The sequence below is a fragment of the Anas platyrhynchos genome, chromosome 18, assembly GCF_047663525.1.
Source record: "Anas platyrhynchos isolate ZD024472 breed Pekin duck chromosome 18, IASCAAS_PekinDuck_T2T, whole genome shotgun sequence".
Lineage (NCBI taxonomy): Eukaryota > Metazoa > Chordata > Aves > Anseriformes > Anatidae > Anas > Anas platyrhynchos.
In genome coordinates this window covers 12,521,831-13,090,194 of record NC_092604.1, presented here as the reverse complement: position 1 = coordinate 13,090,194, position 568,364 = coordinate 12,521,831, and the positions used below count along the sequence as shown (strand labels likewise).

At 41.7% G+C, this 568,364-nt stretch overlaps 11 protein-coding genes, 4 long non-coding RNA genes and 1 other non-coding gene across 64 annotated transcripts; 9 read left to right on the top strand and 7 right to left on the bottom strand.

The window, feature by feature from the left end:
- Nucleotides 1-22,448: 22,448 nt before the first annotated feature.
- On the bottom strand, nucleotides 22,449-24,605 carry LOC110353583 (uncharacterized). 2 transcript variants are annotated; one of them, XR_003501040.3, is made up of 3 exons: nucleotides 24,478-24,605; nucleotides 24,160-24,228; nucleotides 22,449-23,947 (listed from the first exon to the last, which is right to left on the bottom strand). It is a non-coding gene; the product is annotated as an uncharacterized lncRNA (long non-coding RNA). The 2 variants fall into 2 exon arrangements; XR_002404279.4 differs by having other exon boundaries at nucleotides 24,369-24,599.
- Nucleotides 24,606-52,394: 27,789 nt separating this feature from the next.
- Nucleotides 52,395-73,295, bottom strand: LHX2 (LIM homeobox 2). 3 transcript variants are annotated; one of them, XM_027470929.3, is made up of 5 exons: nucleotides 72,590-73,295; nucleotides 69,636-69,841; nucleotides 68,846-69,228; nucleotides 62,172-62,377; nucleotides 52,395-55,389 (listed from the first exon to the last, which is right to left on the bottom strand). In XM_027470929.3, exons 1-5 carry the CDS (start codon nucleotides 72,818-72,820, stop codon nucleotides 55,102-55,104), a joined length of 1,314 nt encoding a protein of 437 aa, XP_027326730.3. In that variant the 5' UTR covers nucleotides 72,821-73,295; the 3' UTR covers nucleotides 52,395-55,101. The 3 variants fall into 3 exon arrangements, with proteins under 3 accessions (XP_027326730.3, XP_027326731.3, XP_027326732.1); XM_027470930.3 differs by having other exon boundaries at nucleotides 69,636-69,838; XM_027470931.3 differs by lacking the exon at nucleotides 72,590-73,295 and adding an exon at nucleotides 70,787-70,939 and having other exon boundaries at nucleotides 69,636-69,838.
- Nucleotides 73,296-73,346: 51 nt separating this feature from the next.
- LOC106018598 (uncharacterized) lies at nucleotides 73,347-80,391 on the top strand. 3 transcript variants are annotated; one of them, XR_003501042.3, is made up of 3 exons: nucleotides 73,347-73,464; nucleotides 74,806-75,126; nucleotides 75,646-80,391. It is a non-coding gene; the product is annotated as an uncharacterized lncRNA (long non-coding RNA). The 3 variants fall into 3 exon arrangements; XR_003501041.3 differs by lacking the exon at nucleotides 73,347-73,464 and adding an exon at nucleotides 73,583-74,045; XR_001192801.4 differs by lacking the exon at nucleotides 73,347-73,464 and adding an exon at nucleotides 73,583-74,099.
- A 20,037-nt stretch (nucleotides 80,392-100,428) lies between these two features.
- DENND1A (DENN domain containing 1A) lies at nucleotides 100,429-292,217 on the top strand. Of its 13 annotated transcripts, none has more exons than XM_072025259.1 (24): nucleotides 100,429-100,588; nucleotides 107,512-107,582; nucleotides 134,117-134,160; nucleotides 152,358-152,407; nucleotides 155,927-156,046; nucleotides 177,239-177,308; nucleotides 178,423-178,503; nucleotides 180,635-180,688; nucleotides 187,351-187,461; nucleotides 195,365-195,465; nucleotides 202,550-202,595; nucleotides 211,382-211,483; nucleotides 218,731-218,856; nucleotides 246,960-247,061; nucleotides 247,629-247,716; nucleotides 248,270-248,310; nucleotides 250,071-250,142; nucleotides 251,220-251,276; nucleotides 257,361-257,492; nucleotides 272,948-273,004; nucleotides 277,453-277,541; nucleotides 285,195-285,323; nucleotides 287,458-287,713; nucleotides 288,604-292,217. In XM_072025259.1, the coding sequence occupies exons 1-24, from the start codon at nucleotides 100,572-100,574 to the stop codon at nucleotides 289,930-289,932; spliced, it is 3,345 nt and encodes a 1,114-aa protein (XP_071881360.1). In that variant the 5' UTR covers nucleotides 100,429-100,571; the 3' UTR covers nucleotides 289,933-292,217. The 13 variants fall into 13 exon arrangements, 10 of the variants coding, with proteins under 10 accessions (XP_071881360.1, XP_027326693.3, XP_071881361.1 ...); XM_027470892.3 differs by having other exon boundaries at nucleotides 272,945-273,004; XR_011803981.1 differs by lacking the exons at nucleotides 285,195-285,323; nucleotides 288,604-292,217 and adding an exon at nucleotides 274,165-274,225.
- Nucleotides 292,218-293,546: 1,329 nt separating this feature from the next.
- CRB2 (crumbs cell polarity complex component 2) lies at nucleotides 293,547-359,395 on the bottom strand. 5 transcript variants are annotated; one of them, XM_072025256.1, is made up of 13 exons: nucleotides 359,261-359,395; nucleotides 321,901-322,602; nucleotides 319,419-319,614; nucleotides 318,740-318,879; nucleotides 318,081-318,263; nucleotides 317,483-317,596; nucleotides 307,137-308,084; nucleotides 305,758-306,302; nucleotides 303,978-304,143; nucleotides 302,249-303,116; nucleotides 301,006-301,122; nucleotides 300,426-300,552; nucleotides 293,547-297,961 (listed from the first exon to the last, which is right to left on the bottom strand). In XM_072025256.1, exons 2-13 carry the CDS (start codon nucleotides 322,373-322,375, stop codon nucleotides 297,734-297,736), a joined length of 4,107 nt encoding a protein of 1,368 aa, XP_071881357.1. In that variant the 5' UTR covers nucleotides 322,376-322,602; nucleotides 359,261-359,395; the 3' UTR covers nucleotides 293,547-297,733. The 5 variants fall into 5 exon arrangements, with proteins under 5 accessions (XP_071881357.1, XP_071881356.1, XP_005024515.4 ...); XM_072025255.1 differs by lacking the exon at nucleotides 359,261-359,395 and adding an exon at nucleotides 331,727-332,725 and having other exon boundaries at nucleotides 293,547-296,354; XM_005024458.6 differs by lacking the exon at nucleotides 359,261-359,395 and adding an exon at nucleotides 331,727-332,724.
- A 25-nt stretch (nucleotides 359,396-359,420) lies between these two features.
- STRBP (spermatid perinuclear RNA binding protein) lies at nucleotides 359,421-427,187 on the top strand. 14 transcript variants are annotated; one of them, XR_003501038.3, is made up of 20 exons: nucleotides 359,888-360,034; nucleotides 382,277-382,449; nucleotides 385,180-385,394; nucleotides 389,361-389,526; nucleotides 392,175-392,319; nucleotides 397,775-397,869; nucleotides 398,296-398,391; nucleotides 399,147-399,258; nucleotides 399,853-399,950; nucleotides 400,376-400,487; nucleotides 401,359-401,451; nucleotides 402,263-402,462; nucleotides 404,864-405,022; nucleotides 405,984-406,118; nucleotides 406,688-406,828; nucleotides 408,500-408,623; nucleotides 410,679-410,723; nucleotides 417,060-417,124; nucleotides 418,520-418,591; nucleotides 421,440-427,187. XR_003501038.3 is itself a non-coding variant. In XM_027470911.3 (19 exons), exons 2-18 carry the CDS (start codon nucleotides 382,447-382,449, stop codon nucleotides 417,080-417,082), a joined length of 1,962 nt encoding a protein of 653 aa, XP_027326712.1. In that variant the 5' UTR covers nucleotides 359,888-360,034; nucleotides 382,277-382,446; the 3' UTR covers nucleotides 417,083-417,124; nucleotides 421,440-427,187. The 14 variants fall into 14 exon arrangements, 12 of the variants coding, with proteins under 12 accessions (XP_027326706.1, XP_027326707.1, XP_071881370.1 ...); XR_005259945.2 differs by having other exon boundaries at nucleotides 417,060-418,591; XM_027470911.3 differs by lacking the exon at nucleotides 418,520-418,591.
- On the bottom strand, nucleotides 391,001-423,789 carry LOC139999017 (uncharacterized). Its single transcript, XR_011803985.1, has 3 exons — nucleotides 423,661-423,789; nucleotides 398,568-399,026; nucleotides 391,001-391,325 (listed from the first exon to the last, which is right to left on the bottom strand). It is a non-coding gene; the product is annotated as an uncharacterized lncRNA (long non-coding RNA).
- Nucleotides 427,188-427,961: 774 nt separating the features above from the next.
- Nucleotides 427,962-438,619, top strand: LOC119713087 (uncharacterized). 2 transcript variants are annotated; one of them, XR_005259951.2, is made up of 2 exons: nucleotides 427,962-434,887; nucleotides 435,731-438,619. It is a non-coding gene; the product is annotated as an uncharacterized lncRNA (long non-coding RNA). The 2 variants fall into 2 exon arrangements; XR_011803984.1 differs by having other exon boundaries at nucleotides 427,962-435,268.
- Nucleotides 437,587-504,638, bottom strand: RABGAP1 (RAB GTPase activating protein 1). 2 transcript variants are annotated; one of them, XM_027470902.3, is made up of 26 exons: nucleotides 504,516-504,638; nucleotides 498,294-498,495; nucleotides 491,224-491,458; nucleotides 490,500-490,704; nucleotides 489,769-489,943; nucleotides 489,280-489,437; nucleotides 487,495-487,605; nucleotides 486,302-486,368; nucleotides 484,669-484,771; nucleotides 484,308-484,477; nucleotides 481,594-481,768; nucleotides 480,594-480,687; nucleotides 477,614-477,764; nucleotides 456,710-456,823; nucleotides 455,127-455,201; nucleotides 453,082-453,207; nucleotides 452,325-452,468; nucleotides 450,686-450,727; nucleotides 450,197-450,325; nucleotides 446,499-446,591; nucleotides 445,410-445,520; nucleotides 442,282-442,386; nucleotides 441,725-441,808; nucleotides 440,889-440,960; nucleotides 440,150-440,347; nucleotides 437,587-439,356 (listed from the first exon to the last, which is right to left on the bottom strand). In XM_027470902.3, exons 2-26 carry the CDS (start codon nucleotides 498,441-498,443, stop codon nucleotides 439,234-439,236), a joined length of 3,210 nt encoding a protein of 1,069 aa, XP_027326703.1. In that variant the 5' UTR covers nucleotides 498,444-498,495; nucleotides 504,516-504,638; the 3' UTR covers nucleotides 437,587-439,233. The 2 variants fall into 2 exon arrangements, with proteins under 2 accessions (XP_027326703.1, XP_027326704.1); XM_027470903.3 differs by lacking the exon at nucleotides 498,294-498,495.
- On the bottom strand, nucleotides 461,555-471,640 carry GPR21 (G protein-coupled receptor 21). Its single transcript, XM_027470935.3, has 2 exons — nucleotides 471,515-471,640; nucleotides 461,555-471,226 (listed from the first exon to the last, which is right to left on the bottom strand). The coding sequence occupies exon 2, from the start codon at nucleotides 470,863-470,865 to the stop codon at nucleotides 469,819-469,821; it is 1,047 nt and encodes a 348-aa protein (XP_027326736.1). The 5' UTR covers nucleotides 470,866-471,226; nucleotides 471,515-471,640; the 3' UTR covers nucleotides 461,555-469,818.
- Nucleotides 504,582-512,392, top strand: ZBTB26 (zinc finger and BTB domain containing 26). Of its 3 annotated transcripts, none has more exons than XM_072025270.1 (4): nucleotides 504,582-504,701; nucleotides 505,015-505,086; nucleotides 506,048-506,151; nucleotides 507,015-512,392. In XM_072025270.1, exon 4 carries the CDS (start codon nucleotides 507,025-507,027, stop codon nucleotides 508,339-508,341), a length of 1,317 nt encoding a protein of 438 aa, XP_071881371.1. In that variant the 5' UTR covers nucleotides 504,582-504,701; nucleotides 505,015-505,086; nucleotides 506,048-506,151; nucleotides 507,015-507,024; the 3' UTR covers nucleotides 508,342-512,392. The 3 variants fall into 3 exon arrangements, with proteins under 3 accessions (XP_071881371.1, XP_027326729.1, XP_027326727.1); XM_027470926.3 differs by having other exon boundaries at nucleotides 504,633-504,701; nucleotides 506,079-506,151; XM_027470928.3 differs by lacking the exon at nucleotides 506,048-506,151.
- A 172-nt stretch (nucleotides 512,393-512,564) lies between these two features.
- ZBTB6 (zinc finger and BTB domain containing 6) lies at nucleotides 512,565-516,456 on the top strand. The gene has a single exon (XM_013108512.5). It carries the CDS (start codon nucleotides 512,702-512,704, stop codon nucleotides 513,986-513,988), a length of 1,287 nt encoding a protein of 428 aa, XP_012963966.2. The 5' UTR covers nucleotides 512,565-512,701; the 3' UTR covers nucleotides 513,989-516,456.
- Nucleotides 516,457-516,842: 386 nt separating this feature from the next.
- RC3H2 (ring finger and CCCH-type domains 2) lies at nucleotides 516,843-546,605 on the top strand. 4 transcript variants are annotated; one of them, XM_027470890.3, is made up of 21 exons: nucleotides 516,844-517,003; nucleotides 524,667-524,963; nucleotides 526,376-526,493; nucleotides 526,947-527,180; nucleotides 528,123-528,298; nucleotides 529,243-529,443; nucleotides 529,834-529,966; nucleotides 530,204-530,322; nucleotides 530,696-530,808; nucleotides 531,449-531,757; nucleotides 532,533-532,747; nucleotides 533,832-534,259; nucleotides 534,719-534,889; nucleotides 536,079-536,234; nucleotides 537,158-537,371; nucleotides 537,573-537,657; nucleotides 538,178-538,259; nucleotides 538,639-538,773; nucleotides 539,322-539,429; nucleotides 540,542-540,671; nucleotides 541,303-546,605. In XM_027470890.3, exons 2-21 carry the CDS (start codon nucleotides 524,733-524,735, stop codon nucleotides 541,329-541,331), a joined length of 3,387 nt encoding a protein of 1,128 aa, XP_027326691.2. In that variant the 5' UTR covers nucleotides 516,844-517,003; nucleotides 524,667-524,732; the 3' UTR covers nucleotides 541,332-546,605. The 4 variants fall into 4 exon arrangements, with proteins under 4 accessions (XP_027326690.2, XP_027326691.2, XP_027326689.2 ...); XM_027470888.3 differs by having other exon boundaries at nucleotides 540,542-540,690; XM_027470889.3 differs by lacking the exon at nucleotides 536,079-536,234 and having other exon boundaries at nucleotides 516,843-517,003; nucleotides 540,542-540,690.
- Nucleotides 529,630-529,745, top strand: LOC113845503 (small nucleolar RNA SNORD90). The gene has a single exon (XR_003501094.1). It is a non-coding gene; the product is annotated as a small nucleolar RNA SNORD90 (small nucleolar RNA).
- A 143-nt stretch (nucleotides 546,606-546,748) lies between the features above and the next one.
- Nucleotides 546,749-553,772, top strand: PDCL (phosducin like). Of its 7 annotated transcripts, none has more exons than XM_027470919.3 (6): nucleotides 546,749-546,842; nucleotides 547,065-547,191; nucleotides 547,370-547,413; nucleotides 547,876-548,050; nucleotides 549,166-549,347; nucleotides 549,944-553,772. In XM_027470919.3, the coding sequence occupies exons 4-6, from the start codon at nucleotides 547,882-547,884 to the stop codon at nucleotides 550,493-550,495; spliced, it is 903 nt and encodes a 300-aa protein (XP_027326720.3). In that variant the 5' UTR covers nucleotides 546,749-546,842; nucleotides 547,065-547,191; nucleotides 547,370-547,413; nucleotides 547,876-547,881; the 3' UTR covers nucleotides 550,496-553,772. The 7 variants fall into 7 exon arrangements, with proteins under 7 accessions (XP_027326720.3, XP_027326722.3, XP_027326719.3 ...); XM_027470918.3 differs by having other exon boundaries at nucleotides 546,825-546,842; nucleotides 547,065-547,180; XM_027470921.3 differs by lacking the exon at nucleotides 547,370-547,413 and having other exon boundaries at nucleotides 546,805-546,842.
- A 3,061-nt stretch (nucleotides 553,773-556,833) lies between these two features.
- Nucleotides 556,834-566,283, bottom strand: PTGS1 (prostaglandin-endoperoxide synthase 1). Of its 2 annotated transcripts, none has more exons than XM_027470912.3 (11): nucleotides 566,104-566,283; nucleotides 561,968-562,084; nucleotides 561,719-561,859; nucleotides 560,952-561,095; nucleotides 560,598-560,779; nucleotides 560,417-560,500; nucleotides 560,027-560,273; nucleotides 559,175-559,461; nucleotides 558,328-558,475; nucleotides 557,828-558,216; nucleotides 556,834-557,751 (listed from the first exon to the last, which is right to left on the bottom strand). In XM_027470912.3, the coding sequence occupies exons 1-10, from the start codon at nucleotides 566,213-566,215 to the stop codon at nucleotides 557,846-557,848; spliced, it is 1,833 nt and encodes a 610-aa protein (XP_027326713.3). In that variant the 5' UTR covers nucleotides 566,216-566,283; the 3' UTR covers nucleotides 556,834-557,751; nucleotides 557,828-557,845. The 2 variants fall into 2 exon arrangements, with proteins under 2 accessions (XP_027326713.3, XP_027326714.3); XM_027470913.3 differs by having other exon boundaries at nucleotides 566,110-566,283.
- Nucleotides 566,284-568,364: the final 2,081 nt, after the last annotated feature.

Below are 568,364 nucleotides of genomic sequence, written 5' to 3'. Positions count from 1 at the left end.
CGGTTGCATCATTCATTTAGCAACGCTCAAGCCATGGAGCAAGAGCCGGGCCTCCAAGTACGCGCTGGGCATTGTGCTGCTGCCAAGCTCCTTCCGAGGAGAGCCAAGGAGCGAGCCAGGGCACAAACAAGAGGGCGAAATGGAGCATTACAGAGCCAACCAGACCCAGGGCGCTCTTTACTCTGTGCCCCACTGCCCAGGTGCCTGGCCAGGTACGGGACCAGCAGCACTGCTGTTTGGATGGGTGCAGAAGCAGAGGCTGATGGCACAGCTCAGCCCCGTGCCTGTGGAGCTGTTCCCCGAGCACACACAGTGAGCACTCCGCTGTGTCCCACCAGAACCGGGCTGGAGTTCAGCCTCTGGGGGCGTTTCTAACAGGGAGGTCTCTGAGGCTCAGAAGGCCACTGCTGAAAGCAGGGCTCTAACTCAGCCTCTGAGGCATGTGCTGGGGGTCACTGGGTGACACAGGGGCCTCTGCTTCAGTAGGTGGTGAAAAGTGCAGCCTTGTCTTCGAGTTCTTAGTTGGGACTGGGATTTCTCATTGCACTTTACGTATGGAAGCAATATTCCTCTCAAACGGTCACGCAGGCGCAGCACTGCTGCAGGAGTTGCTCCGAATCACCTGGGTAGGGAAGATATGGCACAGATAAATGCTCACAGTGCTCGGTACGGACACAGAGCAGAGCTGCAGCATTGCAAACTTGTTAGCGAAGCAAAGTTCCTCACAGTCATGCAGCTACAGGAAATGAACAGTCCAACCTGCTACGGTTATCGCAAAGTGTGGTTAGAGCAAGAGCAATTTCATTTGTATTTAATGAGGTTTCCAAGTAAAGACATTCTGGGTTTTCTAGGATCTTCATCTCGCTCTATTTAAAGCCAGCAGCAGGGCAGATGTCACACAGGAAATAACACCGCTGGGCAGCTGAGCTCCTGCAGCAGCAGAGCCGCTGCGCTCCTGAGTTGCACAGAGCAAATACTGGAATCTAGCACACCTCAGTGGAAGTCAGCAGAAGAGCCCCCTTGTCAGGGCTGCCATGCCTGGTGCACTTGCTGCTCCAGCCGTCCCGCAGAGCCCCCCAGCCCTGCGGTGCCAGCAGGCAGCAGCCATCCCGGGTGACAGGGTCAGGAAATAACCGTGCGGGGCCGCCGGCGCCCAGAGTTACTGTGCAAACAGGGGGACACTTCACTTCCCCCCCAAAAATGTGTGAAGGGCCAGAGGGGGAAAACGCGTGGCTGTGATTAATGCCCCAATCTTTTATGAATAAACCTTCATAATTCTGTCTGCGCCACCTCAGTGATGCCAGGAGCTGCTGTGCTCTCAGGTCTCCCAATGCATGCAGTTCTGTAAGTTTGCTTTGAAAAAAAAAATACAGAGACTACATTAATATTGTGCACGTGCCACCAACGCAAGCCTTCCTCCAAAATGCTTCCCTCCTGGCAGAAGTGCATGTGCCTGCAAACCTCCTCAGGACTCCTGGTCTGTTTCCTATTTACCCTCCATTTGAACTGAAGCAGGAGATTAGAAAACAATCCCTTCCTTTTCTGCAGGTTGCTTGCTTTCTGTCTCTGTGGCGTGGCTGGCCTCGTCCCTGCTGCAGCTGAGCAGCCCGTCCTGCTGCATGCTCCAGTCTGGGATTTTTGACCTTTTGGAGAAAACCCCAGTCCCACTAACGGCAGATTCTCCATTCACAAACACTTCTGACATGGGGGACACCTTTCCATTCTTCCTCTTTCCCCAAACCACAAGCAGAAGCTTTAATTACCTTTTCTTACCTTTTAAGACGTTTAACCCTCTTCTTACTGAGCTCCCTGGGCAAGCTCAGCGACTAATTTGCCTTTAATTTGTGCCTGATGTCCCCTGAGATGTGTGGCTTTGTGGACTTCCAGTGCCAGAGACCACAGGTTTAAAACACACAGCAACATCTGAGGCGGGAGGTGGGATCTGGAGTGTTTGTACATTTTTGTCTGTTTTATGTCCCTCTTCAGCCCAGCTTCCAGTGATGGAGGCCATGAGCAGCACTTGCAGAAGTGAACGGATAGCATGGGACGGGCGGTATAATTCTGTTTTCATCGTTCCAATCCAACATACCTCAACGTTTATGTTGTCCTTCGATAGATTTATTTGCTATTTGGTGCTTGGATTCACTAAACCTAACAGAACCCTTTCAGACCTGTCACAGTCACTCCAGGCTGTCACAGACCCTTCTCACACCGTGGATTCTGTCCTCACCTCACCAGTCCCACTCCAGTCCCTGCCTTCCCAAGACACACAACTCTCCTGCACCAATATAATGCAGGGATCATACCTGTATATCACATTAGCACTGTGATAGCCTATTTTCATCCTGATCCTCACACTTACTCCTGGCTCTAAATTGTTCTTTATAAAGAGGTCTGCAGGGACCTTGTTATTTTTATTGCTGTAATAAGGCAGCTCTACAGGAGAGAAGGGAAGTGTTTAGAAAGATAGCAAAGACCCCGAGGCTGCCTGAATGTCAGGGAGGGCCTGTTGCAGAGGCCAAGCAACCTGGGCTCTTGCCTTGGTGAGCACTAATCCCTTTGGCTTGCCAAATGGGCACCAGGCAGTAAAAACAAAGGGTGACGCTGCCCGACTCGAGGATTAACCTGACCAGGACAGGAGGCAGAGCAGGGCTGTAACACCTCCTTAGAGGGGGCTTTGGAGCGGTGGATTCAGATTCCCTCTAATCCTCAGGGAACAGGCTCCTTCAGCAGCAATGACCTAAACCCCAGGGAACTGCTTAGCACGAGCAAATTAGCAGCATCACATTTATGTATTTCAGGTAACTCAGAGCACAGGCTCAGCAGGCAGGTAGCAGGCGAGGAGCGTTACCCGAGCTGTGTGTGCAGCAGCACCAGCACTCAGCAGCCCTGCTGCAGGGGCACTGGGGCAGCACGGGCACCGCAAGCTGCCTGGGCACCCTCCTGCCCTGCCCTGCCCAACCCGGGTTGCTCTGGGAGCATTCCTAAGAGTTTGTGCATCCATAGCATGTCCCTCCTGCACCGCTAAGTGACAGTTTCATCCTGAGCTGAAGGCCTGTGCAGCAAAGCCTCTGACCAGGCTGCTTTACAGTGAAGGCATTTCCTAGAAAGATTTTGAGAGGAACACACAACATGAGTCCTGCTCCTTGCTGGCTGTTTGGGGTCACCATTACCTTCAGGCTGAGCAGTTGGTGGCTGCAGCTACGCTCCTAGGATGGGGACTGACTGAAGGCTCAGCAGACTGCGGCGCATCACCAGATTCACCTCTCAAGACACAACAGAACTGGTTTCCAGAAAGGGCAGAAAGAGAAGAGGCTTGGTGGACACAGGGAGACGAGGCAACAGATGGCCATGTAAGCACTGTGTGTCCACAGAGAGTCAGTGTGCTGGCTGGAACAGCTATTGATCCCATTAGTGCTACTGTCTAGTTCGAACGCAAGTCCTCCAGTGTGCATGACAGGAGGTCAGGGCCTGGACTGCATTTCCAAATCATGCAGTAATAACAGAGAGAGAACGCTGAAGGTAGCGCAAGTGTAAGAGACTTCCAGGATTACAGCTGAAGCAAAAACAAACATTACATAAATTGGGTGACAAGAGCCGTGCCCATCCTTGCTGCAGACACACTTGCTGAGCAGAGATGCTCAGAACGCTTTTGTTCAAATGTCAAAACCCAGAAAATGCTGTTTCATCAGGAACAGAAGTGCTCCCTGGGAACATGGGCAGTTCAGCAAAGCTTGAAACAAGAGCATTTCTGAACAATTTGTTCCTACATCCTGGAGTCTATATCCCCACATACTTTAATGTTATATATCATCCCTGACACTTGGAAATTATTGCACTGAGATGCTTCTGTACCAGAGAAAGGTAATGTTTTGATAATGACGTTTTGCGTTTTTCGTCCCAACTGAAATATTTGAGACGTTTTGCCCAATGTAGTATTTCAACATTTTGATTTTTATTACAATTTAGGTCAAAAAAAAATCTAAAATATCAGAATTTCTTGGGGGACCAATATTTTGTTTTCCAAACAGCCTTATTGCTGAGAAACTAAAAAGTTAGTGTCTTGGGAAGTGATTCAGTGCTGCAGCAGCATCTCAGACATAAGAGTACACTCTACTAATAGATGAGGCTGTTGTACGATGCTAATATGGAAACGAGAGCTCCAGCAAACTGTTCCTCTCCCTGGTGAACAGCCGAGCTCAGTAGCTCACAACTGTTTGCTTTATAAGCTCCCTTGTTGTTGCCATGAGGCCAAGCACACATATTTAGTTCCCTCAGCGTTCCTGCAAGACTTAATACTTATTCCAGGTTCCCTCTTGGCACAGAGAATTCGCTGGTTTGATCCAAAAGTGAAAGCAGCTTTTCTTGTCTCAATCCCATTGCTTTCAGCAAGTGGCAACTCGTTTTTCCGAGTGTGCTGGGATCGAAAGCGTACCTGTGGCACCCATAACCACTTGGCCTGGAAGACCTGCAGCAAGCCATTCTGCCACCGTCATCTCAGAGTTCCTTTTAAGATCTCACAAGGCAGTGACTGATCTGCCCATTGCAATGGGTTTGACTAATATTTCATTACCTATCCCGACTGAAAATGTTGTTTGATTTAGGTTCAAAGAGCTCATTATATAGGGATGTTTTTTTTCTCAGATGGGAAAAAAATCAAGTGCAGAGTAAAAAAGTATCAAATGCTAAGCTAATTACATTTTGCCAAGGTTTGGTTGGTGTATGACTGTATCTGAGATTTTGCTCATTACCAGTTGTATAATATAATTTCTACTGCACAGTTAATTAGTACCCAAAAAGTAACCAAAGGAATTTATACAAGCCTGGTTGGAGGACACGAAATAAATCACTGAGGAATAGGTCTGGGGAAAGTCCCCAGTGAGGGCATTTTCACTACTGAAGCAAAACACTCAGAGGTTTAACCTCCAAACCTGACAGATGTTTGGGAAGAAGCTCAGAAGCTTCTCAAGGACTGCCTGTGTGCCCTAGTCAGACAGTCGAACTCCATCTCCTTCCACGAGCCGTGTGCTTTACCTAGCTGATGTCAGCAGATTTCAGCAGGGGCTCAGGCCGGGATCCTGCTTTCCGCTGGCTTGGCAGAAGCCCCGAGCGACATCCAGCCTGAGCGCAGCTCCTTTCATCGCGGCGCACCGCTTCCAAGCCTGCTCCGCTCGTGATGGCTCACTCCAAACATCTGAAGCTGACAGAGAAGTATCACTTAAGCACTAACACAGATACCTCCGCCTTCCACCACCACGGTATTCGTCCTGAGACAGTGGAAAATGTCATCGCTCCTTTGAAGCCAGGAGCGCTGTGACAGGCCAGCTGACAGCCCGGCTCCCTGACGGCCAGCCAGGCTCCCCCAGGTTCTGCGCGGCCACGCGATTGCCTTCCCAGCTGTGCTGTGTGCCTGGGGAGCTACCATCGCCCTCCTGAAAGGCTTCGTTTTGGCCAGAGCTGCTCACCGCTGCGGGGCCGGGACATGCTGCCAAGCTGTTGCTTCCATTTTGAGGCAGAATCATCCCGCATCAGATGGGATTTACTGCCTCTGTGGGTTGGGTTCGTTCTCCAAGTCAGCTGAGCTATTCTGAACTCGGGGTTGAAGGTGGAAGGAATAGCTCTTTGTTTATTCCTTCTAAAGCAGCTCATTCGCTCCTACTTTCTGCCCTTTTCCATTCGGATGCTTTTGCCCTTTGAAACATTTCCAGTTGTTTCCCCCCCAGCCCAAAGAGAGACTAAAATTTACTACGTCCATGTGTGTACTCTCTGTGAGGCTCTTCCAGCAGCTCAGCAAGAAATACAGCCCGCGGGGATGCGTTAAAACCAATGACCATCCCAGACTGCTTAAAGGGAAGTCAGATACCAGTAACCAAATACATTGCCATAAAATGTATTGCTCTGTCTGGATCTGTGTTTGCCATCACTTTAAAGCCTAGAAGTGGTCTCCAATTTGCCTGTGTTGGAATTCGTCATTATTCACCACTCCTCCCAAATCCGATGTGATCTGCAAACTAGGAAATCTTGCTTTCTATGTCCTCAGCCAAGTCTTTCATACACTGTAACTATCAGAAAGACCAGGATCCGCCAGTGCAGTCTCCTACAGTACACGCTCCTTTATTAACTTGTCTTTCATCTTGAAAGGCTTCTATTTATGCCTCCTTTCCCCACTCTGCTCCTGTCCTCTGGCCAATTTTCAATCAGTGAGCCAATTCTTCCCCTTTCCAACTCCCCACCTTTAGACATTAACCTCCGACGTGGGACCCTGTCAAACACCGTCTGAAGATCCAAGCCTCTCCTGACTGCTGCTTAGCCTCTTGTCTATGCTGACAGGAGTGTATGTTCTAAAAAAAGAAATTTCCAAAAGTTAGCGAGGCAGAAAAGGTCCTTTCCGGAAACCACACTGGCTATCTTTGGTCAAGCTGTGCGTTTCTCAACAGGCCACCTTTCATCTATTAAAACATTTTCTAAGACTCGTCTTCACCTGAAGAGAAACGAACTTCCCTGCAAGACCCTGGTGCACATCTGGGTTGTTCCTTAAATAATGGTGGGAGGCTGTCCGCCTTCCACCTTTGAGGAATCTCCTGCAAAACACTTCAGCTCTGTGAAGTGCCTGTGAAAACCTTTCCAATTTAGACCCACAGTTCCTTTAACCTCTCTAATAAGAGAGCCATAGAGTAGGGGGTTTGGTACCAACCATCCACTTCACACCCTCGCTCCCTGAAAGCTTCGTTTTCTGTGCTCTCTTTTCCTTTGAGGAATAAAGTCTGGTTTCCACCTTTCTACTTACAACTTTGGTCCAGGCGGCTCCTCTCTGACTCGGGTGTATTCTCTCTGCCAGTAGCCAAGCCTGACATTTCTGCTTTCCTCTTTATGCTCCTCTACTCCACAACCAATAGATTAAAACAAAATTAGCTTCCATCTTTGCCTCCAGCCCTTTCCTTCCTGCTGACACGCAGACTCCGCCAGCTTGTTCTCACCCTGCTCGGCTCCAATGCCAAAATGTCCCCAATTACCAAAGAATCCCATATATCCTGCTCTGTGTGTGATCACTCCTACACCATTATCTTGCCGCTCAATTCATAGCCTCTGCCTGGAAGCCGCAGTAAACCTGTCTCAATGTGCCACTTTACATCCACATTGAGTCTCCTTGGTCTCCAGAGGAGTGTCTCAGCTCACAGTCACCTTCCTGCTATGCCATTTACAGAGATATGTGTGTGCACAAACGGCTTCCTTCCTTGCATGCCAGATGAGATGAATATCTTATGTTGCTTACATAGCCTCATAAACAGGTATTTTCCCATGCCACCGTGTTGCTTTGCATGATTAGAAAGAGCTGACTTAAACACATTCAAATGATTGCGTGGGCTAGTTACAGTACGCTGTGTGGAGCTGTTGTAATTTTTATCCTCCATATATCCAAACTGTCCTGGACAAAAATGCTATGTCTGTAAAATGAAAAGGAGCAAGATCAAAACTCATCTGGTGTTCTTGGGTTTGGGTCATTGTTGGGGCTTGGTGGGAAGGGATAAAAAGATCAGCCCCAAATTATTTATCTGTTCAGCCAGCCTGAATTCCTCGCAGCTTCAGTTCATCCCAAATGTACCGATGTAGGAAGAAATTAAAATTCCCCTGCTCTATCTGCCCTACTTCAACACACTTCACACTAGGCAAGGCAAGCCTGCTCTTTGCTTCTCCTTGAGCAGCTTCATCGTCCTGGTGTTAAGGCATCCAAGCCAGCGACAGTCCTTCACCAGAGCCTTTCCAATCTCCTGGGTACAGAGGGGTGAGGCAGCAATTCTTCTGGCAGCTGGAGGAGCAGAGGGCTGAGAACCAAGCTGACCTCTCATCATGGCACTGCCCAGGCAGACACACCAGCCGACAAACCTCCACACGGCGATCTACCGTGAGCAGCAGCAAGGTCAAGAGCGGCTCCTGCAGGGTCTCCCAGCCCCAGCTGCTCCCACCTGGCCAGACGTGGCTACGGGAGGGCTCGGGAGGGCTCCTTCTGCAGGTGCCTGCAGGTGCTCACTTGGCTGCCTCGTACAGCCTGGCCGAGATCTCGGCACGTGAGTCCAGCAGAGGTGGCAGGGGATGCCCGAAAGCCATCCGGGCACAGCAGGGTGCTGTGCAGGCAGCTCACCGCAGCCTCACCCATCGTGTCCAGCCGCAGGCCCCTGGCACAACGAGCTCGTCCTTGGCACCACATTTCCCTCCTGCCGCACCCGAGGAGCGCCAAGGTCACATTCGCCGAGCCACGGGCTGCGGAGCAGCTTTGTTTGTTTCAGACGAGCCAGGGGGAGCAGACGAGAGAGAGTCAGTCAGTGTTATCACAACTAATGCAGCTCATTAGAATTGTTTTAAACTCTGAAAGCAAATGAATATCTAATGAGATTTCCCCCCAGGTGTAATTAGCAATAAGCTTTACATTGCTCTAAAAATACCCTCCAATTTTTTGAAAAACTAAATGCAGATAACTGGAAGCTCTAGTTACACTTAATGAACTGAACAAAGCACATTGAAAACTAAGAATATTTTAATTGTGTTTATTTAGCCTTCAGCAAAGGATCTAAGACATTTTCATAATCATCAAATTAATTCCAAAATGCTTCTTTGTAAGTTGTCCAGCTAGCAATGTCGATGTTGATCACATACAGTGGGCTATTTCCTGGTCGGACAGTCAATTTACTGAACAATGCATTATTCAAGGACCTGAAGCATCTCTGCACCGATCTTTCCCTCCCCTTCCCTTCTCCCACAGGCTGTTTAGCGTACAGAGGAGTTTATCAACTCAAGAAGAAACACTGCATTCCTGGTGAGTGAAAATAAACACCATCGGATAGCTTCTTCCTTCCATATTTGCCCCAAAAAGAATGGTGAGGAAAATACTAATTTTCTTCAAAATTCTCCAGAATTACTGAAGTGGGTATCACCTTTCACATTCACTTCAAATCAACTGATAAGCTGGCTTCCTATCACAGAGCTCCCCAGACGACTGACTCAGTTTGGCAACGACCAGACAGAGCTGTCTAAAACTCCGACCTTTGAAAGGAAAGAAGCTGCAGCCCAACACGTGTATCATCCTCCCCTGGAACAGCTTAGGGCTCCGACCCGGTTTTGATTAATTCGGCAAAATATCAGCAAGACACCGTGTCAGAGTTTCTCTGTGTCTGGTGATGGCTGCGGCACCGGGAGATGGAGCCCAGCCCTGCATGCGGGCAGGACACGAGATGGGAGCATGGCAACTCTCCCTGCTGCTCCTGCTGACCGTGTTTCATGAGCAGCCCCCGGAGCCCAGGCTCGGGCTGGAGAGTGACCTCGCTGCGTTTCTTCACAGGGCTCCAGGTAGTCACATCCCATCGATGTCCTTTGCGTCTCTGTGCCTAGCTCGCTGCCTGCCTCTGAAGCATTGCAAAGGAGAGTTAATTAATTCTGACCACTCCTAATAGTCTTCTAGGTCGCAAATTGGTGATTCAGCTTCATTAATTTGATTTCTAACATTTCATCCTTTGCACTCTCTGCCCGATTAGCTTCCTGAAATTTAGTTTCAGTAAATGGGATGAGCAAGGCAGAAACTTCCAAAGAGATTTTCCTCACTGGCATTTGGAGGACAAGGCATGGTGCAAAGCCCCGGACTGGCAGCTGGGCTGAGGTCACCTCCTTTTTGCAAACTTCTTTTTGCGACAGGCTGCAGTTGGGTCCCTAGCAAAGGAGCCATCGCTTGGCCTTTCCCATCCCTAAATCCCAAAAAGCCCCGATGCAAACTGCAGCAGAGTAAGACCAGCGCAGGAGGAAAATCAGACAACAGCACTGAACAAAGAACTCATTTTTCTGATAGCATTTTAAAATAAAAGCTGGCATTAATTCATAGGTGTATGTAAGCAGAGGCCACGCGTACTGTAAAGCAAAGCGCTCTGTTCTCTGCACAGGCGATGGCAGAAACACAAAGCAAACCGCGTCAGGGCACTCGAGGGGGGCAAGGCTCTGAGTTACTGAGCACTGCTCTTTGGTCGTACATCACTTCTAGACGGGTCACTGTTGTAAGACCCCCTAAAAATGTGAATCACAGGTGGAGGATATGATTAAAAGATTATATACTTGGGATCTGTGCGGGGTTTAAAAATTAACTGATTTTTTTGAAGTGATCCAAAGACCATCACAGCTCCTTCTCTGGTTTTCAGATGAGAAGATTGTAACTGGACATGTTCATATTTGTCTCTGTAAGTTTTTACTCTATTCCACTGAACAGCATATTTACCCTTCTTCCAGTGAGGGACTGAGCTCAATTCTTTCCCAGTAGGACCTAATCTTTCCTCCCATTAAATAAAACTCCCATTAAATAAAAACTTCAGCACGCAGTAAAAACTACTTGCCCACTAATCAATGATGTACTCACAAAAACATTCCAGCCAGGGAAGGAAGAGAACAGGAATAACATTGGCCATATTCAAGAAGCAGCATCTAATCCTGGGATGCTGAAAGTTTCATGAGGAGGTCTGAGGAAAACTAGAAAACGTCCTGTGGCCCCAGAAAATTTTACCTTTTTCCTCCATTTAGATTACTGAGGAACATCTTCTACCAGAATTAACCCCCAGATCATTGTGAACCTCAGTCAAAGCCATGGCTTTTCCGTGGGTCTGACTCAGAGAGGTGTGTGTGGTGTTGCCACAAAACCACAGGGCGATGCAAGTCTGGGGATACTCACTCAAACCCTGCTTTGTCACAGCAGAGAGATGTGAAAGCGGCTGGTCCCACCTGGCTTGTGGTTTCACTGCAACATCACAGCTCTGGCAACAAAAGGAAACAGATTTCTGAGGCCAAAGGAAATGTTGGGGCAAAGACATTTTCTAGGAAACGAGGTGAAACATGCAGATGTACACCCGGAGCAGCACAACCTGAGAGAGAAAACAAACCCACAGCTGTGGCTGGAAAATAAACCTGCTCTCGGCAGCGCAGCTTTTCACATCACGGGAGCCAATGAACAAGTGCTCGAGTGTTCTCACTGCTCAGACATGTGCAACCTGGACCCTTCGTGGGGCTTATTGTTCCCTTGCAAAAGGCCCATTTAGAGCAAGCCCAGCAAGCCTGAGAGGGGACGAAGGACAATGGCAATCTCTCCCATTCAGCAGCAGAGGCCTAGGAAATATTTGCTACTCCAGGAGAGCAGCAGAGGCGCCTTTTCAAAGCTCCCTTTGCTGGGAGCTGAGTGACAGCTGAATCACAGTGCTGCTTTCCAAGAGCCAGACCTCAGTAGCACTGCCAAGAGTGGCCTGTTGTATTCAGAGCCCCGACACAGCTGCAGTTACTGGGAGGTCCTGCCATTGTCCTCCCCCAGCAGAAAGATGTTTCTGTCCCCCCTTCGTAGACCTCCATCGCTGCCCAGTACAGGCGGGCTGAATGAAAATGTCAGCAGCAAGCATCGAGCAGATGTGAAGGGACCGTGCTCTCTGACCTGGATTCACCCATCACGTGGGCCGGCGCTGCTGGATGGAGCACGGCTGTGAGACAACCCCAGGGGGATGGGGCGGCCGCCGCTTGAAGCAGCGCGAATGTGGGGCACGAACCTGACTGGAGCAGCAACGGGGCTGCGAGGGAGGCGGAGAGGAAAGTCCTCCAGGGGACGGCCACGAAGGGCTCAGCGCTGTGAGAGCCGAGCAGGAGTCGTGCACTCGGCAGGTACTGGAGGCTCTCCCCTGCAGACCCACCCTCGGCTTCCACAGTGCGCACGGGTCCCAGGCAATGAATACTCTGGGTTTGAAGGGAGGTGGTTAGCTCCAAATCCAAGTTTTTTAAAAGTAAAACTGATAAAAAGGAGAAGTCTTAAAGAGCATTAATAAAACAATATGTCCAGGAAGTGAAGCTGACAGCCCGGGGTGTCATTCTGTCTGCAGAACAGTAACATGAAATTTATTCAAAACAAAGCAAAAAAAAAAAATGAAAATAACTAGTATAGTTTCACAGTCCAAAATAAATAAGATGCAGGAAAAAACAACAGAACTGGGTAAACTAAGAAAAAAATGTCATGAATGTTCAAAACAAATTTCAAGCGAGCACTGTCCCCATTATGTTTGTGAGACTTCTGCGGCGCGTGCGGGAGCTGCAGCTCATTAGCCAGGTGCTCATTGGGATCCCCAATACTCAGCGCAGGCACCCAGGCACCCAACTGCGTGCCGCCCGCAGCCACCGCTGGGCACAGGGTGTTGGTGGCTGGGGAAAGGAGGGAGCAGCACGACTGGTAGCTGGGTGAGGGAAGGGAAAGGAAAATACTTGGGAGGTCTGTCGACAGGGCAAGCAGTGTGGTCCAGGGGGATTTTGCTTCGTTTGGGAAACAACAGGACGCTTACGGCCGGGGCTGCGCTCCTGGGGATAGTACAGGAGAGCAGCTGCCTCGCGCTGTCAGCCAGATCAGAGGGAGCTCCGCATCCAAGGGCTGGATGCGAGCCAGGTGTACCAAGTGACTACAGAGATACCTACGGTACGGGGATGGAAATCTCGCTCCAGGTTTGAAATGCAGATGAGGGTCTGCAGAAAGGGCAGCAACACAAATATCTCGGAGCTGAGAAAAGCCGACTTTGAAGGGAAATGAGACAAAGCTGAAGGAAATTGGCTGGGATTCAATAAGGCCTGAGAAATGCACAATGGAAAGGGCTTAATGCAGTCAGAAAGTAATTACATTAAGATAATTCTACTCCACAACGTTTTTTGCATCATCAGATTTTTTTTTTCATGCTCTTTCTCAACCGGTGGCGGAAGCCAACAGTCCCACAAGGAAAAAGACCTGGCAGAAATCTTGCGTGCTGAGGTACTCAAGACACAGGACCCACGGCGAGGCTCCTCACGGCCATGACAGCCCTGGAGGGAGGCCGGGCCGGCAGCGCGGCAGCTCGCTCAGGTGTGCGGCAGGAGGAGCAGGCACCGCTCTCAAAGAGCTCCCGGGCAGAAGGTCAGCGCCGTGAGCGACAGAAGCAAACTAGAGGGACGGAGCAACTTCTTCCCCACGCTTCAAACCCAGCAAAGTGCCGGTACAGACAGCACAATGGGGCCATTGAAACCGGAGAGTGATAATGGGAGAGGAGGCGGCACCATACAGCTTAAAACCAAAGCAGCTTCTTCCCAGAATTCACTCCCAGAGGCATTGCAGACTGAAGGGAAAAACAAGAGGGTAAAAATAGATTCAACTCTGATCCACAGTAATTGCACAACAGGGATAATAGGGATCTCAGAGGTGGAGATAATAAAGTGGCAGAGTTTTAAAAGTTAAAACTCTGAGCACCAAGAATCAAAGCAGAAGTTGACGAATCTGGAAACTACATCTTAAAACGCTGCCTCAACCCCGGGCTGGCCAGGACCTTGCTCAGAGCCCCAGGCCGAGTTCCCCAAGGACTCCCGCTGCCTCTACAAGCAGGGCCCCCTGCTAGGAGAGCGGGGCGCATGCAGCCCACGCAGCCACTGAGCCCCAAGGAGAGGGAAAACACTGTGCTCCTGACCCTGGCTGCAAACAGAGCAGAAACGAAGCCTCCACATCCCTCCTCTCACCATCTGCTGAAGGCATCGGGCACACTGAGCAGGAGGCTCGGGAGATGAGCAGTAGCAGCCCATGGGGGGCTGCCCGCCAGGCAGCGGCGTGGACGCAGGGCTATGGGCACTGTCCCCCAGCTGGGGACATCCCCAGGCCCCAGCAGCGTGTCCAGGGCAGCTCCTGTTCCTGCTTTCTTCTCCCACCTCTCCCCCAAACACTGCTGCTGCCTCCTGCCCCCCAGCGAGGGCAGCTCAGTGCCACAGCCCCTGGGCAGGAGCAGCTCATTTCATCAGCACGTAGCTCACAGAAACGGGGCAATCACCATGGGCACTGGAGGGTTCACGTGCTAAAACACCATGACTCTTCCTCCTCCCCAAAGCAATCAGGGGATAAAGAAGAGACATTTTGATTTCTCTCCCATTGCTTTCCTCTCTCTGAGCCAGTAGGCTGCATTCATGTCATGTTTCACAAGTTCTCAGGCAACCACAAAGATTAGAAATGTATTTTCTAAAATGAGAGCTTGAATTGCACAAATACCCATTTCTTTCAACATCTGGAAGAAAAGCCCCACAAAATACCATAGGACTTAGTCACGTTACCAACCGGACACCAGCAAGCTCTCTTCCAGGAATCCCAGCCTGGTTTGGGTGCCGGATTCCCAAGAGCAGCGCTGCCTGGGGAACAACTCGGGAAGGGCAGCAGCAATCCTCCCTCCACCTCTGCCCCTTGGAGAGAAGCATCCTTCCAGAGCTGGCAGCTCCGCACATCTCTCAGCCCAGACTCCAACTGCTGCATGCAGTTGGACAACCGGCCGTGCCTCCTGTACAAAACAGCCCCCAGCATGTGCCCACACCACGCCTCAGGAAGTTTGGAAAACTGCTTTCCGTCATCACTCCTCCTCTTGCCAGGGGAAAGAGAAAAGAAAAAGTTGAGTTTTGCCTCCTAACAGAAGCACTAACTATTGCTTTCACATAATAAAGCCAAGCAAAAGAAATGTTACACCCACGAAGGGCACAGCTTCAGGGCTGGGGAGCTGCGGGAGCTGCTGCTGGAGGTTATCGACGGAGCCCCGGGCACCACGGAGAGCCTCGGAGCTCCCCGGGCTGCCAGCAAGCACAGCCTTCTGCTGGGTGTGGAGCACTCGCTGTGTCATGCTAAATTTATACGTACCTCAGAGCAGAGATGTATGTCATTTCTCTCTGATTAACACGTTTCTGATGGGATCCAGACAAGTCTGAGGGGGCGACGGGCTTTGGGGGGAAATGAGGTGGTTTTGATTCAAACCCTGGCTTCCATCAAAGTGCTGTGGTCTGCTCAGAATGTCTGTGGACATCACTGTACAGCAATTTAATGCACCCACTCACACACAAAAAATCCCCGGGGGTTGCAAACCCTGATTTGCAGCTGGACCCAAACGAGAAACTTGTGCAAACAGCACGCCAGGACGCGGCGGCAGCCCTGCCAAACTGCTGGGGCTGGGCAAGAGAGCACCGGGCAGAGGTGCCACGGGAGCCACAGGCTCCACCGCCTCGCTGGCTTTGCCCGTGCTGTCCTGGGGAGCTGCAGGCAGCTCCTGAGCGACCCCTTCCTACTGCTGGGGCGAGCCCAAGGCGTGCTGGCAGCAGCGCGAGCCCCGACCAGCCCTGCCCTGCGGCCGTCTGGTGGGCTCCCAGCACTAGGTGGTCTGGCTGGAGGCACAGACAGTCATAAAGGCAGCAAACTGCGTGCGCAGGCACATGGGTTTTTTCATGTCCACCAGATTATAACTAAAAATATTTCAACAGCTGGTTCTTTTTGCTGCAGGGGAAGGCAAGGAAAAAGGAAGCACATGGTCCAAGTTGCTATCTCAAGGATATTTGCCTTAACGTTGCTGCTAAAAAGAGCAGGCGTTAACTATTTTGTCAAAAACCTACGTCCTGCTGTGGACTGAGGAGCAGCGCGTTCCCACTCCCAGCTCCCAGCTCATGACAGAGACCTTGCGGGCACCCAAACCACCTTCCCACTGCCCGGAGTAACAGGGCACTTAGCGGTCCATGGTCCCGCAGGCTTTCCTCATCCTCCAAAAAACAACGGCTGCTGAAGAGCCGTGCCCAGGAGGGAGGGCCCAGAGGCCCCCAGAGGTGCTGGATGCGGCTCCAGGCAGCACAGGCTGCTGGCACTGACATCTCCGTGCTCTTTGGACCTCTGCACTCCCTCCGCAGAGCCCATGCTGCCTCGGATCAGAGCACAGGCGTTTCTCTTTCAGGAGGTTTTACAAGAGCTTTAGGACTATCTCCTGAACGCAAACCCTTGGCCTTGCTGCTTGCTTTAGGCTCCGCTGCAGCTACCCTGGAGGAAACGTTGCCTTCATGCTGGTTCCTGGTGGGATGCCTGTTCTGGCAAGGCAGCATCCCCTGTATTTTAACTGTCTAGTAAATATTTCAGATGCTTCTGGCTCACAGTTCATGCATTAGAAACAGTCTTGTCCCAGGATAACAAGCTACCCCTGCCTATAAAGAGCAGCGGTTTGTGCCTTTCTATCTGAGCACATGAGAGAACAGTAGCAGAGTGTCACCATCCTTAGCTAATTTGGCACTTCAAGCAAGAACGGGGCTTTTATCTCTTCCTTTTCATTATAACATGGTGAGACAAACATTAGATATCAATAAGTAACTAAGCTGGCTACAGAGGACAAACAAATAATTGCAGACTGTTGCCTGGTAAGTGATGAGCCTTTTGGGGCTCGATCACCACCTGTAGGCAAGCTTTGATTCATACATGAGATCATGGAAGGGAAAGGCAGGCGCGAAGCAGACGCACAGAGAGCAGCACATCATTTCTTCTGGTACCTGGGACAGCAAACACAAGCAAGCACGACTCCTGAGAAACCCATGGGGGGAAAGAGGCAGAGGGAGTGGCACCAATGCTCTTCCACCTACCTGCATTCGTATCGGTTCTGTGCTCCTCCCTGCTCCCTCCTGGGTACCCACAGGCTGTCACGGGACAATCCTCTGAAAGCCACGGCTGTCCCGAGTGGGACCTTGTGCAGCCTGCCCTGAGGAAAGGCCTGGGGACTTCACAGCCGGGCACCCAGCAGGGCACCCACCGCAGGAGCGCTTCCTCAGGCAGGACACCAGCACAGAAGCTTTGTGCTCATTCTTAAAGTCAGGTCAAAACGGAGAAAAATAACCGGGACCATAACCATGTGCTGAGTATGTACAGCCCTGAGAATTTGGTTCGGCGTCAGGAAAACGCAGCCAGGCTGAGACACTGCTAAGGCTGGGAAGAAAACCTCCGTGCCTCGGCCCGTGCACCGCAGGCCTGTGCTATGAAGCTGGCTCCTATTTCTGGAGCATTTTTGACACAAATGCTTCCAAGCTCCAGGCTGGTACACTGCAGCCTGGGACCTCCTTGGCGTGCCAGCTTGCTTCCCCTGCAAGCAAAGCTCAAACACTGAGCGGCTGCGGGCAGCGTGGCGGGGAGCAGCACCCAGCGCAGCGGGCAGTGGAGGCAGGAGCTGTGCTGCTGGGGGCAACGGGAGGGGGCTGCGGGCCCACCGCCCTTAGCAGGGGCTTCCTGGGGCTTCATTAGCAAACGTAGTAGCCGCTAGATGGCAAACTCACAGCCAAAACCGAATGCTGTTGACCGTCAGGGACTCCCCAAACGCTGCAAGATCGAGGGTGCAAAAAGCCAACGTGGTTTAAAAAGCGGACAGACACAGGCAGCTCCTTCATCGAGTTCAGCTTCTTGGCCTGTTTCTGTCCCGCCACCACCCTGCACACAGAAAGCAGTGAGGGTGTGCTTCCACCCATGGGAAACCACCCCCGGGGATTTCAGGGCACTTCCAAGCGTCCCAGGCACAGTTATGGCAGGAGGGACAGAACAAAATTCCTGCACAGCCACTGAAACAGCTATTGCTTAAGCCAGAAAGAACTGCAGCCTGCAAATAACATGGCAAAGGGAGCCCGGATTGCAGGCTATGTATTATTCATTGTTAGCATTGTGAGCCTCCAGCCAATCTAGCTTTTTCAGTGGGGGCTGCAGGAAAGGTGGGGCCACTATGTAAATCAGGAGTATCTTGCAAATGACTCTTACATATTAGCTGCATGGCTATGAAAAGAAATGAATTGCACGGTAGCCAAAGCTCTACAAAAGCAATCATCTTTGTCTCGCAAAGTGGCCATTTGTGTTTTATGTCAGCTTGTTATTATCCCGAATCAGTTCTTGAGCAAAGATCAAAGCCAGCCTGGGTAAAGCAGCCCGCACGCCTTACATGCTGATAATTTTTCTGAGTAGGAGTCCTTTCCAGCAGCTGGAGTGCCAGCAATGGGCATTGTTGCATGCATGTGTTCTGAAAAATCTGGGTCACACCAAGCCCAAATTTCAGCAAAGATGCTGAGGTAGCTCCCTGCCTCCGCACCCGGAGAGCCTGAGCATTCCCCATTGCCGTGAGTCTGCAGAAACACGGGGATGGCCACTCACAGAAAGCTCCACACCTACCTTCTGCTAAAGGTGGAATCACCCCTCACGGCAAGAGGAATAGCAAATAGAGCTGGTTTTGTTCAGTGTCCAAAGGTACAAACTGCCACTGATTTCACCGTGCTATTGTATGGGGCAAGACAAACTCACAGGCACTTCACTCTCCTCATACGCCTATGGCAGAGTTGATGAAAACAGTTCTCCCTTGCACAGCACGTTCAGAAGTTCATTACCCCGGTGCAGCAGCAGTTGCTGTGTACCCAGACCCAAATATTCTTTCAATCCACACTTACTTTAAGAATGCCAAGCAAGAATAATAAACTCACAGTCCTGCAAGCATTAGGAAATGATTTGCCTGGCTGATGGTACTGCTCCATGTCCCTGAGCAAATCCGGCCTGACTACAACTAGAGGGATCCTGCTGACCCCTGCTTGTGTATCTGCAGAGCCACTCATCGCAGCTCTCAGTGCGATTTCCCAGATTACCCTCTCACATGACTCACTGATAAGTTTTGCACCACCAGTCCTGAACCACAGTAACTCCATCAGATCTGCACCCAGGTCAGGATGCTCCTTGCTGGTGAGGCTCACAGTGCCCACCTGCTCCTCACAGCTGGGAACTTCGGCTCCAGAAAAGAGAAATTTTCACCGACTTGCTGCGAAGACCCAACCTGAGGCACCCAGAGGTCCATTTGGACAGCCAATCCGTCCACCCTCTCTGCTCTGCCTTTTTCAGTTCCACATATTTAGACAAGCTGGACAAATTTCTCCTGAAAGGGTCCTGGGCAACCTTAATCTGCAACACATTGCTCCCTTTGGAGCCTTCTGGTTCCACTGTTTCCCTGCTTTCGCACCCACTCCGTTAAATCGTTGACACATCTCATAAGCATGTCCGTTATGACCAACATATTTGATCAGTATGTTTCGAACCTGAGCACTGCACTTGCCCACTTAATGAGCAATATTTCAGACATTTTCCAAACTTCCTGTCACCAGCATTAACTAACACACGAGCGCTCCAGACAGGCTCTTTTGTTCGGAGCAGCTGTGCTGTAAAACAGGCTGAGTATCTCCGCGGCCACGAACTGCTCTCCAAGGTCTCCCCATCCCCAGCCTGCCATATGTTGCCCCTATAGTTTGTACAAACTCTTTCATTTCCTCCCTATCCTGTTGCATTTCATCAGGTTAATCTAGGAGCGCACGCCGGCACCCGAGCGCCGGCTGTTTGGAGCGTCCTGCGCTGCGCTGCAGAGGGCTAACAGCCCTTACCTGGAGTTCCTCACAGGGTCTCTCGCTGAGCTCTCTGCCTTTTAGGTCTCTCCATCTTGCACCTCTCCTGCTTCCAAGGAACACTTTGGGAGCACGGGGGCCCACATCCAAGGCAGTCTATGGCAAAGCCAGTGGCAGCTGTTCCCAATACTGGGGAACGAACACTGGCACCACTAAAGACAGAAAGCAACCGGGAGATGAAGATGTTGATCAAAACGAAATGCCGATGAAGGTGCAACCCTGTGATCCCCGGTCAGGACTCCAAGTTCCAAGAATCCACATCCCAGCCTAAAACCCCAACACGATGAGTGAGCAAAACCACCACTGGATACAGCTCCATGGCAAATTCGGTAAAGGAATTGGACATCCCCATGCGGGGCCCAGAGGCACGCAGCAGAGGCAGGCCCATGGTGGGGGTGGGATACTCCACGGCTCCCCCTGCACCCACCATCTCCCTGCCCCAGCACAAGGAGGCTGTGCCCCACCACCCCCTCTCCAGCAGCCTCACACCACGCCAGCAACAAACACCGGCAAGCAGCGAACCCTGGGCTCAGTGCGGAGCTGCTCCAGGTGATCCCAGCAACGCCAATGGAGCTCCCTCACACCCCACCGTCGGTCTGCCAAGCAAACAGCACACCCAGCTCATCCACACCCACGGAGATACAGGCTTGTGTCAAAAGCAGATTTGGAGAAAAGCTGAGACCTACAGGCAAGGCACAGCTGCTGGAGAGGCAGAGACATTGAGAGGAGGGTTTGTGTCCCCAAGGCTTTGCATGAGCCTGTGGGGCCTTGCTAGCATGACAAGTAGCAATGGTGAGAGTGAGGAAACGTTCACAGTCTCTTGAGCAACAAATACCACGAGGAGCCTCTTCAGTTCTCAGTTTCAGCTCTGGAGGCCAACAAGACGTGAATGCGTGTCAAGCTTCGTGTCAGAAGGATGCTGACGTGCAGCTATAGCCCCGTCTGACAGGCAGCCCCGCTACCTGTGGCTTTCCTCAGCTCCGTGCAGGCTCCTGCTGCCCACAAGCCCTGCAGCAGCAGCGGTGGCAGGGAGCTCGGCACGGCCGGTGGGCAGCAGCGCGCTCTCTGCACCTGATGGCACAGCTCGGGCACGCTTCTGCCTGGATGGGGGCTGCAGGAGAGCTGTGCCCCTGGCCGTGGCCCAGCTGGCCGTGCTCTGCACTCATTGGCGTTTAGGAAACGCCGTCCTTGCTCCAAGAGCCGCTGCTGCACTGAAGTCAGCAGAGCTGAGGCAAAACACTGCCCCCCCCACGACCCCCCCTGCAGTGGGCAGCTCACGCCCGGTGCCCTGAACAACCCGAGCTGCGAGCACCAGCAGCACCGAATTCTGCTCCGCTCTGGGAGCGAGCCAAGGCTGTGAATGTCAGGCACAGGATGTGATTTCCTGCCCCTCCTGCAAAAGGAAGCTACAGTCCAAAAGGTAGAGAAAGAACTATTAATCCCAGAACAACCATTTAATGTTGATGTTCACATGATGCAGCTGCAGGAATACCACTTCAATTCAAACACAACTTGTAATACGCCAGGCATGCTGCACTCATGACACAGAGCAGGAGATACCAGATCCGGGTGCCAAGAAGAGGAATTAGTATTCACAGGCCCCTAAAGAAGGATGCCTCTAGGACCATTGCTCCTTGGACAGAACTCTTTAATCAAGAAAATACGAGAAAACAATTTTAAAAACTGCAGATCCAGTTCTGCTTTATACCGCCTATGTGAGCCAACAGCAGCGAGGTGCTGGGCTCCTTGGGAAAGGAGCAGCTTATGGAGTGAAAGGAAAACTAATGCACAACCCCAGCAGGTTTACTTCTGCACGGTCTTTAAAAAGAGATGGGGAAATAAGCAGCGCTATTGAGTTAGCGCCGAGATGGGCTGCACAATTCCAGTAGCTGCTGCCTGCTTCAGCACAATGAAGCGGGATGAATAGGAGCCCTAATGCGGCTGACTCACCCTCATTACTCAACAGCCGAAAATGGGGGGGGGAGGGTGTCTCTGGAGGAGATCAGAAAATATATTTTTAGGTGTGAGGCTGTGCGGATTATGCAGCCAAGCCTCAAGGGCCTGTTATTTTCCATGGACTGCATCTGTACGAGTGTAAGAACTCTCCCGCGTGCAGAGCTCAACAACTACTTTTGTTCTCGGAGCGTCTGCAACCGTTTGTGAAAGACTGACAGACATGCATGCGCAGACACACGCCGTGCTGTCACCGGGACCTGCCTTCTGTTCCTTCCCACTAAGGTTTTCCTCAGCCTAAAATAAAAAGTATGTTCTGTTGTGCCCTTCATGCAAGAAAATATAACACGGGAGCGTTTATTTACCTATGAACACCGTAATCTTCATAGATCGATATTAAAACCCTTCACATTTATTTTCACTGCCTCGTTCAATTGAACTTGGAAATTCCAGGGTATCTTGAGAGAGTGCTGAACAGCTGCAAACTAGCCCGGGGATCACATTCCCACAGATGGTATTAGAGTCCAAAGCCCTTCACGTTTGACTGCGGGATATGTACAGGTCAAACGAGAAGTTACACTGTCTGGGAACGAAGTTTCACAATCCTTGCAGACGGCGTTATTTCGTTTTGCAGTTCTTTGCTTTAATGCCGTTCACTTGCAAACTGCTATTTTGCGGAGGGGGGGTTCTGCAGAGGTAATTCGAGGCCAATTCACTCCCACGAGAGGCCATCTTCTGTGTACATTGTGCTATCTCCAAACCTTGTAGCTCCTGCACCAGCAGCAAGGCTTGAAGCGGTGCTTGCAGCACTAACCTGACACGTGTCCAGAGAGGGGCATCGGGCTTTGCAGCGCTCTGGGGAGGTGACTGGGAGCCTTTAACTGCAGATCGGCTCAGGATTATTAATTACACTTTGCCCAACTTCTTTACCTCATTTTACAACCTGTCAGAGACACGCAGGGAGTTTACCAGATGGGGAAGGAGGAGGATGTGGACAGGGGGTGGCTCTCGCTGCCGTACCTGCTCTGGCCCGTGCACATCACCCAGAGCACAGCACCACTAACAACAGAGTTTGCCCAGGAAGAGGCAAATGTTCGGTGACAAACAACGACTTGCTCTTGCTTGACACTTGCAGCACTAGGAAGGATGCTGTGAAGCCCAGAAAGACCAAAAAGCATAAAACCACAGCACCTGCCCAACCAGGAACTGCTTCGGTGTGCTGACTGCTGTGCTCAGCAACAATCCAGAATTTGAACTTTGGAATATGTATTTGGGAGGCAGTGACCTTGCAAAGACTCATAAAAGTTAGAAAAAAAGAGACAAAGCTTAAGAGAAACCCATCTTCTTATGATGGCTACTTCAGAAATCAGGTGAGCATGAGGACCCCAGGTACCTGCCCTTTGGGCAGCATGGGCACTGCCGCATTCAGCTCGCACCCAGCTGCTGCCTGAAGAGGTGAACTCTGCAATAGGCTTTTTTTTTTTTTCTTTTTTTTTTAAACCAAAGCTCAAGAGCTGTTTGGCAGATACATGCTTCGGATTGCTAGGCAGGCACAAGGATTTGCTGTCTGTGTAGCTGAGAGGCTGGCCTGACTCCCCCAGGAGCTTTGTCTCCTGACCTCGCGCATTCAGCAGACACTGTAAAGGGCACAGGGGTCAATGGGCAGCCCGCTTGCAGCAGCCAGGGCAAGAGAGAACTGTGCTTTGGAGACAAATGATCGTAGGCATGGATATATAAGAGTAAGACAGACCAGGGGAGAAGAGGTGGTGGGAGCACACCAGGCAGTTTCTCACACCGTGCCCCTCCTCGAACTGCCCGAAGAGCTCGTGGCCTCCAGTGGAAACAGCTGAAAGCGGGCGGTAAGCACGGACACGGGACGAGCACTGCTGCCCATCGAGCTCTGCAGCCTTCTCAGCACCCACAGCCCACCCATTTTACGTCGGCCTGGCCTGAACATCTGCAGTCAAGGGCTGGTCCAGGCTGTCCGTGCTCCAGGCTGTCCCCGGGATGCAGAAAGACCAGAATTATCCAAGCAGGTCTGGACTGAATCCACCTACCCTGCCCGCTCTGCTGCAGCCTCAGAGCTTTCCAGAGGTATTCACAAAGTCTGTCTTCCCGTGAGCTTCCAGAATTAATCACCAGTGTATGAATTTGGCTTCCCATCCCTCTTCCCAGCTGACAGGAATTGATGGCACCAACTGCCATCACCACGAAAGACAAGTGATTCCTTCACTAGCATGGCAGACATACGCCAGCCAGGAAGAGATCTGATCATCAGACTTGCTTGTTTTGGCTTTTCCATGCACAAAAGGCTGTTTTTCTCAGAATTAGGGTGACTGCAACAATCTGTTTTTAGACAGAGTTAGAACCACAAGATAAAAGAGGCAGAAATCTTCTCATCTGCATATTTATCATCAAAATGCAGCAACTGCATAATTTAAGCTTAGTGTTAAAAATATTGTATGTATATTTTAAGGTTTTCCTACTCAGGTGCAAAGGAGACGTGCTTTCACTAAGGAGGTTAATTATTTCCTAATGGTGTGAAAACAACAGAAAAAAAAAAAAGAATCAAAAGGAATTTTTTTACCCTCCCCCCTACCCCGAGGCGCAGCGCAGAGACATCTCCGTCCACATCCCCATCGCTCACAGACACACGGTGAGGCGACTGGCAACAACGGGGCTGAGGCTCCTGCTGGTGGGGTCCCACAGATCCTGAGGAGGCTCTGGACACCTGGATGAAGGCACAAGTTGCAGGTGAGTTGTGCAGAGCAGGGGCAGGCTCTCGGCTCACTGATGCTCCCCAAGAGGAGCAGCTCTCCCCAGCAAGGGACGGGCACAGCCACCAGCCCCAGGTGGCTCTGGCAGAGGGCTGAGCGTTGCCAGCACCCAGGGTGCCCGCGGCTGGGCACACACCGCATGCAGCCTTCACCAGCCCCAACCCACCTGCTCAGGGAGAGGACTCACTCACCCCGAGCTGCCCTGGCTCACTGCTGACTTTCCACTGGCTGCTTCCTTAAAAGAGACGTTTCTTACATGACCTCCGCTCTGCCCATATGGATGTGTGATGTTGCAGGCAGGACCTTGCATTTATGCTAGGAAGCACCCCCTGCTCTGCTCTGCTCCTCGCGGGCAGCCCTGAGCAGCTCACTCACTGCTGAGCACCGGCCATGCACTCAGCAGGTCCCACACAGGCTGCAGCCCGACTGTGGCAGCTCCCCGTGCTCTGCTGGCTTCGTGTCCTCACGCAGCCACACGACCCACCCTGCTGCCACGGCCCCGCGGTGCCCGTAACCAGCTGAGGTGCAGATGTGGCTTCTGTTTAAAGAGACAACTTGGAGGGGCAGCACATGACAACACACCACAGCCTGAAGACAGCCGATCAAACCAATAAATCCCTGCTCGCTCCCCAACAGCTGTAGCCCAATTAAACTCAACAGTTCACAGGTGTTCACGTAATGACTTTAACACAAAATGCACCGTTCCCTTTAGGGGCCTTTAAAAAAATTTAGAGCTCTTTAAATTTTATATACCAACAACATCAAACCAAAGTAGGAAATAATAAAGAAGGAAAGGAGATAGAGCAAAGAAAATAACACAGTGTCAGCATCAGCAACAGCCTAATTAAACAATAGCCACCAGGAAAACGCGCGTCCTGCTCGCCCAGGCACAGCCCTCTCGAGTTCCGTGTGCCGACACGAGAGCAGTTTTCTGCCCAGCCTTTGCAGAGCAGCGCAGCAGCCACGCTTTCATTCATCAGGTCCCTCTGCCTCCTCGGCACAGCGCAGTGAATGAACGCACCCAGCAAAGCGGAGGCCTGAGTCGATCGCTTCTCTCCAGCTCCTACCTTCCCCCCGTCAGGAGGCTGAGCCTGGGCTGCTCCGCGTGGCGTGCCAGGAGGCAGAGCCGCACACCTCTGGAGGTGGCTGCTGACCCCGCAGCTCGCTGAGCCCTTGCAGCACGTGTTAGTGGACTCAGGGAGCCCCCGACGCTGACACCTTCACTGTTCAGGCTGCCTGCACCATCTGTTTGCTCTGTGCCAGCAGCAGCTCTTGCTAGGTGCCTCCTCGTTCCCAGGTTTGTTACACCTTGCTCGCAGTTGGGGCCACGACACCGTTACACCCTGTGTGGCTCTGCCACAGCCTGCAGGTGTTCCTCTCCTTCTCAGTCCCCTTCTCTCCCACCTGCTCCCACCGAGCTGCAGACACGAGCCCGTGGCAGTGCCAGGACCACAGCTTGGAGCTGCGGGAGGGACGAGGGGACAGGAAAAATGATTCTCGTAAACACAGAGAAGGAAGCAGCAGGCTGGAGGAGAATGGATACTTTGTGGACCTGGCAGGGCCCTGATGAGGTGAAGAAACAGCAGTATGGCAGGCTTGCGGGCATCTCGGCCCAAGGCTTCTTTATTACTGCCCTTGATTAATGATGTGATTGTGACTCCTGGATTTCCTATGGTGAGGAAGCCAAAGCGGATCTGAAGCTTCTGCTTTGAAGCAATTCTGGCTTCAGCTTTTCATTCTTATAAAGATACGTGAAGTACTCTTACAAAGAAACAGTTCTGTCCAAAAGATTTTTTATAGGGGAGCAGTGAAAAAGATGCCAGCTCTGTTGTCAGTCAGAAGGTCCTGGGAGGGGAAATCAGTTTCTCTCCATCTTACCAAAAACTAAGAGCATGAAACACTGAAATACTTCAAGGCTTCGAAATATGAAGTTACAGTGCCAAAACAGTGTCAGAGGGCTTTTCCAGGGACCCTAAAGAGGATAAAAGCCAATCGTGGTGGGCCTGCGAAGCCAGGAATTTGCACAGGACCAAACCGGGCAGCTCCAGATCTTGAAGTCCGGTTTTTCACTGCACAGCCAGCAGCAGGAAATCCCTGCCTTTCCCTGCATGTGAAATCTGGAATCTCTTCCTAGAACCAAAAGGATGCAGGCTTCCATCCTCTGTCGTCCATGCACAGAGGGGGTTAGGAGAGTGCTGCCAACGTCCTGCTGGCACTGCAAAATGTAATCTGCCTACAAAGGGCTCAGAGCAGTATGGGGGGATTTGCAGCTGCACATCTCATCCACACACCTACAGCAGCCAGCACACTGGGCCCCAACCTGGGAGACTCCTTTAGGAATTACTGTAATATAAATAGTAAATAAATAGGAATAATTATCTGAGGATGATAACCAGTGATTTAGATATGAAAAGGCCCCGGGATGCAAGTGCTAATCTCCGGAGATACTTAGCCATCCTTTCAAGATGCATGAAGACACATAACTAGGCTAATTACAACGGAAAATGTCTCTTGTATATAAACCTCATCTAAATTCAGAAGTGGTGCAAAAACAAATTGAGAAGATACCCAGGAAAAGTTCAATAGTGTAGCTGGGAAAGGTTAATTTTTAGAGATTATTTTAAGATAACCCAGAAACTCCTTAAATACAAAAATAATTAAACCTGAAATAGCAACTGCAAGTGTCACACCAGAAAGGCACTCTAAAATGAACAGAACTATTGAACTGTGGAAGCATCATGGCAAAAAACACAACAATTTCATTTTCTTAGTTTAGTTTCAATTTATAATTCACACGAGTAGCTTAAACACGTCGATTTGAGATCAAAACAGAACTGCAGGTTACATAGCATCTGTTCTATAGGAGGGTGCTGTGTGCACTGAGATAATTTTAGATGAATGTGTTATAAACAAGATCTGTGGAACATTGCAGAGTAGCAAGTTTTGAGAGAGAAAAACATACAGTTTAAACGCATAAATTGTTTAGAATGTTTAGCGCATGGTTGTAAAGCGATCAACCCAGTAATCTGCTTCTGCAGCAGGACAGCTCGTGGAGATGAAACAGTTGCTTCCTCTGTATTTCAGGCGAGACTCGTTCACCATTTGGAGAAGCACACCCTCACTCTGCAAACCTGGCGATCACAAACCACAGCTTCCAGCCGCTGTGCTTCTCTCCTAACAGGTCTGCCTCCAGTCTGAGACTGAAGGCTCCTCACCGACCCAGTACAATGGTGCCAGGTCATCTCTCAGCAGACTTTATCAATCCCACAAGTCCAACAGAAACTCAGATGGGAATTAAACATTTAAATCCAGAAGTGTAAGTTAGTTATAATTAGCTGGATATGTATTTCTTTATAGATTTTTTTTGCCATGTTGAAAAGAGCAGGTGTGCGTGTAACAGGTACTTCTGACACACTAAGCATCAAGTCACGGATACAAGAGTAATCTGTGTCTTTAACCAAACCTAAATGCATCTTCGTGGTAGAGGTATGGTTCAGGTTAGAAAACAGCATTTCATATGTGAACACGTTAGAAAAAGGCACTTTGTATGTGAGCGTTAATGAACATGCATCAAAACATTTTCCTAGCAGAATGCAAGATTTGGAAAAATAATTTGAACCCAGCTACAAAACACACGACAAAAGTCAGTTCAACTGATTGATAATCCTGTTCAGGCTGCCGTGGAACACTTCCCTGAAATGATTCCTCCCTTGCTAGGTTATTTATGGTTTGCTTTGTAGCCTGACAGCAGCAACTGACACCCTGCAAGGAATCAGGCTAAGAAGGGAAAGCAGCTAGCACCAGCTCCCTCCGCGACACCCTAACCTTCTGCTTCCCAGGCTGAGGCAATCTCGTAGCAAGCCGCCACAACTCACACGCTGCAGGGGCACCGTGCTGCTGCAGGGCTCGTGGCCCCACGGCTGGCTGTGCTGCTGGACACGGAGTGCCCAGGTACAGACTGACTCTGCAGATCTACTGAGACCTGCAGCACCGTAAGAGTCCTCACCCAACAAAACCAGTGCCGAATTGTAGTGTTTTTCATCATCTAGAGCCAGGTCTAATTATAACTTGCTGCCCTAGTAATAGCCCAGTCCCACTAAAGCGCAGTTGCTCCCGAGCCCTTCTTTCTTCCCTGGCTTTCCTCGCCATCCCCGAGCCTGCTGAACCGATGTGAGACAGCCACATGAGGCACTCCCCACCCAGTGATTCCATTCTGCTGCCACAAAGACCGGCTGGAGGCTGCAGCAGCTCCGCTCTGCCCCGTGGAGCACAGACAAATGGGTCTGGCCCTGTACCACGGCTGCCCCTGCAAACCCTGCTGCAGCTGCGGAGGAGAGCGGAGGGCAAGGGAGCATCAGGTGGAGGCACAGAGCCACAGCAGCACCAGCAGGGACACCAGTCCCACCTCTGCTGGGTGAAACTGCCCAGCAGCAGCAGCCCTCAGCAGAAGTCAACAAAGTCTGGTTTCAGCAGAGCAGGGCTGTAGGGGAGGGAGGGCCCTGGTGCCAAGTGAAGGCACAGCCACCCTGCAGCCAGCGGCGGCCTCCTGCAGTGCTCTGCCAAGGGACAAACTGCTCCGACCCTCTGAAAGCACACTGCCTGGCACAAAACAGCAAGCTGGACAAGGCTGGGGTTGTGGGGCAGTGCAGACAGGACACCCCGTGGCCAGGCAGGGTGTCCCCTGTCCCGCTGCAGCCTTGGGGGCCGGGCTGTGGCGAGGGCAAGGAGTCCATCTGCTGTCTGCACGGGCTGCTCGCTGACCTCCTCCCACCCTTCCCAGACACCAGCCGCTTCCCCACACTCATCTCCTGGTGTACTGAGCCAATGCTCTGTCACTCACAAAGTTTATATTTAAATAAGCCCTTCTGTTGAACTCAAATTAAATATAACTCGGTTGAATGTGATACCATGAGAGAACCGAGGCTGGAGGCAAGAGAGGGAACGCAAAGGAGATCACAACCGAACAGACAGATGTCAAGCTGCGACGTTAGCGCCAGGCTGCACATCTGACTCTGGTGGATGCCGAGTTTGTTTCTTTTCAGCCCTGCTGTGGTATTGGTTGCAGTGTGGTCATCCTCATGTGTCCTTCTGCTTTATGTCTCTCACCAGACAGGCACAGATCTTCAGGTATTACAGACAGAATGGAAGTTCAAACACTCCTCGCCCTGACCTGTCAGCACTTACAACAGCACCGGACTGACAGAGGCACGAGCAGGGAAGTCGGCACCTCCAAAAAGGCAGGGACCTCAGGACAGATTTTGGGGTCTGCTGACAACAAAAGCCATCAGCTCTCAGCTAACGCCGCACTGCAACCGCTCTGTGCTGCCTGCAGCACTCGCTGCACTTCAGGCCAGTGACTCGCTCTGGGCTCTTTGAGCAGGGCTCAAAATCTGCCTGGGGAGAGGGACCCGGGCGGCTGGATGCGAGAACAGGCCAGAGATGGGTGTGTGCGCACCAGCAGGGGTGCAATTAAACAGCCAGGCATAAAAACCAAACAGCCATTAGATGATGAGGCAGTGTGACCACTGCAATAAGGCAGGAAAGGTGTACCACTGTGCTAGGGGCGTTCACAAGAAATAACACAAGAAAGTCAACCAGAGCTTCAGGCCTGTTGGACTCGGGTGTTCAAATCCGCTGAGCTGTGTGCTTAGTTCCCTAAAAATTCACTGGGCTTCGGGATGGACCACTTCTGGCAGCAGAAGAGATTTCATGCAGGACAATCAGCCACCAAAAGCCACATCAGGCATCACGTTATAAACCTGACTGACCCATCCACGTGGATTTAAGAAACTGGTCCTGTTAGCTGCATTGTAAGGAATCAAACAGAACTGCTCCTGTTTCTGTCCCTGTAGCCTAAAAGCAAATACTAAAATCCAGTCCAGATCTCCTCTGCTCTGACTGGCCGACTCCCTCTACGGCTCCCTGCTCTCGCTGGCAGCTCTGAACTCCACCGTCTGCACTTACAAACTGGGCCAGGGCAAGGACAAGCAGAGGAACAGAGGGAAAAGCTAGATCAGTAAACCTGTTGGACTTGCAAGAGTTAAAGATGCTGCGTGCCCCAGTGACTGTCTCCAGCACCGATAAAAGTCTGCGTTGAAACATATGCTAGGCAAGCCCTGCTTTGTCCTGCTGCAATCTCTTCAATTATTTTTTGTGTTGTGTATTTTACAAAGGATAAATCATGGAACATTTCAAGAAATGTTTTCTCATTCTAAAACTTATCAAAATATTGCTGACACTGATCCATGGCTGGGAATGTCATTCCTGAATAAACATGATGTCATTCTCATTCCATTCATACTTCTCCTGGACAGCTGCTGTCAGCCTCAGTGAAGAAAAATGCCACCTCACTGGTGACAGCTGCCACTTGAGGTACTTTGTGTATCAGCCTCCACACGAAAAAAAAAAAAAAAAAGAAAAAAAAAGAGCCAGTCATGCAGATGCTATTTAAAGTATGTTGCATCCTGATGAGAAATGCAGAAGTTAATATGGGGCAGGTTGCTCTGTGTCAAAAGTCCGGACGATGAAGAATAAGGACCATTTCTCACCTTCCCACGAAGCGAGGCTCAGACAAGGCCCATACTCCTGCACTGTAGGTGCGTTAAATACAAAAATACTGGATAAGACATACTTTGGTTGTGTTACTCTTGCTCATTTTAATCTAGCCCTGGAAAGCCTTCTGGAGCTTATAACTTACAGGGGAAGAAAGAAGTGCAGGAGCAGACGCTGTACTGATGCTCACCATGACTTTATAGTTACGGTGTCCCACTGGAGGTGACACTTTCAGCTCGACAGTCAGCTGCAAACGTGCTGGGGGTGCATCCCATCCTGATGATAACCACCCGGAACTTGGCAAAGCAGAAAACACCCAGGGAACAGACCCAGCGCTCTGTGCCCGGCGGTGCTTAGAGGAGCCCCTTGGTGCCAAGGGCTTCAGTCAGATTCCGAAGGGTCTACAAAGGACAGGCACGTGCACTACTGTGACAACCACACTCTAGGAGAGTTCAGAAGGATGCGGGTAGATGACGAGTCAGGCCAGAACAAAGAACATTTTGATTTCCAGTGACAGTTTTTATTACGTTCCTAGGCTGAAAAAAAAAAACAAAAAAAAACACCACCCTAAACCTTTAGTTTCCTCCACCACCAGCAGGGAGGAAAATGAAGACTTTAAATATCAGAAATCCATGACATGTGATGATGGAAATTGTTGTGAGGCAGTTCTAATTGCAACCCTCGCACTGACTCATTTTGCCTCAGTCTATGAAAGCACGATGTGCACTTCTGATCCATAGGCAGAATCCTGCTCGTGAATATAGATTTGCCTCTTTTCATATAGATCATATCAGAACAAAACTCACGAAACTATCAACAGCTAGGTCCCCTTCTTTCATCACATATTAACTGTAACAGACAGGCAGAGACTTCCCAGCCATATGTCAAATGCAATTCACCTCAGCACTTACACTCTGCTTCCTCTCTGCTGAATTTTGCAGGTCTTTCTGGTGAGACCCTGCCTCTCCCATAGGAAGCTATTTTTTGTGTCAAGGTGCCCCAGAACACTTCCCATGGCAGGAGGTGCTGTAGAAAACCCATAGCTGAGAAGTGGTCTGTGTCCCAAAGAGCACGCACAATACCCTCATCTCCACCCACCCAAGCAAGGAGAGAGAAAGCACACGGAATGGGAAAGAACCGTCTACAGTTCCTGACACGATAGCTTATGGAGCCTGCTGATCAAATTCATTTAGAAAATCCGCGACATTTTCCAACTTGGATAGGAGGTGATAAGAAGGCAAATAGCAACCACTGGCACAGCAAACACAGTTGGGCAACTTTCAATTTACCTGCCATGGAGGGATAGTACAACACGCAGATTTATAAGAAAACATTGCTTTTTCCAGGACCCCTGTCACACTTGCAATTTGTTGGCACCAGGACCTCCTGCAGCTGCTCTAGGAATTGCTCTGGGCTGGTGAGCCTCACCAGTTGCTTTCCAAGCATGGAGACAGACAATCCTTGCCCCAAAGAACAGCCCAGACTAAATCTGTTTTCTGCTCTTTCTGGCCTCCAACTAGCACTGCTGCTTCAGTGTCAAAGGGGCAGATGTATAATCTGGGAAACTTTCCAGATGCATCCTGAGCAAAGCAAAGCTTTGTGAATCACTGGTACTACGCAGGATCCTTCAATCTGTCACAGTACCACTGGCAGCACTTTATATGTGCTCACAGTACACCCAGGATGGCAAGCACGTCATGGAGGGAACACCACTATTCACCACAGCCAGATTCTGAACTGACAAATAAGTTATCATTCCTTGCAGGCTGTGGTGTTTCATTGTGCAGACTGTGCCCCAGCAGCACTTCTCTGTCCCCAGTAGAATGGCAACAAGCCCATGCTAGGCACGAGCCCCTTTGTAGCTGTAAATGTTGCATTAATATGTTTGATTGCTAGTGCTGGGCCACCGCTTTATAACTTTTATTACTTCTCCTGTCCCCTAAATGCTCTCAGGTGCTCTTCCAAGGAGTCTGTGCAGATCGCCAAATAGAGGAGAATGACAATGACATGGCCTCTGGCTCTCCCCTCAAACAGCAGCTTTTCTGTCATCCCCTGGAAGTGCCCCAGTTTCTTTACGGCTCTGGAAACGCGGCTCAAGCAAGGTTGCCAACACACGTTCCTCTGTGTCAGACATCACGCTGATTTTGGAGCCTGCAAGGGCCTGTCAGCTATCATTCTGCCAGGAATACCCCAGCCCGGGCTCCTCTGTTTTCAAATTCAGTCTGCGTTAGGTTGAGTAAGAGGAGCTGTCAGGTACCTGGGAAAACAATAGCAGCTCTTGCTTTAATTTGCATGCCCAGCATTGAAATCTTTTGTCACTAACTCAAGTGGGCAGTGGACAAAAACCAAGTGAAATATAATGATGCAATTGACATAAATGTGTGAGGAGAGCATCTCTGTGCCTAACCTCATGCTTGCCAATATTCTGGGGCAGATTTCTTGTGTCAAAGCGTCAGAAAATAAGTGGATATCCAGCAGGCCCCCTCTCTCCCCTCCTGTATGACTCACTGGCAGACACAGACTCCGTGGTGCTCGGACGTGATGCAGAGAGCAGGTCCCCAACACACATGAGGAGATACAAGGGGAATGAGGCCTGTGCTCCATGCTGTGTGTGCCTCAGCTGCGGGGACCCAGCTGCAAACATCCCCTGAGGAGGAGAACTGGCTGCCCCACGTGCTTCAGGTCCCAAACACCCCATCCCCTCTCCAGCCTTACCTGGTGCCATCTTCTGGGGGTGATTCCTCAGGTGGCGTCCACAGGAGACTGCAGCTCCACACAGCCCTCCACCAGCACCGCCAGTGAGGGGACGTCCATGAGAGGCAACACCGGCAGCCAGGGCCCGGCTTCTCAGAGAGGTTCCTGTCATCCACAGGAAGGGGTTCATGTCATAGAATCAGCACCTCACTGAAAGTGCCTCACACGTGAGGAGAGCCCCAGCCTCCTGCCAAGCCCCCCAGCACCGCAGCTCTCACAACATGGCTGCCAGCGCCCACACAAAGATGGCTCCCGCAGAGCGCGCCCTCTCCTGTGGCGGCAGGGCAGCTGTGACCGGCACCTCTGCCCTGGTGTGGTGGCTGCAGGGCAGCGGCAGAGCCCCTCGACGCCTTCCCTCACACAGAGGTGGCTGCAGCGAGGGCCCCAGGCTGCACTGTGGAGGAACGCCCGCCCTCAGGAGCCTGCTGGGGCCTTGTGAGGGAGGGCACCCTCAGCCCGCAGTGCCACCGCTCCCAGCAGCTGGCCCCGGGCTGCGCTTGGTACCAACAGTGACAGAGGGTGGCTAGACACTTGTAATGGGGTGCAAGGGATTCTGTGGGAGGCAGAGGAGGACACCAGGAGCTCCTGCCAAAGCTGAGCAGACATCAGCATGGCTCCACATCGCAGCACAAACCACCTCAAGGGACAGCGACGCACTTGCAGGATGCCCCGAAATGGACATCCCAGCACAGCGGCACTGAGGCCCAAGCAAAGGACAGTTTCTTCTGTCAGTCAGGCCAGAGACAGCCTGCAAAACTCAACAGCTCTAGAAAGGAGTTAATTAAAGAGCTCCAGTTCCCTCCGACGCAGACCCTGGTCCTTTGTGAGCACAACAGTAAGCCCAAGCATTCCCACTGCTAATTATGAATAAGTTGAGGAGCTCTTTGATATTACTGCTGTGAGTTCATGCTGTTACCACAGCATAGACAACACCCACACGAAACCACGTGCGTGTTGGCTGCAGCCCCTCCCCACCCTTGTTTTGTTCATTTACATTGCTTGCAAGCATTTGAGGCAATCTTCATGTCCCAGGGACTTGCAATTCTCAGAGCTGCTTCATGACAATGTAGCACTATAATGGTGTCAGAAAATTTCAACAACTTTTTTCTATAAAAGTGATTCCTGCATTTTTCTCCTAAATGGGTGAGTCCACAGGTAGAAATACAGAGCATGCAAGCACATGTAGGGCGATCCACGGTTGCATCATATGCTCCCATGTCATGGGGATGAGGTCTCCTTTGCTAAGTTTTGTCAGAGGCTCTCCCAGCTCTTGGCTGTTTTAGCTTGGCATTGAGTTATGTGAGTAGCTCTGTGGTGATGTGTGCCCACAAGAAAAGCGTCTGTAAAGTGTAGAAGCACGGACTACCTCCAGAGTCTGCCTCTGCTCAAGGGCTCACAGAGGCATGCGCCAAGTGCTGAGCTAACACTGTGGTCACCTGCTCACTCAGCTATTGCAAACATGGTGGGAAGCTGATAGCAGCTCACTCCGACGTTTCCTTTCACCACTCACTGCCAGGTCATCCAGCATTGTTTGCTAATGCCATGTCCATACTGGATGTTGAGCTAGGCCACTATGCCAGTGGCCTGAGCTGGCCTGACAGCTTTCTGCCGGAGGTGCAGCACAGTGCATGCTCCGTATCATACAGAAAGGAGTTCTGGACTTCAGTTGGACTGAATGTTGCAAGCACATGAAAACCATTAACTTCTCCACAGACTACATGGAACAGCACACAATAAAACAAAGCATGTCACAAATGTGAAAACCCACAGCAGTTTCCTCACGTACAAACTCCAGAATTCTCTCCTTGCAAACAGGTTACTTGCCAGTTTGTTATGATAAGTGAACTCTTCACACCATTTGGTTAGATTAAGTATGGACACCAGCACATGCTCATGTTTGACATTGATTCTCCCTCAAAATTCCCCAAACAACACTAAGAGCAGCTGTAAGCTATTCCCTCAGGTCTGCTCCGGAGTGGTGATATTCTCTCTCTGTCCAGTCTGATAGACTGCGCTGGACTTGGCCTGCCAAGCTCAGCTAGCCATGGCCAGCTGCCAAGAGACCCTAACACGAGCATCTCACTGGAGAATTAATAGGAAGCAGAGAGCATTATCTGTGCAAGGGAATGACTGCTTCAAACAAGGACAAAATCAGAAAGCAGAAAATTAGAGCTTCAACCATAAAGTTCAAAGAACATGGGGAAAAAGCATGAAAAATAATTTTGACACTTTGAAGTAGAACTCAATTGTTCCATTAAACTGTATTTTTAATAAAAAATAACAATAACAGCATTCCAAATATCTATTTTATACGCTTTACTAATGTATATTTTTTTAATACATGTCAGAAATTCTTACTTGAGGCAAATGCAATATTTATAGAAAGCAAGAGACTTCAAAACAGCTCCAGAGACTTTAAGCTCTCGATTTATTCACAGATTTAGAATAACTCAGGAATACAAAATGACAAAATGTACATTTTTTATATTGTTTACTAATGTATTGTCTCTTGTCCCTGATCCGTCATTTCCCTGACTGGAGGAAACATATTCAGCTTCTTCACTCCCTTTAATGCTACATACTTCTGGAGGAAAATATTCCCATTTGGTGAAAATCTATTACAATTCTGTCTTGCAGAATATCACTCCCAGAGAATTATGTGAAGATCATTAATAAATACATTTTTACAATGACAGCCATTTCTTCTTTGGTCATGATTTGTATCTATTATTTGCCTCAGCCTCTCCAGTTCCCAGAGAAGCTGGTGGTGAGATTGAAGGAGAGGAAAGGCAGTGCAGCTTCAGACCAGAATCCAAACAGGTTTGTCAGTGTCTATAAAGGTTAGCAAGGAATTGGAAGTTAGCCCCAAGTTCTCCATGTCACTGGGTATAGAAAGATGCCCTCACCTTCCATGAGAGAACACCTCCACAAGGCGTCGGTACATTCCAAGGAGGGGAGCACTGCGCTGGGAGCCGTGCATGCCAGGCCTCTGCTCCCAGCTCAGACCAAGTATGAGTGGAGAACCACACCACACCTGGGGGTCATCCTCCCTTAAACAAAGGTCCTTCTTCAGCCAGGACATGCGCACAGCACCTGGGCCCAAGCCAATCTATTCTGGTGAGAAAAGCCATAAATAGCCAACAAACAGGGAATGGGTAAGAATATAGGAAAGCAGTCAAGTTATTCTTCCTTTTAGCCTTATGAACCATTAGTTAAAAAACAAAACAAAACAAAACAAAACAAAACAAAAACCAGCAACAACAATGATTCTAGTCTCACAAAAGCACATTGTTTAAAAAACACCAAATATTGGTTCTTTTTATATATATTGTCTGTGAAACATTCTGCTTACTGGAGGCATTTCTGAAATTGCAGAACTGGCTGTTTCTGCCTCTTCAGTCCGCAGGCGAGCAGGCAAGCTTGCTTTCACTGTTGCTGGCAGTGTTTTAGGGAGGCAGTTTCACTTTCAGTTCTCCTGCGTTTTTTTCATTACATTACAGTACAGTTATATTTTTACAGCCATACCTAAACCCAGCAGTAGTAGTACACAGAAATTTTGGAGCAAACAGTCTGGAACACCCCTAATCTCCCCAACATCCCCACATCCCCCTCCTTTGGCAGAGGCTCAACATTGCTCCAAAAAGGACGAAGGGGAAACAGTTGAAAGCATGAGAGAAATCCTTGCAGCACGAACTGAAGAGCCTTCCGTCCCCCGCCTCTGGTGGAACAAAGTTGCAATATCTGGTTGCGTATACCTCAGTGTAACAGTGAAAGCTCAAATCCATTACGGTGTTTTGCTTAAAAAGTATGTACTTTTGTACTTGCATTAATAATCTTGGATATCTTCTGCTTCTTTTTATTTCGGTGCCTTATAAGTTTTAGAGTGAAAATTGTCTGATGTTTTTCTAAAAAGTAATCCAGCCTCAGATTTTGGGGTGTAAATTTATTCCACGTGCTCTGTGCCTATCAGAGGACACTGGGAAGCAAAGGCATTTGTGACCCACATACACAAATAACTGGATGTGCAGCATAATACAGATCTGGGCAGACACTGGGTTATTTTTCCTTTCCAAGACAATCCTGGATCAGATTTAGTCCAAAAGACATGCTACCCTGGCAAAAGATAAGTCCAGAGCTCTCCCAAGTGTACTGCTGATGAATCAACAGCTCCAGCACTCAGCCAGCTCAGTGTTGTGCTAGATGTACAGCAATAAATGGTGTATTTTTGCTACACAAATTGCAGCAGCAAAGATAACGCCTTGAAAAACATAACTGTTGAAAGGCAATTAGCACACCAGTTCACTATAGTACTACAGTGTTTCTTTTCTCATTAGACTTTCCCTGATGTTTCCAGCTTCTACCAATGTCCTGCTCAGGAAAAAAATAAAATAAAATAGTTTCAGTGCCTTAGAAAAACTGCTCCACTTTCTGACAGACAGAAAACAAACTGGTAAGGCTACAAGTCTCCTGTTGGACTCCAATGGGCTCTGCACTGAGTCCTGTCTGTAGCAGTTACTGACGCTTCCACGTTCATTGCTCCTGCAGCAGCAGTCGGGGCTCGGCACAGCAATGGCCCAGGGGCAGGGGGGAAGGTTGCTCATGCATGGGGTGTGCTGGGTGAGCAGGACCCACGAGCTTTTGTGCCAAGGAAGCTCCTTCTCACTCTGATATTTCATCTTAGCAGGACCTCATGTTTTCGCATCTTGCTCCAGTGCTCATTCTCAAGGCTGACACACACAGCTATACCCTGTGTGGCCCCTGATAATTCATGACAACACCAGTGACTGACAAGAGCTGGCACCTTCCCCATCAACACGCGCTCTGGGCCAGCACGAGCAGCATATCTACAGTCGGGGAGTCTCAAAGTAAATGCTGGAGTGAGTGCTCATGGCTGTATCTTGCAAGCACTGTTCAAAAGACTTGGCTCCTGGGGCTGGAGTGTATCATCTCCAGTGTGAGCCTTGCTGAAGTTAATATTAATGATACAATATTAATGCTACAGCTAACCCAGCCAGCTGCTGCACGAGGCAAAGACGAGAGTTTATAGCAGAAAAGTCCCTGCAGCCTATTAGTTCTCTGCAGGACAGCAGTCTCCTCCTTCCAGATGCGCACTCTGGCATTCAGCTCCAGAGCATCTGAGCGCTGGGGAGGTGGCAAACTCCACACATGCCAAACATGTGTCGGAAGCATTTCTGAGAACCTTCTGCTCAAGCTGCCTGCCCCACTCTGTCCCCTGCTTTCCCGACACAACCGCAAGCAGCAGCACCGCGCCAGGCTCTCGCCCTCAGGAATGCCATCCTGCTCCCAGTGCTCAGCCCCAGCTCCGAGGGCTGCTGCTGCCCCAGAGCACACAGCCCCTGACAGCTGCACAGGGACTGGCTTTGCTGGGCTGCACACACAGATTCTCTTGTCTCCCCAGCTCGCAGGTACGCACCAGCCTACGTGCATGCTGCTAAACGTAGGTGGGTTTGTGTCAGTCACACACTGAGCTAGCAGGACGGAGAGGCGACCAGTGCCTTTATACAAGTTACTAATTTTCAATAAGGAAAATGTTGCTTGCTCGAAGGGTACAACCATCAACATGAATCCTTTTTCACTGTAACCATCAACATGAATCCTTTTTCACTGTGTATTTAACTACAAAGCAGTTATCAATTTGGTGATGGATGCTAAATTTAATTCTCATCCATGCAGAAGTAATGGGTTTCCCCAAGCTGCACATCTTCATATGCTGGAGGACTTTTTGGAAGGATAAAAAGGCATCAACAGAGCAGCAATTGCTGTGTTCCACACTAGAGGTGTGGCTGCTGCCTCCCCCTACAGTAACTTTACCAAATAAGCTCCTTCAGGGAATTACAGAGCTGAACTGTTAGCAACCACTGCCCTGTCATGGATACAGCCATAACCCAAGACAGAGCCATACCCTGACAGAGGGGCTTGTCGGATTTTATTTGGGAGCACACAGTATTTCAATGAAAGAGAGGCAGATAGTCTAACGATGCAGACAGAGAAATTAGCCAAGATGCACCAGAGGTATAGTGAGCAATGTACTAGCAGGAAAAAAAGTTGAGCAAGAAGTGATTTTCTGGACATTAATGTCTGCAAGCAGATACCACACAATGAGACCTCCTGGAGCGATACGTGTTGGTCTCTCTGGTGCCACTGCCTGCCCTTAAGCAACCGATGTTTTCTGCTCTTCTCTTTCCTCAGAAAGTTGTGACATCTAAGTATGTGGAGAACAAATTTTGTTCCACCGAGTTCTGGTACATTAAACCTAATAAATATGCAAGAGGTGCAGTAGTATCTAATGCTGTGAGCTGGCTGCCTTTGTGGCACATCACTACTAAGCAGAGTGTAGAGTGGGCCAGCCCAGAGCAAAACTATTGTTTGCAATTGCCTTTTCCTTTTGACATTTTCATTGTGTGTTCTTTTAGGATTGTAAATCTCCTGCAATGTCTTTACAACTCAGCTGTGAGGAGGCAATATCTAAAAGGCTGAAGAAGAAAATATCCTGCCACCTGGGAGCAGCACTCTTTATCTCCCCAGTAACGTTCAGGTGTCTTGGGCCGGTTTGGCTCTCTTCTCTTCCACTGTGATATTTTTCAGTCAATGCATGCCTGATTCTTTTTTTGTTCTGTCCTGAATTGCAGGTAGCTTTGAAAAAACACGCATGAACCAGCCCTGCCAGGTGAAAAATAAAGGCTTCTGATTGCTATCATTATTATCATACCACTAGACATTTTATTAACACTAAAGTGTGACATTTCCCTCCAAAGAAAGGCCTTCTTCTGCCCTTCTGCGTGGCTACTTTATTGAATCCAAACTCCGTTTCCGAGGATCTTCACCTGTTTAAACGCTGCTGTGTTTCTAAAAGCAATTTAACCTTTCATCTTTTATGGATGTATCCTTTTTTATCAAAAATCCTATAGGGCCATTTTTCTCCTCATCTCCTTGTGATCTCAGTGATATTACGTGATGTAGCTTTTGAAGAAGAAATGCCGAAACAGCAGCTGCACCACCTGCAGCTAATGCAGCGGGAAGATGGAAAAGGCAACCTGGAAAAATCCCTTTTCAACATTTCTCTCACAAGCTCCTGGTAAGAATCCCCCAAACTGACAATGTCTCTTGCATAGAAATTAAGGGCAAGTGCTCGGGAAGGGGAGAATGGCCCGGAGATTTTGCCCATGTAAAACCCATCAGCTCGTTTTCTAGCCTTGTATCCTCTCAGTTCATTGACAACTCAAGCGCCACGCAGCTTTAGTTATTTATTTTTGGCCATGGCTGTGTGTTGTCCAAGGTAACACGGTCTCCTGAGATGAAGAAAGCCACTCGGAACACAATCAGTGCCCAGAAGGCACAGTGTTTAGAGACAGGGCTGTGTTCAAGGCATTGTTGGATGATTTTACTGCTTACTTACTGCATGGCTCTCGGGGGACTCTCGGTTCAATAACAAACAGACAAACTACAGACGCTAGTACGTATTTTCTTCTACCAAATCCTCTAATGCTAGTTCAGCCCAAAGCACTCAGAGAAATTCACCGCACCACATGGCCATATTAGTTCCCCCATAGCCCTGCCACCCAGGTGTCCCCGTGGCCTGGGCCAGGCTCCAGCACCACGGGGTTGCGCTGGCTCCGGCCGCAGCGGGCGCGTTCCTCCTGCCAGGCCCCTCACATTCAGAAAATGTAGCCTGGTTTTCCTAAGTCACCAAGAAGCGGTTAGGAGGGCCTCAGGGAATTTTGAGCCAGGGACAAACAGAGAACTTGGATCTTCTCCTGCTAAGATCTTGGATCTCTGATCTGAGGACCATGCGTTCTCCACTGACTATGAATGGTGACTGTCGAGTGCTGCTAAGGAAAGTCCCCTCCTTGGTGTGGACAGATGCCCCTGAGCAGAAACTGCACTCAGTGACCCTGAATACAATTTAGCTGGCAGATCTCCTGCTCCTCTCCCTCTTCCCTTCTCTGTCCCTCTGCATATCAGGAGTCAGTTCATGGTTTTGGAGCTTTTGCTTCAGTAAAACTTCTCCCAGTCACACCCGGAACATCCTCCCTTGCTACAGAAGGTGGCACCAAGCATTTCATGCACAAATGAATGGATGTGTCTCACAGACGTGCCACCTCTGTGCCAGTCAAAATCTACATTTAGCTGTGATTTACTTTATAAAACACATTAATAAAAACAATTAAAGCCACATAGCCAGGGCATCCACCAACCAAAGAGACATCATTAACATTCTCTGCACCTGAATAACAAGCAAGGAAAAACAACACGGGATTTAGAGTTCAACTTGCAAAAGATAACACCATGCATTAGAAGCGAATGAGCCTCCCATTGGGAGCAGCACTAGAGAATGGAAAGAAAATAAAGTAGGGCAGTGTGCCAAATTCAGGAGGTTTAAAAAAAATAAGCAGCACAGCCATCACAAAAGAATCCCCGTTTCAGCCCAGCATGGGAGGAAGTATGAACTGAAACCCAACGAGGATTTCCATGTTACTGTCTTAATTTGTAAAGGCTTTGAAAAATAACACAATGCTGAGCTGGTCTTTCTTTTTTAGGAAGAGGGGAGAGGGTCAAAGGGAACTGTATTGGTTATCAAATAATGACAGAAAAAGCTATTCTCTCTGGCTCTCCTAAACTCCCAAGTGACTTGAAGGGACACAAAACACATCCAAAGAAACCCTTGCTCAGGAAGGCAAAGCAAAGCCTGCACCTTTCTCCCGCATGCTGCTCTTGTGTAGCTGCTCCCTGCCTCCTTGCTGTGCACTGACACACGGCAGCTGTCCCCCAGAGGGACAGGAACTGCACCTTGAAATGGAGACTGATGCCTTTCCTTACGCGGGAAGACAAGCTTTGGAGACTATAAAGCATATGGCGATAACGGCAGGATTGGATCTCATGCATTTGGTGACAGTTCTGGACACGCTCCACGAGGAGCACACACCTTGTAATTACTTGTCCAAGCTGGAAGAAGTTTATGCTAATAACGCCCACAGGTGCTGGCCATGCAGCCCATTTTGAAGGGATATTTTGAAGGGATGCTACATCCATTTCTAACTTTTTCTTTTCCTCCTGTTTTCAAACCTGTTCAGGATTTTTGCTTTTTCCCATTCTTATTCTGACAATTTTAATTGTATAAACCCAGCTTTTCACCTTTTGTTGCTCAATGGATATAGGAGAAGGCAAAATGCAGGTAGAGCACCACAAAAGCAAAAGGCAGGTGAGCTTTGAAGGAAAAGGGATCTGGGAAAGGGACAAAAAGGAGCATAGAAATGGAGGGTTGATCTCTGTTGTACTCACAGCATGCAGTAAGCCAAGCAACAGCTACTGTACCTTAACTAGGCAGCCAGTAGAAAATCAAACCTTCACTGTGATCAATAGGATAACGGTGAGAGTTTGATTAGCCTTGGAAAAATTACAATAAGGAGAAAACTTTTTCTCTCCATGGGCTGGGTGATTTCCCTGTGAAAGTTTTTACAAGAATGAGGCTGCATATAATGCGTCTTGTTAACCCAAATTACATGCACTCGAATTCCCTCTCTTTCCCCAAAGAAATCAGAGAAGAAATCAGGCGTGAAATGGCATGTGGGTGGGGCTGAGCAGAGCAAGCACTGCACTTGTAATTAAATGAGACTCGCCGAGCCCCCACTTCTCAGAGCCTTGCAGGTTTTGTGCTGGGCTCTGCTCACTACCCAGAAACAGTCTGTACACAAGCAGTATGTGCCCACGTTTCACAGCCTGAGGGTGCTGCTCTGTCAGCCCCGACTGGGTGAAAGTCCTTCACCTGCTCGCTGCTGGTGGGACAGCACGTGGGAAAGAAGCACTCCAACCCCATTTCTACAGTTGAAGACTGAGCTGCTAGAGGAATTAAATGGCAAGATGGACATTTGGCTATGAAAAAAAGATGTTGTGACCACCCAAATCTCCTGCGTTGCTGTGCATTGCCCTCCCCAGGAGCAGAGATCTGCCATCGCTTCCAGCCTTGCGCTCCTCCAGCTCCTGGCATCCGCTGGCCTCGAAGCTGCTGCCTCCATCTCCACTTCTCCTCCCCTGCTGCTGGGTGCTGGCACCAGCCCTGCTGGGCCCCTGCCGCCCCAGCCTCCCTGCAGCTTCTGGCTTCATTTCTGCCACCGAATCACACTCGTGGTGCCAGTGGTCCCAGTGATGCAAGGGAGGGCTGCGATTGCAGTAACGAGCCGAGTAAGCAAGCCCCAAGGGGAGCAACCAGGGACACCACGCTGGTGGTGCTGCCTTCCCCCGGGAGTGGGACAGGAACAGAAACCAAGGTGGCCGCGTGAAGGGGGCAGGCAGCATTGGGGAGGCAGTGGGTGGAAGCCAGACAGCAGCAGAGGGTGAAAAGCACTGCCTACCAGCTAGATGTGAGGAACACAAGGGGAATACGAAGCCGAAAGAGATGCTAGATCAGGGATGCTGAAGAAGAAGCCACGGTTTAGGCCTTTGCAACCATAATTGGTGAGGAGATCTGCTTACCAGAGGATCAGCTCTCCTCGCTGACTGACAGCTGCTAAGTGTGCCAGCAACTCCAAAGGAGATGTTTTCAGTGCACGCACCTCGGGCTGCCCCTGCTGATCTGCTGCCTCGGGTCAGGTATATTTTATACACTAGAAAATAGCAGCATCTTCAACAGTTCCTGAGAATCTCCTCCTCTGCAGTCATCAAAATGCACTCCTCATTCACAGTCTCCTTCCTACACTGGGAATATCTCAACCCTTAGCAACAGGTGATGACAGGGCACGACATGTTGTATCGCTGTTTCAGTCTCTAGAAGACTGAGATTAGATTTCTCCTGCTTTTGCATTAACGTCCCGTGAGATACGTAGGGCTCAGCTTTCAAGCAAAGTATCATGTTTCCTACCCACGGATGTACAGCAGAGCTCTGCAAACAAATAGCATATTGCTATATTGGTAATCCTTTTTTTTTTTTTTTTTTTTTTTTTTAATTCAGAAAACCTTTGCTTGGGGGACAACTTAATGTAATGTTTTGACCATCCAGTTGCCACCTCAAGATCTCATAAAATTAAACTCATTTTTCATTACGGCCCCCCATAAACAGTAGAGATAGCCTTGTGGAAAACACGGGCAATGCTGCATTTTTTAAAGATACTCTGTGCAACTGGCTTTTCTAGGGGCTGGAACCTATCTGGTTCGGTTTGGTGAGGAAACCTCTGATATTAGTTAGATACTTCTTGTTCTTGCTATATCCAAATGGTCTCAAACTGTCTTGAAACCATCATCTTGCTTCCAGGTACCTCTGTGAGAAGGAGGAGTGCAAGCCCCAAACTGGAGCTCTGGGAAGGCAACGCTTCAGGACTGGGAGAACCTGGAGATTTAGTGCTAAGCCAAAGAAATTGCTGCAGCTAGCCATTTTTGCAAATTACTGGAAGTGTAGGGATAGAGAGGTTTAGTGCGTGGGACCCAAACAGGGCAGTTGTGTGTGTCCAACCAGGGAACTTTCCCAGAGACGTGCCAGCTACAAACCAACACGCTTCATTCCTGAGCTCCGCAGATCACGTGCTGTATAGCTGCAAGCCCTCAGCCTCCCTAATGAATCCCGTTAACTGGATCATTAACAATGATCAGTTACACAAATGGCAAAAGAGGTAACCGGTTATTAACAGAGGACTCTTTTACTGTTTCTAAAAATAAGCCTGTGCAGCTAGGTGTTTCCTTGTTCTCTATGCACACGTTAAAGAGAAACTGCAGAGCAATAAACGTTAGTATTTAAAAACAACCAACTTAAGCAGGGCACATTCAATATTACTTTCCTCTTTATGGAGGAATAACAAAGGATCCCTAAGCTTCTATGGTTCTACAGAGACTATAAAACGATTGTGAGTTTAACTGAATCTTTCCTGGTTTTGAAGGTATAAGATTAGTGTATATCAAGGGAATATTCTTTGTTAATACTCGAGGTTCAGTCCAGCTGCATTTTTCCTGTGTTTTACAGCATCTGTTTTTGTCACTTCCAACAGCTAGGTAAAGCACCGAGATAGGAAACATGCCCCAAACTAACTCTGTAAAGAGACAAGAGGTTGGGCTGACAGCTTCCCAATGAGGGCTTTGCAGAACTGGAAATTTGGACATCCAGAAAAGTGCAGCATTTGTGCAGTAAGTGACACCTTTCCTTGTCAATTATTTATACCAAACAACAGATTTACTGCTCAGTAAATACATTTAATGAAGAGAGCCAGCTTAAAGTTGCAAAGAGCAGTGCTGGGTCCAAGGGCAGCATGTGCAGTGCCCTGGGATTGTCCCCTCCATATTTCTGACAGAAAGCTTGGACAAATGAAAGAAAACAATAATTCCTCCAACATACTCTTGTCAGCTTTTACCTTGTGCTAACAACACGGGCTGGGATGCCGAGCAGTTAGAAAGTACTGGATGTTTAAGTACGGATACCCTCAATATAGATTGTTTTCTCCCTAGCCTGCACGGCATCAATCTAAAATCCTTCCCCACTCCAAAGCCTTGCCAGTGGCTGGGGACGGCATCACCTCTAACACTGTAACTCCTCCTTATCCCAGCAATCTTGCACTCCTGACCTCTGGGACCGGAGTTCTTCCCAACCACACTCCCAGTGGTTTTTATACTGAAGTGATCCTTACCTTCGTTCGGTTGTAAAGCTCCTGGGACTTTTCCTGTCTTGCAGGGAAGGAGAAAGGATAGACTTTCGTGCTCCCAGGCTTACCTTTCTGACTGTGTTTAATTTTCCACACCCCTGCTTCACACACCTATGCTTTCTCATCTGCAGCTACCAAAGAATATAATCTAGTGTCTCCTTCCTGGAAAGGGAGGTTTCCTTCAGTACCAGCCAGTATAAATCCCTCTGCATCTGTTACATGTGACAGATTTGTGCATTCTCACATATCTTGCAAATCCCTAAATGGACGCACAGTGGTTTATGGTTTCTGTTTTGCAGAACAACATAAATCAGGTCCTCCTGTCTCCAGCACAGCTTAGTCAAGCGACAATTAGGGCTCAGAAGATGAGAGGAGAGATGCACGTACATTCATCTGCTGTGGTTTCGTTTTTCGCGGCTTCCCATATGAAATGTAATGACTTCCACTTTGCAATTACACACATTTTGCACTAGTTTGGCACTGCTCACTCAAAAACTTCAAAGCACTTTCTCAAAATAAAGTCAAGGAACCTCTGGACAGCCTCCATGTGGCAGCTACAAAGTGAACTCGCGTCAGCAGTGGAAGCCGGACGCGGGAGTCCTGCCTCGGTCTCTGCTCCAACCCACAGAAACAGAAAGAACGGAAAAATCTGGAGTCCTGCCAGAAACACATTCTCCCTTTTAACACCTGGCATCACCTCCGGTATAATTGTGGAATTAAAATGGATTATATTTATATGCAGATCTTGCAGACCGTAAAAGCAGCCTGGCTTTCAGTCTTTTCTAAGCCAGCTGGTAATGATGGTGTCTGCATGTAAGCGGCAGCAACGCACCTCACACTCCAAACACGGATCCCCAGGAACTGGGGCTGTTTTGTGGAGAGAAAGTAATTCTACAAATAGCTGCAAATGTCTTTTCTGTGACTTCTCTTTTGTGCTGGAGCAGCCAGAGGGGACTCTGGAAAATCCTGTCAGTGCTAGTGGGTGTTGGTGCACGCAGGCTATAACCTCTGGGACAAAACAGAAAGGCAGAAAAAGAGAGTGTGCACACAAAACATGACTGGGAACAGTCTGCACTTGGGGAGTCAAAGAGTAAAGATTCACAGAAAAGAGCATTGTACAGCTTTTGTATTAATCTAAAATGGATCCCTGAATTCTGTAGGCACAATGGGGGTAGAACTGGAAAAGACATAAAGATAAATGAAGGCCACAAATGGGGATTACATTAAAAAGGCTCTCGGAATGTGTGTGGTTAGGCTTATTTCTGTAACGTGAATGACACTGACTGCAGCGTAACTTTTGCCATCATTTAGTGTGTTGGGTGATGTGTTAGGAGTCAATGCCAAGTGTGTATGAAATGGAGAAAGTCTGGGTCTGTATTAATTAGGACTGAATGAAAGAGATCGCAGGAACATCCGCAATTGATTTCTTAAAGCATAATACCATCTCCAAAAGGCACCAGCAGCTGGCCAGTGCAGCAGGCCGTTCCAAGAATTCTCTTCCAAAGCCTGCCCAGATGAAAGTGAGCACTGCAGACAGCGCTGGAGGGGAAGAGCCTCGTTTCAAAGAGCGGTGCAGGCCCGTGGGTATGAAACATCTTATCTCCCGAGTCCATGGGTAGCTCACACTTGTCTGCCTGCTTCTCCAGAACCAGTCAGATCATACACTAACAAAAATGGATATAAAAGCTTTTGAGCTACTTCTAAGGGCGCTGTACATGTGAACTAATAAAGGCAAGTTTATGGTCAGCTGGGTTAAATCCACTAGACAACAGTCTGCAACTCTGGTACAAAATGTTCAGCGGGTCTGCAGCTTGAAAAAACCTGAAACTGCCTGCCCAGAATAACCACTAAAGCAACGCTAAATAAAGAGTTCTTCAGCCTCAAAAAAAAAAAATTCTCACAACTATTAAGAAATCCTCAGAACCTCTAGGTACAAGAGATGAGATGTCTATGGGGCAATGCCATCTCTTTACCCTCTTATCTGCCTGTGGGTGACGGGCCTGGACTTTCAAAAATTGTTCTCCCTATGTTCACAGAAACCTTGCCCAGACTGGCTTGGCATCAGCTTCTTGCTCAATCACTGCCTGCAGAACAATATTACAGAGTATCTCTTTTATTAGTCTTGATTTCCAGAACAGGCACAGCAAAAAATGAGTGATCAAGCATGTGGAAATGATGTGAGGAGGCAAATGAAATTGTTGGTGGAAAAGCAATTTCTGGAGGCTACAGGCTGTAATCAGAAAAAACACTTGAAACCTGTCCATGCTGATCTCACATCTGCACTCCCTGCATGCTGAGGTTAAGCAGTTGGAACACGTCACTGTGTGTGATGTTAGTTAGGGAAAAACCTGGTTCGAGCAATATTTGGAAGGTGTGACATGCTAAGGTGGAGCTACCTGAGGTGTTGGGTAGCTCCAGAGGCACAGCGACTGCATGGGTCAGAGGCATTCAGCCAAACAGAATAAACCACAGCTGCCAAATTTTCTTGTAAACTCACCAAGATCAGAACTGATAAGAACATAAATATGCCTCTAGGGCTCATTTCTTCCTTTTGGCTTGAAGGAGAGCCAGAAACATCTGACAGAACAGTACATTGAGAGCCACGGGAAGAATTTGGGTTTTTAGCTCTGTGTAGGGATGGCAGAAGCTGTCTCTAGCTCTAAAGGTTTCAGCCAACACAAATAATGCATGGATTAGAGCTCCTTATCATTGTTACCCTTTATTGGTCCAATATGCTCATGAAAATTCAAAATCCCTTCCTAGGAACACTTTAAATTACCAAAGCTTGAGCATCTTCTCACTGTTTTTGAATAGGAACCAAGGAACACTAAACTACAGAGTAATTCCCATGCAGTGGATGGATAAGAGCCTGGTTAGTTCTGTGTAAGAAAAATATATGGTTATTTCTGTGTTCGTAGTGCTGCAAATTCATTGTGACTTCCCTAACCCTACATCCCAGTAATTTGCATTGCTGATTTTTATCAATTAAACCATAGAACTGCATAAGACGTTCCAAATATTTTTGTCCCTCTTGTTAAAGCTATTACATTTTTCATAGGTACTTGGCTAAACTATGCAATAGTTAGTATAGGTTTCTCTTTTTAATAAAAAGCTTAATTACTTATTTTTCTCTAGAGGTTATTACAAAAAACTTTCTGTTAAGTGCTGAATTTTACAATCTAATAAATGGATATTATGCCATGTAAACAAGCTGTATAAATATATATACAGAGACAAACCTTTTACAGGGACTTTTTTAACAAAAGAAAAACTTTCACTGAAGTGGTATTCTCAGGAAATAATTATAATTTGCACAGTATAATGCACTAGCATATTGTTAGATATTAATTTACTGTCAGCAGGTTGCGTATTTGAGGTATTATGCTTTGCTCAAGACAAAACCCCCAAAATATTGACTGACTTTTGTTGCTACAAAAATCCAGTTGCCAGGCCAGAAAGAACTGCTGACATCAGATTAATCTGATGAGAAGTCAGATTAACTGCCCACTATCTGCCCCCTTTAACTGCCCCCTTTAACTATCTTTTTATCTAGTCCAAAAAAAAAAAAAAAAAAAAAAAAAAGCTTTCTGTCAGTCAGATAGATGCCATTCATGGTCCTGATCCAGCACAACTCTATGTTTACCAGGTACCAGGCTGATGGTGAGAACAAACAGGGGTTTAATTAGTATCAAAGCTTAGGGGAGAAAGAGAATAAAAATGTAGTAAAAAAATGTAGTAATATAAATTTCTGTTAGCCCTGATGGAATTTGCTGCCTCAGTGGAAAACGTTTCTGAGGCTGGGTTTTCTTTCCTTCAGCGTGTGTAGGTCTTGATGATCTTAAGGGTCTCTTCCAGCCTAAATTATTCTATGACTCGGACTCGATGATGTTACGAACATGGAAAACTCACTGTTGCAGCTGGAAATAATTCCTCTGGCATGTGTGCTCGCTGCCTCGTGCAGCCGGGGCCGGTTTCTGTGACAAAACCCAGACACGACTCGGTGACAGCGAGTCCTATCTTGACTGTGCTTCACTCAAAGTAAAGAGAGAAAACTCCCTACAAACAATCAAATGTAAGAAATGAAACTGGATTCAGCTGAAGATTCTCTAACTGCCCTTTCACATCAGCTGCTTTTTTAACTACGGGTAGCAAGAAATGATGACTGACGCGAGGCAACAGTTACTACCCTTCACGGCATGAAGCCAAAGCTGCCTTCAGTAAAACAACCTAAAAATGCCTCTGTAAAACCTCAAATGCTAAAAGACTAACTGTAGCACACGGATTACAAAATTAGAAATGTGAGCAGAACAAGACATGGATACTGATTACAATTATAAATTATTACAAATAGATGATTGGTTTCTTGGACTTTCCTGGGAGTTCAGCCTACTTACTAAACACTTTTAGGAAAGGTTACCACGTCGAGCATGAAGATGGCTTCCTAGCAGCACCGCCCCACAGAACAGTGGGATAAATGCTGCATCAGCAGAGTATTTCCTTGTAAAAGGTAACATTCTGCTATTCAGTGGAGCCATCCTGCCTCCATCAACAGTAACTTTCAGACAAATTACTGGTAACTCACCTAACATCATGAGAGATTCAAACTTGATTCTTCACTTTCAAGACTGAAACCACATAATTTTAAGCAGCCCAGCTAAGTCCTGCAATGAATGAAGGACCATCTCTCCACTTAGAGAAGTGAAAACACGAGCACTTGCAGTCCAGCTGCCACGTTGCTTGTCTTCATAATCATGGCAGCTTCCTGAATGTCAGAAAGATGCCCTCTTTATTCCCTCTTTGAGTAATTTTCCAGTCCTAGGATACTCGTAAAACACATATTTATCAACTATAGATCAAAAACCTAATTCTTTTGATTCTCTTTAATTAGGATGAGGACAGACCATGATTCATCACCCCTGCTGTCTACATGGGCAGTAACGTATGGTATCAGAGACTCTGACCAGCCATAAATGCAATGTATGGGAGCCATAAATGCAATGTGTGAACAACTGGTGTGGTTTGCTAGATTTATTTATTTAAACAAAGATGCTGCAGACTTGGGCATAATGATTTCAAGTAATGGAATAAGGAGAGTTCCAGTCAACTCGCTTGCAGGACAAGACAAAAAGGACTCGTAGGTCTGGAAAGTGAGATGTAATATTGCAATCTTGGAAAGCAGAAATGCACAGAGCTGGTAACTGCATAAATTGTATGCAGCAAATAGCAGATGCTTGAGCATTTCACACCCAACCAAACCCTGGCTGCTAAGGTGAATTGGACATGTTGCACATGCATTTCACTCTGTAGCCTTTTCAAATGCAGGTCAAAGTGGTCTGGAAAATGCATAGACTTTCATTTCACAGATCATTATTTTACTACAGATATTAGCACTCTCATAGTGCTAACTACACTTCCAAAGAACTATCTTTTCCATATTAGCTATGGATGAAATAATTGCTACCAGGAATGATTTAAATGGTTAGAGCCTCCCTAATAGGAGGGATAAATTGTAACTCAGCTACTTTCAATGCAAATCTCTCCTTCCAAGGACTATTAAGTCACTGTGAAGACCATAAGCATGTACACTTGGAACTTCTTTTAGTTGGATGGCCTTGCTACCATCATGCCTAAATCTCAACTCCGGTTCATACCTTTTTTTTTTTTGTTGTTTGTTCTTTTTCTTTTGATAAAAGGAGATGGTTACTACAGGTGTCTAAATTTTGATCTCTACCTTCTAAAGGAAAAAAAAAAAAAAAAGGCAGTTATAGGAAAGTGCTCTAAATGTGTCCTTAACAGTTAGTAAGAAATGTAAGAAATGATAATTTGGAAATCAGAATATCCTAGAGGCCCTTTCTCCATCCACAGTGTTTTTTATAAATTCACTTTTGCTTCCAGAGCAAGCATTCAGCTTCTTTGTTAGTATAGATCCTTGGTCTTCTCTCCCCAAACTTAGACAATATGAACTAAGAAATATGTTTTATGAAATGTAAGTATTAACAGTATCAATGGATTTTAAGTTGTGATTATGTACCGCTTACAGTAACACTATCTCTCATAACAAAGTACATGTATGTCTATTCAGTATCCTGAAAATCAAATGTTCTCTCTTTGTTTGACAGGAAAAATCCAGTTTGCTGCCAAGTGACTTGGAAGTTTTTCTAATGCATAATCCCCTTTTATATTCTTTATTGTTTATGAACTCAGAGACAAAATATCTGCATTATCTTAAATAAACTAGGTAAAATGTATTTCAAAAAGTTTCTTGAGTCAAAAAGTAGCAAATCATTGTATGTATTTTCCATATTTGTATAGGTTTCATTATATTCTCATTCTAAGTTACTCTTAAGTCTCTTTCATATTAAAAAATGAACTACACACCTATCATGCAAAATGTAAAGAAGTATGTTCAACTAGTTCAAATTAGATATACAGTAAAAATACACTTCCAAAGAAATATCATTTCCATTTTTGTTCATGTTTTTAACAGAATTTCAGACTAATACATCAAATGTGGAACTGTACAAGTATGTGAAGAAACATTAGGATTGCAGTAGTAAAAAAATGTACAGCATTCAAAACCAACAAGCTCTAAACAACCAAACAATACCACAGGATTGAAACAATCATGGGGACAACATAGGTCATTGGAGCCAGTGAGTGAATCCTAATGTACCTACATAAAGACCCTACATAGAATATTGTCTCTTATTTATATGCAAAATCCCTGATTTGATTAAACCAGACAATTATCTAATTGTCTCTTATAGGTTTCAGATAATATTAACACTAGAGTATTCCCCTTCATAAATTTCAGTTATTTGAAAAGGCAATATTAAGAGTTGTTTTGAAAGGTATTTCCATCCACGTGGATTCAGGTAGTTAAAATACAAGATCACAAATAAGAACCATCCGCTACATTTGCTGTAACACTTCAAGATTCTGATTTTTAAATCTGCTTACAGGTTAATACACAGGGTTTCTAATTATGGGCTGTATCCTTTTAACATTGGACCAACATTGCCTTTTAAATCAAGAAGAGATACAGCAAAGCATGTCAAAAAAATAAAATCTCCAAGGTAGCTGACAATGAGCAAAACATTACATACAGCAGAATCTGTGTCTGAATGTCTGTGAAAGGCAGATACATACTCTTACAGTCCACTAACCAGTACAATTGACTTATTAGACATTTATAATACGAGGAAAAAATGTCTTGGATGTATCTGTAAAGGCTATTAATTAAACCTGAACTCATTTTTTCAAATGTTTCATCATAGTGAATAAACGTAAAGAACTATGCTAGTCTATTGGTTTTGGAGACCAGAGCGTAATCTCTTTCACAGATCTAAGCTAGTTATGATTTTTCATACTATCTTGCTTTTCAGATAACTCACCTGTATTTTTTTAAGCAGAAGTGTGGAAAAAAAGGTTAATAAATGACCTAATTATGTCAGCATTTCTATCCCACAGTCCTCATTCTCTGAGATCTCTCACTGAGCTCAAAAGAAATTTGGCTTGCATGAGAATGGCAAATTTTCAGTTGAGAAAGCTGAATAAATATAGCGCTTTTAAAACCAAAACATTGTTACCAAAAAGTCTGGCCTAATAAATTATCTTCAGTGCTCTGAAAAGGGCAAAGAACGCAAATCTTGGCACATATCTTGCTGTTTATTTGGAAAATCTTTTAGCAATTTTGATCCAATGGGAATGACAGATTAGCTTTAGAGAGCTAGCCACATACAACCTAGAGTTTGACTGAAAAAAACTGATTTTAACAGGTTTGAAAAGGAACAACCATATGCATGTTATGTACCACTCAAAATCTATAAAACTACTGGGCAAACAGCATAGTGTATACTCATTCTTATACATATTTAAACTTTGCTGAGGTATTTCTTTAATTACAGGAAAAGCATCTTTAAAAACAACAGGAAAAGAACTCAAAATATGAATTATATTTTGCACTTTTTTTTTTTTTTCTGGAGAAGGAATTCAGTTATATTGAAAGATCTGTAATAGTTAAAGGAATATCCACTTTTTTAGTATTGATAATATTCTTCCTTGGTTTTCTATTCCCTCAAAGCATTACAAAAAATGTAAGGCTGTGACTCTGTAAGACATAATTTTGCCTCATTTTTGCCCACCAATATTGTAAAATAACCTGAAATACTTCTGTCTTCTTCCTAGGGAAAGTATTACCCAGTGTCCACCTCTGTAGTAAACCATTTCTGGCCACACGGCTGTCGGATACCTAGCTTGTCTCCTCCATGAAATAGGACAAGCTATCTCTTGCACAAAAGCAAGATTGTTTTCGTAAATGCTGGCTGAAGTTGTTTCTTTCACACAACACAATTAAGTATATTTTGCCTGTTTTAACTTTAACATTATCTGATAATTTCTATCTGCAACTAACAGGTTTTTTTTTCTCTATACTGAATATACCTAGACGGTTGTACGGGGTGGACTTCTCACCCATACAGACTTCAGGAACAAGAGGAATTGTATACATCATATTTAGAGTTTATCCTAGGCAGATACCGTGTTTGAAGTGCAATTTTCTAATCCTTTTAAATACAATCAGCCTATCTTGATTGTGAAGCTCATGTTAAATGTAACTGCAGCCATTACCAAGTAGTTTCCATAAGTGGTTTTATTACTGGTTAGATTTTACAAATTCTGGTATTCGAACAGACTTTGACCTTAAAATTCTAAAACAACAAAGCAACCAATGAAAGGCTTAGGACTATTCAAAGTAACAAACTCTTGACATTTTTGCCCTGGTCATAAATATACAGAGAGAAAAAGAGAAGTGGACATGGAATCCAAAGTATGTAGATAAAACAGTATATAAGGCACATGGCAGTCTTTGAAAATACAGAAGCTTTAGCCAACTTAAATTAATTGCTGTTTCCCTTGCTCAGTCCACAAAACTGTACAGTTACACAAATGTTGTGTTGCAATAGATCTTCCAAGTTATTCTTCAGTCCACACTCCGTAATACCAGAACACTACATTTCCTTCTTTTTTTTTTTCTTTTTTTTTTTTTTTTTAGGAGAGATCCTAATTGTGGTTAGTCAGTTGCTCAAAGCCTCTATTAAAATACACTTGGAATTTCAACTAAGAATAATTTCTTTTTTAAAGAAATTATTAAGAAAGAGTCATCAGAAAAGGTTTGTAAGAGTTGTCTGTGAAGGACTTCGAGATTCATGAACCTCAAGACTTCCGGGCACTGACGTCAAGACAGATGTCACAGTAGGCATGGTAGGATTAGTCAAGTCCGTTAAAGTAGTGGGAGTGCTGGATGGACTCATGGAGGCATTGGATATTTCTGATGCAGGACCTGATGGGGTCCCTGCTTGGAGTGTTGAATCTGAAGTCTTATCCACCCCTGTGTTTTCTTGACGTAAGAGGTTCCGTCTGAATTTGGCTCGAGCATTTTGAAACCAAACCTGAAATAGTTTAATATAACAGGGTAGCATTTAAAGAGCTGCAGTGTTTAGAAAAGCAAAAGCAAACTCACAAATTCATCAAAGCTTGAACTGGTGAAGATGTTTTATGGTAACATGTTAAAAAAGTAGCCCCAATCATGAAAAGTGTCCTCTGCATGCCTGTGAAGCATTCCTCTTTCCCTCTCCTGCAATTCTCTGTGTAAACAGTCTGCTTGGGACAGGAGGGGAGTCATTCAGTGCTGGCTGTGTATAAAGATGCCTACAAATTTGGCGGCCCCTGAGAATCCTCGACTGCCCTCACTCCCAGAAGTACTTGTCAGGACGAGATATAAATCAAGCATCTGATGAACACATACTAGCGAGTTTCAGCACCCTGGTATCTCAGGTCCATCTCCCATTGTGTGCAGAAGGCGACACAGCACAGCACCCTGCCTTCCTGCGGGCTCCCTCGGGAACTTTCTCATGTCTTGTCTCAGCAGTGCTCTCACTTTTCAAAAAAGACTGTCCCTCTTTCTTACTCTTCTTTCTCAAATGATTCAGCTCCTATGCCAGTCTCATTTTATATTTTTTCAGTCCTGGAATGATGTTGGAAAAAGAGGCTCAAATGGTATTAAAAGCCCATATTGCATTAAAAAATGTAATTTCAGAAGAAATGATAGCTGCATACCGCAATAATGTTTCCATGATTTCTACCTCTTGCATTATTTATTATCTAACTAGTCACTAACTAATCATAGGACAAAAGCTATGACTACTGCTTTTTCAGTTAAATTTCAGTTTAGGTCCAAGCTAAAAATGTTCTCTACTGTTTACAGGATTTGTTTAAAGATACAATATTTTTCTGACCTATTTGAAAATAGATACAATAAAATTTATTTGTGAAACTTGTATGAACTGTAGGTACAGAATATTACTCTGGTTAAATTTGAAAATGCCATTAATACCCTGTGTTCAACCTGCTATATGGTGATGCCAGCTCATTTTGCTGATACAACTAGCTGAAATTTCACTGTGTTTTCTTATCAGAAGGCCTTCTGACATTGGTACGTTCTTTACAATTGACTCAATCCTGATTCAACTGCTCTCACATTGACCTGTTATAAGGGATAGGACCAAGTCTTTCCATTCCAGGTGCAATGAACTTCATCATCTCTGTATCTGTCAGAGAAAGGAGCCGAGTCAAAGTACCTGCCCAGCCTCAGTCCATCAGATTTCTCCTCTATGGCCCATACAGGGAAAGTGAGTGTGCAGAGCTCACGAGGCTGCTGTGTGGTCACAGCATCCTTTACAGAAATCCTGACCTCTAACTCTGAACCTGCACAGCCCCTGCCGCAGGATCCACTTCAGGCCAGGCTGCCGGCGGAGGAGTGGCACGGAAATGTGATGCAGTCCTGTGAAGTCTCCTCTTTCCCCTCAACTTGCCAGCTGCAGTTAGAATTGATGAAGATGTCTCAAACCATTTTTCCTCTGACCGGCTTTCTTCTCATCTATGGATGGTCCAGCCCCGAGTTCCCCCTATCGAGCACTCCTCCTTTTCCTCTGGAAAGCTTTCTCTCCCAGCCAAGGGTCTGTAAGCACACACACTCTCTCTTACACTCTCTCCTGGGAATGCCACAAGGAAATGATCCTCAGGCACAAATTCTAGCAGTGGCCATGGGAGCTGCATTCATTACTCACATCCCTACAGGTCCTTGTTTCAGTTTATGTTGGTGCTCCCCTATTAAAACATTTTGTTTAAAGGGTATATATTGGTTTCATATACACAAAGAAAACAGAAACCTTCTCCTAAACTAGCACTGCAAAAATATATTAATTATTTTATAACACAGTCCATTATAATGGTAAACCTGTGATGGGATCAAAACTGAAAAAAAACACTATTGTAGTATTTTTGCCTGAAACATTTAAAGGCAGTGTCTTCCCCTCGCATGACTGTTCATCCAGAGCCCTGCAAGAAGGGAGTGGTGGAAGTGTCTGTGCATGCTTCTGAGCAAGGTGAGGAGCCTCGTGTGCCAGGCGTGCAGGTGAAGCAAATTAGTTTGTTCTGGGCATTCGAGCTACAAAGTCTCAAGTGCCAATTAGTACGAATGGTAGAAAACAGCAATTTTAACACTTTTGGGATTAGTTTACCTTTCAGTAAGAGATAATTATATTTGTCCCACAAATGAAGAAATTTGGCTTCAATTTTTTAATATATACCTTCTAGAAATTGTAAAAAGAATCATATATATGAAGTTTAAGTTTAGAGACTGCCACTGTTGACATGTTCTATAGTTCCAGCATAATTAAAACAGACAAAACCTCAAGTTCAGTTGAGATATTGTCAAGGTTAATCAGCTGATGGCTACAGAGCTCTCTGAAGTTGTCCACTAGTAAATATTTGTAATATTACTGAAAAGGCATCTAAATATTTGTTGACTAAAATTCAGAAAATGCCATGTTTTATGGTAGAAATGAATAACAAAATAATTATTGCAATAGTGATATTCTGGTATGCACTGAAGATATGACAGTATTAGGAAAGACTTAACGTTGAAGAGTAATGAAAGAATTAAAACTATTGTTTTCTGAGTTGCAGGAATGCCAACTTGATTTGCTACTGCCCTGCGTCGTCGCGTATAGCTGTGCAAACGAGCGTGCAAGAGCCAGGGCAGCTGTCCCGTGCATAATGGCGGTAGTGCTCTGTGTGCACACTGGCAATTCGGGCCCTGCACCTGTAACAGTATTACATTCAAGTAAAAAAATAATAACCCAAATATACATAACTGAAAGAATTGTTCCAGAAGGACTTATCTCACATCAATTACACAATTAGGAATCTGGTCTTCAGCACTGAGGAATAAAGAAATTCATTGGGAAGTACATAGTGTTTTTCTGTCCAACTGTATCATTATAGGGCTGAGCTGTTTCAAACCAAATGGGGAAAATATGGACCAAAACTCCCACTGAGAAATAAAAGCAGCCATGAGACCCACTGACACTACCACATTCAGGGGAGCCGAGCCGCCTGCCTGGAGCTGGGCAGCTCAGCAGCTAGGCAGAGTCGTTCTGCAGTTAAAATATTATCCTATCTCTTCAGTGATCTGCACAGCTAATTCATCTCTCTCTGTCTCCATTTTCTGACTGTAAAATAGGAATAAAATAACATCTCCATAAGATAGGGAAGTATTGAAAGTAAATATTCTAAATGTTGTAAGGAATTGAGATACCATCATGAATGAGGCCTTGTTATCTAAGATAATTTTATTTTTTGTGTGTAACACCTCCATTGTTGCAACTGTTGTATACTGGTTGTGTGAATAGCTTACACTAGAAACAAATTTTTAAACACAATTTTGCTAATTCACACAGGAGAAACAAAAACGTAAAGGATGTTCCACCACACAGCAAACCATGTTTACTCACTGCAGGCACATTCTGAGTATTCTGTTTTGATTATTAAACATACAGTTGAAAGAGAACTATAGGATATTTTATGAACGAAGGTTTGGTAAATAGTCTTCAGTATGCTATCCTAAAGCAAATCTTTGCCAAAGGGTAGTGCAGGATTCTCACACATGACTGAGAAAATTTTTGTGCTTGTTGACTGCTGGAAACCGAATTAGCAAAGTCCAAATGCATGCAGGAAAACTTTTGTAGGATTTTCATATCAACATTACTAGGGAGTGATTCAAGAAAGGAAAAGCAGTGTACAAGACACCCACTGAAAAACAATGGTTCATGTTCCTAAACTGCTTTTGCCATGGATAATCGTTTTCCACACTCTTGGTTAGAGAAGAGGTACATAGCAATAGCTAGCAAACCGTATATTCTTAGGGCTATCTCTACTTCCACCTTCACTTTCTAAACTCACAAAAAAAGAAAGATCGATTCCCAAAAGCGTAACATTTACACCAATTAGTTAGCTCACAATTAGCTGGTCACTTTAATTATGAATGATAGCTTACAATAATGGACTTGTCCTCCCCAGCTGCAGTACAAGGTGTATATCAAATTGAACATATAAAGCTAAATGGAAATGGAAAAATATAAAGATAGGGAGTAAAAATATAAATAGGCTTACTGTAACTCTAATGTCGTTACTTAAGGAAAATATTCTACATTACAAAGCCACTGAAGGAAATGTAATTTTTGAAGCAGTATGTTACATTTCCCTGTCATTCCACTTCTGGACATGGGTAGCTGATGACTAGTTGTATATACAGCCAAAACAGAAGTCAGGGCTTCCAAGTCCAGTATCACAGATCATTATGAAGATGGCCAAACTCTCTGCTCATCTACAAGCCACTCTCATGACATGTTATATGGGACTGCCTTTATAGCAGTGGCACTATAGCCATTTCCTAAAACACTAGGAACTCCTCTGCATGTTTAGAAAGCCCACTCGTTTCAGAATAAAGGATTTTGTCTTTCTCTTCATCTGCTACCTTATATTTTCTATTCCACTGTATTCTGTTCACGATAAATAAAGAATCATTATCTTTCGTCAGCTGAACTGAGACCTGAACACACAAAAATACAAGCGCTTACAGACATGCCTAGTAACAAGATAGGGAAAGCAGAAAATTTCTTACTGCTGGAATGTGTGCATATACATCTGGGAGTCCATACGCCTTCAGCATGTGAGACAGCCTAATACTAACGATGCTTGTTTAGATCAATAGTGTCAGTGAATTACTTCATGTTCAATAAATGACACAGATGGAATGCCAACCTTTCTGGCGCAAAAGAATTAACAAGTGACACTATCTCAGTAACCAACATCATGAAGAGTTTTCCCCAGCAAGAAGCAACCTTGAAACTTGCATGGGTGAACTTCAGAGTTCGAAAAATTCCCTCTGCAGTTTCAGAAGCACACATTATTTTCTCTCACAGGTTAGAAATAAACCAACTGGGCACAAAGGTTCTACAATCCAAAAAGCAAGTTTGTTTCTTAAAGCCCAAATTAATTTTCAGTGGAGTAGAGAATGCTCGTAACAGACAGAAAAACTCAAGCAATACTATGCAAAGTATCACTCCGAGTCATTTTCTTGAAGTGCCTCCAACAGCACCATCCTCTGTGTGCAATCCTCAACACCAACTATTACCTTGCGCCACTCTTCAGCTAAAGGAGCCCAGAGATAAAGAAGTAAACTTTAACTGTGGAAGTAAAAGAAGTGAAACACCAATTACCAAAACCATGAAAAAAGTTTTGTAGAATTGTAAAGGATTGCCACAAAAAAGAGGAAGCACTGTGCACCTTAAAACTAGAGGATGCAGTGTACTTAACGTGGAAACAGAAGTGATCAAGAAACTGAAAGAGAGGCTGAAGAGAGACATGGAATCCAGCTTTAGGGAGAAGAAATACATTATAAGAGGAAGGAACAGAGAAAAAGACTTGGAAAAAAATTGGAAGGACAAGCTCATTGGATGAAAAGAGAACAGATATGGAAGTCAAAGTTGGTGCAGGCTGAGGAAAAAAAAAACAAAAACAGAAGGAAGATGAAGAGAGAGATGTCTTCTACGCACCAATCTAATTTCTTCATGCACTATGTGAAATTTCTCAGATAATTCAGGTGTGAGTGCACTGGTAACAGAGTAGATATCACTAAAGTGTGTAAACTCTGATGAGAAAATGAGGAAGTGCTGAAATAATGATAGTTAAATGCAGAAAATCCTTTCTTCCACACTCACAGATAAAAGGGAGATGCTATGAGAGGCACTGTGTCAAGCGCTAGGATGTGCACCAGTTATAGCGGAGGAATCTGTGCCACTGCAAATCAGCTTCACAAAAACAAACAAAATCCAGCTATGATGGACGTGGCCAAGAGAAGGAATTACATACAGCTTTTCATTAGCAGTTTTACTAGGAAGCCTACAAACCTTTATTCCTTCTTCAGTTATGTGTAAACACTACAAGATCCACAATTCTCCAGTGAATTCATTTTTTTCCAATGTTTTTGTTTACTGCCCTCCACTTGCCTATGAATTTATGAGAGCTGTCCACAGTGCCTTCCCAGGCGCCTGAGCCCTAGCTTTCTCGATGAAGCCCACAAACCAGTTTTTTATACTATTAAAGATCCATTTAAAGATTTCAGTAATAGATTTTGGAATGTCATGCCTCCTATATGCCCACATTTATCTCTAGTTATAGTTACTGAATAAGTGCCCATTAAAATTCACTTCCTGAATCCGAACTATAAATTAGAATGGAGCTAAGCCGACTAATATTCTTACCTTTCCTTGCCATAATAATTCAAATGGAGTGTATATCCTTGAAGCAAGAAAAATCAAACTTTCAGAGAAAAGGTACTTTCAAAATGCAGTCGCCTTTCATTCTAAGTTACTTTACTATGACTAAAAAAATAATCTTTGAAAAATTAAATTTATGTCCACTTACATTGCAAAAGAAAAGACATCCTCCCTGTCCTGATAAAATAATAAATTACTGCTGATTACTCACGAAGAAAACCATTCCTTGCAATTTCTAAATTAAGAACTCTCTATTTACATTAACTAATTTTTTTTTCTTGTAGCAGATCAGAAGCTAAAACATGCACCAGAATTGACTAACTTCAGGAAAACAAATAGCACCCCATGCCTTCACAACTGTCATTAAAAATTAAAACCCAAGTGATCTGCTTTTGGGAAGCTGAAATGAAATAACTTTTCTCATACTTTCTAGAATGTAACTGATGTCTCACAGAAGGTATGAATGATTATGAAAAGCTTGAAGATTAGTAAGATCCACAGCATTTCAAATACAAATTTGATGTTTTGGTACAAAAGACTGTTCTTCTTACCTGAAGAACTCTTTTGGTCAGGCCGGTTTTCTGAGCTAGCTGTTTCAAGTCCTTGGCATCAGGATTGTGGTTAATAGCAAAGTATGACTTCATTGTCCGCAACTGGTGGTGTTTGAATGATGTCCTCATGCGCTTTGTTTTCTGATTGCTGGGGTATTGCTGGTCTCTATCCAGGTGGTCACCATCGTTTTCATTGCAGCTTAAAGCTTAAGGCAACAAGAGGAAAAGGCGTGTAAACCTATTGCTCTGTGACCAACATTGTTTGCAGTTCATCTGAGAGCAGCAATTAAAATAACATACCATGGCACGTATTGTACTGGTACAAATCCTACTTGCCTTCCCCTCCATTTCTGCATCTTCTATTTTTCCCTTACAATAACCAGTCTGCGAGGACCCTCACCTGCCTCTTTATGGCTTTTAAAATGTCAGGTCTGTTTCCTTTTTTCTTTCCTCCATCTCCGCACAGCCTTTCCTCTACTTTCTGCTTGTAGGACAGTAGCTGTCCTCAACTCTGTAAAGTGTTTTAACGTACTTTGTATCACTATAAATTGTGTTGTAATGTACAAAGAAAGCTGTACAATAGAGCCCACTTAAATCTCAATGGAACAGACCAGTTAAAATTATAATTATTTCCTCCATCAAACTAAACCCTGTAGAGTACAAGAGAGACCATTAAATGAAACACTATAAAAGAAATAAAGTTTGTGGGTACCAGACAGCAAATTATGACTATAATTTGACTAGCTCAAGAAATAAAGCTGTTAATACAATATATCAGCAGCACACCAAATGAAAAAAAAATACACTTATTTTTTATTATTTATATTTACATTTCATTTTTAAGCATTTGAAAATACTACTTTGAATGACTGATTCTGTTATATTCTTTTGAAATTACTGAATGAGACTGACTGACACATTTGCATAAATCAACTGCAAAGCCTGCAAAGGAAGCCTGTGACCAAGGAAAATTGTAATAATTATCAAATTATATTAAATGCTGAATGCCAAACAAAATAGTCTCATAGACCAAAAGTAGTTTTTAATTTACATGTGCACAAAGTAAACCATAGAAAAACTCTTAAAATAACATTAAGGACCAAGCTTAAATTCACTAAAAATAATATCATGGATATAACTGAAAATTAGCTCTAATAAGCTGCCATTAATTTATTTTTTCTGCTCCAGTATCTGAAACTCCTTTTTAATTTCCTGTAAGATGTTGATTAAAAGTAATGAAAAATCACTGCTATCTCTGTTCTACATTGCATGCAAAAACAAAACAAAACAAAATAAAAGACAAATGTATTTTAAAATGTGAGTTATTGGTGAATTTCATAAGCACATAAACAGATTTGTTTTCAGTTTTCCATTACCACTGATTCATTTCAACTGAGTACATCTCATGGACATGTATCTCTTTGTAATCATACTTTAAATTCATACTGTCTAGGAGAGTTTTTCAGCCCTGTTGAATACATTCAATTTCTGAAAGGCATGCATTAAAACCACTATTTAAAAAATAAAATAAAACAAAATGCACGTACTCATGTGGAAATATGCATACAGATACACTAAAAAGCAGTTTTGCAGCATGTGCAGTGCCTGCTTTGCAAATTTCAGCTTTTCAAAAACTTTAAAAGATGTGGCACAACATAGAGCAAGGCCTGCAAAACTTCAGCTGTGAGACCAAAAGCAGGCTTGTTTAATAGATCGGTAAAAAGTGTCTGAAGCCTCAAACATCTTGGTGAGTTTCTGTACCCCTACAATTCAGAAAACAGCCAGTATAAATGTGCTGGACATATAAATGTGTGCGCATGTATGTGCATGTGTATACATTTCTATAAATCCTTTGCAGACCTAACTTCCTTGTGCCAAATTCCAGTAATAAGAAGCATTTCTGCTTGTTGTCGTGATGTATGGAAAGACTGGAAGCACCTCAATTTAAAAGGTGTAAGACACACAAAAGGAGACAGTAAAAATGCAGCATTAATGGAGCTGGACAGAATGTAGCAAAGTCTTTTTTCTGGTTTAAGAACTGAGATCTAGTTGCCAAACTGGGGTGACCCCACAAGCTCCAGTCTCCTCCAGAGCTACAGTTCTCCCTCTAAATAATACTGGGAAGAATAACTGAAACTGTATTTCTTACAGCAAAAGGTATTAGGGAAATGTAAAACAACACAGTACTTGGTCTTAAAACATACAGAATTGTAGACATTAGAAATGGAAAAGACCTCTGTGTGTTGTCTTAAATGCTCTCAAACCCTCCCAGAAATAACAGGGCAAAGAGTTAGGAGGAAGTGCATCAAAATAGCCGTCAGAAGGGCTGAGACCTGTTCGTGTTAACATGCAGCAAAACAAACCCTAGGGCCACAAGTAGCTGGATTTTAACCTGTTCTACAGAGAATGAGATACAATCAGGATCCAAGGAAATAAAACTGATTCTAAATCCTCCCAGAAGGGAAGGAGGGGATCTGCTTTTCATCAACTAGACAATGAACAATTTGCTCTTTCAGTTTCTTATAATTTTACCCCCAATTTTCTAAGTAAAAATAATATTGAGATGACAGTGAGTATGTACTATTCGAGACCAGCAAACCGTTGTCCTTTTCTGGGAAGAAAGTTACAAAACAGACTTTGAAAGTGCATGAGGGTGTCTGCTCTTCCCTGTCTTGCCCAAGTGCTTTGAGCACCCACAGCATCCCCCAGCCTGACCTAACCCTCCTCGTTAGCACCGCTTCCCCTCTCCTGTTTGTTTCTGGTACTTGGCACCATCTCCAGAATTTGGTTGTACCAATCTGGTATTACGTGCATCTCCTGCCCAGCCTGAGGTGTCCATGGGCACTGCAGGCACAGAGACAGAAGCGTGGAGACCTTCGGAGTGAAGGAGTTTCTGCAAGGGCCACCCTGGTGTAAGACTGGCACCGTACGTGCCCCTCGCTTGGTGCTCTGGTTTCCAGGCACTTCCCCCTGGTCCTTCGTGGTGTCCCTGCACATCTCCTAGAGGAATTGCTCAACCACCCAGACTAAGGATTTCCATGCAGTTGCAGCATCTAGGACTCCTGCTGGGAGTTCAGAAATACAACTGGTAACATTCCAGTCAGAGGAGCCTTAAATTAACTAACGCTTCATTCCTATGTTGTGATAAAGCAAATTCTGAAGTGGTGCCAAGTATCTTTCCTGACCCTAGGCCATCTCTGAGGCCCTGCTGCCTTTCCCCCGGTCCCCACACCCAGGCCATCGCCCTGCCGTCCATCCGCTGCTCTCACCAGAGGTGACCCCTCGCAGCCCCCCCGGCACCACGACACAAGCGTCCCTTCGGCCTCGAGAGGAAGCCCACAGAGAGCATCGCCAGGAGCTGCCTCTCCCTCCCTCACATTTAAACACTGTGCTTCGGTGCCGGTGACCAAAATATCTTCTGCAGAATAACGTGTAAAACCGTCTCTAAAAACAGCACCGCGAGCACGAAGCGGGATGCGCCGTTATCCTTGTGCAAAGCCTGCAGGCAGGAGGGAGCCGGGGGCACTGCCCCGCGCCCGGCCCGCGGATCCCCCACGTCGGGGCCGCGGCACCGGAGGGGCTGGGGGCGAGGAGTTTCCTCGGGGGGGGGAACTTTTGTTCTTAGCGGCTCGCGTTTGACACGTTACATTACCCCAAAAGAAAGCAAACTAATCCCGGCCCGGGAAGCACGCTGAGACACGAGGCGCGTTCGGCGCCCTCCGCCCGCAGCGCCCCTGGGTGCGGGGCCGGCCCCGCTCCCACCCGCGGCCGCCTGCAGGGGGCCGGGGGGGCCCGGCCGGGAGCCCGGAGCCGCAGGGGGGGCTCGGCACCGGGACCGAGCTGCGGCCGGGGGCAGGAGGGGGCGCGGCGGACACTCGGACCCCGCTCCCAACCGGGATTGGGGGGGGACCTCACGGCCCGCCACCCCCGCTGCTCCCGGGGCGCTGCTGGGGACGGGGTCAGCCCGTCCGTCCGTCCGTCCATCCATCCGTCTGTCCGCACAAAGGGGCCGCAGCGGGGCTCTGCGGGGTCCCCTCCTCGGAGCCGGCGCAGCCCTGCCCCGGCCGGGAGCTGGGGGCTGCGGCTCGGAGCGGGGCCGGGAGCGGTGCCCCCCCCCGGGAGCTTCCCGTCCCGGGGGGAGAGGGAGAAGGGAGCTCGCCGGAGCTTCCCCGGGTTTCTCAGGAGAAAACTCCTGGCAAAGCTGCTCGTGGGGCCAGCCCCCACCCGGCCCCGCTGCCGGACGCGGGGCGGCGGGGCCGGGACCGGGAGCAGGAGCGGGACCGGGAGCAGGAGCGGGACCGGAGCAGCGCCCCGCAGCGGCCCGGCCCCACAGAGCCGGAGCCCGGCCGGGCCCCGCCGCCCGTGCGGGAGGGAGCGCCCTATAACGCCCCTATAGCGCCCCTATAACGCCTCCGCCGCCTGCCCGGCCCCGGGCGTGGGGAGCTCCCGCTGCCCCGAGCCTGCTCAGCACTTCTGGCGTTTGCAAGGAGATTTTCCTGTCTTCTTATCAAAGGCAGACTGGATAGATAGGAATAAAGTACAGCGGGCTGTGGGAGGTTTGGGGTCTAATCCACAAAGGGAATATTCAGAATTCTTTACAGGTGCTTCTGTGTTCAGCAAGCTTTCAGCCATTGATTTAGTGACCTAAAAAAAAAACAACATCAAAATCCAGTCCAACAAGTGAAAGAAGAAATTACGATCACAGGAACACACTTTAAGAAAAAACAAAGAGAGAGAGGGAAAAAAATCTTTTTGAAGTTTCGGCATCCTTCTAAGCTATTTTCCACTTGTCAGGCTCTATCCACATCCAAAACCCATCATCCCTGTGCAAACGGAGTCTCGTTTAGGCAGAAAAAAGAGCCAGTCCAATTCATGTCGCAGATGAGTGTTTGCTGCTATTTACAAAATAATTCCTGTCCCTGCTCTGGCCGCATCTCCGGGTCCCCCTTTTCCCACCACCTCTGGTGAAGATTTATTTACACGAAGCTTGCTACACAAAGTGCCAGCCCCGAGTACCCTCAGAGGACAACATCGTGCATTTCTCGGGAGGAAACGAAAAGTTCCATTAAAAACAGAGAGAAACTATCACACTTCTAAACGGCTTCCTTTTAGAAGATAGAAATTAGAAAGCTTTGCAAGAATTTGCTGGTTTGGGAGATTTAAAATCAACAGACAACCCGGTCTGATTTCCAGGATCAATTACACTTATTACCATATAAATTAATCGATTATCGGTTTAGCAAATATTAAGCAGACAAATAGTTTAAGCGAAGAAGCCAAAAGCTCCTCGCGGAAGATCTCTGCAGCATCATTTACAGGGTCTAGCCCCAAATTCCAAGAGCAAACTCGGAGGGCAATTATTTTGGAAACGAATTCTTCAAAAAGCGGCTAAGGACGGCGTGGTTAGGAAGTCGGGGAGCACCAAGACTTTCTGGGGCTGTGCTCCCACCCGGGACAGATGCCGCTGCCTCGCTTTACAGGTCCTTTGAATGGGAACATCTGCCCCGCACGGGGAGGCGGCGGAAGGCCGCCTGGATGGCAGCCCCCCGGGGAGGAAGCGTTTTTAAGCGGGGGAGCCGCTGCCGCCTGCGTGTGCGGGAGCTCGCAGGGACAACGCTAGGCGCACCTTTCAGCAGCCTTCACCCCTGGGACGGCCCCGGGTTTTTGCGCCGTTCCCAAATCGCTGCTGAAGGCAGCGGTGGGTGGCAGCCCCGTCCCGAGGTGCGCTTGCCTTCTCCTCGCCGTTTTCAGCGCCACCCGCTCGCTTCGGGCGCCGCCGTCCCTGCCCCAGGCGGCGGCAGCAGCCTCGCCCTGCGGCCTCCCCGCGCCCCCCGGAGCCTCTCAAGCCCCCCGGCCCGGGCGGGGAGCGGCCCCGGCTCCCACCCCGACAGCGCCGCGGCCGGCCCCGGGCAGCCCGAGGGGGCAGCCCGACAGCGGGGGCACGGCCCCGGGCGGCCCCCCCCGGGCGGCGTTCCCCAGGGACAGCGGGCCCCGCACGGGGCGGCCTTCGGGGCCCCGGGAAGGCAGGAGACCGCCCCGGTTCCTTTCCCTGCAAAGTTCCGGAGCCGCCGTGGGGAGGCCGGACGAGGAAACTCCTCGGGGAGCGGGCAGCTGAGGGCAGAGCCCGGGGCACGGCTCCCCCCGGCAGGGCCGGTGCCAGCGAGGGGCAGCGAGCGGCGGCGCTCAGCCCAGCCGGTCCCGTCCCAGCAGCGCAGCCCCAGCCCCAGCCGCAGCCACCTGCCCCCCGCTGCCCCCCGGGGACGGCCGCTTTTCGGCCCCCTGCCCCCCGAGCCGGAGGTGCGGGAGCTGGAGAGAAGGGCAGAACGCTTCGCCCATCAGCAGCCTCGGAGGGTGTAGCTACTAAAGAAAATTCACAGCTCTCTGAAGTGCTAACTTCCAATCTCTGGTTTCCAGATTTTATTTCAGGCTCCACTCCCCCCTCTCCCCCTCCTTAACCAGATGACCTCGCTTCAAAACATTTTATTTCCAGCTGAAGTGAAAAATGCTAACATATTAGCTTCTGTAATTGCAGTTTGACAGCACTTGATCTCAATAATTATGCTGCAGCTAAACTATTATTAACGGTTTAAGCTAAAATAAACGGAAATCCCCCTTTGGAAGTGAACAAAAACAAACCGTTGGAATTGTTCCTGGGGGAAGATGGGGTCTCTTACCTGCGTTGTACGCTGCCAGGTCTGCCCCAGGCCCCGGGCTCTTCCTTTTCCTGGGTCTCCCCTTCTGGACAGTCCCCACGCCGTTGTAATAAGGCAGTCCCAAAGTACTGGCAGAGCCCGCTCCCAGTGCTGGGCCCTTCCCAGCGGCTACATCCGAGTGATTGAAATGCACCTGGTACTCCCCCTGGATGAGAGTCTCGAAATGGAGGCGGCAGTACACCAGATTGTCCTTCATGCCAAAGTGGTCGCCGGTGGTCAGCATCTTGTTGCAGGTGGTGCAAGTGAAGCAGTTTAAGTGATATACCAAATCCCTGGCCCTCATGACCATTTCGGAGGCAGAAATCCCCAGGTGACACCTCGCGCATCTCTGCACCGAAAACCTCCTGCAAAACACAAGGGCCCGAGGAGACGGTGAGGGGCGCTGGGCAGCCCGCGGAGGGGGGCTGCGGGCCGGGACACGACGCCGGGCCGCTGCCGGGAGGGCGGCAGGACCTGGGGTCTCGGCCCCGCTCCCCCCGCGGCCGCCGGACCCCGGGCTGCGGCAGGGAGCCGCAGGGAGCCCCAGGGAGCCGCGCCGACCCCCGACCCCCGCCCCATCCGCAGCCCCCCGGCGGGACCCGCGTGGGGCCGGGCGGCCGCTCCAGGGGCCGGGCTGCTCCGCGCCGCCCGCCGAGGGGCCTCGGGCTCCCACAGCAGCCCGGGGGATGCGCCCGGCCCCGGCCGGGAGGCTCCGGGAGCCCGCGGTCCCCCCTCATCCCCCCCCGGCTCTCCGGGCGGCTTTGGGCTGTACCTGTAGTAATCCTCCTTGCAGTAAATGCTGCCGTCCTTGCTGAAGCAGGTGAGCTCGGACTCCAGGTTGAGCTTGCACTCGCAGCACTTGAGGCAGCGCATGTGCCACTGCTTGTCCACGGCCAGCAGGTAGTAGCGGTCCGAGATCTTCCCCCCGCAGCCGGCGCACAGGGCAGCGCGGTCACTGCTGATGGACGGCATGCTCTGCTGGGAGAACAACCGCGGGCCGTTAGGGAGAGCCAGCGGCTGCTGCACGGCTCAGCCCCCCCGGCCAGCCCGGCTCCTGCCCGGCTCCTGCCCTGCCCGGCCCCGCTCCGCGGCCGGGGGGCTCCGAGGCGGCCGGCCCCGGGGAGGGTGGGGGACGAGGGGGGGACGGGCCGAAAGCGGCCGGGGCTGGGGGTTGGGGGGCCGGCTGAGAGCCAGGCTTTCTCGCTCCGTTTTTTTTCCTTTTGTGAATTTGCCAGTCCCAGATCAAGAAAAGATGCTCCTCGCTAAACAGGCGCAATCGTCAGAGCGGGGAAAATCGCGGACAGTTAATTCTAAAATTTCCCGTTACGGATACACGGAGAGTGCCTGCATAGTTAATGCCCCGTGAGTGCGGGTCTGGGTGTGTATTTTCCTAGCTATAAAATTCCGAGTGAATTACGATCAAACCCCCCAGCAGCCGCACAGGCGCAGCTCTCTGCGAGCCGCTCCCCAACAAACCGCGTCCCAGCCTGCCCCGACCCAGAGCACCGCAGGGATCGGGAAACAACTGCCGAGGAGACGAGCACCACTGGGTCTGAGGCACAGAACGCTTTGTCAGAAAAACGAAATAGTGGGGAAAAAAAAGAGAGGAAAAACAACAGAGTGCTTTAGATTATGCTGGGATAAACTTGGAAGCAATAAAACTAAATGTAACCCCTATATAATTTAATAGTTTAGTGTCAAATCACAATCCAATCGAAACCCCCTGCAAAAAAACAAATACATACATTTTCTGTCAACTCCTACCAAAAAAAAAATAATAAAGAAAATAAAAAGAAAATAAAGAGAAAAAGACTATCGGAAACCGTTTAAGCGCGCTCGTGTATTTTACTCAACACCCTCAACCTAAACCCAAGCCCAAAGTCAGGACAAGAGGTTCGGAGTGGAGCAGTGTTTGTGGCAGACCTGGCACTGCGCTGCTGTCCACTTCGTCCCAAACTTGTCAGCATGGCACTGCTCGAAGCCAGCCCGCACGTTGGTGCTGGGGCCGGAGCTGCCGTCCTGCAGACGTGCCGGAGCCGCAGAGCTCCCACTCGGGGCGGGGGAAGCCGCGTGTTTACTTTTACCTCCTCTAGAGCCTTAAGTCCTTGCGCAAAGCAAGGAGAGGGAAGACAGCTAACGGGAAGAACTGAAAGAAAATGAAGCTGTGTTTCCAGCACATGCTGACGGATTACTTTCATCCAGCACTTGCAGAGATCACCAACCCCCAGCACTACGAGCACTACTGTTTGCACGACAGCATTTCCACTACCAGCAGTACGTACAAATAAAATTATGGCACTAGAGCGGTATGGGAGCCACACAAGTCCACTGGTAGCTTAGGTCTTTAAGGCATTAACTGAACTCTGATTAGGGATCGTTTTATAACCAAAGTAGTTCTTTATAAATCCACTTTAAACAAAACACGATTTTTTTCTGCTTTACCAGTAACAAAAATATTCTGATATCCAGAAATGGCATTTAAGGATCTAGTATCCTATCTCACTGCTCATTCTATACACGTGTGCATGCAAATAATTTCTATGTAGATATATAAAGGTATCATGACACAGAATTACTCCAGGAAAGATAACTTGATGTTGTTTAATTTTACACAGAAATATTAACTTTTCCAAAGAAAACCCAAACTGCTTTGATTAGAAATCACATTCAGCCCTTCTAGCTGAAAGGTTTATTTTCAGCCAGTATTTCAGGATTAAATAATCTCACTGTCACTTTTAAGTAAATTTCTCCATAGCATTTAGAGAAGTAACACCTATTGTTGAAGTTTTAAAAACCAAGCACAGATATCTTTCTTGCACATGCCCATATCAGCTTAAAAGACAGCATTACCAAAATATGGGATCATTTCTCCCCAGAATTATCGTTTCTTAACCAAAAAAAAACAAACCAAACCAAAACAAAAACAGTACACAGAAAATGTTGATTCAGTTAATACACTTCAGAAATCTCTTCCACTTCGCTGGCTTAACTCTGCTTTGAAAGATTCATCTTTTTATTATCTAAATGTATTAAAATACAAGTACTGCGCGTTAGCAGACATAAGATAAAAGCAGTAAAGTTATAAAAATTTGCATCCGTCTGTCTCCCTGAAACACATCCTCTAAATCCGTTTGCCGTGTTTGCAAATCCAGTGTTCACGTATCTTTCTATTACGAAAAAAATCATAATTTAAAGATGCTCGAGTTTTAGTTTTCCTTTTATTTTATTTTATTTTTTTTTTACTTAGTGCTATAACAACTACCTCAGCGTGGACATCCCACCTGAAAAACAACACCGAATCGGATTCTTTGTTGTTTGTGTTTCCATTCCGCAGAGAAAAATCTCGCTGTGCCAGAGCGTTATCTGTATAAAAGCATACTTTGCCTCTCCCTAAAAACTTTAGAAGGCCGGCCGGGCTGGGGGAAGGGAAGGCGTTCTTGGACGCTACCAAAAGGCTGGTCTAGCTTTCTGTTTTCTCGCAAGAGCAGCACCGCTCCTTCCACCCAAGCGTTACTATTACTATGCATATTATTAATAATTAACAGTTTCATGCCTTTCCCCGTGGTTTTACTCGACCTTTTGCGGGTGTCTTTATGCTTAATTTTCTTCCGATTTAGTATTTTGCATACGTTTCCCCCCGACCTGCTATTTTAAAGGAAAAGCTGTGTTTTTGAGGGGTTCGTTACGTTTAGGGGGTTGAATGACTCCCACTCCTTCGCCTCCTACCGTTTCGGTCTCTCCCCTGTCTATAGCCGAGCTGATGGCCGGTGCTTCGCTTTTGGTTCTGCGATCCATCTCGTCGATGACCCCGTGCATCTCCGAGCCGGACAGGCTGTGGAAAAGCATCGCTGAGGAAGCGGAGGAGGAGGCCCCGAGTTGCTGCTGCTGCTGCTGACAGTTGTCGGGGTCCCTGCAGGAGCCCAGAACTTGCATTAAGCGGAGCCCTCCCCCATGCATCTAGCACGGCCGCCCCGTCTCTCCTCGGGCTCGGGGCTCTGCCCCCGGCGGAGCTCTCCGGAGCGCGGCGCAGGCTCGGGTCCGGGGTCCCGCGGGGTCGGGGAGCAGCAGAGGCGGGCGGAGGGGACGAGGGAGCGGGGACCGGCGGCGCTGGGAGCTCCGGGCTCGGCTCTAGGCTGCTGCGCGGCCCCGGCGCATCCCTCTGGGAGGCTTCTTCAGTGCGGGGCTCATCGCCCCAGGTGCGGTCCCAGGCTTTACGCTCCGGCCCAGCCGGCGGAAGGCTGGGCAGGCTTACGGTGGGGAGGGATTAATAAATAATAGGAATGCATTTAAAAAAAAAAATAAAATTAAACCATCTTCGGCGAGAAACGATAAAAAAATAAGAAGGACGAGCCCCTACATCGCCGTGTGCGGGGTGTGCAGGAGGCGGGCGGGGAGGGGAGGCTGCAGCGGGCGGAGGGCAGGCTGGCGCTGCGGGGCCGGGCCGGGTGCCCCCCGCACGCACTCACGGTCCGGAGGGCTGGCAGCGGCGGCGGCTGAGGGGCAAAGTTTGCTCCGTCCCCCGCTCCTCCCCCAGCCCGCCGGAGCTCATTGGGAAAGGAGAAAGCCGGGGGGAAGGAGGGAGAGACTTGGACGGGCACCAGGTGGGACGGGCACTCGGCGGCCCCCCTCGCTCCTTAAGGCGGCGCGGCCCGGGGCGGCTGCCGGCGGGTGGTGGTGGATGGGGGGGAGGAGGGGGTTGCAGTGGGGTAGGGGAGGGGTGGAGCGGGGGTGGGAGCCGGGCGCGGAGCGGTGCGGGACGGCGCGGGGCGGTGCGGGGCTGCGCGGTGGCGGCGAGCCCGCGTCTGCAGCCCGGGCGCCGCGCGAGGCTCCGCGCCTTTTCTAGAGGCGCGCTGACATCACGTCCTGCCCCGCCGCCATTGGCTGCCGCCGCGCCCCGCGCCCGCCGGCATGTGCTCGGCCGCGGCCCCGCCACCGCCGCCGCCCCCCGGCCCCGCACGGCCCCGGCACGCGGGGACGGCCCCGGGCCGAGCCGCCCGCCCAGCAGCGCGGGGCTCGGCCCCTGAGCCCCGGCCCGCCGGGGGCCGCTCGGAGCCCCGCGGGGTGTCCCCTGCCTGCCGGCGCTGCGGGGCCCCGCAGGACGAGGAGCCCCGTGAAGCACGGCCCCGAGCCACCGGGCCCGGCACCGGGACCCAGGAGTCACGCCTGGACCCTCCCGCCCCGGGTCAGCGAACTTGAGCCGCGTGTTGCTGGAGCTGTGCGGTACCGACCCCCCGAGGTGCAGCCTTCCCCAAATCTCAGCACGCTTTGAGACCCACCCGCGGGAAGGCGGAGGCGGAGCGCTGCTGGCTTCACACCCTGGGCTCCGCCAAGGCTGGCTGTGGAGCAGCACCGCGTGGCCCCCGCTCGGGAACTTTGCTGCAAAGCCTCCTCTGGGGCTGCTGGCCCCGGAGCTGTTGGTGCCAGGCCCGTGCTGGGTCACGCAGTTGGTTACAGACGCTTTGGAAGGGAGAAAGGTCGCGGGTTCTTACGCTCCGTCTGACATCGCAGACTATCTAAAAGATGCCGTGGTGTTTTATGGAATTAAAAAGCGATATTTAATAGGGCTGTATTGCCCAAGTGGCCGGAACCAATAATACCAATAGCCTGCTAAAAAGGCATGGCACGACCTCCAGTTCACAGGCTATCTCTGATTATCTACTTAATGGATATACAAACACGAGAAGACATCCAACCCTGGCTACCAAAACACAAGGAGAGTAACAGAATGTAAACACAAAGCTGCTAATGTACACACTGACACATGAATGACATTTACATTGTTCAGAATAAAATCCAGGGTATCCTTGAATAATGAGCAACAGAAAAAATGCTACAGCAAAGTAATCTTCACAATCAACGGCGGACTCATTTGAAACGAGTTTTTTCATTAAAAAAAATGGTGCAGCTAATAATAAAGTCTTTTAACCTGTATTTTGTTATAGGTGACAGGTGAACAAATCACAGGTCTTGAGTTTCTCTACCCTGCCTCTCTTGGTAACGTCATCTCCAGTACCATCTGCTACCTACCAGACAAACAGACCAACCACATAATGAGGTACCAGCTTCCACCCAGCTACCGTGACTAAATCAGAACAAAAGCTTCAACGCCTCCTTCAACAAAGGAACACAAGTCTAAGCTGTCTTTGCTAATTGCTGGGTTTCAGGTTGTCTGTTACAGATTTTAAGTGAGCTACAAACTTCCATCAGATACTTAGAGCTGTTGGATAAAGGTACTAAGAATAAAAGATAAATGGAAGCAAAAGGTAAGAGAGAAGAGAAGAAAGCTTAGAAAATAAGTAACTACTTATGGTAATTTAAAGGCTGTGGAATAATATAAACATGAAAGACCAGGGGGCAGAGTGATTGATATCTCATATGTTTTTGATGCCCCTACGGTTATTAGACTGCAATATATGGGAACATACAATAAACTATGAATTAAAATGTAATTGTAGCTTCAGGCATCTTCTTCATTGTCTGCTGTGGTGTTATGTCTTCATGCACCGTGATTGACAAGGTGTAATTAATCATCTTACTCAGTTGTAAATATGGGCACCCTTCACAGTAGGCATCAGGAAGTGTGTACCAGCAAAGGAAGCAATAGTTGACGCTGATATACCATTAAATCAAAATCAGAACGCTTATATGTTCAGAAATGTGTGTTTGGTGTGATGCTGTTATCATTTATTTCTAAAATACTGTACCAACAGATTTACTTGATTTGCAAGTTAACTACAACATTAACTGGTTTTATTTATTTTGTCTCTTCTTCATTTTTATAGGCAATGATGTTGTTCTCCTAAAATGTGAGACAGTTTGCTTCTTGTCAGCAAGTGGAGCTCAGCTCAGCTCTTCATCTCCCTGAGCTGCTGGAGACAGACTAGCATGCTTCAGATTTACTCGCTCGATAGACTGACTCGAAATGATTCTGGGAAATGATTGCTCCATTCATATATCACTTTTTGCGCTTCTTATATACCAAGTGAGACACTTTGGGTGATTTTAGAGTGAAAGAAAATAATAAAATAAGCTTATTAAGAAACACCATTCAGTTTAAAAATAGGACATTTCTTGTCACAGATGCTGTCCCCAAACTGGAAATGAGCGTATTTATAAATATGTTTTTAGTATTCCAGGGTAAGAAATGTTTAATATCTGTTTCTTTTTCTAAATAATTGCTATCCTTACCCAGTAAGTGCAAAAATGGTGCGTGAGTCACAGGAAATTTAAGTGGTTTGTCTTGGGAAAATTTGGTGGTATGCATTTTTTTGACGCACATAGAGCTGTTGAATGAATAATTGGCAACCTATTTAATGTCCTTTGCTTTAAAGCTGTCGAGTACATTTGCTGTTTAAAAAATGTCTTTCAAAGCTGTTAAATATGTAACAAAAAGGGGTTGCTATCACCATTCTGACATGAACAAAGCCATACAGTGAGCTGCCCGAGGTACCTCCAGCATGGTATTAATTACAAACGCAATAAAAAAAGAAAATTCGCAAAGTTCTCAAATTCCGTTTCTTTGCAGTATCAGCTGATGAATGTTTTATAAAAACATACAGTAAAAATCTCAGTCCAGGAATTAGCCGTTAATTATTACCTAAGCCAAGCACTTGGGGGAGAGCAGGGAATCTGTTGGATCTGTAATTTCACCAGTTAGCCCTGGCGAGTAAGATCTCTAGCTGTCTCAGAAGCAAACCGAGCTTAAAACAGTAACACACTTTCAAGAAGATGATCGGCTAAGAATGTGCTTTATTTTGATTTGAAAAACTGTCAATCATAGCTAAAAAAGAGCAAATAATGCTTTTATACAATACGAGCTAATTGTATTTGTCTGATAAACCAAGAATATGCAGGAAAAATAAATAATAAAGTGTAAAATGAAAATATTCAGAATGTTTTGCCCAGATGTTGTGTAGAGATTGTTTGTCACTGGTACAAGCAGTAGATTTCAGAAAAATATGCAAGCATGTATCTATACGTGTGAGAGAGAAATAAGATACCCATAATCTTACATATTTCAGTTTATATAGCCACAGCTATTTAAACAATTCCAAAACTGCCTCTACGGGTGTTAGAGAGGGAGGGAAATCTTCAGCCACATGATCTTCTCTCCAGAGTCCTGTTAAATCCACTGAACTTAAAACAGAACAAGAAGTGTGAAATATGGGTTTGAACATGTTATGTCAGAAATGTAAAGGTTGGAAGCCTTTTTAGTAACTGATATTAATATTGTATTAAATGTTATGAAAAGGTAGGTGTTGGAGAGAAGGGCTGGGCTCATGTGCAATTTTGTCAAGGTTTTTATCTGTGATTATGATTCCAGATGTATCTATTCCCTGAGGAGAAAAATGAAGTAAAGTTGGCATGTGACATGTGTTTTAAGGTGTTTGGCACAGTTTCCCAAAGTGATGACAAAATGTTCATTTTTATTACTGTGAATTGGTAAAGAAAATATGATTCTGAAGGTCAGTGGCTGTGTATTCAAGATAGCTGTGGAGAGTTATTTTGGGGAATACGGATTTTTGGTGGTGTGTTTAGATTTAATTGCCTGACTCGAGCTTTTCCCATAGTAAATAATAATTTAAATAGCGTATTTTTTTACAAAATATGATTTTTTGATTACTGCTAATCCAATAAAATTCATGCACAGAATATGGTAAAGATGGCAAAAGTGTCTCTTTGAATCTGGTAGTGTAGCTACTCCTTAATGGTTTATTTTTAATCTAATTTATACTGACTAACCTGGTTGCTGTACAGTTAAGAGCTGAAATAACTGCAATAAGGCTCTTTGTCGCAGAACAGTTGTTAGAGTAAATGAATGGATTTTTATTTTTTTTTAAACAAAGTGGTGAAGGTAGCTCTGTTGGTGAAAACTATTTTGTCTAAATGCACGTTAAGACTTTAGAGGAGAAAGTTCCTATGACTACCCAGCTCCCCTTCTCTTCCCTGCAAAGCCCTTCTGCGTGTAACAGAATCAGTAATTCCATGCTGACAGCAGGGCACCCAGGGCTACATTACCAGGCAAACACTCACTCATAAACATTTTACAAGTTCAATACCAACCAATCCTGGCGGTTTGGGAGGCTGCCCTGATTGGGTATAGCATGGATTTGGTAAACACGGCTACATAACAAAAATAAGGTTTGCAGAGAAAGAGTCCAACTGTATTGCCTCTGCGGAATAATCAGAGACGAAGAATATGATTAATTCCATATTTTATAAGTAAACTTCCACAGCTCTGTGTCCATCTGCAAATATTCAGAGTGATGTGCTCGATACATTCCTTTCTGTTCTACAACCACATTTCTTTGTGAATTTAACCACATCAGAAAGCACTTCGGATTTCTAACACAAATATTAGATGCATTTAATGTAAGGAAGCTTCCTTTATTGGAGGTGATTGGGAACATTTTGTATTTTATAGGTATATTTAAGAGGTTAGCAGTAGGGGGGAATCGTCTGTGGAAAATCTGTCTACAGCTGAAATTTTTAGATGCAGAAGTGTTGCTGAAATGCCTAAATACATTCACATTCTTTTATTAAGTAGCTCACAAGAGTACCCTGTCAGATACCAGATACTTTTTTATTATTTTTTTTTAAGCTGAATAGTGTTATTTTCAGTAGGATATACTTGTTTTCATTCTTCTGTGTGCAATTAGAAGATTTGCATTCTCAAGGGCTTTACTGTTTATCTACAATCTTATTTTCTTTTGTATAATCTTCTGCAACTTTATTTATCTTCAGTGCATGCATGAGAAGCATAAAGCTACTCATTTCCTAGTAAATTATTGATATGATTTACAAGTTTTCACAGATTAATTTTCCATGGGGTAATTTTTCTGGACTATAAAATAGCCATAATTAAAGAATGCCAAAGGTTTAAGTATTTTATAGTACAATTTAGAAGTCCATTTTTGAAGTCCTTGTTTTTATATTTTAGATTTAGAATCCTATTTATATTTCAGTATAAGAAAAATAACATGGAGTGCTTGAAAATCAGAACTCTGGCATTTTTCAGATATTGAAATGTGCCTGCCTAATGAGAGCAGAAGACTTGCTCACTGGATTTATTTAAAAGCAGTACTCTTACATATTCATAAATTAAAATGGCAGTTTTCAATGAGATACTTATTACTATTTTACTTGTTATTTGCAAGATACCTGACCATTTAATATTTGTCCTTTATTTCTCTGAGCTGATCTAATTGCACCTCTCTATTTTGCATTTATTTCTCTTTGCAAACACTACATTATTCACTCTCTCCTGTGCTTATTAAACAGTGCCACCTGCACCAAATGAAACAAAGCTTCTCCATCAATCTATCCCAGCTAAAGCACCCTGACTATATATTATAATTAATTGAAGCTCAATTGAACACTTGAGTCTGAACTAGATACAGTAACCTGAAAAAAAAAAAAAAAAACGTTAAAAAATTAGGATGTACTTTAAAGAAATCTTTTAAATGAAAATGTTCACTCAAAACTGAGAACCTAACCTTGTACCAAGCACTCTTCATCATCTCTGCACAGTACCTCAAGTAGCAATTAGCAGGTCCTTTAATTAATTAACTATTCCCTGTACATCACAGGGATTTTTGTGGCACTAACGTCATCCTTCATAAGTGAATACCAAATCCAGTCAATATTTTGTCACTATAAATCCTTATCTGGACTACCCGAATGCCCACCGCATGTCTCTGCAAAAATGATCTGAAAACACAGCAAGCAGGTATGGAAAGCAGATGCAAACTTTACAGGACTAGCCTAGGCAATTAGAACAGATACAGCTGAAAGAGGGGAGCTAAATGCAGAGTACCTCACGTGTAAATGCTCGCACTCAGAAGAAATCAGATAAGACACAAAGTGAAATAGAAATGATGAATTCTTATGAATATAGTTAAGTAAAATTATTTTACAAAAAAGCTGAATGTATATTCAAAGGGCTGTGGGCTCTGCTCACTGTGCTGCTTATCTTTAACACTGTCTGCTCTCAGACAAGAACAGATTAATTAAGTGGCAGGTCAGACACAAGAAGGTGAAAGGGCATTTCCAACCAATCGCTGACATTTCACCAATTTTATACTTTGCAAACTTTTTATGTAAGTATAGATGTAGCTGGTTGTTTTCAATGCAGTTCTCCTCTGGAGAAATCCTGAGTGGCTTTAAGGGAATTAACATCCGAAAATGAGATACAAGGTATTGCTGGTTTTACAATTTACAAAAGATGCGGTATGTAAATTTGTTTATATAAATATGTATAAGATACATGACTATGAGGCTATGTGTGTGTGTGTGAATGAACATATGTGTGTATATCCATCTCTCTATTTGTAGCTTCAGACACAGACATATGTTATCATTTCTTAGAGGCAAATATCTGCAGAAATAATTCTTTGTGTTCAGTAGTTTTCTTTAATGTGTAGTAAGTTTATCTTAACCGATCTCTGTGTTCGGGGAAGATCTTGTGAATTTATGCAATGTACAGCATAATGAAATCAAATAAAGTATGCCTTATGATTTTGCAAGAATTACACATCAGCATTTTCTTTCAATGCATGTAATTTTTGAATTAGGGAACAAACTTGATAGTTAATTTAAAAATATGTATTTATATATCGTGGACTTGAAGAAATAGAGACTATGGAAATATCAAGTAAAAAAAAGGAGTAATTATTCAGATAAGTTGGGATTTTTGCCAAATGAGAATATAATAAGAAAACACTTAATTGGAAGTACTCATGAGAAGTAATATTTATTCCACTACCAAAAGACAGTAGCTGCACCCCCATAGGATTTGCTGTTCTGTAAGAGTAGCAGAAATTTCCATTTTTACCTCATGGATTCTCTTAAATCACTGTTACTGCAACTTCAATTAAAAAAATTCTGGCATGCTCAAAACGTTAGGTAAAATGCAAAGGTCAATGGATAAGCTATGATTGTCTCTCTGCTTTTGCTGTATAAATCTGCTCTTATCAATAATTCACTATTCATGTTCTACAAAGACTACGTGTTTACATTTCTGAATTAGCATTTAAATTTTAACAAAGGTAATTAAAAAAGGGAAATACTAATCTCTGCACTCGGAGTCCTTATGTCATCATTTACCACACATTTTTTCCAATAGATTTGGCAAATGAATACTCTGTTTTGATACATCAATCTCAAACAAAGGTGGACTCTGATGCAATTTTTCACTGTTCATTCCCCTGAATCTTTTGGGATAGAAAGAATCGTGAACAAATACTTAACAGTCTGATCAATAATCATTGACCGTTTTGAGCCCCTCGTACCCTAACAAGCACAGCTTGATCATGTATATTTGATCATTGTAAAATTTCAAAGCACCTTGATACAGCAGAGCAAGTCTTTCCAGGGTATCTTTTTGTTGTTCCATAAAGTGCATATTTCCCATGATTTAGCTTTACCATTAATGGAAACTTACTACACATATCTGATGAAGCACAAGATCATTAATTTCAGTGTTATATATCCCCAGCTTTTCTATCAATGTCAAATAGAAAATACAATCCTCACATTTAGGAGAGGGAACTCTGGATGTGCCTATGGATTCAATGGACCCCAGAGTGCAAATCTAAAAAGCCCCATCGTTATAAATCTTGCATTCCTGTTAAGTGTTGGCATGCACATTACACTGAGGTGTGTTAAGTTTATTTTAGGGGAAATATTGTAGTAAAAACCTTTCCCTTGATATCCTTTGAAATACATGTTCATGTATTTATAAATTTAAAAAATAAATATGCAAGCTCACAGCTGTGCTAGTCCTTATTAATAACATGTAAAGAGATAAAGATCTAAGTAAAATTACTTATAGTAAAAAATGTCTTTGCAGAACTTTATTATTGTTTGCAATTCCACTTCCAGTGTTTTTCATACAGAAATTTCAGATTATCATTAAAATATAACATTGATGCTACATTTGTATAGCTGCCTTTTCTGCTTATAATCATAATGTTTATTCTAACTTTCTGGGCTTATTATTTTAGACAGATATCAGTTTAATTAGCTTAAGCTGTCATACTCTAATAAATACAGACGGGTTGCCTGGTTCAGGAGGAGGAAGGTGGCTGCAGATTTCAGAAGCAGAGACAGTTAATGCTTTGTACATTATCATGTAAACAGCAAAAGGACAAAAATAATTACCTGATAAACTTTCCATTTCTGACACTCCCCTATATTCTTTCTGACCAATTTTTCTATAGAAAATCCATTCAGATTAAGCAAGTCCTCTAAATATCTGCAGCATCTGCTGGTTCAGACACCTTCCTTTATGCAGAGTACCATTTTCATATGATAATACATGTAATATGATATAGAATGACAGAATGCATGACAGTTGCCCATAATACATAGAAAGTCACTCAAAGGACAGAAGCGACATTTGGATAATTAGCATCCATTGGGCAGTCAATCATGCGAATAGAAAAAACTGAACAAAACCCACAATGGAGTTAGAAAACAAAAGGGACCCTAGCCAGTCTCAGGATTAACTGCTCTAAAGCGATCTAAATGCTTTTGTATCTAAAGAACTGAGGCTCCCAGGGCTGCCCTGTTCCCCTCTAGATACCCAGGGAACTAATTGTGGCGATCAAAGTTAAAGCATTCTCTCTTCTTTATAGACTGTTAAATACACAGAAAAATTATTTCTCCATTCGTGTTCATTAAACTATTTTAAAGTTAAAAAACTGATGCCATGTTCTTTTGCCAAGTGAAATGAGCTAGAGTATTGAGATTGTCCTGCTTTTATGGGAACACAACAGCCCATTTAATTTAAAGTCTGCCTTTGTTTGATTAATATTATTTTGCTGTTGTCCTGTCTGCTATCTCTTTCTTTTTGGATAACGAAGGCAATTGTCATTAAAAAGTCTTGTGTGAGAAAAACCTGAAAACAGTTAGGAATGACAATAATAATAACAAAGCCCATTAACAAAATTAAGCAGGAAAGGTCTCATCATTTCTTAGTAACTGCCCTTTTATAAAATAAAATACGTTTTCATTCAATATATGCAGCTCAGATTATTTCCTTCCCCCAGATTAGTTGGAAGATGAGGGCAGCCTCCTTTAAAGCTCCATCTAACAGAAGAGAGAGAGAAAGACATACAGAGAGAGCCCCAGGATGTGGAAAGTCATGAAAATACCTACCCTGGAGACAGTATTCCCATAGGATCCTTTTCATACAAATTCCAACTTGCCTAATGCCCTTAATGAATGAAATAAAGAGAGAATTCAGAAAGGCCCATGCTGATGGCTCCTGCTGGAAAGTGTGTGGTTTGAGGCATAGCTGCAGCAGTTCTGGGAGGGAATCGGCTCCGGTCCCCATCAGCCAAGCAGACAGGAATCACTGGGGCGAAATCTTCCCCTCTCACACATTTGCAATTGACTTGAAATAACATCACGACACCTTTGGATAATTGACGCCTTCTTACCTTTCGTTGTCCTTTGTAATTAATATTTGTAGATCTAGAGGTTTCTCCCAGGCACAGATAACAGGAAGGTGGAAGGGGTGGGGAGAGAGAGTGTGTGTGCGTGCGTGTGTGTGCGTGAGTGTGAGAGAGAGAGAGGGGGAGAGAGAGGGAAAGGGAAGGAGAGAGGCTTTGGTTGTGCGTCTGTGGGGGAATGGCGCGCTCCCGTATTGCTCTGAGTGTGTATTTGGGGCTTTGAAAACCTCTAGAGCTCTAAAGGCGAGATGGAAAGTGAAACGTGTGACGAGCTGGATCTCCCCTGTCGGTCGTTATAGGGCTTCAGCAGCGGTGACCCTCAACCCTTTTGCTCTGTGTCAGCCACAACTTGAGTCCCCTTGCCCTGCTGCTGTGCCAGCGTCAAAATGTGGGGAAGGAAAAAGGGACAGCAGAGGTAAGGAGGCAGAGAGAGATTGAGATCAGGGCTTTTCGCCCAGTCAAATGGGCCTCTGGTGACAAATCAATCACGGCCTGTTCAAACCAATGATGCTGCCAGTCTCCAGCTCGCCAACCCCTCCACAACCTCCCCCAGCTCTTCCTGGCTCCTGTACATGACACTCAGCTGATGGCTGGGGCTCCAGTCAGAGCAGGGCTGCTTTTTACAGGTTGATTTGGTCATTAGCATCGTTCCTGCTCATCTCCCTCTTGCTCAGTCCTTACCTACCATCCATTTATTTATCAAATTTTGAAAAGTAGTATCAGAAGGGGGGTTACGGCACACATAATGCTTGTAAATACGTTCATATATTGCCTCGTTAAAAGTACCTAGATTTATTTGTTCATTTCATTTTATACACTTAGGAGTAGCTACCTGTTTTAATGGAATTAGCAGATCTGATCAGTGTGATCAGGAACAAAGACAGTAGGCCCTAGCAGCTCCTCAGTGCACCTCCTTCCCTCCCTTTATTTGTTTTACACCAGTACAACTGGCTTCAGTATTTTTTCTATACACACGTAGGACACGAATTATTTTTCTTTTTTTTTCCTTTTTTTTTTTTTTTTTTTTTGGTATTTGCTAAAATGCAATTTTTAAGACCCTTTTAAATCCATGGGGCATATCCTCAGCTGGAAGAAATCTGTCTTGCCACTGAAATTTCATAATTCAAGGAGTGTACGGTGATCAAACGCTAAATACGGTAGAGCAACAAACAAAAATACTACTAAATCATAATAAATAGTTCTTTCAATGATGGCTTTCATCTGAATATCATAACATCTCTTAAAATGGTTAAAAAAAAGAAACAATAATATAAGAAGAGCACTTAAAAAGTTTAGGAAGAACAAAGTACTCCTTTGCTGGCTTTGTGATCTTAGGGATTGCACTCTCTGTTCCTTCCTTTTCTCTCCCGCCACCCCCGCAGTCCCTAATACCATGGGGAAAAAAGTCAAAATAGGATCTTAACAGAGTGTATATAGCTCTTAGTTCTCTCTAACCTTAATCCCTGGAATAAAATCCTCCTACGGACAAATAATAATAATAATAATTGCACATTAAGAATAAGACAAAGCCCCTCTCTTGTCTTTAGTGGCAACCTCTTGGTTTAGAGATCCCTCATATGTGTAAGTCAGGGGTGTCAGCCTATGTTTTTATTAACCAATTTACACGCTGGCCAGCGAGAGCAACCGGCCAGCCTGACATCCTGCAGTGGGAAGGAATGGTGATGGAGATGTGTAGAATGGAGCTGAGCTCGGGCAGGCTCTGCAAAGAAAGCTTGGGCAAGAAACAGCAGCATGAAAAATACAGCACAATATACTAAAAAATGTCTCCCTATCTCCTTTCTAATATGACTGAACTCTGAGAAACTGAAGTGAAGTGCATTGCAGATAGCAGTGTGGGGTGCTGAACAGCCTGTAGCTGGAGAGTGCTTCGGTCTTTATCTTCAAAGCTGTCCTGTCAAATACAAGGTCTTTTAAACATCAGAGGGATAAAGTTTCTGATTCTGAAGGGTTCGTTTTCCTCTTGGTTTTCCTCAATCAGAAGTTAAGCCCATACGACCCCCACAGTAAGCTGGCTCCAGGATTGCTGCCCTGCTACTTGCCCCATGATTTGGGGACGCTTGTATAGAGCAATCTTGCTTTGCTCACTGTTTGTTGGGTTCAGTTTTCTTCATGTTAGTTCTTTCTTCCATCTTACATGTCTTGAGGCTTTTGCTGTGTGGCAGTGAATTGAATCTTATGAACTTAAAGGAAAATTGTGGCTGGGACTTGGAGAATATTCATCTGTTGCAGAAAATGCTGAAGTCTAAACATGTGAGAATTGAACTAATGAGTTTTTTTTCTCGTTTCAGTCCCTCAGTCTCTTTTTCAGCTACACCTTAATTGCAGTGTTTCCCAAAAATATAATCCTAGAAATTTTAAAATGTATGCCTTCATTTCATTGCTTGTACTTCCTTCTACCAACATAATATAAGAAATTAAGATGATTTACAAAATAATGTGTCTTTCTGTCATCTTACTGTCAATAAATAAATAGTGCACCTAAATCTAGTTGATATCTAAAATGAAAATTCATTACATTTCTGGAAACTCAAACTATCAGCTCCATGCATTTTAATTAGATTGTCTGTTTTTGCATTTATTACTAATACAGTCCTCTTAACTATGATTTATTTGTTAAACAAAGTGCCATAATCCGTCACTTATTCATCTTAATTTCAGCAAAATTAAAGTAGTCGCTGTTATATTACACCTAATTGCACTTGCAATGAAAAGAACGGAGATGTTAATCAAAATAAATTGAAGATAAACAATAAAATCATTAAATCTTTGCTGCAGTAAGTGTAACTAATCAGTTTTGACTTGAAGCGACCGAACACAAATAATGAATCTGTCAGTGAAGACGCGCTCATTAAATACAGCCTAGTCCGCTAGGGTCCTGCAGGCAGCCTGTAACACACAGCCCCCTGCAACCCTCTAGTGCCTCTCTGCTATTAGGGGAAAGCAAGGCAGAAAGAGGAATTTGTACACCATTTTCAGGACTGAATGGATCTATATATTGCAGTTTGATAAAGCGAAAATGCAAATGCCACAGGTATACCGTAACCCCTGTAAATGCTGTGTCAGCAACAGCGAAAGACTATTTTATTCAGAAACCAGCAGGTCAGAGATAGAAGAAAGGAGGAAAGGAAAAAAACAGAAATTCAGAGATAGGAAGGATTTCGTTTTGAAAGTTATGGAAGTGTTAGTTTTGTATCAGATAGTCACTGAAGCTGGTATTGCATTAAATAGATCCGTTTTGCACTAGCACAAGGACTGCAGCCCTCTGCTATATCCGCAGAGCAGGGACAATGCTTGGATTAGTGACAGAAGCTGTTCTTATACTAATTGTCTTTCCACCATTTACCACTTCTGACCTTACTAGCTTGTTACAAGCGGTGAAATGGGATCTCCAGTTATTTCCAAATATGTTGGTACGCTGGCAAGGAGTCCTGTATCTCAGCAGCCTGGTGAGATGAGCTAGAGCAATCAACACTTTCTACTTCAGCTTCTAAATTGTTTACTTAATTATTTCAGCTTCCCCAGTGGAGTATTTGCTAGGAATCATTGGTTAGCATGAATTTACATGGCAAGAAGCAATTTTTCTTAAAATAGTTTTCATGGTACCTCTTCCTCTGATATGAGACAGCAGCTAAGTGCAGACATAAGATCCAAGGAGTGGGCCCGATTCTGTGCTCCTGAGTTAGGTTTACTTGGACTGAGCTACATAATTATTTTTATTATTTATTTATTTATTTATTTATTTTGAGCAGCATCACCAGTTTCTAAACTGCAGGTAATTGTTGTTTTTCTGTGTGGGGGGTTGTTTTCTTTTTGTTGTTGTTTGTTTGTTTGTTTGTTTTTTAATTTTTCTCCCTGTGTTGTATCAGTCATTTTGCTCATTTACAAATCTTACTGGTCTTAGTCTTAATCATGTACTAAACAATATAATTCAGCTTAAAATGTTGACCAGCACAAAGGATGTCTGCCTTGTTTTGGAATCATAACATAACCAATCAACATTTTATAATTCTAATTCTTTTTGCTGCATTTTAAACAGCATCCACTCCAAATGTTACAGTGAGAGTCTAACAGTTAACATGCTGTAGCTGAAGCATATCAGAGAATTACACATTTTTTACTTTACTTTTGATTATCTACAGATAAGAAACATGCAAGATAACCCATTGCCCTCTGAGCAGGAGGCTAATTTCAGCTCAGTTTCTTCTTTCCTTCTCTCTCTGTATTTATAGTTAATATTTGGGTCATACTAAGGGAGAATGACCATGGGCTAACACAGTTCCACAGCCTGAACTCAGGGCTGAAGACTAAGCAAGTTTTTTACCTCTGTGTTTCTCATGCCAATGTGATTTGCTTTCTGTGACTAGTTAACCTTGTTTGTTTGTTGTTTGGAAAACTTCGACATGATGGACCTTACAGTTAGTTTCTCTTCTGCATCTTTCCAGCATTTATAATGCTAACTTGGGATTGAACATTTCTCAAGGCACTCATTTAGAATGATTTATATGGGCTTTGCTAATTCAGTGGCAGGTGGGTAATTCTAGAAATTAAATATTGCCTGGTTTTCAGTGATATAACTATAAGCACTTAACAGAAGTAGTAAATATTACTATCACTAATTTACAGAAAAGGTAATAAAAATACAGACTGCAAAGACGATGGCAAGAATAGGGACCAGGTAATGATAAACAATTAACAAAAGGATGGACCTGATCCTGCATTGCTTAGTTTCTGACTCCTACTGACTTCAGTCAAAATCTACCTTGAATGAAAATGATACAGGGCTCAGGACCTGTATAGGGCCTGTGTAAAGTTAATCTGAGAATTTTATTCTAGTTGCTTTCAGCAGGTTTCTAAAAAAAATTCACCAATACAAGTGGCACTAATTGGACCCCATGTTGGGAGACTTTGCAGAGGAGCTTAGGATTGAATGGGCCTTGGAAACTGAACTCCCTCTCCTATCTAGATATGGCTCCTTGAGGTCACAGTTAAAGCACACCAGGGGGGCAATGCAGAAGAGGGCTGCTTTTTCTTTACTTGTGCTTTACCTTTCCTGTAGCTAGAATACTCCAATATTCAGGTATCCTGATATATCATTTTCTGCTTGCTCTATATTTTAACTACATTGTGTTTTTATTTTTTTTCCTTCTTCCCCCAGATGTAAAGGATTTTAGACTTTGTTCAAGCAGAATGTATTTTCAAAACATAGGCATTGATCATACATGCTTATGGACCTGAACGTGCAGGATGTGCATAGTAATTAAGAATGAGGGCAACCAGCAGAAATGCAAAGATTCATGTTCTCTTTAGCCCCATTCTGAACAGCAGCTGATGGCTAGGTATCTCTGAAGAGGTTGCAAGAAGACAAAGTGAGATTTTAGTCTGGATAGGAGGAGACAGGTTTGGAATAAATAAGTAGATCTGACTGTTGGCAATATAGGGATGATAGCTGAATCTGCTTGATAAGGAGATTACACCAAAATAACAGTTAGAAGAGGAAGAAGGCAGCAAAAATATCGGTTTGCTACATACAATCTGAAAGCTGGAGAAGTGAAGAAGTGATTAGAGATGCAACAGAAGAACCCAGGATTGGGTCATGGAAATCAAGGACAAGATGTCAAAAATGAGAACTCAGCTAGCCATTCTGAACGATGAAATGTAAAGGAGGATGAAATTGGAATAGCAATTCTCTGCTTCAACAAAGAAGTCTATACTGTATATAGGTACAACTAACTCTTAGGTACTCAGCTACTTCAGTGATTGTGTTTAAGTAAGCAAAGCAATTAATCATTATAGATCTAGTAAAACAGAACAAAACAGGTGGACACACTTCCTTGTTTTCATGCATATGTGCATGCACAATTTGATGGCTAACCAGTCATTTAATCCAGCAGCACCAAAACCATTATTTAAGCTCTGCCAGAAGGTAGCAAAGGAAGTAAAACAGGAGACGTTCTGTAGAACTAGAAGCTTGTTGAACTGTATCAGAATAACTTTGCAGCACACCAATGTAAGAGATTATAATGTTGGCAAATTAATAACATTAATTTGAATTCCAGGACCCCTCACAGTTACGAAAACATAATTAGGCAAACTTGAGCAACATGTGCTCTTCCCTTTGACCAAATGTTTTTCAGAATTTGGTATGAATTATTTCAATACACTACTGGATTTCCTATTGGCTTTTCCATTTTTCCATTTTTAACAGGATTCATGACTTACTCAAATTTCAGTTAGTGGAGGCAATTTGGCAATCTCATTGTGTCACTTTCCACAAAGACATAAAATTTAAACTAGCAATGTTAAAAAGTTTAAATGCTGCAAAACAGTAAGTGCTCCCCTCAGATCAAGCCCGAGGATCCTGAAGTGCTTTAGGAGCTTTATGGACTGATGATGAAGTAATTTGGAACAACTGGTGGGAAAATTCTGTCTTTACTGCTTTACTCATGCCATCCTTGGGTGTCTTTCCAACAGCTTTTGTCTATCCTGTGGATCACTTGAGTCCATGCAAAATCATCAGTATATTACCGGCTCACTTTAAAAACCCCGTAATTTTCCCACTTACTTTGCAAATGCCATAAAACATTTCAGATGGATAACATTTGACTGTCCAAACTGGAATCTTCTTAATTGTGAAAAACAGCATCTTCTAGGGCAACAGAGGGAAACAGAAAATGCCACACTGTATCAGCAGTCCCTCTGATCCAGTGGCCCATCCCCATGATGATGAGCTGAGGCCACAGAACTCTTCCCAGGGGAAATGCTTCTTAACCCCAGGTAGTTGGGGTACGGCTCACTTCTGCTTGCATGTCTAGTAGTTAGCATCCTAAAACCAAGCCCTCTCAGTTCTCTGCCAACAGGGAGAAAGAGGCATTTCCACAGAGAGACTAATCCCATGCATCCAAGATCACAGGCCATGTAGGGTCATCTGTTTCTTTCCACTAATAACAGAAAGTCTCAGACAATGAGCCTAGATCTGGCTCTTTACTAGGGCACACCTAAATTTAGGTGAGATTAATCCTATACACGGCTGTAGTGTACACATCCCTTAAATTGTTCACACCAAGTGATACAATCAGATATATTCTAATTATGAATATAAATATCTGGTTGTTTTTACATTTTTTAAAAGTGTTTGAATTTCATGGCATTGCAGCACGGAACTCACGGGCTGTTTATAAGTTGTACTAACAAAGAGCTGAGAACAATTCTCCGTTACTTGCTTCCAGTTGGACTGGGCATCCCATTGCTCTTGCCTGGGATGAGAAGCAACTCATTTGTACTGTCTGTTTCTGTATCAGGTGACATGTTTACTGGCATAGGTTTTCTCTGTGAATTAATCTAAACATTTTACATTCTCACTCAACTGGAACTACACGTTTAATAGTTCTATTAATCCATTTATATCCATGGCACCTTTTTTAGACCGGGAAGGTGAGAACTGAGTCAATACTAGAGATGAAACTTTGCATTAAAAAAATCATCATAGTTAATGTAATGTTTGTGGCTATTTTTAAATTTAATCCATTTTGCCTGAACAGTGCAAATCCAAGGGAAGTGCTCTTCTGTGGCACATTTGCTCAGATCTTTTGCCTGAGTTGCTGCACTGAATTTCTTGTGATAGCTCCTTGTTCATAGAACTTTGTTATTTCTGTCAGACGTTATTAACAGTTATTTAGTTTGACAAACTTGCATAATTTTGGATCATCTGCATTTGTATAACATCAGTGTTTATTCCCACTTTTTTGATCATTAACAAATACATTAATATCAATGAAGGGAGTACACTTGAAGTAACCCCCCAAAAATTTTTGCTCTCTTGAAAATGTATTTTTTTATTCTCCTATTTGCTTACCAGGAGACATTTTTTAGTTGGAAACAGTGAATATTAAAACATTAAAATTCAAATTCTGACCATATCATCCTAATCAGTTTTAACTGTTTCTTATTACTGACATGGATGGATCTCTGCGTTGACATTCGCAGAACCACTTGTCTTATCTTCTAGAGGGTAATTGCTCTCTAGTCCTTTAGTACACATACTGATTTTAATCAGGTCACATATTCCTGTCAGTAGTTCAGTAACTTTTTTTTAAAATCCCCCCAGCATTTATTCTGCAGTCTTAGGAGGCAGTTGTTATTTAATTTGTGAATTTGTTCCAGCACATGTCAATTCCTGGGGTTGACAAAACTCCTCTGTATTGCCCAACAGGAGGAAATCTGGTATATCTGTTTTGCCCAAATTCTATGCAGAAATGCTAATGCAAACCAGTCATTTACCTTCATTTCAGTGTCTCCACATTCTCATTAGCTTTCTCACTCTCCTACCAAATAGCCCACTGGACTTACAAAATCTCTTGCAGGCTTGCTGCTTCTTAGTACTTGAAAAAATCTTGTTTTCATGTCAGGCTATCTGCTCCTCAAATCCTCTGTCATCCTTCTAATCTTCCCTGTGTATCTTAGCCACTATATTTTATCCCTATTGACTTTACAAGTTAAAATTCTACCTTGAGAAAAATATGTTTGCCTATACTAACTTCTTGAACCTTCCCGTATCCATATCGCTCATTTTCGCTTGTCAGCTTCCCTTTTTGTTTAGGATTATGCATGCCTTCTGTTACACTGTTATGGTTGCTCAAGCAGCCTCCATGCTGAGTCTAAGGATTTTAATTTCCTCACTTTTGACTTTAGGGTCTTTTTAACTGGCTTCCTCATTTTTTGTACAATCTCTCCCCTGAGGATGTTGAAGTTAATTATACTGTGGTCACTATTACTTAGTGGTTCAACTTTAGTTACTTTATAAACTAACTCCTGTGTATTACTTAAGGGAAGCTTTTCTTGACTTAGGTCTTTATAGCTCTAAGATATATATTCGAAAACATTTAAAAAAAAAAAAAAACACATTACAGCAAAACTAACTGGGAAGTCTGGAAAAATGGATGTACTTAGAGGATAATTAATAACAAAGACCAAGGACATTGCACAAACACTTGTGAAATGCCACCTAGTCTTCACTGACTGTAAGACCAGAAAAAATTAAATCAATTAACAATGGCTCCATTTAGTGGCAGAAGTACAGGAGCATGCAGATATCTCCCCTATATGACTTTAAATAAATTTGCAACATAGCCAGAACCAAGTACAAAAGAGCATTTCCAGCAGGGCGTTATCCCCATTTTAGAGAAAGGGAAGATATCTGCTGTCTTGCACATAGTGTCTGCTGCAGTTTCCTACTTAAAGTTCCTCCATTAAATACGGAAGGGGATGGCATTTCAGAGCTCGTGGCATTACCTCATTACATCCTGATGTGGTACAGTTGCACTAATTGCGTAAATAAAATTGACTTTTTATGAGTGATGAATCTGGGAGAAGTGCGTTTCAGGGCACTTGGGATTTTTTGGCCAGTATGGAATGGAACCGTAAGTCTCAGAGAACTAATCAAACTAACATTGAGAAATAAACCAGCACTCTTATTTTTCCTAAATAACACCTGCAGTTTGGGAAGAATCCTCTCCTCTATTGTGAAAGCAGTCAAGGTATTTTCGAATGCCGTGCTTCAGCAATCATATGGAATGACCGTAACACAAAATTGGTATAAACTAAGTAGAACTCAGGCCCGCACTATTTAATCACTGTTATGCTGTTGAAGATTATAGTCATTCGAATATTTGATCGTTTTTCCACACAGAAGTATGAACTTAATCTTGATTTTAACATTATGCATTTTTTTTTCTTAAGTACATACTTTCCCATTGACAAAACAAGTGGCTAGCATCATAGAAGTGCTATTTGATTTTTTTGTCATAACAATTTAAAAATAATGGCTTCTGACAACATGTTGTCTGATGACATCTTAATAAGTATTGGGCCATCAACAGTTATCCCATTACCATCCAGTATGGCAGATAGGATAAAGAGACTCCCTGTTAGCAGGGCAGTGAAGCTGACACTGCGAGTAGCCTTTTGGTTTACGGTGAATGTAGTGATAATATTTGAAGCCTGGCTTGAAAAATACAGTTATGTTAAAAAGTTGAAGTAATTACTACTGAAAACACAAAATGGACAAATGTGAAACAAATTAGAATCCCATCAGCTGTGAGATGGGAAAAGCTGAGGAAAATCATATTGCTTACACCGACACTTCATACCAAAATGTTGTTATTTTTATTTGTAGAATGAGTGCACCAAAATATAACATCTCGTTTTAAATAATACACATTGCCAAGTTACAAACACTGTCTTTTATAGATTCCTTCCTTCCTTCTTTCTCTCTTTCTTTTTCCTTCCCTTTCTTTCATGCTGAGTTCACCAGCTTAAGCTGGTGTTAAGCAGTCTGCTGTTCACGAGTTTAGTATCATACGAAGTAAGTACTTCCCTCTGCTCCAACAACTTACGTCTTGCTGTTCTGGATGTCTCCTAAGTATCCTTGTTCCTCCAGGCTCATTAATAACTTAGAGGGACTTGAATGTAGCAGTCTGATTTACATCAGTGATCTTATTCCTTTCAGCACAGGAGGGTTATCTTTTCTGCGACAAAGGCTATCACAGATATGAATAACTATTTTCATACTGGGCTTCTTTTTTTTTTTTTTTTTTTTTTTTTGTCTAGCTGGAACCATACCATCATAGATTTTGCCTCATAAATCTGACTTTGCTTTATAGAGCAATAATGGTATAGTCAGCACTCTGCCATCACAGCAAGGTGAATAGAGAAGAGTAACTTAGGTCAGTTGCTTCTTTATTATTGGCAGATGAAATAGTGTCTTCAACAGCTTCAGAGCAAGAACCAGCTAGGCAGTGTGTTTTGACTATGAAGGCAGAGCCATTCTGAGAAGCCATAGCCAGAGTTTTTTTTGCTAGATGCAAGGAGGGACATATAACCCACAGAGCAAAGCAAGAAGTAGGTAACCTACTGCTATTTTAAAGCTGCTTGGGTGAAAACTTCGAGATTGAAATATGTATGAGATTTTCAGGTAAAAAAAAAAAAAAAAAAAAAAAAAGACAGAACTTCTGCCAACTGTGGTAGACTGCAGGGAGAAGATGACAAACACCGCCAAGCTCATTTCCTCTTGATGCAACTTGTTGAAACGGTGAGGACCAATGCTGCAGCATCTCAAGGGGCCTGTAGGAAAGGGCAGCGTTTGGTGCCTCGCAGAAGATGGGGCTGTTTCTGCTGCTCAGCCCAGCAGGAGGTGCGACCTCTGCGCTCGTGCCTGTGTGGCAGGGCCTTGCTGCTGGGGCTTGGCAGAAGAGCAGCATTTTTGACACCTGAAATTCCCATAAGAATTACAGAAAAAATCATGGTACCAAACTATGCGTCCTTTAAAACTAGTTGCAGATCGTTTCCAAGGACATATAGAAGCAGTAATTAGTTGTTACCAAGATTTATATTTATGTTTGGGGGTATTGATGGTAGTCTCTCCCTCATAAAAACCTGTTTGTGCTTTTTTCAGCAGTGTAATTGATAATTGGAGATATGTAGACTACAGAAGCAAAAATGTGCATCTCTAAAAATAAGAATGCGGTTCTGCTAAAATGGAGTGTTAGAAACATTTCAGCTGTAGCATAATGATTGTCTGCAAGGAAAGAACCTGACAACCAATCTCAAGCTCAAAAAGTTGAGTGCAAACTTTGAAAATGTCAGATAAAGTATCATACAGAAAATGCCTTCTATTTAGAAATACAGTCATAAGAGAGCATTGCCACACACAGTTCTAATTAATTTCACTTTGGCAGGTAATTGTCTCTCTACAAAGAAAATATGAATTTGCCACGCTGAAATTGATACAGAAACACCAGCCTTTAAGACAAAATCTGCTGTGCGGGGCTGCCGAGTGCACTGAGGTAAATGTAAAGGTAAAAGCTTAAGAAATTTATAACTGAATTTCTCAAATGACGAGAGCCGTGTTGCACGATACAGGCACAAAGACTGAACAAGTAAGAACAGAAGTGAACATGGGAAAGATGCTACCAGCAGACAGCACAACACGGCGTCCAGTGCACCACGTGGGGAACAAGCAACAAAGGCAGCGACTCTCACCCTCACACCTTTCTAAGCACCAGCCTCTCACTGCTCACCTGCCTGCTTTTCTCACTCAAATACTTTGACAGACCCGTCACATAAGATTTAAGTCTCTAAGCTTTTAGAAACACGCCTAACAATAAAAGTTCAGGCTTTTTAGGATAAGAACGTAGTCACAGAAAAGCAAACAAAAGATAGGAGGCTTTTTCATGGGGTTCTGACAGTGTAAGATCCACAACCATATTCAGCATTCAGACGGTGAATATCACAGCTGTTAAAATCCAGCTCCTACGAAAGAAGTTAGCTACCACTCCACAGGTGAACTCTGATTGACAAATTGGGGAGCCTGAAGTGAACTTTTAATTCAATCGGAGTTGGATATTGTGGGTAACGGGATGATGAACTTGCAAGAGCCTTTACGGAGAAGCATCCATGTGCTTTGGACATCTGACTTAATACCCAGATTTCAGGAACTGAGACCGACAAACCTAGAGATCAGCGCACGGATGCCGGTGTGCAGTCACCAACGTGAGATGCCTTGCTCTGATCATTCACAGATCCGTCGTCGTTTTGCAATGCTAAGAATCCCTGAGAATTCCACAGCTACGAACTGAAGCACCATACGATCTCCCACAAAGCCAAAGTTCTTCAGAAAGCTCAGCGCTTCATGCTTTCTGCAGCTCCGCAGCTTGGCTTCAGGTTGAACCATGTTTTTTATCTATATTCTGCTTTCAAAAGAGAGATCCAGGCCAACTAGATCAATAATTCTTTGACCTGAGCTTTATCACTAGCTATAGGTATTGAGTGATGTGAGAGGGAGTACAGGCTTTTTCAGCACTCCAAAATGAAATCTAAAGAGAAAAGGAACATTTTTTAATAATCATCCTTTGACATCGCTTGGAATGCTTGGATTAGTTTTCTCTCAAAAAAGAGAAAAGAAGGTAAATTAAATGAGCAAAAATGTATAGGATTTGTATGTTTCTTTTAAAGTAATAACTAATTTTAATAATTTTATCACTTTTTTTTTTTTTTTATGGCAGCAGACTTGTGATTCTTTAATTCTTTAGGTCAACAGTATAAAAGCCTGCTTAAAACCCCGAAAGAGAAAGTATGATCAATATTGTAAGTGATGCAAGCAATGGAAATTTATAAAGAGAATAAAATAGATTTTCTGACAGGAAAATCACTGCATGGTTCAAGTCAGAGAACAGACAGCTCTGGTAGACATTTTGCTAGTTTCCCCATAAAATTAAATAACCCTTTTTTTTTTTTTCCTCATAAGAGATTCGTACAGGAGAAAATGTAGTCTGTTAAGAGACAGTAGCACAAGGAAATGTTTGCCATATTTAGATCTCCTTTCACTAAAAAATGAAGAGGTCATTTCAGGTCAATCATCCTGGGCTCTTTTCTTTAGGGGAATGAGTCTCCAGCATGGCTCTTTATATTAAAGGATTTCATGGGCCTGAGTTATAGCTATTGGTATAATCACAGGTTTCAGAAATAAGAATAGTTATTTCGTATTTCTTTGTGAATGGAGAATGAAAAGGTCATTCAGTGTATGGTACTTCAAACACTTAAAAGGAAAGGTATTTTACTGCTTACTTACCTTTTTATGTACTGTATAGAAAGTAGGCATAATGTTGCCACTCTGCTATGCAGACGTGGAAGGAAAGAACCTTTTTTGTTTTATGAGAAAACTTGAGATACCTCCGCATTTCTTATTTTGACAATAAAATCATATAGAGATGAAGAAGGTAAATAAGAAACAGTCCTTTCCCGACACTTCTAATGTAAGATTTAGAGGCGATCAAATGAAATCAATGTGGCAGGTTCAACACAAACAAACGGAGGTGTTTTTTTTACCTGGCGTGCCATTAAGCTATGGAAACTCCATGCCATAAAAGGTAGCAAATTTTAAATTATACATAGGTTTAAAAGCAACAAATTAATTGAAGAAAAAATCACCAAAGCAATTATATAAAAATAGCACCTCTAGCTAAGAAAATAGATTAATTTATTGGAGGCTGGGAGAAGATCCTATAAAATTCCCTGTTCCCACACTCATCCTCAAACATCTGCCAGTGTCCAGCTTTAGAGACAGAATTCTGAGCTAGACAGACCTTTTATTTAACTTATCAGCTATGTTCTTATGACTTTCTTTTCCTTTTTTTTGTCTTTTTTTTTACCTTTTGTATTTCCCTAAGATAAATTACACTTCACAATTACAGATCACTGTTTCTTACCCACAATGGAAAACAAGTACACGTAACCCATTTCCATCCATAAGAGGAAGGACATATGCTGAACCAATACCTTTCTTGTTTCGGGGCATAAATTAATGTCTCTGAAGGCTAACCAGCAATCCCAACAATGCCTTGTGAATCACAGTTTGGGAGCATTAGGAACAGATTACTTTTTCTAAAGCAACATACACGAACACTTCTGGAGGCTGTTTGCACACGTAATGGGCCAATGACTTGATCCATAACTCACGAGGTGTATTAGATAACGACAAGCATTACAAGCTTGAGGTTAATTAAATAACTTGTGCTTCTCATCTAAACAGAATATCTTTAATAAGCTTTCTATCAGGTTATAAACACTGATAGGGATTTTCCTAATCTTCCCCCACTGAGAAATGTGAAAAATGACACGTGCATTATAACCAATCTTATTCTGGTGCCAGTATATTCTGTTTCAAGACATAACCTTTCAGATGAAGCTACTGATCTATGAAGCCAGCATTTTGTTTCTTGCCACTCCCATTGTCTGAGATGTAGCAGAGAATTTCCCAAGTAAATTCAGATTACAGCACACTTCAGAAGGGTTGTCAACATGAAAACATTGCTACTGTTCCTCCTCAGTTAGTATTTTTGGTGCTGTGGGTGACTAAGGTATTAAAATATAAGCTCAGCCTAGAGCGTACAGTATAAGATCTGTTTCTGTGGTATTGAACTAAGCCTTTCCGGTCAATCTGGAAAGCATCCTAAGGCTTTCACCAGTCTTTTAATTCCTGGATTATTTTCTTCTGCCTGAAGTTTCCCTTCTGTTTCTCTTTTGTTTGCTATTAATGCTTCATCTCTTCTGGGAGGGTGATTCACAGTTAATCAGCTCATTTATTCTGAGACATTCAAAAACATTTCTCCATGGACAGGCCAGCCGGCTACTGCTGTAACCCTTATGCGGTTAAACCCCCTCTTTCCACAGGGGCTTCACTGTCTCTACTGGCTTGTAACCATTACACAATTACCAGCAAACCATTGGGCAAGCCGCAGACACCAGTGCCATCAACAAAACTAGAGAAAATGGAGTTCGGGTTACCTAATAAGCAGTAAACAAAACAGAGCAAAACTAAAGAGTACCTAGCTCTACCTCTTAAGTCTAACGTCAGTCCATTTTCCAAAGAGGGTGATGAAAGTTAAGAAACTGTGTTAACTGCTCTTATATTTATGTTTTTCCTTATTGTTATTTTGTACTGCAGCAGCATTACATTTATCAGCTTCCTTATTTTTTCTGTTATTATTGATTGTGTTTTTTTTTTTTTTCTTTCATAGTTAATTTTAACAGTATTCCTATAAACATACATATATCTGTCAAATGTGGGTAAAAGTTTCACTGTACTGGTAAACTTTACTGCAATGGTTTAGTTAAAGAGGAAGAATATCCTCAGTCTGCACACACTCATTTTGTCTGAAAAGCTACCTTACATTGATATGGGCATGTCTGTAGGAGCCAGGGCACCCTGCTATGGATGGCTCACCTTTATGTGAGGTGTAAAGGAGGGCAAGTCAGGAGCTGCGGGCAATCGTGGCACAGGCTGGGCCTCAGTGACCCGGTGCGGTCCCACAGATGTGAGGCTGACAGCAACAGACCCCAGAGGACTAAACCAGGGTACCGAGTGGGGCCAGGCCCCCAGGCAGCACAAACCCTGAGGCTGTGCGGCAGAGGGTGTGGGGGAAATGTGGGGTGCAGGCACCTGGTCCCAGGGGGGAATGAGGAGCACCCCTTTCTTCTCACCTCCCCTGAGGTTTTGAATTGTAACCGAGTAAGTTTTCTAGGGTTTTCTCCATAAATGTCTACTGTATTTTGTATTTATTGTTTGAATGAGGACGGTGTGGTTTCTCCTACCCAGCTCTGTGGGGAGCCAAGGGGATATGTAGTATATCGTATGGCCTCTCTCCTGTCTTTCTGGCTGACCAGAAGCAGGTGGCTGCTGGTCAGAAGCACTGAGCTGCGTTTTTGGAAGTCTTTGTAAAGAAAGTCTTCCATTACTTTTTCCCCTTCTCCACTGCAAATCATCTCCACCTCTTAGTCTTACATTGGCAAACTATGCTAGAAATTGCCCAACTTCCTCAAAACTTCTTGTAAAACATGTTCAACAAAATGTTGGGGTACCTGTTTGATCCTGTTTGCCAGCTCCAATAAGGCACGTTCCAACATCTGTCTCATCACTATTTCTGAGTCAACGTTAGCTGTTTTCAGCAGACCGCATCTCATCTCATCTCTCCTTCACTTCTGCGTGGGAAGCCTCCAGTCCCCTTTAGGGCCCTATTGGGCTTGTTGTTCTTTTACTGGGACTTGTTGCTCTTTCACTTGGGCTTGTCGTTGTTTTACTGGGGCTTCTTGCTCTTTCTAGGCATCCTACGCTTCTACCACAGCCCTGCAGGGCACAGCTCCCCATCTCTGTCTGAGGGCTCGCCCTTGTTTCCTCAGCCTGCTCCTTCGCTCTGCCCGAGGGCTCGGGCGCTTCTTGCCACCCACCGGCCCTCTGGGGACAGCTGGGACCCCTCCAGGTCTCCCCAGGTCCCGTCTGCTCGGGGGTCTCCCCTCAGGGCATCGCTGCGGGCTCTGGACCTGCCCGGGGGGTGCCTTAGGAGCCGGCGCCCACTGCCAGGAGGCGCGGGGCGGGGGGGCGCTGCCCCCCCCCCCCTCCCCTCAGCCCCCTTCCCGCCACTTTTGCCCTGAGGCGGCTCAAGGAGGGGACGGTGCGGGGAGGAGGAGGGGGGGCTCCGAGCCGCCCCCCCCCTTGTCCCCGCCGCACTACAGCTCCCGGCAGCCCCCGTTCCGTGACGCGCCCCGGGCGACGGCGACGCGGGCCGGGCCGGAGCAGGGCCCGATGCGGCGCACAGAGCGCGGCCCGCCCAGCGCCGGCCCCCGCCCCCGCCCCGCCTCGCTCCGGCTCGGGCCCGGGCCTATGCGGCCCCCCGCGGACCATGGGATCCCGGATCCGGTGAGCGCCCCGGGGCTCCGCGGGGGAAGGGGCCGCGGCCGGGACCTGCACCGGGACCGGCACCGGGACCGAGCGGAGGCCGCGGGTGGGCCACGGCCGAGCCCCGGGGGCGGGCGGCGGGCGGGGGGGGCCCCGCGCTGCACGGCCACGGCCCGGCCCCGCCGCTGGCCGAGGGGGGCACGGCGAGGCCCGGGGGCGCCTCCCGGCCCCGGCGGCTCCGTGAGCCGCATCCCCCCGGAACCCGCGCGGGGCCGGGCCGGGGGTTGGGGCCCGGCGGGGGCTGTGCGGGCCCCGAGGGTTGGGGCTGCGGGCACTGCCCTGGGGGGTGGGGGGCGGGCTGAGGGGGGGCGGGGGTCGGGCTGCAGGGGGCACCCCAAAGGGCATCGGCTCGGGGCTTGGGGGGAGGCGAGGGGCGCTGCAGTCAGGCCTGCAGCTCCCTGCCCGCAGTGGGTCTCAGCATTTGCATAACTCAGGGGTTGATTTATTGGTAGGAGCTCTTGATAAGTCACGGATCCTGATAGAGATCTCACTCAGTTCATTGCGCTGTGCCTGGGTAATTCCTTCCTCTGAGGTGGGTAGGGGTGCAGTAAAGCTGTGGCTGTGCAGTGAGTGCTGGCATCTCTGTGTGTGGAAGCTGTGCTGGGGATGTCCAGTTAGCCTTTATCTCATTGAGCAATGTCTGTAGGTGCCGTTGAGCAACAGCTTTTCTTTCCTTAACACGTTGCTTGTCAGGATTACACAGGGCTTCAACTTTTCACCTCTGTTGTCTAATTTGAGTATAAGACTGGAGTAGCAGCAGTAGTTTGCATCGTCCTTGGTGTGATGACACGTCTCTGTATTCCCAAGCCTCTAGGCTGGGTACACGTACCTGTACAGGGGTTCTAGGGGAATGTAAATGGGTAGCGAGTGCCCGCAGTCATAGTGCTGAGGTGACTGGTTGCTTCCAGAAAGCAACCTTTCTTCTCTGGGAAAGGACGCTTATTGCCCCTCTGTGGAGTATGGGTTCTCCACTGTTGCTACAAAAAATCAAAGAAAAATAAGTTAAACTCTTAGCTTATGCTCAAAGTACAAGTTCAGTCTAAAACCGTTGCCGTTTTCTGTAGAGTGTTGGATCTGGCAGCAGTCATCCTTGCATGGGTCACTTCAAAAATTGTGGTCTGAAATCACTTTTTATGATGCCTTTTTCTTAAATCACTTGAAATGGGTGATGCTCTCTTGCATCTGCTTTGCTGATTGTGGATGCAGGCACTTGGATGGGAGCTTCAACTGGAGCCCTCGCTGAGGCGGGAGATGTGGCAGTTAGAAGTGTTTGTAAGCACCAACGGACTTACGGGCTTTATCTGTACAAAGTCTGTTTCGGTGTGAGTGTTTCTTTCAGATTACTGGCGAATCCTGCATCTTTCTATGTTTCCAGGAAAACAGAGGTGATGACCCTGTATAAGCGTTATGCTTCATTCCTCCAGGACTTCATGAGAAAGCATTTTGTCTGCTGAGTGATCAATTAATTTTGCATTGAGGGACAATTAATAAATTTCATTTTCCTTCCTCTGATACAAACTACAACAGCACCATGCTTTTGCCCTTATTCTACTTGAGCACCGTTCACAACAATCGTGAATTACGCAAAGAATGAGAGAGCCTATCTCAGAGACGTGTCAGGTCTGCTCTTTTGAGCCAGATGTCTAACCACACTGAGATTTTTGTTAAACATCTTTGGGCAGGATCTTTCACATTCTGTCTTGCCAAGAGAAATGATAACTATTAAAAGGGAAGAGTGGATTTTGTTGCTGCTAATATTACAGCACATTTTACATGTGCGTTATCACATCCAGGTTTAAAATGAAGGAATTGGAATGAAAAGTGTTAAATATTTGTCATGTGGCATAATGCTTGTAGCTTTTTTTCCAAAATTGCAGATAAATCTAAGGTTTCACCTAAAGTGATTCAAGTGGGGTTTAAGACTTAACAGTTAATCTAATTAATTGAATTAATTAACATACCGTACAACTTATGCCATAATTCAGAAATACAGAACTTAAAAAAGAGTCTGCCTAGAATACAATACGCTCTATTTCAAGGTAATTTGAGGCTTTTCTTTTGACCTCTTCCTTTTTCCAAAGGGTGTTTTTTCTAAGTTTAGTTCCTTCGTGTAAATTTCTTAGAAGCAGCCCAGACTCTGGAGGCATTTGCTGACTTGAGGGTGGTGTTCACCTCTCACCTAATATGTCAGTGTGTGCAGCACAATGCTTTTGCAAAGAACCCTAAGGCAGGGAATAGAGTCTAAAGATACTGGTGAGGTTGCTCTGTGAAGTAATCTTCCTCACTGTCAACAGGTGGGCTTCCCAAGCCGTGACGTTAATGAATCTGAAGTTAATGCTGTGCTTCCCCTCTTGTGGGAAGTAAGGAACAAAGTTCTTGTTACAAACTTGAAAACAAAATCGGTCTTCTGCTCGGATTTATTTTCAAATTTGAAATTTTGCTATTGCTATCAGGACTTTCATGTTCTATCCTTCTTAATTAGATTTCTGTAATTAATAGGCTTTATTTTAATTATCCTTCTGGGATCTAGTAGTAAAGAATGTGTTTTCCAGATTTTAGTTTATTTCTGGCCCAAAACAGACCAGCATTTTGAATTTCTGTAAAATACTGTACATTTGAATTTCTGTGATTTTTAGATGATTCTTTGAATCATCTGAAGTACTTCTCGGAGTGATAAGTAGCTTCCTGGTTGGGGCAGGGGATGGGAGCACGAATGAGAAAATAATTTTATGATGGGGTATACTGAGGCAAGCCCTCTTTACTCATAGTGCCAGTGAGTTTTGGAACCCTAGCAAAAATCCAGTAGTCAGGTTTCTTGCTTCTTGCTATGGATTGATAATTAGGAGGGATATTAAACTCTGGCACACGCTCACTTGCACACTCTGCGATATGCTCCGCATGAAACCCAGACATATGTCAGTTATAGTTTTGATGGATGTATAGTAATGAGTCATTAGAGTGAACAATTGCTTAGAGGAAATTATCAGTAGCTGCATCAGAAGGAAATCACGAAGTTGCCGGCGGTACTGTAAGCTTTTGGCGTGCGGGTAGCTGCAGGCGCAGAACAAGGTCCCGCCGGGGCGTTGCGCCTCGCCTTGGCGCGTGCCCTACGGTGTGTGTGAGGCACCCTGAGCTGGGCAGGGGCTTGGAAAAGGAGTCTAGTTGGCCTGGCTGTCCTCTCTTCGTGGTACCCTTCAGTGCTTAGGACATTAAAAAAAGAGAAAAAGTACGTATTTACCTATTTTGAACAATGTGTCAGAACCAGGCTCTTGCATGGAATTGCGTTACAGAGTAAAAAAGTTGCCCTGGTCCATCCCAGCAGTGGTTGGGCTTCAGTGAAGAAAGAAGAGATCCCTGGTGCTGGTCTGTTTGCTGTAGAGCTTGCTGTGTACTGAGATGTGGTACTACCTGCTTAGGCAATACCAGGCAGAAAAAGTTAAAGACATGGAAGTTAGTAAGGGCTGGAGGTGTGATATCGGCAATGGAATAACAATCCTGAACTTCTATAACTTTTTTTTCTGTAAGAGATCAGTAACTAAGTCTTGCGACAAGAGAGCTAACGATCAAACACTGTCAGGCTCCTCTCTTATGCATCGTTTTTGTGAGTAGAATGATTTTTTCTGTCGTAAGTGCTATTGCATTGTCCTATGTGTAGGGAGAACACTGCTGACAGAATCCAGATTGTGGCCATAGGTGTGTGAGATGTGCGCTTCCATACAGACAGCTTCGGAGAAGAACTTTAATTTTACTCTTCATAAATCTTGTGTAAGGCTTATTTAAAAATACTATTTCAATATAAAATTTCTTACATATTGTTTTGATATTAAAGCAATTTCTACATCAAAGAGGTTTGCAGTAATACCTACAAAGAGCACTTATCACAGAAATGTTCTTTTCTCATAAAAACTCATCCTAAATTTCTACTTACAAAAATTATTGCACTCCCTTTTCAGATTATCGAGTTATCAAATAAATGCGGTACTTTTTACATATGTGTCCTGTGCATTGCTTTTTTTTATCATATGTATGTTCACTTGGTAATTCAGCATGTGTCTGAGTGCTACCTGGAGGCTGTGAGGGGAGATCTTTGCACAAGGGTGTTTGGGTTCCCAGCGCTGGGGACAGGTCCAGTGAGCTGAGGTTTCAGTACAAGGCACACGCAGCATTACATGGCTGTGGGGCAGGTTAGTAATCATAAAAAGAGACTGCAAAATATACATATTATGATGCATGTTTATGCAGTGTTTGCAAACTGTATGAAGTCTCTTAGTGACTTGTTTCCTTAATTCCACAGAAAAGTTATAAAATGCTCAGAATTTTACAATGGCTTCATTCTCACGTTGACTTCATTCTCATACCGAGGTGTTGGCTTCTTGAATGCAGTCTTTAATACAGAGTTTCTGACTTGGCAAAACTACTTCAATTTCACTGTTCCTAGGAATAAGTGGACGTTTGTCATGGAATATTAAAATAGAAAAATTTAATGTCTTTTTGTCTGAAAGTTTTGGTATATAGCATGTGCTCTTGCCAGCTGTGTTAAGCAGTGTTTTCACTGCAGAATTTAAACACAGACCCTAACATAATACTAAAAAGGTGTTTGTTATTTTAACCATTAGCTGGAAAAATATTAGAAAATGTATAAACTTTTAATTAAGGAAACAGGGTGCTAAAAATAGAGATATAAACAAGGAGGGTAAGATAAGGCTGCACAGCAATAAATTTTAACGGAAAAATAATTTTTCTGTGTTAAGTGGTTATCGTATCATACTCATCCTGTGCCAGGACTGTAGCAACATAGCTAAGAATCTGAATTTTTGAAGTAGATCATGTGCAGCACAAAGAAAATTAGGCAAGTTTATTTCACGCTGCGAAGTAATAGTTGCTTTGCTGATCTTAGGTTCTCATAACTTACCAATGCACTGCTCAGAAAAATGGCTACTAAATGCAAATCAGTTGGGAACTGGTGGCAAATTAAATTAAAATTAATTGAATTGTGGACAATATTGTTGCTCCTGAGAGGTGCTCTGTAAAATTGTAGAGTGTGATCCTATGCTACTGAAACCAATGGTAGCTTTTCTGTTAATTTAAATAGGTGTGGGATTTGGCTTAGAGCCATTTGACTTGCACTGAGTGGGTCTGTGGCATGAGTAGAAATGTTTTTTTTAATCACTTTTGGTGTTAAAGTAGGATAAAAATAATATACATTCTCTGAAGAGCACGCTTAACTCCTTCACATGTTTATATTTTTGGTTTGAGATGCTGAGAAAGATGATTTTTTGTTGTTTTTTATTATTCAGACGGGAATTCTGGCATAAATTTGATTTTTTTTTTCTTGCCATTGTTTTCATTTGTAGCTGTAAGGGAACTAACAGAATTTACAAGTTACTTATACCTCAACAGATTTTTAATTTTAGATAGTTTACGTTAACACATAGGAGACAATATTATCACTATAAAAACAACTATACATTTAGAACAATTTTGATACTTAGTTTTAACTGGAAAATCTAAGAATAAAGTGTCACATGTTCCGACTTACAAAATCCCTATTTCAGTAACCAAAAAATTATGAAGTCTAATGTGTGGTTCTCTTTAATCTCATCAAAAATTCTGGAGTTGCTAAAATTGTTAGGCAGAAACTGAACTCAAAATATGCTTTCTTATACAATCACTTGCGGCATTTATATGCTCCTTATGAAGTGTATTTCCAGAGCTTCATTTATGGAGTTGGCTTTAGAATTATGTTAGTAAGAGCTGAAAATGTAGGCTAAGTGTTTTTTTCAGTGATATAACATTAACTTTCTACTTTTAGTACTGGTATACTAATAACTCTGGATCAGAATAGGCTCTTTCTGTAAGCTTCATTTGCCTTTTGTAGCTGAATTTGGTATCTCCTTTAACGATATCACCTATTTCCTTTTTTCATCTGCATCTGGCAACTTTCCACATTTAAGACTGCAGTGTCTTGAGGCTAAACCTTGTGCATTTGAAATATTCTCCAGCAGGGCCCTTCTGACAAAGGGATGCAACTGTTATTAAGAGGTATTAAAGAAGTGAACTGTCTTCATCCTAAATACAGCCTCTTTTTTTTTTTTTTCCCAGTAATGTATGCCTAAAGTGGCTTTGCATCCTCTTGACTGCTGCTGCTTTTTTTTTTTCCTTTTTTTTTTTTTTTTTCCCTGAGTAAATAGGTGTCATAAAGATGAACTTGAGGGTCACAGTAATGAAAATGTGAATCTGTTTTATTTGTTTCATGTTGGGCAATTTGACTCTGCTTTCAAATTGGTGAAGAGAAAAGGGTAATTAGGTTTTATTTTATTTTTTCTGAAAAAATATCCAAGATGGTATTTAGCATATACAGCGATTTACTTTCTCATTTGAAAGTAAAGGTGAAATAAAAAATAACTTGCTTTTGCAAGTTGTATATGTAATCACAGTTGGTATTATGCCTAAGAACTGAAATAAGCATTGCTTTTCAGAATGTTACCCAGAGGAACAAAAAGCATAGTTCTCTTTTTCTGGCAAAGTTTCTGAATAGCAGGCCTGTGACATTTTCGTATGTAGAAATGCAGACAGGTCACAGTGATTGAGATGACATAAAGGATCTGTGTGCTTGATTTCAATTGTTTTTTATTTAAATTTTTCTTGGTGGAATTCATTTGGACACTGTTCATACTAAATGATCTGAGCCTCAGTGCCTACCTGTTACATTCCTGCAAGGCAGAAAGATCTGAGGTTCTCAGGCCATAAAACAAGGAATCTATTTTATGAAGTTGTCACTGTAATGTATGCATTCTTAGAACCCTTTTTGTCTGAGTAATTGAAAGCATGCTTGGAAAAAAAAAATCTGTGTGTTAAATACTTTTCTTTTTTTCCCCTTTCAGACAAAATCCGGAAACTACCTTTGAAGTGTATGCAGAAGTAACTTATTCAGGCATCAGTTGCATTGGGAAAGGTACTGTTTTGTGCTGTAATTCTACCTATTTCTTGGCTAAAACTATTCTTAACCATGTAGTGCAAGGTAATGAGGTATATTCATTATTATGTTCTTCCACCTTTTAAAGAAAGCTGGAATCTTTTACAGTTGGGACTAACAATACGAAAATCCTACCTCTGTCCCTATTTGTGGACAGTTTCTTGGGTTCTTTGACTGTTTCGTCCTTTGTCTTTTGGAATAGAAATAACTCTTACTTCATTGAGTTGAAAAAGTAAAAGCATTTTCAGATTTATATTTCTGCTCGTATGAGGAATGATTAGGTTTAAATTAAAAAATAGTCCAAACGTTTTTCTATGGAATTTATTTTTACTTACTATTTCTTACATGTATACAAAAGCATTGTCTTCCCAAAATTCTTCCTTTGATCAAATGATTTTATCTAGAAATAAGACATAGAAGTAGCTTATGATTTGGCTAACTAATGATTTTCACCAAATACTGTTATCGAGTTATTGCTATACAGGTATATTGCCATAATATTATTTCTGAGAAATATTCCTATGTTTATGCTAGAGAAGTCCTGTAACAGCTGAAACCAACATGGAAGTGTATTTGTGAATGTTTGGTTATCCTTGTTCCTAATCTCAGAATTGATTTCAAGATACTGTTTTGTGAGGTCAGTGTCTAGAAAGTTATGGAAAGGAAGGATGTCAAAATGAAATCATTACAATTAGTCAACACATATTGGAGTAATATACCATTGATCTTTGGCAAAACAATCCTATGTTTATTGTATATATGGTACAATGAGCTGTAACTTTATTGACTGGGGAGCCACTTATCTCCTTCTATATCTGTATTTGTTTGTTACAATCAGTGAGAGCCAAATAACTGCAACTCTTTCCTTTAGTGCCAAAGCCTCCATAGGAGTTGTAACTGGAATACAGTTTTGGCTTGTCCTACTGCTGTACACCGTCACAACTATTTGATGTAACTGCAGGAGCCCTTTTAATAACTGGTCTTTGTTTCTGCACATCTGACCTGGATTCTAGTGCCAGAAAATCTGAACAAATTTGACCGTAAACATTACATTGTACAGTACTAGTGTCTGGGTATAATCTTCTCTTTGAAGTTTGTTTGCATCCCCCTGGAGGGATTAATTCCCTGCTGTGGGAAGGTGGGTTAAAAAGCACTGAAACTACTTTACAGGTTTTTAATTGGAGAATTTAGTATACATCTTGTTCTATAAACCAACTGATTCTGTGGGAGTTTCACTTTAGTTGTGTTTTTAAGTTTGTTGTATGCACTTGTAGGTGCAAAATATTAGAAATGGTTGTTCTTAGTGTGTAAAAAAATATAAAAAAGAAATACAGTTTGTATGTTCTGAAGTTATTAATTCTGTCTGAATAATCTTCTGAATTTTTTTCCCCGCCTAATACTTTGTATTTAAGAGGTGTCTTGTATTCTCAGAAGTTTTAGACGAGAGTATCTCCAAATATTCTGTCCTCATGTTCTAAACAAAACTGGTTGGTTGTTTGCTGCTCTGCAGTATCAGCTGTATTTAATAGCTGTACTGTATTTTCAGGCAAAGTGCCTTTCTAGAAATATAGTCCTAGAGACCTCCATGTAGTCATCTCTTTCTCCTTCCTTGGCTATCTAGTCTTTGCTGGAAGATTTAGGATATATATCAGTGTGTTTTACTGGAGTCACAGGAATGTATATTAAACGGCAAGGAGCAGTTACTATTAAGAAAAGCAAAACATAAACTAAATGTAAGGAGCAAATTATCAGACATGTTTAAAAAAAATCTTCCCAAAGAATGGATTCTGAAATGAACTGAGACAACTATCTCTGAAGTTTATGTCTAGTCTGGTAGTGCTATCGACCGCTTATAATGCACTTAATTCTTGCATCAATTTTCTAATACAGTCTTGAGGAGAGTGAATTGTTCCAAAGCTATAAAAATCCTAGTGTGGGAGATTGTCTGGCTTGTGGGATGGTAAAACATGCCTCTGTTTTGTTAATAATCCAAAAGTTTGTATAGCAAGGGATATTTTCCATGTAACTGTTAAGTATCAACTGCAATTAAAAGCTTTAATATATTTCATGGCTCATTTGCTTCTTGCTGAAATGGGAAATACTGACTCCTGTTATTAACTACTGACAGACAATTGTATATTCAAGTAGCTTTATTGCTTGTATAATTGTTAACAATCGTACATTAAATGTTTAGTAACTTTCCAAATGGATGAGAGCAGCATTTTACATCATCTATAGAAGGCTCCCTCTTAGTTACCAAGACAGTTGACTGCAGAAGAAAAAAAAATCTATTCTGAGCTCCAGGAAAGATCTCGATAAACTAGAAGGAGTTCTTGGAGGGCCACCAAGTTGGCAAGGGAGCTGGAGCACTTGTGCTGTGAGGGGAGGTTGAGGGTGCTGGGCTTGTTCAGCGTGGAGAAGAGGAGGCTTCAGGGGACCTGTACAGCAGCCTTCCACACCTGTAAGGAGTTCATCAAGGTGACCGGCTCCCAGTGCATGGCAGGAGAACAAGAGGCGATGACACAGATTGAAGCGAGATGTTTTAGCTGGACGTCAGGAAATGTGTGTTCACCGTGAGCACAGTCAAGCGTTGGAAAAGGTCACCAAGAGAGGCTGTGCAGTCTCCATCCTGGGAGGTTTGAAAGACCTGACCAAGTGACAGCCTGGGCAGCCTGGTCTGGCCTCACACCTGACCCTTCTCCGAGCAGGAGGTTGGACCTAAGGCCTCTGGAGGTCACTTCCAGCCTGAATTATCCTATGATCCTATGGTTTGATTCCTAGAAATGCAAACTCCAGGATCACTCAGGAGATGTTTTGTATTCGAAGTAAGACATGAAGAGAAAAAATTGTCAAAATAAAGAAAGTTGAAAAATCAAACGTTTTGTTCCAGTCCAGGCACAACTGTGCTGAACAGCGGTGCGGTGTGTGAACTGAGGAGGGAAATGGTCACGGGATCAGCTCAGCTCTGGGCTCTTCAGCCTTTCTTGTCTGGATTGCTGAGAAATAATGAGTATCTGTTCTCAGCATTGGTAATTGTGTATTTCTGCCACATGAAGTCTTTGGTATGTTGTGGAATTCCTAATTCAGTTGGATCTAAAAGCTATATTTGTACTTTTCTTTGCATATTCATAGATCTTATTTGGGTACTTACAGATTTTTCTTACTGGGTCACTTTATGTAAATGTGATATCTGTATTTTGAGAACCATGAAGATATTTCAAGAGAAGACATTTAGCGCTCCAGTCTTCTGTCTCAGCCTAATGAATGCAATTTCCTTGGAAGCTGGGAATTCCCAGTTTCCCTTTGAGTAACTGAATCTATTAGAGTGGAGTTGGTTTTTGTTTGGTTTTGTTGTGTTTTTTGTTGTTAAGAACATCTGACTTCCTGAAATTGGACAAAAATATAAAACTGCTTTTATTTTAACTTCCTGCTCACTCTTAATTTTTTCCTGAATACTTCTGACAGTAGGAGTATTTCTAACTTTAGTTATCATTTGGATTTAAGGAGCTATTTGCCTTACTAAATCCAGGTTATTACTTCTTCTTCTTCTTTTTTTTTTTTTTTTTTAAAAAAAAAAGTAAGAAAAAGCAAGCAAAGAATTTTTAGTTTTGTCACAATTATTTGAGAGATTTCACTGATAGGAGCTAACCTTTCTTCAGGAATTAAATAAAATAAAACCTTGAAAACTGAAGGTGGAGGGGAATAAAAATGCAGTGCATTGCCTAGCAGATACCAGTAATATATTCAAGACATAATCTAATTGCATCAGTTTTGCCTTTCTTTTGCAATACTGAAATATGACATAGTTTCAACTGAAACATACATCTATTCACTTCTCTCTAAAATAAGTGCTGTATCACTTGTGAACACTTCATTCAAAGTTAAAGGTCTACCATTGCTTTTATTAGGATGCTTTTCAATTTCAATATCAGTCTTTGTAGCTGAAGATGTTTGTGCTGTTTGTTTCATTGCTGATGTATCTGGTGCTTTACAAATAAAGAAAGATAAAAGTTACTTGTTTAAATATACCCTGGAAATGCTAAATTCTCTGGTCTTAGGAGAGAGCTACAAAGAGCTTGAATTGTTCCTGTTATAAATTGTAACTGCTGAACTTCTAGAAATTCAGTAGCATTTAATACTCTTGACATATTTAATGTTTACAAGTATGGTATATCACACTGGAAAAGCACTTGCTGTTTTTGAACTTCAGCTAAAATGTTTTCTCCTTTTACCAAAACTTTTCAGATGCAATAGAAAGAATTTACTAACAGTTTTCATTCAAATACCTACATAAAGCAAAATCATGCTAACTACTTAAGAAAGCTTTCTTTCAATTTTTCAAAGCACTTTATGATCTGACAACTGGTGCAGTTCATTCCTCAGAAATCTGTGACAAATGTAAGGATCTTGCTGGACCTGAGCCAAAGATCCCCCCTTGTTAGAGGGGGCTGTGAGGAGAACTGGAGCATAACTGTCAGACCATTGGTGTAGAAAAAGAATTTGTTAGTCTAAAGTAACCGATCAAAATCGTCTCTAAGATATGAACATCTGAAAGTAAATGCTCGTGAGAGTGAGGCACTCCCCCTGCACCCCTGTCTGGGAGGACATAGCATGCTTTTGTATGGGGTTTTTGTGTTCTCGCCAAAGCAGACATTATAAAAGTACGTCAAATCTGTAGCTTTACCATGTAGTGTGCCAAAGGCCTTTCTCTCCAAGGACCTCATCTTTCATCTTTTTGTGAGTGTAGCATAAATTCTTGCTGTGTGTTCAAGGAAAAAGCTGAAATGGTTTAGTACAGTTAAAGGATTTTTCTTTCTTTCATTCTTTTTATTTTTTTTTTTCATTTAAAATCATGGTAAGTTGGAAGCCTAAACGTGATAGCATGGACATAGTGTAAGTGTGCTAGAGTTTAACAAATGTTCACTGGATTAGTAAAGGAAATGTAGTTTATACTACTTCTTTTATGACAGAATTTAAAAGGTCTTGCTGGAAGACTCGCCATGTGCTTCTTTCTTTTCTCGAAAACATACCACTAAGTTGAAAAGGGAGATGAATCTTAGAAGGAAACTATTAACTCTGAGGGAGTTTATCATTGTTTGAGAGAAAGGATGGAATTTGCATTTGAATTGGCTCTGAGAGTAGCATGTACTACTAATCTTGTTCCTACTAGAAGCTTGTGAGTAGTTTAAGTACTTCCTTCTTTACTTTTCATGTTCTAGCCCTGTGTTGTAACAGCTCTTCCCCCACCCGCCAGTAGATCACGAATGTTATAACTGAAACTAATCGAAGCCCTTAACTCGGCAGGGAGATGTCATGATGTACTCGGGCCCTAAAAGTATTCCACGATTGTCGCTGTGGTTTCTGTGACAAGACTAAAGAGGCAGAGGGAACCAGCAGGCTTCTGCCTGTGCCAAATGCACGTGCTGCTGCTACTTGCCATTCTCTGTCCTGTTTTAACTTTCACTGCCACATCAGTACCTGCCAAAACAGATCAAGTATTGGCTTGAACGTCAACACTGGTACTTGGGTAGAGTTAAGAGTTGGTAGTTCAAACGTCTGTAAACCCTACCTGTGCATCTGTCAGAGCAACCTTTATTTTGTGAAGTGGAAGCATTTTGTTGCTTGAGGTTTGCTTGTTATGTATCAAGAAGTAGGTAACATACTAAATATTTAGGACTAACAAAGGAAGTGTAAAATTCACATTATGTTCCAGTAAAAAAGGGCTTTGTGTTGAACGTGTTCCTTAATTGGGGTATGACAAGTTTTCCTGTCCTATCTGTGTGACACTATTCCTACACCCAACTTCCCACTGCAGGACTGGAAAAATAACCAAATGTAAGGAGATGGCTAGCATCTAGGAATGCTAATTCTTCTAAGCTGTTTCTTTGTTTTCCTGTTTCCATTTGATTGCTTTTCTTCTGAATACCTACAAGGTGGAAAACTCTCACAAAGAACTTACTAGGACTGAAGTGTCTGGATCAAGTAAGTAGCACTGTCTGAACTGTTCTGTTCAAAGGCAGTTCTCAGTTGGGATTTTACAGTATAAATTAAATATGGAACTCAATTTGAGGAGAAAATCACTTTATGAAACATTAGAATTTGTCATACTGCAAGTCATCATATGTTTTAGTTAAAAGTTTTCTTAGGTCTGTTCTTATCCGATGATACTAGATTTAATAAAGACCGAAAATGTTAGTTATGAATGTTCTTCCATTTCTCTAATTTACTTTGTGGAAAGAGATCTGTTGTTCGTCCTTTTTGCTTCATCCTTTAACTACTTCTGTCTGCAATCTTTTCTATTGCACAAGTATTTACCAGTCTGTGCTATATTGCTGCTGCTGGCACTGTTTAACTAGAGAGGAAAATTCAGCACAGAAAGTCTTACTCACAAGACTTTAAACTCTTTTGTTGATTTATATTTTTTTAAAGGAGCTTGACATCTTCATCAAGTTCACAGTGGGCCTGCTTTGTTTGCTTTCTCTTGAATGCTTGATAAGATTTTTCTTCTATTGTTTTGTGCAGCGAGGACAGAACTTGCCATGGCTGAGGTGGTTTTTTTGTAAATCCACAATATGGTCATTGTCTGCTGCTGAATAATTGTGACTGCTTTTTGTACAACCAGAACTAAGGCTTTGGCTGTGAACAGATTCCTTCTTAGCGTGAAAAGAGACTAATCCATGTAAATACAGCCCCAAAATAAAGCTTTACAGAAAAAGGGAAAGGCTGCTAAGCAGGAGGGCAGAGGTCAGCAATTTAACCTTTAACCTAACAAATAAGAAGCATGAAAGTTCCTGAATTGGTTTACAAAGGCAAGCTCCTGTGATCTGTCAGTTTTTCTTTTCATGATAGAGTTGGGTGAGAAAACTGACTGACAGCTAGTGCCTTTTTAACTGCAGGTTGAAATTAACTGCTAAACTGAAACTTTTTAAGGGAGGTTTTTAGTGGTTTTAACAAATTATTTTCATTCACTAGCTGTATTTGTAGTTTTCCTTGAATTTATAGAGGTTTGAGTGGTTCTTCTTTTTAAAGAGTTCTTGAGAGAGTCAATTTAGATACCAAATGCTACTGAAGCATTTGATATTTCAGCATTTGAAGCGTTTAAGAATTTGATGAAGCACTTGTTGCAATTAACTCTCTGTTAATGTGTTCCTTTAAGAGTAGGGCTGTTACTCCAATAACTGCAAGCAGATTGTACTTTGAATAGAGTCAAAAAAGTTGTTGTTATGGCGGTGGTGCCTTAATCTAAGGGAGTAATTTTAACTTTAGTTTATGCTCAGTCACAAAAATTTCCAAGGTGGTTTGGTTTTGTTTGTCCTTATTTAATTGCAACAGGTAATCTCATTAATGCTGTTAACTTCTGCTTAAATCTTAGTGCATCTAAAATCAGTCGTTAATCTCAACATAGACACTTCTGTGACTTGTAAAGAGCTTTAATTAGAGTGTCATTCAGATGAAGAAATAATGACTTTAAAGAAGACTCCCTGTAGATTAAGACTAGGGATTTTTATTTTATTTATTTATTTATTTTGCTTAGTGTTGGTAGCAGTGTCCTGGTAATGACTGTCCATCCAGAGTTGTGTTACTCTTCTTATGAGTGTCTTCGATAGAAATACTGGATTTTAGGAGTCATGACCGTGTTTAGTCTGTCAGCACATGGGTCAGTAACTCTACCTAGCGAATAAGTTTAACAAGCAGGCAAAGTAAAATTGGTGAAACAAAAGAGGAACCAGGTCTATTTTCATTGCTGGTTCTTTTTGTTTTACGTAGCTCCTTGAAAGAAGAGAATGTAAACTCTAATTCAAAAAGAGGCCTAGCAGAGCGCCCTGGGCAGTTTTGGTCTGCTTCTCTGGGGTGTGATATTTTTTGTCATGAACAAAAAGAGACGTTTTTTTCTTTTATGGTGTGTGTTGCTTTTGTCTCTCTTTTTTGGGGGTGGTTTTTAAGATTTAAAAAAGAGTTAGCAAGGTGATTTGAAATGAAATTACTACTGAAAGGTAAGCGTGAAATGAATCCAAGACTACCGTTCTGATTCAGCCATGGCTGTATATTAAAAAAAGAAAAACGCCTCAACCTTACGTGCTACTAGAGAAAAAATTGAACCTGCCGACTTCTTTCTGAAATACTGCTGTGTGCTGATGCCCAGTTACGGGTTAGTGTGTGGTTCGCTTCCCTGTAGTAGTGGTTGTGAATAACAGTGGTGGTAGGACACATTTTAATCACTGTATTATATTCTGTTTATATCTGAACATACTCATTATCTTTGAGCAAGGTGTCTCACCGGCTCGCCACTGGATTTCTTCAAGTGAGAAGTGGGAAGAAACGCCAAGGCAATGCTGCTGACTCCTGACTGATGAGCAGAGGGATTTGGCCCTGCTGTGGCCCAGCAGATCTGACACATCTATTGGCTTTTGGGAAGATGATTGCTATGTCTATTTCGGTTGGAAACAGTTTTGCATATGCTTTCCAATAAAGCCTGTTTCACAGAAAAGTGGGATAGAAACCAGGAAGTTTGACCTGCAGATTAAGGATGATAACTCGGATGGAAGGGGTGGGAGCTGGTAGTGATAATCTAGGATTCAGAATGGGTTTTAATCTCAGCAGGTTTTGTTTGTATTTGAAGAGGGGCTAATGTGTCTGTGTCCCATCCCATCTCATCTCCCTCTTCCCAATAAAGAATTAAGTTGCTTGTTTTCTTCTGAAGTTTTCTGTTACTGGCCATGTGGAAAGTAATATTTGCTAATTTGATAGACAAATTAATAAAACTAAAGTATTCATACTGTAGATAATTTAAATAATGCAAGTCTGTGTAGAAGGACCATGTAGAAAGTCATAATCTGGGTGTAAAGCACTGCTGTTAAAAGATGAGTAGGAGAGTGAATGAAGAACTGTTGCCAAAGGAATATTTGCTGTGCTAAAATACGGGGTTTGTCTCAGCCTTCATCAGCTATTACAGTACACATGCTGAGGGAATGGATGAGGGAAAAACTGGGGGGGTAGAAGACTTGCTGTGACTATTTTTTTTTTTTAAAGCAGTATCTTTTACATACTGAATTTGTGCAAGGATTTTGTATAGTGCTGAAGGGAATTACAGTTGCAACTCCCATTACATTCTACTGGGATTATCTGAATCCCATCTTTACTTCCTTTGAAGGGTCCTTTCTGTTGAAACTACATAGTTAGGAATATAAACATCAGCAACATTACCTCTTTTGAATTGGTTCTTACATGCTTTTATCTCTGAAGGAAACAATTAAGTCTTCAGGTGTGTCTATGTGACCTGTAAGATACGTTAGTGGTTATTGAGGTCTTCTGTTCTATTCCAAGGATACTGGAAAGAGATGGTGTGTGGAAGAACACCTGTGAGCATGAATGTGACTCAAAATCAGATTTTGAAATGTGAAGACCAAATGTCTGGTTGGGTATCACAGCATAGGTATACAATGGAATCAGGCTTCCGCACTTTATGTATTTGCAAGTTTATTATTTCACTTAATAGTAAAATTACGTGCTTTGTATTTTTGTGAATAGGACAATAAAGGATGGTGCAGGCAAGGCAGGAAAGATACCAGGACATAAGAACTAGCTCAGGCAGAATGGGCAGTAATTTAGGAAATCTCTTCAGCAGGCAGCTGAGCAGAACTGGCCTGTGGGAAAGGCCAACCCAATGACAGCCCCTCCTCCCCCCCAAAACAAACAAACAACAACAACAAAAAACCCTCCCAGCAATGACATAAAAACCAACCAAATAAGCAAAACACGCTTTCCTTTGCAATAAGTATGAGACTGTCTTCTGAAGCTGCTCTTCACTTGCACCTAAAGTAACACCTGACTTTGTTTTATCTGATACTTGTCTGGTGCTCCTTCACTCGGCTCAATTTGAATAGTCTATCAAGCAAGTTAAAATAGATTCATATAGAGCAGGTCATTATCTATAGAATTCTAGCCTATATGCATTACAATGCATTAAAATTCATACCTCTAATTATTATAGACTAATACATTGATCTCATCCTGACTTATCTAGAGATGATATTTGTACATGGAAAAATTATATAGATATCTGTTTATTTTGCTCTCCTGTAATTCATGTCCTTATTCATTGAAGAAAACGTTTCTCGTTTCTCTTGTGTATTTGTTTCTTTTATGTAATGGATTAAGCACCTTACCTTTGTTTCTAATAAATCATCTTGTTTTGTTTTTAATAGTATTATTGTTTCCATTATGGTTTCAGAAAAGCTGCTCATAAACCATTCACTAAAAGTACATACCACTTCCTGCATTGTAGATTCTGTTGGAACTAAGCAATCGAATAGCTTTTAGAGGTAATTTCTGCTGGAAAGAATTAGCATATTAAAATAGGAGCATATAGCTTTGTGTACACCTTAGCAGTATACATAAACAAAAATAGATTTACTGAATAAATAGAATTATTTAGCTGTTCAGTATTTTATTTGATGACATGTAGAGGTAGAAAGTAGCAGAATTTCACAATTTGCCAACTCTCTCTCACGGAGATTGCAAAATACATGCCTTGTTGCACTTAAAATACCAAATGCGGTACCAAGTAATACAGCAATTGTAGCACTTTTCATTTTGATGTATTTATTCTTGATAGTTTGCTTTACCCTGGGTACAGGATTAGGTCCTTCACTAAACCTTCCGGAATCAATTCTGTACCTAGGCTAAATTCTTGGAATACAGTGGACATCACATGGGCAACTGAAATTGAGTATTGACAAGGTTTTTAAAATAGTAATACATCTCAATTTTGTTTATCTCAGAGTTTTAAAAACCTATTGACCTCATTGCAGCTTGACTATAATTACCATGTTTAAACTTCTATGCATTTTTTAGTTTAAACAGCCTTTGTGTTTTTTTTAAACCAAAAGAAAATTAATGAGAAGAGACAAAGAGACATCAAAGAGGTTTTCCCTCTGATTGCAGTGTTAGAAGTTTTGCCTGAAAATAGGTTACATTTCTTCTGTTTTCAGCTGAATCCTCATTAACTTTACATTTTAATGATGTCCAGAGCAAATTATGCCATTATGGTAGATGCCTTAAAGGAAAGCTTAAAGGACACCTTTTTAATGTTTGTTTCTTTATTGGTGGCAGTATTTGTACCAGTATTATAAACAGTGTTAGAATGCTAAAAGTAATCCAAAGACATACCAGAAATATCTTCCACTTTTATATATATGTTATTATTATTATTATATATATATAGATATACACACACACACATACATTCATATATATACTGTAAGTATCTTTGGTTAGTATTGAACACAAGTGGAGTATGTTAGGGGGTACCTTCATTGTTGTAGAAGGAAAATGTAAATTGTCTTTTGAAAGAGTTTATAAATTACTTCATCTTATAATCAGTTTAATTTATAATAAAATGGAGACAGATGATGTAACAGAGCCTCTGAATTATTTTGTTTTCTTGAACCTTCAATGAAGTAGATGATTGAAATGTTAATGAAGTGATGGTTTGTGTTTTTACAATGAGATAAAGCATTATTGGAGGATCTCTGTGGAATTTCAGATTCATTCAAATTGGGGAACAGTATTAGCTGTGGTTCTGTGGCCTCACACAACGCTTCTACTAAAAATTAACATTGTGTAATTAACTTTTTAGATGAGGGAATCTTGTTACATCAAATGCAGTAACAACAACTAGTATTTGGTGCACCTACATAAACAAGATTAACTGAAATTGGCGGCAGCTTGAATGGAAGTTGAACAGTTGAGAATCCAGGTAGTTTAAGAAAATCTTATAAAACAGCAACAACTTTATTTCTGTAGCTCAGTGAGGAGACAGAGCAAAAGGTCTCATGGACAGTGAGGTTGTTTTTTTCCTTTTCTTCACACCTGGTGTCTGCATATTGTGAGCAGAACCTTTTGATTTCCTTGGGCTGCACTCTAATCAATAAACTGAATTTTTGGAATGTGAGGTTGTGGTGAGGGGAGGAGGATGAAATAGGAATGTTCCAAAGTTCAGTTAATAGAAGATGAAATCCAATGGACTCAATCAAAAGTTATTTAAGATCTGAAAGCTTGGTATTTCATGACTGTATTGCCATAATGGAAGTTCCTGTTTAACCTGATTATTACTCTAGGTATTGCTCTGATTTTACTAAGCTGGTGTTCTGTATGTATATATTCAGTGTTTCAGATCAATATTTCTCAAAAAAAAAATAAAAAAAAATCTTTCCAGTGGAAACAATTGGCTCATCTCTAGTGGTTGTTTTTAATAAATGCAACCTCTTCATATGTTCCAGACTGTAATTCCCGAGTGACTGGCTGTCCACTGTAGCATTACCAACTGTTTGGTGTTGCTGTTCATCTGCAGGTATAGCAAAGCTGTCTTCTGTAGTTGAGTGGAACTGCACTTACATATGGTTAGCTGATAGGAGATGCCCCTGAGAGCTCAAATTGGTAGCCGTGGCTCAGAATAATCCTTTTGGTCCTGAGAACTTCACTTTAAGGGTGCTACAGTTTTATGATCAGCTTTTCCACTGGTGTTTGTATAAGTACTTCAAAACTTTTATTTTCTTGGCAAATGCATACATAGCTCTTATGTAAATGATTTTTTCCCTTTTATTTTGAACTCAAATAAGAAAATTGCTTTTTGCTTGGTTGTATTCTTTCTTCATCCTTTATTTAGACTGGTGTGCATGTCTGGATGGAGGCATTTGATATTTCCGATGTTAATAACTAATCAAATAGACAAAAAAATAAAACCGAACTTAACTTCTCCATTTTGGTATGATTTTTATTTATTCTTTTCTTTCTTAGTAAATTTTATGTAGAAACTGTTCAGAAGTTAAGTGCCATAGTTGTGTAGGGGATATGGCAGAACCAAAGTGTGTACCCAGGTTGATACATGGTCTAAGGTGGTCTTTTATTAGAAAGTGGGTTTAAGTCTTTCAAATGTTCAACTCTCTGTGAGTTAGTTGCTTGAAGACAGCTTTCAAAAGTGGTGGCTTAATTTCCTAGCTTAGTTTAAATCTTTTAGCTTAGATTCCTTCTAATATAACTTTAGTTCGAAGATTGTATCATTAAGGAAATGCTCTTTGCAGTCTCTTTTTCTCACCTTTATTTTGTAATTATCAGAGAATTCACAGTAACTTAATCCTTAGTTGAAATGCATAATAAAAATAATGATTAATAAGCTCTAGCTGACAGGAAGACGTGCATGTTATTGTTATTTCCTTGGCATGCAGGATTTTTGTATAGAACCACATTAGCAGTAGAAACCTGACATGTTCTTCCTAGTAACTTTTCCTGCAAGTATTTGCAGCGTGGCTGTTTCCAACCAGTTATGTGGTAATGATAGCGCAAGGCTGAAACATTCCAATCATTCATGCTCCTGTCCTCCCTCTCTCATACGTGTTTCTTTGCTCAGCATTTTTGCCGTATTTCTTTGCTTTGTTGTGGTCAATTCAGTCTGTATAATAGCAAAGACATTGGCTTTTTTCTTTAATAAAGAGTTATGTTAGAAATATACTATAACAGAGATAAGAGCTATTTATGTCCTAAGCTATTGATTTTTAATTAATGTTGCCTGGGCTCATACATGTTGGCAGAATTGCTAACAGCTTGTGGCATTTTTTAATTCACATCTTCTTTTTTGGTATTTTGACAGTGTCATTCATATCTCATGAAAAAGTACCTTGTCAGGTTAAATGTGTTAAAACACCGAGCAAAAAAAGGAGAGAATGGAACATAGGGCTGCCTAGAAACCTTGATCCATTGCCAAAGTATTTAAACAATTTAGTGTTTTGGTTTTCTAGCTCCAAGCTGCTTCTCAAATCCCTTGCTAATTAATCCAGTTAATTCTTTGTAGACTAACTGTATGCAGGGCTTTTTCTTCTGCTTGTATTGCTGAGAACCCTGTTTTGTTTGAAGCAAACCTAAGCTCGGTTATAAAGGTTGTAGTAATAAAGTGAGTACTAGTAGATGTAAATACAGTGTTTTGAGTCTTTTTAAAAGGAGTTGTGTTTGTGTGTGTAGCTTCTAATTTAATCTTTCATGTTTAAAAATCAAACATATATGCTTGTGTTAAAAAGATGGAGAGAACTTTGCCGTTAGTTTGATCACTTTAGAAATGGGAATAGAGCCGCTATGGAACGATGGTGGTGTGAAATACTCGTGGTGTGGCCTTGCAATCAGTGATATATACGTTTACTTTTTGTCAAGGAAAAGTGCTGTAAATATTGTTCTCTTCTGTACTCTGAAATGGATGATAGGATATAAGGCAAATAACAGAGTTTAACGGGAAGGAGAGTTTGCAGAAGTGACCTGTCGATTCTCTTCAGCCAAGAGCCTGGACTCCCCTGCTGGCGGCACAAAGGTGGGCGAACTCAGGTCTCAAAGCAGCAGCTAGGGAGCAAGGAGCTTGGAAGCCCAATTAGGTGTGGTATGAGCTAATGAGAAAAGAGACTGTGCGCTCCTCTTTAAGGTGTGTTTTTCTGTGATAAAAGCAGCTAGATCTGTTGGACATACAGTACTGCTCTGGAGCTTACTTTAATTTTTGAGATTTGTTTAAAAACTGCTCCCCCTCATCTTCCTGCTTATCGGTGCATGCGGCTGTTGTGTGATAACAAAAGCTTACCTCTAGCTACCAGCCAGGTTTCTGCCAGGCTCTATGGGAAAAGTCTCTGTGAACATTCTTACTTCCTTCTCCATCAGCTTTCTCAGTTACTCTGAGAAGTTTCATCTGAGGACCTTTTGTCTGTAGGCCACATCTTTCCCTCCTGTTCTGTGCAATACTCGATGTTGCAAGTCAGTGTTGATGTGCTGAGAGTATGTTTGTGCTGCCACCTCACCCTAACAAGTTACACTCCTCGTTTCTGTAGTCATCCTCAGGAGATTTGCATGTCAGCACAACGGGAGTCGATGACCATCTGCACTTCGCCACCTTGTAGATAGATCTGTGGAGAAAAAATAGGGAAGTGGATTCAAGTTGCATTTTTAGATTTCCTTTGCAATTCACAGTGAAGGAAAAAATTGTTTTCAGCAAAGCTGCTGCTAAGGGTGGGCAGATTGGAAAGAGTTGGCAGAGTTCTTGAAAAAGTCTGAAAATGTAGCTGTGATTTTGCTGTGTAATAAAGCTGGGCAAGGAAAAGAGAAGAGAAATGAATGAAATTGTTAGATTTATATACACCTGATTTTCAGGGCTGGCTGCTAAGTGAATATAATGTGACTTATGAAATGTTTGAGCTCAAAACTAAACTAGTTCACTACTTCAGAAGAATATGGGTACCTGGTGATGTGCTATCATACATCTTGGAAGAATCAAATGTCTTAAAATGTTTTCAGTGCATTTCCATTTTGCAGTTAAAAATCTTTTTGATAGCCTTGTGTTTTCTACATTAACAAAAATATTTGAAACGTTTTTAGTGAGATGATAGATTTCCAGTCTGGATGCACTGAACATCATCAAGCTCCTCTTTATGTAAAACGAATAACTCTTCGTACTGATGGTATTGCTTTAAATGTGCTAAACTTCTTTTCTTAGAGGCTGTCTTTTATTATAGCATCACACATGGCATAGAGTGAGCTTTGTTAATAGTAGCTGAAAGCATAGCACATACAAAATAGGTCAATACTGCAAGTGTAAATATACCCGCAGTTCTCCTCCAGTTTTTGATGCTGTCTTGTTAATGAACTTTTATGCCAAAAGAGAGAAGTCATTTTGGGTAGCTGAACACTCAATGATTTTCTTTCACTTTCATCTCATGGTCATTAGCTAGATGAGGTGTATTTTTCCAAGCCAGGACCTTTTCCCTTGTACCCTCTCCACTAAACTTTGAATAGTGTTCAAGAAGCTCATATCTGTCATTAACACATCTGACTCCACAGAAAGTTTTTGCAGGAGAGTGAACTGAATGCTCTTCCTGTTTTTACAAACTTTCATTTAATGCTTTTGCTGGTAGGCTTTCGCAAGGCTGCAGCGACACTGTGGCTGTAGTTGAGGCTCACCACGACCAGTCTCTGATTTCTTGTGCTTTTTCTTTGTTTGTGTTTTACCTCTCTTCCAGTTCCCTGGCCTTTAGAAATATTCATTACCATTTTGGTAGAATGAAGACCACTAATGTGAGATAAGTTGAGAGGGGAATGTGTTAGGTCAGAGGTTGGACTCGATGATCTTGAGGTCTCTTCCAACCTAGAGATTCTGTGATTCTGTGATTCTGTGATTCTGTTATGCGGTTCAAGCTGAAGCAAAATAGCTGAAATTAAGTATCAAAGGGTACAAGGCTGCTGTCTTCTATGTATGAACTTATATGGCTTAAAAAAGTAGGAGTGAGGTGATGCCCACTGAACCTAGTGGTCAGTGAGGGCCCTTAGGTACCACGGATTTCCGTAGTGGAAGCAAGGTAAGTGTGAAGCTCTAAGGCTGTGTACGTTGTTGTAGGAACCACAACCATCCTGTTATTTGTTATAAAAATGTCTCCTCAAAAATGATATATAGGTCTGTCTGTCCTTCACTAATAATGATCTATGGATATAAATCAGACTCCGTGTATGATCGATGGTGTGTATTTTGCTGTATGTTCCAACAAGTGAAGATCTCCAGTACAGAAAAACAATAGAATTAATAATGGGATTCCCAGTTTCCTATGGCACAATTTCATCTTTGATAGAATCTATTTGATGCCATTTGAATAACTAAAGCACCCTGACATAAACAGAGATGCAGATACAGAAATTTTGAAGGCATCAAAACCCAAAACTATTCTGAAGAGCTTTTCTGTAAGGTCTCCTATTGCTTTGCAGGGAGATTCCCGTAAGAGATGATATTTGCACAGATCAATAACATGTAACAGTGTCATTGGGAGCAGGTGGTACTCTACAGAAGTAGCACGTGAGAACTTTGAAACTGGAAACGGTTTGATACTATCAATATTGAAAGTATGAAAGTAAGGTCAGAATTTTAAATGTTATAAAGTTACATAGCTTCAGGCTTAGAAATCAGTATTCACTGTTGCTTGTGTAATGAAGAAGGTATTATCTGTATAGTTTAAGCAATTATACAATTGGTGAAGAGTAGTATTTTGTGTTTTTTTTTTTTTTTTTTTTTTTTTATTTTATTATAACACTTCAAGAATTTTTGGTGGGTTGGAACGCTTCTGTTGCAAGTGCTTTCTGAGTCAGTTCATATTAAATCTGAAATGTGATGTTCTGTATGTCCATGAATATATTTATGCAGTACTGGTATGCATTCTCCTAGTAATATGTCTATCTGAATTTATTATGGTTGAATTTGAGAAAGTGATAAAAAAAAAAATTAATAGTCTGTAAAGTGTTCTCTAATACATGGAAAATATGGGTTATTGGCAAATTAAAATAACCATAACATCGTTAAAACCAAAACCCAAAATGGTGAAAATAAAGCAGTTTGGAAAATGTTTGTAAAACTCAGAAGAATTTTATAGTAAGAAAAGTCCGGAGTTGTGTTGGAAAACACTGTTTGTTTTCATTAATAACTTCTTCAGGTTTTGTAATGTAGTTGACTGATCGTCATGGCCATGTTGTGTTTTTTTGTGAGTTCCTTGTAATATAGTATCCCTAAAAAGCAGTATTGCATTAAAATGTTATTCCTGGCTTTCTTCAAAACAACAAAGAGAAATAGAAGTTAGCTGGCTGAGACAGGAAAATAGAAAATGCAACATTATTTAAAAGGTTCTCTCTTAAAATTAATTGAATAAGGATTTTTTTGAATGGAAGTGCTTATTAACAAGCCAATGTTATTAATTAAGTTGGCTATAAACTGTCACTTTATCAAGCATAAATGTTTTATTTTTGCTGTAAAAAGCTAGCTTGAAGAAACTTTTTTGAGGGCTACGTATGCTTGACCCTTCAGCAGAAACGGTAATCTTGGGAAAGCAGACAGGCATACGTAAGCAATTGGAAATACATGTCTTGTAAATATTAAAGGAAGGTGACTGTTTCCTGTAAAAATGTCAAATTTCTAGTTGCTTTGGTCTTATCTTGCATAACTTGAGAATTTGCATTCTGGAAATGAAAGCTAACTAGGCAGATTTATGCAGGCAGTGCTCGTGTTGGGTATTGCTGCGCTCCAGACGATGCACTAACTCGATTTCCATTTGCTGCCTGTAGTTCCATGTGGGGAAGGTCTCTTTACTTTTCTTCCTTTATTGCTTCGGAGACATGACAATTTTTTAATTTAATTTTTTGTCTTTTATATCTTAACCTGTGTGGTACTGGCACTTCCAGATTGTCACATTTAAATCATAGCATGAAATATTGGTTAACAATTTCTTACATATTTTCAGGACAAGGAGGGCTTGCCAGCTGCTGTTGAAGTGAAGAGGCTGTCACCAGGCAACTCTGCTGTCTCAGAATATAAATACAAAGAGGCAGGAGAGAAGCGAATTCAGAATTCAAGGAGCATATCTCCTTTAAATTCATAGTGTGGTGAAAAAAATTACAAGAAAAAAATCCTGATCAAGCAAAAGTCAATTAAAAATTATTAAAAAAAAACAACAAAACAACAACCAAACAAAAGACAACAGAGGCCTGCTTAACTGGTGTGCTCCTCCTCAGCTTCTGCATTTAACCTGCTTTGTATAATTATTACAGGCAGCCTGTACACCATTTCAAAAGACTTCGTATGTAATTTTAAAAGCCCGACTTTGTGAGTTTCTTGGACATTGAATTAGGATGTTATTTAATTGTATTTTCTAAGTTTTAGCCACTGCGTAATTTGGCTAAAATTTCAGGGAAAACAGAATTTAAAGTGTAACCCATTTGAAATTTGCTCCTGGAGTTTGGCTTAGATTTCAACCAACCCAGAAATGTGCTATCATTTGGAGAACAGATGGTTATAAAGAGAAATATCCCCTTAAGTGCACAGTAAGGCAAACTCAAAAGATTCATCAGCTGGGCTGTAATGCGGACTTGAGGTATCACCAGAGTAATTACCCACTGCATGTATAAGAACTGAAGACCTCAAGTAAAGACGTTAGAAACATGTAGCAAACAGGATTTGAAATAAGTACTTTTAAAGTAAACTTAAGTAAAATTTTGATTAAACTTCCATATGAGAATCCAAGACATTGAACAACAGCAGTTGAAGATGGACACAATACCTTATAAAAGGGTCTATCTAGTCTGATACATGACTTTTCTGATGACCTTTTACTAACCATTTGTCATATCTTGACTCTGACACGTTTTCTTTGGTCTGTTGCTTCTTGTTCCCATCACCCCGTGGTGCTCTGGAAGGGAAGAGCCGAACGTGTTCCTCGGGACAGGAGGGAGTTGCTTCATGCTACAGGAGAGGCTTGAAATAAAATGTGGACTACACTGACTCTTCAGTTTTAGGTCTCGTGGTTATGTTTGTGTTAACATTTGGATCAGACATAGCTACAATGTTTTTTGCTAGCTCTCTGATACTGTTTCATGGTACGTTTGTTTTTCAAATGGAATTGAAACAAAAGAACAGATTCTGTCAAAGTTGTTACTGTTCCAGAGGAAGGGGGAAACACCATCCTTGACTGGGCCATTTTTGTGTAGTGGGAGGTCTGTGTGGCGCTACGTACCCTTCAAATGACAGGACAGTGCAACAGCCTGACATGACAGCAGCTCCTAAGCAGGTATTTGCTAAGAGGAAAGGAACGTAGCCCCTTCCTGCTGTACGAGACAAGGAGTGTTTTTCACAGTTCTTATCCAAAAAGTGAGAAGTGTTTCTCTTTTTTTTTTTGTTTTGTTTTGTTTTGTTTTGTTTTTTTTTTTTTTTTTTTTTTGTTTTGTTTGAAATGTAGTCACCTGTGTGAATATTTCCATTACTATTCTTAAGTTGTAGTTTTGAATATTGCACCTCCTGCATGTGTGTACAGGGCATGTTGGTGTTGTGATGATTTGGGATAACTTAATTATATGGGTTGTGATGCTGGCAGTATTTGGTTTTGTGTTTCTGCTGTTTACTTTTTTAGTATAGTTTGCAAGTCATGATTACAGAATTTTCTTTTACATCTTGGCGGTTTTAGGACTTTTACACTTACAGAATAAGGAATACTTTAACAAGAAAAAATGAAGTCTTAAAAGCTTTACATTCAGAAAAAAATCCTATTATAGGTATTGTCTGAGTGAATTTGTTCTGAGGCTTCTGGTCTATATTGTGTTTAGGGTTTTCCTCTCCCTCGTTTTCTCCCCCCTTTCCCTCCTCCCCCTGCCCCCTCTCTGTGCTGTTCTGTTATCTGCACGCCAAGCTTGCAGCGGTTTGGGGGCAAGCAGAAGTGTTCGGCTGTGCTGAATACAGGACATCAAGGAGTTTGCAGAGGTTTGGAAAGAAGTTTAAATTACTTTTTCATACTATAATGTGTTACGGGTGTTGAAATTGAAGCTGCTCTGAATGGAATCCCATTTCATTTTAGAGGGACAAAAAAAAAGAGTTGCAGCTGTAAAGACCTTAAAGAAATGAATGCCTTAAATCACTTAGTGAGGAAAAATGAAGTAATTATCACTGTATAATAAACTTAAGTTTGCTTCGTCTGAATGATTTGTAGCCAGCATGGATTAAAGAAGCTGTTTTTTTTCTTTCAGATGGGTCACGATAGTATATGTTGTTGCTTGTGTGGTTAACTGTGGGAAGTGTTTCTTGAGAACTTTTGAAGAACTTCTCTGGCTCTATAACTTCCTTATCTTTCAAATGCAGACCAATCTGAGTTGTGCTGGTTTTAGAAGTATTTAACCATGCTTCTTTTAAAAGCAAAACTCCTCACTTCATGATTGATGAAAAGTTGAGAGTAAAAGAGCAGCATAGTTACACTAATATGCCATTGTAGCATATTCCCATCCTGTCATCTGGAAAATTAAATCAGGTTACAGCCTGGATTAGCAGCTAGACTTTTGAGGAGGGGAAGGTAGTGTCTTAAATGCCATGAAATTGAACAATGGGATTATACAGTTCACAGCTAATTTCAGTATTCTTCCCTATTTGGCTTTTTGTTGAACAAGATTCTATAGGCAGTAATAATTTTTAGAACTTGGAAACTTCGTGAACTTGCTGTGTTCACATAGCGTAGGATCAATGCTTTGGGCTATCCCCTTGATGATATTCAGTAAATGCATAGGAAAGAGGCAAAATGCTGCTGTCACAGTGCAAGAAAGTTTTGTTCCTCTATCTCAGAGAAACAACATTGTCTTCTCTTCCCCCTTTTCAAAATGAAATGTTCAGTAACAGAAATTTCGTGTTCTGTTCATGCGAGAAATGCTTGAGGCGCTCTGTTGGTAGTTTCCCTAAAAAACAACTCTTCAAAGTGACAAAGGAAACAGCTTCAAAAATAAGCATGAGACCTATTTTTATGTGTATTTTTTTTTGGTTTTGTTGTTTCTCTAATTGGTTCTCCCCAGAACAGGGCATTCGTGGTGGGTAACATGAGGGGGTGGTCTTTGGCCCAACAACGTTTTCTGGGCAGCAGTTGCTCTGTATGGAGCTGCACCCTCTGGGAAGAGGGCTTACAGTGGTGCGTAGGAGGTTGGTAAGAGAGCCCAGTCTGACTTCTGTGGAGTCACTTGCGAATCTTAGGGAAATTCATGATACACCATTGGTGCAAAAGCTTCTAAAGATAAGTATGAGCATCAAGAATCAAATAAAGTTGACTCTTTTTAGAACCAACAGTTTTAATTTAGAATCTGATTATGAAATACTTGGTTAAGACACAAACATGTGACCGCTGAGAGTTTTTACTGACAGTAGTGGTGGTGATTAAAGCTGAATATTGAAGTCCTGTTTGAGCTGCCCTTCATGGGTATGCCTGTTTGCCACTCTTCAGAAGTTGGATGTTGTGGCTGCTGTGGCTTGAGGCAGGCATAGATCACTAGGCAACTTGTGCTGATTTTTTCAGAGGCGAGCTGAGCCTTACTGAGTAATCGTCACATTTGTTTTGTAGATGTTTATATTTCATAAAGTCAGTGTCTGTCTCACTTTATTGTGTATGTAAACACAGTTGAAAATACCTTCTAAATGAATGTTGCATTAGCAATGAAGAATGGATAAAGTGATGAAAGCTGTAATGATGTGTGACATAGTCTCTCTTTCCATTATGTAGTGTTTTCCAAATAAGGATGCTGAAAGTTTAGTAAACATTCCCAGACCGTATAAAAGCTGAAGTGATGGAGCTGATGCAATGTAAAATATAAAGTACTTGTAAAAATATGCGGACGTGCAAGCATTTGGTTGCCAGGCATAATTTAAAGGTGGTTTTCTTAACTGTAGGGTTCCAGGTTATGTCAATTCTGATGCTGTTATGTCATCAAAAGCAGGCTGTATACAAAGTGTGCATCCCGGTGTCTTGATCAACAGGTACGTGACGCTGAGGGCGATTCCACGAGGTACTTTGTGCATCCGACTAAGTACATGTTGCTGTTATTTCCACTGAAATTAGTGGGTGAGAAATGAAGTTAAATTTCATGCATTGTGGATTAAATTAAATTTCTTATAATGTATACAGTTGATTGACAATATATATATATATTTATTTATATTAAAGACAATAAAGCTTCAGATTGTCACAGCACTATGATCCATTTTTGGGGATTAAAATGCAATTGTAGACTGTGCTTTGGATGAGAATGAATTAACCTTGAACCTCTACAAACCACCTCAGGTGTAGACTCTGATCACAGTTGTGTCTTTTTTAAATTACAATGTGGAAATGTTAAATATGGGGAGATGCAATAGTGCAATATATGTGAGGGCATCCATTTGCCATAGGACAAGTTCAGAAGTTCTCATTTCCCTAGTCTTGAAGAAAATCCGATTTACTTCAGTTGGGTCAAGTCCCCACAGCACAGCAAATGGTCAGCAAATTTCCTCCTGTCTTATTGAACCTCACAGTGTGTGTATCTTACTATCTAACTTTAAAAGGTTGAAATAATTTATCTTTTAGTATACATATTGAAAGACAAGTAAAAGTGGTGCGGTACTAGTTAAATCTTCTTTAGTTCTGAACAGCAGAGGGAAAATTATACTACTGTAAATAAGCTGCTGTGGGTAAGAATTTGGAAACTCTCCCCATCTTGGGTTACTTAAATTATTTAAAAACTTATTTTCATAATGTCTCTTACCTGTGCTTTTTGATATTCTTTGTTAGTGTTTTGTTTTTTTCTTTCAACTTTCTCCCATTAGCCAGCTCACCGAAGGCACAATAGAAGCAAAAGATGTTCTGGGTATTTACACACGATTTGAGAAACTGCTGGGCTGGCTGACCTGTAGGCAGGGTTCTGAAACTGTGCCATACCTGCCTCCTGTGGTATGCAAAGTACGGCAGCAGCAGACAATCCATGCTGCCTTTTCTCAGGAGACACAGAGGCCGGCCTTGTGCGCCTGCATGCAGCCGACTGCGCGGCGTGGAGCTGGCAGCCACCATCGCTGCTGCGCCGGGAGGGGAGGCCGCGGGGTGGGCAGTGGGAGCACGGGGCTTGGGGCCGCTGCTCCTGGGGCTGCTGCTCCTGGGCCGCTGGGTCACGGTTATTTCTGTGACAGGAGCACCGACACCGTTCTGTTTTGGGAGCAACAGTGTTAAGCTAATATAAAGGTGACCTGATTTTTGGTGTGTCTTAAAGACCTTAGCTAGTGTGTATTATCTCACACTGCTCACTAGTGTGTATCATCTCCAAAGAACAAATAATCAGAAATTCCTGATTTCTGAAGTAATGAAGGAAAATCATTTTGTAGCAGATCAATTAAATGTTTCAGTAACTTTGAAATTGAAATACCTCCCCATTACTAGCTATTGATTTCAAGGGCTGTTAAAGAAATATAGATTGTGATGTAGCGACTGGAAAACCTGTTATTGTTTGTTCCTCGTCACTGGTAATCATCCCAACTGCCTCGTTATTATGCACAGCGCTCAGTGGGAGACAATGGCCGGGAAGGGGCCAGTCCTGACAACTGTGCCCGTGCTGTTCAGAGCATATTCTCATCAACTGATGTACAAAATGTGGTCCTTGTAGAGAGATAAAGAGAACTGGGGGTCTTTTGGCTTCTTCTAAGTTGATGTATTTTGTCTTCCCTGTGGTAGGAACACACGTGGAATGGGAAAGGGTTTTCCTGTTTATTTTATATATATTTTATATTATTTCTATGGCCACTGCTTAGCCTCACTTCTTGAGAGCACATAAATTAGGTGTAGGAAAATAATGTAATTTTCTGTAGGAAAAACCATATTTAAGTAAAAACTCGGAGTGAAAGTTGATATATATGAACCAAAATTAAACCATAAAAGGCTAACAAAAAAAAAATCATTTGCTGTGATTTTTAAGTTACTGCAATCCTGTTTTGTCTCAGTTCAGTGAGAGCGGTCTGTAAGGTAGCTTCAGAGATGGGAAAAGCACCAGCTTGTATTTATTTGCCTGTGACATCTTTTTAGCTAATAGATTTTATCAGCCAGCGTTAGCATCTTGCAGAGGGGTGCACAATGCAACTCTGTCTTCTGGATGATGATCTCAATATGAGCTTTCGGGGTTTGTCTGAGTGCTGTCAAATATGTTCCTGTAGGCCTTGCTGCCAGCGACGCACCTGCTCTTACACACACACTATTTGTGTGGTTAATCCGGTTTGTATTTTTAAAGAATGGCAAATGTGGATTGCAGTTGACGGAGGAATGTGTTAACCGTAAACACCATGGATTTATGTTGCAGTTTAATTCCTTATTTTCTTAAAAATGGATAGATGATAAAATGCTGTGTGTGACTGTGTATGCGTATACATCCGAGCATTTCTGTTAAGCCTGGGAGCAATGGGTCAGCAGAAAATGGTGTGCAGGGGGAATGCCAGTATTGTGCTCCAGGCTCCTTCACCAATTTCTTAAGAAGTGTCATGTACTTTGGTATACAAAGTAAGGTGTTAATTTCTTTCAGTGATCATTATTTCATGTGAAATTCTGAAAGATGAGCGTCAAATAATTTATTTTAAAAATATTTAAAAATATGTATCATAGTAGATATTGGTTTCATCTTACCAATGATATTGTGCTTGCTTTGCTGAAATATGAAAAGTATCGTCCTGTAAGTTGTAACTTGAAACACTTGAGTGTAAGGAACTCTTGGTGTGAGTTTAGCTCTTCTCATTTATTTGCATTTTTGCACACTTAACGTAGAGATGTAAGAATTGTCAAACTAAGGTTTAAAAGGTGATCTCTTGCTTTACAGTTTGTTCTTTGAATGCTCATATGCATGCATAAAATTTGTGATACTGTGTATACTGTTGTATAATAGTAAAATGTATAGTAAAGCATCTGAATGTCTGGAAAAGTTAAGCTAGGAAGTTGTTTATTAACCTACACTCTTGCTGTAATTCTGATTTTAAAATGAATATGCCTTAACAGAAAGTTTGCATCTGCTAGCAATTGAATTGCCAATCAACTAATTTATTACTAAAATAAACGTTGCCAATGAGAAATCTGGGGTGGGACTATGGTAAAACAACAGTGTATGGTGCTTGTGTCATAAAAACGAGACTCTTCCCCCCAAGCCTCAGTTACGCTGTGGTATAACACTAATGGAGCAGTAGTGATTGCGTGTGCAACTTGTCCCAACATAACAGTCAAAATTTGTGGAAACACAGTAGAAAGAGTGAAGCATCTGGTAAGGGTGTAGCCAGAGTGCCACTCTGCAGGCAACCGAAACCAAGGGAGTTTGTGCAAATGGTAGAAACTGAATAGAGAACTGGTTGGTTTTTCTATGTGTTACACTATTTATTCTGAACTCATGTGTGATTGTTGTATTTTATTTTATTTTATAATTAGATAATTTCTTTCTAGTCTAGAATCTGGCCTTCACAGCCATATTCCTTTGAAAAATGGATGGCTTTGAAGCATGCTGTTCTAAATAGGTTGTCATATAAATAATTTCAGTCATAATTTCAAAAACAATTTTGTTGTTTTATGAACATCTCTAATTAAATTTAACATAACTTCTCAGGGAATATTGCCATGATATTTTTTCTGACAAGCCAAAGGAATAAGGACAGTGCATCAGTCTGAGTGCTTGCTAATCGGAAGTGTTTAACATTTGTTTTCGTGATGGCACACAGGTTCAGGACCATATTAATTAGCTCTTTCAAATTCTTGATGAATGTTTTGTTTTCTAAGGAGTGTAACTTTTCTGTTAACATTAATTTGAAGTAGTATTTTACTTCAGCCAGAAAGCTATCGCACAAAGTAACTGCCTAAAATACAGTGTAGCACCAAGATGCGTTATAAAATTATATGTAGATGTATGTGTGTACATGTACACACATTTATGTTTTCATCTGTTTTGTGTGTGTATGTTTTATATACACTTTTCCTCTTTCTGGAGGAGGGTAAAGGGAGAGCCTTGAAAAGTCCTTCCCTGCTCTTATCAACATAGCAGCCTCAGCTGCCCTCCTTGGATCCCCTGCCAGGGTTGCTATCATCTTCTGATCAAATATTAATGTGTGATTCTCTGCTTGCTCACTAATCCAAAGCCAATTAATATTATCTGTCAATTATTTACAGATCCTGAGGTGCGGAGGCAATTCCCAGAGGACTACAGTGACCAGGTTTGGAATGCGTAATTAATTTTTTACATGACAAAATTTATTTCAGGGTTGTTCAACATATTATTGCTGCTCTTTTTACTGAAAGAGATAAATGCATTCTTAGAAAGAAAAAGAAGCTATAATTAGGAGAAGAGGATAAAAACATTTTCACATTTAAAGCAGAAAACGGAAGAATTTTGGATCTCGTAAGATTGTTTTACAATCTAGCTTTTACAAGCGAACATGAGAGCGGAAAGGAAAATTGATTAATAAATTTCACTTTTTGCCTTTAGGTGCCACAGTCTGCAGTTCATTTGGCAGTCCTCACTTCATTGTCTGAAAGGTTTATGGCTATATTTAACTGGGCACCTGGCACTACAGTGCATTTTTTAAATTCTTGCCTGATCATGCAGTCTCAAGTGTGTTTCAAAAAGATGGTCTAAAATTATGCCTGAGCAGGTAGAACGCACAGGTATTTATCGTTTGGTTAATACACGCATAGAATCTGATTTTTTTTTTTCACAAGATCTCTAGGTGACTTTGAAATTAACAACTTCAAGTTACCTCGTGTTTTACTGTGTCTCATTAGTAGTGGATTGGGGCAGGGGTTAGAGGTTAGGGAGAGGGGATTATTACTGCGGTGTCTGTAAGTACTACTGGAGTTAATGCGCTGTTGTTGTTTGTCAATGTTTAGGGCAAGTGCTGCATTTAGGTTGTGAGTGCAAGCTGATTTCTTGCACCTTTGTTTCTGGGAAGTGCTGAAGTTATGGCACTATATAACTATTTAATATAACAATAAATTTTGCCTCAATGAGTCTCTGATTTTAAGTTAGGGTCAGCAGAGCTATTTTATTTCAGATCCTTTCCCTTTAATTACTTTTTTTTATGCAATATGAAATTTTGTGGCACTTAGTCTAATGCATTTAACAATTGTTTAGACATGATAGCTCATCAGCACCGGAACAAATGTTTTCCTAAGTAGCTCTAATGACTCAATGCAATGGGACCTTGACCAGGGCCTCTGAGTGCTTTTGTTGTTGTAGTAGTAGTACAGTAGTAATATATATATATTTTTTCTGTCAAAGCAGCTATACAGCAGCCTATTTTTCACTAGACTTTATTTTTAGGGCTTCCTTTACACACAAAGTATAGCATGGAGTTAACTCTTTGAGAGGACGATGTTCTCATTGCTGCTGTCTGTAATATGTGAATAGAGAGATGCCAAAGTTTGTATTTATGTGATAGACTAATGTAATTCAGCATGTTGTAGGCTATCAGGTTAGTCATCTCTGAACTGATGGTCCTTTAGAGCTGGTACACTCAATCGTGCCTATATTCAAAGTATTACAGGAGTCTTGTAGATAAAATTAACTTCATAAAATTGCTAAGGGTTTTCTTCTTTCTCCTGCAAATAATTAGTCTTTTGTAATATTGCTATGAATTTGCAAGATGGAATCAAAGTCAGAGGAGCCATAGGCTCCTATAATTCTTAAGTTGTTCACCTGGTTATAGACAGAATTTTCTATCACTGTTTTCAGACTCTCAAAAACACAGTAGTGGGTTTGTGTGTGCAGTGGAATGGGATAGATTTTAAAATCATCAAATATCTTGCACATACAAACTTTTAGGGAAAGAAAAAAAAAAAAGGAGACTAAACTTCCCAAACTTGCAGTGGATTAAAAACCAAAAACAAAAAACATTTTCTGTCATGATCCACAGAAAGAATATTTTCTAAGTTAACTGTAAAAAGAGAACTTGTCCAGAGTTGATGTAGATTTGAAAAATCTCTTAATTGTGAATATTCAAGGAGGCTAGAGGAAAAAAGACGTGGAAAGGAAGAACTACATCTGTATTTTTTCTGGTTAACTGGAGGTCTGACAAACACATTGGTTGCAAATCAGTCAAGTAGGTTTATTTCTTGAAACTTCTGGTTAACTATTTTAGAAGAAAAAATTAGAAGTGCTATGTCATTTACGATGAAGATGCACACTACAAAACCCTTGGTTTTTTTTCTGTACATACTCTTTATGCAAAAGGGAGATACGATATGCATGTTAGCGCAGGCAAAAATTGTTTCTAGCAATCAAACATTTATGATTTAATCCAGAAGGAATATTTGAGTTAAATCAACACAAGGTAAAGCACTTATTAATAAGAAAAAAAAAAGCAAGATTTTTTTATTCATCTAAATTATCAGTGCTTGTTTTTACATACAATGTATTTCCCATGTACCAGTACATCTGATCAGAGACCCTCGCTGCTGCTAGATGTTTTATTCTGTGTGTTCTTTGTACCTTACAGTAAAAGAATCTGTCACAAATTATTGTGCCTCACTGCTTTAGAAACTGAGAAAAAAGGGAGGTTAGATTGACATCTGTGACTGAATAATGATGACCAGCCTTTTGGCTCCCCTTGAGCCACAAAGCTAGCATTGCCTTTAGAGAGGAAAAAGGAGTAAGAAGAAAGGGGAGGGATAAAAGAGAGTTACAAATCTGTGGTCCCGGAGATGTATTACTGTTGGGCCAGTTGTCTGCGTGGTATGATAATCCATTTTGATCTTCTGTCTTAATTGTCTGCTAAAGACAAATGGGCAGTAAAAGTTCATCAGTTTCATCTTTTGCTTCTCATTTAGAGACAGAATAAATGATCCATCGCTACAGAAGAAACCTTTCTTTCTGACACGGAAGTAATGCAGACCCAACACGTTTTATTAAAATATTTCTCCCTCATTATTTCAGTCCTCTCAGCTCTGATAGATCTTACTGTTTCATGAAAAATGTAATCTGAAATGTAAATAAGGGGTTTGATACAAAGTAAGGAAGTAATGAGCAGGCTAGCCACATTGTAGGAATTTTGATTGTAATTACTGACAAAGTGAATTCTGCGTGTCCTGATTTTTTCCCCCAAGTTGTCTTTGACACGTTCAGACCACAATGACATCTACGGTTTAAATCTGCTAAATAACTGTATAACGGAATATTTTATAGAAAATGTCATAGCCAAGGTACCTTTGGAGCCGTACTAAGAAACGAAAATGCTAATGATTGCTCCAGGCCACTTGAAATGGTTAAAACTTGGGGGCTTTTTTTGAATGGCAGAAGGGGGTGGGGGGGCTGAAATGATTTTGAGATAGCTTTTTAGATATATTAACTTTTGGGGGTGCTCCATAATAGCTTTTAAGAATAAAATGTGTATTTATGTATATGTGGTTGTATATAACAGGAAATGCAGTAATTGACATTAAAAGCAACAGTTTTGAAGCGCTAGCATTTTAGGAATTATCTTAAAATTTAACACAGTTGAAAAGTTAGATATATTTTTATGATGTGAACTCTTTTTTTTTTTTTTTTTTTTTTTGTAAAATATCATTGCTATAATTAGAAACACTCTTCTAAAAACAACCAAAACCAACCAACAACAGTCTAGAAGAAAAAGTTCTGCCCTGCTGCATTTTTGGTTTGGACTCCTAATAAAGATATCACAGTGAAGTTCATTTTTTGCAGGTGAAATCCTGTGCTCTGTTGGAATATTATAAACTTCTAACCTATGGCTGTATCACTTCACGTGTATCACCATAGGAACTTTGCCTGTCCACTATTCTGAAGGTTAATTACAAGATTAACAGCTATCCTGGGCTAGCTAATTTTAATGTGAGGAAGATTTTTGCAAAGATGTGAACTTCTATCAGAAATAATGTTTCAGCAAACAGTCAGTATATCAAATATGAAAATAGCAAATAATTAATGGAAGGTGTAGCTGGAATAACAAAATTTTGTAAAATGCACTCTATTTTTAAAATGGCTTTTTTTTTCAGTAGCTCATCATTCAGTTCCTCACTGTTTAAGTCTTTATAGTTTGTCTGGAAGGGAAAGAAAAAACCGTGGTGATAGTTCCCACCTGCGAGCTACTTCAAGCAGGTCCGATAACTTGTCTGTAATTTGCTGAAGTACCGTATGTGTCAGTTCCAACAAGAAGGACTGAGGTGTGCATGCTTGCAAGCTGATTGCTACTTCTATTCTGCAGGTAATTTTTGTTTCCACTGGCATTGAAACAGAGGTTGTAATGAAACCAACAATCTTTATACATTTATAGAAACTATAAAACTTTTATGGCGGTCTTTATATAGAAACTAATGGTCTGTCTCGTACAAAGTCTATGAGCATTGTAGAAACATTGCACACGGAAAACTAAAAAGCACCCTTTCTTTGTATCACTGTAAGAGTTGTGAGATTGGAGAACATGAACTGGAGCTCCATAACTGGAGCATAAATCCGCATCTTGCAAAACCTGTGTGCACGAGGAGGACTGAGTTGGTTGAACAGCGCTGATTATAATACAGTTTAATTTTTCTGAATTGTGCATAGTATTTTCAGTATGAAGTTCTTGTCTTTGCAGGTTGCATACACTTCACAAAAAAAATATCTTAAGAGTAATTTGAAATAACAGCTATTTCAAAAGTGGATGAAGAAGTTGGATTGGGAAGGCTGAGTAATTAGCCATCTAGAAAGTGTAGAAAATTGGTTCTAGTGGTCTAGTAAGAAATATGCAGTGTTTGATACTCACTTCTGAAGCTTTTGATACTGTCAGCTTGTATAGAGCTATCATGCTACGTTCATGGAGCTTTTTTTTTTTTTTTAAGTCAAAGCCTAATAAAAGGACAGTTATAAATATTTTCCTTGTACAGTGACCCCTATTGACTGGGTAGTGGTAAAACAGTGGCATGAATGGAAACCTTTGTGTGGGGTAGGCAAGCAGCCTGTGCAACGTGCAAGGAGATGCCCTTGTTGTACCTATACCTCCGTGCAGATGATGTAGCTGCTGGCTCAGTGCTGCTGAAGCATTCTGTGGACAACTTATCCTCCAACAGCAAAGCTGGGTTCTTTGGGTCAAGTCTTGAGAGAATGGACAGGACTCATTCAGGGGTTTTGGCTATAAAATGGAGTTTTTCCTGAAGTTGGAGGCTTTTTCTAGAGTAGAACTATATCATTTAATATGTGAAAGTGGGGAAAAAAAAACAAACATATTCCTTTTTCACCCTGTCTCTTTATGTCATTGTCAAATGTTGCAAGTTTTTTTTGTTACCCTTCCTTTAGACCAAACAGGTGAGAGAAGTCTGTTTTCCTATCTATTTCTACTTATGTCTTTTGTGTGCCTCTCTAGTAGTATTTCATTAGTATTAAAACTAAAGCAGAGCCTCTTTTACTGCCTTTGTGTGTGTAGTAGGGTATACTACCCTTGTTCTAACCTTGAAAAATACATGGTAAGGATGATTTGCATCTTAATAGAACCTTTCACGTAATCTATTCATCCAAGCTCCATTTAAGAATTGAATTTAGTAAATCTAGGGATTATAGAAGTTAAATTTTTGAATGATGATAGACTTGAGGCAGAGAACAGAGTAGCTGCTTTTAAGTACTCCCTCAGATCCTGAGCAGATTTCACGTAGCATCATAACAGTCCAGCTTTGTTTATTTCCTAGTATGTTTGTTTTACTACTACCAGGTGATATGCTGCAAAAGTGATTGCAGTGGATTTGTGTTGAGCAAAATAGTAATCAGTTCCTGGAAGAGGTAGTCCTGAAGGCTAAGGCATGCTGAGTGAGAAAGTACTCATAACTGTATCGTTTTTGTCCTTAATCTAAAGAGTTACTTCATTTGTTCCTGTCTTTGAAAGACTTGAGCGGTTTTCCCCATTTGCTGTATCACTGAGACCATCAGTGGTTTGTTTTTCCCGTTTTGATGTCTGTATTTCAGAAATCGTGGGGCAGGGTAGCAGTGGTAAAAGTAGAGAAAACAAATCACAATCCGTTGCTGTTTTATCTTTTGAAGGAACCTTGACTTGATTTTGGACTGAGAGTACCTGAGATAGTGCAGGACTCCAAAGTCTGCGTGGGAAAGCCAGGGGCCAGAAGTGAGAATAGAAATGCAGGAGAAATTGGGGAAAAGTAACTCAAGCCCCTTTCTAAGCAATTTCAGTTTTCTTTCATATAAAATTTGAATCAATATTCAAAGTTCAGTAAACACAATTTGATTTCAGCACAAATTATTCAGTTGAGTGCAAATATTACTGGATACAATCGTCTGGCCTTTGTTATACAAGGGGTCAGACTAGATGATCATAATGGTCCCTTCTGGCCTTAAAAATCTGTGAATATATGAATAATTTAAAACCTGTCCTGACAACCCTTATTCGTTGAGGTAGTCATATTAAAATCCTGTGGGACTACTCGTGTGAGTAAAGGTTGTGGGATCAGGCCTAAAGTGAGTAATCATTATCACTTATGTTTAAATTTATTGATAAAACTATAAAATATTCACATCAAGTAAAGATGGAATTCTTTAAAATGGGAAATACTTATGAAATAATATTCTACTTTGGTTTAACCTGGACATTATCAAAATAATTTAGAAATTTTTCTTGTTTCAGTCTTCTGAAACTACGCGGTTCTCTGCTGGTGCTATAGATTAGTATATAAACAATTTATAAAATGTTGTTTTAATCTTAGTAATATGTAGAAAGTATCTTTGTTTTGTTAAAATAAGAATAAATTCAAGCTTCTAATAATAGGGTCAATATAGGCATATTAAAATTGTCAGCTCGTGTTAGTGCACTAGGTCGGCCTTGTTATGGTGGTTGTTGCATGCACAGCAATAGTGGGAAATGCTGCCCTTTGCAAACAGTAGAATGTAGAAACAAGATCAAAATAAACACCAGCAGGTAAGTGGAGTGGTCAAGGTTAGGGTTAGGAATTCATCTCAGATATGCCCCGTCTATATTAACTGTCGTGGTGTAGTTGAACAACACCTCAGTTGATAAGAGACCACTTTTAAATCAGGAGTTCAGTGGGATGAGTTAGTTCTCTAGCTTAAAGATCTGAATAGCTGATGGCTAAGTTTGTTTTTAAGAACTACTCACCAGGCATTGTTACTGCTTTGTCTTGCAGCACTTTCTCTTCCTTAATGTTTTCTATTGCTACTTCATTGTAGCTGTACTATTCAGCCTCTTGTTTAATGAAGTAAGGAGAGCCTTTGTTTTGTAGCTCCAAAAGTAGTCATTAATGCTGTAAAGTTTCCTGTGTATGTGGAGGAGGGAATTGTTCTTTGGATTCTTGCTCTTGCAACTTGTCTACCCATACCCCAGTGTATAAATGCATAAAAAAAGTGAAGCTAAAGCTTCGCTGATGGTGTTGTAAAGACAAAAAGCAAGCGGAAAATAAAAGTACAATTTTTATTTGCAGAGCATTCTGTGGCACGTAAAAGAACATCAAAACACACAAAACAGCTTGTGCTTTGTTATTTAAATGGATCATCTTGAATTCTTGTAGCCAGGTGCGGAGGCTGTGAAAGGGAATTCTAGGAGACTGCTGTCACATGGGGTTTGTTGATTTCTGAGGTGGAAGCAGATTTCTGTGATTTATTGCTGACAGCAGATGGACTTCCTAGAGTTTGGGTGGAGTGGTGGTGCAAGGCAATGGCTAGGCATGACTTTTTATTGGCTCCCCCTACAACGCTGAGCTCTAAGATCACATCATCTGCCTGTTTCTTTTCTGGAGAAAGAATTTTAGTATAAAATGTTGTTTCCTAAAGAAGTCAGCAGGTGATTTGCTTCTTCAGTAACACCAAGTATTCAGTTGTGGTCTTCTGCATGGCGTTCAGGCCTGTGCGCCCAGTATAGTTTGGGGGCTGTAGGGATGGGGTGCCCCACAGAACACGTAGTGCAGAACCCATGCGGGAGTGCTGGTGAAAGTAAGGGTGCTAAATGCCACGTGTACTCAGTTCCGAGTTACTCTAATGTAGAAAAATAATAGAATACGTGTTCTGGAAGGGATATATCTTTTAATACTTTGCTGTCCTAGCTGTGAAAGAGAACTAGTGTGTAAGAGTGTGTAACTGGAATTCTGAGATTTTAACATAATTTCCCGATGCTGCTATTTCTCAGAGCCATCAATATGAGGCCTGTATTGGCATGCTTGCTGTTCTTTCTAGTATGTCAGAATAATTTCATAAATGTACAGTACAAAGTATTTAGACTGTGTGATATGTTAATTGAATTTCCCAAATTATTTTGCATGTATTATTCTTTGTTCTTTCTTCTTCCTAGAGGAATGATGGGAAGATAGCCTGAAAGAAAGGGTTTGTTGGTGATTGATAGATGAGATTAATTGCTGTTCACATGCTCAAATTTTCACACATGTCTGCATAGCGGCTTAGAACTGGTAGCATATTATAAAGAAAAGTTGGAAACTAGTCTCTATTGACACAGGGAAGTCCAAAGTTCTTAGCTTTATACTTGGAAAACTTAATTTCCACGTACACATTTTACCATCTTTTTATGTATCTGCTGTCTCCTCCCTCAGCCCTCTCCCACGCGAAAACCGCTTTCCACAGATAAAAACATTTTTATAGCTTTCAGGTTTTGGTTCAGTATTTCATCGAGCATGTTCTCATGTTTGGAAATCTGAAAGCTGTGAAAATATTAGTAAATTTGAAATACTGTATCCTCTTACAATGTTCGGTTATCTAAGGTGTTCACTGACTGAATCTCATTTCTTGAAAGTATAATGTTAGAAAAGATTTTTTGTCCCTGGAGGCACCGGTGTCCTCATGGTATATCATCATTTTCTCCTTCCTTCTCCTTTAGAGAATTATCAGAGGTATGATGTGAATATAAGCCTGAGAAATGAGATCTCCTGAATTTTAAAAATTGGTCAACTGTTGCCCCCTTTGGGATAGTCATTCAGTTTTGATATTTTTCCTCACCAGCAAAAAGTAGCTAACACCTGCTAACACAGTTGATAATTAACTCCATTAGTAACTAGCTTTAAAGCACCTACAGAGCTACATGTTCTTCTCTCCAGCATTGAGGAAGATCTTGGTCATCGCAGATGGAAGACATTTGTGAACTGGCAAATCCATGGAATTGCATCAGTCTATGGTGTTTGATGGCACTGTGCTGGTATATCTGTAGCATTTTTCTTAGCAGTCATATTTAATTTTTTTGAAGACTGTTCTAAGAGTGTTTTTCCATTTTCTTTAAATACAATGCCATGATGAAACTTTTTCTCATTGCTTCTCAGGAATTATGTATTTTGCTCAGTTGTTGGTTAGAATTCTTAATCTGGAGTTTATTTTCTCAAAAGGATGGCAATAATGGAGAATTTATTATTGAATTTATGATGAATTTCTGGAATTAACAAACTGAATTCGGTATGCACTCAGCCATTTTCTTTGGTAATCAGTGAAGGAAGAAATTGGAGCCTGGTGTTATTCTCTTACGCTTTTTAATACTTTGAATTTCTGTAAAAAATATTGTCAGTGAAGTGACTTAATTTTGCAGTGAAAGATGGTAGAATTTCTGTAATGATGCAGGTGGGAGAAAAGTGGTGCTGAAGTCTTCCTCTTCACGAAGGTGAAGAAGTTGTTGATGGCAAATTCTTACCTTGATTTCTTAACCATAGAATTCTGATGTTGTGTTTAATTGGATTGTTTGCTTTCAATATCGTGAGTTTCTTCAGATCTTTTTTCTTTAACCAAGGACAGGAGTTAATTTTTAATATTTACAATTCATTGAACTATTTTTTTCTTTGTATTTGTCTTTTTAATTTTCTTTTAAATTATTTTTTTAATTTGTCTTTTTTTTTTTTTTTCTTTTAGCTGCTTGGTTGTTTAAAACATCATCACAATTAATTTTTCTGTTAACTTACCTTCCTGCCTGTTGTGCCTGGGTGCTGCAGAAGTGTATGTGAAATCTTGCACCCAGCTACAACAGATTACAATCTTTGAAAGTCAAAACTGTTTTTCCTGCACTACTGGAAAATGAATCTCATGTTGGGGCTAAAGTACAATGCAGATTTACAAAGGTGTAAAGTGGTTACATAGGTGGGATTTGCTTTTAGTTTTTAATTTGGGTTTGGAGTTCTGCCCCTTATCTTTTAATGTACTATGTTTGTGTGGATGAGTTCTAATGCTTTGCGATATCTGCTTATAATGGAGATCAAATTGGCCCATTCTCATGGATACGAATAAAAATCTGATTGGAATAATACCTTCATAATGGTTTTCTATGATCCTAAAGGTTGTATTTGATAAACAGAGCTCACTTTCAGACAATCTAGCAGATACTGGTTAAGCATTTTTACTTGCATTTATTTTTAAAAAGATTGGACAGTGAATGAAGCAGAAATGATTAAAAATCATGATCTAGCGCATTTTATGTAAACAGGGTATTTCTTTTGTGAACACACCTTGTTAACTCTCCGTTGCAGACCTTTATTGGTGCTCCTTGAATAATTTGTTTAAACTGCGCAGTACAGATTCCTTATTTTAGCACTAAGACTTACAAAGGCTTCTTTTAGCAGCCTTTAATTTTGTACTTATGTATGTGACATAGCCCGTGGCTGTGATCTCTGCTGTGAATCTGCAGTTGTTTTGGGATGAAAGAAGAAGGCAGCTGGAAACTCAGTAGCTACATCTAGCTGTCTACCTAGAGAAGGCCTTGATTTCAAGTTTATCTAAACAAGCTCGACTAATCCCAACTATCTAGGGGGATCCACTGTCAAAACAAGCAGCATGGCCCTAAGGCAAACACAACCATACAGAAATGAAGGCTGGGACTTCCAATACTCCAATGACTGCATACTGGAGGCTTTTTTCCTGAAAGAGTAAGAGAGGTGGAATTTGCATAATGCCTTTTCATTGCAAACTTTTGGAAAGCTGACAGAGGTCCAGCTTATAGCTCTGTAGCCACAATACAGAGTCTATAGGAGAATCCTTGAATGACCTAACCATATTGAAAGAAAAAATGAAAGCATCGAAGTATAGCCAAGTGAGTGTGGAAAAGAGGGCTGCTGCATTGTCTAACATCTGCTCTACTTCTCGTTAGTTTTGTTCTTTGGTATTCTATGTGGACTTTGGAGAAACCTAAGACAGCCTAACATGAATCCTATAATCTTCCTTCTGAATATTTATGTAGTGTGCCAGCCTCTAAGCTGTCCTTTGCATCTTCCTACTTCCCCCTCATTTTCATGCTCTCAAATGAGGCCAACATTTCAAAAGCTAAATAAATGTTTGTGAATGTTTATAAAAGATTTGCATAAATTTGTTCTTGTTTGACAAAGATCACTTTTTTCTTATGCCAGTTCTGAAATTTTTTAAAGGTTTCAGTGCTTGTCTTGACAACAAAGTCCTGCCTCAGAGAACAATGATTGCTGATTAAGTGGGTATGCAGTGGGAGCTGAATAGAGCATTTGAGGCGATGCCTAAAAGGGCCAGTCATCTTAAGCCAGAATTATAATATTTAACAAATGCTAACCAATGTATATATTTAAAGCTGTGGTTTTGATGTGATATACCTGGGCAATTGGCTTACAGTATGAGTACTATGCAATTATCTTTTCACACCTAATCTTTCCTAAATGTTGAAATGAAAATATTCCTCATCTTTAATCACTATATGTTTAAAATAAATTCAATTCAATTACTATTCTAGCTTTCAGATATTAACATTTCTTATCTGCACCAATAGATCAATGTTTATGCATGTAATTGAACTTGATTTTTATGCTTGTTTATATAATTTTTCAGTTCGCTGTGATTTAAGACTGCAACAATGATTCTTGCCACAACAGCTGTAGATTTTTTTTTTCAATGTTAGCTAATATCCATTTGTCTTAGAGGAAAACTAAATCTGAAATTCATTGGAGGGATTTTAAAGGCACTTAGTGAGGAGATCTCTTTGCAAGACTGCTTAAATATTTAGTTCAGCTTTACTTTCAGCTTTTTTATACCAAAAAAAAAAGAGTAATAGTCATTTTGTTCTTTTGTTCTGTTAGTTGAGAGGTTGAAGTTGTCATTAAGGCAAAAACTAGAGCTACTTCTCTGCCACAGTTTTTATCACATCTGCTAGGCCTGTGTCCCAGGAGGAGCTGTGTGGAGCGGTGAATTCAGCGTAGGCCCATTATCTGCTGGCTTTGCGTGTGTTGTAAAAGGAGCGAGACCTCAGGGAGGCTTGGAGCCTCCTCCCGTGTAATGTCCAAATCAGATTTGAAGGACTGGTGGCAGGAAAGCTTTGGCCTTGGGGTGTGAATTCTAAGAAACAGAGTCACAATTAGGTTTAAAAAATTCAGGGATTTTCAGCTTTATCATGAAATATGTTTTTAGTAATGCAAGTAGAAAAGTTGCCCATCTGTGCACATATTTTGTATGTTTAAAATATTTAAATGATAGCAGGCCTCAATATGCTTAGGAAATCTTATTTATTTCATGCTGATACTCTTACAGTGATTGTGTCTACAAGCATTTTTTTTGTTTGTTTTATTTTTAAAGAATAGCGTTTTCCTGAGGACAACTGGTCACCTTGAATGAAATGATAGCATTTCATACGGGGTACCCTTCTGCCCCTGGCCTCCATACAGGAAGAAGCAACTTCTGTAGGAAAAAACTCGTCTAATTCAAGCTTTGTAGTTGCTCGAAATGAGGTAGTGAATTCCTAAAACACTACAGGACCAGTTTGTCTATTTGCTTCTAGTTGTGTTGGGATACAAGTAGCATTACAAAAGTCAAGATAAAACTAAATTAAGGCAATTTAAATTAATATTGCTAAGCAAATTATGCACCTGGTTATCGGGTGTAGAAGGGCTGTTTAGAGAACTGATTAAAATTTATTCTTACAATATTTTAACTGTCGTAAAATCTAATACTGTTCAATACTGCTGTGAGATATAAAATACTTCCATGCTAAAATGCATTCCAGATGAAATTTGATACAAATTTTTCACAGACAAGATTTTATTTATTTATTTATAGAGAATGTCTGTCGTATCAGCTCTGCTTTAAAAGAAAAAAAAATCTTTAAAATCTAGAGAAGTCATGCTTTTAAGTTTATTTTCCTTTGCTTCCTGAACTTTGTAATCATGCAAAAACCTCAGCGTTTTGTTGTGGCCGTGTGACACCAGCCTCTCTGTGCACTATACTTTCTTTTAATTTGAGAATTAATTTTTATAAGCTGTTTGAATTGGAATGCTTCTGAATTTTAAGTACATAATTAGATGGCGTTTGTTAATTGATGAGAATCTGTAATGATAACTTCAGGAAAATCTAATGTAAGATAATATAAGCCAATACTACCAATAAATGGAAATTGAGCTTTAAATCTTAAAACACAAGATTTATTGATCTCTGATGGTTACTCATAGCTGTCTTCATTAGTGACCAGCATTGCCTTCTTACACTTATATTCTTTAAATAAAATTATGATACGTGACTACCTTTTCCTGTTCATTGTAGGTAGTTGCTTTGTAAAATGTTGTTTAAAGTAATAGCAGAACTTGTTACTGAGGTGCCTATTATTGAAGTATGTAAGGATGTTCCCTTTCCTAGGGAACTGAATTGAATTTCTGACTAGCTCATAGCTAACAGGATTTATGGGGTTCTAGATTGTTCTATACTTTCTCTTTCACTGTTCTTGGGTTTTAAATAGCATTGTTGCTAGCTTTATGCTGGTTATTTGGGTGCACTGGCAACACTTTCCAATTCTTAAACCTGTTGTTCTATTGCAGTGGATGATTTAAATAATTGTTAGCGTAAAATTTTGCAAATAAATTAAAATATAAAAGCAGTCGACCAATTTGTGGTATTAAGGTAGATTAAAATCCAGCCCAAACTTCAAAACAAATGGGGAATATTTTGCTTCACGTAACATCCCAGCACTTCTGGGCTGTACAAACACTTGGGCTGTGTTCGGATTTGGTGCTGTTTCTGAGCAGAAATAATGAATACACAAAACATTTAAAGGTCAGTTTCTCTGTTAGTACCTACTTTCACTTTATGGCAGCTTTGAGTTTCTGAAACTCAGTTCTTTGTTCTCTAATTACCCGTTGAAATAGGTGTCACAAAACCCACCAGGGCCCTGCTCCCGCCAGCCCTCGGGGTCGTCTCTGTCCCACAGTGGTCAGATGTGTTCTGGGCCCTCTTGGTGGCATCCATGCAGAGAGGATGCCTTTCTGCTGGTTCCTTGGACAGGGACGGTATTTCTGGCTGCATAAGATGAGGACTATTTGTATTTCATCCCTTCTCTGTGTGGTGTTTGACTTCTGGCAGCTTTTTCCTCACTGAGTTGTCTCTCCATGCAAAACCCCATCGTCTTTGCAATGCTCCATCCTCTGGCAGGGTTTGAATTGCCCTGTGAAAATGCACGTGCTTCTGGAGGGCTGTTTTTCTGTGACATTGCCTCAGCTAAACCTCTTCTCTGGGTTCTGGATAGCCTTTTCAACTTTGCCATGTTTTTCCTCAGGTTCCCCAGTAGGTTTTCCAAATACAGATCCCCAACCTGGTGTTTCCTGTGGTGTGTTGTTTCCCTGCTCTGACTCACATCAATATTTGAGTGTCTTGCCTTAATCATTAATATTTTCTCAGGGATCTCTGCTTATGTTTAATTTTGTTTCACTGCAACCTCTACCCAGCCTTCTTGTTCGCTTTGACTCTCTCCACTGTGTCAGGCATCTTTCTAAGGGCAGAGGTGTTGCCAGCCTGCTGTCCTTGCATTGGGCCATCGCTTTGCGTTTGGTTTTAGCAGTTGCACTTGGCTGTTGCTGCTCGTGGTGGTTGGTGCTGCTGCTCGTTGGGACAGCAGTGGTAAAGCAGCCCTGGATATTCAAGAAGCTCCGAAGTTCTTCCTTAGACTTGAAGGTGGAAACAGTGAAAGGTTTAAAAGTCAGATTTAAAGTAAAGCTTGCATATTAAATTCACAAGCAGATATACAAAACATTTTTTTCAGCAATGTTGAGCTTTCTGTACTATTTCCTCAGTATAGAGATAATTCAGGGCATAAGCCAGGAGTGTATTTAACAACCTTGCTTTCCATACGCTTTTAAAGTGTATCAGTGGGGGGAGGGAGGGGAGAAGAAATCGTTTCAGAGACCGCCTCACCTTCATAAATTGCTGTGTGACACAAAGGGCTGAGCGCTCTCTTCCTGGCTCATTTATTTTGAAAACTTTGCTACTGAAACCAAACTTAATCAATGAGCTCTGTGTTGTCTCCGATAAGTTATGTGCTGGCTTTATTGATTGGGAAGGATTTTAGAAAACCCATGTGGGGTTTATAATGTCAGCAGTGTTTTGATTATGAAAAGCGTTGGAACCCTGGGACCCGGAACCAGGTGGTGGATGTCCTCCAGCCGCCGGTGACACGGCTGGGCTCCGTCCCTCCGGGGACACGGTTCATGCCCTGCACTTTAACTGTGGTGACTGCCTGCTATAGATGCACTTTTTGCTCATTAAAATGTTAAAAATCAAACTGCATGTAAAAAGATTTGTGAAAATATAAACTTGGGGATTGATCCAGAAAACTGGCAAGGGATACCCTGGAGAGAAGGGTTTCAGCTCCTGGGCAATTTACGCTTATCAGCTGCGAGCCCTGGCTGGTTTTTTGTTGTTGTTCTCCGCTTGGTTTTTGGTTTTCTTTTTAGGGGGGTTGTTTTAGTGACATTTTTGTAGGTTTTTCTTAAAGAATATAGGCCTAGGGGAATAAAATAAGAAAACACTCTAGTGATACTACTGCTATCCTTCATGTCAGGTAAAAACAAAAGGAATTATAAGATGCTGCATGGAGGGGTTCTAGCTTTTATTTTGATATTTTTTTGTTGTTGTTTGGGATCTTAAAGAGGGAATGATTTTTCTAGGACATGAGTAGCCACCCATCTCACGACAACTTGTAGGAAGTTGGATTCTATGTAGGCAGTGCTAATCTTTCAAACTGAGCAGTACTTAAATTTTAAAAAATACATTTTTATAGTAATGAGCTTGCAACTTGAGCAACAATTGAATTGGTATCCAGTAATTGTATTTCTTACATGCAAAAGATCAGCAGTTTTGCTAATTAAAACCTAATTCTGTATGTGATTTATTTTAATAGTTAAAATTTAGAAGTAAGTCCGATTAACCTGTATTAATCTCAGTTTTTCAGCTGTAAAACAAGACAGACAGATACTGGTATATAACAAGAGGCAAAATATGCCCAATAACATAAAAGCTACATAATAATATCACTGCAAAGCCTTTTGTTGAAATGCAAGGCCTTGTATAGTGGTATAAATTCAATATATTCCCTGCTGAAAAGAGAATTTCATTTTCTGTGTTTAGGAAGCCACAAATATTAAGAAACAATTGCAGAGTAAGTTCTGAGTAATGTATTTTATTATCCTACAATAACATGATGCTGATGAAATGGTAACATGTTTTATCTCAAGTGTTTTTACTTGTAGTTACAGTAATTATTAAAATCTTCATCAAAATAATGAAGAGGATATGTTGTCCTACTTCGAGGTGATGACTTTCCTTTTCAACACTGTTTTTTTTCAGAACTGCATGTAGTGGCTACTTTGCTTCTTAACAAACAGAAACGTGCTGGTACTTTGAGAACACAGATTGATAAAGCCAATAAAAATATAGGCATTTCTTACTTTCCTGCAGTTAAAATTTTTAAAATTCTGCTGTGTTTTTTTTTTTTTTTTTTTTTCTATTTTATGGTTTAAGATTTCAGTAATGGGTAAAGGAGAAGCATGGGATAATTGAAATTTGTGTACTTCTTGTGCAGAAGCAATTGGCGCTGTGCAGGAGGCTGTTGATCCTAGTGGAAGTCAGTGAGGCTGCACAAGGATGAACCCAATCATGTTAATGAGGTCTTTACTATCAAGGCTTTGTTTTGTATCGAAATACATATTCCTGCAGAGTTTACTCTGGAACCCGTATAGTTGCTTTGCAAGTTTCCTGCTGAATTTGAAAGGAGGACAGCTCGTTGCTTTACATGCCATTCTTCAATAGATTCTTTCTTGTTCTTTAAAAACAGAAGGTTGTTAAATAATCTATCAATAAACTGTCAAGAAGTCAAAGTTTCCTTATCTGTTTCTGCCTGAAATCTTAAGAACTTGCCACATTTTAGTTGTCAAGAAACCTCCAAAGAAGAGTCTAGGAGCAGTTGAGCCTGAAACCATTGCTAAGGATGGGATGTGCTTGCTTGAATTATGTAGGAGGAACATGCTCTTGCAAGGGAGTCAATATGTTTTCTGCTTCATTGAATAGGTTATTAGATTGATGTAGTTTATTTGCTGAATGATGGCATTGGTTTTGGAAATAAATGAAGCGAGAAGCATCAATTTAGTTATTGGTGATAATTTATTACTATTGGCCAGAAAAGCATTGGATTTATCAGGTTTGTCATTTAGTCAGGGTGATTTTCTTTCAGTTGAGAGCAGAAATATATTTTGGTTTGGGCCCTGAGAAATTTCATTGTGCAGGTGAATGGACAATAACTGGCTGGTAGTAAAGGTCTACAAGCTGGGTTGACCCTTATGGTGAATTTTGTATTGCAGAATTCAAAATTTGAATATTATAGAATGATACAAGGTAAGCAGATTACTTCTGTCTCTGCACACAACGATTTTGGTACTTGCATATTTTTGCCTCTTTAATGCCTGTATTTATTTAAAGTTGAAAATGATTTATTAATTAAAAACATCGATCATGTGTTTGGTTTTCACATCCATGCTCTTTGTTTGAGATCATACAGAGGTTATATTTCAAAGTTTCTCTGTGTGTGGTGCTGCTTTGCAACTTTTAGAAAATGGTTTGTACATTAAACAATTTGTATTTATTTTAATACACATTATTTTAATTGGTCTTTTAACGCTCAGATTTTCTTTCTAATAGCAGTAGGCAATGTTAAACATTCCTGCTATGAGACCTATTGGCTTTATCTTTTGTTATTTATCTTGCTGATGTTAGGAAGTATTCTCTAATCCCCCAGACCTCTGTTCCTAGGTAACAGGCAAAAGCTGTGCCAGCAGAAGTGGTCCTGCCAGGCCAAGCCCATGTGGTTTGGTGTTATTCACTATGATCCATATGGTCAGGGTAGAGAGTGTCCCCAGAGAGGTGTTAACACTCAACAACCCAACCTCCTCCTACCCTTTGGAGAATTGCTGGATGGCTCCTGCTGCCTGCCCATGTGTGAATCTTGATTAATTTTTCATTTTTAATGAAGTTTGATCATGTTTATTATTTCACATGATTGACTGCCTGGTACTCCTTCCATGTAATTGATAAAGCCCATATTTCTTCATCTGTCTCTTCTTTCTTCAGGGCAAAGTTGTGAAATTGTGTGATGTGGTTAATATTAGATTTATTGGTCCCATTAGATGTATAAATTATCTCTCTTTCTCTCCACAGGAAGTTCTACAGACTTTGACCAAGTTTTGTTTCCCCTTCTATGTGGACAGGTAGTGTTAGATTTTCAAACTTTACAAGAAAATAAGCTTGTCAATAAAACCAGTGTAGAAAATAAAAACCATACTGTTCTTAATGTTCTGTCTGCTTGACTGTGATTTAAAGCACCTAAGTGCAAATTATAGTCTCAGAATCCCTTTTTCCTGGGGTTTTTATGGGCACCATCAAAAAAAAAAAAGTTTTAACTTTGTGCTGTTCAGTGGCAGCAATAAAAGTGTGCTTTGTTTTACTTTTATGTAATATTTGGACATGAAAATGCTTGGATAGTAATTTTCAAATGTGCATATTAACATCAGAACTTTGTGTACATCTGTGTTGTATTTCTTAATTGCCAAAAGTTAGGCAGAATAATTAAGTGCTTTACATTTAAAGGCCTCTGGATCTTGTTGGAATTCTGGTGCTTTTCTTGGGACTTCTTAATGCAGCTTCTACATTTTGGAAAAATTGTAGAGTAAGTTCCAGTGGATACAACAAACTGTTGGAGAATATTTAAAATTTACAATAGAAAATACCAGAACTTTAAAAGTTTTTATTTGTTTGTTTATTTTTTGTTTTTAGTTTTGGTTTTAAGTTATTTGTGATGGCTTCGTGGTGAGAAAAGGCCTTCAAATTTTGAAAGGTTGCACTCTGCTTGTGTCCTGCAGCAGCAGCATTCAAGTGGTTGGCATCAGTTGTCTTAGGTCAGCTACATGTAACACACTGGATGTGTTTGATAAAATTGACCTTAATTATGAGAAGATTATTTTTAAAAAAAAAAAAAAAGTCTTGTTTTGGTGAAATTTGAGACATTTACAGCAGAAATGGATTTTCTTTATAAATCAACATCCATTTATAATATTGCTTCTTGTATGAACCATTGTTCTCTTTTTTTACTTTCCCCCTCCCGCCCCCTGGGCTAGCAGGTGTTTCTAAGTAATCTCGAAATGCTCTATGCTAGCTTCTCTGAGTTGTGGTGAAATCTCACTAAGCTTCTCTGGAGATGGGAGTCCCCACCATAAAACCAGTGCTATGCTTTGTCCTCCCACGTCGTAATCTGAGGCTGGAGGAAGCTGAAAGCTTGAAGGGCTCACGCAGATGATGTGGTTGACTCAGGTGACCTTCAAAAGCCACAGATTGTCCTGATAATTTGGAATCACTTTTTGCTGATCTTTTTTTCTTTCTTTAAGGAAGGGAGTGGAGAAGTAGATGTGTATATATTTTTCTTACATACATGTTTAAAGTAGCTGCCTTTTTACTGGACACATTTTTGGTTACTGTGTGTAGTTTTATCGTACCTAGGGTTTTGTTGTACTTTTATTTTTTTTCCAAGCAATATAATGTAATATAAGCAGTGTCCAGTTCTAAATTTTCTTAGCTAACAATGTGAATGAAATAGCACCTACTTATCTACTTAAAATATTTTAATCTCTTAATATCACAGTGAGAAGATATTTCAAAGTGTATCGCCCCCTTCCTCCAATGGGGTTTTGCAAAAATACTTTGGTTGGGGTAGGCAGACGAAATGACATCTTTAGACAGGATAGTGACTGGATAGGCTATCTTATGCTAGGAAGAGCTGACAACTGAAACTTGAGCAAGACCTGCTCATCAGCATATCTGTTTTGTGCAAATCACATAAATGCAAGAATCTTTAGGTTCGCTTGCTTGGGAGGAACTTATCAAGTGGTTGCAAGTGTTTAATAACCAAGCCTCTCCCTGTGCAACTGAAGCATGTTTTTTCCCCATTCCATAATTTTAATTGTCAGCTAGAATGCTTTTCTCGCATGCAGTCTGCTCTCAACCTTGTTAAAATTAAGCATATAATCCCCTTCTAAAACACCATACTAAAATCACCATAGTAACATTACATCCAAGCTATACAGATAAAACACAACACCAGTAAAGGATTTCTGGGGGTACCCTCGTAGCTCAGTGAGCTTTATGGAAATGGTTGTTCTGTTGACATTTAGAATTTAGTAGGATGCTAGTACTTACGCTGTCTAATTTTCAGACTGCTGAAATGCTATTAAATGTCTTTCTTTTTGTTCATCTGTGAATGTGGAGTGCTTCTCAGTCTCCATCACTGCGTCTTTTTCCTTTCCTGTTTGGAACCCCCTGAAGGTTTCTGCTTTCTGAGCTGGACAGAGCCATCTGTCTGATCTGATCTAACTTTTCTTTCTGAAAGTCTGTTTTCCTTTGTTTTCTTTAGGTATTTGTTTGCTTGTAGGGCTCATAGCTGTGAGAGTTAAGTGGCCTCAAATTTAATGTTTTTTGTTGGTGGTAAGATTGACTAGTAAAGATGCACTTGTAAGTTCTAGACATATTTTTCAGTTCTCACTTAAAACACAACCAGAAGTAAGTGTTAAATTCATATCTTTATGAGGTCTGAAATCTAAAATTGGAATGAAAAGTCCTCTGATAATTATATTAGTCAAAACTTTGCCACTGAATGTCAACATTTTTTGTTAAATACTGTAATTGCAAATCTACTGTAAAATTACATCTCTACAAACTGGAAGGTGAATTGGGCTTGGTTTATATGGAATCTACTAGTGGTGATACCTCAAGAATATATTTAATTTTATTAATAAATAGCATTCAAAAAGTGTTGTGCTTTAAATGTAAAGCATCTTATTTTGTTCTGACCATTTTGAGCATCACTTACCTGAAAATTCCAATTCAGCCAGATTTTACTCTAGTGATTCTTTTCACAGTGATGTGAGTGGGGGCCAACATCCATAACGTTACTAGTTCATTTGTGCTGTTCTTGAAGAGCCATTAAGATCTTAGAGTGAGGCAAACAACCCTTAATTTTGAAAAATTGTATAGAAGTCTTACAAAAGTTTTATATAGTTATCTTTAGCACAGTATACTTCTGATTCTAGTTTGTACTTCCAATTCTAGTTTATGTTCTCCTTTGCACAGTATTCATTTCTTTCCTTTAACTGGTTGCTATCTGCTAGAGTAAAGGAGAGCCATCTGGCATGGTTCAGGTTGAAGAACACCTTGTAATGATGTATGTGGCACGCTTACAAAATTGGTAGATGGATATGTAAGGCTTCAACAAGTCTATATCCAAGTGTTGAACAAGTATGTTATTAAACATTTTCTTGCTCTGTGAGTAAACAAATTCTCAAATGAAGAGTAATAAATATTTTGTGTTATATGAGAGAACATGGCTTTGGTTCATACAGTGTGTAGTGCTTCAAAGTTTGTAGTTACATTCTTTTTCATTTAAAGATAAATTCTATTTTGTATTATCCAACCATGCTTAAAAAATAACATCTTTCCCAAACCAAACCATTTGCAAGTTTCTAGAGGGTGTATACTCTGTTTAATTTTTCAAAAACAAACAAACAAAACAACACAAAATACACTTGCAGACAAATAAACCAAACCAACCAAACAAATCCACCAAAACAACCCTTCTGCTGAAGTAGGAAATTTTATAGATTTGATAACTTAGATTAGATACTTTTGACGTGGAGTTAGCTCAGCATTAAGTTTTTCCTTTTTATTCTCTTTATTTTCAGCTATGCAGTTAGCCAAGTTGGACAGAACTTTACATTTGTCCTTACAGACATTGACAGCAAACAGAGGTTTGGATTCTGTCGCTTATCTTCTGGGGCCAAGAGCTGCTTCTGTATCTTAAGGTAAGTCAATGGTTTAGCTTTTGGCTGACTCTGGGAAACAGTGTTTGACTTTGTGTTGTTACACTGCAATTATGATTTCCAGCTGTTCAAAATTATTTTCCTATCTGGTCCTCAAAGTCACTGCTCTTCTGCAGAAGTGATGCAAAATATCTTGCACTTTGAGTTCCTCTATAGATAACTGTATGTGTTTGTAGGCAGTGTTCTTGAAATTAACAATGTGGAAAAAAGAAAAAAAAAAAGAATATCTCTGCAGTAATTTGTTACAATATTGCATAACTGTAGCTGTTATCTTTAGCTGTCACAGCTGACCTTGTTAAGGCATTTTGTGAATATTTGTATATGCAAGCTTTATTAACAAAGCATCTGTTGGTAGTTGGGGGAATGTCCTCCGAGCTGATGCTGGCCACATCTTAAAGCTTGCGTGTGTGAGCTTTACCCTGTCCTGTTGAGGGTTTTGTGGAGTTTGTCATATACAGATGGCTGGTGGAAGTTGGAAGCAATGCGTTTCACATAGAACAGGCAAAGATATGCTCTACCAGAATGTTTTTGATGACATCCTATGGTGGAAGTTGTTGAAATACAGCCTGTGATTTTCTACTTATATTTGTTGCAAGAAATGATGCAAACAAAATTGGGTTTCATATCTATCAATATATCCGTTCCATTAAGAACTTTTGTGGAAATAAAGATTTCTACATGACGTCTCACTTATTACTATCATTTTATTATGTAATATATTATTTGAACAAATTTAACAGTGGTCTGCCTTCTGCTTTTTCAAGTTCATAAGAAATTGGAAGCTTTGGACCAGTGACCTGGGTAAAGGTAGTTGAGATCTAACTTATGACCTAGGTGACTGGACAGTGTCCCAAGCAATCCCAAATGAGGACAATCTCCTCTTAGCGACTGTAGCCATCTGTCTCGGTTGTCTCTGGTTTGCTCTTCATGGGAGGGAATCCAGTGTGTGAACAAGAAGAACTTGTCTTTGGCCTGCAAGTGCTGTGCATTGCAAGTGGCGGAGTGGGACCTTCTGCATATGTTTTATTGAAAATTATCCCTCTGGAGAGTTTTGGGGATAATGTTGCAAAATATTAACAAGCTATCAAGTATGAGGACACTTCTCCCTTGATTGAGTTACATACAGCAATGCCATGGAATTGACTTTGGATTGATGTACAGCGAGTTTGTCAGTGCCATTTGTGTTTGCAGTAGATAGGCAAAGATATCAACTGTTTGTTGTCAGCACTGCACTGACAGCAGGGACAGGGACCCGCTAACCAGGCGGTCATTGAAGAAGTCTAATATTTGGAGAAATTAGTGTTAAACCTACTAGAATTACTAATTAATTGTGTGGGAGGCAGGATGACAGGAGTTGTGTCAGTATCTTCATTCTGTCTTTTCTTTAGTAGAGATTTCAACTAGTAGTGGTGGCGATCCAGCAGTACGGACCACATCCTGAGGATTGGAAGGTATTTCCGTAGCTGCTTCAGTGTAGCTGGGGAGCTGATTCACTGTCAGGTGTGAAGTGTCTGGTTACTTAAAGTAACTTTTGCTGATTAATGACAAATCAAAGGGGAGACACCATTTAAAAAATAAATCTGAATGATCAGTATGAGTCCCTCCTTGATCTCTCCTGGATAAGAGTACTTTGCTGTCAGCTCCCTTATGTTAAGTGAATGCCAAGAAGAAATGGAGGAGTTATGTTGTAGTTAAATGCCTTCTGCTTCAACTCATAACCAAAATGGAAAAAAAAATAAAATAATAATGCAGTTAGAGCAGTGGATGAATTTGGTCTCTTAGGTTCCTCTCTGTTTCCTCTTTCTTTTGCTTCCTCTACTTTCAGCTTCCCTGCCTGCTTCAGATAAGTTAATTTTAAGAACTTGTTGGCTAGATTGCTTAAATTTTGTCCCCCGAAACTGTTTCTGAGCTAAAAGTATTAAATTGCCTCAATGTACTTACTGGAGATTGCTGGCAGCATTCTCTGATATGTGTACATGCTTCGTCTCCACTGGATACTCAGTGGAAAATGGATGGCAGCAAGCTTCAAGTATTCCTTGTTATGCTCAGCAACAGTATAAGAACTAATTGATGCTGTTTGTCATCAGAGATATTACATGTTTATCAGCCAAAGGTTTTATGGGTCTGGCCATGGTGAGAGGCTTTGGAGGTGGAAAATCACTACAAGTTTTGGTTCGTCATTGAAGAGGAACAGGAAAAGGAAATTCTTTTCACTCAGCCTGTGCTTTAAAAATTTCAGCAGAGTTCTGGAAACAGTTGAAAGCTGAGACGATCCTCAGAATGCCAGAAGTCAAGGTCTGCACCTTGAGATTTAAAGTGATCCAGAGACTTTTTCGTGGGGATGCAAAGAAGCTCAACTGCAGTACAGTTACCCATGTGGATGTACCTTGTGTGGCCAGTAGAATTCCACTTTACAGAATCAGTCTTGTGGCTATTTTAACCAGTACAGTTTAGAAATCTGTTTTCAAGACAGCTTTCATAATTGTTGCAAGAAATTGCAACTTCAACTTAATTTTTCATACTATTTATACACTTCCATAATTAGTTTTGTTCCTGCTGTGGATACCACACAGATTTATGGAAATCTTTGATTGGTAAATTAAAAACTGCATTGTCTGGGTGTTCTAGGATTTTCTTTTATTCAGAACCACCGACTCTGCCTCTCATATTCCTTTTCCTTTTTTCCTCTCTTGATTTCTAGCTAATCACAAAACTGCAGTGATCAAATAATGCATGTAACGCTGAGTTGTAGAGCTCTCTTATATAGAGCTCTCTGTAGTATAGGAGCTTACTTTCTGCATTTCAGACAGCAGAGGGCGGACAAAAGCACAGAACAATTGTCACAGATGGTTTGGTGTGGTAGGTTTTCGTTTTTTGAGGTTCTAAACAGTAATGTGCCTTAAAAAAGCAAAACCACAAGGTCATCTGCCATACATCAAAATCTGGTTAACTTGGTGTTCTGTGCTACCTTTTCAACGTGATACCTTACAAAACTGAAGATGTACTTTTAAGATCTTTTCCTTTCTAAACGATGAATGCGTAATTCTGAGCTTATTGAAGAGATGCAGTATTCTATTAAAAAATAATAAAACAATAGCAAGCATGCACAACAAGATGTTACCAAGCTGTTGTTTCACATCACATTCTGAGATGTCTTCTTCAACCCCTTAATCAGGTGTATCCCATGCTTTTGGTCTGGAATTTGTTTGCTCTTGCTTCTCATCTCTTCCAAGTTTTATGTGTATGTAGATGCAATGTTCTTTCATTAGGGTGAAAGAATCTTGATGGTCTCAAAGAGGTACAGAATTTGTTCTTGATTGCTATTTCCCACTAATTGCAGCATACTGAAAGATGACAAACATACTAATCTGCAGGTATGATCTCAGGAATAAGAAATAAAATAGCATAATTTTCTTTCTGCTTTCTTATATCCCTGAAGTATACAAATACTTTATGATTCTTAAAAATTTGCATGTTGAGGCTCTTAATTTACTCATCGCTTTAATGTTAATCTTCTCTTACTAGCTTAATCATCTTTTCAGATGTCTATCAACCCTAGCTATACTAAAATTCTGCTGAAGCTGGCCTGTTGGTTATGTCAGGGATGCTGGTATTCAGTGACTCAGCCATTTCGTCTCTTCAGCTAACCCCTGGGATCTAGAACTCTAACAGCACAAACATTGATGGATTTAAAATTCTTCTGATGGGAAAGTAATACAGAAAACAATCTGTATTAGTATCAGTAAGTGTACCAGAAGTAGTGGAGTGCTTTATTTTACAGTCTGGTTTCCTGAAGGCTACGTTGAGAAAATTTTGTTTATGGTCTGCTCATAGAGGGGACAGCTAAAAACCTCACAGCTGAGATTACTTCGCCTTAGTATATTTCATAACCGCGATGTTGAGTGTGTGCTATTTGAGTGCATGAAGTAGTTCAAACATGTCAGTGTAATCACTTCAGTTTATGTAGCAATGGAATGATGACTTGGATAGCTCCATTTTTTTTCACATAGCTAAAAACCACACATATGTTCACCAAGTTGACCTTTATATTAAACATATACTTCTCTTACTGGAAATGTGTATTTGAGGTTTAAAAAAAATAGCTAAGAAATAATATTTTCATATTGCATTAACTGAACTTTTTGTAATAAGTAGGTTTAAGGCTTAGAATAGTAATTTTATTCTCAAGCATTCAGCAGAATAGTTTTGTAGTGAGGTCCTTGCTGTATGCTCCCTTATTTTTCAGTTAAGTTTCTAAGGCCAATAACATGCAAAACTGAATTTAAAATACTCTGAAATTAAGAAGTGTTTAAAAAACAACACCCACCCCACCGCCAACACTTCTACAGTACAAAATAACAATCATAATAAAACTGCTTTCAATATTTTTGAAGACGTGTACCAGGTTGTGTAAAAGACTCAATTGTTAATCCAGTCTGGATTATCGGTATGGCACATTATCAAAATCTCTAAATTGTTCTATGCGCAATTCTTCACTGGTTGTGTTTAAATATATTTTCCAGGATGTCACTAAGCTTTTAAAACCTTACGGTTTATTAGTTCTTACATTGTAAAGCTGGATAGGATGTTCATCAGGGTTCTCCATTTCCGAAGAAGTCAAACCCAGAAAAGCTGGGGCAATGGGAAGTCACTGTACTTGCAGATACCACCTCTGCAGATAAATACGTTGCCTTGATAACAGTAGTTTCTCCACTAACGTGATTTTGGTCAATCACGTATTTAATTTGAAATACTTACTTTTTCCAAATAATATAAAAACGGCTTTGGGAGGTGATAGGTAAATGGTGCCAGACCATAATGATGTCAGTTAATGACTTTTATCTAGCTTCAAGTTTTGTTAAAGTGGAAAATAAGAAAACGTTGCATAGATTTGCTTTGGTTCACCAACTTACTGGGTGATAACCATGTGGAACTCTGATTTAAATTTTACTTAATTTGAAGTTTTCAGCGGGTATTCAGCTTTTGTACCCAAAATGAAAATCATTCTTCTGAAGTGAAATGCAGAAACGTTTGTGTGGAAATCCCTTTCGGCCAAAATAGCTAAGCTCTGCACCACTCTTTTTCTAAGATAAAAAGAAATGAATCTATAATAGTTTGTGACAGATGGCAGAAAATGTAACTAACTGAATGTGATTCTGTATGGAGTTATTTGAGGTTTTTGGTGTGATTTGTTGTGAGTTCCTCTCCTCCCCCCTTCCCTTTCCTTTGATTGCAGTCTTTGTCCATTTATTCTTAGGATAGAATAAGATTTCTGAGCAGGGGCCTCTCTTGTGGTGCAAAGTGAGAATTGTTTTTAATTGAGCAGAAACATGTGGAAGGATCAGGAATATCTCAAGGGATTACAGAAAAATTCCAAATTTGTACTACTTACAGCTTGTGTTTAGAGCGGGGTCTGCTGGGAATAAATGTTAGTTAGTGTGACCTGTGACCTTAAAAACTGTTGACATGGATTTCAGCCAGAAACTAGCCACAGAACTCCTTTGTTAAGCTCATTCATAGCTCCTTGAAAACTCTAGTCAGTGAAAGTTGCCAGCTCAAATCTAAGGAAAGCAGAGCTCTTTTTTTCTCTCTTCCCCCCCCCCCCCTTTTTTTTTTCTTCCCATGCTTTGGAAACAGTGGACGCCCCTTAACCAGCAAGACTTCTTTAATAGGACTGCATCGCCTAAACTTGATTGGAATTGACAGCTTCCTGGCTCGGGCTTGCCAACTGGCAGGGCATTGATGCATAGGGGACAAACAGCTTTAAGGGCCTGGATACTACTGTTTGTGTATGTGCCTCCAAAGTGTAACACACTTCTGTTGTGATACCTTCTAATCTAAAGAAAAAATATCCCAAACCCATTACACTGCTTTTATTTCCATGTCTCTTTCAATTGTTTTGGGGGAAAGAAATGGAAGATTTGTGTGTTTTTGTTTTAAAAGAATTGCCATATTGTCTTCTAGAGCTCTCCTTTCCCACTGATCTGGCCAGAAGCCACAGGAGAATATTTATGCTTGAGGGGGAAAAAACGACACTGATTTTTAGAATTTTTTCTTTTTTAACAGCTGTATCATACTTAAAAAATTGTATTTACCCCACTATAAAATGGTTGAATTTACAAATCCTTCTCCTTGTGCCTTCATTTCTTTACAAGTTTTTCCACTTAGTGGATTTTGTGTGCTCAGCTGATTCTGTAATATGATTCATTATCTGGTCTGCATGAAGGCTCACCTGATTTAAATTATATTTTGGAAGTAGAATGTACTTTCACAACAATAAGGTATGTTGCTGCTACGTATGTGTAATGATAGAATAGGTATAAAATGGAATGCAGAAAGCAGAATACAAATTTTGCTTAATTGCAAGTTAAATAAAAGTATGCAAAAAGAATTATCTTCATGAAGAATCACGGAGCAGATAGCAGGTAAACTAGGATTAGAGATCCTTAACTGAGCTACAAGTAAACTTTATGCTATTTCTCTACAGTAGGGTAAAATCCCATTAATTCAATACCATGCACTTTTAAAATACTCAAATATTGCAGTTTTGATTCAGGTATTTCTTTAAGGCTTGACTGTAAAAGTGCACACTTTGTGAGGTTGATGCATCCTTTGGAGTAGCTTTTGTGGAGTTTTGCTTTTTAAGGAAAAAATAAATGCAAGTGTGAATCAACTTCAGTTCTCCCAAGGACAGGGCAACGTTAGCCATTAATAGTCGTATTGTTTTCTGGGGATGGAGAAGTGGGGGAGTGGAAGAAACTGGAAAGTGCTCTGCCCCTGTAGACCTTTCCTTCCACTTGAAGGCATGAGATTCTGGCCCTCTTCTTACTTTTTACCGTCCCTTGAATTCTTCTCGGGCTGCAGCCCCAGCCTTTGTAGCCTTGGGGGCTGGACTTCCTACTGAACTCATTTCTGATCAGCGGAAACAATGTGAGTATTACTGGATTCCACCCACCTCCCAGAGCTGACTTTGCTGCCTTCCTGTGTGTGCCAGAGAGCATTTTGTTCGTGGTGCTGAGTCAGGCTGGAGCAATTCAGCTCAGCAAATGCTTGAGACTATAGAAATTCTTTACTAACCTATGGAAATTACTGGGTATGCCAGAGCAGTTGTTTTTGCTGTGGTTCTGAAATGTTCTACAGCTTTTGTGAAGCAGTATTCACATGTGAATAAGGATGGGCATCCCTTTCTCACATTATCTGGATGAAAGTTTGGAACATTAAAAAAGGACATATCTGGAATGCATGCTCTGACCTATTGTTAATAGGAATTTTCTTCTGCGGAGTATACAGACTGTCCCAATAATAACTAACAATTTCACGTTTCTCCCAGAAGTGGGAAGGGTGATCACTACGTTTCTTCTTGTTAACTGAAAATTCTTACCCAAGTCACAGTTTCTTTGTGCATTTCTCCTTTGCATGCATACAAGTAGTTTAATAGGAAGTCTATTTTGTATCTGGTGAGCAAGCAGTTAGTCCTTTTATTTATTTATTTATTGCACAGCAGGAAAAAAACCCTGCTGTCTAGCTGTGTGCTGCTTTGAGGGAGATACAACCCCAAACCATTGTTTAAGCTTTTCTTGTTTTCCTACTTGTGGGTTTTTCATTTCTTTTTTGCCTGGTTACTATTCACAAGCATTGATTTCAACAAGAACAGATTGCAGTTATTTGTTCTTTTTTTTTCTTTCCCTCCCCTTGTAGTCTTACCATTGGTATATGTAGACAACTCAAACTGTAGTTAGAGAATCTTGGAATGAACTGGACGATGGAGAAGGGATCTAGCGTGGAGAGCAATGTGGCACCAGGACTGCTGAGTTCTGTATCCAGTGCTAACTTGGGACAGTACCTTATGGAACTGTGTTCAGACCTTTTTTAGGGGAAAGAAGTCCCAGTCCTCAGAAATTGCAGTGTTGTCTGTCCACTGAAAAAGTACTGTGCAAATGCAGAAAGCAGTTGCTTTTGTTTAAGGCCAGACAGATCCTTTTGTTCAAATGTGATTTAGAACAGGACATGGAAATGAATTTATGGGTTCTCTGCCATTAAATATCTGTGCCTCGTCACGCAGATGTCACTTGCCCATTGTTAGATAATACGGTGCTGCATTGGCCTAACTTTTATTAATAATCTGTGTTTTCAGCACTTTGCTTTTTCATTTATTCAACAACATTCATACTTCGTTGTGTTAAATGTAGTAACTTTTAGAGGGTCGCAACGTAAATGTTCCAGATAAATATCAATATACATTTAGAGTTCTTTGCAATCCTGAAACACTAAGGTAATCATTTAAACACCATTTTGAATTAGCAGACACTTTGCTAAAGCAAATTGTACCTCCCAGTGTTCTTTTGTCCTTTTTCAAGTGCACAGTAATTTCTGATTGTTCGGTGTCCTGAAGCAGCAGATTAGTAGTTCACGAATGGGCAATAAGCATTTAAGGTTGTCTTATTTCCATTTGGCTATATGGAGTGCTGAGATGTTCTCAAACAAACGAGGATTCCTGTATTGAGAACATGGTGCAGAGGAAGGTAACAATTACGTGAAGTTACTGGGGAAGCCGAACTCCCCCTCTGTGGCTTTTCTAGACACTGGATAAGAGCTGCAAATAGAAGGAATCTAATGGAAAGGATTGGGTTCGTGTTTCTTTTGGCATCTTACTTCTCTTTCAATTGGGTAAAACAGATTTTACAGCATAGTATGTTGCAGGAAGTGAGAAAAGTCAAGACATAATAAATATTAAGATGCTCAGCCAGTCTGTGTGGAAGTAAATTGGGTGATTTCATCTCCTTCATTGCCAAGAGGTCTAGAGCAACCTGCACCGGGAATGACAGCCGTGAAGAACAATAACCTCACCGAGAGGGGCTCTGGTAGCCACCTCTGACAGGTTGCTGTGTCTGGTGCTGCTTCAGCTGACAATCTAGATTGTGAAATACCCCTTCCAGTAAATGCTGTGACTCTGCTTAGCATCAGTTTACTTAACCAGGAATGAACTGTAGACAGGAAAGAAATAAGCTCAGTCTGAAGTGCAAGCAGTAAAGTCAGGGTTTATTATTGAGTTAGTAGACAAGGTTTAAAAGGAATGTGGATTTTCTCCTTGTGTACAGTTATTAGATAGAAGACACATTTGACATCATTTAGACTAGTTGCAGTGAATGTGCAGTCTCATGACCATTACCTTCAGTACTTTTATTCTAGTAAGCCAAGTAAAATATGTTTGGTGTGCTTTGTCTTGATATGATTAGGTTACGTTTAGTTCATTGCAACCTGTGTGAGATTAGTGCTTTTAGTGATCTTTTAGTGATTTATGATTTTTTTTTTAAGTTTATATATAATCCACTTTTTTGAAAGGAGAGGTAGAGAACTGATAATGAAATCTGCCTACAAGAGAGGAAGAATTTTTTTTTTGCTGGTTTGAATGTTGTAATTACAAATCCAGGCTGCAAGCAGTGACTGTAGATAACCCCGGAGCAGTGAGATCCTTTGGCTTTATTTTTTATTTTTTGACTTATTTTATTTTATTTATATATATGTGTGTGCGTGTATGTATAAATAAATCTTTAGCCTGATTCTTTTCCTTTGCCTTTTTGCTGTTAGGTTTCTGGATAGACACAGAAAAATATCACTGTCTAATTAAATTAGAAAGAAAGTCCAGTCTTTATTTTGTAAGGATTTACTGTAGTTGTATGTTGAATGAAATGATAATAAGGAAAAATCAATGTTTTGCTTCCATATGTATCTGTATGATACTTTTAAGCCTTCCAAAAAGATGTTTGATAATGGCTGCAAATGATACGAAACACTTTTTGGACAGTCTGTTTGGTCTTTGTGCTGTATCGACCCTGGAATCCCTGTACTTCTTAAAACGCTTCAGAGATGAAAGAAAATAGCAAACTGATTCTATTACACATTGGCAAAGGCCACAAAAAGTACATGTATAAATCATGAGAAATTGGATCCCTCTGATTCAACAGTACAACAAAATTGTACCTAATAAAAATGTTGATATTGAGCCTCTGTCTGCCTTCTTCATGGATTTTTTTTTTTATACATTTTCTTTTAGCGGTGGGTTCAACACGTACCTTCAATGTAAGAGCTGAAGATGCAGACATTTGTCAGTTCCTTTTCACATTCCTCATAGAGAAAAGAGGAGAGCATGACTTGGAGCTAAAGTCTGAGCTGCTTTCATGGAAATTGCAAGCTATAGCTATAGCAAAACAGTTAGACTTCCTCTTCTGTTTTTGAGAGGAAATTGATCTAAGGTGGCTTAGAAAATGAGAGAACTCCATGAATATAGTGTGTAGGGGTGGAAGGGGTTTCCAGTTGTTGCAGGCATTTTACTTTAACTTGACGTATTTATAAAACAGTTTACATCTTAAAAGTTCAGGGTTTTTACTCCCACTGATTTGCTTAAGCAGACACTGGCTTTTATTTTCAGTTACTTGTCAGAATCTGTATGGAAAAGTGATGAACCTAGTAAAAAGAGAGCTTGACATCAATTAAATTTAGCTATCTGCTTTGTGTTTCTGTTCTGATACTGTTTCCAGTATAGTTTTTCTAAACTTCCTGTAGTTTTTTCCTTATTGTCCTAACAAGTTTTCCAAGATAGAGATGAGCTATTTTAAAGTAGTTTCAAGAGGAATAAAATTTTATTATCTGCTCATTTGCTGCCTTTCATTTTCATTTCTCTCATTAAACCTTTTCCAGACTCTCTTTTTTAGAGTCTGTGAGAGAGCCTGTAAGGCTGCTTTAATGTTTCTTTTTGTTCTAGTGTCTTTAAGTTTTGAAGTGTCTCTAGAGTTGTATTAGCTTTCTCAAATGATATTATCTGCAATATGAATAAACTACACGTACTAAAATAGTATTAAACAGAGAAGAGCATTTGATAATGCATTTTTTTCTCTTCCAAAAAAAACTGTCATTAAAAAACTTCAATGGAAGTTTATTCCTTGTTTTTCATGGTCCTCTTATAGACGTCATTATTAATGCTTGTTCAAAATTAATATGGTATATGTATTTTATAAGAATGTGCAATCATCTATGTATATGTGCACAATATATGCAAGCTGTATATAAATATTTTGTCTGTGAGCATCTCTCTAAAGAGGAGTGTCACAAACCAAGAGAAGTCTTAAAGAATCCTGTTGATTCTACATGTGGATTGTATTTTCTTTTTTATTAATACATGTGAAGTGTGTGCAATATTTCACCTTCATCGTATCTTTTCTTTGAAATTGTGTGCAACATCCTAGTAGTAGCTATAGAAATGCATTTTGATGTTTTGAGTTTTAAGACCAACATTGAAAGGAGTTGATCTCACTGCATTCCTAAATTTTTATTTTCAACTAGATTTAGTAATAAATAACAAGCCAATAGAGAACTTATGAAATGATACTGAGTGAAAAGCTTTGGAGTTTTGATTATGGTGTCAGTAGATCTATTAAAAGCTTTGCTAGCTGAGCCTGAAACTTTAAAGCATTATCAATTTGGTTTAAATATTTTTTTGAAACTTAAATATGGTTGAACCTTGCTAATCTACCTACCTCATAATCATAGACACAAAAATGGCAAGCTCCATGTATGTCTTAACAGAAATGGACAAGTTTCGTATTAGTAGGCATCATTAGTCTTAAATATACTATAGTAGGCTTACTACATTAAATTCTATTTATGTAATTCTTCATAGCAGCAAAATAAATCCATCAGAAATAACGTACTTTCTTTTCCCAGGCTTTTTGAGCCTTTTTGTGTTATTTTTATGTACATTTCAAAAATGTTATTGATTTGCACTGTGGTTGCAAATGATGTGATGCCGCCGTGTGTTATACTAATGGCAAGAAGAAAAAGATTAAAGAAGACAGAAAACACTACAAGTGCTGAACTCCAGATTTTTCTGTAATAACAAATAATCTGAAAGAGCTCAGGGTCTTTCTAGGTAAAGGAAGGACACTGGTTATATGACTTTTCAATGAATTGAGAGAAGCCAAGAATGAAAAGACTGGCTGTCTTCTGCCTTGTCATGCACACCTTTGTTCCTGTTTCTCGTGCCTTGTGGTTGAACGGGGCATGCGGAGTCTTTGCTATAGATGCTTAATGCATGTGATCAGCTGCTGTTTGAAATGGAAGTTTCCCGTTTCTATCAGTTTTTCAGTTACCTTCCACTGGAAACAGCCATGACTTATACCCATCTATCAGGTTTGAGGTTTGACTTTTATTGCAAGAAAAAATTGTTATAAAATAGTATTAAATGTTAATGCCAACCTGCCACCCCCACCCCCAACCTGTCCCATGTGAAAAGCCATACCCGATCTGGTCCAGTTGGGGCAGATACTGAAAGAATGAGCATCTGGGGAAAAATGTTGAAAGCATAAGGCCTAAGTTGTTTAGTATTAGGAAAATGCCCCCCCTCTTTTTTATCCTTCTTCACTGAGCTACCTGCACAAACCGGACCTGCTGACTGATAATCGAATACACGAGCTGCACGGCAGATGAGGTGTCTCCTGGGAAATACATATCTTAGAAATAAGCATTAAAATTAAGTTTTCCAGTCATCAACTCTGCAGTCCCTTCTTGTAAAAGAGAGGTTGCAAAGAATATACTAAGAATACTTTATTCTGCTAATGTTTAGCCATTAGTTACTGTTCTTATTGTCCGATGTGATGGAGAAAAAATGTTTTGATGTAGTTTTTCCTTGTATGTGTGTATATATACATCACTATTCTTAGTTGAAAGTTTAGATGTTATCCTTTAACACTGGTGCTTATTTTTCTACGTGTTGATTTTGGTAATGTGTCTAAGCTGTGCGTTCACATTAATTTTGTAGAGGGATAAAATCATACCACTTCTGAACTTGGTAGCAGCCAGAAAGTACAGGGAGTTGTTTACAAAAGAGTCCCATCGATTCTCCTTTTCTGTGGAAGCATTCAAGCAGCAAGACCTGCACAGTCTGTTTGGCACAGTAGCTGCTCTCAGCTGGCCCTGTGCCCTCCTGCTGTTAGTCAGGGCAAAGGATGTGCCAGATCTCAGATTGTAACGGAGCAGAGCCTGCTTGCAAATCTGCTTGTAGTTAGCCTGGGGCCTTTTGGCAGCAGACTACAGCCGAATGATTTAGTTGCAATCCTTTTTCCTTAATATTTTCCATCTGGCCAACAATGACCTATAAAAGCAGACACAAAACAGAGTTTGAATTATGAGGAGCGTAATAGTAAAATGCTTCCAAATCTCACTCTAGAACCTGCACCGACGGGTCGCTACTGGGAGGGTGCCAAAGGAAGCTTGTTCTGCAGCGCTATTGCAACAAAGCTCTTTAGAAAAAAGCATCATAGTTCTGAAGTTCAAAGTTCTGCAATACTGAAACATGCATCTCAGTTGAACTCGTGACATGTTTCACTGCTTCCTACTTCTGCCTTTCTGATGATCCCGGGTGGGAAGCGGAGCGCTCTCAGTGAAGGCCCCCCCCGTTTTTCTGTCCTGCAGGCGCTGCCCGGAGCTGTGCTGCCAGGAGCCGCGTGGGAGTGAGGGGTAGGGAGAACAGGGAAAGGAACCTGAGTATGGAAATGCTTTAGGCAGGCAGCAACAGGTTTGGGGATCTCCCATTCTAACACTGATAATACAGAGGTGATATGTCCCAAGCTCCCAAATCTGCAGGAGTGGATTAATGCTCTTCACAATGAGCTGCTTCCATGTCCATGCTATTTGTCAGGTTTTCCAGCTCTGGTCAAAGCAGAAGTCTTGCGGTGATTGCAGTTAAACTAAATGCATGTAGTCCTCCGTGTTTTTGAAGTTTGTATCCTGTAAGAAAATTTGTGAACTTGTTTGTACAGCTCCAGAAGTTGGAGCAGTCCTGGCACTGTGAGCTTGGTGGTGTGCAGAGCTCAGCGCCTTCACCTAGGCTTGTGTGGGGTGGGAGGGATTCAGGCTCACCAGAGGGGGCAGGAAGTTGTGAACCCTGTTGGTCATAGTCTTTACAGGAAAACTAGAAATGAGTTAAACTAGGACAAGGCTCCAGAATATGATTCACACTCATGCTACAAACCTGAGAGGAGAGGTGAATCCTCTCAAGGAGCGTGTTTCACCTCGTTGGTTGTAATGAGACCTACTTTGTATCTAGGCGATCATTCAAAGTTAAAGGTGTTATTAGTTGGTCTTGCCTGTGGAGTCCAAAATGCAAGCAGGGTAATGCTAATTTAACTGTTTTTTAGTGAATTTAAAGAATAACGAAGGCACGTCAAAGAAAGTTTTTTGAGGATTTTACCAAAGTTTTAACCATGATTACAAGTCAAAACACTTTTGTAAAATATCAGTGAGAAGGATTACAACAAAAAATGTCAAGTGTTAATAATACAATGTATTGCTACCAGTGGAATTAGGTAAAGCTAAGAATACTGCATGCTAGCCCAGCTAGTTCACTGGTCTTGCCTACTGACCAGAAAGCAATTTTACTTAATTAATTAGTGCTTCATGTCACACCTCCTTTAGTTGCTGAACAACTGTAACAGAAGTAATTAAATCATGTCACTTTTTATTACCTTTGGCCCTGGCTGACTGGCTTGGAAGCTTCCCTTGTAGCGCTTCCACAAAACGAGTTGGTGCATCACCTTGGGGAAAGCCCAGGTCCCTGGCATCAGAAAGGTGGGGAGGAGGTGGCTGAAGCACCGGGTGGATGCGCCTTCTCTTTCGCAAGTGGATCGCTTCTGGGGTGCTCTGGGATGGCTCACGGAATGCGTGTCAGGAATGAGAGCATCCAGTACTGGCTGGCAGATGAATACAAATTTCCCCAAATAAGATTTCATGGCAGCTTCCTCCGAAAGTCAAGACGTGGCAGGAACCCTCACGTTGTGCAGCAGTACTTGGAGGAGCAGGGACTGTTTTAGAGGTAAGACTGATGAGAAGTTGTGTGAGTTGACTTCTGCATGTTGTTTCAATAGGAAACATAATTCAGCCACACTGAAATGATAGGAGGAAAGACTTCGTATGGTGTTACAGAGGTAGTACTATCTGGATTGTATATGTATCTGAAATAAAAACCTAAATTTATAACCCCAGCTGTTTATCAGTGTCCTTGGTAAGGGACAAGGATAGTGTAGCTTCCTCCACAGCTACACAATCCAAGTATTATTTACCTCAATGTGCTTTAGAATTAGTTTATGTTGGTTCAGCAGCTTCAGTGTTCAGAGAGTGAAATGATTGTGAGCAGGCTCCTATGTTGCGCATAGGGAGCACTTCTGATTTATAATACAAAGTTCATAATTGTACTGAAATTTCCACTCAAACGTAGTAGTAGAGTACATAGGTCAGTAAGCATAGACGATTGGGCTTTAATGAAAAGGAGCTGTTTTTCTGCTCAAGGAAAAAGGATTAATTTGTGTCGGGATGAAAAGGGTGTTCAGGATCTGCTGTTTCAACTTGGGATAGACTTAACACTAGTCTTTGATCCCCAAATGAAATGTGATGGATTTCAACTGATGCCAGATGTCTCAAACCTAGTGGGAACTCCCAATTGTCTGCCACATCTAGAACTCTCTTCCAGCACTTTCGTTATACATTTCAGCATGATTTAAGAAGAGAGGTTCCTTGACAGGCTCAGACTTTGGAATCCTTCCTCTTGTAGCTTCAGTGGTGATGGCTGGGCTCCCACACTGTCCGATGCATCCTGCCTTTTTAAAATCAAGCCCCGTGTGCCAAACTGCTCTATTTCATAACTATTTTGTTCTGTCCAGGAAACTTACTGCCACTAGCATCTGTAACTTTTCTACACCAACAAAAAACAAACAACAAAACCAAAGCAGCAACCCGTCCCCAGACTCCAAAGAGTCGCTGCCACTCTGCGGCAAGAGCCACTGCAGCCGTCGGGTTCGTGAGGGGTCGGTATTTGGTGAGCTTGGGGTCTGTGTGTGAGGGAGACTTACCACTGCTGCTTAGATGGGGTCATGCTGGGTAGGAAAACAGGAAAGGGGGAGTTCTGATTGACTTCTATTACTAATACACAGTGGCATGTCACCAAAGTAAGCTCTTGGTAATGACAAGTGTGTAGGCTCAAGACGCTACATAAGGTCTGTAACTTCTGTGTGGGCCGAGTTCCTTAATTTTGGGGTTAAATACTTCTAAAGGATGTGCGCAAATCCCATGCCTAACCTACAGAACTGTAAAACTGCCTCATGGGATCATGAAAGATCACCTGTGGGTATTTAATCAAAGGGAAGTTTAAAACAAATCTGGGAATAATGCAAAAATGCAACCTGGTCTAGTGGAAAGCGTCCCTGCCTTCTGGAGCATGAGCCACGTGGAGGTGGGCTTTCTTTTTAGTTAAAAAAAAAGAAAAAAGTGATTACAAGCAGTGCTGTTATCTTTTGGTTTGTTGGCTTTTAAGCCATTGAGAGTAGGAAGATCCTGGAAATGCAGTTTTCCACCTAATTTCATTGGCAATCATGAAACTTATTGTCACTGGAGGAAGTTCTCTTCAGACATCCTAGCTACAGCCTTGCTGGGGCATGAGTGTGCGTGCACATCTGCTGCCTGCACACGGTTTGTGTGTGTGTGTGTGTGTGTGCACAGCTCAGCACAGTCCCTTCGTGGCAGGAAGGTCAGTTTGATGTTCCCCAACTCCGGCTGCCACCCTTTTGGGGGGTCAGGGAATGTGACCTCCCATGTGCTGCTGTTGTAGTTTTTTCCTTTCAGATGTTAAAACACCTGAGCAGATTAATATGTTGAGAAATTCAAAGCTAAGTTGGCTGCAGCGCAGCATTTTCATCTGTGCAGCAGCTCGTATTGGGTGATGACATTTTCTGGTCCATGTCCCCTTTGAAGTATGGGCTGGGTGCGGAGAGCAGCGTCGGGCACTGCGCCTTGCTCCTGTGGCCATGGGGCGTGGGGTTGCAGCCCCCCAGTGTCCCCTGCCCCAGTGCCCCAGCTCGTGTGCTGGGAGCACATGGCCCCGCTGCTCCTCACAGCCCTGGTGGACGTGGAGCTCTCGTAGGGCAACCATCCAGCCCTGCTGCGGCACCGTGCTCGTTCGCTTCTTTGTACATCTTGGAAATAAAGATCCTTCCTGTTGTCTCAGCCTCCTCGCCTGTCAGTTGTTGGTTTTGCACCGGCGCTCTGTGAGCGCTGCGCTTTGGAAACGTTTGTATTTACAAGCTGCAGCGCAGCTCTGTTGTCTTAAGGGTTGGACTGACCCTAATTGCTATGACACATGTAACTAATGATGTTTTGTACTTTCAAGGAGCGCACTAAAAAGGTGATGACATATGAGTTACTGAATAAGGTACTGTGCAACTGGTGCAGGGGAGGTTGTGCAGACCTTATGTAGCACAATAAGCAGCTTTCCTGTGCCCAGGTTTGCTTCCCGTCAGCCTGGCCAGGCTCCAGCGCCGGGGCCGTGCTGCTCGCTGAAGGCTCTGCAGAGAGGAAGGCCAAGGGCTGAACGGTCTCGCAGCTAAAGCCCACGTTGCTCAGGCTTTGATTTCATTTTCGTGATTTGTGGCGAATGCACTGCTATACAGATAGGGATATACACCCGCCCACCTCACGTGTCTTGGTGAGGAAATTGTAAAACTGAAATGAATTTTATTGCCCATTTATTTTTGTTTGCTCTTCAGCTGTGCTCTGATTCACGCTTACTGGGGGCTCTAACTCCAGTTCCCCGGAGAGCCTCCAGCCTGACGCCTCTCCGGGGCGGCGCAAGGGACGGGGTGCGCGTGCACGTGGGTGCGTTGGGGCGCGCTCCCACGCTGCGGTGCTCTGGGCAATTTCACTCCAGAGTGCTTCCCTTCCTTTGTTTAACCTCTGACCTGTGAAAACAAGAGTTAATCAAAACTTCTAAGGTCGCTAAGAGGAAGGGGAAGTGTTTGGTTACAAATTAAATATGAGCAAGTCATAAGCCATAAATCTGCAGCGCTGCTACCAGTTGTGCTCCCTCGCTGCCGCCGTGCAGAACGAGTTTGGTTCTCCCGCTCCTGCAGGACGGGTGTTTTAAGGCTGCCTCGTGGAGTTGCTTTTTGTAAGAGAAAACCCACACCTTTTTTCCTCTCGGCAAATATCTGGAAGGAATTCCAGATAACTATTTCTTGGTTCTTTGTGAAGTTAGCTGATCACAGTGGGCTCTAAAAGAAGCAGAACTGTTCCACTCCGGAGTGGTAAATTAGTAAGTGATGGAATCGGTTACTGAAATGCAATGACTTCCGAAGTTAGTGTAGAAGCAGAAGTTAGTTTCCTAAGAAACCCAAAGCCTTCGGGATGAGAGATGTCCTGAATCCTGCCATGACAAGGAGGGATGTGAAACCGGGAGGTCTCAAGGGGGTTGCAGAGGACTTCCTTGGCTCTCGGAGCAGAACTTCTTTTACTGGAACTGCCAGATAACTTTGTGACATCTTGAAGACTGTAGTCTTTTTGGTTTCTAATAAATATATTCTGAAAATAAGTATGTATGTAGAAGCGTAACAACATCGCGTTTGAAGAAATCTAGAAGTAAGATGGGATTCCTAAGGATTCCCTTTCACGTGAAAATCGTGCTGGAACCCTTCAGGGCTGGAAGGTTTGGTTCAGTTGTTTAAGGTGCCTGGTTTACAGCCCTGTTGAACCAAGTTTTCCATGTGTGTGGATCTCCAAATACAAATGGTCATTAAAATGAGACCACTGTACTGGTATGTTTTGAGTTTCATGTTATTGTTCCTTCCAGAAGGTTAAAAAAAAACTGAAAACTGAAGTCACAATTCAGGAGTAATAAGGAAATACGTCGGATATATATATATATATATTTATGCTGTATATATATTTGTACACATATAACCTGTATAGTAACTAAGGAAAATAATCTCGTCTACATTCTTTATAGTGCAGTCCACCAAGATACTTTGCTCAGATTTCCACCAAATTCTGTGAAGGATACTGAGTTGCCTAAATGCCCTAAGGACTCTAGGCCTTTAACATTTTAAATCTATTGAATTTATTTCTAAGGTTTCTTATACACCCCTTTGGTTGTTTAAAAGCAGAATGAACCCCCCCCACTGATTCTAGTAGTGTGACTTCTTGCAGTACTAATACATCTCTATGCAAGTCATTTGTAATAGGCATGATAAATATGTGGATATTACAGTAGGGCAAGGTGTTAGAGCTTAAACTGATAGCAGTTCATGATGTGAAATGTTGGCTATGTCACGTGGTTAAAGTCAGTTTATGGCAGCTTTGCAGAAATTCATAAATGCTTTTTTTTTTTTTTGCTTCTTTTACCCTGTGCTTTATATGAACCCATACTAAATATTTAGATCTTTTATAAATATATTTATTTGGCAAAACTACTTAGTATTGGCTGTAGTTCATTTGTTCATAAACTTTCTACTTGAAACAGCAGCTTTTGTGGCACTTTGGGGTGTTTCTTCTGTTGCTGCTGCTGGTGCTGTTGTGCACCTCTTGAGCAAAAGCTGCGTAAATCCCCCTGTGCATTGGGTTGTGCTGAAGTCTGCTTCAAATATCAACTGATTTCCTGAGCAATTAAGCAGAACTTTAAATATGCCTTCCTGAAATAAGGTTAGGTTTACGTACCGTTAGGGAGCTTTCTGTCATCTTGGCTTTCTGTTTTTTCATCTTTAGACTGTCTTCTGTTAGATAGTTGCAAGGCTTTGTTTACCAAGTTCTTAATCTCTACTTAGCAGATATGTTTCGAGAGGATTTCTTGTTACTCTGGTAATAGCTTTTAACTCAGCTGAAGTTTATTTAACTAAACAGAAAGAAAGAAACTTATCTTCTGACTAATCCTTCTTGAATGTTTACGATACATGCCAAGCTTAAATGTTGTTTAAAGTGGTAATTGTCTGTCTTTCTGCTCTATTCTAATACACAGTTTGTAAAGATGCTTAGAGCATATTAATTTAAACGATAATACTGTCATATAACATGAAAAGTTAAGTTCCTTATCAGCATATTTCGATAAGCTACTTACATTTTACAGTAGCATTTTCAGGCTTCAAACAACTGTTCGTGATGGAGTGCCGTTCACTTTATCTGTCTCGTATATAGCTTCTCACCTCATTTATCACCCCAAGCTGTACAGTCGGGAACCATGGGGCACTCGGTTCTTCAGAGATGTCAGGATGTAGTCATATTTTATACAAACTTTAAATCCTGTCTAACTATATCAAAATAGAATCCATTTGCTTCAGAAAGCATCTGTGATTAAAAGAAGAGGCAGTTTGTGCGTCATGCAAACTTCTTCCTATTCGCTACAGCTGAGGGGAAATTCCTTGCTGGGTTTAGAAAGGAATGGAGATAAAGAACTGTGCCATGAAGAAATGGTACAAAGTCATACTGAGCACACTGTCATGAAAAGTAACATCTTAGCTGTCTTATTGTATAGAATGGAAAAATAAAGTAAATGGAAAGGATAGGATTTTCTGCATGTTTGTGTCTTTAAATTTTGTTTCTCTATTACTTTTGTAAGTTGCGTGCAAATTTGCTTAGTTTCTGTTCTACCTAACTAAGGTAACTGGGGTAAATACGGTGATATGTGATGTGGAATAAGATCTGACAGCCGTAGTTACAGCGTTTTATTTTAAAAAAGTCAAAGTATTGGTTATGCAATGTAAAAAAATAATTATATATAAAAGAAAATCTGGTAATATCAGGATTCAAAACCAAAACAACTGCTTATATTCAGTTTGCTAGATCCTCAGGAACTGTACTGAATACTAGTTATTAATCATATATTTTAGGAAATGATATGAGTAAAATTGTTCCACCATACATAACACAGATAAATTTGTCTACTTAAATCTTATAGGTTTAAAAACTTCCATTGGACTGTGTGTTTGTTGGAAATAGGGTGAGAAGAAATTCCTGTGGACTTCCAGCATTGACCTGCCTGACACCAAAGTTTATTTACAGCCAGTGCTTTATTTTAAGCCTAGTGGCCATAAGTGGCAGGAAACTCGGGGAAAGAGTAATTGCTGATGCTCAGTTCCCAAAATAAAGGGATGCTTCAGCCTTCTGGCTGTCTTCTCCTTCAGACAAAAGGTCCAATGTGGCTTTCCTAACAGATATTTATAATGTCATGTCCAATAGATGCTGTTGTTGAGGATGTATATATATATATAAGCTAGCAATCTTGGATTTATTAACTGAAATATAACAAGTTGAATGTATACCTTTTCTTCCTGTTTCTTCCTGTTTTTTGTTTGTTTTTTGTTTTAGTTACCTCCCATGGTTTGAAGTCTTTTATAAGCTGCTCAATGTCTTGGCAGATTATTCAGCAAAAGGACAGGTATTATTCTAAAGTACTAACCCTTCTCTTCCCTGCCCCAATATCAAATGAGGGAGAGAGGATAACAAACAAGCTGTTTTAAGAAGTGCTCAGATCAGAGGTGGCTGAGTGAATTAGGAATCTCTGCTGTACAATAACATGGAAGTCCATATTCAGCTAGGCTGAAAGTTTGACAAATGCCTATGAAAAACAAATATGCTTTTAGATTATAACATCCGAGAACGTAACTATGGATCCAACACATGGTCTTCCTGCAGCCGTCCATACTGCACACACTTTTGATTACCTGAACTGCATTCACAAATCACCGTAACCACAAAATTCCCATACTGTGGTGTTCTGTGCAGCTTGGACAGACGGATCTCTTACCCAAGTGTACTTCTCATGTCCAGAAGCATAGAACTAGACGTACTGAGGCAAAACGTGTACACACGTAGCATTATCTAGCCTAGCCCATGTAGGTGCTGGTTTTGTTTTTAAAGCAAAACAAGGTACAATTCAATTTTGAGACAGTGTAAAAATGTGAACTATTAAGGTTTTTTTCCCTAGTTTTATAAATGATACAGGAAAATCACATAATTGCATGTATTTAAAACATTACAAGTATAATCTTCTCAAGTTGCTATTTTTGATTTGGTTCTATTTTGTAGTAATAATCGCATTTTTGCATTTGTCAGAATCATTCACGTTTGAGGTAGAATCACTTAGGATTGTACCTTCATCTAAAAAGGCTAAATACTTTTGATTTTATCCTGAGCTAGTGAGTTGTTTTAAAGAATTTGCAGAGAACACTGGCTTGTTCCAAGCCGAGTCATTATGTAGTGCATAACTTGGTGACTCAGCATGTTGCAGAAACATGTGGAAATACAATGTGGGGGGAAAAAAATCTAAAAAAAATAAATAAATTGTGTTATAAAACCAGCCATCAGAGGAAACTCCATTTATTTCTGTTTGTAGTCAGATGTGTCAGATCGTTCCAATACCTCAAAATTCTCTAGCCCCCCAAATCACAAACACTGTCCTTCCATCTTGGGGTTTAGCTTGTAGCAATTCCTACTTAGTGTTCCTTTGTTTTTGTTTTGTTTTGCTTTGCTTTGCTTTCTTCTTTTTTCAGGATAATCAAAGGAGCGAGCTCCTTGAGACACTACATAAGCTCACCATCCCTGAGCCGGGAACCTCTGTTCATCTTGGAGTGGTAAGTGAAGTGAGAGGGACGTGAAGTAAGGTGTGTAATTTTCATTGCATATCATAATAGAGGAACGTCAAAAGCAATTTTCCATTTTGGAACTTGGTATACAGATGTTGTTTTCCTGTGAGGACTCAGAGCTGTGAAATTCCCCTTTTCACATTTGGGGCCCTCTGTTTCCCTTTCCTTAACCTGAAATGTCTTTGAAATGCTGTTCTTTGACTGGAGGAAGAGTGTGTGTATTCCCCATGGAAATGTCTCACGAGATCATTTGCGACCTGCTAGAGGTCACAGAGCAGCAGCATGACATTTATTGTCCACACTTCTGCAGAACTCGGCCCCTGCGAGTGTGCAAGGGGGACAAGACTGGAGAGCAGTCACGTACCTGCCATAGCAGCATTTTGAGTATTAACTTTATCAAATTTTCCTTTTACTCCTCTTCCCTCTAGGAAACAGACTCACCCAAATAAGGTTTTATTTCATTTTTGTATCTTTTAAGAACACTGAAAGAATAGAGGTGGGATTTTATAGATGGGATTGTGTTTTGCAGTTAGTCTGTTGTTTGTTTTGTTTTTGTTTTTATTCAGATTAAATTTTGCACAATAACCTGATGTTTCAGGTTGTTGTGGAAAAACACTAAAGATGCACATTGCTGCAGTTGCCAATTAGTATTTAGAGTTAGTGTGAAACTAGCGGTGTGTGTAGCTGCAGTTCTCTTCTCCCTCTCTCATTTCCTTTACTCCTTCTTCTAAAGTATTTTTTGGCAACGAGCAGCTTACTCTCATCACTTCGCCCTGTAATGTCAGTTGACAGGTAACAGTTGTTTGGCCTTGCTAGGTCACCAGCTGGCAGTAGAAATGTCCCAGCCCTTTGGAGGCTGGCTGTTTTATGAACAGTGTTTCTGTTTGACCAAGGGGAAGAGCTGTCTTGAAAGCCGAGGATCATTTGGGATATTTCAGTTCTTTCATACCAGTGGTTTCAAGGAATGCTGCTGGTCTCCCCTTGCCCCCAGACATTTCGTGGGCAATGAAGCAAGAAAGGATATGGAGAAGCAGCCAAGGGACTGTTTGCTGCGATACCTTAACGCGTTTTATTTTGGCTGTTTGCAAGCCTGTTTGCAATTGTGGTGAGGCCACTGTTTGTGATGTTGTTGTGTATTCTCTTGCTGTGTCCTTTCATTGCATCTTCCCAGCCAAAGTAAAACAATAAAGTATCAAAAAGCAAAAGTTTGTGTTTATACATTTAGTGTCTGTTGCAGGTTATAGACTGTTCACGAAGCTCTGAAATGTATGAAATGAATATAAAAGAAAATTGTGCCAACTCTGGAACTGTGCCAGGACTGTAACAGTCTTTAAAGTTTCAGCAAGTAATTAATAAATAGTCCTAAGACAAATTGTGAAAATTTTGAACATACTGTGAGTTGCATAAACATCAGTTTACAGAAACACCTTAGTTATATGCTTTCTTTTCCTTTCCCAGTGCCATAACCAAGAATCATGCAAGTTGTGTGTTACCAGAATGGGAACTAGAGTAAAACTGGTTTCTTGGAATGCAGACACTTAAAACACGTAGCAATATAATGGGCTGTGAAACTGAGAAACTGGTAGTCTTTCAAATTCTTTAAGGAATGTATTACTTCACTAATATGTTTCAGATAGGCTAAAACTTAAGAAGTATTTCTCAGTAAATTTCCATAACATCACTATTGTCTTTAATCAAACCTACTAATGCTGTTCGTCAGAAAAGGACCTGCTTGCCGTTGTTTCCTGTAGATCATCATGCAACTTGCAGTGGTCTGAGGGAAGTTGGTCTGAGTTATGGACTACCTTAGAATTTTCTTGGCGTATATCATACATTGTGCAAGCCTGTGGCAGTGTCTCTACAGAACAAAACAACGTAATCTGTCTTTTCAGTAGCATTTGGTACTTCCTATCTGATTCCATTTTGTATTGCATTTGTGATCTGAGATTCCAGCTTTTGAAATCCAGGACAAACAGGTCATATTGGTAGTTGGTAACAAATGTTCTATCAATTTTACTTAGCTGAGCAACTATTATTACTGCTCTTACTAATATGAAGCAATAAATTCAGATTGCTTTTGACAGTATGAAAATAATCACTCTCTGCTCTTCTTTTATAGCACTCCTACTTTACTGTGCCTGACATCAGAGAGCTTCCTAGTATACCTGAAAATGTGAGTACTGCAGAGGACCAGGCACTTTGCCATTTCTTTTTAATATCAGCAGTAAAATAAATGACTAGCCTTACCTCTGTTTGGCTTGGTAATACATTGTATTCTGTAAAATATTGCTAGTTGTTGAAGTAGATTTTAAGTGGCTAATTTATACTAAGTAGTGCGTCTGGGGGAGAATTGTGTTTCCAACTGCAGAAGTACATAAGTAAAAGGCCTCTTGAAGTACATTGTAACAGAGGAGAGTTTTTAATATTTGCCATTCAAATTAAGCAAAGATATCAAATGACCAAATTTGACCCATGACTGGGAAATTGACAGAATAATTATCTTAAGCTGTAAGTCAAGGTAGTTATACAAAAAACATGAAGCCATTTATTACTATCACTATTATTACTGTCTCCATAATTTCTTGGTCGTAATAAGTGAGAAAATTTAAATTATACATCTGTAGTTTTAGCCTGCTCAAAATTTGCAAAGAACATGGATTTGGTAACTGTCTGTATGTGAAGGCATTGTAGTATTTCAAAAAAAAATCAGAGAAAAATGATGGTGTTAATTTGCATGACAGATAGCTCTTTACAATAAGTCTATGAAATATTCTTGAAAATAATCCCAAGACAGTTTTGGTTACCATTTATGTGAGTACTACATGAGTCCTCCTTTATATAAAAATGTAGAATTTGGATAGAAAGGAATTTAATCCCTTTATCAAGATGACCAGAATAAGCTGAATGATTTCACATTTATAATTTTTATCTTCTGCATCCAGACTCAAGTTTTATTCTCTACTTTTTGACCTCATGCTGTTTCCATAGTCTTGTTGGTTTTCTTGATATGTTAGAAGCTGAAATTAAAAACTAAATTTGGAAAGCAATTATTTTGACCTATTAGAACATACTGGTTTGAAATAGTTTTTATTAAAAAAAAAAATGTTTCAGAACAATATATTATTGCTTTTTTATTTTTTTATTCATTAAAGTGGTCTTATTAAAATCAATCAAGGATATAATCTAGATACTCGGTATCTTCAGTGGAAAAATTCAATGTTTCAAACATATATATTACTAATAATTATGGAGTATCAAATACAAGTTTGGTATTAACTTGGCTTGTTCTTCAAGATGCTGTCAGAATTCAGATATCATATATCCTTACTTAAACCATTTTGTATTGATTCAGAGGAACATGTAGGTTTATAGGCTCTTCTGCTGCTTCAAAGCTATGTTATTAGCTGGAACTGCTCAGGCTGTCATTCTTTCTTTGTATTAACATCTTCCTTCTGTATCATATTTATACCACAGCATTCAGAAGTTTGTATATGTGATTTAAAGTTGAAACTTATTAAGGACAAAGTACTAATTTATAAATTGATATGGACAAAACAAAAACAAAAACAGATCTAATAGTCATTCAGTGAGACCTTTCTGAAAGAATGACATAGGAGACCAGTAAATATAGTTTGTTTGTAAGGTAGTTTTCTGAAAATGTTAAACATACCTGTTTATTTAGGGCCACTTTTTCTGAGACATTTTAAGCATCACAAAATTGTCTTGTATGCTTTTCAGCATGCCTCAGATTTCTAACCAGATGATAGGCCTGTGGGAAGACAGTGCTGGCATTTGCTTCTCTTAGATATTCTTTAATATGCTCCTGCCATGTCTCTTAGCCAATTTTCTATGTCTGACATCTCAGTTTTCTTCCCTGAGTATTTTGAGGTCTGTCTTAGCACCATAAACCTCAGTTTATGGCATGAAAGAAAGAAAAGGGAATCATCAAGACATTATTTCTCATTCATGGATGGTTTGTATAACAGATTATACTTGGGGCTTTTTATTTTTGTTTAAAAATGTTGTTGCTAGCTTTTCTATGTTGTAGACTTTTCGTGCTGACATGTATCCTCTCAGTAAACTCAATAGATGTAGGTTTTGCTCTAAGGCACTTTATTTTTCTAGAAATACGATACGTTAGAGGTAGTTCCAGAGTCAGTTCTTAAATCTAAACCAGCTATCAATCTAGTGTATTCTCTGTTCTAATCCAGACATGGTTACTTGTTTATAGGGGGAATATTTTATGTTAATCTCTTTTATACTACTCATCTCAAACTTTAACAGTTTTTGTTTGCTAAATCTCAAATAACCTGGAGAATAAGGAATTAAGTTAATTTCCAGTTTACAGGCTGGTAAATTAGAGGGCAGAGAGAAATGAACTAGTAATGGTAAGTAACCAGTGACAGGGTTTAAAAGTAGGTCTTCTGGCTTGTGCCTTCTTTAACTAATACAGAGCAGCTTAATAACATACACACTACACAGTGAAGGCTTCACAAAGAATAGCTGTATTTATGCTCTGTTGGTTATGTCTGCTCGTGATGTTCGCTCTATATTCAAAGGTATGAGTCAGCTTCCCAAAACATTTGAGCAGGAGACGTGATGAATGCTCATGAATCAAAGGCTGTTATAAAAGCAGAGGCCTTGGGCCAGAAGGAGTTGGAAACCCTTTGAAAGCTGAATGTTCAGCTTTCATGGGAAGGAGTGCCATGTGATGCTAAAAAGCGTCCTCTTTGAATCATTGAGTGGTGCTGATGTGCCTCAGAGAGAACGTGACTGTTTCACTGTAGGTATCCCTTGCCCTGATGTCACTGTGAAGGATGGACTCTCAGCAGCGTCTGGGGTGAACCAGGGCACCTCTCGGAATAGACCTGGAAGAACATTTCATTCAGATAACACGTATCTGTACCCATATCTGCACACCCTAGTTTTAAAAGACAGGGCTTGTAAGAAAGAAAAATATTAAAAATCAAATCCATTGTTCTAACTCTTGTTGCAGTTCATCATCTTCTATTGCTCAGGTATATTTTATGTATTTAAATATCACATAATTCATTATGAGAATTTTATCTGTCCATTAATGTAACTTTCATGTAGAATTGCAGCATATGATGTAATAGTACAAGGATATTAAATGAGCATAAATCTCCATAGATTTTAATCAATTGTCTGCTTTATTCAAAATTTTACATATCAGTAATTACATTTTAAAACCTATATTAGCAAGTTTCAATATACACACTGAAGTTGTATGTAATGATGAATGGAGACCTGCAGAGAGCTCTGTTTGGGATGTTAAAGTGCTTGTTGCAGTTATCTGACTTTGTGTCAGACCAATGTGTTTCATGAGCCACAAAACATTTAGCATAGACACTTTGATGTAACAGCTAAGCATTCACTTTTTCAAAACATTTAAAATATTTGTAAATATTTTTGTACATGCATTGTGACTTCAGAAAGATATTGAGTTCAGTGCAGGAAATACAGTGCAAGTGTGTACATTTCCCAGTAGTGTGTGTTTTATTTCAGAGTTAACGGGTACATTAGCAGTCTGAGATGACCATAGAATCATAGAATGGTTTGGGTTGGAAGGGACCTTAAAGATCATCTAATTCCAACCCTCTGCTGTGGGCAGGGACACCTTCCACTAGAGCAGGTTGCTCAAAGCCCCATCCAACCTGGCCGTGAACACTTCCAGGGATGATGAAGTACTGTTGGTGGTGACGTTATGGTTTATATTCTTTTAATTCCAGCTCTTATTTCACGCTGCCTATTTTTTCACTTGTTATGATTTATATCTTTTGATGCCAGTTTTCCTTATTTTGTCCTTTAAATTTTTAATTTCTCTGTTTACACCATTTTCTAAAGTGTATTGTCTTCATTATTTTGGTCTCTGGAATGGCTGCATGGCACTATAAAAGTATGTTAACTGCATAACAAATGACCTAATCCATGTCAGATTTTGCAAGTGTAATATTTCAAAGTAAATAAATTTCTAAATAAGATCAGGGATTTCCAGTGGGAGGATGAAGAAGGAAACCTGTCTTCTTCTGATGACTTGTCCTAATAAGAAATACACTGAAGTCATGTAAGTGCCTTTCAAGAGCAGCCTAAAATGCGTGTAGTGTAATACACGTTCTTATTACTTCCCTCTTATTTTTCCAGAGGAGCGAGCTCATTCTTTTGTTCCTTCAGTGAAAAGTTCTTCGTTAGATAACAGAGAAGAGAAGAATATTTTTGATCTCAGAAGTCAATGTGCATGTGCATTTACTGGTATTAAATAGCAAGTGATCAAATAGGCGATTGATCTAGAAATTAACTTGCAAAGGAACAGAAGGAAATTTTGTAGCCATTCCTTCTGAATTTTGAGAGGAGTGGGGATTACCAGTTCCCATATTTTATTATGAAAATCCCACTCTTTACTCTCTCAAGAAAGGTTTAAATCCTAGACACAAAATACACAACAATTATACTGCAAATTGGAACACTTTCATTTGTATTTATTTAACTCATTCATGGTTTTGTCACTTACGAGACATGTCTTTCAAAATACATGTGTAAGTCCCAATTTCATCTTCAAAGATGACAGCTTTCTTATAAATAAAACTTAGAGCTAACACGTGAATTTCCTTAGTATCAATATATTCCCATGCAGCCCACATGCTTCGCAGGTGTTGTTGGCAAATTTCTGAGAGCAGAGAAGACTAAAACCTTATACATCTTTCCATCTGAAAGTACGTTTCTCTGTCAAAGCCACTTTCAGTAAACTTGAAAGAATAATTGCAAATCCATTCCCTGTGTCTGTTTTCCCTCTCGCTAGTCGATACTTTTGCCTTATAAACACGTACACACACATGCATGTCTACTTCTTTGGGCAGAATGTAGAGATAAAGTGCTCCTTTTGTCATGCCCTTAATTTGGGTGGCATCAGAGGGAGTTCAGTGCTACTTGAAAATTCTTTTAATTCACACTATTTGCAGTAATTGTGTCGTCATGCACTGTGTTTTGGCGTCGTGGAAAGATGGGTGAGAGGGGGAAGAAGAAACGTAGAGAAGACAGCTTATGTTTAGACAAAAATATCATGCTAATCAGCACAGATGGGATGAGAAATACAGAAAAAGTACATGATAGTTTAATAGGTTTTTGGCAAAATGTGTTGGCTGTTGTGTTTTTTTTTTCTTTTTTTTTCTTTTTGAATATACCTGTCTGATGCTGTTGGTCTTCTGTAACAAACCTGAATGATTGTTTTATATTAATGTTTGAAGCTAGCTGTAATGAGTTTATTTTTTACCCATCTAGATGCTGGTACAAAAGTCTTCCAAATACAATGCTTAATTTTTCTTTAGCTCTTTGTGTTTGGATGGCAAGCTGTGGAACATATTTCTGCACAGTATGAAGCATCTTGGCAGACTTCTCAGGCCAAGTATTGGTGGTTTTAGAGTTATCTTTGGATCTGTCAAAAGTGCTAATGGGCTTTGTTGAGCTTCTTTAAGTTTCTAAATCATATTTGCTTTTTGCTTTTCTGCGCTTTTTTATTTAACGATGATTAAGATTGCGCTTGAATTCATGACTAATCCAGTTTTCCTCTCACATGTGCTTTTTGTATAAGGCTGTCTTTATCATATAGCAACCCTTTCGTACCCATAAGCTACTTGGAAACAAATTTCCTAATTCAGCATTTTGGGGATGTGTTAACATTCCCAGCACCACTGCCCTCTTTAATTTCAGTGGTTTAAGAAGTGAAAATACCCTCTGTAAACAAAAGACCTTCTTTGTCTTGCACTGTGAGGCAGAAAAGCCCCTTTATTTTAGAAGAACGTGTTACGTTTTGGTCAGGTTATCTACCTTGTAGCTTCCTAGTCTTGTTGGTGAAGATTTTAGGAAGTTTTTATTCTGCTAGTTCTTAGAAAACATCATAATAATTTAGCAAATAATACTGAGTCGTGCCACTGCAGTGTGTGCACAGCATCATTACGTTGAGAATGATGCACAGGTAGCACGGCTGGCTGATGGGAAGGTGTGTGGGATGAAGTGGCCATAGTTTCTTGTGTAGTTTCCTTTCCTCCTTTTGTGTTGTTTTTTGTTTTTTTTTTTGAATTACAGTCACTTGCAGTAATTTTTCATAGGTACTTTTTTACTGTTTCTGAGCAGCAAAAACATGGTGGAAGAACCCCGCGCTGCTCAGGAAGTGTGCATGTAAATTTTTACTGGCCTTTGTTGCTTGTGTCCTGGTCTTTCTGTCTGTGCTTTAGAGGCAGTTTGCATGCAAACTTTGTTTACAATATTCTCATGCTGTGATTATTTTTTAGACTACATAAGCATATTGGTCACAGGTAAAATTGGATGTTTGAGTGTTGAGTGTACAAAATGAGGAGATCAGATGACCTATGTAACTGTGCTTAGCTTGTGTTAGATGCCGGTGTGTATTTCCTGTGATCAGAATTGTTCTGGCGTAGACTGGGCTTAGATTGTTTTTCTTCATGAACTTGAATTTGCCATATTAGAAGTGTCATACTAGAACATGAGTTTTGTACGTCGTCAGGTGGCTTTGAGGTTTCTGTAGAAGTGACAAAACCTATTTTTTCTCTGAGAAATATCTTGCATTTTAGAAGCTGTGTATGAAATATCATCAGTTTTATTAATCCAAGACCCAGCTCCCCAAAAGTTAGGGGAAAAAAACGCAGTTAAAAAATTGCTCTGGCACAAGATGACCTACTGTGTACATAGCCACTTAGTAGGTGTAGCATAACAAGAGGAAATCTGCCTTTGTTTGTTTGTTTTAAAGACACTTGTTTTTGTAATACCATGAATCAAAAATTATTTTCTCTCTCTTCCTAGAGAAACCTGACAGAGTATTTTGTAGCAGTTGATGTCAACAACATGCTGCATCTCTACGCCAGTATGCTGTATGAACGCCGCATCCTCATTTGTTGTAGTAAGCTCAGCACTGTAAGTAAACTGCAGAATAATTTCTTCTATGCAAAGTATTTTTTTAAGAATGACAGTCATACATAGGCAATAACTTGAAATATCTAGAATGTGAGGAACAATGGATATAACTTCCCACTAAAATACAGAATTGAAGTTGGTCTTCCTATACAAATGAACACAGAGAAATTTGTGAGAAATCCTCTGCCTGGTGAAGGACTTGGTAACAGAGATGGAGCTCTGCTTTTACATTTACATATAACCATAATCATTAGTATCTATATAATTAAACTTACTGCCATGGGGTGGTCTCGAATTCTAGAAGAAGATATCTAAGCGTATACTGATGTGCCTCTAGCCATTCAGAATACTAGAATTTATTTGTTTAAAAAAAAATATTTTTAATATATAAAAGCAATAAATGCATGAATGTACTTGGCCTGTGAAAAGAGTCCAGAGGTGTTGCAGAGTCTCTGTCCTTGGAGATATTTAAAACCTGACTGAGCAATGCCCTCAGCAAACAGCTCCAGTTGACGATGCTTTGAGCAGGGCAGTTGGGGTCAGATTTGATGATCTCCAGGGCCCCTTCCAACCTCAGCTATGTGACCTCAGCTCAGTTCTGTGGTTCTAGGTGATGACTTTACTGAACTTCTGTTGGCTTCTAACATTAAAATGAGAAAGGTTTTTTTGATCCAGTATTCCCTGGGGGGGTGTTGGTGCATACATGTACTAATATTTATGCCATAGCATAAAAGTCCCTTTTTGTAATTTACTTGACAGAAAAGAAAGAAAAAAAAAAAAGGATAAATGATACTGTCAGATGGATGTTCTAGTGACCTTCTGTGGATGGAGCCAAGGAGTGGGCTAAAATACATTGACAATCCATGATTTTTGCTGTAGTTTTGTTTGATAAAGTTGTCTTAATGCTGTTTAGACTCCATCAAGTATCTCAGAGATAAAAGGTACTGAACACTCTAGAGTGCTCTCTTCTAAAAATGACTGCACATCAAAACCAAGCACAAGCTTGATTTAGTTCAAAGTTTTGTGTTATGCATTTGAAGGTTTATCAGTCAATAATATTGTGATTTTCTTTATAAAAGAAAATGTTAAGTTTTCATTCTGTTTGCTCTGTTAATGGGTATTGATTGCTTTCCTTTATAAATGATAAGCATAAGATAGTTTAATAAATGTTGCTTTCTAGTGTTATGGACTAAGTACTTGAATGGTCCTTTCTAAAATACAAGCTTCCATGTCCATTTTGTTTGGTATTACCTAGCCTCTTACTGTTTGACCATGACCTACTTTGTATTTGAGATTTGAAGCTGCTTCATGGAATTGTAAATACTATGGAAGGCAAAAATTAAAAGGTGTAAGAAGGATCTGTTGATACAGGGTGGAAAAAGGAAAGAGAGTAAGACTTCATACTAGATATAGGTATTACAATATAATTTTGAAAGGTAGGTAAAACTGTGCCAGTTAAAGTAATCCCTGGGGCCTACTAATAATTTTTTAATTGTTTACAATCAATCCCACATGTAAATGTGTTCTAGGTCCTCCCTAGTGAACTAAAACAAATAAGATGTAAAGAAGTGTTTATTTCAGCAAAGTAAAAAAGTGGAAAGAATAGTAACTTATCAGAGAAGAGGAAAGAGAATGGTTATCCAAAGTATTTCGAAATGTGTGGTTGGTTGGTTGAACCTCTCTCTTTGTGACAGAGCCTGGGAAGAAGAATTACTTACCTGTCACTTTGCCTTTCTTAATGAGCCGTTTCACAAGTAGGGTTGTGTTTTCTTTCCTATCTTTCTGCTTTTCCTCTTCCTTTTGCCTCTGTCCAAGATAAAAGCATGTCTCGTTCTTCGGTAGGGAGGGGTATTCATACTGTGTGTTCTTATCTTACAACTTTATATATAAACTGCTCCAAGATTGGAGTGACAGTGTAAGACAGGTTTGAAGTGTTGGGCCAGAGCCAGCGATTCCTTGCCTGCACACTCTGCTCTGCATGTTCCAGCAGTAGGAACAAGCTGCATTATTTTATTTCAAACTGTGCTCAGCGGAAGCCAAGACCTTGTAACTGGAAACGTACCAAACTGAGAATTCTCAGAGTGGAGGGAGGCTGGGGTGGTGGTGAGAGGGGGTGGTTTCTTTGTGGTTTTGGTTTGGTTAGGTTTGTGTTTGTTTTTTTTGTTTGTTCGTTTGTTTGTTTTTTGGGGGGGTCGTTAACAAAAAAGTGGAAGGGACCTATATGCAGTTAGTTTCATTTTGAGAGACATAGCACACTTCATACCTAAGGCTTAAATGTAATATTAGGTAAAAGAGGGAAAATTAAGCAGTCTTGAGTAGACAAGTCTTTTATGGTAGACTGCATTCTGTGGTATCGTAAAGCATATGAAATTCAAATTTTGATTTGAAGTGTCCTTAATATGGCTATTTAAATATGATTTAGAGGTAAATGAGTCTGTATTTATTAGCTACTTTATAAACCATATGTACTGAGACCATGGAAGATTTCTTGCTGTTTTCTTGGATTTTTTTTTCCTACAAAAGGAAACTCAATTCATTTCTCAAAATGTTAAAGCAATTACTTTAAATACACACACACATAAAGTACTCTGTGATCTAACTACTCATGAAAAGCCAAATGTGAATCAGAATGCATAAAACTGCTTGGCAAAAGACCACCTGCAGGTGGGACCGTGCAGTTGCAGAAATGAGACAGAACTTTCCTTTCCTCCAGTATTCTCTCTCCCATCGTAACTTGCCCTTGCAGCCCCGTCTCAGGAAGGAATGCTGACTGTGTGTGATAAGGGCAGCACCAGGTTGCTTCTCATCAGAGAAAGGTGATGTACATGCAGCCTGATGACTTAAAAACCTTAAAATTTTGAAGTGATACCATGTTTTTGTTAGGCTGCATCTTACTGAGGTGAATTTCTTTACATAATTTTTATATTTTGTAAGTACTGGTACAAAGCAAAAAATGCCATTCTGTCATGAATGGTCTTTTGTACTTGGGCGTTGAGAGGTTGCTACTTCACTTCTTCCATGTCACAGAATGTACTAATACACAACCTCTTCTTTCCTGATTGGTTTCTGACATGTCCGAGGGCTTGGAGGAAAGGAAATTGTGGTTCTTAGGAAAATACAACATATGATCAATAACATTGACTAAACATCCTTGTGATGCAATCTAGCTAAAAGCTTGCACTGTTCTTGTTCTGCAGCAGGCTTACAACTGCTGTTCTAGAGCAATTCTTCCTTCCCAAGAGCTCCGTTGCTGGCCCTACAACCTGCTGCCAGCATAGGTTTTCACCTTCATACACAGTTTTTACAACAGCTCTGCTTTCACTGTTTAATTCTTGTGTAACTCAGTCTTCAGCTTTTTGCTGTGTTTTTAGCCCAGCTTAATGCATAATGATCTTACACATGCCTGGAAGGTGGTATTTTGTTTTCCAGTATATATGGCACATCTGCAGCCACATACTGCATCTGTAACACTGTGCAGTGTCTGTGCATAAGTACAAAGTAGAATACGCTGGAAAATGGTCTATTGTAGTTCAACATTAGTTTATAACTTTTCTGTGTGTGACAAAACCCCTTTGATTAATTTGGTCAAATGAGGCTTTTGAAGTATTCAAGGGAAAACTGCAAAAAGTGAATCAGTAACTCAGTGTCTTTCTTAAATAGCTCTCTTTTGCATTCTCTAGCAACAGCTGCGGGATGCTGAGGTAGTGGAACTGATCTTATTTCAAAATGCTGGATTCCTACAGTTCTGACAGTTGGGCATTTCTCAGGCTGCCTTATTATTAAGTGCTTGTTTTCTATATGGCAATCACTAATCAGGTGAGGTCTTGAGCAAATATGCTATTTCTTTTTTTTATGAGCCCTTATCTTGGCAGAGTTGAAGGACAGTAGTGGTGCTTACCCGTGATAGTATGCTACTTGAATTCATGCCAGATAGCAAGGTGGGAGTACATCTCAAAAATAAGTGACAGGTTCTGCTCAGATGTCTGTAGTGTTGAGCATTATATCTGTTTAATCCTTTCTTGCTGAGTTTTAAAACCAATGGAAGGGAGTTTGGAAGGGGCCTCTTTGGTTTACTGAGTGCGGTTCTCTGCGGCAGCAACCATGTTATATAATAATGCCAGGAAATAATCCATTTGATCCTATAGAAGCAATTCTTAAGTAAGATTTAATTTTTTAAGGAGGGTTGGGTGGGTTTTTTTTCAGACATCTTTTTGATTTGGAGAAGGGAAACTGAAAGCATATAGGACTTAAGAATATAAAGAAAAACTACATTGGGAAAGTAAGCCTTTTTCTTCTGCACATTTTGGAACTAGGCTATACCTTTCATCTAATCTGTGAGAAGGGAGCATATTCTCTGGTAGGAATAATATAAGGATTAGTTGAACCATAATGGGATAGAGATAATAAATCTTTAGCATAAATATAGAATAAATTCAAGATTTTGTGATTTCTAAACCATGCTTGAATTACTCTAATATACTGATATTTACATCCCATATGAACCATAAGCTAATGTTCACCTGCAAATGAAGAAGAAGGACTGAACTGGTACTTGTTCAGATCTTCAAGTACTTGCTAGACCCTGTCTACTTCTGAAGGTATTTTTGCCTTAGGACTTTGGTTCAAACCTAATGCCAATTCTTGCATTTTCTTATTTATGGAAGCACATTGTCAGCGCTGGGATGCTTACAATACTGTTAATTCAATCAGTGCTGAGGAAAGGAGTGGCTGTGTAGCTTCCAGTGTTTGAAACTGCACAAGAAAGCATATTGTTAGATGAAGAAATTACTGCTACAGTTAAGATTTGATATTGGAAAGCTATTTAGAAAGTTGGAAACAAATCATTTTCAGGCCCTTTTGAAGGTAGTGAAGAATGCTTTTATTATTTGAATTATCCATTTGATAATTAACAGAATAAATTAACAGGGAATTAACAGATTTCTGTAATATCATTAGATGACACCTTGGTGAAGCTGCTCAATACCAAACATGAGGAGAGAGTAATAAAGGACTCAACAAATGATTATGTAGTTTTAATATAAATGACATTATAAATGGTGCTGTTAATCTGAGGTTCATTTGAGAATATTTCAGTCAAATGGGAGTAGTGGGATGCTTTTTTCATTGACTTTCAAAGAATTGAACAGAGTATATTACTTCAGATTGCTTAACGCTTGAAGATGCATAGAAATTAATGGCCAATATCGTAGTTACGAATAGTTCCACTGGAACTAAAAGTGCTTTCAAGGGAGACAAAAATGAAAATCTAAAGGACATTAAAAGTGTCAGACAAGACTGTGCCTCCAGATTTCATCAGTAGCTTTTGAGAGTTTAACGAAATTGTAGCAATGCTTAAGTGGGTATTTATCTCAATACAGATGAATGTGTGCAGATGAATATCACTAATTCAAGAAAATGATTGTCAGAATTATCTGTAGTCCAGTTTGGTAGAGGCTGTAAGGCCAAGAAATGGACATAACAGACAAAATAGAAACCAGGAATGCACGCAGATTTTGTTTGCAGTCCTGGTAAGTGAGACAGACATACAGCAAGTGAGCAGCTTTCTATGTAGAGAGGCATCATTACTCCACACCAACATGCAAGTACAGAAGTCTGAAGAAAGGAAGATCAAAATAGTTTCTGGAAAAAGAAACACAAGAAAAGATATACATCATAAGAGTAAGGCATAATTTTAGAAATTTCTGTTTGGGTTTGAAAGTTGGGTGTGATAGCATTCTCCCTTGAAGAAGCTGCAATTCTTGGAGCTATGTTTCTGTGAAAAAAATGGGAACCTGTCACAAAGAAGACTAGAACTAGTGAATGCATAAACAAAGTCTATTAGGAAAGAAAAAATAAGACCTTTGCAAAAGAAATCCTTGCATCAAATCTTAAAAATCTTTTACAATCTAGGTTATCAGTGAATAGGTAATACAGATGATTAGAACTCAAAAACATCATCAGGCAGAGAAATTGTGTATTTTAGCCACAGTAATATGAAGCAGTCTAATATATCTTGGGAAAGTACCAGGTAGAGCTTAAACTTCTGGCTTTTCAATGCAGCAAGGGTGTGTTTATATCTGAAATTTTAGTCCTGTATGGTTTGATGCTTGGCATACTGGGTGTTGGGTTCTGAACGATTTGAAATGATCTGTGTCTATTTTGAGCTGTAAATTGCAAAATCTATTTCTGTTCATTTTTATAGTCACTTTTCTGCTTTTGAAAAACTCCCACTTCTGAAGCTTATACCTCAGCCTCGTTCTTATCTGAACACTGTAGAGAACCACGGTAATTCTCCCCCCAAAATCTGTGTGTCTCGGTGCACTCTCATTGCTTATCCAGACCTGTATTGTTCAGAGGCTAAAATAAGACAAAATATGTGCCTGCCTTTTTTTTTTTTTTTATGACCTGAGTTTTAATAAGAAAACTGGGTTCTGTTACTTACAGAAGTTGCATTGGAATTACATAAAGGCTTTGCTGTTGAGCATAAGCCAGAACAGATCCGGAGCGTGTAGCTGGTTTTCCTTGCCATGGAGCTTTAAGAGACTGTATTAGTGCACACCTTCACATAACCTTCTATAACCTTTGGAGTAAATAATAATTAGCTCATCTAGACTATGAAAATCAATACTAATAAGCTGCTTTTGGATCATCTGCTTTTGGATCTAACTGCATCTAGGATCAATGTCACAACTCGTCTTTGCTCAGTTACATCTCTCTGAAACTTCAGGCCACCCCAATGACCTCATTCCTTTAGAATTTGTCTTTTAGGTATTTGTAAGCAGTGTTCCCCCTCCCTATTGTCCAGACAAGCAATAAATGCTTTATTTAATCTTTTTTTCTGTACCTTGAAATAGCTGATAGGTTTTCATTGAGTTTTGTTTTCAAATTAAGTTTTAACAAGTGAGGCATGGTGTAGTACTTGCATTGAGTACCATTTGAGATTAAAAGAGACTCAAAACTGCAAAACGCTGTCAGGGTGGATGTGATTGCTTATCACCTCCTTGTCTTTTAGTTTGTGTCTATTTCTATGCTACAATTCATTTTTTATTTTATGTTTTCTAAAGTGTATGCGTTCATACCCTCTTCTTACAGCATATTGACTATAGTTTTAGTAGAGATTTCTTTATTGAGAATTATCACTGTTTTCTTTTTAGTATCCTCAGTGAATATGACAAATATCCTGCTTATCTTCTTTTCAAAATTATTAATTATGGCTTGAAATGGGATTGAGACACAATTTCCTCCAAAGCCCTGTGAAGATTCTCCCCATGGGTAGACTAACACTTGTGTTTGCTATTTATGATCTTTTTAACTCTGTACCTGCTGATGTCAAAATTATTCTTAATGAGTTGTTAAAAATATAACTGAGAAAATCAGTGGATGAAATGATTGGTGAAGGGCAATTAGATAAAAATATCTTCTAAATAATGAAAATGTAAACATTGAATTTGGTATGATATATTCTTAAGAAATGTATGTCAGTGGTATTGTACCTTCCTGAACTCAAATATTTTTCAGGTTGTGTTATAATTTCAGTTCATTTTTATGATACTTAATGGATGGTAATTGCAAGGATCTTTTTGTTTTTTTCTTTACTTTTTTTTTCTTCACTGTGTGTTTTCATTCCCATGTTTACGTTGCTTTATAGAACACTGGGTGTTCTTTTCAGGATTTGTTTGTTGAATGAATCATGTTCTCAGCTGTTTAACTAAGCCAGTCAAATGACAGCCACCATAAACCAGCCATGCTTTGCCCACCCAATCCCCTTTTTAAAGAGGACACTGGATATCGTGTAATAAAACATGTTGATATAAAAGCAAAATATATTATTTTTTTTATTATAGCCTTAATTTTTTAAGCTTGGTTTTTGTCTTATGATCTTCTTTTAATATGTGTTTTTCAGTTAACTGCCTGCATTCATGGGTCTGCAGCTATGCTCTACCCGATGTTCTGGCAACATGTTTACATCCCTGTTCTGCCCCCACATCTATTGGACTACTGTTGGTAAGGCTATATATATGTGTGTGTATGTGTATAAAACTTAGATTCACAACAGTTTTAACGTTTCTGTATTGCAAGATTTAAGTCCTCTTATGATGCAACTGTTAGTCTGAAAATACATATGTGTATTAAGTAAACAGTGAACATAATAAGTAAAAAAAAATATTTCCTGGCATTAGGTAATTGTGTATCAGTATGCTGAAATACACTGATGTGAGTGGTTACTATGAAATTCTGCAACTTAGATTTGTGGGAGAAGATATATTTGATCAGAGAGTGCTGATGAACTTTCCTGATACTATTGTAAGGCCACAGCTCATAACTGAAAGGCATTGGCAGTCAGGAACGTCCTCACTGACTGGAAAATAAGTGTTGCACGTCTTTGGAAGAAGTGAGAAGATCCTAGAAACTACAGGCCATTCAGATTTGTCTCTGTTCATGAAAAAAAAAAAATGAAACACATCTTCATGAGAGCCATTTCTATAGAAAAAGGTCTGGATTCTGAGGCTGTAGTAGGATAATACAAGACACAGGTGGTGTTCGTGGCATAAGCGTGTGATGCAAGGAGACTATGATTCTTCTAAAATGAGTATTTGTTAGTAAGTTTGGCAAAACAGAGCATAGAAATTAGTAAAAGGCTTTCTGGTGGGGTGTGATGCTCAGTGTGCTTTGGAGCATGAATTGAAACGTAGAAACAGGCCCGCCTCTGCCCTCCCTGGCGTTTTATAAAGTCCTCAGAACAAAATGAACTATTGAACTTCAACTGACTCTACCTTACTATATCATATTTTAAGTACATATTTTTAAGCTCTCAGCATGGTGATTTTTGGGGGAGGGGTTGGATTGGGGTGATTTTTGTAAGAGGGATACTGTTCTGTGTGATGTTTTCTCTGCATTTAAGCAGGAGTAAGGAACCAGCAGGGATAACTAGCATTTTTAAGGGAAGTGCTAGGAGCTGAAACATGTAGGTTTAAAGCAAGCTTGTTCTTCTGCAGATTATTTAAATGTTAAGTATGTGCCTATGTCGAGGATACACGGAAAGGAATCTAAAAACTATTATCTTCTGTAAAAATGAACCTTCAATTTACTCACTGCACAGGAAGGGCAGGTTCTAGTCATTTGCACTGCCAGCAGGTGCCCTTTCTCTGCATAATGGGCTTCACATGTGTAATTAACACATGAAGGCTGCTACTGCCAGTTTTTTCTTCAGGTACATGCTGCTAGGAGTTTTCAGGACAACGATGTGGACCACAAGAGGCTTTTACGCTGGGTTTGAAGATTAGGTATTCATTGACTTTCTGACAAAGCCATGTTAAAAGGGGCTAAGTCCAGATCCCACAGCTGGGAGCAGAGGTGTGCAAAAAGCAAACACTTGGGCAGTGTACCTAAGGAAATAAAGACACGAGTCGCTGAGCTCTGCTGAATGAATTCTTTCATGGTGTAACACCCTGTCCATACAGCAAATGAGCTAGCTAGTGTGTGAAGTATGATTTTAAAACATATAATTATTAGGCTGTAATTGCATGCTCACAAATACAACAGCTGATTACCTTAGCCTGATATGAACTTTAATTGGAGAGGTAGTCTCACACACTAATTGTTTGGATAAATAAATTTAGTAACAATCTGTGTGCCATAAATATATTTCTCAAAATAGAGTCCATTTATTTTGTAACCATGAGAACTTGGAAAGGTGATTTTTGCCTATGAGGACTGAGAAATCAGCTTCATGCTGTCTGTTTTAAGGCAGTATTATTGCTTATCAGTGTCTGCCTCTTAAGGGAAATGACGTGAAATTATTTAAAAACATTAGAGTTTATTTTAATTACTGTCTGCTTATTTATTTTGAAACTGTGATGTAAGCAATTTAAAATCTGAAATGGAAACAAAATTTAAAGTTCTTCTGTTCTTAAAAATACAAAAAATGATGTTCATTCAGTGGACTTTGCTGTCCATTGGTGTGTATTATTTTATGCTGTTGGTGCTTTTGAGTCTTCTACTCTTTGTGGAAATCAGAAAAGGTTACAAGAACTCAGTATTACTTGTGATCTTTGAAAGGTTTTGAAAAAAAAAAAGTATATTCCATCTGTGATTATTATCTGTGATATTATTTTAGTAGAACCTTTTTATTTAAAACAAACAAACAAAAAAGCTTCTAAGGTCCCAGCTGATAATACTCCAGTTCAGCTCCATGTTTGTGAAATCTGTTGTATTTCTGTGGAAGGACACACATGACAACTCTTGGATCTTCCCAGAACTATGGAAAAGTAGAATAGCTCTCTTCCCAGAGAGTGACAAGGCAATCTTCTTCCCACTTCCCTCTTGAAAGGATTATTTTAAATTTAATATTTATGTTCACCTGCAATCCTTATTCATGTACTGAAAATGCCATGCCATGTGCTAGGGATACTGAGCCAGTTATGGTGGCTCAATACCGCATACATGCATGTAGGATGACTTCAGCCATCTGATTCTATCATTAAAGGGTGGGGGAATTACTCTGGTTATTATGTGGGCTTCTACCAGAAGTAACAGTACATGTTCTAAGGTGATTAAAACAGTCTTTTATATTAGATAGATTGCTTAGCAGCCAACATTAATATATTCTGAGAGCACCTTCTCAGAGCACCCTGCCATAGCTGCTGAACAAACGTTTCTGTTGGTGCAGTTTTCTCTTTCTCCAGGAATTGTTTTTTTTGTGTGTGTTTTTTTGTTTTTGAAACTCCCATTATCCTGTTTTCTAAATCTGCATGTAGTTCAGTTTGCTCCTTTAAGTAGGTGGAGGGGGTAACTGGAGGGCAAGTACTCCTGCTGCTTGGGAAACAATGATTCCTTCCTCATGAGCCTCTGGGTAGGCATTTTGATTTAGCCTGGTACATCTGTGTACTCACTAAAAGCTCTTGTAGTTGCTCTGTGCAGTCAAGTTTCTAATTTGCATCAATTACCCTGATAAATTTGGGATTGAGTTCTGTTGCATCTCAATGAGTAATCTGAAGAGAAATCTGGAGACTACTTAGAGGGTAAAGTACTATCAGTGTATAAGAGCAACACATTAAGTCAGTGTTTGTATATCAAGACATGAACGTAGTAAATGTGATCTAATCATTTTCCTGGAACAGTGGAGGAAAATGGTGCAAGTCCCTGTGTAGCTATAAACTACGAACCTTCTTGAGATCTGTGGGTTTTACAACACATTTTCTGGTGAATTGCAGTATTATTTTTTTTTAAGGTGCGGGAGTTTCGTTGTTGTTGTTGGGGATTTTTATTTTTATTTTCACTTAAGAGGAAGTGTCCCTCTATTTCACCTGCTTCTCTTCCAATTAGTAGTTGCCCACCTCTTGGGAGCATAATTAAGAGGTCTCTAGTTAGCCTAAGGAAACGAATTAAAGAAATTGTAAAAATGCAACTGTAATAAATGGGCAATATATAGCCGTTAAGTCCACAGTATCCATATTCATGCTTATTCATTGCTACTTTAATGATTTGATATTTACCTATATAACTCATTTGATTGTAAATAACCCTGATTGCATTGGGAACCACTGTGGCACAAGAGGAGTAATAGCCTTTCTCTTTGTTCCAGAAGACTTAGGCAGGCTTTTTGTTTAAGCAGTGAATGTGCATAGTAGAAATTGATACTTCTTACTTTTGCACTTAATGGCTATTGCCTGCCATCAAACAGCTTTGAGTAATTAGGAGTTGTGGCTTTAGGAAGCCCCAGGACTGATTAAGCGTAAAGCAGTATGTAAAGACTGGTCTGAAGGTCAGTCCTTAATCTGTCATGGGTCTCAGAAGGATTAGTGATTGTGCAAAGTGTTTCTCCTGTTTATACAAACAATGTATGTTCCTGAAGTTGACTGGAAAGACCTTAAAAACCATACACCGCGAGCTTGGTAAAAGCTTCTTGAGTATGTCTTCTCTCAGGATCTGAATAGCAGTTGGGAAGAATTATTGTGTGGCCTGAATGGTGAAGGGGAGTGCATGATGTTCTCTTGTACAGTATTGTACCTGAGTATTTAAGTAATGGCATATGATTAACACTTAAAAGTTAATAAAAGCAATTTATGAGGCCTGGCATACATCTTCAACCAAATTGTTTATACATAATGAAAAGTTCTTATAAGAACTATTTTCCTATGGTTTTGTTAACCTTCTTTGTTTACCTTCTACTTTCCCTATCTTCTCTTGTGCATCACAAATGCTATTCATCTTCCACAGCCCTTCGTAGCATGTACCTGGTCTGCTTGTCACCTTCTGTGTCCTGGTGCCATGTCCCAGTGTCCTGTAATCCAGGCCCTATCACCCGTTTATTAAGCATTTCTCGGAGGAATGCTCAGTGTTGTATTTGTGCGCTACCTCATGCCCTTAATGAAATCCATGCAACTATTCATAAAGCTAATGCAAATGTTTGCAAAATAAGTGCATTATTTAACAAATTTCTGCTTCAAAGTTTGCTGGCTCATATTGATCGGGAAAACCTGAGCTATTTTATCATGTTATATATATATATATATATATATATATATTATTTATGAATTGGTAAGCTAAACTCACTCTCTAGTGCTATAGCATCAAATTGTTCCTTCTGCTTTCTTCAGTCTGTCCAAGTGTATATACATTGTGTAGCACATTCAGGATCTGGCTGCAATCTTTTAGCATGTAGTAATACAAGTTTAAAGAAATAACAGCTTTGAAAACACTGCTAAAAGTTAGATTACTGTGGCCTTTACGCAGTCCTTGTAATAGCTTTATATGCTGCATTGTCTTTACATGTGATGACTTGCACTAGAAAATTGAAAAGGGAAGTCGTTGCATCCTAAATCGATCCTTGCATCTAAAAGCCTGTCTTGTAGATCCATAAAATCTTACTGGGTGTGCATGGTTTTAAGGGTTTAGGCATTCTCATTGTTTTGTTGATAAACCAAGTGGGTGACAGATGGACATGATAGAGTTAATTAACTTTTACAGAGTCAGATTTTCCTACGCTTGGTGACTGGCTCTGCTTTTGGCCACATTAATAAATGGCTGGCTTTCTGGAATACTGCACTCTTCCTGCTTCCTTTCATTACATTAGCCAAGGTTCCACTAGATGGGACATTTGCAGTCTTAAGACTTCCTGCCGAGGTTCAGACTTTGTATTTTTGAGATTGAAGCTGTCGTGTTCCTGAAACTACTTAATTAGAAACACATTCATTTCAGTGCATACTGGAGGAGTCCTCAACAGCGTAGCCAGGCACACAGGGAAGTTGAGCATTTGTGCAGCTGGCAGCTAAACCAATGGTTTATACTTTGAATGTGAAATTACTGGGTATTTTCTTGCTCCTGGAATGTGGCCATTGGAAATGAAGAGATGTGGGTGAAAGAGATAATGTTTGTCACAAATAAAACATGCAAAATTACAAATAAATACTCCTCAGTTGAGCAGCAATCCATATGTAGTAAGTGTATATCATGTTGTATGGTAAAAATTTGTATCCAAAAACATGGATGTATGCTCTGGTTCTCACCTGTGGAATTCCCAAGGAAGCCAAGTCTTTAGGACTTGCACCAAGTTAGTTTACAATTCAGCAGTCCCTCTGGGCTAGCACAAAGTGCTTTACTGGGTGAAGTTTGGGCAGGGGTATTCTTGCCAGCGTATCCAATTCAGTAAGTTGTAAGGTGATAAGACACCACTTCAGTATCCTACAAATGAATGTGTATGATTCTTTGAAGTTATATATGTTTAAAATCTTCAAAAAGAAGGGAAAAAAAAGGCGATTTCATCCCTTTCATCCAGAATGTGTAATATAGAGGCTGTTCACATCTCTTGGTACAGCATCCAACAGAAGAACAGTTCTTGGTGGCATATTAATAAACATGCTAATTATTAATGTGCATATCAACAAATTGTACTTTTTGAAAAGTTATTTCTCACCAAATGAGAAGCAGAGTGATTTCTGCTGGTGTGTTGCAGTAGTTCTTTCAGCACTGTTCTTCCCTTACTGAACAGTAGGCACCAGTTTATAAAAGCAATATGGAAGATATTTTAATCCAAGGCAGCACAGTGACATTTCTCTCCTTTTTCATCTGAAATTGAAAATGAGCTCTTTGAGCTTCTGTATGCAAAATCAAATGAGGCTCTATTTTAAAAGTTGTGTCTGTCTGTGTGCTTTCAGTTTAACAGGCAGTATATGCCATATTTGCAATTAGCAGCTTTGGCATCCTCTTTGATATGTTCTAATAAGCAATGCAAATATAAGCTTTCCCTGATTAGTTGAGTGGGAGTTCTGTAGTAAGCTTAATATTAGAAATACTGTATATACAAGGATACAACTTTGATTCAGTATTCTTCCTGTGTTATACAGTCCATATTGCTGTTTGCAAACATCACTGAACAGAAGACTGAAAAGATCAGTCTTTCTCTTAGCGTTCTGTTTGATAACAAAAGTATAACACCTGTGTTTGAGGCTACAAATTTGGCATAAGAACTTATTGATATATTTAAGTTTTGTATTTTGAAGAGAATAATGATACCAGCACGTATCACAATAATTCGGGACTTAATCAGAATCTTCCAAAGTCATTTTTATATCCTTGCTTTATAATTTTAAATATTTCAAGATTGATACTAAGTTATTTAAAATGTGCCTGGACCCATAGTCAAAGGATTAAAGCTTGTAGTACTGGCTGCTACATACTTCAAATAAACCACTTAACACTACAACTGGATCAATCTTCCTAAACAATACTGTTTAGAAAAAATCTGTGTATTTCTTAGAAAATTGTAATATTTTTAAGAGACCACAATATTTTAATTTATAGGTATATATTTAATAGCTGCCCTTATGTACCTGTTTTAACTTAGAAATTCTGATGTCAAGAGAAATTTAAGTCTTATGGTAGTGAGAGGATATTGCACAGTAAAACAAGTCTTTCAAATATGGAATAAAATTTTGTTAACATGTGGTTTGTTTATATATGTATATATATATTTATATATTAAAGTCTAATCCAGTATACCAGTCTCTTCCTGTAGCTGATTTTATAACTCATATGTGTTAATCCATCATTACGAGAATGTAAAGCAAGTTTTTCTTCTACTTTGCAGTGCCCCAATGCCCTACCTCATTGGAATACATTTAAGTTTGATGGAGGTAAGTCTTTCTAAACATTTCTGAAAATATGCGTCATTTTATGATTTAGACCCAATTTCTGCAAATAATTTTACATTCGTTCATATGCTTAAAAATATAATAGTCCTGTTAATTTCTTTAGCAGTGTTCAGATAACTGAAATTAGGTTTACATGATAGTGTTAAATCTCAAGGGAGTCTTAATGGTACCTTGTACTGTCTGGGCATAGTTTGTTTGCAGTTCAGCAGTCAGCGATGAGCTCATGGTGTGTTCCCCGCTCCATCCTGTTGCTTCATGTAATAGTTTACTGCCTCTAGTTTTACTCTATTCAGAAAGGCGGAGCTGATATTAAACTAAAATGTTGACAGTTATAGTTCTCTTGTAGGCATTTGCAGACAGTTTGTAATTTTTTTAATGTTAAAAAGACCCTGAAAAGAAGGAACTTGCTGTTAATGTTAACACAAAGCTGGCAGAAAACCAGCCCTCACAGAAAGCTTCACATATAAACAATTCAGAGTAATTCTGCTAACTGTGTGTGTGTGGAAATAGCACATTTCCTTCTGCTTCCAATCCTGGTGAAACACTTGATAACTTTTCTCAAAAGTATCTGGAGGACCACAGAAGCTACTAACTTAGATCCCCGTGAAAATCTTAGTCCTTATTAATTGTGCCCCTTTACGCAGGCAGTCTGACCACCATGTATGTGCTCGATATGGGAAGAGCCATTCCTTCAAAGAACGCACTGCCCTTCTGTGGGTACTTAAATTAGTAAGCAGTGTTGAACAGTAGGCATTGCAAGTGCCCTTGGAAACTAATTGACTTGTGTCCCTGTTTTAGATAGCTGTGTTTGGAAATTTAAGCTTAGGATATGCAACAATTTACAATGCTGAATTTTTCTTCCCACAAAATAATGCATATTACTAGAATATTTGGTTTTGTATTTCCATAAAATTTATACCTTCTGTGGAAATATTGATCAAACATTTTCTTTCACTGAGGCATATTTATGTAATAATGATCTTCTATGTCTCTGTGTTTTTAAAACTTAGGTTTTTATGCTATGTAACTTCCCCTTTTTTCCCAGTATTAATGTGACGTAATTTCTTAGAAGTCACCTTTTTCATGAGGAGCTAGATAGAATATGCAGGGCTCCCCCCTGCTTGACCACAGATGCCCTTTATATTGCTAAATAAAGTACAGAATTACAGTGCAATGTGTTAGTGAATAAGCAATTATTCTAAATGTCAACATGGACATTTGTTTGTATATAAAATGTTTTTGTTAAAGGGATTTTTGATAATTAAATTTGAATACTGCATAGGCAGAACCCAAGTGATATCTAGGGGGTAGTCTGGCATATATTTTTCATATTGAGCAAGAATTCTTCTGCCCAATACCAGTGCCAGGTAATCACTGGCATTCTTAAATAGCTAGATACCCTAAAAAAAAAAAGGAGTAAAAGGCCTGGTAGAGGATGAGAGAACATCTTAGTACAGATACTTGTCAGCTTTCACAGATCATCTCTTGGAAAGACCTGTGTGGTCAGCCTGGTCATGGGTATAGAAAAAAATAATAATTACACTTTGGAGTTGCTTTGTCTCACCCCTGCCTTGCTACATCAAATATTACCTCTTCCTTTGTCTCAGTTTTTTCAGATTGCAGGGCTCTGTAGGCCTTCCAAACTCCATCTGTAAAAATTCAAAAAAAGGAGTTCTTGGAGAAGCCAACTTTCATCCATTTTAGTAACTTGCGAAAAAATCTGTTTAGTACTAAATCCAGTACGGCTTTTGAATAGTTGGAGATTCTGGAACACACACACACATTGGCAACATACAGTTATTCAAAGTGCCTTATGAAATAAATGAAATAAATAAAAAAAAACCTGTCTTCTCTACTCCCCCTCCTCTTAAGGATAAATTGAATATTTCCAGATAGAAATGCATCTTCTAGCTAACTGTGCTTTCGCCACAGAAAAATAAAATAAAATCACACACTGGGCTATTGTATCTGTTGTTTTATAGCAAATACGGGATAATCAGTCTGGGTCTAGGGCAAAGGAAAGGTGACATTTGGCAAACAAATTTGAGCATTACTAGTTCACCTCTTAGCCTGATTTTGATGTTGAAAGCTTACTCTCCTGTTTGTCATTTTCTATGTACATAGGTATAAAATCATATCTTTTATGTGTTAGAGTAACAATCTAGTAGCAACAGCATTTTTTCCCATATTCCATCAGTTGTGCATTTTTTAAAAATATGCTGTATTATTTTTTCCACATCAAAATAATTTTTAAAAGGCAGTTAAAAATATTGTCATTATCCAGTATCCGTTTTTCATTAAATGCTGAAATTTCAGCATATAGTCCTTTAAAAGTGTTTTGTCAATTCACATGTTCTAGTTTCAGAAGAAGGGATTAATTCCCCAGCTTTCCATTCAGGTTAAGACAGGTGGGCTCTTCTTCTACTGTACAGCCCCAGGGGAGTAATTGCAGTTACACGGTTCTGCTCCAGCAGCCCTGATTGCATAATTTGTCGGTGCTGCGTAAACGTTAGTGGAAGCCTAAACTTGTGCAGGGGAAGCTGTGGTGTAAAGGGAAGGGTGACTGTGGAGTGTAGGAAAATTTTCCAGCTTTGGTGTTGCTTTTGTGTGCTTTTGCTCTCCTTATCTTGGAGTAGGTCCTCTGGAAGAAATACAGTAGCAGTTACAATGCTTTAAAACAAAATGCACCCGCTGTTGCACCTCCAGAGGGTTTTTGTCAAACTAGTTAGTTAGCATCTTAGCTAGTTTCTAGTTTCCCATGTTATATGGGGTCTCTGTAGGAGAAACAGTTATTTTAATGGAAAATGACAAATTTTTCTTATGATTAAAATATCAAGCATATCCATTGACTGTTAAATCTAATTTGCTGTGACTGAAATGTTCTCCTGTGAGATAAGATAATCTCCTGTTGTAGGTCAGAGGGCTCTGGCTGATTTATGAGGGAAAATCTTGGTAGAAAATATAAAGCTGTGTTTTGTGCTCTTATTTTTCAGCTTTTCTATCATCACCTAGTTAGTCATTCTTTATAAGATTTCCATTTAGCAATCCATAAAGTGACTTCAAAGAAGGCTAAAAGTTTATAAGCTGCTGGATAAGCAAGGCTGGAGCTATCACATGAATAATGGAACATGCTTACAGAACTAATTGAATTCATATTAGATGAAGATAAGTACTTAGTACTGATAAATAACAAGATAGGAAGATGAAACTCCATCAAATGAACACATCCCTTTCATAATCTTACTTTCTACCTGCATCCCTCATGCTGTTTTAGTATTCGTGTTACATTAAATTCACCTTTCTGTTACAAGCGGTGTCAAACTTAGCTGGCAGCCTTTTCCATTTTGTCTTAGTAAACGATTGTTTCGGCAACTGCTTCTGTAGTGAAGGTTGTTAGTGTGATGGCGCTGATGGAAGAGGAATGCCCTTGACCTAGTGGACTACCTATTGGAATTCAGGCACATGTGGTTCCCATTACCACTGGGAACGGTTCCTTTTAGCTGTCAGATAGCGCACTGCTGGCAGTATAATCTGCTGTGCCAGGCCTCCATCGTGCAAGTTACAGTAATGCCCAGCCTTATCATGCTCTATTCAGGGCACAAAAGCAGTATTTAGAAATGAATTTAAAGATGAGAAAAGTATATTTACTTGTCTATTTATTTTTAAGATTCCAGTCACTTGAGGACTTCATCTGGGACTTCAGAGTTTTAATTCTCACGAAATTTTCCAGACTAAGTGTGTGTGTGAAACTTGGCATTGCAGTTGTTGGGATGAATTCTTCCTTACCATGAAAGGCAGTTGTACATATCAGACATGAGCAGAGTTTTGTTTTATTTTAACTTAGTAGGAGTAAATATGTTCACGTCAGAAAAAGAAGTTTCACTAAAATTCTTCCTATTTTTAATGTGGTAGGACACAGCAGCTGATCTCATTTCACATTGATAGTCTTCCCCTTATGCAGACAGATGAATAGAAGGCTGTGTTCAGCCCTCTGAACCCTGTGCATGTATTCTGGGAGCACTTTTTTGGCAGATTGTTGTCTTTTTCAGGTAGACAAGAGTACGCACTGCTTGTGGTCCAGTCCTATTATATTTCAGGTAGCTGACACAGAGTGAGCTAAGACTCTGAGAAACAGCATAGATCGCCCTGGGCTTTGTGCTGGCAGTGCCATGTGGAGTACTGGGGGAATTATTGGCTGTCTGTTTGCAGAAAACACCCCGAACACTGGCATCTTCCACCGTAGTGTTAATTGCTAATGAAATTTTTTGATTGGAGAGTAGTATTTAGCTTTTTTCAAGCCATTTAAGATTCGTAAATCACTGAATTTTTTACCTAGAACTGAGGAAGTGTAGGGTGTGGTTTTTTTGCAGGGCTTAAATGATGGGGTTATATATCGGGTGTTCTGAAATCCAAATCTGAAAAAATTAAATGTAATTTGGGCACTCACAAATATGGTAAGTATGGCTATACGTGGTTTCAAGAGTAAAACGCATGTAAAAACATGAGAAATTACTTATTAAACTGCCTCTTCTGCAACTGTTGGAAAAATTAAACTAACCACTGTGCTTTAGTGAGAGATTCTGGAGCAGGGGGGATGCCTGCAGGACATGTTGGAAGAAACCCAAGTCCTGCGGTACCGAGCGGGCTCACCAGTGCCTGCGGAAGGTTTTGCTGCTGTTGTACGGTGGTGTTAGAGCAGCACTAGTGATGTTTGTCACTCAGTTAGCAACAGCTGCTTGTGATAAGGATCTCGAGAATCACCTGTACAGGATCAGGGCCTGCACATCAAGGTCGGGGGTGGCGGAAGAGTGGAAGATGCACAGAGGGGGGCGCAGGCCACCTGCTGGGCCAGATCAAAGGGCTGCAAGGTCAAGGGGCACATCCAGCCTAACCACGCTTGTCTGCTGAATAGCTATTTCAGGTTGTAAATCTGAGGGTGATTTCATTAAGTCCTTCTGGCTGCTGTTGGGGCATGAAATAATAAAATTTTATATCCGCTGCCTTTCCTGCTTCTGGCAGCCAGATTGACACATTGTTGTCTGCGGTGTTGTGGCATTCTTAAGAAAATAAATGGAAACTATTAACTAAGTAGAGACAACTCATTAAACAAATGGATTTTAGACTTGTGGATCATAATTCCATAATAGTTTCAAGTATAATGTACCAAATATCTACTACAAATACTAGTTGTTGTTTTTAAAATATTTTTTTTAAGATTCCAAAATAATTACCGGAAGGTGAATTTTCTTTTCTCTATTGTTGCAACATCTTTAATATGTTGATCCATTTGTGGCTGGTTATGAAACCTCATGATAAACTTGGTTTATGTTTTGGCACCAATTTAGCAATGAAGATGCATAAACCTCTTTTTTTCTTTTTTTTTTTTTCCTTCTTGTGTGTGTGTTTGTTTTGTTGTTTTTTAGTTGTTGTTGTTTTAAGGAAATATCCAATACCATTGTTCATCTGTATGAAGCTTAGCTCAGTTGTTTTTATGGTAGGAAAATCAAAAACTGCCGGCTGCCAATAGTGATAATAAAATAACATTTAGCATAAACTGGCATTAGTATTATTGATGAATATTTCTTCTGTCATATGACGCATGTGAAACAGAGGAGCACCCCTTAATATTTCCATATATTTTGTCAGTGGTTTTGCTACCTTTCACATAAAACATTTAAATTACTTCAAGTGTTTGGCTGCTTGTGAGCAGGACAGATCATACTAACTGCTGCTTATTTACTGACCTGGTGTTTAAGGCCCCCTGGAGTTTGTTTGAAAAGTTAAGAGATTTTCACAGTAAAGGTGCCATTTCTGAAATTTAAAGTGCTCTTTTCACCAGGAGATAAGTTCTCTCTGATTAAGTCAGTAATTCTTACTAAGCCATGTTTATAGAGGCCATAAACAATGGGTTCAGTGTGCTTGTTAAACCAGCTTTCCTTACCTCTCCGCTCTTTTAAACGGAGACATATAAAATAAAAGGCAGGTGTAGATGTTAGTCCGATTTGGTTGGGTTTAGATGATTAATTATGGCTACGAGGAATCCGGTAAGGTTGGTTAAGAAAGGCTTGCAGTAGTGATGCACATTTTCACTGCATCATGTCTTTTGACTCAGCAAATCCCTAGTATGCAGTAAGTTTGGATAAGCAAACAGTAATGTTCATATTTCTTCTTGGTTTTGCTTCTCCATGTGTTTTTCTGCAAAATATGAACTTATTGAATATAGCTTATTCTGTTTAATGGGTATCAATTCGTTTGTAAAATTTTGTTTTGATATTGAGGAAGTTGTGAAATATGGAATATAACTATATAAAGCTTAGTGCCCATCCCTTCATATTTTGACAAAAACTGTGACAACTTGCAAAGCCTACCTGTGAAATATTCTACACGGAGTTGCAATTTATAGAGTGCGGTGGGATTTAATAGGAAGAGTGCATTGGATGCTGGGAGTTTCTACTGAAATTCCAACAACGGAGTAAATGCTTTTATTTCCAGATACAGCTAGGCTGATAGGTAGTACATTTATCTCATAATACCTTTATTAAAGATTATAGCGAAAGGAAAGATGACAAAAAGGATCAAGATGAACTGGTCAGTCTGCATTTCTCTAGGATAAGGCACAACTGGACCACTGAAAAATTGTGTTTTATCTTTTTTTTTTTTGTCAAATACAATGCCAGATGCAATAAATCAAGTTATTATCAGGTGTTTTATTAAATTTGAGGGTTTGTCTCCAGGGAAATCCCCGGTCTTAATAGAACTATTGAGAAATTTAAAGTAAGGTTACGCTCTTCGCTCTGTAAAGGTATAGCGCAGCAGAGTTGAACACCAGCCTTCCTTTCAGATGCAGTTATTTCAGGGCTAAATGTGGAGGTGATTACATTGATAAGCATTTATAGTCCTTGCATGGTGAACTGAATCGTTTTGTATTATGCTCCTTGGCAGATTCCAGCTTGGGAAAAGCCTGGACTTTGCTACAGAAAAGCCCAATGTAGTGCTGATGGGAAGGCGCGGATTCGCCACCAAAGTTACAAAAACACTCATTGACAAGTTTGAGCACATTTGTTGCTTCTTTGGCAATATTCAAGAGAAGGTTTTAATTCCTTCTGTCTTGTCCTACTAGCACTTGATTTTGACAAGCTTCTGGCTTTGGTTAAGTGCATTGCAAGACCTTTTTGTTGGAGCTTTTTAGACTCCTCTGAGTATAAGTGCGATTTTTAATTTTCTGAAACAGGAAGGAGCAAATCAGTTTGTCTGGTGCTTCCGGACTCCTAGAAGGAGCAAGACTCCTGGATTGCTTTAGAGTTTATCAGATGCAGCCATGCGAGTGACCTTTGGTTCCTGAAATGGAGAGGAAAGTACCTGGTTTGTCATGCACTACTTGGGCTTTTTGTGTGGAAAGCATTAAAAGTAACATTTTTCCATTTAAGTCAAAGAAAATTCTCATGGAAGACCTAAACTTAAATGTCTGCAAAGTGTTTTTTAATAGTTGTTGGCTTTTTTTGGTGCATTTCCACCCCCTCCTTTAAGTACACAGCAGCTTTATTTATAGACAGAGGAAAACTGAAGGTAATTATTTAGATGCCTAAGGCTCAAAGTTGCCATTGTTTTAGAGTTTTATTTCCTTTCTTTTAAAGGAAACAATTCCCCCCACCCCACAAAATCTTAATTAAAAAATGAGTATGTTTTTGTTAATTTACCTCCTCAATAACTCTCATTTAGTACTGTAGGTATTTAGGTACTTGAATGTTTGTTTACAGTGTCAGTGGGAAATTTCCTTAATCACCATATTTTGCAGTTACACTTTTTCTGATTTTGAATTTACAAAGCTAGATTTGAAAAGGACTTAGCTATGTACAATTAGTCAAAAAAATCAATTGTGCTGTTAGTGGAAAAAGTGTTAAAATAAATACATAAATATTGTTCTCTTTCATACCAGTGATTCATTTACTGTTGTTTAAGCAGGGAAACAAAGTCTGGCAATGCTTAAATTTGCTTAGATTACTGATACCTTTAGTTATTTAGTCAAATGTTCTAATTTTTCTTTAGTGAGATGTAAGTTATACTTCTGTATGTAGTTACCAAAGGTTTAAACAGTTAAAGAAGATTAGACATCTCAATTAATGGAAGCAGGATCAAAAATGTAAATTCACATAACATTACAAGATCAGGATATGGTGGAGCTTTTGTCTTAATTTGCTGTTGTTTTTTTGTTTGTTTGTTTTTTTTTAACCTCTGTAGTGTCAACATGGCTTAAATAGTTGTAAATTTGTCTGCAGTGGGGACACAAGGTTCAACCTAGAATTTAGAAAACAGATCTAATTTTTGACTTAATACAGCTCATACCTACTGGAAAAGCCACTATTTATTGTTATTTAAATTAATTTCTGAATTCAAAAAGAACTTGAAATCTTCACTTAGCTAAAAGCTTCTAAATTTGCAAATAGGATATCAGAGTAAATATAAACATTAGTAGAGGTGCTTGAGATAACTTTTTGCTTGAATAATCTCAACCAGCAACTCTGTGGTTTCAAAAATTTCAGTATGTACAGCATTAGAAATTCCTGTCCACAAATTACGGGTTGATTTTTCAACATTGTAAGATAAATAAATAAAACAAGTGGTGACAGACAGGAATGTTGGCGTTACTTAAAAGGGTTGAGTTTTGTAATACCATGATGTTATGCTATCACACGTGTCCTTTATGCATAGGATTTAACTCTCCATATTTATATCTTCTTTTCTCCTCTCTTGAATGTGCTCCTATTTAGAAAGTTAGAAGCATGGCCCTGGAAGATGTAGTGATTCTTAATGTAGACACCAACACACTGGAAACCCCTTTTGATGACCTTCAGAGCCTTCCTAATGATGTGGTATGTATGAAATGATTTTATTCAACCATTCCATTACTTGAAAGTGTAAATACTTTTTACTTGTTCAGTTGTACATATAGGTGTCTCATTGTGTTACTTTCATTATTTTAAGTAAATTGCTTTACCTCAGTTCTTTTCTGTTATGAAGTGTTAAATAATGTTTGAAAATTTGCAGATATATTTTTAAGCCTCCTGATGAAAATTAGCTCATGATCTCCTAAGCTAGAAATGTTGCAGCAGCCCACTTTTGGATTAGCACAATCAAGTTTTTGGTCATCTGAAGAGTTAATCTTTTTTGGGGGTGAGCAGGGGAAGGACACAACAGATGTAAAACACACAGTGTTTGGTATATCTGAACACGAAAAAAGAAAGCAAAACTTATTTTTTTATTATTTTGAGGTATTATTTGAAATCATCTTTATCTCTTCAATTAGATGAGAAAAAAAAATGAGTTTTAAGCTGACTTTTGTTTCTAAATGACATCTTTTTTCTGTCTTTTTCTAGATGAGCTTTAACGAACTTTGTACATTTTATATCCTGTATTATGGTTTTAAATGGACTATTTCATACTCACTTTTAGCACCGCCCAGTGCAAATAATTATGAAATTATTTTTTTCTCATTCAGACTTGTTATTGGTAATTGATTTTTTAATAACTTCATAGAAATGTTTTTTAAATGCTTCATGTATCCCTTTAATGGGACATAAATATGTCCAGCTTGTTACTTCCCACAGTAATCATCTTCACTAAAGAGGCTGAAGGGGAAGAGCGGTAAAGCGAATAAGGGTGTAAGAGGATATTTTTAAGCCAGAGGGTGACTGTTTAGCAGAAAATGGCAGGGGAAAATCTGGATTTCTTTTACTAGTTCAAAATATTGTGCTGACAGTTAGATCTATACCTTTTATGTGTAGTTGAGAAATAAAATTGATATGCAGGGAGCTCAATATAAGCTGGTCCATTTGACAAAAAATTCAAGTAATGGTGAATACCCAGTGCCTCCTACTGTGACATCCCGTCATTTCTCTATGATCTGCGGTGTGATCCATTCTTCGAAAACAGTGAGCTGTAGATAAAAGGTCCATCTTGATTGTGAACATCTTGGCTTTAGTCAAGCATTTAGTCTATAAAAGTTACTTCCATGAATTTTTCTGGCTTTTTATAGTTTTTCATTTTGATTTCACTCCCAGCATCCAAATCTGCCAGCTGGTCATCACTCATGCCATTATCCACAACCCGGGAAATGACAGACTTGTAAATTTCATGGAATTATGTAAGAAATGTCTGGGTACAGTGAGTGCTGGGCCTCAAACATATATATGATTTGTCAACAATCAAGTATTATATTAGATTTTATGAGACTTCATTAAAGGAGCTGTTGTAGGCGCACTGTAGAACATCAGAAGAGACTTGACCAATAAACACAGAACTTCAAGCTTTGGAATGTAATAAATTTTAAGAGACTTCCTTCCTTTCATTATTTACTTTTACTTTACTTTTATAACAGTAAAGAGTTGTGTTTTATTAGTTCAAATTTCTTGATTCAGTTTTCCACAGGTCTATTTAAAAGCTACATTTTATCTTGGAGGATGTTGGAGCATAGCAGAGGAAGTGCTGCCAGCAAATTCAATTAACTGGCATGGCTCACAAATAGCGTACATGGTGTATTTTTTTTCACAACTGCTATATAAATACAGCTGGGATTAATATTTGTTGTAACAAAGCCTAAACTTGAATCGTGTTGCTTTGTGTAATTAATGTTTGGGATCAGTGTTTATGTCTTATTTAGCTTTGTTTCATTATTTTAGTTACCTAGATAATGAAGTATTCTCCTCTAGGTCTTTTCCTTTCCTTCATACTGCTTAATATTTGGCTTTGACCACTAGAGAGCAGCTGCTCTTCTTTGCAAGAATTGAATTTCTGTCAGTTCTTTCATGCATCATGTGTTTGGAACTGTAAGTGGATCAAGTTGTTCATCTCAGCAGGGAGACTGTAAAGCCAATCCATTATACTTTTTTTTTTTTCTTTTTTCTTATTTTTTACTTCCCTGGGAGGATGGGGAATTTCTGGGAGTCTCTCTCCCCATGGGTCTCAGTCTAAATTAGATGCATTTATGATCTGAGAAACTAAAAATGTCTTCAACAGTTTCATTCTCGTAAATGGCTGTTTTGTGAAACTATTCTGCCAGTCCGGCTACTTAATGTGAACAGTAAGTAATTCATGCACTGCTGAATATACACAAAATTTATTTTGTTAAATTAAATCTATCTATATTCAGCATTGAGGAAAAACATCTGTGTGATGCATTTGCCATTGGGTAATTAATCCATTAATCCAGTGGAAATACTTTAAAGCCCCTCTCCTCCTCTCAGCCTTTTAAATGAAGTAAAACAGTGCCCTTAAGTCCTATGATTATTCTGGAGTTTAAAGTATTGGGTCATGTTCAAGTTTCATGACAGTGATGTCGCTACCTATACTGTTGATTATCAGCAATGTAGAATAAGTATTCATTGCTCCTTCACTACTAGTATCCAAATGAACGTGGGCTACAGTAACGTGTCTTTCCAGTTATGTTTGTGTCACAGAAGCTGGATAGTATTGAGAGAGTTCTAGCAGAATCAGATTAAGTCATTTGTTTGCCTTGATTTACCTCAGCAATACCAGCAGTCAGATTTCCTGAATTGTTCAGGGCAGGTACCTGAAAATCAAGGTGTTTACTACTGTTACTGATTAACTATTTGAAATGTGAAAAACTGTCCCTCCATCACCTTCTGCTTCTGATAGCTTGCTGAAAATTTGGCAGCCTGAGAGCACCCTGGGAAGTTACTTTCCTTTAAAATAGTCAATATTAAAAAAAGAGATTTATTAAGGACTGTGATTACAATAAGTGCATCTGCTGCTGACAAGTCTCCTACACCACCGTCTGTGTTGCAAGGAATAGCAAAGAGGGGGTAGTATTTTTTTTTATGCAACCCTTATGGATTTATCATGTATTTCCAAATAAGTGTCATCTTCTAGGCTTAGTTGTAGTCAGAGCTTCATATTACAAGGAATGCTCACTCTGTCGACTTGTATTTTTTATTAAATGAAGGACTGATGCATTGCCTAATATACGGTAGGCTGCAGCAAACAGATCTTACATATCTGATGGCTGTTTTAGTATTGCAAATTTGTGTTAGTCAATGAATATTTTAGGCTGTCAGGAATTTAGTTCTGTCCATTCGTTAGCGAGTTACCACAAGCAGGAAGCCTATGTTACTGTTTTTCCACTTAGTGGGAAATTAACTGCTTTCAGGGGAGCAAGAAGTACTAAACTGCAACTCTATAACAAAACCATTTTCTTAAAGGTGAATCCATTTTTATTTCTTACACTGTTTGCAATAGAATGTTTCTTGCTTTATTCATGTTGACAACTGAAAAGCCTTGGACCTAATTAAAAGAATTTCCACTAGCACCTTTACTGAACCATTTCATTATGCTGCATTGCACAGATTGCATTTTGAAACATGGTGATAGTTTAAATCTGACCTTTAAACCTGAACTGCCAGAAGTATAAAAATCTTCTTTAAAAACACTCTAAGGGTAGACTGTATGTATATGTGTCTGTTTGGCTAGAAATAATCTTGATATTGAGTGGTCACAGTCTTATTTTTATAAAAGTACTACTACTTCTTTAGGCAGGAAAAAAACATAATTCTAAAAAAATCAGAATTCTGCTTGGGTAGTGTAATTTCTTATGTATTAACTGATCCCAGAGTGAAAATAATTTTTTTTTCCTCCAACTTACTAGTTTCTTCAGAATAACAATATTTTGTTGTTAACATTGATTTAAAAAATAAATAAAATCCCTATTGCAAAAAACTTGATTGAAAGAGTAAATGTGTATGTATATAAAACAGACATCATGTAGTGTTAGATTTAGTCTTACAAGAAAACAAATGATCTGAAAGCCTAAGGAATTACCAAAAAAACTATCACTATTCTACTTCTGTGGTGTAGAAGGCTCTAACTAGCTTTCTGAGCTTTTAGTTTGTTGTGCAACTGAGAATGCAGTCTTTTTTTTTTTTTTTTTTCTATATAGATGGCAAATTCTTCACATGAATTGTTAAAGAAAATCACTGAAAAAGGTTTGGGATGGATTTGGAAGGTACTCAGAGATATAGACACTTCATTGCATTTTTAAGAACTACCTTTAAATGGTTAACTGAAGCAAATACAGGAAATAAAGTTATATTTCATCACTACAACTATCATCAGACCCCTTAAAAACATGGAAATTAACAAACTTCAAACATGTTGAAAATCTGATTAAACTGTTACGTTTTGAGAATAACAGAGCTCCTTGAGAGATATTATCTCACTGAATAGCAGTAAGCTTGATTTTGGGACATGGAAGACCTTCCAATAAATCTGTTTATCTATAAATAATAAATCTGTTCATCTGTAATAAATCTGTATTATGTCAACTTGTGCTTATAGGCTTATTAATGCATGGATCATTGGCATAAGCCACAGCATTCAGATTTATAAACAATACTGGACATGTTCTTGATTATTTCTGTTATACCGAATAGTTGTAATGAAAATCCTTCTACAACAGAAGATGAAGAAAGAAGTGAAAGCAAATCTCTTTTGAACTGTTTTAGTAAACACAACCAGAAATATCCGTATTTATATATTTAAAACCTATACAGCGAGATGAGGAGTCACTTTAGTGCCCTCCACAAATCTCAAACTACTGAAGGAGCAAGTGAGGGATGTACTTACAGGAGGGGTAAAACTGAAGCACTTGAGCAGTTGTTCAGTAAAACCAATTTACTAAAGAGCAGGCTGATAGCAAAACCCTGAGACAGAAAAGCTTATTTCTTACAATTTTGGAGATGTGAATGATCCTGGAATAAGTTTTTTGTTACGAGGTGGAGGAGGGGTGTGGAAAGGTCTTGGAAATTAATGTGAACATTTGAACGATGAGTGTGTATTTTGAGATACTGTTCATATTCTCAGAAATACATTTAGTTGTGTTCCCTAGAGCAGAATTTCCTGACTTTGTAAATATAAATACTCCTATGATGTCTCTTTTGTAGTGTGAAGTATATAGCTGGCCTGATGGAGTTTTTCAGAAAAACATTTGAGTTATAAGGAAGATTTGCTGATTATTGATAGAATTATTTCTGTTAAATTCATAATATGGGTATTTGTGGAGTCGTGTTCTTCTGCAAATCAAGATGACCAGGAGCTTCCTGTTTTTCTGCTTTTCTTTTGAAATTTCTTACTCCTTCCTGCCTTTTGCATAAGATATCCCATCACTCTTGAGCTTTGCACATTATGCAACCATGTCCTCTAAAAGAAACAGGTGAATTTATTTCAAGAACAAATGCCCAGCTTGCTTTTTCTGTATTTCTGTGTGTTCTGTACGATCTGTCTTGAAAAAGTATCTTGTTCTGGCTCTGTCTCCAATACTAAAAAATTGCTGCTGACATAACTATTTGTTAATGATTTAACAAACCCATAACTGCTGCAGCACAGACACAGCAAGCTTGATGTTAAGTCTTTGAAAGGTTTTTCATCTCTTTTCACAGCTTGTGTTTGGAAAAGAAAAATGCTGTCACTAACAATAATATATAGATACACAACCTTACTTCAGTAGTTACTGAGCTCTAAGTATTAGAAAAGAGATACCAAGCCACGAACCTTCTTGCATGTATGAGAAATTCTGAAGTGCAGAGAACAGTATTGGATAAGCCTTAAAACTTAAGCCTTGGGCAAACACAGAAAGCAAAGAATATTCAGGTAACCTGGATCATGGTAATTTTAACTTTCTCTGCATAGAAATGAATTTGTGTAATATCTGCCAAGGTTTGACTGGTAAGTGTCTTTGTGTAAAAGGTAATGGGGCAGCTGTGTTCATCTGAAGTGCACCTCAGAGTGCTGAGGTAATTAAACAGCTCCACCGTGGGAGTGGATGGGCTACGAAGGTTAAGAGAAGAATCATCCAACACGCAGGTGGTTCAGATCTTTGGAGAAACAGGAAGAAAAAACCTTCATGTTGACTGTTTTGAAGGACAGAATGTCATCGTTAATTTGAGACTTCTTTAAAATTGTAGGTTTTGTTTCCTGCGCTGCGCTGGGTGTCTGGTGAGGGGTTGGCTGCAGGGGCCTCCGTGAGGAGAGGCCGGGGCTGCCCTGTGCTGGACGCAGCCGGTTCCAGCCGGCTCCACAGCAGCCCCACAGCTGGGCCTGTTAGCGGGGCAGGCGGTGCTCTGGGAAAGTGTATATAAGAAAGGGCAAAACCCTTACAAGTGAGTAAAAGTGTGAGGTGGAAGGGGTGGAAGCAGGGCTGTTTTGGACTGACTGAACCCCAGTGCCATGTGAGGAAATAGAGGAGTGGGGAATGAAGGAGCGGAGTTGAGTCTGAGGAAGAGGCTAAATTAAATTAATTTTCACCATTTTTGCCAGTGATGGTGACTGGTAAGTGATCTCCCTGTTTCTATGTCAACCCACAAGCTTTTCATCGTGTTTTCTCCCCCCCGTCCTGTTGAGGTGGGGAGTGAGAGAGAGGCTGGGTGGGCAGCTGGGTGCAGGCCAAGGGAACCTGCCAAAGGCATAAATAAAACTCGTTATTTTGCATTAAGTCTCTAAAATACAAGGGAATATACCCCTAAAATACATGGCATATGCTTGTGGTAAGCAAATTTTCAAGACCTGTGGAGTTTTTTCCTTAAATAGCTTAGCTTTGTTGGTGATGGATGGCCTGGTTAGAAGAGTTTCTGTGCCAGCTCTCTGAGGTGCATGTACAATACTTGTAGGATTCTATTTGCAAGAGAAGGTGTTTTTTTTTACTATTAAATTTCATTTTGATATCAGTAAAAAAAAAAAAAAGATAGTAAATCCTTATTAGTCTGAAGTTTTAATTAATTTAGCTAAAATTCTTTCCTGGATTCTAATCAAGAATGACACAGAATTTCATGGGCTAACTGTAAAATAGTACCTACCAGCATGTTAGTGGCCCGTTTTAAGTAGGAGAGAAGGTTGAAATGAACCTTTTATCTTCCTATTGGTTTTTGAATAGAATCCATTGTATCTTAGCTGAGAGAGTAGTGATTTTAGGACAGAAGAATTCAGCTCTGAATTCACAGTGTCTCTTTTTGTTACAATTTGCTGCTGTGCTGAGAGCTTTTACTTTTAGCTGTGTCCCAATGTGTTAAGCTTTGTGATATGAGAGTAATCTAAACTGGTTATGTGATTTCAGGTTTCTGCACTAAAGAGCAGATTGAAGAAAGTGTCTACAACCACTGGAGATGGTGTTGCAAGAGCATTTCTAAAAGCACAAGCATCTTTCTTCGGGAGCTACAGAAATGCGCTGAAAATAGAACCAGTAAGTAAGAAATTAGTAAGCATCTATAGCAGGAGAGGGGGAAGCTAACAGGGATTCACGTTGTATAATCCACTTGCTAAGGTTGATATTGTGGCTGTCTGTTTGACCATTACTGGAAACAGCGTTCAAGCCTCCAAAAAAGAAAGAGATGCAACAAATGATAGATCACATAAGGAGAAAAACTCTTATGGAGGGGGACAGATGTTACTTCTTTTAGAAAATAATTAAATTAGAAGAAATTTGATAAAAACATTAATGATTACAAGAGGCTAATGCAGAGTTCACCTTTTTCTCTCACTGCAATACCTGGATATTCATTATATTGTTTTTAAAGGTAATAAAAGATTTGTTTATTTGTACACAATATATGCTTACATTTGAAACATGAAAGTCTGTGGAATCTTGGAGTTTAAGGACATAAAAAGTTAGTAAAGAAATTGTGCTTTTACAGAAATATAAGGACTATCTGCAGTTGTAACCACTGATGATAAATCACTGTTGGGAAAATTCAGTCTTGCGCTTCTAGTTCAAAGTTAATCCCTAGTTAGCAACGATTCAGTGCCATCTGAGGGGGGGAAATTCTTTTCAGTGCTTGATCCCAGTTTTATTGCTTCTAGTGAGGCATGTGCTCCAGGCTTACTTCAGGGATTTCGGTAGAAGTCAGTCCAACCAAAATCATGTATTTCCTCATGCTTTGTAACATTCCAATTTGGCTACAGTGTATGTAGGAGGTTCCTAGTGAAGTGTGTACATTAACTGATAGAGAAAGACAAAATAAAGGGTATGATGAACATTCAGGTCTAATTCATGAGATATGTCCCAGAAAATCAAGGAGGGGGAATTAAAAATACTAACTGTATTGGCATAATGCATGGAGTATTTTCAGAATTTTCCAAGTATTTTTGTTTCCCTACCTATTTCTAACTCAAGGGAAACCAATGCAATACCAATGCAACGTTCAAGTCAAATGTAGTGATAAATCCCAGTCTGGTGTTCAAAGGCTTAATTGAACTACTGTTGCTTAGACTAATGTCTGCTTCAGGAAATCTCTGTAGAGGGGAAAAATACTCTTACCTTAATATTGTCATCTCATCTGCAAACTTCTGGAGGCAGAAGAGAAACTTGAATGCCGTTGGGAGTTGCTAAGATCAGTTCTGAGTGTAAGTGGGGAGGCTAAATGAATGGAGGAAACATGAAGGCTTACTGTTTGAGAAAAGGTGTATTTTGCGTTCTGCTTTTCTGTGAAGATTATTTGTCTGCACACCAGATCTCTTCATTAATAAACCTAATTTTAATCTTTATGTTAAAAGAAATGAAGTTGGACTGCTGATGTAGTTTTTTGGTGTTTTTTGTTTGTTTGTTTGAGGATGTTTCCATAACTAAAGTCTCTTCATTGTTATAGTTCGTTTTACACGTTATCTTTAAAGACAAAGGGAAAAATAGTTCAGTCTGAATTTTAAACAGTCCAGTTATCACCACTAAATAAGCGTTATTCCAAGAAGTAATATTCGGGGTTCAAAGCAACTTTTGAAGCCAGCGTGATTCCTTCCACTTCTTACTGGGGGGATGTGCACATAGTGTGTGTGGAAAAAATAAATTGCATTGGCGTGTGTGCATATAGTTGAGTATAAGTGTTTTGCTTTTGAAGTATTTAAGGTGAAATAATGGCAGATATTTAAACCGTTGTCCACATATATAACAAAGATGTCAGGGAGACTTCCCATCCTTTACGCAGGCCTTCTTGTGCTCTGATGCTCCTCCCAGTAGTTGCCAGGCAACTCTGGGAATATTGGTGTATGCTTTGCCTGGATATGTGTGAGATTAACTAGCTAAGGGATTTATGAAGAAAAATAAAAATTTAAATTGCTTTTCTGGAAATACCATCTGGTATTTTGAAGGCTGAATGCTAAAGATGAACATTCAAAATCATTTGACAATGGCACTTCTCTAGAAATTGCAGCTAACCTGAGGAAGCAGAGGTTGTTTAGTTCACTTATGATTCCATCAAAGAAAACATGTAAATACGATTGCACATATGTATCGTAAAATCTCATTTTAAGAATCAGGAAGTGGAAAATTTCAAAGTTTTATTTCAAAAGTCATGTTATAAATTAAAAGTCTAATTTCTGCTTATAAATTGCAATATAAAGATTTATATAAAGGTAATTTGCAAAACATGGCAAGTGTTTCATGTACTGAAAATGTCAGGATCAACTAACCTTCATTCCGTTTCCAGTTCTGTCACAGATACTCTGTAAGGTATTGGGTGGGTCACACAACTGCCGTATACTTCTCTTCCATTTTAGAATATGTCAACAGTGAATGCAGTTAGTAAGAGACTATTGTTACTGTTGGGAACATCACATATAAAAGTTAGATCAAAACCCTTGGACAGTGTACTCTAAAGAAGGTGCAGCAAAACTCCAAACAATAGTATATAGTGAGCAAAGCTATTAGAAAATGTCCTTGCTAATTTCACAAATGAAAATGCAATAATTCTAAAGCATCGTAACTGACAATTTATAATTCATCCTGGAACTTAAAGCACTATGTTTTTTGGGGTATGTCGTTCTCCGGATGCCGCACTTGCAGAATACTTGCAGTATTCTCTGCTCTCACATAATGCGATTTTCTGCACAGTAGTTATGTTTGTTTCTTCTTGTCATCTGATCAGCTCAGATTACTGTGTGTGTGGTAATATACTAACAGGTGTTCAAATGAGTTCAATAGTGGAGGAGTACTCAGGTGTGTACAGGTTGATAACCATTAATACATCAGAATCTACAAAGACCACAGTGGATGTCATCATTTACTTTTTTTAAAAAATTGAAAAAATGTTTTTGAAACTTACAGAATAAGCAGTTGCAAATAAAGTCTTTATGTCTGAGACAAATAGAAAAGTAAATAGAAGATGTAGCTTATAGGAGAAGAACACACCATATTTTCAAATATTTCCATTGTGATTTTTTTCTCTTACTGCCTTCACATCTTGTTGTAAGTATAGGACATAAGCAATGCTGCACATGACGTAGTTTGTTGCATTTGATGCCCTGTAACTCAAGAAATCTGACTGTTGCTTTAAAATTATTGATAATTAGGAAATAAATTCAAAGCAGCAGCAGCTTTGCCTCCTTTCATAGTTTTCATAAGGCAATTTAATTATGTAGACCATCTCATCTGGTGTGAGTTGACTTTCCAGGATAAATGGTGTGAAGTTATTTTTCATTATTCTGTGTAGGCCCAGAATGTGTCATGGAGCAGACTTTAAATTCATATTATATTTAAGCATATTAGGAAGTCTTACTCTCATTGGGAGCTTCTAATGCAAAGATAATAAGGTAACAATGAATTTTCAAACCAGTACACTGACAAGGAAGGAGTTGCTGCTACTGTGAACTTCCTGAAGACTTCAGTAGCTAGAGTTTTTGCATGGAAACACATATCCAGCTAATAGAAACTGCAACTGTAATCAGAAATATTTATGTCACAAAATAACTGATTCATTTGTGTTTCCTGTTGTGTGCAGGTGTTTCTGCAAATTGCTTTAAGCCAGATTGGAAGTATGGAAGTGAACCTAGTACATGTGGTGTACTTACGGTCTCCACAACCTCTTGCTATTAAGTACAATAAAACACATTAGAAGCAGTGTGTTTACTTTGGCTGTATTGATGCAGATTGTTAATTTTAAGAATGTTACTTAAATCTTTACCAGTGACACACCATTGTGAGCATTTTCTTCACTTGAATATTTTTTTTTTAATTCCTATTTTTTTGCTGTTTGTGGAAGGAATTTTTTTTCATTTTTAGTTATTTAGCTCACAAAATCAACTCATCTGCAGTAGAAATATCAGTATAATTATTGTCTGTATATAAAGGTGGTTTTCAGTACTTAAGAGTTGTATATACTGGTAACTGGGGAGGAAAAATGAGACCTGTTAACTGCATCCGAGTTGTTGACTGTGCACTTTGTTCTGCTGACACCTAGTGGTTAGAGACAACGTTTCATTGGTTTTCTTTCACAGACAATCTTTGTTAAGAAACATCGTAACATCTGTGATAAAGGTAATCTCACTCGGAAGATTAACTACAAGCAGTAGCATGTAGGGTATGATAGAATAGCATCAACTGGTTTTAGGTTTGTCATGCCAGTGTGTATGTAACGTAAGCCACATTAGATCCTTTTCTTCACCTAGCGTAGTTTAACAGCAGACTCCAAGCTTGACATACAGTCTTCTCCAATGACAAGCTTTGCTGTCTGTTCCTCAGATATGTGGTCACTGCAGTGAACTTTGCAGCAGGCATTATGTGTGAGGAATATAACTTTTTTTTTCTTTTTTTTATTTTCTTTTTTCCTTTTTTTGTTTTTTTTTTTTTTGCCCCTGACAGATTTGAAGTGCTTGTTTACTTGCACTTAAAGAATCTGTATTATCTGAACAGGTATTTCAGTTTCCATATCTTGGTTCCTTCTGTCTGTATTTCATTGCTATAAATACACTGTAAAGTGAAATTTTCTATCATTTTCTTTTGCAGTGCAGTACTTTTTAATGGATAAGGGGGCCTAATTTTAACATTAATAATCCAAGCAGATATCAGCAGCTAAGTGCTCCTGCAGGTAGTTTTCAACTTTGCTGTCTTGAGTTGATAACTTCTTATTACCTGCAGACACTGCAGAATTAGGTATCTTTTTCATGACTCAGTATACGTGATATACTGAAGTGAGAGGTATATGTAATGCAATGTGAAATGAAGTAAATTGTTTTATTTCTGATACACAACTGAAAAGACATATCTATGTGAAAGATTCTGGTGTGCATTTGGATTTGAAACGTGATGCCGTCATTTCTTTTTAAAGGGCTGATCTGGTTGATTATGGCTTTATTAATCTAGCCATTAGGGTGATGAACTCTGCATTCTTTGTGAAACGATTTCTTGCTTGTATTGTCATATTACCCAAAGCTAGACCTTTGTCTCATTTATATAATCCATATAGATCTGATTTTGCTGGATTGTGAATATGCTAGTTATTCCTAATTTCCATATCTTATACTGGATTTATTCAGTGGCAACACCTGTGCATACTCCCAGTATGTGCCAGTCTTTTAATTTGTGGCAATGTCTCTGAGGGGGTGAAATAATTAATATAGTTGCAATACTTGTAGTGAGAACTGTATTCCTTATTACTTGGCTCACACCCTTCTCTCAAAGTCTGCCCGATGAAATCCTTTATTTCTTTACTCTCCTTGAGAGGCCCTTCTCCCTGTTGGCAAATGAATCAGAATGAAGTAATAACGGTGTTAACTATCAAGCTCTGCTCTGTTTCTAAACAAAACAAGTTTAAAAGGAGTGGGGAGTAAGATGGTAAATGGAGCTGTGATTGTATAAAAGTGTAATTATTTTTTTCATGTGGATATTATGAAATTAATGTTGGAATGAAAAATATATAGAAAAATGTTTTTAGTATCTTATTGATTCATATCTCATTGAGATGTGTGTGTGCGTACACACACATTTGTATTGAATATTTGCTTTTGTTCGGAGAAGTTATGGCCAGTAACTAACTTTTGCAGATTCCTGGAAAATATTGTTGTTCTGTTTTGTGATGTCTCCAACAAGAATAAAATCATCTGCCTCCCTGTATCGAACTAAGGAAATATGTTGTTGTGGTTTGAAACATCCATTGTTGTGTTTCAATTACGTTTAAAACATATGGAATAGTAGTTGGGAACTTACTGAAGCGTTAAGATGCTAATAATGAAGCAGAGCTATTCGAAGAAACTAGTGGTGTTACGGTGATTCTGCCAGTGGATGATATTTCTAGTGTAAGACTGTTGTATTATTCTGTATAACCTGCAGCTTTCACATTGAACGAGAATTTCAAATAGAAATCAGTACAAACTTGAATGCCTTGGGAATTACTGACAATAAGTGAATCTTTTCCATGAAGCGAATCTTTTTCATGATTTTCCATTAATTTCTTTTATGCCTTCATGATTAGTTTATCAATCTTAATCAGGTTTATCAGCTTGAGCAACCATTTGCTGTGTAACTGGATAATTTCTGATTAACTTTAAGTGCTCTGTATTGAATTGGTTTAAATTTAACTTAAATATTCTTTAGAGTTCCACCTTAGATTAAGCAGAAAATTTCAGAGGACAGAGTCAATGTGCTTTTCTGCTTCCACAGTTTTTCCAGACTTTCTGAGATGTAGTTAATTGGTTGTTTATGAAGTAGACAACAGTGTGGTTTAGACATTGTGAAACACTGTAATCTTTGGAGAGTCTTCTTCACATAGGTTATTGCTCTTGTCCTGTCCATGGTACTGTAGCTAACTGTAATGAAAGCACCAATGTTCCTCTGTGCAACTGTCCTTTGTCTTGGTATCTTCACTGGCCAAGAACTGCATGTGCTTCCTAGGAAAGGCATTGCTCTTGTACCTCTGTTTAAACTCTTGACCAAGGAAGATGTTCTAGAGTATGGTCTTCTGCAGAATACTCTGTGGAGCATGCTAAGTGTAGATGATAACTTGTTTCTGTCAAATTCATTAGAGATTTCAAGATCTTGGACTATGTAGTATATACATCATTTTTGCATTGATAGGAAAAAAACTGAAGTGGGATATCCAAGTTAGCTATGGAGTCTGCAGAAGCACAAATGGAGCAAGTGGTAATGCTTTCACAGTTCTGCCCCTTTCTTGCAGAATCAGTATTGTTACCCAGGTGCTACTCAGAGATTAGTTCCATGGTTATTTGTGTGTGCCCCAGCAGCGGGAACCTCAAAGTGCTCGAAGAGGATAGTTTACTCAGCTGTTTTGTTTTTTTTATACCAGATAGGATTTAAGCTTCAGGGATTCATAAGTAATATGGTAATACCCATAACACAAATTGATACGTTTCTCAGGAAGACATCAAAGCAGCAGCGTGATGGCCTGACGTAAGGTTAGTGTATTATTTTACACCAGCCCCTTGCTCAGACTAGCACTATCGATTCCTTTAACGATGCCAGCGCCCAAAGATCTGAGTGGGACAGAGGTCAGAAAAGAAGCGATGGCATGTGGTACAGGGTAAAGAAGCAAATGGTAGATGAGTCCAAACAGAAATTTTGTTGGAGTATGTGTGCAGGAACATGGAAATGTGCACGTTACGTACTGGTGCATAATGTGCTTTGAAAAGGCTTTGTAGCATTCGATGCTTTATCCACTATGAAGTGTGATTGTTGCCATGGTAAAATGTTTTTTAAGTTATGCAGTGGTAGAGCAAATAGTTGTTTCCAACTCCCAGTAATTGCCACATCTCAGTTACTTTCTTACCTATGTAGCCACCATTTGTGTAGCTTTTTATTTTCCCCACGAGTAAGTTTTAAAGGTAAGCATTGTATACAGAGTAGATCCTTCCCTTTCACCAAAGTTGTCTTAATAAGTCAGGGGCATGTAAGTTCAAAAACAAAAATAAAATTAAAATATAGGTAGAATAGGGATGGTTTTGTACTTCAGTCTGGAAACGTTGTCCAAGGTAAGGATCATGTTTTGTGCAGCTTGTAGTGCACTAGCAGTAGTGATAGATGAAACGTTAAGTTCCTTTGCATGTGGTTGTCAGAGGGCTGGTGCTCACAAGACTGCTCTTGAGGTTGTCGGTGTTTACCTGTTACATGCTGACGCTTAAGTTTCTGTGTTATCTTTGTTGGACTGTGTGAGCATTGTGAATCTTGTGTTTCATTGTATGAGTAACTTTGCAGCCTCGGTAGAAATGATGTGTTCAGCCATCATACTGGGGAAGGTCACTCTGGGTGTCTTCTGTGTTGGTGCTGGAGAAATAAAAGTATCTTTGTTCAAAAGCCTCTAAATCTTCCCATTACCAGGGAAGGTTTACAGTGAGTAGCAGAAAGAACCATGATACTTCAGCTTTACTGTGGAAGGATTTGTACGTTCAGCTGATAAATTATTCCTCCATGCCTTTCACACCAGGTTCTCTGGGTTTTGTACCATTTTCTACATTTGTTTTTGTTTCTCCTCAATTTGTTTCAAGCTTTTGTTTTTGACTTACATTTAGCCTTTGTTTTTATTGTGTTTTCTCCTGGTACTTTACTTATAATTGAGAGTGCACAGCCTCAGCAAGCAATGAAGCAGTGTGCAAATGCCGCCATGCAGGAAAAGTTGAAGATATTTCCTGAACTAATAAAGCGCAGGGGACTTAGAGTAGAACAATGAAGCAAGTAAACAAACACCAAGGATAAAATAACAGGACCATTGAATTTGTCTTCTGTGTAAGGCACTCAGTGAGTGTGTGTTTTTTAAATGAGCTATGAATAAGTTGCATTTTGTATTAGAAAACAACAACAAACTACAAAAGACCATTCAGGCAGGTGAAAACCTACATTCTCACCAGTGTGAGCAGCTATAAATTTCAACAGAGAGTAGCCCATGAAAGAGGATGGTAGAAAAAATTTGGGGTTTTAGATTTCTGAAGTAGACCTCAGTAGCAGGCAAACTTGATGGAATAATAATAAAAATTAGAATATTTAATTGGGTTAGGAACAAACTAATAGAGCTTAATAACAGAAAAAGGCTGCTCTGGGCTTTCATCATGCACATTACAGATTGTGTATGATTTGGAACATAAGCTTCTAGTACAAAAAGGGATATTTAAATAAAGGGAAAGGCAGTAAATCAACATTATTTGTAATGATTTGCATAGATAAGTGGTAGAGCTCATTCTGTTAAAGCCTAAAAAGTTACAGGCTTAAAGACAGAATGAGACATTTGTATGCCTGGCATAATTGACAGTTCAGTGTGATTGATTGCTGTGACAGACAGCATAGGAGACCTGCTCTCATTCAGAGGTACTTTTCTTCAGCATCACACTGAGGTATTCTGATACTGCCCTGGGGCTTAGCAAAATCACATGTGAAGGAAGCTTCAGTAGTGTGTATGCTGTCACCTCGACTGCAGTCCTGGGGAGGGACAGGGGTACTGCGGTCCTGGGTGATCACCTTGTACTCATTACTTGCGTGGGGCTTCTGAGGGAAGGATATGGAACGGGACTAAGCCCCTTGTTTGCTTTGTCTCGTGTATATCATTGGAGAATTAGGCAGCTTTTTTCCCAAATATATTGATTTTGGTATGGACAGAGCAGTAGTAAAAGATAAATTCTGGCTTATGACCAGAATGTTATATAAGCAAAAATAATTTCAGCAATGAGGACCACCATCTTTTTCTTCTTTGTTCTATATCTAAAATGTAAGCCCTGCAGAGGGCTGATAAATGTGTTGTTCCTTAAACAACAAACAATTTCAGTCTAGTAACACATCAAATAAAACGGTTCCTTCTTTTCATATCTTTTTCTAATTTAATTTGTTGTTTTCTGTTCCTTTCATTGAATGATGAGTAACTTTTGGCAATGACAGATATTCTATTGTGACTGAAATATGCATTTTGTAAGTCATAACTTTACTTGGTATTTAAATAAACCGTGTATGTACAGTGTACAAGATTTATGCAGAACACAGCTGGAGGTATTCTACTCAGAATTCCTATGGTTTAAAATGTCTCTTTCAAGTTTGAAAATGTGTTGTGAAGTAGATACCATTATGATAATTGGAAGTTCAGCTTCTCTGTCTTGCCTCTATTATTTTTTTGAATACAATTAACACATCACACACACTTCACCTGGTCTCTCCTCATTTACCTCTGACACTTCCTTGATATTTATTTAGACACATGTGGTGTTTTTGCTTTGAACTCAATAGTTGGTATATTCACTAGATTTATTTTTTTTTTGAATAAACATTTTTCTTGTTTAGAGATATACAATTAGTTTGCATTGTTAGAGAAAAGTATACATATTGATGTCAATTTAAGTCTTTTACTTATTTGTTAGATGATCAGGACATAAATTGTATAAAGATTGTAGAGAAAACTGTGATTACTCTGAAATCAAAATACCTGCTGAGAAGTTGCAGAAGCAGCTCATTTCATTATAGTTCTCACAAGGGAACAGTACAGAGAAGATATGCAAAAAGCTATCTAGAGAAAAATGTATGGCTGTCAACACTAAATATAAATATATATATACCTACAAATAATAAGGTTTAAGGTAGCATAAACATGAAGCACATAAATCAGTGCCTTGTTTAAGTTAAACTTTATTCTGTCAGATTTGGCAGCAATGCTTTTATTGCTGAGAACAAAAGTAAAACACTAAGTTTGTTTTAAAAAATCAAGGAAAAAAATTCTTAAACTGGACTTAGTAAAATAGTATTGGCATAATGTTTATTTCTTAATTTACGTAGCTTGGTCTAGTATGTAACAAGTATATAGCTAGTAGCAAGTAGCTGTTATCCTCTGGGAAACAGCTAGGAATTATATGAAACAATTCTTAAAATTCTGTATAAGAGAAAGTCTGTCTTTGACAGATCAAATTTTAGTGATAGAAGAAGAGAATATGAAAATACCATAATACTGTATTTCATATGTGGAAATTAGGTTTGGAGATTTTTATTTTTAGAAACAGTAAGGCTTGGAGGTTTCAGAAGTAAATCCAAAATTCAGTCTATACTTCATGCTCACAATAAAACAGGATTATTTCATTGATTTTTAGCTGCAGTTTGAAACGAACAAGTGCTATGCTTTTGTAGAGTTCCTGTTCACTGTCCGTTCTTGTGATAACTGTTTTCTGGAGTATTTTCAGTAACTATGTTACTGAAGTTGAATAATATTTGTAAATTGGTTTAATATAGAGAAGAAGTGTCACCTACTTAATAAGAATTCATTTTCTTTGTTTTAAAACTGAATTAAAATAAGCATGATCAACTCAAAGCTTTTCAGATCACAGGGTCTTCACATTAGAAGTTCAAAGATGTACATAAAAAAGGAAAGTGGGCTGTGCACTGCAGTGAGTTTTATATAAAGCATGTTTTTTATTTTTACAAGAGGTTTGTCTGAGTTCTTATGCATGCAGAAGGTCTTCCTCATTTCCTGCAGCCCTGGTTAGGTATGAAATGTAAATCTGCACAATGCTAGGGGTTCTGAAACATTGTCTGCAAAAAAAAAAAAAAAGTGTGGTTGTGATAAAGGACAAAAATTAGGTGTTTGGTTGCCTTGCTGTAGTCATCGCCATGGAGAGCCATTGTTCTACAGCCGCATCTTTGCTGGGTTGCTCAGGGAAGGGCACGATGCAGATACCATTAAAACAGGCATTTGTAAGGGAGACCTGCATCACAACAATGCCAAAGGAAATCAGTGTTTTCTTTCGAGATACCTTTGGCTTTGACTTCCAATTTTTGAAATGCACATTTAAAATGGTCTCTATATAAAACTACTTGGAAGAGTGTTTTTTTTTTTTGTTTTTTTTTTTTTTTTTAATGAAATCATTCTGTAGTAAAATATTTCAAGTACTGGCTAAGCTGTAAAGCTTAGGGCTGATAAACAAAGCATCTGAAGCCAAATGGCCCCGTAGCTAACCCCAATTAAAATAAAGATTTCATTGCGCTCTGTCCTGACAGAGAGGGAACATATTGTTGCCTTTAAGGGAGTTTGGTTTAGTTAATGAAAGAATTTATTTCATTTTTTCAAATACAGAACCTAATTAAATAAGTTTCAACTTGACTTGTAGTTGAGGACAATTTAACTCCTTAAAGGTTACTTTTGTGTCCCTAATGTATCTCTCTTTTGAATAATTTCTGGTGTAGTATTTGGTTTTGTGATTTATAAAATAAGAAATTTTATAGTAAATCTTGTGTGAGAACCATATGCCAGTTTTCTGTGTACGTACATATATGTTGTTCGTTCTAAACTAATAAAGCTTATTACTGACATTGCTCTCTTGAAGCATGCTATTTAGCATTAAACGTTACTAGATTCTTAAAAAGTAATATAGAAATGAAGGCGGCATGTCTTTGCTCTGAATGCACTTTAAAAACTCTAAATGCTATACAAACATTGCTCAGTCCTGCTGTTCAGTGAAAATCAAAGATGTAAAAAATAATTATTTTTGGTGAAGCTCTCAAAGCAGTAGTTAAAATCTGTATCTCTAGAGCGTTTGTTCTTAGAGAGGATTAATGGTGAAAACGAAAGCAATTTGTAAGGATTACAAATGTGATTAATTTGCCTTCCTTAAAGGATCTGCCTGTACTTGTGTAGGTAAAGTTCATTTGTCAACTAAATTCTCCACTAAGAATATATGAGATATAAAGAATATTCTTATCTAAGATGCTTTCTTCTTATGTATACATCCATTTTATACTCAGCACTTGAAGGCAGTCAAAGAATAGGAATGCTGTCATTACCTTACTTGCCTAAAAATTAATAAATAAATAAATGGCTGTATTCTCTCTTGCAATAGAATCTCGTGAGTAGGGTTCGTTTCTGTGGAGTGACAGCAAGTAATGCTGTTTGGCTGTGTTGGTGATACTTCTGCAGTTTATTCACTGTAATTAAAAGCACCAACCAGCATCATTCAGAAGGTGTTGGGTTCTTTTATATTAGTCGTTACAGAAGCTGAATCTAAGCAACAAAGTTCATGCTTAAGGTAAATTTTTAGTTGTAACATGCATGTAAATATTTTCTCTGAAAGTATCTTTTAAAACTAGAGCTACGTTTTGTTTTGAAGTAATAGCTTTCCAATTAGTAGGGAGGACTTGGTAATCAAAATTTTAAAAACATATATATGTCACATCTCTCCTCATTTGGGGATTTTAGGTGAATGTTTGCAGTATGTATTCTCTTCTAAATGTCACTTAATCATGCGTTCTCCTTTACATCTTGACTAAATTGCATTCCAGCTTTCTAAGAGGAGTTTCCAGTGTGAGCAAAGAAGCTCTCTCTGATAGGGAGTGTAGATTTCCTTGAGTCAAAGTTGTTCCAAAGGCTTTGGGAGGTCTTTGTGCCACAGGATTTGATTGCTACCTTCAACTATGGAGAGAAACAGTATTCAAAGAATTTCTACATGTGTGAGGAAAGATACTAGTTTTTTTTACAGATGGGTATGAACATGAGTGAAATTAAAGACTAGATCCTACTGCAGTTCTGAGTATCTCATCTATTTGACATATGTTGCAGATCTTGAGTTAACTCAAATGCAGCACTGTTCTCTTCTGTGAATTTCCGTGATCATTATAATTAAGATGTTTCAGAAATCTTGAGAGTAGTTGCCAAACAGAACAAAAACAAAAGGATCACTACTAGCCAGGGTTTAGGCATTGTAACTCTGCCCTAAAGCTACGTTTCCCATCCGTTATCTCACCATAGCTTATTGTGCTCAATTTTAATTAAACTTGAATAGCAATTTTGCAGTCATAACTGACATGAAAGTTTTCCAAAATCTATTTATACCCACAGGACACTTCCACTACATGTTTTTCTTGTTTTTCATCTTGTCCAAAACCGTTTTTTTGGAAAAGTCTTTGATGAAGAGCATGAAAAAGAAGATCATACAATGATTTGACTAGCAAGTATCAGTTTGCAAACAGAAGTGGATTGCATTTTGTATTCTGTGGGGACTTTTATCATAATAGTCATATAGGAAGCTTTAAAAGCCTATGTATTTGATAAGGATCTTGGGGTTTACTTAATTTTTCATATGCTCAGTGTATCCTGAGTATCCTACATCTAGTTTTAATGTGCAGATGCTGAATTTCTAAACATAGAAACTACTTCCGTGGTGCTGCAACCTGCAGGTTCCCCCCCCCCCCCCCCCCCCCCCCCTTTAAGGGTGTTGTATTCACAAATACTACATACAGCTTTTACTTTGATATCCTAGAGTCTAAAAAGTCACTTTTTATGGTTTAAAAAAATCAAAATAATGTTGGAACATCAGTCCTTATTATTGCACAGAAGCTCTTCAGTATTAGTTGGTTGTCAAATCCCTAGGAAATAACGGATTAACGCGCTTGATCGTAATGCCATGTTCAGAAGTTGAAGTTTGCTGATGTCCCCAGCCTCTCTATTTAATGCAATTACAGATATGCATTCAGGACATTTGAGTGGATTGCATTTCATTAATATGATTTGAGCAGACAACGCTAAGTTGCTGTTGGGCCCTCTCTGACAGCTAATTACTGAAATGAAGTGTGTACATGGCTAAGAAACAATGGAGCACTTGTCAGGAACATTAAAACAATGCAGAAATAGTGTCAAATTTTGGAATCCCTCCTCTGTACATTTTTTGTTGTCTCTAACGACCAAGCTTGGGACATACATAGTTGTGGTGGTGAGTTAGACCTTGGGGAAACAAACTTTATCATCACTGATGACAATACAATATAGTTACATTGTGCTCTTCCTCTCTTTAATTCTGACACCTGCACATACTTATCCTGATAGCTAAACATACCTACCTTTTGCTTACAGACAGCATTTTTGCACATTTTCCCCACAAAATGTCTAATCTGATTGTTTGGATATTGGAAGATACTTTGTGTGCCGGACAGTCTTGTAGAATTTTTTGCAGGAAGAGGTCTCCCAGACAATTTGAAGGAGGTGGGTAGGGAGTGACTTCTCATTGTTTTAATTGTTCTCATTCCACTATAAAAACAGAAACAAAAACAAAAACAAATGGGGCAATCCAGTGAGGTTTGTAACCAGACAGATTTGAAACAAACAAGGGGCTATTCTTTGTACAATAGGTAGTAAACCTGCTGCATGAAGCCTGTTGGATGATACTGAGAAACTTTGTATCGGTTAAGGGGAGATTGGACAGAGACTTGAAAGAAGCCTTTGTTCAGGTTTATTTAATATGCGAGCAACAGTAGACTAACTGAATTTCTTCAAATGAAGATCTGTCTGATAGAGGGGAGAAATAGCATTCAGGCTTTCCACCTTCCTGGTCTTTCCGAAGCATCTGCTATGGCTACCTTGGAGACAGAACGCCAGGGAGATGGCCTTTTTTTGTGATCAGTTACGGCCCTTCTGTTATGAAACTGTGGTTTTGTACTCATCTATCTTTTGTTTTTTGTTTTTTTTTTTTTTTCCTTTATCCAAAATTTGGGTATCAGCCACTAGAAGTGGTGTTGCTAGATAATTATACAACTTGTCATAAAGTGAGAAAGAAAAGGCGAGAACTGGCTTCAGACTCTGAGTGGACAAGAGTCTCCCATCCCATCTCTCTTTCAGGCACTGAGTGAACCTCTGTTGCAGTAGTGATTTTGTTTCCAAATCATGTTTCTGTTTAAGAAACTGTGTTGAGTACCTTATGTACCTTATGTACCCATCTCTTCTTGTATATATGCTATTCTAGAGTAGAAGCTAAAACTGCAGTGCCTTCGGTGCTGGGGAATGGGCTTATCTCAAGGCTTTTGTAAAAACCTGTATTGCACAAGGTATTTTTGTCTTTATGCTATATCTGCAGAATTATTAAAAATAGTATGGTGCAGACTACAAAGTGTTTTTATCAACCCATTCAATTGACTTCTGTATTGTAGTGAGAGACGGTGCTAGTTGTTATTGAAGATTTTTTCAGTATGTGCTAAGAGGAGTCTTGGATTACCAGTGTCAGCTGTCTTGGTGTGTTCAACCATACCCTGATTATAATGAGAGCCACGAGCAGCTCGTGTAATTTAATCTGTGCAGCTTGAAGGTAGTATCCACAGGTAATATGGAGACAGGGGAGTTCATATTAAATACATTTCAGCCATTATGTCCTCAGTGGTACTTGCTCATCTCTCTGGTTTTACAAAACGTTTTTCTTTTTAATTCTTAACCATTTCAGTTAGTGAACAAAAACAGAGAAAGCAGAATTGTTTTTTTGCATTCCATTGATGGAAAGGATCAGCCAAATACGCTGGTTTAATCACTCTGCAATCTGGTGACCTATACAAAAGTGAAGCTTAGTTTCTTGGTCAATATGAAAATGCGCTCTTCAAAAGGTACAGCTTTTAATGATAACCCAAGAGTTATTACTAATATGCTTCAGACCTTGGTGTGGTTTTCTGTCATGAATAATTCAGGGACCTGCAGAGGTGAGTTATCAAAATGTAATCAATAAATGCAATAGGTATGACAACGTATAATACAGATATTTGGGCACACAATGCATTGTTAGTGACCTAGGTGATTTAAGGGTATTGTTATGATGTGCAGCATGGCTACTTTATTTCATTTATGAATGTTTCCAGATCCTCCTGAAGGAGGATTCCTAAAGGTTTTCTTCCTGCTTGCAGGTTTTCTGTAGTTAATAGGTATTTTAAGTTTCTCTGTGTCTGGTACATCCAGCCATGATACCAGCAACTTTAGTCCAGTTATAGCAAAGATGGGAAGGTGCACAAGTTATTGATAGCATTGAGGTGGATACCCAAACGCACACAATACATTGAATGTCTGTCTAGATCTGGTTCTTATCCCTTTACACATAATTCTTGATGCTAACGCTTTCTGTGCATGGTACAAGCAGCTGATGATAAAAGAAAGATTCTAAGTAGTTTTTATTATTATTATTTAAATGTAAATTCAGTAGAAATACCAAAATTATAAAGAACAACAGCTTGTAAAATCTTTTATTGTTGACACTTTCAATCTATCAGTTTCATAAGGAGAATAGAAGGAGGTACACTGCCATAGAGATACTCTATAAACAGGACTCAGGCATATGCAATTTAATAGAGTGGTTTTATTTGTAAATTAATGTAAGCTACTGCCATTTTCCCTGCAAATTCAAGGAGTGGAAATCATGTTGATAACGGTAACTTAAAAAAATACCTTCCACAAACCATGGCAGTGAAATAATTGTAATTACTAATTTTTTGTTGAATTAGAATCTAAAAATTTTGAATTTTTGAAGGCTGCTTCAACGGGAGAAAGAAGGACAGTGGTAGGCTGCTGGTAAAGAGCCTGGTCTGTCTGATCAACTCAAACATTCTTGTTGAGGTGCTGGAACAGTTTTCTATCCTTGCAACTCATTTTACAAAACAAGTTCCAGACTGCGCTCCGCTTTCATGTATTCTCTCTCCATGGAAATTATGTCCTTTTTCTCATTTCAAATTAGATGAGTACAACGAAATCCTTATTTTACATATTTATTAACAAGGTTTTCATCCCTGTGGTATTGTAATTATCTTCACTGCTTTGTGCAAAGAAATTACAGGGAGAACTCGCAAACCTTTAGGAGGTTTGTGTGGTCACTTTTTCAAGCATTATTGCTCTTAGCTGTAGTCTTCTTGCACATCTCTCCGCCAACCAGTATTTACTGGAGTTCCTTCCGTACATTGCTTCTTTTAATTCTGAGATAAATTGCATTGCAGACCTCAGGTAAAGTTCAGATCCCTTTGGGTATGTATTGTTAGAAACCTGATGTGTGAAGAAATGATGTTGAGCCCACTGTCTGGCATGCAGAGGGTTAAGGGAATTTTTAGCATCACCAAAAAGTATTTGGTCAGGTACTCAGGTGCTGAAAATTTTCTTAGCAACATCAGTCACCTAGGAACATGATCATCTGCTGTTCTGGGGTAGAGATTACAGAGCTTAATGATTAGCTACTATAAGCTGCAGCTGATGCCAGACTCTACCCCCTTTACACCTAATTAGCCTCATTAATGAGCTCTTCTGCTCTCCACAGAGAGGGCTTTCTCCTTGGAATAGTAGGCAAAAATACCTCACCCAGGTAGATGTGCTGAAACCTTTAATTATTGCCCACACCTGCAAAGCCTTGTGTCTCTGACAGCAATATTGCTTAGCTGAAATTGTGCTTGTTTACAGTGACCATGCTACAAAGTATTAACTCTTTAGCACCATAGGAATTGTTTTTAAGCTTTAAAAGTGTTTATGTACAGTGTAAATCTAAGCACTCAGAGATTTCATACTTGATAAAGTGGGGTATATTGTGAGCATTTGGGGACAGAGGAGAGGCGTATGTGACAAAAATGTTTTTTTAGAAGTTCTTGAGTATTTTGGTGAACCCTGAAAATGAGTTTGAATTGCTGTTGAATGTCAGATCCTGTGTTACCAGAGCTAACACTGTTAAACAACTTTCATTCTGTAGATGTTCAACTTTTGCAGGTGGAGGAATCTATTTTACAGTGCTAAAATTAAAACATTGGAGGCAAAAAGCACATACACAAATCAATTGGTTTAGCAGACAATGACTTCTATGTGCTAATAAAGTGTTCTGGTGTGATTTGTAGCTATAGCAGTTATTGGTAAATGTCTGCTAAATTGTAGTGTTTACATTCTTAAAATTTAATAGCTTTTGTTTTCTTGTTTGTTTTAATGCTAAAATAGCTATGTAACATCTTGTTATATGTGTGTTTGGGTCAAAGCAGTTATGCCCATGTAGAGCAAATCTGCATCTATGTTTATTAGGTGCTCAAAAGGCAGCTCAAGTTGGCGCTTCATTCAAGGTTTTAATAGGGGAAGTTCAAAATGCTAATTTCTCAGTGCAAATATTTCAGCTAGTTAGTAACTTTTTCCTTAGCAGCAATCTTTCCTGGATTTTTAGCAGGAAATGCCTGCTGTGAAAATGTCTAGCATCCATCACGTAGATACTTGGTGGCACCAGGAAAGAGTTTAGTCCAGGCCTGCGGCAGTGTTCAGCTCCCGTGAAGCTGGGACATGCGGGCAGTGAGTGTTGTACTGCTGCTCCATGCTCATTGTCATGGCTTTCTCAGCTTCTGGCCTGTCATTGCAGCAGCCGTTCAGCAGATGAAGCAATTGCAAAGAAAATCTCATGTTTTAAGATGCGCAGATTCTGCAGGCAGCTGTAGTAACAACTTGTGGTTCTTTCTGAGGGAGTTTGAGCCAAGGAATTTTTTTTCCTAGAAATTTGTCTTCTAAAGTGAATAGAAGATAGTGTGCCTTCCCAGTGCTGGCCTGGAGTGGCAGAGCTTTTCAGTTGAGAAACTGCGATGTTTTAGTCAACTGCCTTTGCCTAGAAGGTATTCCTAGCAGAGTGCTGAGCTAATTTAAACTAAATCGTTAAGGTTAAAAAGGAATCTGGAACATGAAGCGTAAATTCATACAGTTGAAAGACTATTAAGAAACTGAAAATAGGGTCTTAGAGCTGTGAGGTCACCACGATAATGGATGCTATTATTAGCTCTTCTTATGAGCATGTGGAAAAATTTGTTTTACTTTGTTAGTAATGAAAATAGCATCAGGCCTCCCCAGCCAGGCGTGCTGTACTGCAGTGCGTGAGCTGCAGAAATTCATGGGCTGCTTTTCATGAATGCAATTTGAATTGAATGCCAAAATAAAGCATCACAATGAATGATTATATGCAAAACACAAATATTTGGGTGATGTTTCATCAATTGTTAGTTCTTCTTATAACTGTTACATGAATGGGACCGAAGTTTGTGGAGCCTTCTGGCGGAAACCTTGGCAGGCTTAGTCCTGTTTCCTAGGTGAGAAAGCCTGAGGTTCCAGGGCAGGTGAGAAGGGCTTTTACAAAATCAAAATTATCATCAAGGCCATGTGGGTCTGGAGGGGAGCGAAGTTGGCGGTTTTGGCCCAGGAAATAGCTGCCCATCTGCTCTCTGTCAGAACACGTTAGAAGTGCATCTGGAGCTGTGCCCCCGAGTTCCAGCTCCGAGCGGTCATGCGGCTGTCTCCACGACAACTCAAGGAACTGCGTAAGCTGCTGTGCTCCGAGCCAGATGCTTCTCTGCACATGTGGTCTAATTAGATGGCATTTTTCCCTTCACAAAAGACTTCAGAAATTTTGCATGGTTTCCATGTCAAAAATGCGTAGCTAATATAATGGGAGTCGGGAGGAGCCGTGGCCAAACACTAAATAATGACACTTGCTGCAAAGCTGGGCTGCGCTGCGCAAGCTGTAGGTTTGCAGTTACGCAGAACAAATTCCCCTCGGTTGCTTCATCATGGATTGAGGAAAACCTTGGGGGGAGTGGTGAAAAGAAAAATCTGCTTTTGTCATCCTCACGCTGGATGCAACTTTCTCTTTATGACTATCAGGAAACAATTGGAGAGCTGAGACAGCCTCCCTGTCCTGCAGTGAGTGTTGGCATTACACGCTGCTCTGTCTCAGAAGCTGGTTTGTTTTGGTTTTAATTTTCAAAGCATTTGAATAAAAACTGCAGGAAGTGGGATGGAGGGGAGAGCCCAAGGAAACAAAATCAATACTAATTAACCAAAAATGGAACTTTCTAATTTGGCAGGATCTTCAACCTTTTGTTATTTGGGGGAAAGGGCTTCATTTAGTATGAATGATAGAGGAGCCCTGTTACAAGTAACAGAAAAGCAGCACACCTTTTGTGATTGTACTAGTGTGGCTTTTTCTCTAAGTCTGTCTTGCCTTCTCACATGGTAAAGGCAGAGCCTCGCTGTGACAAACCAAGAGTAAATAAATGGTAAAATGAAAATAAAGAGTTCTCATTCACTTTAAAAGAGAATGTTTTACTTTGCTCTTCTCTACCTGTGAAGAGAAGCATCTTGAGCTGTTGTGGATTGGTTGCCTTAGTTGTTTCTGGGCCTTTTTTTTGTGGACATGAAATAGACTGATACTTTGAGGATCCTGCAGTAGTGTTAGTGGTCTGGCAGGGCCTAAGTTCCACTTGTTCCCAAGAAGAGATGCTGTTGCATCTTTAAGAGTCTAATGACATAAGCTACTGCTTTATAATCCCACTTATACGATAAGCAACATAGCAAGCATACATGTGTATTAATTTATGTGTTAATCATTGACCTTTTTCCTGCATTGCTAATCCAGTACCTTTGATTACCCCATCTTGGGGGACATGACAGATTCCTTTTCTAGCTGTGTTTTTTCATGGCAGTAGTTGAGGTTTCTGCACCAAATTATCAAGTGGCATACCATGATGACAAATCAAACCTCAGCAAGGTCTGTTATAGTCATAGCATTTACTTGGCCAGATGCTTTATGAAGGAGGTGACATAACGTGTCATGTTATCTTATATCTTGTGCATTCGTATATCTACCAGAGACTAGATCTTGTTAACTCAATGAAAATTAAAATTCAATTCCATTATATCCATTGTACTTACAGAGAGGTGGTTTTGTTGTTACTGAGCTGAGAGCAGGATTTCCTTGGCCTATCTTTATGACTAAAGCTTCTATTTTACACTGCATTACTGAGGTTAATTTTTATTATATTTCTGCATCTATATTAGCTGCATATCAAGGTATTTCCGTCTTCAAAAGAGCAATTTGGTTCAGTGTGGTTTTGGTGATCATCATACAAAGGAGTAAAATGCATTGTGCACAAAAACATATTTTCATCATGTTTTAGTGGGTGAATCCTGGAAGCTTTACTGTTTTGGATGAGTTTCAGCTTTTTGTGTGTATCTAAGAAATCAAAATATGATCATTTGTGACCTCTAGGTGTATTGAATACATCTTAGTCATGACCAGTCATTTATTATCTTTGCGGAGATTCTTTTTTTAAATGATATATTTATTATCGTATTGGAAATGAAACAAAGAAAAAAAAGCTCATCGTGTATCTTATGGGTAATACTTCGTGTAGACTGACTTCTGTATTTTGTCATAGTATAAAATAACTCATGTAAAGAATTGCTCTGTAATTTTTCTCCTTTTTTGTATTGTCACTAATGTTCTGTAATAGTTAAAATAGTAAAAGACTTCTTTATTATAGGGAATCTGAATTGGTAGCCGCTTTGCATGCAGAACAAACTAGCTTCAAGCTTCAATGGGAGTACTGCTCATGGAGTGATTGCAGAACTAGGCCCCGAAATTACCTTGCCAGCTAATGATAAAATCGCATGCAGGCCACAGGGGTTTTTGTGGAATAAATATAAGAGTGGAACAATATACAGTACACATTATACCAGTAATTTAAAGCGTATTCAGGACAAAGAGAGAGTTCCTGGTGCAGGCAGCATCATAGAGATTTGCTGTATCTGATAAAGATTAGGTTTCTCAGCTCGTAATACCATACTATTACTTTTCTTTTGTTAGTCTTTCAACACCTACACTCATGCATTGACACAATATCAAGTAGGAAGAGGAAGAATAGCCTTGTATTTAAGGTACTGAACAGGGATTAAAGAAATTTCGGTTCTTTTCCCTGCCTCTGCCAGAGACTTTTGTGACCACATGCAAGTTACTTATTATTTTCTTGCCTCTATTCTTGATCTGTGAAATGGTGATTCTCCCCCCACCCTCCTCCCCACCCCCCAGCACTAAATGCTTTATTGCTGGCATCTTTGCACTTTGTCTTCCAGGTTTGTTGCTTAAGTTCTGGAGGCATGAGGCTGTATTTGTTGCTTGGGGAGAGAGAATGGCAGGCTGGTGGAGGGGATTCAGAAATCAGGGGAGGCAAGCCTATATAAACACTTAGAAAAATAGCTTGCTCTGTTACAGGAAAGCCGTTTTATAGTTTGTGAATAGAAGCACGTATCATTGTACTTCATCCAAGATGAAATACCAAGTATCTTAATAAATTAAAAGGGGTCAAAAGGAGAAGCGGAATGTTGCTATGTGATTTATTTATTTTTTCCAATGACACATTTTGTTAGTTTCATCTTTTATTTAAGATTGGTTTTAGTTCAACATGTGCCGGATCCCTTAGTGGTGTTGGAATTTATGGGCTGAAGTAATGTATAAAGGGTTGTCATTGGACTTCTGCTGCATCTATCAGTATCTGAATTGTTTTTCTTACAACATTGTAATACAAATAAATCTTATTCTGTATCCTTAATATAAAGGTTTCATAGTAATTTTAATACACCTAACATTTTTGGATCTGAAGGTATTTTGGTGCTGTAGAATTGATTACAGCTTAATAATGCATTGCATGATGATAATACTGTAACAATTTTAGCAAGAACATAAGCCCTCTTGGCCACAGAGTTCTAAATTATAGTGTTAAATGAGATTTTGATGAAGATTGAATATCTGCATATTATATTTTTATATTTGAAATTGAATTGTATGTTTAAACGTGCTTCATCCTAGTTGGCAACCTGCTGGTAAATAATAATGATGTCTTCAGTGGTTGTAGGATACACATTTGTGTCCTTCCTGCAGATGCTTTACTCTTATTTGAGTTTTGCTAAGAATGCATTTGTTGATATGAGTCTACTTTTTTCTACACTGTCTCAGAGCTCCAGTTGGTACCTAGTTTTGTAAAGGGAATTGTGTGAGAATTTTGAAAATACTTGAGGTCAAATCTACATGTGAAAACTAGATCACTGCTGCTTTTCAAAAGGAGGTGTGTGTTCTTGTCACCTCAGCATTACAGAAAAGCAAAATAGCCCTCTATGTCCCTGCAAGTTTTTCTTGTTTCTTTCTGTTAGTGCAAGGTGAGTTCTACTTCTTTGTAGTACAATCAGGAGAAAAAACAAAAACAACAAAAAAAAAACAACGCTTCTGTGGCTATTTACTTCAGTCCAAGTTAGGAGCATGGCGAAGAACACTGTTATTTCATGCACTGCAGAACTTCTCTGTCTCCCAGCCTCTCCTGAGTTGTCTGCCGAGGGTTGTTTTATAAAAGAAAGCTCCCAAACTGCTGTAATGGCAATGCTGTTGCTGTAGGTGCATATACCCATGATCCACAGCACAGGTAAAAGGAAAGTTCTGACATATGACATTTTGGAGGAGTTGTTAACATGATTAAGTGTTATGATTGGTGTCAGCGATTTGATTGACTTGCTGTCATCATTTCCCTTTTTTTTGTCCTTTAGTGATATTATTACAGATTATTACAGGAGTTACCAGATAACATGCAGAAGAATGACAGCTGTCAGAGAGAAATTCCAATTCACCAGCAACTGTAAGGGTTGGGAATTTAGGGCAATGTATCATTTTGTTGGATCTTTTAATAAGATTTATAGTATATATACTGCAAATACTATTAAGAAAAAAAAAAAAATAAAGATGTTCACTCTTGATGTATTCTACCAGTGGTTACATGCTCTAGTGAGGAATATGATAAAAAGCCCCAAATTGAACTGGTGATAGAAGTGGGCATTTACATGAGACAGTAAGTGTTTGAACAGTACAGTCTGCATTGGTAAATACATGATTTTGAAATACTTTTCATGATTATGCTTAGAAATCCTAATTTATCAGACCTGGTAAACTGGTCTCTTTTTGAACAGACTCTTAATTTACTTTTCTTTAGAAGAAGTGTGGTCAAATCTCTGAGCACGTGATTTCTTTGTTCCTGAGCAGCATCTTGAAATGCTAATAAAGCTCTGGTACCATTTGCTTAATGCAGAGTGTTTGATCTGTGCTTTCTTGATTCCATTATGACTGAGGCAGATGCAAAGAGCTTTCCTATGCTGAACGGATGTCCTAGTTACGGGAGGTTATTTGTCGTTGCAAATGCAAGCTGAATGAGCTGGTGTCCTATCAGGTGTCTGTCACCAATTTCAGATTTTCTTTATGGAATCCTGCTGGCTGACTGATCATCCTTCTTCAGCTGTGATGAGCTAATCTTTCCTTGACATTGTAATCACAATTCTTGAAAGGTCTGCAGAGCAGTTGCTTGCCTCTGGTTGCTGTTGCATCTGACGTTGACATATATGTCCAGATCAGTGGCATCGTTCTTGTGTCTTAGTTTTATTATAATGCTGGATGGAATTAAGAATGATTATTCCTAGAATATCTCTACAGGCTTTACTTTGTCACTTGCTACACAACCAATTTAGTAAAGGATGTGGTTATTTGCAACCTCTAGTTAGTAATAGTGATACATGAATCTCCTACACATCATTGTTCGTGCTGTATGTTTGGGGTTTGGCTGCACAGTATACTGACACTAGAGTTATAGCTTGTAGACTGTCAGATTGTCAACTTGTTCTGCACCTTTAAATTCCACCCACATTTTTTCATTTCATGGCTAGTTTACAGAGCAGCTCTAATGGGTTGTGTATTTATTAGAGAGGTTTTGAAAGAGCACCTACATGGTTTAAAGGCATGCATACAGCAGCACAAAATTCATTACCCTGCACCACATGCTGACCATGATAATGCAGAAGAGATTGCATGTATCTTCCAAGGCATAACTTCTGGGCTGTCTAAACAAAGTCTTCAGTATTTTATTTATTTATTTTTTTTACCTTTAGAATTGAGCTTTAAAAATCGTTGCTTGTGTAAGAGACTCTCACTGTTGACCTAATTTAAACCTTGTCTTCGTTATGTTCATATTTTCCCCAGCAGTCACATGCTGTCTTTAAAGCCCCATAGTCCTGATGCGCACTTGGGTGTCCGTTCTGTTGTATGAGAGTCAGGAGTGTCAAGATGCCCATGACTTACCTGATCACCTGTGTGTTTCTCTAGAAGTATCGTTTTTGTTTGCCTTTGTCCCCTCCTCCAAGTCCTTCTCTAACCTGTGCTGTCTTTGCTGTCCCACGTTTTTTTAGTCTTTTATATTCACTGTGAGAGTTATTGCCATAGCCAGATAGCTGGCTGCTCTGCCAGTATGATAAATCAGACAATTCAGACATGGTACTTCTCTCACTGGCAGCAGCTATCTGCACGAGTTCCTATAACTTCTTCTGAAAGAAAGTTTTGCTTTCTGAGGAAAAGTGGTTTTCCTGAAAGTTTGGGGGTTCATGAAATTTTTTACAGCTTAGTTGATCAGCATCAGGCTTTTGCGGCTTTTATAAATATGTAACAGCAGGTTTCATGTAACTATCGGACAGACTTAAATAAGTCCTAGCCTTCTTTCATTTTTCACTTGCTGCTTTTAGTAGATTTTAAGCATTATTTTAGAATGTAACAGAATTCCAATTTAAAAATAGGGCTGGCAACAGATCAGATGTGGGCTGAAACTTTTCAGCTTTTTAGGGGTCATGAGCTAGCAGCACTGCCCTGATGAACTTCATTATGCCATATGAATATAAAATATTCATATAAAGGGAGATTTTCACCTATTTTTTCAATGCGTCTGGGAGTCTGAAATCCTAATCTTACAGTTTCTTTTCTTGTTTTAAGATTGCTGATAATAGTTCTTTGAAATGTGTGAACGTATGTATTTAAAAAAATTATTATTTTTTGGGATATACTTGAGATATATATTTATTATATATATATATTTGTAGTATCCAATATTGCAGATCAAATTGGTTTCCTCACTGGGTAGCGTTGTGCAAACATTTAAAGCATTTGCGATGCCATAGCTTAGCTTCGATTATGCAGTTATAGTTGGAGAGAAGAAAAATGAAAATTTAAGGTGTTGATAAATCAAGGCCTAAATTCTAATTGTTGGAGATAGCAGATCTAGGAGTTGATGGGTTTATTAGGACATCATTGTAATTGTTTTATGTGTGAGCAAGACCATTGATTTCACAAAATATCTGTGATTCTCGGTGTCCCCTCTCATATAATGTCATTTGTCAGTAAAAGCAGAGCTGATTAGCTTCATAATTTGCAGTTAACTAAATCTGTCAAGAAAATGGTCTTATTGTCCACCTTGTCTTTTTGTAATGAAGCTGTGGATGGGGGTTAGCAACAGTGTGTTCACCCTTGTGGGGGTCATGGAGGATGGAGGGTACTAATGCATTGTAAGCTGAAAAGCTCACGCTTGACCTTGATGATAAAAGTTTTTCCTGTCATCCAGCAGCAGTTGAGCCTGATTTGGCTCTTAAGAAGTCAAAAGGTCTAATCAACCTAATGAAGAATCTCAATCATTAGTACTTTAGGGAAGGAAGTGTATTAACACACTAATAATACTGCAGTCCCTCAACTGCCACGTGTGCGTTTGTAGGAGCAGTACGGAGCTCAAATGAATGGGGAGAAGCTGGTGTCACTGTGCTTGGATGTACAGGAGAGCAGAGGAAGCTTCTGCTTGGCAGAGCATGGTTCTTTCCAGTGTTTGGTCATGGGACAAATGCTGTAGTTGTCACATAAGGAGTCTCCTTTCTTTTTCAAAATCATGGAAATTCTTTGGCCCCAGGAAAAGGTGAACTGCCTTAAAAGAGTGACTCCTCTTATGGAAAAGCACCCAAGATGTGCACAGGTTTTTAGGCAATCAATGAAGATGGATCTTTTTCCTCCTGTGAAGATCAATCTGTGACAATTTGTTGACTGCTGGATTAGGAGTGAGATATATGATGTACCATCCTGGTGATTCTGGTGGTCCAATTCACCATAGGTCAGGAAAAAATTATTATAGTATGATTATTTGAAACCAAATAGCTTCTTCACTTTCCTCATAAATTGCATTAAAGACTGATACAAGTGCTTGCACCATTTGGCTATAATGGCAAGATAGTTAGGTGGCCACAGGGTGGCTTCCTTCAGAATCTTGTAGGGAAAAAACAATGCTCTCAGGTAATGCTGTGGCATGGGGTTTTGAGCAGTCATATTAGAGGCCCTGCTACCTGGACTTTACATACACAATGGTAAGCTGTATTTCTAACATACATAAAAGCTTTCAGAAATGAAATGATAACACATTTTTTAAAGAAGATGTTTTTGGTTTTTTTTTGCTATCTAATATTGATTCTAAATTCTCAACAGATGAAAAATCCAAATACATTTTAATATGGCTATGAAAAACCCTCCATATCAATTATACATCAGTATAATTTTATCATGCTTTGCTACTTTCTTGGTTTTAATTCAGTAAATATATTTCCTTGTTATGCTGAGTATTTGTTGAGTGGAGGAAATTTGTGCCCTTATGGCAGATGCACAGCAGACTTCAGCATTAACATAACTCATTAAAATAAGATAAAAGTAGAGCTGCAAAGCAATCTCTGTCTTTTGCCAACAAGGTTGTGAAAAAAGGAAATTTCACTCAATTCGATATATGAAAGTCTAATCTTCCTGAACTGTGGAGAGAAGAGAGTAGATGTTACTGACTTGTTTGTGCAGGTTAACCGGCTGGGTCTACTGAGGCAGCTGAGCAGAATACACAAAATTTGGGTGACCATGTGTCATATTTTGGGAACCTTAAGTAAAATTACCTTTTGAGATGATGAAAGGTTCACCTGTATTTGCAAAACTTGCAGAAACCAAATGTGTTTTATATTGATAACACACAATTTGCCACAGTTTTCAACCTGTTTCTCAGTAACATGATTAATATCTGAAAATAAACTGCAGTTTACTGAACTTTTTATAAGTTGTATTTATCTATGTATTTTGGAAGGGAAGTAAATAAAATGGGCAGTGGGTTCATATGTTTTCAGACAAAGCTTTTTTCAATACTTAATCCTCTGAACTTTGCAGGGTGAACCCATCACTTTTTGTGAAGAAACATTTGTGTCCCATCGTTCTGCTGTCATGAGGCAGTTTCTTCAGAATGCCATTCAGCTTCAGCTCTTCAAGCAGGTACTGTCTTAATTGTGCTAATGTAGAAGCAGATTCTTTTACAGTACAACTTCTTTTTGTTGTTGTTGCTTTTGTTTTTACGTTCCTATGTGTTATTGTGTTCCTATATGCCTTGATCTGTCAGCCACGTAATGAGGAAAATTCATGTAGTCAGCAGCATCTTAATTCCTGCCTGCTGGCCTTTCTCATGTTCAGGTGATAAGGCTTTATGTATTTTAAGAGATGTATTCTTCCCCCTCCAAATATGTCTGTGCTCTATTTTGATATTAGCATAGCTGGACCCAATGTATCTGCTACAAACTTTGTACAGAAAGCATTTTACTGTTAAATGTGGTATTACTGCTACAAAAAAATCTGAAAAACGTGTATAGACAAACATATTTCTTTAATGAAGTAGCATACCTTTTTGAATTGGTAAACATTTTGCCAAGTTTTGTTGTATTTTGATTCTATGTGGGATTCCTTCCTGATAAGAATATTGTGCTTACTGTTGAAAATGCAGAATAATAAAATCTTTCTGAAATTTAAAGGATATGTTTAAGCTCTCTTTTAACGTTGATGTTGTAGTTCATTGATGGCCGCCTGGATCTTCTTAACTCTGGAGAGGGCTTCAGTGATGTTTTTGAAGAAGAGATTAATACCGGAGAATATGCAGGTAATTTCAGAGCCTGTCCTGGTTGTGGGACATCATGACATAATGGGTCATTGTGGTTGTTCACCTGTGTAACAATCAACAATGATCCCTTTGTAGGCTGAAGTATCATAAATTAATTTTTTCTTTCCTCTTTAAGGAACTTTGTCTGAGTAATGTATTGTAGTTTAAATTAAGTTCATTTGGCTTTACAAAACCTCATCTTTACCACTTGCTGAAGTACAACTGAGAGAGTTCCTGCAGTGTAGGATACTGAAAAAACCTTGGCTTTATCCTGGATCACCTCACATTTCTTTTACCAAACTTAAAAATCTCAGCATTCTCAAATGTCTGAAAGACAACTCAGATAAAAATAGAAATTCCTCTCAGCAAGCAAAAGAAAAACTATAGATATCAATTTTTGGTTTTGTTGTTTAAATTAAAGTGATTGTTGTTCTGATTTGTAGTATTCACGTTGCTAGAACCACTAAGTGCTAGCACTTTGAATATCTATCTTGTTTCCCGTTTGGTACCATTATAGTCTGTTTTGTACTTTTTTTCTTGTGATTCTGTCTAGGTAGTGACAAATTGTACCACCAGTGGCTCTCTACAGTAAGGGTAAGAACACAATATTCTTCCAACAGATGCTCTAACTCTTACTGGACCGTTGAACAGTTCTATATGGCTGTTAACCTCTGTCCCCATGAACAAGACTAACCTGTTTCCTGCAGTGTTTAGCTGTGACCAACTTGAGTTTAGCCGTGAGAAGCTAATGCACTCTTCAGGTGAAATAAAGAACAGAAGAAAAAATACGCTAAAAAAATCACTATAGGAATTCTCACATTTTTTAATATCACTATATACCTGCCTTAAAGACAGGTAGAAGTAAGTTGTCCTTTCAGAAAATAATGTGTTTTTGTTTTTTTTTCTTTCGAATAGTAAAGAAAAGGGACCATTAATAAACCAAAAGGCAGTTTGTAAAGCTAAATGGTGTGAAGTGCTGAATGGAGGCAACACTATTTGGATGGGGTTTTTTTTGTATCACTTAAGTTTAGTGCTCTAGTCCTATAAATTAAAACGGAAATACTTCTAGAGGATAATATGTTATTGTAGATATTAATTGACACCTGATTTTAAAAGTCTCTTTTAAATCAATGTGATGTATCAAAAACTAAAATATTTCTCTTTTAAGGGTATGAGTCAGTAGGAAAGGTTGATTTGTTTTGTGACTGACTTGTTTTTTTGCAGCATTTCATTTGCCTTTTGTCCTTGTTATGAAAGGAAGTATTTTCCTTATAGAAGAAGCTGGGTTCAATATTATCTTGATAATTTTGAAGTAACCATACGTTATAATTGGAATGTGAAAAATCCCATTATATAGTTAGATGGGTAAATATACATACATACATTATATATATTAAATGCATAGGATGACAAGTAATTTTAAAATCATTGGAATGGTGACAGTTGATATAAAAATCTATGTAATTACATTTGGCATTTCATAACTTTTGTTAAAGATTAACTGTTCTTTTACATAAGTGGTAAATCTTGAAACTTTTTTTTTTTCTGCATCTAATGTCTGGAAATTCAATTTTGCACTGAAATCAGGAAACAAAATTTTCTAAGATTTTATTCTTTCAATTTTACCCATCATCAAATAAGGTACTACACGGCAACATTCAATGATTTTATGGAAGACGTATAAAACACCAACTAGACTAACAGATTATTCTGTATGACATATTGCTGCCTTATGACTTCTATCATGTTCACCACATGCAATTCAGTTTTTCTAGAATTCTTTATGACTGTAGTCATATTTATTTTTCCCTCAGTTTATCCGTTTATCAACTATTTAGATCTTAGAAAGGCAGCATGATTTTCATAATAGTGCTATGGGATTGTTAAAGGAAAATTTTAAAAAGATCTTATTTTTTCAGACTGAATGTGCAGGGTTTCCTGAAACTGAATTTTCTGCCTCAGATACTAATTTGGTGGGATACTTTTTTCTTAAACATGTTTAGGATTTTAATGTGATATATATTGGACACTCTTGAGGGTGAGTGGAACAGTCATAGAATACTGTCTTATGAGATGACATCTAGGACAAGTGCTCTTGTTATTAGGAGAAACTAACGCTTTTTAATTTGAAAACTTCTGTATTAAACAGACCCAAAGTTCCTCTGGAAAAAAACAGATAGAAAGATTAAATATGTTGTTAATTGTGTTCTTTTTCTTCTAATTTACAATTTTAATACTTACCTATGCTGATAAACATGGTTATCACTTTGCTGAAGTCAAGAATGGTGTTAATGGACTGCTGTTTGATTTAAGAAGCTTTAATAAAATTTATTCCATTGTTACTATAATTATAGAAAGGAAGTGGAGCCATTTTAAATACAGTAAAGACCAAGGCTAACCCTGCCATGAAGACTGTCTATAAGTTTGTAAGTATCAAGTACTGGCTTACTGCTGTGATAAGAGTCTAATTATGATTCTGTTTTAACCTTCCAAATGAAACTCAAGACTTAAATTCATTTTTATTGGACTCACAAAATTACTTAAAATATTCATTCATTTCTATTTAAATTTTAAATGGAAAAGTCATTTTGAAATTTAAACGTAATTGAAATGCAAAAGAGAATGAGAACTTGTGATTTCTTTTGTAAGTATAGATGAAACATTCTATTTATTAAATAGAAGTATTTCTGGAAAATGGTGCCTATATGCTCTACTAAGCAGCTCTACCATCTCATCATTACTCAGTTGGAAATCATTGTTACCTCAGGTTTCTCTGCTTGCAGCTACATCGAAATAAGGGAATCCTCTCATTTTCCAAATTGTTCCATCTTTTCTAAATGTCAGTTAATTTTCCCTAGAGATTTCTTATACCTGCTTATTTAGGTTCTGACTTACAGAGTTGCTCTTTAAATGAAAATGTTTTCAGTTCTGTTAACAAACAGCTAGTATGTTTCTGTATTTTCATGTGTGGCTGTCAGCTTCGCTGTGCAAGATGAAACAACATAGAAACAAGTGAGGATTTCTATAAGACCAATTTTAGGAAATAATGCTACAAAAAGCATTGGAACAACTATTCACATTTTTTTCCTGTCATTTTCAACTGAGAGAGATGAGTAGGATGAGATTGACTCTACTAAATGGAACAGACATCCAGAATACTGCAAGGAGGAATTTTGCAGGCTTACTATGACTATTGATCGTTAACTCATAGCAAAGATAAACACTTAGAGTGGAAGACAGAGGGTGTAGAATGTGAAGAAAAGAAAGATGTCTCTGGCATCAAAATGGAGAAAGCAAAATTCCTGAGAAATTGAATGTGTGCTTATTTTTTATTAGTAGTATTTTAGCTTTCTATTTCTTTCAGTATGTTTTGAGTATCCTGTTTAAATTGTTTCCTAGCCATTTTTAGTAACTGGAGAAGGTGAATCTTGATGCACTGAAATCAAGCATTGTCACTGCTGGAAATAGAAGGGGATTTTAACTTAAATTAATTTTTCATGCAGGCAAAAGATCATGCAAAAATGGGAATAAAAGAAGTGAAAAACCGCTTGAAGCAAAAGGTACTTGAAGTTCTTATTCAAAATGTATAAGCACCACGTATGAAATACTTAGCCACAAAAAGCATTATGTGATCAATAGGAAGCTGTTTGATACAGTGTTGTTAGCACACTTCAAAATGCATTACCAGCTGTCCTGGATTTTTCACACTGTTATAAATATTCACAGACGAAAAAAAAAAAAAAAAAAAACTGTCTTCAAATACATTAAGGTTCTGACTTAAACCTACAAAAGCCAGAAAATTGCGTGTTCTGTTTGGAGTGGTCCTCTCATGTCCATTGTGTTGGGGCATTGTGGGGACTCTACGTGAACTGGGAGATCCTTCCTACTGTAATGGCAGTGAACTTTTTTCCAAATTGCATATCGTTATTTCTACAGTAATCTCTCATGAAAAATATCATAGTCTCCCTCATTGAGAAAAAGATTTATACATTTCATGAGCATATTCTGTAAAGCTTAGGCACAAAGGAATTAAATTAGAATTGGTGTTCATTTCAAATCCAATTTTTTTTAGCAAAAAATATTCAAATTATTTGTTGTTCTTTGAATCTGTTTTTGTTTGTACACAGTGCAATTCCAAAAATGCTGAATGGAGTTTGAGGAGAGTTTTGCCCAATGCTTGTTGCTCCTTTTAAGCCAGAAGCATGGTCATTTTGATGCATATTTTATGGATGAACGGTTCATTCTGATATAGGTTTATTTCATATATTCTATTTATTTTGTGCAGCAGAGCTACAAGTATGGTTTAGAAAAACAAGATAGCTAATTCATTAGTATAAGTGAAGTTCTTATTTAGAATTTTTATTCTATTTGCTGCATAATAGTTGTGGGTTTTTTTAATCTATGCCATCTCAGTATTTTTTCACTACATTTCTAAACCATCATCTTAAGATGGCACTGCAAATGTTTTAGTACAGCAATAGAAATCTGCCTACACATGTCCACAAAATATTAATATGAAGGGACTGTTCTGTAACCAGGTTATAAACTCATGAAGTTAACTGCATGTACAACGCAAATACTGTTCACACTAAGTACTCTAGCAAATTGCTAGAGATTTTTGAGAAAGATAAGACTGCTTCAGATGTTTTTGGTTATATTTCATTTTATCACATTTACTGCTTTGTATGTGACAATTTGGGGTGTAACATTAAAATATTAATTAGAAACATGAAACGGTTTTCTTGTGCGTGGAAATTTTTATGTTATTCCATGTTTCACTTCTGGACGTAACCTTCATGAATAATAAAATGTTTGCCCTTCTCATGTTCATTTCTAAAGCAGTTGGTGGTGTGTGAAATGACCGGATTGTTTTTCTGTATTTTAAACACTAATATAATTGTATGCCATTCCGTGACATTTGTATAAAAGGCTGAGAAACATTCATTCATTGTTTTGTTCTATTATTTTTGTTTCCCTAGTCCTTCAAGAAAAAAACATTCTTTTTTAAAAACACATAACATCTACAAAAACATGGCCAAATTTCACCTGCCTTACTGTATGGCATCTCCATAAGATATTTAAACATGCTTGTTCAACATATGCTTTCACAACAGCTTAAAAGACTTCTGTGAGTAGTTGATGCATACTACTCTACCTCTCTTTCTTCAGTAAGTCTGTTCTTTTCTGCCCTATTCTGTTCTCCATTTTAAGTGGAGTATAAGAAGATAAATCTAAAAAGAGGTGTTGCTCTAAGGTGATAAAAATAACAAACTGTTTTGGCCACCTTCATGTATTCTTTTTTAATCTAAATATTCTGCTCATTTGATAAATCTGTTAGATGAAAATTGGTGAGGATTCACTAAGAATGTTGTATTTTTCATGTATTTACTTGCAGCATGTGCAAGTGTTTGTGTTTGAAATTCTGGTGGTGTTAAATCATTTTGCAAAATTTGGGGTGCTAGTCTTTCATCTTCCGTGGATAACCTAAGGTTGTTTTTAAACTGAACTTACTGTCCACTGCATTTAAAAATATTATTTCTCATTATTAATACAAAAAGTATGCTGGCCATTGGTAAGGAAGTCATATATAAACATGCTTTTTACAGTTTTCACTGCCAAATATGCGCAGCTTCTATACAAGATAGAATTTAAAAATGCAATAAAGCTAGAGGTCTGCTTCCTACAACTCTGCATAGCAATGATGACCTCTTAAATATAATCAAGAGCCCATTTTGCCCTTGGTCTGCTCCAGTCTTGGGTTTGAATTGCAAATGGGAAATGCAGGATTGACCTGTTGAGAGGTCACTGTGGCGTGTGTAAGGTCCTTCTTTAATATGATAGTAGAGATTGAATGGGGCTCTATTTCCATCCCTTGTTCATTTGTGGTACAGTATTTCAAAGCAACAGAAATAGTTTTCAGAGGATTCTTATGAGTGGTAGCAAATAATTGTTAATAGATACAGCATGGTAGCTGTATTTTTTATCTGTTACAGTACCTTTTTCTTCTTTTTCTTTATTTCTGTCGTTCTTTCTCTCTTTCATTCTTTTTTTTTTTTTTCCCTTTTGTGAAGGCTGCTTTTTCCATTTCACAAATGGACCATGGTGGTCAAGTCACTTGGTTACTGGCTTGTTTGAAGCTTAACTACATAGAATTAGGAAGAAGGAGGAATGCGAATAGTACCGTCCTCAACTTTCAGTAAGGAGAATGTAACTTACTGAAAGCTTATGGATAAGACAATTTGTGTAAATGGTAGGGCACTTGGCATTAATGTATTCAACATTATTTTACTTGCTAGAGCTCTGTGTGGCTCTAGTTAATGTCTGTTATCAATGGGCTGTTGTCAGTGCTTTATTATCAGTACAGCTAGAAACGTCTCATTTAGAGGTTTATAAAATAACCCAAGGAATCCATCCAAAGGTTCTGGCATAAGTTTCTTGTGCTTCTAGTAGATGGTATTTGTATTTCACTATATAAGGTTCTGAGAAAAATTAATAATGCATATTTAAGCTGATGAAACCCTTATTCAGCTTAAACTACATATGCATAAATACATCTTACTCATGCTGTCAAGTTCCTCCTCTAAAATAAATAGGTAGCAAAAACTGTTCCTGGACAGACATTCGTTAGGGGAAGCACAATCTATATGTGGAGTTAGTTGTGGAGATAGGTAGTTGTCATTCTCTTTTTCCAGTAATTAATAAAATATTTTTTTTTCCTCAAGCAAAAGGTCTTTTTGTGTTTAATAATACTCAGATTATCCTTTCTTTTCATTAAAGTGACCCTGAGGCATTACTAGGTTTTTGTATTTCTGGAGAATCTTTTTGAGCAATGAACATGTTTATCACCTTCCATTTTTTTGCTATCTGTTTTGACAGGAATAGGACTAATGCTTTTTGTTGTCTTGAATAGTGTATATGACTTCGGGTAGTTTAGGAATGTCTTGCTGGCTTATACAAAATCCCACTTTGGGGACATGTCAGAACTGAGCAGTCAGACTTTGGACATACCTGCGCAGAATGATGCATTGCAGTACAAAGAACTGCTCATGAGCACCAGCCAAACAGGTACACTTACACAGCATGGCTTCAGGTGGAAGTCCTAACAGTGCTCTCAAAAGCAACGTAGAAACATGAGGCAGCTTTCTCACTAGAAATCCTCTCCATCAGATGGCATGCACATGCCTACCCTTTTTTTCTGTTAGTACTAGGAATGGTGACTGCTTTTTTTTTTTAAGGCCATCCTGAGCTATGGGCCTCTGTAGTGCTTCGGTTGTTCCGGTGCTCAGACTGAAGAATTGCTCTTACAAGTAGACATTTGCAAGCCCTGATATTTTACTGAAACTGAAGTTCAGAATCAGTTTCTCCTGCTTTCCTGTTTGAGGTTTTCTGTCTTGTACTTCCCACTGATTTCTGAATACCTGTATTCAAAGTGTGTTAGTGGACTGCAGGTATGTCACAGGTGGCTGTGAAAGAGAGTTGTCTACTTTCTGGTTATAGAATTGCCAAACACTCTGACATTGAATCATTGCAAAGCTACGTGAGACCCTTATTTGGGACGTTTAAAATCAGGTTTCTGTTTTTATTTGATTCAAAGTGAGCTTATGTGAAGCACATTTTGCTTCAATGACTGAAGCCGTGCTGTTGATTTGTCTGCTTCTTTGGAATTTTGAAAAAATAAAGAGGTGTCAAATCAGTTAATTCTCATATTTTATAAAATAAAAAATAAAAGGATTTTTGACTGAAATCTGCTGCAGTTTCTTTGAAAGACTGTTTAACAAACCATGGAAATACGGTTTAGGAACAGGTTATCTTTTTTTTTTTATTCAATTATATCATCAGAGAAATACAGCAAATCTGTAGCAATAAAAGCAGCAAGGATTTGCAGTGATCGTTAAACATCTTAGGGGATTTTGCTTAGTGGCTTAAGCTGTTTATATCTTTATCTCCTCCCTTTCCAACTATTCTTATGCCCATACTTTTGCATCTGTTTCTAAGTTTTTCTAAAATTTTGCCTGTTTTGGAAGGTGCTTTGCTTTCCGTTGATTCCCAGCTATCTATTGCCATGGCCGGGGCTACAGCTCCAGTATAAACTTCGTGGTGCTGGGAATGTTGCCTGCTCAGTACAGGTCAGGTGTCCTCCAATGTGCTAGACAAATTTTCGGTATGTGCAGAACAGGTCTGAAGCTTGGTGTACGTGTAACATGGCTATGCATGTCTAGAAATACTTAAATGAAGTTTTTATTTCATTTTGTTACGTTTCAGAAGAGACTCTATTGCTGCCATAGTTTAAGCCAGATCCCTTGGTTTTCTTGGTTTTTCCTGTTGCTGTTCTGGAGCCTAAGTAGGAATTTGACAGAAACTTGTGTTTCTCATCATTGAGTTGTTCGGTGTCTCTGTTACTAATTCAGTGCACTTTGTAGTATTTTATAAAGACAAGGCAGCATTGTGCCGCTGGTGGAGGGAGAGGGGAGGAAAAAGTTTTTCTCTCCGTTTGTCCTTAAGAAGTTGTTAATTTCCCCGCGATCCTTATGCCCATATTGGTGAACCAGTGCTCTACCAGCTGGATCTAAAAAGGTCTCTTGGCTTCTCTGTGGAGCAGACAAAGCCCCTTAGAAAGTCCATCCAGCTTTTTGTTTCATTTGACCTAAACACATTAGGTCAGTCTGTGTCCAAAGGAACCATTTCTAATTGGCCATCAGCTTACATGTCTCATTATTGTACCTTAGCAAGACGGAAACTTGAGGGGGCATGTCAAAGGTCAGTGAATCAAAGCAATGTCTGTGTCAGCAGCCAACCTTAGGTCAGTCTTGCAGAGCTACAGTGTGTGCAGGTTTCTCTCTATATTTACCAAGCATTATTTCCTTGACATTGTTGCAAAGAGATTTAAGGTTTGGGGCCCACTGCGTTAGAGAATGTTTCTCAACTGACTTTCAAACTCTTCTGCTTTACTGATTCCTTATGTCTGCATGCCTTTGTCTTTTTCAAAACCTATGTTAGACATACCATACATACACTTGCCAAGTCTTGTAACCTAGGTTGATGGGTCACTTTACTTCTGAAGATGAGGAGTTATGTCAAAAGCAAAGCAAAACAAAACAAAAAAGCATCCAGCTAGGCAGCAGTTTGTTTTTATACAATCTCCTGAAGGCATACTCAGTATACACAGACTCAAAGATGAAATACAAAGCTAACTAAGCTGTGAGTTTGATCTCTCCTTGCCACTTCCACAAGTAATTGTTCTATTACAAATCATTCTGTGAAGTACATAAGTAGAATTACTGTTTTCATTTAGGTTTACAAAATAACAGAATAGCACTGTTTCCAGGTTTCTGTTAACTTTGTTCTTAGAACAGGAATGTTTGGTTCACTGTATATATTTCCTGGCTTTTTCATGTTTAAGTCAGACATTTTATTGAATGTATCTGTTTGCATGCAACATTGGTATTTGGAGGAGAGAATGGTTGTGTACAAAACCTTTGATAAAGTACAACAAAATGCTTTATTCTATTGATTTTTCCTTTTCTGTTCTTTGTTTTTATTTCCTAACGTCAAAATGGTTAGTGTTATCTAGCGTCTCCATTGTGCACCCCACCCTTAAACGAGAATGTTCTGAGCCATGCTTTTCACCTTTTGCTACCATACAGGATGTTGCTGAGAATGGGTGTTCTACAGCACCAGAGCAGTCTCTACCAAGGACAGCACCTTCTCCATTGGTTGAAAAGAAGGACCCTAAACTAAGAGAGGACAGAAGACCAATCACAGTACATTTTGGTCAGGTATGTGTTGGGGTTAGGTTTCTTTAAATTGTGTGGCTCAGGAAAGAGCAGAAATAGTTCAGAGAAAAGTCATAATAATAAATATACCATTTGTTTCTTTATTTTATGCAACTGAATGATATTGTTACAGGTTTATGATTGTTGTATCTGTATAAATGGGATTCTAAAACCTGATTTTCTGGGGCTTGCTGATTCCTTTTGTTCATATGATGATTCTGAAGAAAATAAATTCCAAGCTAATTGTGGGCAGGGAAAAAGGCATTATTTTTATAGCAATTTTAAAAAGCTATTTTACAGTTGTTTTTTTATTTTTTTTAGTACGCAAGGTACTGTAGTCCTCAGGATTGAGGATGTGTCATTTAAAATGTTCTCTGTTACCTAGCCAGGTCATTAGTGTCAATATGGAACATCCAACTAGTAAAGAATTTTAATGTTCTTTGATAATTAAATGTAATAAACTAAAATGAAAAAAATCAAATAATAGCTTGTGTACTCTGTATTTCAGTATTGACAACCAAGTTGTGTACGTTAGTTACTCTTAAAATGTTTCTTTCAACATGTTTGCAAAAGAGTGTTGAGAGTTTTAGTTGTGTGTTTTTAAGAGCTATTTATTTTGAAAATGCTTTTCCGTGATAATCACAGTAAATTCAACATAAACTGTTTACTATTAGTTTGCCAGTATTACTTTACTCAAGAATAATATAATTTATTTGCATTCCTTTCTTTCTCTTTGTCTGTTTTTTTAGTATTATGATTGGAAAACACAACTTAATGTTTTATTTCTTCTAGGGAAACACAGTGTGACTATAAAACAATGGTATAATGAATGGGAATTATAAAATATAAAGCAAGCCAGATTTTCAGATAAGTATTTATTAATAGAAACAAGTCAGTATAACTGCACTGGCTGCTTAGGTATTAGGTAGAAGTGCATAAGATATAATCATTGCTCAGAGCAATGTTGTCTGTATCGTTTCAGAATTTGATTCATTTCTTTCAGAACTTTTTCGAGTGTGCTAAATGTAAGTTCTTGGAGGCTTTTTTTTTTTTTTTTTAACAGATTCTCTTCCAATTAAATATTTGCAGTAGCAATTTATTTTTCACTTACTTTCTGTGCCAATACAGTTGAAAGGAATTGGGGCTACTGGAGAAACATAGCCATCTAGTTCTGGCAGGAAAACATGACATTTCATTTAGAACAGTCAAAAATCTGATAATATTATGATCTATGTTCAGGTTTTGCCTTTAGATTTTTATGAAGGATGGTTCAAACATTTTGGTAAATTTCTGAAATATATTATCAAGTGGAAACTGTGAATTTAAATTCAAGAGATTTTTTTTTAATGGTCACTTTCTCTGTGTCAAAAGAAACGCACACTGGCTATGGTGAGAGACTCGCTTGCTAAATGCTTATTGCTGTCATTATGTTACAAATGTCAGTTTCCAAAAAATCTTCCAACTTAGCAGTGTAGGGCTATCTCACTTAGACCCTTTATCCTGTCTTGAGTTCTTTTTTCCTGATAGCCCAGTGCCAAACTGAAAATTAAATCGTGCTTTCATTCAAAAGGAAAATGTGTTCAGGTTTATGAAATATAAATTAAGACTATTGGGAGGGGAAAAAGCAGCATTTACTGTTTAAATGCGAGATGGTTTCTAACTAGTGATTAAAGAGAGAGATTTTAGTGTCACTTTTAACTCTGCCTGAATACAGTAGGTGGGAACAATTAAAAAGCCACAAGAACTCTGAAATAAGGGCTGTTTGTGCATTCACAGTTCTTATAAACTGAAGAGGATGAAAGAGGCTTTTTTCTCATTGTCACTTGCTTTCCGTGTCTGCTAGTATTATGCTGGTGTATATGGCAAAGGCAGACTTTTTTAAAATGCATGCATGCGGATTAGGGTCAAGCCCTATGTATCAGTAATGCAGTAAGCCTCGTCCATACCACTGCAGTGAGAGAGCCTACCAACAGCAGCGAGATGCTTTAATTGAGACATGCTGTCAAAGTGACAAACACATTTGCATACAGTCTATTTATTTTCGTTGGAAAGGTCTGCAGTCTGCTGTTGGTTGAACATTCTTAATCAGCTCGCTGTAAGTGAGCCGGCAGCTAGCTGTCCTATGCTAGGTGCTTCTCTTCATTACATGACAGATTAGCTAAAGGGGGATGGGCTGGCAAGCCAGCAGCAACCTTTAATTTTAACTCATTATCTCTCAACATATAGTGAGTTAGTTTCTAGCTTTTCCAAGTACAGTTGTGTATGCGCAGTTGTTAGGGTACAAAAAATGCCAATAAAATATCTTGAAATGCCTTTGGATGTATAGCGCTTCAGCTGACCGTTCTAAAACATTTAGCAGCAATTATCTAACTGTATGAGATTTTGTAGCGTTGTAGCTCATCTTGGTGCATGGTTATCAGGCATTGTTTGAGAGGGCTGTTTATTATGAAATTGTTTTAACGGTGGATTCTGTAATGGTAAGACATTGTAGAAAAGCTCTCCTTGACTATGAGAAGGATTTTAGCCTGATAGCCTAGGACAAGAAAATAAAGATTTGAACAAAGTATTCTTATTAAGGCTATAAGAGACTATTGCAGCTACTCAACAAGTAGCAAAAGCGATACAGGGAACCAGGGTTTCATGAATGTGAGGAAGGGGGGAACAATTTGCAAACCCCTAGAAATGCACAAATTATTATATATAGTGCTGAAGATTACTGTCTGTTTGGGGGAAAACTGAGGTTAATTATAGTAGAAGAAACAGTGTTACAAGGAACATTCTTTGTGAATATCTTATTATTGAGTGCTTTCTTCCTGCCTTTTGCCTTATAACCTGACCAAAACTTACTTAAAACATCTCAATACTTACTGCATGTTCAATCACTGCCAAAACTGACCTTAGGATTTTCCCAGTGCTGCCAGGCAGTGCAGGCATTGTTAGCCCACCAACATGTGGGTTCAACAGGAGAGGGTGGAACAATTAATACAAGTAATGTGTAACTCAGTTATTTGTAGCTTTTGCTTCTGTGCATGCATTTACACTTTTTAGGTAGAGTACGTGTATTTAGATTTGTCATCTTTTGTCTGTGTGGATAATACTGTACTTTGTCACTGTGGTTGTTTTGAACACATTCCTTGAACACGCAAGCAGCTATTAGTGTCTACTGTCACAGGACCCACAGCTTGAACCCTTGAGGTCAGTTGTCATACTGGACCTGGTTAGGCTTTTTGGTCTTTCCTTTTGGTTGCTGTCCTAATGACTGCAGATATTTTGGTTCTCTTTATTGTTCTTTTATCTTTTTAATTTTATCTTTTTATTTTCAAAATACAGGTCTTTTCATAGTATATTTTTCAGATTCTGAGCTTACATTAATACTGCTAAAGTCATGTGTTTTTGCTACAAATGTCTGCTTCCATCACTGTTATATTATTGGCTAGCTACAATGATAAGGATGCTACACAGAGCATAACGTTAAGCAGTCTTAGAGCTCTTCCACTCTGTGATTTTCATTTACTGATTGATCTGTATAGCATTTGAATGTTGTCTGATTCCAGAAGTATGTTGTCTGGGGAGCTTTTAATATCTCTACACCCTAAATGAACATGACTATTTATTAGCTGCCTTTATGCTCCCTCCCCCTAAGCCCCTCAAAACAAGAAATGGAGTAGGGCATTTTCATTATTTTCTTTTTACAAGACTGAGCTATCCTGATAAAGTACTTTGTTTTTTTGGGGAGCTTTAGAGGCACAAGTCTCAAATATCCAAATATTTGAATGGGATAAGGAATATTTATACACATTACATATGTTAGAGACAAAAGCCAAAGAATTTGGGAAATGTAGGCATCTCTTTAATGATGGTGATTGTTACTTTTTCAAGTAACACAAGCAGCTCTTCACAATAGCTTGCTGGGTTTTTAATGAGCAGCAGCCTTTCTCAGAACTTCTGTGTATATTTTTGCATTATCTAAAGGGACACACACACACACACACATAAAATCAGTGATTTTGTGAAGGGAGGAAGATGGTTTAATATCAAAATCTGGTATTTTAGAATCCCTTTCCTTCATAAGACAGTTTTTTTACTATGCTTCTAGTACACTGGAAAAACACCTACCATGTCTGTGTACGACAGCTAGGAAAAGAAATGTTGTATGATTTTTAAATGTTTAAAACTTTACTTAGGTCAGTGGACACACTGACCCGTCACTTTAACTGTTGCAATTGTGTGTCCTGTTATGTATAGCTGTGGCTTCATTAGAACCTGTAGCTTTGTGCAGTCTGAGGTTGTGGGTGCTACGTGGTCAAACAGAACGCTTATGTTTGGCAGAGTTGCAGCTCTCTTGGGGAGTAAAGAGAACACTTTATTTTCAAAAAATATATTTGTTTGTTTTTATACACCCTTTTTGTTATAACACACTTTTTTTTTTCTTTTACCTACCTTTATTCTAATGAAGTTTCTGCTCTCCATACTATTTCCTACCACTCTACCAGAATTAAGTCTTGCAGCTCCTGTCGAACACTGCACTGACTGTTCCTACAAGAACCTTCTAGTTCATACAAGATCATTACCTATGCCCAGTCTTCACATTAGTCTTTGGGAGGTGATGTGGGTGAGCCTAGATTTTTTAAAAATAAATGTACATTTGGGAAGATTCCTTCTCTGGAGCTTTTAGTCAGTAGTGCAACTGGTCTGGTAGAGTTAAAACAACAAATGATGATAAGATGCTAAAATCATTGTTGGGGAAGTGTGTCATTTCATTAGAAGCAAGATATACTGGGAGATCTATTCAGCTCTGTAATTATTTCTAGTACAATTAGAATGTCTTTTGTCAGCTTTGGTATGTTTATGTTTTTGTGGCTTATTTATATTTACCAGAAAATAGAATATTTTATTCCGTGTATGTGACAAAAGGTAAAGCCTAACAGAATACAAAAGATTCTTCCAAGTGTGTCTTTACTTAAGAGATTCAATCATATTCTATTATCAATGCAGACTAGGGAGAATTAGTATTTCAGGGACTAATGTTAATAATAATGAAACAAGTAGAAAATATACTTATGTAGTAAAGCAGCTTATCAGATTGTGAAAAGGTTTGTTCAAAGTTCTTTTCTGAGCTGATTCTTCTAGCTATTAAACTTTCATAGGCCATAAAATTGAAATTGCCAGCTTATTTGCTGTTTTGTTCATTTGCTGTGAAGGAACTATGCAGACTTGTACATTTTTTCCATTCATAATCTGCACCTAACATGCAGAATGAAGAACTCTGCTTTATAGGGCAGGTTTCTTCTTCAAGAAGATTAAACAGCATTAAGAGGTCAGGAGGAGGATGGGGAGAGACCCAGCCAGCTACATTCCAGAAATGCAAAACTGGATCGATGAGGACAGAGGCAAGCGGAGGGAGGGATTATCTCCAGTGTAAAAGAGATCAAGTAAGGAAGGGAGGAGGGCTGCTTTGCCAGACCCTGTGACTCCCTTCACACCCAAGTGCATTGGAATAATAGCAGATTCCCCTGGATAACAGCAAGCATTGTGTGGAACTGTGGTAGAAACCAAAGGGGAAAGGGGAAAACAAGTTCATTTTGTGATATTTATGCAACTGTATGCTACAATGGCAGAGCCAGCCTACCATTCTCCTTGCCACTCTGAACTATCCTGACAACAGAGATAATTAAGAAAATGAGCTTCCATTCTTCTCTTTCCCACTGATGAGCAATATGGTTTCCCTGCTCTTTCGGCTGAACCACAGAGTTTTCTCCCTATCTCTGTTCGATTCTTTATGGATTTAGTAAAAGTATAAGTCTGATTCTTAAAAATTCTTCTGTCTTCAGAAAACATAATTCCTACCCTCGTTTCTTCTCACTACTGTCTTTGACTGTTCCTTTCGGAAAGGACTTCAGTGTTGCAAAATAGAAGTCAGTTGGTGAGAAATGAAAATGTGTTGGCCCAGAAGCACTTGTCCATCTAACGTCTGCTTGAGACTACTGAAATGTCCAGGTTCTTAGGGGACAGTGCTTTTAGTAAGGGGAATAAAAACAATGTCAATGGACAAGAAAATAATTCATTTGATTGAAATTCTGCTTTGTGATGTGCAAGATTTGCAGAAATGACAATCCATGGGATAAGAATTATCTAACTAAAAGGCCTGCACTCTTGTCATGCGTGTAAATATTTGACAAGTGAGACCTGGCTCTCTCTTTACAAAGATATACACCACCTGCAGAGCATACCCAAAGGTTACTGCCTCTCATGCAAACACTTGCCAGTATTTCGTAATGAGCAACCAGACAGGTATGTCATCTTTGGCTGCAACAGCAATACATGCATGTAGCTCCTATTACATAGGAATTCAGACTTTGCAGTAAGATTTTGTGGCTCCAGTACTGCATCTAGCAGAAGCATTCATTTCACGAAGCATATTCTGGGCTTTGGCTTTTACTATTTGCCAACTGTCTTGGCATTGCAAGTGCTTCTTAGACAGCGGTGATAGAATAAATTCACTGCCCTGGTTACACACAAGTCATATGCCATAATGGTTGGACGTATGGAGAAAATACTGTGGTTGAGCTGACCTCCTAGGACTCTGTGACAAGCAGTAGCAGCTGTAACATGTCTGTGCAGAATTTCCTTGTTAGTCCTGTTATGTTGAGGAACCCATAAATACGTTGTAGAGAATATCTTGGTCCATCACTGCTGGCATGTGGAAGCAGAATTGTGCTTTATAAATAATACATACATATAAAATAAATACATCAGTGCATGCAAGGCTGACCAAATCATCTAGATTGACAACTTGAGAAAAAGCTCAGCGAGTCTTATGGATGACTTGCTTAGTGTATCAGTGCAGATCAGCATCCAGAAGCTTCTTACGTGTTACTTTGCAGTTAGGCCAGAACTGTTTGAATCGACCTCTGATGCCCCTGGATTAAACTAGAATGTAAAAGGGAGAGAATATGAGAAACATATGATTCTTCAAACTGCTAAGCCCTCTGTGATTGCTTATTTGGCCAGGCATTTGTTGGATTTACCTTTCAGAGCTGGTCTGATTAACACCTAGTAAAATGGTTGCACGGTGCTATGCTACACATGCAGGAGCCATGTAATTTTGTATGTTTATATGGGGGAATATCACCCTAATTATGCAGACTTCATGAGTGAATGATGAAGCTGAGCCAAACAGATAGTCATTGCTGTTTATAGAATTCCTTAAATGAGAGACCATCTCTCTCTCTCTCTCTCTCTCTCTCTCTCTCTCTCTCTCTTTTTTTTAATACAAGTATTCTGCTTGCTAGAGAGGAATAGCTGCTAATAGATAATAAGGGATATGTCTGTTTTCCAACACTTTAAATCATGTGGGTTGTGTGATCTTGGTTTGAATTCCACTATCAGGCCCACAGAAAGCCCAGTGTAAAACTGACAAAATGACCGGTTAAAGAAGAAAACAGGCAAAAATAGTGTGATTTTTTTCTTTATATTTAAAATTGCATTGCTGTATTTTCCAGTGTTTTAAATGAAAAATATATGTAGTTAGTTCCATGTTGACAATGTCCTTGAGGATTTGACAGTGAGATTTTCCAGCAGTTGCTCTTCGTTAGAATCCTGGTGGTGTTTAATAAGGCAGCCGAACTGCTGGCACCTTCGGTTCTTGTTTGTTCTCCGAGGGCTCGGGGCTGCTGCAGTAAGCACATCGACCAGGGCTGATCATTACAAGGGCGTACGCCACCATGAATAAAAATGTCACACGTTTTCCCATCTCACAGCGGTACAAAATGTCAGTCCTGTCAAACAGACATTGCAGGTAGCAGTGAGCAGTCAGTACAAATTGGGAAGCCGAATATTCCCCCAGCTTTCTGATATTCTTCATTTGAAACAGAAGAAAAACAGTTGTTAACCTATTAGCTGTGATTTTAAACTCTGCTGAGATAGTAGATAGATAGACTTTAACACATAGGGATAAATATATTCCTGGGGTCTGGGATTTTTTGCAACACATCTCTCCATCCATGTATGTTGAGAAACAGGTAGAATGAAAAGAAGCCACTATAAAATACACCTCATTTTGGTAGAAGTCCTTTGGAAATTTGAAAGTCTGCTCTTTGAGATTCTTTCTCAAAACTCTTCCCTGTTTATCTTTGTGAATAGTTCTGAAAAACTTCCTTGCTGTTTTGCTGGGAATCCAGAACGAGTGGTTTTCTTTCCTGGTCTTTTCATCCTGAAATAAAGTAACAGGTGATTGTGATTTCCGTACAAATGAGAGTTCTGCTGCTTTCAGACATTACGCAGATCGTATAAGGTAGAGTCCATGGGATATGTTATCTTCTGGATGTTAGATCTGTGTTAGCACTATGAGCATAGCTGTGTGTTCACTGAGTTATCCATCAGGATTTGAGGGATTGAAATTGTCAATGCAGGATTCTGCCATTATTGCAGTGACTAGAAAAAATGTGGTGCAAAGGACGAATAACAAAAAAAAATTGGTACAAAGTCACCAGTGGTTGCTCTAAGGAGGGGGAGAGCAAATAAAAGGGGATGCAGTGGTCCATGTAAAAGTGTGTGTCTCAAAGAAATTCACTTAGAAGTTTAGTTAGTAGGTAGAAATTTCTTTGGTTTTGCTCTGACATCTCAGTAACAGAAAACAGCTGTATGCATTTGAGCTGGTGAATTGTAACAAATTACTCCCTTAGCCGAAGAACTATAAATGCTGAAGCAAACTGCAAAAAGGAAGGCTCAGAGAGGATACAGAAATGATTAACAGAAACAGAATGATTAGAAAGTGTATTAACTAATGCCAGCCTGCTCCTGGCTTACGCATTTACCTGTCTGCAATGATTCTTAGTCATCTAGGTCCTTAATACATTTAAAGAAAATAGGAAACAAAGTGGAACTTTTTTTTGAGCTAGAACCACTCTAGATTTGATTGAAATAATTTATATTGTGCAGGCATCTGTTTGCATGGAAAGAGATATGCACCACATATAGCTTAATTTACAGTGGTTTTTAAACTGTGGTCTGCAAGGTTCCTGGGATCTGTGCCAGGTAAATAAGAGGCTGTTGACAGTTCCCTCCTTTGGAAAATTTCAGGGATCTTCAAACTGCAAGTGTTGAATCACATCAGTTTAATACAGTTAGTTTTTTTTACAGTGTTTTAAAAGAACTGGATATGCATACAGATGGGAGGAGTTCAAGGTTTGTTCTCAACTGCACAACAGATAAGTGAAATAGAAGAACTAAGCAGTCATAATCTGAATCTGCAGTGGTATCATCTTTCATGGGTTCATACTGCTCCTTTTTACAGTACATGAATTCCTCAGTCACTGGAGCTAGGAAGTAATCAAAAGTCTTGACAAGTCTTTAAACTACAGATACTATTACAAGTTAACCACTACAACATAGTATTCCTCCCATCAACATCATATAAGAACACATGCTGCTTTGGGGCACGGCCTGAAAATGTCTCTGTTCAACACTTACTGCACATACAGGAAAATATATCCATCTAATTCATGAAATGCTTCCTATTTTCTGTAATTGCAGACAGGAGAAATAAAATATTCAATTCTACAAGCAAGGGATTTACTATTTAAACCACATGTTTTCGGAATAGCATAAATTGTAAACAGTAATATTCTACAGAAGTAGTGTAACCTGTGCTTCTAGGATTTTCTTGTCCCTTGTACTCTTCCATAGCAAGCAGATTAAAGGGGATAGCTAAGAGCGCTATTTGCTTCATTGTGGTGGAACACTTTAACTTGACAAGATATTCATGATCCTGAGACCATGCTCCTGCTCTCATTTTTGGTTTTAGGAGTGATCTGTATCTGGCTAGTAACCTGCAAGTCCTAGACTTAAAGCAAACTGTGTATGTTGTACATTATAATATTTAGTTTTTTTAAATGTTAGCTCTTCCAGGATTGTTTGCACAGTGAGAGATGAATAGATGGATGTTACAGACATTACCAACAGAGGATGGGTTATCAGTGCTCTGTGTCTCGATGCACTGTAAGAAGTCAATGTTTACCCTTAATGAGGAATGACAGAATTGGTCTCGGCCAAGAGGCAGAGGAAGCAAAAGTAGACTTTAAGAAAACCCCTTCCTTCCCTTTCTGTAAAATGCAGGTTTCTTCTCTGTGACGTTGGGATGGATCTACATATCTTTGGCAGTACCCTAGGACACTGGGTGTAACTCAGGCCTGAAATAAGGATCTTTATTCTGCTTTAGGGAAAACAGGAGCTTATAGGCTCCTTTGACTTCTCTCACTGTCTGGTTCTCTGTTATGTAATGAAAGATTCCTGGCTAGAAAGGTTAGGGGAATAGTCCTTGTTTTTCTCATTAAACATTCAATTGTGGCAGACTCTACCCGTTCAAAAAATTTTGGCACAGCTGTAGGCATTACTACATTTTTGCCAAATTCACACTACCCTCCCAATCTACAAATATGGCTTGAAGAATAAGACATCCCTTAAAGAGAAAAAAAAAAAAAGATTTTTTTTTATTTTTTTTTATCACAGGACCCAACAGATTTCTGTTGAAGTATTTCAGAGTGTAAATTAAAAATATATGCTGTAAAGCATACGCTGTTCTTGTCATCCCAGTTTGTGAGCTGTGCATATGGGAGTATGTAAAAAGCAGTGTGTGTGCTGTGCAGGGATCTGGATGGGTAATAAAACAGCTGCCTCATAGATTCCATCTGCTTTCTGTACTGAATCTTTTTAGGTACCATACATTTTTCAGTGTTTTTATTCCCCTTACCACCCCCCCTTTTTTTTTTATTGAGTGTTTGCGTGAGGTTTAGCATATTTTTCCAAAGTCAGCGCTTCGGATCCTTTGCAGCATGATGTGTTTGAGCATGGATGCATTCAGGACAGTGCATCTTTCTTTCATGTCTCCTTGTCTTTAAAACATACAAACAGTTTTTAAACCAGACCTGTATTTCCAAAGAAAGTAAGATACTTATCTAGAAAAGTTTTGCTTTGGAAATCATTAGAAACAGTACTAACTTGAGAGTGAGAAACACTTCCTTGTGTATGTACTGACAAACCAGTTTTCATCTAGTTGTGTTTCCTTTATGCATCTATTCCTAGTTGCACTTGTTGCTGCGTATGAAGTAACACCTCTAATTTACTGATGAAAGCAGTGTTTTGAATACCACCTTAACAAAAAAGATCTCAACAGACATCCACAGTTAAGTTTGAGATAATATTCTGTTCACGAAATGTTACTTCACAGAACAAAAGTGATCTTTTTGTAATGTTTTCCTTGGTATAAAAAAATGAAATAGCTGTATTGTGAAAGTTCCTTGGTTATGTAATAGGTACTTTATGATCTGTGGGATGTATAATTTTTAAATATTCTCTTTTACACTGTAAAAATACTGTAAGATTTTTTTTTGCTTCTTCCAGCATCTTGTAGCTTAAAATCGCTTGTCTGGTAATTAGTAAAAACAGTGCCAGATCTGCAGTCATAAAATTGGCTTCCTGCAAATTTTCTTTGTGTCTTGTTGCTTCAGAAGTATTTAGAATAAGACAATTAAGAAAATATCTAGAGTAAAAAGGTATGCTGGTAAACAGCTATGGGTAAGAAAGTGCTAATTTAGACATTTCTTCCCTTTGAAGAAGAAAAAAAAAAACGTATTATACACATTTAGGAACACACCTAGAATAGCAATTTAGTGGCTTTTAGCAATGTAGCTATGTGCTGTTTTGTACCCATTCATCCTTACAGCACAGGTAATTAAGTTGGTATTCCAACACAGCTTCCCCTACTGACCTTTCAGAAACAATGTGTTTTGCTGCATTAACAAATTAGCTTCAAATCAGTGGCTTTTCCAGTAAATATGGTCTTCATATAATTCAAATATCCTGCCTTATCCCATTCTGCTGACAGATATTAACATCAACATTAAAAATGAAGCTCTGGCAAAGGACAAATAACTGTTACCTGGTAGTGGACCTCCATGTCAGCTACTCCTCACTGCCCTTTGCGTCTGCTCTCAGAACTTCTCATTCCCTTTCCTTCTCTCCTGCCTTTCTTTTCTGTCCAACTAATTTCCCATGTTGCAGAACCTTGCCCATAAATGTAGCATTTGAAACTTCTGCTGAAGTATGCTGTGTGCTGCTTCTTATATAGACACACCTTGCATTATTTTGTCTTGCTACTTGAAGAGAAGAATGCTGGTAAGAGGTGGCTGCAGGTATGATATCACACCTGAGCTTCTGTTTTTATCTTGTGTTTAAAAAAGTCTATCTGAATTGCAACAACAACAGCAAAATCTGTCACTTAAGAATCCCCAGATAAAATGGAAGCTGAGGTAACTACCTCAGTAAGTGTCGATAACTCATGTGATTGCGTTTACTATAAAACTTGAGAAATTCTGTTTTCAGAAGTCATTGGTTCTGAAATCAAGTAATTCAATGAGAATCTCAGCTTATGTTTAAGAAGAGAGTTTTTGACCCTCTTGAAACCAGAGAAAACTTTAACACAAAGTCAACTTACCCTTATCCCTTAGAGACCAAAAGGAAAAAAAAAAAAAAAAAAAGAAAAGCATGTATAGTTGTATAGTTTTGATTTCAAGGCCAACAGCGTGATGTTTTAAGGTCTGAAATCATAATTCTTGGTCAATTATGACTAATAGGAATAACAAATCAGTGCTGAGTGTGGTTTAGCTACACGTAAGGAATATGAAATGAGGTGATAGTCCTATTAAACTCCTCTAGACTGTACTGGCATATGTAATGTTTTTTTTCTTTTGTGTGCTATTTGACTATTGTATGGGTATTTGGCCATTAACATTAGTAGTTCAACTTAAAAGGATACTCATGTTGGTGGCTCTTTTAACACAAAGTGGAATTTTCAGATCTCCCAAAATACTTAAAACTTTATTGCCATTGACTACTCTAACAGCGATGTAGTAGATAATTAAGTAATCCTGTCACACATTTTCTCAGACATATTTTTCCTCCAGCATGTATGTGGGTGAGCAAGTAAAGTTCAGTTGTACGTGTCCTTGCAGTGACTATAATCAATATATTGACCAGCTCGCTAGGAGATAATCCTCAGTTGCTGTGTTGTCTGTCTGTCTTGCTCTCTGAAGGGCCTGCCTTTGTCACACTTTTTTAGAAGCTTAAATAATACTGCCACTGTTCAATCAGTTAATACTGTTGATGCTACAGTCTTGCAGTGTTTCAATAAAAAAAAAAAAAAGTCCTATTTTGTTTTTTGCTGTGGAAAGGAAAAACTGATTCCCTAATCAAAGCAGCTTCCAGGGCTGTAGTATGGTCTTTGAAACAAACAAATATGATCAGTGATACGAACTAACACTGGAGAAATAATAACATCAACTTATTTGTGAAATGTTAAGTGATACCTTGTAATTCTTATATCAATAAAATCAGATTTGTCCAGAATGTAAAAAGTTGTGGAAAACAAGTTGCTCAAGACACTGCTAGCCATGGCTTTAGGAAAATGCTTAAATTTCCCACCTAGATAACTTACTCAAGAATTTTCTAATATAGAAATGTCCACAATTTTTAGGTAACTAAAAGTGAAAAAATAGAGAAATGAAGCATATATGCAGGAAGCTTATTTTAAAAAAAAAAAAAAAAGTAGTTTGTCTAAGTAGCTATGTATGAAGTGGAGGAAGTGGATGTCTTTTAAAGGAACTAGAAAAGTGCAGATTTCAGATTTTCTCAGCTGTTCCATTATGCTTCTGAAACATAATGGAAAATAAGTATGCCATGTCACGTAACAAAAGTTAACTATATTTTAAATTTGTGCTTTCAGCCTGGGTAGGTAAGAGGGGAGGATGCACAGCACTACAATTCTGTGACTGAATTGTATAATAAAAGGTACAGAAGAGAAACAGTTCGGAAGGGCTAACAATAGCTCACCACTGGCATTTCTTTCTATTTTTCTTTGTTTTCATGGTTACTTTCTTGGAAAATATGGTGGGAAGCTCTCTCAGCTCTCTATTCCAGGTGCCTTTTTTTTTTCTCCCGTCACTAACCCCAACACTCACCCCAAAAAGCTGAGCTGAGTGCATGTGCAGTCTGGCAGTCCTCCAGTGACACACAGGGACGAATGAACCAATGGATGCAAATTATAACTTAATGGGAAATTTGAAAGGAAAGTCTGAAAAGATGCAAGAAGAGCCTGAAAATGGTGTGGTAGACTGGAGTTGAACCATTACACAGCATGAGGGTATTGAAAGGGAACGTGTGTCAGTCTAGAATAAAGACTATGCTAGTAAGAAGTTTAAAACTGCTGAGATTTGAATCTGGAATCTTTTTTGAGAGAGAAATAGAGTAATCTGTGTAAGCTTTCTTGTTATGTCTGAAGAACCTGCCTGCTGCTGCCAGTTCCTTTTCCTTCTCTGTATGGCTGATGGGCTTTTGTCCATGGAATGCACCCTGCACTGGGGCCAGCGATGCCGTCTTTGTTATCTGGTCGCAGGCATTCGGAGGAATTCCTGTGTGCTCCTCGCTGAGGGCTCTACTTCTCACTTTAAGTGCTAATATGTGTACACAAGCTGCCACAGAAAAGACATTAACTTTGATCTTGTTTTCAATATCAAAGTTGTACTTTAGGATGATTTTATTTAGAATCTCATTAATTATCAGTGGGTTCCTTGTCTAACAGAGTATACCTTAAGATACCATCTGTGTGAGGAGAGTCATGCTGCTGGCTCAGTCAAAAGCAAGTGAATTGGAATGGCTCCAGCACCATTACAAAGCAATGAGTTGGCCAACTGCTAATTTTAAAAGTGGGAGACCAAAATAAGCTCCTCAGTGCACTGTTCTGACTTCATTAGAACTGTTGGTGGCTTGGGGGTTTTAGTTTTCTTTACAATGAGTTGTCCGTGAAATGTTTGTGTTTTTTGTTTTTTTTTTTTACAATGCATGTACACACTTTGCTCTAGGCAATTTACACTTTCATCCACTACAGTTAGTGTATGGAAGGTTTAAGTGACTTAGAGTTTTTCCCTGTGCTCTTAAATATATTTTTGCTGGTTTGAGGCCTTTAGCATAAGTTTTCACAAGCACTAAAATTGTGCTTGGGATTTTAGTGAAAGCTTGTTGAATATCCTGCTTTGCCGGATTCTTTCAATTTGTGTAAATGTTGTCTAGAACACTTGGACCTACAGGTTAGAATCCACTTTAAGCATCTTTATTGTTTCAGTAAATGTTGGATGATCTGATCTGGAGTATTTATTGATCATACTACGTTTGGTGTAATATAGCCTATGTCGAGGAGGCAGATAGAGCTACCAGTCCTATTGCGACACTTTGTAGGTCATGAGATTGTCATTATTATGAAAATAATTGCATTTTGTGAGGTGAGTATGAAGCTAAGGTAAATCACATTGTCCACTTGAACTGTTTTTGCCACAAAATCAGAGGTGTTTTCATGTAGGTGACTATTTAATTTACATATGACTTAAGTTTCCACTTTGATACAGCAGCAAAGACTCCGTCCGCCTCGGCCACCGCCTCCAAAGATACAGCGTTCATCTAGGCCCGTGAGTAGCTGGTAGTTTTGTTTCACTGCCACAGCTTAACACTGCCTGAATTGCTCTCTTAGTAGCATTACTAAACCTTGGTAGTTTGGATTGTCAAACTTTGCAAAAAGGCAATGTGTAAATTTTGCACCTAAACTCCCTTCTTCTCTGCTGCGGCACAGCCCTGGGACCTGCATTTATTCTGCTTTTCTTTGACGAGTTCTGCAGCTTTCAGTCAGTTCTGCAGGTAACTGATGCTGCTGTTGCAACGTTTGTTTTTACTTTTGTGGTGTTTTCTTGAACAAAACTCTTGCTAGGCTGGGATAAGTTTTTAGCCAGTGAGTTTTTGAAGACTTGCACTAAACTCAAATATAAAAGGAAGCAGAAGTCTGAAAAGAAATTATTTATTCTCCACTAGTTCTGCTTTAAAGTATTTTGGGACACTTAATTTTTCTTTCTCCATGGAATAATGAGTGAACACACAACACACAAAAAAAAAGGCAAACTTTATTTGGTAGAACATTGGTACAACATTATGGAGGATATACATATATATATTGTTTTCATATAAAATGCAAGCTGGAAATCTCTTTAATTACATAGAGTAAAAAATGTAGGCACAACACGTTGGCCTGAGGAAGTGAGTCTTCCATAGAAGGACTACACAGAAATTGTTCTTAGTGCAATACCTGTGTTGGGAAGGAATACCTTATCTAAGCAAGTTTTAATTCAAAGCCATGACTGTAGGCCGATTGTGACACATTAACTGTACCAGATGCTTTTAAGATTGGAGACAATACTGGGTCTGTATTGGTGACTTTTTTATTAGTACAAGAACATGGTATCATTTAGGAGGTGTCTTGCTTTTGCAACAGCCTTGAAAGGTATTTGTTTCTATTCAGGACTTCAGTTTCATTAATATAATTTCACCAAAAAGCACTTAGACCTCACTCCTTGCTTCCTTATGCATAAATGTACATGCATAGGAAAAAGAGAGATGCAAGTTTTCAAATCTAATCTTGCTAAAACTTGTTAAAAATGTGTAGTTTTGGATGAGCAGGCAACTGGTTAACAAGTGCACTTGGGTGTGTGTAAACTTTTGATCTTTGGTGCATGTTCCTACATTACATTTCAATGGCATGTTTTTCTTTTCCTCCCTCTTTTTAACTCTGGGTGTTTAGCTTAACAGAGTCATTGTTATGGATTCCTGCACTGAAGATTTCTGTTTTCTGTGTTTAAAAGGTAGCATTGACTATGCTTATATGTGTTCTCTTAAATGTAATTGGTGTGGGAGGCCCTCCAAGATTCATTACACTGGGAACAAACCTTCCCTGGTACTAAGGAGTCCTCTTGTTTTGTGCTTGGCAGGTGAAGCCCCACGAGGGCTCATTGCAATTTCTCTGTACAAAAGTTGCTGAACAGTATTGTTCAGATAGAGTATTTGCTACACGATTGTCTTGCTAAGACTGTTTAATCTCCCAGCTGTAGTGCGTTAATAGTCCTCACTATGATGTGTTTGTGTCAACTGTCTTTGTTCTCAATGTGACTGATAAAAGGTTGGAAATGTAATAATAAAAGCTCCTGTTGCATTCATCTAGCCATGTCAGTAAGTAGAACAGAAATGCATCATTCATCAAGAGGAAATTCAAGACAAATATAAACAAGTGCAATCAGTCCCAAAATATGCTTGTATCAAACTTACCTAAATTTGTTGTTGTTCAGAACTGTTATTTGCCTTTTATTGATGAAATACATTTTTTGTGTGTAAATAATACTGTGAGCAGGCTGCTTTTTACCTGTCTTAGTCTTGGCATATGTTACAGAGGTGGGTATTATCAAGTAACTCATCCCAGCCTTTTACAGAAAGCCTTGAATCAGGAGGCACGGTCTCTCTGCTCTTCCAACCAAGTCCACATAATACCAGAATTGCTGAGAAATGCTTACAGTTCTCAGGCTGTATCTGTTCTGAGAAGGAATCCATGGGTACTGGACCTTGCAATATGAGTCATTACTAATAGTGAGAACAAAAACACAAACCAAAGAAAGGTTAAAGAAGCAGAACAGATATGTTCTTTACGTTCTGCTGCTTTGGAGATGAATTGTAGTGATACTGTGAAAGGCTTATAGTTCATAGAGAACTGTTTAAATTAATAGCGGCTGTTTGGAAACTTCATTCAGTTAGAAAAAGTTAAAATATGGTAATTATTCATAAAGTTGATGGGGACAGTAATAGGCACATTTAACCCTGTACTGGATGTTTACCTTTATTCTCTAGGCTCTGTGCTCATGTAATTGGATTTCTTTTCTACTTTTGGATTTGATATGCATTTAACACTGCCTATTTATCTAAATAAGGCTCAAAATCCAGCAAGGAGTTGGCTTGATTCCTGGCTTTTCCCTGCAGTCCCCCATGAACAATGCTGTAAATCCTACTTAGCATGTCACCCTGCACTTTACTGGTCTGGTGGCCCCATGGAGCCATCCAAAACTCTCATCTCTTCCCCTCATCACCATCACTCCCCCAGGGTACCACCCAAAAGGTGAAAGTGTTCACAGCATGATGACAAGCCAGCTTTATACACCATCTTCCAGCTCAGATTTAATTAAACAGATTTCTTTCTTCCTCTCTTCTCCTTCTTGCTCTCTTCTCCCCCCAGTTCCTCTTGCTTTTCTCCCCCCACCCTTGCACACACTCTCTCTCCATTGCTCACTCTCTCTGTTTTATCAGCCCTAATGAAGCAGTATTCTTCATCGATCCTGCTGATTGCCAGCCCATTCCTTTTGTTTGTTGGCACCGAGCCATTCAGCCGCACTCTGACAGCTCAGCTCGTCTAATTAGCTCTGTTGTTCTTTTCCCCATGTTTCACCACGTTGCAAGTTCAGTTGAAGTTGCCACAAACTTAATCCTTCCATTCCTGCCATAAATTCACATTCTTAAGCTGTCTTTATTGTAGAGAGGAACAGCCTTGTGTGGGGAGTGATCTTCAAGACCTTAACATCTGACCTTTGTATAAACTCTTTTTCCTAAGAAATAGTGGCAATACATCTCTGGATTTCTTCATCATATCTGCTGTACACCATTTCCTTTGAAATGAAAATTCAATACAATAATCCTGCTATTATCTTCTGCATACTGTTGTGTAGTGCAGAATCACTGCACACAGTTCAGTGTTTTTTTCCTAGCAAGAAAATTTGAGCTCTACGTTCCTTAAAGCACTGAGAAAACAAAAAACAAAACAAAACAAACACACACACACACACACACACACACAAAACCTACCTTGCAGAGGTGGTGGGAAGCCCACATCAGTGCTATGATTGCAAACAAATTCATCACTCATACAAAGAGTGCTCTGGTTGTAGGCCTTTAACAACTTCTTTTATATTGTGGCTATTAAAGAGAGCACGAGCCCAGGAGGGCAGAAGTTGAGTTGTATTCCTGAGTTTATTTGAGGGCTTTGGGGATTCCTTTTGGTTAGCATTCAGTTAAGCCAAGTCAGACTCCGTTACAGGGAGGATAGTACTTCCTTAACAAAAACTGGAAAGCTTGTTTGTACAGCCTCACCCTGATGCTCCAAGTGTTCATTGCCACATTTGACACAAAGGGATAAATTCATCAACAGCATTTCTCATTAGTATAGGTAGGCACATGCATAAATTTGCCTACATAGTGATGGTGTGTGCTTATTCCTTTCCTTGAAGTGAAACTTGTTTGCTTGTGGAGTTAATATGGGTGAATTAAGCTTGGTTTTTGAACATCAGAAGATGATGGATATGTAATTTAAGATTGGATTGGCAGCAACATCACCTTCTACAGAAAACGTTTGTATTTTATTACAGACAAGAAAAAGATACACTAATATATCATCAGTGATGACAATGATAATATGTCTGGCAAGGTTTTCTGTTCAGCCTGCTGAAGGGAACCAATTTTTTTGTGAAATATTATTGTAACATTTACTCCAAGTACATTTTTTTCAGTGCTTACTTACACAGAAGTCTTTACCTGAGGAGCTGGCTTCCTATGAACATGTGGACAAAAGGATCAGGATGTCAGAGCTGAACTCCAGTTTCCAATAATGTGCAAAAACACACAGTTCTTTCAATTTTTACACTATCAACTAACTGTTTAGGTGAAGCTTACATTTAGGGAAACCTTCATATCAGAAAATTAGCCAGTACCAAGCAGGACAGTGGAGCAAATTTTCATTGAATGGCTAAGTGTATGTGTTTCTCTTGCAACTCAAAAGCATGGGTTTTTGACTTTTTAACGAGTTGTGGATCACCGTAGTTTATATTCAAACTGATTAATTTGTAACATGGTTGTAGCAAAAAAGTTTAAAAGGAATTCCAAATGGAAGATACCTTTAAAATAATAGTGGTTATGCATATTTTGCCATTTATGTCTGTTATATGATCAACTTTTGCAGTATTTAATGAAGTGTCTTCTGTGTGTGTGTATATAATAGGTTCGTCCTCCAAGACCTCATGTTGTTAAGAGACCCAAGAGCAACATTGCTGTGGAAGGACGAAGGACTTCAGTTTCTAGTCCAGAACAGTAAGTAATTACATACTTTGCAGCTCTGCTTTTTTCTAGTTGTTGCAGTGGTATTAATAGACAGTACATTCAAAACTAATAATAATAATAATTTTTAATGATAAAAAGCTTTGTTTAGAATTTTTGGAGGAGGAATGAGGAAGCATGCAGTAGTACTTTCCAAACGTCCAGTGTTGAGGCAGTGCAGCCTTAGCACAGGAAATCCCATTGGAACTGGACTACAGGGCCATGAGATTGTTGCACTGATCTAATCTGTCACAGAGATTGCCTTGTCATTCAACTCTTAACTGCAGCATAAAGTGATGCATATGTCATAGACACTTTGCAGTACTTGCTTATGTCCCACTCTGTGATGGCTTTATTCTCAGGAAAGTGAAATGCTTTAGCTGGTGCCCAAGACTATAGGGTAACTGCTGTATCTGAAGGTCCTCAAATCCCATAAAAAGAAAAATGGTTTACTTTTTTTGATCACAGCTTTTTTCCACACATGTACCACTACTGTCACCGCTGTATATGAGGGAAAAAGAGGTGAAGGTTGGACATTTCTCCATCCTCATCCCCTTCCAAGTTATATGCATGGCTGAGTTTTTTCCCAGTCATTTTAGGATATGGGGAGTGGGATTATGGCTTTTAGATAAAAAATGGTCACTTTAAATTCTACAGGTGCATTTATTCATTTTATAGTGGAATTTGGTTGCCCTCTTGTGGAATAGATTGCAAATCCTGCAAAAGGGCTCGTGCTTTTACAGGGTGCTAGTTGTCCTTACACAAAGATTAAAGGTTTTTTTAAAATATTTTTTTTCTTAATGTATAATACAATGACTTGCTGCATGGCTGATATACTAGGTGTAATCTGGGTTTTAATTCAGCTGTTTTCATGAGCTATGAACTTTTTGTTTTGTAAAAATGATTGGTACCAAAGATAAGATGATTCTTTATAGCTATAAATTGACTTACTATTCTTAATGATCATTTTAAGTATCTAACTGTGTACTTAAAAGATCATGTAAATGGCTTACCTAAGAAATAACTTGAGGCCAGTGCCTTTGAAATAGGTAAGGACTCACTAATCCTACTTTCTTTCCTTGGTGATTACTTAAATTGATATTTGAATAAGTGAAACATTTTTTAAATAGTAATAAAAGATTATCATGAGGTTTTCCAAGAACTTTTATTTTCTGTTCCTCTAACAAATAATGTACTGATATTGTCCTAAGCTGAAAATATGCCAGTTGTTTTATCTTAAAAAATAAAAATAGAGATAAAAAAATGTTATTTTTTTTTTTTTAGGATAATCCTAGAATGAATGAAAACACTAGTTTATATTTTTGTTGTTGTTACTTGGTAGCATTCTTACTGCAGATCAGAGGAGATACGGTGAAAGCAGTGACAGTGCTGAGAGGGTGCTTTTCTTGACCTAAACTTGACAAAAATCTTTTGCTTAATTGCACTGATTCAAAAGTTAATAATTAGCTAGTTATGCTCAGGTGCTCGTATGTGGGATCTATTTGTGAGAAGCTTCTGCTCAAGGAGAAGTTCCTTTTTATATTTAAAATTAAGGCTATATTTTTGGTCTTGAATGATTGAAAATGAAAGCTTCGGGGACATTTCTCAGGATAGCGGATTCGGTAGCTCAGACTGTGACTCTTGCGTCCTCCCGCCGGCTGGTGGAGACATCCCCGGGACAGGGTGCCACTAACCGCTGCGCAAGCCTCCACAGGAGCAAGCTCATTTTGGTGCAGCCTGTTTTCCGTTTGTGATGTTGCCTGTCATCTGAAAAGTAAACTGTCACGTAGGTGTCCTTTCAGTTGTTACATTCATTAACGCATTTCTTATATTATTAGGAAATACGTATCTTAGCTTACATGAGTTAATTTTTTTAATCTATCCAAAAAAGCAGTGCGGTTTTCTTGCACTGTGTGCTCATTTGCTAGTCAAACTTAAAACACAGCACAGTGGGAGCAGTGACTCCAAAGGACACACAAATGTCAAATTTAATGACAAATTGTCATTAAATGTAAAATATATAATTTCTTTTTATTATTATTATTATTTTAGTTGTAAAGTAACAGGAAGAATTTGCAGATGAGAGCTCAGAAAATGCTGGATTACTGCCTAGGGAAATACTAAGCATGTGGGACATTTCTCCTTAAACATAAATTAGTTGTTCACAGAAATAAGGTGTTGCATTTTTAGCAGATAGACAGCTTTTTGAGAGCTCTTTTTTACACCACAGCAAGATTTCCTATTAAATGTCGAATAGGCTTCCAGAGTGCTCTAGGATCTGTCTTCTGTAAGTACTGACTAGCTGGCGTCCAGGGCATGCAGAGTAGGAGGAAATTAAAATAGGAAATCAGAGGGTCAGGCTTACAATTAACAGCATGTCAAAAGGCTCTTGGGCTGGCTAAACCCATGTCAGTGCTGCAGCAGTTCATTATGGCTTTCCAGAACTGGTGTAGGACTTAGTAGAGAAGCTAATGGCTTTCCCTTATATCATATGAATGAAAATAGGCTGCAGTGCAATAGTGGGTTATTACACTGAATTTAGTATGAAATCAGCATGATGGCTGTGTTAAATGATACAGGCTCATAAAGCCCATTAAATTCCAGTTGTTGTAACCAGGCTCTTGAAGCTCTGCCACACAGAACTTGTGTATGGTAAAGGTTTACTATGGCATCACTGCAAGCAAGGATCTCTACTTAGAAAAAAAAAAAAAAGCTAAACCAGCAAGTACCGATTTGAACAAGGGTGGCTAGAATCAAAAAGCAAATACCATAGGATATAGGAGATAGACTTGCTGTGTTGCTGTGGTTCCTCTACCATGAGAAAATTGATGTAGAAAAAGCTAGATACGATGAAGGTAGTGCCAAGAAAGCAGATGGCCCAGCAAAGGGATAGCAAGTGGGAAAGAAATGTGCTGAGAGCAGTCGTGCTTTTTGTACCAGGACAAGCAAGAACCTTAGCACAGGGTACCCCTTTGGGAGCCCTGGTCCTCTTCCACTTTTCCGATAGGATTGTTTACAAGAAACTTTAATTCTGGAGCTTATTTCTGCCACGTGGTTTGGAGCAAACCTACTGAATGTATGCAGCTTGCCTCTGTAAAGAAATACAGATATGATATCTGCAGGGGAAATTGGTGAAAATGTACTTATTATTGTGAAATAGGATGATAATGTGAAGTGACTTTGTAGAATCTTGCATCTAGATCTATCAGAGCAGGCAGAGGTGTCATCCAGCTTGTTCCCACTTTAAATTCTTTGTTCCTATTTCCAACTTTATAGAAATTTGTACAAAGTTCAGAAAAATTATAAAACAGTTACCTGCCTTTCCTGGACACGGTGATCAAAAGCTGTTGTTTCTGTTGCCTAATTGAATGATGACTTGTGAGCTTTTTTTTTTTCCCTTTCATTTAAAATTTGCTGTATGCTAGTATTTTAGTTTTTCTTGGAATATTCTGCTTCTGTGAAAATTCACAGTATGCAACGTGTCACTTTAAAAATCAAATATTTTAATATTTTTGCTAGCTCGCACTCAAGTGTACTGAGTGTTCAGAATGTGCAGGAAGGAATTCCAGCGATGGGTCTATGCTTCGTTCATATTGAATAGTTATTAGGTAATCCCCTCAGTCCCAAGTCTCTTATTTCATACTGGAAAGAAAAAGCCAATGCATCCAAATCCCTCATTCTCTTCATTTTACTGTCTAAGAGGGACAAATTCCTTAATTCCCCAGAGTTGCTATACAGCTATTCTTAAAAATAAAAAATAAATCCTTCCTCAAATTTGGGAAGTCCATTTTTAGGAGAATAATGACAAGTCCATACTACCCCCTTTGTATCACAATCTCTGTAATCAGGAAAAAGCAAAACAGTTAATAAAACAAACACATTTAATTTTATCATAACTGAACTATTTTTTAAAATTATTACAGAATTCTTATTAATGCCCAAATCCCATACTCACATTTTCTGTATGTATTTTTTCTATCTCAAGTACATTTAGGTGTCAATTAAATTTGAAATATCTACATTTGTCAGCATTTCATTTTTGGCCAGTGTGATGTGCTGCTGATTTGTCCATGCATCCTGACACATGAAAAAAGCTCCTGAGATGCAGATCTTCCTCATTAAAAAAGAAACCCATACTATCATAATGGTACGCAGAGCCATGGAGCGCATCCCCAGCTTTATTGCACTGTGTTTCTGACATGATATTTAAAAAGGAACAGCCACGGCTGTCAGTACTGTCATATGCTAGTGCTAACCGAAGACATGTTAAACTAAACATTAGAAAGAGATCAGCAAGTCATCTGCATGGTAACTCAGCTAAGAGATTAGGTAGGCAGGAGCTGGTGCAGTCATGTGGAGATGATGAGGGTTGTAGCTGTGACGGACACATCCTTTTTTCCCTCTAAGACTGCAGCAGTGCCTGCCTTGTAGCCGGGCTTGCTGTGACCTGCCTTTTCAGAGACAGCTCTTTGTGTAGGAAATTCTAGCAAGTGGTGGGTGGCAGACTGCAGGAGAGTTGGCGAATTGGGTTAATGAGGGAATAGGTACTTTTTTTGGATTCTACTGCCTCAAGCTAATAAAAAATTTAGACTTGGACAATTTTAGACTGTTCATCCCTTGTCTTTGACCAAAATGTTTTTTAGAGCACACTAACAGTGAAACTTATGTGCTTTCTTTTTTCTAATTAGGAGATACCACTTTCATTTAAGGAGTCTTGCAGCAGCAACAAGAACGTGCATATTAATTAAGGTGCTATAAATGTAATCTTATTGCACTGATCTGCACTCAAGTGCAACGGATGATTTAGCAAAAAGGATACTGTCTTATTTTTTCATAGCTAGTTCCCAGTTTAGTTAATACATACACACAGACACAATGCATTTGAATGTAGCATAGTCTGAAGGCAAACAAAAGGTATCAAAGGCAATGCTTTAAGGGCAACTGCACCAGTGCATCTCTTACATGCAGCTACCAAACAAAATGTGTCAGCAAGATATGTGGAAATTCAGTATTGCTCTTGATTTCAGGAAAACAATTCTAAATTTGCTTGAATCAGGTTAAATATTAAGTTATTCTCCTAAGAGGAAAAGACTGTGTGTGTGTGTATATATATATACATACAAGTTCAAAAACTAAATATTTTAAAAGAATCTTTGATTTCTAAAATCATTTTAGGTGGAGCCATTTGTTAATGTAAATTGAATTTTGGGGGTAATAGCCTTTCTTTTATTAAAAACAACAAAAAACTTTAAAAATTGTTACAGCAAATTTTTCCTAATGCAGTGGCAGCTCCTCACTTTCCCTGGATGCCTATTACAGCATGAGAGGAAAAGAACAGCTATGCAACAGCTTTAATTGGAGTACCACAGACTATGATTTAACACTATCAGCTGCATCTGCTGCCACCACTATTTTAGACTTTTTATTAATTAGCTCTGACCTGATTGTGAATAAACATTTATTCACAGTGGCAGTTTCAGCCCTATTGAGCTGTCGCTTGCAGTGGCCAACTTCTCTTTTTCTTGACCAGATGTTTTGGACTGCTTTTCATATCTTTATTATATTGTTATTTGGCAATCGAGACAAAAGAACTAAGAAACAACAAAGGCTGCTTATGAATACAAGAGCAAATAGAGGTAGTTTGTTAGTATGTCTGAACTATAAAGGTGATGAATCAAATTCTTTCTCTTTTTGTCTCTGCTATTGGTCCTGTTCTGATTTCAGCATATCCTCCTCTTACCGGGGATACACATAGTGATAAGAGATATTAGCATCGTTCTACCTTCTTTACAGGATCAGGACATATCCTTTGTTCCACATGATAAGCCTGACTCTGCTTATTCTGAAATAATGAACTTTACTGTGGACCTCAGTAGTAGCAAAATTAGGTTCCTATCTCAATTGTTGTGTGTTGCTTTGTGTCCTTCATGACGTGTGTTTTGATTCACTACGATAGCTAGGATATTCTCAGTGATATGAGGTTGACAAAATAAAGATGTTTGGGAAGAGGCCTCACTTGGGGCAATGTTTGCTTTTATGACCCTAGTGATTTCTTTTCCAGACATGCAGATGATGGTGCTCTATAGCAACATCCATCAATGTTCATCAGCCTGTAGCTTGGTCCATAAGACATATGAAAGTGGTTTATAGTGCTGTTGAAAAGAGGTTTTCTCCTTTTTTTTTTTTTTCATTTCTACTTGTGCACACTTAGATATGCCAGAATACCATAGAAATGGTGAGAAAAAAATAAAATAAAAACCAGGAGTATTTTCTATAATAAGCACATATAATTTTGACGGCACTACACGTTGTTGTCCTTGAGTTTTAGTAGATAAAAAGCAGTGAGCTATGGTGTAGAGTCCTCTGGTTAGTATTGGTAGGTCTCGATGTGCTTTTACTGCTTTCAGTTACTTACGAAGCATTTGTCTCAGTATTTCCTTTGTGGGAATGTATTTTCTCTAAGCTCTTCTGTGATCCAGAGCTTCAGTGTTTCAGAGGGAATAAACAGTGGCTGTTGCTTTGTACTTTACTTAAGATTAGGATATTTTAGTGTTACAAATGAGGCAGTAATTGCTATTAATTTCTTCACACTTTTCAGCCTCTTGGTTCCAGTGTATTTCCATTTAAGTACCTCACTCCTGTGCTCTTTCCTATTCTTCTAAAGCTGGTGGTGCATTTAGTTGTTTAAAGCGGTGATAGCTGCTTTAGAGTGAAGGGTAGAAGCTTCTACTTTATATAAAAAATAGTAATTCACTGGTTTTAAGGTTAAAGCAAAGTGAAGCACTGGGATAGCTACAATAAAGAACAGAAAAATATTCAAAATTTCAGCAATCCTAAAATATTTTTCTTTTACCCCCTAACCAGTGTACATTTACCTGAATAGGCATTCAGAGTTACTTTTACACTCAAGAATTTCGCCATTGTCTTCATGAGGTAGAAACGCAAATCCTGCAGATCTGACCTCTGTGTATAAAATAAAGATGACCGATAGATTCTCGTCAAAAGTCTGGTGAAATGGTTGGGGTTGCTTTGTTTGTTTTTTATTAGAGTTCAAGTGTGTTTCCAGAAGCACATAAGATATCAAATACATACAAGACTGTCCAGCAGCACAGAATGGTGTTATTTGTCCAGCTTCCGGATATGCTGGAATTTTTAAGATGATGTTAATGTTTGCCCTTGATCCATAATACTTGAAGCCTATTATGACCACTCCATTTGTGTCTCTTTTTTTTTTTTTTTTTGGCTTTAATGACCATACTCTTCTATTTGTGCTGCTTAGTCTTCCAAGTCGGTATCCCCAGCTCTTTCCTTCTATTGCATGTTTGATACCAGCCCGAGTGAACAAGTTTATAGAATGCCCAAATCTCTAGAAAATGCAGTGGAGGAATTGCAGGTTTCTGTGTTGGCTTCTTTTGCAACATGGATCTGATTGCAGGTCCTAGTACCCTTCCCAAGCAGACAACACCCTAGACATTTTTAGAAGAGTTACATTTTCTACCTTGAAAGTAGAGCCTGCAGAGCTCTTTGCAGTGGCAGTCAGTCACGTTCAGAAATTATTTAGAGCCTACGACTCACTTGGTTTTCTTTCTCCTCTGCAGCTTTGAATGTGACAACTTGGTAACTTACTTTTCTCTCCGTTTCCCCCAGCCTTGTAAAGCCTATGCGACACTATACAGTCTTCCTCTCTGAGGACTCTTCTGATGATGAATTTCAGCAGGAAGAGGATCCTGTCTCTGGCTTCTCTGAAAACTTTTTCTTCTCTGCTCCTTTTGAATGGTCTATCCTTTATTCTTTCATTGTATTAATTCGGTCTTTAAACACTAGTTTTTGCATTGGTCAGGGTGCCTGCTCCTATACTTGGGATTTTGGAAATATTCCTGCAGTCTTTATACAGCACTTGATGAATGTTCCGCATTTCTCCTGCTTGTTTGTTTTGGTATTTAGAGGCATGCAAAAGCATACTCCTGCATGAATCAGTATGCAGCAATGCACAGCTTTATTGTTTTCTGTTCAACCCGAACTGTTTGGGAGGTAACCCTTCCACTTGCCCTTTGTTCCAATGTGCCGCTTGTGTTCCTGTCCAAACCTTCTGCTGCTCTTCCTTGTACAGTGCTAGCTGTGCTTTTTGGATTGTCCTGTGAGCTTTATTTCAGTGCAGTCATCAGCTTTTTCCAGTTTCACTTGCTTGATCCCAGCCTCCCTGTTCTGTCAAGTACTAGATCCCCAGTGACTCAGGGGAGTCGTCATGCAGACGTCCTTCCAAGGGTTTAAGAGTACAACCTGACCTTAAATTATACAAGAGATAGCAAGCAACTTGTTGAGGTTACTCACTGTATTACTTGTATGCAACCTTTTCATTTGTAAATTGTTGCAGATTGGTAAATTTCCAAACCTTCTTAACTACGTCTTGCCTCGTTTTGAAACACGGTGCTGAGCAGCTCGGCTGTATCACATCTACAGGATGACTGCCAGTGAGGCCTTACCTCGAGAGTGCTCTCTGGGGTGCTCTGCTCAAATATGCAGTATGAGGTTATTTAGCATGGCTGAATCCGCGTGCACCTCCCTCCACATGACAGTGTATCTGAAAAAGATGCACTGGGGCCCCTGGGCAGACTGGCCAGGGAAACAGGAGCTGACAGACAACGCTCCTTCTTCTAGCATGGTGCCTAGGGGAGATGGCTGAATCCTGCAGCCAAGGCTCACACATACCTGTTTGCAAAGGGCAAGAAAAATGTTCATGCACTCTTGCGTTTAAGATAAGGGAAGCCAGGCTACCAAAATGGTTTCTGTGCAAAAAATTCCTCAGGGTTTTGGTATTTTCTGCAGTGTGATCAAATGCTTTGCAGATGAGCACATATAATGTGAGAGACTAAAGACACAACCAAGATTTGCAAGATCACGCTCTTCCTGAGGACATGTACCATCAGCTGTCTGCCTTGTACTTGCATTATTATACTCTTCTGTTCGTAGCTGAATGCCTGTTTATTTGTTGATGAAGGAAATAAGGACTGTTAAGAAATTTGCATGATATAGATGTGTTATAATAAAATATGGAAAGAAGAGGAGGGTTCTTCCATATTATCTTTGTTTTTGGAGGTCTCACAAATATTTTCTTTTAATTGAAATCTTGTTTAAATGCCACGGTAAATCTGGCTGCCAGTCAAATGCCAATCACCACAGATATGTGTGTCACTTCTTGTTATTAATTGGATGTGCATTATGCTGCTGTTCTCTGTACACAGAACTGATATGCAAATCTGCTGTTGTTCATTTTTTTTTGCTGAGGTATGTGCAAGAAAAGCATGTTGCTAACTTGGCCTTGGCTTTAAATGTAAAATAGGTGTCTTCATAATGAATTGTGTTGTTTCTTGATAAGATGACACCAGTATAATCATTGGAACTCTGCACAGTATTCCCAATTATTGCAGGAAAACACTGAATTATGTTTCAAGCTGAGTTAGCTTGAAACAAGTGAATGTAAGTGCCTGCAGAACACGGAGCAGTTTGTGGTGTGCTTGCTCTGACTTCCTGCCTAGAAGGACTGAGCACAGCAACAGCCATCTGCCTGGGTGGGAAGGGCCAGGCTGTCAAAATGGAGAGCTAGCATCCGGTTATTCCTGCTCGGAGAGACTTGGCTCATCAGTCTGTCTCTAACTGCATAATCACAGCTTTCCTCTGAGTACTTCCCACTTACATCTTTTTCCTTTCTGAGCACTCTTCGAGTGCCAAGTCATCTTTGTATGTCCTGCCCTCAGTCACTTTGTTCACACACCTGCTGTTCACAAGCCACTGTAATTTGCTACCCAAAAACTTTTTGTAAAGCCATCCAACTCCTTGCTAAATACGTGTTTTGAAAAAAAAATATGAAAAAGACAATTTTCAACTTGATTTCTGTTTTCTTGTCTCATAGGCCTCAGCCATACCGGGCCCTGAAAGAATCTGATAGTGCTGATGGGGAAGAGGCTGTCAGTCCAGAAAAGGCAAAAAAGCCTCTGCCTCCAAGTCCTCTCCTCTCAAGCAAAACCACAGAAATCAACCTCCTTGAAGACATTTTCCCTAACTTAGAAGTAGAAACACAGCCTCAGCCTCTCAGCCAGGCTAAGAGCCTGGAAGACCTGCGGACTCCCAAAGAAGAGGGACATCAGCGATGCACGTTTGACTACCAGGTTTGGACAGGTTTTCATATGCCCTGGAGGAATTTGCACAGAACTAGGGCTGTCTGTCTTCGATTATTCTTTGAGAATTATTTTCTTAATATTGGTAAAATTTCCAGCCTTCTGTCCATGTGTTTTGAAATTCATTTCAGAATTAAGAAATTATTGAAATGGGCCTCAGTTATAAAACAGTAAGTTTTTTCTCCTAGAGCTACAGCCTTTACTTTTAAAGCAGAAAATACTTGTGTATTCCTCTGAATGTTTTTTCCTATGGCTATCAAACGTTGTTATCTTTGAAGCTGATGCTCAAAAGTGAGAAGAAATAGAAGGGAATTTTCAGGTCTCCTTGAAACTGCATGTTTTTATTGACCTTATTTTGATGTGGATATTTTGGTGTAGGTATCAGCAGAACAAATTAGATTGTTGAAGAGGAATGTTCTTTATGAAGAACATCACTGAATATATGCATCTGAGAAAGTGACGAACTAAAGCAGACTAAGAGATATTCATGTGACATGAAAGAAAAGGATGTCATTTCTACCTTAAAATAATATTTAATTTTGTGTTGCATCGCTTCACGTATTTCATTTGACTGCTTTTTCTATACAATAATTAAACCTTCTCCAGTTTGGTACCTTAGATATAGCTGCATACTCCTTACGTGGCTCTCAAGAGATGCCACAAGATATCACAGCTGAACAACTCATTAGAGGCAAAGCTGGAATTAAAACTGCAGAGTCCTGCTTCTGCTTTCCTGTTTGTCCCTCTGGACTGCATGCAATTGTTCCTCTCCTTCCAGTGTTCACACTCTGCAGACAGATCCTCCTCCACTCATAGCCTGTTGTCACTTTATGATCAGTGTTTTGAGAAGATCTGTGAAAGATAACATTGTTTTCTTGCAGAGAATGGAACTTGGTGTTGCCGAGAGGAACAGGATTGTACCACCCATGAAGCTGTCTCACCCTTACAACAAGCTGTGGAGTATGGGTCACGATGATATGGCTATTCCTACCAAGTATTCCCAAAGCTCACCAGAACGACCCCTGACTGCACTTGGTAACATGCCGCCAATCACAAGGAGACCCCGGAGCAGAGACAGCATTCTGGCTCCTGTGGAAAAGGATGAATCAAATCCTGCCACTCGAGGGAATATCACCATTCCTAGGCCACAGGGAAGAAAGACTCCTGAACTGGGGATAGTGCCACCACCGCCAGCACCCAGGGCTTCCAAGCATCAGATTCCAGCTGGGCCAACAGAAACTCTAACCGCCCACGCTACAGGACGTAGCCATTTGGTTTCAGATCTTATCCCAGAGCCCTTCGGAGCTGGTAGGGTGTCCTTAGACCCTGAAGTCCAGCAGTCTGTGAATTATTCCTCTCATTCATCTCAGCTTTTGTCCAGTGCTAGCAGCACTGCAGAGATGCTCCAACCTGTCAAGGTGAAGACAGACAATACTGGTAATGAAAGTGACTACCTTCTTAACCTGCTGGATCCATTAAAAACAGCCAGCTGGCAAAGCAGTGGCCCACAGCAAGGCTCCTGCAGCCTGCAGAGCTCAGCCACTCCACCTTCTGGAGCGGGCTTTGCCTCAGTGGCAAGTGACTTTGTGCCTCCTCCAGCTGCACCATTTGTCCAATCACTCAGTTACCCTTCCCCAGCACTGCCACCTTTTTTACAGGCATCTCCATTTACACAAACATTTACACAAACAGCGCCAGGAGCCCTGTCAGTGTCTCTTGTTAGACCCCCAAGGGGCTCTTTCACCCCCACCTTAGGTCATGCATATAGCTCTAGCTTCATAACACCTAATTCTGGTTTCTACCCACCACAAAGACCTCAGCCAAACATTTCAACATTGTCCATGCCAAACTTGTTTAGCCAGGCTCCAGCTATGGCACAAGCTAGCTCCTTATTGCTGCAGAGCCACAGTGCTTCTCCAGCAAGCTCTCTACAGCCAGCATGTTTAAGTGGTCCTTCTAAATCCAGAACATTACAGGTGGGCAAGTCCAGTTCCAAGGTAGATACCAAGCAAGTACTAGCTCTTCTGTCTAATGAACCTCCTTTGATCCCTTCCAGGCCAGCTAAGGGCTTAGAGTCAATGTTACAATCCTCAAAATCTGAGGAGACAAAAGATCCATTTGAAGATTTGTTAAAAAAGACAAAGCAAGATGTGTCATCCACACCAGGTAAGGTTGAACAGCTCAGAAAGCAATGGGAAACCTTTGAGTAGTGTTCCTGATGATGGCCTTTTGATGTCCCTTTGGAATTGACAGAGATTTTGTTTTTTTGAGCCAGCATAAAACCAAGCATTTCTTTTATGGAAGTCTGAGCCAGGATGGCTGCAGGACCATCACCATGCTGCAATTCCCACGATTGCTTTTTGCCCAGAGTTTGTTTTGCTGGGGAGTTCCCACGTTGTCCTCATCCCTGCAACTGTTTTCTCACTTTCTGCCACTGAAAACCCCCATGACTTTTGCACTGACCAAAGCATGAAGGTAGTTGGGTTTTGGTTGATTTGGTTTGGTTTTCCACACGTAGCTTTTCAGACAATACTACTGATGCAGAAGTTACATCTGCCCTTTATTTACAGTCCTTAGCACAGCCGGGAGCATGACATAGCACATTGTACTTGTGTTTTCTTGCTGCCTGTGTGAATGGTGTTCAGTTCAGTTTTTCCTGTGTTGCTTATATGGCTGTATTTTCCTTTCACATGTAAAGTGCAGCAAACAAACCAGATTTGTGGACTGCACTGAGTTAATCCATAAGGCTTAGCCTGACCGAGTTTGTCCTCTCTTAGAAGACTGACGTTCATCTAGGTCATACTGTTGGGTGAGCTTTTGTTGCATTTTTTTTTTTATTTCCCTCCCCCAGTAAACTTGACACTGAGAGGTACCAGGGACCTCTCTGGTGCAGAATTTTCATAATTCCTTGTTGCAACAAAACCATAGCATAGAGCAGTTGCTCAGGGTTTGGTCCTGCATCTCTGTTGGGAAACCGGAAACACCAGCAATTGATTTTCTTTTATCGTCGTTTATAGTTTGTTTTCTTTTTTTGTTAAATACATCAGAAAATAGAGTCCATGAAGAGTATCCTAGTTCTTATGTATGTATATGTTAATATTATATATAAATATTATACATGGCAGTATATGAATGGGATGTAACAATATCTTACTTGATTATTAAAAAAAAAAAAAAAGAGAGAGAGAAAAAATCAGGGTATAAAAGTCCCTGGCTCATGAATTGAAGTTAAAAGCATACTGACAGGATGTCCAAGTGCAGAGAGATTAAAGCCACAGTGCTCATCTGCACAGACAGAAATAAAACCCCAAGTAGAGCTAAGTGATGTAATGCTGGAAGGCCAACGCATGGCAGCTGCCTGTCACTGCTGGACTTCAGAAGTGCTAACTGCTACCTTTAAGAAATGGGATTTCATTCTGGTCTGCAAGGCTCTCCACTCCTTCAGTCTGTCTTAAAACCCACGATCTTTATCCTGCTTTTGATGAGAACAGTTTGCTGGGCTAACGAGACATTAACTGGACCGTGAAATGGACTGCGAGGTCACAAAGTACAAAAATGCAACGAGAAAGTTAAAGGGTACGTTCATTCTGATTTTCTAAGACACTTCTGTGGCAATAGTATTCTCAAGAAATTTCATATTAGTCTTAGCAACTCCTTTAAAATTTGCTGTCTTTGCAGTTATCATTTTTGTTTTACTTAAGTGGTGCTTTTTTGTTTTGTTTTGTATTTTGGCACAGTCCAATTTAAAACATGTTACTTCAGAAGACATAATCACATCGCCATTAAGCCTTTGGTAAAGGAAATCATTTTGGACACACGGGGAAAATCTTGTAAAGCTTTATCAGAATTATTTCCAATGTATCTATTTTACTCATATAATCTTGGAGGTTTTCTTACTCTAGTGTATGAAAATGGCTGTCTGTGCGTTTGAGTCTGTGCAATACAAAAGAAAAATATCTGAAATGCCAACAGTTTGGGAAAGACCATAGTATTGCATTAATATTACTCTATTTCTGTAAAGCACTGTTACTCTTACGAGCCATTCAGTTGGATTTGTATTTTCTTTTTGTGTTGGAAGACAGATGGTTTTAGTATTGCATAGTAAAATATTTAAAGTCTAAGACAATAGCTTCATTTTATTTTATACAGTTTAGAATATGAACATTATATATAAATGCAGTCTGTAATTTTCAGATTTCCTTCACTACGAGCTAGATGATAAAACTTTTCCAACTATAATGGATATGTACAAACACCAGATAGTTCTGCATATGATGTGTAATTTGAATTTCACATACTTTTTTTTCTTTTTTTGTCACACACTGAGGCTATACTCAGTAGGCGTAATACACATGCTTAACTAGATAGGAAAACACTCAGGTAATTCTGTATCACTGCAAATCATTTTCAATTGTTGATTATTTTACTCTTCCCATATTGTATAGTATAATTCCCAAATTAAATATTTTTGAAGTTGCTCTTTTTAGTCAAACAAGCACTCTTGGATTTATTTTAGGTCAGTAGTTTTAAGTGCTTCGTAACTAACATTTAATATAAGTGGCATTAATCACCTTTCATTTTATTTTGAAGGTGGGAAGGGTGGAGGTTGAACACACCTCTGAGATCAAGGGGTACAAGGCAGCATGATGCTGGAGTTTGTGTCCTTCCTCACCTCCTGAATAGTCGTCTGTCTTAAACTCAGGAATTCCTGGAACGATTAAGCCCTAATAGTGCCAAACATAAACAAAGTATGCCTGGGAGGGCAAGATCAGATGTAAAACATTTTTTTTCTGTTGTAGAAGTATTTTTGATAGTTGTAGTCATCTAGTATAAGAAGTACTACTTCTTGTCTGTTATTTTTCATCAATGACTTTTAGGTCCAGCTTTATACAGTTTCCTGTACTGTCCATACTGTTTGCTTGTTTGGTACCACTTATTTACAGATGTTTTCCTCTTAGAAATAGGGGTATGTTTCTGACCCAGAGTTCAAAAACTGTTGTAAACCTGTATTTTTATTGTTTTCACTTCATTGGGTTTGGAAGCATGTTAGACATTGGAATTGGAAGCTGTCAATCAGACCCACCTTTTATCTATTATAGTGAAGGCTACGTGTTATAACTTCTATTACTTTGAATTACTCTATAAAGGAAAAGAAAAACACTTTCCGTGCTGCAGTTCAACAGGCTGCACCCCAAGCTCCGTCTGCGTAACGTTCTCCTGCCAGGAAAGGGCTCGCAGCGTGCCCTGCAGCGGGCACATTGCTGCCTCCCACAGCTGCTGTGGCACTGCCACCAGACACTTACCAAGGTAAGAAGTCCAGCTGGTCCCAGCCCCAGCTGCTGCCTCTTGCTGTACAGCTGGGGATTGCAGAAGAGGTCTTCAGACCACTGGAGGGGAGATATCTGTGTAGGCTTTTGATGTAGGAAATGGTCTTCTAAAAGCTTAAATGAGACTTGCCTTTGATATTCAGTCCTGGTTCTCTCCAGACATGCTGGGTCAGATGGGGTGGTACAGACAGGAGTGTTCATCCTCTCTGGCTTTCTCCCTTCTCTTGGAGGTTGCTGTCCCCCCTTTTCTCCAGAATAGGATTTTTGCTGCTGCAGGTATCTGTCCTGACTTAGGCCAGAGATCTACAACTCTTAGGTATGTCACAGCTCTAAATGCAGTCTGACAGTGTGTCTTTGTCATAAATCCAAGGGTTAATAGTATCACGGCTAGGTTTCCTTAGCAAGTAAGTACATGTAGTATGTGTGTAATAACACCTAGTAGCACGTGCTTCAGTACAGGTGAAGAGAGAAAGCAATCACAGGTCATGATAACTAAGTCTATTTTTATCCATTTTTATTGTAAATTTCTTTTGAGGGACATTCTATTTTTTATTTTTATTTTTTTACAACTTATAAAATTTACAATTACAAAAGATCAGGACTGTGACCATTAACTACAGCAAATCCAGTTTTGTGAAAAAATATATTTAAAAATTAAATATCAAAAGAAAGTTAAGTTCATTATTGAAAAAAACTTTCATAAATTATTTTTGCAGAAATGCTCAAGACACTGACAAAAATATTTTAACACTTGTACTAGTACTGGCTTTGGGTGCTTGAAGTACAAATGTCTGCTCCTAATCCCGTAAAGTGACTGAGCAGCAGTCTTCCTGCTGACTACCCAGGAACAGCAGGGGATGCAGACAGATTCACTGCTTGCAGTTTGCTGGGTTTTCAGGTGTCTTTATTATTGTCGGTTTTGTAGCTACTTGTTGCCTTTCAGGATAGGTCAGCAGCTTAGTAATATTCAGCTCTTCCAACACAATTCTGTTCTTCTCAAAATAACACAGGCTAGAGTAATACTGATTGATAATATTTAGATCCCATTGCTGCCTTCATTTTTCTACATTTTTAAATCTATGAAAAAATGGAACAGAGCTAAAAAGTCAAAGTACACACCTCTCCTGGCAACAACCCGGAGTTTAATCAGGCCTTAGATTTGGGAAACCCAAAGCAACATACATGTATTCTAAGCTTGCTGTAGCTTTACTGTATGTCATTATGGGATAAAAAAAAAACACACCTACCTTTGCATTTAAGTAAAGGTTTAGACGCAGCTGTGCTCTGGCAGGACACAGGGCACTCTGCCCATGGCTGCTGGTGTGGGGTCTGAGTCCCTTCTCACCAGGAGATAACCCCAAACACCACTCTTAAGATGGGGCAGTCTCAGACCAAGAGTAAATTTTTGTTTCTCTAGAGACACACTAACCAGCTCTGCATGTGGGGCCCTCCCCTTCAGACCTGCTCTGCCAGAAAAGCCCTTTCTGCTTCATTGCTTTAGTCCTGTTACCCAGATGCTGCTGGGCAAAATTATACTCAGCATTTTCTTAAGGTGTGCAGTTTAACTTGTTCCCCTGTAGCGAGGTTAGTGGGCAGTAGAGTTGTCTCTATTCTAAAAGTATGTTAGACCTTCCTAAATAGTATCTGGAACATACACAGAGCAAATCATCCATGTTACAAATAACAGCAGCATTACTGCTGATAAATAAATAAAAGTGATAGCAAGCTCCCTGACCTGAAATGTAGACATGCACTAACTTATCAGTACTATGTCCAATTCCTTTCCAAACCACAGCCAGGGTGACATCACCAGTTGCTCTTTTAACTTCTCCTAAATATTAGAGAAAAGTGACTTTAAAGACAAAACATTAATTGCTTCACCTCCTAATGACTTCTTGTGTTCTGCTTCTCCAAATATTTCATTCTTTACCTTACGTCCACAGTTGCACACATGCAGAAGACCTGTTCTTAATTGGACAGCCCTGATCAGTAGTTTCATCTCTTCCCTTTGCTTAGAATTACCAAAAAAAAAAAAAAGTTTACAACTACACTTTTAAAAAAATCTAAGAGCAAAAAGCATAAAACAGTATAGCATTGTCTTCCAGTGGCAATTAGCTATGGTGCATATTCACACCCTGCTTATTAATAGTATTTTGGAGATTAAAAAGCAGACACTGTTTTCTAAATATTTCTCACAGATACGTGTAGTAATTATTCTGAGATGCTACTGATTTTAAGCCTTATTTGGCCTGCTCTGCTGTAGTTCTTTCTTCAGGCTTTGACACATTATGTTAAAGACAAAGTTGCACATTCATCAGCTAAAACAGTAACAAAGGAGCAGTAAAGCCAAAAAAATAAATATCCCTTTTGGAGCAAAGTGGAGAATAAATGCTGTTTCACTAACATGAAACTGGTTTGTTGTTGTAAAGTTCAGTATATTAATTAACTAAATTCCACTCTTTTGTATCGACAAGCCCAAACCTGAGGGTCCAGAAGGCTACAAGTCTTGAAAAATGTCTTTCACCCCCTTCTCACTCAGGTATCACTTGACATTCAAACGTTAAAGCTCTTACTAAGGACTATTGTGTGGTCCTGCTTTTTAATGTCAACGCCTGAGTCACTGCAGTCTGCTCTGTGTGGTTGGCAGATACTAGACCTAGGAACAGATTGAGGGGGGAAAAAAACAAATCACCCAGCCTGCTAATGTCAACATTGTAGTCTGATCAAAGCAAGTGATCAGTTTTTCTACGTATAAGCATCCTACTTTCAAGAACATTAATACTGTAACCGGTGAGGCAGTCTTAGAAAGGCACTTAATATATTCCTATGGTTTAGTCTAGTCTTAGGAAAAAAGCTTTAGTAGAAGTGCACTATAGCATATTGGTATTTCACTGTGGTCCTCTTGTGGAAGGACAGCAGCTGCTCTAGGAGTTACCTTCCATCAGTCGCCTGCCGTGGCACAGGCACACTGTTTTGTAATTTCTTAATACAGTGAGTTGTCCCCCACCCTTAGACCTTCCTCACTTAGCTACGTGGTCCAGTGACCCTGACTGCCAGCAGTGACAGTTACTGCAGAAATGATGGATGGATGCAATGGGTAAGGCTGGCAGCACACAGCTGCCTCTACCGGCTCACTAGGGACCAGTGGCACTGTGTTCTGGTAGGGGTCCACACACCTTACCTCTGCTGCGCCATAGCCACTACTTGCTTCCTTGCTGTCACCGCCTCCAGGGCTTTTCTTTTCTCCCCAGACTTTACTGCTCTTGCTTGCAGACCAATTTTATACAAAGCTTTTGTGGGATGAACTGGAATAACATAAAATTACCAAGTTCATTTAAGCAGTTGAATCTTACTGCCAAGGGTCCTGTAAGTAGCTTAAAGCAGGACAGACCTGTCCTACAAAACAAAAACTAAAACAAAAATGAGTTGGCCTAAGACCGAAATGCTGCAACAGTTCCATGACTGCGAAAGGACGACAGCACCTGTGACCCCACTTGTTATATCAGCCTCTCAGTTGGTGGCAGCTTGATTACGTTCCACATTTCCACTCGAGCCCCGTCTTTTTCCTGCCGGCTTGGACTGTATCTTCCCTGAGTTGCTCTCCTCCTCTTCATGACAATCACCGTGGCTGCACCAACTGCAAGGAGAAGGGCAGCCCCTGCAGCCCCGACAGCTCCCACAATGGAGGAGTTACTAAGGTGCGCCCACACTGGCTGCTGCGGTAGAACAGGGTGTTACTGAGAGCTTCCCCATGGACAGCACAGCATTTCACATCCCTCTTCCCCATCCCCCTGCCTCACTAAACTGCATTGGTACTGTCAGGGTGATGACAGCAATGCTCGCCCTGTGTTCCCCCACCCTCTTTCCCTCACTAGGTGCCCTAGTCCCTGCTCTTATCACACAAGTCCAGGCACTGCAGAAGCTTTCCTGCTCATCCCACCCACCCCCTGCCCCATGCAAGGCACAAGTTCAGTACTTGGCACCCCGAGACTGCAGCCAGCTCCAGCACTGGTTCACAAACCCACGTCATTGTGGCTGTACCTTTCTTGTATGGTACCCATGGGAATGTCTAACATTACTTCATAAAACATTGATTTGTACAATGATTTCCGTAATTAATTACAATTCCCTGAAACAATGTCCATCACAGGATAGGAGGTCACGGCTGCTGTTGCTGTTGAAGATTGCTTTGTGAAAACCTCATGTGCCTTTGAGTGTGTTCAGTAGTTAACAAAAAACAGAGCAGAGTATATAAAGCAACTGTAAATATCCTCCATCCAACTCTCCTTAAAACTACATAGAGACCTTTGGCTCTAAGTTAGTGCCCAATTTAACCCTGCCTTTTAAACAGATTTAAATGTGCCATTGCAGATTTAAACATGCCAACTTCAAAGCCGGTGCACTTCAACAGCTCCTACTGGGGTAAAAGTATGGGGGCAGCCCATGGGGCAGGACAGGGGGGTAAAGAGGCTCACTATGAGCCACTGGTGTGCAACTGACTCAATTAAATGAAACCAGCTGGAACAGCTATTGCATATACAGTCTGCCTTGTACTTCTAAATCCAGGTCTTCATTACCATGCCTTAAGGAAACTGAGATAAGAGTGGATCTGCTGCTGCAAGTGCTGGAAAAAGATCAAGGTCAAAGCAGACCTCGCAGGTACATCTCCTTGTCAGTGTAGTGCCTATATTAACCGCTCTTCAGGTGGCACCTTTAGGACACTGTCCATCTCCAGCCGAGCTCCTGCCACTTCTTGCTGACTTGGGCTGTAGGTTCCCTCTGACTGGCGCCTCTTCCTTGCAGTGAGAACCATGAATATGAGAGCAATACTGAGGAGCAGTAAAGAGCCACAGGCTACAGGGACAGCTACTTCAATTAGTGGGGAGGGGAAGAAAGCACCTGGAGTCCCTTTCTGTAAAAGAAATTAATGGAGAAACAATGAAACTCCAGTGGTTACAATAAAGTTGAAGAGCCCAACATGGTCAAAGTTGAGGAAGTAAAAAGAGGAAAAAAAAGCAGATGTGTACCTGAATGGAAAAGGACAAGCACAGGGTTTGAGGGCACCTGCACAGAGAATGCTTGCTTAATCTCTCAGCAAAATGTCTTCTCTCTTTTTTTTTTTTTTTTTAAATGGAACACTTTTTATACAAAGAACAGCTAGTAACGACATCTGAAATTTTCTTCTAATTCAAAACTAGTGACATTCAGTAATGATATTCTTCAGCAGAAAGAAGAAAACAACATGCAGCAGGAAGGGGATGATGTTAAAGTCAGTACATGGATGGGAGATGGAGAAGACTAAAGGCCCAAATACAGAGCAGAGAAATGCAGTCAAGTGAACGTTCTTCAGCTGCTGGTAGAATTAAGGATAGTATGGAGCACAACAATAAAGAATGAAAAAGAAAAGAGTGGAATTTTTATCATTAAAGAAACCTTTAAAATTACAATAAGCCTAAAAATGGGAAATACTTCTTACTGTTAAAAATAGTATCTGCCATCTCACAGATAAAAGCAAAAGAATTCAAGCTCAAGCTCAATTATTCACAGCTTTTGGATGCCATGCAGTCTCTTCCCACGTCACACAGCAAAACACAGAAGGAATAGCCCCAGACTACCTTCTGGGAGGTCCTTCTGCCATTTCCAGTGACTGAAACTAAAGTCGTCTCTCTAAGACAGCCAAAATTCAAGCCATGTGCTACTGGTTAGTTCTCGTTTTGCACAAGCATGCAGATTAGTCACACAGTACCAGTGCTACAGGAGGTTTTAGAAGTCTGCTCCTACTGCCTGTTGCATGCTCCTTACTTGCTACTGTTGGTGGGAGGGAGGAAGAGCAAGAACGCAGCTGGCCTCTCTGCTTCTACAGCAAACCGTTAACAGCAAATGCCTGTAAGCTGCAGTGTGTCCTTCTCCCTGCCCCCCCCACCACAGGAACTGTCCTATTAAGAGGGAAAGGAAAGACTGTTCTGCAAAAAGTCGTGTGGATGATGAGAATGAACAGAAGGAATCTACAAGAAGTGTCTTTGAATAGAAGAAGCAGAGGTACCTGAAGGAATCTATGCACATAAACTGGAAGTGTCAGGAGCGACCTCACGGCACATGCACTACGTGAGTCTTAGTAACAGCAACAGCAGCAGACCCCGCCTTGGTGCGCAGGCTGTTCCATGCAGTATGGGTTAGTGCATTCCCAGGTTACCAGACAAGCCACCTGTCCATGCAACATCTTTACAGAGAAAAAGTAAGCGTATGATTTAACAGCTTCCATGCAGGAAGGATTCTAGGCTCAGAAAACAATGCTTTGCTTATGGAGGAAAAGTAAAGCATCACAAAGGCTGCCCATCTGGTCAGAAGCAGACTCAGCAGAAAGAAGCATGCTACATTTTCACTTAGACTTGAATCACATTTAGCTTGATTTCACTTGACTTCCCATCTCAAACACATCTACTTCTACCCAGATGATCTTTGGAGAGAGAGAGACTCTCATGCAGATAAAATGATAAAATGCTAGCTGAAACCCCATGCTCTAGGAAACTGGGAGGCTGTGCAAGATAGTGAAGGGAAAGTATTCCATTCATATTAAAAATGTATCAGCATAAAAAAATATTTGTAACCCTTTAACAACTGAATATCTCACTATTGAGGCACGTTTATTTGGTACATTACACACCTCTGTCACACGCAGTAACTCAGCTGGCCATTCCTGGTTTTCCTGCAATTTGTGCATTTTGTATTACCCAACAACTTCCTATTTAATAGAACCTGCAGAAGTTTTCATTCACTGTTAACTGTTCCTCCCCACCCCTTCATATTTTTTTGTCTATTCTTACCTCCTTATTTATACTGTGAAAGTGAAAACAGCCTTAACAAGCCACAAGAATCAAATCTGCTGCCAGTCATTCCTGGCTTTGAATCAAATTTGTCTTCTTTGTTCTTATTTTAAAAATGATGTAACTAAAATCTCTAGTTTTCTTTTTGTACCACCGCTATGAGCATAAGGCAGATAAGTAATATCTCCTTTTTGTAGGTCCAACTGCAATAGTTTGATTATTGTCCAAAGTAAAAATCTAAGGGAAGTCCAAGAGACAGCCCTGGAAACCATCTGGCAGAACATGCAGATTCTGAGAAGTATTTGCTGCAATTACTTGTATGCTGAAGACTAACATACAACAGCATTGCCAAAAAATTATTTCTCACTTCATTTTTTTGGTGCCAACTGTGCTTACCAGTGCGCTTTAGCCAAGACACATACAATACACAGGCAGTTCCACTGATGTCCTACTACCAAGGATTCTGCTGAGCCTACTTCTGCTGCTTCTCACAACTCAAAGTTTGGAAGAACAGACAGGAGCTTCCAAAAGGAAAGACAAGGAAGTGCTTACATTAATGTCACAGCGCTCTCCAGTGTAGCTGGCACTGCACAAACATTCGTATTTGTTCTCAGAGTCTTGACATGTACCTCCGTTCTGGCAAGGATTTGGATCACACTCATTTATATTAATTTGACAACTGGAAAAGAAAAGTGTATTAGAATTAAATGAAATTTCTCATATATGTTTTTGTGCAATAGAACACAAGATCATACAGCCTACAAAAGCCTCATTTATTTGAAAAGCTCCTGTTGCATCGTGCTTTCTGCAGGTCCAGCATCATGGAAGTTTTACCCTTTTGCACCAATCCTCCTTTTGTCGTTTCTGGATGACCGAACCCAGTAAGGTTCTCTAGCACAGTTAACAAATCCTCATGAGGTAAAAGAAATACTTAGAAGCATTCCATACTGTGAAATTGGTCATGTGAGCAGTATCATACCAAGCCCACCTCTTCTCAAAATAACATCTGGTTTACAATTTTGGAGCAGTTGGCAAACAGATATATAGGAGGATGAAACATTTGAACCTTTTCAGCTATCCCATGGATGTGAGAATCAGAGCACAAGCTCCTTTGCAGAAAAATAGCACTTACTTTCTTCCAGTGAAACCTGGCTTGCAGCTGCAGTTGGCTCCCCAGGTCTCAGTGATGCACCTGCCACCATTCAGACAAGTGAAGTTCTTACCACACTGCTCAGGTGGGAACGGCCATCTGGGAAAAACAAAAGGCAGCCTTTAAAGCAGTCACTTTGGGGGAAGGTAAAAATATACTCGGATACAGTGGAGACTGTACTGACAAGGGTCATAAGCATAGTCATTGCTTTTTCTGGGAAGGACTTTGACATGAGTTGAGAAGGGAAAAGCGTCAGAAATAATCCATAATATCAGCATATGATTTTAAACGTGCCCAGAAACAAGTTTGTGCTGCTAGCACAATACACACAAGCATCATCAGTACTAGGACTCTTCTCACATAGTTTCCTATTCTTGCTGAGAAAAATATATGCAGAGACAGGAATACCAAACTGTAGCGCAGCTAGGCCACAAAAAGAATAATGCATGCACTAGATAATTACCTGCACCAGAAACAAAGTAAAACAACAGGAAGTTCAACCTGGGTAGACCTGAAAACTGAAGTTCAACCATGTAAGCATCTATCTCAGTGTTCAATTTGAACAGGCATGAGTACATGGAAGTCTAAAGAATATTTTAGTTTCTGCTTCCTTTACCAATATGAGACATACCTTTGTGACTAAAATATGCTGGAGTTTTTCCAAACAAATACAAGTGCTATAAAGATAAACCTTATGTACCATTTTCAGCACAGATTAGATTGTCTCTCTCCTGCACACTGCCCAGAAACCATCCTCTATGGAACCATTTCTAGCACTCTAGACTACTCAGTACACCTGAAACTTCAGAACACAACCTGCCTCCATCCTCTGGGGGCCATAAGGCTCCTGTCAGTTCATAAGCATGGAAGTGGGTTGGTTTTGTTAAATCAATACGACAACATGCCAGGTGGATGTCAAATCCTGGAGAAGATGGATTTTTATAGGAATGCAAGATGGATGTGGCAACAGGCTATAGGACTTTCACTTTAAATGGCTCTGAAATGTAACATGAGACCCACATAAGAAAGAAGGCTCCTTATCCTAGGGCAAGAACCATTCTGTGAGGATTTGGACCTGGACAGCACCTTCAAATTAACATCAGAATTTAGGTGCTTTTATCTACCAGATACCCACAGGGAAAATTTTTCCCAGAGTGTCCCAAAGCAAAAGTCCAATTTATCTGGGTGCTTCTCTATCCCCCTTCAAAACAAGCAAGGCACCTACTCGCAGCGAGGTCCTGAAAAATGGGGCAGGCACTTGCAGGAGTAGCCATAAACCCTGTCAATGCAGGTGGCTCCATTTTGGCACTGGTGCCGCACACAGTCATCCACGTTGATGTCACACTTCTTCCCAATGTATCCCCGGAAGCAATCACACTGAAAATCTGCTACTGCATCAACACAGTTGCCATGAACACAAGGGTTTGGCTGGCAGTCGTCAATGTTAGACTCGCAGAGCAGCCCTCCCCAGCCAGCACTGCAGGCGCAGCTGAAGGAGTTGAACAAGTCCTGGCAGGTGCCAGCATTGAGGCATGGGCTGGAAGCACAAACATCAGCCCCCGTGCAGCCCAGCTGGACGGTCCTTCTGCTGGACTGCTGGAACTGCTCTGGCTGAGGGTATGAGAGGTGGGCAGTGAACGGCAGGTAGATCCCCCCTATCTTCACTTGTCCGAGGCAGCCAGTGAAGTTTTCACCTAGAACAATTGGTGCATTGTTCTTTAAGAAGTCCAAGTTCCCAGCACTTCCCTGCAGAGTCACATTAACAGCCCCATCCAAGTGAATCACCCATCTAGACGAAAGAGCAGACGGCTCTTCCATAGACACAGAGATTGTGTGCCAGGCACCATCCGTGACAGAGTCCTTACTCAGGAAGCTGACACCTTCAATACTGTTCCCACTCCTGATGGCAACAAGGAGGGAGGAGTTCTTAATGGCTATCTGGAGGGAATCCACTTCTTCCACAGCCCGAAGCAAAACAGCATCTTTGTCCCTGGTTCTGAAATCCACGTGGAGGCTGCTCAGCGTTCTGGTCACTGATGTGTTGGTGGTAAATTCAATGGCACCATCACTAGTAAATGTTGCATTAGCCAGACCTATAGATAAAGGGGTAGAGCATCAGGGATTTGTAAGACAGCAGGTGTAACATTAGAGACAGACCAATGGCAAACTCTTGGCAGGTTCCCTCCCTTAAGAATCATGTAAGCTTAGTGTAAGTAGGATTACAGGCCTAGCGGCTGGCATCATTAAAGCTCTTCCTGTTTACACTTACACTTCTAATAATAATATCCAGCTATTGCATACTGATTTTTACTCATTAGTGTCACAGCACAGCACAAAAATACAACAATTGCCCTTATGCTAGTATAGAAAACTAGAATGCAAGTCAGGAAAGTAATACATCAGAGGCTGCTGAGAAGTGGCAGAGCAGGGAACACACTAACATCGAGTTCAGGACATTTTGTAGCCTCTAACAACATTCCCTCCCCAGCAGGGAATCGTTAGCTAACTAGCTTTATTCATTACTCATGGTTCTGTCTTAGGTGAAAACAGACACATTTGCAATACTTAATTGTGTCTTACTTGGTCAAACAACTGAGACTCTTGAAAGGGAGGAACATTATGGAAAACAAGATGGCCCCTGCATTGCAATGATGATAAGGCAGGAGTAACAGTGAACTGGCTCCTCCCTGATACAGTCATAGCGACAGGAAAAAAAAAATACACCTTTGAGTACAGTCTTTGCTCTAGCACAAAGTGGTAGTAAATCCATAAAATGCATGCTGCCTGTAAGAGTGCATACTTGGGCATCATTCCCAGCTTGCTAACTGCAGCACTGTTATTGCAGCATGTGTTTGTATTTATTGCAACAGTACGAACTAGAAATAGTGACTGTAGGCACTTTGCTAACACACACACAGACTTTACTAACATGTACACAGGAGAACAGTACTTACACACATATCCTGCTAGAACGTCTACACATGTGGTAGCTTCAGGACATGGGTTACTTTCACACCAGACTCTCTCTTCACAAAATTTCCCAGTGAAATTTGCTGGACAGCTACAATGGAAATCATTCCAAGTGACGATGCATTGGCCACCATTCTGACATGGCTCGGACTGAAAAACAAAACAGTGCAGTGCAGGAGCAGTGCCGTTCATGTTCAGATCTATGAGATTTTGGTAGAAGGAAATGTGACAGAGATTACTACAAGCAGTGAGAAATAAGGGTAATTAAAATAGTGAATCAATGGTAGGAAAGGAAGCACAAGGGTCCCTATGCAAGCAATTCCTGAGACCATGCCTCTCCCCATACACACTGCTGATCGACAGAAACTCCAGGCAGAACTCCATTAGTGTGGAACAGGACAGCTGACAGGACATCTGCAGCACCCTGTACTTCAGAGAGCATCTCACCTACTGCTACTGGTCTGCACATGCTGACCTTCAAACTGTTGCAAAATCTACAGATTCAGGTGCACACACGCACAGCAGTCAGGGTTTGGGCACCAGTCCTCATCGCTCTGTGAAAGAGGGGTTTTGTGCGTGTGTATCACCAGGCAGTACAATGTTACTACTGATGGTTTGTATCTAGTTATTTGAGAGAAGGAAGCACATCCTTGCTTGCTACTATTTTTGTTGTTGTGGCATCTGATACAAATTATCTACCAGAGTCTGCTATTCTTCAGGTGAGTTTTTTGGTTCATTTATATGTGTTCAAATCCAAGTAAACAGCTGCCCAGATCAGTAACATTACAGGACGTATGAGAGAGTTTTCCCCATAGTTTCACACTAGAGAAGTCTGCAGCTCTCAGATTTGAAAAGTTATCCTCTGAAAAAAGGATAGAGAGACAGGAGTTACATCATAAGAGTGAGGTCTAAGAGTACAGATGTCCTGTTCTGTTTTCCTTTCCCGCCTGAACAAAAAAGGAAAAATAAAAATCAGACAGCATGGAAATAATGGTACTCTATCTACTAAGAAGCCTAATGAAGTCAGGTAATTGCTGATTAAATACATAAAATTGAGAAAAGTCATCATAAGCTAAAGGCAATTCTAAATTATTAGAAACAAATAGATCAGGCACCAATCCCTGCAGGTTCGGCCTCATTTAGTCAAAGTATTTGACATCTCATGACATCAAAACACACTACAGCACCATTATAATCCTTAACACCCCTACAGCAACACACTGTGCAAACAGTGCCTAATTATAGCCAACTAAAGTAACCAGCATTTCACAGAAGGAATTAAAACAAACACGAGACACAAGAGGAAAGGCGTGAAACAGGTGAAAGCAGCTTTAAGGCTCCTGAGAGCCTCGCAGTGTTCTGTCACTGGCAGGACACACCTGATGCCAAAGAAGTGACAACACTTCATAGCACCACGAGCAGGAAGGACAAATACTAGGGAGCGGGGCTCCCCTATATTTATGGTGGCATAAAGGAGAGGCACCTTCCTCTAAGGGCACAACAAGGACAGTTCCTTAAGCTATTGGTGCTGAACTGATGAAAAAAAAAAAAAAAAAAAAAAAAAGGAACTACAGAATAAAAGCTGGTGCTTAAACTGTGTGTAGGATATTGAGTGAAACAAGTGCATCTGGGACCATGTACCATTTCCTTCAATGCTTTAAAAAAAAAAACTCATTTTGCTGGTAAAAGCAGCAAACTCTTTTGTAATCACAGACCTATAATAAACTACTGCACACACGTAGAGAGAAACAAGAGACTTCTTACCTTGCAGGTGTTATCAGAGATGCATCCATTTACCAGATTCACATTTTGTTCCTGTGGGAGGCTGTAGTTCTCAACCTGAAAAAACTCTATTTCATGGTTGTTCAGCTGGATGTCTTGCAAACAGCCTTTGAAGTAGCCTCCCCATGCATCAGTGCTGGCTGGGTTCGGATGCCCACCGATATACACTTCATAGCCAGCTAAAAGAGGTGTTCCTCCAAGGTGTCCCAGCTCCACGTATGTGTCTGATTGGTGGGCACCAATAATTCCTCCTTGGACAGACAGAGCTACCAAATGTCTTCTCCCATCAACTACATTTTCTGGAAATGTCACAGTATCTGTAGATAACATCTCTATCTTTAGCTTGCCATTTTTCAAATATATTGTGAGGCAAGGGTCTGTTCCATTGCTGATCTGCAATAGCAAACCATTAGGTTTCAAACTACGAATGAAAAAGGAGATATTGAAGTCAGCACCAAGGCTATCAGAAAGGATGAAAGAGGCAAAGCTGGTAGAATTCTCCAGGCCAAATGTTGCTGCTGGGCGCTCTAGAAGAGAAAAAGAAATGTGCATCAGCTCCATGACAAGGGCAATGCAGCTGCCACAGGGCACTGTAACCTCTGTGAATGAGACAAGACCTTTCTTCCCAACATTTTCAACATGTATTAGGGTAATTTTGCTTCCTCCCAACATAGGTCTAAAATTAGGATGCAGGTGAAAGTGTCCTTGCTTTCCCTGGAGGGGAAGAACTTAGAACACGCAAGTAGCAGAAGAGGGAAACGCAGATCTAGCAGAGACCTTGCCACCCAGCAGACTTAGTCAAGGACTTCTAAACCACCAAGTTGCTTTTGAAACTTGTAAATTTGGTAACAGCAGAACACCTTTGTACTTCGTACGTTTAGGCTCAGGAATTAAACAAAAATGGGCAATGTTAATATAAGCCTTGCAGGAACACAACAGTGCAAATGGGTGTGGTTTTAACTGCAAATTGTCACAGAGCTTCCTTTAACGCTATGTTATTTATAAAGCAATACATTCCCATTAACCCTAAAATCTCAAGCTCAGCTTTTTGTAGTTCAGCAACTTCCCTGCCCTCCTACAGTCACTTAGATCTGATACAAAGCGGAAGTCAGAGCCTCTGGCTCAACAAGGAATCATGTCTGCACCACGAATCCGACAGTCTTTCCTGCAGGAGCAAGTGACAGACAAGGGATCAATGAGAATTTTATTTACAGAGGCATTTGCTTTATTCCTCTCTCTGGTCAAGTAGAAAATACTGCTTCTGGAGTTAACATCAATGCTTATCTAGCATTGATGTTATCTAGCATTTTGAAGCCGCAGTTGACAGATGAGCTGGCAGATGTAAATCCCGTGGCACTTACCGTAGGAGCACGCAGGGCCTCCGTAAGGCCTGGAGCAGTCGCACCTGAACGTTGCCCAGAGGTCGATGCACAGCCCTCCGTGTGAGCAGGGCCCAGAGAGGCACCACTCCGTCCGCTCACAGCCCAGCTGCACCGGGGATGACTCGTTCACCGGGAGGTCCTCCGGCAGCACAGCTTCAGCATCCACCCACACGTCTTGCAGGCAGCCGACGAAGCCCTGCTGGCTGTGTGTGTTGCTGGCCATTGGATCCACAGCACCTCCGATATACACGCTGAGGAAGGCGTGCGGGATGGAAGCCGTGCCGTGAGGGACAGAAGAGCTCCGCAGGCAGACGCCTGCTTCACAAGAGTCATGCCAGAGCTTCAGCTGCACAGTGCTCTGCAAAACAACTTCGACTTTATGCCAATGGCCATCATCAACTCTCAGCCCCTCCAGGAGCAGCAGGTACCCAACATCCTCCCTCTTCAGTCCCACATGCAGAATGCCATCAAAGAGCTCCAGGAACAAGTATTCAGCTTCATGGCCTCTGTAAAAAAGGATGGCGCTGGGCAAGGTGGTTCGGAACCGGAGGGACACACTGGCAAGCTGATCTCCTGCTATCTCCCTCCTGCTCTGATTGTTCACGGGCAGCTCAATGAGGAGATACCCTCTGGAAGCAAAGGAAAACGTTGTTGGTGTTGAGCATGTGGCATCAGAGAAACCAGGCTGGCACTGGCACAGGTGGCCGTGGCTCTCAGCTTGGTAGGTGGGGATGCACAAGGCCTCATTTTGGCAGTCATGTGTCTGGCACCCAGTGAGCTTGACAGAGCAGTTCTTCCCTCCCCATACAATGCCATCCTGGCTAGGGGCACAGTGGCAGGTATAGTCAGCAATGCCATCCTCACAGACAGCTCCATTCTTGCAGGGACCCTCCTCACACTCATTGATGTTAACAGCACATTCCACACCTGCGAAAGAGATTTAGAAACGGGATCTCACTGCAGGGGATTGTGACTCCCTTCCCCTGAGCAAGCCGGCGAGGCACAGACCGCCCTCCCCAGCACTGCCAGGCCCTGAGCTCTTCTCTTCAGGAAGCCACGAGAAGCCCTAGGGCTGCCAGTGAGAAGTGCCTGCACTCACCAGAGAGGCCTACCATTAACATACAAGCAACAGAGATGATTCTGTGCTGCCCTTCCAGGTGCTGCGAAGAGGGTGCTGTCTGCAGAGCTTCAGCCAGTCAGCCTGCCTCATCTAACAGCCCCACTGCCCTCTCCCAGAGGATCTTAGACACCACAGCTGATCAGCACGGAGAGCAAGCAGAGGATATTAAAGGGAAAAGACAGCACAGACAATGATTTTATGCCTTTCATACACAGGTTTGGTACATTTAGATTCACATTAAGTCTACAGATCTGACTGGAGCATGTTCTGGGCACCATTGTTGCAGACAGCATCAAACTGGATCACCAGCCAAGGAAGTTATTGGCAAGCCTCAGTTAAGAAAATTCAAATTCCATACTTCGGAAAACAATCCCAGACAACCCTCCAGTTGTAAAACATTCACAAAACTCAGGTCATTACCAAACAACAAACAAAACATGCTCCACAGGCACTTAGTCATACTCGCACCGAAGCTGATTTCAGTTTTATCCAGTCCTGCAGAAGTGAACTGGGTAAAAAGCACTGCAGTGCAGTTAGCACGTCTCCTCGAGGCACATGGATCCCAACAGGGCTGAAGTAAATTACAAGCCATTACACTCAAATCTGGTTAATGAAAATCAGCTGTCATTTTCCTGAGCATCTCCAGACTGACAGAAGAGCCCTCCTGAACCAGTTCACTGTTTATCTGGCCCATAACATCGGTTTTCACTAATCTTCAGAGACAGTCACACAGATAAGCCAAGCATGGATTATCCTGATCTAATAGTATTACACACAGAATCTACCCAGCAAGCAGAATGAGGACAGCAGAAAGAAAAAGAAGGAATTCACGCACAAAGGAGAGGAATCAAAACACAAAAGACATTTGTAAAGAAAAGCCACTAGCCAGAATGGGCATGTCAAAGAGATTAGAGAGTTGCCTGAGGGAAAAAGAGATGAGGGGAGATGGTGCAGTAGAAGTACTGGAGCTGGACTTGATGAAATGTGAAAAAAGAAATTTTAAAAGATACGAAGCTTCTTGAACCTGTATGCTGATGTTGGGAACCACCTCTCACGCCAACAATGACAGTCCTGCACAAACCCTTGCAACCCCACTGCCTGACCAGCTTACTCCTTTCAGAGCAAGCGTTTGGCTGCTGTTGGCACTGCAATTTGTGCAGATAGGTAAAAGCTCAGCACCAGCTCCAAAGTGTTCTTTTGTATCAGTGTAAGGCCGTAACACCTATCATGCTCTGTGAAGCATTGAAACAGAACAGGGAGGCTCTGGTAATTCTGCTCTTCCAGCTGTGCTGGAGCTGTTCCGTCACCAACATTACCTCAGATTGCTCTAGGACGTGGCTGCACCTCTCTTCCTAACCTAGAAGAGAACTACTGTGCATGGTGACTGTACAAAAGCATGGAATTTGGCCAGTAATGTCTGCCTTGAAGGGGAGCTCAGCTGATGGATAGAGTCAGAGTTGTTAATACCACCTCAGCACAGCCTTTTTTCCCCAGCAATTAGTGCTCAGCATACAGACCCTGGGGTATGATCTTAACTGGCGAGAAAATTCTTGAGGAAACCGAGACAGTCAAGGAAGAAGTAAGAGAATAATCGAGATCCTGGAACATTATGGCCACACTGAAGGAAATGTGTTGGAATTACTACAACATACAGGATGTCTTTAGGCCTGGAGGATCCCAGGGTGGGAGAAGAGGGGAAGAACTGAGCTGAATTCAGAAAAAACAGCAGAGCAGTAGAATTACAGAGAGTGGGTTTCCTGACTTATCAGTGGATTGAAGGACTCTCCAAGCTGCAAGAGGAGGATTTGCGGTTGGACTTAGGGGGAGAGGCTGTCAAATGTACTGGAGAGGCAGTTAGGTCGAGCGCAGTCCCGAGTGCTTGACGTGCCGCCCATTTGAGATCAGAGCTGTTAAAATTTACCAGGGCAAAGAGAAGAAAAGAGACTGAGTAACAAAAGCAGAGACGCCACAAATTTTTGCCTTTCTGTGAAGGCCGGGCAGGCAGGCAGGTGCCAGCTGGCAGCAGGAGAGAGCCCCAGTGTCCCCCGTTCCCCTCCCAGCCTGACCGTGTCTCCTCTGGCCATGCTCTGCCCACGGAGCAGCAGCAGAACTCCTGCCTGTGCTGCTTCCCAGGCTCCCAGCTGACACCTGTGGGTGAGCGCTTCACACCAGGTGGCAAATTAGTCCCCATGGGGAATGCACAACCCCGGGCTGGTGGCTAATTAAACACCGAGCTCCCATGGGATGCAGCTGGTTTGATTTCTCGATTATTTGTTGGAAATGGGTGAAAAGAATGAGCTGGCACTTCAGGTCTCTACACGCTGCTGTCTAACCTCACAGCTCACAAGCAGGCAAAGGAAACATCTAGCAGCAGAGCAAAGGGCAGCTTTTCCTAGAGAAGCCAAAAACAAGCGTTGTCTTTCTTGCTGCCATTCTTCCTGCCTGCAAACAGCCAGCCTTCAGAGCACTAAGGCAGAAGGAAAAGGCCTCTAAAACAACACAAGATATTCTGCCTCTCCTAGAAGCCGGTGCAGCATCAGCCTTGAGTTTGAAGCAGTTTTTAAAACAAACTGGGAACAGAGGAGACAGCACCAGAGTTCTCCAAATCTGGCTAACAACAGATTTTTCCTGGAAGCTGCCGTGAGCCCTTGCTTAGCAGTTAGCCCAGTGCTGCTTCCCTGGCTTGTTATGTGCCTTGTGATGATCAAACCCTTCGTCAGCCAGCTTTCTTGCCCTCTCTTCTCCTCTATTATCGCCAATGATTTTTGTCAAATTTGTTTGAAGATCACCAGTTTGTCAAATTCTTCAGTTACACCACAGTAAGACAGAAGGGGATTTCTACTGCGTATTGCTTCCTAGGTGCTAGTTTCATCTCAGCAGAGGGGTCTGTAGTTTTGGGTTTGGCTGCAGAGTACCGAGTGTAAATGAAGAAAGGGATTCCAGCAAAGTAAAGGAACTTTCCCTACTTCAGGAAAAAAACAAGATTTTGAAAAAGGAAGTTTAAAACTAATTTGCTTCTCTAAGGAAAGCTTAAACATCTTTTTCTAAGTATATATTAAAAACAATTTACTCTTACCAAGTCTTTTATGTACTATTTACATTTCTTAGCTCAAATGTTTTCTATTGTTCTTACTCTTGATAGTAAGAACAAATAATGCTGCCAATGTGATTCATTATATCATTAGATTTTAAAATATGTAATGAGTTTCTTATAAAGACTAAAAAATGCAGATTAGTGGAATTCGTTATCTGAAAAATGAGACAAGTGTTAGTTAAAAGGCTGCTGCCTGGAGACAATTATTTTCAAACAGTCCAGCTAATTTAGCAGCATTCAAGCTAACAGTCCCAGTAACCACAGGGGCTGGGTCAGAAACATACAGCCACAAGTTGATGAGCTTTAACAGTCCGCATTATTTTCAAATAGGAATCTATTCTCTAAATTCCAAAGTGTTACTGATGTGGTAAGAACGGTCTTGTTCCATAGCTGTGTTCTGCAAATCCGAGTGTTCAGTACTCTCTGACTGAAGGTCAGGATTTACTGGTTGCTATCAGTAAGCAGAGATTCATTGAAGTGTGTGACTCCTGCAGTATGCTCAACAGATACATAAATTAAAAGAAAAAAAACGCATAAACAGAAAGATTCTAATTTATCTGCCACGTGCCAAAAAAACTGAAGGATGAGGACTATTCATGGGCCCAGCTCTTGAAACATGCGAGTTCAGCAGGGCTTCCCAGCCAGCGTTGGTGTGCCCTCTCCCCATAAGACAACTGAATTCCTCGCAACCTTTCCCTGGTGCATCCTAATTAGGGTTTGTATTATGACCAAAAGAAAAATGGGGGGGAGGAAGGGAGAGGTGGGAGGAGAGAGAGAATTAGCAGCACCAAACAGACCCAGCCACAATTATATTTGCACAATTACTGCCATTTCCATGGCAACTCGCTGATTTGACCTCTCTCCCACCGTGCACTACTGCTCAAGGAGAGAGTGGGGGAGGAGATGGAGAAGTGCACAGGGCAGCAGAGGGTTTGTCCCCTGACTTAAAACAAAAACTACTTCTCAATAGAAGAGTTTAAAAATCATTAAAAGAAAAAGGGAAATCGCAAAACGATTCTCTGCAAAGCAAATGTAATGTTTCAGAGAACGAGCACAAGACACCGGCGTGTTCGCAAAGGACACCTGAGCACAACCCAGGGACCCGTGCCTCAGAACAACTCCCCGACTGACTGCTGCAGGCTCCCGGCTTTCCGAACAAGTCAGAATCGTAGTGCAGATGCTCCTACAGGAGCATGCTGGCTGCTCTGCATTTATCTTGAGGCAACGAGGAAATTCCTGGCCCTAAAGTTTCCAAAACAAAACTTTAGGTCTCTTCAAAATAAAAACATTCTGCCTTCCTAGTGAATTCAGTCCTTCGCACGCCTCCAGCTACCACTACGCACACGACCAGCCCCCTGCCCTGGGCAGGCACACAAGCATTCAGGACACACTGCAATTACTGTACAGAGCTCGTTACCTGCTAGCAGAAAAATTCCCTTCAGGATCACGCCAATCAGCACAGATTTCATGGCCGGCTCCTTGTGGACATTTGTGACAGTAAAGGAAGAAAAGTGGGGGTGAACGGGGGTGGGGAATGGCAAAAAGGCTGCACTGGAACGGCAGGACGTGTGTGAGCTCCCCGATGCCAGTCAGACAAAAAGGGATTGGAGATGGAACCGGCCAATATAGCAGAGACCTGCGCCGCAGCGAGATCTAATCCAGCCTTGCTCTAAACCTCCCCAGCTGGCCTCTGTCAGTGCTGACACGAAGAATGTGTATGGCAGGGGGTGCGCGCTGCATTACACTAATACCCTGCAGTGCCCGCAGCATTAGCGCCAGCAGCAGAGAGTCAGGAGACAATCTCCTGCCCTCACCACCCCTCAGGTGAATCTGCCAAGTTCCATCATCAAGGCCAAAGTACGGCTTTTCCTTTTAACAGGCTAAGACCAAAAGCTGCGTTTCCATCCCCAAACCACACGATATGAGGAGTTCCAAAGGCAGCGCGCAGCCTCTGCTCTGCAGTGCTTTCATTGCCAGGACCAGGGGACCAACACTTTGTGCAGTTTTCTCCCTCCATCTGCCCCTTTCTGTGTGTCTGTGTGCACAAACATTTCCACTGGACAACAGTCACAAAGACAAGTCTCAAGGTTTAACTACCACAATCTGTGTCTCTGAAATCGAATGGAATAGAAGGAAATTCCCTGCTCCATGCTGAGTGCACCAGCTCAACCATGGGACTGCAGAATCAAAGCTCGCTCTCTCCATTAGCAACCTTATCAAATCAGATGTTGCAATTTCATTTTTTCCTCTGTGGATCTGGTTTTGGAAAAAAAAAAAAAAAAAAAAAAAAAGTGGCTATTCTGACACTGTAAAGTTTCTAGAAGAGGAACTGCACTTCCATGTTGTGAGGAACATGGAGAAGGTTGTTATTTCTGTGAAGAGATGTTATCTGGGAGCTTCTCCCCAAACTTCAGGATTCTGTTAGTATCAATTTCAGGTCCAAACAAACACAAGCTCCCAGAAATCAGAGTATTAGCAGTATGACTTTGCGGTATTAAAAGAAAGCATTCCAAGAACTCTGGCTGTTTGTTTACTTTCTTCTGAGTGAGCTCAGTCCAAACATACCAGTCAATTTCATACATATTTTAAGTGGGAGGGATATGGTGAGTATTTGTTTGGAGTTAAAACTTCCCAGATAGTCACAGCTGGTTGTATGTATGCATCGTCCTATCCCAGCCCCAATTTTAAATGCTATTTATAACAGCTAGGATGACCCTTCTGTTCCTGTTCAAGAGAAAACAAGAGTGGTGCTTGTTCAACTGTGCTCATTCAACTGTCCACTGCAACAATAAAGTATAACAGTGTGAAGACTGGAGAACATTACTCCTCTTCAGGAAGATCCACGTTTTGATTTCTGTACACGCACAGGTATGCATTTACATACACACACAGCCTCTGTACACTGCTGATTGGAAATACAGATATTTAACTCATCCGTGTAGCACAAGGCAGCACAGATTCTGACCCCCTACTTGTCACTACATCTTTCTAGATTCATTACATTAAATATTGCTAATTACAGTCTGCAGTTGCTTCTATTCCCGGGGTCAGCTTAAGGATATGTACAGACTAGGTTCTGTTAGAGACATATCACGAGGATGGGAAAATCCACTGTCATGAAAATTCTAAATAGTACAATGATATGGAAGATAAAATACTTAAATACGATGTCTTCCAAACCAGCTTATAATGTTCTTTGAAACAGAAAGATTCTAAAGAAATTAAAGGATCAGGTGATATGTTTTCTAGATGTTTTAATTCCCCATTCTTACACGCTGGCAGTTGTAAGAGTTACAAGATTAAGTCACGCAGTTTAAATTCAGAGAATTATTTTGTACCTAATCATTTGTAAAAATTCTTGAGGAAGGTCAAAATAACGTTAAATATTTCAGAGGGTTTTTAACAGAAAAATGACAGAAAGTGGAATGTGATAGATAGAAATTTCCAGTTTTCACACGTCTTCCTTCTGCTCAAGCAATTGAAATGTTTTAAAAATAGCCAAATTCTACCTAAGTGGTAACATGTTGCAGGTTAAAAGTCAGTTCTCTTTCCAAGCAGAGGCACCAGTCTTTCTTTTTGTCCTGGCCTAAACTATTGTATACGATATACATGATGGACTGAAATTATTCCTACATGTAAATAACTAATTTTGTCTTTTTTTTTTCCTAAAAGATTGACGTTTCCTAGTATGCTTTTTCTCTTGGCCACAACTGACATAATTTCCAAGACTATGCAAGACTCTTCCTCCTTCTCACTTCATTTAATACCCATGAAATCTTTTAATTCACACTTCTTACATCCTCTCAGGGCACATCCTCTATAAAGCACAAACTAATGCGCTGGACTGACTCTTCAGGACCTATTACATACTTCTCCCAAGAACGAGGCACTGCTTCTGTGACAACCACATTTCAGAGAAAGAACTTTCTCATCTCCCTCCAATGCTGTAGCCTAAGACAGCACTGAGGCAGTTAATTTTCAAAGAATGAATTTCTCCTGACTTGCATTGTTATCCCAACACCCCCCAAATTCTTCAGATTGAAGGAAAAAAATGCCGAAAGAACCTCCTGCCGCCCCAAGAAAGCATTCCTCAGAGTAGCAAGTTCACTTTAATCAGTGGAGGCAGCTTAAACCCAAGTTCATGGCAGATCTAAGCTGCCACAGAAATGTGTTTGGAGCAGAAACGTTATGGGAAGCTTCACAAAGTTGTTCTGTGATCCTAATATGAAGTAATAAGCTGTTTACCCAGCATGACTGTACTGAGATTAATTGACAAAGGAGGGGAGATTAATTGCTATTATTTCCCTGTCAGCTTCACTCCTCCACATGCACTTGCTGATCTCACAGAGGCTGCTCCCAGCCTTTCACTATGTTAACGTGTCAGAACTACCTCAGCTGAAACAAAGTCCTTCACCAAAAGTAATATCCAGAAGAGCAACCTGCTTCTAATCCCCTTCAAGTACTAATGAACCCAAATTTGATGCACCAGAATGAACTCCAGCACTCCTTTGCTCACCATCCTGTTCCTGTCAGCTTTTCTGCCTATGAGCATGCTAAGAATTGGAAAGGATTAAACAGATCAGTCTGGCAAGGCAAAATGAAATTCTGAACACTCTGAGGGGTACTGGGGCACTGCAGGAAGAAAAGGGAATAGGGCACGTACGTGAGAGGGAATTTTGACAAGTAAGATGAACGTTAAGCCATCACTTTGGACAAGATCTCAGTTCATGAGTGTAGCACGGTAACTACCCAAGAAGTAGCAATGCAGAGTTTAGGTAAACACCTATTTTCAAAAGCCTCACCTAAAAAAAGCATTTTTTTTCTTGGCCTAACCTACATCAGGAATCCAAAGCAAACCACATACACCACAAAACCATACAAAGAACTCAGCCCACTAACAGAATGCGGTAACTACGAGTGGACTTGAGATTCTGAGAGTGAAAGCCCCTGTGTAATGGGGAAACAACTGTCCAGGAAACAACTGGACAGACTTACTCCTACACAGCTCAACCATTATGACTAGAGAGGGAAAACAGGAAACTCTCCCATGTAATAAGGACCTAAGACCCTGGAATGCTGCTACCTGCTATTCCAAGAAGTTAAAAACTTCTTTACTCAGGTTGGAAATTTTTCTTTTTTCCCCACGAGATGGCAGCCTAAGAACACCACGGAAAGGTTACATCCACATCAACGATGCACAAATGGAAGATTGGTGCTAGGGGCCACCTTCTACCTTCTTATAAACTTTCTTATAAACTATTTTGGTGTTAAATTGTTAAAAACAGAGAGTATATATAGAATCTGAAGATGAAGACGACTGAGAACAACTATTCTAAACTGAGATGAGGTTTAGTATCAGTCAGCAGCGCACCTTCCCAACAAAGCTGATGTGCAGTACTCACTATCCCCTGGTTTCTCAGCTAGAAAACAGAGACCCATTAGGGTCAGGAAGGGCATTTGCGTAAGAATCCAGACTCCCCACTCCCTTGTAAACAGAGGAGGCTTCATTTGCTCACATCACAAAGACCTTTTGACCTCCTAACATTGCAAATTACTGCCTTCAACCCCAAATCCCTGGCTGTTATTATCCAGGGGTGTTAGGGAATAGATATGTTTTACAGATGTTTTATGTGTTGGTGGATCCAACCTGCTACGATCAGTAGCTTGTGACATCCAGAGTTTTAAGTGCCTCTTTTTTTTTTTTCCATTTATATTTTTTTATTTGAAAGTGTTTTTTGTTCACATTCATCATGCATATATACAAAAAAAATAGTTCTCCTGGTGAATTTTCACTCCAGGGTACAGGCCTGCTAGATGTAAGAGTCTAAGAGTCTTAGACTCTTCTACATAGTTGATGTTCTCTCTCAAAATCTAGTCCATAGTCTAATCTACTTGCTTGACCAAAATCACATGATTTTCTCATGGCATTTGAGCCCTGAACTGCAGAATTCCCTCTGCACAACTACTGAGCCCTCCACAATTTATCTCAGTCCTGCTTAGCAGCCTGGGCTACCCAAGGCTGGAGTCCAGTCCTGCAGCCAGGCAGTAATACAGCGACTCAGCATTAAACAGACTGACCTGATTCCAGCCACCCGCCTTCGCCAGCATTACCTGAATAACCTGGTAGGCAACGGCAAAGAAAGCCATCAACAAGGTCCATGCAGTGCCCTCCATTCTGACACGGCTGGGACTCACACTCGTCAATGTTCGTAAAGCAGGTCTCCCCTTTGAAGTGAAAACACAAACACCCATCTTGAGTGCACACATGCATCAGTGAAGGAGACGATATGAATGACACATAACGTTTTGCAGCTCTTTTTGTCACCTCAAAAGGCAGAAGAATTCCTTGAACTATAGCGTGTCTCTGCAGACACTCTGGCTAATAGATACCATCATTGAAACAATTCTGAAAAATGAAGTAAGGAAAGGTTGAGTGATTTGCCAGTGTCATGAAAGGGAGCGGGGCAGGATCAGAACTTCTGAACCATTTCCCTCTGCACAACTGTGGACCATACTCATTTTTTTCTTTAAAAAAGAATGAACTATTATTGCTAGCTCCTCTTTCCAGGGAATTTCCACAGCTCTTAAATCCATGTTTTAGAGTTATTTATAAACCAGGGAAATGGTGGGTAGTATTTCAGTTGAACATCATTTCTATCTACTCAAACCACAGGTGCAGTGAGGATGCAACATGTACTGCATAGTTCACCTGCAAAGCCTGGCTGGCACCAACACTGGAAACCAGCTGCTTGGCTATAGCTGAAATCACTGGGGAAGTCAGGTCGTGTTCCATAGTAGGACTGGTTGGATCGTTCGAGGCATACACCTCCGTTGTAACAGGGATCTGCTGCACATTCATCCACGTCCTCTTCACAGTGCTGTCCTGTGTAACCTGCCAGGAGACAGTGTAAACATCACGTACCACTTCACTAGAAGTGGTCACCCAATTACTGTGGTTGCCTTGAAAGTGAGAATAAAAGCCAAATGACCCTGCGGCTCATCAAGTAGGGAGTCTCAGAGTCCTCCAGTTTCTTCAGTATGTCAAAGGCAAGAGCCAGATAGCCAATTTGCAGAGAACTATTAATTATAAAATAAACATATGATGGGAAAAGGCAGAAAAGAGGCGAAGGGAAATTTTATGGTTGAGAATCAGTGTGCCTTTCTCAACAAAGGGATCGATTAGAACCTGGAATGAACTGTAAAGACAAGTGGTGGCAGCCTCACTGTTTTGGATAATCAAAAAAACAATCATGCTGGACCATGCAGTACAATTGTTCGTTCCTTTCTTTGTCAACAGGACAATTTATAATGCCCTCTCCATTGCAATGTGCCTACATGCTGGCATAACAGAATAGATTTCTAACCTACCTGGCCAACAGGCACAGCTGTAGTTCTTGATTCCTTCAACACACGTGGCATTGTTCAGACAGGGCTCAGAGGCACACTCCAGGATATCCAACTCACAGTGGTCCCCTTCAAAGCCTGTGTCACTGCAGTCACACTGGTAGCTGTGGGGCAACAAAACAGCAATGCAGAAGGCTCTTCATTTCGCTGCTGAGTCCCATGTGAGAAAAGAGCAAATGAAGCTGGAGTTCGTCCTCAAACCCACTTGTGGGGCAGAGGAAAAAGACATTTCCATCCACACAAACAGGCCATGCTAATGAGAGAGCAGACCAACCCCAGCAGTCTGGGAGCTCACAATGTCTGTGAAAAGGCAGATTCACACACACACAGGTATGTTCTCAGCAGCTGCTTTTGCTGATCAAGACCTGTAAATCACTTCCCTTTGCATCTGATATGTCAGCTGGAAGCAATAACAGGAGCCATCTTCTACCTTTCTTTGAGCATCCTAGGAGTTTTGCTACTGGTAGGGGTCCTCTCACATATTGCTATTAATCACTCTCAGGTACTGCCACTGGAACCACTGGGAGGTATGAAAGACTAAATCCAATTCTCCCAGTGGATGTCTACTCTAATTTGACAGGCTCCACTAAGCAGAACTTTAGATCAGTACCAGTATCTGACTGTCCAAACACTGATTTCTCACCTGTTAATGAGGTCATGGCATGTCCCGTTGTGCTGGCATGGCTGGCTCTCACACTCGTTGATGTCCACCTCACACTGGATTCCTCGGTAACCGGGTGCACAGGTGCAGGTGTAGAACCCAACGTGATCTATGCACGAGGCCCCATTCTGGCAAGGGTATGAAGCACATTCATCTATTTCAGCATCACAGTTTATACCTTGGTTACAAAAGAGAGAAATAACTGTGTTAAAAATCCAGCTAAGCATATCTGTGCTGCCTCCACTTCTGAGCTGGAAACACTAAAGCCATCAATCCTAAGGTTACCAACTCTAACTGGTTATCATAATGATCTTTTCTAATTTTGCCATAAGAACATTGGGAGCTTATGAACAATATGCGATTCTTACAAATTAAGGACCTTTAATTTTTACTTAGAAACAAAATTGTTTTGTTTAGGATTTTGGATTTCAGTCTTACAACAAAACTAAGAAAAGTTTCCAGAATTTATGAAGGTTTTGTTTCTTTCATTCAGATTCATTGAAGTAGTCAATCAATCAGCACTTCACAAATGACATCCATTTGCTGAATAAGCCATAAAATCTTGATCTTACTTGCATGCACTCCTTAAAAATCTAAGGACAGCTGTTTTGGCTGGGGATCCTTTTGGGGGAGGGAGGACAGGGATGAGAAAAGAAGAATCTCACTGCTAGTTAGCATTATTTAAACTTCTATATATGATATAACCCTTACACTTTTAGTTAGACATGGTACTCTTCACTTGTGTTGCGCTGCTATTTACCAGATCCAGTGTTCTACATCAGAGGCAGATGCATTTTGGGAATGGGAAAAGTGATCTCTACCTGCTTCTCCAAAACACTGTTCCATTTATTTAAATAATATTTGTAACTTGCTTTGAGATACCTGGGAAAAAAGCATTAAAGCAATGCAAAATGCTAATGGCAGCGATGCTAGGTAATAGTAAGCCATCATATTATGAAACATTACCAAAAATTAGGCATTAGCTGTTACTTGTGAAGAGTATTAAGTCAGGCATTTTTGGTCTAAAACCTCAGCTTTCACTGACAGAGTAAGACGTGCCATGCACACTGCTCTGCAGCAATCTTGCTGTACTGTATTCTATCACTTCAGGCTGTCTGTGGCCTGACATCACCTCCAAACATTAGTCATCGCAGTGGCACCTGCCAATCCATCTAATCTCTCCTGCTTGGTAAAGGCTAAAAACATGGACAAGGCCATCCTAATCCTCAGGAATGTGGGCCCCCTAAGCTGCTGTTTCAAACCTGTCAATACCCATACAAAACTTCCTTCACCCAAATTCCGGCTGAGAGCACCAGGAAACAACCTGCCTTGGCAGCCAGTGGTGGCAGAGCCTCTGAGTTCAGGATGAAGTACTAGGCTCGTACACAACATCAGAGTAACTCAGAGAATGAACTCCTCCAGCTACCTGGGTTATTTTATCACTTCCCTGGCAGGGGAATCCCACAATCCTTATTTGAAGATTCAGGAAAAGGTATGAAAGAAGCTGATTTGCAAAGAGTTTAATACTCAAAATCAGTGGTAACTGTAAGGCCTACAGAATTCTGCTTTTTTCCTCCCTTGGCTCTGTTCAGTTTTATCAGAGAGTGACTCAGCATCACTGACCGCATTCCTGATGTTGTAACTTCTCTTCATTCCACTGGTAATCAGCAGCATTCCTTCGCAGCAACCTAACTCTTGAATCACTTCAGTCTGTGTCAGTGAGGAAGGCTGAGAAAGTTCACGTGCTAAGTGGTACCAGGCAGCCATGGGCGCAGCACAGCCGCATTCCTCTCCGATAAGCAGGGCTAGAGAAAGGAGAACCCCCCCGCTGCCTCCCTCACAGATAACTCACAGGTGGAGATTACTCTCTGAGTCACCATTAGCACAGATGGACATAAAAGGGATACTTATGCCACATCCCAAAAACATTCTCCAGACATCAAAGAACTGGAAAAGAAATCTCCACCTAAAAGCCACTCTCTTCCAAAAAAGCCTACTCCCCTCAGACAAGTCCTGCAGGACAGGACAAAGAACTACAAGTCAGACTTAGTTATGCCTGTTGGGACTTAGTTATAACACTAAGCATATTCTTCCTGATACTAAATCTCTTTCCTTGTACATCTCCTGTAATTTCCTACTGAAGCTAATCACATCTCCTTGGTATCTAGCACTCCTGGCTCAGGCAGCGCCCCCACCTTCACTCTTATATCCGTGTCTCTCAACATCCACACCGTCCCTGGAAATCAAATTCTCAGCTACTGCCTGGGAGCCATGAAAACAAGCACCATGCCATCATTCACACACAGTACAAAACGCTCAAAAAATCTGAGTTGTGCGTCAAAGACTCAGCTGTAAAACAACAGCTTCTCAGGACAGCTCCTACCACGACCAGGCACGTTGTGGAGCACCACGAGCAGTGAGATGTAACCCAACCACCAGGCCAGTACACGAGCATGAAAGGTACCTGTGTAGCCAGGGATGCACTTGCACAAATAGTGATCCATCTCATTCAGGCAGGTGCCATTGTTTTTACAGGGCCGGGACGCACACTCGTTGATGTCTATTTCGCAGTTGTATCCTTGGAACCCAGGCACACAGAAACAGCTATACTCATTCACCCTGTCTCGGCAGATGGCTCCGTTCTGGCACGGGTTGGAGGCGCACTCATCAATGTTGTCTTTGCAGTGGGCCCCGGTGAAGCCAGGCTGGCAGATGCAGACATAGTCCCCAGGACCCTCAACACACGTCCCGTTATTTAGGCAGGGGTGGCTAGAGCACACAGAGCTTTCTGTTTGGCAGCCTTCTCCATCCAGTCCTGTTCGGCATTTACAGGTGTATCCATTTATACTATCTACGCATTCAAAACGAGGATCTTTACAGGGGTTGCTCTCGCACTCGTTAATATTAATGTCACAATCACTACCTGTAAAGCCAGGCATACAGATGCACTCGTATTCCAGGAGTCCTTCGGTCCTGTTGCAAACGCTGTGGGCAGGGCAATCATGTTTGATGCATGCATCATAGAGAATTTCACAGTTTGTGCCTGTGTAGGCTACAGGCTGCACGGGGCAGGTGCACTGATAACCCACTTCCAAATCCTTGCAGCTCCCTCCATTTTCACATGGGGATGATGAACAGCTGCTGTCATTTTCAGAGGATGAAGTTCCTGTTGAGAAAACGGACGCTGTATTAGTCGGCATTAAGTAGCCCTACAGAAGAAAGTCCTTCTGCTTATCACCACGTGCATCTCAGAGGGTGCCACCCTACAACCTTACACAGCAGGAAGTCTTCAGGTGTTAGGAGAAGAGCAGAGATGGATGAGGTTCATGCTGATGGCCCTAACTATCAATATCTGCAAATTTAATTCATATAAACAAGATTACACAGGTGCGTGATAGAGAGAACAACAAAAAAACATTCAATGTGTGTATTTGTCAATGGGGAATGGCGGAAGAATAGGGGGGATCCTCATTTCTTTTCCAAATGAAATTTTAAATACACTTTGTGAAATGATCTAACTGGTCAAAGGCCCAGGGAACAAAGCTAACTGCCTTGGTATTGGAGTTAGGATACATGCCCTGGACTCGATGACACAATGATATACTTGCAAAAGAAAAATAAGAATAGTACAAAGGGAGAAAGGCAATGCAGACAGTCCCCCCTCACAAAGATAGCAGTCATTAGCTTCCCATCCCACTGCAGCTTTCTGGTATCAGGCAGCTTCTGCTTTGGTTCCCATTACAGGATGCACAGGAGAGAAGCTGAGGGGCAGACCCCAGGCTGGTTCCCACATAGCTGTTACAAAGCATCTGACATGGAAGTAACTCTGCAAACAACTATACCGCAGGTGTTTTGGAAAAAACACTTCTCTCTTGGAAAAATCACTTCTTTTTGCATGCCATGCTCTGCCATTTTTGCTGTCGTGTGTGTACCTGCGTGCAGCCCGTGACAGGTCCCCAGCCACCGGCAGAGCACGTGCAGTTACTCAAACCAGGCCCGCAGAGCTCTCAGCACCGCAGCTCACTGCCCCCGGCCCTCGCCACGTTTCTGCCAGCACGGAGAGGTTTCGGTGCGCTGCGCTCCACGCTGAGGAAGTGCCGGGGTCACACAGCACCACCACCACCGCACCCCTTCTGGGCTGACCTTAGTCATTCTCTCATTCGTGCCATCACTACCCCAGCCCATTTTTGGTTCTGTTTGCCGTGCCCTGGTGCACCTCCTACACAGCCAGCAGTTAATCTGCATCAGTGGCTTTCTGTCAGCTCCCGGCCCCATCAGCTCCCCGGTCCCTTTGTGCACGAAGGTGGAGGCATCCGGCTTTAGGGCCTGAAAGGGATTTAGAGGAGACTTTGGTTTACAAAAGCCTGCCCCTACCCTGACCTCCCCCTAATTCCTCCCACCGAAGGACTGTAGTGTTTCTAAGTCTTCTTTTAAGAGGCAGTGCCGATGGGGGAGGGAGGGTGCTCAGGGATTTAGCCGGGCCCCTTCCCCTCCTTCCCAGCATCATCCCCCCCGCCCAGCCTCCCCTTCCTCTCCCATGTGATGCCGGGGATTGCTGCTGAGCGTGCACTGTCCAGCAGGCTCATTATTCTGCCGTGAACCCTTTTATTCTCAGATTCCCAGTCAGGCAGAAAACAAGGATGACGGAATCTGCCTGGAATCCCTGTAGCAATTAGAGTGGGAGCCCAGGAAACCATTCCCAAAAGCTTTCCTAGGCAGGAGATCCGAGCCTTTGTACGCTTAATGAGGAGCCAGGCCCAGCCCGTGCCTTCCAGAGGCCAGGAGCCTGTGACAAAAAGAGCCCAAGCCCACTGCGTGCTCAGGACAATTTCTCTGGTTTGCAGCACAGGAATTGACATTTCCACAGTCACCCCAGCACTGCCAGCGTAGACTGGCTGCAGTCACTGCAAGGACTACGTGCACTGTTCTGTTCCCATCATAAGCAGACTGGCTACATGTTTCTTGCAAATAAAGTTAAATAGCAAATTCCTTCGACATTTCCTGTCGTCTCCAAAGCCCTTTCACAGCACACGTACCTCTCGGTCCCCCCTCTGATTTGGTTCATCACACAGCTGCAGTGCTCGCTCACCTGGGTTAGCCGCTAAAGCCTGTCCATAGCACCAGAACTGGGTGAGAACTGCACGTCCCCACCTGTGCACACTTGGAGATAAAACAGGGCCAAAGAAATACCAAGTCCAGCAAACATGAAGCTTCACTAAAAAGTCCAAAGGCCCTCCTTGGCTTACCAAAAAAAGGCAGAAGAGAGGGAGAATCCCAACTCCTCTGCAGTCACTATGGTTGTGAACAGCAGCGGCAGCTACCTTGCTATGTGTACTCACAACCAGCTGTATCTTCACGTCAGTTACGTGCAGGATTGCAGAGAGACAGGTTCACTGCACTGTTACTGGATTACCTTTAGCTACTTGTGACCAAATGTTTCCTGAGTTACGTCTAACAGTGGTGACTTCAGCAGGACCTTACTCTGCAGAGAAACACTGCCTTTTTGGATTTGTTATTAATGAACGCTCTGTGTTGTCGCATTGCTCCAAAGCTTCTGATTCCATCTGTCAGGGGTCTCCATGGTTAGCAAAAAAAAATTCTGCTTTCTGGATTTAATCTTCTAATTGTAAATTTAAAACATTCGTGGCCTCAGGCAGAAAAGGCAGCTGGATGCACTGAGTGCTGAGCCAAGTTGAAAGTAAAAACCCTCTTCACTACTTGATCTTTCTAACTAGTCTCAGCTCGGGCTGAATACGGCAGTGGTCATTAAAGCACCGTTGCACCTTTGGAATTTAATATCAAACAGGTAATTAGTAAAGGCTCCTTTCCACTCCACTTTAGCCCCCATGAGAACTCTACCTGGAGATGCTTCAAGCACAGCACTGGCACCTTTCCACATCAAAAGATGAACGTTACCTGTGTGCGTCAATTAACCTCTTCCCTTAGCACCCCGCTGCTAGGCAAGGAGACAGGTAATTACCAGAGACAGCAAAGTTCTCAAAACAAGAAGGAAAACACATTTCTATTTCCATCTCCTCCCCAAAGCCTGAATTGCCCTGTGGAGCTAAGCAGGTGGCCTCTGGCAGGGATGCCCAGGCAGCCAGCCACACTACTACTGCAATATTCCTGGACAAAACATGACCCCATGTAAATATAGCACAGCCCTAACATCCATCCAGTGGCAATGCTAAAGTTTTGGCTAAATACTTTGTCACAGAGGAGACATTACTCTTCAGCAGAATTTATTACAAAGCAATCTCAGAAAGGGGGAATTCAGCAGTGAGAAGTGAGAGGAGCACTTGTGGCATCACCAGAGAGCTACACACGGCCTGCAAGAATCCAGTGTCCTGAACGGCTATCAAGGATGGAGGCTGCCACCTACACTGAGAACAAGTCTGATTTTTTTAGCTCAGTTTTTGATATTTTCATCAATCAGCCCAAGGGCATACAGTAATTCCTCTAAATTTTGGAATAAATTACTACGTGAATGTGAATTGCATATGAATATGCAACAAACGCTAATGAAGCATAACAAATGAATTAGCGTTTCCTGCTGCACCACATCCATGTGACTGTAAAAGCAGACACTTCAGACCATGCTGTTTTATGACAATTGTGAAAATAAAGTCAAAAGAAGTCACTGGAGTTTACAGCTTTCCACAAAAAGTTTCTGTTGCTAGTTCAACAGTGACATTCAGGATTTCTCCTTTACCTTTCACAAGAACATTACAAATCAGTGATGTTTTAAAGTGGAAAAACAATGACCACTATATTGCAGTCATGCCATCCTGCAGCTCTACGCTGGAATGAAACTGGAGAAGACACAGTTTCTTTGAAGAATATGTTCCAGGCATTTAGGGGTGGATTAAGAGGAACTTCAAAGGCTATAGAGTCAGATATAAAGCATTCCTTGAGCTCTGTCAGGATAGGTCTGGTTTTGCACTTTAAAAGAAGCTGACAAAGGTTTTCCCTAGAAGAGGGGGTTTGTGACCTTTTGTATCACTTTAAGGCAAATGAGCTGCTTTTCTGGGCTTTAATAATTGGCTTTAATAGTTTTATACTTTATATCTTTATTAAATATTCTTGTCAAAGGGCAGTTGCAACAGCCAGCTTTATATCTATAAAATAAGAAATCAGCAATTACTGAGATACAGGGCAATCTTGTTTTTAAAGCCCACAAGTTGCAGTGAAGTGACTTCTTTCACAGATTGCCCTCCGTTCTGGTATTTTGTTAGCACTACCAGCTGAAGGCACCCCTTAACTGGCACTCTAGCACGTACTCACTGACAATGATATCATGCCTCCCTGATAACTACCTTCGAGGTGCTCTTAGCAGTCACTTAAAATTCCAGCAGGGAAGTGGCTGTGTTAGGTTATCAGCCCAGAGACCGTCTTGTCTTCTTCACACTGAAGGACAGCACTGACATGTGACTACTGTCATTTGTTTGGCTTTTAATTATATTTAATGCTTCATTCAAATGGCACAACATCATCTCAACACACACTAGAAAATTCCAAGCAGTCAGCGGCACCTCCCTGAACACCTGTGCACACATGTGCCCTGCACCCAGCACGTTTTCACCTGACGACCACCTCTTACTAATGCTCCCAATCCTAGACACAAATGCCTTATGAGTCAGGATGCCAGAAAATTATTACCTGGCCTGGCAAAAACTCGATGTGAGCTTAGGCAGGCCAATTCCATTTTCCTTATCAGATTGCCCAGCTTATACAATAGATACTATTACACATTCTCACAAGTCTCCTCTAAGATTAAATTATTCCAAGCCTTTAATGCTCTGCGTCAAGAGGTATTACAGAATTTAAAAGTTAGATTTTTCTCCTCTCTCTGACATGCTTTATTTCTGCACATAATATAAGTATCACAGCTGCCTATCACAAGGAGAGGTGGTCACAGAAAAGGGTGCATTTTGTTCCTGTTTCTGGATTCATACCAACACTACCAAATGCATTTTCCCTAGTTCCAGGATGTGAAACTTGCCCTCTTCTACACCTGCCAGGTATGGCTTTGAGCATTCCCAGAGGCCTGAATCACCTCTGGAAACAGACAATGCCCAGCAGAAGGTAGGCACTGGAGCCCAGGGTAACGTCAGATTGGGTACTTTACCTGGCCTAATTATGGGAGCACTAATGATAGAAGGAATTGTCTTTCCTACCTTTGGGTCAATTTGAAGTGGGGCTTTTTGAGACAAAAGGATGAGAACCTAGCCTGCATGGCTCTAACTTTTGTCATCCCCCTCAGCCTCCCTCTCCCAGAAGGCCAGCAGGGATGCGAAATGCCATGGGGAAGCTGCAGGGCTTTTGGCAGGGAACCAGGCTCCAGGAGGAACCAACAGCCTCACCCAGGTCCCACGCCAAGCACGGGTCGGGAACGTACAGTCAGCTCCTGGAGGAGCAGGGCTCCTACAGCAGGGAGAAAAGAGTTTACACACTTCATCTCCTAAATTAGCACTTTTGTTTTCTATTATGCCATTTGCATCAGATAGGATTTAGGCATATTCTCTTAATGATGTACTTTGGGAAAGGACTACTTCATGCTTACAAGTCTTACTTTCTGTTTCCAAAGTTACAGTCCGTACATGGAGCATTACGTATGTTTGTGCATGGATCTGCCCTGTTGAATTCCTTGGCCTTCATGCTATTTTACATCTTACCCCCTCTGGTTGTCATCATTCATGAAAAGGTTTGGGAGCCTTGTGGAGAAAAGGGCTTCCTTCAGGCGGATTTCACCCGCCCGCTCACTACAACAACTCAAAAAAAGACAGATTACAACGGAGAGGAGAGAAAAGCAGCCTTCCCAGCAGCAGCCCCTGGCTGCACCGCAACGGCTGAGCTCGAGGAACCTTCAAGAGCCTGAGGGGAGAAGGCTCAGGAGCCCACCCCGATGTGACTCCAGCAGGGTTCCCGCTGACCACCCTGGCACGTTGCCTGCTGGGGAAAGGCAGCGAGGCCGAAGGTAGAGAGGAGCCCTCCTCCACCCCGGGTACCCAAGAGCTTAGTTAGCAGTTGTGTCACCCACTGAAGGAATGGAAAGAGTTGGGTTTCCATGCCAACAGGAAGGCATGTGCTTATATTAGTAAATCCCTGCCGACCTCTGCTGATCTTTCCCTGTCCTGGTCAGTGTTTGGGATTAGTGACAGGGCGCACACCACTGCCTGCTCCCAGGTCCCACACAGCACAAGGAGGCCTGGGCAGTCTGAGGGGGGCTTTGCTGCTGCTTGCCCTCCCTCCCCCCAGGCTTGCTAACTGCAGCAGGCGAGCCTATCTGCCAGGGAAGGCAGCGACCTTCCCTGACAAAACCCAGTCCTTCCCTAGGAAGAGCCTTCAGTTTACCTGCCCTGGGGGCACACTGCCCCTCTTCAGGTGCTTTTTGCATCCTAGGCCCTTAGAAGCCCCACGTTGTTGTTGGCACAGCAGAACGCTGCCATCCTCAATACAAGCTAAATTTTGAGGTGTTTAGCATGGGGGAGAGTGAGATTAAGCCCCTTCTCCCTGGGCACAGTCAAAGCACGTGCTCCTAGTAATACCAGCACCAGAAAGCAAGGCCCTGGCATTCTCTGAGACCACTGCCGAGCTTAGGAAATGCCAGCAACTGGCACTGATTTCACTTGACCTGAAGTATTCCCTAACTGATATTCCTTCTCCTGTTTGATGAGGAAATGGCCATCTTTCTCATGACCTGTTTGATGTTTTAACACAGCTATGAAGATGTACCTCCCACTATCTTTCCTCTGGAACCTAGAGAAAGACACAGGCTATAAATAAATGGGTTTGATAGCGTTGCGTATATTGCCACAGTAACTCTTTGATCTGTTCTTACAACATCCCCGTATTTCCCCTCCATAAACACTCCTCCAAGCTGACCTTCATGGCTTACACTTCTCTGATCTCTCAGCCATTTCCACAGATCAAATACTGAGACGGGGGTTTCCTGCATGGCCAGTTAAATAAAATGAGTCATAAGCTTTAATTTCCAATTCTAATTTAAATTTACTGGCAATCAACAGAGTTGAAAGGATTGCATCTCTTTGTTTCCGTGTTTAAAAGAGCGTAAGGCTTAAACTGGCTGGATGTCCCAGCTAATCTCAAGAGCTCGCGTTAGAGCAAACAGCAAACTGCCAGAAAAAAAGTTTTGTCTGCACGTGTTCTCTCTCAATAGGCGCCCAAAGCATTTTACAGGCCAAAGGTATGTGAGTTACTGTGCTTGTTGTTGCCTGGAGTTGTGGAAACAGAGAGGAGTAGACACTTGGTTCTGCTCTCCAGAATATACTTTCCAACACACCTTAGGCTGAGAGCCGTCCTGCCCATTACGCAGCAAGCAGCACTAAAAGTGCAGGCACATGCGGAGGCTCCTCCACTCTCCCCCCGGAGTTTATGTTAAACAACTGGAGATAGCGTGGATCTGGGAGCCGGGTGGTCTTGCAGTTACAGCTTGCAACTGGCCATTGAGATAACCAGCACCATAACTGGATAATTTGGCCATTCTGTGCCTCCATGGTATTTTGACTCAGCCCATTAGAAATCACAAAAGTAGTCCTATGCCTCACGAGGGCAAGAAAAGGCATTTCCTTATGGCCTTAAGAGCTCTACAGGTGCCACATAAATACCACCAGTCATACAGGTAAAATCTGGCTGAACTCCCCTTGCAAAATAGGAGCAGGTGTGGAAACCTGGGCTTGCCTTCAGCTTTACTGGCTACGTTGGTATGTCATCCACCATCCAAAAGAAAAGGACATTCTCAGGAAAATACTGTTCCAGAGAAGAGCTTCACCCAGAAGAGGAAAGTTATCGGTGCAGTTGCCAAACAGCACCAACCCCCAAGCCCATGCCAACTCCAGCAGCCACGTACGGGGTCTGTGCAGCCTAGCCGGCCTTCCCTGCACAGCACAAAGGCTCCATGACTGCCTCCCACTTCAAACCAGTAGCTATGGTTACTAGATACAAAAGACAGTCCTGCTGCTTCCCTGTGGCCAGAGGAATTCCAGGCACTTGGAGCCAACCCACCACACAAAGAAGCTGGTAGGAGGGAAAAAAAAGAACCCAGAAACAACAGAGTTCGACTTTCATATTCATGGTTGGAGGTGATCACAGAAAAGTCAATTTAGGGAGGCTTCAGAGGAAGAAAAAATAAATTGTTGGGGAATAGAAAGAAAGCTGAAAAAGGCCATAAACATCACCCACTAGTGCAAGAAACACCCAAATGCAGCATCCAGCAGGTATGAGCACAGAGAAGGCACTTTGATTGTAATTTTATCTTTACTTTTTCACACCCTTGTTCATTGCTGTTCTATCTGAGTGGCAACCAAAGAGGACTTGTATATACATGTATTGGCCTGGCGGTGCTGAGAAGAGCATAAGGAGGCCTGTTCAATCCCAATCATATTTTCCAGTAAAAGGTTGGACATGTTCCTGACACGACCTTATAATCCCTAGATGACTAAAACAGATGTCTAGGCCCAGCAGATCTCCAAGCACCCAATTCCAGAAGAAACAAATATATATTTTTAGGGACCATAAGGAATTATATACAAGGGTGACTTCTGAAGCCCAAAGACACATTGCTTTGGAGCTGCAGGACCCCAGTATGCTCAAGTATGTTCTGTGGCTATAAAGTAAGTTTTCAATGTGGAAGAAAATACTAAAAAAATCAAGCAACCGACCAATAACAACAAGCAGCAATGTTGTTACCTCATCACCTCGTTAGCTCTTCTGTTACCTCATCACTTCTTGCACTTTCAGGACAGATCTACTTTCTTCAACATCTCTAAGAGAAAACTCATGCACTGTCTTCTTCCTCCACTCTTTGCACCAGAGATACCTGACACTTGAATGTACTGCTGTACTCCCCTAGATACACTCCTCTCTTGCCTTGACATATTTCTGAAGGATACAGACTGGGAATAAAGCTGTGTTTCTTCTGTGTGGGCACAGCTGTGAAATTTAGAACTTTTCAGTGGAGCAAGTGGTTATTACAATAGCTGAGTACTTCTTTACACGAAAGTGCACACACTTTTAGCTCTAATGAATAAATGCACTCACAAGTGCATAGGGAGAAGGACAAAAGGAGACAAGAAATAAATAGAGGGAAAAGCTTATCTAGAATCAAATGTCTTTTATCTTCCTGACAAGAAGTTTTCAGGCTCCCAATCTAACCATGACAGTGGCATTTCGTTCAGTTACGTTTGCAATACAAGCACAGATCACGGACCTAATCTAAAGTTACCGCACATTATCTGGGTAAGAATCAGGCACAGAAGACAAAAACTTACCCCAAAACAGGAGGAAAAGTGGCAGCAGGAGCGCAGCGCTGCACACCTTGGATGTAGTTTTCTTTAATTCCATGACAAGTCTACGCGTGGCTGTCGTGAAAGCCTCCGGGAGGACCGGCGGCTGCAGGTCAGGCACAGAAGCTCTCCCTACATCACGGGCTCTGCGGCACCCCGTCCATGTCCATGCTGTGCCGGAGCGGGCCCAGCACTATGGCTGTGGACAGAGTCCCCGTGCGCCCTGCAGCGCTCCGCTGCCTTGCCGAGCACAGGGAAAACGCTGCCTGGATCGCCTGGAGCGAACTGCCGGGGGCACAGCTCCGGCCCCACGGGCACCCCGGCGCTGCTGGAGGCCAGAAGGGGCAGGACCCCGCGGGTGGCCCCGGCTTGTGGCTCCCCTGCACTCCCCGGACTGAGGAAGGACACGAAGCTGGGAGCTGCACGGCTGGGACAGGAGCGCAGCGCTGGGGGTGGGTGCGGGTGCTGTGTCAGACACCGTCCACTGTTGCAGGTGAGGACCAACAAGGACCTTCCAGAAGGGGATGACTTGTCCAAAGAGAATATAAGCCAAAAGACACAAAAAGCTCACTAGTAATTCCAAAGAGCAGAGACATCAGTCCTCATGGCTGCCTCGTGAGATCTGTGAGCCCCCGAAGCACACAAACCCCTGAGACATACACGAGCCCTCTTCTCTGGTTAGGGAACAGTCACAGAGACCAACAGACATGGCCATGTAACACAAGCACCAGATCACACCCCCACATTTACATGCATGTGCTTAGAGTTTTACAAGCAGAAAAAATTGTCAGGGTCCATCGTTTTTTGGGAGCCCCTGGAAGCAGACACAGCTCACGCTCAGTTGTGACCTCCTAAGTACCTCAAATCCACATCACAATTGGATTAAATTAACCCTAATGAGAATTACGTACACTGCCTCACCCCTCCAGTGACAACTAAAAATAGAAGGCAGGTAAGATGCCGTACGAGCTTAAAAAAGCAGCATGAAAGAGAGCAAGGAGTCGGCGCGGACAGACCTGTGCTGCAAATCCATTGCAGTGCTTCATCAGTTCTCTTCCTTTCCAAACTCTTAACAATACCTGTGCCAGACTTGGAAAGCAAGTGCAGAAATTGATGAAAAAATAGTTCCTGTTTTGGACAAGTTCTGTACTAAACCATGGGCTCTTTCCCACAGGTGTCCTACCATTAAATACAGGTTACCAGTACCACAAATAGGTCCCAGCTGCAAACTATCAAGGTAAAGAATTCAACAACCCCCAGAGCAAGCTCAGGTTCATGCAAACCTTCACCAATTTTAACTTAAAAATGCAGGATAATGTGGAACAAAATAAACACGCTTCCAAGTTGCAGTCAGTGCTCCGTATATTCTAAAGCTAAAACTAAAAGCAAAGGTAAAACTAGGGGTCAGCCTCTGGCAGGGTCTCTGTGACGTTTGCTGTGCACAAAGGTGTATGCGAAACTACAGCAGGGGTTCAGACAGAGCTGTGAGACTGCCCTGTGCTTCTGCCGTTACTGCCATGTTTGTCCACTGTGAGACCTTTTATGGCAGGAAAAAAATAAAGGCAACCCCCCAAGAATCTGATGAAAGCAACAGGAATCCTGCACTGAGCAATTTACACTGGCCAGGCTGATGGCCAGTGCGGGGAAGTGGCTGCTTACCACCTTGTTTTTACCTTCAGTGAAGGCAGAACAACAGCACAGGCATTTTCACCAGCGGCACACCACAGTTTGGTAACAAATGCTTCACCTCACTACCCTGCTCGGATCGCTCCACAGATGATGCATCGTGTAATCAACCTTATCTGGACCACCCTGCCCCCACTGCCAGCTCTGGTGTCTCCGCTCTGTTTTCTCAAGACCAGCCTCAGCATCGTTTTTTTTTGCCAGCTACGGCAGCCATCTGGAACTCATTTCTCCCTCCTTAGATTCTCATTTTGCTGCCAGGGGACGTAACCAAGCACTCACGTGCAGAATCTTTCTGCCCAGAATTTTTTGCCTCACCTGGGTGAATGATGCTGCCAAGAGCTTGCCTTGTCAAAGCAATACGTGCGAACCCACTGCACGGCCACGCTGCAAGGAGCACCGCTCTTCCTCCGCCAGACACTGCCCCTTCTCCAAGCTGAATACTGCAATGCTCCACAACTACCCACAGTAACTGCTGGTTCACGTGTCTACCTGCAGGCCATGCATTGTTCATACAACAGAGGCAGTGTAACCAACTGGTAGAGGCCTTCCCCCAGAGGCTAAGGTCTCACGTGCTGCTGCGGCGGGGTCCTGACACCCCTGTCGGAGCCACTGACTCCTGAAGACCTGGTACCTGCCAGCTAGACTCAAAGAGCAGAACAGTTTAGCAGAGGCTGAACAATTAAAAAAACTTGAGAGGAGCATTCCTGGTGTCCCTCAGTACATTTCAGACAATGTTAACTGGTAGCACATCTAAGAGGTCTGCGGGGACTTAAGGCTCATTTAGCCCAAGCTACCAAAGCCTGCATAGGTCAAGACATCTGCTTCATTATCCTAAGTAAAATACCTTAATCCGGCATCCACCTATGCGGATATTAGAAATTAATTTTTCAACAGTCACGCTTGCAATTGTATGGGATTTTGCCAGCATAAATGGCAGACCACTTCTGTGCTGGGCCCTGGGGCATACAGCAACCAGTGCAGGTATTAACCAGCTTAGTCCAATTAAAGGACTTTAATGCAACTCTGTTAAGGCCCTGATTTGTTAGGCTTGACTACATTTCCAAAGAAAGAGCACAATTGGGTGGATTTGTTATCTAAAGAATAAGCTCCAAGTCCTTAGTCATCCTTGCTAAAGCCTTCCCCACACTGGCCATGGTTTGTGCTACCTCGGCACTGCTGCAGCCCAACGCCAGTATAATCTGCTCTTTAACATAGTATTAAAATTAGAGCCAAAGGACACAGCTGCTTTCGTCTGTGTAACACTCATTACGAGAGACTTAAGGACAGCGTAACAGCGAGGCTTCTATTCTCAGCAAGCAGGCAGGGAACTTTGCAAGCCGGAAATGCATGCCAGGAAAATGGGGCAGCAGCGGGCAAGCTGGATTAGGGAAAAGGAGAGAGAAGGTCTGGGGTACCCTGCAGAACCTTGCTGTTTTCTGTATTACCTCCTTTTCTGCACACTTTTCAGAAAACAATCTTACACATTTCTCCATGAACAGTTCACAATGAATGCACAGCAAAGTACCAGAGCAAAATAGCCTGTGCTTTCCATTCCAAGAACTATGCAAGGTGGCATGGTTGCACTATTTTTCCTCACACAGGGCTTAAATAGTGCTAAAATTACAGACCAGATACTAGAGACTACACGTGTGAGGTGACAGTCAGTACCACAGACAGAAGCTGGTAAGAACAGGGCCATCCATGCCTCCTTTCTATGCACATCAGGTACTTGCCGCAGAGCCTCACCTTCCCTCCTTCCAGTTCTGGAACCTCACTGAACAAAAATTTCTGCTTTTCTGAACTGAGCGATGCAATCTAAGGGGATCAGAATCTTCTAATTTTTTTTCATCAGCTTCCTCTGAGTGTTATTAGGCACAGCCCTCGGTGACTGCAGGCGTGGTACAAGGGAAGTTAAGCTGGTTAAAAAGCAAATGTCCAGTTCCACTCAAAACAATTGTGAGAAAAAATCACTACTTTGGTACACTCCTCTGCTCTCAATCACATCTGAGAAGTGCCAGATATATTCAAAAAGACTTAAAGTTCTCGAATTTCAAGTTTACAGACCCACAGGCCAATTCTGCATACGGAAGGGTTCAAAGACCTTACGGTGATGTAATGCTTGAGGGTTCTCGGGGGCCCAGTCTCTCAAAATTCGCTCTTTCTTGCAAATAACAATTACCCTTAGAATTCACGTCACCGCTTTTCCATTTGGCCACTAGATGTCCCTTCTGCACTGCATGAATTCAAGCAAGGGCCACTGTGTGAGAACAGGAGTTGAAAAGAAATTCCTGTCCCAGCAGCGCTGTCAGCCCAACGCCAGCAGGCACAGCCTGCAGCGCGGCAGGACGGTGCCAAGCAGCACAGAGAACGCTCCGCGACCCGCTGCAACACCCCCACGGCAGACGAGCCAAGCTTTGTCTGCAAATCAAAACCTCGAAGTTGCTACTCAAAGTTGGGAACAACCACACCAAATTTACACTCTCAAGACATACAGACATGTAGAAATATGAAGGATGGTCAGAGTTTCTGACCCAGTCTCACTTCCCTGAACACAGCAATTGATTTCAGATAAAACTGCGGTGTTAAGGCAGAGGAGCAGACCTGTAAAACAGAGGCAGAGCAAACACGTATGGGAATTTCATCGGAAATATCTGTGTGAGTTAGGACTGAATATAGCACACAGTCACACGTAGGTGTGTGGTCTGCCTCCTCCCATACGTGCAGCCCTGAAAGCCCGGCCAGCAGGCGCCATCCTGTGGCAGCAGACTCTCAGTCCTGTGATGCACCAGAGACTGGCTCAAACACAGAAAGGACTCCTGGCACTCACAGCACAAACTAGCAAGAAAGCCTCTGTGAAATCCTGCTTTAACTGAGAAACTGGGACAACACCAGGTCCTCTTAAGAGAAGTGACATCTTAAGCCTAAGTTCTTCTAATCAGCATTACCGCCCAGTTCTGGGAAGACCCCCCCGGTTTGTCTGCAGACTACAGAAGGTCTGAGGTTAGTATTTGAGGGGACAAAATGGAAGCAGAGTGCCTGAAGCCTGGAATCACCTCCTCTGCCTTTCAGCATCAGCTGCCTGTGCAGAGATCCCCAGGACATGTCTCATTTCAGAAAAGAACACATTGGAAGAACCGGAACAAGGATATCCAGCACACACACAACACTTTATGGCTTCCCCTCCAGCGCGCGAGGCCATTCACATTACGTGCAGCCTAGGCCATCATAAAGACAGAGCCAAGCTTCTGCCAAGTTATCTCCACGAGAAGTTACAGAAGTCAGGCTCTAGCCATGGACGTCTCTTTTGATCTATGTGAGACTCTGCTGGAGTGCCACAGGTCAAGTTGAAGCCCCTTTGATCCTCTTCCACTGCTTACAGCTGCATCAGTGGAGGCGAACCCCTTCCAGGAGGCCTCTCTTGGCAGACGAGGAGATGAGAACGCTGAGCAGCTAACAGGCAGCAGCTAACTGCCTGGACACCTCTCAGGAGGATATTCTGTATGTAAAGTGCTAGAGCTGGGAGAAGCATGCGTCCAGTATGCTGCCTGGATCCAAGAGGGTTTTGAAGGTGAGTATTACAAGGACTTTTTGCTGCTGTTTTTGTCAAAATGATCCAACACGCTTGTAAATGAAATGTCTCTCTCTCTCTTTTTTTTTTTTTTTTTTTTTTTTTTTTTTTTTTATCACGACCAGCACTGCCCGGAGAGAGCCTTTCGGGCCACGAGAGGGCAGTGCCGGGCAGCGTTCTGATCTGCCAGCCAAAATCCAGCTTTGAGAGGCACCCTCCTAGATCGATCAGCATGTTTGTTGCAACTGTCTGCATTGTTGGCAACCCTGGAGTCCCAGTGCTCCCTAGGGGCTCAGCAGGCTCCAGGGGAAGAGTTAAATGCTCAGCCAGAAGCAGTGCAACCTGCAATCAGAGCCAAAGGAAAGGAGTGAGTAAGTAATCTCTGCAGCGGAGTCTGGGGGAAAGGAACATTTTAATGCAAAATTTAGCACTTTGTGGAGGTCAAAGCAGGGGGTGGAGAAAAGGGAACTTTGGGGAAGCTCCCAGCTGGACCTGAAAAACAACTGCATCTAGCTGCACTGTGTGAGCATGCAGAGCTGCTGTGCTCTGAGGCAGCCTGGCCTCAAAGGCCTGCTGCACAGTGTTTGACAAGTGTGTCATGGAAATTACACCTCTGAAAGCTGCATAAATCAGCAAGCACTGCCTCATTTTCCTTCCAGATGCAATCTCTGTGATCTCTCACAGCCTTCATGCACACATTATGCTCTGCAATTGGGGCTCCACATAATGTGCATTCTTACCACAGTCGGTAGCAAGGAGTAGAATGGATACAGACCTCACATGTGCCAAATGTTGAGGCATGAGTCATTTTCTCCAGGACGACAAAGATGTGGGGCTCTCTTTTGCACATTTGCATCTCAATAAACACTCCATTCAATATTCTCACCACCTCCTATTCTAACCCAGGTAACTAAACAGACATGCCTGTCACCATGAAGACACGGGACAACTCTACTGAGAGCCATTTTTCCACTCACAAGCTGGGGACATTGCCCAGCTCTCTCAGGCCTGCACACTCATGACTTTCTAGGCCATCAATATCATTATAACCACTGACTGAGCCACAGCGAGACGGAGCAGCAAACATCTCCTAAGTTACCTTCTATTTTAAGAATAGTTCACTAACTGGAGCTCCCATTTGAGTCAATTGTTTCTTCTTCTGAGCTGCCCCAGAAGAATGGCCGTACCTATACGGCGTGTGCAACAGCTACTGGATCCACCATCGCTTGGATAAGAGGGTCTGCAAGTCTCACAAGGATTACTGCAGTATGCACTGGCATGTGGGCAGAGACATTTTGTTTTGCTGAGATGCCATACCCTGTGATCTCCATCACCATCCATTTGTCAGATTGCTTAACGAATTTCAAGAATGACAAATACAGAGCTTTACACAACTGTCAACACGACAGCATTCAAGTGTGTTTTCATGATCCTCAAACGGTGCTGCATCCAAGTATCAGTAACACTGAATTTATTTTGTAATTAGAACCTGAAGAATTATCTTGTCATCACAGTGGCAACGACGCTTCCAGACCTCCTCTGTACATGTACATCTCTATTTAAGTAAAAAAGAATTATCTAAGCAAAATTAACTTAAGGACATAAGCTAGCACTCCTGTTTTCTTCTGCTATAGAAATGTTTTGGTGATGACCAACTTGGTGGCACTGATGTCTATCAGAACAATAAGAGGCGAGAGAAAATCCCTCATTTAATCCCTCAAATCCTTTTCTGAAAATATTTTTATTTGCTACTAGTTGCCTAACTGGACCAGAGATACAGGTAGGCTGAAGCTTTTAGGACTTCAGCACTTCTCTATCCCAAGAGAAGCTCTAGTTTGTTCCACTTCTCTTAGGGAGCAGTTTGTGTCAATTTCCTACTCTGTGCCTTACAACAGCAGGCAAAACAAAGCCTTGCTGAGGCTCTGCTAAAAGGTGCCCATGATCTGCTCACAGGTGTTTGAATCCTTGGCTCTGGTAACAGGTGTGCTGGATGTGCACAGGAGCCCATCAGTATGTCGGAAACAAAAAATACTTCGTGGACTGAACAAAAGGAAAACAAAGCTGCAGTAGCATGCTGAATTAAAACACACTCTATAATCCTGATTTATAATTCAGAAATACAACTGTGATGTAAACCAACCTTTAAGGACCCAGCACACCACACTGCACGAAGTCATTACTGCTTTGTGCTACGCTGGGCGAGTGGAGGCGTGGCAGCTAAGTGAGGCTGTGCAGTGCACCAGCCGTGCTGACAACGCACCGAATCCGAGGGAGTGCGGCAGTTCTGGGTGTCTGACCGAGCGTTTTATTAAACGGAACATTTTAAGCTGAGGGACTCTGTTGCTCATGCACCAAGAGCCATCCGATCTGTGGCTGCATTGTCAAAGGCTTCAGGCATGGGAAGTGGAAGCAGCAGCAGCAGAGTCTGAAGCAGAAGAGTCCATCTCCACATGAATGCTCAAAAACTTCCAGTAGAAAGTGACCTCAGCAGATGCAAGCAGATACACTGGGAACCATTTTCAACTCTTCCAACATACCTCTGAACACAACCATAGGAACAGAGCCCTGGTAAATCCTTGTTAAAGCACAACGGTAGCTACATCAGAAGTATGACTGCTTCAGTAAGAGCAAGAACAAGCAGCAAGACACCTCTCTTTGACAGGAGACATGGAAGGCTTCTTCTGAGGTTGTATATAAAATATTCAAGAGGATGGATCCAGAATCTTCCCAAGAACTACAGCAAGAAACATGGAAAGAATTCTATCACTTTAAATCTGAACTGATGCCAGTTCAGCCTTGCCATTCACCAATGATACATATCTCTGGAAAGAAACATGATAATTGACAGCTTATTGGAACACTATCCATTTTCTCCCTGAGAAACTCCACTGCAACTAAGTCACCCCTATATTTATCACAGCAAGAAGCAGCATCTTGTATCTTGAAAGATTTCCATGCCAAGGCCAGGTTGCCAGCATCATTTATTATGCCTGAATGCCTTAAGAGACAGAAGTCACAAACATGACAATTTAATTCTCGTTCGCTTTGGGAATGGCTGAATGCACCAGCCTGGCTCTCCTGTTTGGGCAAACGATGACTCTTTCTGCTTCCAATTCAGCCTTAGCTCCTCCTCTTTCTATTAAAGGACTTGACTTCAGAAAAATTTTGTTTCCTGTATCCGCAACCAGAAGGCAAGCCAAAGTATATATGGCTGAGCTTCCCGTAATAGCAGAACGGGTACAGAAATTTCGTTTCACTGCATGGTATTTGGATCAATCTCTGGATCTTTAGCTTGTACATTCAGTGAGTCACTGATGTTTGGTGAGGGCCCATCAATGCTTTTCAGAAAACGCCTTTGGTTGAAGATGTAAACTCCATTTGATCCCAAGTCTTTTTTAATGCATGACTCTGAACCAAAGGACCTTGCTTATTTCTGCTCATCTGACTTCTGGAAGTCAGTAGGGCAACCGCTCTGGAAAAAATGGAACCTGAGAAGTAAGGACGAAACCTCCTCAGAGAAAAAGACAAAATCACTGTCACTTGGAGTACACGAGATTAAATGAAAATTTCTTCAGTTCTGGTTCCACCTCCCTTTGCAAAGCTTGTTAAAACATGCTCTCTTTGCTTCTGCATTTTCTTTGATTCAGACCAGACGATGTAACATGGGGATTAATCATTACAGAGCACCTGGGATTTCTGAGATTTCAGAGATTTCATTTGGCTTAGAAAGATAGAAAGACAACCTGCAATACTGTCAATTGTCAGGGCTGTTACATTTCCTCTTATAACCCGGGGAATGCAGCTACTTCCGTGAAATCTTGAACAAGGTAATGATTACCGTGAGCTTTCCTTTCTCACTCAGACTTAACCCAAAGTAGCCTTCAGGAATGCATGCTTCTTGTGAATGCAGCCAACTTTCAGGAATATGTGAATGACCAAAATGCACAGGAGAAAGCTAGGAATGTCACCACATTGTTTCTCTGCTTTGGAACAGTTTCTTCTCATTCAGGAAGAATGAGAAGAAACATGTCCTGTAAACATGAATTTAAAATTATGAATCCACTCCTGGCCATTAGATACATCAAAACTGCTACATACTTTACTCCAATTTCCTTGTTTATTTCCCCTCAGTCACTTAACCCTACTGTCAATTTCTGTTTAAACCATAAAACTGACACTTTGTATTCCCACCATCACAGGTCCCTTGGAGTTTACACTGATGTTAAAACCAAGGTTCCTCCCCTTTCTATGACTTTAAAGCTCATAACCCTCCATTAAACTAGCTGATTTGCTGATTCTGCCCAGCAGAGGACTTGGTCTCCTGTCTTTTTCTACTGCTTAACAGAATTGGTACTTCAATTATCAGCACATCCTCATGGGCTGATGGAATCTCCCTGTACGGTCAGAACAAGTACCTACGGTTTAGGAACCAGAAGAACTTATTGGGCATCAACACACAGGAATTGCCACAGCAGCAATAGACACAATGCTTCCCCACTCATTTATCCATCTTCAGCTGAAACTGAGCTTCCAAGAGCAAAGAAAAAAAGTCAAAACAAACTGAAGAGTGAGATGGAATCCATCCTCTCAGCGACAACCAGCTAGATGTCAGGTGTCCAACCCACAGAGCCTGACCAAGGACAAAGTGGTCATTCTCTATTAGCTGCGGTGGGATGTTGGGAATTTTGAGCAGATGTTAATAGGATGAGTACATCCTAGTTGTACAGTCTCAGAATGATAATGCCTGTGAATACCAAAAACATATTGATCTTCTGAAGTGCATAGTTAGAACATCTAATAGCTCTAGAGAGAGCAAGAGAAACACTCAAGGGAAAAAGGAAGAAAAAAAAGCTGCTTTAAGATTGGATATTTATCTGTTGAATCTCTGGGGCACACAGGGTATGTTAAAATGCTACAACCCAGACACGCATTGAAGTGTGCCAAGAATGCACACTTAGTACATGAGAATCAAAGAATGAATTTACAGAACTGTGAGACTAACAGGTTTAAACCATTTCTTCAAGGTATGTTAGAACCAGGAAGAACCTAAAGATGAAAAATAATCCTCACTGTGCTGCCCTGGTGGAGTAGAACTGTATGGGGAGGAAAAAAAAAAAAAAAAAAGAACCAGTTATGCAGAGAATACAGATGCTGTTCAAAAGAAAATCAAAGGGAAATTCTTTCTATTTTAATAACCTCCTCTGTTATTAGTAATGCAGATCAGGACTTTGTTCTAAAAGGAAATCTAATTTCTAACCTACAGTTTCTTTTTCAAGTGCAAGACATTTGAAAGCTTTTTTAAACAAGGGCTATATAACTGGAAAAATTAATTCATTCTCCTCGCTTTGATATCTGTTTAGATCAGCATTACACACACTGTCAGAAGGGAAATGATGTCCTCTGCTCTGCACCAGAGGGCCAAACAGTCTGACAGTGTAAGCTCTCTGCTCCATGGTACTGATCCAGTTTGTTTTCTCCATCTCACAGAACAGAGCTCGTTGAAGAAGGGTGAGACTGCAGGATGCCAGGACTGCAGATTACCAGCTTATTCAGAGGTGTTTTCCATTTCTATTAGCTATACATCAGACTAAGCTGCACTAACAGAAAGATCACTGTAAAGCTTGCTCTCAGCAGTGCCACCATAGGAGCATATCATAACTGTAAGAACTCCGGTCAATAGCATTACATATCCACCGAACCACTAAGGACATTAAGCAAACACTTTGAAGAGCTGAGAAGAGATTCCAGTTGTCCTGAGCTTCCCATTCTCTGACCGCAAAACCACGCTCTCATATCAAATGGGGAATGAAACTCGAGGGACATTTTAATCCTGCACCCCTGCTCTAATTAATAATCCTACTTTATCAATATTTGATGCAGCTGTTATTGTGTCTCCTCTCACCATTGTACTTTTCATATAATGCTCTGAATTATTCTGATCTGCAGCAGAGCAATAGCAATGCACTCCTTCCAGAAATCACAGCAGCTCCTTTCCTGGCACAGCGCCTTTCCAGAACTCCTTGCTTCGTGACTAGCCTGTGAGATCGGCAGCTATAGCATAAACCAGCAGGTAACAATTTATGCAGAAAGGTATACTGACACACTCCTTAATGACACCCCTGCTTCCTGGCCTGCTACATCACCACTATATGGAAAAAATACATCATTTCCTGAAAACTGTACCAAGGCATAGATGCTGAGCGCACCAGAGGACAGTCGCTGTGTATACCAGCACGGAGAACCACAATTACTAAGGTACAAAAGCAACGACAACAAGAAAAACTTAGTTTTTTTTTTTTCAAATGAAAGTGTTGAGGAGGAGGAGGTGGACTACCCCGTGCTAAACGTAACAGCAATGCCCATCCCTTGCCACAAAACCTTCGTTCAGGTCACACGAGCTTATCCGACGAGTACATGATGAGCATGCTGCGGTGGTCCTGCTTCAACGGCGTTAGGAGTGCTGCTACCCGGCTGCTCACCACCCAGCTCCACAGGAGGGCTCCCTCTTGGCTCCACCGGCGTAACTGCAGCTGCGATACCTCCCCGAACAGATGCTGGTAACATGCTCGAGAATATTAACTCAGCCATTGAAAGTGCTTAAGCCGATGTGAATTGCTTCGGTAAAAGGCGGCTCAGGAACAATTACATACAACTACACGAGAGGTTAAACATTCCACAGCCCAGCTCTCGTGCTCTAAAATGCAGAAGCCTCTGTGAAAAATAAAACACATGCTCAAAACTCTCCATCAATGCAGAATCACTGGGATTAGTTCCTGATGCGGAAGAATTCAGACACGGGGAGAAGCAGCACAAACCCATGGATATATAAAGGGCTTATTCTGTAGGTTCTTTGGTCTCTCAATTTCTGTGTATCGTGCCTTTCATCTACAAGGCAACTTATTTAAAATGAACAAGCAAAAAAAAAAAAAAAAGTAAAACAAACATTTAAGAGAAAAATAACCCTCTGATAGATGAGAAACACTTCGCTTGTGCATTTTTTTGGTGCTGCCCAGCTTGTTTCTCTACAGAACGACCTCTCTCAAAGCAGAGTAGGGCCCGAAGCATGGCACCCTACTGGAAGGTTCAGACTCCCCTGTTAGACCACACATTTCTCCAGTCCCAGCCTTCCGTTGCACTGTGCCATGTTGGTATCTAACATGCAAGTATCAGTCCATGAAAAAATAGGAGGGAGCAGAGAAGCGAATCTTCATCCCAATAAAAGGCTGTGCATTAGTGGCCTCCCTGCCTGGAAAGCAGTTGCTATTTGCAGAAGAAAAACAGGAAAAAAGTACTTAGACATGCCCAACTGCCTGCCATTAGAGATTAATCACAGAAGTATGGCATTCCTCTTCCCTAGTTCCCTAATGCAGTATCAGGATAAAGACCACAATTTGGACTCCCAGTAGTGAGGGCAAAAGGGAAAGAAAGAAGTGGGGTTGAAGGAAAAAGGAAACAAGTCACAAGCAAGTTTGAGACTCCAGATAATTATTTTATTATATATATTATATATTATATATTATATTTATTTTATTTTATAGTATTTTGTGTGTGTGTGCACGCATGTGTATCCCCAGCCAGTTCTGTCCTGAGGGTGTACAAACCTGTAACTTCACCACCTGGAAGAAAGCCCCCCCAGGTGCCAAAACCAGACAGGATTTCTTGTGCTGACATTCAGTATGGAGCCCAGAGCAGATTGAATTTCTGTGGAGGGCAAGGGGAAGGGCTGCAGTGCACAGAAATCACATCAAAAAGTTTGTGCAGCTTTAGCTTGTGGAACATAAAGGCAGAGATATTAAAATAGGAAGATTAAAAGAAAAGTAACAAAGAAATGTTGAGGTGTTCACAGGACAAGGGGTAGAAGTCAAAGGACCAGAAAAAGCCTGCTAGTTACTGAAGAGCCTTCTACACTTACCATCTGACTCAAAGGCCAGAGAAGTAATTAAAGATCCCTTGCAATTACAGCAGGCTTTGGTTCAGGCCCACAGAGACTACGCTGCCAGGAAGCTCAATCCTTCCACATTGCAGTAGATCCTGACAAACATGAGACTGCCAAAGGCTGTAAAAATAACTAAGAGACAGAGTAAGGCCTGAATAAGCCTCGTTCAATGCATTAGAACTACCAGATAATGTAAACTTTGTGGGAACTTTTAATCTCATCTGTTCTGTCTCTAGAGAAAAGACATGGTTGCATTTATTTTTTTCACAGTAATTATACAAGCACAGTACAGCAAACAGATGGAGGTGTCATAAGCAAAGTGTGAAAAAGGAAAGGAAAAAAAAAAAAGAAAAAAGTGAGAGTCCCACTGCTGGAGATTATCATGCTGTGAAGTCTTGCTTGCAATGATCTGTCAGGAAAATGGCTCAGCTCCCCCAGGTCAGGACAAGCAATAGGATAAGCCTAAATCCTTAACCTCAGAGGGAAGATGTCCTGGGATGGACAGGTTTGCCACTCCAGAAAGTGGGGCACGGCACAGCACAGCACGGCATAGCACAGGGCTGGCCAGGCCAATGGCCAGCCAGACAAAAAAAAACAACACATGGAAAGCACAGAAGTGAAAACGTCCTCTAAGTGGAAGGAACTAAATAACTGATGTTATCAGCACATAATGGGAAGCTTTATGATAACCACATGGCCTATAAAGACTATGGATCTGCACCACAAAGTGCAGAATCAAGTTTTAACTGAGCAGTACAGAGGGACACACTGGGTTATCTATTAAACACATGACAAGATGCTACAACTGAGTCTGTCTGCAGGATGTCCTTTGCTAACGCCACTGTGAATGGTCACTTGTTCAACTACAGAACACTTCTGCCATGCAGTATAAAAGGACATTAAGTTTTCAATTCTGCTTTTGAATTACGTTTCAGGTATTGATTTTACCTCATGCTCAACGTAACTGATGTTTTCTTCATAGTTACAGCCTAATCTTCTGGTGCTCAGAGCAGAGAAGCAGCATTTGCCACATCTTCATCAAGTGTCTGAAGAATTTTTGTTTGTTTAAACAGACTGATCTCTGAACAGATCTTCCCAGTGCTAGTTTATCCCCAATCCCAGCAGCCAAAACAAACCAAAATATTTGGCAATACTGAATTGTTCAAAGAAATGAGGCTTTCTTGTTCATAGGGGTCTGAATGGGTTGTGAAAGCAGAGACATCAGTCACTCAAAATAGTCTGTATCCGATCACTTTGCTTGATGGTGATTAAATATAGGAAACGTTACTTGTCCAATGTTTGAAACAAAAGGCCCAGGGCACCTAAAAATGCTTTCCTTAAAAAGCCCTGCTCCCAGCCCAGCCCACTGAGTCCTGTAACAGGATCAGTCACAAACCTCTGCTCCAAAGCGAAGAGAAACAGAACAGAAAGGAAGTGAGGAGGTTCAAGAGGCAGGACTCTTTGTTCCTCTTCATTTCACATGTAAGCCACTCTTCGTTGCAGACCGCTGTGAGACAACAGATGTTACACACTCATCTACTCCCTAGATGCTTTTCTTAGGAGGGGTGCTAGTCTAAGTGGTTCAGTGCAGGGTTTTTTACCGGTCCTGCAAGAACTTTACACTTCAAGTGGAAAAAAAAGTTAGGGCTTTTTCCTAGCTTTGAAAATGCTGGACTTTGGATGGTTCCCATTCTTCAACATTCTACAGGAACAGGCAAAGCAAAGCACAGACACGGCGAACACCATCGCTGCCTTACCAAGTAATTTAAATACACACGAGTAAGTGCTGCCTTATAGTCCTTTAATTATGCATTGCGTCTGAATTATGTATTGAACAGAGGGCACACAGGAATTCTGGTGGAAAAAAACAGCCCTGTGCAGCAATGCCTCCTCACCCAGGGTAAGACAGGAAAATGCCCTACAATGGGTTTGCTCTGGCTGACCGGGCTGCTGCTGTTCCCAGGGACGATCTGTGTACCCGTCCTCGCTGCAAGAAATCGACTGCAGCCCTCTCAGAAGAAAACACTCTGCTGGTGAGCAAAAACTTCCTCCTGTATCCTGCTGTACTCTTATTTAGCCCAAATTCTGTTCAAGAATAACATAACACGTAAGCACTTTACACCTATAAGCCTACAAGGCCTAACCTGTTCACCACTCTAGCAGCCTCCCTACTGTAGATGCGAAGTGTTTAAATACAGAATACACACCGTGTTTTTCACATCAGGCAGTGGTTTTACAACATATGTCAAACCCCAGAACTGTTCAGATTATTTTGGGACTTGCTCTAATCAGTAGTTTTACTACTCTGTTGAAAAGCATGACTGCTCTTGCTATTCTAATTCAATATTTACATCTCTGCCATTTTCTGTGAAGGACAGAAATGAATCAGCTCTCATAACGTTCATATGATCTAGTTCTACTGTCATGTGGAAACAAAAGTGTTTTTTTTTTTTCTTTTTCTTTTTTTTTCCCAGTGTTGTCATGTCAGCATTACACGCAGTGGTGCTAACACCTACATTAATCACTGTATCAAGTTCTGCCTAGAATGAATCTACAAGTACCATACACATACCCAAATGATCCCTTCAGTATAAAAGCTCCCATCTCTGGTCTATCCTTAATCCCATCCCCTTCTTTCCATTTCTTCTGTTTTTCATTTTGAACACATAGTCATAAGATATATATAAATTAAGACTGTTTACAGAAGTGGCAGTAGATAAACGATTAACCCTCTGAGCATTTTACAGGTTGATCTCTCCTCATCCATTTCAACAGACACCAGCCAGAAGCATTCTTCCCACTCTGCTGCCTCTCTAGATTAGGTCTGTACCCTGCACTGAGCAAAATACTGAATGCTGCTCGCCCAGCACAAGTTTGAAGCAGAAAACAGCAGCTGTCAGAGTCACACATGCAGGCTGGTGTTTGCTTTGCGCTGAGAAAAACTTCTGAAACTTCAGGTCTACTTTTGCTTAAAGAATCTGCTTTTGTCTTCCCCTTAGCACGATGCCCTTCTTCCCTTGAAACCACGGCCGTGCTGGCAGGCTGAGCAGCGCAGCCCTGCTGCCAGGCCTCCTCTGGCTGGGGCCAATGCCGGGCAGTGATACCCCGCTGCCACTTGGTGGCAGAGGTTGGATACCATCAGCACGTTCCTGGTTCCCAGGAATGCATCGTGCATGCTTATTCTCTGCTCAAGGTGACTCTCAAGATAATTTCTTGCCTCCGCATTAATTACTATCCATATTTATAGACAAATTAAAGATTCAAACAAACATTTATTCAATTAATCACTTCGAGTTGTAGTAGAATAAACCGTATTAGCTCGGGGGTTCATGATAATTTAACACATCCATTTTCTGCCTCCTCTCTGCGGCAGCACGTCTCACACGAGTTAAAACATCAAACACCAGCAGCTATCTTTGTACTAGAAAGAGCATTAGAAGTTCTGAACCACCAAACTGTTTGCTGCAAGTCACAGTGAACAGAAAATGGATTTCCTGCAGTTATGGAATTAAGCTTGTTCCACACCCTCTTCCAAAAACATCGTGTCTAATCTTTAAGCCTTTAGCAGATAATTCAATTGCTATTTTACTGGGAGCAATTGTAAGCACGGTGTATGTTCCTAACTGTGATTCCTTTCACAACGTGAATAAACAATATTCTCCAACCAGATGCTGCTGTCAGCCTCGTGAGACCTAGCTCATCATTCCACATGTGAGGAAGCTGCATATTTTATTATACATATGCTGCAAAAGTTTTTGGTTCTATGGCCACAACCTTCTTTCCCCTGAGAGGAGCAACCCCATGACTGCAGTGGCTTTGCCCAACACAGGAGCAAGGTAGCAAGTCAAGGGACCTACCTGAATTTACATGACTGAATTTACATTTCCCTTTCTGCATGTGTTTTCCCCTTCTTGTTTCAGAATCTTTTTGAAACCAGCACAACACTGTGAACTGATAAATGCACGCAATGATAACTATCCACCTGATCTACAAGTGATAGGGAGCAGACAAATTCACCTTTGCAGGACTTTTACAGAAGGACCAAGCTGAACCCGGAGCTGAGTTTATGCCTAACTTTGGCCACAGGACTTTCTGCTCCCTACACATTTGGGACCCTGGTGTTTACTCCTCTCTACCCAAGTCTCCAACTCCACAATAATTCCAGTGGCAGTCAGAGAAAGTTACACACACGGTTCCAGAACATCTCTGCTGACATGCTGCAAGCCAGAACGCTTCCAACTGGACGGTATTTAGCAGAGCAGGATTAGGAAAAAGGCTTTTCAAGGCCAAGTCACTTTTGTCAACTGTTTTTTTTTCTGACAGGAATCTTTGTACAGATTGTACAAGTTGAAGTTCAGGACAGAGTTTATAAACCACAGGCATTTAACCTCAGAAATAAATAACTCAACCTCCTGAATAATGATAATTTCACCTAACCATAGCTGTTACTGTTTGTTTAGTCCACAAAAACAAACTCTAATCTAGAAACACTGACATAATTAAAGATCATCTCAGTATAAACCATTTCATAAAACTTTAATTAAACTTCATCTAGCTGACTTACCAGGTTAGCCAAGCTGGCTCTGTGTATACCAGCTGCACTTCATCAAATAGGAGTGCTCTATTTACAAAGCATGCATTAATCCAAATATTCGGGGCCTCTTCTGACACACTAAATGGTCGCTGAGAAAAAGAGCATGAAAACACCAAGATGTTTTGATACTGGTAACTTTCAGGCTCTAGAATAATTATTGCTGCTACTGAAGATGTGTTAGCTTTCCATGAAGAAATAAATATGAGCTAAAATTCAGAGCAGACTAACTGTGTACATGTAGGAGAGAAACCAACTCTTCTGCACAATTCACAAATTCACAATGGGAGTAGTTACTGCAGGGATCAAACATGCCATCTACCAAACTTCCAGTAATTCAAAACAATGTCACTTGGAACATTATTACGTAATACAATAAATCCGGGATTTGCTGAATTGCTGCAAGCCTTTCTTTTGGAAAAGCTCAGGTGAGAACACAAATCTGCACGGAGGAGTTCCCAGGTAATAAAACATTTGTTTCCTATTCATATGGCTCTTAGCACCAGGGTATCCAAGCTCTTAACTTATGATGCCAACAGCATTGGCCTCTGCATCCATCCAAAGCCTCTCTAGCTTCTTCCTACAACAGATCTGTATCTTCACAACATTTTCAGAAGACGCCCGTATGTATCCCACACCAGTTGCACCCGGTCAACCAAAGAGCTTTTCCAGTCTCTGCTATACCCCTCATAAAATCCCTTCATTCTACCCCGAGGATTCCAGTCTGGCAATGCAGTTTGGACTATTTCCCTTACTCAAACCTTGTGCATTCTTCTGCCTTTCATATATGTAAGCACTGATGTTTCACTAATGCACCTTTTGATTTGCATTTCTCCCATGTTTCTGCTAGACCAGACACATGCATCATGCTACACAGCTTTAAAAAAAAGCATGTAAATATCCTTAGAATGGCTCAATAGCGTAACAGACCATATGTGGCCCTGGAACACGGGCTGTGCTCATTGTACTGCTACCTGCTGAGCACAGCCACCAGCATTCAGAGCACTGTAAAAAGGGCATTACTGTAACAATGACAAAGACAGTGAGCACTACTTGTGCAGTGTCTAAATGAGCGATACAGGCTGGCATTTGGAGACTGACAGTTCAGGTATTTTGTGTTTTAACCAAATTTCAATCACCATTCAAACAATAAAATGCTTGAACGAATCAGTTGTTCCTGAGGAAGCAGAGTATGATTTCAAGCCCTTTTGCAGAAAGCACACCTGGGTGTCTCTGAAGACCAGCATGATGACAAGCCTTCTGCAAAGAAAACTGGAGAAGATCAAACTGTACTTGCTTAGAAATCGTCCTACCTTTACAGGATTTGAACTATACTTAGACTGCTGATGCCCTGTAAGAACGGAGACAGAAGCAGAGTTACAGAGAGAACAGAGCAGCTTTCAGGGGAGGGCATCACTCACAAACCGAAGAAACAGGTCACAGTGGGCAAACTGCTGGTACCGGTTCTATCCAAGTTTTAGACTACCACAGAATTATATTTATTTGTAGGATCTCTGATTATATTTATAAATGAATATTTATAATATATATATTAAAAAAACAGCCCGTGTTATGTACTTCTACTCTTTCCCTTTAAATTTTCCACAGGACGTTGGTTTTTTTAGCTGCCAATTCTGTGACCTTGCTGGAAGTCACCAAGCCAGAGATCAATTAGTGAGTACAGAATAGAGAAGCAGCATTGACTGCATTCTGTCTGTCCCTTGGGAAGAACAGCTATGCTTCAGGGTAAAAGCAGCACAAACCTGGAAGATTGTTATCCAGTGGGAGTGCTGATACTCAGGCTGGTTACTAACTGCAGGATGCAAAATGGAGGACGGAAAGGATACAGGAAAATCTCCTCTTTCCTTTGTCTTCCCCATTTACAATTTTCCAGTAATTTAAGAACAGTTTAATTTTACATACAGTGAATCCTTGTTACACTAAATATCTACAGCAAATACACCATGCTGGTTTCAAGCTATGAGCGTTTGTTAGTGCCCCATAGGAAATTATCCTTTAAAATATTTTCTGCTTTTCACACATCTCACTTAATCACCTAGCAAACTTGTGATTAGTTAGTCTGTAAAGATTAATTGTGAATATGCAAAAATAAATTAAAAGAAACCTTTACTGAATCTCAGAAAAGTTTTCCTGGGTTTTATTAGCAAAGGGAGAGTAACATTATCAGTAACATTTAAGCACGATCAAAATTGCTAAGAAGATTCAACAGTGGACTGTCCTATAGCTGTATTCCCAGTATTACATGAACACCAGCTCTTTAGTATTTAAATCAGTACATAAATATTTCACATAGAACTTAGCCTGCGATAAGCCACTTGCCTTGTTACTACACTGTTACAGCAGTCTCTCGGCTTGCCTGAATTTGCAGGCAGCTATCATGCGATTTGTGTGATCCACTGTTCTGTGCAGCCCCTCAGAAGGAACCTGAGAGATCAATAGCCCTTAAATAAGTAATCAGAAGAGCTAAAATCATGTAGGTTATCAAATAGCAAGTGTGATAAATAAAAAGTCATAGCTCCATGTACATCTGTGTATAATAGCATTTTTACATTCATTTGTTGAGTTAAATGATAGGACACTGCACACCGAAGCGTAAGAGGCAGAAATGACAAACAGTATCCAGAATAGGAAAAAAAATAGGATAACAACACATATCTACATCAAAGGTACTTGGTACGTTAATTGGGGAAAAAAAAAAAAAAAGAAACAAGATATAACGAAAGCCTTCATTCTCCCAGTCTAATGCAAGACAATCTGAAATTGAGGACTTGGAATCTATCTTCTAATCACAGAATGGGTTGGGTTGGAAGGGACCTTTACAACCATCTGGTTCCACCTTCCGCTAGCCCAGGCCGCCCTCAGCCCCATCCAGCCTGGCCTTGAGCCCTGCCAGGGACGGGGCCCCCTCAGCTCCTCAGGGCAAATCTGAGCCATGGAGCAAAGACCACGTGCAGCATGAGGCAGTTCTACACTCACAGATGTGCTGCACTAACAATGAGAAGATGAATGTAAAATATACTCTAGTGAAAATACAGCAGTATATCTGTTTGGATGTCTCAGGTTTAATCTATTTTATGACATCTACCCTACTCCAGCACATTGTCCTGCCATACCTAGAGGAGGTACCTGCCCCACTGCCTTACCCCGTTACAGAGACAGCCTGTCTGACTTTAAAGTCCTTTACTGTCTTTCCTCAAGGAGGCCTCCAACCTGCAGTCTCTTCAGCCTCAACAGGGAAATTGGTCTTCTACATTTTTAAACATTTCATTCACTTATTTCCACATCCTTACACAGTAACTCCACCTTCCACATCTGTACAGGCTCCCGCTTCCTCAAAATGGCTTAGGAGAATAAAAAGTTTCCTTCCCATATCTGGTTGGAAGACTCTAAATTAGAGCTGATTAGTCTGCTGAGACTAATGACTTAACCTGACCGCTTCAGGCTTGCATTTGGGCAGGTAAACCCTGGGAGCTTCTTTGCTGCTGTGTGATCGTCATGAGGGTATCTGCCCTACCACTTTGGGCTGCCCCGAGGATCATCTTTACAGACTGGGCTCAACTTTCCCTTAATGGGGAAATCTGATACACTTCAAAATTGATGATCAGCGTTTCCATCTACATAACTCATATGACGCAGACATACAAATCTTCCTGCTGCTCCAGCAGCACACACAACTCGTTCGCTAGTAAAGGCTTACTGAAATCTCCAGCTACAGCATACTCTACATCTAGACAACACCTCAGGATATCAATCGAAGTTTACGAAATTTTGAGGTACACATCTAATGTCTGGAAGATGACCCGTACCTGTTGCAGATCTCTCTCCATTTATCACTTTATATGATAATACCAGGTAGTTAAGCAGCAGCATTTTGGGTAAATATTCTCAAACGTTGACAGGCTGCTTCTAGTTTATACAACACAAGGAACATATCACAACATCATGAAAAAGGTAAAACATTACAAGGTATGTCTTCTCCCATGATTCTAGTTAGAGAGAGATACATATATATATGTATATATCAATATATATGTATCAGTACTCATTTGTCAGATCTAGGTTTTGGTGTACAGGACCACATCTGTTTGCTCCAAAGTTTTACTACTCAAGGATGAATAAATATCAGGAACTGCCCTGTCCCCATGCTGAGCTCCTGGATCTGGACAGCACTCCATTCAGGAAATACTCGCACCAGCTTCAGCAAGGCCAGGATTTTATGCCAAGGGTACAGCCTGTGAACATTTTCCAAATGCTATTGAATTCTTGTTGTAGTCTCACAGATTTTTTAATGATGTTGTAAAACTACTGCATTATAACCACAGTCCTCATTACAGCAAGACTTTTAGACCAGATTTCTGAGCATGGTTCAAAGCTTTTTATTTTTGTCTGACTACTTTTATTCCTAAGAATTCTCTTCTTTCTGTTGATGAAAATGAATCTTGGTAAAAGCTTTTTTCTTCTGCTTTGTTTTTTATTATGACTGTATCGCCAGCTGCACTCACACAAACTCTGACTCCAGCTCTAGGCTTCAGGGTCATTGATGGACACTCAGCTATTGCTTTCATCAAAAAATACAGACTGCTATAGACAAAAACAGATATGGGGAGAAGAAAACATGCAGTCACAAAACAAAAGAGAAAAAAAAAACAGCACTGAAAACAAAAACCTTTTGTACCAGAAACAGATTGAAAACGGAAAGAAAATTAGCATTTAAGAATGAAAAAGCCTATTCAGTGTTGACGTTACATACAACACCCGCGGAGATGGAAGCTGGGTTTATTTTTGATAGCAGTACAAACATTAAAGATAAGCCACAAGCATTTAGAAAAATATGGGCGCAGTAGAAAGGCTCACGTGACGATAGATATTTTGCTTTTAATCTTGACCTGGAAAACCTCCTCTGTGACAGGGTCTCTTTACAGTGGAGGCATGGTCCTGCCCAGTTACTCTGACATAGTGATAAAAAGGCCACCCAAGGCGTTGCTACTCTGGGATGATGGCAGGTTTTCTGTCCTAAACTTCAAAGGTAAAGGAAAACATAACCAAGAACAATGTAATATATCAAACTGAGACCCTTCACTGAACTGCTGTCTTCCTTTCTCTTGTCCAATCACATTCCTCCCTGAAAGTCATTACCCTGACAACTGTATAACCATTTCTCTAGAAAGACACAAATTTTCCTCCGAATGTACATGAAAATATTTATCTGTGCACACAACAGGTGAAAGCACTTCCTTTCATGATAAAAGACAAATGTTAGAAGTCAGATCATATAATAACACCCCATTCCCCAAGGGAGAGATGCTAAGGACCAGGAGACTTCGAAGATTACTGCCTCACCTTTATCAGAAATTTTAATTAAATGCTCATTTAAGGTTGTTACATGTTTTCTGTTTTCCCCTGAAGATCCACAATTGTTGTACGAGTGATGTCAAACGCCCGTAACTACTTCTCCTTCTCACTTGCCTCTCAGTAGGAACTGACACCATACTATCAGCAAGAATTTAAGTTCTACCAACTTGCAGAAACACTTTGAGACAAGAATCAAAATTAATTTTTTTTCCTCCACATTGACCTATGTTCACACGTGACAACATATGCAAGTGATAAGCAATACTGCAACAGTCCTAAAAATTTCTCTTTCCCCTCTTGGGGGACACTACGGGTATTTCAAAAAAAAAGTATTAAGTTAACTCCATAGCTTTAATTTCTCAGGCAACACATCTGGAATACCTGCCACAACAAAACAACCTCAGCAGAAAAGACGTCTGCATAAGCATGCTCAGTTTCAAAGCCAGCTGTTCACTGCTCTGCGTTTTGTCATGAGCACCAGTGGAAAGTTGGAGTTACAGGCTCAGCAGCTGCCAGGGGGCAGTGAGGGCACAAGGGGACTGACGGCAGCACAGCCCGCAGAACCAGCTAGATGTTGGGATGCCCAAGACTAGCTACACTGCGCCGTGTCCTAAACAGCATCTATAAAGACAAGATGAAAGCACTTTTGGTTCGGGAAGCTGCTGATGTGCAGGTTCACTACAGACAACTTCACCTGGGCTGCTTCTAGCCAAAAAAAGGAGTAAGGGATGCAGTGATGGGGGCAGACCAAAGGGACTGATATGCTGAGTGCTGGTACAGAGCTCAGAAATTCACTTGTTAATAGGAGGAGCACTACATCACAACACTCTGCAAAGCTAAGACATCAAACAAAGACGTGGAGTCAGAAGATTAACAGGTAGAGTAGCACAGTCTGGAATATGCACCTTTTTTTTTTAACCTAGACCTTTGTTGTTTTTAATAATTGATACAAAATAGCAAATGACTCACTAATTGCACTTCTAAATTGTAACCCAACCTGGAATCAATCACACATGGCATAGCTTCTGTTCTTATTTGAAGCTAAATCCACCTCAGCGCATGCAGTAGTCTCTAATAATTGCATTAGTCATAACCTGAAAGTGTTTCCCACTTACTTGGTTCCAGTTCTGCTTGCTTTTCAGGCTGATCCTCATCCCTATCGCTAAAAAGATCTCTGAAATGTAACCCCACAGAGCCTGCTCTGGGACCTGAAGAGCACTGTGGCGCATTTCACTGTATGATTTCCCCCCTCGGAGTCTAATTTTCCCCCAGTACAATTTTATCTCCTTTGCTTCCAGTCCAAAGTCAAACAACTAAACAACTATCGTTCAGGATTACACAAAATACTAGCGAGTAATCTGTCAAACTTAGTAATGACTTAGGTACACAAAGAATCAGATTCACACATACCGTCTGTCATTTGTTTTGCAGCACAGATTTGAGATTTTTAAGTACCCTCTACCCCAGAAAATCATCTGTTTGATTCTCTCCCTTCTTCTGAGATGCTGGTTTTTCCCTTCCCGCACTCCAGACCACAACCACAAATTGACTACACAGGTACTGAGCTTTTGATTTTAATGCAGATTTGCAGAAATATTGGTTTTAATATCTGCACAGTTGCCCTACAAAGATAGACTTTGTTTTATGTTTACCTTTCATGACTATAGCTTTAATCCACTCTCCATCTACTTCATGCTGCTTATATTACAACCCTTTAACCTTCACCTTCTGCTCTTTTATTTTTTTTCCTGTAGAAGCCAGATGACATCATGACTTTCCACTTTGTTTCCTGTATCCTTTGGCATTCTACTTCCCTTTGTTACTTTTCTCCTTACAACCAAATACGCAAGATGTAACAATGCTCTAGAAGTTGTTTTACATTATATGGAATTGTTTCTGACTTCATTCTTATCATTAAAGATGAGTTGCTTTGTCAAACTTCAGTATTTTCTTCAAAATACTTTGCTGTTGCAAACCATCATTTTAACTTATCACCTGTCTAAATCCAAGTCTCCTGTGTGGAAAGTATTCAGACACTGCCAAACTTCAAAGCATGCAAACGGTCACATTAAATGTCATTACTCCCACTGAAATTAAAGTTAAGCATATGAAATTATTTGGTTTTATAGGTTAAAAAGATGTAAAGTCAAACAAGTTAATTTTCAAATTCTCTGTTGTTTTTGTTTTTAGTTCTTAGAACCTGAAGAAACTAATTGCACATATAAAGAGTTTGTTTGTTTTTTTTTTTATGAAGATTTCTAAAATATATGCCTCAAACAGCTTTTTTTTTTTTTTTTCCAATTCAAAGTCTGTCCTCAGATACTTTTGCACAAATCCCATTAACTTTGGTACATATGTCTGAAGGCAGAATTTGAAACCTGTAAAGAACTGGGTCACTGGACAATGGCAAGTCTCAAACAGAGATTTCTTTTCTGTGTTATAACAAGAGAATGCCTCTTCCCTCAGGCACTATGTGAACATGCCCATTTGTCTGTAAACAATACCAGACACTTGAAAATTGATAGGTTACATTTCATCCTTGCTCACGTAGGATTTTTCTCTTTGCTATAGCTAATAGCCATTTAGTCCTCAATGTAGCATTTGTAGCTGATGCTGGATCATCCAAGTACACCGTCCCATGGGGCTGCCTCACAGAATCTCAGTGCCTGGTTCATTCCAAGCTTAAAATCAGTAACTATCAACAGCTTCTTGCAAAGAGGTCCTCTGTTATTCTGGCTTTTGTTTGGTTGGTTTTGGTCCCCATGAGAACTGTTGGTCTTATATACCAACCCCTTCCTTTACTCTATTTTTTATTTAATTCTGGTAATAAAATTATCAGATGTACAGAACGCAACATAACCACATATGAGATCTGCAAGCTGTAAAATCAGTCTTGGCATGGATATTTTTACAAGCTAATTCTATATTAAATGTCTCCGAAATAAATAGAGGAGTTCAGTCACTTACTCTGTGTGCTCTACATTAACATCTCAGATCGGTATGTTTCATTAACATCTCAGATTGGTATGTTTTTCCATATAACTGGTTATAACCCATTATATACTTGTCACAGTACAAAATCCACACAGCACAAGTCAGACCACCCTCAGCTAGTCTGACCATTCAGGAGAAAGACGAAATCGCTGTGCAGTACTCAGGTTGTGAGTTTCCTTTCCATACTCAGCTTGGAATTCTAACCCAGACTACATGAGTTGGGCGTGTTACCTCTGGCAAAGTGCTTCAGCTCATTTTTTGTCTCTGTGTCTCTACAGCCTTTGTGATTCCCTCAGTTGTTTAGGGGATGCTGGGAAAATTCAAAAATACCAGATAATGTTCTAGCATCCCCTTGACACCACAGCCTTGCAAAGAAGCCTACAAACTATCAGCGGTTCAGTTTGAACAAGCTAGGCCTCTCACTACATGTAAAGTTATTCATGCACGTGTGTTTTCTACTTCTCTTTAGAATGAACGTTACTGCTTATCTTCAGCACTGCAGAATTCCAAAAACTACCGCCTTTTACCAAAGTTCCCTCACAGGCTGCTTTAGCACAGCATGTTGCACGTTGATTAGTTTGGCATGGCATTCCCCAGTCAATTGCCTTTCATCCCTGCAGCCTATGCAAAATTGGTTTTGAAAAGTGTGAGAAATTATATTACATAGTACAATCGCCATGAACTAATATGTTCAAAGCTGAGCCTGAAAGGCACTTAAACTAGAAAACCTTGCAGAAATTTTGAAGCACTCGCGCAAACAGCTCTGGAAACATTCGTCTCTTACATTGATCCTGGAGTGCCAAGTCTTGAGAGGAAAAAATAATATTTTTGCACAAATTATGGGTCAAATATCCTCGTTTGAGGCACTCAAATGTAATGATATTGGCCATTTGAATGTTGAAGCAGAAGCACTGAGGTTCTTTGACACGCATACCAACAAACAAAAAAACCCAGACCCAACCTTCCCTCCTCATACCTAAAGGTTTCGGCACGCTAGCGCTGCTCTGAAGCGTTTGAAGCACATTACTGGAACTCTCCCTCTGACTTTGTGTTAGTGCCCGTGGCAGATGGAGCTCTAGAACCGTCAGATGTCTGGGGCTGGGAAGAATTACCACAGGGCAGCTGAAATCTAACTTGAACTGAGAAGGTGAGCCTTTGTCTTGATTTCTAGAGGAGAAAGACGTGTATTACTGCACGCTGTATTCCTTGTGGTGCCCACCCTGCCCAGGCTCACCCACAAGTCCTGATTTTAACGGCTTGACACCCGCTGCGGGATCCGTGTGGCGAGCAGCCCGCACGGTCACCCCGCTCCTCAGCGCAGCGCAGGCCGCTCCCTCCCACCGAGGGGCTGGGGAAGCGCCGGGGCCTCACCTCACACCTCACCCCGGGCCGGGCCCTGTCCGAGCCGAGCGGCCGGGCGGGGACGGGACGGGCACGGCCCGGGACCGGCCCTCACAGGGGCGCCCTGAGGCGGGGCCGCGGCGCCCCCGCTCTGAGGGGCCGTGGCCGGGGCTCCCCGCGCGCACCTGCGGCCGCCTCCGCCAGGCCCCGCCGCGCCGCTTGCGTACCCTGCGCACGGCACGCCGGCACCTACGCCACTTGCGCAACGGGAAGCCTCTCAGGTGCAGCGCCCGCCTCGGCGGCGTTACGGAGATTCCGTAAGGAACACTGCCCTCTTTGAGGGGCTTTACGCAAGCGGCGTACCGAGCTGCGGGCTCGGCCGCTCCCGCCTCGCACGGCCGCGGGAGCTCCCTGAGGCGCCGGGAGCGCTCCCCGCGGGCGGCGGCCGGGGCTAAGGCGGGGTACGCGGGGCGCGGCGGCCGCAGGTAGGGCCGGGTCGAGCACCTTTACGTCAGCCCCGTGAGGCCGCCGCGGTGAGGGGAGGGAGGGAGGGGAGGAGGAGCGGGCGGCCCGGCGGGGCTCCGCTACGCACTCTGCGCGGCGGCGCGGCATCCCTCTACGCCGGCGGCGTAAGGCTCCCTCTCAGGTGCAGGCAGGGGGCGGGCTCACGTTGCCCGGCAGCCGCAGCCTATGGGGGCGCGGGGCGCTGTCACGTGCCCGAGCCCCGCTCGCCGCTGCGGAGCCGGAGGAGCCGGACGGGGCCGGGCCGGGCCGGGGGCTGCGGCGGGGCCGGCGGCCGGCGGGGTGAGGGGGGGGGGGAGCGGGGACGGGGGGGGACCGGTGGTGAGGGGGGGGGGGGGGCTCGGTGCCACCCTGAGGGGAGGCGGGTGCCGGGCACCGCTCCGCCCACTGCACCGGGCACTGCGGGCAGCAGGCAAGGGCAGGACGGGGGCGGCGGGGCCGTTAGGGAAGGGGGGGGGCGGGGGGGGTGTGGGGACCGTTAGGACCGTTGGGACCGTTGGGGTGGGGGGGGAGGTGTGAGGGAGGGGCCGTTAGCGCGGGGGGGGGGCTGGGGGCGGCGCGGGGCCAACGGGCACCGGGGGGGGCGGGGGGGGAGCCCGGTCCCGGCCCCCCCGGAGCGTCCCCGGGGCCCCCCCAGCGCCGCAGCCCCGCGGGGTGCGGGAGGAGCCGCCCGCGCCCTGCCCCGCGCTGGGGTTGGGGTCGGGGTCGGGTCGGGGTTTGTTACCTTTTATTCCCCTTCCTGGCTTCGCCCCGCACCGGGGGCTGTGGAGCCGCTGCTTGGTGTGCAGGGGAGAAGTGCCGAGGCTGGGGATCCGCTGGAGGGTCCCCAGGGGGGCAGAACGCCAGTTCTGTATGGGGCTGGACGTGCCCGCTGCCCGGCCAAAGGGCTCCCTGGTGATCCCACGGTGCTGTGCGATCCCAGAAGGGACGGGGAGAATGTCCTGCTCCAAAGAGTCCGTGCACGGAGCAGAGCGTTGGAAGGGCTGGTAAAATGGTGGAGTTGGGATGGGTCTGAATTTGCGTGGCTGTGTCCTACAGACCTTTCTTTTTCAGTACGAGGCTTCGGGTATTTCTTACAGAAGACTTAACGCTTCTGAGCGTGGTTAAGGTGAGGGAAGACTGAAGTGCATGCTGTTGTCAGGTGGTCGTAACGTGACGTAAGGTGTTTCAGATCTCCAGTTCTAAAAAGTGCTTGCACCACTGGCACGTAAGTCAAAATAGTTGTGCTTACAGAGCCGTGTGTCCTGGCAAGCGTCTAAAACCCAGTAAAGGCAGAAAGTTAACCTCACTTCCTTCACTCGTGCAGAATGATTTTCTGTTCTTGGAAAGAACAGGGAAGGAAGGACTCTGAAAACTTCGGTCTCACTGTATTTTGTTTTTGAGGATGTGATGACCTCTCTTTGGGAGACCCAAAGGAAGCAACTGAGGAGGCAGAGAGGGCCTGGGGTTTGCAGCAAGGGAGTGACGATGGAAAAGTGCTGCCTGTGCTGGGGGACAGGGGGAGGCCTTGAAAATATCTGAGGGAAGGAGTAAGGCCTGGCTGTGTCCGTAGAGGTTGTACTGGTGTTTTCCTTTATAAGTGTGTGCTGGTTGCTTGCAGCCTCTCAGAAAGCAGAAGAGTTCTCCAAGAATTTGGATAGTCTGCCTCTTAGATGGGCCATCAAAAATGTGTAAAGGATGGGTTGAGGTTATTTCCTGCCAGTCTGCAGAAGAAGTAGTAGAAGGCCGTGTCAGCAAACGGGCTGGCTGTGACTTGTACTACATTCCTGGTCATTTTTAGGAAGTTGGACTCTGGAAGTTCTTGGCGTGTGTCATTTTGTCTCTCTGGAACTTTCCAATCATTTTTTCTGCTTCACATTAGTGTAGAATGAAGGAAGGAATAGGGAAAAGAGCGGGTACTGATCGCTAATGGTCAGGTTTTAATATTTTGTTTTCCGTTTCTCATTATCTTGTCGTTGATAGCACAAGTCTAGTGCTGTTTTCGCATTCCTCGTAGAATCTTTTGTTCTGGCAAAGTTTCTTACTCCTGTTTTATAAAAGGGCCGTTCGTCCACGCCGATCGCTATTATTGAACTATCGACAGTATTGTCGTCTCCTCCCAAAGAGGATGCTGAGGAAGCACCAGGTCTTGCTCCCAAGGGTTCACGGGCTAAATGGAAGGTAGGAATCTAGGACTGAATTTCTTGGAACCGGAGGAAGCTTCTACCTAGAAATACCCATGTGTTTGGGTGAGCCCCAGCTGGTGACTGAAGGTTGCTGAGTCCAGCCTCGTGGCTTGTCCTAGAAGATGGAATTCCAGCTGCTTCTGGTTGCTGCTGCTGTAAAACCAATTGCAAGTGAGAAGTGGTAGGCAAGTGGAAAGGTGTAACACAAGGTGGGCCTCATGTGCAGATCCCTACAACAGAGTCTTGAGCTAGCTAAGCAATCGTATAGAAAGCCATTGGGCGGAGAGGAGCAGTGTGGGAGCAGAGGGCAAAAGGCATGCCTTCCGTAAATATTAGCGTAGAGCTGAAACTCGGTGCAGATGCAGAGTTTGGGAACTGGTTTCCAGCTTGTGAGCAGAGTCTTTCCCATGGGTGTTCATTCGGTAGCAGTGATGCTTAAGGTTGCAGAGCTCTTTTCTTTTGAAGCCACTCTGTTCCTCCAAGGTCTGTGGCTGGGCAGGCATTTTTTTGAACTGTCTCATCTAAAAAGTGAAGCCTGTTGGGGGAGGAGGGGAGAGTAAAGGAAAAAGGGGAGGGGGGAGCTAGTCCAGGCTGCTTCGTCTTGTGAAAAAGCCTCACTGTAGAATCATAAAAGTTGCACTTTTTCCACGTTGCTTTGGAAGCAGCTGAACTTTGTAACTTGGCATGTAAATAGAGCTCTTTGAAGAGCACGTCCATGGCTGGAAAGAAGGGAGAGGGAAATGCCCTGGCTGGTTAACAAGCTTGCGTGTGTGTAAAAAGCCACTGTGAGCGTGCTCACTGACGGACCTGTTGGAACAGAAAGAAAAGTTTGCAGGGTCTCGTCCTTGGCTGTGCTGATGTGCGTAGGCACGCTGGCCGCTTCTAGGGGTGAGTATAAATATGGAGCTGCAAGAAAAGCAGGCAGTTTGAGGATTTCTGTAGCTTGGGCTAGATGAGGGCGAATACCTGGAGCCAGGGAGGGGAAGCATCCCCCAAGAGGTGCCAGCGTTGCGGGAGGCGCTTGGAAGGTGCGCAGGCCAGGGTCCTGTCTGTGCTGAACAGGGCAGCTGGCAGCTGTTGGTGGGTTAGGGTTTAAGATAAATGTAGCCATGCCAGCAGAGGACTGGAGCACCGCATTTTGATTTCTGTAACTTGTTTTGTATCGAGGTCAGGGAGAGGAGGCTTTTCTGTTCTGACAACATATGCATGAGGAGCACTTGGCTGAGGCAGTGTCCTGGATTTGCTGTAAACTGAGCAATATTGGCAAGTGAAGGTGATTTTACTGCTGTATACGCCGCAGCCATGAAATTAAAGGGAAAAATCCTGCTTAAAGCAACGTGAAAATTACAGTTACAGATTTAAATGGCACAAAAATGCAAATCTCAAACGTTTCTACAGGAATCATAGTTTTACTGCGTATGTTGTACTTGCAGTGTGCACTTGGCAAACAGAAACTTAGCACTTGATATTTAAGGAAAGAGAAGCCTGTGCTGTCCTACCTGAAAATATTTGCTTCTATTTTTATTAAAAGCAATGATTAATACAAACTACAAGACAAGAGACAGTATTTCTTCAGTTGTCCTTTTGCATTTCTTGGCAGTTGTATAGTTTTTCCTTCTTATGTGTGAGTCTTTCACAGCGCAATGATGACAGAAGACATAGATAGTGGCGCATGCACTGTGTCAACTCACAGACAGTGTTTCTATGTAGCTTTTTCAAAAAACTTTAAATTGATGTCCCTTTAAGAAAAGGCACGCATAAGAGTTGTTGTGAATGATATGAGTGAGTTAGGCTTCTCGCACTTTGTATTTTTGGACTTTATTTTGTAGCTATATTACCTTATATTTCTAGTCCTTTAATGTTAAACATCACGGAATGAAGGAGGATTTGGACCTCGCTCCGTGTTGGTCTGTTGCCTTGTATTCATACTTCGGCTTTGCAAGGCATATACTGACCTTTCCATTAATTTCCTATGCACTATAGGAATGTAGACAAGGTGCTGGGTATAGGAGAAATGTTACAAAAAATTCAGAGTATGTGGTTTGTTCTGCTGCTACTGAAAGGTATGTAAAGCATGGTACTGGGCTGCTCCCTCCCTCCTGCTCTGCCAGCTAAAAGCAAGAATTGAGCCTAATCCTACGCGTGGATTTTCCATGCAGCCGAGCGAGGCTGCTTTGTTACTGGGCCATCTGCACATTTGCTGATTGGTTTCTCAAGTGGTAAAGACCATGGATTATTAAAACCCATGCCCTCATTGTTTTACTTAATTGATTTTTTCCATAGCTAAGCAAAATTTTTCTCTTTCGTAGTAAAATGTTTTCTCAACGTGCTGGCAAACTACAGGTGCCTACAGGAGGAATAATCTTAGGAAATCCAGTTGCTGCCTCAGTTTAGCAGATCTCTCAGACTGGGGAAACTTAAGTGATCCTGCTGCACGGGTTGAATTAAAGCAGTGCTCTTATGTTGTGGCTTGGCATACTGCTTAAGAGCCTCAAGATGCTACTTGTGATTGACATAACAAAATGTAAATTATATGCTGTTTTACTAGGCTCTAATTTATCTGTCGTAAGGTTTGTGTACCAATAGTACTAAGCTCTTTTTACAGCAATGCTTCTCTTCCATTTAATATCTGCATAGGGGAATTGAATTACTCTTAATTGTATGCTTAAAAATAAAATAAAATTGGGGCATGTCTGGCTATCACAGTAAATTAAATTTTGCTGCTTCACATTCTTATTGTGCATTTACTTTAAATTGACTTTATTGAAAAATTAAATGCTTGAATAGCTGATTGGGAGCAACACTCTCACTAGTGGGTGGTCAAGAGATGTCAAAGAACCTCGAGAAATCTTAGAAAACAATATCCATTACGGTTTTAGACCTTGAATTTCCCGATGTAGTTAGTGGTGTGAGAGGCGAAGCAGTGACCGAAGCTGAGCACTCAATGAGCTCAGTGGTGAGGAGCTGCCACCGCCTCTCAGGCATTCGTGTCCCATAGCAGGAGCAGAGAAGCACAAGTTGGTTTGGGAGGCCTTTACTTCTCTCCTTCCTCTGATTCCTGGGAGGGGAGACACTTTCACTAAAGGTATTTCTTGTTTGACTTGTAACACAGCAAAGCAGAGCATTAGCACAGTGTTTTAAGTGCTGGGCCCGGAGGTGTTTTTAGTGTTCTCTGAGCCACAGGTATGTTGTTACATGGGGAAATGTTTCTCCCAAGCTATTGCATTAATTCAGATGATTATAACCTTAACCAGAGTCTTCCCCTAATCATAGCTCTCAGCTGGCAGTGTCTGTCTTCCTGGAAAAGCACAAATGGGCTCCAGGTGAGCGTGAAGCGCAGACACGGGTGCTGTGCAGAGCTGGTTTGGGAACAAGGGCTGCCTGTTTCTACAAATGAGCCTTGGCAAAGCAGTCACACACTTGAGGCTTGGGAGCAGGATTTTCATGGGCACGCAACACTGCTGATCTTGTCTAGTGAGATTTCACTGCAGAAGGGTTTATCCTAGTGGCAACAACACTCTGAAACTGAAATATATGTATATATATTTAGGGGGAGGATCTTTAGCTGTGGATTTTGTAAAGTCACAGAGTTAGCCTTTAAGGAGGCATGAAAAATTTTGCTATTTGTCGCAGGGCACTGGCTTTTGTTATGAGGTAGCAGCCCAAACTTTGTTACCTGTCTACCTATTTAACCTGTCCCATAAACGTGCTGTCTCTTGAATGTTCCCATCTTTGTTCTTTTAAAAGCATACACAAAATTGAGCAAGATAAGAAGCCAGCAGGCTGCATCCCGCTGAATTTAGTTGCTGTTGTTGAAATGGGTGAAGCTTTTAAAACTGCTGGCTAGTATGTGCAGGACTAAAGAAGGCATTTAATTTGAACAGACACTCTTCTTACAGCCTGCTTAGCAAAACCCCGAATGGTGGTACTAAATGCATCACCTGGACATTGGATGGAAGTCTACAGTAAAGGTTGCACAAGTCCGTTTCAAAAAAAAAAAAAAAAAAGATTATAGCTTGTACTAGACAGAAAAAAAGCATTTGATTTCTCTGTGGTAGGAGATTCAGCTGTCCAGAGCGCTGCTGGGTCTGTGTGTCTGTTAGAGCATGTAGCGTGGTGATAAAGGGTCCTGCCAGGCAACCTTACAAGATAAGACGAATAGAATTGGGTTGTGGATGTTTTTCTTAACCCTAGAAACAAATAACGTGTAATCAGTTGATGTAAAAGTGCTGACTAATGTGTGTTAACATTTAATCAATTTGGAGCCGAGTTTAAGGGCCAGCTGTTTATGTTGCTGATGACCCGGTCTTAGGCCTGGCCCGGAGCTGGGCAGAGGGCAGTGTGCTGTGGAGCAGCTATTTAATGTCCTAAAGCTTCATGATCTCTTGATTTGATGTCTGGATAATTGGACTTAACAAATACATTAGGGCTACTTTGGTTACCCAGTCATGCTGTCCCAGTATTTAATTGTATAGAGATATAATTTGTTGCTTCAAAGTGGTCAGCTATGCCACTTGGATGACCTTAAGGATGGGTGGCTGCATCGCTGTAGAAGTGCCACTTGTTATGTATGGAACAGGGGCTGTTGTGTTGGGCGCATCACGCTCAAGCCCAGGAGAACTGCGAGTGTTCTTTCTCCAACTGGACATTGATAAAAAGCTCAGTGAATAAACTCTTCAGAACCAGGCACAGAGCAGCACTGATCTGGTGAAGAAGTCTGGTGATTAAACTGAAAGTATTGATTATGGGAGCATTTGGCTCCTTTTCAGGTTCTGCTGTGGATTTACCACATGATTTCATTTCTTCATGTCTCAGGTTCCCCTTTAAAGACCTGAAATGTTTCCCTCTGTCACAAAAACTGTTAGTTTGAAACCACTAATATATGTACTTGGGTAAATATGGTGACAAGTGTTCTAGAAAAGCCAGAAAGAAAGGCAAACACTGGGAAAAGGGGGTTGGAGACAAGGCTGATAACTTCTCTGCTTCTGGTGGGTGAGGGTGAAATTGGCGGCTGCCAAAAATATGAGCTCAGACAAGTCGCTTGTTCTGCTCGGAGCCCACATCTGCACACACCTCCCCATCTCCACAGATGGCCAGGAGGCTGAAAAGAGAACACAGTTGTCTAAATTTGTGTAAGAGAAAGGAATCATGACTCCCACCTTGAAGGCGAATAAGAACCTCTTGCAACTGTGGTATTTCTGACAATTTTAAGTTTGGTTGAATTTTCAGTCTTAGCAAATTACGTGAAACCTGACGCTGTTGTAACTTCCAAATACATAATTTTTACACTGTGTTGTGTTAAAAGATGGCTGGCTGCAACTGGACTCCATTCCTGTCAAAACTCTCCTGCTAAGGAACCAGTTGGATTCAGAGCACTTCTTTGCATGCTTATGCTGTAACAACTTATCAATATGATAATTTTCCTTCTGAGATTTCACAGTGCTACACGTTTTAGAAAAAACAAGTGTCACCATCTAAATAGTGATGGTACTGTTTGAAACAATCATCAGAAAAGGCACAAAAATAGAAATAAACTATTTTCTTCCTTATGTTTCTTTTCTTCTAACAGTATTGTGGGAATGAGATTGTAATATTTAGTAGGTTGGCTGTTTCCCTACCATCTGCTTTATCTTTTGGGGGAATCTAGTCATTTTTCTCTGTTAGCCCATGGGATATAGGATGTGGCTTATTCCAAGTAGATGGGAGTAATTATTATATAAGTAGTGAGCTCTTGACCAAAAGTCTGTTTTTGTGGACGTGGCCTTGTGTAATAGACCAATAACAAGAGTACTTTACCAAGTGTGTCTTTGGCAGGTCTCTGATTAACTTTGCAGATAGTGATTGAGAACTGAATGCTTCTGAAGCTTGACATATATTGTTTCTCCTCAGCCAGAACACTGAAGAACCTGAAACTGGAGACTTCCTGACTCTTTCAAAAACAAATGAGCAAAACTGTGTTGTTTAATTTCTTGCTATGGGTTGGGAGCCTGAGCTTTGTGCCAAGTTTCAGTAAGAAACAAAATAGGACTGCAGAGTTGAGGGGAGAAAAAAACTTCTCACAAGGAGGGTTTGAACAGGACTGCTGATAAAGCCACAACTTTGAGAAACTTTGACTTTAATAAATAAATTCTTAAAAGGGAGATGAGATATGGCCTGCCTTAAACATCGTTGGGTGAACTACAGTTCTTAGCTGAACAACTTCCCAAGTGCGTAAGTGCAGTGTTTCAGGCTACTTAATAGAGATTCCACATTAGTGTTGGAATAACTGCATGTTACAAATGAATCTGCTTTTTCTGTGTAGTTGAAAAATAACATACCTCTGTTTTGGTTTCCGTTGAGATGTTTCCAAGTGTGCTTTTAGTAAAGCAACATAAGCATAGTGTCATTGTCATAACAGCATTCCACCCCTGGTGAGAAGTTGCAGCAGCACTGTAGGAAGGTGCCATCGGTCATTTCCTTACAGGATGTCAGTCATTCTTGCAGCACCATGTCTGCAAAACTTTCTGTGAAGGCTCTGACAAGTTCCATGAAATTTTGGAGGAAGCAAATGTTCTGAAAGAACGTTAAGGTAAAAGAGAAACAGGCAAGCAGAGAGTTGAATTAAGCTGATTTGGATCAGTGATTTGCCTGTAGATAGGTAGAGTCCAGATGAAGCTGCCAGAAGTTCCTTCAGTAGTTTGAGTATCCGTTTGCTCCTGATGCTTGTACAGTTACTGCAGTGTTTGAGTATCACGCTGGTGCTTCTGCAGTTGCTGAAGTTGGCTCAGCCTGCCTCCTTGCAGTTCTTCCTTGGAGGAGCTGCTTGTGGAGAGCTCATCTGGGCTTGGGACGGACTCAATGGTATGCTTACTGTTTGCTTTCACACGGAGATCTGTAATCTTTATTTTAATGTGACCCCTTTGGCTGGATTCTTTTCTTTTGCTTGTAAATGTTTGATCTGCACGTGGAACTCGCCATACTCTTGTGCCAGAAAAATAAAAACTGGCTTTCTGTTTGCACTGGGCACTACTGATTTGCAGGAGTCAACTGATTTCACTGCCAGCTTTAGCAGGTGCGCCGTGCCTGAATGGGGGCTCTTCACCCCCTTCGTGCAGTACAGTAGCAAGTCTCATGCTCGGTACAGAGAAGATTCAGTTTTGGCTGAGAGCTGAGGAGTACAGGGATTTGCTGTACTTTTCCTCTCTTTTCTTTTTCTTGTTCTGTTTCTATTTGTGCTCCTCTTGTGTTCACAAAGTTTGGAATGTTTCCTGAAAGGACTTTGTGTGTTAGCGTTTATATTGGTAGATTGGTTAATAACTGGATAATGTGCATGCACAAAATACAGCCTTAAGTCTCCTTCATACTTCAAAACGTTGGAACAGATCAGAAAACTGTCATCCTCGATGCTGTAAGAGGATCGTGGCTGTTCAGCACTGCAGCACAAGAACAGCTTGCAGGTATTCAGCACAAGAGCGATGGAACGGTGGCTGCGGAGCCTCATGCGGGGGGAGGAGAAGAGCAGGGAGCTCTGGCTGCGCTCGCTGTGCTGCTCACGGGAGGGAGAGAAAATTGCCCAGAGAACCACATGTGCAGAGTGCGTGGAGCCCGAGGGAAGCGGTAACTGTTGGCTGTGTTTGCTTTCCTTTTGTTTGTTTCTTAGGCACCTAAGAGATGTTTTTAGAAGGAGGGTAGAGTCACATAACAAACAGCGATGGAAAGTGGCGCTCTGGCAGAGCTGGGCTTTGTGTAGGGATCGTGATATCGAAGGGATGCTGTTTGAGGTGTGTGATGTGGGCACAGGAGGGGGAAGCGAAGTGCTGACATCTGCTCTCCTGGTCATCCTGGAGTTTCGGCTTTCTTTAGTTTGTAAGAGAGGTGCTGTCAGGCTGATGGGGTTGGGGCCGCATAGAGGGCCAGCTGGTATCTAGTGTGAAGGCTGCTTTTGTTGTTCTGAGGGGAGTGAGCTCCCCTATCTTCCGTAGCCTGTGCCACGTAGAGCTTCAGAAATGCCGCGTGGCAAAGCCAACCACCTGATTCCCTTGCAGTGCTCTCCGCAGTAACCACAGGCTACTGCAGGCTAGGATCTGCGCTGGCCTTTTGGTCTTTTCTTGTGTGTGGCTCTAATTCATCGCATCCCTGTGCCGGGGCTGCTGGCAGGCTGCAATGTGCTGCGACTGGGTGGTTTGCACGTGGCAAAGGACAAATGCTGCGAGGACTCAGAAGTCTTTGAGGGCTAAATTGGTGTGTTGGTGACTTGGCTAATAGGAGAAATTAGTTGTTTTTTTACATGCGTTGTCTGTAGACATCTACATATACTTGCATGTCTTTGGTTTCCTTTTTTGTTGTTTTAAAGCAAAATCGTGGTGACAATGTAAAACCTGACGTTTGCCAGGTGACAGAAAGAGGCATGTCCCAACAAAAGCAGCAGTTGCTTCTTTTCCTCCTTTTCCCAGCAGTGGTGCTAGGAGAGGAATTTGGAGAGCCTTTAAGGTGCCAATAGCACACAACTTTTTAAAAGTTTAGCCTTTTGTCTCTGGCAGAGTCGGTAACAGCCATGAGATGTGAACATGATGTGCTGCTGGGTTCTTACTGCTGCCTTTGAAGTTATTCCTGGGAGGCTTGTGCAGTGAAGCCCTCAACGTGTGTCCATGCTTGCAAGAAGCAGCATTTGTAAGATTTAATCTCAACATTTATGAGCTAAATGCCCCAGAACTGGGGGCAGGGTTCCTCCTGCCCAGCCTGTTATAAGAGGAAATCTTCTGAGCTCAAAATCGGGGGGAAAACGGGACACTGGTCCTTGAATGACAAAGATTTTTTCTGTGGTTTGTGTCTCATGTCAATACTGACTTGGATTCAAATTGTTGAGTGTGCCTGAAATTAATTTCCTTCAAAACCAAAACACTGTGCTGGAACTTGGTGTCCAGAATGCGGTGCGTGATGCTGAGGAAGGGGTTGCTGGATGGAATGGGGCTGCAGAGCTTCCCCTCACCTTGCTGAACGGCTCAGGGCCCTTGCTGGTGTCCTGAGATGTCCTCATTTTGCTGGCTTCTGTTCTTCCCGAGAACAGACTGTGTGCCTCTTGCTGCCTAACAAAAGAGGGACTCCATTGTCCTCTTCTGAAAAAGACGGGGTGGTCACTGAGTCTGTGTCAGTCTGACTTCCCAAAGAGTGGAGTGCTCAAAAAATCTGATGTCTGAAAATAGGACACATTCTGAATTCAGTTCCCGAGATTAATCACCCCATATTCAGATACTGAATTGCTAATTTGGATGCCATGAATCTGCAGGTAATTGTTGTCAAGCATTTAGCTGGGACTCTTTGCCAAGCTGGCCTGCAAAGGATGGCTCCGCTCCTGCGAGCGAGGGCAGCCAGCAGCGCAGCGTCTGTGCAAATTGAACTAAAGAAGGCTGAGTAAGGGGTGGAAAGCTGGTGGGGTGGGGGCTGTGGCACACTCCAGGGCTTAGTGTGTATGGTAAGTGAAAAACTAATTTATTTTCCAAGTCCTGCCATAGATTTACAATGACATTTCCCAATGTCAGTTGAGTCTTTGGAGATGGGGTCTCTTCTAAATGCAAACAGCATCAAACGTGTACCTGTTACCAGGGCTGGGGAAGTAATGGCTAGGAAGTGCTGTGAAATTCTTGCGTGCACAGCTACGTTCGGGGAGCGTTTTGCTCTCTAACAAAAAAGCACATCGGAGCTTCCTACTGCAATCAAAATGGAAGAGCTTATTATGCTTCAGTCCCCGCTGCTAGGTTAAGCCGAAGATTGCTGTTTCCCACAGGTCAGCGGTGGAGCACTGGGTAGTACTGTCTGTTTACCAGTAGATGGAGAAGTAATGACCCATATTTCTTTAGTTTGTAACCTCCAAGCTGTTTCATTCAATTTATTGTTCATGGTGCTGCAAAAAAAAATCTCTTGAATGGCAGCAGAGTGCTAGAGACTCGCAGGGGCTGCAGGGAACTTGCAGGGACTGCTGGTCACTTCCACAGAGCAGCCTGGTGACACATGCCTGCTTTGGTCCGTGTCTGCTCATCAGATTTAAGAATGAGGCCAGAGTCTAGAAGTGTGACATATTTGCCCCGTGGTACATGGAAAAAAATTACCCCAAGCACTTGAAATGAACCTAGTTATATAAGTAGTCCTATTGAGCAACAGTGCTTGGAGTGCCATGGAGCTGCCTTTGACTCCTCTATTAGCTTTAATTTTCATGGTGTTTTTCCAAGAAGAAAAAACACTAAAGTTTTGTTCTCAGCACAGGGATAAATGGAATGTCTCTGTCACTTGTCTGAAACCATGTGTTGAAAGGCATGATTTTTTCCTAACAGTTTTGCAGAGTAATAGAACAGAATATGATTTGGATTACAGCAGACACATGCTGGGTCAGTTTAAAGTCTGCCAACTTCTAATTTGCAATTTCTAGAAAATTTAGAGCAGAAACATCTGAGTGCCTGCAGAAATCATCATTCTAAATTTAACTTGCAGATTTTGTCTTGGTAAAGCAGGAAACTGTCTGGTAACATTTGTCCACTGAATTCCAGGGAGTAACCTTTCTTTTCTTGTGCTGAGAGGTCTACGTAGGTAGAAGCAGTTATATTGAGAACATTAGGATATAATTTTTTATTTTTTTTTTTACTACCAGAAGTACAGTTCTAGACTGTAAAAACTAAGGAGATTCTTTGTGCTCTGAAGATTAAAGTTCAGTGTTCGTGTCCCTCTGGTTCTTTTTCCCTTTGCCGTGGTATCCTGTAATAATGATGGTGTAGTGACACAGCACAGACACAGATGGCTAAGCAGGTAAGCAAAACATTAGGACTGTAATACAGCTCTGTCATAACGTCTGACTGATGGCTGAAAGGTTTTGTATCCTATTGCCCAGCTTAGGAGAAATTCCATTGATTTATAAAGTAGCTGTTTTTCTATTCAGGTTTTGATGTTGCCCTGTGCATTTGATCTGTGCACTCCTACTCTGACGTGTTGTGGCTTCCCAAGTACACCTTCTTTGAAAAAAATAAAATTAAAAAACCAAAACACCTTCACTGTTGCTTTTGGGAACAGCAGGTTCCCTGTTATCAGGGGAAGCTGATGTAGCTAGACACAAAATAGTTAATGACCCAAAATAAACAAACTTAGATTGTTTTTCTCCAGTCTTTCCCTCGATAACAATTTCAAGTGTTACTTCTAGCAGCTATAGTGTACAGAGGGGGCTTTGGGGAGAAAGTGAGATTTTTGTTGTTGTTGTAAATTGATCTTCCTGTAAAGCTGAGAGCATTTTGAGTGCTGCTATCGATTACACACTCTATTTGCTTCCCTCAGAGAAGAATGGGCATGCACCCTGTTTTACATTGCAGTTGCTGTCACGCACTTCTGTTTCCTAACCTGGATGTCATCTTCCTAACCTCCACAAACGCCCCAAACGGCTCGGTCCTTTGGCTTGTGGCAAGCAAGTTGCCTCCAAGCCTCTGATGTTGGTCATAGCCTTATATTTTGATGTTCAGAGGTGTTGCTTAACATTGAGAGAGAGAGCAAAATAGGTTGGCAATTACAGGGCCTAAGGAAAACAGTGGGGAATGGTGAAGATGAGGGAGCCTTCTGGTAATGAACCAAGAACCAGGAGTGTGCCTGCTGCTCCGAGTGAAGCGGCACTGGAGATGACATTGTTACCTATGAAGAGAGATTAAAGGAATTCATGGCACCATGTTAAAAACTTAAGGGAAGCACCAAAGCAACAAAGCTGGATCCATGTTCTTGTAACAACATCCTGGGGGTTGCTGGATTTGTGCTGATTGCTGAGGTCAGGCTGATCGTTCTTCTCTGCCATATAATGTGGATGTGACGTTGGTTTTTATTCTCATAATGGGTGTTGTTGATAGCTTTCATGCCTAAATAAACTAATTCAAATATTTTCATAGGTTTATCGTGCATTTGAAGTAAATCCATTCAGAGGCTGAAAGGAGATGGCAGCCAGGGTACTCTGCAGCGCTTGGTCCTGCTCTCTGGGCAGCTCAGACTGTCTGCGGAGCTGCAGCATTGTGAGGGAGAGTTTCCAAAGAGGAGGCTTCTGTTTCCTAAGTGGCCTACAATGGTAGTCACAGTTTTTGTTTTAAACGCTTCTGTGGCATTACATACTGTGCCACTGAGCTTCAGGCTTCCCTGGAAATAATGATCTAAGACAAAGAAGAATACTGAGACAATGCATGGTAACAGAGGAACAGGCTGAAAATACCTGGACTGGAGCATTGTTTGGTCATCCAAGTGGCACTAGAATGTGGTCAAGTCTGATGGCAGATGTGGACTGGCAGAGACCACAAGAGCTCTTTGCACAATACTAGCAGAGACTAGCTAGCAGTCTTCTCTTCCAAATTCTTGTGAATCTTTTCTCTTTTTAAAAAAAAGTCACCGAGGCAGCAAGACTGACATACTAGAAAATGCATTTAAGTGGAGAGTCATGAATGTTTAAACTGGCTAATGTGCACCGTATCCAGCGTGAATTTGCAATATTGAAAATGCCAGCTTCCTCATGTGCTGCCACTGGGGACCTCAAGGAAGAAATTCTAGAGAAGCTGTTGGTTAAACTTTGCTATTAAGAGTTGCTGGGATTTAATCAGAACAGCATTTATTCTTAAAAACTTCTTAATCCTTTGAAATTAAAACTTTTTGTTAGCATTGGAAAAATACAGATCTCAATGCTGTCTAAAATACAGTATTTACTTTCTTATTTGTAAGACAGAATTACTAAATATGTATTATCTACAGCACAGACTTTCGTTGTAAAAAAGTTGTGTTACTTTTCTCCTTCATCTTGCAAATTGCTGAGTTATGTATTCGCTTGAGACCAGGAGCAGGGATCACCTACTACAGCAGATGTGTTCTGCTGCTGAATGGTTCTGCAAGCAGTTTTAACTGAATGCTCTTTATTGAAATAAGATAAGATCTTTTGAAAACTCTCAGATCTGGGCATCCTCTACAGTAAGAAACTTGTAATGAGCAGCATTGGTGCTTGAGAGTTTCTGTGGGTTTGGGGCAGGACCTGGCTTGAAGGAGAATGCCCCTAACTTTGACGCTTCCCCACAAAGCACGACCACAGCCTTACTGCTGCGCTGGGTGTTTGTCTGTTCGCAGTGCCCGCTGCAGCTGACCTGTACCTCAGCTCTTTGTGTCGTTGCTCTTGTTCAGCAAAATGTTTTGGATTGGATGCAGATGGAAAGCTGATGCAGGAGCTGTTGGAGAGTTCTTGCTGTCATACTAAAGGGAGAGGCAGATCGTGTATTGTAAGCAACCTGTATGTGTTGGTGAACTTGTGAACGTGCTGCTGTGGCTGCGCTGCTGTTGAACAGAGATTGGTGATGCAGACAAGACACGGGAAGCAGGACATGGTGCTTCAGAGTGTGCAAGGAGAAATTTTTCCATGGTTTTTCCATGGTCTAACCTACTGATGGAGGAACTAGCGGGTAGCTCAAAGGAAAAAGGTCTGCATCTCTTACGTAGGAATGTCTGAAATGTTTTCTTCTACATTGGTGAGTGGTCACAAAACACCAACCTGTTGGAGAGCCCAGGAAGTCGCTAATGATACTTCATGGCAGTAAGCCTGTATGTTAAATGATACCTGCAGAGACTATCTTCTAGGAATTCAAATTGAATAGATATTTATTTCCTGGGAGGGTTGTGTTGCCTTGTTGTGAGAGAAGCAACTGTGTGAGATACCAGATGCGTTTCATGTATAGCCTATTTGTGAGCTTGCGTGTGTTTCTTTTTAACGCCTTTAGAAATATTAACAGATAAGATCGTTAGTCATTTAGAATAAGCTATTTTATCCTATCTGATGTGCCTAGAATAAAAAAAAAAGTCTGCTCTGATTTTAGTTTGAAGCATAAGAGTGTTTTTGATTAAGTACAAATAGGGCTTTTCTGAATATGAAATTATACAGGAATAGACTCATTGCTGAGATCTAGTGTGTCACCGGAATGGCTGTCCTTGGGTGAGGTAAGAAGTTACTGCCTCATGCAATTTTCACTTGATGAGAAGTGCAAACCACCAAGCTGATCTAGTTCTGTTTGTCTGTCTCACTCCCCATTTCATTTCCCACACGGGGAAGGAATGCCGTGATTTCCAGCATGCAGGCTGCAGCACGTGCTGCTCCGTGTGTGTGCTGCTTCAGCCTCACTGTCCTGCGGAGAACTCATTCTCCTGGGTTGACGAGTGACCTCTTGGTCTTTTCCCCATCCCGGTTGTGTGTCAAATGCTGCTGGTTGGCAGGCTGCAGCGTAGGTCAACCCGCAGTCTTTGGGGTGTGAATCACAACAGGAAAGAAACTGGGGCACTGCAGCTTTTTGAGTTAAGCTGGAGGATGCTAGGGAAGGAGTGTCCCAGTTCTTCTTCTCAATATTGTGGCTGCTTCCCGCTATGGTTCTGGAACAAAAAGCCTCAAAACTAAGGCTGTGGACAGAAATACGGGGATAGAAAGTGGCTAGGAGATGAAGGTCTGCAAAGGTGCTGGGATCCGCAGGGCAAGGCTTGGGCAGTAAGAAGCCCAGCATGGCGCTAAGCTGCGCTGTGTGCTTGAGGAGGTAGAGCTGCGATTCTGTTTTGGGGAACGTGATGTAACTTCGGGCATAGATCCAGAACTTCGCTTAAGCCAAATCTGTCTCTGGGAAAACTGACATTGCAGATGGTTTCATTTCAGTGTAATGTAATTCTTTTTATTAATTTAGTTAATTCTTCAACTGTAACTGAATGTAGTCTGTTCTATGGAATTCTCTGATTCTGAATGTCGATGTCAAATTCTGACTGCTTCACTAACAGGTGAGTACTTCAAAGTAGCTTCTGGTTTCCAGCACTCAGTTTAGCCAGAAGAGCAGGAATGCCTGCTGGAAGTCAGAAATCAGTTTAACATTTCAGACATGGAGAGTCTAGTAGTGGTTTCTGTCTAGTCTCAAGATGAATGCTTCACTATTAATTATTTATGTACCATCTAATTGCGATTTTTTTAAAGATGCCGCCAAGAAGTTCTCCTTTTAAGATATTTTAGTTTTTATTTATAGGACTCAATTTCACAGGCATTCTGTTTTGGATGTTTCTGACTGGTTGAGCCCTCAAACTATTTTTTCCTTTTGTTACATCATAATTTGATATCTGCAGTTATTCCTACTGATGTGCGTTCCTTTCTGAGGTTGCCTGGTGTGGTTCTCCAGAACACGGTGTTTTCTTTCTTCCAAGGATTGTGCACTTGCTTACACCATGCTTCCCTGTTCCTTTTTAGCCTTCCTGCTAGGGTAGTGATGTTTTCCCCTTAGACCAATCTTTTTATTTAACTTACCCACGAGCTAAAAATGTGAGTTACGCTCTGTACATTGCTGTTTCCTTTTACCTTAATCAATTAATCTAATGAACTAATTGATTGGTTTTAATTCTTAAACTTGGATTTCTTTACTGGAGTGACTTATTTTGGCTGGTGTTTTTTTTCCCTCTTTTTATTTTTTGCTCTACTACCTGGAGGAATCCGTGTGTTCACCTGTTTGCAGTTACACATACTTGTTTGCATCACTGCAACCAAAGGTCCCCAGGTTCCGTCCCCATCTCTGTCTTCCTCGGTGCGGACAAATGCTCTCCAGGATATCTTCCAGTAGCTTCCTCCCCAGTCTTGTCTGACCGCCGCTGTCCTTGCACTGTGAGCTCTAGTGCCGGGAGGTGGCTTGGGTGGTTCCTGCGTTCTGGTGTTATCACTGCACCTCTGTTTACCAAGTGTGTGCCTGCCTGGCTGCTCCTGAGAACCTGGAGCACAGGAGCCTTTTCTCAAACTGGCATGAGAACTGAGCAAGCAGGAGCAATGCTAGACTCAGTGTGTGTTGTGTGCAGTGTCCGGGTTTGCTGTGGGAAGTACCTTCCCAGCTCTTAGCTGGACTGTTGCTTTGTAATTATTTATTTGGCTGGAAAATTCCAGCCTTCTGAAGGCTAAACCAGATGCAGCTTTGCCAGGAATTGTATTACTTGGAAAATAATAAAACTCGTATGGCTGTACAGTCTGCAGGTGAAGCTGGATGCTGAGCATGTTGGTAGAAGTGATCTGAGTCTTTTATTAGCTATGGTTCCTAGTGCTACCATTGCCTTCCTTCACAGGCTGCTTATGTGGTGGTGAGCGGCAAGGGTTTCTCTTCAGTGGAGACGAAAGCAATGCTGTACAGCGTGCAGGGTGTCAGGATCTAAAATAGCAAACATCTGCACAAGTAGAAGGCTGCTCATAGTCTGCAGATATTTATGCCCCACACTGCACTCAGTCCATGTGAATTGTGGTTTTTATCTGTATCTCTTGGTTTGTTGATACTTTTAACATGAGGGAAAACTATTTTGCTATTTCTCTGTCTGTTATTTTGACACTAATCAACTTTGCAGATCTTGTTTTGTTTGGTGTCTGGGTACATCACAAAAAGAGTTGCTGAAAGAGTTCAATTATAATATCAGCATCTCTGCCAAATGTATTGAGCCGTTCTGAAAAGCGACTTGTCTTTTCTGACCCAGATACACAGTTTCCAACTGTGGGAGATGCTGCCAGAAAGGCTCTTGGCAGAAGGCCAGCAAAAAAATTTACTGCAGAAAAACACAGCATATTTTCGGCAGCACCATGTGCAGTGTGACGAAAACTTACCTGTCTGCCCAATGCGAAGCAGAAGTTAAAATCAACCTGCAACTTCAAGTTGCAAGCCTCTTATTCCTATTTGTAAAAGTAACAAAAAGATAGGTTGCACCTTTTCTCACCCACTCTGTGTAAATACCAGTTCTGCTCCATTGCCTTGTGTGATGCTCCCCAGTCTGTGCTGGATGCTCACCCGTTTGTTGTGAGCACCCTGCGCTGTCCTTGCTGTGCTGCTGACACAAACGTGGAGCAATCTTGGGGTGGCATGGGCTGTAAGCTGTAGTTTCCAGGAGCAGCCATTGGTAAGGGGATAGGCTGGGGGGGTGGTTTTGCTTCAGCTGGCTGCTACCTTGCTCAGGGCCTTCTAAATCTCCAGGCTTGGGATTTACCAGTCAGCTTTTACGGAGGGCAAGTACCTGCTTCTGCTTTTCACTTGCCTGCACTTGAAGGTAGGGGAGCAGGTTCGGTGCTCCTGGCTGTTTAAACACCTCCTTCCCAGGGTACAAGTGCCAGACGCAGGAATGTGCCCTATGCAAAGGCCTTGTCTGAAATTCTTTTCCTTGTTTGTCTTGTGCCAATGCATAAACTGCCTCTGTGCGGGATGGGATGTTTAATGGAAACACTGAGAGACTGTCATGGTGTTTTAGTAACATTTCTAATGTGTCAGATCCCCAGTGGCGTAAAACCACCCTGCAGACTCTGCTCGGCTCCTCCAGATCAAGAGACAGCGAGTGTTTACTCTGTTTTGTGCTTTAGGTCAACGTGATCTACAGGTAAAGTGACTGTCTTGAGTTCACCAAGGGCTCATTAGTGCTAGGAGCTTTGTCTAGAAGTTTTTTGCAGGTGTAGGTGGCAGCCCTTGCATCGGACAACCATGTGTTACACTATTGTGTCGTTAGTCTGGGCCTCAGCTGCTGCTCCCTGAGGACGTGGGGACACGTATCCTGCTGTAACCTGCAAGTAAAATGGGGCTGTTGGATTTATGGGATTGCTGCTCGCTCCACATAATGCTTTCTGATGTGTTCAGTGCTGAGCCGTGTTCTGCTGCCTTGGTCCATATGGTTGGAGCAGATTTGATTTTTAGTTTTCCTTAATTTAATTCTGCGTGTTGTCAAACGTGCTTTGTTCTGTACATTGCGTCTGCGTTTTTGTAGTAAACTTCCTGTTTAGTCCTTTATTTAAAAAAAATCTCTGAAGTCTGGACCAAATTAGGCTTTCATTCCGTTGCGTGTTTCTGTGAAATATTCTTAGGATGTCAGTGACTTGCAGGTCATTAACGTGACTTTCGTGTATGTCAGCTTCAACTCAGCTTTCGGGATTTTTTTTTTTTTAGTTGAGTTGTTGTAATGACGGGGACTAGTGGAAAGTGAAGTCCCTTTTTATTTCAGCTGTGTATGCCCAGACCTCAGCCATTCACTGCTGAGAAAAAGGGTAGGTAGAATGGAAATCATAAATGTCTTCATGCAACTATTGCTCATCACTGAAACTTGAGCCCCTCTTAAAGACAAGATGGCTATGGCCCATTTAAGGCAGAGAATTGGGATATAGTGGTGGTTTTGCTTTGTCTTTCTAGTAAAAGATTCACAGCTGTGAAACATTCCTTTTCAGCCTGTTTCAGATTTTCAAAGAACACTGAAAAGCTCTCAATACACACAGAATTGCACCCTGAGGTATGGCAGTTTTCAGAGCTCATCAGAGAGCCTGTAGACTTGCCCTCTAGACAGCAGGCTGCTCAGTAACGTACTGAAGCACCAGAATTTGCTCAGCCAGCTATCCTTGTCCATCTGCTTTCAATACACTGCACAAGCTGATAAGCAACAGCTTGCAGTAGTCTTAGGAGGGAGTCCAGGCTGGGGTGTTGCTTGGAGTCTAGAGACATCGTGCTGGGCATATGCTAAAGTCAGCAACACATTCCAGTGCCCTTCTCTCTGCCTGGAATTGCCAAGTTACAGTTACCAGAGAAGACGGCAAACTGAAAATGTGAAATGTAGGAGTCGCAGGGAAGAACGGGGTATGTGAAGGTGGTTCTCTCTTCAAACTAAATCCCACCTGATTCGAAATAGATGATCTGGAAACATGTCTGGTAAAAGTCTCTCTAGCTTGCCATCTGCTGACTCAAAAGAATATTACTTATTATTACTACTGCTTATAGAAGAGCTAAGCAAAAAGACCTCAGGGTCTGGTCAGTTCTGGAGATGGTGCAAAGCTAGTGAGTTTGGAAGTGCTTACGACTAGCTCATAGCCCAAATAGTGCCAAAGCAGTAATCCTGCCTTGTTTATGCTCCCGGCTGACCCTGCTTGGCTTTCAGGGTCTCTTAAGGTAGGAATCCGGTCCCATTAAAGAACATCTTCCTTGATTGCTTCTAGGAAGCGATTTGGTTGAGTATTAACATAACTTGGTAGGATATATAGCCTTTGTGAGAAGAAATTAGATCCTTCAGGGTTTTTATTAGCTTGCTTTTCCCAAGCATTTTTAGTATGAGTGCATTTAACTCTCTTGGGGTTTCTTCCCTGGCAGTGTTCAGCTGCTGAAGCAGACAGGCCTCGGCATAGTGTTCTTGTCTGGCTGCTTTTTTTTTAAACTCAAATTTACATCCTAAATCCTGTGGCATGAGATACAAATAAATAATTATAAGGCACTTACTATCAAAGCTATTGGTCCTGTAAACCCACTGCATTTCTTGATGGAGAAAATCGTAAAGAAGAATTTGTGGTTGCCTTTGCCCTTCCCTTGGAATGCTTAAGTCTCTATCAGATACAGTATTTTAATTATTTCCTGTTACACCTCTAAAGTTTAAACATCTACTCAACTTTCAAGTCATCTCACCTGTGTTGCTGCCAAACTTGCCTTTAATTTCTAACTAGAGAAGCAGGACTGACATAGGAGAAAAGTAAAATATTTGAGTGTGTGTGTTGAGTGTGTGTCTGCAGAAATTTACTGACAGGGCTTCCAGTTCCTTCAAGATGTTGCTGAAAAGCTGATGCAACAGTATGTGCAATGAAAGGAAAACAGTTTTCTGCAAGGACTTGCATGTTGTGCTGTGCAGTGAGCTTAGCCTTTCTTCTCTTGCACACCAACTGCTTGGTCATTCTCCCAGTCTAGTACAAGAGGGCTGCTCTTACAGGCTCTTTCAGCTGTTGTGTGCTGCAAAAAGACATACAAGGGCAGAAAAAGCAGTGCAAATTATTGCAGCTGAACGTTGTCACAACTAGTATGCCTTCAGTTTGTTGTAATGCACTTAGTTTTTTTTAATAACAGCATACAGTTATTGCTACCTGGAGTCTTAGCTCATGTTGTACAGCAGCTGACGCACTCAGGATCAAAGGCTGCACTGGGAATTTCAGCTGATAATTACTTTTTGATAATTAAATATAGTGTAAAAATAGAAGGCTTTTCAAGTTGCTTTCATACAGAACATATTTGAGACTTTGGATTTCCCGTCTTCCTCATCAGAAACTGGGATTGCCAGTTGGCTGACAAACCGTGCTGAGGGGAGCTCTAACCGGCATGGGACAGTGGTTACATACGTGTGGGCACCTCACAGAAAGTTGCTTTCTCTAACATCTTGTATTGCTCTGAGATGAACTGTTCAGCGAGTCCTTCCCCACCATGAATCCAGCTTGCTTTATTCTGCGGTTCGATATCTTGTTCTGCACTGAGCACTTTTTGGCATTACCATGTTGTTTCTTCTGGTTTCAAGTTATTTTTTCATGTGTGTTTGTGTTTTGTGTGTTGTTTTTTTTTTCCAGGTGAATTACAGAAAGTGACTCTCGGAGCATCTTGGCTTTATGAACTCTTGAGCTGTCAAGGGACTGAGAGGCTTATGAAGAGGTTCTGTCAGGCAAAACAGCGCTTAGCAAAGACACCAAGGAGGAGGGAAAAGGAGAAAGGAAGAGAAAAGCTGAAACACTAACAAACCATGGTAGGTATCTGTCATCTTCGTAGGGCTGCTTTAGTAATATTCTCTGCTGAGAATATTCTCTGCGTGGGGCCTGATAAAACAAGACTGAAGGGATATTCTGACCTTGCACTAAATGAGAGATGGTACTGCATGCTTTGAGCAAAGCAAATGAGGTTTGATATTTTGTCAGCCTTTTTAAACCAGAGAGTTGTCTTGTGAGCCTGCATTACATGAATTATTAAATATGAATGAAGGGGATGCTCATAAGGTTTTCTAATAAAACCAGCATTGGCAAGCTGTAGCAGACAGCACGAATGACCTTGAACTTGCAGACTGCGTAACTGAATGCTGCTCTTCCCCTTCCACCCTCCCTCACAAAAGCGAGTGTTGATTATTCATATTTGTGTGTGTGTGCATGAAAAGCTGATTGCAAGTAGTTCTGTGCGCGCTTTGTTAATAGCGTAGATGAGATGTGTGTAAACAGTACACACCGAGTGTATCTGACTGGTTGAGGGGTCGTTTCCTGTCTGCCCAGTATTAGTTGCAAATTGGGATTGTCTGAGACAATGGATTGTGATCAAGGATCGCGATGATAAGGTTCTAAAGTCAGGTTCACAAAAGGGCAGCATTACTGCTGAGAGAAACAAAATGAGAGTAAATGCAATAAACTGTAAATACAGCTCTAACATTTGTGTAGCTGCTTGTGGATGATATCCAGGACGTGTGTTTATATTTAAAAGCAAAACAAACAAAAAACCAGCAATGTAGAAGACCTGAGACAGGATTTTACCTGTTACAGAGCACAGAGAGGATGAACTTGTGACACAGCAGAGTTGTCAATACATTGTGCTTTAAAAAGTCTTGTTTTGCTATTATTTTTGGCTTAAATTGTAATGAAGAATTGATCTTGCCAGTCCCTGTCTGTTAGAAAAGAACACAAATGTCTTCTAAACTGAGTTACTGATTTGACTGTTTTCCTGATGGATATTTCATGAGATAAGAGATTGTGTGTGTGTGTGAGAATTAGGAACTCCAGCTTGTCAGTTTTCACTGCTGAAGTGAAACGCAGCTTCTTTGTGTACCAGGCTGCAGATAAGCCTCAGGAGGGGCCTTCTGGCAACATTTTGCAACCTGTGAAAGTGCTGGGGATGACACCAGACCACTGTCTGATGAGGTTTTACTATCTGAATTGTCTATTTGGGTAGGAGCGCAGAAGTTAGGGAGCAAATTGTGACATACACCTTTGAGGGACCTATGGATGTGATAAGCCAGGAAGCCTTGACAAGTTCCTTAACAAGGATTCAACCCAGAGGCCTTTCAGATCTTTCACAGCCCCCAAGAGTATGTGCTGTTCCAGGGTATGTGCTGTTAAACTCCTGAAGTGGAGGTAGAACTGAGGTAAAGCAGGTCCAGGTCCCTGTTTAGATCAGATAAGTCTCACTTGGATAAGTGTGTGGCAAACCATAACCTCCTGGCACAAGTCACCCCGTCAGTTACATTTACCTCTCTCAGCGCTGTCACTCAGGTATTGCAGTCTCACTGTAAACTCTTTAGTTAGCAGTCTAATCCCTTTCTATTCTTTCAAATTCTTAATAAACTATTTTTATGTCATTTCTTACCAGTTTCTCTCTGTCCTAATTTTCATTCATGCCTTTGTAAATCCCAGTGCAGTTTGCTAAGCCTCTCTCAGTACTAGGTGGTGCCTGTGACTTCATGTGCAGCAGCAACAAAACCATACGGGACTGGCTACTTCACTGCCTTCTAAAGGGGTTGCCATTGGCTCTAGCATGAACTGAGGAGAGGTACAGCTGCATTCAGCCTATCCAGAACGAGCAAAGTTGTATTTGGACAGCATCGATGCCTTCTGTAAACAGGAGTGTTCTCCTTGTCTGCCCTCCTCTACATGAGTATTGCCCCATCTGCTTTCACCCTGGGCTACTTAAGTTCTGAATTTCCCTGCTTTGAAATGTGATTACCTTTTGGAATCAAGGCCCTAGTTTTTCTCTTTGCTTTGAGCTATTGAGCCACTGAAGCTTGAGACAAGTCAGCAAAGATCACTGAAGTTCAGGATCTTTTGAGTTCCTGCAAGTATTCCTGGGCAGGTTGTTTCTCCCAGTTCTGTTACTCAGCCTGCATCTCCAGGATAATGAAGATCTTGCTTTGAGCAAGATCAGGGCCTACGTCTGTTCTCACTGGCTTTGAAAACCTAATCTAAATTAACAAGCAAGTCATCCCTAGGATGAGGAAAGTCAGAGACACTTGAAAGTGAAGGGAGTTGCCCAGGACCCTGGATTGGCTGTTGCAAAGCTGGGAATGAAACTCAGGTTTTTCTGGTCCCCTGATACAGCACGTAGCCTTATACACAGCTTCTTCAAAGAGAAGGGGGACAAGCAGGAGAGGAGGGCACTTCTGAAGTACAATTCATTTCATCTTAAAGTGGGATAAACATGAACTGTGCTCCAGATGTCCATGTTGGAGTTGCCAACAAAGTGATTCTAGAAGAGTTGCTTGTAGGCATCTAATCTAGGTGCCATAAAACCTACCAAAGGCCTTATACGTTTTACCAGTTTAATGCTGATTCTGCATTAGTGTTTGGTCTCTCCCTCCCTCTGATAATCTTCCAAGATTATAATCCATGATCATGAAAAAATACCTGCCTGCATCTGTCAGAGAGGATTCCCCTTCAGATGATGTCCTTCTGTTGATAACCCAATAACTTCTTCTTTTCCCCACTTTCCCACTTTTTAACAGAGATCTATCCGATCTTTTGCTAACGATGACCGCCATGTTATGGTGAAACATTCAACCATTTATCCATCTCCAGAAGAACTTGAAGCTGTCCAGAACATGGTATCAACAGTAGAATGTGCCCTTAAACATGTCTCTGACTGGTTGGATGAAAAGAACAAGTCTGCAAAATGTGAGGGTGACGTGGAAGCAGAGGAAGCTGCAGAAAGCAATGCCAAGTGAGTGAGTTGAACCTCATAATGTGTTACTGTACGGCTTTGAATGGGTTCTTTTCCTCCTAAATAAGCGTTGTAGTGTTCCTTGATTCTGTTGCATACAAGTATTCATAGAAGGAAGTGGATATATTTGCACTTCTTGAGGTGGAGCACACAGGATGAGTGCAGGGAATAGTAATACGTCCAATGTAGGCAGCAATTGCTTTATATTTCATTATTTTAATGTGATACAGTCAGGTTGCATTTTAGCAGACAAACTTCTCAGCAATTATAAGTGAATATATGTCCCTGTAACACACGAATGCAAATCCACAGCTGTGTAGCTTAGGGACTCCTTCAGTTTAAGAAAGAAAAGATTTTTTTGTAAACTCTCGTTGTTTATCCAGCAAACTAACTTTTATAAGGATTCATTATCTACTGTTATGTAGTGCTCTCCTGAGTGAAACATCTGTCTGCAGTATTTCTGAGTCAACTCCCTGACCCAGTGCCCAGTTTTGTTGTTGTAGTATAACTCCAGTAGTTGAGGAAGAAGCTGAAACAAATGGCTTCTTATTTTAGGTTTCTTGATGTATGACTTCTTAACTTGGGTGCTTCCAGTTCTTCAACACTTCCTGGCTAATCCGTCATGTGCTCTGCAGCTCCTGTCAGTGTTCTCTCACATCTGTGGATGAGGAAATGAAGCACTAGGTGGCTACCTGCACAAGCTGGAGAATTGGCCCACATGAACCCAATGAGGTTTAGAAAGTCCAAGTTGCAGGGTGCTGCACCTGGGCCGGGGCAGCCCCAGATATGGGGCTAAGATCACCTACGTGATCTTTAAGGTCCCTTCCAACCCAAGGTGTTCTTTGGCTCTCTGATTCTGTGAGACTAACAGCAAAGTTGTCATGACTTGAAAAATCTGATTTCCAGTTCTCTTCCTGTTAGAGAATTCTTCTCCACTGAACTTAGTCTGGTTACATCTGTAACACAACCTGCGCCAAAGGTGTAGACAAGGGCTCTTCTGATCTACTTTCCTATGGTGTGTGCAGTATTAAGAATGTCTGCTGCTACATGGGCTTTGCCCACTTATATTGTGTTCTCAAAGCTGATAAATAAAGTGTATTCTTTATCCATTTGTATTAGTTATGTTTTCTGACACCTTTTACGGTAGTGAAAATTTTATCAAGGCCTTTTAAAAATATGTATTATTTACCAGGACACCAAAAATTAAGTTGTTCACATTCAGGGGCAGGAGGAGGTACAGCCTACACTAGCAGTGGGAAATGGAAATGCAGATGCTCTATGCTATGTGCTTCTGGAGTAGGATACGGTTCAGTGTAGATAACGGAGGAAGAGCTAACTGAATCGGGAAGACTGTGTCAGTTCACAAATTGAAAATACAGTTTACTGGCTTAAAGTGAAAGACACTGATCACTGCTGTATTTATCAGTTATTTCTAAATTCATAGTGATGTATGTCTGAAAGTATAAGAGAAATGTTGCTTCCTGTTTTTTAACATTGGGGTTCCTACTTCTTGCCAGGCCTCTCAGATTTTCAGAGTAGCATTCGGGAAATGCAGTATAAAGCTGTACTATACCTCGCTACGTGAATGTACTTCAGTTTGGAAACAAGCAACGTGCTACTGCATTAATTCTAGAGGGGTGGAAGAAGCAGAAAGCGTCCATGACTTACTATTTTGCTGTTCTGAACAGCATTGTGGATTCTACAGAAAATTCTTCAAGTAAAGTAGCATTTTTCCACAGGTTTCTTTCTTAATGTTCAGGCTTTTCTTTGATTACCTCTACTACAAAGTTATGGGTTTGGGAACTATTGAAAGAAAGTGCTTGCTCTGCATGAAGTTTAAATGGAGCACCACCTACTCAGGATACACTGATCTACATCAGAAATGGTCAGCAGCATGAAGACCATCATATGATAGCCTTGAAAAAGTAAATGTACAAACAGTCCCTCATTTTGATTCTGTGGCTTTCTGTTTCCACTAATAAATATTTAACAGACACACTCATGAACACTGGCATTTTTGTGTTAGGCTGAGCTGTGTTATATCACTTTTTTGGTGTGAAATCTATTCAAATAGAAATAGCAAAACACTTAAATTCATGAATATTTTTACATAAATTAACGTATAAATTGGTTTAAGACAGAGGGATTGTATTGCCGCTGGAGAATAATTGCAGTAGACTGATAGGCTGCTTCTCCACAGACAGACAATTAGGTTCTGTCATCTTCTTGAGAAAGGTTCAGTGTCCTGCTGAAGGACTGTCTTTCTTTCCTTTCTTGCCATGCAGTGTACTGTATGTTTTGTGGGTGATTTCCTTGCATTACTGGCAGCATACCTACATGTCTTCTAAAGGGGATAACATAGGCACAGGATGGATTCTTCAAAAAAAAAAAAGTTAAAAAAAATAAAATAAAATTGAGTACCTGCATTAAATGCTTTTGAGATAACTGGATAGCCTTCTTGCTTTCACACCTGTGTGTGCAGGATGTTTTGTGCTTGAGCTCTGTTACAAATCTGGAGTAACTATCCATGTAGTATTAGATTTATAAAATAGTTTGTGAATTTATGCATTTGCTTTGGGGCAGATTATTTTACTAATCTCTTTACAAGCTAAGAGGGGCTAAAATAGTATATTTCCCCACAATGTAAAACATCTTTATGGCAGTTACAAACTGTATCTAAAGGAATTCTAGGTTTTCACACTTACTTGCATCAAGGTACTGGTAAAGAAGCAGAGCATGCTGGAAGTTGAGAGGCTGTTTTTTTAACAGTATTTGCTTGTTTGCTTCTGGCTGTTTCAAGAAGAGTGGAATTACCACTTGGTTTTCCAAGTCCCTTTTTTTTCTACTCTGTTGTGTAAGCATCCATTGCTGCATTTCCGTTTAAAATGCATAGGCAAAGTTAGTAAAATGATTTGATGAAGATACTTCTGAGTGAAGCTTAGGATTTCTCAGGGTCTATTTGATGATCATTGATCACAATGGGATTGGTTGGTTTGTTTTTGTTTTTATCCAGTCTATCCTTTTGGACGATAAGAATGACAGGAGCGGGGTGCTGTCCTTCTGGCAGCAGTGGTTTGCCACTTTCACTGATTACATACTTTCTGTGGTTTTTATAACAGAAATGTGCCACTAGTTGGTGCCACAGTGTTTGAGATGCGTCATGTGGCAATACCTGGCTTTGAACTATCAAAGGTGCTTTTCTTGCATTTTTTTCCTTGCTGTTTTTATGCAAGTTTTGTGTTTTTTTGTAGCCTAATAAATTGTTTTTTGTTGCATTTTTCTTCTTGATGCTCAGAACTAAAATGTTCTTATGTTGCTCTGAAAGTTGCTTGCTGTGATCTGTAAAAGTTCCCCTGAAAGTTAGAGGGGAGTAGAACCGAGTATTCAGGCATCTATTCCTGTAGGTTTCGGTGGTGAGACTTGTTGAAGAAATTGGGCCTGGAAGTCTTTCTATAATTAGAAGCTTTCCTGAAACATCAGTTTGTACTATGTGCTAAAACTTCAGAAGTTGTTTTTACAATTTTTAAGATAAAAGTTTGAGTTTATGGATCGACTAAAAGAAGCATTGAAAAGGTATGTGGCCATGTTTGGAGTTGAAGCATTGCTAAAAGACAACTCAGATCACTTCTGCTAACAGGAAAACTTTGTCGGTTTAATTATTGTACTCTTGGTAGATATGCAGATAGTTAATTTTGGTGTTTTATTTTGTGTGTGTGCTTTGTGTCTTAAGCTAGGCAACTTCTGCATTCATGTGAATTGCAAACCAGTGTTTCAGTTTTGTCCTTTTTTTCCATTGGAGCTACTTGGATAAAAGCACTCTATGCTTTTCATTTTCTGATCAGTGGTATGCCACTTTAGCACTGTAATCAGACCAATCCATTTGTCTCTTCACTGTGATAGCATAATGCAAGTATTTTGAACATGTGAAAATACCATTTTAATTACTCAGAATTATTTCGTTTCCAGGGATCAAAGTGGTCGGACCTTGTGTGGTGTTATGAGAATTGGCTTGGTTGCAAAGGGCTTGCTGATAAAAGATGATATGGATTTGGAGCTGGTTCTCATGTGCAAAGAAAAACCCACAAAGACGTTGTTATGTATAGTCAAAGACAATCTCCCAGTTCAAATTCAGGTGAGTTAATTTAGGGTAGTCCTGTAATAATGACTGACAGCACTGCAAGGTGTATTTGGGTAAAGGCTGGAACTTCTTCCAGCAAAAGAGGCAAATGACAGAGATTAAAGAATACACTTTGAATCTAGGACATCTAAGGAATGTAACATCTTTAATGGGGTGTTATGAAGTAGCTATTTACAAAACTTAACATCTTACTCCTGATGCTGCCTAATCCCAATTTGTGATGTCAGTTTTCCTGTGCTGGCAGCTAACCTTTCTATTTGGTAACTAACCAAGCTGATTTTTGTTCTCTGCTCCAATCCACTAACGTGAGCTAAATTGCAGTCCCAGAAATCCTCCCTGCTCAAGCATGTGAGTTGGTCTACGTTGTTGTCCCCTGTCCCCCTGCCTGAACTAAGTTCTACATTGCAGCAGCTTTGCTTTGCTTTGCTTAGGCTTTTCCAAAATAAGTGCCTCTCCACTTCTGAAGTGAGAACAAGACAATTTAGGTGATCACTCATTTTAGCTTATGTTACTCATGAGCTCATAATTCTTTTTTATCTACAGCTATTTCATTCTAAAGTTGGCATTCAATAGGCATCACTTAAAGCTAATGTTGGTCTCTGTAAAGTAGCCAGGGTTAATACCTTTTTGACAGAGTTCTGAGCTTGAGTCCAGCTTCCAGATTGAGACGTGCCCTGTTCATGAGACACCGTGCCCCAAAATACTCCGGTGCAGGTGCCTCTCTCCAAACCAGGTCCAAAGGGGATTGGTTTCTCTCCTGATCTGTTTTTCTGCCTTGTGTTTATTTTTACATAGATAGACAATGTGATCTGCCATTTTTGACAGTTGTTTGTTTTCACTGTTCATTTGTTCACACAAAGGGCTTGTTTTAATGAGGTAATACCATGCCTGCAGATGTAGCCCTATCCATAGCTGAAAATGATAGGAATATATTGAATGGTAGAGAGTAAACTTCACTGTTTATATTTAGGTGTGAGTTGAGAAGGGTTGAAAATAAGAAAAGTTGACATATGCTTGTTTTTTTTAATAAAAAAAAAAAAAAGGCAAGAACAGCAGAACAGCCATAACTATAAGACATACAGACTGCAATAAACTCTGGGGACAGCAGGTAAGGTCTTATGGGGAAGCAACCTGACGGAAAGGATTACAGAACAGTTGGGGTAAGAGGAATCTAGTGAAACAAGCTACAACTATTATGGCAATAAGGAGAGGTTCTGCAAACATATTGGAGAGACGAGGAAGGTGCAGGTTCATTAGTGGGCAAAACTAGCACATGATGTACAGAGACATTAACAACTTCTGCTTTATTGTTCTTTGAAAGTTAGCCATGAGCATGCTTAAAGAATTTCATCCCAAAAATAAAGAAGTTGAAGTGCAGGCCACAACAAGAGAAGTAGTAGTTAGAACACAAGTTAAATACGTTCTAACTTCATAATCTTGCTTAAACATACAAATACAAGCAGCTGACTTTAGGATTCATCTTTGGTTATCTCTGTACTTCTGAAGGTTGAGAGAAGACCCAAAGGGCACTGAAATACCTTTCAGACACAGATCAGTTGAGAGAATTCTGACACAAACTAGTGGAACACATTATTAGGCAACTTATATTACTATCTACAAAAGAAGTCTAAGCAAGAAATAAAATGCTTGAGAACAAATCAATTTTAAAAATGCACTTACTGATGTCTTGTCAAGAGAGGAAGGTTAGGTTTTCCAGGCATTCTCAGGAATCTTCTGGGGCTGGTATTAATGAGGTGGGTGACGCTGGAGAGTCTTGCATTCAGTTTCAAGTGCTGTGTGAAAAGGGAGTGAGACAGATGGACAGTCAAGTTGGAGAAAATCAAAAGAGAAGACTGAGAATGAGCACCTAGAAAAACACTGAAGAAAGATGAAAATGATTGTGTTTGGAAAAAGGCAAGATGGAATGCAGGTGTAAGCTTCAAAAAGACATTAATGGCTTTTTATAAAGGGACAGGCATTCAGTACCTTGCATGGCTACCAAAGGTAATTTAAAGTGTAATTTAAAAAGTAACTGGAAGTATAGCAAGGGGCAGTTGTGTTGTAAAAAAAAAAAAAAAAAAAAAAAGCTGTCTATATATGTGGGAATCAGAATAAACTGTTTAGCAAAGTGGTGAAATCCTTTTTGCTGGGGCATTGAAGGCTAGCTTAGACATGGTAAGAAATGGGCCAGGTGAGCCACTGCAGCCTGCTGTCCATTCGCACTGGCAGGCACAGTTGTGTCAGTCATTCTTCATACGAGAGCTTTTACGTTTAGAGGCAGCATTACCAGAAGTCTCTACTTCTAAGAACAGAAGTTGCTGGTGGTATTTCACATACTGGCAGCTACCAAAGTTAGCTTCTATCTTTTAATTAAAAAAAAAAAAAAAAAAAAGTGATAGTAGTGCCTTTGTAGTGGGACTACTTAGTACTGCCATTACATTTCCTGCAGAATTTTCTTAGCTTTTTTAAAAGTCATGTTCCTGGGGTTTTCCAGTTTGTTTTTAATGAAGGAGGCAGGGCCATAGTTGCTATTGCAATGTTTGCAGGCGTCTCACTAGCTCAAGAGGTGTATGCACGTAAAGAGATTCTGCGGTTTTTCAGTTGATTAGGAGATTCTTGAAATCTTTCTTGGTGACTTTCAGAAACTTACAGAAGAGAAGTATCTCGTGGAGGAGCATGTAAATGAGGCAGCTATTATTATTCGTAACACAAAGGAGCCCAAGCTAACCTTGAAGGTGATACTTACATCCCCTCTCATTCGAGATGAAGCAGAGAAGAAGGAAGGAGGTACATGGAGCGTTTTAACGTGTTTCTAAGACTGTTCTATCAAAATGCCCTGACTGTGCAGCACAGGGTTAATTAGGAAATAGGTTTTTAATTGTGTATTCTATACTAACTAGACTGGCTTTTGCCACAATAGGTTACGTTATTTGTGCCTTAAAAAGGTAGCAGTCACTTAATTGTCCTGTAAGTATCCAATGGTTTTCATTTGCAAGCAGCATTGCTACAGTGTTAACTTTGACACACAACCAGATCTTAGTTCTTTCTTTCAGACTTAGTGGTTAATTCTGGAGCACCCCAGCGCTGCACAGTCTTGTTTTTAAATTCAGTCAGTCAAGTGGGATTGGTTCTAGTATCTTGACAAACTTGTAAAATTGTTTCTCTTTTTGCATAAAATAACTGCAAAGCTCACAAGTATATCCTCCTGGCCCTCAATTCTTATCAATTGCTGATACATGTGTATGGTTCTAGCTTTGAGTTTCCTTGTCAATGAAATTAGGGTGCTATAATGCAGTACTTTTGCTTCTGAGTTGAGTATTGTTCCTCATGCCCCTAGTCCCACATAGACTTAGAAAACTGTAACTTAGTTTCTTTCTATTCCTTCCCCCTAACTGCCTGACTTCCAATCTAGTCCTCAGCCCCTTGGTAAGGACGGGTAGTATCAACGAGGCTGGAAACAAAACAAGAGCAATAGAGAAGAGCAAATGTAGCCATATTTTATTTTATTTTTAAAATCTTGTCAGTAATTTCTGCTTCCGCTTCCCAAACCTATCCCTAGAAACTTTGCCACCGGACGATGTCAGACCTTTGACCAACTGGCCACTCTCTGTCATGACAACTGAGGCAGCTGGGCCCGCGTTGGCTAGGGAACTCCCTGTCGCTCTCTTCCCATTCTAGACTTGCCACAAGCCCTTTGCTTCTCCCCCCCTCCCACATGAACTACCGATACAATGGGAAATGTTGGTCAGTTTCTCTTCACTTTTGTTTGAAGCAAGGGCAAGAAGGATAACCTTGAAAGGAAACAGAGCCCTCTGGCAGCAGTTGGATGCAGAAAAATCTTACAAAACAGATGAATGGCAAAGATTTCCTAATTGCGATGTCTGTTTTATTCTCAAATTAGTAACCATGCTCTTTTGCAAGACCATTAAAATAAATTGTACATTACTTCAGTTATTCTTCAACTTTCTGTAAGATGTTGAGGTCAGGCCTGGTGTTACTGCAGCTGACGGATGTTTGTAAGGAGGAGCATGAAGTGCAGAACAAATTTTAATGATAAAAGATTTGTAAGATTCCCATAAGGGAATAGTTTTGCACAAAGGCTTCCATCCAAATATTTTGTTGCACCAAAACGATAGCATTGTGGCAGTAAACTCTCAGGACTCCTGAATTCATCCTAAAATGAATGAGGATTTGAATTTTTATGCTTTCTTATATTTAAAGTGTATGTGTCCTATTTTCAGTGTCTTTGAATATTTTTCAAAATATTGTACTATTTTTTAAAGACTTAAAATGGTTTCACTGCCTTTGTTAGAGCAGCATTGCACTATCATTGCTGTAAAGCTGATACGTATTTGTAGGGTAATTGGATGCTGTCAAAGTCCAGGTGCTTTGATGTTGATTCATCACAAGTGCAATTGGAATTTACTGTATTTCTTTATCAAAGGTATGTGAAACATTATGCAGATATCACTAAATGCAGGTTTTAAAGAGTTTAAAAAAATACTTTTTTTCATAATATTTGCAACTGTTTTTTAGTCACTTTAACTTGGGTTCAGACCAAAAAAGTTTTCTATCTATCAATGGAAAATACTCAGAGAAACCATCAGGTGAAAAAACCTTTTTTTGGGAAAGATTTCCAAAGTATTGCCATATTTTTTTCCAATGCTCCCAAAAAAATGCCAACCAACCATAATACAGCTTCTGTGCAGTTCTAAAAATGGCCTTGAGTTTATTCAGTACGTCCTTCTGGATGAAGGGGCTCTGAGTGCTAGTCAGCTTGCCGTTCATCTTCTGTGTAAGATAGGCCCTTTGGGTCCAGGTGCTGCTGCGGGTTTGCCCTAGAGCCTGCGGGCCCCTGTAGCAGCTCCCAGTGAGCAGAGGCTGCGTGAAACTGACCAAGGTTTCCAGCAGTTCGGTGTTGGTCACTAATCTGTCCTCTAACCAAATCAGCAAGGTTAGGTGCAATGACCTCGTTACCAGTGCTCCCATCTGTTCTGTAGGAATGCTGTGTGTACCTTCATGCCCTGATGTCAGAATGTATCGAAAAACGTTCCTGGATTTCTCTTCAGTCCCCACCTCTTTTGGAAAAGTGTTCATGTTTAAACTGTGGTGTTTGCCCTATTTGTTTTTGCTGCTTGTTAGCAAAAATAAATAGCAGACCAGTGTGTGTGTGTGTGCGTGTGCATTTCAGTGTTTCTCACAAATGGCTATCCATAAAGCTCTGCTTTGTCATGTTAAGAAGTCAAGCATCTAAAATTTCTGCATTTTGCATCAGTTTAAAATTTAAACTTAAACTAAATTTTTAGTCACAACATCAAATGCAAATTGGGCTTTCCAGGCCAGAATGTGGTACCTTGCAAATCAATTCTTGTTACTGAGCACTACAGTAAAACAAGCATATATAATAATAATAATAATAAACAAGTTCAGTCACTGGAGTGGTGCTGAAATCAGCCTTGCTCTGGAACTGAGCAACTACTGTATAAACAGCCTGCCTTTGCAGGCAGCCAGCGATGCTCCAAAGGTGCCAAGCCCCTCTGAAGGGGCAACAAGCCACTGATGTACCTTGCCTCTGTGGAGAAGGCAGCACTCCTTGTGTGGCTGGCTGTAAGGAATGAAATTGGCAGCCACCGTATGAAGAGAGTAAATGCAGCAAGTGGGGAGAGAATTACTGAAGGATTGGTTCTAAGTTGCAGAGTGTGAGCTAACGTCAGGGCTTGATTATGAGCTGTTTATTAAACTCAGTATCTTTGCCCTTGTTAAAACCACAAGAGAAAAAGGAAAGCTTTGCAATCACATTTAAAAATTCTGATTGGGTCTCACTTTCCTGACTGGCAGAGCATGAAGAAACATGCCATTCTACTGAGGATGTCGAAAGGGAGTCTGCTGCAAGCCGCTCACCCTCTTCACTGCCTGTTCTCTTCATCTTTCTGTTTAATAGAATCTTGCATCAAAAGCTGGCTGACTGCAACATCTGCAAAAGGTGTTCACAACACTAGTATGGAAGTTGCAATTGGCAAAATTCTCCAAGTTACTTGTAATTTAGACCTTTGGAAATAGCCTTGATCCTGCTGGAGAAGTAACATTTCAGTCTGCTGAAAACAATTCTTATGAGAACAGAAAAGGCTTTTAATTCACCGGAATGACTGATAATATTCTGTTTATGGCCTTGTACTTTAAAGTCAAAATTAATTTACTTTGTCAACAGCTGCCACGTGCTTTAGCAGTCTTGTACCATACTAAGTAAAAGTCCCTAGGTATGTGAAAACATTGCCAAAAATCAACGATTTTGCAATCAGTCATCTTTGCTAATTCTAACGTTTTAAAATAAGATTCTGATCATTCATTGACAGTAGCTGTTTTATACAGTACGTGAGCTTTAAGCAGATGTTTATATTGTCCAAAATAAAGGTTTTTTATGCAGCCACATAGAAGTACATTTAATAATTGTGTTCCACAAAACATTACTCCTGAAAATAAATGAAACTGCGAAGGAAACTTGGAAGTAAATTTTGTTTCAAGGTGACCTTTTGTGCTCACAGAAATCAAGTGCCTTGAGACTTTGCAGCTTTTATTTGAATAGCAGGCAAGACGAGTGATTAAGCTCAATATTGTAATAATGTTGGTGAGGGCAATAAGAAACAATGCAAATATCTGCTGTGAAGTTCATCGGGGTCAGAAAATAAGCTTATAGCACTTCAAGTCTTCATTCTGCAGACAGCAGAGCCAGCAGGTACAAAATGCAACCATGACCAATCAGACAAGATACCTGCTTCTGTTCAGTTTTACACTTTTTTTTTCTTTTTTTTTGCTTTGGGTTCTTTTATCCATCGTAACATAATGTGCTTTTACCAGAGTAACCTTCCTGGTGAACGGCATAGGAGGTAGAGTAACTGAACGTTAAAGATGCAATTACATTTGCAGTCAATACTACCCAAATTAATCTATGTAAAGGTATATTGAGATGTAACTAATAAATTATGCATATAAACAGATTTTACTTTTTTCTCCTAACAATCTGATATTTTAAATGTCTTTCTGGGTACTGGATTTTGCTTATTTGGCAAAGATTTTGGACTGGATGCTGCATTTCAGTGAGGCATTCAAGGATCTCTCTTGAAACCTGCAGAGTTGCCGTTGTGAATAACGAAAAGAGAGTTGTTTCCAAATTATTTTGAAATTAAGAATAATCGTGTATTCATAGAAAAATAACATATTCATGGTTTTAGTTGAGCCATGGATTCATTTAGCTCTTCTGCTATGTTCTTCTCATGTCGGCTGAAATCTAAAATCCTTGTAACCTGAACTCTGATATGCAAAATTTGTCATTTGTACATAGCTTCCAGTGAATCTGAGTGCTGATCACACATTTAAGAAAAAAAAAAAAAATCAGGGAAGAAAGGACTGTTGTATAATATCCCTCATTACAGAATTGCTTGTGACTGCTAAAAGCAGTTTGTTGCGTGCTGGATAAAAAAAAAAAAAAAGAGAGAAAGGGAAGGGTGGAGAGTGTAAAGCTCCACAGAAGATGTCTTGTCTCTAAAACCCTTCTTTGAACTTTACGTGTCAATTTTGGTTGCTGTTGGGAAGAGAAGCTTTATATAAGTGGAGACTACATCTCAATATATTAATAATCTGGTAGTTAACAAAATTCTTTCATACATTCTGCCTATATGAAAGATTATTTTTAGCATTTACATATTTCTTTCATTGAATTATATTGACTAATACTACTCAAGAAAAAGTATTTCAAATGTACTCAATTTTTTTTTAATTCTCAGCAATTGCATGGGAATAACTTCAAAGTGTTTCTACCTATTATAATTTTTCTCTATATTCTGTGTCCCTCAAGAAAATATTTCCCTTGTCAAAAAAAGCATGTTTCTGAAATTCTGTGCTACTTTTTGCACTTGGAAGTCACAAAGAAGAGAAAAATAACAATGAAAGAAGTGCTATATAGCTATTTTCTGCCCTGAAATGTTCTACATTTTTAATAAGATCCCAGATTGTCTGTAGCAGTGGCCATCTCTATTATTACTATTATTGTATGAGGAGTGAATGCCTTTGCTTCTGTTGCACACGTGCACATTTACTACCTTTAACGGCTTGTTTAAATTAAGTAACAGTGCACTTAAATTCTGGGAGTCTTATTACCTCATTGAGATGCTGCCGCTCTTTTTGTATTGTGACAGAAACCCCTTGGTCAAATTGTATCTGTCTCTTTTTATCCCATTTTTACCAGTAGATAATGTTGCGATGAAAGATCCTCCGGACTTATTGGACAGGCAGAAATGCCTGGAGGCCTTGGCGTCTCTGCGGCACGCCAAATGGTTTCAGGTTGGCTATTTGTTCTTACCTTGTTGTTACTGTAGCCTTATGAGGTTTAATTTCAGATATTTAATTTTAATGCCTCTTTAACTTCTGATTAGTCCCTAGTAGAGCAAAGGTCTAGATTTCCGAATTCAGTGCTGTACTGTATAAGGGGCAGGCATGACAGGTAGACAGCCAACTGGTCTAGAGTTGTCATGAGGCTATGAGAGCAATCTTGATATCTTGCTTCCTTTTCTTTGTCTCTCTATAAGTTGAAATATTTTACTTAATATAACTGTTGTTTTGCATGAAGCTGATTAAGTATTAAATAGTTATCGTAAAAAAAAAGTCTATCCCAGGACTCTGCTTTTTTTTTTTTTTTTAAAAAAAAAAAAAGGCAAAATTGAAGGCCAGGTCTTTGCAGGTATATTGGAACCCTTTTGTTTGTTTTAGGCCAGGGCAAATGGACTAAAATCATGTGTAATTGTGCTTCGTATTCTACGGGATTTGTGCAACAGAGTCCCCACATGGGCACCACTGAAAGGATGGGTAAGTACAGAAAGAGCTGAAGGCAACCTGGTCAGATCTCAAATTTTCTACGGATTGTAGCGGTGTTTGGACTGGGAGAAGCAGTGCATTGTATGACACTCCTCCCTTTAACCTGCCTCCCTCCCCCTTTTCTCCCCGCTCCTCACTAACTGCAAGCTGTGTAGAAAAGTGCTTACCAGGAGGAAAGAGAATGAGTCCTGTTCAGTCTGTAAGATGTACTGACACCATGGGAAGAGGCGTGACATTGTGGGGCCTTGCACATCCTCATGGATTAGCAGTAGAATCCCACTTGTTGCTTCCAACCTCAGTTTTTCAAGTCTTCTGCTACCATGACAGAGCTGGCCCTGTCAGAGCAGCCACTTCATGCTAGCAGCCCTGCAGAAGGCAAAATGCTCTCTGTGTCCAGAGAGGAACACTTTGGAGGTCAGCAGAGGCAGCATTTTCTCTCACGTAGAATTGATATCCCTTTGACAGGAGGAGAATATTCACGTGATTTGACTGTAAAAGGCTTTTCCTTTTAGAGTTCCAGTGCAGTTAATGGAGAGCAGTTGGTTTCCTCAAAAGGTGACTCAAAGCAGGGAACAAATATATGTGCCATAACTGTCCTCTGAGATGGCAGCCTCTGTCAGTTAGACCTGTAGTGGATTAAAGCTGAAGTAAGCTGATGTGAATATTCTTCCCCTCTACCTCTCCATATTTAACTGCAGTTACAGTTACCCTTGTATCCATACTAATCATAATTTAATGTCTTCTAGCCACTCGAGCTTATATGTGAAAAATCTATAGGTACTTGTAATAGACCTTTGGGCGCTGGGGAAGCATTACGACGAGTGATGGAGTGTTTGGCATCTGGAATTCTGCTTCCTGGTAAGGGGCCAGATTAACCTCAGGAATACAGACTGTTGTTCGGGCAGCCCAAGCCCATTTAAAAGTATGCTGCTGTATGATTAGATGAAAAACACCCGCCTTGTGCTTCCCATATGCAATGGAACTGAATGAATATGGCTTATTATTTAAAATTGAAAGATAAAAGGAAATTGCATGGTCAAACTGAATGAAGTACTTCCAACACAGTTAGGAGTTCATGGGGAATGTTAGGTTTGTTTATAAATGAACCTTGATCTCATTAAGGGGTTCCAAACAAATGTGGACCTAATGACTAGCTACTTCATATAGATTTACTGAAATCAGCATGTCTACCCAAAACATCATTATTTCCTTTTAAACCTCCTGCTTTTAATTCACATTGTTGTACCCATGCAGTGTTCACACTGATAAGTTCTGTGGCCTCTTGCTTCGTGGGTTAGCTTGCTTTGTATAATATTTGAATCCCTTATTGGGAAGGGTGCACTTCCCACTCTGCTGAAGATAAAGGCTAGCTGTTGGAATATTCATTACTCTCTTCTTTCATGTTGCTTCGTGTTTACTCTCAATAATCTGTTTTACGTTTTTCCTTCCCAGGAGGCCCTGGTCTGCATGACCCCTGTGAACGGGAGCCAACAGATGCTTTGTCGTATATGACAGTTCAGCAAAAAGAAGCCATTACGCATAGTGCTCAGGTAGAAAACTCACACAGAGAAGCTAGGTGCTATAATACTCGAGATTTCAGCTAATTAATTCAACTTATTCTCTGGCATGATGGCTTATTTTAGTGGTGGTCCTGATGGTTCTTATAGTGCCCTGCACTGGAAAGATGAAATAATATTTTATGAGTGCAAGAGTTAAATACAGATGAAATACAATCCTTACACGAGGCAGCCTAATGTGTGTGCACCATTTGCATCCTACTTCAAGCGCTTAAGGCACAGTCCTTGGGTAGGCTCCCTGTCAATGTGTCCTGCACTTCATATTACAGAAACTGATGTGTTTAAGATTTCTAGAAATTAACATTTTCATGGAAGAAGTTACTTTGTGTCTACAAACTTAGACAACTCAGATAAAATAGCATTGTGATGTAACTTGTATTTCTACTGTCATTTTATAGCATGCCCTCAGATTATCAGCCTTTGGTCAGATCTATAAGGTTTTGGAAATGGATCCTCTCCCATCAAATAAGTCATTTCAGAAATATTCCTGGTCAGTAACTGACAAAGAAGGTAGGTATTGTATGCTCTAAAAATCACTAATTTGGAAGTAAACTAGGAGGTTAATATAGAATGAGTGAAATTCCTGCGTTCCATGCTATGAATTTACAGCGAAGATTTTTCTTTGTCAAATGTTTCTTTGTTCTGTTTTGTTTTTTACTTGGTTTGTTGTCTGGGTTTTTTTTTTGTTTTTTTTTTGCTGTTGTTGGTTGGTTGGTTTGTTTTAGTTGTTTGACTTGTTTTGTTTTGGTTGGTTGGTTTGCTGTTTGGGTTCTTTTTTGGTGGCTTGGTTTGTTGCTTTTAATATACGTATTTTATTGTTAGGAGAAAATCTGAATGTTCTGTTCTCCAGAAGTACCAACAAAGGAGCAGTTAGGGAATAGCTGATGACTTTCTTTAAAGCACAAATCCTTTTGGCATCTGAAGAGTAAAATTAATATTTACAATTCTTGTGCTGGAGAAGGAGAGACTTCAGACTGGTTGAAAAACGTATAACGAATGTCCATAATGAGAATTACTCATGTTTTTCCGAGAAAATAGTATACATCTAACAAAAAAACTTTCTATGTATTTCTTTTTTGGAAAAACAAAATTATTACAGGTCTTGCCATAGACTAAATATAAAACAAACAAAAAAAGTCACTACAGAATTACAGTACTTACAGTACACGTAATATTAGAAACAGACATCTTGCATGGCCTGGTGCAATGAGTAATGAGCTATTATTGGTTTACATGTAACAGTAACAAAGCTTTGACTGAAGGTTGAGTTCTTTTCTTAGTTATAAATGGGGAAAGAACAGTATGGGACTAATCAGATTCCTGCTATGGAATTTTGGTTTTTTAATAGTTTATTCATATTACAAGGAAATTTATACTCTAGGTACAGGCTCATCTGCTCTCAAGAGACCATTTGAAGATGGTGTTGGGGATGAGAAAGATCCAAATAAAAAGATGAAGCGTAATCTGAGGAAAAGTAAGTGCAATGCTCTTCCATTCTCTTTTCAAAGACCCATTGTACAGTGGGAGCTGGCTTAAAAGCTTCTCGCTGTTGGTGTGGAATAGCATGCGAGGAAGTCTTTGGAACAAGAAATGCCACCTCTCTTGCCTCACATTGAGAATATACATTTCTTATGGGGCATTTGAATTTCCCCTGACATGTTTTACTAACTGCATGATTTGCAATCTAAATAGGATTGCTTGTCAGGTCATAGGAAAATTTAAGTTGCCCAAGCAACTGAGATATTTTATTGATTACTGTCCTCTACCAGCTTTTTTTCTGCCAAATACTGCAGTGATTTGGCTGTGTGAAGATTCGCCTTTTTGCATTCTTCCCTTCTCAAGAAAAATAAAACGCTTAATCTACAAAACAATGATGAAAATGCACAGACTAAAAGTCTCAGCATTTCTGGGATCCAGTCAATTCCAGAGGCTGTTTTGATTGTGCTACATTGGTGCAAATTCTATGTCTGGTTCTTCACTACCAATGAAACTTGTTACTCTGATATCAACCAGGAAAAATACAGGTAGCTGCAAAGGAATTGTACTAACAATATTAAAAGATGGGTAATTATAGTTACCCAAAAGTGGAATGGCATATTACAGACTTAACAGTGTCATGACTATCCTCAATCTTTTAGAGGCTGAGGGGTTGTTTTGCTCCTTTATACAGACAGAAAGCTCTTAAATGCAAACTGTTTCATTTTGCTGTTCATTTTGTTTTGTTCATCTCCCCTCACCCTTTTTTTCCCCCCTTCTCCCCTTCCTTCCACACTATCTTGTACTAGTACTAGATAGTAAAGCAATAGATCTCATGAATGCTCTGATGAGGCTGAACCAAATCAGGCCAGGGCTTCAGTATAAGCTGCTGTCACAGTCTGGTCCAGTCCATGCCCCAGTCTTCACAATGTCTGTAGATGTTGACGGTACGACATATGAAGCATCAGGACCTTCTAAGAAAACAGCCAAGCTCCATGTGGCAGTGAAGGTAAGGCAGCCTAAAATACTCTGTTAACCCCAAATCTTGGAACATAGAGCATGAAATATGGTTAGAACTAGTAATACTAGTAAAACTCAATAACGAATAAAATTTTAAAACTGAATTTTAAAAATGGATGAAGCTGAGGTGCTACCAATGTACTTGAAACAGAGGTTCAAAGGTTCGAAGGGCACCACTCCTTTTAGACTAGTGGAGAGGGACAATGTGGAAATGTGAAGGAAAAATGTCCCAGGGCTCTGCAGGTCAGCTCATGTGCCAGAGGACCGAACGCAGTGTCTAAGTTCTGGACTGGGAGGGGTGTACGTGCTGGTTTTGTTCTGTTCTCCGCCTTCCTCCTGTTGGCTAGAAAACAGCATGTTGATGGCTCCTTCTTTCTCCCCTTCCTTCTCTGTCTGTCCATTCCTGGGTTGTGAAACTCCTTGAAACATGGAGTTGTTTCCTGTCCCCAGTGTTTGAAGAGTATCTTTGTGCACTGGGCTGTACGTAAATGATTGGTCTCCAGTCAGTTTTTCAGTAAGACTAATCTCATGCAGTCGCTAGTCAACCTACTGTTGCTTCTTGTAGGTGCTGTACATGGCAGAGCTTTTGTCTGTTAAGCAGTAATAGACTGGAATGCCCAACATGAACACCCTTGTTGTATGGCAAGAGGACAGTTCAGACTGCTAAAGCAGACCGAGCCTTCTGGGTTTCTGGGAAGAAAGGAAAGTTTCCTACAGATTTTTCATGTGAAAGAGAACCTCTTCTAATAGAACTGCACTTATGATAGGAGCAAGCGCGTCTGTCATTCTGTGCTTCGTTTTGTGTTTTTAAGAACTGCCTTTTTAGAAGCTTCATCTGGCAACTTTCTGCTTTCTTTTGATTTCCATTTTGAAAATCCCATTGTCCCTCGTGCTTTCAAGTTCAAAGTGTCCAGAACTATCTGAGGGAATGTGTTGTTCCTCAGGAAAAGCATCTCTCTGCATGTGTGTCCTTCCAGACCTTCTTCCTCATACTTTTATTTTACCTCACTCCCTGCAGTTGTTTGGAGGAAAAAAAAAAAAAAGAAAAAAAAAAAAAAAGATGTATCTATATATAGAGAGAGATTTTTTTAACAAAACTTGCCCTGAAAAGCTGCAATTTCTCTGCCACTGAACCTCTCTGTATCTGCCATATCTGCGCTGGTACACACCCAGCTCTGTTCTCTCTCAGTCTACACATACACAAATCCTGGGTTGAATTTCAAAACATCCCCGATTCAAGCCAAGGGCAAATGGATGGTGTGTAGATACAATTATTTTTTTTCCCCTGAGCAAATCTGGGGCCTTTTTTCGCAGACTTACAAGAGAGCTTAGTGTAACCATTTCAGTTTCCAGATCTGATCTTTTTAAAACATAGAAGCCTTGAAAATTCACCTAAATATACAGCAACTGTACGGGAGCTGAGGCTGGGATAACCTCTGTAGTTTTCAGTTCAGTGTATAAACAGTGATTTTTGCACTTTCTTCTTGGGATTGCGTTTTCAGTGGAGCTTCAAGTTGGTTTCAGATTCCCTGGGGCTGTGTCCGGTACCTCTGTCCAGCTAGGTTAGGTAGCTGGTTAAAGGAGAGGCTGACGTTGCTAGCGGAAGATGTTTTTGAAGGAACTGATTAGTACCTTAATTGGAGAGTAAAATTTCATTTGGTGTGCAGCTGCTGGAAGCAACAACTAGGAAGTTGTGACATGCTCCACTAAAATTTACTGCACATGGAGTGGTTGTTGCTCTGCCAGCTGGACCCTCATCTCACAGCTCAGGACACCCGAGCTTGTTCCCTGTGGAACTTTGGAAGCATCTACCCTCCAGTGTTCTGAAAGATGCGAGCAAGGAAGGTGATGTCAGCCCTGTAGCTCTAGGGATACACTTGAGCAGTGACAGCTGGTCATGCATTTTCTAGGAAGCTCCAGAAGTGCCATCTTCTAGAAGTGCAGTGCTTTGATTCTCATGAGACTGTTTGTCCTGTTTGCTCTGCAGTCAATCTGTTCACCTGTCTATATACACAGAGAGAGAGGAAAAAGTATGCAAAACAATCTTATCATACTGTTAAGCAGTATCATGGAGTGGATGAACTTTTTAATTTTACCCTATTATTTTGCATGGAATTATCAAGATGAATGATGCTCATGAGTAATTGCTGTCTTTGAGACAAACATTTCTGTTTGTGTTGATTCCACTTTTGGAAACCTGGAACTATTTCCCCCATTGCTGCTGTGCTTTTCTCCATTTCACACAGGAGAAAATGCATTTTCTAAGCAATCTGCCTTTATTAAGTGTATAGTGGCCATTCTTTCGTGTTGTGATTAGGCCTCTATTTGTTTATACTTGCTTCGGTAGCATTAGCCTATTTTACAGTTCATTTCATGTGCTTTTGTTGTAGGTTTTACAAGCAATGGGGTATCCAACTGGTTTTGATGCAGATGTTGAGTGTGTAAGTTCTGATGAAAAATCAGATACCGAAGGCAAAAATGAAACAGTGTCTTCAATCTCAAGCAATAATACTGGAAATTCTACATCTGACACCTCCACTACCCTAGAGGTAAACATTACATAGAAAAGTACAAGTGATGGAGAGGTGTGGGGTTTTTATTTCCTGTCTTGGAAAAGGATGATGTTTTCTTTATGGCAGCAGATAAGAAACTGAGTTTCCAGTCTCAGACCTTCCATAGGCTTTGTCACTGTGCACGAATAGCTTGATCTTTATGCCTCCTTTCCTAAAATTTAAGGTAAAGTAGCCATATTATGCTTTTAAGACCATAAACTCTTTGACAGGTGTTGTCTCTTCTACTTTGCTCACATACAGTCCAGTCCTAGGAGTGGGACAACATAATCTTGTTTGTTACCTTTTGGCTTTGGTAATGCAATTTTGGTATTTTCTTTCTTGCAATAGGTTTGTCAAAAATGTATAGTTCTGTAGACAGTATCTTACTGATACACGTGAAGACCAATGAAAACAAAACAATTCATCAAGGGATGTTAGAAAACGTAAAACCTAATACCTCTGTGCATATTGAATGACCTAGAAAAAGCCACACTGAAGATTACATTGAAATTGGATCATTTACGTTAACTTCAGCACTTGTAGCTGACTGAAGTCGGTTGCTACGAAGCAGTATGCAGTGCTTGTTTCCTCACTGAAGTTGTAAGAAATATGGTATTCCACAAAGGACAAAATTCCAGTAACTTTAGCAGTCTTGGCAGAACATCCCCAGAAATCATGCTAGGATCACAGAATCATAGAATTGCCTGAGTTGTCCACTATTCTGGTGCAGCATGTTCTACTGAAGCCAAGGCAGTGTTATCTGTGATACAGGTCTGTCACTGGAATGTCCAGTGCAGTGTATGTACTGGGAACAACGAGCTGTTGCAGAGGCTTGACACGGTGATAATGCCAGCCTTCTCCAAGGGTCTGGCCGTTTGATGCTGTAAGCTATACCACTGTAGATGTCTGCCATTTGAAGACAAAAGGCTCTAAAGCAACACCATAAATGTGTCTCTAGGTAAGAACTCAGGGTCCTATACTGACAGCAAGTGGCAAAAACCCAGTGATGGAGCTTAATGAAAAAAGAAGAGGTCTGAAGTATGAGCTCATCTCTGAGACGGGTGGAAGCCATGACAAGCGCTTTGTGATGGAGGTGAGTGAAACAAGCTTGTAGAGTTGGTAGGTGGTTTTAGCAACGGTGCTTCAGTCTTCAGAGGGTGCTTCAGAGGGTGACAGAGCACTGGAATAGGTTGCCCCAAGACATTGTGGAGTTTCCTTCTCTGGAGATACTCAAAACCCACCTGAATGCCATCCTGCACAGTGTGCTCTGGGTGATCCTGCTTGGCAGGCGGGTTGGATCAGACAATCTTCAGAGGTCCCATCCAGCCTCAGCCATTCTGTGAAGTTCAGGCATACTGGTTAAATTCAGTATCAAATAGATGCACTGGTCCTATTTTAATTGCACTTGTAGTTTCCAGGTTCCTATTTTCAGTCATGTAATGGTTCACGTGATCGCATACATACACTTCATCAGCTTTGTGTTCTTGAAGCAGAAGAAATCTGTCATACAGAACGTGGAATGGTGTTTTGTTGTTTGTGTGTTTGTTTTTTAACTATTGAGGCTCTCTCATCACTAGATGAGAGGTGCAGCATGGTATTCCCAAGGATAAAATACTAGACATAAATTCATATCTTAACATAAATTCATATCTTAATTTTCAGGTAGAAGTAGATGGCCAGAAATTCAGAGGTGCAGGTCCAAATAAGAAAGTAGCAAAAGCAAGCGCTGCATTAGCTGCACTTGAGAAACTGTTTTCTGGGCCTAATGCAGCAAACAACAAGAAGAAGAAGATTCTTCCTCAGGTAAGAATTGTTACTTGCTTTTTGGATCACTCTGTTACCACAGCTCTTGGGTGGTTTTATGACACATGACCTTCTAGAGGAAGCAGGTAATTTCATTTTCTTGCCTTGTGCACACACTGTATAGTTTCTATTTTTATTCTTATATAGTAATTGTTGTAGCATAGCCATATGGTATGGTAGCTGGGACTGTATTGTGCTAGTGCTATTACAAAATATTTTCCTATTTATTATTAAGGGGTTTAACCTAGAGGACACAGAGTAGAAAAGGAGGCACAAAGAGAGGTGGTGATTAGCTAGAGGAAATACAATCGGGTTCACTGATGACATGGAAGTCTCTTGTGTGTAAGGCCAGAGCCATACTGTGCTCCTCCACCATCTAAGATACATAGAGAATAAATCATTTATAGCTTGGCAAAGGCATTAACTCTATGTTCTGGAGTAAGTTGAGATTTTTGCACCAGAGTTTTCAAATGAGACATTTTATTTAGTCAGGACGCTTCTGTAATACAAATCTTGGTCTTGTCCGTTAGGTTTAATAGCCACAGTGATTTCTCAAGTCTATTAAGTTTAAGGTTGAACAGAGCAGAAACTATCAACAGTGTTCCTCCTCCAGAGAACTGTTATCAGGAAAAAAAACACCCTTGAGGGTTACCATTTGGATCTCTTTTGTGCAAATGTGTTAGAATTAGGATTTTCTTATTTCACAGGAGCAGAATGTATCCCCAAATACACTTACAAAAATTAAAAGTCAACTCTATTTTTGTCTGTAATTACTAAGTCCTCCTCAACTCACTAAGACTTTTAGTTAGGAGTATTTCAGTTTCCATTACTGTGTTGAAAGTCTAGTAGATCAGAAGAAATGGCACCTCACAGGACAATGTTCCACAGGCAGCTAAAATATGAGAATGGCTTCTGATTCTGGCACTTACTAAATCTTTTTTTTTTTTTTTTTCCTCTGTGTTTATGGCCAAACTTGTCTTTGAAATACCTAGATATGCTTGATTTTACTGTGTTTTCAGAAGGTAGCCGGGGGGCATGTAGTACAGCAAAGCTCTGCTCTGATGCAGTGAGCAACACCAGTGTCTGCAGCTCCTTGCTGTACTCTGAATTCTTTCACTTATGACAATGGGAAAGGAAGATGGCATTCTAGAAGAAGCTGGTCTAAACTAATCCAGCGTTGTCATGAGGTTGTTTTGCTTTTGTGGTGGAGTCCTGGCCCTGCTGAAAATTTGCGGATTCAGGGTTGTAGGAAAAAAGCAAAGACCACGTTGTAGATCAGGGAGAGGCAGTTTGTAAGGATGTGGAAAAGATAGCGGCAAGGCACATCAGAGAATAGGGCAGAAACTACTCACGTTTGATCACGCTCACACAGCCAAAACTTAAGGAAGGAAATAAATATGGCCTGACTATGCCAACTGCCAGGACACAGTGAAGCAACCACGCTCTTAGATTCAGACTGCTACGCAGTGAGCTCTCAGAAGGGACTCTTTCTGTCAGTCTTTTTTTTTTTTTTTTTTAATGTTACTTCTCCATTTTGTACTCTGCCTTAAATAAGGCTTGTGCAGCAAGCATTCTTAAGGAGATTTGGGAAAGGTGGTGATGCAGATAGCCTTGTATTTCCAGCAACACTTCCACCTTCTGAATTGCTATTGTTTTTATTACTCTGAGCAGACTAAAGGGGTTGTCAATACAGCTGTTTCGGCAGCAGTCCAGGCTGTTCGAGGTAGAGGAAGAGGTGCTTTAACACGAGGGGCATTTGTTGGGGCAGCTGCTGCTACTGGATACATAACACCAGGTAAGGCATGGCACTAACGGCTAATACTTTAATTCTGACTACTGGTGTGCCCTATTCCATTCGTCAGTCAACTATGCAAGTGACCTCTTCAGCTTCAGTCATCTGAGATGAAGCAGAAGAGAGAATTCACGGGTGTTTTAATAAATCAAAGAGCTGAACATCTGGCGGTACCTATCCTTTATAAGTCTGCAACTTAAAACTCCATGTGTACAGGGCACAAGTACACAGTTATCCCCATAATGGCTTTCCTGGCTTTATCATTCTATTATCTGTCTTTGTAGTTGACTGCCAAACAATTTCCTAAACTTTCTTCCTGGGTCAGGAACCTCTTGCATCACATGTCCTGTAGCAGTAGGATTGGCTTGCCCAAGAAACCCTTGCAGGGATAGAACTGGCAGTCACTGTGATCCCAGAAACTTTCCACGTGAATCGGGCATGTGAGCACAATATCTATCAGTAGCTTCTATGCTGGCCTAAAAAAAAAAAAAAACAACAAAATTTGTGTTCATACTCTGTTAATTCATCATCCGTGCTGTATTTTCTGAGTAGCAAAGGATCTTTTGAAAACCAAGGGCCTTGTGGTTCACATACGTGGTACTTTCTGTACACAGCAGGTGAGTTACTAATCAGGTTATTTCACTGCTGACTCCTCAGGGCAGATTTGCAACCATCAGAGGCAAAACTGTTTGAGCTTTTGAAGAGCTTACGTGCTCAACTATTAGTGGCTGGTCCAAAATAGTGATGGTTTTTATTAACCAGTAGGTTGCAAGCAGATACGAAGGGCATATGGAGTGTAAGCTGTTACAATCCACAGACAAGAAAACTTTAATGAAATGTTAACATTCTCTTTACTTCTTAAAGTGCTTTTTTTTTTTGTGACTCTGCATCAGATCCGAGGCTTGCAAGTAACGTGAAGGGAGTCTAGATGTTGTTTTGACTTTGAATATGTATCACAGATTTTTAAGAATGAGATGCTTGGAGATCCCTTAGTCAAAGCAAATCCAATAGCTTCCAAAAGTAGTATGTATACTCATACTCAAGTTTTCTGAATACAGCAGGAGCTCTAATTATACTCTTCATCCATTCACACATACTAATAGCATAGCCCTGTTGTTTGCTAGACCTGCTTTCTGGCACAGTCAACAGCATGATGTCTTCATTGTTCCTGTATGTTGATGTAATTATAAATATTAAAAACCAGTAATTCATTTTTAATGGCTGTTAACATTGTTTTTGGAACTGTCTTGCTGCCTGAGGAGTCATTTATGAGACATTTTAACCTGTCAAGGGCATTCTCCTTGCCAGCATGGAATTACTCCAGAAATAGGTTTGATTTCCAAGTCATTGCAGTAGTTAAGCTTTTATTGGTCTTGGCCTACACAGATTATTTCTCTTCATCCTCTTCTCAGAAATCTCTTGCTTTTTCTGATGGACTAAAGCAATTCCAGCAGGTGGGGCGGGGAGAGGACACAACCCTGTACAATCTTAATTATTGAGATACAGTAACCAAGATTGGTGTTCTCCACTGTTCCTGTTTGTCTCACTCCACAGTAACACCTAGCGCTTTGGAAAAAAGATACTGTTTCTGTTTGCATCTAGTTGTTCCCATGTCCTTTGTCCTTTTCGGCTGCAGAAGTGGCAGGGCACGCTGAATTCACACAGGAACTTTATTGATGACGATGTGGTATCTGCTGCAGGCATTCCCCTCTTTATAATGCAAGTTGAGGACGATGATTGTTCTTTGCGTCAGACTGTATTTGTACTTCAGAGGTAGCATAAGCAAATACGGGATGTGTAACTGGATCCATGTTCTGGCAGTACAGACTCAAGAGCTGAGGTTTAAGAAAGTCATTGGGTAGCTTGTTCTTTAAGACACTGTGTAGAAGGACTTTAGTGTTTTCAGCAGTTTTCACATGCGTTAATATGATTTTTTGTTTTTTTCTGTGGTCCTTCTTTGTGTACCAGAAAGTGTCCCTGTGTATTGATATGCGAATACCAATTGTCTTCAGGTATCACAGGAAATGAAAACCCATTCCCCATCTGTTTATATTGCAGGCTATGGAGCACCATATGGGTATAGTACAGCTGCGCCAGCTTACGGTATGTATAGCCCAGTAATTAACAAATTAGAAATTATACAGAAACCATTGTGCCAGTCCAAATGTGGCAGTCCAAGTTGGTTTAGGTTTTGCAGGAGAAACTTAAGAGATTAAAGCTCTTAAACCATGATGACAACACCTTGCCATAACCTTGTGGTTCTTTTTTGGTTGGAGTAGTTTTTTGCCTATGCTTTGCCTGATCTGTGGAAGGACCGCTTGTTCTAATTGCCTGTTCCCTTTCATACTGAAACTGAACTGAAATAGTTTTCTTACTTTTTACAGCCAATCTGTGCTCCATTCAAAGACTACCTAAGGGCCTATGTCAGCATCTCTGAGCCATATTTATCTAAATGGCTTTACAAATAATTGGCAATGTTTGCCTACAAGTTTAATTGGCCTGTGGACCAAGCTCCCCTAGTGCTGTCAACTACTGTATCAGAGATTATTTCATAGATAAGTCTATGTGCATACAATCCCATCCCTGCCCCACCCCGCTCCCCCTGCTGCAGGCTAAACCACTGCTGCTTGGGACAAGCAGAACGATTTTGTGTAGCTTATATCACTGGTGATTAGACTGCAAGGAAGCTAGGATACAGTAATTTGCCACAATGATTTTACTAAGAAGCATAGTGAAATTAGGCTGGCAAAGCATTGGTTAAGACTGTAAAATAAACTAAAAATCAGCACTGATGGAAAGGTTTTTCTTACCTCAGCTTCTCCCTACCAACCTGCTTTTTTTTTTTTTTTTTTTTTTTTTAGTGCTAGACTAACAAAGTGTATTTACCTCTAACCGGCCCTTTTGGTTACTTTGAATGAGGTTTATGTGGCAATGGGAGCAAAGCAGTTTGGAGTCAGTGATATGTCCTGGCACACAAAAAAAACACCAGCACCTACCTACCAGAACCCATCCCACTGTCCTCTCCTGTCACAGGACGGGAGGGAAATCCTGCTACTCAAATAACAATAAGTACATTTCAAGGCCTGCAGTTTTTTCATATGGGAAACTGAGCTTGCAATTTCCTACTCATTTTCTAGCTTTTGTAGTATTTGTAATACTTATTCCTCTCTAATTTGTATAGATTTTATAGCTTGGGCAATACCAACTCCCCTGATAGCATTATAAAAGTTAGAAATATTTTCAAATGTTTATTTCATTACTTTCTTTTAGAGGTATGAGCTATAGAAAACAGAATGCTGCTGCTTTATTGAAAACATTCTCTTTGCTTGACTAAGAGCAGCCAGCCCTATTCTGTTCTCATGCAGTGGAGAGGGGAAGTACAATGGGCCAACGGGCTGCACTTAACAGTGGGAATTCTCCCTTCAAAATATAAGCAAACCTCACTAGTTCTGCAAATCCTGCCCCGTTGACCGGCCAAGTGTTTTGACAAAATGGCAGCTGACAGCTGTGCTTTCCTACAGAGTGTGCTCTGCATTGTCTTCTGTGTTGTATTACTGAAAATGGAAGGAACAGCTATTTGTTTTTCAAGGAAAAATCAAAGGAAGTTTAGTTTATGGCTTACTTGACGGCATGGATTTTTAAAAAACCTCTAGTTCTTTCCAAGCTGTAGTGACTGGCTATAACCACGATCCAGTGGTATATGCACTTGTGTATTTTTACAAGCCAGGGGCTTGCAGTGATGTAACATGAATCCTTTTCTGGCTGAAGAAGACAGTACAACTGTTATCAATGCTCCTGCAGCATGAGTTTTACTTACAGCTTTTTTTGCCTTCCTTTACTCCTTCTGTTTTGTGTTTTTTTTTTTCTCATGATGAGTATTTTGGGAGCTAGATTTTAATCAACTAACTGTGTACATGTGACATATCGCTGACTTCAAAACACTGTGGAATTGAATGCCCCCATTTTTCACATAAAGAGTTTCTGTTTTTAATGTCTTATGATTGTGATGCAAAGTACTGGGATAATGCTTTTTGGCTGTAAGGTAAACATGTCTCTGCCTTTGTAAGCTGTTGCATGTTGGGAAACTTCACTTTGATCATCTGGTGCTCTGGAATACCTGCTGTTGCTGCTTTGTGATTTCTAAATGGACACATAGGATAAACACTAGAACTTAAATAGGAAAGAATTATTTAAAAAAAAAAAAAAAGCATTTAATTGTGCAGAAGCTTGTGAGGCCACAAGAACTCTGTAATAACCATGAAATCAGGCAAATATTAATCTTTCCAGATTTGCCACTTCAATACAGGATAGAAAAAGCAAAATAAAGCAGCAGATACAAAATTTACTGTAGGTACTGAATTATTTGGCTGACCTATGTGGAAGCTTATCGAAACTGCTGGACAGTTTCTCTATGAATTTTCTTTTATGCATAGCAGATCCTGTCAAGAGTATCTGCAATTGTTACTGGCCTGTGAAATACGACCACAGAACAAGGTAGTAGAGATTAATTATCATAAAGATTATGAACTAGCTTCAAGTCCAACCTCTTTTCAACAAAACACACTCTTATTTTTGAGACTACTGCTTGCTTTAATTTTAACAAACACTGGGACAAAAATAAAAGCAAACTTTAAGCTAACCATCTGTTTGAAGTAGTACAAAGTGTTGAAGTGTTACTGTTTATGGGGCCCTGTACCCTAAAGTCACATTGACTGATCTGGAAAAGGTTAATGAGAACACTACTGTAAGCTCATATCTGACTTCCTTGGATCACTGAACTTATTTGGAGTCCTCTCCCTTTTTTCTCTCTGTAGGTTTACCCAAGAGAATGGTTCTGTTACCAGTTATGAAATTCCCAACTTATCCTGTTCCCCACTACTCATTCTTTTAGCAAATGGCAGAAGCTAATTCCTATTGATTGAACAACACAGTACAGTGCAGAATGTTAGAAGAAAAAAGAGCCTTTTTATCCTGTTTTCTTTGAACACATACTTGAGCAAAGTCATTTGTAAAGAAACATCTTTTTCCTACTTTTTGATTTTAACAAAATGCAAATTTAGTTCTCTAAAACTTGAAAAAAATGTTCTGTGAAATGTTACCTCATTTTCAAATAACTTATACCAGCCTTCTGTTATAGGGAAGAACTAGAAGCTTAAATCTTACGTTTTAAATGAAGTATCCGATTATGTAAAATTAAATTTGTGAAGGATGTATAGAATATAAAACACTGATCACAAATAAACTGTTTTGTTGTAACACAAGAGTACTGCCTGTTTCCTAATGCAGTCACACAGATTCAGTTAGTGACCTGTACTTGTTGTAGGGTTATTTAATGCAGGGCATAGTTCTTTAAAAAATTATAAAAATAAAAATAAAAAAAGAAACTTCAGTTAAAATATAACTTCGTAAATCTTATGGTGTGTAATAAACTTAGTAAAATATGGGTTAAATATTGTTTTATTTTATAGAGCTAAGCATCAGTATGTGAGTTTCCTTAGAATCTTTAAAATCAGCATCCTGTAACTCTCAGTGACTTTAGTCTTAATTATCTAAGAAGGCTTTTCGTTTGTACACAGAATACTGAAAAACAAACAAAGCAAAGGGAATTAATCCTAGACAGCCTCTTTGTATTAGGTTACATTCTGTGAAACACATACTAAACAAAGGAAGTTCCCACAGAAGAGCTCATAATTACAGGGATACACAGTTCAGTCCGTATTGCCCAGAGAAAGGACGTCAGTAATGTTACAATCTCGTTCTTTAGAGCTCAAAAGCTGCTTGTTTTCCTTTCTTTTGTTTTTGACCAAAAAAAAAAATAAAAAATTGCACTTGTTCTTGTGGCCTTCTTCACTTTTAAGATTGTCTGCCCACCCTTGATTTTCCATTCACCATTTTTGCAGAAAGCATTTTAGTTGTCAATCTTGTATTAAAACAAAGGGTTCTCCTTTTTCCCCTTACATTTACAAGAATCTAAAGCAGCAACAAGGTCCCCATGAAAACTTGCTATTTAATTGTCCCAGTTCTTGTTGAGTGCTGCTGTGGAAAGTGACACACTTCAGCCATAGGCCAGTACTTTTCTTAAGAGTTGGTGCTCAAACGAAAAGAATTTCCTTTCAGATAAGGAGCGGGTGCACCTGTCAAATACCAGGACAGGCCCCATCTCTGTGCTGGCTCCATGTGTTTTAGACTCCTGCAGAAAAACTGCTGTGGGCTCTACTGAGGGATTCAAGTAGTCTTTATTAAGGTATCACCCCCACAAATAAGTAGCGTTGCTGGTTGTACTTCTCTACTCTTTTAAGTTGCTTTTCAGGAGGTTTGCTTTAGTTCATGCTCTTTCCAAGACTGAATTTATACACTCTGTTCTCCAACAGATTTTGCTGTTGAGGCAGGGGGAAGCTGTATTTATGAAGAGGGTGTAAGAACAGTGCTTAAAGCCATGTAAAGTTCCTCCTCCCTTTCACCACCCATTACAGGGAAACAAATAGTAGAACAGCATAACAAAGGGCAGCTTATTTAACAAGCTGCTCTTCTTGGAATTAACTGCACCTGTTAAACTAATATCTATGCTTAGAATTGTGTTCATATCTTATATGGTTTTCCTTCTGACATAGCTCTCGCTTTTGTTTGGTGTTGGTGGTACTTTAATAAAAAATGCAGCTCTACTGACAAGTAGCGGTGAGCCTGCTGTTCTCATCCATGTGATAGTGTTGAAATAAAGAGCAGGGTCTTGGGGATGTAATCAAATTGAGCGGTGCTCCTAAGTCACCAATACATTTTGCTGGCCTATGGATGAAAGGAAGCCATCACGGAGCAGAAAAAGCATGGCTGATAAGAGCCCATTTTTGTTAATCAAATATTCATTAAAGGAATCTTTCCTCTGCACACGTTCCACCCCCCTCCCACCCCCCTTTTGGAGTTCCCCTGATTGGCAACTGTTTTCTTTTTTCTTTAATCCCTGGATTTGTAAAATTTCTAACAAAATATTGTCTGAACCAATTCTACACAATAAACATTTGTATGCCCGATAACTTGTTCCTTATTTCAAAAACAAGGAGGGCGCTATGCTCTTTTCCAACATGATGGCAGTCATTTCAGATGATTGATAGAAGTCTTTTTTTTTTTTTTTTTGTCATTTGTTGGGAGTTACTAACCACATTGTAAACTTGCCCCCTTGCTGCATATTTTACATTTCTCTGCTTTACTGAAATATGAATGAGCTGTCAGTTCTTTGTTTAGAAAGTGGTAACCTTGGAAGTGTTAGATGTTTCAATACCTTCACAGAATTAAAAGTGCCCATTTTACAATGAAAATTCCACTTGCAGCTGAAAGAGCAGAGAAATTTAAATGGAGCTTTAGCTTCAGCCACTCTCTGAAATTAACATGAAGTTTTTGCTTCTCTGCTCTTTTCCCACTGTAGGTGGTTTTTTCATTGACAGTCCCTATTGCCAGCCTCTCAGCATCGCACCTTTTATTATTCACTTGGGCCCTCAAGATTTCTTCTCTGACTTCTAGAACCATCAGGTTGTGTGGCTCCAAATGGCATTTTGTACATGTCTTAAAAGCAAGAACAAAACTGGCTCGTTTTGAGGTTTCTCAACTTCAGACATGGAATCTGAGGTGTTTTGTTTTTGTTTTTTTTTTTTCTTTTTTCTCTCAAAAGTGTTTCTCACTTCTTGAACTTTGTTCCATTTAATGAAAAGCAATACTTACTTCAAGCCACAGTCCTTTCTTTGGGTACATAGCAATAGATGTGTATATACTTCTGGTTATTTCTTTACACTAGAAGGGAAGAGGGGGGAACAAAACAAGACTTTAAACCTCATAGGGTGCTTGCTTTAAGCAGTGAACCCACATTTACTTTCACTATTTAAGTATTTCAGAATTTTAATACTATGACTGTATTTGCATGTTTCCTATAAAAACTGCTACGAACAGTTGCAATGGTCGCTCTTGAAGCAGTAGTGCTTTGTACCATTGTACATGTCAGCAGACATGAAATGTAGCAAAAAGCTGGAAGAAAAAATAGTCTATTTTTCTCCAAAATATAACTAAATGTTATTCTTTCTCTCTCTCTCTCTCTTTCTTTACCACATCATTAATATGAGGCACAAAAAGGGTAGGCCTGAATTTGACTTTGAAATAGTTCTTCTGTGTCTCTTAAAATCATCACCAAATGATAGGAAATTGTAGTATTTGATAAATCTTCGATTCAAAATCTTTGCTTCTCTAAATTTACTAGTGAGTTTGTTGTTTTTTTTTCCTCTTAAACTTGTATGTTGATATTCTGAGATTGTGAATCAGTAATCAGCAATAACTGAAAGGTAAATGGCCTTGTTTATTTAAATGGTATTGGAACATCTGTATATTGCAGTTAAGACTTTTAAGCAGTTTTCAGCAGGTTAATACCACTTTATTCTCATTCTCTCCGGACCTCCATAGCCATATGCACTTGTATAAAATAAGCAGAAATGTAATGACTGTAAGCTGAGATCGTGATGTAAAAGGTAAGAAATTTTATTTTAAGCTTAAAGAATATTTTTATTGATTTTTTCTAAAAATCTCACATACCTGTGACAATCTTGTATATGGCAGATTTTTATTATGTTTTGTTTAACTGTAAACAAGTAACATGCAGTTTTGGATTCCAACTTCATGTTTTTCAAGGCCACTTCAAATATTCCAGTTTCAGTTAATAATATATATATTTCTTAATACTTTTAAGAAATAGTTTGGTTTTATCAACAGACTGTTCTTCAGATACCTTTCTCTAGCACAGCCTAAAAAGCTGTATTGATAATGCTGTGTATCAGGCACCGCATTCCTTGCATACTTGTGGAAAACATTTAGGTAGGTACTAAAGCCTGGCCATGGCCTGTACTGAAAGCCATACCATGGTTACAGTTATGTGAAATAAAAATGTGAAGTGGAATGTGTGGTATTATCTAACTAACAAGAGAGAAATTATTTCCCTAAACTAATAAAGCCAAACTCCAAACGGAGAATGAAAGACTTTGATGATGTTAGTTTAAATCTGCAGAGATCAAATTACATTAGGCCAAATTAATTCATGAAGCAGCCAGGTTTGCTTTCCTCTTGTGGGTGCAGTGGGAGGAGAGGAAGGCAGGCAGGAAAAGATCTAACTGTGCATGAATAAATTGTTTGGCTGTAGTTTTCTAAAGCTAGAAATTAAGACAGGGGCCTCCATAAATAATTATCTTCAGTTCTGTAGTAAATGTTTTAGATGATATTTTACTTGGAGTAAAATGATTTTGGATTATGACTTATATGGTGCACATGATATGTGTAGTTTTAAGATATTTGTTTTTTTAATTTGCATTTATATAACCTTACATTATGCAAGATTGCATAGCACAGTACTGCACAACTGCAGTACCTGCAGTACTTGAAGTTGCTGGAAACAACTCTTTTATATTAAAAAAAAAAAAAAAGCAAAAAAAAAAGCAGGGGGTTGATGATGTATTAGTGTTTTAGGGTCTCAATTCAGATATGAAAGCATTAAAAAACCCTGACTATCACAGTTTATACTGATGTAAAACAGAAAAATACTTGGTATGAAATATGTAGTAAATCAAGTCTAAAGCTTGTTGTTTTGCATCAAAATATAACAGCAAAAATAAACTATGTTTCTTTTCAATATTGAAAATACCAAATTCAGTAAATAACTGCATGTGTAGGTTCTCCATAACTCAGGATATGCCTGGATAAAATACATAGGTTGATGTAGAAAAATAGCTGTCAAATATTGTTGGTTTTAGTGATGTTGGAGGAAACCGGATGTTGCAAGTGGCCTATGTATCTGCACCTGGAGAAATTTAAGTTCAGGAACTTTACCAGTGACTTGCCCACCAAAGCACATAACTGTTTGATTACATTTGCAGGTGCAATTGATGAGCCATCAGCATGACCTTTCTGTTTGGTGGTGCAGATTTTCATCTGCTGTTATCTTCAAGGTATAAATACAGGGTTTGGTCTGAAGCTCACTTAATGTTCAATTATTTGTTCAGCCTTGTAAGGCAAAGCAATCCTGATAGTGGAGCAGCAGGCTGCTCAGTTTCCTCTGAAAGACAGTGTTTTATATGCTTCAAGGCGATGTTAAGGCACATTATAATGAACTTCTCTTGAGTATTCCTTTTGTAGGTTTAACTGATAACAGTCTGACAAGCAGCTTATCTGTCCAGTTCAAGGACTGATTAATAACTTCTTAACTGACTTCTTTGATCTCTCTTTGTGGCCTGGATTTGGCAGCTTTATCCATTTGTATTGGTTTGCATCAGCATTGTTTTGACTGTGAATTTCCATATTTTTCTGTCATTACCCTTTTAACTCTTAGAATTGTAAGCATTCTGCCCTTCTGCTTTTTTGGCATTTTCACTTTCTTGGATCTTCTCCTCTTTTTCAATGAAAAGATACTAAATTTCTTTGGTATATTTTTGCTCAGTAGACAAACACTTAGGTCCCAAAATTGTCCCCTTGGCTTTGCTGCATGCCTTCGCAATAGGAAGGACACCATTTCCTGACATGAAGTACACGCTGTACTTGAAACTCCTAAATCCTGGTTTTGAAGCCATTTGGAGTTAGTGACAAGACCCTAATGTGGGTGCTAGGACTGCCTAGTGCCTAGGACTGTCTCATTCATGGTTGTACTTGAGCAAAACATTCACATGTTCTGAAACATCTTTCATGTAGGTTCCACAAGTGCCTAATACATTGGCATTTGAGAGAACTGTTACGGACTGCATTCTATTCCAGCAGGTATTAACCTAACCAAAATACCAGGCTATTATTTGATGAGTGATTTGGATAACATCTACTTGATCAATGTCATCACAGCCACTGTTCTGCTAAGGCAGAATTAGAAACTGCTTTCTTTTGCCTAACACTTTCAGGTTTCCTTTGAAAATCCACCTCACCAAGAGAATGGTCTGAAGTGCCTTTTCTGAGAGATTGAGATCTGTTAGTTGATGGCTACCAAGCTTTGTCTTTCTGGATATATAAAGCAGTCAATGTGGAAACCTGGTTCCATGTGCTCTGTGTAGCTGCTGCTATCTTTGCCAATTCTGCAGTACCATTTATGTGAAGCAAAAATATTTTACAGTTTGAATTTCTGGTTCACGGAAAAGAATTCTGAAAAAGTTCCTTTGAACTACTACATATCAATAGGACACTTGGGAAAGTCTGTATCTATTCACTTCCCACCTTAATTCTAGTTTTAGCTAACCAGATGCCAGTATGTATTTTGGGAGATGATGTCTGGCACTTAAAGGATTAAAAGAAACCAGAGCTTTACAATGAAAAACTGACCTGTTTAGTGTGTTACCTGGACTAGAGATGAATGGCATTAACAATGACTTTGGAAGTATAAATATGAACTTGGGTGGCCTGGTTGGTTGACGTGGAGGGAAGTGAGGCTATTTACAGAATAGCAAGATTAAAATACAGGCTGTTCTTTGTTTACTTTTATATAGCTGTTCTTGCATACAAATCCACAATCACACACAGTGGCTTTCCCTTTCTAACAGTTTGGATTTTCTGGAACCATGTGAGGGAGAAATGTACAAGCAGCCTTTTGAGTTGTCAGATTGGTATCTGAAGCGGCCGTGCAGGACAGCAGTCTTCACAGATGGAAACCTCTAAGTACAGTATACTGCTAGCCATACCTCAGCATTTTTCTTCCTGATGGTTGAATGGCAGCTGGAATGGTTGTCATTTTCCCAGATAGGAAACTGTGACTTGTGAAGAAATAACATATTTGACAAGGGAACTTAAATCCTACTTTGCCAGCTACATGAAATTTCTACAGGCACGTTCTGTCTAAAGAAGGGTTTAAGGCAACAAGGTGACTTTGGAAGGAAAGTGTTATCTTGAGCTAGTGTCTTAATTGTACATGAGACAAACACCATACAAAAATCTGCCTAAACCTTTTGAGACATAATTCCATCACCAGCCTTTGCTTGAAAGCCTGTACATTAAAGTACCAGGGTTGAATGACTGTGAAAGGACTTGGCGAGCTGAAAGCATGGCACACGATGCTTCCTGCCATCGTATCCTCTCTCTGCCAGTGCTTGCTGTCTACTTTACGCATGCATTCTGGAGCTGGAACATGGTGACCTTATTCCTGGGCATTGAGCCATACAGATGGAGGGAGGCCAGCCTATACCCATGAAGGGACTGTGTAACACGCGGCCTCTGTTGCCCAAGCAATTTCTCTTGGACACAGTACACAATCCAACCCTCACAAAGGCAATTTAGTGCCTGGGTAGGTGGTTCCTAATCTGTCTAATTTGCTGTCATGCAGCCAATGTGAGTTAATTAGATGATTCAGCAATTGTCGTGGTTCCCAGTTAATGTGCTGTAAACCCTGCTGCCCTAAGTTTCACTGGAGCTGAATCCCTTTGCTTCTGTGAATGCTGTGCTTCCCGCTGCCTTTTCTGATCTCCTCTAGCGTTCCAGTAAATAACCAAGTCTCTGAAGTTACAGAATCTTTATGTAGCTGTTTCTAGATTGTTGAGAATTTCTAATAAGCCAATGAAAAGCTTTAGGGAACAAGTTTTCCTACAAACTTATTAATGTGCCAAGACACTACTATTTTTACTCATATGCAAACATCTGTGAGAAATACTCTGGTATCTCTGATCACTTGAAAGGGCACTAGTACTCATTCTTTAAGGATACTTGTCTTCTGGCAGAAAAAATAGATTTATTTAATGTTTGTCTTAGTTCTAAAATTATTTGTGCATTTTTCCTTTCATTGGACTACTAAGAGAAATTTCCCTGACCACAAGTTTCTTGTATTAATAGGAAGTAGAAAATGAAGGAGTGGCATGAAGACTTTTCAGGTGTTCTAAGAAAAAAAATCTCCTTGTTTGGCTGTTCAACTATGGGACACCAATCTCCTGGCAATTCTAAAATTCCAAGATAGCAATAAACGTGAGCAGCTTCAATGTACTATATTTGATCCAATCCAGCAATGTCCTCAGAGAACGAGTCTGACAGTCCCTGTGTTTTCAGTCACTGATCTCTGACAGAAACAGTGTAGAAGCACATGGGTCCCTAGCTTTGTTTTTAATTCTCCATCTGTACTTAAAGAGTCCATGGGTCATCACAGTCTAGCAATGAGATTCCCAAACATCTCACCAGAACTACGTAAATTAAGAGCTAGCACAACATTATAATATTTGAGTCTTAGACAAAATTCCAAGTTTCCCTCTGCATCCTTTGCTCTGTAGGCTAAGATACAATCATTTTGTATTAGAACTTAGTGCCTTTAGATAAATCCTCTGTAGTCAGTTGCTTGCTAATAAATAAAGGGAAAAATATGTCTTCCACCTTCAAATGAGTTCCAAGTCACATCAGCAGCTTACAAAAAAAAGGCTCCTACTTCCTGAGGCTCTGGGAAATAGCACAAGACCTCTGCCAGGGCAGATTCTTTTGGATACATGATGAGATACACAAATATAAAGTTTAGACTGCTGTTCTCAGTCATGAATCACACTGGGGCCTCTTCTCTGGCAACAAAAGAATGAAAATGAGGTCTCTGCTGGACTTACAGAGAAGTTCTGTTAACGTACAGTTGTACTGTCTTAAGAACCAGTAACTGAGCTTGAATTTTCAGGACACAGACCCTCTCAAGTGTCCTGCTGGAAGAAGTTACGGAAAAATTAGATACTTTGCTGACTTGTTTAAAGAGATGCAAAGGTATAGCATAGTTGCAGCCACTATTCTTAGTATATAGACAGCTTGTCTAACAGCTCATTGGTTCCAGTCTCCTGTTTTAGGAGATCTGGTTTGCTGTGAAACTGAGTCCTACTGTAAAGTAGAAATGCTGTTGCAGTCATTTTAGAGCAATTCACTGAAGAAACTCAGCACTGGAGTCCTACCCTTACAGGTTGTGGCAGCAGTTTTCACCTCTATTTTCTTTTGAACATTAACCACTTCAGCTGGTAATTTATTGTTTGACATTAAGAGAATTCACATCACAAAGCTGCTTTATTACTTAACCCCTGAAGTTAAGTCTCCTTAGCTTAACTTCTCTCATCTAATTCCATACCTATCTGTGTGTAGGTTCTTTAGTGCCCCAAGACATCTTTCTGTTTCCCACTGTACTCACAGAAACAAGAGTTATTCAGTTATTTATGTGCAACTGATGTTCAAGATAATAAAACAGCATGAATAGGACACATACAGACCTGTTCCTCTAGCCTGGTGTTTTCTATGAGAGAGGATGCTCTTTCTGCTAGACCTGTCTAATACTGTGTAGGCAGTGCAATAGCTTATTAAAAGTAGTTCTGTGATCTTTTTAATAAAAAAGTTCATCTTATATTAAGATTTAAATTCAGTATTTTTTTCTCCAAGTTCTGTGGCTATGTGAAAACATTCAGACTAAATGCTTACCTTGACACTTAAGAGGAGTTGAGTAATCTAAAGTGCTAAGTAGAGATGTACAGTTCTAAATCTAATTTCTTATGTTGTATGTTGTTTTAACTTGTATTCGGTGCCTTAACTCTGTACAATCTAATGTTATCTATACTGTACCACAGGTAGTTTAGTGGGTAAGTGTATTTTAAAAGAAGTCATCAAGCTAGGCTACAGAAACTGTAGCAAGGACAAGCCTTCTCAGTGTGAGTTCTCCTGCATGTTTAACTAATAATCCACTGATAAACAAAACCTGAAGAATTTAAAGACTATATAAACTTTTTAACTACGAAATGGGACTGAATGTATCCAATTTCCAACTTCAAAGGTTTGTGGCAATGAGATAAAGGTACAATCTCTTCTATGTTGTGTAAGTAAACTTCAAACTGGCCAGAAGTGTGTGTTTGTGAAAACCTACGGACTCTTATCTTTACTAGAACAAATTGCACTAGAAGGTATTAACTGAATGTAGTTTAGAAGGGTATTAATGGAATGTAGTCTATTATCCTTTATCCACTGGTACAGGGGGCTTGGAATGAGTCAGACTTGCAGTTAATGTTTAAGTCCAAAATAGTATGTGAACTTAAGCCTCATTCCTGCCTCTTACCTGAATCTAGAAGCTCCAGGTGCCTTATGCTGCTTTGCAGTTTGCAAGGTGTAGCACAGCTTCTACTTGAACACACATTTGCTTGCTGAATGCACCTGGTCCTGGTAGAATGGACTGAGGCAGGAGAGAGAGAGAGAGAAGAAAACAATGAAGGTAGAGTGCACCTCTCCAGTCTTAGGTTAAGTAGACAAGGAAGATGCACGGAAAGCTGCACTGCCTTTTCCAAGGCCATAAATACAGTCTCTGGAAAAAACAGGACATTTGTCTATGGTGGTAAATCAGCAGCCTTAGTACACCAAGAGCAATGAGGAAATGGTATTGTTTTTTCTATAGCTTGTATGAAATTAGATAAGAGATTTAAGCTACCCATATTACAAGCTAAAAATCTGCTGGAGCAGATTATACTTTTTTCCTGCTTCAATAAACAGGTATAGGTTGGAAAGAGGAACAGGAGCAATCCAATGAATCACAAAAGGGTTTGAGTTGGAAGGGACCTTAAATATTACCTAATTCCAACCCCCTGCCATGGGCAGGGACACCTCCCACTAGACCAGGATACTCCAAGCCCATTCTTCATATCTAATCTAAAGCTACCCACTTGTAGTTTAAAATTGTATTTGCTGATGCATTGTTATCCGCAACAGGGAGACTCCTCCATGCAGTATATAAAGCATACAACTGAATTTTGTCAGGGAAAGGAATACTAGTAATTTTCCCTAAAGGAATACTAGTAACTTATTGATACAATGACCATGGTATTCTAGACAACCTGCCTTTGAGAAGAGCAGCATGGTAACAAAGGAAAGCTGATACTGCTCCCACAGCTACATGTTGTAATGTACATACTTCAGGTCACTAATACTGGCATAACTAGTTATGACAAGATCAGTTCATCTTACCAGAAAAGACATTTTATCTGCTTCTATCTTTTAAGCTACAAGGGAGTTAATTATAGCACAGTAATTTTTCTAAGGCAGTAGAGCAGAAGGTAAGTTTCAGCTTTGTGCTTCGAAACTGCTGCAAATAAGTCAATTAACAGTGTTCCATGGAAACAACCTGACGTACTTATTTATTTTCTTTGTGCTCATTTCTGTGTTCTTAGAAAAGCACAAGCTTCTATAAGCATAATCAACACAAAGTTACTCAGGGTACTGTGTCATCTCAGCAGTGGACACCAACTTGCATCTTCAGTCAACAGGCACATGTAAGTCAAGCTTAATTAAGAGGAACAGAACATCATGGCAGGTTTGCTTTACTACTGGCACTGTTACAATTTAATGATCTATGCATATGGAAATATGCGTATTCCTGCACTCCCAGTATAAGTTAGAGTTCTGCAAGATCATCCTGCAACAAAGTAAAATGTGGTCAGTGTAGAAGCAAGTATTATTTCCTCGTTATTTCCATAAAGGGCTGTTTATAAGCAGTTGCAAAGTGATACTACTCAAAGCAGAATAGCTGTGCGCTGAAGAGCACAGCTATTGGAAAATTAGTAGTGATATAAATTTAATAACGAAACAACTCTACCATACAGATTATTTCCTGTGTTTTCAAACTAGTATCCCTGCTTCCCTGCTCAAAGTAACAGGATAAGACAAGTGTAGTTTTCCAGTAACACGTATTGCATGGAAATGTACTGGACGAAAATGGAGGCTGTACTGCTGAGAGCATATTCTACTATACAGAGCCATTCTCTGGGCAATGCTGCATAATTTAAGAGTGGGTAAACATGCCTTCAGGGACAACAGAACACCAAACAGATGTTTTTTTGGTTTTTTTTAAATACACAAAAAAATCAAAACAAAAAACAGAAAAAAAGCCTTGAAGCTTTGTCCAGTCATACACCTATTCTTCCCTGAAAAAAATAGACAGGTACATCCAGATGTGCTTAGTGAGTTACAAACCAGGTGACACAAAGGCCCTTAAGGATGAGTGTTTTACAGATAGTCTCCTTTTGGCCGGAAAAGAAAGGAAGTTGACGCCGTCTTCCAGTTCCAAAGCTCAGTGTCTTATTTCTGATCCTAACCCTAGAGCAGTATTTATTGATCAAACTGACTAAGCTTTTTAGGTCGATGAGCTCTCCGCAAAGCAATTCTGTTCTCCTCTCAAGCCTCTGCAGGGGCCAACAACTGGTGCTTAACTACTGCTTCCACTGCAGAATGTCACCTGTCCTCCAGCTGGCCCAGGTGTTCTGGGACACTTGCACTTCTCAGAGCAGCGCTGCTGTGGGGGCACCCAGCAGAAGTGCTGCAGTAACACAGCAGCACAACCCCCGCTGGGCTGTATGCTTTCTCAAGTCCCACCCAGGTCTTAGTGACAAAGCTGAGCATGAAACCTGTACCGCCAAAACTCCTGCCCTTTAATGAGGACATCTATGGGAAGGAGATGTGAATCTGGTGACTTTGAGGAAAGGTTGGTGTCTTCCAAGTCCAACTCATCTCACAATCCTTTTGTTCCCCAAACAGTTGAGCTTCCATCCACCATTCACTGTCAGTCTAATTTGTTCAAATAATTACTGCTAATTTGGGCTAAAATATCCCCCTTGTGTAACCCAAACTACCACCACCAATCCACCTGAAGAATTTTTTTTTTAAACAAAGGATCATCTGGAGGCAGATCACTGCTAAGAGTATGCATACTGCAAGGCAGACAGGAGCTCTGGCAATGCAGTGCAGTGCTCCTTTTCTGATGACAATTACGCCTACAAGACAAGAAAAAGACTGAGGCAGTGCTTTGGGGCAGTGTTTCATGCTCAGCAAGCTCGCAGAGGGAAGGAATGCAATTCTATAAATCACTTGTACTGTATTTCTGTTTCTAGACTTGAATGAATTTCACTTTTCCTTTGTGGGTCAGCATAGTAAACATTAAAGAAAAGGACTATTTTTATAAATCTCTTTCACCAATAGAGAGGTCTGACCTGCAGCCACCAGATGGACTTAATTATCCATAGAGGACAGAGTGTTTATTTTTACACTAAGATTACATATGATATTGAATAATACAAAATATGGCCTTTGAACTATCTAAACCTTAAATCCTATCACCAAATTCCATAAGTTAAGTAGTACGGTGGACAATTCCATCCTTCTTCCTAATAAGTCTCCCTCTCAAAAGAAGTTACTCAGAAATAAATTTCCAAATGAAGTACAGGAGATCCTTGTGGTCTAATTACAGAATACTTTACAAATCAGGAGGCATCTTAAATATTTTTAATAAAGTGAGCTGTACGTACTCACTAGCTAAAAAAGCCTGCAAATGTAAAGTAAATGGAATGCTCTTTGGACATGAAGTTGCTTCCTCATGTGATGCTGTACCCAGTACACTTGGCTTCATTTGGCTTCTGTGTTGTGGTTTATATGCCAGCCACTGTTCTGAACTGTACACAACACCGATATTTGCACTGTAACCTTGATTCATTTGCCACTGATTGTAACCCAATGCTACGGACTTCTCTGTATATAAAACCATAACCATGTCCCATTTGCTTCCAATAGCACACAATAAAGGCTTATCTCTGTAAATGGGAATTATGTCCTTATGACTCTTTTTTTAATTATTTTGTCTTCAGTGAGGAAATTGGCTTTAAGGTTTTTCTGAAGCCTGGGGAGCCAAACCACAGAAGTCCATTCTGCTTTAGGCAGGAGGCTAAGACAGGCTTCCAAGGCTGCGGTCTGATCAGAGGCGATTGTTAGCAGAGCTGTGTCACGGAGATGGAAACGTAAAGCACATTTACACCGCCTGTACCGAGCGGAATGCCTTCCGTCACAGAGGTGAATAAAGCATGCAGGACTAATGTCTGACACACACACTGACGTGAAGGGCCACTGCACAGAAACACCGCCTGGTGCTAGCCAGTGGCAGCAGTAACAAAAGCTCAGGAAAGGCTGCAATGAGACTAGCCAGGAAAGCAACCTGTACTTCAGAATAAAAACATTCATTTTCTAGCATGTAGTTAATTGGTAAATTGGGATGCTTATTTTCTTAAAATATAAATTACACAAATGTTAAGTTCTTTCTCAAACTTCTATTCTTGTTGCTCTCCCTTCACTGCATTTCCTAGAACATTCAATTCCCGTGGTCCTGGTTTGCCCTCTGAGGTCTGGAGCAAACCCAAGCCACTTCCCTGTCCACAGCCACTGAAGGCCCTAAGGGCAGAGGGAGAACTGTGTGCCTGTTTGCTTGAGGCTGAATCCCACGGCAGGCTTTACTGAACATGTGTATGTCCAGGTGTCTGCAGTTAGAGAACACGCTTTTAGTCTAGAAACCAAGATAGAGAAGGTGTTTTACCAGATGGCCTTACCTTTCCTTCAAAGTCTTTTCATGGTCTTTAATTCAGCTTTTCAAGTCTAAGTGCAGAGCTCATTAATCAAATTCAGAGGAGTTCAACCTCGAGGAAGGTTTTAAAACCACTGTGAGCTGACTATAGTTGAGAGCTCTCTTAAACAAGAGAATTGTGGAAACCCACAGTTTAGCATGTATGGCACTGGGAGTAAGACGTGGTGTGTGACTTCTGTACTCAACAACACAGTGGGCAGCCAGCTGAGTCTGCTGTTGTGAGGCAAACAAGTCAGTTGTGCACAGAAGAGCTATTGAGGGACCTCTGTGCCAAAACTGACTAAACCATGTTTCCTTTTAAAAATGCAGAGCTGCATCAAATATTTAGCAAGTAAGAGCCATAAAGAACTGGCCTTAACCATTTAAAAAAACACCATTAACACTTGGCTGAAACAGAGGCCGCTTTACCCTATACACTGACATCATACCGTGCCTCTGTACATGCTGCCTGGCTTACTGAGAGGTCATTCAGAAAGCTACCTCAGGATTAGCATCGCAGAGGTGCCAGGAAGGCTGACAGCTCTTCAGCCATAGCCTGACAAGTGCTGTTCAGTGCCAGCTACAGAAATGCCCTGGGTCCGCTCCAGGAGCTGGCGGATAGCTGTGGCCTCAGAGGAATGGAACAAGGGGTAGGCAGGAGAGTGGCACACAGAAGGCAGTATGATTTGGTTCCAGATCAATAAGGGAGGCTAGCACGCCACCCTTCCTCCCTGTGAAACTGCCTGAGGTCGCCGACTGACGTTCCCTGTCCTGCTGTAGCTAACCTGAACTTGCCGAGGCAGCTGCATGGAGCCTTGGCGTAGAACAGGAGGCTGCTCATTGTGGGCCCCATGGACACAACACTGCTCCACCTACTCCCCGCCAAACAACCAAAAGGAACCACAAACGAGCACCCAAGTCTGTCTGCTTTCTCTCTGGGTAACGCAATGTCTTTACCACGCCAACACCCAGTGCCACCAGCCTGGGGCTAAAGGCAGGCAGGGAACTCTTCAGCAGCCCACAGTCGCTGGACTGTACCAGCCCCATCCCTTGCAGGCACAGCACGGAAGGGACCATGCGGCAGGAACCAGCTTCTTAACGGGCAGAAAGCCTGGTTTCTCTTGGTGCAATCAGCATCAACTTAAAGAACTGTATTTGATACAAACAAAGCTGAATAAATGATTTATTGACTGATGTCCATGTAACTAGCAACCCAGCTTGTCGCTTCCACGTGGCCTGATGCATCTCTAAACCTGCCCCAAAATGCAGAGAACCAGCTCTAGTCTCATTGTGCAATAAGCACACAACACCAAATAATGCACATTCCGTGTCCTACTGCCTCTTGACTTACTGATGCAGTTTGATTTATCTAGGCATCAGTTCCCTTTCCTCATGAATACAGAACAGGTCCCAGCTGCAAATTTTTGTCCCAGGCAGCGGGGATGCTGGTGGCTCCTATTTACTCAAGAGCACGCTCACAGCCCGTGTACAGCAGCCACTAAACCATCCCTCACGGTGGTCTCCTCTAATGCTGGTCTGTTTCAAAAGAACTGGAAAATGGTAAGGAAAAGCAGTTAATGCAGAGTGAAGTAGAGATCTTGATAGTGCCTCAAACAAGGATGTCTGCCTTCCCCAGGCTCACAGATACCTCCCACAAGGCTGCTAGACACAACTCATGTTGCCAGGTTTCCTTGACAAAAGATCAGAAGGCTCTTGGTTCAGCGTTCAGGTCTCTGAAAACTTCCGAAGCCAGCAGTCTGAGCCACACCTTGCCAGCAGAGACGGGCAGCTTGGTTACAGCCCCCACGTGTCACCCACTGCAGACGTAAGCATGGGAGCAACCCGTTTTGTTCTGCAGGGAGCCGGCAAGAAGCCCGACCATGGAGCTACCTGCTGGATGCCGATGTAGTCCTCAAAATGTCATCCAACACACAACTTCAGCACTCTGCATCAGGTCCACCACCGAGCCCCTGCTCTCCCCAGTGCCACGCAATCTCCCTCACCACTGCACAGCTCCCGACCAGAATTTGAGGCTTACTCAAGTACCACCCATCCTCACGGGGCTAGCTGTCAATAAATCACAACAGTAATTCCTTCACCATGCCTGTCCCCTCTGCCAAGCTAGCACCAATTCTTTCTGAACAGCACCCCTGCTGCGAGATGAGAAATGTCACCTCGCTTAATTGCTCACCACTTAATGCTGACTTTGGTCCTCTGCTGCAGATTGAGTTCCAGCAAGTCAGCTAGAAAGAGCTCTTTCCCTCTTGCCAAGCTGTAAATTATCTTTCCCTTTTGCCAGCCCAATCCTTGGTACTCCACTGAAAGAAACTGGAGCTGCTAACATTTTCAGGGCCCTGAATTCATCCCCATTTTGGGGTATACGTTCCAGCAGATTTGTAAAGGTACAAAAAGCCTGCGTGTGCTCCTGTCACAGCAGTACAAAAAGGCCCTCTCTTGTTCCAGATACAAACACAGAGCAAAAACCTGAAGAGGCCTCTGGATCCCCAAAAAGGGTCATACACCCTAGCACAACTCACACTTCCCTCTAGTGCCCCTTCCTTAGGTGCTGACACACACCAAAGATAGGATTTCCTGCTCGCAGAAAGAGCAGACTCAGCCCCCTGCTCATTAGAAGTTATTCCAAAAGGATTTTTTTTAAACTAGGCAATTCTGATTACAGCAGAAGACAAACTACAGCTCAAGCAAATCAAATTACATTGCCCTCCAAAGCAGTTCCAAACTCCTACACGGTGACACTGCAGGGCTTGGTGTAGCAGAATCACTGCATGCAGCACAAAGAGCCTGGGGACAGGGCTATCAGCTGCAAAATGCAGGTCAGTTATCCCTATTTTAATGAAAGATGTTGTTAAATGCTGAAGATACATAGCCTGCAGCCTGGGGACTGCAGAGATCTGTGGGTGCCTCAGTTTCAGCAATGAATAAACAGCTGAAAGACAAAAGTGAGACCAAGTCCCAGTGACCAGGTAAGTATGAAGAGAGCTTTCTCCATCTACTGTTAGTTACATTTACTGTTAAGACAGTTATTCAAAAAGCCTTTCTTATGCTGGTTTCTTAACCAGGTTTAAAAAGGTTGAAAGTTTTAAAGGTTTAAAACCCCAGATGAGTAGCCTGGTCCAAAGTGACTTTGAGGGCTTCATTTCTATGTGGTCTAAGAAGAAAGGTGCTTCAGAGAAAGCCAGGAGGCAGTCTGCAAGCCTCAGCTCCACCTGCCAGCTCTCATTCGGGGCAATTTATCGCAGGAAGAGCGAAAGCAGAGCCCTGCCGGCACTGTGCCTGGCTGAGGACTGATTGCTCCTACACAACAGCTTTGTATCCAGAGACAGAAGGCACAGAAATCAATAAACCACAGCAGTGATACCACCATGTAATAAAATAAAATAAAGAAATAAAATCTCTCCCTCGTACCTCTAGCTGTACAGAAAGCTGAGCATCACAACTTCTTTGCCATTATACCAATCTTTCCTTCACTAATTTTTCTCTGCATACAGCTGAGCTCCTTAAAGGAGGCATCTGTTAGAACACTGAAAGAAGCCCAGTGGAACCAGTCCACCAAGGCTGGGCTGCATGTCCGAGCAGCTATCTCAAGATATTTTATGCTCTATTTATTCTCTCACCTTGCTTGCTATGTTCACGAAGGGCACAAGGGTTACTCAGGGCTGTCTGGGACTACAACTGCTTTGTTTCATTACTGGAACAAAGTACAAATTAAACACCTGAAGGAAAAGACAATATCCTCCCCGCAAAACTTAAAGAACAACAAAACAGGCCAGACTAGGAAAACGAAGCAGTGTTCAAGTGAAAGATGACGAACAAGTTAAATTCAAACATGTTAAACAGATCTCCCTGGGAACAAATGAGTGAAGACTTGGACAAGATTTGCAGCTTCCCAGTTATGCTACTTACCACTGGCCTTCTCACTCTGCCCTAACCATGTGCACCAGCAGTACCTGTGACATCTAAAGACATTGAAATGAGCTCAGAGCAGGCTGCTGAGCAGCTACCTGACTCTAAACTCAGTCTTTTACTGTGCTGCTGAGACTGACGGCACCCAGGAGCTCTACAGTTTGCTGTTCATGTCTGTACTAGCAGCAGCCATCTCATTCATAATTCACAGAAGTCTGGCACGGGCTTCCATAGCCCCTCTGGCATGCTGGGGTTTTCACCGTACCATGCAAAAAGCACTTTAAGGAGATGCACAGTCATCACCTCTTAGGAACACTGTCCCTTCCCCTCTGTGCTAGACAAGATCGTGTTCCACAAGTGATTCTCAGTGGGATTATGCAGCAGCCCTACTATGTCCCGGGCAGGTGGAGAGCTCAGACACACACTACTCTGTTAAAGCCTTCATTCTCCTCCTCTTCCCTATCCATTTGATCTGGCGCATTGTTATTAAATTACCATAAAACCACTTCTTTAAACTAGTACAAGCCTTCAGGGCACAGAAGGCATTAAGTCACTTCCCTCTTTTCTTGTCAGCCAAGAACTGTGCCAAAACCACAATGGGTTTCTACAGTATTCTTAAAGAACTGATAAAAAAACTTTCACACTGTGAAAGCTGATAGCAAACACAGCTCTCAGCCTCATCTCAGCAAGTATTTTACTGCCTTTTCTCATGCACAGAAGCTGAGTGAAATCTGCAGAATTTTCTTTTCCCTACATGGGATCAACTGGCCACACAACAGATCATAAAACCTCATCAGGAATCATTCTAGTGTCACCTCCCAAAGTTCATTTATCAGTGTGGCTCTGAGGCCCCCCCTTACCCTGGATCACAGACAACTCTGTGCATTAACAGATGCTCACAGCAGGGAGTTTAAACACACAACTTTGATGTATTCATGGTTTTACGCTAACTGCGCACTCTGCATGAGGGCTTCTGCTTCCTATCTGGCAGGCTGCAAATCTCATCACTTCTGCACCTTCTGGCGTCTGAGAGCCCGCAGCGGCTGTGATTCTACCTGAAGCACTACAGAACCTTGCTACAAATCAAGACATTTGTCTTATGAGCTGTTGATTAGGAGAAACTCTGCAACCTTGGAACGAAAACAGTGTATTCATTTCTATAAACCAGCCGATACTCTACTTACCACCTCTGGAGACAGCCACGTACAGAGTTATCTGCACATGGAAGGCCCATGTGGCAGGATCACAGTAGAGCAAACAAACAACTTAGGTCACATCACACTAACTAACTCATCACTAAAGCTGATTAAAAAATACTTTTGTCTTAACATTTTAATTAAGCTGATTTTTTTTTAATCATATTCTTTTTTTTCACCGTAACATGGTTAAAATTTTGCTCTAGTATGCTTTGCCTCATATCTAAAGCAGTACTATTAAAGCAAGAGAGCAGCAGAAAAACTTATCAGTACACTAAGCCAAGTCCAAGATGTACTACAAATACATCTCACAGATTTACTTCATACATACTTAAATTTAAACACACTCCATCCTAGCAGATCTTTTTCATACAAGGTTATAACAACACAGCTTTCAGAACAGAAACTCACAGGACACTAACATGGAATGTCCTAGTCTTGTAAATACCCCTGGTTATCTCATAGATTGTAGATTTTGGATTTGCTAAAAGGAAATGAGGCTTCACACAGAGGCTTTTGCTAATGCTGGGCACCTACTGTCCTCAGATTCCTTGGAAAACTCCAGACCTAATGATCTGAGCCTTTGAGAAGAGCCTAAGCACACATTAAAACTGTCTCTGCTGCTGCAGACTAACAAATTGATTCCATAACAAATAAACATCAGGCCATGGTTTTCCTTCTTTAACTCTTCTCTGATATCCAGAATTAATATGATATGCCAAGCAGACTGAATAATACACATAGTAAGGACAAGACAGCACCAAGATAATATTTATCTTGAAATCTGCATCTCTGGCTGGATGCTGTTTGGCATCCTGACAGATCCTGTCTTTTATAGTTCATTGCTTGAATTGCCTAATTGCTGAATTTTATTGAAATAGATTTTAGCTCCCTGCAAGTATGGCAAACTTTTAATTAAGCATTAAAAGATCATTTAACAAAGATTATTTCTGTTAAGAATCTTGTTATTTAACATTGCTCTTTAGAAGTCTTGCAGGGTCCAGAATTTTTACAGTACCATCTGCAATAATTTCATCTATGCCAATTTGGGCCAAATCTCATAATATAATTACTCAATTAAAAACAAAAATAATTTCAAAGAATTGCTTAACAAACTGCTTCTGCAGTTCTCAGAATATCTGATAAGTCATATTCGCCTCCCATTACCTCAGGATTAGAAACAAGAAAAGTTCTATTTACAGCAGTTTGTACCCTATAGAAATGCATCTGTATGCATTAGATGTGAAAACACACAGGCTATTGATTTTTTACCTGTAAAAAAATAATTTCTGCATAGAAATAGCTTCCTTTTACACACCTGTACAACCATTGTCTCAGTGATTTTAAGATTTACAGAGGTAGGGCTTTTTTCTTATTCCAGCTTTCTTTACATCCAGCCTCAGAACACAGCTGACACCCAGCAGAGCCCACAAAGGGTGGAGGAAACCAGGATCTGCCTCACCCTGCACAGCAGCCAGCGACTTCCCTGGGTTCTCATCGTGGGCACAATGGCACTGCTCATAACATCACGAACCAAACGGTTTGAGCGCACGGTGCTTTGCCAGTTCTCAAGTCCTACTTCAAAGCTTGTCACGTTAGGAGGCCTCAGTTCACCTCTCAGCAAAGTTGGCACAAGAAAAGAACAAACCTGACTGCAACTGAGACAAAATGACATAAAAACCACCCCCTGCAACAGCAGGTGCTGATCCCACACCACACGAAGACCCAACCCCTTCCTCAACCCAGGGGGCCTACAGAGGACAAGCACGAGGGCAAAGCAATATAAATGCCATGTAAGTTAGAAAATGTGTACATATATGTCTTTTCCACAACAGCCATTAATGCCCTGCCACGTTCAGCACGCTATTCCTCTGAAGCACGACCACCCGCGGCCCTGCCCCACAGCCCCCGCTGCGCCTCACTCACCAGTGCCCCTCACCTCACAAAATGGCGGCGGAGGGGAAGCCCTGTGGGCAACGCCTCAGCACCTGCCTCACGAGCTGCCGCCTCCCATAGGTTGCTCCTGCCGCCAATCAGCAAGCGGCCTATCAGAGGCCGCTCTGCCACACGCGGGACACGCCCCCCCTCCTCAGGCGGGAACCGGGAGCGCCCTTGAGATGGCAGCGGCCCCGGGCTCTCACTGCCCCTCCCTCAGCCATGTGTGAGGCTCCAAAGTGAGCTCGGTTCCACTTAGCCCATGTTCAGCAAGACCTTACACCATTGCAGGAGAACACGACTTTAAACGCTACAAACGTTAAAGATGCTTTCTTAAAACATAGTCATACCTAGTCCATGCTTTCCCACCATCCCTGTGACTGGACTCTAGCTGTGTGCCTGGATTATCCTCAGAACAGTCCTTCAGCATGGGATTACACTTTATTTCATTAGCATGCAGAAAATGCAGCCAAATCAAATTCTCATTCCTCAAAGTCATTTTGGACATGTACCTGTAAATTCTAGTAAAACTCTATTAAAGGTTTTTGTACAGTCTTTCATTGCCCTTAGGGATAGTGTTAGGGTTAGGAAAGATAATGCACAGTAAGAAAAAATAACGTGGGGGGGGGGGTTCTAAACTAGAAAGCAATTCTTGCTGTACACAGTGCCTTATTTTCATTATTATTTTTTGATTTAAGCAGAGCCTTCATGCACCTGGTTGCCACTAGCCTCCTCGCTCAGTCACAGCGCAGCACGCGGGCCGGCATGCCCAGGGACTGCCGAGCAACCCAGGCCGATTAAGCTCTTAAGTGAGGCACCTCCGTGAAGAGTCTAAAGTTAGGTTGGATGAACACGAGCCAAGCTGTTGAACAGATGGAGTGAAATCCTCCTCTTGATAACAGGAACTTTATATCACTGCCATGGATAAGAAGGGCAGCTAAAAAAAGTCAAGGAGATGGTTATATAAATTTCAAGAAGGCTTACCAGCAACACTTAAAGGTAAAGATTTTGATAGATCTAGAATATTCACTTCCATCTGAAGACCCTGCACAGCCAAGAAGCAGAAGATCTGCAACAGAAAGGAGATCGTAACACTGGAGCTACCAACGCTACAGAACCCTGGGAACGCAATGACGCAGCACAGAACACGCAAAGCTGGAGCCTGGGCCACACCAAACTCTTTAAAAAAAGTGGCACTTACTTTCAGTTTTGTGCACAAAGCCAGCTGAGAGGCATATGTGAATAGAAAGATAATTAACTACCAGGAGATAACTAGACATCTTATTAATGCCAAAAATGCTAACTAATACATTCATTCTTCTTTGCTTACATGCCTGTAAATACAAAGCTTATAGCAGCTTTGACACAATGTGTTTTTTTTTAACCTTGCTAATACATAGTTTCGAATATCTGTAAATTCATCTTCCTCTTCTTCAAAATGACCTGTTTTCCTTGTATTTCACATGTAACTAAGATTCAGAAGATATGCCTCTCAATGGAGGATCCAATTTTCTTAATTAGTTGTGAATATTTTAGATGGAGCCAGATGTGAAATATACTGGTAACATTCATTTCTGAGCATCAAAATCCACATTCCATGGCCATACTAAAAGGAATATATGCTGCATTAAGTTTTTAGGTTATGTTTACTTAGTGGAATAAAGCAACTCTTCCCCTCCTTTAAGTACCTAATTTTTGGAGGAAAGGAAGCTATACTATTTACCATTCCCCTTGGGAAAGGCAAATGGATTAATTCCTTTGGTCTTTGGTTGTTTCTTCTTCCCCATCTTTCACCTATTTGCCTTCAAACTTTCTCGAAAAGGTGTAATTACTGAGAAACTGCAGAGCTGAAATTGCCAAGGGATACCAGTCTGTGAAAGAAAGCAGCAAAGACTACATGCAGCCTTATAATACCATTCTCTTACAGCAAAGTATGGTTAGAAAAATGACAGTGTGATAACAGCTTCCCAGAGTAGGGCTGCTTTCAGAGTCACCTTTAGTCATTTTGGTGACAAAAATACATTTTTACTCCTTGTTATCTCTGCAGAACACATGCAGTTAGGGGAGCCTGATCTGCACTGTGACCCAATTAGTGCATTCATCCGGTTGCGCTGCTAAACCCTACATTCAGCTATGACTAGAAGATCCTAGTGAAGATGATGTGAACAACACTTGACCCCACAGAATTTATGTTCCTGATGATAAGCAGAGCTAGGCTACATTTATTTTGCAGATCCAAGCAGAATTTGGAGGGTCATAGAAAAAAGCGTTCTAAATTGGACATATTTGAGAAATACTGAGTCACAAGCCTCAAGCTGCACAAGGTCATTTTTGCAGTTTCTTTTTTTCTAAGCAAAACCTAGATTTTATTATATAAAGCAGTGTTGGCAACATGAAGAACATGCAGTCTTTTTTAGCAAAGCCCTTTGCAGCAGGAATATAGTTTTGGTCTTACAGAAGCCTGCAGATCCTAATGCTTCTATTTTAAGAAGAAAATTGGTTTCATATTGCAAAATATTTAATGAATTTCCTGTTAAAATGAAATGAAACAACAAAGTAGTTATACAATTTTACTAGTTTATATTTCAATTCATAAAGTATACACACTGCAACTATGCTACCACAATGTCCACGCATCTAATATTGATGGAGTTACAGGTTTTGTTTTGTTTTGGTATTAAACAATAGAGATAATGTATGCAGTTAAGGAAAAAAGCTTGGACATAGCATGTTCTATTCTGTAGTTACAGAGTACATTAGCTAGCATTAGTACAGTAAACAAGAAAAAGGTAGAAATACAAAATAAACCAAATATCTTTATATACAAACCAGTGCCTCTTATTGTTACCAGCTTATACTCACACTGCACACAAAATTTATCCACTGATGCAATAGATACTTCAGCATAACACAAACCATTATAAATTAAAAAAAAATTACAAGGTGCAAACTCCATTCTACAGCTTTCTGGTGAGAACTCAAGACAATCCAAAGAATAAGAAATCCAAGCACGTTTAGCACCTATTAGTGCAACTGCATCGAGCGTGGAAAATGACCTACACAACCTCTGAACATGTTAACAGGGAAGCCAGTTGGACAGCTATAGATGCTCGCAGCTACACTCACGCAGTGATTTTTGCCTCATATATATCTCAGTTTATTGTTTCTTTGTCCCATTCATACCTATGTGCAAAACTAAATCCTGGAAGCTTTCTCAGAGCTTCACAGAAGGCCTGCTACAGCCAGTTAAAAACAAAACAAAACAAAACATCAACAACAACAAAACAACAAAAACAAAACAAAAACGGACAAAAAGAACAAACAAAAAGACTTAATTGTCAGACCATCCACATAATTAGTACTTATTAGCAGTTCTGGTGTTGGGGATTTTAACGCTGTTGATATGTGGATCAAACAATATGACACAGAAGTGAAACGGAAATTTGCCAAGAATTCCGATTATTCTTGTCTAGCACTTAGACAAGGCTCCCAACCTCAGGTTGTGAATTTGTTTGGCAGTCCATGCCAAAAAAAAAAAAAAAAAGCCCAGAGTTGCATAGAATTGATTAGTAACAGAAAGAAATGCCAAACACAGAGAGATGGATGCTGCATCTAACTAAAACAAAGTGGGGTTGCTCCGACAGGAATGCTGAAATCATCATCCCCATTCATAAAGCAAAACATGTCACCTCCTACTCTCCGTATCCTACCTCTGGGGACTGCTTTCTGGCACTGATGTAGTTCTTGTTAAAGTTATCTTTTTTCTTTTTCTTTTTTTTCTTTTTTTTTTTTCTTTTTTTTTTTAAACTTTGTTAGTGACACTTTTCCTTTCAAATAAAATATTAAAAAAGATTATAACTGTAAAAAAACCTATCATATGTAAACTTAACGATTAGGGTTTGGTAAGTTCTCGTACCTAGTCTGTGAAAAGCCTCCAGCCAGACCGCAGAATGGAGTGTTTCTCTGAAGAGCTTCAATCTAGCTACATCACCTGTTAAATATCAGTAGTATGAAGATCCCGTGTCTAGCAATAAAGCCATTTTTGTGTTTCCATCTTTTTTATCACTGACCTATTGAAATCCTGACATGCTGTGTTTCTATTGTATTTACATTCTGGTCCTCTCATGTCACAGAATTAAACATCTGGCCAAGGAAGGCAACAAAAGGTGTTGTGTTAAGAAGGTGTGTTTGACCAAACTGCTTTTCAACAAGTCTCTTTTCCTTGGACTCCAGTCACTGTTTTTATAGAGCTTATTGTTCTGTTGAACCACGTTTTCTTTGCAGCTTGTACTTCATTCAATGCCAGACCCAAATGGTGTTCCAAATCCTGCAAACAGAAGTGTAATTTCTTTAATTTGGTATGCATTCACAACACAAAGCTACAGGAGTTAAACTTAGAAGGCTATAGGACATCTACAATCTCTCGGCTACTGTAGAAGCTGAATGAGTCTTACATAAATTAAAAGTAATATAACCAGATTAAAAAAAAAAAAAAAAAAAAGCTTTGAAAAGCAAAACAAGCATTTGTCATTGCCCACAGTGGAACATGCAGCCTTCTTTAGTACATGTAAATCCATTAATACTTTCTATCTGAGAAGGAGGTGTTCCCACAAAAAGTGGATGTTCTACAGACTAATTTTTAAGTTTCTGTGAAGAAGCACTAACATACCAGTTTTAGGCTAAAAGAACAACATTGTCATATTTTACACTAGTACCTCAAATACCTGGAGTGCTTTTCAATCATGTTTTAAGAAATATGTCTAGCATTTGTCACATTAGCTCTTCATTTAACATTGTGAGATAAAGAAATGCATGGTTCAGTAGTTTGTCAGAACTTGGATTTTGTCCAAGAAGTTGCAGAAGGTCAGTCAGTAAGTACTGCACTGCAGCCAGGCAAATGTCTGGAAGTTGTGGTAGCTGGTAAATACAGCTCATGCAATTTCAATTATTTTATCTGCATACACCAGGTTTCAGACAATGTTTGGTTAAATAAGCCATACAGGAAACAGCAGGTTACAGTTTCAACCAAGAGGATCTATTCCAACCCCTCTCAACAAACACACTTTTCTAGGAATGCAGACGCACCATACACACTACAGAATGAACCCCCAAAGTATTACCTGTATTTTACATTCTGCTTCCACAAGCTGCAATTTGGTCTGCGCCAGCTCAAGCTCCATCTCCCTCAGCTGGTTTTTCAGCATTTCCTTCTCCTCATCTGTGTCCTCATCTGAACCATCCTTTGCTGAACTAGCAACCTTCACACGGCCTTCTTTATTGAAGAACTCCCGGCAATGTTCACAGTCATCCACTTTTTGCTAAAGTAAATACCTGATTGTGAATGCTTGTACTGAAGCACTGACGATATTATCACAGCCTTTTCCTGCCTCTACTCTGGCAGAGCAGCACAATGCAAGGGACCACCAATGGCCTGCAAACTCTTAACTACCAGGGAGCACAACCAAGTAGGTTCCAGCCATGCCCAGATCTGTGGGCTGTACAAACACTGCTGTATTTTTGGTAAAACTGGCTAAGATAGTGGGTTCTGGAAAAGATAGCCAGAGCAATCTCCTCCAATAAAAAATAAATAAAATTAAATTTAAAAAAAAGACCCCTCAGAACAATTAACATTTATTACTGCACAGCATGAAAATGTAACCAATACAGCATTGGAGAAAGATGACAGCTGTCCATCCCTCCTCCAAGATCTCCCCCTCATAATCTTATTTCCAAAACTGTAAGTCAACAATGAATGCTCTTTCAACCATCATTTTAGTAATGACAAATTATATGCTTTCTGTTTATGATTTGGCTAAAAGATTTAAACAATGCAGACTGTGGTTCTATCTGGTCTCTTACCCGTATTTTCTCAATTTCAGCTTTATTTGCTGTTTGTTGCTTTTCCAGTCGCTCACTCAGCTGAGAACAAATCTGAAAGCAAAATTATGTTACCAGATCATTTATAAATGTACATTTTCTCCAAGATGAATGCTAAAGCACAGGTAAGTGCTACAAGAATGTTAATATGGATTGTTTGAGGGCTCCGAGAAACATCCGGAAAATTGGGATACTACATTAAGTTGTCTCATTCTATACATATTCTCCTATGCCTATAGGAAAAGGTGCAGTTTCAACATAAGTTATTGGCCTTCTGTTTGGCCTTGCCAAAGGAATCCAAAAAGATTAGGAAAAGCATGGCTCTTCTTACTGTCTTTGGGACAAAAGGCACCAGCCAAGACACACAAACAGTACAAAGAAAAAGTCTAAAAAAATAAAAAGATGCACGAATTCACTCCCCTGATACCTGATGATCAGGTGCTTGAATTCTAAAGCAAAAACTTTGAAAAGAAAAAAAGACATCTTTTTTTTCTTCTTAACTGCAATTACCACCTGATTGAAGAAGTGAAGATTGGAGAGCTTTTATAATAAGGTACAACTTTGATATATGAGAACCAACTTGAACAATGTTAGGCTGTCACCGAGGCAGTGGTGACTGGTGATCTACAAATACCTATGTCAGGGGTAAACAGAACTGGCTATCACTATCTCAGCAAAATAAACACAAAGCAAGAGCAAGTTTCCTGCTTAAAATAGATAAAACGTCTCCTTGAATGCATGGCAAAGAAGTCTCCTAATGTGCATGAGAAAGTCTTGGGATTAGATTGCCAAACACATAATCTTTAAATTGTGCTTACCTGTTTGTAGTCACCAATAATAGAGCTGTTCTTTTTGATCTCTGACTCTGCTTTATCTAGTTCCCTACGACACATTTCCTTCAGCTGTAGGAAAAAAGGTAAAAGGTTTGTGACAAACTGAAAAAATAAATGATTGGTATTTTCTCCTTCTCCTTAACCTCAATACTTTTTGCACAGGGCAGTACTCTACAGGGAAAAAGGATCTATCTCACCTACATGGGAACAGGGAAAAGCTGGACTTTGGTGGCTCTCATTGCTAGAAAAATAACTATTTTAGAGAAGAAAGTATTAAATGTACTGACAGGTGAAGTCCTATGCTTCCTCTCTGTGCAGCAATCTCTGGCACAGTCTGCGCCTTCGCAAATTCAAGTTAAAAATTCACTACTCTATGAAGCACCTGACAGGAAAGCAAAGAATTCTGCTTTGCTGACGTCCTTTACACTACAGAAGAGGCACAAACATGACTTCGAACATTACGCTCTGCCCACGCTTGTCACTTTTTTTCCCCCTCTCTCTGTACTGCACAGAAATGTGAAAATGACAGAAATGCCCCTAACCTGAGCTGATTCTTCTTCTAAGCGCCGCTTTTCTTCTTCTGCATCAATCAGCTTCTGCTTGGTCATTAGCAGTTCCTTATTCAGAGCATCTGCCTTCTCCTCCGCCTGAAACACAGAGAAGTTTACAGCACTAAAGAGATGCTTTCTTGCTGTGCTGATGCTGTGAGGCAGCCATGGGCGGAGGCTCCATTAGGGCACAACTAAGAAAACAGTCTTTTAATTCTTATTAATAAAAGTCTGTTCATTGTTACTAATAACAATAGCTGGATTATTGTGGTGTTGTTTTACTTTAATCATAAATTAATAAACATTTAATTGTAATTATTTTTCTGAAAAAGTACCATCTACAATGGCAAAGCAGCAATAAATTATAATTAACAGAGTACACCACTATACTCCATCACCCCAAAAGCCTCTCCTGAATTCAGTGATTATTTTTAGTAAAACTGGAGTAGGGCTTGCTCCAAAGAAATCCGATTACAGAATTAAGCTTTGTTTTCTCATCCAAGCTGGAAGCTGACCAATACATTTTGAAGACAATGAAAGGTACAAAACAGCTCATAATGTGCAAGATCAATAAACAACTATAATCAGCTTAGACCTAAGTTCAATTTGCAAGCATCCAAACTTGTAATGCAAACAGAATTCATGAAAAATGTCTCTATAACATTAAAGACACACCTCTCTGATGCCTACCAATGGATTTGATACCACCTTAATGTCACCCAGAAAATGCATGAAAAAATTTAGCTGCCAAAATAAATGTCAGACTCCTCTAAGAAAAGAGATGTCCCACCAGAAAGCATACATTTTTTATTTCTTAACTTTTTTTGTAATAAAGCTGTATAGCTGAAAAATCTTGTGCTCTTCATAAGTCACGCAAAACTACCTCTGCAAAGTAAGACATCTTTTTCCAGTCTTATACACGGCAGCTCAGTACTTCCCAACAGGTGTACGAATTCTACATAAAAATAGATCAATAACTCAACTGATATATAAAATGTTCAGAGAGTAGCTGTACCATTTCCTTTCAAAGGAAGAAAATCAGAAAGCGAATTTTAGTCCCTTAAAGTCCTGCTGATCCTTTAAAACAGATGGCAAAGGCAAAGAGAATATCCTTTCATTATACGTGGTTTTTAAGGCCGTTTTAAAGTTAAAGATAACTGGGATGGTGAGAGTCTAGCAACAGCAGAAAAATGAAGCCTATTTGCTGGTCTAGTGCAAAGGTTATTAAGGAAATTCTCATATTCCCAAATGCTTTGCTTTGATCTTTTAGGCTGCAAGATTTCAGACACACCATGAATGTATTAGAAAAGGTGTGTTAAACAATGTCCTTTGGTACTTTCCTTTCAGGACATCTGGCTAGTAGAATGAAACTTACCATTTCAGGTTCCAATTAGAAGAATTAATCAGGGTCCTAAAGTGGGATCCAACCTACCTATCTCCTCCTGGGGGATAACCTGAATGCTACCAATCGTTTACTATCTTTGAAGGCATCACTGTTATATATCCACTGAGGTATCTCAAAGATTATGCTTAATTTTGTTCCTCTCTTAGCTCTCCACTTCAACAAATCAATATAAAAGCATAACTGGGTTACATGTACTGAAGCAGCCACAAACAACTGCTAAAAACAGATACAAAAAGCTTCTTCAGTACATTTTATTTGCTGCAGTTCACCCTCTGAGTGCAACTACTGGGCAGTCTGTGTAGCCTTCTATGAGCTATCTTTAATGAAGTAAAAAAGCATAGGTAATAGGAAGAGGACATAGCAATGCTTTCTGAAAACCCTGTATTGAACATACTTCTATGATTCCACATTTAACATTATAGAGCAGTAGATGCAACAAACCTGAAAGTCACAAAACAAACCTCATTAAGAGCAACATTCATCCATTAGAATCAACATTTACTATGAATATTTTTGTAACAGCAAGTTTCCAGGAGACTGTGAGAAACCTTAATGTTCTCTGCAGCAGGTAAGTTGAAATGCTTTAAAGCCCGTCAACTCCTGCACTATATGATTTTTGAAAGTTATTTTCCTTTGAGATTTCTGAAATGTACATATCTCAGTACAGAACGAAAATGCCAAACACCAAGTACGTGAACTCTTCATGTCTCTAAGCAGATAGACCAAACGTGTTCTAGCCTACTACGTGCACTACAATGCCAGTCTCTTACTGCCTCTGCATGTCTTGTAAAAAAACATAACCTGATAAACTCTCCCAGATATGAATATGTAAAGAAGGGAATGGGAGAGCAAGCTTAAAAAAAACAAAACCTGCAACAAAGCAAACCTGAAGCTTCCTCCTGAGAGCTCTACTGATATGGGAAACAACCACTGACAGTGAGTGGGCAGATTTCATGGGCAGATTTCAACAAGCCAAACCCAAACCACAGTAACTTTCTCAGAGTTGCCTGAGGTATCTAAGAGCCAGACAGACTCAGACTTTCAAATTTATTAGCTACTTTAGAAAAGCCCATCTCCTGTGAGATCATACACATGAAAATACCAGTTGAAGGAAAACAGAATACGTGCTATTATTTTTTGTAACAATTCAAAGACTTGGCTCCTGCCGTACTTTCTTTCAATATACATACAGCAGAAAAGTAATTACTCAAGTACAGGTTTAGAACCTGCCTTCTTCCTCAGATTACACTGAATGCTTTTCAGAGCAATCAGTATTTCAGTCAGCAGTCCTATTGCTTGTGGATATCTGACACAGGTCTATATATCACCGTTCTGCACGAGGAACATGGAGGAGGAAAGAATCCTATCCCACCCAAATCAATACCACCACATTCTGCAGCATATCAGATACCCTGTAAACATGCCCCCCCACACCATGTAATGTGAAAACCTGCACCTGCTCAGCCTGTGGACCTGACAGGACTACAAGTAGCCCAGTAGTCTCAGAAATAAACATAAAGGCAATCCCTAAGCCGGAAGGCAAGACATGAGTGAAGATACATCCCGTAAGGAACAAAGAATAGGATTTATCAGTCCTGTGAACAGAAAATGCAAATGTACAAAGTGTGAAAACATTCTATGATACCTTCAATGAGAGGAGCAACTAGGAATTAGCCCAGTACTTTGTCTCCACTACGGAGCATAAAAGAAGTCTTACATTGTCTAAATCTTTTCGCAGAGCAATCTTGCTGGTCACCAGTTCATGTGCTAGATCATCATTTTCTTGCTCAAGCCTCATGTTTGCTTCTTGCAGACGACGGTTTTCACGCTATGGGGAAAAAAAAGAAGTCAAGAAAAAAGTCTTACCAGGTATTTGTCTATAAAACACAATGCTTACTGTGGCTGAATCCAAAAGCTACCTTATATCTCAAGTATTGAAAGAGAACTCTCTACATGCATTGAATTTACTGAGGACAAAAGCTGCTAGCTGTATTGTTAATATAAATTAAATGTTAGCCTTGAAAAGAAACCATATATAAATAACACTGCTCATCTATTACTTGTTTTCTTGGAGAACTGGTTTTGAAGAATGCAATGATAGGGGTGTCTTTCTGCCATCAATATCTTGCAAGGAGATTCCTACAAAAACTGATTTTCTTGGCTGAAAATAAAATTTGCATGCTAGAAAAGGGTGAGAGAGGATGGTCCTGGGAAGGCCACTCTATATTCTCCTGCTACGATTTCCAGCACACAGACAGATGTTAAAGTTTATATACAACTTTTCAGCTTAAAATATATAAATGTACGCATGTACGTGTTGAGGTATAATGTATAAGCACACAAAATTATATAAAAAATATATTCCTATATTTTTTTGCAAAACAAATATTTATAAAATTATATACTTACCACAACATACATCATTTAAAATCAGGCAGAGGAGTAAAGGCAAAGATTATAATCGATGGAAAATAGAGCTATAATCAATTAGGAGTTTTCTTTCTGTTCCTGACATTGGCACAATCAGCACATTATTTAAGTACCAAAACCTGGCTCTAGTGAAACAGTTCTACAAGCCCAAATAAAAATTCACACTATTCGTTTTTTAACTGAGAAGCTGGGCCCAAAAGAACCCTGCCACAATTAACATTGCCAATAAAAAGAAATGTACTTGATGTTCAGGTAGTCTATTTTCCTGCTACATCAAAAACTGGTCACAAAACAAAGAAAACAGCTTGAAGAAAAAGCCAAAGTAGGAACTTGCAGGTACTCTGCGTTAAAACAGATTGCAGTAGGTAGGCATTACCTCAAATCTTTCTATAGGATCCTCCTGTTGAGCTTGCTGCTCTCTCATGGTATGATACTCCTTTTCATATTTCTTCAGCTTCTTCTGGCTAATCTAAATTAAAGCAGCCCATTAGTTCCTGTCCAGAACATCAATAAAAGAACACACAATTCACAAAGGGTTATGGTACAAGCTTTGGGCAACTCCTGCCTTCTACAAAACACAGCTAACATTAGACATAGTCAAAAATTCTATTCCATTCCACTCACTATAATCACAGAAGTATCACTTTCTCTTACTGTTTTGTGAAACAGAAAATTTGTTGAAAGGGATCCCATGGAGCATCCTACCCAAGTTCTCCTTGGTACTGTACAATGTACAATGTATTTGATGCTCCAAATACTACAGTGGCTTAGCAAAACAAGATTGCTTTGAGGCCCACAGCGTGTGTTTAATTTCCAACTTAGCATGATGGCGAGGTTTCTTCAGCTGTTTTTTCAGCTGTGACATTCATCATCATGCAGAAATGTTTGCTTTACTTTGCATGAGGCTGCAAATGCTGAAAGGGCAAGCGCAGGCTCAGCTGACTTTTCTGCTAGTGCTGCTCAAGCCCAGGAGAAAACAATCCAGTCCTAAAGCTGTCTAGGTGTTTCAGGCAAGCAGCAACACCTCAGAAGCAAATATGCTCTGTCCCCTGCTGCTCTGGGATTTGGAAGACAGGAATTCTGTTCTCATTTCTGACAACAACTGCACAACACTAGGCAGGTGACTCCCTCAGGATCCCAGTTTCCCTTTCTGTGAGAGGGGAGAGAAAGGCGGTGTTAAATTCAGTATTTTATGCACACTGTCCAAGTCCTTCAGGGACAGAGAACACGGGATCTACAACAGATCCTGACCAGCGTATTTCCAGAGGTCCGCAGCCAGGCACGCTGTACACCACCATGGTTTAGCAGCACAGGCTATGCTCACACTGCTGCAAGCATTTCACAAGCAAGGCAGCACCCATCTAAATTAAACTGCTAGTAAGAAAAGCTGCTGAGCCTTTATTGTTATCTTAGTAAACCAAGAAAATTGAACAGCTATGGATATGTGTTCCTCTTAAAAACAGGTTTTGTCTGAGAAACATATTAAACAAACTTTACATGCATGAATGGCAGACAATGGAAAGCACACTTTAATTTCCCTTATCTGTTTTTTTTTTTAATCACTAACACTCTTACTTGAAATGAGCTGTAGATAACTGGTAGGTAGGCTCCCCCTAGTGAGAGTTGCACAGAAACATTTCGCTGAATGTACTTCAGGTGACATTTTTTTGGAGAAGCCAACCCATCTAAGTAGAGTCAACCAGCCCCATCACAAGCGCAGAAGTTATTCTTACTAAGCAGCCCAGACAAATACTGAGAGTATTAACCCTACTGACGATACAGCCAGTAACTTCAGGAGGTTATGTCACTGCTCTGCCAAAACACTGCCCAAATTGCTGGGTTTCATACACCAAACCTCAAGCTGTGTAAAGGTTAGCTCTTTGAAGTGAGGCATCCAGCTGTGCAAGAGGAAGAGAAGGAAGTCACACCACTATGATTTCATCTTCAACTTTTCTGAGTGCATTAAACCAGTTTTGCCTCCAGATACTAATAGCGAGGTGATCACGAGAACATTTGCTGTTGTCACTGGTTCTTGACTCTGGAGCCCGAGGGGGTGCCGTGCTCTGGGAGTCTGCAAGGCCTTTGGGTGTGTGTGGTGATGGAAGGCAGAAACGAACGCTGGAGTCCCACCAGTTCTCCAGGGGCACAGAAGGCAGCAGTAATTCTGTTAACATTTGACTGCACCACTGAGGAGTGACTTTAAGGAATTAGTGTTGTCTCAAGCTCATCATTTACTGACCTCCTTTTCAGCAGAATGCTGTTGTAATCACAATGCCTTAGCCAAGCTACTTCTCCCTTCCTATAAATGATTTATTTTGACATCAGACCCTTTTCTGCTCAAAAACACTTCCAGACACAGAGCTGGATATTTCTACTGACAGCAAAGGACTTGTATTTTAAGTCAAAGAAGGCTATTACATGCAGCACTCCAATCAGAGGCAACAAACATGGATGAGATACAGAAGTGTGCAGCATCTGTGCAGAGCCTGCACAGAGCAGTGCAGCCTGCACTTTCTCCATAACTTTCCATTTAATCCCCTGAAAACATGAAGCACTCAAGAAAGCAGTGTACGACCTTGACTGTTTGCCTTAACTACTTCACACAGCACTGAGAACGAAGGGAAATTTGGCAGAGTGGGAAGAGGAACAAGTTATTTGGAAACATGAAAAGCAAATGCACCCATTACACGATCTTAACCAGATGTATATGCAATGTCTAATCTGTGGCTAACATCAAATGTTTGGATGAGCTAAAACAGTTTGCTTACTTCTCAATTATTTCCTAATTTCTACACCAGTGTCATTTAAGACATACTTGAATTCTATGGAGAATATCGCTACTTGATGTCTTGAATGTTAACATACTAGGGAAGATGTGTACTTATAAACTGACGCTACAAAAGAATTCCTCCAGTGAATTTAAAGAAATATAAAAACAAAAAAAAAAGAATCATACCAGTATATTTGACCATACATTAATCTATGTGAAATTATAAAGAAAGAATCACAGCTTCCTTAAAATATACAAAATAAATTATCAAAGTTCCATTTTAGAACTCAATTATCCCGTCTATAAAGAGGAAACGATACATTTCTTACAGTAACTTCATTCTGAAATTCTATTTTAAGGGCCTATTCCAAAATGCCAATATAAAGCTTTAGCTAGAGTATTATTGATTATAAAAGCAATTGACTTTCAGCTACAAGATAATGCAATACTTGATGTATATAACTAAAGTCTTAATGTCAAAGGCTAGAACTTTCATTTCATGTAGTTATACTTAATAAATAGGGCTTAATGGGCAACTGAAATGTAACAAAAAACATCAAACAAAAGAACTCCACGGTGTACCTCAGCAATTCAAACACGCAAGGAAGCCCACAGAGCTCTCCGAATAAATTATCTCAGAAAACAGGAACTATTGAGATTAATTCATTTACAGAGAGAAAATTTCTGGGACAACATCTCTCCAGTCTACAGTACATACTGAACTCTAGCTTCTATTCTGTCCAAAAGAAGGCTCCTAGAAGGATCAGAGATGACATATTTTCCCATGATACACGTTTTCTGTTCTGTAAGTCATAAGGCTAACCATTCTCAGTATTTTTTTTATTACAGTATCACGTGTGCCCAATTAAAAATAGCCACACTCTGAAAGATAACACTTTGTTTGTGCATTATATACTCCATTTTAAATAAAACCTCCCCCCTTCTTCTCAGTTAAAGATACTACCCTTTTTGCACCTACTACTAGACGAGAACTTAAAAGAACTGCAGCTATGTCAGTATTTTATTTTAGTGCCATTAGTGGCGTTTTTGTTGTTGTTGTGTTGTTTTTTGTTTGTTTGTTTTTAAGCCTGATTTTAGTAGCACTAAATATTGCTCTCTGAAAGCCAGTCTCTTATTTCTCCATGTGGGCCTCTATCACTGAAAATCTCAGGGCTTTACTGTATTTCACTGCAAAAAAATCTGCAGTTATTTTCACTTGGACAAATAAATTGTGAAGTTACATATGGAGACTGAAATTGTACCCATTCAAGACATAGTCACAATTGCTATCACCACATCTTTACCTTCATATTACAGGCTAATTCCATCAGCTTCTTTGCATTTTCCTCTGAACGGTATCTCTTGGGCAGCTGTACACGGAAGAATTTTAATGCCCCTTCAAAGTCAGTCAGTAACAGATCATCCTTGGTAGTCTGGAGACAAGGACAGAAGACCCAGTAATTGCAAAGCAGATTTTGAACAAATACTGAATTCCCAGAGACAACGCAACAACAGTTTTGTAAAGCTCCCAAGAACATATTTACTTTTTAACCTTCTAAAAACTCTGTTTGTTTCTATTTCTGCAACCTTCTATTCCCTGCCACCCCATCCCCCAAAAGCACCCTGCTGCACTGAGCAAGCCACACAACAGCATATGTAATACAGGAAGTTGTTAGCTTTAAATATATATATTATTATAATAATTATTATTATTAAATAGTTTTTAATAAACATCTTAAGTTTTGATACTGTGCATGATGTAGCATAAAACACTTTAAAAATTGGATACTCACTTTTAATAATCCCAGTGCAACATTAAAAATAACACTTATTCCCTAAAGAGAAAAATAATAACAAGATAAATTAATTTCTCAGTATTTACAACTCTAGTTATTTGGTGGGTTTTGTTGTTCGTCTAGTTTTTGTGAAGTTGAAAACCAGGATACAAGTTTACACATGTAGGTAACTACAGGTACTACATGAAATCAAAGGCCCTGAGAATGACTTTGCAAAAAATGAGGAAGGTATTTTACTGGATTGCCATTATGTGATAGCAAACCAATCTTTCAGCACAGGTTTTACTGTCTCCTTAGTAGTTTGAAACTCCAGAATGATGAGAGCACTGTACTTTATTTTTAATGACTAGTCGGTCAGCTCAAGGTCCCTTAGTTTTCATATAGCAACTTCAGAAAATACTGGAATCATATGCAGCAATATATGCATGAATACATCAATTTCTGGTATTCAAAACCTGGAATAATTCTTTTAATGACAAAGAAAGTCATTAATGACAAAGAAAGTCATCACTTTAGGACAGAGTCCTACATCATCTAACCTTTGCCACTACTTTTTAGAAGTGTTTTATTTAAATTGAGCAATTAATTATGAAAAGTCAACAGCAGCATGCAACTTAAGTGGTACCTTCAAAAATCGAGACACATTGCTGATATTGTTTCAAGATTGTCTTTCTCTTCCCCAATGAATTATTTTTTCTAAATGACAAAGAAACCCCTGAGCCTTCACTATGAACACATTTACTATTTATGAATTTAAAATGTGTTTCTAAACAAATAAAACTGATTTTCTAGATACCATCTGTTACTTTCTGTTTCATTGGCACATGGACAAATCAAGCAGCAGACAGATAACAGTGAAAGGGTAAAAACATTGACCAGGAGGTTTATGAATGCTGAAACCCCTCCGTGTAGGGAATGCAGATAAACTGTGCCACTTCACAGCAGCAACTGCAGATCTGGTGAAGAATGCATGAATAATATTAATCAGCAAGTATAAAAGTAAATCATTAGTTAGCTCAGGGATGCTTCAGTACAAAATGTGAATTGTTCATATATTTTAATAAGCTCCAACTGAAACTACACTACTTACCAACATACCACCAAATATACTGTTTTAAACATGATTATGTGCAAAACCTCGAAGTAAAGAATTTGCTTTCCTCCTTATATGCTGGGAAGTATAAGGAGACTTCAAGTCTCCTGGAAAAAGAGCTCCAAGCTTGTGAGGTTACCAGCACAGAAGTTAGCTGAGAAATTTTATATGCAATGGCCTTCTTGCAACAGTGTTCTACAAAAAAATGGTATCATCTATAATACAATTTAACCACCAAATAAATTTGGAATCTTTCATCCACATATTTGTAAATTAATTTCCATTCCATGAGCACTGTATGGAATTATACATACAGATTAAACAGTATTCAATGAAATGGGATATTATAATCACATATGTTCCCAATTCATACCTTTAAAATGCTGAGATCTCTTTTTCACTGCAAAAACGTAACACTTCTACATAAAAATAAGTATCACTTGCCTAGCTCTGAAAGAACAGATAGTAACAAGGACATGAACCAAGATAGTAAAAAACTGTCAAAAGTTACTAGTAGTACAAACCTCCAATTATAACACGTACCTCACATAAGAGTAAGTCGATAATATGGAAGACCATGTAGAGAGGGAATTTTGCAGTGAACAATGTAAGGAACCACTGGGAAGCATACATGTGTGCTTCAAGGCTAATGTCCAGAAAGTGGTTATAGAGATCAGGAATGTATTCCTAAGAATAATATTACAAAAAAAAAAAAAAAAAAAAAGTTAATTTATACTATTTTGGAGCATTAGACAAAATTCCAAAGTAATAGAAGTTGGGTAGTGCCCTTACAGTGACAATCAGTGCAGATAGGCAGGCTCTGTATCCACTCATGCCTGACAAGCCAGCTGTATGACCTGTTAAAGAACCTTCCAAGGATGCTGAAGGCATGTCCCAGTGCAGATGCTCAAAAGGCCACTGTATTACATGCACAGTGAGCCCAGTCTCCACGCTCTCACCCTAGCAAGAAACCCGGACAGGAGATGTGCTGACCCTGCAAAGCCACTCTGCGGCGTGTCCGCAGTGAGCTCAGAAGTCACTGGCAGGACAGTCTGTATGAGAGCCACTCCAGCTCTCACACACCTCTGCCTTCAGACTTACTGCACGCGGCCAGTGCTATCCGACTGTCTCAGGTCAGCACTCTCTAGTCTCAGAAAACCTCCAGTATGGATAATCTTCACTCTTCATCCTTACTAAGAGGTTACAGACAGCATTCATGTGTAAAACAAATGGCTGATTTTGCTAACCATTCGAATTGCAGGTTCTGATCCATTCAGTTCACACAAGTTTGAGTACCTACCTGCATGAGGCGCTCCAGCTGGTAAAACTTGCAGTGCAAATCTTCGAAGTTTTGTTTGAAAAGTTCCCTGAGTCCATAATCAAACATGATTTTGACCAGAACACTGAAAGCTTGCTCTTCAGGCATCTGTGAGAGGAAAGCGTATTTATCACAGAGCATTTAAATCTTTCATACTGGGTCCATTTGCCCTTGCTGTTTCTCCTCCCTCTTACAAAATGCCAGATTATTACTACTATTTAATCTGGCCCAAACCAGTTTAAAAGTAAACAAGAGTATTAACACACAAAAGGAGGCCTAGCATTGGAAACTGCCCTTCATTCTTATTCTGTGGAATGAACCATCTCCCAATGCCCAACTGAAAACACCTCTTTCAGACATCGAGACCAAAGAAGCTTCTTGCCATATTTTTTCCAAATAGTGTCAGAATCCTACAGATTTTAAACAGCCTAACTCTGTCACCTATGTAACCAAGAAAAAAGCAATATCAGATGACGTTTAACTGGATCTTCCCCTTATTTTTAACTATATATTTACCTTTTTAAATGACATTATTACATTTGATGTTTATTTTTCAGATGCCACAATTACAAGAGACCAGTAACTGCTACCAAAAGCTCTATTTATCACAACTCAGCATTGGTTTGGGAACGTTCAATATCCCTTTCCTGCCAAAAACTGAAGAAACACTCCTCATGGCTTGTCAGTGTTTAGACATTTCTCCCGAACATCAAAATTCAGTAATAGTAAAGGCTGGCTTCAGGTCGATCACTTGTTCCTGTAAAGGCCAGAACATCCATCTCAAGTATTCTATTATTAATCTGCAGATGGAGTCTGTTAAAAATGAAAACTTTGCTGAGACATGCCAAACTGGTAGTGAAGGGCTCCTTCTCTGCAACACTTTCTTAATATTTATTTTCCCTAGCAGCCATACTCCAAGGACTGATTTCAAAGAGAATCAAATAAAAAGAAACTTATTTCAAATTCAACCTTTTTAATGCAAGCTTCATTCCCACAGGCAACAATTATTATTAAGAAAGAATTCTGGAATAACTCATGGTCTGTTCTTGACAGCCACTCTCTCTAACGCAATGGATATTTAAAAAATGGACATAAGACAATGAAAAAGGTAAAAGACAGCACGTATGTTTCAGTAAAAGGGTTCAACTCTCCAGTCAGAAAGTATCATCCTTCTTGATCTGATTCAGTACAACAGTAAAGGATTAATTGGTCATCAAGCAAATGTTTCAGACTGCAGTCACAAAGAACTAAAAGGTTGCTCTGCTTAGTCATTTGCTTAATGTTTGAAAAGAATGGAGTTTACAGTATCTTTGACATCCTCCACCGACTTCATAACATTGTGGAAAACACTACACCGAAGATCAGACATCCCCTTCCACTGGAAACTGCAGAGAAGACTTCATGCTCAGTTCTCACTGGTAGCAACTAAAAATCAACTTGGGAAAAGAAATCTCAGAGCTCTGCTGGGCTTAGGAACTGGTCAGTTTCAACTGCCCATGGCTGCAATACACACAGTGATAAAAAGCAGACCTTCCTTTAAAAAAGAACGGTCTATAAATAATTTGTACAGATTTCTAATCCTCTCATATTTCCCAAGCATGAGTGAATCTAAAACTTTTTCTGATTTACAGTAACCATAAATCTCTTGGCTTCTGAACACGCAAGCAATTAAAGGATATTACTCTGCCGAGGTCACTTTTACCAACAATTAAGTTTAAAAAAAGTATTCTTGAGTATATTAACAAAGCAAATATAAAAACTATTTTATCCTTCAATAACCTCTAAATCCAAGAAGTACAAAGCCCTACAATGCCTCCAAATAAAGGCAGCATTTGTTACGAATATCCCAGTAAGTTTTAAACAATTTACTCTTCTCAGTCTAAAATCACATTGTTATTGACCAACATTTAAGTGGATAAGCAGCCTGCAATCCCGCTAGTTCGGGAGTTACCAATGTCTGTCCCAGACATGTGGAGCAATATTTATTCTTAAGCTCAAGACAAACTGGAAAAAAAAACACCACTTACATGTAGAAGCAGCACAGCAGCAAGAAACGACTGGCCTTGACAGTAGCCAATCTCTTCATCATAGACAGAATAGGCCTAAAAAAGGAATCAAATTTTACAGCATATCTGTCTCAACCTAAAAGCACAATGAGAATGAATGCTACATTAAACACAGCTCCATGAAAGTTTCATGAGGTGTACTGGTGCCAGTAGACATCATCTACTGAGGGGGAAATGAGGGGACAACCCGTGTGAGGAATCCAACCGTGGCACGTAGTGGCAGTGGCTGATTACAGCAATGCACCAGGACTGCTGCAGCCTCTCCAGCTGTTTATCCGAGTGCTTTTACCTCTGACCAGATGCTACAGGAGTGTTAGGAGGTCAGATGTGGAAGATGGAGAAACACAAGAAACACAAAAGAAGGAGTGCTGGAAGCTTAAAATATTCTGGTCGAGACACAGACAACAAGCTGCCCACTTGTGCTGCTAATTTCTGCCTTTTAATAAACAACTCCAGTGCATGCCTGTGGCTTTATAACAAAGCTATCTCCAGTCTTAAAGACCACCATGTATTTTCCCCAACATCTTTGCTCTTTGCTAGACTAGCGTGTCTCAGATGTCACCCTACAGGTTCATTAGTCAAATTTTGGAGAAGTTTCACCCCCTGTTTGGATTTCAGCTTTTTTTTTTTTTTTTTTTTTTTTTTTGATGTGGAGCTGTGATCTATAGAAAGGCAGTTATCCACATTTGCCCTGTTCTGATAAAAACTCTAAGATTTCTTACCGTTTCTTCATGGCTGCATTTTGCCTGTGTTTGATGCACTCAAATCACTCAGATGTTTCTGTTAGAATAACTACCTGTAGTAGTGCTGGTCAGGGAGGCCTGTCACAAACACACTTACAGGTTCCTTTCACCATCTCTAACCAACTACACTGTGATAAGCAGCCTTCCTGCTGCTATAGGGAAGGGGTCTCCCATCTTTGTGAAATTACAAACTGGTCTCTTGAATTAATTTGTAAATGTTCACCATCTCCATTTTAGATCCAAAAATATTCATTAAAGAATGCTGAGAAAGCTGAACAGAAGAAATTCAACGTCTTTCATTTATTTCACGTAGATGTTGCATTCACACTTGCTAGTACACATTAATGTAAAATACATCAATGTCAATCAAAATCAAATTCAAGAGGCAACATCAGCGTGATTTCCTGCATGTGTCCCCAACTTTGCTGGAATTGTTTAGACAACATTGACAACCAGGGAGCATGCTAGAGTGACAAGCTGTTCTTGATCACTACGGAATTAGTCCTCATCTCCGTAACAGCATATAATTTGTCCAGCCCGATCCAGACTGACATGAAGTTTCAGTACGAAACAAATTAGTGTTCAGGATCCAGAGGGCTTACTACTTTAGATCTCCTACCTGAATGTAACTACAGCCAGACAAACATCTACAATTAAGGACCAACCTGAGCCTAGCACCAGTCTGTCTCCACGATACAGTTAACGATAATACCCTCCAGACTCTTCTCAGGTAACAGTTACATCTGTTAATGATTTTAAACATAAGTTATCAAAATAAGTGAAGAAGAATTTAAAGAATACCTTGCATATTTTATACAGGGAGTCCTGACCATCTCCCCCGGTATCTTTAAAATAATCATGCGCAGGGAACGTTCGATTGATGTCTCGGGTGATAGCACTGTCTTGCGGAGATTCCTATTAGACAAAAATAAAAATTCAGGTAACGTAAATGAAAACACATCAAAAGAGACTAAATTACAATATGCTAGGACTGAGAGTTAAGAGATTGGCATTGTGTTCAGTGCACTGTTCTAAATTTAACAAAATACAGTCTACTCAGCCAGAACAGCCTGCCTGCAGGCTGGCAGCTCCAGATCACAATCTTGATAGATTTGGTTACCTAAGCACATCTGGGAACAGTCAGTGAGTGGCAGAAAAAGCGCACACACAAAAGCGTTCCAGGACGTTGCAGTGCAGACAGCAGCCTTCCCTCCCAGTCTTCTGAACACAAATGCTGCCTAGTCACATCTCATTTTTCTTACAACTGCAGAGGGTAACAAGCAATTGTAAGCAGCTGCACGCTGCCATCCTAAGTTCTTTCATTTATTCTCTTAAATGTGTTAGCTAGAGAAACCACTCTTCATCCTCCCCCAAAAAATTAGGCAATATAAAAATAGAAAACTGAGTATGAGCCCAAGGAAGACACTAACCACCCAGAGCTTAACACATGGTGCAACAGCACCACACACCTCTCAGAAGCCACTTCTAAACTCACAAAGGTCGGGAAGGTGACTAGGAGCTGCAACGTGGATGTAACAAGGGCAAAACACTCCTAACCAACCTCCTGGAACTTAACGGTGAGGTGACAGGAGCTGTGGATAAGGAGAGGCCATCAGATTGCAAGGCCTTTGACACAGTCTCCCACTTTCTCCTTAAAATCAAATTAGTGAGATGTAGGCTAGGTAATTGGAGCAGAAAGTGGGAGGAAAATTGCCTGGGCTGCTGGGCTCCAATAGCTGTGAGCAGCGGTGCAGGTCCAGCTGGAGGCCAGTAACTGGTGAGAGCCCTCAGACCAGTGCTGGCACCAGCACTGCTGGACGTGGCTCAGGGACGTGCACGATGGCAGGGAACACCCCGCAGCAAGCCTGTGACCACCACCAAATCAGGAGAGGCCATTACGCTGGAAACAAAACAGAAACGAAGCCCTCTTTATCTGTAGGTATTTCTTTTTGCCTATAACTGGTCCCTCTTTCTGCTGCCAAAAAGAGGGCTTGTCCTAGGCATGGAACAAGAGCTCCTCGGTAGGGGGATCTCGGCAGTGAGCAACTGGCTGAAAAGATCCCACAACAATAAATCAGCAACTATTGCTCCGGAAAGCATCCAGGCTCCCTTACGAGATGGCATGGCCAACTGACTGAACACTCAAATAAAACCCCGGTCAGCTTCACACCTGAGACCATCACAGAGCAGCGCACCAGGCTGCAGCTGCAAATATCCACGGTGCCCTGCAGAACCCCACTGGAAGAGGTGGGTGGTTGTTGTTGGCTGGTTTACTACAGCCAGATAACTTGTGGGTTTGTTCGACAAAGGGAAGAAAGTTCAGAAGTAAAGTAACTTCAGAGAGCATGAAATAATCTGCAGGAATACAGATTTTAGTTGATCTTTTTCAATGTTGCAAACGGGAACACTGCAGCAGTGGACTTCATTGTCTCTTCAGATTTTATCCAAGTTTAATGCTCCTCTCTGTGGCTTAATACAGACATTTCATTAGGAAAGCATTACACTGCTATTAGAATCAAGTTATTGGATTGTTTTGGAAATGATATCAAAAGTACTGTACAGCATTTCAATTTGGTAATAATTAATATGCCAAAGAGGCCCATTTCATTACAAGGAAATCAGAAGCAAAGAGAAGCCAATACTAAAGAAATTTCATATTTATAAATACACACACACACGCATTAAAAATCCTTTTAAGTCAACAAAGACAAGTCAGATGATGGCTGGCTGTCAGCTTCAGCTCGTTTCACAAGAAGGGAAAACAAACACTCAGAAATAAATCCAGAATTTGAAAGCATGCGAATAACGCCTTTGTGATAACTTCCAGTTTCTTAGAAGTTTGCGAGGCTGAATTACAGCGAAGTACCCTCCTTTGCAAGGGTGCAGACTGTGTCCACTGCTGATAGCAGTCTGTGGCACCAAACAAGTGGATTTCCTGGGAGTTACATGTGGTCTGCTGCAAGGGCACAGATGACAGCAAATAACCTTAAATCCACCTGTCTTTTAATTCCCTTATTTAATAGAAGACACAAAAGCATCTGGCTGGAAACTCTTAGGACAGGATTCTCAAAGAAATCACTCATTTTGACTAAAGAGAGCAATTAGTGGTCCCTCTGACTTTGCGTGACTTGCTGAGCACTTGACTCCTGTATTTCAGTACAATTCCTCAAGTAATCTGGAAAGCTAGTTCCTGCAGCTCAAACATAGCTTGGTGAGAGAAAAATTAACGGAAATGATAAGGTTTTAAAAATGTTTTTCAAACCGTGGCTTTGAAATCTCTCCGTTAGTACAAACTGCTGCAATCCAAGCATTGTGTAACCTTTTCTTTACTCCTATTTTTATACCTTGCTGTGAGAATTGGCTCAATGGGCAATTTCTCATGCTTTCAGGGGACTGGGAACTGAAGGAAACCCTTCTGAACCCACACCCTTCACAAACTGGGATTGAAAAATAGAAAGCTAAGAATGACAGGAAGAAAAAGAAAGTAATAAAGAAAACAGAATGGAAAACAGCCATGAGAACTGAGGCAAGCGCAGTAAAGATTAAAATTCTCACAACAGTTCACTGCTCTGAAGGAAAGCAGGGAAATATGGATGCTCTGAACACAGCCTTCCTCCCCCTTTCATGCACTTTAAAATATTAGTGGGGTTATACTAAAAACTTCCTCTCCGGTTGATTGAGCATCCCAGGATCTGCAAATTGCATCGTGCAGTCACAATCTCCATCAACATCTTCAGAGTGAGACTGGCACACTGGAAGCTTTTTCAGGAGCTTAAGCCACACTTCAAAGATCTCAAGGCACTGGAGTCAGGAGGACCTCTTCACAGGGCTGAAATACTTGTAGTTTCAGTAGGTCAGATTTATTCTTCCTAATCCCCTACATAAAACTGAAAAGACAAAGCAGCAGCAGCAAAGAATTGCTGAAGGGATAAGAGCTGTGATGAAAGAAAACTGAAATGAACTATTGCAGTAGAGGAAGTTACCTGCTCAAAATGTCTCACCACTCGAGGATCAGCTCCTCCTGTCACACCTGGAGATCAGGTGTGGACATAAAACACAGCCCTTACCGAGACACAGGCTGGCTTCAAAAAGTGATATAAAAACAGAAAAACTATAAGGTTCAAAACTTAAGACCATCTCCCAAAAAAATCAAAATACAGTTTGTTCACTGGCGTGACACATCCGCCCAATAAATGATTAAAATTCTAAACATTTAAAGCTTACCAAAATTAAAAGGTTAAAAAAAGTTAAGAGAATTATAGAAACTAAAAAGAATTAAAGAAAGCAGTCCAAGGAAAAAGCCGTCTGGACATGTCCTGGGCAAGCTGCTCGAGGTGTCCCTGCCTCGAGTGGGGATGGACCAGATGACCTCCTGGGGTCCCTTCCAGCCTCAGCCATTCTGTGATTCTGTGAAATGCCAAATAAAATACAAAAATGAAGGAAATTACGAATTTCCTTGGCATAAACCTGAATTCAAACACCATTCCCGTTAGAAAACAAAACCCAAACTCTGCTCAATTCTCACTCTTGGCACCATGGAGTAAATTTTCACACTGCAACTGCTTCTCAGGAGGTCGCGCTGACTTTGCGGAGCTTTTGTCATACAGGCAGAGATTATTGTGAAAAGAAAGGCCTAAAAATCCCATCCATCGGTCACATTTCAGATGCTTCGGCCCAGGGCTGCTCAGCATGCGGCACGGTGTTGCAAGGCGTATTGTATCGATGCAAGGCACACACAAGACATTGAAGGAAGCAGCACATCTGCTGACAGCTTCCAGCAGCTCTAACGAGCAGGGAAAACGAAGCTGTCAAACTTCCATGGGCAGCAACAAGGGTAGTGATACATGCTATGGGTACGTTATTCGGCGATCTGTGCATTTCAAGTACATCCTCCAATATTAGAAGGTCTTTCAATGGCTATTTTGGATGTTGGTAGGACACCACGTCACCAAATTCATTCTGCAGGTTAACAAGGTTAATGGCATTCCCACCATTACTTTTGATAGGAACATTTACAGCAAGTGCATCTCCTGCGTGTCCTGGACCAAAGCACTACGAGGATTTAGGAAGGAGAATTGCACCTGTTACCGAGACCTTGAGGAAGCCCCACAGATCCCACTTCCAAAGCAACACACTGGTTAGCTTCCCAGAAGAAATGCTGTCCCCAGAACACGGGTGTTACCTGGAGTCAGCACTCACCCAGAACACTCCCAAATAAACAGTTGTATTTGGGGGAAAAAAAATGAATAATTTAAGAGAAATTCAGAATGGGCAAACAGCTGCAATTTGATACAATAGTGCATTGATACAGCATACTTTCAGTCCAAATATGGCAATATAGTGCACTTCTAAAAATAAAAGTGAATCCCTTGTGATATCCAGCCCTTTAGCTGTGTTCATTTCCTTTTAGGGCTCAAGTTTCCCACAGGAAAATTATAGAGAGAAGCTTGCCTACAGTGCCCTGCATCATGTATGGATAACGCATAAACACAAACTGTATGATGGAAGGTTTTCCTGCTCTTGGCACTTACGTAAAAAGCAGAATATTTGGAGCAGTAAAGATAAGAGGGGAAAGCCACCCATTCCAGAACGAGCACACCTTTATCAGCCCGGTTACACAGAAGTCATCTGAGACAAGACATGAAAACATGTGACATATCATTTATTTCTTAAATGTATTTATGATCCATTCAGACCTTTCAAATAAAGTGTACAAGTGCATTTCCGAATAAAAAACTACACTCTTCACACAGCTCTGTAGAACACTACATTTCATCAAGAAACTTGAAGCAAAAACTTCCTATTAAACCACCCATGCATCCTTTGGCTACAATAATATCACTGATCAACGAGTACTGCTATTCAATTCCAGGTTTCCCTTTAAAGAGAAGGAGCGTCCTAAAATACGCTACCCCTTCCGACGAGCTCTCTTTAAAGAGAGAATGTTAAATAAATTAGCTAGGCTTTTAGGCAAAACAGTAAGGCTACGTAGTACTGTTGATGCACGATCCATACATTTGGAGAACAGGCAATCCCAGGCTATGTGAAATGCGTCAACAGCCCTTGAAATTGTAGTAGTATCAAGATTACATCAATCCAAAACGAATGGCAGACAAAAATGTAACCAGTGGAACAATCACTGAAATATGTGCAGTTTTTCTTAGGATGGGAAGTGCTGATAACAGGTTCAGAAAAGTGTTTATAAAATTCGCTAAGAACCACATTGACATTCTTAAAATTACATATTTTACAAAGCCCTAAACTGTGTGACTGTACAATTACTGCCACATTAAATCGCTTACTCTGAGATGCATACATAGCTATGTATGTACGTACATCTACAGCAAAAAGGAAACGAACCAAGAGATGGATGACACAGCTAGAGTACAGGTCGGCTCAAAGGGAATAATACATTGCTTTGAGTTTCAACAGCTCATAGCAAAATTATCTCTTGGAAATAATTATGCAAAGACTGAGGATCAGGTATGTACATACTTCGCTTTAATGCGGTTCCATTTCATCTTTAAAAATATGTAGGTTATTTTAAATCAGTAACATTTGTAATTTTTGGCTTAACTATAGTTTTTCCTATATTAGCCTTAGCTGAAAAATCAGCTACAGAAATGTCTATTAAAATAATTGGGCAGAAGTACCTCTCCCCCCTGTATTTTAACAACAATTCTGAGTTGGCACAAAATACACATTTTTGGACTCACAACAATAACCGTTCCTCAGCTGCCGTGAACATCAAAATGCCCATCTTCACTACTCCCCCCTTCCCCTGCAGGGTACAAAACAGAACAAATCGGGCAGAGGTGGGGAACATTAAGGGGCCTAGGCTGCCACCCTAATGTTCCTCCCTGTGTCACAGCTACACCCAGCATCACCGAGTCTCATGGGTTGGACTGCCTCGAATTCACCTGTTTGCTCTTCTCATCTGCTTTGGTGGATTTTTTTTTCCCTGTAGTTTTTTTCATAGCAGGGGTTTCACACTCACACCTCTTTCTCATCTTTTAATTAAAAAATAAAAAATAAAAAAATTCCAGCATTAAAAAGGTGCACAAATTTCTTACAAACACACATACACACTCTTACGTGTGATTTTGTCTATTCCTGGCCTTTTCGCTGACGCTCGGAAGAAAAGTACCAGTTGTAACACTACTCATGTACAGAGCTGGATCATCTCCCCCAGCAAAACTCCTCGTGACAGCCCTCAGGCAGATGCCCCATCCCGCAGAACACTGAAATTATCTGACTGGTGGCTTCTGCTGTCCCAGTGACTGTGAAGGAGCAGACACAGGTGGAATGTAAGGACAAGAGAGCATCTGTAAAGTCAGATTGCTCCACTGCGTTTTGTTCAGCAAAGCAACCTAGAAGCACATGCATGCATAGCCTCCCATGCTTGCAGGTTAATTGTAAACAGCATGTGGGGAAAAAAAAAAAAAAAAAAGAAACAATTAAAAAAGGTACTAATACAATTTTGAACTCCCTGAAGTAAAGACATACCCACGAGTATTAAGAACAGTAAGAAAGCTCATCATTAGCAATTGCAAACTCATTTCCATCCTGTTGCATTCATTAGAGGAATACAAAATTGAACCTAGTGTTTACATGCTAGAATTACAATAGAAACTTGATTCCAAAGGTTACACATGGAGAGAAATTTATCAGCATAGCAACTTGCAAAACACTGTGCTGTACAGCATTGCTAAAGACATCAGTCTATGAAGACAATAAACGCGATGGCAAATCCTTTCAGACAGTTCAAAAGCATGGCTGGAGGTAATGCTGCTTCCTGTAGCTGAAAGGATTAACTGCACCATTATTTTTAGTAGGTTTTAACGACAAAAATTTATCCCAAAAAATCCCTGATCCCTCAAAAACTGAGGTGATCAGAACCACACATGTACCTTACAGCCCTCAGGGTTTTATTTCTTTGTACACTAAACATCAACTCCTTTGACAGCATCTACAGAAAATGTTTTAAAAAATGTTTTTATGAAATACTTTTAATACCCAGTAATGCTAATATTTAAAAATACTTCACAGTGTTGTACTAATGTAACTTCATAAAACAAGCAACTTTAGTCAGCTAAAGCTCAAAGCCTTACATTATATTAAAATTGTCCAAAGTTTTCACGCACACAAATATCACTAACACTATAAATAATACCTAAGCCACTTTAGTGCAAAGTCTGTTTTTGCTTCCCCTGACAAATCCCTCTATATTCCTGCCAGCATATTAAAACATCATCCTTTACTAATCTAATTATTGATTTTTAAGGATTCATGTACAGTTGAAATTCTGAAAGAACCTTTGTTTCCCCCAATTTGGACAAGAAGCATTGACTTGTTTTGCCACCCATCTGGCTGCCTGTAGCCACCCTTGGGATGCTGGAGGATGACCTACATGTGCACAGCAAGACTTGTCTGAGTTCATCTTTAGGAAGGGCTGTTCGAATTTGTGTAACCTTTTAACCAAAGGACCCCAGCAACACCTGAGAAGCTGAGGATTTGGATTCCAAAGCTACTGTCCTCGTCTTACATGTTCACACGGAGAAAGCAGCCCAACGAGGAGCCCAGGGCACCCTCCCAGGCCATGCACGGGAATGGGAATAAAAACTGGAAGGCGACAGAAGTCACTAACGAGCAGAGAACTGTGATGTAGCTGTCTGTGTGACCGACATCTCACATACCTAGAAACCCCGTGCCACAGGAAGGGACTGGGAAGCTGCCTCAGCTCACCCAGCTGCTGCAGATGGGATCCGAGCGCTGCAGGCGTGGGGAACACGAGGCTTACACGAGCTGTCCTCAGAGCACAGCCCAGCAAGAAGGGTGACCTCCATCCTGAACAAGCGAGCCATAAGGGATACACCCAGGTTAAATACTCCATTGTGTTAACAACTTACATCATACCACCAGCGCAGACACGCTGCTGGCCCACAGGCTTCTTTTGTTTGTTTCCAACAGCTTTCAGTTTCTTTCTCTAAATATAACAGCACCTGTTTTTACACATACTAGATTTTAATTTAGAAGACCTCTCCTCTTCCAAGAGCACTTTACTGATATAAGTTTAGCATTAAATCATCTGCCTTTGCTTATCTGCAGAAGACGTCTTTCAGATCGGTAACCCTGCAATGCCAGGGCAGTAAGGGAAATAACACGAAAATAAGGACCAGCTCAGCAAAAGTTTAGCAGGTGCTTCAAGTACCCAGAACTAAAGATGTGTTAGAACAACAATAAGCTAAAACTTCCAAACCCTCCATCTCCTCATAGAGAGTTATAATTACCTACAACAGATGAAGAAAGTCACTAGAAAAATTTTAATTGGACGCTTTGTTTGTGATGTCTGAAGGCAGGCTCCTATGCTCAAGTATTAGTTCCTACAAAAAATACTTCCTAAAGCACCAGCCAGATTAGGAGTAGAAGCTTAATCAACTTCAAACCATGATGAGGAGTAAGAACAGACAGAAAAGTTTCAGGCCTCCTGGCTCAGGAAGGTTCAGTGCTGCTGTTAACATCCAGCAGCCGGTGATACCACAAAATAAATACAAAGACTACTCATCAATTTCACATACTGAATATTTCTACTTGACATTACATATATGCTTTGGAAGTGTTTTTTGCAGAACAAACAATCTGTTGAAATTGAGGACTTCAACTTAAAGGTGAAAGCTTTATGTGAAAGGGAAAGGGGTGCTGCCACAGAGATGCAGGGCAAGACTGAAATTCGGGAATTCTCATTTAAGTCTTTGCTCTGTGAAAGATCCTTCAGGCAACCTGAACTACTGAGATTCTCCGTGCCTCAGTACTTTATACCACTTTCTTCTTGTAGATTTATGACAAATATTCAAAACTGTGGCACTCTGACACTGAGCCACGTCAGAATTCCAACTAGGAGAAACAAATTTCTGAATAATAAGCAGCTTAAAAAAAAAAAAGTAAAAAATCCCTAACAGCAAATAATGACGGTAGAAACCAGTAATATTTAATATTAAAAATTGATGGTAGACAACAACAATACTTTTGCTTCACACAAATTAAAAAATATTGTCACCTGATTCAAGATTATAAAATTAATACTTCACAGGTTTTCTCCCAGCCCATTTGGAAAATGACTATCATCACTGCCTCAACACCCAGTAAACTTTTTTTTTAATCAAGAGTACTAGATGAAGCAAATTAATCACACTGAGAAGTTGTGCGTATAGAAATCCTTTCCCATGATACTAAAAAAATGCCACTGAATTCCATCCCGTAAATTGAACCTTCTAGCAGCTTAATTTGAAAGTAAGGCAGATAACCCTAATAAGAAATAAACGTCGAGTCTGAGATGGAATTTCAAGATTAGTTCATTTAACTGTACTCCAACATGCCATTTTTATGAAGACAGAATTTGATTTCTATGTTCTCTTCATCGTGGCATTCATATGTGCAATGCTCTTGATACCAATTTCTAAATCACTAGGCACACTCGGATACAAATAGAGCCAAGAAGGGATTAGTTTCATATGTACAACGATGAAAGCGATCCGGCTGGAAAGTTAGCTGCCTAACAATTCATAGCACATATTGTGACGAAAAGGACTACAGTGCCTCACGTTAAGTCCACGGCAAAGGATGTTAAATGGAATGCCGAGCAAACAAGGTAATACGTTTCAAAATTATTTCTTCCACAGCTGGCACTGTGAGCAAGATCCACCCCTGTGCGGTTTCACTGAAGGCAACAGGCTCAAATGTTATGAGTATTTAAAACATTTAATCACCTACTAAACTCAACCAACCTTAAATTAACTGACAGGGGAAATTAAAAAAAAAATAGATAAATGAACATTAAAACTAGAAATATCTGAAACTAAACGAATGAGGCTACTGAGGCAACGTTCAGAAGTGCCTCTGGACATACCGAACGGAACCTGAGCACTTCAGCTGGCCGCAGCTCTGCCCTTCATCTCGCAGACTTCCAGGTTCTGATTTTCACCTCTTATGGAAAACACCTGAGCCGATGAAGACTTTGAGATGAGTATGGCGACAGAAGAAAAACCTAGCTGTCAGGAATATTGACTAGAACTTTAGCTGCAAAGCAACAACAGCTGCAAAAATGCATCCACATCCTAACAACCACTGCACCGAGCACAGCTCCAGGCTTACAGCTGAAGTAGCAACTGCTTCAACTCAAGTTAAATCTCCATGCCATCGTTTACAGCCCTTGATTTATTTTAAACTTCCCAACTTTCTCAAAAACTAACATACAATACTCCTACATAAATCTTTTACTCATGCCACAAAAATTGAAATAAAAGCCACAATATTTGTAGTCCAGCTCCCACTTAAACCTGGAACTGCCATTTTTAGGGTTTTAGGCCCTAGCAGATTAGCTTCTTCTATTAAATTCATTCAAGTGTTATTTTAACACGAGATTGCATCACTTCAAAGACATGGAAATGTTAGCTCAGGTGAAGAGTCAGAGAAAAGCTACTGGGGAGTTTACCTGAGATGCTGTTCCAAAAACTGCCACGCAGAAATGCTTTGATACGGGTGACTCAAGCCCCTCCATTGCCCCCCCATGCCGTAATACCTACAAAACACTAGGAACAATTAGCCAGCTGGTGTGCCGTGAGCTTATTACACCGTTTATGAGTGACTCACTACACCGTTATGCTCTGCTCCCCCACGGCTGTCTGGCATATTCAGGTGCCTCGAACCAGAAGTCAGACTGCAAGAACTGCAAGAACCACCTCTGCTACGTCTGTGGGAAGGCCACGGCGAACGCCCTCGCTCTCGACGCTGTCTTAATACAGAAGATCACAAGTAACGTCGTGAAGGAATCAGGATTTAAACAGCCTTCATCCTCAAGATTTCAGATGAACGAAGGAGGAAGCTTATTCGGAGAGGTTTGGGTGATGGATGACATTCTGAACGCCGACCATGACATGACTTAGACAGGGTTTGTAGCAGCGGCTCTCAACCCAAACTCAGGAGCAGCAGTCGGGGTGTCCCCAGGAGTGGGACACACGCCGTGCTCGCGGGGGACTCGTGCATCAACGCCTGCTGCTGAGCAGGACCAGGCACACCAAGAACACCCTGGTGCCCTCTGGCAGTGCCCTGCCGTCCTCCGGGCACAGCGTGGAAAACCAGGGGCCGGAGCACGCAGCACATCAGAGCAGGGTATGTAGATGCTTGCGGGCGGGGCAGGGTAGACCACTTTAAAACGGATCTTCTCAGTCAATGACAACAGTAGAGCTGAAACCAATTAACAAATACACAGAGTCTTCCCTTCGGCCAAAAGAATTACCCTGCTTCGAAAATATTCCTCTGAAATTTATTTTCCCTATTTTTCTATTTTTTTTTTCCTTTCCCCGTATGGCTAACAGCATCCACCAACAGCAACTCTAACAGAAGAGCTCAAAGGATGCCCCCAGGTCACAGCAGTGGGGCACAGGGGGGGAGCACAACGCGGTGACCATGGGCAGGCGCAGCTCCAGCTGCAGAGCAGAGCTGTGCCTGCCGGGGACCCCCCAGGCCGCAGAGCTGCAGCTAGGAAAGGTGATGCAGATGTAACCCGTTATTACAGGAAAACGTGGTTCACAAATACTTTCATATTCCAATATGGCATCGGTACAGAGACAGAGATATTCTTTAGAAAAACCGATCAGTTGAGGGCCACTCTGCATTCTAACAGCATCACAATACTCGGAAACACCTCACCTAAGCGAGCTTGGAAAAAGCCGTGGTCAATGAGACTTTGTTTCTCAGATACCATACGTTGTTTGACCAGTTAAATATGCGTTTGCCAACAGGATTTAGCTCCTGCTATATTCGAACCATCTTTAATCCCCTGCAGCCTAAAGAAAAATGTCTCTGATTTAGCTCTGTGCACTTATGAATAACTCAAATACTACAGTTAAATTTACAGCATAGTTCCCTTAGCTGTTTAGAAGACAATTGTTTTCTTTCCTTTCCCCTTAAGTTCCAGTATGTAAAATATCAGAAGAATTTAGATTAAAAAAAAAGGGGGGGGAGATGTTATTTTTAAAGTCGTTCTTGAGAAAATTTCCACACAAAAATGTGGCATTTCTCCACTGTTTTGGGAATAATTTTCACATGTTGGCATCATCCTCGAGTGACTGCCACAACTCTGCTATCATAAAACGACAAGTATTTTCTCTTAGCTTATCAAAACACATTTTATTTAACTGCTAGATTTGGTCTGATCCAAGTTTTTCTTCCTACTTCACAACAAATAGGAGAACGCAGATGCCACGCTGATCGCACGCAGGCAGCCTACCAGAGGAAGGGGCACAGAAGCCGGATCACTCCCCCTGCGCGTACGACTGCCCAGACCAGGCTGCTGCACCCATGGCTCAGTAAGACTTTAAGTTCATGCTGCAATGTTCACATTGTTCACTACTGATCTAGAAATCCTGTCTAGGTAGCACTGAAAAACAAATTGTTTGGCCCCTTCTCTTACGACGCTGGAAAATTGTGTCGATATACTTTGGCATATATTAAAAAATCCCTGTAATACACCATATACCGTGACATTTCCACTTCAGATCTATCATTTACATGTGAAGCACGAATCTCCAAAGAACCTAGTAGAGCTGTAAGAAAGACTACATTTTGCTGAAGCTCTCAGACACCCACTCCATTCAGTCACACCAGCTGGAGAGGTAACTGTCAAGATACAGCTTTATTCTTAAAAATGAACATGGAGGTGAAACTCCACGGCCGCCTCCACAGCAATAAATTTTTAAAAGTGAAATCACAATGATATGTGCTCCTGATTCTTCTATGTCAGCAGCATTTCTCAGAAACCTTTTTGCAAATCTGGACATCTTAAAATCGTATTTAATTTTTTGCAATCTACAGAGTTGTCCCTGCACTTCCCAGTCAAGCTGATAGGTGTCTTAGACGTGACATCCATTGGAAGATCTTTTGCTCCTAGAGGTAGAGGAGTCCTTAGCCACCCTCTGTCTAGCACAAGAGGCACAAATAGCCCCCGAGAGACGCTTGAGCCCCTTCTGAAAGACACTGTTGGAGAGACTGTAAATGACACAGTTGCAGAAACTGTTGCTTATGGCAAGCCAAGTGGTCAAGAAGGACGCAACGCGGTTACTATAGACATTGGAGCTCTCCAGCAGAAAATAGATGATGTAGGGCAGCCAGAGGATGTAGAAGACACTGGTGATACGGAAAAGAACCATGGCGTAGCGCTTGTCCGGGCAGGGCTGGGCCTCCCCAGTCTCCCCGTCCTGAGAGCTGAAGCGCACTCGCCTCTCGTTGATCTCCTTGGTGTGCTGCTGGCAGATGCGGAAGATGTTGAAGTACGTGAAGCAGACGGTGAAAGCAGCCGGGGCGTAGAGCATCACCACGATGAAGAGAGTGAAATAGGGATCGGTGTTCCAGGAATTGGCACACCACTGGAACACATCCCCGTGATATCCAGGCTTTCCCCAGTGGAAGGAGGGTAAGAAGACGAGGCAGGAGTACAGCCAGATTATCAGGATGCAGATCCGCAGTCTCCACGGGGTGACCAGCGTGTTGTAGGTCAGCGGCTTTGTGATGGCGATGTATCTGTCAATACTAATGCACGCCAAAGAGGCCATGGAGACGCTCTTCAGCACCGACACCACGTAACCGAAGATTTGGCAAACCAAGGACTCACTTAACACAATAGGATAGTGCAGCAGAGACAAAGAAGGCACCAGACAGCTCACGCCCACCAGGAGGTCAGCATACGCCATGGTCTGTATGAAGTAACTGGTGGTGTGGTGGTTCAGCAGAGGTGCACAGTGAAAGACAAATATCACGATGATGTTGCCCGAAATAATCAGCACCATGAGGAACACGATAACGACCACTTCCAGCAGGCAAAAATTGATGGTCTCCAGGTAGCTAATGGCCAGGAGGCAGAAGGGCCGGCCACTCTGGTTGCCGACCAAGGAGGAGTTCATCTTGAGCACTGCAGTGGTCTCCTCACTTCATGCTCCTGCCTGCTGCCTGCAGCCGCTCCAGGCAGCCGCTGTCATTGCGGCTGGTGCCGTGTGTGCAGCAATGTCAAAACCGGAGCTCCGGTCCCCGGGGCTGCTCCAGATGCCGCCGCGCATTGTCTGCAGCACAATCCCCCTCGCAAGCCGGCTCCCCGCCGCCGCCGCCGCCGCACCGGGACCGGGCGGGGGGCATGGCAGCAACTTCGGGCAGCCGCCCCGGAGGGGTGGGGGGCTGCTGCCGGCCCCGGGGGGCTGGGGGGGGGCTGCGGGGCCGGGGGGCAGCAGCAGGGACGATCCCCGGGCCCGGGCGGGACTCCTCCCGCAGCTGACAGAAGAGAAGGGGAAAGCGTTTTACAGCATCATCCCCGCCCTGCTCCCCCGGCCCCCCCCCGGGCGCTCCCCGCCGCCCGCCCCGGCCCCCCCCCGGTGCCCCCCCGGTCCCCCCGTTCCCGGGATGCGCGGCGGGGCGGGGGTCCCGGCCCCTCTCCCTCCTGGCTCCATCTTGCCCGCCGCTTTGTTCCCGGCTCCCCCCCGCCGCCGCCCGCCGCCCCGGCCCCCCCCCAGCCTCCGGTCCCCCCCCCCCCAGCCTCCGCCGCCGCCCCCCGCCCCTCACCTGCCGCCGCCACCCAGCCCCGGCGCGGCCCCGGCCGAGCGCGGCGGCGGAGCTCGGGCCCGGCACTGCGGAGCCGGGAGGGAGGGGAGGGGACGGGAGGGAGGGAAGGAGGGGAAGGGAGGGGAGGGGAGGGCGGCAGGAAGGGGAGGGCGGCGGCCAGGAGCGCGCCGAGGGCGCGGCGCCGCCGGCGGGGACCCCGCAGCCCCCCCCCCAACCGGTAAAAACCCCCCCCCGGGTCCCCTCCTGCACGGCGCAACCCAGACGGAGGGATGGATGGATGGATGGACGGACAAACGGATGGATAGATGGACGGACAGACAGACAGATGGATGGATGGATGGATGGATGGATGGATGGACAAACGGATGGATAGATGGACGGACAGACAGACGGATGGATGGATGGATGGATGGATGGATGGATGGACGGACGGACGGACACCTGCCCTGCTCCGTGCCGGCTTTGAGCAGCCCGAGCCTGGGTGTGAAATGAGCACCCCGGGCTCCGCTGAGGCTCTTCCCCAGGGCACAAGAGCTCATTCAGGGGGGAGGAAGGAAACCCATTCAGGGTCTTCCTGCCTGCCATGGTCTGTGTTGCTCAGGAGGCACCTGAAAGCGAGGGCACCCAAACCCGGAGGTGGCTCACCAGCTCGGGGGGCTCCTGCAGGCTCCCAGCCAGCTGTCCGACCACTGATGGTGCACCAGAAATCCCAAACTGACCGCTGACAGAGCCCAAAGCAGCTACACGGACTGGAAAACCTGAGGGCATTCCCGTGGGTAAGCATGCCAGGGATTCACACCAGCACTTAAACGTGGCTTCGCACCACACGCTAACGCGTCACGCACATGTACGGAGAAAAACCTCGTGTACGCACACAGGCACTGGTGTCACAACACGATACGGGCACCCCGTCTGCAAGGCCAGAGAAAAACACCCAAGAGCCTTCTGCTCGCTCAGTGCACTGGAAAACACATCCCTATAAGATACTGAAGCTCGCTCTGCGACACCAAACCGACTGCTCCACAGCCACGACACAGGCAGGCTGTCCCTACAGGAACTGGGCATTGAGCCCCTCAAACCAGTAAGGGACTGGAAGGAAGCTCTTCAACAACTGAAGTCCTTTGAAAAAAACAGCACGCAGCCGTTGTGTACCAGTACAAGTCCACACACCCAATTCCATCGGTACCAACAAGCGCAAGGGTTTGGTTAACACAAGCCAAGCGCTTGTCGCACTGTGGGATTTCTAATGGGAACGGAATTAGCCAAAGGGATGAGTCTCAGGGCAATCACACTGCTGCAGTTGGGATTTCACTTCACCTGTAGGTAGAAAAACCATCCTACAATGTATTTGTACTGCTCAAAAACCTTGGCTGGACAACACCGTGACTTGGCAAATCCATAGGCAGTCTCCAGCAAAACTCTCAAAACCAAAATCTCATTTTTGCACCTTATTCCACTCCCCAGCCCCCAAAGATCACTTCACTGTTGTCCTTCATTTCTGTTATAATTTATGGCATTTCTACTCATGGAAAGTTAAGTACTAGAACTGTAGCTAGGAAACATAAACTTTGAATTAAATTTAGGCAAGTGCATTGTGGTTGTACAAAAAACAAGCTCTGATTGAATTACTGCTGGAGAAATGATCTCCTATCTTTCCAAAGCGGGGAATGATTTACATACCAATTGATTCACATAGTATTTCTGGATCCTTAGGCATGAATAGGCACATTATAAACATCCTTAGTAAAACAGCACACATTGAACCTTAAATATATCTCAGATATAAAAGTAAGGTGGTATTGGAAATCCTCAGACTGCCCAAAACAACATCTGCTTGCTCGAATTTCAAAACAAAAGATGTTCCACCAAATCAAAATAGTCTTCAGTGTTTTATTTTTATTACTGTTTTATTAAGTCCAAGCTTAACTCCTTTATAGCTGACAGGTATTTCTATGTAAAAAGTTTTTTCCCTTTAACTGACAGCGTGTTGGTTCTTAACAGAGTGACAGCTCAGCCCAGAGCCCAGGCCAACTCACGGCTGCTCCATGAAGTTACAGCGAGAGCTCCTGGGAGACCTACTGCTTCTAAAAGATAATTAAACTTTTATCACCACGTGATCAAAACTAATCAAAGAAGGGAGCTACAAGTTCAGGCACACCAAGACTGTCATACTTCTCTTACGCCGTGACTCACAGATGTGTGTTAAGTTTCATTTCAATGGATCGCACACAATTGTGGCCCTCTGCACTCCTGAAAACTCAATGGACACTTCTGAATTAAATGAACACGTGGAAACCTGACTGTGATACACGTGGAAAATAAATGTTAGCTGCCCACAGCTAAAGTACTGTTACATTTTAGGCCATTGATGAAGCAACAAATTCAGTCAAATAATGGTAGTGACACCTCAACCTATTCCTTCCTTAAAAATTCTTATCATTTGCACCAAGACTCAGGGTGCGTTTGGTAGAACTTCCATGTACTATAAGCCTTTCACAGAATCACAGAATTTCTAGGTTGGAAGAGACCTCAAGATCATCGAGTCCAACCTCTGACCTAACACTAACAGTCCCCACTAAACCATGGAGACATGCTCATGGAGACAAAAAAGGGGGACGATGAGAAAGGGAATAGCAAGAGTGCTGCTCTAAGAAAAATCTAACTAGGCATAGAATTTCTATCAGAAATGTTACTGCAGGGTAACATCCCAGGACACCCATTCTGCCACTGTTTTATTATTATTATTATTTAAATTTGTGCCACCAGATGTCCCTCTCATGTTGGATTTTTCTTAATATAGTTTATTTATCTGGTACAACAGTTCATTGTTTTTTCTTTTTTTTTTTTTTATTTATTTTAATCTTTCAACCTTATTTCCTCCCACACAGACCTATATGCAGAAGCTTTTAGTTTCTCCTCAATATTGTAAATGTCAGGTTTTAAAATTTTTCGCATTATGGAGTACTTATCCACTAAAAGACCTCCACTGATCTGAGAGATTCAGTAGCTGTATTAATCCTCTTTAAAAACATTGTCTGAAAAGTAGGTGATGTCTATTTTGCTTTGTATCATGATTTATTTTTTTTAAACTTGTGTGGTAGCTTTACAAGTCTTCCATCCAACAATACTCTCCATCCATCTATGGCTGTCAAAAACATGAAGTATTTCTCCTTCAGGTACCCATTAACACCTGGAGCAAGTCCCCATCTCTCCCCTCCTACTGTTCAGTGGCTGAAAGCCTAAGGATTAACAGCCGTAACCACGACTGCCAAAGTCCTATCAGGAACAGATGCCTCTCAAATGATTGTCTAGATCGTTTTACCTAGAGTTTCCTTTCTGTCCCCAGTAGGGACATGACCTTAATTCATTGGGCTGGCTTTCATCCACACTCCCCATCACGAGCATGGCAATCTGGAGTTGCTAAAAGCTTTGTTATTGCACACAGATGGTGTGCAAATTCTCAAAAGTAATTTGAAATACCACAATGGTGCAACACTTCTGCAATAACAAAAGCAGAGAGCACAAACCCAACTAGCGCATATCAAAGAAACGTGGAACAAATAATTAATAAACATGGTCACCATGGCTAGAACACAGCACTGCACCTTGAGGCCTGGTTTCAATGCTGGGTTTTATGCACAAGTCAGATTCAAGAAGAGAACTAGATACAGCCTTTACTGGTGAAACCCACTGGAAGACACTTCTCTTTTCATCACTCAGTAGTCACACTTCTGTAGTAAACAAGAAATTATTCTTGCAGCAGTTAATTTGCAAAAGAAAGCTAAAAACAGTCCTCCAAGCACCAGAGGCCAGAATTCCATTGGAAAGCATCAAACATCAAAAGAAATACTGGAGAGCCTGCATCCAACACCCTGCTCACAAGAAAAAGAAATAAAAAAAATCACTGAAAGAGGCCAGACGCTTTTGAAGCAGCTGTCAACACAGATCCTTATTAATTTGGGACTGTTCTGCCACATGGGGTCGTGAAAAGCATGGCAGAAATCAAATGCAGCTACAGAAATAGAGGTCAACATGAAGAGAGCAGGGGCACGGGATCAGGAGTGCTCAGACTGGCTTACTGCACCTCCTACCTGCACTGAAGAGCAAAGGTTTTGCATCAAGTCATGCTTCAACTCTGTGCCACAGCAGCTATTTCCATATAGAACATTTTCAGTGGATGTTAGCAGAAATAACTGCACTCCTGCCAGAGCAGGATTAGCCTTAGTGACATGCAAAACATGACGGAGCATTACGAGGACGGAACAGATCAGAAAGACCCTTGCCTTCACATGACTCATGACTTTCTTTTTTGGACATTCTCTCGTGCACTGGTGCATTTTGACTACAACTGAGCTGCTATTTTCAGAGCTGTAAGAATAACCAGTCACATCAGAACTCCAAAATTATCAAATAATCTATGAAAGACGTGAAAATAATAAAAAAAATAAGGCCAAGATGCTATTCAGCATGATTATACTGTTAGCATATAGTATATATGATGGGTCTGCAAGCATCATCTTCCCAGGTCCTGAACTCATGGCCTCAGTGTTCAGCAGAAATCATATGACTGCAGCAGAGTCTGAAAATAGACATTCAGTGCTCATTTTCTTTGTTTAATTCCTTAATTAGTTTACATGCTGAATGACCACTGCAAGTATAGCCAGTTCTTTGCTGATCAGTTCTTTTCCTCTCCCTTGTACTTGGACTCTAGAGATGCTTCCCGCACATTAGATCCAGGTTATTTCCTTTGTGTCTGCTAAATGTGAGCGAGTGGAAAGGTTTCACAGATTTAAAAATTGTTACACAATTCCTTTTTAGATCACAAAGATAGCACCAGTATGTGTCATCAACTGTGCTACAGAGATCACCTTTTCCATTCTGATACCAAAATATTGAAACAGAAACAAGGGACATGGTCACCTACTCACTAGGCAATTAAAACAACACAGCAAGAATCTCTCTAGTATGCTCCTTGCAAGAGCACTCAACCTCTGTAATATTTGTATAATTTACACACCATAGGTACAAGTTACAGTTCTACTATGCAGGTACCAATATTAAGGAACTCACATCAAGCTTCTCCTACGTTCAGTAAGCGTGTGTGAGTATTTATGGCAGAACATTTTTAGCTAATCTAACATGATTCATTTGAATCATGTAGGATCCTTCCTACAGGATGCCAGCAGAAACCAAGTTTAAATTTAGAAGCCCTCTTACCCTGAGAATAAGATCTTTAATTGCTCCCTGTGAATCTGTGCCATCAGAACATAAATATACAGCGCCTGATTCAGTTGTTTCGCTTTTTAAGCTGGTGAACAATTAGTTTGTTATTTTATTACTAAACCTGCATCATTAACAATGTCTAATATAGTCCTTCTAGACATGCACATTTGATGAAAGTAGTAAAACAGCTTATCTATAAAGATCAAATCCAAACCAGTGTATTGGTAGGAAAGAGATTTGATTTTGTGACACATTTGTTACTCTAGAACTCTGAGAAACACTGAATAATGTCTGTGTCTGTTTTTTTTTTTGTTTTCTTTTCCTATATTATTGAGGTCAGCATTCAAGATGAGAAGTTAAAAATCTGCTAGTAATGCAAAATATCCAAAGTGCTCTGCTTTTTCTATCTTCAGAAAACAAACAAACAAACAAACCAACCAAACAAAAAACCACCCTGCCATTTCAACCAGCAATGGATTTTTAGCATAAACATTAAGACAACAGAAAAAAATTCAGCCTTCTTTCAGGAAATCCAAACAAGCACAGGAAAAGAGCTTCCTGAATCTCTGATTTACGAATGCAATTAATAGAATTTTAATTTTTGACAAACTAATTCAGAAGCAATCCAAGTGTAAGAGAAGCAAAACTATGAAATGAAAGCACTCTACAAATAATGTAACAACTAATTTTTATTTTTATTTTTATTTTTTTGGGGGGAGGGGGATTGAATTATTTGAATTATCCTCACTAGTTCACATATATTCAGATATACTCATAAGCCTTTAAACAAGAGGTTCCATACTTGGAAGTCTCTCTACTTCCATTCATTAACTTATGGGCATTGGGAGGAAGATGAAAAATAAAACAGCACTCTACCTTTGTGATGAGAATTCGGTACTTCTCCACCAGGTGATCATTGTTATGACACCCTGCCAGCAGCTGCCACACTTCTCCTCTCAGGGCCTCGGGGACACCACTTCTCACCAGCGCTGACAATGTCTTTGGCCTGACGCTCAGATTGAGGTGCCTGGGCATGGGGGAAGTGGTTGTTACTGGTATCCAAGTACAAATAAACAAGTACATGAACAACAACTGATGTGCAACACCTAACATGACAAATGACAGAAGCTCAAGATACTCCACATATTGTCAAGAGTACGTGAAATTTTTCTGAAGAGTAAAAAGTTATGAAAAAAACAAAAACAGATTTAGAGAAGCACTCTGCAAACTCTTTGATTCCTATTAAATTTAAATACAATATAAGCATAAGCTATAAAACACTCAAGAAGACAGAAATCCACAGCAAAAACTAGAACTGGAGGACAAGTGTAAATTGTGTAAATCCCAAGCTACACGAACAGAAAGAGCTTGCAGAAGCACGTACTGCTCTCTGGTCCTTCTATGCCAGAGTAGGCAGGTAACCAGCTAATCTGTTTTGATAGCAGAGCTATCAAAAAATCTTGTAGGGCTTTCTAACTGCATCCACACATTTGAACAGCTTTCACTGTTACACAAGCTAGTCCCATCTAAACATTTTTTTTCGAGTGAAACTGGTTGACAGCCCATAAATTACAGCACTGCAAGTTGTAAAAAACTGAACTTAATTTATGCAGTTACAGAAAGTTAAGCTGAACAGTCCATTTGTGGCTCAAACATTAAAATCCCAAAAAACAGAGTCCTTAAATCAAAGAAATCACATTTTTTTTCTACTGTTATTGAAAGAAAACTTCTTTGTAAAATGATTAAGAGGAGTGATAGACAAGCCAGGCAAAAACTGAACTTGTCAACATTGACTGCATTCTATTAATAATAAACTCGTGCTTAACAATTTTTACTAACCATCCAACATACGTGGCTGATAATTTTACATATGCTGGGAATCCTTGCTGCTTTCTTCCTGCCTACAGTGTTCCCACACAATAAGCTGGAGCCCAGCCATCCTGGACACTTACATCAGCTCATACCGTAAAGTCCACCTTCACTTTGTTTTCTCTAAACAAAATCAACTACAATCAAGATAATATTTCTATAATAGTTACACTTACATCTATATATGCATACTAATATTTCCTATTTATATGAATATTTATATAAATTACTCACTATACAAAATACTCAAATCACAGAGTGGTTTGCAAAGGCCTGTTCAATGAAAGCTTTACCTTAATCTTAGGCCAGAACAAGTACAACAGTAACTCTAATGAAGACAGCCATGAGCTATAAGGCTGTGGCCATACACTACTAGATTTTTCCAAACTATTTTGAGATGAAAAAACTGACTCACCAGTTATAAAACGAGCCAGATATTAAGAAATCACAAAATACCAACACATTTAATTGCTATACAAATCTAACAATAGGATTCTAAAAACCTAGCATGAAACTACCTGAACTCTGATTTTTATGATTTTCAATCCTCTTATGTTAAAAGCTCAAGGATCATTACTTCCAAATGCTTATTGTTGGTTAAGAAGGAAAGCCCTTTAACACATATTAAAGCTGTTGTTGCCAGCATTAGCAAAGAAGCACTTCATATCCTCTTAAAGCTGCCAAAACATTTTCAATGGGAGTCAGGTGGCTTAATTATCTTTCAGCCCTTGGAAGAATTACAGAAAATGCAAGTTGAAAGAAACTTTCCCATAGCAGCAGATGCATACAGCTCATCTGTTAACGATGTTCCTACAAGTCTAGGAAAGGGAAGAAAAAGGGATCGTGTATCTTTTTAGCACAGCCTTCCCCTTCTTACAAAGGTGTCCATACCAGATGTGCCCTTTCCTATCAAATTAGTGCAACACAGTACTGCAAAACCAAATGGCAGCAAAAGTACTTATTTAAATAAGCACTAAGCAATAGCAAAAATAAGAAATAATACCACGTTGTGATAACCTTAATTTAAAGGCTGATGTGACCTCTCAGCCAGGTCATTTTCCCTCATCTGAAGTGCATGACTTCATTTAATCTCTGCTCTCCTTCTCCTTAGATCTAATACTCTGTTAAGACCAGTTGCTGTACGCTCCTTGCCCTGCTCAATAACATTAGGAAGCAGAAGGCAACAACTAAAGCAAGACCTGAAATGTAGCACATTGGAGCTCAATCCAATGTTGTGCTTGTTGTCCTGTTTTGCAAAAAAAAAAAAAAAAAAAAGAATTTTTCAATAATTAGCATAACTTTCTTAAAACCACTCAGGCTACTTCAAGGTGACTTAAAGATCCCTCATGAAGGGAAGGCAGGTGTTGCATTAGCAACTTGACTGTTGAGAAACGTGCTTCTTGTAAATTGGCATTTTGGAGGAAAAAAATAGAAGAACTCATATACTTCCTTCTTGGCAGGCTCTGGAGCCATCTCACTTCAGAGAAGGGAAGAAAAGCATCTTCTGTCCAAGTACAAATCTCCTGTACTCTTAAGCTGCAGTTACTAAGATATGACAGCTGCAGGAAAAATGGCTGTGAACTACATAAGAATTACAGACAGGAATGGAAGTGATCTATGCAAAATAAAGACAAAAGAGCTGTATTTTCTTTATATTACTTAGTTTAGATTTTTCTTCAAAAAAATTCTAGTCAAGCTTACATATAAGTAACACTTATTGTAAGAGATAACCATCTAACGAAGCAGCATAAGTGAATTTCTGTACTGTATTTAAACATGCACTCAAAAATGAAAATACTTGAAACTCTCTCTGAAGAAATCAGAAAACACAAAGCCAGAGAATATGGAGTGTTGTGGGGACAAAAGAGGACTAAATCCATACTAAACTTAACTGGCTTCTGGAAATACTAAAAAATCCAGGCAGAAGGAGCAAACAGGATGAGAATACTCAGAATTTTAACTTTCAGAATGCAAATTTGCAACTTACCATTTGGACAGCAGCTCTCCCCACGTCTCAAGAATTTTTTCTGCACACTCTTTGGAAACATCTCCAGAACCACTCAAGAGAGGTTCATCATTGTCTGCCAGCAGAATAAAGGAGATGCTATGAGACCAAGAACCATAACGCTACCTCTGCAGATATAAATATTGCTCTCCTAACTGCGTGTGGCAAGAAGAATTCCTCGTTTGTGGTAACACAGTAGTTGGAGATTCCTTATGAATATTACTTTGCAAAAAGGAGTTAAATTTCAAACCTTTTTGTTTGTTTGTTTGTTTTGTTTTGTTTAAATACAGGGGAGGTAAGGCACAGAAGTGAAACCATTCACCTAAGGTCACATAGAAGGCCAGCAGAAAAAGCAAAAAAGCATAAAGTCATCTGCACTTCAGCTCAAAGCTGTAAAACCAGATGTTTATATACTCAGAACTAGTCCATATTTTGGCTTAAGAGAATAAAAAAATAAATAAAGAAGCCAGAAAGATATATTTAAAATGCATTAAGGTTCAGACTAGGCTGCTCCTGATAGAGTTTTATGTATTACAGATGTCTGTATTTTTCTCTTCTCTAAAAATGCTGCTTGCTTACATTTCTAAATATCAGCTTCTCATTTTCACTCTCAAATCTTTTCACAGCTGCTCAGGGAGGGGCAGAAGCTACATGATAATCCCAAATTTTTAGCAGCTTCTTTTCACATTGTTCCAAATATATCACACACGAGGCTTCGTGAGGCCTGTGCTGAGCAAAGCACAGACAGAGCACAGAAGTGGCAGACGGAGAGGCTGATCCAGGAATGCAGGGGCACTGGTTACTGAATACTCACAGCATTAAAGCAAAATTTAAACAAGAAAAAAACAACCAAACAAACAACAACAGCAAAAACTCCAGTCAGACTCTGTCCTGCTGATAAAGTATTCAACAAGTTTCATGGCTATTACTTAAAAGCTACCCTTGCTTTTGAAGTATACAAATTACACAATCCACATCTTACCCTCCTCTTCATCATCCTCTGGAGGAGAAGGAATCATCGAGCCCTGCGACCCAGACTGGGGCAGGCGAAGAGAAGGGCTTGCTGTAGTTTTTCTTCTCTCCCTCTCTGATTCGCTTTCTAGACACACAACTTCATACAGTGTGTCGGAGTTATTCTTTCTGTCCTTTTGCTTTATCTAGGAAAAAAGAAGTTTCCTTTTACCAAGAAAAAGCATACAAATCTCCATATTACTTCATAAGGCTCTACCTCCTCTTTTTAGAATCGGAGAGCTGAGAAAGAAACAATTTTCATCACATTCTGCAGTGAAAACTGTTCAATCCTTGCAGCACCCTCAATGCATCATGCCAGCCTGCAAATGTTCCCATCCCTAATACTGTGTAACAAACCCTAAGCATACTTTCATACCTTTCAGGTGCAGTCTAATTTCTCTTTTTTAACTTTCTGGGGATACTGGTGGGAGAGCAAAGGGAGAATTCTAATAAAAATTGTTCACATTTAGTTTCCCAACATGACGATGTCCTTAGCAATGCCTCCAAGTCAGCTATCTGTGCATATGTATTGCTGGGGAGAATATGGACATACGAACTGGGGGGTCCCCAGGCTTATTACCTGGACCTGCTTCATCCTTAATTTTCAATGTTTCCTTTAAAAGGAAGGTCCTTCTCTGTGAAATTGTTTCAAATTTTTGATGCAGTCCAAGATTTTTTTTGTCATAAAGTAATAAAATAGAAAATAGAAAAGGAAAGGTGAAGAAAAGAGGAAGATAAGATTTATAATCACACTCTACATTAAGCTCCCTGTGCTCAGTTTTATCCCTTGTAGTACTTAAAATGAAGAGAAATGCATCAAAACTAAACAGGACTAAATTACTAAATGTACTCTGAGAAAATAAAATCCCTCTGCTTTCACCATTTCCGAATAAAGAAACACTGCCAAGGTAAGATAAGCCAATTCTACACAGCTGTATTTTAATAGGCTAATCATGACTCCATAGAAACAGGTTTCCCTTCCAGGCTTATCAGGCAGTACATTCTATATTTGTTGCTTCCACTATGAATTTTGATAATCTTCCATTAGTAAACACTGGAAGTTGGACAGCCTGACAGTGCCTGTGGAAAAATGAGAATTAGCTAAGATAAGTCACAATGCCTGTGAATTTGGTGAGACAAAAGATACAGAATTAGCTAAGTAAGATAAACTTCCTTTAAACTACCAATCCAAGAAGGTGTCTGCTGGAGGTAGTAAAATATTTATAGTTCAGCAGCTCTATCAGCTCAACATCTCCATGCTACACCTCACAAACATTCCAAGTAAAAAGACTGATCTCAATCATGAAGATTTTTTCCACCTTACGTTGTGAAGGAAATTTTGAAGGAAAGTTTCCGAAGTATTTATTCATACTTTACACAAAAGATAGGACATGCACAAAAAATGAATCCTTAGCAAACCTCGTCTTTGTTACTACAAAGAAAGAGTGCTAGCACTTTAAGACAAGTGCACACACACACACACACACAAAAAAAAAAAGCTCAGAAAAGCTTTCAATTTCATTCAAAACATCATTAAAAAAAAGAATATCAAGAAATGAGATGGACTCCAACCTTGCTTTTTTGAGCTTCACTCAGAATTATTAAACCTTGAGAGAGTATATACACCCACACAGATGTTTGCTTCTATCTTCCAATTCCTTTAAACGGGACTTTCAGTTCAGAACAGTGACTTCTAAAGCAGGAGAACTTCAAGTACATCACCTCTTCAGTAATGTGGACCTTCAACTTTCCAAACTTATTTTGAGACTAAGTTATTGCCTTGTATTGTTATTATGAATATTATAGACAGAAATATCCTCTCCTTTTTAGTAGATACAGTTAAAAAAAAAAGTTGGAAGAAACCGTAAAATTTTTTAACAAGTTCTAGGGATTTTTTGTGGTTGCTTAGATTTTTTTTCCCCCAGGGGAAACTTGGGGTATGTGTGAAATCTCTGCTCTCAACCATGTACAAGTGGGAAAAGAGGCTTTCACATACGTCTTTTTCCCTCCTAATTTCAGGTGGATGTTTGCTCATATAAAAAAAAGTTTAATTTGTACGATAAAATCATCCTAGCGTCATATTGGATAGCATGTCACCAGGATTATGTTAAAAGCTTTTTTCCCCCATTAACCCTTTATTTTATGTTTGCCCTATGTAACGCAAATGCAACCAACTCTTGGCACAGCCTTGGACTGCAGATAAATTCTCTGTTCCTTTTATTTCTGACGTTTGGCTGGAAAATCCATAAGCCTATGTATAACTTCACAGCCTCGTCAAAGCTGTCAAAATTTGCTTTGAAATGAGGACACCCAGCTCTTTATGGGTTTTGATAACCACCAACAATTAGCACGATGATTTTAGCTTTTCTAAAAATCGAAGTCCACTTATTACATGTCTATTTCAGGAGAAAAATGTTGAAATATAAACATTATATTAGTAAGGGTTTTTGATGCAGTCCAATCCCAGGGAGAAACAACTGTAGTGAAATTTTGATCTGCTAACAGGCACCAGTAAATACAATTCTTTATCTTCAATTTATTTGCATTTATTCAGCATTACGCCGTAAGTTTACCTCTCAAGTTCCCAAACAATATAATCGACTGCACCAAAATTAACCTTGAAAATCAGCCCAGCCAAATCCCACATTAACTGTAGATTATTATTATTGTTTTTCAAAGTGTTACCTGCTTCAATTTTAGGAAAAAATTTTCAGTCGAGCTACGTTTGCTGAAGGGCCAGAACAACCTCTCGTTAGGTGAGCAAACTCTGACTTTAGTCTCCAGGATGAATCGAACAGGTTCCTGTACCTCAGTTATCACCAAATCCACAGCTGTAGTCATGAAAAGTACTTTATCTAGAGAGAAGAGCCAAAGCATTAGTATCAAGAGAAATATTTCAAACAAAGTACTCTGTAACCTCTTTCCTAGTAACACGAAAGAACAGAATAATTTTTTTTCGTTCATCTTAAAGAAAGGAGAATTGAGCTAATGCTCCCTAGATAAGTCATCTGCCCTAACTAGGAATAAAATCTGGCAAGGTTCATACCTTTTGGTGTTTCTTCATTTACAAACTGGAAGTGTGGAGATTTTTGATTCCAGCTCCCAGTGATCACGTATGATTTCCCATCAGAACTTTTACCCATGGACTCCTGGAAACAAGGAATTTTAATGCAACTTTATTTAAATTACAACAATCTCTACATTACAAGATTCTCAGCTGCATAAAACAGCTCCTGCACTAGCAAGAGAAGGGCAAGCACGTGTAGTCCATTTTACATAGTCCTGTAATAGAGATCATCTCTGAAGGTAAGAGCCGAGTTCCCAGGGAGTCTTTGCTCCTTTGCTGATGACACAAAAAGGCCAACTACTGATAATTGTTTTGTGTGTACCTGTCTAGTGACACCTGAGGATCAATAGCTCATTTTGGAGGTGGCTATTTGACAGCAACTTTAAGCTCACAAAGCTGTAGGTGCAAGTACACCAGCTCCCCAAGTTTCACAGGTTTTGCTCTTACTTTTTTTAATTTCCCTTGTTGCTGCTGTTGTTTGGGGAAAAAATCAAAAACAAATAAAAGTTTTTCAAACTTCTTTTTAAGTTTTTCTGGAAAATCCAAGGCAATCCAGTTATTCTGGCCTCATTTTGTGTCGTGAGTCTCTGAATGACAGCTGCCTGACTAGCAAAGCATTTGAACACGTAAAGCTTTAATCACGCACTTAAGGAATGTAGTTCATTGCTTCTAAAAGAACAAAATAAACCAGAACACTGTCCTACAAGCTACTGAACTTGTAAACTTGGCAGATGTTTCACATCAACATCCCTCTACTTCGCTATGATGTTTTAATAAACTAGCTGTGTTTTATTTTATCCTAAATAGCTATTTTATGTAAGTAAATTTTACTCTAAAACATCTTGAGATCCAGCTTCATTCAGCAAACAAAACATGTTGCTCAGCTATTAGGAACTGAGTCAGTATTTTATCCTTAGTGTTCAGTGTATCTGTCTTCCCATCAACCTTATTTTCTGAGCAACTCAAAGCCTGGTAAAAAGCAAAATTATTCATGAAGTATGGAATCATTTGGGGTAGTCACTACTGCAACAAGTATGTACTTCATAAACACTAACCAAGTTTGTTTTTACAGCACACTTGTGAAGTCATAAAACTTCTAACATCATTTTATAGATGAAAAAGTGAGTTATAATAACAAAGTGCCCACTAATTCTCAGAGTTATACGGGAAGCTCTTGGACCTTGTTTTTTACAGCAGTAAGTATGCTGTAAAACTTTTGAAGCTCAAGGCACAGCTCTTCAACATTCAGTACTTCCAAAAACAAAATGAATCACAGAATGGCTCAGTTGGAAGGGTCCTTAAAGATCATCTAAACCCACCTCCCGCTGTTGAGGGGGATGCTTCCACGTTTCTTATTCCAGGACCCTAAACAAGAACAGTCATGGCTAACTGCAAAATTGGGCAACTCCCTTGACCAACATTATGTCATGTCACGTAACTCTGTAGCAGCAGTGATTCATCCCAGTTTCACAGAGCTACACTCAAGAGCATACACTACAGCAGCAACCCAAAACAAGCGTGCCTAAGAAGCTCAATCTTTTCTGTCTATCCAGAGATCACAAGCAATTGTAATAAAAGTTATTATAGAATTTTGTTAATAAGAGATCCTTACCAAATCTAAAAGGTGCATGTCACCACTCCGAACATCTTTCCCACGGCTCAGGAGGAGGCCAAAACATCTGCAAAACCAGACAAAAAAATTAATCTACAAAAATTACTACTTATAAACAAACCATTAGCATTCCTTATCTGAATATTCTGTCATACACCACAAGCAGCCCACGAATGCAGTAACAAATGTCAACAACTCTTGACATTTGAGAGTAGTATCAACCATGTACACTAAAACAATGTTAAGCCAATATTGAAAATGTCAAGAAAGATTTCATGAACATATTTACAGCGTGATTGTATCCTGCCTTCGGATGCCTCCAAACAAAGATAACTGTTTGTCAAACAGACTCTGCTGATGAGTTCCCTATCCTGTAGGCAGGGCAACATTGCCACCATTTCTCTTCCCTTAGTTTATTGTATTTTTGTTGTTGTTTTGTTCTGGTTTTGATAAAGATTTGCATACAATTTAACCTTTTAACAGACAAGAATCAGGAAATTATACATGAAGTGCATGGACCTGTCTTCTACAGGTTTAATTTGGACAGACCTTTGGCCCATAGAGATATTTCACCTCATCTGGTTTACCACACTTTCTGAAGTTCCTAGGTTTCATGTCAGACTGCAGAGTCTGGCAGAAGATGCATCTTTTCTCTGTATTGTGAGCAGCGCAAAACTCTGGCAGTAATCAAAAATTGCTAGTTTATTTCCAAGCAGCGAAAGATTTGAAGTCTGAACTCTCCCTTCCCTACACAGGTGCTTCATGTTCTAGAATTCCAGACTGCAGCAGATTCTAAGTGCACATACCAAGATATTCTCAGATGCAACTGAGAAAAAAGGAAAGCAAAATACTTTAAATAACTCAGTTGCTGATTACAGCCTCTGCATTTTAGACATATTGACCATTTAAAAAGGAAATAATACATTTTTATACAAAGTTTTTAATGGGCTAGAGTAGATATGACACTGACTCAACAATCAGATCCATGCAGATTCCACTGCACCTGCATTGTGTCTTGTCACACACGTGCTGAACAAACCAATCAGATCTTCTGCACAATCCCACTCAACACAGAGGTGTCGAATTAAATTACATAAATGGAGCATTCATGGAACAGGCAGTAAGCTGCTGCCTCAGAAGAAAAAGCACAAAACATCAATTAAAGATGTATTTTTTAAAATCCATAAAATTACCTCTCAATAGCAAGTTCTTTATTAGTTGTCTGTTGGACGTAAATCACTATCTTCTTATCAATTCCTTGGCGGAGTTTAAAGCATTGCCTGTCCTTGTCTTTGGGAACTGCGCTGTTATTTACCAGAAAAGGAAAAAAAAATAAAATAAAATTCTCAGAGCACCACTTAACTGTATTCCTTTTATGTATTAAAAACAGCATCAGACACTCGGTGAAGCCAGCTTCTTACACTAAAGCACTTAAGACCTTTCTTCCTTGCACACTGCTAACAGTAACTTGGGAAGAAATAGACGCATAATAGATGTTAGTATTTTATCACAATTAGGTGAAACCAAGGACATTTAGTTTTCAAAATAAAAATTGTATTTTGTATATTGCTTTGCTTATTCTTGTGAGACCTCCAGCAAGGCTGAGATTCAGTGCAGTCCATGCTGACATACCTGAGCTGGCTATGACTGAAGCAGCTCTTGGCAGCATGGTTTCTGAAAAACACTCCAAGCGCCAAATCCTAGGGACGGCTTACAGCACCTGCACAGCTGTGACTACACTGCTATTGGTACCGGGCCAGAGAGCCTGAACATCACCTAGAGTACCGCTGTGTGCTGCAGCCACGCACCCTGGCGGCTGCTGCTGCGCCCAAGCCCAAGAACCATCAGCAGCTTTCATGCTCAGGCTCTGAGCTAAACCATTTTTCTGTCGCTAGCACATGAGCAGTCTTTTGGATTGTCTACAATGGAAGGTGCTGAATAAATATTGGATTATTAGATGTGATTTATTTATTTATTTAATAAATAAAGCATGAGCTGGATGCAAATCCAAGAGGAGAAACATTGCTGAAGCTGTGGCTAGGAGCCAATGTTCTCAACAAGTCAGAGTATTTGGCAGACATGTTGTACTGTAATAAAGACACTTCAGCAATTACAGAACACTATAAATGGTTGCATAAAACATCTAAGGGCACTGTGTATAGGCAAAGCAGAAAAAAAACTTCTAGCAAAAAATTAAAAAAGTCTTTTTAGAAACCAAGGTTATCCATTAGCAGACTTAACATGAAAATGGCACTAACTAAAACAATGTGAAAAGCTGCTCAAACACCCTCACCCAATACCACTTGCCATAACTCCTGGATCAGGAAACAAACAAACCTACCTGGGAAAAGATTTATGGTATTTTGAGAACTGAATCAGAAAACAGAAACATTCAGGAACAGAAGCAACATTTGTTCATAAAGCTTTTTTGATCCAGACAAGAAAGCACTACTTTACAGATCAGAACAGGTGAGTAATTTAAATAAATGGACCACAGCAAAACCAAAGAGAATCAATATTGGTGATTTTTGATAATAAATTTCATTTCTGCCTTCTTTTCTGCTTTCAATACCTAATATACAGATCAGCCCTAGGAAATCACAGGGAAATGGATAAGGATGAGCAATTTGGCCTTCTTAAGCTTAAAATTGCATGATGTAACTAAAAGTTGCAAACATGAGGGGGAAATAAGGAAAGCTGGGTTCTTCCTGGGATAAAAAATAACAGCACGTCTACACAGGCCATGTTATTCCAGACATTTACCTTTACTGAGCAGCACTGGAAGATCAAATGTTGGACTAGATGATCTTAGAGGTCTTTTCCAACCTGAATGATTCTATGATTTCGGCTTGGACTAATGAGCTGAACACCACTTAAAACACATTGCACAGAAAAGGTTTTGAAGACAAAAGAAGAACACAAAATAGGAACAGCACTTTGCAGGTAGCATCAGGTTCAAATGAATGAAGAATCTATACCTGAAATAACCTTTGCCATCATCTTCTTTGATTTCCAGTGACACAGAGAAGGTGAAAATATCGCTGTCTGGAGTCTGTGGGGTGGCGATGGCTGAGAGTGGAGTTTGTTTGGCAGAACGACGGAAGGCAGTGGCAAAGCTGTACAGTATTCGGCTCACCTGCATTTAGACAGCACCAAAGGAAGTTCAGAAAGATACAGGTGTACAGAATGTAGCAAGTGAAAACCTACCTGAATCTTCACTATATAACACAATGAGAAATAAAGATGCTGGCAGCTTTAGCATCTAACTGCTTTTTTTTAAAGAATAAACCATTAAACGTGTTCTCATTTCATATCCAAGATTTATAAAATTATCTTAGCTTGGGGTATAAAAGGAACAAAAAGTCATGAATTGAATTACATCTGAAGTGCCTGACATAATTCTGCTCTATCTCAGTAATAACTTTTACGTTTACATAATAATTATTTGACAAAAAGATTCAACTTACAGCCTCTTGGATTTCACATCGGAAGACATGAATCCTAAAGAGTTCTGCATTGTAGTGGCTTTCAGTGAAAGCAAAGCAATCACTTTCAGGGGTTCCATCATGCCCTCGTACACAGAAAAGGATTTTATAGATTGGATAATTTGCGATTTCTGTGTTTGTCTGAGGATCTAAAAGTCTGTTAAAAGAGAGAGAAAAATTGGATAATTTGTGATTTCTGTGTTTGTCTGAGAATCTAGAAGTCTGGGGGGCAAGGAAGAGAGAGAGAGAAAGAACCTGCACCTTTAGAAGAATTATTTCAGCCAGCCAATAACTTGCAAGCCTCGACAATTTCATAGCTACTGGAGAATGTACGTCATGAATAAAATAATTAATATACAGCAGTGGATAGCCTCATCCCTGTTAAGCCTAATGTACCAGCAATATTCCAGCCCTACAAACTAAACACTTCTCAGGCTATTTCCAAAGTATTCATTAATAGCCACTCCCACTGTAGCTTTTGGGATGCCTTGGATCATCACAGTATTCCATACGGATTCCTGGGCAAAAAAATGCCTTCAGGAAACAAAATCAAAGCATCACTTTCCACAGATCTCTTTAAAAAACATTTTCCACTAAAAGAAATGCTAAGTTGCTCATGACTCCTCCCAGATAAATTGGTAACTTGTTTCTGTTGCTAAAAGAAAGTAATATTAAATGCACAAAGTCAGAGTACGCTTGAATTAACTTTGTACCTCACTGTTCCTTCAGAGACATTAGGCACTGACAGAGTCACATCTAAAGAAATCTGGCACTGGCTTCGTAAGATGCACATCATTCTGAGGGCTTCCACTTCACTCCGAGGAGCATTCACAGAGGCACAGCCTAAGTAGGTGAGCTTGCTGAACACCACACTGTCCTCATCAGTCACAGGTGTAAAAGGGCTCAAATCTTCACAGTCTAGGGTAAGACACAAAGTTGAAACATAAGAAGCAAGACTACGTTTACAGCAGTAAATTAGCAGAGATTGACTAACTGCATGCAAAAAATGACTAAGGAACGTATTATAGAAAGTCAGGTCATGCCAAAATACTACAGCAAAACCTGCCTGAACGGAAGTTACTGATTGCTAACACTGCTACACAAACTCTACAATCAGTTCACTCAGACAGCTTTTCAATGAGTGCACCAATTTTCACTACAGCAATAAGATGCACGGACAAGCTAAACAAATTAGTATTTTATACAGCCAGGCAAATAACCATAGTATTTTTGCACAAGGCCAGTATAGAAAGTGTTTTCAGAAGAGACAATGTTTCAGCACATGGTAACTCCTGCATCACATAACCCGCGCTAGGTGATTATAATGGGAGAAACGGGGAAAGGTAGATGGACACAGCTGTACCTAAATCCTCCTTCCTTTCCCCAGATAAAGCTAGTTCAGAAGATACCACCAGGCATTCCCCATTTTTTTCTAACCTCCCTGGGATGGTTTCACTGGCAAACTCATTCCTGGTTTCTGGAGTCCTGCCACCGACACTGGGTTAATGGTAGAAGATGCTGAAGCTTCAAGGACAACGGGTTCTTCCCCATCGGCATCCGTCCTAATTTCTTCTCCATGGTCCCGGTCACTTGACTGATCTTCTATGGGTGGATCCATCAGCACGTCCTCAAGTTCCCTCTGCAGCTGCTGTTCGCTTCCATTCCCCACAATCTAAGAGCACAAACAGAGTTGGGACACACACACAAGAAAAAAGACTGTTCAAATGAAAAAGGAAAAAAAAAAAAAAAACAAACAGCTTTTGGGTACACGGTCATTCATTTGGCTGCCTCCACCAACCAAAACAGCAGGTAACAAATTTCATCTAGTTACAACCGTAAACACAAATTGCAATGTGAAAATGTTCCCCAGTTCAGATTCTATCCCCCTCACTTTGAGCTCCCTCTGTTAGTCTGTTAAAGCAGGAATTTCCTAGTACTACAAAGACTTACAAAAGCTTATGGCACAGGAGACTTAGAGAAGTCCACAGTTCATCAGTCTATTACAATTCTCAGAATAGTTCCAGAAAGGACCAAATACAATTAATATGCAACACAATTCATGGAGAAGATAGCAAGGTTTCACAGGAAGAGAAGAATCTGGAACAGGATTATGCCTGAGGAGCAGTGTTGGTTTATTTCCTGGCACTCATCTGCAGCCTGACCTTGCACTCGCTGAAGTCAACAGGAAAAAGTGCAGCAGCCCAGGTGGTGCGAAATTAGGTCCTAAGCTAGAAAGAGGATGAAGATATTAAGTGAGAGATGTTCAATCTTTGTGCAAAAAGACCAAAGAGCCTCCAGGTTCTGTCCCTTACAGAAGATCAGCACAGGCTGTAGCAGCAGTGGGCTATGCTAACAGCAGCACAGCCAGCAGCCACAGGGATGTGGCTTTCTCCTCTGCTCAGCTCTCCTAAGACCACGTCTAGAAGGCCACATCCAATTTTGGATTCCCCAGTGCAAGAAGGATACCCGTGAGCTGCAGCAGGTCCCAGAGAGGGGCACCAGGCTGGACAGGGAAGGAGAAAAGGCTTTGGGGGTCCCCAACAGCAGCCTTCCATAGCTGCGAGGGATGACAGAACCAGGCTCCCACAGTGCTGCACAGCAGGAGAAGGAGAGAAAGTGGCATAAAGAGCAAGATGTTCCAGCTGGATAGCAGGACACATTCCTTCACCATGAGGACAGTAACATATCAAAGAGTGTCACCCAGAGAGGCTGTGCAGTCTCCATCCTTGGACGTTTTCAAGACCTGACTGGGTGACAGCCACGACAACCTAACCTGGTCTGACCCCACACCACACAGTGCTTTGAACAGGACCTGAGACCTCCTGGTCCCTTCCAACGTGACACGGAGACCTGTGCTCTGAGCAGTCTTCCACTGGTCAGAAGCAGGCACTGTAACAAGCGATCCCACTGGAAGGATGGGAACATTTTTGTCTCAGTGGACAGGAGCTCTCTAAGAGCTTGCGTACTGAAGTCATACAAATGCAGGACACCAGTCACAGCAGCAGGACCCTGCGTTACTGCGTTCCTGCAGTTTCACAGAACCACAGAATGGCCAAGGTTGGAAGGGACCCCTGAAAATCATCTGGTCCAAGCCCCCTGCTGAGCAGGATCAGCCAGAGCACGTTGTGCAGGATGGCATCCAGGAGGGTTTGAGTATCTCCAGAGAAGGAGACTCACAACATCCCTGGGCAGCCTGTCCCTGTGCTCTGTCACCCTCACAGTAAACCCCTAAATTCTTTGCCTGTTCGTTTGCAATTAATAGGAAGTGAGTGATGCTTTACACAGGTCAGAAATTAAGTGTGGAAATTGAGTTTACTGGAAGTATTTTACCAGATGGCAGCCAGAGCAACGTACCTGATTCCAACACTTCAGCTGCTGGCTGCTGGTTGTTGTTGTTGGCACCAAAACTCGCCCTACGAGCAGATACACATTTCTATGCCCTTATGTTTCCCTAAGCTTATTGACTTAGGGCACTACATGCAAGCTAATAAAATCCAAATTGTGCAACAACCTAAAAAGACTGCCAGACAAACCTTATTAAAGAAAAGTTGGGTTCTTTCTTTTTCTCTTTAAAATAAAAGAGTTAAAAAAAAAAAAAAAAAAAAAGGAAGTGGTTAAAAGCAGGAGGAAGAATTCAGGGCAAACAGATGTCCACCCATAACACAATCTCAGTATTAAAGCAAATTCCATCTGCCTCAAAACCCACATTTCATCATAGAAAAATAAATTATCTTGAAAGTATCTGAAACAACGGACAAGGTTCTCATATTTTAACAATAAATAAACAAATAAATAAATACAGTAAAAAAAATGAACCTTTATCCTCCTGAAACTGACGCTCAAACAGAAACCAACTTTCTAGTACGTATTAAAACGTACTGATGTGCTATCTGGGATCACCTGCCAGGAGCAGAACAGCAACTGCTTTACTCAGCTGGAAACACACAGAAGCACCTTTAACCTGTAGCTAGTTACAAGCACAGATTCCCATTCCCGCCCCCCACTAATGTTAGCATTATTTTCTGTGATTCATCATAGAAGCAATGAAAAAATCTTGCACAATATGTGGTCAAAGACATAACCTCTGTAAGTATCAAGTTTATTATTCAGGTTTGTGCAGGCTTTCCTCAGAAAGCTGGTGATGATGATGGAAGATGCTACATGTTGTTTTACTGCGCCCTGTTTATGTCTTGCAGCAAACTATAATGAATCAATTAGTGTTCTACCAGCCCCACTGAAGCCTGTAACTTCTATTCTACAGGGCAGGGATTCTAAGGAACAGGAATTCCCAATTCTGGCACAAACCTGCTCCTCGCATGCTTTTGTTCACAAGGATGAAACAGAGCACAGTCTGGGGAGGGATGGTGGGGAATTTCTATCCAAAAAGAATTCAATGTTGTAATGGTCTTAACTTAAAACGCAGGTGAAAAACATTCCATCCTGTCAGGCTTACAAGACAGAACTCTGAATGCTGACCTACTGTATTAGGTACAACAAATTGTATTAAAAACTATACCTTGATACTGCCCTATAAAACATGATCTAAAAAAAAATCATAAAAGCAGCAGGGACAGATAAAACGTGAGTCCACGTTGTTTACAGTGAGACACTGAACAGGTACAGGAAAAAGAAGAAAGGGCTAGGGGAGATTTACATAAAATGCAAAGTAGCCAACAAGCAACAGAACTCAGCTCCGAGGCACTGCTTGGATCCAGTTTAACATTTAAGCTCTACATAAAGACAAGCAAAATTACTGCCTGCCTCCATATATTCTAAGATCCAAAGTAAGCCTAGATTTAACTGTTCTAACAAAGATAAATAGACAAAAATAATATGACAGCAGACATGTGAAGCCCACAGCAGCAGCGGAGAGCAGCGCAGCCCACTGAGGAGACTATCTAGCAAAAATTCTAAAAACTCCAACTCCTCATTTAAAAAGTAATGCCTCCAAGGAAGCCCTCCCGCTCAAGCCAGGCACTGCCCTCCAAAACCAACTCCAAAAGCAACATCAGTGACACTTCTGGACTGGAGGCCTCTGTTCTCACAGCTTAACAGCCAGTTGCAACAAAGGAGCTGCCTAAAGGAGGCCAAACATCCAAAGTCCAGCTGATTTCGGGTGCAGCAGAGTCTCTTACACAGCCGTAACCATCCTGTGGGGAAAGCGAGCATTAAGTGCTAACCTGTCTGAAGCTCTGCTGCAACCCCAAAACCAGTAAGATGCAGCAGGACAGAGTGCAGCAGAACCAAGGGCAGAAGGGGAGAAGAATCCAAGTGGATCTAACAAACGTCTTCATGTAGGTCCGCTTGAGATGGAAGAGAGAAACCATTTAGCCTAGACGGCGTTTCCCCCGTTTCTCACAGCACTGAAAACTAGTTTGACTTAACTTTTAAACAGTACGCAGGCTCCTTCAAAACTTCCTTTATGACAGCACAAAGGATTTATTAGAGATGTAGTTTATTCCCTTCTCCTTACTCATGCGCTGCTGGCCTCTGCTGTCAGAGAACTCGAGGAGTTAGTGGGCTCCAGAAGCAAGGCTTTTGTAAATCCAGCTCAGTCCCACTGGCAGCAAGCAAAAGCAGACACAGAAATAATACTGGAAAGCAGAGACAGCTCGCAAATGATATTTCTGCAAACATATCAGTGACAAGCCTGTTCTGTAATTGTTGAATCATGTTTTTCTATACAAAAAAGCCAAAGAAAAAGTACAAATTACAACCAACTGAAGAAAAACATGACTATTCAAAAGAAATATCCACCTGTCCAGACTTGAGAAAGACCAAGAATAAAACTGTGCACTAGTTCAGTCCACAGCACTATTACTTAAAACAACAGCTTAGCAAAGAATGCACAATGAAAGGCTCAGATTTGATCTACAAATCTGACAGCCTACTGCATTCAGCCAACACAAGCCTAAACTTCTAGCACCATCGTCAGACTGTGCTCAGCAAATGTAAACCAGCAGGATCCTCAAACTGCTCTTCTAAAGCAGCAGAAAAAAGACAAAAGCTCAAATGCAAACCTAAACTTATTTTCTGCTTTTCTTGGTGGGCTCATCAAGGCAAATGGGTTTTGACATTACAATTTAACTTAGTTCCACATACCAAAGCAATTGCTTCTCCTCGAAGAGCCCCTTCTCCCTGTTTGTCCCCGTGAAATGCATAACCTCATGCTCGTTTTGTAGTCACATTAATTTTCCATATACCACTTAAGTACTTTTACCTATCGCTGCGACAGTACTTTTAACATACCTGACAACCTTCAAAACTCCATTTATCTATTCACAAACAGGTCAATAATACAGTAAAAGTGTCTGCTGAATGGTTATCAGCAAACTAAAACCAAAAAGACATCAAGAACAGAGGTGCTTTCCAGGGCAGTATCTCTTTTCTTGTAGAACAATACCAGAAGACAATTTCTATCCTTAAGGCCAGCAAAAAGATCTGCCATTCCTGATGGTAACTGTTCTTACAACCTTACCCAGAAGAAAGAAGGTTAACAGGAAAATTCCTGCATGAGAGAACTTCCACTGCTTATCTCAGGTGTAATGCTTCCACTAACCACGCCGACTGCAGCCACTACCAAAACAGCACACGCTCCCAAACGGCAGAATATGGAAAGGCTCAAGGTGAAGCACTCTGTTCAGGGATTGTGCTCAGTCTTGGCACCAAATTCATAAAGCAGCTTATCTTTAAGACCTGTGAAGCGCTGTGACATTCAGTGCCAAGCCAGGGAAGAGCGTAACTTTCCTGTTCGGCTGTTGTTCAGCTGGAGGCAGCAATGGCAATGGCCTTTCCTCATCGAGAGGAACAGCACGCCTGCAGCCAGCATTCTGGGACTGCTTTGGAAGTAAACACAAAGAAAATTTTAGTAGTAAGTTTCGGGAGTCAGTCTGAAATTGATTAAGGATATTCTTCACAAATATTTGTGTGCTTTAATGAAGATGGCTTCGTATACAAGTCTCTTTAATGTCTGTGATTGTACTAAACAAGATACGTCCTATCAAACTATCACAACAGGACAGCCACAACAAGGCAGTCATTAGACGAACAGCTCAAACAGCTCCCTCGTGGAGCAGGGAGTGTTGCAGACTAAAGCATTTCATGTTTCCAAAGCTTCTTTAGGAATAACAAGATTGAATGAAAAATTTGGTAGACCATGTCAGTCTCCTGGGGTCTCAAATGATGCATTTTGACTTTGGGAGCTAAACCAGACACAACTTCCACATATGCGTTCTCGAGGTAAGGACCACTGTGGAGACTATTCTGAATTCTTATGTATTTATAGCTGCTGGTATATGCAGCATCTAGAAAGATAAGCACGAGGTGACAGTCTTCCAGCAGGTTTTACAGAACATCAGTTTGACTATTCAAGAAATTTTCAAATTTTTGTAGACTATCCTTCTATGATGTGAAGAGAAAAATCAATCTTCTGCAACTGCAATAAAATATAAGTGAGCATTTTTGCCAGATTAAATAAAAAATATTGAGACTTAACTCGCAGATTTAGCTGGAAGTCTTACGCAAAAGAAAACAGACACTATGGTGGCCCATCTTGTGTGGGACTCAAATCAATGCACAAAAAGCAAGTAAGGCCACTGGATGTAAAAGCAAGATGAGCTCAGACATCAAGAAATGTTCAGTAAAGTCTCTGTTCCAACTACTGCTAAGGAAAAGAGGAATGTACAGTCTACCAGCAGAACACAATTTCTTATCATCTCTGAAGACATTATTTTGAAGACACAGATGTGACCGTAGGTTTCAGCTTCTTGCAGTGGTGGAACGTCTTTCCATCTCCCACAAAGAACACACCAACTTGATTTGCTCTAGGAAATATCTGGTTTTCAACAGGTTAAAAAGACAGAATTCTGAGTGACCACCCTACTAGTGTCACTCTGCCTAAAGGCTGCTCAAATACGTACTGGAATAGAAGATTTTCTTAAGTAGACAAAAAAAAGGAAAAAGAATGACGAGGGTCTCTTTCCAGAACAGCACTTTTAAAAGCGAGAAGACGTCAATACCCTTCCAGTTCACACAAGCCTACCCACACAGGCTTGTATTCTCAGTTTCATGCCAAGTTGTTAGTTATAACTACACTTCTACGTTTCTTAAAGAGAACATTTCACATTGGGGAAAACTTTAATAATAAACTTTGAATTAACAGATACGTTCAAATCAAGTGTATGTTAATACTGCTTTCTACCTGAAATCTGTGCGGAAATCACAGCTCCAAGCTCTTGACAGTCTCTTTCATCCTAAACACTTCATGAAGGATTAAGTGAAGTGGGAAAAAAAACCCACAGGTAGCGATGGAGAAAGCTTTTACTCAAAACCTAATTATCACCTTTCACATCAGCAAAAGTAATGCAGAAACTACTGGCAAAATCAATTCTTGAATAAGCTCTCCTTTCTGTCAAGTTTTCCACAATAAAGAAGTCCCTCTTTAAGCTCTTCTAATGGTTAGTTAGGTTTAGAAGAATAGAGAACAAACTCAGGTTACTGATTCTTACCTTCAGTCCTGTTTTTTCATCATCACTACCATTATTTGTAGATGGTGTTTCATCCCCTTGCCTGGAAACCAAGACAAAATCTTCACTGTTAAGAGTGGATACCGAGTCTGATGAGACACTGATTTTTCCAACAGAAGCCTTGTCATCCATGACTTAAAAAGGAAGTTCGACTCATGAATGAGATTAAATATTTTATAAACTCCTGAAAAACAAAAATCATAAAAATACTTATATAAAACTTCATGCTAAAATGCTCAAATGTTTCTTTACAGAAACCTGTGGACTAATTAAAAAAAATAAAAGGAAAGCAACACATCTGACAGCACAACCACGTTACAACTCTCTTGCCAGCGCACACTCATTGTCCTGCTCTGGTTTTGCTAAGAAGCACACTGCTATTAGATCACTGGTTTCCACAGCTCACAGCTGGGACGTTAATAAACCTTTTTGCAGCATTTCATGACTGTGTCAGGCACCACTCTATACCCAGCACAAAGCAGGCCCTCGGAGCACCTGCTACACCTGGTGACAAGGGACTTGTCTTAGGGCCGGAACTATTCAGTCCATTTACTTTCTGAGAAAGCAGAATCCCTCTGCCTTCATCTACATTCATGCAAAGTATTTCTGTAGCTACTGGAGCACGCTGCATGTGCAGTCACATTCAACTCCCCTCCCCGAAAAAGAGTTGGATCCAACACGTGACGTTTTGCACTGAGGCTGCTCTAGAACCTCGGGCCGAACGGCTGTGAATCTGTGCTGAATCTTCTGCGCTGGAGCAACAATAAAAGATTCCAAGAAGCAGGAAGAACAGCGCAGGCTGGATCAGTACTGAGAATCGGAGTCAGCAGAGAATTTTAAAAGCTGGAACTGGCACTGAGAGGCAGCTGAAGAAAGGAACAAAAGGTGAAGTTCAGCTGCACACCTTGAACTCTACAGCACAGATTCTCAGAATCCGTGGCTCAAAACAGACGGCCGTGATAAAAGCGGCCGATTACATTTCCCAGAAACCCGATTACACCCTTATCGTGACGGCTTGGGTCTTTACTTACTCCCGAGCAGGACCAAACCCAGAGGCCTTTTCAACCTCAAGCTCGGCCTTCCACTCGGGGAGCGCTGTCCCAGCCTGGCTCCAGCAGAGCAGCGACCAAAACAAAGGCACCTGGGCTAGCCACAGGCACGGCTCATCACATTCCTCTCTGAACCAAGAACAATGCATCTGAAAATAGCAAAGCCTGCTTTTATTTCTGTCAATACCCGTCTCCGCAGCTACCAACAGGACTTGAAAATCAGCCAGGACGACAACAACATTTTTTTCCTCTGGGTTATTTTTAACCTGATTACTTTCCCAATCCAGTCACTTCGTGGTCCTGAAAACATTCAGCTGGACATCTGAAGCCGCGCGTAAGATGAATAATGGATGTGGGTTGTTCACGAGTAACAGCATACCTGTGATTACTGTCTTGCCTTTTCAATTGCACGATGTTCACATATCCCTTTCAAAACCAGTTTAAGATGCACTGGCTTTCCATGAAAGTTACTGGCTGAGAAACACAGATAGTTTGGAAAGATTTACGCGCTGTGTGTCTATGATACTACGTGCAGCTACCTTAAAGGCAGGGCATAGTTCTCATTTTTAAGTTGGTGTTGTTTAAAATGTCAGTATCAAAACAGTTCTCAAGAAGCTCCTTATCGCGCCATCTACATCATACACACATTATCTGACACTAAAATCAAATGTATTGAAACACCGAATAAAAATAAGCTTAAAACACTTAACATGCCCCCAGCTTTACTGCTTTCATTCAAACAGAGCAAACTCGTTTGCCACTCTAAGACACGAGTAGACGAGCAGGCTTTGATCACCAGCAGCGGTGAAGATCACCCAGGCAAGGATCAATTCAGCAATTTATTTTGGCACAGCGTGCCTGTCTTGAAGTGTTAATTTCACCTGCTTCCAAAGTCCTTCAGTCTGTCACCTTTCACCAGCATTAACCTCAATTAAGGAAAAATTACACTGTGCTGCTGTGTACTCCTTTTTGTGGTAGCGTGGTGGAAACACAGCACCCGTGGTCCTGGAGCACAGCTGGCTTAGCCGAACCCCCGCAGCGGTTTCACAACACAGAATTGCAACAGCAGAAGGCCCTGATTAGCCCAACTTCACCAACCTTACGTTGAGCAAAAGCCTTACTGAGATTACACAAGAAAGCACAGGAAAGGGGAGAGCGCAGGAGGTTGCTGGACGAAGCTTCTGTCCCGCAGCGACGCACCGGCAGCCTCGGCTCGGTTACCCAACCCTCTGGAATCAGCAGCAGAGGTTCATCAGATTGACACCAAATTGTGGGGTTGCAAAAGCACTGCCTTCAAATGCTAACAGCACTACAGCATTGCCTCGAGTTAACCCGAACGTGCACAAACCCTCGCTCTGCATGCGCTGTATTTCCCTGGTGCTTGGGAGCACTTTGTTTCGGGCAGATTTCCTCACGGACCGTTGTACCCGAACCAGGAAACCGAGCGCGCAGCACCCACACCCCAAAGCCCAGGAGCTTGTTAAAGCGCCTACAGAAGGGCGCACATCAAAGAGCAGCAGCAGAGCAATTACGTGTGGTAGGCTTACGGCTCCTCTGGAATCAAAAGAAGAGCCAAGGACAGGGACAGTGCTCATTAGTGCTATCTGCAGCTCCTGACGAACTGAAGCTTTCTCTGCTGGCATTTTTGGGAGTCGGGAGCGAAGACCTCCAGCCCAGCACAGGCCTCAAGCTGCAGCGTTTCCCAGAAGAAGCCAGTGTCTCATCCCGTACTAGGAAAGGGACCGGTGTGTCTCAACACGAGGAAAATGGGAGCTTTCAAGTTCAGCACAGCTTAGGACACAAACCTACACCTCAGCAATGCATTTGCCTGAAGGTGTCTTTACACCTCAATGGGAGTCAGAATGTCTGGGTAAAACGCAGACCAAGAGGCAAATTTTTATTAACTTCTTTGCTTAGCCATTAATTAAAGGGGTATCCCGGCCCCTCCCCAGGCAGAGACCATTGGAGGAGGCTGCGAACTGAGAGGCACCACGGCCGCCTCTTGGGCCACTGCCTTCAGCTCTGCTTAAAATTCTGGTTCTCAGGACAACTCACCCTCACCCTGCGCTTGCTCTCGTTGCACAACGCGTGTCCCAGAACCAAGCTCTCCTCCAGCAGCACTCTCATTTACCACCGCAGCAGCCAACCAGCTGAGGCAGCCCACCTCACTGTCACTGTTTAAGATAACGGCACACAGACAGCAAGGACACCCTGCACCGGGTAAGATCTCAAGCACCGGGAAGACAAACCTGTGAAACTTCAACGATAGTTCAGCAGATTTATAAGACATTTATCCTTTACTTTCCTACCCTTTTCCCAAGTATTTGCCACCTGGCCTGCAACTTGAGATCTAAATTCTCCTCACAAGTACTTCAGGAATGAACTTAAAAGAGCTTTGAGCCAACAGGATACAGAAGATAAAACCTTCCACCTTCCACTGCTGTGAGACACAGAGGCCTGAATGCCACCGTGAGAGCCGAGCACTCGTAACTGCGGCTGGTTTCACTCCACAGAGCGCCTGTTCTCCAGTGTTTAGGAAGTCCAAAGCCACACCAAAAGGCAGGAGAGCAGAAAATCAATGCCACAGCTGTGAGCTTTCCTGGCTGCTCAGAACAGCATTACCTTTACGGCAGCAGCGCGCTCAGCACCAAGTTTGGACGCGAACACAACACAGAACAATTTGGGGAGGGGACTCAGGGCAGGAGAGAGAAGCAGCATGAGAAGGGTGTGCAAGCTGGAGACAAAAGGTGATTTTTTCCCCATTCCGAACCTCTCGGCTTTTACCCATCAGCAGCAGCTCCTTTAGCAATCCCACGGTTAGGGCGCAGCTGATGAATGCACCAGGTACAGGAGAATGATATGGTAACGTTAATTAAATTACTGAAGATTTTAATTCAAAAAGCTACCTGAAGCAACAAAGGCAAAAAGCTCGTCATGCAGAACAAACCTCTACCCTCTACAAATAAAAACCCAGTAAGTGTAGCATTAAAAAACATGAAAAAGGAGGTAGCTTACAGCCAAGAAACTGAGGTGACTGACTCTGAACGAATTCATTCACTGAAAAATAACATTTTTTCTGGTTCTACTTCTCGGCCTTTACTTTCCTGGTTTTCAGCAGCAGCAACTCGGTGTGAGTGAAATGTGGAATTTGTTGTAGAGTTCAGCAGCTTTAAGGTACACATCCCAAAGCTGGTTTATGACGAATAAGCCAGCATCCTTTAGGATTTCTAGCTCCTTACAGGCTTTGACAGCTGTGATTCCTCCTCCTGCTCAATTCAAATGGGCCATATTTATTATTTTTATAAGTACAGCGAGTGAAAGAGTGTGGAAAATGCTACAGCACAATGCTGTCACTGCAGGCAGTCATCCAGATGTTTCTGTCTGAGCAGCCTAAGAAATTTTCAGAACAAAACCGGTGTCGCACTGACAGACGTGGGAAAGGAGCTGCAGGTCAGCTTTCCTTGAGCATATGCACAGAGCCTGGATTTTACTGCAGCTCTGGGAAAAAATCATACAAGGAAGATCAATCACTAGCAACCTTTTTCTTCTCACGTATCATATGATTAGTCTGCATAATCGCACGTTTGATCTTTACCCACCGCTCTTTCAAGGAGACAGCTACAGCTTTCCCTTCCCTGGGCAAATCCCTCTCAAAAGCACCGGGAAGTATTTTTGCACTCCAAGTGAAGCAAGAGAGGCAGTGGAACGCTGCGTGTGAAAAAACAAGATTTAGGATAACTGAAGAGAGTAATTAATTGGCAAAATAGCAACTGCAATGCTAGATTTTCTGTTCGTTTTAAAAGACTCTGACAGCCACAGATGTTCCCGCTAACCTCCAGAGACAAGCGGAAAGGTTTTTATCTGCAGATAACGCTGCCTCCGATGTCACCGCCACTCCTCGAGAGCAGAGCACAGCCACCGCGGGGAGCTGGCGGAATCAGTCCGCTTTTTACGCAGAGCCAGGAATTTGGACAAACACAAGAGTTAAGATAATGCAATCTTTGTTAACAACCCTTAGCAGATTCCAAGTTGGTGCCAAAATCATTTATTTTTACCCTTACTTTGAGCCGTTTGCTCAGAGGACAGCACTGTCATTTCAGGCTCTTGGAAGAGGCCGATTCCCCAGCCCCAGGAACACGCTGCAGGTCCTGGGAAGCCGTGGCTGGTGACAGAAATGCTGACGCTGCCTTAGCTCGCCTGTCACAAGAACGTGGCCGGGATGAATTAACCCCAACATCCACACCCTGCGGCTGACACTTTGCCAGCATCGGGCACATCCAGGGGCTGCCTGTGCAGGGCTGGATACGCGGGACGGACGGACAGACGGACGGTCTGGTGGCCAGGGCAGGGCGAGAAGCAGCGCAGCCGATGCTGGGCACGCTCTGATCACGCTCTGCACACTTCTGTGGTTCCCCTCTCACCAGGATTCAACGAGAGACGCTCAGCGGGCAGACACAGAGCTGGAAAAACGCTGTGAGGGAGCTGGAGCAGGAGCCGGGCGCTGCTACAAGCTGCCTGCGCTTGGATGTGGAAAGTGAAAGGAGAGCCCTGCGCCAAGCTCAATTTGTTAATTTATTTACTGTGTACACAGCACGCAGTTTGTTCAAGCCCTTGACCTTTTCACGTTCAGCAGAGACCTTTTCAAAAACTCAGCGTTTCTGTAACTTAACCAGCCGCGGGCAGGTGGGTGCAGCCCGGCCCTTTTTACCGACGCAGCCACAAATCTCGGCCGGGCTCAACAAAGCCCCGGGACCGGGCCGGGGTTGGCAGCACGGCCGCAGCTCCCCCCACCCGCACACCGCGGCAGCGCCCGGTGTCCAACGGGGAAATTTGGGGAGCCCCGCGCTGCTCCCCGCCCCTCCGGCCGCTTCGTGATGGATCCCGAGCCGAGCGACCGGGCCAAGCGGGGTGCGGGGCTGCCCCCGGTTTCAGTGCCCCCGGCCCGGTTTTGTCCCCGTTGCCACCTTCCCCTCCCCTCCCCTCCGCCGTTCGGGGCACGGCGAGGCCGGGGCGGCTCCGGGAGCGGGGCGGGGACCCCCGGAGCCCCGGGCCCTGCCCCGTGCGCAGCGGGAGGGGGCGCGCCGGTACCGGAGGAGGGGGAGGGAGAAGGACGGGAAGGGAGGGGAGGGGAGGGGAGGGGGCGGCCCCCACCTACCCCGGCCGCCGCCGCCGCCGCCGCCTCCTCCCGGTGCCGGGCCTGGGCCGCCGCTGCCGCGCCCCACGTGACCGGGCCGAGGGGCGGGCGCCCCGCGAGGCGCTTCCGGGGGCGGGGGGCGCGGGGCCGCTTCCGGCGGCCGAACAATGCGGGCCCGCGGCGCGGCGGCGGGGCCAGGCGGCAGCTGTAGGTGCAGCCGCGGGGGCGGCGCTGGGGCCCGGCCCCGGGCCCGGCGGGCGCGCGGCGCGCGGGGGGCGGCGGCCCCGAGCGGGGGCCCGCAGCGGGGCGCGGCTGCCGCTGGCCCCGCCGCACCCCCCGGCCCCGCCGCCCCCGCCGCCGCCGCCGCCTCCTCGCCCCCCCCCGCCGCGGCCGGGCCCGTCCGGGAGCGCGGGGGGGCGCGGGGCCGGCCGGGGGGCGCGGCCGGGCCCGGCGCTGGGGCGGCGCGGTGCCGGCCCCGGGCGGCGGCTGACGGCGGCTCTCCTCCTCCTCCCCTCTCTAGGTCCGTAGCCGGAGCCCGCGGCGGGGGCGGCGGCAGCGGGTGCCAGCGGGGGGACTCGGCCAGACGCTCCAGGTACCGGCCCCGGTTACGGTCCCGGTCCCGGTCCCGGCCCCGGCCCCTTCCCTCCGGCCGCGGCTCGGCCCGGGCTGTGCCGTGGGGTCCCCGGGGTCTGCGCGTGGCCGGGCCCCAGTCCCCGAGCCGGGGGGACACCGGGGGGACACCGCGGGGAAGGGGCTGGCACAGCCGTGCTCCGGCAGCTGGATCGGCGCTGCCTCGGCCCGGGTAACCCGGGGCAGGCTCACGCGTAGAGCTCGGAGCTTTCTACAGAATAACGGGAAAAAGTCGTTTGATAATTGCTGAAATTCACCGAAGTTGTTTGCTGCAGCCTTGTTGTCCTGCAGAGCAGATGGGGCAGGCAGCGCTGGCCACAGGGTGACCGAGAGCCCCGTGGCTTTCCCTTCTGTAGGTTTAACAGGATTGTGCCTCAGACGGTGCTGCTGCTGCTTCTGTCGGTGCCTTGTTTCTGAAAACTCTTGAAATCTGTTTGTAGTTTGTGTGTGTCGTATGCTGGAAGTTAGACTTGATGCATTCAAGTAGTGAGGCTCAGAATTATGCCTGATCCCGAAATTGAAACAACTCTGACAACAGCATCACCAAACACTGCTTAAAATGTTCTTGGTCCCCTGTCTTGTTTATTCGTTCACTTACACTAGGCATGACTGTTTCCTGTTGTGTTCATTGACCTAATATTTCATGCCCCAAGAGAGCAGCATCTGCTTTTATCTATAAACTTCAAAGCTTCTTTTCAAGCTTTATGTGGTGTTCGTAATAGTGGTGAGGTGTAAGTTTTGCTTTGTTTTGTTACTTTATCTCACCAAACCGTGCATCATTTAGTCTCCTGTGATTTGTTCACTTCCTGCAATCCCAGCTCTCTGGCAGGATTATTTAACAGTTTCATCAAGAATCAGTGTAGCGTTATGGGTTCTTAAGAGAACTGTTGAAAGACAAAATATTGATACTTGTCTTATGAAAGGTTACTGTTCTTCGTTCCCAAATACTATCAGAGAAGAACAAACTTCCTAGAGGAGTGATCTTTCAAGGAAGAAGACAAGAAACAAGACTTCCTACATTCCCCAGGTATTCAAAGCAGGGAGGCTAGAAAGTGTGATTTATATAATGAGGGGTCATACAGGAGATTTTTTCTTAAATCTTAAAAAACATCAGGCTTACCCCCTGCCTTCCTCCCCCAGGAAAAAAAAAAAAAAATCCTTAAAAAAAAACTTCAGGGCCATGTGAAACAGTCACTTCAACCCAGTGCTGCAGAAGTGCTTGTGTAGTCCTGTCTATAAAATTCAGGTTAGCCAAAATTAGTTACTTCCAGTGAGACAATTTCTCCTATATCAATACTCCTGAAAATCATGAAGTGTCTTAGAGGAACTGTAACTCTTATGAGTAGTATGTAGTAGATAGACAACTAAGAGGGAATTCTCTGTCTGGCAGGTTCCAGGTTCTATCTCTCCTTGAATTAATGTGTTATGAAAGCTACTTAGTGCAAAAGTAAATCAAGCTAAAGAAGCTAAGGGAACATTGTTGTATTTGGTAAAGACAAAATCTCAAGAGTTGCAATATGGAAGCAAAACTTAAAAAGAGTTAAGACTGCTAAAAATACTTCTAGAGTTTCCTTTTAAATTCCATACAAGGAGTGTGGAAAACATCTTAACTCTTTAAGATACTGCCTCAAGAGGATTTCTGTCATCATTTCTACTTCATATTCAGCCTGCATCAAATTAAAAACAAAAATGTAACTGCAAGGCAACGTGCAAACCTGATTTTTTTTTTTTTTTCAGTTTTAAAGTCTAACGTGCTTGACTGTTTACCTAGGGCAAAACATGGTGTCTCATTGAGCACGATTTACTTTAGAACCTTCTGACTTGCATTCTAGAAACTTTTTAGTTTTTAGTTTCTCACTTGCTTTTTTTTTCCTTGCTGCTTTTCTTTAGGTGTGCCAAAATGTCAGAAAGATCAGACATTCTTCACTTCAAGTTTGACAATTATGGAGATTCAATGTTACAGAAAATGAACAAGCTGAGGGAAGAAAACAAATTTTGTGATGTTGTGGTCCATATAGATGATGTTGAAGTTCACGGGCATAAAATTGTATTTGCTGCTGGCTCTCCCTTTTTAAGAGATCAGTTCTTATTAAATGACTCCAGAGATGTAAAAATCTCCATACTGCAAAGTTCGGAAGTGGGGAGGCAGTTGCTTTTATCCTGTTACAGTGGCATTCTGGAGTTTCCCGAAATGGAACTGGTAAACTACTTAACTGCTGCAAGCTTTCTGCAGATGAGCCACATCGTGGAACGCTGCACACAGGCGCTCTGGAAGTTCATCAAACCGAAGCAGCCGTTGGAGAGCAAGGAATGCGAACAGCAAAGCGACTCCTCCGAGCTGAAGGAACACCCAGAAGATGAAGACTCTCTTCCACAAGATTCACCTTGTATCCAGCCCTCAGAAGACAGTATGGACATGGAGGACAGTGATATTCAGATCATCAAGGTGGAGTCCATTGGGGAGGTAACGGAAGTTAGAAACAAGAAGGATCAGAACCAGTTTATTTCTTCTGAACAAACTGCTTTGCATTCCTCAGAGCCTCAACACTTTCTAATCAACTCCACCGTTGAAAACAGAGCAAGTGAAATAGAGCAAAACCACCTCCACAACTATGCCCTTTCGTATGCCGGCAGCGATAACATCGTTCTGGCCTCTAAAGATATGTTTGGGCCTAACAACCGAGGTATAGACAAAGGCCTCCAGTGGCACCATCAGTGCCCAAAGTGCACAAGAGTATTTCGGCATCTGGAAAACTATGCTAATCACTTAAAGATGCATAAACTATTCATGTGTCTGCTCTGTGGCAAGACATTCACTCAGAAAGGCAATCTCCACCGGCACATGAGGGTGCATGCAGGCATCAAACCGTTCCAATGTAAGATCTGTGGGAAAACCTTCTCTCAGAAATGTTCCTTACAGGACCATCTCAACCTGCACAGTGGGGATAAGCCCCATAAATGTAACTACTGTGACATGGTTTTTGCGCATAAACCCGTTCTGAGGAAACATCTTAAACAGCTACATGGTAAAAATAGCTTTGACAATGCCAATGAAAGAAACGTTCAAGACATAACGGTGGACTTCGATTCATTCACGTGTAGCGCTGCTACAGACAGTAAGGTCTGTCAGCAAGCTGACGCAAGCCAGGTACTGGATGCAGGGAAGCTGCCTCAGGCTGTGCTCGGTTTAAGAAATGATAGCACCTGCGTCAATTAAGCAATTAAAAGCAGCCCTTTGTGGGGATCATGACTGAGAGGAGCAAACAGTTGGCTTGGGCTCTTACCTAAACTAGTGGTTTGCTCTGAAAGGCTACGGATAGATGGATGGATGAAGGGTTGGATTGCAGAAACTGGCAGGTCTTCAGCCATCGTTCTTAGTCTTACTTGATACCTTCTGTGAATAACAATCTTCCTTCAGGTTTCTGTCTGTGTCTCTACTGTGGATTAAGGGGTTAATTGTTTCATTTCTCTCTGATCAGGAGACTCAAGACTAACACCTTGTGAGAGACTGTTGCTGTGGGCTGCAAGTGAGCCATCTGCTGTACAGTCAGAGGCTTCTCTGTGTCTGGGCAGATGGAGGAAAGAGCAAAGAGGACAAGTCTGTGAGATAACCCAGTTATTATTTTTTTAAAGCACTGGATCACTGAGAAAGCACTCCACATAGTGCTAATTTGTTTTAAACTTACCTCTTAAAATTATCTTTCACCAATCTTACCCCTAGACCCCTACAGTTGAAATGAAGTATTTTTACGTCGCTTTTTTTTGCCCTTCCTACACTATTTCAAGAAACTACTACTGCCAATCAACACTATCTTAAAAGCTCTCAGGGTTTTTAATGTTGGCATGCGTTTTGAAAAGGTAAAACCCTGAAGGATTTGGCAGGGTTAGCTGATGGTTGCATAGGACTGTTTGAAATAAGTTGCAGCTCTGAAATCTGCGAGTGTGGCACCTGGGGTGCCGGTGTGACCGATTTCACAGGCCATCATACCGAGGGTCGCTAAAGGGCACTTACGTTGTATGTACTGAGACAAGCTAAGCACTTCAAAACTAGAAGTTATTATCTATCTTCCATAAATTTTGCTTCAAATAACCACAACAGTTGCTACTTTCCTAATAGGTTTTAGAGCAAAGTTGGAATGGAGAAATACTGCTTTTTGACACTGTGAAAATACTCTTTTTTAAAAGCTGCAATGTATAGTAACTCCATGCTTTTCCTTTTTTTTTCCTTAGTTCTTGTATATCTCTCCTTGATAACTAGTAAGGGCCACGTGTCAGTTTAAAAAAAAAAAAAAAGGAAGAAAAAAAAAGTACCTGCCACAGGAATATTAACATGAAGTTTTTTTGATTTCTTAGATACTCAAAGAACACTTTTTTCTTTTTTAAGTGACCTACATAGTTCATGACCATTAGTGTTTTACAGAGCCTACGATGAGGTATAGGTAGCACAATTTCCATAGTTTAGTGTATTAGCAATTGACTGTACTCAGCAATACCTCTTGTATACCGCCTTAAACATCAAATGTAGCGGGAATGGCATATTAATTGGGATTCTAGGATGATACTGTATTACTTCTCAAAAGTGCCGTGGAATTATCCACATCCCAATTGGGCTGAAAGAAACTAATTTCTCATCTGAAGGACACCATTCCCAGTAGAAGAGCACTCATTCTGTTGAAGTGTAGCATAGACTAATAATCAAGTGGCAGATCCTTGGTGGAGAACTGCTGTGTGTATGTGGAATAAGTATTTCTTCCAATGCAGCTCTTTTCCTCAAGGTTTGCCATGAGGCTGAGATAATGCTTCCTACCTAAAAGTAGTACTGTCTGTGTGTCTGAATGAGGGGTAGGGGTGGGGGGAGGCTGCTACTGTATGGTTAAAAATGCTAAACAGGTATGACCAAAGGTGTGTTAGAGCAAAAAATGTTTTGTACGTAATTATCAAAAGTTGGTCTTGATCTTCAGATACGTGTATGTAGAAACCAGGATTTCTTTATGCAGACATTTCACTGATGGACAGTAGAAAGTGTTTATCTTGCAGAACGTGTTCAGAAATCCACATACCTTCGAGTAGCAAAGCAAGGTGATTCTGTGAATCAGTTTTTGCAATTGAGTTTTTAAACTACTGTACTTGACTGTTACATTAACTATTATTACATGGACAGCTATGAAGTAAGCAATGGAAATGGAGTCAGGGCATTACGTCTTTCAAGTTGTAGCAAATATATTTAGGCCTAAAAAATAACTATTTGGGACTTTTAAGAATTATTGTTCAGGTTCCAGGGGCAAAAAATGGGTAGGCGTGGGAAGAAAAGCTGTTTTCCTCTTCAGTAACCTGCTTCCAGAATCATTTTGAGCTAAAACAGACCATGACAGTCGCATCTGACCCTTGTATTCTGACTTCAGGCAGAATCCTCTGTGTTGCAACATTTTTATACCGTTACCTGCTACATGGAAATAAGTTACAGCTCTAATGTCAAAAAGAAGATAGAAATGGAGAATCAGAACTTGCAGGTCAACATACTATAAGGGTTTAGTGACAAATCTAACAATACATGGATACGGATATGATAAAGAAAGTGGTCTTCTGCCAGAGAAAGGAATAGAACTGCAAATTCTAGAGGAAAAGTGGCAGCAAAATGGACAGTATTGAGAACTTTGTCTGGGAAGTTTCTTCATGGAATTACCAAGCTGTAAGGCTACTGCAAGGAGGATGGATATAGCTTGTTGAAGTAGCCATGGGCGACCTGAAGCTGACTTGAAGAGACAAGGGGTTATCCTAAGAAACAAAAAATGATTTGATCAGGACATCCAGGTTTTCCATCCACCCTGTGCATTGGTGATACCAACTTCTGAGAAGGCCGAGACTGCTGGCTGTTCATTTGAAAGGCTGCTTGTGTCATTTTGTGAGACCACGGCAGAAATAAATGGGAAAAAGCAGAAATGCAGAAGACTGCTTCTTCAATGAAAGCAAGACAGATCTGTTGGATGAAAGATGTCTTCTTACAAATGTCTGTGTTTTTGGCCTGGCAGAAGGGTGCAGACCAAAAGATTTATGCAGGAGACAGCAATGTAGCTCCAGAAGCACTAGAGATTAAGAAGGCAACATGCTGATGGCACAATGTGAAGTGTGCCAGTGGTAAGAGTTCATGTAAGATTTGCCCCCATATGGAACAGATGAGCGAAGAGTACAGAAGAGGTATTAGAAAAGCAAAATCTGGCTATTGCCTCTTCCCTGAATTAGATTAAAATGGAATGAAAATGATTATAAATGGAATATACAGAGGCAGTGTGATTATAGAATGAGATGAACTTAATTGTCCACGTATGTAAAATGTCTTCATTGCAATGTTCCAGTTAGTGAAAGACTAGATCCAGTGGTTGTTGCTGCTGATGCTGCGTATTCAGACAAGGACTCTGGCAGTTATAATCTGTGTGTTAATGTGTAGAATACTATTTGCTGGTAAGTGGATAGTCTCACAACTTAATGTGCTGTACAACTTCCTGCATATCCTAAAAATAACTGGTCTATTACAAAAATATTTTAATAACTCCTTGAATATAATAGGATTTTTTATGTTGGCATTTTATTTATTTGATATAGAGGAGAATTCTTAGAACTCTTAGATTTACCAGAGGCTGAGGCTCACCGCCCTGCTGAGGGGTGGTAGCTTGTGCAGCCCACGGCCCCACTGAACGTGGGGCAGCTGCACAGCCTCCTGTAGAGATCAGGGATGAGTCTTTCTGTCATTTTTCGTTCCGAGGACGTGTGTTGCAAGTTACTAACTGATGTAACCGAAGCGTCAGTCTCTCTTCCCCAGCTTTGTGGCAAAAACTTGGAAAGCTGCCGCTGAACTCCTGAAGTAACTTACAAATGGTGCGGGGCCGGTTTTGGTTCTGGACTCGCTGGGAGGAGCGAAGGCGAGGAGGGAGAATCAAAACTCGATGCCGACCGAGCCGTGAACGGATCTAAGGTCGAGCCTCGCTTTCGGAGAGAGGAGAAAGAAGGAGGAAAACAGCCGGCGCTCGGCGAGGAGCGGAGGAGGCCGAGCGACGCCGTGCTGTGGGACTGCCCCCGGCGGACCGAGCATCAGCTACCTCTTCAGGGACCGGGCAGGAGGCTCGTCCCTCGTCCCCAGCGGCGTTACCAAAGCAGGCGGGGCCGGGGCCGCGGGAGGGGGCCGCTGCCTCGCTACCTCTACCGGGCGCTGCGCCCCGCGGCCGCCGCCGTAGCAGTGCCAAGTCCCGCAATAAACGTGCTGCTAACTCTGCCTCCGCCGCCTCTCGTTTGTCCGCCGGGGCGGGGCGGGACGGGGCGGGGGCGCTTCCGGAGCCGGTGCCGGTACCGGAAAGGGCGGGCGGCCGGGGAGGGGCTGGGGGAGGCGGCTCCAGCGGGCGGCGGGCGTGGGGGCAGCGGCGGCGGGGAGCGGGGAGGCTCCGAGGGGCTGCGAGAGCTCCGTGAGGCTCCGTAGAGCTCCGTGGGGCTGCGAGGGCTCGGCTCGGCCCGGCACAGCCCGGTCCCGGCGGAGAGAGGCGGCCCCGGTGGCGGCGGCGGCCGCCCCCCCCCCCGGGAGCTCCGCCATGGCTGCGGACTCGGAGGTGCTGCACTTCCAGTTCGAGCAGCAGGGCGACGCGGTGCTGCAGAAGATGAACCTGCTGCGGCAGCAGAACCTCTTCTGCGACGTCTCCATCTACATCAACGACACCGAGTTCCCGGGCCACAAGGTGATCTTCGCCGCCTGCTCCACCTTCATGCGGGACCAGTTCCTCCTCAACCAGTCGCGGCAGGTGCGCATCACCATCCTGCAGAGCGCCGAGGTGGGCAGGAAGCTGCTGCTCTCCTGCTACACCGGCGCGTTGGAGGTTAAGAAGAAGGAGCTCCTCAAGTACCTGACCGCCGCCAGCTACCTGCAGATGGTTCACATCGTGGAGAAGTGCACCGAGGCGCTGTCGAAGTACCTGGAAATCGACGCGTCCATGGAGAACGGCGGGCAGGCTGCGGAGAGGTGCCACTCTTCGGACACGGAGCTGAGGAGCAGGGAGGATGCGGTGGATAAAGATTGTGAAATAATTGAGATTGCGGAAGATAGCCCGGCTAATTTAGAGTTCTCCATTAAAGAGGAAAACGGGGATGTCTCGCAGCCTGCAGCACAGAGCATGGATTCAGAAAGGAAGGAAACGAAAACCCCAGAAATATCAACAGTTGAAATAGGATATAAGGATGATGAAATTTGTATCTTCAGGATGGACTCTGTGCCTGTCCCTAGCGTAGAAAATGATCACTTTCCTCAGCCTTGCACCTCCTCTAAAACGAATTTATATTTTCCAGAAACCCAACACTCCTTGATAAATTCTACGGTTGAAAGCAGAAATACCGAAACGTCAGGAAATCACTTCCAGGCTTTTGTCAATGACAACCCAGAAGGGACTTCGAGTCAGATGAATGGGTTTCAAAGTCTGAATGATTCTGGTAATTCATGGCGGCACCAGTGTCCAAAGTGTCCGAGGGGATTTCTGCATCTTGAGAACTATCTGAGGCATCTAAAAATGCACAAGCTCTTCCTGTGTTTGCAGTGTGGTAAAACGTTTACTCAAAAAAAGAATCTCAACAGACACATCCGGGGGCACATGGGTATCCGCCCCTTCCAGTGCATGGTGTGCTTGAAGACGTTTACTGCCAAAAGTACTCTCCAGGACCACTTGAATATACACAGCGGTGACAGGCCCTACAAGTGCCATTGTTGTGACATGGACTTTAAACACAAGTCTGCTCTTAAAAAACACTTAACATCTGTTCACGGGAGGAGCAGCAGCGAAAAAACAAACCTGAGCGCTATTACAAAAATTAAAATAGACTATGATGAATAGATGGACGGCTGTGGAGCTGTGTTATGCCAAACGCTCCCACCCAGTGCAACTCTAGATGTTTTAACAGATTCCCACGTAATGGAGAGGACAGATATGTGACTGGTGAGCAAAGACACCTGAGAACAGCGATCTTGCTTGTATTGAGGCTGCTATTGCTGTAAGCGTTCAAAATGCGTTTACTGGTTGAAAGTAAACCATAAAATAGGGGAAAATGTTCCATGCTTCTCTTCTAGTGTCCCTGAAATATCTAATTTTTATGCAGCTAATTATGTTCTGCGCTCCCTTTTTTCAAGGGTGGGCGCTGCCGACTTCAAACTCATACTGACACTGCAATAAGCTGAAGCCTGAGCCACGATGCTCCTGATCTGTAATGGCTAAGGGAAGGAGATTCTTGTACTTATTCAGCGAGTCATTCGCTCCCACCCTGCTCATGTGTCACTTACGGTGAAATCATCTCCTTAACTTGACCAAATTTTGCTGGATCTTTCACCAGAAGAAAGGCACAGTCTCATACTCAAATCTGTGATATTTAAGAAAGAACACCCAACAAACAAAATCAAGGAAGCTTTCAAGTTGCCTTTTGCAAATAGGGGAAAAAAAAAAAAAGTATTGCCTTGCAGTTCATTTATTTTTTTTAAACTGGATAGTCTCATAAGACTGACATGCATTCAGTTTTATGAATGAGTTCTGAATTGTTCTAAACTTTTGGTTGATCTTTTTTTTTTTTTTTTTTTTGTCATACCAGTGTTTAGTGCCTGTATTTGACTTACTAAATTAGTCCTATCTGCTGAGTTATAACATTTGTCTTTTTTTCTTTTACAGATCATAGATACATATACCAATGTGAAAACTTAAACTGTATGCTGTTATGTAACAACATTTGCTATGTTCATTTTGAAAAACAATTCTTTTATATCTTGAAAGGAACAACATAGACATAGAAGTCTTATATACTCTGGTTCTGTGATACAGTAAAACAGTAACTGCGTGTGTTTGGATAGCTGTGTTTGTACTTTGTCAAAGGTCATTTCAGTTTCATCATAAATGGTGAAGGCCCTATAATGCGGAATCTTTATCCGGTACCTGTCTTTGACTGGTATATGTTTCTTTCACTTAATGTGATATGAATAAAGAGTCAATTCAGTTGCAATTCAATTACAAGATAATGGTACTCACATTAGATTCTCTCCAATTAGCAAAAAGCAGTCGTTCTTAATCTTGTCTGTATCACGAGGGTTTGCTTTCCTTCAAATGTCAGAAGTGCTGCTGTGAAGTTCTTGATGAGTCCAGAAGTGTGACACTTGTGCTCCATAGCTTGGCTCTTTTGAAAATAAAAGACGATTTTTAATGTCAATTAACAAGTTTAACTTAATTTACTTAACTGTGACTGTACCAGTTGTTGTTTGGGGTTTTAGTTATCAGTAATGTGAGGGGTTGAGTGCAGTTTCCTGGTACTACCTGTAATGGGAACAATCAGCTATGCCAGCGTTAGCATTGCCATCGTGTATTAGAAACTTTAATTGAGGAGTTTTTAAGAACTTGCTTCACAAGATGTTTTTCAATCTCTTAATTTGATATTATTCAGTACTTAAAGTGCGTATTAGTTGGATTGTAATATTTGCAAGTCCCAGTTCATAGTAGGCCTTTTGTGTGTGTATGCCTTCCTCCAATATCATGGAATAAAAATGGGCAAGTACTGTGTTATGAAGCTGAGTGAGGAGCCACCAGTGTGGTACTCCTTCAAAAATTCACAAAAAGTTTTAACTTGTGTAAGTTTTCTTGTGAGTGATTCGATTGTATTGATCCATTGGAAATTCAAGTCATACACGTGTGCTAAGTCTGCCTACCTGGGTGTGTATGAGTAGAGACAAAAAAGATGCACCCAAGGCAAGTAGCTGTGCAACTGGATTAAAGTCACCTGTTTTATCCAGTACTTTGAGCATGAGGCCTTGCCTTCAAAATCTCTGTTCTTACTTAATGTTAAAAGGTGATTGTTTGTTTTATTTTGGTGATTTTTATCTGCAGTAATTGTCACGCTGAGGTTTGGGAGCCATCTTGTTTATGGTGCAACTGCCTCACATTTGGGGAAAAAAAACATTTCTGAGCAATATCTTTTGTTTGCATTCATTAGTCTGTCACTGTCAGCCTTTTTGACCTTGTGATTAATACTGAGTTTGCTTGTTTTTTCACAGAAAATTAATTTCTGGTTCTTAATTGCTTCAAAATTACGAGCCTGACCTTGAAATGCATGCTAATACCCTGCACTCACCCTTCCTGTACTTACAGATATTAACTGGGGTATATGTACAGGTTTGTATGTAACTTTTCCTTTGTGTCCACATTCTTATTTTAAATAAACTTCATACTTGAAAGAGGTCATAAAACAAGGAAAAAGCTTATTTCTCCCCCACACCTCAACCTTTTACACCGGGCTGCCATTACCGTTCAATAAATGCGCAGTTATGGGACAGATTCGTTTCAAATGTGGTAAAATTTGTTCTGTGTGTACTCATTTTTGACATATGGCTATCACTGGCAATCAGACCAATGAAATAGAAGGAATTATGAGGTGTTTTTAGAGGCGTGTGAAGGGGATTTCCCTGCGTCAAAAGGAAGCGAGGCCGACTTTTGAAGCGCACCTTTGTTGGGAGCCACCGTGAGGCGCCTGCAGCGTCCTGAGGGAAACATTTTGTGCCCGCGTTCACCTGGGGGACGCCTCCCGCCCGTCACAGGCGGCGCCGCCATTTCGCGACGCGCCGCGGGGAGGCGCTGCCGGCGGCCGCTCTGTGGTGCCGCTCCCCCCCCCCCAGAAGTCACGCGGGGGCCCGCGGCAGCTCTCGCGAGAGGGGCGGGGCGGGGGCGGGGCGCTCCCGGCTGTCAGCGCGATGAGGCGGCGCCGCCGGGGCCCCCGCCGCTGCCTCCGCCGGGCCGCGCCGCGCTGCCCGCCCCATGGCGTCTGAGAGGCCGGCCCGGCCCCCAGCTCCCGGCCCCGCCGCCGCCGCCCGCGCCTCGCAGGTAGGAGCGGGGCCGCTTCGGCCGAGCTGCGAGCCGGGGTGGTGGTAGCGGCGGCGGGGGGGGACGCGGTGACCCGGTGGGGCCCCGCCCGCACTGCCCCCCCCCTTCCCTCCCCGGTTCCCGTCGCTGCGGAATCCGGGCCCTAACGGCCGCCCCCCCTCCCTCCCCCCCTCGTTCTCCCCTTTCCCATCCGTGAGGCGGCGGCGGCCATTTGGGGGCGGCGGCGGAGCGGGGCCGGGCCTGGGGCAGGTGCTGGGGCCGGGCCCGCGGGCGGCGGCCTCAGGGAGCGGGGTGAGGCGGAGCCCGCCCGGCACGGCCCCGCCACGGCCCGCGGAGCCCTGAGGTGCTGAGGGGGGGGTGGGGGGGGGACCGGGAGCCGCCCCCGCGGCGCCTTGCTGAGGGTGAGGCTGGAGGAGCCGCGGTGGGAGGCAGGGCCCGGCCCCGCGTCGCCATTCGGGGGCCTTTAAAAAATAATAATAATAATAATAAATAAATAAATAAATGAATAACCGCGGGCAGGAGCGGCGGGGATGGCCCCTGGGGGGGTGCCGGGGGTTGCCTGCCGTGAGGGAACGGCACGGCCCCGCTGACAGGGCCCCGCTGAGGGGTTTTGTGGGGCTGTGCTCGGTCCCAGCGCTGCAGAGCACGGACAGAACAAGCCTCAGCTTCTCCGGGGTGCGAGCTTGCGATCGTGGCAGGATTTTAATTTTCAATCAGAACGTACCATTTGCATCTCCTGAATCAGAATGCTGTCATTTGCCCTCTGCTCTGTGTTAAACATCTGTGGAATTTCTAGAAATTGAAGCTTGTCTTGCTGGCACAGGTATTATTCCGTCCAGCACCAAATTCTCAATTTCTGTAATTAATCACTTTCCCAAGGGTTGCACACGTTTTTAATGATTTTTTTCTAATATCTGCAGTGTGGGCAAAGCTTTCCCCACGAAAAGGTTTCTTGTTAAATGATGTTGCTGTCTTGTTTGAGGTCACGGCCATTTCTCTCACAAATATTAAATTCTAACAATTTTACCAACAGTTCTTGGGATATCCTGAACTTAAGTCATGGTCTTGAATATTCATCTTCTTTTATTTAAGGCTTTTGCTGATTTACAATATTTACAGTGTCCAGAGGGTAATAGCTAGGAGTGTTTATTTTGCCAGGTGTGTGATACGAAAGCTTCCAAAAAAAAAAAAAACAAACATAATTCTCTTAGTGGGATGAAGAGAATCAGGCTCTCTTTACTGGCTGGACCTGAAGAAAAGAATAAAGTTTATATCCATGGGAATATTAAGCTATTCTGTGCAGATTTTAAAAGGCTTTCTGCCCCTTATGGAAGCCCTCCGTTTTCTTGCTAATGTCTCAGAATGGCATTAGTATTTCATTACAATTGTAATTGAAAAATGTTAGAGCATGGACCCTCTCTTTTGTAAACTTATAGTTGAAACATTGCAGTGGAGGCGGTGTTTAAAAAAACAAACACCCCAAGGATTTGAAAGACCTGAGGAACTAAGCCACACGTGAGAGTCCTCATTCTCTGAAATTACGCATGAAGAATAAGGAATCCTTCAGAGTATCTCTTACCGAAGTACTTGCGTCAATGTGGGTCTGTTTAGAAATAGATTCCCTTAGTCTGTGTCCAGTGCAAGTTCAACCAATTTTAGTGGCAAAGAAAATTTTTTGTTTATTTGCCCTTCAGTTAGGTCTGAAAAGTCGATACTGTCACAGGAGCTGAATTCGTATCAAGCTTGTGGCAAGGGCAAGCTCTCCTCTCAGTGACACCTACAGAGCACAAAAAACCCACGGTAGCATTACATAAGTATGTAGGAAACTTCAAATCCAGCAGCAGGACTTCTGCTGGCAGCACTTGAACAGGAGCGAGCAGGTGTTGGCTGCTGGGGATGCACCGATTCCGGTGCTGGGCAGGGCGGGGAGATTTCCATCAGAACCGAGTGAACTTTGGCCACTGCTGAGTACCAGCAAACCGACGTTTCTGTTGGTGAATTGTGCTGCTGTTTGTTGTGAATTATTCCTCAGCCACGTGTTTAGGGAGGGAGAGGCGATCTGTTTTCATTTCTGAAGCTGGCTAATGAAGCATCTGGTCGGTGTTTTAGCTAAACGTAGTCCAGGTGAAGTTACAGATTCAGAGATGTCACCAGGTTTTCTCTTGATGGTAACTTTTCTGGAGTTGAAGCTAGGCTGTAGCGTTCCCAGTACCATTAATGTTCAGTGGAAAAAAGGATTAAAATGCCGTCTCCAATGGTCGATTTACCTGTGACAGATGCTATGGAAGGTAGAAATAAGCAAGTCTGCTCTGTAAAGAGGATTTGTTTTAATTTCAAGTCTACCACTGAATGGTGCAAAGCTATTACGAGGGTAGCCCTTTTCTAAGCCTTTAATGAAGCTAGTTTTGTAGATCTGTAGATGATGGCTGCTGAAGAGAAACGAATGAAAGATTCTAGCCTTTGCAGAGAATAACGTGATACCAATAACTTGATTATGCAGACACTCTAATTTTTTGACCCAGGTAGGATGCTCTCAGAACTGCCTAACTTGGGAAGGAAGGCTTGACGAAGTTACCTTCTTGCAGTGAGAACAATCTGAATAAGTGGGACGTTAAAATGGGGATTTAAAAAAAAAAAAGAAAAAGGAAAGAAGACACTATGATCTCTGCAGTCAAATTTTAAGAGCAAGTCAATATCAAAGACTATTTAATTTAGAGATTAAAAATCAATTTATGTCTAAGATTGTGGATTAAATCCACAGTGGGCTGTACTGCCTTTATGACAGCTCCATATAATGAGCCGCCGTAAGTTTTTTAAGATTTTCCTTCATCTGCAGAGAAGAGACTCCTCTATCCAGCCCCGTCCTGTTCTCATACAAGGTCGCCTTTCGGCACTGTCCCTTGCGGGTGTCCCACAGGGGACCCAAGTGGCAGGCCAGGCCAGACCTCACGTGGCTCTCCCAGGCTGCTGGTCAGAAGCCTGGCGGCTCCCAGGCTGCTGCTCTTTTTTCTTCCTAGGTGTTTGCCTGGGCTGTGGGGATCCAAGTTCAAGCCTTTGACCTTTCCCTTGACCAGGGCTGGTACTTGCACACCCTGTGCTTTGGTAAATTCCTTGCCTGGTGGTGTGTGGCCTTGCAGGGGAGCACCTCGGCCTCGTGTTGTGCTTGGACAAAATAAAGCAGTTGCAGAACGAGACGCGTGCTCACCACGCCACCCAGGAGTTGGGGCACCTAACTGGGGAGGAGGCACTGACTCTTTTCTTCCTTGCTCAAAGAACTGCACCTCGATCTGGTGCAATGGCTGGCTGGTCAAAATGCTCAAATAATCTTTAAAATGAAGGAAAATCCAAGTCATCTGCTTGGGCAGCTGCAGACGAGGCTGCAGTTGTCTTTGAGTCCTTTTGGCATGAAGAACAGCTTCAGATGGAGGGGCTGAAATTGCTCTGTCTCGAGGCATGTGTTTGGCTGCTTTTTTGGAAGGTGGAAATGTGGGTTAAAAGCACTTACAAGGAATTGGGTTTGTATCTCTGTGTGGGTGAGAAACCTAGTCAGTGAATTAAAGCGTAAGGCACCAGCACGGCTACCTGAAGCGTGTCCCTTTCTCTTCCTGTGTAACAGCGTTGGCCTCCTCAGGTCGTTAACTTCTGCCATGGAGAAGTGAATGGCTCCTGGCGTGAGGGCTCCCAGTTCTGGATATGGATTGACTCCCAGATAAAGCGCTGGCATCACAGTTTCTAATTAGCAAGTCCTGAGCACGCTGCTCAGCGCGGTGCCTCGCTGTCCTCGCGGTTTGAGTCCTGTTCTGAGCACCAGGCATTTGCCGCTCTTCTCCACAGATCCACCCTGCCTTCACAAAGCCAGAGGTTGGCAGTACTTCTGTGAAAGGACAAACATAGGAATTCCCGTGGAGTTGTCCCAGCCCTGTCTTCCAAACGGTCGTGTGCCATACTGGGCAAAGCGGGGTGGTAGGGCTGGGATCTGGCTGGCAGGCCAGGCAAGTAAGTGCAGGCAGGGAGCTGCTGCGCATGGTGCCGTCGCCTGTCCTGAAATGCGTTCGGACTTGGACCTTGCTCTGGATACCAACTTTGATGAGATGTGAATGCATTTCAGATGTGAAGCATCCTTGTCGCATTTATTTGAAAGCTGCCCGGGGTGCCAAGGCTCCTTTGGGAGGGGAAGATGCTGACAGGTCTGGTCACCTAAGCTTGGCTTCCCTAGGAAACCAGGCCTACGTGCTGCCCGTGGGGCCATATCAAGAGGTTGTTGAATCGGTACGATCACTTTGATTGGTTGCGGAGTGTCATGGGACTAGGATTAGGTAGCTACAAGTTAATGTAAAATAAGAATGCCCAAATCTTAAAACTTCCATTATTTGTACGCTGTACCGCTGCTTGGGAAAGGATTTGGGGCTTTGCACCTGCTCCCCCCATCCCTGCTTTCAATTCCATCGAGCATCCTGTCTAAAATAATGATTAATGCCTGACTTTCTCCTGATTGTTACTCTGCTCCATTGTAACCTTTACTGCAATCGGAAGATGTTATTGTGTTACAAACAAAATGACTCAACTGTAATAGTTTTTATTTATTATATAACTTTGAACTTAGGCACTTGTGTTTTTCAATTTGTCGTCCGAGATTGCTTTTAATAGTAATAGTATAACATGTATTGGAGTGATATGATAGTATGTAAATATATTTTAGGTAAAAATTACCATTTCTTTTTAAAATCTTTACTTGTATATTTGGCCAGTTTCTGTGTCAGCCGTTTCTTTTTTGCAGGGTGCTTCAACTTTGACAGGAAAGAGAAGCCTGGTGTTGTGTGCTGACATAGCTTATCTAACAGAATGAATAGGTAGACCAAGGTGAATTCTACTGAGTATATTTTCTGTTTTTTATAGCCAAACAAAAAAAGTAATGCCACTGATTTCTCATTCACCTTCTTTATTGTGTTCCCTTCCTTGTCTTTGTTCAGTGCAGAGCACTGGAGCAATTTGTTCTTCAAGAGAGCATCCCTGAAATACATTGTTTCTGACAAGGAGCAAGAGTCTATTAAACATGTGGCTTATGCTTTTTGTAGAAGTCAACATGATAATTAGTAGATGTGAGATTGTTTTCTTAACGCACTGGAGTGCAAGAATGGCAGGATATCTGGCATGTTTAATAGAGTATGGAGACTTCCTCTGTCTATGGCTGCTCGAAGTTTTCAGAGTTGAGAGCTTTCCCCAGCTGTTTGCTGATTTAATTAGACTTTTTCCTGTCAAGAAATATGAAGGTCAACACATGCTTAGAAGAATCTGTCATTTATGATGATTAAATACTCAGAGACAGATCTTCAAAAATCAGTGGTGCTCTCTTAAAGGATCTGTTTTGTTTCAGTTCTGTGTTGGCCTGGAAAACAAGCGGCTATATTGTAGGAGCTTGTAAATAGAGAGGTGGCTGTTTGTGCAAGGCTCTGAAGTATCTGTGGAAACTGAATGTGGCTACTGTGTCGGAGAAGGGATTCCTGCATTCGAGTTAGTTAATGAGTGGTGTGGAAATAGAGACTGTTTATTAGGAGATTGTCAGTGCCCAACAGCATGGTAGCCATCGAGCTGCGTGTATGCTGGCCTTTCCTTAAACTTTTCCCTCTGTGAGTCACGGTGGCAGCACGCCTCCCCACGTAGCCTGGGCCGTGCTGCTACCTGTGCTGTGCAGTCAGCTGGCTGGAAAGCCGCTGAGAATTGCTCTAGGTCAGCAGTAACGTGGGGTTAGTACCTTGCTGCTTCTGGTAACGCTGGCAAAAAGGTTTAAGTGTTTACTGCAAGGCTCTGCACTGCGATTCTGTGCATCTTGTCCTGCTGTTTTGGTCGGGAAGCTGGAGGAAATGGTGGGATTCTCTACTGAGGAATTGAAGATCTTCCCAGGCATGTTGGCTCATTGTTTATTTTTGCAATTATTTGCTTGTCTTCTGCGTTTCCTTGGTTAAAAGATAAATGTAGCAGCAGCGGATTAAAGATGAGCGCCTTTTTTACCTCTGCAAGAGCTTTGCCTGTGCTTTTGTAGAAGTTGGATGAAAATCTATTTTGTCCTGTGGATGTGAATATTCTGGCTGATGCTGCAAGCGTTGTCTCAGCAGTCTGGCTTTGGAGGGACAGGTTCAACTTTCAGTTTTTGTTTTACATTTACTATGGGAATTCATTTGGGGAGGGAAAATCTCTGCATAATATTGAAAAGCTCGCTGAGATAAGGACATCCTGTACAAGTGTCCTGTTACTTAAAGGCCACTGAATGTTCATAGTACTAAATAGGATTTCTAAACAGATGGTCATAATTAACATAAAATACATCCACACATCAAGTCTATTTGGTGTTCTGGTAATTATTTCAATGGTCCGATACTTTAGCATTAATTAAACTGTAGCACAGCCAACAATGGGATCGCCGTGAAAAGTCACTGAATTCAAATGCAGAGGGGAGAGCTCAGCTTCCCTTTTTCCATCATTGGAAAAGAAAAATAAAATCCTAAACGTGTAATTAAAACATTTGTGTATTTGCATTTCTAACAAGCTGCTAGGGTAGGCTTGTTCATTGCCTTGAAGTGAACTAACTGGTCTCTGGGTTGCATGGAAAGTCAACATCGCGGCACATTGCAGGGAAGGGTGGGGCTGCTCAGCTCCTAGATGAAGCTGTGAATGTAAATCTGCCTGACGAAAGCTTCAATGGGAGCGGTTTCGATGAACTTCTTAGGCCTGTTATCTTCTCTGTAGAACTTAAATTATATAAAATTGTCTATCTTTCAGAACAATGTCTCTGTTTTTTCTCTGGAATACAATTACGTGACAGAATTGCATGGTACTGCTAGACAGAGTGCTGATTTTTAAGACAAAAGACTTAATAACAAGTCAGCTGAAGTTGTTGCTTGCTTTATCAAGACTGTTGTCCAAAATGCCTGGATGTTCAGTATATCGGGTATTTTCTTTCAAGCTTACTGAAGTGGAGTCGCGTTGTTGTCAGGTAGAGATGTGACAAGCAACACTGAACACCAATATCTCTGCCTGGGAGAAGAGCCCTTCTGAGGGGTTCTCAGGAAAAAAGGGGAAATGGCATAAGAGAATCGTAAAACTAATCTTACTCCTTCGGTATCTTCTTATTCTCAACAGAAATGCCTTAGAGAAACAGAAAATGCTTCTTTAAAAAAGTGAAAGGCAGTGTTTAGTTTGGTGTCTGATTAAAACCGAATAAGAACTTCAGAAGGAAGGCATTGTTCTACTTCAGATGAAAACACGTAACGTTTTATACTCCCTCATTTTGTGTGCCATCTCCCCAGGCCCCTTCTGCAATCAGGGAATGTTTTTAGCGTTTTGAAAATTTGAGTTTAGATGGGATTGATTCATGCTTACACACTTTCTGCGCCAATAAATGTCTTCCTTTTCATCCACTAACAGTGTATATAATCCCATGAGAAGAACTTTAATGCCGTTTATTGTGAATATGTTTAAATTTAATTTCTGGTAGTCTGCATTGATTCAGTTCATGAGCCTTTTTTCGTACAGTTACTAAAATTAAGTTGTTTTTTTTTTGACATGATTCATTTTTATTCTGTAAAGTATTGAAATTGTATTTTTATTAAAAATTATTCTAAATTATCAGAAAGCATGTTTTAAATAATCTGTTATTCACTTACAGCTGCCAAAACGTAGTACAGTGAAATAATGGTCTGCTAGCCTGCTAAACAAGTGTCCAGCTTCCACAATGCCTGTGCAGGCAGCTCAGTGGACAGAATTTCTGTCCTGCCCAATCTGCTACAACGAGTTTGATGAGAATGTGCACAAACCCATCAGCTTAGGTTGCTCTCACACTGTCTGTAAGACCTGCCTGAACAAGCTTCATCGCAAGGCATGTCCTTTCGACCAGACTGCCATCAATACAGACATCGATGTGCTTCCTGTAAACTTTGCACTCCTCCAGTTAGTTGGAGCCCAGGTATGATTTAAGCAGCTTTTTGTTTTGCCACTCTGTGTTATTAGCATTTACGTGCAGTACATGTGCTGATACTTTCCCCTCATTTTAGGCTGAGAAATGGCAAGGCTTTGACTTTGTGCTATGTTAAAGTCCATGTGTACCCTAAAAGGAGCCACACCATTTTCAGAACCATCCACTTCTCAGGAAATGAAAACTTATTCTAGTTGTAAACTGAATTCTGGTTTAAAAAGGCTCTTGAACTGTGACTGGAGAAAAATGCCTATTAGGATATAAACAATTATGCGTCACTAGAAAAGCAAGCCTGCAGACTACACTCATTCATTCTAAATTTTCTTGCAAGGAGTCTCATTTCTACATGTCACATGTTCGAAGTAGCTAGCTGTTCAACCAAGTTCCAGAAATGTGTGTGTAATTTTTTTAAATATGCATGATGGCTTTTCAGTTGCATTTTCAGATAGCGGCTAATCAGGCCAGGAATGTTCCCAGTGCTGTCTCGTAGCAGTGGCAAAACAGCGATTATATAATCAGTACTGTGCTTTATGGGGACTAAATAAGTCTGTTCACCTTCTGCTGATTCATGTGCTTTTTCGTTTTACTCTGGTAATAACACCTAGGTGATGCAGTAAGGACGCTTTTTACTTTCCTTTTTAATGCCTTATCACATGCCTAGACACAACGATTGGTAATAACACTATGTGTCAGTGTTCTCATTTCTCAAATTCATCTGTTCCTTTCTCTTTTTTTTTTTGTTTCTAAATCTGTGTCTAGTCACTGCCTTGATCTTACAACGTTTGTTTTCGTGGTCTCCTAACTTCTTGCTACGTCTTTCAAACAATTGACTGTATTGTGACTAATGTTCCTTCTATTTTCATAGTCTGACCTTGTTAATCCACTTTGAGTTTTTCCACCAGTTAGTTTGCTAGTTCTTCTCTTTGAAGACTTCAAAGCTATTTGTATGTCTATGTGCCTTTGTGCTTAAATTATTTTTTTTAACTTTGTTTTTGACTTTTTCATACTGTATTCTTGCCAATTGAATTATAACTTCCCTGTCTGTAGTAAATCATGCTGGTCTTGTACACTGATCATCTCACAAATCTTGTGTTCTTCATTTATCTGTTAACTACATTCTCGTGAGGCCTTGGTTATTGTTTTTGTTTTTTTTTTTATCCTACCTTTGTTTTTCATGTGTTAAGTACTAACAAAAGTAATCTTTCATTACCATGATCTTTGTCTTTAGTCCTTTCTGTTATTCCTTATTGCATTCCAGACAACATGGGTGGGTCCTGTCTTCTCTAAAAAGCATCGTACATCTGCAGTGTTATGTAATTAACAGTAGTGATGTTGGTGCCATCATAGGCTTGTCAGATGGATATATTTAATTTTTTTCTACCCTCTTCCTTGCGTTTTTGTAGGTACCTGATCATCAGACAGTAAAGTTGAGTAATGTAGGAGAGAACAAACATTATGAAGTAGCAAAGAAATGTGTTGAGGATTTGGCACTCTACTTAAAGCCATTAAGTGGAGGAAAAGGTGAGTTTCTCCTGAACAGCAGAATTTTGATGCAGCAGATTGGCTTACTTTTAACAGCATTATGTTTTCAGCATTGATTTTAGGCTTCAGGGGGATAATTCTCATTTTCAGAATAAAATTTCCCTTATGTCTTTAAAAGCTTATTCACACCTGTCACACTTGGTTCTTAATTTCAAGTTTACAAAATACTCTTACTTAATAATATTTCCATGTACTAACTTTGTATTAAAGCAGAACTTTCCTCAAAGGAAGGGTTTGACGTCAATTTAAGACTCTAATTAAAATTCTTTTTGATAATGAGTTGCCCAGAATTGCCCAAGAGAAAGGAAGATACCTGTGATTAGATTCAAGTCCTAGAGACATACATATACTATTAGACATTTTTGTTTGCCTTGTTTAGATTAATTTGCCTGATAAAAAGCAGTAGTTTACCTTTTCTTTCCTTCCTCGTAGGTGTTGCTAGCTTGAATCAGAGTGCACTGAGCCGTCCAATGCAAAGGAAGCTTGTGACACTAGTGAATTGTCAACTGGTAGAGGAAGAGGGTCGGGTTCGAGCTATGAGGGCAGCTCGATCACTGGGAGAGAGAACTGTTACAGAACTGATCTTGCAGCACCAAAATCCTCAGCAGCTTTCTGCCAACCTTTGGGCTGCTGTCAGGGCACGGGGATGTCAGTTTCTAGGGCCAGGTAAGGTAATTACAGAATCTGCAACAGAGTATGTTCAGCTGTACCTTTTCCTAATGCAAAAACATTCCTTGGAAGTTTCTTCTGTGCAGCTGAAAGTGCAGTTACTTCTGGTTTTCAACTTTAAGCTAAGAAGAAAGGGAAAAGAAAAAAAAATAAACCTACAAGTTAATAAAATTTGCTTTCTTAAAAGTTTTTTTTTTTTTTCTGCCTTATTGACTGTTCTTTGAAATGGTGAGGAATTATTTCAAAACTCCCAGCAAAGAAGACTAAATAAACATGCTTTCTGCACAGCATGTAATGCGGTGCAACTAACATAGACTAGTTGTACTGCTACCTGTGATCAGAATTTGATAGAAAATTGCAAATGTTCTCTTGTTCATCCAGTAGGTGTAAGTACACTCAGTCTAACTTTAATTGCAGCATACTTTATTTTTAAATTTTATAATGATAGTGTTTCTATCTTCAATACAAACAACAAATTCTTAAAGTATGCTGCAAAAGTAAGCACGGAGATGGGAAGGAAGTTGCGTTTAAACTGGAAGTATTCCTCTCATGATTCTGATAATTGATGGTAGCGTTGCTGTGCTGTTCTCGTATTCTGTACAGCTTCATGGTGTAGCATTGTTGAAGTGTCCAAAATGACAAAGGCTGTAAGACTACACAGTAGAGGAAAGTATAAAAGGTGCACCAGTGATACTTTTATTACTGAAAATCAGTCTTAGCTCTTTAAATTTGCTGTATAAGTATCGTTCTAAATAATCTTTCTAAATTTCTTAAAATATGTTTACAAAGCTTTTTTTTTTAATTATTAGTGAAATAAAGTAGTAATGAGTTAAGTTCGAGATAATTCATATGTTCCTACTTACGGTGTTAATGTATGGTAGCCTTACTGGTTTCTGGCAACGTATTTCTATGCCTATCTTATGTTTTTCTGCGTTAAAGCTATGCAAGAAGAAGCACTGAAACTTGTATTACTGGCATTGGAAGATGGCTCTGCGCTCTCAAGAAAAGTTCTGGTACTTTTTGTTGTGCAAAGGCTAGAACCAAGATTTCCTCAGGCCTCTAAAACAAGCATTGGTCATGTTGTGCAGCTACTGTATAGAGCATCATGCTTTAAGGTAAAACACCTCAATTAATTTCAAAATATTTGAAGTTTGTTACTGTGAACTAGTGCAATTCCAAAGAACCCTTCCTGTGATTAATCCTTCATCTATAAAATGTTACATAAATTCAGTTTCTACACATTGGAATAGTGTAGAGAATATAGCATAAAACTGACATGAAGTAGTTTAAATATTGAAGTTCTCTGCCAAAGGAACAAATAGTCACATGTGGAAGTAGCTGGAATCAATTCTGGAATTACCACTCATTCCTAATTGCTGTTCTTCCTCTGGAAATTCTCTCCTAAATACAGAGGCATGAAACATGACACTCCCAGCCTGCATCAGGAAGAAGTATAATATTGTCATTTTTGGCTTTGTTTTTTGTTTGTTTTTGAATCACAGTTAAGAACACGGTTATCGTAATATCTAATATTTAATGTCACTAAACAAACATCATGAAATCTGTTGCTGCCTTTTATGACAACTGTCTTAATATTTATAGTGGCCTCTCAGGTTAATATTGTACTCCTTAAATGCCACTATCTTAAATTTTTTCTTCCTTTATATCATTTAAGTCAATTCTGGAGTCTTTCTTGTTTCTTTGTCATCTGTTATTTCTGGGCAGCAACAACTACTGGTAGAACTAGTAAATATCTTATCAGATAACTGATTTGTCTGTTCTGTGACTTAAGCAAATCTGATTGACTACTAAGTTGGAAGTAGTGGAGTTGATATCACAGTTTTTTTACTATTGACCCTGTAAAATCTTGAAGAGCTGGCTGTTTTGCCTGTATGCCCTGCAAGCAGATGAACACACACACCAAAAAAAAAAAAAAAAAGCATATGGTAAATATCCAGCAGTAATATACTTCTGTGTTTTGTGCTGGGTAGCTCTTTTTCTGGTAGTCTTAGAGATTTTTTTGTTAAAGAAGGAGTGTTTACATATCGCTGTTTATTAGGTCACTAAAAGGGATGAAGATTCTTCTCTGATGCAACTTAAAGAAGAGTTTCGGAGTTATGAGGCTTTGCGGAGAGAGCATGATGCCCAAATTGTTCACATTGCCATGGAAGCAGGACTTCGAATATCACCAGAACAATGGTCTTCCCTTCTTTATGGTGACTTGGCACATAAATCACACATGCAATCCATTATCGACAAGGTTTGTCAAGGGGATGGTTTTAGTATCTTTGTAATATTATATTTGACTGTTAAATGTTATACTGAAAATCCAAGAACTACTTCAGTTACTTTTTTGTCTTTGGTTTTATCAAATATTGATTAAAACTAGAATGAAGACTTTTCCTCACTGTAGTGTACTCTTCATATGAAGACATTTTGTTTTCTAGTATAGTGTTTTTTTGTGTCTTATGATGAAGCTTCATAGGGCAGATTCTGAGTTGAGAAATGAAATTTCTCTCCACTGATACTTGCTATGTACTATCTGAAGACACTGCTTATTGCATTTAGGAACCAATTTAATGAAAATCTTCTTAAAATTAGCAGTTCACAGCTGTATGATGCAACACACTAATACTTACTTTGTTTTCAGCTCCAATCTCCAGAGTCTTTTGCGAAGAGTGTACAAGAATTGACAATTGTCTTGCAGCGCACGGGTGATCCTGCAAACTTAAACAGGCTCAGGCCTCATTTGGAGCTCCTGGCAAATATTGATCCAAATCCAGGTATGCAAATGAATCTTATTTTAAGATCTCTTCACATTCTTCATATCTAGCAAAGTAAATTATATAAGATAACCTCTGTTCCTAGTTTCAAAATTCCTGTTAATTAATGTAGTGTATCATAAACTCTTCTTCAGGATTCTCTGAATTCTGTGCTACTTTAGTGTTTGGTAGAGTTGTCTCATTTATGATACACTTAGAATTATTGACAGAGACAAGCCTGCTTTTTAATAATTTTAGATGCAGCATCTCCAACATGGGAGCAGCTGGAAAATGCAATGGTGGCTGTAAAGACTGTGGTACATGGATTGGTGGATTTCATTCAGAATTACAGTAGAAAAGGACATGAAACTCCACAGGTAACTATATTTGACTATTGTATGATATGTCTTAATCTACCACTTAAAGACGCAACTTTGGAAAATAAATAAATAAATAAATAAATGGTTAACCTGAAATATTAATGGCATTTTCTGTGTAATAATCAGTGGTACTGTTAACTGCTGCATTCAGGTTTTGAAAACTTAACGTTTTCAAAATATGGAATACAGGAGAGCTTACTGTAGTGAGATTCGTACAATGGCATAGTACTTAACCCATCAACAAGAGATTTCCTTAGTTTTCTGATTAAAGATGCAAAATTTTAAAACTTCTTAAATGTGTGTATTTTTAGGCTATTTTTTTCTTTTTATTGGTGTATAAGCGGAATGTCTTTTATTTGTGTTTTTTAAGCCACAACCAAATAGCAAATACAAAACAAGTATGTGCCGAGACCTTCGACAGCAAGGGGGATGTCCAAGAGGAACCAACTGTACTTTTGCTCATTCTCAGGAAGAGCTTGAAAAGTGAGTATAGGAGACTCTTTTTTTCCCCAATTTAAATCCAAGCAGTTTTCCTTAGAACTTTGAAAGTGGTTTCTTCTATGCATTTATTCATTCTGAATGGGTTCATGGATGTCTTGAAGTGACAACTTGTAATGTGAACTTGAAGGTACAGTAAAGCAATGCCTGAAAACTAATTGCTTTTTTTTTTTTTAATAAAATTTTACTTTATATTATCACTATATATTATGAAACATTGTAGGTTCAGTCTGTCAGGGAATGGTTATACTGTCCACAGGGGAAAGAATGTTAATTATATTTTAATTAAGTAGTAAATTGAGTTTTTTAGATAATATGTAACATATGCATTTTTAAAACTGTTTTCATGCAAATCCACTTCCAAAGAACTGCAGAAGTGAATCTTTATTAGAGGAGGTGGTTTTTGGTTACAGGGAAAACACTGATGTTCTACTTGCAGATTCGGCCAAACTGTTGAAAATAAATACCAGTGTAAGCTCCTGTAATTTTTGGTTATAATATTTATCTCAATCCCTCTCTTTAGTCAGTTTTACAAATAAATCAAACTGTACAATAAGCATTTCTTTATTTCTTTAATTTCTTAATTTCGTCTGTCTTTTCTGTGTTTGCATATGTTTGTTTGTAGATACCGCCTGAGGAACAAAAAAATCAGTGCAACAGTGAGAACGTTCCCCCTTCTAAATAAAGTTGGCGTAAATAGCACTGTCTCGACCACTACGGGAAACGTAATTTCTGTCATAGGAAGCCCTGAAGCAACAGGGAAGATGGTGCCGAGTAGTAATGGAATAGCTAATCTAGAAAGTGGTGTTCCCCAGTTGATCCCTCGCTGTGCAGACACCTCTTTGAGAGCTTTGGAGAACACCAAGAAGGGAGGGAAGACTGGAGCCAATGGCCAGAACGTTTCAGGATCCCCTACAGAATCACTACCTGAAAAGTTGGTAACATTTTTTTTCATAAAAATAACTAACCACAATATTTTGTCTTTAGATTATCAAGGCAAGAAAGCTTGTGGATCAGAGATAATAGGTACAATTCTGGTCCTGGCTTACTGTTGTTGGTGTTGCTTACTGACTACGGAGTTGTGCAAAATCTTGTACTGCAGTGCGGACATCATACAGAATTTGGATTCAAGCTGTCAGAGCAAACATCAATTGTTTTAGCTGTTGAATTGTTCTATGTAATATAAATTTGCAAATCTCTCCCTATATCTTATTCTGTTGTTCTCAACTGATATATAACTTAGTATTGGGCTATTACATAAAAACAAAACGAAAAAATGGTACTCAAAATTTGATATTCATGCAGTAGTTTGTGTTTTTTTCCTTAAATCAAGAAAAATCTCTTTATAATAAATCCCTTTATAGTCCTGGAAACCTTCCAGGTTTTGGGTTTTCCCTTAAAAATGCTTAGGTACTTCTTTAAGAAACACTGAACCTCTAAATTTTTCAAAGCCTTTGTCTTTACCAGAATACGCTTAGAAGTAGTACGTAAGCTTATGAGGGTATACCAGAACCATCTATATATGCTTTTGAGCTCTTTTATGAGAGTCTGAGATTTGATAATATCATCAGTTTGGGGTGTTAAATTAAAATTTCAGAGGAAATGACTTCACCCAACTTTTCACTATCCATAGGAGTGTGTACACAGAGAGCTGATTACCTGAAATAAGTTAAGGTCTGCTTAACAATTCCTTGGTAATCCTTTTTCAGTAAAATTGGTTCTCCACCCAAGACTCCTGTAAGCCAGGCGGCAGCTACCTCAGCTGGTCCTCCCAACATTGGAACAGAAGTGAACTCTGTGCCTCCAAAATCCAGCCAGTTTGTTCCCAGAGTACCTGTCTACCCTCCACATTCTGATAATGTTCAATATTTCCAAGATCCCAGGACTCAGTTGTCGTATGAAGTTCCACAGTACCCCCAGACAGGTGAGTGAGATGCACACCGAGACGATAGGTCTGAATTCTCATCTAGATAAGCCTGCGTGTTGTGTGCTAAGAAATAACTAGTTTCATTTTAGTGGATTTCTTTCAGTTTTGTGGATTTCATACCAGCTGAATCTTCATTTAGTAGAATACTGTTCCACTGCTGAATATGGGAGGGACCTGTAGTCTGCTTCCAGTATTGGTGATTCTTGGTTTTGAGTGCTGTATATTATGCAAATTGTACCTTGATAATCCAGAGCTTGAACCTCAGCATCTCTCATGTACTTTTTCCTTCATTAGCATTTAAACAGGTTGTGCCCTATCCATGGAGGATATCTGTAGCCAGGATTCAGACCCAGAGGCATTGCTTGCTTCTAGTAGTGTTTAATAAACAAGAGAAATGCCCGGCTGGATTACATGTATTATTAGGAGTTTTTTTTTCCTGCTTTAGTCATTCAGAGTCATGGGGAAGAACAGTGTTTTCATGTACTATGATGCTCTTATCTCTTTGTATTTGCTCAGATGTTTTTGAAAGGTTTCAATTACCTTTTTAGGTTGCCATATGCATGTTTATATTCAAACTATTAAGACTTCGTTCTAGCATCGGGTCATTCACAAGCTATCAGAACAAATGTTAGAGGTGTTCAGGCAACTCTCTCCAATGGAAAGGAGTAAACCAAGTGTGAAATGGTTACTTAGAAACCTTTGAAATTATTTATTTTTAGCAGTATAGCTTTTATTTTAGAGGTGCTATTTTAACTGTGTATATAAAGAAATGTTTAAAATGCTGACTTTTTAGTTACATAGACGGTTAAACTGCAGTATCTGGTAGCAATGGCAGAGAAAGTTGGTTTTCCAGATTGGGTCATGCTAGTAAAGGGTCAGCACTGCATCTGCAAATGTGGTTGTCATACATGAAATTATATTCCATTGAAGAGATGATAGGGTCAGTAGTGAGTTTGTAGAAATGTGACACTTCATTCTCTAAAGGTGTAATGCTTTACTTAATGCTATTTGCAGTTTTAGAAGGTGTAAATTTATGGGTCATTTGTGGTCACATTAAATATACCTTTTTCCAATTTTCAAGGCTATTATCCACCACCTCCAACAGTACCAGCTGGCGTGGCTCCCTGTGTTCCTCGCTTTGTGAGGTCCAATAATGTTCCAGAATCCTCCCTCCCACCTGCTTCCGTGCCATATGCCGATCATTACAGTACATTTCCCCCTCGAGATCGACTGAATTCTCCTTACCAACCTCCTCCTCCGCAGCCGTATGGACCAGTTCCTCCTGTCCCTTCTGGAATGTATGCTCCAGTTTATGACAGCAGGCGCATCTGGCGCCCACAGATGTATCCACGAGATGATATGATTAGGAGCAATTCTTTACCTCCCATGGATGTGATGCACTCATCTGTCTATCAGACATCATTACGTGAGAGATACAACTCTTTGGATGGGTATTACTCTGTGGCTTGTCAACCCCCAAATGAACAGAGGACTGTGCCTTTACCAAGGGTAAGTGTAAGCCAGAAAGAGAGAGATTAAGCTTTATTCTAAAGGTCATTACTGAAGAGTTGGTAAATAATTAGCATAGGCCTCCTCTGTTTAGTTGAGGTTACAGAGATAAGAAATTAGACCTGGACAAAGTTTTTGTTCTGTTTTATAAACAAAATAAATTGAGCCTGTGAAATAGATTACTGTAATCTGGAATAGAACCAGAGTAGTGCTGCCTCTGGAATTCCTGTACAGGTTGATTGAATTCATTACATATTGATTGAGTTCATTACATATTTTAAGATTTGATTTACCATATATGGACTGGATTTTCCTCCAGATCCTTGCAGGATTCTTCTAGTAATATCACTGGAAAGTTACAGTCTCAAGGGAATACATTGTCCAGGTGTGTCTACTGCGAGTATTTACCTTTTGGTTAGAGTATGGCAGAATAAACAGAACTATCTTTATTATTGCTAGGAGCCTTGTGGTCACTTGAAGACTGGTTACGATGAGCAGTTAAGACGGAAGCCAGAGCAATGGGCACAATACCACACGCAGAAAACTCCTCTTGTTTCGTCAGCCCTTCATATGGCAACACCATCTCCAACACCACCTTCTCCTCTCTTCAGTGTAGATTTCAGCACAGAGGTGGGAAGCCAAAGAACTTCTTTATTTTCCCTTCCTGTTTCTGTAAGATGCCATTTAATATTTCTAGTAAAGATTTTCCTTCTGCCATCTATTGTTCAGAAAATGAATTTCTTCTTTTAGCAAGAGGAGAATAGTATCTAATCATGAATACATTCAATTTGTTATTAAGCTGATGCTAAACGTGATTGCTGAAAAACTTCAAAAAGCGAAGAGGTCAATTCAATTTCCTTTCATTAAAGGAAATACAACTATGTTGAACTTGCTTTGTGAATTTCACAGAGTGAGTTTGTTGGTTTTTTTGTTGTTGTTGTTCTCCACACATAGGAAACAATGGTTGTTTTCCATTAAGGACCTTCCTTAACATATTCCAAATTGGCATTATGGCATGATGTGTAGACTGAATCAACCTGCAAAAATGCTTGTCAAATCCCAGAGAATATATACCCATTAAAAGTGACAAAAGATACTGGCAGAATATTGTGCACCTATGCGACACAGTTCTGTAAGCAAGAATGGAAATTTACCAAATAGGAATTGTGTGCTTTAAGTGTGGGGGGTAAAAATAAAAAATGAAAAAAATCATTGTTTTCTATACATGTAACTTAAATGCATCCAAGAAATTCTTTGAGAATGAGAACCACTGTACCAAGCACTCTTTGCTGTAGATTACTGGTTTCACTGTTCACATTTGAGGCGTTCTACTGTAATTATTCAGAATAGGTCTTGTAAAGGTAGATATACCTGAAGTCTTTCATGGGTGTATTCAAGGTATATCAGGATTTAGGTCTTCATCCAGGTTGGAGTGTTCTGAGTCGTACTTCTATCTGCCACTGGCTTCTACAGTAAAGAAAAATGCATGGCTTCCTCTGAATTAACTTACTGTAGGTAATCACACGGAGAAACCCGCTGCTAATATAGCGACACTGATTTCAGCCTCTTATCTTGTCAGGTCAGACAGTTACTTGTACTGGGAAAGCCTTACCCTTCTTGGACAGCTGTCAGCTGCACTGGTTTAAAATTTGATTGTTGCATGGGTTATGCTGTCCCTGAGTCAAGTCTTGAACATGGATATACCTCCTTGGTTGACTTTTGAGATAATATTATTAAATAGCAGTAAATGTCGTTTCTTATTTTAAGACTGAATTCCCTGTTTTTCTTATTTATTACTTATTTATTCCCTTTTCTGTAGTTCTCAGAGAGTGTCAGTGATTTGAGTGGAACTAAATTTGAGGAAGACCATCTCTCTCACTATTCACCGTGGTCTTGTGGCACTATTGGCTCTTGTATAAATGCTATCGACTCAGAGCCCAAGGATGTGATTGCCAATTCAAATGCCGTGTTAATGGTAGGGGTTTTCTGCATGTTATCTCATTAGTGTAATGATACTTACATGCTGAAGTGTCTTCTGTTTGATTAAACAAGCCTTTTTTTTCTTTTATTGACAGCTTCTATTCTTAGTATTTTAGTTTAAAGTAGCTTGGCCCATCTGAAATTGTTTGGAGTATCTCTTCCCAGTTTTGTAAACAAACTACATGTTTATGTCAGTGACAGGACATAGTGCCAGGAATAAAATTCTCAGACATCTGAAGCAACCATGTTAATAACACATCCCTCTAAATCAAATTTGTATTCAAAATGTTTTGAGTAGATGGTCTATAAATTGATTGGATTCACTAATTTTCTTTAAATGTATTCTCTAATTATTGGAGTGATGGGATAAAAATGTTGACTTCTCAATCCTGTCTCTTTTATCAACTTTTTATCATCTGATTTTAATGAGTGGGGGAAAAAAAATGAAGTACTTCAGGAAACAAAAAAAGAAATGTAGTATGAATCATGGCACACAGCTTACTTTTGGAAGGCTGAGAGCTTATGCTTTTTAGAGACTTTCTGTTATACAGTGTAGCAGGTTACCTTTATGCCCTGTGTAGAACATACAACCAAATCTCATAATTTCTCAAGTGTTTTTAATACTTCCTCCTAATACAGGAAATGTTCCACTATTGCTTTAAGGTCCTTCAGTACCATTTTCTGCCTGGAAATACTAGCTTGGAAAAAAAAAATAGTTCTAATACTGGCAATAGCTTTCTTATGGTCAGTTTGCTGTTAAGAGGAAATAGTGAAATCATCGTGGTCCATCTTGGCTCTCTAGTGGAACTGTTTTTCTTCACTGTATTCAGCAACAGTAGTCAGAAAGTCATTCGCCATCTGAGTTATAGGAATGACCTCAAACAAGTCTGTGTATCTCTTTGTTTCTTAAATACATAGGATTTGGACAGCGGGGATGTTAAAAGGAGAGTGCATTTATTTGAAACTCAGAGAAGGGCAAAGGAAGAAGATCCTATAATCCCGTTTAGTGATGGACCGATCATTTCCAAGTGGGGTGCAATCTCCAGGTCATCCCGTACAGGTTACCACACAACAGATCCTATTCAGGCCACTGCTTCCCAAGGAAGTGCAACTAAGCCCATCAGTGTATCAGGTACAAGTATAGGCTTCCTACTGACAACGTAGCATATATCACGAGCATTTCTTCTTGCTTATATTCATTACAGCAATGAAGATGTAAAAAACTAAAATATCTGTATGTCCTACTTCTTAAGAACAGATATATATATATGTGTGTGTGTATATATATATAAAAAAAGATAAGATAATGCAAACATATCTTAAATTGTTATAGATTATGTCCCTTATGTCAATGCTGTTGACTCGAGATGGAGTTCGTATGGCTCAGATTCCACTTCATCAGCACGTTACGCAGAACGGTATGGACTTGTCCTTGGTATACTCAGTTAAAAGTGTTTTCTGTAGCTGGCTAATGTTTAATATCCCTGAATGTAATTTAAAAAACATTTACTAATAGACCTTCTTAATTTTTAAAGCAACAGAGTTTTTCTATCCATCATAAAGCCTTTGAAAAACTAAGTTAAAACTTGTGTAGTCTTTAATACTAAATACAGGAATAATACCAGATTACTAGCAATGTTACTATTGAGACACCTAATCAAAGATTTAGTCAGGTACCGCCAAGCTATCATGTCCAAATCTGATCTTGACTAGTTCAAGTTTTCTTGCCACTTCTTACTAATAAGGATGTTTGCTTCATATGATGCTTTGGGGTACTGTTAATATACCCCGTTCCTCCCTTGCCATGAAGATGAAGAGTCATGTAGTACCTTAGTCATGTAGTTTGTCCAAAAACCTGATATTGATAGACTGTTTTTTTGTCCTTTGATTTAGAAAACTTGCTTTTAATTCCCAGTTTTACCTTCTTTTCTCTTAAAGGGACAGATTCATAGTTACAGATTTGTCTGGTCACAGAAAGCATTCCAGCACTGGAGATTTATTAAGTATTGAATTACAGCAGGTAAGATCAGATATACCATGTGCTTAAAAAAAAAAATAATCAAATAAACATTCTTGATATAACCTACAGAAAATAGTGCGATTAACAAGGTGATCAGTAAGTTACCTAGGCATGAGTACCACGGTGCTTCCTGGGGTACAGGTACATAAGGACAGCTAGTATGACCTGTTCCATTGACATCAATAAGACCATTTTTGGCATAAAGTAGTGGACTTGGTAAATGTCAGTACATACAGAGCAAAATAGATGTTGGACATCAAAGGAATACATAATTACCCATCTGGAGCGAGAGCTGTTCATTTGTAAGCTAATTTTATATTGCTGTTTGACAATGTGTTCTAAGTATACTTGTAGATAACTGGTATGTTTCTTTCCATAGGCCAAAAGTAACTCATTATTACTTCAGAGAGAGGCGAACGCACTAGCCATGCAACAGAAGTGGAATTCTCTAGATGAAGGCAGTCGCCTTACCTTAAATCTTTTAAGCAAGGAAATTGATTTGAGGAATGGTGAGGTAAAGCAAGGGGTAATTGGGATTAAACAAATCTTTGTGTTTTTTTTTTTTTTTTTGTGTATATATGTACATATGCACACACAAACACCCTCTCAAATCTAATGTTCCCAAACATTTATAATTTGTTCTGTGCAAGTTAAGTTGCTATTGTTACTACACCCAGTTGTTTCCCAAGATCAAGTAGGTACACCTGCTGTGCTGTTGCTCCAGTCATCCATTTGCAAAATGGGAAGAATGTGACCAATGATCTTCATGTGATACTTTCTCTTTGCTCTACTTGTGCATGTTAAAAATCTAAAACTTCTGTTAATTGGCTACAGAAATTTCAAATCGGTATTTGTTGTCTATATAACTGCTTTGTGAACAGATTATGCTATGTGTCCTGTTTTGCCTATGCCCAAAGTTTTGTGATTAACTAGCTCTTTTGTATCATAGAATTGTTGTGTCCTAGAAATGCACCTTCTGTTTTCACTTTAATATTTGAGTGTTGTGTGAAGCAGGTGAAAAGCCAACTTGATATTTACAGAAAGTATTTTATTCTTTTCTAGACTGATTATACTGAAGACTGTGCAGATGCAAAGCCAGATCGAGACATTGAATTGGAGCTGTCAGCCCTAGATACAGATGAACCCGATGGGCAGGGTGAACAAATAGAAGTAAGTTAACAATCTGTGTCTAAAAAGGTCTCTGGATCCTTTCATTAATTAGTCAAAAAAAAATTAACACTTTTTTCTTTGTGCAGTAGTAGATTATGTTGATAGCAAAGCCTTTTGTCTTACTCTTTGTACTGATATCAAGCATTTATCTTACTTTAACACTAGGGATCTCATACTTCTTATTCAGATACTGTTAATATGTGGCTGTTAATAATACCTAAGTTAAAAGCCAGCTGACTGTTCCTGTGGTAGCTTTCAGTTTTTTACTCTTTACTTTTTGATAGCATTAGTCACGTGGGAAATCTGTTCCTTTCCCCTTCCTCTTCAGCATTGAAGCTATAATTTAAGAATGTTTTACATTGAAAATCACATTTAAATGTGATCTTTAATTTTTTAAGATCACATTTTATTTTTTAATCTTTTTTTTTCCTTTTTGATATCCTTTGTTTGAAAAGGACTGAAGAATTTGGAAGCTATTTTCCTTCCTTCTTATACAAATAATTGTGTAAGGACAAATAATTGTGTGTCCCTTGTGAATTCTAATAAACAGAATATGGTGCCTAAACTGCTGGGATTAGCTGTAATTTCAAACAGTTGATAAGCATGTAATCTAGATATGATCTTATGATCTCTTCTGTAATCTGCCTCTTATGTCAGCTTTATAGCTGGAAAATGATAGAGATGGTCAAAGCACTCCTGAAATGCCTGATGAGGAGGTCACACCTGCAGCTAGGGAGCTTCTGGAAAAAGTTCTGTTTCAATTTCAGTCCTCTTAGGAATTCACAGTTTATATCACACTACTTCTATTAAAAAAAATAAAAATAAAAAAAATATTATTATTATTAATAATAATAATAATAATAATAATAATAATAATAATAATAATAAAAAAACAGGGAAAAAAAAGCCATGTTAGAGATACCTGAAGTGATAGGCAAAAATGAAACATGAGCACTTATATATAAAAATGTGATAGACGTACCAATAGTCTGAAATAAAAATCAAAAGTCACATGGAGACAGTTTCCAGCAGCTTTATGTAGTGGAACATAATAGGAGAATTTGAAGTTGTTAGCAACAGTGTTGATGGACATTTCTCCTTTTCTCCTGTAGGAGATTCTGGATATACAGCTAGGTATTAGTTCTCAAGATGATCAGCTGCTCAATGGAACAACTGTAGAGAACGGGCATCCACTAAAGCAGCACCAGAAAGAATCTATGGAACAGAAGAGACAAAGTTTAGGTGAAGACCTTGTGATTCTGTGAGTGTTAGACAAAACAGCAGTGTCTGCCAGTCTTAGACAAACAGCAGCATCAAAGTAGTTGAAGTGTGGTTGTTTAAGGATGAACTACATACCTTCTCAGACTTGGGGTAGACATCTGCATTGTGTATACATGGTGAAGTGAGAAGAACCTGTTAAGAAATCAAGTTAGGTCACAAATGTGAAAGTCACAGGATGGTACCATTGTTTGTACACATTGTTGTTATCATATATGCTGAAACGTGTCACAGCTGTTAAAAATACCTTTCACATGTTCAGTAAGCAAAAAATGCAGAAGTATTTTTATAGTTGCCAGAAATTTCGAAAAATTTCAAAAGGTTAAGTTTCAGACTGTTTGCACAAATCTCCATAGAGAGGTAGTTTTTAAAATACACTATTTTAGGTTTACATGTTCTTTAGTTTTTAATGTATAATGCAGCCCTTGAAAATGAGGCAGACTGCATTTAACATCTTGAGCATACCCTTCCCTAGTAAGATGTTATTCCTGTTGCTAAAATTGAGTTTGTCAGTATTTATTTAATGCACAGAAATTCAGTTCCGGATACTTGTGCATGTACTTGTTTAATATTTGTAACTTATTTTTCTCCTCAGGGAGGAGCAGAAAACAATCCTGCCCGTAACTTCTTGCTTCAGTCAGCCGATCACAACATCTGTTAGCAATGCAAGCTGCCTGCCCATCAGCACATCAGTCAGTGTTGGCAGCCTCATTTTGAAAACTGCTCACATTATGTCTGAGGATAAAAATGACTTTTTAAAGCCTGTTGCAAATGGCAGGATGGTTAACAGCTGAAAGGCATTCATCTTTCCAGCTTGTGACCACACCATGGAAGCATTTACACTAGCTTTTTATATATATAATATATATTATATAATGTATATTTTTTTTAAAAAAAATAATATTGGGGTCATGCATTTCCTGTGGACTCTTTGATACTTCAAGCCCCTCTCGCATTAGCATTCTGAAGAAAAAAAACTTACTTTACTAGGGTAAGGCGTTCACTTTCCACAAATGAATGGAATTTGGACATTGTTTTACTTAAGCTTAAAGCAGCTTTTTATGAGTTTGTAGCAATCCGGTGCGGTATCTGAGCCATTCTTGTTTAAAATGGCTTCTGTAGAAAACTAACAACTCAGTTATTTAAACTAGCAGGATCCTACAATGATACATCTAGTGAAAGGAAACTAACTTATTTGTCTCTATTTTGTTTCATGAGAGAAGAACTTGTGTCTCGTTGCAGCTGCTTTTTCCTTAGTTGTGGAACTTTGCATGGAGTATTGTTTCCTGTTTGAAGACTGAGAGGTGGGGATTTGGACTTGAGACTTTTTACAGGGTTAACACACCATTAGCTTTGCACTGCTGCGTTATTTGCAGGTCTGTGGTGCAGTGCTTTGCTGCAGCTTTTTGTTTCCATCCCCCCACCCAGTTTCTGCTTTAGTACTGTAGATACACATACACAGGCTACTTGTCCAAGTAAAGTCACCAGAAGTAAACCAAGTGCCTAAGTCCTCCAGCTAATGTACTAGGTATTGATCTCCCCAAGTTATACATGAAACAATTGTCAACCATTCTGAGAGGTTATGCACTAATGTAATAGCATTTTTTTTTTTATTAATAGTTCTCAACTTGCAGATTATAGAATCCAGATGACTTGGCAAAAAGTATCAGGTGCTCTTGGCTTTCCTTTGAAAACCCTGTATGTAGTGTTTGCACTGACTAACAAGATGGTATTGCTGTTTTTGTACTGTTTTGTTTTTAATTTAAACTAAATATTGGGAATTTAAGGCAGTTATTACCTTTTGTTTAATGTTGTTAATCATTATTTTGTATTCAGGTTTAATTTTTGCTTGTTCAGTGGCAACTTATTTTCAAAGACCTTGAAAATACAATAATATAGCATTATCTGACCTTCAGAGTACGGAAAAGTGTATGAATTTATGCCCTGTTAAGATGTGACTGAGAATCATGTTAGACATGTCAACTGAAAAGAGTTTTTCATAAATACACACAATGTAGAGCCCTGGGCATATTTTTTTTAAGAAGCTTAAAAATTGACTTTTTTTCAGAAAAGAAAGCAGGACTCTCCCTCCTGATAATTACTATCTTGTTTGTCCTCTTACTTTTCTTTGTGACGAGTTTTACTTTTTTTTATGTTTTATTAACTTCTGTGAAGTTGTTTACTCTGAAAATTGTACTGGAATATTTTAAGCCAAGCTGATCTTTCACCAGGTGTACTGCATGTAAGGGCTTTTCCTGCTAGCAAAATGCTTAAAGAGGATCATGTTACTGGTCGTCTGAGTTGTTATTTTACAAAATCACAGCTATGTGGTCGGGTAAGATTTTGATAACTGTTTTGTGCACGTTTCTGGGGGGTGGGGGTTGGCGTTTCCCTGAGGGTTACTGATTAGACTAAGTAAATATTGGTGTTTGATATCTCTCCTAACGAACCTGTCCATGAAATAATTATGTTGTAAATATACCTGAAAATCCAAGGGTTAGTTTTGATATTCTGGTGTCAGTATGGAAGATCTTACACATCTATTTAATACTCAAATGTTAAGGAATGTATGTAGAAAAACAGTCAAGTAGTCTTCTAGTGTTCTCTGGCTGTTGCTGTACCTTCCTATAGCCAGTGCCACCTCATAGCTAGGATTAGATTGATGCTTTGTTTCACTTGCAACTCAAAGTGAATGGATACAAGAACCAGACCACCTTTGTCACCTTAACTTATTTCCTATTGATGTTAAATTTAACTTAGAATGTTAGACATAAATATGATTGTTGTATATTTTATACCAAGACCATTCTGTAAATATGAATTTATATTACTTTTGAAATGCTTCTGAGATACTATTATTTGCTGTACAATGTAATTCCAAAACAGATATGCAAACAAGTATGTCTCTTTCATGGATATTTAAACAGTGAGATCTTCCATGTTGAAGGTGATGTAATTTTTTTAAAAGATTTTTAAATTTTAAATTGCTATTTTGTTACAAAAATAGAGAAAATATAAAGGTTTGAGAAGTCCTTATTTGCCCTCAGGGAAAGAGCCCTCTGTGCACCAGAACTCCACAGAACATCTTCAGCATGATCTGAGGGTGAATATATACTACATAAATTGATTGTGTATTTACCTTAACTTTTTAATTTTAAAATTGCAATTTTAAAAACTTGGTTGTGCTCTGCTGGAGGGGGATTGGGATAAGCTGCTTACACACATTTGCCTGTTTGTCCAGTGAAGTTACATAAGCCTAACATATTCCTGCCAACCATATTGGCGTATTTAAGAACAAATGTATCTATATACTCTTGTCTGCAGCAGGAGGTCCCATGATAATAGTATTTCTCTAGGATGACCATACACTTCATATGGAAAGTTGGTTCTTAACTGAGGCTAGTTATTTTCTCAAATTTTTAATATAGAGAATGAAAGGCAAAAAGTTACATGGGGGTTTAAATAGCATGTCAGCTTTTGTCTTGCAGTTTTAACACTGACTATGTGATTTTTGCCATGAAACTATGCCCTCCAGTGCCCTGACAAGTAGAAGCTACAGGTGGGAACCTAGTTCTGGCTTTCTTCTTTGGTGGAGTTTCATCCCTTGACCCTATATAAACAAGTATGTATTCATTTGTCTAGTTGCAAATCAGGTGCCTTTGGGCTACGGAAGGGCTTATTTTCTGACACTGAGATATAGTGACTAATCTTCGTGCATTAATAGCAGTGATTCCCATTTAGGTTTTGGCCTTTGCTGTCAGAAAAAAAAAAAAAAAGGCCCATAGCAGATTGGGGAAAAGAGATTGGCTCTTTTGCTTTGCTTGGACAAGCATTTTTTATTATTTTTGGTTTTGTTTGTTTTTCCCCACCCCTACTAGGGGTACAGCAGGGATTTCACGTGCAAGAGATACAGGAGTTATTAGTATCTAAGTTAATTGTGTTGCCTCACTACCTGGATTCATTCCTTGTTTTGCCTCATTTCCCACATAGGTCTTAATAGAGACTAATGCTTGTGCTGGGAGAATGCTTGTGTGAAAAGTAGTTATCTGTACATTCTTAACGTGTAATTATAGCAGAGTGATCGCCCTGCTACTGATATTTTGTTCCTGTAAACAGGTGACAAGAAATGAATCTTAGTGTTTATGCAGATTTTGCATTGTAGAATGTATACTAGACCCTTCAAAGGAAAGGTTAGACTCTTTGCAAAGCAAACTGGCGTTGGTTCTTGGTAGTCTAGTACAGGGACGCTAAAGTTTGACACTTGATTTCAAAGAAGAAAGATTGTATACAGCTGATTATGTTAAATAAGCTCTTCATTGCTCATTGTATAAGTCTAATTTGGGAGGTTTTAGTGCTTTGATAACATGATTGAGATTTTAATTTATCCTGTACTCAAGAGCTGAATGCTGTTCTTGTATAATAGTGTACTAGGCTGGATGAGGTACAAAATAATACACAGCGGTCATAAACAGCGGAGGAAAGAACACTTAAAAATAACTATCTAAACTCAGAATAGTTCCAAACATGTTTTCTGTTTGCTTTCTTAAAGCACAAGTTGTCAAGTTGTACCTGTTGCTGTACATAAACACTGTATGCCAGCAGCTCCTTGATCATATTTGTGAACAGATTTTTCATTATTATTAGACTTATTAAAGGAAGATGCTGAATTTGAGAGTGTAACAAAATGAGAAATGATCGACATATAGTATGTAAAAGTCCATTATTTATGTTGTAGCTTAATCCCTTTTGTTAGGTAATTCCCTCTAATTGAGGGACCTCTTCTGCAAGCAGAACACAAATGTGCTTTTTAAATGACCCAATTCTCCAGTATAAATGAACAGCTAAAATTGGCAGTAGTCGTCACTGTATCTCTTTGCTTGCAAGGGAGCACAACGAGGGAAAAGAACTAGCAGTGATGGGATAAAAACAAATGTGAATATTCCAAATTCCCTGTATCGAACCGTAGCGCTACACCCCGTTACTTGAGGAGTAGGTTTGTGGAAGCTTTTAATCAGTCAAGAGGTTGCTGTAAAAGCTGAAATAAAACAGAGCCTGCATTCACTACTGCCAAAAGCCAGGGTCATTTGCACATAGCCCATCAATTTATCCAGAGTAGATCTCAGTTAATCCAAGGCATGGAAATGCATGCATTTTCTTAGCTGGGCAAACAAGTACATTATACGGTAGTTGTGATACAACACACGTGGCTTTTATTTGTACTGCACATACCCACTGTACAGCCACTCAGAAGTATTGTGGTTAGCTTGCAGCATCTGCTGTCCGCATTTATACTGTTTACTGCGTATTCTTTTCCCTGGAAGTTTTAAGGAAATTTTTTTTCTTGTTGCATTGATTACATTTTATAAATTTGCTTAGCTGGAAAGTTTGGGAAAAGAGGCCTGTTTGTCAATTGTACAACCGATTGTGAAGCTCTAGTGTGAATATTTTTACGTCTGTATTAGACATTTTCTTTGCAAATCTATTGTTCGATTGAAATGTAAATGAAATAAAAGATGGTGTACACCCATCATGTATAAAGCAGGCACCATCGCTACGATGGATTTAATGCTCATTTTTATGGCGCATTCTCAGCTTCTATTTAAAACTATAATTTAAAATCTGTAAAATGAAATGGGGTTATATGGGGGAGTAAATTCTATTCCGTTTATTTCGGTTTTATTCCCGACTTGTACTGTTTCCCTTTGTGTTAGAAGTAGGGCAGGGCCCGGCGGGGCGCTCTGTGCGTGTTTGCTGTAGCACTGAAGTGAAGAGGTTTTAGCTTTGGCTGGTCACAGAGTAGAGCATCATGGTTTTCAGTGTTTGAGAGAATCGATGGAAGAAGTTTGCAGTATTGACATGTATTTGCATGCACAAATAAAAATTATTTGTCCACCTTCACCGCCTCCGTGCCTCAACCCGGGGAAGGGCCGTGGGGGGGAGGGAGAAGGAGGAGGAGGTGGTGCGGGCCCGGCTCCCCCCCACCGCGCGGTGGTAGCGCCCGGGCGGGCCCAGTCCCTGCCCGCGGGGTGGTGGCGCCCGGGCGGGTCCATTGGGCCGGGGGAGGGGGGTGCGGCCTCCGCTGCTCCGCCTCCTTCCCGGCCTGCCCCGCGCGTACCGGAGCGGCGTCGGCTGGCGGTGAGGGGGCGGCGGGGCCGGGGCTGGGGACGGGTGGGGACGAGGGGGGCGGCGGCCGCCTCACGATAATCCGGGCGGTAATCCCGGTAATCCCGGCGGTAAACCCGCAGCAGGCACGGAGCGGGCCCCTCAGGCGGGTCCCCGCCGAGCAGCGCTGCGGAGGGGGGCAGGAGGCTGTGGAGGTGGCGGCCGTTGCCTCAGCGGCCCCGTCCCTGCCAACAGGAGCCGGCAGCGCCGGGACCATGGCAGCCGCGGAGACCTCGCCGGTGGTGCCCTGATCCGCAGCGCAAATCCCAGGTCGGAGCCGTCAGCACCGAGCGTCTGCCTGGTTTGTCCCGGTATTTAACACGTATGTGCTTCCTGTTCCAATAACGCGGCTATTTTTAACAGAAAAAGCGGTTGTGTTTTCTCTAAACGTCTTTCCTGCCGTGCATTTCCTTGTGTAAATGCATGGACTGCCTGCAGAAGTTCTCATGGGTTTGTCTTCAACAGCTTGAATTAATACAACCTGAAATCTCTGCCTCCAGGTTTTGTTGGAAGCTTGTTTCTGAGAGACTGGAAAGGAATAAAGGTCAGAACATTTGAATTTGGTTAATTACAGTGAGTGTTTCTTACCTTAGAGGAATCATTGTTAAAATAATTCAAATAATATTGGAAATTAAAATGTAAATAAAGGGGAAGTCAACCTAATGGAGCTGTCTGATTGGGGCTTTCAAGACTCCCAAGTCACGGTTAGAAAATTCATTCTCCATGGGTAAAAACATTTAGATATATACTAAAGTACATTGTAGTGCAGAAATGGGTTCTATAACAACTTTTTTTAGTAGTGAGCTTCAAAGCTTTGTTCATAAAGGTTTTTAACTTAAATACATATGAAATTGTGACCAAGAATTAACCCGTGACTGACTGCTCTGTAGATAGTGGGCTAAAAAAACCGTGAAAAAGTAGAGTACTATTGTTACGCATTTCAAGGGGTTTCTTGTGCTGCATGTTTGAGTAAGAGAAATGTCTGTTTTGTTAATTTATTTTTTAGAACATAATGACTGCTTTGGATGATAAACTACTTGGCGAGAAGCTCCAGTATTATTACAGCAGTAGTGAGGGTGAGGATGAAGACAGTGAGAAAGAAGATAAAGAAGGGGAGAGCTCCATTCCTGAAACTGTTGGGGAAATAGAGCTCAGCAGTGATGGAAGTGCAGTCAACACAGGTATTGTTGTATCAAGCTAACTGTTTTGCTGATACTTTGCTTATTGGAAGTTTTGTGTGTTTGGTTTTTTTTTGGTAACGAAAAGTCCTATTTTTGTGTATACTCAAGTCAGAGATTGATCATTTCCTGGCTATAGTCTAACCGTAGTTAGTAGCTGGTTCTTTATTCTAGCGTTTGCCTTACCCTTTGAGAGGCTTTGGCTTTATATCTAGGGCAGTTAGTCTCTGCAGACTAAAGAGGTTTATACAATTTGGCTGATAATCCAGAAATTTCTTTCCTGTAAGCCACCAGTTGTTAACCACTAGCAGTCCTGATGTGACAGATGTAGGTGCTGAACAAGTATGGCCAGGCTCTGCTAAAGCAGCATTCTGTATGGGCACTGTCAGAGGCACAGTACTGGTCTTTGCAGACAATTGGTGGGATCCAGAGGGTATTTTTTACATTCTTGTGAAATACTGGCCCTCTGTATTTCACAGTGTGTTTTCTAAGAACAATAAAAAAAACTTTCTTGCATGTGTTTCCATGCATCACCTGAGAAGGAAGAATGGAAGCATTATGGTACTAAACTGGCATATTTAGAGAGGACCTGAAAAAGTACTTCTTTCCACAGGGCCCCAGCAGCATGGTAGCACATTGCAAGGTGAAGTCTGTGAGAATTAACGCTGTTGTATGTCACAGAATGTACTTCTGTACAGGAATATCGCTTGATTATAGTTTCCCATCACATTCTTTTTGTTCTTATGAAAAGTCACACAGTAGTGGAATTCTTGAGGGCTGGTGATTCTATTTCAAGAGCCCAGATATTAATCTTTGAAATAACCTCTGGGACAATAATGAGAGTAGCCTAGTTAGATAAGCTTTAGTCTTCCCAGATGTACCAAAAAAAAAAATAAAAATAACCCAGCACCCAGATACAAACTCAAGGACGTGTAAATGGCAAGTTACTTTTATTTCATTTAATTACAGCATTTTGCACAGTGTATAAAATGTTTATGATAGGCCCACTATTTTACTGCTGCCTTGTATAGTATGACTGTACTTTTAAATGAGAGATGTAATTGTATTGCACATTACGAAATGTTTGTAATTTTGTAGTAAATGCCATTTAATTTCAGGTCCGAAAGGAGTCATTAATGACTGGCGGAGATTTAAACAACTGGAGACAGAACAGAGACAGGAGCAGCGCAGAGAAATGGAACGACTCATAAAGAAGTTATCTATGACTTGTAGATCTCACTTAGATGAAGAGTCTGAGAAACAGAAGCAGAAAGAGATCCAGGAAAAAATCAATGGAAAGGTAACATGGCCCGAAGGAATTAAAATACCATTTAAATGTTTGACATTTTTTGTTTCGTCGTTTGTGCATGTGAAGCAGACAGAAATCATTACCTGGTCAGCAGGTCTGTTTAACAGAGCAGGTGAACAGACAAAATGCATAAAACCCTGTTAGTTTCAGTTCTGCAGACAAGACAGTGCATTTGTTTTGGCAAAAGTTGTTTACTGAAAAATTAAATGAAAAAGCTGATGAGAAGGAAGCTGACAGCATAGACTGAGGTCAGGCACCTTACCCCAAGCAGTGCTCATAGCTTAGTGAAAGCACATAGCTGCCATTAACCTGAATTAAAGTGGGAGCAGCCACTTGTGTTATTAGTGCAGCCTGTGGAAACTGGAATACCCAAGGCTGAAATCACTGTTCCCACTGGACATAGTTCCTAATTAGATCAAAACGGAGTGTAATACAGAGGGTGCTTGAGCCTTCGTGGGTTGCACTTTGGTATTATTAAAGATGAGTGACCCACATTAACGCTCTTGATTTAAATCAATTATGTAAGTGACCCACATAGTGATGTAGACCTTTTCTTTTTGTCATAAGTCTTTCTGTGTATTTTTTAGATGACATTACAAGAATATAACATGATTCACAACGATGAAGATGATGAGGAATTCTTACAGCGATACAGGAAGCAGCGGATGGAGGAGATGAGGCAGCAGTTGTACAGTGGGCAGCAATTTAAAAAGGTTTTTGAGATTACCAGTGGAGAAGCATTTTTGGACACGGTTGATAAAGAGCATAAAAGCACACTGATCATGATCCATATTTACGAAGATGATATCCCTGGCAGTGAATCCCTGAATGGCTGTATGATCTGCCTGGCTGCTGAGTATCCAACCGTTAAATTTTGCAGAGTAAAGAGTTCGCTCATTGGTGCCAGCACCCGCTTTACTAATAATGCTCTGCCAGCTTTGCTGATCTATAAGGCAGGTGAGCTCATTGGCAACTTTGTGCGAATCACTGACCAGCTTGGAGAAGATTTTTTTGCTGTAGACCTGGAGGCTTTTTTGCAGGAGTGTGGTCTGCTTCCAGAAAAAGACCTAGTGCTCCTGACTTCTATACATAACCCATCTGCTTGTTACAGTGAAGACAGTGATCTGGAAATAGACTGAACCACTTACGCCGATGGGCCAGTAGGTGTAGTTGTACAGCGGGATGTTGTTGTGCTAGGGGCTGGTTTCTTCCTTTCTTAGCGTGGGTATATTATTCTTCGCCTCCATGCACTTCAACTTTTGCTCGTTAAAATTTTGTTTAAAATAATACAAGGAATTCCTAACATTTTCTTAAATTAATTCAGTAAAGTGCACACTAAAACTGTCTTGCTTTTATGCAGTTCAAATGTATTATACTAAACCTGAATTTCTAACACAATTCAGTAAATTTAGGAAATTGTGTATTCTGTTGTCATCTCTCACTTAAATTTTGTAAACATTTTGTCCTTGGATCAGTTGTTTATAGTCAGTCTCCTTACAGATTTGCTTAAACAACGTGAATACCAATTGGATCAGAAAGTGGGCACCTAGTCACTAAGACAAACGTGTTTTGAAGTGCTCCAATCTTTTATTAACCTGGAGTTGAACTGCTGCCAGTGAATTAACAATGCTAGGTCCCATCTTCCATTTGTAGTCCCCTTCTTGGAAGTACCATTATTCTAACAATTGGTGCCATATTTTTGTTCTTTTCTCACTTGCAAATAACAACAGCTCCTGACTTGATACTGAAAATTACCTTTCAGCTGGAGAGGGTTCTTTAACCTTACCCGAGACTTAAATGAGAAAATCTTCCTTCTGTTACAGCTCTTAATGTATTCTTGGGTTTTAAAATACCTACCATTAGTTCATAGTAGTTACTTCTGCAGAAAATAAGCTCTGCCTCTTAAGAGAAAGAGACCTTTTATAAAGAGCTCCAAAGGACATGCTGAATAGCATCAAGGAGAATTTTGTTGGCAAAATGCAGAATTAGAACTTGAATAGCCTCAGAATTTCGTACATCTCTAAAATTGTTAAATCACTGCTGATGGTCATTTCTGTCTGTCTTCAGATTATCTGCTTAAGCTGGATCTTCAGCTGCATTTTGAATATTAATAACCCCTGGACCTGACAGATGACTGGAAGGCTCTGTGGGAAATCACCCTTGAGCTGATAGACCAGATCCCTAGGCAGGTGTTCAGTAGCACAGCTGATTCCCTTGTCTGAAGCACAGGGACTCATTCTTACACAGAGGGCTTGGCTTGATCAAAACCATGGCTTGCCCTGTTCTTCCTCTGATGGCAGCTCTTCAGGAGCTATCACAGCTCTTTCAGCTGCCCAGTGACATTGATCTTAAAGTTCTCCTCTCCCCCAGAACACAGGGTGGCTCCTACTGCTGGGCACAGGGTGAAAGCCGTGCAGCACTGGCTGAGCCCGTTTGTCTTTTCATGAGCACTATTGCTCCTGAACGCAAGAGCTGTATATTGCGCTTCGTCATTACCATTTGTTAGTGGTTACATTTTTATTAAAGTGTTTGTTTTGTTTATGCTCTACTAACTTTGTATATCAGAGGTAATATGGGGAAGTAATTTTCAGGGTTTCTAGTACGTTACAGTTCACCCTGACTCCAGCAAGTCTAGCGCTAGGTAGCCGTGAGATAACCTGAGTAGCATTAGAAACCATTAGCAATTTACAGTGAGCGCAAGCATGAAAACCTCCAGCGATGCAGAGCAACGCAAAGGTTTTCCTGGCCAGGTTATGGCTGAGTGACTCAAACAATGTACCTGGTACAAATGAGCATGTTGAATGCGTGCACTCTGTACTTAGTTGTTACTGAATTACGTGTCTTCTGCATACTTAATTGGATGTTACAACACTTCTGCTTTCTCATGCATTCCTTATGTTGCTCGTTATTTTTTAATTGTGAGGAAAGTAGACTATAGTTACCTGAATATACGACCCAGTGTAATGCCATGTTTAATGATTAAATTTAATTGTGGTTTTTTTTTTGTTTTTTTTAATTTTCGTTGTTGTTGTTTAGCTTTTTTGCAAGTTGAAGGCACTTTGGAACACCAGGAAGAAATGCAAATGTCTGTGTAAGCTCTTGGTTCACAGTAAGACTAGATCTTATTAGAGAAAAATAAGTGTTGGCAATTGTATCTATTTGAAATATATTATTAAAAGTGCAATAAGCAGGAAGAGAAGTAGTTCGTAATTAAAAATTACTGAATTGGCACAAATTGTAGCTGTTTTAAGGGAACTGGCAGAAGCCCAAATTTTAAAATGTGATAAGGGATTCTTTTCTTTTTAGAATTGTGGAAAAAAAAAACACACATGAAAGTTACGTGAAATTAAATCATTGAGCGTGGGTATCAGCACATTTAAGAAAAAAAGTCAAAGCAGCTGTAATTTATATTTAGGAGGAGGTTCAGTTAAGTCTGTAGCACAGACAGGGTGCGTATTAGCATCATAATAAAATGATTTGGAGGGGCGAGAGCTGACTGCTTGAAGTGCTTTGAAGTTTTATTTGTGCAAAGTGTTTTTTGTTTGTTTTTGTTTTTTAATCCCTACGTCAGTAAAGCTGTAATAGGATCAAAACCTCTCCTGCTGCTCTGTGTCAGATGGCCTGCAGCAAGGGGACTCGGTTATTAATCTTCAGTGCTCAACTACATGACAGATGTTTCATGGTGCCAATAGCAAAAGGAAAAAAAAAGAAAAGGCGTGTGGGAAAGAAGTCTGAATTCAATTAATCACTAATCTTGGAGAATACAGTAAGCATAAGGGAGAGAGGGATAGAGGGAAGATGTGTTAGGATGCTGCTTCTCATTGTCAGCACAGACAACACAAATCTGAGCAGTCAGAGGTTGGCTGCTAGAGCTGCTGAGAAGCGTTGTGGGCAGGGCTGGGTAGTGCTGCCGGTGCTTTTGCCCGTTCTTGAAGCTAAGTCCTCCCAAATTGACCAAGCAGTAATTGTGTGCTCAAAACCCATCATGCACATTAAACAACATGGCAAAGTGAAATGAATTTTAAGATATGTTAGCTATTTGTTTGTCCCCTGTCTGTTCAATAGAACTCAAAACTACAACTCCTGTCTGTAAATGTTATAGCTGAAATGTTGAAGTCTATTTATTTATCTAATTTTAGATAAGGCCCTGACCAGGCTAAAAACTGGAGTGTATTTGTGTATATATATGCATTAGAGGACTGAAAATAAAAGGAAATTGTACCAACCCCTACATACAATAAAATAGTTCTGAAACATCCAGTTTGGCATTGGGAGCGTCAGGTTTTTGGTTTGGTGCAGGTGCCTCTCCTTCCCCCAAAGCTATTGCATCCTGCCACCATCAGAACTCCATTTATGTTGATGTTCTCTACTAAATGGTTTGGTTTTGAATAAAGGATGCTTTTTCATTTTGTCAGATATTTCATGTATCTGTTCTGGCACAGCAACTTCCCTAGCATAAAACATAGCTCCTGGCAGAAACATGACGGCATTTTTGGTACCACAAATGGCTCTGGTGCAGGAGGTGGCAGAGTGAAGTTGGCTGCGATGTCTGAAGTGGGTTGTCTGAATTGGGTTACACACTCAAATGTTTTGTCTCTAGCAATGCACCTTATCTTGTCTGGGCCAAAAGTCCTCAGTGCTCTTAGGGACCAGCAGAAGCTGGGAAAGAGTTTGCCCAGCTCTCCCTGCTAGCTGAGAACTGCTGACCCTGCGCCTCCTGGGGGCTTGGTGGATGATGCAGAGCCCGGGGCTACGAAGCTGGGCAGGTACCGGCCCAAGGGTGACGTCCCTTGAGCTCTAGCAGTTGTTCCCTGCCCCAACTACTGCCACCAGCAATTCTATTCCTTTCATTAGTGCGTCTGACGAAACTGGTCTGAGCTATAAATGTGAAAGTCGAGGGAGGCTGGAGTGTCAGTGCAAAGCGACCGGGGTTGGTCGCCTTTCTTGTGCCGTGGCAGAGATTGTGCAGGCACTGCTCAGGTTTTAATGTTTTGGGATGCAGTTCTACCAGCATCGAATGAAAGCCAGCTTTCTTAAATCCATTATTTCAGTGGGGCAAGAGAGCTCAGAAAGAAAACAACTGGTGCTGGAAAACAAGGTTGGTACTTATTACCTTTAAATGTTTTGAGACATTTGCACTAGTCTGTGTATCTGAAATATGACAGCAAGGTAACGCATGGAGAGGATTTGGTGAGTAAGACTTCTACTGAGCTGTTACGTGCTCTGTCTGCAGCCTGTCCTTTCTGTGCTGTGTTTTCTATCTGCTGCTTCTCAAGCCTAGGACAAACATGCAGATATGGCCAAGGTGATTTGGGCTTTTCTGCCTGTTGGTGTAGCTCTGCTTAGTCCTGTGTGTACCCGTGGAGCCTGAAAAACCACAGCTCCCCTGACGGGCTGTCTGTTTGCTTGTCTGCATCTGTCTCTTCTGGTCATGCAGCCACGTTGCATCGCTTTTGGAGCGCTGGGGGTTTATTTGCAGGAACACCAAGAAGTGAGTTAGTACTGTAAGGTTCCTTGATGTTTTATCGGAGCCAGATAATCAGGTTGTCACCCCAAGAACAAGATTTAAAAAAATCAAAGCTTGTGCTGATTACACTTTTTGTCTTCAATATCATTGTTACGGATAAATATCTTAACATAGCTAAAAAGTGCTAGATGCTCATGGATTTACATCTTCTTAGTAAAAGCATTCAAAATATGCCTTTCTTGAAAAATCCAAGCAGCCATTCCTGCTCTGGTGCCTGGTGAAGTTCCTCAGCCTGGCTGAAGAACTCATCAGATGAGGGTGAAAACGCTGCTGGATGCCCCCGATCCCGCCCAGGTGATGGCCGTGCGCAGCTCACACCTTGAGGCCCCCTTTGCATGCAGCAGCGCTGCGGGCAGCTGATCTCCTCCTCCCGTCCACTCCGGTCATTGTGCTCGGTGAATCACTGCTCCAAAGGTCACACAAACACGGGCAGATGTTGGCGCTGCCGTTTCGCGCACCGCACGTACGCAGCACAGCGCCAGCGGTCTCCTCTCCAGATCGGCCCGCGGGCAGGCGAGCTGCAGCTGTGCTCCCCGGAGGAGCTTGTTTAAAAAATGGTGCTTGGCTTGTATGAAGGCGTCTTCTGGGCGGGCCAGGAGCAGGGAACAGCAAAAAGGAGTCTGTCGGAGCTGGGTGTCCGGCAGCCCCCAGCTCCGTGCTGAACCCTGGATGCATTGGGCAGCCCCCCTGGGTGATGCTGGGCTGTTCAGAGCCGCAAGCTGCCGTCGTTTGTACTCTGTCAGGTTTGGCAGCGCTGCCTCAGCTGCACTATTCCTGGCAGGATGTTCCTCCGTGGCGGCAGGGAGCACCTAGGCAGCTCTCCCCGTGTGCCTGCCGGGCCGCTGTGCGCTTATCGGCTGGTAGCAAAGCCGTGCTGGCAGGCTGCGATAGCGACAAACAAAAGCAGGATGTTTGTGGTCTAACTGAAACGAGCCGAGCTTGTGCTGCTAACCAGATGCTGAAGGATGCTCGGAGGCTGGAGCTCTGCACGGCGAGGGCAGTCGTGTGTGTGCCATGGAGGTGACGCGGGAGCACAGTGCACAGCTTGTGGGGTGCATTCCCCTACGGGGAGATGCCAGCAGCCAGCCTGGGTGCTGCTCACTCTGCTTTTCCGCAGTGTTGCCACCTGAGCGAGGGCTGGGACCCTCTGGCGGGCTGGCAGCCCCTGGAGCACGAAGCCACCACATTTTGGGCTGTGGTGGGCTGGGTGTGTTGGTGCCCAGGCACGTCCTGCACACCCGTGCCTTCCTCAGCAGCAGCGTGTGCAGTGCGGCAGAGCAGGGGTCTGCAGGGGACTAGGACCTACAGATGGAGGGATGTGGTGGGACAGCTGCTCTGGGTGGTTTTTGTGGAAGTTTTGTCACCCAAGAGTACCAAGAGCAGGAGCACTGCCCACCTAGCAGACGGTACTGCCAGGTTTCACTGGTGAATTGGCCGCATGCTGCTGTCTCAAGCCCTGATGCGGGGGCTCTCCAAGACAGAGCAGAAGCACAGGACCGGGGTCCCTCCAGCACCTCCAGCCACTCAGCACAGCGGGGAGCTGCAGCCTCGCCTGCAGCTGGGGCTGTTTGTGCCCTCAGGGGTGGATTTCACGTGATAGAAGTGCCCGGTGCTGGGCTTAGCTTAAGCTCTGTGTCACCAGCAGCAGGTTTGTGGGGCGCTGGTGGCCGGTGGGAAGCAGCGGGGCCAAAACCTTCATGGAGGCTGTGGCACGGCCCCTGCTGAAGCACAGGGAGCCGGGAAGCTCTGCTTGTTTCTTCTCACACAGCTGGTTAATGACACGGGCACGGTGCTGGTGAGCATGGCTCACATCGACAGCCCGGCTGAGCACTCACCTTCCACCAGCGCCGCCGAGACGTCTGCTCTCCCAGCTCCTGCTGGCCCTGGGCACTCTGCCTTGGCCTGGCTCTGCCGAGGGAGAGCTTGAAAACTTGCTGGAGGAAATGAGAGTGGTTTTTAATAATGTTTATTCGAGAGGTCCATTTTCTGGGATCTGACTGGGACCAAGGCCAGCGACCCTGGCTTCCAGCGATCGCATCACGTTGCTGGCGATGGCTTACATCTGCGAGCTGTGGAGCGGGACAAGCAAGTTCAGTGCGCCTTGGGGGACGTCATTTACTCAGCTATTAATGCAGGGCAGTGTAACGAGCATAGGGTGCAAGAGCCTTAACGGGTGATGGGCACAGAGGTGGCATCGTGTGTGACGGGGCCAGTGCGGTGCCAGGGGCACGGGGGCCTGGGAATCTCACCGAGACCCAGGGCTGGTCAGCTGGCACGGCCACACCGCTGCACCCGGCATGCCTGGGATGCTTGTTTGTCCCAGGCAAGGCAAATGAGGCTGCTGGGCTGGGTTGGGCCAAGCCAGAGCCAAGCAGACTGCAGGAGAGCCAGGTGAGAGCGCAGCCCGAGCTGGGCCAGAAAGGAAGGAAGGACAGACGGACGTCTGCAGCGCATCATCCCCATCCCTCCCTCGTTGCCACGTGTGGAAGACAAGGCTGGGAGGGCTCCCTGTGCGCCATGCCCCTCTCCATCCGAGCGGGGACGCCCCTGCAGAAGAGGGGCTGCTGGTGCTGGGAAGCAGCAGGAGCTGAGGCTGAGCAGGAGCAGAGGAGCCAGGAGCACCCCCGGGCACTGGGGGTCCCCGGAGAGCCCCAAACGTGGCTTAGCACAAGGCAGGGGCTGGGAAGAGGAACAGTTCTGCTGAGCACGGGCGATGGCAGCTCTTCTGCCTGGGCTCTTGAGCTCTTCCCAGAGCGGGCACCAGCCTCTCCCTGCCAGCGTGGGGCTGGGCTGGAGCCTGCCCAGGGCGGACGATCGTTGGTCCTGCTCCTGCCGGGCACGGGGTGGGTTCCCCAGCCCCGCTGCTGCCTGCAGGGACAAAGAGGACACTCAGCACTGGGTGGGGGGCTTGTTCCCCCAAGCCCTGGATGAGGACAGACCCTACCTGTGCAGGGTGGAGGTGCTAGAGCTCCGTAGAGGGCCCACCACCACCGCCCCGGCTGCTGCCGGCCGTGCCTCCTGCCGCGGCGTCCGGCACACGGAAGGCCACGTACGGGCACCTCTTCACGTTGAGGCACACCAGCTTCTCCAGGGATGCTGTCTTGACTATCTCAAAGCCAGTTGCTCCGCCAAAGGTACTGGGCTTCCAGTACTCCGGGGAGCAGATGGGGTTTCCAAGAAGCCCCTTCAGGGAAAAGGGAGCTCCGATCTCCACCATGCTTTCTCCGAAAATGCCGTTGGGTTGGGGTTTCTCAAGCAGCAAGCCCGGGTAAAACTCCAGCGCGTCGATGTCTCCATAGAGCTCCTCCAGCTCTGCAGCCTTCTCCTCCTCTCCTGCACCAGGTGAACACCAGGCGCGTCAGCAAGGGTCTGGCCTTGCCATGGGGCATGGGGACGTGGCAGGAGGGAGACCTGCGGGCCCTGCTGGCAGCACGGTGCTCGTACCTGTGAGCTCCTGGAAGGATTTGTAGGGCTTCATGCCAAACCTCTTCCGATACTCATTGAAGGGCTGCAGCCTCAGCTGCCGCGACTCCATGATGACCCCGACGGCCACTTTCAGGACGTTGGCGTTGATGGTTTGGCCCCCGCCGATCTGGAGGGCGAGAAGACAAGGAGGGGCACGCTCACATGAGACACGGGGAGGCTCCAGCCTCCATGGAGGCACAGCCCGGCCTCCCTGCCTGCATCCTGGGCATGGCGTGGCCACAGCGGGACAAGGGGGTGCCAGGGGCAGTGCCAAAGACCGGCGGTGGCACAGTTTGGGGTAGAGCCCATCTCCTGCAGGAGAAGCCCTGGATGGCAGCGTCCCACCGGCCAGGACGGAGGGAAGGAATCACTGAGTTTGGGGGTCTGGGGTCGCGGAGGGAGCCTGCACACCCCAAGAGCAGCAGGGCTGTGTGCCAGCAGTGTCGCTTTGCCCATGTCAGAAGCATCGATGTAATCACTTGGAAGAAAACATCCATGTGATGGCAGCAAAGAACAGCGTGAGCCGAGCTGTGCCCGTGCCCAGGCTGCACCCAGCAGGGTGCCGCACGCTGCTGGCTTCGCCCTGATGCTTATTCCAGTGTCCTGGGATCAAGCAAATGGGGCTGCCACGACCCAACCTCACCCCACTGCTCATGGGGAGGACTCCCCAACGCACACACTGCCTGCTGCCCTTGGGAACAGGCTGTGAGTGCTGCACACAACCAGGACATTCGTTATGGGTGGGCTGTGGCTGTGCTCTGATGATGCCTTGGGCCCGGGGTCCCGCAGCCCCCCGTGGGACGTGCTGCAGAGAGCAGGACCTCACCATCCCCGCGGTCTGCTTGGAAAAGGACTCCACCAGGGCCTCCACGCCATAGTCCAGGAGCATGGAGGTGTTGTAGAGAAACTGCTCGTAGCTGTACTCTTCCCCCTGGATGACGAAGGAGTCTGGCATCAGCCCGTGCCAGTGATAGAGCTGGTTGAACTCCACCGCGATGCGATTCCGGTACTGGAACTGCCTCCCGAACAGCAGCTCGGGGTCGAACTTGAGGCTGAGGAAGTACCCGCTGAGGTGCTGCACGTAGTCTTCAATGACGATCTTGATGGTCTCCCCTGGGCAGGAGGCGAGAGGAGGAGGCGTCAGCTGGCAGCAGGAGCAGCCACAGCCCCGGATCAGCCCCGGCTCCCCCAGGGCTCGGGGCAGCCCCGGTTACTCATGTGCTGAGTGAGGCTCCCCATGGCAGCCTGTCCCTGCACCCCCGCACCCTCTGCCGCCCGGACCTGCCTGACATCGGGCTTGTTGTTGGCTGGGAGTTTCTGTCATTTATCTTTTTCACCGGGAAAGGTCAGCTTGCCAAAAACAAAACAGTTTCTGAGAAAGCTGAGCTTGGTCTGGAGCTCAGAGGCAGTGTGGTGGTATCGTGGGTCTTTCGTAAGTCTACTGTAATTCCACACAGTCGCCTCCATCCAAAATCCAGACCGTTAAAATGGAATAGTTCAGAATGATGGCTAAATTGCTCAAAAGTAAATTTTCTGATGGACTAAAGCCAACGATCCCCAGAAGGCTGCCAGAGGAACTCCTCCAGCCTTTAAAGCCGGGCTGGCCTTGCAGAGCCCGACAGCACCAGGTCACTGTGGGAGGTGGGACGCGGGGACCCGCGGTGCCGCCAGCCCTCACCGATGAGGATGAGCCGAGCCGTCTGGAAGAGCTGCTCGTCGCTCCAGGTGGGGTGCTCCTGCTTCAGGATGTCGCAGACGCGGTTGTGCTCGCGCAGCCAGAGCGTGGCGTACATGCAGAGCCCCGGCAGGAGCCCGAACACCTCCTGACCCATCGCCAGCTGCTTCTCCTTGGGGACGGCAGGCGGGTACACCATGTGGACCGGCGCTTCGGTGACCGAGGGGGGGTACACCTCTCCATCCACCACCTCGGGGAGACAGGAACAGGGTGGTAGAAAGGGAACAGGGGAGAAAACCACCCTGTCCTGGCAGCTGCCAGAGGGATGTGGGTTTCAAACAACCTCGGAGCACGGAACTGAGACGCATTTTGGCACATGGTGCCACGTGGTACCTGGAATTTGAGCTTCCCGTCCCTGAAGAGCCGCAGCTGGTGCTGGCGCTGCAGGTTGTCCCCGTACAAGTGCCCCAGGTCCACCTGCGAGACAGCACCGTGTGACGGGAGCACCACCTGGCCGTGCCCACCCCTGGACCCCCCTCGCCCCGCGCCGGCCACCCTCGCATCGCGCCCTCACCCCGTGCCCCAGCGCCTTGGTGAAGCCTCGCCCCATCTTCCCAGACGTCTTGAAGAACTGGTGGGTGAAATGCTGGGCGAAGAAGGCAAACATCAGGTTGGTGCCCCGGGGATCGGCTTCGAACTTGTGCCGCAGCAGGAACCTCTCCGCCAGGAGCTGGGCGTCGGGGAGCTGCCGCTTCCCTGCGGAGGACGGGGGTGACGCCGGTGCCCCGGCAGGTGCCAGCGGTGCCGTGGGGGCTCAGGCACGGGCACTGGGATGCGGTGGTGCTGCAGCAGGGACGGACCCGGTGCTGCTCTGCAAACCCAGCCGTGTTCATCGCCTCGTGGTGCCGGTCCTGCGCCGGGCACGTACCTTTGGTCCCCATGGGCGTGGGGCAGTCATCCGGCACCGGCGGGAGGATGCGGGTGTAGTAGCTGACGTTGGCGTAGGCCTCCCAGCTGATGTAGCCGTAGTTGGAGTTAAAGGTGGGGGGGCTGGGGATGAGGTTGGCACGAACTGGAAGGAGAGAGCAGTCAGTGCCGCGGGGCAGCACCCAGACCCCCAGGAACCAGGAGGTGGTGGGCAGAGCCCGGCCACGTCCTGCTGTGCTGTGCCCCCCCCCCAAACCCAGCCTTTTAGGGGCTGCAGTTCCCTGCAGGAGCAGGGGGGTTGTGCTGCTGCACGAAGTGGATTCCTGCATGACGAATTAGATGACAAACATGCAGAAATGGGGAAACCAACAGCCGGAGCCTCGCGAATGTGTTCCTACAGCTCCAAGAGCTGGAACCTAAATATTTACGCGAAGTGATAAATGTAGGGACAGAATTAACATGGGCCAGCTCCATATTTCCACCAGCTGCTCCCTGTGTCTGCTGGAGAGCCCTTGGGAAGGGGATTGCAGCGTGCCGAGAGCAGCTCATGTGTCTCAGCTGGCTCCCAGCCCGGTGCGTGCGGGGCTCAGCCCCCTGGGCCCCCACTGCTAATGTCCCCTGCGGGCCGGCTCGCGGGGAGGTGGCCCCAAACTGGAGCCACCAGGAGATGCTCGGTGGCCCCGCTGTCCCCTGCCCATGCTGGTGCTGCTGGAGTCCTGCTCGGCCCCAGGACCTGTCCCAACCCCTCCCGGGAATCGCCCCCCGCACCTGTGAGCACGAGCCTCATCAGCGTGTCCCTGATGAAGGTGCTGTTGATGATGTCCCAAAACCACCTGAAGTGAGTGAGGACGAAGTGGTAGAAGGCGGGACTGGGCTTCAGCAGGTTGTGGAGGCGCGTCCAGAGCTCGGCTGGGGGAGACAAACCCGGGCACATGGCTCAGCACTGGATGCTGCAGCGCTCACCCTGCTAACGCAGCCCCCGTGCGGTGCCGGGGCTCCTCCGGGAGGGGGACTTACGCGAGGTGCAGTTAGTCCCGAAGTACCCCGTCCGCGTGCAGTCGCACTCGTAGCCTTCCAGGCCAACCCGCACACACACCCCTTGGTGCTGGCAGGGGTAATAGCAACACGGGTTCACTGCGGGGAGAGAGACAGAGAGGTCACCGGCCATCCACGGTGCCACCGCTGCCCCGAACACAGCTGGGAAAGAAAGAAAGGCCGAAAGGTGCTGCCAGAGCATCCCGTGTGGGGTCCCTGTGCCCCGAGAGCCCAGGAGCTGGCAAACCCCTGCAAACACAACGTCAGCTTTGTTAATAATGGCAATTGTCTGGGCTGGAGTTTGCTTTGGCACGCGGCTGCTTTGCCCCAGCCCCGTGTGCGGGTGGAAGGGGCTGCCCGCGGGGCTCCTTCCTCCCGGCACCAGCCCTGGCCCTGCCGCTTCCTCCGCAGCCACCTCCTTGCCCGCGCGCCCCAGCTGCAGCCTCCAGATAAGGGGCTAAGGGGCTGAGGGCCCCGTCCTGCCCTGCCTGTGGCCACCGGGGTCCCAGCAGCTGCCGGTGCCCCCCCGGTGTCACCGGGCAGCGCGTTGGGGCCAGCTCCTGCAGACGCGTGGGCGGCCTGGAGCCGCTGCCCCCCCCGCCAGGACCTTCCCCGGCGTCGGCGTGGGAGGTCGGGGCTTGGAGAGACGCGGCCCCAGCAGCGCCGGCACCCCACAATCTGCTGCTTTCCCTGCCCCAAACGGGGGACGACAAAGCTGGAGAGGAGCAAAACCACGTCTCGCTGGGATAAAACAACCCCTGCGTGTACTGGAGGGATGGGGCATGGGGGTGGTGGGGACACGCGGGGACAGCCGCGGCACCCACCGGGCTCTGCCCCGGTGCCACCCCGCAGAAGGCTCCGGGAGCTGTGACCAGGGGGTGGCTGCAGCATCCTCGGCCCTGCGGGGCTCAGCCCAGTCGGCTCCAAGTTCTGCTGGAGGCCGGAGCCAGGCTCTAACGCCGGGGGGAGGTGGGCAGGCACAACGCGCAGCACATTTTTCCATAGGAAATTGAAGCTAAAAACGAACATCTTTGAAAAATCAAGCTCATTTTGCAAAGTCTCCCAGTTTCCCAGGCAGATCGGGGCTGGGACAGGGTGGGGGCTGCCTGGGGGCTGCCAGCTCTCACGACTGCTCTCAGCCCTGGGATCCCGAACCCCTCATGCTACGGGGGGGCAGCTCGCAGAGTTCAGCTCCCAGCCCTTCCTTCGGGCTCCCTTTCATCCCAGCTCTTTCCATCCCAGCCTCCGTTACACATCCAGACGGGCGGCAGCGGGCAGGTCCTTATTTATCTCGGACAAATTAACTTCAGACCACCCGCCTGCAGCTTTTTGTAGCACGGAAACTTTTACCGTGCCGCAGCGCAGCCAGAGCATCCCCGGAGCAGTTCCCGCGCCAGTAGCTCCGCGCTTGGCTCCACCACAAACATCTGCAGGAGTGGCCCCGCTCCCTGCCCCGGCCAGCTCAGGGGGGGGGACACGGGGACGCTGCTGTGGGGCCGGGTGGCTGCTCCGTGCCAGGGCCCCGCAGGCAGCTGCCTCCTGCCAGGGTCACAGCGGTGTCAGCGCCGTGGGGGCCCTGAGGTGGGGCAGGAGCGGCATGTCCCAGCCACAAGGGCGCGAGGGGCCGCGGCGTGTCCCAGCCCGCGACAGCCGCCCCCCGCGGCGCTCCCGGCCTCTCTCCACCCCGGGCAGGAATCCTGCCGGGACGGCTCCAGGTGTGGGGAAAGCCGCTCCCGGCCCCCGCGCTGGATCGCGGCCCCCTCCGTGACAGCTGAGCCGGTGAACACGTGCGATCGGCGCTGAGAAATGCCAGATTTTGGGGGACGACATCCGCTCTGCAAACCGCAGCCAAAGCGACGTGGGGTGAATCATGTGCAGGCTGGAGCCGGGCTTGCCCGGTGGGACATTCCCGTCTTGCGCACGGCTGCGAAGACAACAAACGGCTCACACGCTTGTTTTTCGCATCGGGGATGGTTTCCTTGGGTTTTCCGTGAGCTGCTCCCAGCCCGCGCCACGGAGCCAGATTGTCATCTGCAACCACTTCTGGCCGCACCGCCAGTGACAGCAACCTGCCAGGGCCGCAGCTGCGCCGCACATGGGGCTGGCGGCTCCTCCTCCCGCACCTGCGGCCGGGCACGGGGGCTGCTCCCAGCAGCGGGGCTGGGGGGGGACATGGCCATGCCCCAGCAGCAGCCCCGCGCTGTGCCCGTGCTCCGCCGTCCCCTCCGTGCAGCGGAGCCGAAACCCCAACAGGGACAGGGGAGGAAACCTGACCGCAGGTGGCAGAAATGGGCACAAATCAAAATCGGCTCTGACAAAGGCACCCACGGGGTCTGAGCCCAACCGACCTCCCCGTGGTGGGACCCCGGGCACGGTGCTGGCATCCAGGGGCCTCCACGGTGTGGGACCTCCACGAGGAGCGGCTGGAGGGGCCGTGGGGTTATTTTGCTGGAAGGTTTGCTCTTGAACAGAAGCACAGCCCCGAGGGTAAGGCTGCAGACGAGCTCCCAAGGGCAATATCCATGGGGGCAAATGGAGAAACGCCACGGGACCAGGCTGGCTCAGCTCACAGCCTGGGAAAACCTCAACGGGGAGCAAACATCGCTGCTCAGAGGCAAGGTGGAGCCTGCGAGGGGCTGAGAAGTGCTCGGAGCAGCAACCATCAAGCGGGCAGGAGGCTGCAGGCGAAGCCCAGCATCCTGTTATTCTGTCTTCTAGAGCAGATCTGAGCACAAGATTAAGGCCGTGGTCCTCCAGCTGCACACCTCCCGCAGCCCATCTGCTCTGCTGGCAGCACCTCGGGGCACAGCACAGTTCCCCTAATTCCATCAGGTATCTCCCTTGCTAATTAGAGCTCGGAAGATAAGCATCCTTTTGCGTACATCCCAGCTACGGGTTCTTTCCCCACGTGGTGAGCTCTGCTTTGGCCCCATCCTGCAGCCAGCGTCTTGGGGCTGCCCGTGGCTGCACCAGCCTGGTGTGTGCCTGTCCCAGCCACCATGGGTTGGGTGTCCCCAACCAGTCCTGGGCCCATCCCGTGGCACCCAGCGCGCTCAGCCCTGCCGCCAGGACACACAGTGGGGTGCCACAGCCCCGTGTCGGTCCGGGCGCTGTTCCTCCTCCCGCAGCACTCGCTCCCATGCCTCGAAATGCCGTAACCCTCAGCTCATGTTCCCGTTTCGGACACACACGGTGCCGAAAGGGGGAAGTCTCCACCTTAGGGGCATTGTTTCTGGGCAGGAACAGCCGCCTCAACGCCGATAAGTCCCAGCAGGGTGGCTGCAGGGAAGGGGTGCGGGGCAGGGGGAAGGAAGCCGTGCCCTGTTCCAGCAGCCCCCTCTGCCCCGCTCAGCCCCAGCCAGCTCCCTTTGGAGTGCTGCACCCACCTCCTGCCCCCCCAGCCCCAGGCCATGGAGATGGGGGCAGCATCCCTCACACCAAACGCAGCCGGAGCCCCGCCGAGGGACGCAAACCACGTTCCTGGCTTAGTGGGGAGCTGCAAAACCCGAGAAGTTCCCTGAGCTGGACCCGGGGTGGGCTTTTCTCCGTGGAAGGGAGGAAAATCACCTCCTGGAAGCGGGACCGGAGGCAGGGTCCCCCTGGGGACCTGGAGGGAGCTGCTCCGGGGCAGCACGTGGAGGGAGGTGGCCCCACGAGGCTGCGAGCAGCGGTGCCCCTCGATGCCCCGGGCTGCGGCACCGGGGGGCTCCCACGGCCACGGACACGCGGGGGCTCCTCCGGTCCCTGCCCGTGGCCCCGGGGGGGCGCAGCACACGGGGGAGACCCCCAGGACCCAGCTCTTTTCCCCGCCGTGTCCCGATCCCACGGGGCTGGGCACCAGCGGGACATGGGCACGATCGTGCCCCGGGACACACGCGTGGCCCCCCCGGACACAGCCAGCGCCGGGAGCACCGAGGGGATCCGGGGGGTCCCCGAGCTCTCCCCCCGTGCCCCTCCCGGGGGCAGCGCCCCCAGCCCCGCGCCCCCCACCCCCAAACATCCCTCCGGGTCCCCGGCCCCTGCCGGATCCCGGCGCATCCCCCTCCCCAAACCGGATCCCCCCGGACCCCCCTCCCCGCCCGGTCCCTCCTCGGGCTCCCCCCCCCCCCGCCCCGTACCGGTGCCGGTGCCGGCGGCCGCGGCGCTCCCGGCGGCGCAGAGCAGCAGCGCGGGGCCGAGCAGAAGCCGCAGCCCGGCCGGGGGGGCCCGGGGCCGGCACCCACCGCCCATGGCGAGAGGCAGCTCCGCCGCGGGCCGCCGCTGCCCGGCCCGGCCCCGCCGCCCCCGCCCCCGCCGCGCCTCCGCCCGCCCCCGACGGGACGGGGCCGCCTCCGTGCCCCGGTCCCCGCGGCCCCGGCATCGCCGTGCCCACCCCCGGCTCTCCGCATCCCCCCCCCGGTCCCCTCTCCCCGAGCATTTCCTCGCTGCAGCCCCCGCTGCGACAGCCCCGGGGAGCCTGGTGGCACCCCCAGCGTGGTGGCACCCGGAGCCTGGTGGCACCCTGAGCACGGTGGCACCATGAGCACGGTGGCACCATGAGCCTGGCACCGTGTCTGGCCGCTCCTGCTCTCCCGTGCTGGCAGGGGGCCGTGGCAGAGTCCCAGGGCACGTCCCGGGGGTTTTGCCGTCACCCCCCGCAGCGCAGCAACAGCCCCGGGCACCCCGGGGGTGGCCGCGTTTTTCCGCCACCCGCGGTGGAAGCGGCTGCAGCGGGGCCGAGCCAGGAGCCTGCTGAACTGGAAAGTGGAAAGGTGCTGCTGCTGGAACAGCCGGCTCCAAATTGCTGCTGGGAAGGAGCACGCGGCTCCACGGCGGCTTCGTGCCACGATCGTCCCTCTCGGCGGTGACCTGCCTGTGCTGGGGGTGGCCGGGGATGGGTGGCGGAGGGGTTTGTGAGTGCCCCGTGGGCAAGTGCACCAGCCTGACCCCAATGTGAGCTGAGCGTGCCCTCGGTGGGCTCCAGCAGGGTGGAGGTGCCGGCTGCTCCTGGTGGATGAGTACTGGCAGCGAGGGACCAGCACCGAGGGACTGGTTTTGCTGTAACGGTGCTGCCAGCACCCCACTGGGCAGCACACGTGCCAAGCTCGTGCCACGTGTCTGCTCCCCAAAACGAAATGCAGCCACACTGCACCAAACGAGTGCTGTGGGGCCCTCCTGGTGCGCCCAGCTTGGAGCCCTGGCAGCAAAGTGCTTGGGGCTGAGCCCTGCAGCTCAGCACGGTGGATTTGGAGGCTGTTTCTGTGCGCTCCCATCCAGCAGCAGGAGGCCACCGGCGTTTCCTGCCCCCTCCAGCCCCCAATGGCCCCATGGCACCGCAGCCCTGCGGGCTGGCTCAGGAAACCGAGTGGTTTACCCCATAGAGAGGCTCTTTTTCCCCATCCTGCCAGCTCTGGTGCTGTCCCCCTCGCACGTACCCAGCACCCAGCCTCAGCACGTGTAGGACCTGGCCGAGCCCACGGCCCCACAGCCAGCCCCACGCTGCTTGGGACCGGCCGACACCGACAGCCCCACGTGGCGGCAGGGGAGGTGGCTGGGGCTGGCTGCCCACAGTTTTCACATCTCCCGCTCCCTTCCCTTTCATCAGGATTCAATAATCATTTGCTTGCACAATACGGGAAGCAATTGCAACATCCCCAGCCCCACTGTCTCGCCAGGACTTTTTATAACCTGCGCCGCGCACAGGCCCGGGGCGAGGGGCGCTGCTGCTTGTCCCATGGCACAAGTGGGAGGGGTGGGGGAGGCAGCACGCAGCATCCCGGGCTTCTTGTGGGCTCCGAGGGAAGAAACGGGGCAGAGGCAGTGCAGATGTTGGAGCTGGAGCTGGAGCTGGCCAGCAGGTGCACCGACATCGCTCCTCCGTGGCCAGGGCGGTGGAAGGGGAAGCACCAGCGTGGTGGCAGCGGGACGGTGCTGCCGGGACACTGCTGGCACCCACGGTGTGTCACCCAGACAGGGGGTGGCACTGGTGGGAAACCAGAGAAATTAAAAGATCTCTTTTGGCCTGGCAAGCCTTGTCTTTGAAGAGGGACCTCCCCCCCCGGCCTTGCTGTGGGATGGGGGTGCCAAAGGGGGAGGCACAGGTGGGAGGGACCCTGGGACCCCCCAGCTGTGCCAGCCCCAGCACCGTGGCCTTACCAGTGCCTCCAGTTTCACAGGTCACAGGGCTGGGAAATGGAGCATGCGAGTTCCTAAATAGTACAAACAGCCTGGGGTTTGCACTGGGAAAATAACATCACCCCCCCACACCCTCCCGGTGACTTCAGAAAGGCTGCGGGAGCCTCCTTGGAGCCGGGCGGGCGGCGCAGATGTGGCCGCAGCTGGGCTGAGCTCGCAGCTGCAGCGGGGCCGTGGTGCTGAGCCCTGCCCTGCACCCTGTGGG

What these genes read in the sequence shown, in the direction of transcription:
- LHX2 (XM_027470929.3), bottom strand. Translation starts at nt 72,820, where the DNA reads ATGCATGGGGGAGGGCTCCGCTTAATGCAAGTTCTGGGCTCCTGCAGG. An exon ending in CCTGGCAGCGTACAACGCAG is followed by an intron (nt 62,378 to 68,845) that starts GTAAGAGACCCC and finishes TGTTGCCTTAAG; the next exon opens with CTTTAAGCTGCAATGAAAAC. An exon ending in TGACCAAAAGAGTTCTTCAG is followed by an intron (nt 55,390 to 62,171) that starts GTAAGAAGAACA and finishes AAACTATTTCAG; the next exon opens with GTTTGGTTTCAAAATGCTCG.
- DENND1A (XM_027470892.3), top strand. An exon ending in CATCAGTTGCATTGGGAAAG is followed by an intron (nt 107,583 to 134,116) that starts GTACTGTTTTGT and finishes AATTATTTACAG; the next exon opens with ATCCTGAGGTGCGGAGGCAA. An exon ending in CAGAGGACTACAGTGACCAG is followed by an intron (nt 134,161 to 152,357) that starts GTTTGGAATGCG and finishes TTCTCTCCACAG; the next exon opens with GAAGTTCTACAGACTTTGAC.
- CRB2 (XM_005024458.6), bottom strand. Translation starts at nt 331,799, where the DNA reads ATGGAATTAAAGAAAACTACATCCAAGGTGTGCAGCGCTGCGCTCCTG. An exon ending in TGCCATGACCTCATTAACAG is followed by an intron (nt 318,880 to 319,418) that starts GTGAGAAATCAG and finishes GTTGCCCCACAG; the next exon opens with CTACCAGTGTGACTGCAGTG. An exon ending in GAGAGCGCTGTGACATTAAT is followed by an intron (nt 297,962 to 300,425) that starts GTAAGCACTTCC and finishes TTTCTTTTACAG; the next exon opens with AAAGGGACTCCAGGTGCTTT.
- STRBP (XM_027470905.3), top strand. An exon ending in GAAGCGTAATCTGAGGAAAA is followed by an intron (nt 401,452 to 402,262) that starts GTAAGTGCAATG and finishes ATCTTGTACTAG; the next exon opens with TACTAGATAGTAAAGCAATA. An exon ending in AGAAGAAGATTCTTCCTCAG is followed by an intron (nt 406,829 to 408,499) that starts GTAAGAATTGTT and finishes TACTCTGAGCAG; the next exon opens with ACTAAAGGGGTTGTCAATAC.
- GPR21 (XM_027470935.3), bottom strand. Translation starts at nt 470,865, where the DNA reads ATGAACTCCTCCTTGGTCGGCAACCAGAGTGGCCGGCCCTTCTGCCTC.
- RABGAP1 (XM_027470902.3), bottom strand. Translation starts at nt 498,443, where the DNA reads ATGGATGACAAGGCTTCTGTTGGAAAAATCAGTGTCTCATCAGACTCG. An exon ending in AGTGAAACCATCCCAGGGAG is followed by an intron (nt 490,705 to 491,223) that starts GTTAGAAAAAAA and finishes GTCTTACCCTAG; the next exon opens with ACTGTGAAGATTTGAGCCCT. An exon ending in TTTTCCTAAAATTGAAGCAG is followed by an intron (nt 481,769 to 484,307) that starts GTAACACTTTGA and finishes CTTTTTTCCTAG; the next exon opens with ATAAAGCAAAAGGACAGAAA.
- ZBTB26 (XM_027470928.3), top strand. Translation starts at nt 507,025, where the DNA reads ATGTCAGAAAGATCAGACATTCTTCACTTCAAGTTTGACAATTATGGA.
- ZBTB6 (XM_013108512.5), top strand. Translation starts at nt 512,702, where the DNA reads ATGGCTGCGGACTCGGAGGTGCTGCACTTCCAGTTCGAGCAGCAGGGC.
- RC3H2 (XM_027470888.3), top strand. Translation starts at nt 524,733, where the DNA reads ATGCCTGTGCAGGCAGCTCAGTGGACAGAATTTCTGTCCTGCCCAATC. An exon ending in TCCAGTTAGTTGGAGCCCAG is followed by an intron (nt 524,964 to 526,375) that starts GTATGATTTAAG and finishes GCGTTTTTGTAG; the next exon opens with GTACCTGATCATCAGACAGT. An exon ending in TAAGTATTGAATTACAGCAG is followed by an intron (nt 538,260 to 538,638) that starts GTAAGATCAGAT and finishes TTCTTTCCATAG; the next exon opens with GCCAAAAGTAACTCATTATT.
- PDCL (XM_027470919.3), top strand. Translation starts at nt 547,882, where the DNA reads ATGACTGCTTTGGATGATAAACTACTTGGCGAGAAGCTCCAGTATTAT. An exon ending in TGGAAGTGCAGTCAACACAG is followed by an intron (nt 548,051 to 549,165) that starts GTATTGTTGTAT and finishes ATTTAATTTCAG; the next exon opens with GTCCGAAAGGAGTCATTAAT. An exon ending in AGGAAAAAATCAATGGAAAG is followed by an intron (nt 549,348 to 549,943) that starts GTAACATGGCCC and finishes TGTATTTTTTAG; the next exon opens with ATGACATTACAAGAATATAA.
- PTGS1 (XM_027470912.3), bottom strand. Translation starts at nt 566,215, where the DNA reads ATGGGCGGTGGGTGCCGGCCCCGGGCCCCCCCGGCCGGGCTGCGGCTT. An exon ending in ACGGGAAGCTCAAATTCCAG is followed by an intron (nt 560,274 to 560,416) that starts GTACCACGTGGC and finishes TGTCTCCCCGAG; the next exon opens with GTGGTGGATGGAGAGGTGTA. An exon ending in ATCCTTCCAGGAGCTCACAG is followed by an intron (nt 558,217 to 558,327) that starts GTACGAGCACCG and finishes CACCTGGTGCAG; the next exon opens with GAGAGGAGGAGAAGGCTGCA.